A 576,716-nucleotide genomic window follows, 5' to 3' on the forward strand; every position below is an offset into this window, starting at 1 on the left:
TCTCCAGATTGCTTTTTTCAAGACGTAAGTATTAAGAAGTACCACAGCATAGTGATAAGAAGTAACAGCACAGTAACTACAGCCTGTTACAGTCAAACCCTATCTCCACCATCATCAACTGTGTCTTAGGATAAATCATTTAATGTCTGTTCTGCAGTTTTTCATACCTGCAGAATGGAGTAATTCTGCATTGTATTCCTGTTCAAGGTGGTCATGGTAGTGCATACCTATAATCTGAATACTTCAGAAGCTGGGGCAGGAGAATTGCCATGAGTTGGAAGCCAGCCTTATCATGTTTAAGACCAGAGGTAGAAACACATTAAAAAAAAAAAAAAAAAAAAAAAAAAAAAGCCCTGTCTTAAGCAACAAAAGCAAAACAGACATTTACATGCGTTACCACTGGGCTGTGTCTTATTTCTGGTAGCGCTTTACATTATTGGAAGACATTAAGCCCTGCTAGTCAGGATGTGAGGGTTAAACGTGCGCTTGATTTTCTATATTATTTTTCTCAGTTAAAACCAGTCCTACAATCCAGGAACATGGAATTTACGGCTGATTCTCTCCTCTCTTTTACCAATGGCCTCCCAGTGCTTAACGGGTCCCCTTGGTTCTGTAAATATCCTCCATCTCCCCTCACCCTGCCATGCCCACTGTCACTTTGACCATCCACCAACATAAAGGCCTCCACTCCAAATCCTCTTGTTCCTCTAGAACAGTGGGTCACGACCTGCCTGATGCCTGTGACCCTTTCATCCAGTCCTTCAACCCTCAACTATAAAATCATTTCCTTACTCCTTCATAACTGTAATTTACTCCAGCCATGAATCGTAGTGTGAATATCTGACATCCAGGATATCTGCTATGTGACCCCCAAAAGGGGTGGCAGTCCACAGGTTGAGAGCCACTGCGCTAGGGCCGTCCTCCTGCCATGGGAACCAAATCCCTTGGAGATCCATCACAAATACTCACTGGCTCTTACCATTTCCAGGATTAACTTCTAAGACCCAGGCTGCATGTGAGGGTACCAGGGTCCTGTTAACTCCCAAATCTTCCTCACAGTCCTCACCTTCTGCCACAATCTCTCTCAGCTGACTACCTGTATGTGTCACTTGTCACACCCAGAGGTCTAAGGGCTTAAGTTTCTGGACTCTTCCCCACTGCCTGAAGCCAGCATTCCCCTTTGAACTATTTCAACCTTAAAACCTGAGATAATTCTCCACCTGGCTCCCTGAACTCCTGTGTGCTCAGACAGGGCCTCTACTGGTCTCTCTTCACCTTAGTTACATTGCTACCCTATCGCCAACGCTTCAGCAGTGGGCTTTCCCGAACCACAGCAAATGATTTTAAGTCATGCTTCGTGATCCTTATACTTAACCTTTTCCCGTCACAGAGCTGATAGTCACCTGCAGTTGCTGGATGACGAAGGAAAGGTAAGAAGAGTGTGTGTGGTGGTGGGAGCATATATTGAAAAAAAATACATATTGAGAAAAAAAGTGGAGAGACTGACATAAGAAAAAACCAATCCACCCTCTCTTCTGACTGCAGTGACCAGTCAGTCACTCTTCACTGACATGTTCTCCTACCTGGCTTCCCTTTCCTAGAAAGTGCCACCACCCTAGTGAGCTTCCCAAATACTGGGAACACATTCTGCGCCAAGCTGCCCTGAGGCTAGGACACTAAGCTTTCTTCTTCCAATACTGACACCCGTGCTCTGTACCGGCGCCTCACAAATGGACCGACTGGTTCTTACTCCTTACAAGAAAACACCCTGCAGGGCACTGCCCTGTTTTTTAGGGGAAAGGCATCAAATTATCAAAGTACTGTTTGGAATAAAACCCGCCTCTGTGGTTACAAGACAACAACGCAGAGTGTGAAGCCACACCAAACCTCCAGGATGTTCTCTGAGATTGCTTCTTAAGTGCCCGCCTTAGCGTGAAAAGCAACCATTTAAGTACTTCCACAGATTTTTCAACACAGTGCCGTTCCACCGAGGCACCCAGATGCCCTCAGGAGTTAATTCAGAGCTAATAGACGGAAAATGGTGCAGCAAGAAACAACACATGGAGATCCATTTGTGGTACAGGAGCCACACAAAGGGCAAGATATTCCCATGATGCATTTCAGTGATAAGGGTGGGCCAAGGGTAAACCAAAACCCCAGTGGACCAAAGGCTACTACTCATCTACTCATCAAAAGCTTGTCTCAGCACTTACTAACATGAAAGTGCGAGGCCAGATGATTAGATGACGTGATTGTATGACATGTCCAGTCTTTGAGGAACAACAGGAACATGATATATGCCAGGGATGCTTTAGAGAGGGATGAAGAAAAATAGAATCTGAATTCCTTGCTGACCTGCTCTTATCGGGCCTCCACGTCATGTTTATATTCTTATGATCATTCACAAGGGGAATGACCTATAAGGAGGAGAAATGGTTGCCAGCAGTTATTAGAAAAAGCAAGGCAGATATACTTGATCTGCACAGTAATGATCTAAAATATATAATATGCTTCTGTCGTGTCTATGGTTTCTTTGCAAGCCATAACTCATCCCCAGGTTCCACACCAGGAAAGATAATTAAATAAGAGACTCCCTGTAGGATCGTCTTCTAGGTCCCTTTGCAGAACTGCATTGTCAGCAGAGAGATGTTGTAACCAATCCCTTTGGCAATCCCAGCACTAAGTGTCTCCACTCCTTGGAGAGAATCCAGCACAGAACCTCACCGCCTGCTACATCTCATTCTGAAGCCAGTTGCTCTCTGCCTGAAGTTGCATGGATAACTTTAGGACATGAGAGTTCGCCGATGCCCAATGCTATTTTCAACAAAAAGGGACAACAATTATTTCATCTTTAAAAAAAAAAAATGAACAGTAAGCCGGATTCTAGGACCATGGTCTTGCTTGCTGGAACATTCTTAGAATTCAGCAATATTTCCCTTCTTCCTTCCATTCCTGGGTGTTTAAGACTATGACTCGTCCAACCTAATAGAAAAAAACACTGCCACTCAATTGTTTCGGATAATGACTTATGACGTGGAAGTGATACAGACTGTCTCCTGAGCAGAACACTTCTGTGCAGGATCAAAGTGTCTCTACTTTTCTTTCCTTGTACAGACACCATAGGTACAACTGTCCCAAGGTCAAGTGGTTTGGGAAGTTGACCTCCCACTTGCTGTTACCTAAATCTAAAGTAGACTTAGTGTGATATCTATTGAGTGTTTATGTTGTTGAAACAGCATGTCCCACTCTATACTGAAATTACAGTATCTTTGCAGAACACAGTATCTTTGATCTTGGGAAGGTCTTTATGGGCTCTAATACTGTTCATTTTTTAAAACTGTAAATGTGGATCTTGGAATGCAGCTGAGTTTACAGGATGCTTGTCAAACATGCACAAATCCCTGGGCTCCATGCCCAGAACCACATAAGCCTGGAATAGTGGCAGATACCACTGTTTGTTTGTTTGTTTGTTTGTTTGTTTGTTTGTTTGTTCTCATCATGTAGGAGATGGAGGCAAGAGGACCAGAAGTTCAAAGTCATCTTAGATACAGAGAGAATTTGAGTCCAGCCTGGAATATGTGATGACCTATCTCTAAAACATTAAATATTTTAAAAAGTAATACAACTCCCAGAGAAAAACTCATAGCTTATTTTACAACAATGCAGAACAAATTTTTTTAAAAAATAGAATAAAGTATTTCCTTTAGAATTAGGTTATAAATAGAGACCCACAAAAGACCCTGGAGACCCAAAACAATTCTGAGCAAAACTAACAATGCTTGAGGGATAACCATCCCAGACCTCAAGTTCCATTGTAGACTCATAGTAATAAAAGCAATATGGTGCTGACACAAATGTAGATATATAGGCCAAAGGGACAGAACAAAAGACCAAACATGAGTACATATAGAGCTATCTAATATAAACAAACATGTTAAAACATAGACTAGAAAAAAAAGGGCAGTATCTTTTCCAAATACTTCTAGAAAACATTGATATCCACAGGCAGAAGAGTGAAATTAGACCTGTGTGTGTCGCCCTGTGTAAAAACTGAGTCCAAGAGAATCAGAGACCTATATGTGACCCCTAAAACACCGAGACTGTTGGAAGATGACATCATCAGTACCCACAGAATAGAGAAACAGGGAAGCACTTTCTGAACAGGACTCCATTTGCCCAGGAATTGAGGTCAACAACTAAAGACATGGATGTCATAAAACTAAAAAGTGTCTACACTGCTAAAGAGAGAAGCAACTAAGAGAAGAGAAAACCTATAGAATAGGAGAGAATTATTAACAGTTGTACAACAGGAGATTAATATTCAGAATATAAAAGGAACTCAAAAAAGGAGTCAAAAAAAAAAAAACCCCTTTAAAGACTGAGCTTAGAATCTGAACAGAGAGCTCTCAACAGAAGAAAAAAATGGCTAAGAAATAGCTCCACAAAAAAAGTTCATTATTACTAGCAATTTGGGAGGTGCAAATCAAAACAACTTTGATATTTCATATTACCAAGGTCTGAATGGCAGAGATCACTGAAACAACCAGTAAAGAATGCTAGAGAGGATAAACAGACAAAAGAGCCTTGATTCACTGTTGGTTCAATTGCAAACTGGTCCAAGATGCTGGAAACCAGTGTAGAGAACCTTCAAAAAGCTGAAAATACATGAAGTCTATAAGCTACAATACTAGTCCTCAACACCCAATATCCCACTACACAGACACTCATTCACCCACGTTCATTTCTGCTCTGTTCACAGAACATCTGGGAAATGGAAACAGCCAGTTATTATATATATTAAGCTCTGAACTTTGCAGGCAAATGGATTCTACTAGGAAAAAAGCTCACATGGGGTAAGGTTACCCAGAACCAGTAAAACATATTCTCTCTTACCTGTAGGTCCTAGCTCTGAATCCTCGGATAAGTATATAGCATGGAGCATCAGCAGAAACCAGGAAAGCATAATGGGACAATGAGAGGAGAGGCACAATTACAAGGGAAGCAGAGAGATGCATGTGATTTGATGGGAGATATTGGAGGGGAAGATAAGTGCAGAAGGAGGAAGAAAGGAGACGTATAGGCATATCATCATCATCATCTTCTACCTAAAACTATATATGATACATAGGAGTCTATACATACGTATATTGTTTATATGAAAATCTCTGGTCTGAGCTGACAATGCTCTTGTGAAGAGTCATAGACCATTTAACAAAAAACCTACAAACCCTACCACCAGTCAAGAGAATTCCACTTTTCAGTTATTAGTCAGGACTGTCTAAGAAGATTCCTAAGACATTACAGGCCATCGCTGCTGCCCATGGTCTCCTCCCAGAAATGAAAAGTAAGTCCCATTGCAAAAGCTACCATGCACTTATACATAAGACACCGAGGACCTTTGCTGAACCTTACCTGAAAAATCTCCTCTCTGGGGACTAGCTTTATGACATGAGAAGGCTCCATCTAAGCTTGCAAGGGAGGGAAGCACCCAACAGTCCTACCCAGCTTTAATGCCTGTGAACCACAGCAGTGACCAGCATGACACGATAACTCTAAGGGCACAGTAGTGGCATACATACCTTGGCGGTAACCAACAGCTCTCTAATTGGACTTCAAGCTGGCTCAGCAAGAGGGAAATGATGCCTAGTAATGGAAAGCTAGCCCACTACTTGGGGAAAGTCGGGGATTTGGGATGAGAACCTATGCCCATCAACCAGCATAACCCCTAATGGCATTCTAAATTATTTATTCTTGTAGCCACAGATAAGCACAGTTCTTACCCCTCATCAGAGGGGTAAGAACTCTTTGGAACAGATGGAGACCATTACAGAAAACAAAGCACAACCAATCAAATGCAGAAGACAAGAGACAATATGGTGCCAACTGATACATCTACAACACAATTCCTACACCTAAGAATTGTTCCTTGGCAATAGCCAGAGGAACAGGGAGTTTGCTGTGGGATTGTGTCTTCCAGAAATGTCAGAGGAGCAGTACCCATGAAGTCTTGTCAGCATGACTGTCTAACAAGACCTGAACAACAGCAACACCAGTGGACATTTGAATGTGGGAGGAGATACATCATGAGGCTTCAACTGGAGACAAAGAATACAGAAAACTAGGAAATTCTGAGAGCAAGAGATATAGTCTGCAGGGAAGAGCTTCCCAAATGGCTACCTACTCAGGCCTGAAAACAAGTTCAAACGAGGGGCATAAGGACTTAGCAGGATGCAGTTACACATTCAGGAGTGTGTGTGTGTGTGTGTGTGTGTGTGTGTGTGTGTGTGTGTGTGTATGTGTGTGTGTGTGTGTGTGTGTGTGTGTGTATGTGTGTGTGTGTGTGTGTGTGTGTGTGTGTGTGTAGCAATGATTAAAGGAAAAAAACAGAAATTTGAAAGAAAGAGAGAGTACATGGAAGTGATTAGAGGGAGAAAGGGAAGGGAGAAATGATATCATTATACTATGATTTCAAAAAATAAAAAAAGTATTATAAAAATTGGGTTTCTGGATTATAGCAAAGTCCCTTGCCATAGTTCATAATTTCCACTCTAATTAATGTCCTATATGTTGTGACAAGAAAATTATGGAGCAAGTTTAATGGCATAATTTATTTAAATTGCAAAACTAACTCAACCTTTCTTTTAGTTTTTGAATCATAAAAATTGGTATCAGAAGCATTTTGTGTGACGTACTTTGTGCACAAAGTATTTACTAGCTATCACGCTATCGCAGTGTGCCACCATCACAATGCCCCTCAGAACACCAGCACTGCCAGGCACATGCCTTTAATCCCAGCACTTTGGAGGCATCAGCAGGCGGATTTCTGAGTTCGAGGCCAGCTTGGTCTACAGAGTGAGTTCCAGGACAGCCAGGGCTACACAGAGAAACCCTGTCTTGAAAAACCAAAACAAAACAAAGCAAAAAATGAAAAACAAACAAACGAACAAAAACAAAAGACAAAACCAACAACACTGCCCCCACTTTATGGATAAGGAAGTTGAAAATCAAAGAGGTCAAAGAATTGCCTAGAACAGACTAGCTGTAATCCAGGTAGATCCAGGATTCCGATCTACGCCTACTCTGGAATGGAAAACCTTGACCCTAAGACCACAGAGCAGTGTGTCAAAACTATGAACTGAAACTTTTCATCTCTGCTTCATAAGAGCCCCCCCCCCCAGGACTTGCTTCAGTTACTATTACTGTGAGAATCAGAGAGCTGGAAGGACCCAGGAGGGGCCATTGTCTCCACGAAGCCTAGGGCTTCAGCATGGGAAACACCCCACCCAGAGGGAAGGGGATTTAGGAACAAGAAACAAGGCATAGAAGGACTCACCGGGAGGTGTGCCCAGTCATGTACCAGAGAGTGAAACTTGTAGCTGGAATTCAGTAAAGATGTTGTTTGTCTGTGTCCTGTCTGTAGCTTGGGCTCCCTTACAGCATGACCCTCTTCATGTCTGCAGAGCTCTTACCTGATGCTTCACAATAAAACCAGGAATGATAAAGCACGGATTCTGCTTCCAATAGAAACACACTGCATCAGTTCATTCATACCACAAACCAATCCACGAAGAAGGAAAGAGCATGGAAACCCCACCTCTGCATATACACCCGCCTCTGCATATACACCCACCTCTGCATATACACCCACCTCTGCATATACACCCGCCTCTGCATATACACCCACCTCTGCATATACACCCGCCTCTGCATATACACCCACCTCTGCATATACACCCACCTCTGCATATACATACACCTGTCTCTCAATGGGGGTGAGATCGTGGGTTAGAAGGTGACATGGAAAGGAAGATTGTTGAGAGGAAATTTTGAGAGGGGCCATCTTCCACAAGCTCTCTGTTAGTTAAACCGTTCCTCCTGACTATCTAATCTACCCTGGGAATATTTGAATATAACCCAGGTAGAAAAAATAGGGTAAGGACTATGTAAACATTTTCTGGACTCAATAATGACCCACAATCTCTCAACTCGAACAGTAAATGTCACACACAGTGAACAGGAGAGGAAGTAAAAATAAAAATGTTGGGTTTGTCACAAGACAGAAATGGAAGATGTATGGGCATCTGATAAGGAAAACCCATAACTATAATCTGCGGGGCACCTGATTAAGCACTAAAACTCCACACAGTTCAACTACCCCGTGGGTATCTTGTGTTCTTGCACTGAAAAATATTCAAGTGCCTGACAACAACCCTAGCAATCTAGATAAGGTTAGACTCTTCTAACATATTCCATAAAGAGAGGTGGCACAGCATATGCCGTACATGATAAAGATCTGGGTTAGAAAGAGACACATTGAGGACAAACACGGAATTACGACACAGAAAACCCGCATTGCTCGGGGTCCATTTCTAGATCATGCTACTCAGAAAAGCTGCAGACCTCCTATGGTGTAGTGGCTATTCCTGGTTATCAACTATATCTGGAATGAACTACAATCTAGAATTGGAAGACTCAACTATGATCCTAATCTGGAGGCTCAGAGATATAATTTTCTGACCTGGATCTTGGCATGGAGATCTTGAAGCATAGTGGCTATGAATTCCAGAACATTAAGACAAGGAGATCTCCGAGTTCAAGATCTTCTGGGATTAAAGGCATGGAGGCACACGCCTTTAATCTGGGCCACACCCTCTGCTGGAGACCTACAGCCTTTAATCTGGGCTACACCCTCTTCTTGAGACCTACTTAAGGACTTTTGAAGAAGGAAGATTTACTCACTCTTCCTTGCCTGCTTGTCTCGTGGGACTGAGCAACAGCTAGATCCTTGGACTTCCATCTACAGCAGCTGCTGACCATTGTTAGGGAGTTGGACTATAGACTGTAAGTCATCGACAAATTCCCTAACTATATAGAGACTGCCCATATGTTCTGTGACTCTAGAGAAACCAAACTAATACATATGGTTCGTTTCAATGAGAAAAGGAGAAATCCTACTGCAGGCTACATTTCCTAGGGCTGATGACCTCAATCCACCGATGGTTTCCAAGTCTGGTATGCACTGTCTCTTTCCAGTAGCAGTGTGAATGGGCAGGTGTGGTAGACTGTCACCTGCTCTCAGTGTTTAATTCGGATATTTATTTTCTGAAACTAATTTTTACTTCTACTTCCATCATCATCACTATTCTATGAGTGTGCACAGGTGTGTGTGTGTGTGTGTGTGTGTGTGTGTGTGTGCAGATGCAGAAGTCAAAGGACAAGTTCTGCAGAACCTGTGCCTTTCTGCCCCCTTTATGTGGGCTCCAGAGAGTGAACTCAGGTCACTAGACTTGCTCAGCAAGCCCTGTTACCCATTGGGTCATCTCACCGCCCCAGCCCTACTCCTGAAAACACTTTAAGAATTTCCATTAGCCTTGAGATCCCAGGGCAGTAAAAACTTACCAAAAAATTAACTGGGGACCGCCATAGATGGAAGGAAGAGCAGCGGTTATTGGTATCTGCCTCCCAAGAAACCACCTACCTTCTTATACCCTGTTAAAGGTCATGTTAAAGGTCAACTATAGTCTTTGGTGTTTAGTTTTTTGGGTTTGGGGGGGTTGTTTTCTTTCTTTTTTGTTTGTCTGTTTGCTTTTCAAGACAAGATTTGTCTGTGTAGCTCTGGCTGTCCCAGAACTCACTTTGTAGACCAGGCTGGCCTCGAACACACAGAGATGCACTTGCCTCTGCTGCCCAAGAGCTGGAATTGAAGGTGTGCACTACCCCTGCCCTGCTCAACTACATTTCTTGACTCAGCCCACAGGTAAGAAGTTTGGATAGCTGATGTGGAGATTTTGCATGAGAGTTCAGCAACAGAGGGTTAACGCCCCATTGCAGGGCCCCGAATGCGAAAGAATTTGATGACTTCTAAGTTCAGTAGATCTGGGACAAAGTCCCTTCCCCAGGCTCTGTTCCATCCAGTACCTCAACGTTTCATTCCCACAGCAACTTCTAAAAACTAGGTCCTTGTTCAGCAATGGAAATTTTTACTGATTTCATAACCTCACTGAGCAGGAATTGACTAAGCCGTGACACCGATCTGCAGACCAGGAACACCTGGCAGGGTGTACAAGAAAAACAGTAAATAAAGAGGGAATTAAAGAATATGGAGGAATGATGCAATGGGAAGATAAGGTATACAGAAATAATATTGCTCTCTGATTATGAAAATCTCCTTTACAATCTCCCCCTATATCTATACTACAGTCTCCAAACTTTGTAAACCTTGTCAAGAAATGTTAACATTTTCTTCAATGATTTATTTTATTTTATGCATATGATTTCCTTTCTGCATGTAGACATGTGTACCACACACTTGCCTGGTGCCTAAAGTAGTCAGAAGACAGGAACAAATTCCTTGGAACTGGAATTGTAAGCAGTTGTTGGTTGCAATATGGGTGCTGGGAACTGAACCCGGGTCCATTGGAAGAGCAGCAGCGGGTGTTCTTAACCACTGACCAATCTCTCTAGCCCTTAACACTATTTAATGTGAAGACACCTTTGAATCTTCATTTCACTGGCCAGAGCCCAGGTGCTGCTGTCTTGCTGCTGATTAAGCAACTGTGATGGTTGAGTCGCGGATGGAAGGGCGGCCTTTCCTCGGAGCTGCAAACCCTCTTGATATCAAGCAGCCAGGAGCAAATCTAAGCCTATCAGGAAAATGACAAACAAGAAATAAGCCGAACAAAGAAAAATGCACTGGTGCACACACGTCATCCCAGATGCTTAAGATCTGGGGGGGGTTGGGGGGGTGGGGGTTGGAAGGAAAGATCAATCTGCATGTTCAAGTTCAGTATGGACAAAAAGAGTGAGATAGCGTCGCCGAAGAAAATAGAGAGGGGATGCATGTCCTTAGGTCAGAGTGTGGGGAAACTATATTCTCATGATTTAACAAACGCATTACAGAATAATGTTCTAGGATGTATGCCCAGCATCCGCCATTATTACTAATAAGTGATTGTGTTCTGGCAGTATTAGAAAATCAAGATTCTTCTGGAATTTGGAACAAGTCAAAGATATCCACCGCAATTGTTTTCATGAACATTGTAGTAGGCATCCTGGATAGAAATAAGCCCAGAGAAGGAAAAAGGGACAAAGAAAGAGTAAGAAGTAAAATCAGTATCATTATTTTAAGTGATTTGATGATGAGCTTAAAGAATTCAAAAGGAACATGTTATTAAATGAATAAGAAAATATATCAAGGTCATCAGGTACAAAGTCAATATTCCGAGAATTAATGGGTACAGATCAATATAAAAAAAAAAAAAACTGATCTAATTTCTGTCAGCCATAAATGAAAATTCAAGATGATTTTGTTTATAGCTGTATCCCACCGTGTCAAATTCCTAGAAATAAATCTGGTGAACTAAAGCTCCTGTCCTAAATGTATAAACATAGTAAAGCCACACATGGGAACACAGACATGCCATCCTAGGACTCATGAAGCTGAGGAGAGGGAATTATTCTGAATTCAAAACCAGCCTGGGCTATATAGTGAGTTCAAAACTAGCCTGAACTATATATGAGGTCCTATCAGAAATTAAAATAAAAAGGGTCTTGAGATATAGGTATGGATAGTAGGCAGACACACAGACAGACATATGATAGATAGATAGATAGATAGATAGATAGATAGATAGATAGATAGATAGATAAATAGATAGACAGAGAGATAGATAGATAGAAGATAGATAAGACATGTATAGGTTTTCAGTGCTGTAATATTTAGATTGTAATTGTTATCTAAAAACAGTATCATTGTATAATTACAAGATGGAGTGTTCAAAGCAATGGAAATGAGTGTAAAACTGCTGTTAAAGCAGTGTGGATTGAACTCATGAATACAGCATCTGATTCCAGAGAAGCAAGCAGCTAATCCTTAATGTCAAAGCTGGGGTAAGAATGACTTCAGGGAAGGTAGTATACTTGGGAGGAGCACCACAGGACTCTGGGTGCTGGCAGTGTTTGCATTCTTGAGCTAAAGGTCTTAAGCTAAAGAGCTTAACGTAACAGAAACTCAGAAATTTATAATAGATACAGTTTTGTCCAGATCTATCACACAATTAAACTTTTTCAATAAAAAACAATAAGGAAAAATAAATAAATAAAAAATAATAAGGATTTCCCAAATATGATGATGCTAGCGATGATGATAGATTTTTCACTACATTTTTGGCTTTATAAGCACAGTGGCATACTAAAGTTTATTAAAATATGAAGATAGAGCAGGGCCTGGAGAAATGGCTCAGTCTGTAAGAGCATGAACTACTATAGTAGAAGATGTGAGTTCTGTTCCCACATCAAACTGCTCATAACTGTCTGTAACTCCACCTCCAGAGGATCTGACACTCCTGGCCTCTGTGGGTATTTACACTCATGTGCACATGCCCGTGCAAAACCCATGCAATTTTTAAACAGTTTTAAAACCTCAGTTGTTAAAATATAAAACTCGTTATTTTCTAAAATATGAAAATTTTCAAGTATTATTGCCAAAAGAATAAAGGTACAATATGAAAAACAAAATTAGCCATGTGTAAAAGAAGAGGAGTGGGAACTAGTTCAAACCTGACCCAAATCACATGAAATATATATACATACATACATATGAAGAAAAACAAGACTGAATTAACCCATTGAAAGGCAAAGATTATCTGATCATTTGCCCCTTTGTTTTAAAGACCTTCTCTTCCCAAGAGCTCCATCTGTAAGAGATACAGATATAAAAAGACCAAAAGTGAGAACTATGTAGACAATGCTACCCAACCCTAAAAACACAGGGCCATAAAATTAGCGTGAGATAAAATAGACTTTAAAGAAGAAAGCAGCTGGTTAAAGCACTTGCCTCTAATCCCAACACTCCAGGGCCGGGCAGGAAACTCGCCCATCCAAGGGCGGGCGGGCTGGGCTACAGGGAAAAGAGCCTGTGTCAAAAACAAATGAGGAAGAAAAAGAGGAGAAGGAGGAGTGTCTTGTTGAAAGTAAAGATGGAGCGTATGATATAATAGACTTATACACATTCATCAGTATGGTGCAATAATGCTGAATTTGTTTACAACTAATAAAGCATAAAGCTGAAAATGTGTGAAGCAGAAACCTAATCAACTGCAAAATTAGTTTATCTGTAATCACAGTAGAGGCTTTCAAGGCTGAGACCAGTGGTGGCATACATCTGTAAGCCCCGCCCTTAGGGCGCTGAGTCTGGGGGATTGAGAGTTTGAGACAAGCCATGGCTCCATTGTGAGTTCCAAAGTGGGGAGGAAGGGATTTCACATGTCTCTCTTGCTTACTGATGAGTTAAATGAACACGTATTGTATTTAAATATAGATCTTAAATCAAACAACAAAATCAAATCAACCGAAGTTGCTGAGTGGACAGGTGTAAAACTCCGAGCCAAGCCATTAGGGAAACATGCTTTTCTTGTTGTTGGTTGGTTGGTTTTGTTTTCATGACAGAATTTTTCTGTGCAGCCTCAGTTGTCCTGGAACTCATTCTGTAGACCAGGATGGTCTCAAACTCACATTGATTCGCCTGCCTCTGCCTCCCGAGTTGGAATTAAAGTCATGCTCCACCCTGCCCACCAAAACAAGCTTTTCTAAAACACAATGGGGAAGTTTATTAAAACCAACCAAAGCTGTGTCCTAAAATCCAAGTCACTGTACTTCAAGAATTTGTATATATAGGCTACACATTCTTGGACCATACTACAATCAAATCTGATCTTAAATATAAAGCTAGATACTAAGCTTTCATACAGTTGGATACAGAGAGGACATGCTGACTTGCCAATGTATGTTTGCCTAGCATGAAGGAGGACCTGGATATGGTCATCACTACCTAGTGTGTATGTGTGTGTGGGGGGGGGAATAGAAGAAACTCGTTGGATTCACTGGAAATCATTTCAGAAATTATTTTTTAAAATACTGAAGAAGAATATCTATGTCAAAGCAAAAGCTCTAAGACTATATATATTTACAGATTTCACTATATAGGAAAAAACATGGAAAGGAAATCATCTTTAATAGTTTATATTGTTAGCTTCATTCACCTATCATAGCATGCCTGAGGTTCCCAAGGAGTGAACTCGCACTCTAGGAGACACAGAAGTAGCCATGACACATTGTGCATCTCTAAAATGCACCCTGGCCCCCATGTCACACCCCAGAGCTTTCTTGGCTTACGCTTATCACAACAAAGAAAAAAACAGGAGGAAATCAGAATGGATTTTTTTTCTTTTCTAAAAACAATATGAATGGGTAAAGACTAGGGGAAATATGTTTTCTTTGATCCTTAACTGCATCATCATCAATCTCTACTACAGCCAGCCATGCATAACTGCCCAGTTCAAAACCACAGAGCTGGTAAGATTATGAGGAATCGTGTCATAACCACCACAACCAGATTCCCCCTTTACCTCTATTACACGGTCAATTCAAAATCCAGATTCACTTCAGTGTTCTGACTTTGAGTGAGCAAAAGGGAAAATCATGTAAACAGTCTGTTTCTGTACTTAATTTCCTCAAAAGTAAAACTATGATAGCGTCTCTTTCTAGTGAAGCGAGAGGACGGCAGTACTGTGCCGCAGGATCACATGGTCCCCTCATCACTTTAAGTTCTCAATAGTCTATGCCTAAAGGAGACCCATTACTGAAGAAGTGCATAGCTGGGTGTGGTGCCAACGCCCATATCCTCAGCATTTGGGAGGCTGAAGCAAGAGGATTTCTCTGAGTTCCAGGCTAATTCAGTGTGCAAAGTAGGCTCAGTGCCAGCCAGTCCCAGTCAAGACCCTGTCTTCAAAACGAAAGATTGACTGGAAAACACTTTTCCAGTTTATCTGTAATCACAGTAGAGGCTTTCAAGGCTGAGTCCAGTGGTGGCATACATCTGTAAGCCCCGCCCTTAGAGTGCTGAGTCTGGGGGATTGAGAGTTTGAGACAAGCCATGGCTCCATTGTGAGTTCCAAACTGAAGATGACAGCACAAACCAGTGATGCCAACACTCTTAATACCCCAGAGATTAAAATCAAGAAGAACAAAAGTTCAAGGCCAACATCTGGTCCATAGCAAGTTCAAAGCCAGCTTAGGCTACATCAGTCCCAATCTCAAAAAAAAAATTTAAAAAGTAAGGAAGAGAAGGAGGAGAGGAGAGGAAGGGGGAGAGGGGGAGGGGAGGGGAAAAGGGGAGATAGAGGAGAAGCAAAATACTTGTCAAAGATCTGAAGGTTTTAGTTTATCAGAAAGAGAAACAGAGGAAAATACTGTTTAGCATTGAAATGGGAGAGCTATCCACGCTGGGCATTGTAGCACACCCCTGTAATCTAAGCACCTAGGGTTGACAGAGGCCTGCACTCTATAGCCAGACCCTCTCTCAAAAACACCATAAAAATAATGGAGAGAGGGCAAATTCCTATATGTAACCGATTGTGTCTAATAGAAACAACTATATAACTCTACCATGAACTCTGCGAATCAGTCTAGCGAACTACAGGCCGCCCCATCTGGGTGGTATTTTTGGTAGACAATCAAAGGGCCCCACCCTCCCTTCAGCACTTGCCACAGTGTGGGAAAAAGCTAACTCACAATCAGGCCTTTCTCTTCAGGCGCTGTCTGAGCAAATCCCAAAATACCAGTGCTATTTGTGAAATAGTATTGTTGCTGCTAATCCAAAAGAATAGGACATACGCAGTTATATGAAATAATGTAGAGGGGAAATATACCATGTGTTCAGCCTTTAGACCCCGGTTAGAGTTCGTAGTCCTCTAGTTGTACAACCTTGAACAAGTTAGGACTGTGGAGCCCATTCTTTTATATGTAAATTAGAGAGCAAAAATGTCTACCTACCAAGGAGCAATGAGAGGAACCAAGAGAGATAAACCCTTGCGTGGGCGTGTGGAGGCCACGAGTCGACATCATGTGTCTTACTCTACAAGTGGCCATCTTATCTGTGTGAGGCAAGATCCCTCACTGAAGCTGGCACTCACCATTTTCACTAGACTCATTGGCCACTGAGCCACTGCCTGTAACTACCTCACACTCAGCCATGTGGTGGCAGATGCACACAGCCACACAGAGCTTTTATGCTTACGTCAGAGCTGGAGGATCCAAACTCAGGCTTGGGCAGCAAGCCCTTTCCCACCTGAGCCATCTCCACAGTTTCAAGAAGTGAGTTTTAAACACTGTACAGTGTAGGGCAAACACTGGATGACTGAGGCAAGCCATCAGTGGAAGGGAGGATTGTATCTAAAGGAGACAGAAACAGGGGTCTACAGGGAACTACAGCTGGGGACCCAGATTCACTAAAAGTAGCTAGAAACTGGGAGGCCTACAACAGGTGTCAGCGGAAGTAGGAGATATCAAGAAAGGAGTGACATGTGGAACACTTTTCCTGGTAATGTCTCAGACCTGGATAGAAAGAACATCCTTGACCACAATGAAGACTCTTCAGGCCCAGAAGGCTAGAGCCATGTAGACTTACCTCCCAGGTCAGTGAACCCAGGCTGTCTTGCATCTTGACTGGTCATGAGAAGCAAATACCTTCCTACCCCATAACTCCTCTTCCCTAGGCCTAAGTTATACACAGAGCAGAGTACATGAGTTCCTAATGAAATCAGGGCATCTCTTGCCCAGCCATGTCACTTTCCCAAGCCTGGTGCACGCAGATTTATAGTGACGTTGGGTAGCCATGCAAAAGGTGGCATTGTGTTGAGCGGTCCTGCTTCTAGTTTCAGGACAAGTTCTACTGGGGACCTTTGAAGTGGGAGCTTGAATCATACATCTGTAAATTCCTTATTTTCCACAGTTATTAAAACATCCTCCAGTGCCAGGGTATGCCATTGTTCATTCACTCTCCTGGCACTCCAGTGTGGGGGCGATGCCAACCACACAACAGCCACAGGACAGAGACAAATGGGAGGTGAGGAAGGCAGGTGGCGTGGAGACAAAAGTTTGCATGCCAAAGGAACACATGCTTGGGACAAGCCATGCTGTCTCTGCTCAGAAGTAACTTAAGTCCTTGTAGATACATAAAAGTCTCCTAGAACCATTTGAGACAACAGGGGAAATGAGCTAGGCTTATCTAAGGGCAGTTTTCTACATCCAGTGAGTTTTCCCTTTTAATTAATAAAAGCACTTGTGTCTCTTTTAAGATTGATGCATGTTTTCTTCCTTTTCTCATTCACTGTCACACTTGAACACCTAAGAGGGGTCAGGGACTGACTCCCAGCAGGGTCCCCTAAGGTCAGAGTAGGGAGACATCTTCATGGTTTAGGGTATCAATTGTGGCCATATAAAGTGTGTAGGACCAGAACAACATGTTTGCTTTAATTGGTTCTTTTCTTTGGAGTAGGAAACGCTGAACAGGGGCTCTGTTCCCCCACACACCAGGTCGCCACCACTAATTATTATTGCAATGCTTTTGTAGCAGTTTTCCCATCCCGCAAGTTCAAAACCCTTCACCTACACGACCTCTTTTTTCTCCAAATATCCTTATGAAATTGCTGGAGGAAAGGTATTATTATCCAACATACCCATAAATGAAAGAAAAAAAAAAAAAAAAAAACAAAGCCCTCGACGTTTACAGGGCATGTAGCCAGGAACTCATAAAACTCATTTTTAGTGGTAGTCTGGGGAGTCAGTTTCATTATGCCTGGTGTCACCTGCTCACTCACCTGGAGCTGTCTGTGCTCAGAAACTTAACCAAGACTGATAAAGAGTCCTGTCCTGACACAAGGCAGAGGGGACTGTGAAAAAGAAACTCATTCTAGGGTAAGTCAGCAAATGTGAAACTTCTTACCCAAATGTAGCTATTAACAGGGAGATAGCGAGGGCTTTCACAAGGTCAATCAAAGCCTGTCTGGATGGTCTCACACAGGATGACTACCACTGCTGATGTTTTATATAATTCTTCAGTATGCAGGCTTGTCCAGGACACTGTATGATGCTTAGTAGAACCTTGAATGTTTATCCACTAGACAGACACCCACACCACCATATCCCCATGGCATAACAAAAGTAGACTTCAAATATTACCATCTATTCCTCGAGAAGGTGATAAGTGGGTTAAACCAACTCCTATTAGAATCATTATATTGATTTTAAAAATTTTGAAAATGAAAAGAAGAATCTAAGGAATTCTAAGAGGAAAACATAGTAACTTCTTTACTGTTGGAGTAGAAAAAAAATACTTTTGATGAAAGCAACTTAAGGGGAAAGGGTTTTTTCCTGGTTTTCAGCTCCAGGCGGGTATAGTCCATCATGAGGGAGAAGATGCAACTGCACTCACAGAAGGCATGGTGGTTAGAGCAAGAAGCTGGCTGGTCACATTGCATCTAAAACTCCAGGAAGCACAGAAGCGGATGAAGGCATGGTGTCCTTCTGTCTCCTATCTCTATTTACACAGTCTAGGATCCCAGCCAGTGAATGATGCCACTCACAACACCAACACAAGGCAGTGCCTCACATAGGGTCGGGCATGTCCAAAGACCCGTTTGCCAGGTGATTCTAGGTCTCCTCACATTGATGACGAGGTCATCCATCACACAGGCCATGCAAAGGTGCCTGAGACCCCATACCCCATTTGTCAAGTGCTGGCTTGGATGTCCTCGTCATGAGGAATCTGTGTCCACCAGAAGGCAAGGGTCAATGACTGGACAAGTCTGCCCTGTTGATTAGCTGTTATGTTTGTAAAATGTAGAGGAAGGGTTCTTAAGTTAGGTGGGGAAATAAAGCCGGTTGTGGACAAACAGCAGAGCAGCAGAGATGGCAAGAATCAGTCTCTAATAAGATCTTAAGCAGGGCTGGAAAGATGGCTCAGCGGTTAAGAGCACTGACTGCTCTTCCAGAGGTCATGAGTTCAAACCCCAGCAACCACATGATGGCTCAACCATCCATAATGAGATGCAATGCCCTCTTCTGGTGTGTCTGAAGACAGCTACAGTATACTTACATATAATAAAGATCTTGAGCACCTAGATCAATGGGCTGCCTTAAAAGTAAACTGGTCTTTAGCTGAGACAAGTATGAGGACTGTGTTTGTATCCAGAACTCCACTGAGAAACAGAATGTAAGGATATGATTGACGCCCAGGAAACATGAGGAAATAATTAACAAATGTTGTCACCAGTCTGTATAACAAAAGTCAATAAGACTAAAGCTTCTTCCTGATGCTATATAAAGTTGTGAAAGCTAGGTTACCATAATAGAAACACAATATCTAGAATATAGTGTCTATGCAAGCATGATTTGACAATCTCACAAGTGGTTTGCTGCTGTGTTCCATTATTTTTGTATGTGTGTGTGTGTTTTTAAAATACAGAATCCCCCTATACTGTCTAAGCTGGCCTGGGACTTATGTTCTTTATGCTATTTCTGCTTCTACCTTCCAAAGTATGGAACCCCACATCTCTACTACTGCATCTATTTTGCATCCCTATATACCCAAGGTCATGTACATACTTCTCCAGTGAAGGGAAATTGTGTATCAACCAAGATTAAGAAGCTCTGATGCACACAGCATGAGGCTAGGGCACATGATAAGCCTCACCTCAGTTTCTTAATTACAGCAGCAGTTAGGAGAGGGCTGAATGACATCATGTGATCACCAAGTACAGCTCTTTGCATTTCCTGACTTAATTTTTATCTGAAAGCTTTTGCACCCACTTGCCTTCATGCTCAATCCATCAGAGCCCCACAAACCTCCAAAAAGGATCGAGCGAGAGCGCGCGCCCCTCAAGCCTCACATCCCAGAAGTATAAATCCATCACTCTTCTCTGACTCACAGGAACATGAGCCACACTGTGACAATGGGATCTTCCCACTATCCCCTCAGCAAGTGTCAGCTTTGTCAACATCACAGCAAATGTCAAATGCTTCTCAGATCAGAATCTGAATGAGTATGCTGCTCAAAATACCTGGCAGAGGGGGAGTTGTGGGGGGAATCAGAGTCGTTTGTCTTTGGTGTATGCCGTGGATGAAATTACTCTGCCGGAGAATTTTTCATTTCATAAAAGGTTCACAAAGTCACCATCTGGCCCCAACACAAGATGCCAGGCTTTCTTCTTTGAGTGGGATCAGCCTACCCTTGTTTTGCTCAAAAGTTTGTCTCTTAATGTACCATCTATTCTAACTCAGGCCACAACAGGAGTGGGGCAAGTGGAGTTCCCAGAGCAGAGAGCTGACAAGTGAGCCCCTTCACAAGGGGCTAGACCCTACGCAAGGAGTCACAGGGTCCCAGCCATCTCACTCTGACCCATCCGTAGATAATCAAATGCCAGATTGTATGGGGGTATTGGAAACGAAAATCAGTCTTATATATACTGGGCAAAATCTGTACTTGTATATGTACCTGTGGCACAGATTCCACCTTTCCTTTCACTTTAAGAGCAGCACCTTGATAAATCGATATATATTATGTATTATACTATATACTATATATACTATATATACTATATATACTATATATACTATATATACTATATATACTATATATACTATATATACTATATAAACTATATATACTATATATGCTATATATGCTATATATGCTATATATACTATATATACTATATAAACTATATATACTATATATGCTATATATGCTATATATACTATATATACTATATATACCATATACCATATACCAATACTATATACAAACACATATTTGTAAACACATGTACATTTGGATATAGCATAGCATGTAGAAAGAGCACAAGAAAGGGTAAATATTATCCTATCATAGATTTATTCTTGTGAATTTCTGTTTTGTTTTGTTGGGTTTTTTTGTTTTTGTTTTGTTTTGCTTTGGGGGTGGTAGATAAAGACATAAATGTATAGTTTTTATATCCAACCATAAGATAATATTCAAGTCTCTCCTGAAGCTAGCTGGGGTCCCATGACTGACCAAACCTTGCCCACTCATACATAGTATACCATAGAATGCCCAGAAAACTTCCATGTAAGAAAATCACAATGAATGTCCTTTTTCTCCTACTCCATGTTCCTCTGTGTATGGAAAGTGAATATGGTGGCTGAAATTCCAGTGACAGCCTTGGGACACATAAACAAGCTCCTGACTCTGTGCTGTCAGAAGCTTAGCACTCAGCCTGCTGGAGAACGTTTAGACCAGTCCCAGGCAGACTCCCCCAACCCGTTGCACAAAGTTGATTTTTTAAAAAAAAGTTTAAATACTATCCAGGCCACTGGTCCTTCACTTTCTGACCCATCCAAAATTAAATCTATTAAAGAATTGCTAACAAAAGGAGGTTGCAGCATTAACTGAAATATGGAATTCATTTAAAGGTATCAGACAGGACAATACCCATCCCGGTAATCCCAACAGTTGGAAAGCAAAGGCTAAATTATCTATAGGCCAAACTAGCCTACATAGTGAGTTCTAAGTCAGCCAAGGCGACACAGTGAGATCCTGTCTAGAATAATAACGACAAGCAAACGAAAGAAACTGGTTATGATTAGGGGAGGTGCTTAGTGCAGGCTAGAAAGTCATCAACCAAAGTAACTGGGCTAACAAAAGAGGACATTTTCAAAAACTTGGAGCATGTTGGCTGATTCTAGCTGCTTTCAAAAAACACCCATACAAACTCAGTGAGCTCAGGACAGACCTAGAAAGATGGAAGGATGACGTACGGTTGCAGAGTCTGTAGCCAGCAGACTAAGTCCGACTAATGTGCATCCCTTTGAGGCTACAGAGTATTTCTTTACTCAAAAGTGAAGCTCTTATAAGCCATGGTCAAAGGGCAGGCCCAGATGAGCTTAACCAGGGATGAGACATGGTTCCTTCCCTCTAGGAGGCTTCTAGTAATGGTGGCTGCACTTCACTACCAATGTGTATTGAAATGGTCTCCTATTCTTTAGAGGAAGGCGCTGGCAAAGCTCAGAGGCTTGTTCATTATAAACCAGATTCCCTGGGCCCAAAGGTTATTTGAAGATAAGATCTTTTGGTCATAGTTATTCACAGATAGAAAGGAACAACAGTTAGTACACTGGAAATACCCTAAGCTTCTCAGGGGAGCATATTGTCCATGAAACATAAGGTTCCATGGTGATGGGCCAATCCTGAAAACACTCCAGTTCCTCAAACTCACACCAAAAGAAGTGAGGTATAAATTCTGTCCCCCAATAAAAGGAGACTCCTTAATTATCCTTTGAAAAGTCACATAACCATGGCAACTACTCTGCTCCCTAGAATGGAATCATCATGTTGATCCAGCATAATTCAAAAGATGCTATACCCTAGGATCTTCAGTCTTCACTTTTTTTTCTGTATGGCCATTATGTTCCTACCCTATCACTGGATGCTGTGATAGGCAGATGATTTTTTTTTTTTGATGAAACAAAAACTATTCACAATGGAATTAGGAAGGAAGGACTAACTATACAACATATGGAGATCCTTAGCCATATGCTAGAGGCTTTAATGGTGTTCACATTTGTTGGTCTGCCTGGGAGAATAACAAGGGGCCCTGGTATGAAATGAAAGATGCTTGTGAACACTTGGGGAGACACTGGGGCAAGCTGGAAGAGACAAGTGGATACTTCCCTACTCAGTTCCTTTGCAACAAGATCCTGGTCATTTCTTTGGGCCTCTGACCTATTGAAAACACTTGATGATTTCCATTATAATTATGCTTGAGAAAGATCATTCTAGCATCAATAAATAATCTGAAAGAAAAGATTCTAGCCACAAAGCTCTAACAAGACTCAAGGGAGGATTAGTAAGACCCAACCAAAGCTGGGCGGCCGGCAGTAGAAGAAAGGACACGGAGACCCAGACATCAAGAGGGATGCTTCTCAGCTTGACGATGAGACCCAGAAAAGCAGAGAATGTGGAAAATCTAAACTATGACTTCATGGTCCCATTGAGATGTCTAGAGAGTAATTGTTGTAAGGAAACAGAGAAGCAAGGATAATGAGAGTATACTGACCAAGATCAGTCAGCTCAGTCTGAATCTACTACAAGTAATCTGGTGGGAGACTCGTAGCAGTCACCGGTTGGCTTCTGACTCATTTGAAATCAACTGAAGACAGGGAAGTAGACCACAGATTGGAAAATGGCCTGGTGAGTGTAATCCATATGGCAGAGCAGTAGGAGACAGCTTTAGAGGAAGAGTAGACAGCTAAGAACTTACAATTCGCACTGAAGAGCTGAGAAATGCTTGCTCAGAAAACACAGCCTTGTCTGGCCAATCAAGTAGAGAACAGCAGTTATCTGGGTATTGCCCTTAAGTTTATAGCCACAGCATTATATGGTGCTATCAGCTGGATATGATATTATGTTTTCTTTAAATTCATGGGCAAAGTCCTCAGCTCTAATTCCATAGAATGTGACTGTTAGAAGATATGACCATTTAAACAGTTGAGCCTATTGAACTGAGGTATAGAGTGATATTTAATCTCACCAGACTGGGATCCCTATAAGGAGAAAATGTGGATAGAGTGGGACTAGGAATCTATGTGAACAGAAGGGGCAGCTACTTGAAGAGGGAACACCTGACAGATCAAGAGAGAGGCCTCAAACTAAACATTTCCATGGTGGTCCTACTGCCGCATGAACTGCAAGTTAATGGAATAGCCAAGATACTGTTTTTTTTTCTTTTATCCAGAGTTATCATATTCCTTTTTAAACAACTGTTTAAACAAGCAGAAACAGTCAGCAAAGGCCTTTTAAGATAATCAGCTTCAGCCAGGCAGTGGTGGTGCACGCCTTTAATCCCAGCACTTGGGAGGCAGAGGCAGGTGAATTTCTGAGTTCGGAGGCCAGCCTGGTCTACAGAGTGAGTTCCAGGACAGCCAGGGCTACACAGAGAAACCCTGTCTTGAAAAACCAAAAAAAAAGAAAAAAGAAAAAAGATAATCAGCTTCAATCTTCATTAAGATAAATTCAGATAAAAACAATCATTACCAACAAAATATTCATTATATATACAGCTTTGGATCCTATACTAGAAACGATAAGTTATCTGTGACAAGAGCTTATGAAAAACCATGCGGTTTCCAAATAGACTCTCTGGACCACACAACCTCAGGTGGGCCTGACACACATCCATCCACCCCTCAGGTTGCTTTTACAGGATTCACTCAAGGAGTCGGTAGAACTGAGTGGCTGTCTGGATGAGGTGAAGAAATAAGATACCGAGCAAAGGGACTTCCCAGCTCAAGAAGAAGCCTTAAAATGTTACTTCAAGTCGTGCGTGAACCACACATGGTCTCCGTGGTCTCCAAAGAGGAGAAGCGCAGGCCGTGGAAGGCCAGTCATTCATCCTGGGAATGGTGACCTCAGAGGCTGAAATTTCAGGTAACATGTTCTGACTAATCAGGTTCCTCAGACCCTCCCACCCCTTTCAGATGTCACAATTCATGGTTCGAGTTGCATCTGAGGACACCACATCAAGGCAGGTCACTGCAAGTAACATCAAACAAACTTAATTTTTTTGGATCTCAACCCTAAACCACTTCCTGGACTCCAAATAAGGAGACACAGTCATCTTTCTTCAGCCTCTGATATAGTGAGGCTCAGCGTTTCACTTTCTTTGACCGCTGCCACCATATCAACCAACACGGGGGAAATAGACTTTACCACAAACCAAGCTTGAACTAGAGAATCAGTTCCGGATTAAATAAATGTTCCACATTGACGATATAGTAAGTGTCATCAAATCAACACAAAACACTGTCAGTGAGGAACTGGAAAATTAAATAGATCAATAAACTAATTAAGTGGCCTGAACATTTTCAGGAGTGACAGTTCTATCCAAAGCTTCTAGCCAGTCTTGTGAGTCATCCTTTTTCAGATTCTATGTTCAAAACACTTCAGTAGAAACACTTCATTGTTGTAGGGTTGTTTTCTTTTCTCTGTACAACAACCCCTCCCACAAAGTTTTCAGTTCAAAACTCCAAATCTTATCATGGAAACGCCACTAAGAAAAATCACCCAGGAGTGTCTTGAAAACCATGAGCTTTCCCAGAGTTGGCAGCATATATGTGTCTGATGTAGAAACCTGAACTAAAGTGTTTGCTATTGACAGAAATTAGTTTGGTATTTTAGGGAATTCTGGGTTCCTTTGAACAAATAGATACAAATGATGAGATCGGCTCCCCCAACCAAACAGGAGGCTTAAGTCCACACAGGAGAAAAGCCGAGAGAGTGAGTCACTCCGTTTGTGGTTTTGTTTAATAAGCTCTTTGTTCAAAACCAGGGCTGGCCCTTTTCACCACACAGGTTTCGTCTGTTTCTGTGCTCTGTGGTTAAGCTGGGAGCACGTGAACGTGAACCGTCTTGTGGCTCCTGGGCTGGGTGGATTAGCTGTGACACTCAGTGTGGTGCAGCCAGTGACAGAACCTAGAGCTTCCCTGATTCTGATACCCAGCAGAGCTGACCCCCTGCTTCCCAGCCTGTGTGTCCCCTGAATCCTGCTGGTAGCCTGTCCCTGCCTCTTCCTTCCCCAGTCTGGATCTGATGCTCTGGTGTGTGTATGTGTGTGTGTGTGTGTGTGTGTGTGTGTGTGTGTGTTGCTAGACATGGAACCCAGGGCTTCCCACATGCCCAGCAAGGGCTCAGCCATAGAACCACTTCTCCAGCCTCCTGATCCTAGTTTCACTAGTGGCTAAATGCAGCTTTAGATCCATCAAAACAACTAATTCGAGGCCAGCCTGATCTACAGAATGAATTCCAGGCTATGCAGAGAAACACTGTTTAGGTAAATAAATGCATTAGCCTACCTGCTTCTCTGTTTGGTGTTTGTCTGCCTCCCTTACCCTCTACTGTACACACAAGGGAAGGTAATGTCCTTGAGAGCAGAGACTAGCATGTCCTGCTCCTTCTTGTATGCCTCGACCTTGGTACAGGTATGAACTGGAACAGGAAGGAGTCAAGGGTCCTCCAAGTCAGAGATAATGGTCCACGCCCTGGGATGCTAGGACTTGGGAGGTGGAGGCAAGATGATCAGGAGGAAGTTTGAGGCCATCCTTTTCTACATAGTGACTATGAAGCCAACCTAGGCTATATGAGCCCGATCTCATAAACAAATAAACAAACAAATACAGTAAGGAAAGAAAAAAGGTTTTATTAAGTGCTCTCCAGTCAAGTTTCATGCATTACTAAGAATGCCAATCCATACCTATGAAGCTGAATGATGGTAACTGATCCAAACCAACGATTTCTGCCTGCCACTGCATTTTATTTTTCTGTTTCTTTTGATGGTATTGTAGGCACGTGTCATTAAACCCTACCTACAGATTCAAAGCCTTCCTTGTGGAACCAGATGAACATATTCCTTGGGTTAGCCACTACAGTAGCCCTGACCTAGACTCTGGTATCATCCTGATGTGATCGAAACAGGGCAAGGCAAGAAGGGCCACAGTGCTGCTGCTGGTGTTCACAAGAAAAAGGCACTGTTTTCATAGTGGTCTCTCTAGGCATCCTGGCATCTCTACACCATGGCACAAATATGTCCTTATGGTTTTGCTGGTTCGTTCTCTTTTGTCTTCTTTTTAAGGCAGAGTCTGTTCTCAAGTTCCCAGAAACCCTTTTCCTCACTCTTGCAAGTATTGGGATAACAGGTATGTGCCACCATAGTTGGCAATTACAAATATTTTATGCTGGAGCTGCTTGTGACTAGCATGGCCCCTTTGGAGGAATTCTGACTGAAGATAAAGTCAACGCCGAAGAGAGCAGTGATGGAGGAGAAAGAGTACCAGGGTCCTGAACTCCTGCTTCTGTCTCATCCCCAAAGCCGAGGACGTTCTTTGAACATCTCAGTTAGATGAAAACTTAAGAGTCTTTACCAAAGTTGTTGATTACAAGTAGAGTCCTTATACAGGGTATTACCAAGTGAAAGCTGAAAGGGTTGTGTCTTAGTTAGGGGTTTTACTACTGTGAACAGATATGTCCAAGGCAACTCTTACAAGGAAAACATTTCATTGGGGCTGGCTTATAGGTTCAGAGGTTCAGTTCATTAACATCAAGGCGGGAGCATGGCAGCATCCAGACAGGCATGGTGCAGGAGAAGCTGAGACTTCTACAACTTCATCTGAAGGCTGCTAGCAGAATACTGGCTTCCAGACAACTAGGATGAGGGTCTTAAAGCCCACACCCACAGTGATACACCTACTCTAACAAGGCCACACCTACTCCAACAACATTACACCTCCTAATACAACCACTTCCTGAACCAAGCATATTCAAACCACCACAGTAAGCAATCATATAATCATTTCTTAATCATTTCTTCATCCTCCTCCGCTTCCTTCTCTTCCTCCTCCTCTTCATCCTCTTCCTCCTCTACCTCTTTTCTTCGTTTTCTTCTTCATTTTCTTCTTCATTTTCTTCTTCATTAATTTTCTTTCTTCATTTTCTTCTTCATTTTTTCTTCATTTTCTTCTTTTTATTCATTTCCTTCTTCATTTTCTTCTTCTTCATTTTCTTCTTCACTTTCTTCTTCTTCTTCTTCTTCTTCTTCTTCTTCTTTCTTCTTTTTCTTCCCCATCCTCCCCCTCCTCTTCTTCTAGTCCTCCTTTTCCTCTTATTCTTATCTCTCTGTTACTCCTCTTGATTTTCGCCTTCTTCCTCAACCCCCTCTTTTAAACCAGCCATCTCCTGGGGAGGAAGAAACATTTTCTTCCGTGCTGCAACCACTAGTAAGGTGCTCATGCTCCTGCAAACAAACTTTCACCACACTTCTGTAAACAACTCTAAAAAAGAGTATAGCTAGCTTTACTTCCTGCGTCTGATTCCTTTTTTGGTTTGGTTTGGTTTGGTTTTTAATATAGAATAGAGTTTATTCAGGGCAGAGAATGAGAGTTAGAGAGGGAGGGAGGGAGGGAGGGAGGGAGAGAGAGAGAAAAGAGAGAAGAGAGTAGAGGCCAGCCATGACCACATGGAGAGAGAGGGGAGGGGAGGAGAGACCGCAATGAGAGAGAATGATGAGAGAGCCTGTGTCTGACTCCTGATCCACAATAAGTAACAAGCTCTTATCCCCACAGATAGAACATAATGCTTTCCCCTCAATAAAACTGTGAGCTAAGGGGCTGGAGAGATGGTTCAGTGGTTAAGGTACCTACAGAGAACCTGGGGATCAATTCCCAGCACCTGTGGCTAACAAATTCTGTAACTCTAGGGTCTCTAATACTCTCTTTTCTGGCCTCCACAAGTACCAAACAATTGTGCTGTCCAGACAAAAGGTGAGAACTCAACTTTATCAGGAAGGGTTTGGAGATTTAGGGAATTCCAGGTGCTCTTTCCAGGAAAAAGAGACATCTAAGGCAAGAAACTGATGGGCCCTGGGCACCAGGATAGAAGAGAAAAGGCATTTCAGTCTGGGAAGAACATCTCCAGGACATAGCTGCTGAAGATCTTCATGTTTGGGCTGGTAATAGCCAAAGAGTCTCAGGGAGCATTCCTATGGACTTATGTGTCACATGACTTTGTAAGAGTCCAATGTTCAAATTCAATCACACCCTTTTCCATATTCCACATATCCCAATTTCTACATATTTCATAATTCTACATATCCCAATTTCTTTATCAAATACACACAGCGTGTTTAGTGTTAGGATGATTGCTCATTAACAATATTGTTTAGAAGTCTCATTACGAAACAATACAAATCACATATCTGTCAAAAGCTACAAATGTTTTCATATATGAGCCATTTACAACTTTATTAAAATAATTTCTCTATAACCTGCCTAAAGACAAGCTTTCTACTGAACAGCATGAAGTCTAAATAGAGGAAGATTTTGCTTCATATTCTCTACAGAAACACAAGAGCTGTATGTTCCAATAATAAAGCTTTGTATAACAAGATCATATATCATCCAGCTGGAATAAAATGAGATTTTGAAAACAAAGTTATTGTATTGTTAAATGGGACATGAAAAAGACATTTCTCTCCTTAGAATGTTGCTTTGAGTTTAAACAGAAAATATTTGTATGGGAACAAGCGATAACTCATGAACAATTCTACTTCAGCAAGTTTCTTTTGAGAGGGTGCCATAAAGCATTTTATTTCAAAACATTCATCACACATACAGATAAGGTCATTGGGACACAGGAACATCTTAGCAAGTGGGTAAGTGGCCAACACAGCAGCATCATCCTCTGCTCAAGGAGAGGGAAACTGGCCACAGGGCGGACTCCTGTTGACCCTAGCATGCTGAATGAACAAAAGGAAGGGTAATGGTCACAGGAGCAAGGTGAACTGCGTGTGGTTCAAGATCATGATGGCAGCTGCAGCAGCTGCAGCTTCTGCGTCCTCCTCATTGACATCCACAAAGGACTTACCCACGACCTTGGACAGAAGCAAGCCTTGCTTGGAAGATAGTCCAGAAAAGTCTTCTCACAGGCATCACATGCATCAGACCTCCTTCATGTCATATTTCTACTCCAGTTTCAACCATAGAGAACTTCTACCTCATCTTCATCTGCCCCATCCACTCTACAAATTGCTTGTAAGCTCTTTTCTTTACCATTTTCAGTTCAACGTGTCCATCCGTAAGCATGGTGATCATGCTCAGCTCACTGCTGACATAGGGAAGCGACAGAATCTTGGGGAATATCTCTCTTATATACCTCATCTTAAAGGTAGAGGTCGCAAGCATGGTTTACACAGTTCTCCTCATTCGCGGTGACCTTGGAAGCTATTTCCTGAGTGTTTCTCTTTCTTAAACATCTTCTCCTGGTTTCCTTTGACGTAGATGAAGCTCACAAGGACCAGCAGAGTGCCTGAATTTGCTGTACTCGAAGACTCTTTGATTTCTCTCTTTTGCTAGCAGGCCGTTGCTGTGTTTTCAGGGATGCTCGGTAGTACCCATAAGGCCCAGCACTTCCATCTCTGCTTAGTAAAACTTGAGGCAGAAATCTTTAAAAGATGCTAAAAGGTATCAAGTCTTTTCTCCAAAGAGCCTGTTGGTTGTTTTGAACTAGTACTGAGAAGCGCTAGGATGAATCTGCCCCCATCCCAGGGCTGCTGTTCAAAACAGTGGCTAAATTGTCTGTTTTGCATTGTTTCCTTTGCTTCAATGAAGACTATGGCCAGGGAAGACTATATATATTGTCTAAGCTCTCTTTACTCACTGTTGCCAAAAAGTTTAAGGCCAAGGTGTCATTTGCTTCTAGCTGAGGAGACATGAGGCAAGCCCCAGACACTTGGTACCCCGGCTGGGAATGAACGGAGCAGAAAGCTCAACACGTTTCCTAATGAACCAATATTTTCCCTTGCAATGAACGTTCTTCTCACTTGAATTGTTGGGATTCTAGAAAATATCTTTTCATTGAAATAGTGTATCACTCCTTCCATCTTGCCTTACAGGGCCAAATCTGTTAATTTTTTGCAAGCCCCACATCTGTTTTATATGGAAGATTGCTATTTCTCACATGCTAAAAATACATATTAGAACCAAAAAGAACAAAAACAGAAGAAGAAGAAGTCTCCCAAAGACTACCCAGAGTCTGCACACTCAGCACTGCTGCAAATAGCTGGTGGTCCCTGAAATCCCCGAAGCCAGAACTACATTGGCATGGGTTAGTATGACTGTCACTTTTCACACAAAGCATCCAATCATTGTTGGACATGTTTTCGGAAAAAGAAGCAATGTTCATTTTTCCCCTAAGAACATAGTCCTGGGGCATGAGCCATTGTCTGAAGGTAAGGAACAATGAGAAATGGCACGATGAAACCAAGAAAAGATTGAGTTCAAAGACAATCAGCTCCAGTGGTTGGAGTCATTACCATCCACTAGACTTTCACAAAAGACCTAAGTGTAGGGTGGGGTCTCTGGATCCATAAACTGTTATTGAGCATGTAGATGTCTTATCTGGTCCTTCATATGAACCTCCAGATGGGAAGTAATTCAGAAGAGAGCTTTTCATTATGTAAAGCCCTCCATAGCGAGACAGAGGGACTCCTGTATCTAATACCAGAACTGAGGAGGGTAAAGAATTGTGGGGCAAGTAAGACAGATTGGCAGGTAAAGGGATTTCTTGCTCATGCCTGGGGAACTGTATGGTCTAAGTTTTATCTCTACAATCTATGTATGTGGTACAAGGAGAGAATACTCTCCTCAAACTGTCCTCTGACATCTACATGTGCACCATGACATACACACAAGCCCATGCGTACGCATAATATACATGTAAATAATAATAATGATAAATAAAATTGAAAACAAAAATTGTGAGCTCAATGCTAACCTGGGCTACTTAGAAAGACCTGTCTTTAAAAAGAAACAAAACAAAACAAAAAAACTGTGGTACAATCAAACTGTCTCCTCTCCATTCTCCCTATCTTCCATATGCCCTGGGCATATGGAAATCTAGAGAAGGAATATTTCAAATCCTTCTCTAGACTAGTTGCAAAACAAAAATTGAATATCATTCAACATCTACTGCTTGAAGGCAACCCAAATATTGCCAAGTGGGTTGGCATGATGTCTCCATTCACACTTAGATTTATACCATTTATTTTATGTCACAACAACTTTGATTAAACTGATGTTTCCTCCCGTAAGTCCTGGTGGAGGAAACCAGATCCCAGAGGCTCTAGCCCTTTGCTGCTTCCTAATTAGGAAAGATTATGATTACTAAACACCTGATCTCTGGCACCTCCCAAACTTTTCCCTAGTGCTTCACAGAGAAAGTTACTTGGAAGGGGCTGATTGACAAAACTAGAAGAATCCAGGCCCTGGAGAACATTGGTGTAATAGAATCACTCCAGCATTACCAGTACAGCAGAGATGTACTCATTTCTTCTTTTGAGCATTTACTAAAACCATGTTAACCTATCATTATGAATTCAGTCTGCCCCTGGCCTGATCTGGCTCCTTTCTGTGTTGTCACTGAGGTACCCTGATATATTTTATATGCTTTCTCCTTAAGAAAACAGACCCAGACAAATTTCTCTAATATAGTCAGTGCTTCCCCTATGACACTAGAAATAGAAGGAGCCCCAAACTCCAACAGTGATGGTATTTTCCATATGGAATCTCTGTGAATTAGTGCAAATGACTTACACCGTAGGCCACCCCCATAGGGAGTAGGCTACTAGACCCTCGATTACCACATTCACAGATTCAAGCAACTGAGGTTCAGAAGTGTGTAGTGGAGAAATGTCCATGAACTAGTCATGAACAGGCCAGTGTCTGTTTTTCTAGTGCTGAAGCTGGAACCTGGGTCTTCGCCCAAGCTCCGCACTGTTCTTGCCATGCGTCTCTGCACCAGATAATATAACAAGTATTTACATAGCATTTACATTGTATTCTGTACCATAAGTACAGTAGAGAATTTAAAGTTTACTACAGGATGAGTGCAGGATTCATGCAAACTCTGCCTTTCCTATAAGGGAGCTGAACAGCCTCAGAGTTTGGTATTCAAGGGACAACTATATTTATTTACACAGCACATTCATGGTTACTAAATGCTTTCTGTGGGTTATCTTATAATATCTAGTAGTAGACCCTAAAAGAGATGGAGTGGTTGTCATTTTGTCCAATGTTCAGGGAGTGGGGGAGGAGAATTTATAGACTCTATAACAGTGGTTTTCAACTTGAAGGTCATGACCCCTTTAGGGTAGAATGACCCTTTCACAGGGGTGGCCTAAGACAGTTGGAACAAAAACATGCTTACATTAAGATTCATAGCAGCAAAACTAAATTATGAAGTAGCAACAAAAATAATTTTATGGCTAGGAGTCTCCATAACATGAGGAACTATATTAAAGGGTCACAGCACCAGGACAGGTGAGAACCACGGGAAGTTAAATCAAGCCCCACATCAAGAGACTGGAAACTGCCAGTCTGAACAGCACTGTCCTCTAGATGATAATCTCAAAGATGCCCATTCTCCATTCCTGAAGCCTGCATTATGGACCTCATGATCATCATTTTCCCTGCAAACTCTGAGTTCAGACTTCACAACAGTTCCTGAATCCGTTCTTCTAACTGCGCATTACCAACATGCCATCTACCCAAGCATGCTGCTTGGGTCTCTAACGGCTCCATCCCACTGAATGCAGAATGCACATAAACTCCTCACTGTAACCTGCAAAGTCCTACATGGCCACCTCCTGAACAAGTTCAACTTGCAGGCAAGCCAGCAGCAGGGGCCGTTGCATTTATGAGTGTGGTGACTACACTCCAATATTCTGTTTTCCCAAAGTACCAGTCCACAGTTCTCTTACCACTCACACTGCATCTCAGGCCTTCCTGGACTGAACCAGCCTCTAATATCATGTTACCTGCTTCTACATTTTAGAGACATTAACTCTTCAAAATTATCTTGTTATTTTCTTCTTTCCCCTTCCGTGTGCCAGCTTCATGAGAATCATTCATTTCAAGGTCAGTTCATCGTCAGAATCTCCTCATCTGTGCTCTTCTCGCCTCCCCCTCCCTCCATGCCTAGCTATTTTGCCTAGGCTGACCTTGAACTGCTTGGCTGACTCAATGCTCCTGACCCTACGGCCATAAGACCAGAATTATGAACACACAGCACCTTTGCCTAGTTCTCAAGTCCTTTATCCCAGCATCTTGACTACATGTAAGGATATTCAAAACAATTATCTGAATGAATTAATGAGATTAATGAGCAGCCTATGGTAGGCATCTTATATTTATAACAATTGATTACACAAATATGTTTTATTAAGCACCTATTGATGGGTGGTGGGTGTGTTTGAATTTTTTTGCTGTTATAAATGACACGAAAACAAATCCCTTTGTTCATATACGCATAAAAATGAGAGATAAATGGACTTTATAGTTTATCATGTAGCCAAAATTCCACAGTGATGACTGGCAATCTGTTTCACGATTCAATGTGCTCAAAAATAAAATTCTAAGTATTATGTAAAAGTTGATATTTAGGTCTTTGCATTTAAATAAGAAATGTGTAAGTTGGTTTTTTTTTCTTTTTTTCTTTTTTTCTTTTTTTCTTTTTTTCTTTTTTCTTTTTTATTAATCTGTGAAGGCTCTCTGACTTGTGGTTTCTTTCTGATGCCCAGTCACCCCTTACTGGTACTTAAGTCTCTTGGAAAGACTCCAGTGTATAAATCTGATTTTTCTGGCTTTTATAATTACCCCTAATCTGACAGGGAAAGAAAAGAAACTATAATACTTGAAGAATTAGCAAAATTGACTCCATTATCTTGCCCAATTAACTCTTGTTGTTCTGCAGCTGAGGAGAACACCTCAAGGGCTTTGTCAATCAGGTTTGAGCTCCACAGGCAGATCCAAATTCTCCTTTAAAGTATTCAAAAGAAAAGCAACCTCAACACAGCCTCCTGGTTATCCTGCTGGGAAAAGGGACAGACTTCAAGGTCTCAGTGCTTCTCATAAAAGTGTTCTTCAAGGATGGATGCCCCAGTGTAGGAGAATGCCAGGTCAGGAAAGTGGGGTGGGGGGAGGTTGGTGAGCAGCAGGAAGAGGAATGGGGAATGGGATAGGGGGCTTTCAAGGGGGTAATGAGGAAAGGGGATAATATTTGAAATGTAAATAAAGCAAATATCTAATAAAATATTTTTTAAAAAAAAGAAAGTGTTCTTCAATTTCTAGGAAATGTAATCTTTCATGATCAGACTGCACTCACCTTTACAGTCCTCTGTAACTTTGCTATGGTGGCCCACTTGTACCAAAATGAGAGCCGTCACACCCTATCTCTTCCTTACTTCATGCAGATCAGTTTCCATCCTACAGTTACTGCACAAATGCTGAGCAACACCATATTGGACCAGCATCTATGATATGAGCATTTCTGTTCTCACAGAAAACTTTAAAATAAGCAGAACTCCAGGAAGCTGATGTTTTGCTCCTCTGTGATTCCAGTAGATAAACAAGGACTCAGGTTTCAATGTGCAAAATTTGCTTCATATGAGATTTACACATTGTATTGAATGGTTTTTTACTTTCCTTTTTTAAAAAGATTTATTTATTTATTATATATGAGTACACTGGAGTTCAGACACTCCAGAAGAGGGTGTCAGATCTCATTACAGATGGTTGTGAGCCACCATATGGTTGCTGGGATTTGAACTCAGGACCTTCAGAAGAGCAGTCAGTGCTCTTAACCACTGAGCCATCTCTCTAGCCAGGTTTTTACTTTCCTAGTTATTTTGGTTTTGGTTTTGTTTTCACAAACATATACTTTGTCTAAGTGACTTAGTCGTAAGGTACAAGATCATATTACTAAGAAAAATATGGTTAGCCTCAATCTTTCTTTGATAAATCAGTACCAAAAATGTGTGGACTGATTTATTTGGGGTTTTGTTGTTGTTCTTGTTGTTGTTGTTGTGCTTGTTTCCTAAATTTGTATCTTCTATGTCATAAGTAGCATGTTAAAAATGGTTTAGGGATGTGGTTCATTTATACCATGGAACACTACACAGCTATTAAGAACAAGGACATCCTGAATTTTGCAGGCAAATGGATGGAACTAGAAAATATCATCTTGAGTGAGATAACTCAGACCCAAAAGGACAAGCATGGTATGTTCTCACTAATAAGTGGAGATTAGCCACAGAACTCAAAAAGGTCAACAAGCTGAAGTACCCAAGTGAGGATGCCTCAGTCCCACTTTGGAGGGAGAAGAAAGCAATCACAAGGGAGGAGGGAGGGAGGGACCTGGGAAGGAAAGGGGGACTAGATGGGGGGGGTGGGGGAGGGACCTGATCTGGTATTGGGTGAGAGAAAAGGACTGAAACCCAGAGGGCCAGCAGAAAGAATGGAAACAGACAACCTTGGGAGAGAGGAGGTTGGGGGAGTCCCTCCAGAATGCACCAAAGACCTGGGAGGTGAGAGACTCTCAGGACTCAAAGGGAGGGACCTTAAATGAAATGCCCAACAGTAGGGAGAGGGAATTTAAAGAGTTCACCTCCAGCAGGAAGACAGGGCATTAAGTGAGGGGGGGGGCATTCCACAGTCACAACTCTGACCCATAAGTGTTCCTGTCTGAAAGAATTACAGGGATGAGCATGCAATAAGGACACATGCTCCACTATGTTCATAGCAGCCTTATTTATAATAGCCAGAAGCTGGAAAGAACCCAGATATCCCTCAATGGAGGAATGGATTCAGAAAATGTGGTATATATACACAATGGAGTACTATTCAGCAATTAAAAACAATGAATTCATGAATTTTTTAGGCAAATGGATGGAACTGGAAAATATCATCCTAAGAGAGGTAACACAATCACAAAAGAATACACATGGAATGCAATCATTGATAAGTGGATATTAATTAGCCCTGAAACTCTGACTACTGAAGATACAATTAGCATATCAAATGATTCCCATGAAGAAGGAAGAAGAGGGCCCTAATCCTAGAAAGGCTTGATCCAGCATTGTAGGGGAGTACCAGGACAGAGAAAAGGGAGGGGGAAAGATAGGAGAATGGATGGAGAGAAGAGGACTTATGGCACATATTGGGGGGGGGGGGGGACTGGGAAAGGGGAAAGCTTTTGGATTGTAAACAAAGAATATAGAAAATAAAAAAATATATACATAAAAAAAAAAAAGAATTACAGGGATGGAAATGGAGAGGAGTCTGAGGAAAAGAAGGTCAAGCAACAGGCCCAAAGTGGGATCCAGATCAAGGGAAGGTCCCAAGGCCTGACACTATTGCTGAGGCTATGGAGTGCTCACAAAAAGGGACCTAGCATGACAGCACTCTGAAAGACCCAACAAGCAGCTGAAAAAGTCAGATGCAGATATTTGCACCCAACCAATGGACAGAAGCTGCTGACCCCTGTGGATGAATTAGGGAAGGCTGAAAGAAGCTGAGGAGAAAGGTGACCATGTAGGAGGAGCAGCAGTCTCAATCAATCTGGACCCCTGAGATCTCTCAAACACTGGACCACCAACCAGGTAACATCCACCAGCTGATATGAGGCCCCCAACACATATACAATAGAGGACTGCTAGGTCAGTGTTCATTCAGAGATGATGCACCTAAACCTCAAGAGACTGGGGGTTCCAGGGAGTTTAGAGGTCAGGTGGGGTGGGGTGGGGACATCCACATGGAGACTGGGGTGGAGAGGAAGTGTAGGATGAGAAACAGTCAGAGGGTGGGTGGAGAGGGGCTGGGGATGAATAAAATATGTAATGTTAAAAATTAATTAATTAATTAAAAAAGAAATAAAAATGGTTTAGGGAGGCTTGAATAAGAATGGCCCCCCATAGTCTTAGACATTTGAATGCAGTTGTCAGAGAGTGGCACTATTTGAGAAGAAATTTGAGAAGGATTAGGTGGTGTGGCTTTGTTCTAGTAGGTGTGACATTTAGGGAGGAAGTGTGTCACTGAGGATGGGCTTTAACATTTCAAAAACTCATACCAGGCTCAGGTGTGTGCTCGTGGGCTCTCTCTCTCTCTCTCTCTCTCTCTCTCTCTCTCTCTCTCTCTCTCTGCCCATAGATCAGGATGTAGTTGCTGCTCCAGTGCCTGCCCACATTGTTACACCCACCATAAGGATAATGAACTAAAGCCCCAAAACTGTAGGCCCAATTAAGCTTTCTTCCATTACAGTTGCCATGGTCGCAATCTCTTCACAGCAATAGAACCATGACTAAGACATGGTTCTAAATTATTTTGGTCTTATTTGGTGATAATTCTTGAGCCTCATTTTCTACTGTTGAGCAAAACCAAAACCAAACACACATACATACACACACACACACACACACACACAGTATTGGCTGGTTTTGTATGTCAGCTTGATACAGACTGGAGTTATCACAGAGAAAGTAGCCTCCCTTGAGGAAATGCCTCCATGAGATCCGGCAGTAAGGTATTTTTTCAATTAGTGATCAAGGGTGGGAGGGCCCATTGTGGGTGGTGCCATCCCTGGGGTGGTAGTGCTGGGTTCTATAAGAAAGCAGGCTGAGCAAGCCCGGGGAAGAAAGCCAGTAAGGAACATCCCTCCATGGCCTCTGCATCAGCTCCTGCTTCCTGACCTGCTTGAGTTCCAGTCCTGACCTCCTTTGGTGATAAACAGCTGTATGGAAGTGTAAGCTCAATAAACCTTTTCCTCCCTAATTTGCTTCTTGGTCATGATGTTTTGTGCAGGAATAGAAACCCTTACTAACACACACATACACACACACACATACACACACATAGCCATGAAATCACTTCTTGACAATCCTTGTATGATTCTTGCATGTCTCCATAGGAGGCTGGAAATTTGGCATAGCTGGAAAGTAGACTGCACAGTGTAGACTGCACAGTGTAATCTGAAATAAGCTGTTCATTCCAGAGCACAAGAAAATCTGAATGGGATTAATCCTTTGGACACAGAAGTCCCACTGCTGTTTGGGAAGATGACCTGGAATCCTGTTCTGCCACTGATGTTCTGTATGGGCTTTAAAAATTATCTCTCGTCTTCACCTCCAACAGCTAGGTTTTTAAATAAATAATACCTCACGAATATTAACTTTTTTACCCATTTGAAAACCTCATGAAGATAATTTTCCTTCATCGTGATGGAGTTTGTCCAGGTGCCCCTGCAGTTCTTTCTTGCTCTAGTCATCTCTGCTGTTGCTTTGTGATCATCCACTAAGCGCTGGCTAACCACTTAAACTGTGTACCGACAACATAAAAAATAGTTTGAGGTAGTCAAAAGGAAAACAGCCCTTAAGAAGCTTATCCTACCTGTTTCCAGGGCAATGGTATTTGAACACACACATGCTGTGTTTACAGTACCTGCTATTAAACTTCTCCAAGCTAAAACAGTTTTTAAACACATTTCCATTTTATTATGCCCCAAGACCCTGTTATCTGTGAGTTCTACATCTATCAACTGCAGTAGTATAACACAAGGCAATCTTAACCCTTTCACTGTCCTTGGGAAACTACAGATGGGTTTTCTGGGTAGGAAAATTACCACGAACATATGAGTAGGTCCCTACAAGAGTAGACAGCAATGCAATGCTCAGTGGTTGACTCAACACCATTGAGAACTTCCTTCTGGTCCAGCTGCTCTTAGCCATCTTACGGTCTAGTAAGTGAGACTTCTAACAACACAGGAACTGTGGGCACCGGGCAGCAGGAAGATGGATCTGCTTCAATGGAAATGGCGTGACTAGGAAAGACCTTTGGTAGAACTAAAAACTGGAGCTGGGGTTGAAGCAGGGAGCACACATTGTTGGCTACATGGGAATAAAAGGAAAGAGTGCAAACACACTCCAAACAAATATTTGTGTAAGACTTTAGAAACCAAGGGGCATCAACATAATGCATTCATTACCTTTATGGGCAGTCTACAAAGGCACAGAACACATGACAGCCTAGCTACCACTATTCTTAACCCACTCCGTTGCCAAGTAATGATACAAGCACTTCACTTCCTATAATTCCTCACAACTGATGAGCTAACAGACACAGGGAATCCAAAGAGCTTCCTGATGGTCACACAGCTGATGAAGGAGACTGACATCAACCATGAAAAGATAATTATCACTCCCCTCCCTTATTGACCAGAAACCATGATATGAAGGTGGAAATGGGGGCAGCAAATGTTGATGGATTAGTAGTAGGTATCAACCAGATGAGATGGTACAAGTATACACAGCATCTCTGTGTCCATTAGGGAAATTGTGCTGCTGAACTCTTATAACTAAAGGGCTGCAGAGCCCAGTGGATTCCACCCTGAGAAAAAGAGACCCTGGTGAAAAGCCTGAAGAGCAGTTTTTGCTTCTGGGAGTTCTCTGTACCTACTAAGTGGAGAATACATTGGACGGCAACAAGGGTGGACACACTAGACAGAAAGGGATTTCTGTAATTCTTAGAAGAAATAGTGGATTCTTTCAGAGCCATGGCTTGAAGAGGGTAGACATATTCCAAAAGGTAATAATCATATATAAGGAGTTTAAAAAAAAGTGACATAGATAAAGGAATCATACATTCAAAGGAGAGGAAGACATGGTGCATGGCTCTATGTGATCAAGTAAAGGATGTGTACTGTACTGGCTGGTTTTGTGTGTCAACTTGACACAGGCTGGAGTTATCACAGAGAAAGGAGCTTCAGTTGGGGAAGTGCCTCCATGAGATCCAGCTGTGGGGCATTTTCTCAATTAGTGATCAAGTGGGGAGGGCCCCTTGTGGGTGGTACCACCTTTGGGCTGGTGCTCTTGGGTTCTATAAGAGAACAGGCTGAGCAAGCCAGGGGAAGCAAGCCAGTAAGAAACATCCCTCCATGGCCTCTGCATCAGCTCCTGCTTCCTGACCTGCTTGAGTTCCAGTCCTGACTTCCTTTTGTGATGAACTGCATCATGGAAGTGTAAGCTCAATAAACCCTTTCCTCCCCAACTTGCTTCTTGGTCATGATGTTTGTGCAGGAATAGAAACCCTGACTAAGACATATACTATGTGGAAAGGGTTGAGATTATCAGAGGTAAGATTAGAGAAGAAAAGGCAGGCCTAGATCATTTGAGAAAGGCCTATGTATTTATTCAAAGACATAGCAATTTTCCTCTTCAAATCTAAGATCTGCCAATATCGACAGTTTTTCTAGAGGAATTGGAGCGGGGTGCCACAGGGGAATGGTCCCAAAGATAACATAAGGACTCCCTGTATTATCTTTACTCCATTTTCTCTAGTATGAACAAGTCACATGACAACACATACTCGTCAAAACCACCACCATCAGTTCGTGGCATCTAACAAAACCCCATATTTTGTTCAGATTTCACCAGCTTTTCACCAAAGTCCCTTTTCTTGACCCTAGGTTCCATCCAAGAATGACACATCACACTTCAGACATGTTGTCTGCCTGGACATCCTAGGCAGAGACAATTTGTTTTTTGTGACCTTTGAAGAGTGCTGGTGCTGAATTTGGTAGACTGCCTTTTTTTGGGATTTCCGTAATGTTTTTATCATGATTAGATTTGACCAGGTCAAAGACGTGAAACAGGATGGCACTGATAAATTGTGCTTGGAAAGTCAGGCACGGTGGCACATGCCTGGAGCCTCAGCACATGGGACACTGAGAAAGGGGGATCTTGAGTTTGAAACAGAAAACAAGACCTTATCTCAAAAGGAAAAAAAAAGAAATATTTTCACTCGAAAGATCATCTGATGACAAGGTCTCATGCCGTGGGAGAAATGACTAGGAAGTTGTTGATTAGTTACATGCTGAGCTTTTCCAGGAGGCAGAGGTGGCTTCACCCTTCGTGGAGCCAGGAAAGGAGCTCAGGATTGGAATGCTTGCACGCTCGCTATCATGAGGTCCCGTGGGGATTATATATCTCCAGTGCTGCAGAAACAGATAAGCATACTTTCTGTCTATACATTTCTATCTTAACTGAATAATGTGTGTGTGTGTGTGTGTGTGTGTGTGTGTGTGAGGCTGGTGAGTGAGTCTGTCTCGCCACTACTGTGAAGAAACATTGACCAAAACCAGATTTTGACAAGTGTCTCATTCTCATAGTCTCTACTGTCACACCACTTAAAGAATCCTCTATGATACTTCTTGACTTCATTTGTCTTCCAAATCCCCTGCCTCCAGCCTTTAACTTTGTCCCATTATAAGCATAGCAAATTATAGTTTGCCAACACAAATTTTATGTCTGGCATTCTGTGAAATATTTCCACACAGGGGCTGTTTTCCAGTCAGCCTCTGTCAATTTAAATGTGAGGAACTAGCAACAAATCTTTTATAGGCGAGCTCAGCCCTCATGATGGCCCACACCTGTGATGGGACAATACAGGGACAGGAGTGCAAGGGCAGCCTCGGCAACACACAAAGTTTGAGGTCAGCCTGGGCTACATGAGACCCGTCTTAACTTTAGAAAACAAATCATTTTAATAAGACATCAATTATCATTCCTTTTCTGAGTTTTGAGATCTTTGTCAGACATGACTATTGGTAAATTTTACTCTTATTCTAAATTTTAGGTTGTAGGCCCTAAAATGTATCATGTTGACTATTCTGCTGTGTGTGGTGTACATGTGACTACGGATTTGTGAATGCTGGACAAAGGCAAGCACTTACCACTGAGATATATCCTCTAATCTCTTTTTAATGTGACCAATACTTTACATATACATATGTGTGTGTGTGTGTAAATTTATAATATATTTGAATAATGTATAATAACATACATTGAATTAAATATATAATATAAATATATATTTATAAATATATATTTATATATTCAAAGTGGAACTATAAAACTTAACAATCACTTCTACAGCCGGGGAGTGGTGGCGCATGCCTTTAATCCCAGCATTTGGGAGGCAGAGGCAGGCGGATCTCTGAGTTCAAGGCCAGCCTTGTCTACAAAGTGAGTTCCAGGACAGCCAGGGCTACACAGAGAAACCCTGTCTGGGGGGGGGGGGTGAAAAGACCAAAAAAAAAAAAACACCCCTACATAAAAATACAGTTCAAATAGACCAGTTCATCTATCTATCACCATATTGGTCAAAAGTCAATCTTCAGGGCTGTTGGCATCAGTCCATCCAACCATGTGGCTCCTGAGAGTTGCTCCCTTACTTCCATGGATTTGTCATAGAAATACACACATGTGTGCATGTATACATGCACACACACAGACACACACACACACAAAGAATAAAAAGCTAAATGGAAAAAATGTTTTAAACTCTTTTAAAAAGTAGATCTCCAGGATATTTTTAGCCACAAAATATAAGGAAGTTCTGATACATAACACATTGAAAAAAACCAGACATAAAAATTACAGATTATATGACCCCACCTATCTGAAATGACCATGGCACAGAGGCACAGTGCATACTGATGGTGGTTGAAGGGTGCAAAGACTATGGGAGAAAGTCCCTTCAGGAGGATGGGGTCTTTGTTGGAACGGTGGGGTGCTTTGGAACTGCTCAGCAGAGATGGCTGTGTCAGGTTGTGAGTGTGCTAAATGCCACTGGCCTGTTGACTTCCAATTTCTGACTTCATACTACCTGAATCTCAGCCTAATAAATCATTTTATTTATCGTTTATCTTTTTTATTTGATATATTCTTTATTTACATTTCAAATTATTTCCCCTTTCCTGGATCCCCCCTCCCCGAAAGTCCCATAAGCCCTCTTCCCTGCCCCTGTTCCCCAATCAACCCCCTTCCCACTTCCCTGTCCTGGTATTCCCCTACACTGCTGCACTGAGCCTTTCCAGGACCAGGGGCGGCTTCTTCCTTCTTCTTGGACATCATTTGATATGTGAATTGTGTCTTGGGCATTCTGAGCTTCTGAGCTAATATCTGCTTATCAGTGAGTGCATACCATGAGTGTTCTTTTGTGATTGGGTCACCTCACTTAGGAAGATATTTTTATAAGGATGCTTTGAGGAAGTTCGCTATCTTCCTGCATAACCTGTGCCGTTCACCCTATGCTGTTCCACCCTGTGCCCGCTGACAGACAGGTCGAGCTTCCCAGAGTACACTTCGTTAGGAACCCACTCTACCTTCCCTTTACATCAAGCTTAAAATCATCTGTTTTCAATCATCTGAGACTCCATGGTCCTTTCCCATAAATACTTCCTACACATCAAAGCTCATTTTCTCAACTACCCTCAACCCACCTGGGGTATCCAACCAGGAGTCTCAGGACCACCTGAAAGTCTTCACTGTTCATCAGAAGCCTCCCTCGACTCTTGTTTAACTGTGTCTCACTAGCACCTCCCTCCCTCAGATTCTGCCTGCACGTCCAACAGTTCCACGAAACATACTGTTTCCATGTGATATGCAAAATACACATTGCCTAATAAGATTGTAACTTCCTCTTCAGGCAACACACTATGGCATTGATTCTCACACAAGTTACTTCACTTTGAGGCTATCGGAAGGACTTGGTGAGCACGGTGCTCATTACTCATTAACGGGCTCATCTGTTCCCCCACTTCTCCTCCTGAGCTACAGTATACCCTTTGTTTGGAGTAATCTCTAACCTGTCCCATGACATCATCCCTTTCCCCTCTCCTATTTTGCGAGAAATAGTTCCCTGCATTTCAGGGAAACACCATTCACACACATAGTCTTCAGATGGATAAGAGTTGGTAAACATAGCAAGTGACATTAGTCACCTCTCCTTCATAGGAAATCCCTCAATCTATAGCCATTGTATATCAGTATTCTGTAGGAAAATCAGATGGGCAACAAGTTTACAAGGCCCGGGGACTGATAACATTCACAGGGTGATGCTTTGGGCACACATTTTAGCCTGTATCCCTTGAAAATGAAGTTAGCAATAAATCACCAATGGAAAATGGCAAAACTTTTATTCAACCAGTTAACTTCTGGTAAGCTTCAAAATACTCTTTGTGCCATGTATTCCTGATGTAACACGGAGAGGAGGATATTAGAATACTGGAGATTTTATGAGAGGTTATCTGTAAGGAAAAGCTGAAATACAGAAATCCAACTGGGGCAGGGATTCAAAAAGAAAGACTGAAGTGAGAAAGAAATCACTTTGGAATTGAGATGCCCCTGTTCTTTTAACCAGGCTGGATTCCAACTCACAGAGATCCTCCTGTCTCTGCCTCCTGAATACTGGGATTAAAGGCATGTGCCACCACTGCCCAACTGAGATGTCTCCATTTTTAAAGTCTTAAGAGCATTAAAAATAAAAATGAACCAAATGTCCCTTTCAGTGAGTTGCTTATATGGTTAATTTCGTTTGTCCTTTGATTTTTTTTTTTTTTTAGACAAGATTACACATAGCCCAGACTGGCCTCTAATATCTAGTCAGCACTGCTCTTGAACTTCTGATCCCTCAGCCTTGACCCCGCCTGCTGTAGTAGGATCATAACGGTGAGCTACCATCACCAGCTCAAATCTTCCAGCTTTGACCAACTTTCCAGCTCAGAGATGATCTGTGCTATTTGTGTTGAGGTAGAACATAGGCTGGATCAAGATAGCTGCCTGTCAACACCACACACAGATCCTAGACAGAGTGGGGATCCAATAAAGGGTAAAATCAGCATAACAAAGAGTTTCCAATTATCTCTAATATCAGAGAGCTGCCATTTTCATAACGTGATTATTCCTTTGTGTCTGTTCTAAGCACACTGATAAAGCCCATAGCTTTATTGTTTTATGTATTTACAACTGTGTCTGTTCCCCAGGATCAGTGTTCTTTTTTTTTTTAATGTATTTTTTTACGTTATATTTCATGAGCAATTCCAGCTTGGCTTCAGAACAACATTTTTCCACCCACACTGGAAGGCCTGCCAAGCCTTCAAGGTTTTGCAATATTCTTTTGTAGTATTCTTATCTGGAAATCAAGCAAATATTAATTTTTTTCTTTTAAAAAAAATGCCTGCCTGCCAAGCACCCAAATTACAGTGATATGATATGAACTATCAACAGGTTCTCCAAAGAATTCAGGTGGGTTACCTCAGTAGCTGTGAGCCTCAGTGAGAGGAACATGTGAGAAATTAAGAGCTCAGTTTGTCCAAATCCTTACGCTTCTCCATGAACGAGTATGTATTTAAAGCGTCCCGCTAATTTTTTCCTAGTTAATCCATAAGATCAATCACTTTGCTCTCACAACCCCACTAAAATTCAGTGGTTATTGCACGCTGTGTGTAGGGTGTCTAAGAATTTAGCCTAGAGTGGGGATCATTTTCCAACATCAAATGATAAAGTGTGGCTAGATAATGCTTGGCTGGTAAAGTGTCGGCTGTGAAAAACATGAGGACCCGAGTTTGGATCTCCAGCACTGAGGTAAAAGGCCACCGTTCCAGCATGTGTCAGGAACCCAAGTAGTGCTAGTGGTCACTGAGCACAGACACAGGAGAATCTCTGGAACTCATTGGCCATGCATTCTGGCAGGTAAGTGGGCTCCAGAATCAGGGAGAGACCCTGTCTTGAAAACTAAGATAGAGAATGATTGAGGAAGAAGTAATTGAAGTAACACACACACACACACAGACATATGGAGATTGGAGAGATGATTCAGTCACTAACAGCTTGCCAGGCAAGCAGGAAGACCTGAATCTGATGCCTAGAACTCACATAGAAACAAGATACAGTCAGGTGTACCCGGCAATTTGCAGTGCTGGAGAAACAGAGACAGAAAGATCCTTTGGGCTCCGAACAGCCAGGTTAGCTGAAGGCATGCACTGCAGGTTTAGTGAGAGACTTTGCCTCAAACGAACAAACAACAAAATGGTAGAATATCTACCATAGAAAGATACCCAGAGTCACCCTCTGGCTTCCACATGCAGGTACACACATAGAAACACTTCTTGCACATGCATAGACATACATACACATACAAGAACTTAAGCAAAAACCCATCTAGGTTTGAGAAGCACAGACAGCCTGCTCTCAGTTTGCAGGCAGAGTGCCATCCATCGGGTCCACAAAGCACCTTCATTTCTTGAGGTTTCAATACATGTAAGGGCCACACAAGAGCAATCTGAAGAAAAAAACAAAACAAAACAAGAGACTGTGATTATTTAAAAAAAAAAAAAAACTGTGGGAGAAATCAAGTAGAAGTGTGGAATTGCCAAGAAACTCTGTCCCAAGGAGCACTTGAGGCTTGAGCTATCACAGCCCCAAGGTTTATTTCCATCCAAACTTTCTAGATGAACTCACATATGAGGAAATTCTGGCTCAGGCAAGTCCCCCCTGGGAAGTCACTGTAGTTTACAATGTAAGATTACTCTAAACAGTAATCACCAGCTACACCAACCCAACACCATCTAGGAAATAAAGGAAGCGAGAGTCACTGGGCAGAGCCACCACTGAGCCCTGTGTACAGCTCAACTCGAGGCCCACCAAGGCAAGGACTGCTCTTGAAGAGTTAGAGGGACAAGTCTAGACCCCTCAGCCTTCCCCAATCCCCCAATTAAAAGAAGCCCACTCAGATGCTAGAAATAGGCCTATGCATAGTGAGTCATTTCGTAGCGTGTCATTTTAAGCCTGGAACTCATTATCAATTTAAATCACATAGAGTCTGGAATGCAATGATAGCTATTAAGGCTGGCAAAGGAATGAAGGCCCACACCAGAACTATATATGTGTGTGTGTGTGTGTGTGTGTGTGTGTGTGTGTGTGTGTGTGTGTGTGTGTGGTGTGTGTGCTAACCACCCAAGAATATAGTAGTCTCAACAATCCATCTGTATAGAGCACTTTTCCTGATGTTGCTTACTTACTCAGTCCTCAGTGACTCTGATCAAGTTTCTTTAATATCTCTGTTTGTTGATGAGGAAACTCATAGAAACGCATAGTTTCCTTACAGAAAATGAGCTCAACCTTGGGAGACAAAGTAACCCTACATTAGTCAGCCTTATTTAACCATTCAATATGAAAAACCCTCAGAGACACACCCAGTCTAGTAGTGTATCAAGTAAGCACTGAGCACGCAGTCATGAAGTAACCCAGCCCTACAAACTCAAGGAAGGACTCTATCCTTGTAGCTCCTGTCTGGTAGCACTGACCATGAAATATGAAAGACTCAATGGGCAAACCTAAGGGCAATATAATTTCTTCTCTTCATGGCAAATAACATGAAATATCACTTGGCTGTCACTATACCCAAGGAAGGACATGATAGTGAGCACAAGTACATGACAGATTTGTGTACTTCTCTACATAAACATAGGTATTATTTTATAAAAGACTCAATGGGCAAACCTAAGGGCAATATAATTTCTTCTCTTCATGGCAAATAACATGAAATATCACTTGACTGTCACTATACCCAAGGAAGGACATGATAGTGAGCACAAGTACATGACAGATTTGTGTACTTCTCTACATAAGCATAGGTATTATTTTACTTGATTTGTTTGCATACAGACTGATTTCATACGTCCTAGCAGTCAATGAATGGTTTGTCTTTGGTCGTGGTTGAACTAGTAGCAAACTCTATGCTACTCTATGCAAATACAAAGGCTTCCGGACATGGTATGGCCATTGCAGTCACAAAATCCTAGCAATTGCAGTTGCCTGCTCAAGATTTCCTATGCCAGCATTCCACTATGGCTAAGGGAGAGGGGTGTGATGGCCCACACCTCCCTGCATTGCTATTAGCAGGCACCTATCATTTAGGAGTTGGGTGAATGATGTTTCATAGTGTAGTCACTGGGTAGTCACCCATGTTTCTATAAGTAACCCCTAAAACATGCTAATATAATTCAACTCAATGTGTCAAAAAGAGAGGGAGGGAGAGATGAAGAAGGAAAGAGAGAGAGGGGGAGACAGAGGGAGAAAGAGAGGGTTCCATTAAGAAGCAGAAGGGGTTCAGTGGATGGGTCATAAGAACCTAATGGGGTGAATATGATCAACATACACTAAATACACGCATAAATTGTCAAAGAATAAGTAATAAATGTATTTATTATTTTTTGTTTGTTTTTTTAAATGGGGCATGGCTCAGATATCTCAGGCATGGGGTTAGAATGCTCAAGGGCATTGGGTGTCATCTCCAGTGTGTTAGTCAACTTGCTACCTCTGTGACATTTGAGCTGAGATAGTCAACTTAAGGATGAAGATTTAATTTCAGCTCATGGTAGCAGAAGTTTGTGTTAATGGTAGATTTCCCATTGTTCCTGAGCAATGGTCAGGCAAGGAATAATGGCAGAGAAGGTGTAGGAGGTACAGCTACTTACCCTATGGACACCAAGAAGCAGACAGACAGAGGAAGGGTGAGCAGTTGAGATTTACTCTAGAAAGGACCACTCCCTGTGAGGCTCCTCCTCCTAACAGCCCATTTGGCTCTGTATTTATCAATAGAAAATTAATCCTCTGATGAGTCAGTACCATCGTGATCAATCACACCTCTCAATAGTGGGAACCAAGACCTCGAGGGACACCTGGGCTTTAGATTGCACATTTTATTTCCAAACCATAATATACTTTTCCCACAAGGCACACAAAAAGTTTTCACCTGGTCTTTCAAGTACAAAGAAGGGTCTAAATTAGAGTTATAAGTTCTTTAATGTTTTTGTGGTATGAGGGGGACTTTGTTTAAGACAGGCTCTTGCTATATTATCCTTGATGTCTCACCATGTCTGAGCTAGTCTTGAACTCACAGCAATCTTCCCATGTCAGCCTCCTGAATGCTGGGAATGCAGACATAAAATACCACATCCAACTAGGAGTAATAAGGTCTTAAATGCTAATGACATACATATGATTATAATGGCAGTTTCTCCACCATGTTAATTTTCTATTGTTTTAGGTTTTTTTTTATATCTTATTTATTTATTTAGAACTAGGGATTGAGTCTACAACTTGGGGCACACTAAGCACACACCCTGCCACTGAACTCCACCCCTTCCCCTAATAGGTCAGGTTTTTATTAAGCATCTCATGGCTATCACATAAAAGTAGGCAGATAGACACACAGATTCACTGCTAAAGCATTGAATAATCATTTAACAAACTTGGTTTCTTGCTTTAAACCAACATGATGAGTTGGTGATAAAATTTTTGCTAGATAAATCTACAGATTCTAGCTCAAAAGAACAAAGAGAAGAGGTGGGGAGGAATACCAGTGAGTAGAAGATTTTCATAGATCTCTGGGAAACAGGAAGTAAATGGTGCAATGATAATGAATGAAAGGAATTCATTTTCTCCAATTCAGGCTTACATTAAAATCTAAAGTGGGAGTAGGCTCTTTCTGAGAAGGAACAGCTAGGAAAATGTCATTTAATGAATACTTAACCTGTAAGCATCAGCCCTGTGATCGAGCAGTCCCATTTGTAGGCGTATGCCCAAGAGAAATGCACACTAAAATGTGTGTGTGTGTGTGTGTGTGTGTGTGTGTGTGTGTGTGTATTCACACTGAGGTGGAAATGATGATCAGTACTAGAGCATTTGTACAATGTGCTTAAATTCCTAGTTTAAGCCTCCCCAATTGTAAGAGAAAAGAGGAGGTGGGGAGAAGAAGAGGCGAGGAGGTGGGGGAGAGGAGGAGGAAGAAGAGGGGAGGAGAAGAGAGACAGGAGAGGGGAGGAGAAGAGGGAAAGGAGAGGGCAATAGGAGGAAGTGGGAAGGAGGAAATAAAGAAAAGCAATTCATAACAATATTATTCATAAGAGCAATGAATTAGAAACAACTTAATTCCACCAAGCACAATATCTTATGTCCACAGAAGGAAGCAGATAATCTCAAATAGAACTGCAAGACCAGGCATGGCAACACATGCCCAGAATCCCAGCTTCTCACAAGGCTAAGGTTAGGAAGACCTGTGCTTGAGGCTAGCCTGGCCAATTGAGCTTCATCTTCATCTTCATCTTCTCAACATTTGAAAGGAGCCAGAGGGAAATGCAGAGTGGTAAAGCTTTGGCCTAACATGCTTGAGGCCCTGGGACCAGTCCCTAGAAGCCAACAAGGTGGGAAAGATGACCGGAGATTGGCCAATAAAATGCCACAGTTATGGTGGTTCTGTGATGTGTTCCCTTGGTTTGAATTATGCTCTTCAAACACACAAATTGCAAAGTCCGTGAATTGCATCTCAAAAGACTGAGAATCAAAGTCTAAAACTTTGATTTAGATAGAAGTCCATATCTTCTAGATGGAAAGGGTCCCTCAAGGACCCAATGGATGAATTAAAAGTGTCCTCATCTAAAGTATATCATTGGGAAATTTCCAAACCCCAAGGATAAAGGGAGGATTTTAAAATCTTACAGAGATTTCCATCTCCACAGGAATGAGAACCGCCCCTGTGCAGATCTCAGAGGCCATGCCCTGCAGGAGACAGAACAGTGCTCTCAGTCCTTAAGGGAAAAATGATTTTCAACCCAGAAGCTTTTCTCCAACGAAACTATAAAACAAGTATAAATCCAGGAGAACATTTCTTTCCTCCATCATTCTTATCCAGTTTGTGAAAGTACTCTCTCTAAGCTTGGAAGAGAAAGTCCAGAAGGAAGAAGATTAAAGATTTAGAACCACGTCCAGATGACAGCCTTGGGGGAACAGTCAATCAGTTTACAGCCTAAGGACCCAAACTCCTAAAGTGTCCAAGAATATCTCCTTTGTTCCAGGAACAGGATACAATCTTTGAGAAATAAAAGCAATTCAAGCATGAGATAAAGGTGGTAGATACAGTTTAGAAGATTCTCAGGTCTCAGGTTGAACCATAGATCATATACAAGAAAGACCTGGAAAATCAAATCTCCATGTTTCCTAACAGCCTTGTTCCACCCATAGACATTTATAGAAAATATCTAAAATTTGGTAAGAATTAAATATACTATAGATAGTGAGATAGAGGCAACCTAAATAAAGAATATCAAACAAAAATAATTGGAAATGAAGTATTATTCCCTCTTGGAAGCAAGAGTTTAGTAAAGAAATGTAGGCAGTATTGGTTTTCATTGTAAGCCTTCCACAATATTTTTCTTAGCATAGCATTGTATTATTATACTGATAAACTTTAAAAATAGTTAAAAAACAAATATACCCACCCATCCCACAACTTGCAAAATATACTGTTAAGATGTGAAAGGAAAGCCGGGCATGGTGGTTCATGCTGTAATTCCAGTTCAAAATTAGTCTCTACTCCATCAGGGGTACCAGGCTAACCTGGCCAATAGCATACATTAGAAGAAATATTACTCCTCTCCAACAGGTAAAATGGGTGATTAATTATGTCTAAAAATAAAAGAAGCAACACTTGAACTGAGTCCTAATGTATTGGTAGGATTTGGAGAGAGAGAGAGAGAGAGAGAGAGAGAGAGAGAAAACTAGCTGCTTTGAAATACATTCCACAAGAGGACAGTCACTTGTAACATTCCTAGCGAAACGCAATTACGCCTTCCAGGAAGGAGCTGCTATTTTTGAAATACTCATCTTGAGAGGAGAAGAAGAAATATTCAGAATATTTCATGTTAAGCTCTGACTTACCTGTACCAGAAAATATTTTCTGACTTATGAGTCACTTAGTTACTTAAAGAAAAAAAAAAAAAAAGTCCTAAGAGAAACAAGACGTTGCTGCATGTCAGTCACTGTGAAGACTGTGTATGCATTTGCCTAAAGCAGTTTCTGTTGACTCAAATACACTTAAAGTTGACAGACTTCTCTAATTCTATGAAATAAATAAATACAGACCCTGTAACAAGGAAAAGACCAGAATGAATCACAATTCAAGGGCTCTGTTCTTTTGATTTGCCTGTAGTATATATCTTGGTCATTTTTAACACAAAATTTATGTGGTTGGAGGCTGTCATTATAAGTAAATCTATTCCTGTATATTCTAACGATAGATTTAACTTACCCTGTCCTTTTAAAGGCATGAGTTTGTTTTGTTTTGTTTTTTTCTAGCCAAAGTCAATTTGGGCCCTAAACCAGGTCCCCTCCTAATGAGCCCTGCCCTGATGTGGTAGCCTGTGCTGTTATCCCTGAACACCTCCTGAGACAGTAGGGTTACCACAAGTTCAAAGCCAGCCTGGGCTACAGAGAGATTTCCTGAGCAGTCAAATCTAAATCTGGCTACTTAGACTCTGTCTCAAGATTGAAAAAGGAAAAGAAAAGGAGAAGGAGGAGGAAGACGAGAATGAAGACAAGGACAAGGAGGAAGAGGAGAGGAAGCCACGACTTCTATGGAGCCACGTGACAGTAAATAGCTTTTCATATTAAAAGAACAAAAATGCTTGCTGTGAAATATTTATATAAATAATAGTTCTACATTATTTATATAAATATTGTAGTATCTCTTTGTATCTCTACTAATGATACTAAATATTAGTATCTCTTTGCCTTCAGGTAATTAAATATGAATCAAAATATCATATTTAAAATATGAACACTTAGCAAACTTGAAATAAACAGATATAAAAAACAATTAGAACATTCAATACCATATCAGAAAAGCTCCTTCAAACCTCCCGTTTCCTATTTATTCTTCCACGTTCCGTGTGTAATCTCAAGTGCTTTTCCCTACCAGCCTCATTCTCTGGGGCAGAGATAAAGTTAATGGAAATGGGAAATGTACCTTAATATTTCAGGTCAACAAACATTGTCGGGGTGCCTACCATGTTCCCGCAATCATGCTGGGGCTCCAGAGAAGGAGAGGGACTGTGACACCTGATCATCATTCTCAATCTTAAAGAGAAGAAGAAGGGAGTATGGGAGGGAGGGAGATTTGAAATGACTGAGGAATGGCCAGACACAAACCAGTATGATGTGGGGATGAGGGTCAAGAGGAAGGAAGAGCAGAGTGTAGACATTAGGAAAGGGACGGACTCAGGCTGGGTTGGAGTAGAGAGATCTGACAACCCTGGCCCCTGGCCCCTTACCCCGCAAGGATTGGAACCCTAAGAACTAAGTTTAAAGGGCCCATGTGGGCCTGGCAATGTGGTTTGGTGATGCAGGAGCTGGCCTAGTTAAGTGGGAAAAAGAAAAGAAAATGAGTTTAACCTGTGAGAGGCCAGTAAGTAAGCCCTAGCTAGGGACTTTCCAGCTGGGCCAATGGCTTATGCTTGCCTTGTCTTGCTTCTGAGACTGTCTCCTCGGTCCACTCTCCACACCCCACCCCCACCCCCATCCCTGGGGAGCCCAAAGCTCTTGCCCTTTGGTGATTCCCAATTTAAGGAATGCTGCATGTTCAAGTAAACACATTAAAACCTTAGTATGTCCACATTTATTCTTTTATTCTTTAACATGTTATGGTAGAAGACCAAAATGAGAGAGAGAGAGAGAGAGAGAGAGAGAGAGAGAGAGAGAGAGAGAGAGAGAGAGAGAGAGAAGGAAAGAACAAGTGAAAAAAATCAAAGGAGAAATCAACAGAAATTGTGAGCTGTGTAACTCGATGCAGCTGTGTGTGTATATATATAAACAGAACTGTACATTTCCAACCTCAACACATACAGAACAGCACTGAGAATCTGCCTGTACCCCAACCCTGATTCCATTTGTTTCTTCTACATTTTTATTGTATTTTTATTTATGGGGGGGGGGGGGAGAAGGGGGTAGGTGCTGGTAACTGACCTGAGTTCTATTCCTGGAGCCCATATGTTGGCAGAAGGAAAGAACTGAATCCCCAAAGTTGTCCTCTGGTCTCTACTCAAGGAGGTTCAGTGGCAGGCACATACCTGTACACACACACACCAAATAAATATAATTTATAAAAGTTTAAAGAGTAGCTTAGCCAGATATGTTGGAGCACTCCTATAATGCCAGTATTTGGGAAGCAGACGCAGGAGGATTAAGAGTTCAAGGCTGCCCTTGGCTGCATAGAGTATTTGAAGAAGCTATATATCTATGCATAGAGTATGCATAGATATTTGAGAAGCTATATAAGACCTTATCTTGAGCAAAAAAGGGGGGAGGGGTGCGATGAAGGGGGAGGGGAAGGGGGGAGAATGAGAATTAGAAGAAATTTAAGGACACTCTTGAACTTCTTGGGCTACATGAGAACCAGTTCAGAGCAGAGCTTCCTGGTTTCCTCTGTAATCATAGCACTGGAGATTCTGAGGCAGATGGAGCTCAAGCCATAGGCCAGCCTCTGCTTCGGTCTTCACCTGTCCTCAAACCACAAAGCCCAGAGAGTGTGAAGCACTTCCGGTGGCCACCGCAAGCCACGCCTACTGTGGCTCTCAGTGTGTGTCTGTCTTCTTCTCTCTTATCCATGAGCCTTGTCCCTGGCGAGCCTTCTACACTGAACTTTGTTCTTAGTCCCCAAGACATCTATTTTTAGGTTGCTTTTAAGTAGCACAAAATTCCTTAGGATTTGTTCTTATCTATAGGTTTCCTGCCTTTCATTTTCCCAACACTACCATCAACCCTGTTGCCGACAGGAGTCATTCTTTCAAAGATACAAAAGACCAGCTTCTTATCCAGGGCTCAATTACCCAGTAATAGTGTCTCTGTCTCTGTTTCTCTCTCTCTCTCTCTCTCTCTCTCTCTCTCTCTCTCTCTCTCTCTCTCTCTCTCAAACACACACACCTCACTCTCTTTATCTCATCTATCAAAACTGTCTAGCCTTTTTTGATCATGAAACTTAGCTAGTTTAGAAATATTGAAGTCAAGATTCTTCCCTGTCCAGGTTTAATTTATGTGACTGAGACCCATATGCTCTGTGAACCTAGCAAGTCATTTCTTTACAGGCTCTAAAATATCTAAAATGATCCTGTGAGCATCAGTGTCATGATCTCTAGGAATTTTCAACACTATGTTTACTCTAAAATTATTAGGGTTTTTTTTTTCTGTCCCAGGTTTTTCTTGAGACAAAATAACACACGTATTACCAAGCAAGAATGCCACACCCATGCTGATTCCATGTTCAACCAACACATTTTCAACAGTAACAAAGCTAAAGAAATAACATGTCAGCCGGGTGGTGTGGTGCATGCCTGTAATCCCAGCACTCTGGGAGGCAGAGGCAGGTGGATTTCTGAGTTCGAGGCCAGCATGGTCTACAGTGTAAGCTCCAAGACAGCCAGGGCTATATAAAGAAACCCTGTACTGAAAAAACCAAATCCAAAAAAAAAAAAACCGAAAGAAAGAAAGAAAGAAAGAAAGAAAGAAAGAAAGAAAGAAAGAAAGAAAGAAAGAAAGAAAGAAAGAAAGAAAGAAAGAAAGAAAGGAGAAGAGAAGAGAAGAAAAGAGAAGAAAAGAAAAACAGAAAAAAGAAATAGCATGTGGGGGGGGGGGTCCCAGTGGGATAGCATAAATGTTGAGACTTCTCAAGAGGGATAGATCTGATTTCAGGGGGTGCCACTCCCATACAGACTCATGTTCATCAACCCACCTCCTGTTATGTTTAATAACCTTTGTGAGGACATAGAAGATGTTTCGGGCAATACAACAGTTGCTAAGTAAGCATCATGTCCCTGGGATCTATGTAAAAGGCAGATAACACAATATGCATATGTAATCCCAGCTGGGGGGGGGGGGGGGGAAACAGGCCAATGGGTCACAGGAGCTCACTGACCAGCCTGCCAATCTAACCACACTGTGGGTTCTAAGGTCAGTGAGAGACCCTGTCTCAAAAAGAAAGGTAGATAGCAATTGAAAGAGATATCCAATGTCAACCTTAACAGAGACACGCAAGGCAGGCCCATACATGTACACTAATAAATAAATGAATGAATCATATATATGAATAGGAATGGAGGCATGGTCACATCAGTGCTTTTAAGACATGACTCTCTACATAACTGTCTGGCTTCGATCTCATCCTCCTGCCTCTGCTTTCCAAGTGTTAAGATTACAGGCACAAATCACCATTCCAGGCACCATTACTTTTTTGTTCTATTATTTTCTCTTCTGATTGTTTCATTTGTAGTCTTTGGGGAGTGGGTGGAGGGCTGAAGATTGAACCCATGACCTCAGACATACGGCTAGACAAGTGAGTTACTATTGAGACTCGTGCCCTACTCTCCTCTCCTATTAACTGACCCTACAACAGTTTTAAGGGACTCAGTTGAGACATCTCACTTCTTTATGGTCCCTCTGATTAATTAGCTTCAGAATGGATACCTGGCCCAAACGGAACTAACTACTGGGAAGCTTCCCAGAATTCCTCTGCTGCTGCCAAGACAGGAAACTCTTGCTTCTCAGTCAGTGAGTCAAGGACCATCTCTAGGTACATTACTCTTGCCCGTATCTTCTCCCCTATGGAAAAAGCTAGAATGCCTCCCCCCAAAAATAAAAACTGGTAGAAACAAGGCAGGTATGTACAAATGAGAGAAGGGGGGGACTGTTGACCACAGAAGTCACACCCTGCCTCCTCAGCTCCAGCCACTGACGAACATAGAATGTAAACCCATTACTGACAGATTGCCTGATTCAGAAGAGATGCTAGAAATATGGACTTATAGATGAATTTATAAAGTAAAGCCCCTTTAAAAAAATATAAACAGTACAAAGGCCACACAAAACCTACCATAGTCCACAGTCACCAGCTTGTCTACAGTGCTTCACATAAGTCACGCCAGCCAATAGCTTCATTGGCCACTCCTGTCTATTGTAACCTTTACCTGTAATCTCCATGGTGATGCTTACTATTCTCTCACTAGCATCCCATTTCTCTTCTCAGTGACGTTCTAGGAGTCTCTCAAGTCTTGGAATACTGTGGCCTCTCTACTTTCTTGTTGATCTTTCCATCAACAGGAATAATAGAGTGTATGCCTATAATCCCAGATGTCAAGAAACAGAGGGAAAATGTCTAACTTCAAAGCCAATCTGGCTACACACTGAATTCAAGGTCAGCCTGAAAGGTAAAGCAAAACTGTGACTTAAAAGGCCATAGAATAGCTATCTGTTCTTGGTCTAGGAAAACACAGTTCTAAGCAAAGAACCATTTAAGAAAAAATTAACTTGGAAATAAAGATCTCATCTCTTAAGAAGTCCTCCTTTTTTCTGGGTCAAAGGCACCCTCTTTTATCCGTAGAAACCTGCTAACTATATAGAAGCTAGGCCTTGCTTTCACTCCCTACTCCTTGCACATGCCTTAGGCTTAGACCAAGTTTAGAGACTCTAACACATTCTTAGACAACCTAGTGTGCAGACGCAGTTCTTCTTACATTAAATCCATTAACTTTCTTAGTAGTTAGTTCAACTGCACTATCCTCTTTCTCCTGCATCTACTATCAGGGCAAATACATATGCTTTTGAGACTCTCCATGAATCCCTGACTTGAAGGGTACCCAGGGGAGAGCTGCGTGGCGCAGATGACAAATGAATTTCTCAACTATTATAAGCAGCATTTTAGAGATATAGATCCAACCCCACTCTATGAAAGTCTACCAAAGTAACAGTAAAGGAACCTGTAAAGATCCAAGTGCAAAGCAACAACAGAAAGGAGGGGAAGCCAGTATAGCTTAGAAACCAAAGAAGACAAAGATAAGCTGTCACTTAGCAACCTCGGAAAGCAAACAGTGAGGAAAGCCAAGAACTAAACATTATACCATAAAACTTACCAAACATGGGAAATTGGCAACACAAAGTTAACTCTTATATTGAGTGTGAAGCAGACCAAGAAACAAAACAAAACAAAACAACAACCCCAAAGAACTGTCTGGGTGTGTGATTTCAAGCTGACAGATGGGGAGGAGAACTGTGAAATGCTGTCTTCTAGGCATGGTGTGACTGTCACATGCATCAACTCACAGCAGCCACAGCTACCTACACAAGACCTGCACAGGATCAAACCAGTCAAGATCCGCAGCTTGTATGATGACTGGGCCGCCCCTATCTAAGGAGCCATTGGCATTGAATGGCTGTCGAGAAAGGAAGGATCACTTTCCTTCAGGGATGTGGCCACACTGTTCATGCCCTGATCGATGGCCTCTTATCCATAAGTATATGGGCAGTGCTGAGCTGAGGGGTGATAATATAAAAAGAGAAATAAAAAGAGAACATGAAGCTGGGAAGAAGGTGGGCACAGAGGGGAGTAAGAATTGAGTAATGGTGGATGGTCATGAGCAATATACATTGTCCAAAGAACAGGCATCTCAAAGAGTAAAAAACGTTTAAGTGGCTGTGGCTGTAACATTGCTATGACTAAAGTCTTGAAAGAACAACTTAAGGAGAGGAAGGGGCTTTACTTCGCCTATGAGCTTCATTCATTTCCATGGTGGCTTGGTAGAACGTCACAGTGGCAGGAGCATAAGAAGAAGGAAGCTGTTAACCTCATGGTGGACAAGAAGCAAAGTAAAGGAGAAACCAGGGGATGAGTTATAACCTTCAAAGGAATGACCCAGTGGCCTGCTTCCTTCCATATGGCCCTGCTTCCCAGTTTACAGTATCTCCCAAAACAGCACCACCCATTTGGAGACCAAGTTTCCAACAATGCAGGGGGAGCATTTTGTGTCCAAAAAATTACAGAGACCATTCTAGAAATAAAGAGATGAAACAAATATGTACTGAGTACAGTATTGATTCTCTAGCCCTTCTCTCATAGCTCTCAATATAGTGGTAGGAAGAATTATAAACCTCAGGAGAGAGACCAGAACCACCGTCCCCAGTGGGCATGGGAGCACACACCTGTAATCTGTAATCCCAGCCCTCTGGAGGCTGACACAGGAAGGTTGGCCAGAATCTGAGACCATCCCAACCGGATAGCAAGTTTCTGTTGAGAGCAAATTGGGGCTAAGACTTTCACTTAGAAGGTCTTCTCTTAGAAGATTGCCACCAAAGGAATAGAAAAGAAATTATGGGTTGGCCATGGTAGCACATGCCTTTAATTCCAGCACTCAGAAGTAAAGGGAAGAAAATCTCTATGAGCAAATCCAATGGCCCATTTCATCCTCTGCATATATAGTTTTATATTTGCAGAGTCAACCATCACAGACTAAAAGCTGTTCTAGAAACATACAAACTTGCTATTCTTGTCATTATTCCCTGGCTAATACAGTGTAACAGCTATGTACACAGTCTGGGCATTGCTTTAGATTAGAAGTAATCTATAGATAAAGTATACAAGGAACTCTGCATAGGTCACGGGGGTTTTTGATGTTTGCTCTAAGGGATTTGAGCATCTGTAGATCTGGGTAACCATGGTGACTCAGAACAACTGAATAACAAAATGAAGGACAGATAAGAACCATTCTACAAAGTGAAGGTCAGGAAAAAACCAGTCTAGCAAGGGTTAATACTCTGATGCCTTTCCCCCTAAACAGCATGTAATATATTATATATTATTATGTATATGCTTTTTTTTGTTTGCTTGTTGCTGTGTAGTTTGTGACATGTTCTTAATAAATAGTCTATGCAGTCCTTCCTGCCTTAGCCTTCCAAGTGATATGATTACAATCAGGCACCACCTACTTTTAAAAGGTTGTTTTTTTGTTTTTTGGTTTGTTTGGGTTTTTTTTTTTTGTCATGATTTTCTACTACTATATGAAAGCTCTTGGCCTATCCAAGAAAAGCATCAATACATAAGGCGCAGCTAGCTCCATGCCTACTGAGATTCCAATTGCTTTTCAGAGATACACTGATAAAGATGGTGAGACCAACCAAGGATTACAGGTACTTCAGGAGACTTGGGTCAGAACAACATGGGGAAAGAGGACAAAAAATGAACAGGAAACAGACAATGCCATCCAGTCGACATCTTGCTGAAAGCAATCTAAATCTCTTCAGGAAGAGACATGGGACATGTAGTCCTCCATTTGGCAATCGCAGCACTTACGAAGCTGAGGTAAGAGGGCTGTGAGTTTCAAGCTAGCCTGAGCTGCACAAGTCTTTGTCTTGAGAAAAAATGGGAGTAGGGTTAAAGATGGGTAGGGAGGGAAGGAAGGAGAAAGAGTAGAGGGAGAAAAGAGAAAAGAAAACAAATCTCAAGAAGGGGGAATATAATAACAGAGAGAAACTCAGGAGTCAGATACAGTCTGTAATCACAGTGCAGGGCTGCAGGGTAGAGACAGGAGGGTAATGAGCTTGGGGGGATCTGGGTTAAAAACTCCTGTCTGAAAAAAAAAATCTTCAGAGAAGATTTTTAAGACCCTTTGGAAACTAAAGAGTAAATTAATAGGAAAGAAAAACTGCAGAGAATATTCCAAAGTCCCATTGAGGTTAATATCCTTGAAAGAAAAGCAAAATCAAGGTAGACAGAAGATTAAGGTCTACAACCAAGCCAGAAGACTTCTCCATCCACACCAAGCCATCACAAGAGACATTCCAAAGGAAGAAAACACACAGATTGTTCACAAATAACTGCAGGGTTTACCCTATGCTACAAGACAAGGGTTTCCTGACTGATCAGACGTCCAGGTATCTAACCCAGTGAATGGATACAGTCCAAAAGTACAGTAAAATGTCAAACTACCAACACCTCAAAAAGATCCCACAACTTCCCAAAGAGAAAGAAGAAGTACACATTTTACATGAAGAATCAAAGTCAACATGGCATTGGGTTTCTTAAGCAAAATATTGGAAAAAATAAAAAATTAATACAGTCAATGGAGATTGCAGCACCATGAGGCACATGAGTCCCGGTTACTAGAGAGGTTGTGGGGGCTCAAGAGAAGCCGGGCAATATAATATGCCAGTTTTTTATTTAAAAAAAAAAAAAGGCATTAGAAAATTTCCAAGGGTCTGATTCTCATCCCAGAAACCCATTCATGGAAAAATAAAACAAACAGATAAAACCACTAACTTAATATGGAGGTAGGAGAAGGTGCTTTCAAACTCCAATGGCAGAATACAGAATAGTCTTTGGATATAGTCCTGCATAGGGCTTTGTCCTGGAAAACATTAGGAGATTTTTCTCATTGTATAATCATCACTCATTGTCATGATGCCAACATGTGATATAGGAGCCAGTATGATGTGGCATAGGATTTTATAGTAAGCTTGCTCATACAGGTAGAAAAAAAAATGCTCTAAAACAATAAATATAGAGAGGGCTAGGGAGAGGGCTCGGGAGTGAAAGAGCTCACTCTGTGATCATGAGGGCCTGAGTTTGAAGGCTAGTCAGTCTAGCAAACTAGCAAGATCCCAGGTCAGCGGGAGATCCAGGCTCAAGGCAATAAGCAGAAGAGTAGAAGACACAAGATGTACTACTCAGGACCCCACCAGTCACAAGCATATGCATGCACACATGCAAACACACACATACATGTTGTGGTGTACTATATAACTTGAACTAGCCTTGAACTCACTATCTTCCTACCTTAGACTCTTGAATGCTAGGCATGTAGGCATGTGCTATCCTATTTTATTCTATATGTACATAACATATACATATATAAATCATACATGTGCTGATGCTCTCTCTCTCTCTCTCTCTCTCTCTCTCTCACACACACACACACACACACACTGTGCCATCATATTTTACCGTGTCTGAATGTTTGTCAAATGACAAAATTATAACAACTTAGTTAAGTATTTTGGTTGGTTTTATTTTCCATTCTAGGAGCAGGTGACACTTCATCCCACAAAAGAAGCAAATGTTCCAATGATCCATGAAGGGGATTTGGCTGACAAAAAAGGAGGGCTGGGAAAAAGGCGGAAAGAAAAGGAAGGCCAAGTCCAAGCGACTTCCCTCATATGAAGACCCCACCTAAGTGGGACAATAGAGAAGTGGGGATTTGTTGGTGTCAGGTTACTGTTTGCCCTTTTTTGTCTTGATGTAGAGGGAACTTCATTATCTCAGCAATAAAAAGTGGCCTCTTGGGAAAGTGTGTGACATTCTCTAATCCAACTTCTGGGAAGGTCAGATAAACAGCTTAGTTTCAGCTGATGACATGGGTATTTAGCGTGAGTGACTCCATTTTGATTTTTAGCCTATTCTTTGAAGCCCAGTGCAGGAGCTTAGTCCAGAACAATGGCCTTCTCCCGCTTTTGCGTAAGCACTTTAACTTTTAACTTCTAGCATTGGTTCACGTGCAGACTCCCCTCATCACTTTCGTCATAAGCACTTGTTGCCATCAAGTAGCTGTTAAGCAACTCTTAAGTTTTTGAATGAATGAACAGATAATTTTTAATTAAAAAAATATATTCTCATTCATTATAAAATTTAGAATGAAACATTTCTCTGACCTCATTTGAGGCCTTGGGCACATGTCATTATCTGGAATTCACAGTCTTCCGAGTCTCTCTTACATTTTTATTATTGCTTATTCATAAAATATTTGCTTTCCTTTCTGCACCATTTAAAACAAATGTAAAGGGGGGCTGGAGTGATGACAGTTGTCGCTTTTCCTGGGGATGTCAACTTAGTGTCCAGCACCCAGGCCAGGCCTAAGAACCTGTAACTCTGATTCCAGGAGCTAACACCCTCTTCTGGCTTCCAGGGGCACCGACATAGAAGTGGCACACATTAAAACACTTTTAAAAGTTTGGAAGGAAAAAAGCTTAACCTTTAAAAAAGATAGTATAGGGCTAGGGGTCTGTGACCGTATTAGAGTGCTTCTGTGTCGAATGTGTTAGTTTCTAGGTTCGTTCATACACTACACAAAGAAAGAAACTGTGGGTAAGACCCCAGGAATGGTGGCAGAAACTTTCTCAGGAAAAAGATAAGGTGAATTTGACACAGGAATCTGAGAGATAACACAGTCAGGCCTGACCTCCACAGAGCAAGACTGAGAGGGGCTGGGGGTGGACTGGGAGACAAGAGAGAAAAATTAGGAGCACAGAGACTGTCCCCACCCTGGGTCCCCTTGCATAGTTTCTTCAGTTGGACTGGAATGCTATAAATTTCTAGACACACCCAGGTTCCAGCACAAGTACAAAAACATCTTCCATCGCCAAATCCAAGGTATTTTTGTATCATCTACCAGCAGAGGCTATGCCCTGATCTCCCCTCTTCCTCTTAGAGAGCAGATAGGAAGGAATCAAGAATCTAGTCGTTAACTAGGGAGAAGAAAGAAAAGTGGCCCTGAGTTTATGAGAAGTGTCTCAGCATCACAGAGGCTGTTCCCTATCTCATCCCTGGGGAGCCTGTGACAGCAGGAGCAGGCAGATGCTCACCTCCTCTTCAATGTGAGGTGAAAACAGCCTGTCCTTCCTCCTTCCAGATATGCTGCAAAAGCCAGAGCGATAACATCTTCAAACACTAAAATAAGTGACGTCGCAGAAACAGGATGTTATCAGCACCCTCCACTGCAGCAGAGATTTTCTTCACTGGGGCACAAATCACATTCTTCTGTAACAGACCCTGCTGATCTGAGCAGCCAAGGCATGCCTATCTGCCTCGTGCATCCTTTAGCAACAGGTTTTGATAATGCAAAAATTGTATCGCCTCCTATGTGTGCTCACTGGATTTCAGCAGAATGTTGTCCATAGTCAAGGGGCTATTCCGTCCCGTGAAACCTTGATTGGCTTAAAGGCACAGGCTTAAAACTTGTTTGGCATGTGTAAAACTTAGGTTCCATCCCTAGCCTGGTCACCAAGGAACTGTGTCCTCAGCTAGCCCCTGGCAGACCTTCAAGCCAGAATTAGAACTCTTTTCAAATGATATTCGAATGTTCTCTGAGGTTTGGAAAAATAAATTTTAATAACTTTAAGAGCTCATGTTCACCGGGCAGTAGTGGCACAAGTCTTTAATCCCAGTACTTGGGAGGCAGAGGCAGGCAGATTTCTGAGTTCTAAGCCAGCCTGGTCAACAGAGTGAGTTCCAGGACAGCCAGGGCTACACAGAGAAACCCTGTCTCGAGGAAGAAGAAGAAAAAAAAAGACCTCATGTTTTCATTCTTAATTTCAAAGCCAATTGCATCTTCTCCTCTTTTCTCTTCTTTTCCTCTCTGACATTCTCACTGTGTCCTTATGTCTGTCTGTCTGTCTGTGTGTCTATGTCTCTGTCTCCCTTCCCCCTCCCCCTCCCCTTCCCTTTTTTATTTATTCTGTGGTACTAAAGATTGGTCCCAGGCCATTGTTCATACTAGCAAAATCGCCAGCTTTCTTCTTTTTGATTTGGTTTCATTTGGATTTTCTGAGACAGTGTCTCACTGTGTAGCCCAGGCTGGCCTCGGCAGGGCAATCTTTCTGCCTCAAACCTCCCGCATGCTAGTCTTGTTAATGTGTGCCGCATCACCTGCTCCCGATGAGGTCTTTAAAGATTCTTTTTAAATTTGTCATTTAAAGACCAAATAATGATGGTGTGGTTCTTACTTCATAAGGTAAAGGACTTTATTGGCTAGTACACTGGATATAAGAAATTGGATTTGGAGGAGGAGGAAGAACTAAAAATTTAACAGTCAGGCATAATGACACATACTTGGAATCCTATAACTCACTTAGGAGGCGTAAATATAAGAATTGAGGTCAATCTGTATTAAATAGTAAGACTAAAAAAGAAAGAAAGAAAGAAAGAAAAAGAGAGAGAGAGAGAAAGAAAGAAAGAAAGAAAGAAAGAAAAAGAAAGAAAGAGAAAGAAAGAAAGAAAGAAAGAAAGAAAGAGAGAGAGAGAGAGAGAGAGAGAGAGAGAGAGAGAGAGAGAAAGAAAGAAAGAAAGAAAGGAAGGAAGGAAGGAAGGAAGGAAGGAAGGAAGGAAGGAAGGAAGGAAGGAAGGAAGGAAGAAGGGAGGGAAGGAGGGAAGGAGGGAAGGAGGGAGGGAGGGAGGGAGGAAGAGAGAGAGGGAGAGAGGGAAGAGAGAGAAACAAAAACAGAGGCAGAGAGAGACAGAGACAGACAGAGACAGACAGACAGAGACAGAGAGAAACAGAGAGACAGAGACAGACAGAGAGACTAGAATTTTAACTTCCAAACTGCAAATTCCACTCTATTGATCCCAGTGGCAGAATTCCAGGGTGATATCATAGAAAGCTGTGGAAAGTAAACACAATTGAAGCAAAATACAAAATTTCGAGATAATTAAATGTTAGTCATTTCTGGAGCATTGTACTGGAAACACAAGGAGTTCGGATCCCATCTCAGCAATAAAAAGCACCATGATCAATGGCAACGTCCCCAGCCACAGAAAGGGGCGTGGTGTGGCACCTACAGACATGTGCTCCATCTGGGGACGCAGAGCAAATGTCTCAGCTTGGCACTATGGTCACTTGACCATAGACAACTGAAATTTTAACTGTGTGGTGACCTTTATCAGATAACTTGGGTTTACTTAATCAATACAATACTTTAGTAATGATTCATTGGAAATACAGGGGACAAGATACATAAACTGTCCTAGGTAGAGATCAATTATAATTGAATGTCACAGCTTTCGGACAAAAGCCTTTGAAAACCCATACTCCAAACTTCCCTTCCTCCATTGCTGAACACATTACCCTCACCCCATGTTAGCTTTAAAAAACAACATATAACTATATTGAGGTTCCTCTCCGAAATCTCTAATGAATTTACTATATTTTATTTAGTTATCACCTCTACACACATATAAACATATGAGCAGGACAAATAGCTGAGGCTGTTTAGTGTTGTTCACATGTATATGCTTTTAGAACTGACCATAATGACATGAGTTGACAAGCCAATGTGAATGGGAAAAAGGCCCCGCCCCTGGATGAAGAACTGCAGGCACTTAATGACCGCTCACTCACAGAGGGAGAACCGGTGTCCCCCAGGAATGAGCCCTTCACTGGTTATATAGTACCAAGCGTTCAGTCCTATAATACATATAGCATGGGTTTTTATGTTGCTTGGCTGTGTCTCTGGTCTCACTTCGCATCGCCTCCTTCTCTAACTCCTATTGGTTCCTATCTATATACTCTTCTTTACTGAACCTAAACTTCAGAGCAAGGTCTCTCCTAAAACCACCAGGCACCCATCCAGTTGGTCGCCCTCTGTTCTGCTCCCTGGCTTCTGCTCTCCTTCCCAGGAGTCCAAACTCACAGGCGGTGGCTGGCAGAGAGGCTCCTGCCCTCTGCTCAAGTGAGTTTCTGCATTCTCTTCGTACCCCACGGCACCACTTTCAACATCTTTTCTTCTCTCCACAGCCACCATGAGGAGCCTACGTACTCCTTCCTCTGTCTAGTCACTCTGTTCCAGCAAGGCTTTCTGCTGTCCTGCTAAGGAACTGAAGTGAGCCTTCGCGGTTGCCAAAGTGTTCCGTGGCTTTGGCATTCTACAGAGTGAAAAGTTTTCTCTTCATTGTCTGCACTAGGGTTCATCAAACTGTCTACAAAGGGCTCCATGGGCCATAGGGTCCCAAGTACTCAACTGCATTGTTTCTGAGAACACCACTATCAATACTAGAAGAATGATCTGACACCTAGCCAGCAAAAATTACTTACGGATGCCAAATTTGAATTTCATATTATTCTTTGTGTGCCAGAAAACATGTTTTGCTTTTGTGGTTTTGACTTAAAGATTATACATAGTCCAGGTTGTTCTCAAACTTGCTAAGTAGCCAAGGCTGGCTTCGAACTCATGACTCCATGTCTCAATCACACAAGGGTTAGATTATAAGCATGATCTAGAAAACATTATTTAAAAAAAACAAAAACAAAAACTTTTTTGCAACCATGGAGATGCCCTTCAGCTCCTAAACAGGACAGTTGATTGCCTACCCCAATCTGCACTGGGACTGCGAACTCCTCTTTCATGCCTAGCTCAAAGCCAGCCTCCTCAACTGGAGCTTTCGTTAAGATCCCTATATTGAAATGACATCTTGCTCCAATTTAGACATCCAACCAATCCTACTGGCATCGTCCCCTAGTCTCATTTCTTCTATTGTTGCCTGAATTTTCCCTGGCTGGGGAGTCACTGGCAACCTATAGCTTCTGGGAGAGAGCATGTGTGTCCATTTTCTTTAAAAGTATGGCTCTTGGTAGGTCAACCCCACTCTGGTGGATGGCACCACAGCTAAGAGTATGTGGGAAGCATACTTTAGATCTGCTGAGTTGAGAGGAGGGCATTAAGTGGGGGAAATTAAAGAAGTAGTGGTGGATCTGGGAGGATTTAGAAGAAGGAGTAGGGATTGAATAAAACAAACTACATTGAATGAAATTCTCAAAATATTAATACAATTTTTAAAGGTTTAAGCATTTTACTAGTTATACAGCTTGCCCCTAACAATTGAAATAATATCAAACGTATTTACACACACACCATAGTGCTTTGAAGATTGTAGATGTTTGATAGATGTTGTGCTTGTGGCACAACACTAATATCTAGAAATATTTTAAAATCTACATTGTCAGATTAATCTTTTCTCCTGGGAAGTTCATTGAGGGAATCGACATGTGGAAGGATGAATGAATGAATGAATGAATGAATGAATGAACAAATGAATGTAAATGCAAGCCTTCTATCAGACTCTAACTAAAAAGCTTTCAGAGATACTAAGTCAGCATTTAAGTAATCTTGTCTATGGAGCAGGTCTCCCAAAAAGTTCAGGCATGGAAGACTAAATCCAAAATTGTATGCTCATGATATTTGGAGCTGAAGCCTTTTAAAAGAGGTAATTGGGATTCGTTGACATCATGACAATGGGACCCTGTCTTAGCCAACATTTTATTGCTGTGAAAAGACACATGACCACGGCAACTCTGATAAAAGAAAAACTTTAATTGGCGCTTGCTTATAGTTTCCAAGGTTTAGTTCATTTCCATCATGGTGGACAGCATGCAGCGTGCAGACAGACATGGTGCTGGAGAGGCCAAAAGAGCGGAGAGAGTTCTACGTCTGAATTCTTAGGCATCAGGAAGAGAGAGACTCTTGGCTTGGAATGGACATTTGAAACCTCAAAGCCCACCCTCTGTGACACACTTCTCCATACAAGGCCACACTTCCTAATCCATCCCAAGCAGGGTCACACACTAATGCCCAAGCATTCAAATAGACATGCCTAGTGGGGGGGGGGCACTCTTATTTAAACCACCACAAACCCTACAAAGGACATTCAATGGCATTACAAAATGAGGAAGAGCTCTTTATGGAGGCATACCTCTGTAAGCCTAGCACTCAGAAGATGGAAGCAAGAGGATTCTGAGTTTGAGTTCAGTATGGGCTATATGATGAAGATGGTCAAAGAAAGAGGAGGAGGAGGAGGAGGAAGGGAAGGAGGAAGAGGAGGAGGAGGAGGAGGAGGAGGAGGAGGAGGAGGAGGAGGAGGAGGAAGGGAAGGAGGAGGAGGAGAAAGGAAGGGAGGAAAGGAGGGAGGGAGATCCAGGAAGGGAGAGGATAAGGAGAGGGAGAAGGAAGAAGGGAAGGAGAAGGGGAGGAGAAGGTGCTAGAACTAACAGACTGGCTCTGCCCTATGCTGTGCCTCCCACATTATAATACAGCAAAAAAAAAAAAAAAAAACTATAGTTGCCAAACAAGTGCTAGCACCATGGTTTGAGTTCCTAGTCTCCAGAACCATGTGCTAAATAAACTTCTATTTCTTATAAAGCTCCACTTTAGGAAGCTTACTGTGGTCACAGGAAGCACAGTGAGGCACTCCTCAAGGCTCAGCTTTGCAAGGATTGCAGGATGCTTTGCTCCTCAGGTCTAGCCACAGCATCCTTTGATGGTCTGAGTTGTTTTATCTCTGTGTGCCTATCTCTGTCTCCTTGGTTTAGCAGAGATCATCTATCTTTCCAAATCCATTCACCTGATCAGTAATCTGATATCCCAGTTTATAACTAACTTTGAATTGTTCAATGCTTTCTTTGTCTGTCCACATCCATACACCAAGGAAAACAGATGGTACACATCAAAGAAAAAGTTCTAGGGGAAAGAATATATATATTGTTTTGTTTTTTGGATTTGGTTTTTTTTCGAGACAGGGCTTCTCTGTATAGCCCTGGCTGTCCTGGAACTCACTCTGTAGACCAGGCTGGCCTTGAACTCAGAAATCTGCCTGCCTCTGCCTTCCAGAGTGTGGGATTACAGGCGTGTACCACCCCTGCCCGGCAAGACTATATTTTTATCTCCTGTGTACAACATGACCATCCATCTACCAACTGACCATATTTTTCATCTAGAGTATTCCTTAATGAGTTCCCTACTATTTCTAATACAAAGATCTCATCAAAATCCTTCCAAATGCTTCAGGGTCCAAGTCATACCATCTGTAGCAAAGACAAGCACTACCCAACCTTTCTTCAAAGAAGGTCTGACACCCAGATACAGGGCTATGATCAGCCAATAGATTATAGCTTTCAACCCTACTTTCAGGGACCCTCTTTGACTAGCTAGGGTCAAGCCCTCATCCATGAAAGCCCACTAAGAAAGGTATAGCTGTAAAGACTCATTCATCCATTCTGGAATAACCAGTGGGCACTACTCCCTACAGAGAACGTTATTGGCTTGGCCACTCTCCAATGTGATGACAGCATTTACAGATGTGGTCCACAGGGGAAATGGTAGGTCAAAACAGCCCTCAAAATAGTCTACCTCCCCTCTCTTGCCTTTTCTCTCTTGTCCTTACCTCTCTTGTCTCTTGTCCCCCGTTCTCCCTCTCTCCCCATTCTTCTCCCCTCTTTCCACGCGGTCATGGCCAGCTCTCATTCCTTTATCTTTTCTTTCTGTCTTTACTTCTCTCTTTTTCTTTTCCTTTCTCTTTTCCTTTCTTTTTCTTTTTCCTTTCTTTTTCTATAATAAACCAAAAAAAAAAAAAATAGTCTACCTCTCTTTCACAAGGTTCATCAGAATATCTCAGGCAGATCCCTCACCCAAACTCAGAAAGAAACCAAACTGGCTCTAGTAGATGGCTAGTAAGGGCCAGGCTTGGAAGAGACTCCCACTGTCCCAGAAGACTGAAAGTGTCAGAATCTTCAGAGCAGCTGACATTTCAGGATTTGTCCTAAGATCTTCCTGTTGTCCTGTTTCCGTCCACATGTCACTGAAATAGGTTTGTAGCTGCTTCCCAGGGCAGCCATAATGAAGTCAGCAACAGAAATGCATTCACTCCCAGTTCTGAAGGCTAGAAATCTCAAATCATGTCCTCTCTGAAGGCTCCTGACGAGGCCTCTTCCAGGGTTGGCCAGAAATCTGTTGTTCATTGGTTTATGCATAGTTGGAAAATCATGTTACAATAGGGCGACCTTTCATGACTCTCTCATGGTTTTCTTCTGTCTCTGTCTTTGTGTGTGCACGTATGTGTGTGTGTGTCCATCTGTCTGTCTGTCTGTCTATATTGTCTATATATGTGTGTGTATGTGGGGTGTTTTTTCCTCTATGTGTGTTATCTCTTCTCTGTGTGTTCTCCACATCAGACCCACCAAGCATATTGTATTTAGGACTCACACTGTTCCAATGTGACTGTTCCTCAAAGGTCCTATTTCCACATCAGGTCACATCCATGGGTATAAGAAGTTATTCATCACATCTTTTTTAAGGATCTAATTTAACCCCCACCCATAGTCCATCAGCCCCAACTGCAATTCTTATTGGATACAATCCTTATTTTCTCTGTTTGCTGATACTATTGATAAAAGACCCTGAGAACTACACATGTACACAGACAGATAGACACATGCACATGTGCATGTGCACACATACACATACACACACAATTGACTTCTTACCTAAGACTAACCAGTTTTTGTCTACAATAAGGGAGAGGCTGATTTTAGAACAATTCTCAAATATGTTTGTCAATATTAATAGTGCCATATCTTGAAATGGCATAAGCTGAACTTAGAACAATGCCCATGAGGCTTTGTCTGTAGTCAAGTGTTAAAATGCAATTTTCTAGTGGTGTGTGACTTTCCAATAGTCACCATCTATGGTCACCTTTCTGGCTAGTCTGGTCAGGGGTGTGGTGTCCAGTCATAGAGTAAAGTTGACTGGCCTGTATGTGACCTCACCTTCTCTGTCATCTCAGTGGCTGAGCTATTTATTCATGGATTAAGTCTATCTTTCTTAAGGATGCATGCAAATATGAGTCTCAGCTAAGAGGACTGTTGCTGTGAAACTTGTGACATTTCCTTCCAAAGCCATTAGCATTCATTACTCTCAAGAGTTGTGCTCTGAAGCATTCCCCGGCGATGAGTCAGATTGTGGGGCCTGCGCCTGTTGGTCAACAGCACAATCCAGCCATCACCTTGTATTTTAATAGTGGAATCCATTCGGGTAGGACATTCTATGTGGTGCAATAACAGAATAATACGTTCGTCATGCTCCAAATGCAATCATAATTATTCCCTTTAAACACAAATATTTTTCTGGGGCTTCATTATATCTTTGGGGGAATAAAGAAGCTGAAACAGAGTCTCGTGTAGCCTTGTCTGACCTTAAACTCATGTGTAGATGAGAGTGACTTTGAAGGAAGTTATCTGCCTTCCTCCCACATGTTACGATTACTGAAATGAACCACAATAGCCACAGTTCCTAGTTCATGCAGTTCTGGGGACCAGATCTATGGCCGTATGCAAGAAAGCACTCTACTAACTGGACTAAAGCTCAGGCATATTATATCTTTTTAGTCTAAAAAAGTCAAGGGATATATAAGATCACAAATATCAAAGAGAACTTCTGAGCAAGATGGGCATGCATGTAATCTCAACACTTGGAAGCTGAGGCAGGTTTACTATTGGGGCATCCTGAGCTACAGGCTGCCTTGCATGCAAGCCTGAGCGGTGGTATACGGTGCTATCTCAAATAGTCAAAACAATGGAAAGAACGTGTAAGAGAATCAGTCTATTATTTTGACATTTATAATGGAACTGATAACAAGTTATATAAAATGACAAGTGGAACTGGCTACAGTCCTTACAGTAACTATGGATGTTGTTAATTGGCAATTTCAGATACAACCTACAACTAGAAACCACTCGTAAGCTGATATTCCAGAAAGAAATACTCAACCCTGTCATTAATGATGCTTCCACCTTCTAGGTTTTTATTTTGGTTTTGTTTTGTTTTGCTTTTTGTTACATTTTGCTTTATGCTTTTCAAGACAAGGTTTTTCTGCATAGCCCTGGCTGTCCTGGAAGCCACTCTGTAGACCAGGCTGGCCTTGAATTCACAGAGATCTGCCTGCCTCTGCATCAAAGAGTGAGCCACCACTGCCCAGCTTCTCTCCTAGGTTTTTACGCCATTGATTTATCTCTGAAACAGCTGGTTATGAGTACAACTCTTGACTGCATATCTAATAACAGCATGAGCCTGGGACAATATTCTAAGAATCTATGGGCCTCAGCTTTCTCATCGAGAGGCAAACATGATGATCTATATCATAGGTGCATTAAATGAAGTAGGGCTGTTCGTTTACTTGCTTGTTTGTTTTAAGTTCAGATAAAAAGAAACAAAATGAGCACCTGGAAGGTAGAAAACCCTCCAGATTAGGCCTCAGAATGAAAGTGTGGTTCATGCTGTCTATAGGCGTACAGGCTGCACTGAGACCCTTGAATAGTGTGCAAAAGGCTCTCAATTCTAACTTGAAATATAATGCATATCTGGATTTTATTAAATGTATTCATACTTAACATTGGATAATGACATCCTTCAAGAACATTCTTTCATATACATTTGCCTAAGTAAATAAAATATAGGACCTTCTTATCATTGGAGGGATCTAGTTTCTACTATATAAAAACATATTCAACTATTAGCCAGAAGGCTATATACTAACCCACTGTTCGGCATCATGGTAGAGGCATGGTTTAAACATTAAATAAAGTTTTCACAGTTTTCTCTCTTTGGGTAATTCATGCCTATTTACCTTATTCCAGAAGGATTTAAGACAACTTCATACACACATACCCTCCAACCTGTATGTTACCTTGAGTTGGATTATCCATGTTTTAAATGCTGTGAAGACATTTTCCAACTTCATGAGGAGATTTAAAACATGTGTGCTTTTTGTTTGGGCTTTCTAGAGGGTAAGATCTGTGGAGACTTGGCTATGTAATTCTTAAGACTAGAATAAGCAAACTGCCTAGTACTTGAGGAGTCAGTCTCTCTCTCTCTCTCTCTCTCTCTCTCTCTCTCTCTCTCTCTCTCTCTCTCTCTCTCTTGTTTTGTACATACCCCCCAAAAGTATCAGAAAGTCTGTAGAGTCTGTAGCACAGGGAATAACAAACTGTCTGACAAGGAGGCTTCTTTCCTCAGTGGTGCATGAATGTGGGGGAGAGATTGCATTCTTCCTATATTAAATCACTCAGAATAAAGTGACCCAAAACAATACCTCAAGAACTGCAGTTATTTCCCCAAAATGTGTAACATAGGAGAATTCTGGGCTGGACTAGATTTTAGACAATATCAGAAGTTACCAGATGATACTGTACATTGGTTAAGAGCTTGTCTAGCACCCACGGGGTTCTAGATTCACCCCTCAACACAGAAAATGATAGTGAGGAAAAGGAGAGCCAAGAGCAGGAAGAGAAAGAAAACAACTTTATCACACGCAATGAAGTCTGGCTCATTTATCAAATTATCAAGCAGAAATGTAACGGCACTTTGATGTGAGACTGAGTCTCTACCTTGTAGTAGCACAAAGCTACACTGTACCAACTGACTTCTTCCTCATTAGAGTGACAATTGACTAGCTGTTCTCTTTCTGACCCATCTTTTCCTCCAGCCTAAGTTCTAAGTGGGGAGAGCTATGTCCCAAAGTTCAGAAAAGGTTCCATAAAAACAATGGAAGACCAACATGTCCACATCTTGGGGTACAGTTATAATGAAAACAAATGTGCATTGACCAAGCATGATAGTGTACATGAACAATCCCAGAATAAAGAAAGCCGAGGCAGGAGGATTGGTGTGAACTCAAGTCTTACCTATTAGGCACTGCCCTTAATTAGTTTCTGCCAAAGCTTTACCATCCATCACCAACTCTTCTGAATCCCCTCTGATAGAAAGACAACCAAAAACCATTGGATGTTCTAAACACTGGAGACCTAATGTCTTAGAAGATGCAGCAAGTGAAAATGGGTACTTTAGAAAGGAGAGATCAGGACAGGGGTACTCAAAGATGACCCCCCCCCCCCCAATCCATGGCCGGATGTTGTGGCCAATACGGATCAGAAAGCAGGGGGTCGATCTAAAATGGTCTATGCTGATCCCGGAGCCACACAAATACAGGTGAAGCATGAACTTAGCTTCTGGCTAAAGTACATAAAGCAAAGAAGAGAGCCAAAAACACTTCTTAGAATAATAAAACGCTGGTGCCAATGCTAGCACAGCCAGGGAAGCAAGAGATGACAACTGTCACAAGTCCCAACTCAAAGGCCATTTGAAGGAGAGAGTCAGCAGTGTAGACAGCTAAAGACACACACAGAGCAGCAGGGCCTATCTGAAGGAGCAGAGTCGGGAGCAGGCTGTGGACCAAGGGAGCACGGTCTCATGAAGGCAGTCATGTGGTGAAACTGGAAGCCAGATTATACTTCACTGACAAGTAGAAGTGAGTCAAAACAGCTGAGGGTTTTCTTCTGAGCTCCTGTCTCTACAGTTTTTTAAACCTGTGAGACTTACTTCAGAGCGTTTGCTATGCTTGCCATAAAGAGGCCTCGTAAGTGGGTATCTCAAATGTATTTATGATGAGCTAAAAAGATGGCTTGAAAGTTAAGCGCATGCACTGCTCTTCCAGACGACCTGAGTTCAGTTCCCAGCACATATATTAGTGGCTCACAACTGTCTGTAATTCCAGAGCTATATGATTGAGAGGCTCATATGGCTCTGAGAGCACCTGAACTCACAAGTACACAGACACACACAATATACACATGATTTTTAAAATATTAAATACTTCTTAAAAATCAAATATATTTGTGTGGCTAGCATATAAATACAAACAGAGCAGGTAAAATAAATCAGTAAGATAGAAAGAGTATGATTGAAGTCAGGCACATTAGAAAAACCTTAAACAGTGTTAGCGCAGGCACATAACAGAATAAGGTAGAGGCCATTAAAAAGCTGCATCGCCATTGTAGCCATTGCTATATGCATAAGCTCACTGTATGTTGTAGCAGCGTGCTACATTAAAAACCTCTGAGAAATTAATGAGTGACTCTGACCTTTCTCCTTCATAGATTAGAAGTGTAATGGAATACCATGTCATTCTTGCACAATCTCAATAAGCTTATAATAAAATGAAAACGGATAGTTGTGAACTCTTAGATGAACCCTGTCACGTTACCCTCAACTTAGAAATCCGCGAAGAAAGGTGGCGATTGGAACCTAGTGGATAAAATGTTTACAAAGAAATAAACATGGTAGAGGGCTGGAGAGACCACTGAGCAGTTAAAATTATTTATTGTTCTCCCCGAGGGCCTGAGCTTGGTTTCTGGAACGCAGGGGGCCTCGCGCGGCCAGCTCCAGGCATCTGATGCCCTCTCCTGGCCCCAATGGACATTGTACACACATGCACATACCCACACAGAGACATACGCACATACATGCAGTTGGTTTTTTTTGTTTGTTTATTTGTTTGTTTGTTTGGTTGGTTGGTTGGTTTTTGTTTTTGTTTTTTTTGGTTTTTTGGATTTGGTTTTTTCGAGACAGGGTTTCTCTGTGTAGCCCTGGCTGCACTGGAACTCACTCTGTAGACCAGACTGGCCTCGAACTCAGAAATCCGCCTGCCTCTGCCTCCCAGAGTGTACATGCAGTTTTTAAAAATAGGATAAAATTGTAATCTAAATAAAACATATTGGGCTGAAAATGTAAGCCAGGGGTTAGGCTAATCAAATTAAAATCCATCCATGCATTCATGTGTTTACTATCAAAAATGCTTCCTTTACTCCTTACTTTGTTCAGGTCATTGAGCAGATTACAAGAGAGGAGAGGCCAGGCGGTGGTGGTGCACGCCTTTAATCCCAGCACTTGGGAGGCAGAGGCAGGGAGATTTCTGAATTCGAGGCCGGCTTGGTTTACAGAGTGAGTTCCAGGACAGCCAGGGCTACATAGAGAAACCCTGTCTCGAAGAAAAAATGAAAAAACAAGAGAGGAGAGGCACGTACCTTTTAGCCTTGGAGCCCCAGACGCCTCCTTAGATTCCATAATTGCATTATCACCTTAATTCACGTACTAATCTTATGAGGTTGGTATAAAGGCAAAGAAAGTCTTGTGGGTCTTGAATTTCATAGTCACACTTTGAGATACAGTCTGGTACTAATCACTACAATGTAGAACCTCTTATTTACCATTTCTGGGCAAGAAGACAGACTGAATAAAAAGGCATGAATATACACATGCTCTGAAAAGGAATGGATTCAACCACACCTCTCCGTGAGCACACACTGTACAAAACCCACTGAGGAGCTTTAGATAAGCAATGGTCCCTGTCCTTTGGAGGCTTCCAGTCCAGGAAGCAAGACAGAAGACATGCATCTGAATAAACAAATTAGACAGTAGTGGAGGTGAATGTGTAGCATTTTTAAAATTATTAAAGGAAAAAAATTAAATGCGTAAACTAAAGATTAAAGTAGCATCAAAATAGGGTTAGCTTGGGGTGGGTGTTTAAGGACAGACTCGGAGAAGCTAATAAAATCCCAAAGCTCTCTGGAGAAAGCCATCCAATCATCAAGGGTAAGCAAGATATGGCCCCTGCACACAGGAGCAGCAAGTGGAGGGTGGGGTGGTGGCAGAGAACAGCAGGAGGTCAGGATGGACACAATCGATCATCATCAGGAATTTGGTCTTTACTATGAGATAAGAGGATTTGCAGAAGTTTGGAGCAAAGGAGTAGCAAGAACTCAGTTATCACTTTCAAGTATCCTCTTGCAACTATATGGAAGGGTTTTTTGTTTTTGTTTTTTGGTGGTTTTTTTTTTTTTTTTTTTGGATTGTTTGTTTGTAACTCAGACCCACAAGGTAGAAACACAGTTGGTGAAGAATACTTAAATTCTAAAATTCTTTTAAAGTAGGTTTGGTTGGCTAGGGTAAGGTGACAGGGTGAGAAAGAATGTAATCAAGGATTGGGGTTTGACTTTAGCCTTCGGAAGAGGGAAACTGCCTTTGAAGGAAATAGGCAAGGGTGCAGAAATGGGTTTGGAGGGGAGGGGAGCCGTCACTGCTTTTGAAATCTGTTATGTCTGAGATGTCACTGACAGCCACATGGAGATTTTAGCTAAGCTCTTGAGTCTGAGAGGCACAAGATGCTGGTAGAGTATCACAGGCTAGGGGAGGAAAGAGCCCTGGCCCATCCCAAAGGACTCAGTGACAGCCGCCTGGGCCTGCCACGAGGGACACTGCACTCAAGAGCTCTTCATAAAAGCTTTCAAAAAGAACTTCCCTCACATCCTCGGGCTCGAATAGTTTAAATCTCATCATTAATCATAGGGAATATGTTAAATACAATACAATGCGCTGCTGACAAAGGAAAAAAATCAAAAGATGAGGGAAACAAAAGAACCCTGAGAGGAGAAAGATTAAGGCCCCTCGATGTCATCTTTTACTTTGTCTTCCTACGGTCAGAAGGAGGATGGTCACCTATGCCCTTCCCATCCAAAGCTCTCAGCCGGATGTTTACCATCCCAACCCACTAGCCAAGGCCCTCACTGAAAAACCAGGAGTTCAGCAGGATAGAGTAGCAAGTGCTTGCCATCCCAGCACTGGAGAACTTGAGGCAGGAGGATTTCAACTTTGAAGCTACAAAGGGAGAGACCCTATCCCGAATTAAATTAATGAGTTTAAAAAAAAAAAGGCAGAGCGTTTCTGAGTCAGGACTCAGCCTCCTCGACCTGCCTCCTAGACAAAGAGACATAATCCTGCTCCTGGGTAGGGCAAACTACAACATTCAAAGAGGAGAGACACGGTTAGCCTACTAGTTAGCAAGGATAGATGTTATAGGATAAAATCCAGTACAAGGGAGGCTCTGGCCCTTTTTCTATGCACTCTTCTAAACCCTACTCTCTTGTAATTAACCTGAAAAACAGACCTTGTGACATTTGCTGCTCTATTCTTTTCCCCATATGTCTGCTCATGTGATCATAGCCGTATCCTTGGTTACCTCTGCAATATTCAAGTGACTCTCAAATTGAACACAATAAGCCAGTGAGAGTGTGGGGCTGCAGGTAAATAGCCACAGCTCCATATGTCTTCTCTACGGACAAGAGGCAGACTGAGACTCTTAAGGGGGGAAAAATCCCATTTAGTCAACATTTATCAACCATCTTCTAGGTTTGGGGAACTAGGCCTAAGGGGGCATGATTCAAAGAAAAGGCCTAGCCATGTCCTTTCTCAAGTCCTACGCCTTTTCTCGGGTCGTAAATTTTTACCTTGACCAAACGAATTTCCAGGAAGAGTAACCATACCTACATAGTAGGTCGTCCTGTCTACGCTGAAGCTTTGGGTCTCAGCTGCAGGTAATAGTCCCCATCACTCAGGGGACAATTAGGAAAAATCTGGAGGCACTTTTGGTTTTCCCAGGGGACAATTAGGAAAAACCTGGAGGCACTTTTGGTTTTCATAACCGGAGGCAGTTCCAGGAAGGTGGGGGGGGGGGGAGGGATGCTCTTAGCACACAGTAGGTAGTCAGAAATGTTATAATGTTATAATTCGTCCTACATTGTACAGGACAGTCCTCACACCTACTATAAAGAAATAGTGAAAACTGGCAGTAGTTTCTTACCTTGAGACCCTTGTTCTAAAACGTCTTCACTTTATCCATTTTATCTTTCTAGAATCTGCAACTTCATTTGCCTACTTCATCCTCAGCATAGGGCACAGTTCACGCCACTCATTCATTAAGATGCGGGAAGCAACACGGGAGAGAAAGGAAATGTGTCTCCTTTCAAAGCTTGCTGGTAGCCAGCTGGGGGTCTTCCCAGAATCCCTTTGTCTTGTCAATCAAGCTCCCAAAAAACTCCTTCAGAGGAACCAAGAGTCTGAGCCAATAACTGCACAGCGAGCATTCATCTTCCCAGAATTCCCTGATGTTCCTTCCGCGTGCGAGCTTCAGTCCTGTTTTCTGACTTCCTGCCCCTCCCCACATTCTATTTGACATACTGTAATTTCTTCCTCACCCTAACCAAATTCACCTGCTTCCCTTGAGCTCTCGTTCAACGGTTGACTACCTGCTCGCTCCAGCTCTTCCATGTTGTGGTCATGAGCCGCCCTGCTGCCCCACCCCCAACAAAACACACTCCTATTTGAGGGCATTCTGTTACTCCGCATTCAATTACTAGGCGCAAATGGCTTCACCTGATCCCTAGCTAAACTATGTGCTCCTACGGGTGCAATTTGTTGACCAGAGGGGAGCTCCTAAGTTCATCTACAAGTGTTTCCATGGAGAAGAGAGCGCATAGGAGGGAGTTGTCACGTGACAGCCTTGGGTGTCAGTCATCAGGAGACAGAACTCTGTCACATACTCCATGTCCCCAAATTCCCAGGGATCCCCCTCTATCCGAGTTCCATCTCATTATCACTGAGGATAAGAGGAGGACAAGTCACATCTGACTCAGGCCCTCACACTGTGAAGCCAGAACCTTGCGCCCTGAGCTGTCTCCACCTGCTACCAATTTCTATTTACAAAAGAAAAATTCATTTTCAATCATACTTGACGGAGAAGTACAAAGTCATACAGTTCAGGAAAGTAAGGCTACATCTCAGACAAAACAGTGTTAGAAATGTGTTTAAATAGAAGAACCTTAATAAAGAACCGGCTAAAGCAATTTCACATGTCAGGTTCTGAAAGGATCCTTTGTCTTCAGGTTTAAGAGTGAAAGAGAAGGGCTGGAGAGTTGGCTCAGCGGTTAAGAGCACCAACTGCTCTTCTGGAGGTCCTGAGTTCAAATCCCAGCAATCACATGGTAGCTCACAACCATCCATAACGAGATCTGATGTCCTCTTCTGGTGTGTCTGAAGACAGTGACAGTGTACTTATATATAATTACTAAATAAATCTTTTTAAAAAAAAGATTGAAAGAGAAAAGGAGCAGTCCTACTGCCGGGTGAAGAAGTGTGAATGAAGTCTTATTTCAAATGCCAGCAAGACTGAGGATCCTTTTAGACGGGGTAGATGGGAGCCTTGTAGGATGGGGCAACAGCAAAGATTCTGGCTGGTAAGCCAGAGGGCCTGAGTTCAATCCCCAGGACCGACATGAAGGAAGGAGAGATTCTGCTCTCACTTCCATGTGTGTGCAGTGGCATGTCCACCTACACACACAAGATGTAATTAAAAGGAAAAAAAAAGCACATTTTTTAAAAAATAACAAGTAGATTATGAGAATGCACAGTAGGTGTTTCTGTAAATGGGAAGAAATCAGCTCTGACATTAACAAAAGTGATGAGTCACCTTTGCTCAGCATCAGGAAGAAGCCAGAGGCGCCTGCCGACATTTTCTATCTAGATATGAACAGCAGCTCTTTGGCTGGACTGCGCCCACAGAGAACATCAACGTTTTCAGCACTCTTACCTTCTCACTGAAAACGCAAGCTAAATCCAGGCAGGTGCCCCTAGTTGCCTGTGGTTATGACATAACACTCGGCGGAGCAGGGATAGAAAAGGTGACTTCAGGCACAAGCTGTCCTAACAGTCAAATGTCACTCAACTAGAATCCTACATCAGCTAATACCTTCCTGTTTGATCTTGAGTGAGTCACCGGCTTTGCTCTTGCCAAGGTCATGTTGTTCACCAAAACCCATCAAGGGTTAAATGGGATGTCTCTGAAGAATGGGACAAACAGCCAATGGTGCCCAGGAAAGGACAGAGGAGAGCAGCCATTTTCTTCATATGCACTGGCCCTGCCTTTCAACATGCATGCCTTTCCTGTCATTGGATGACATTTTCTCGGGTTCGCCAGAAACCCAGTTCCTGAGGTTTGTCCGTGACCTTTCCCATCTCAAGGTGGCCTTGTCTTCCCTTTCCTGGCTCCTCTAGTCTGGATGTGTTTAAAATGAGGTGAAGCAACCTGTCTGCAAACTCTGAGGGTCTCAGCAAAATGAGAACGTGACAAGTGCTCACACGTGTGCCACATCTCGAGAGAGTTCCAAAGCAGGAAACGGGATCCTGCCAGCAGCGGTCACACAGTCATATAATGTAAAGCATGGACTATAAAACACCAGTTCAGCCACTCTGGGTTTGGTTATAGCCAGAGCGAAACAGGAGCCCACTCACACTCACAGTGACCTTTACACCCGTTTGGGTTGGTTAGTAACTTATTTTAACAGATTGTCTATACAAGATGGGGTTTTATGACTGGTATCAGTCCAAAGGTGGGGGAAATGTGGTTAGCTGTATTTTCTAGTGCATGTAATTCCCGAGAAATGTAACAACAGATGGGCTCCTAGAGGGAGGCTTCTTCTTTTTTCTTTTTTGAATAGAGAAAATAAGCAACAAGCAAAAAGCATAAAATGAACGTAACTGTGGTTCCCAACTGGGAACGAGCTCTCTTAAGAGAATTCATTCATCATCACGCAAAATAATGATTTCCACAAAACAATTTTCTTTCCTCCAAGCCTTTTCTCTGGTGTTTATGGGGTAGCATTATGAGCCTGTCTGCAGATAAAAACCGTAGGATGCAGAAAGAGAACACAGGCTGCTGGGCGCCACCAAATCATCATGAAGAAGTGAGCAGTGAGAGTCTGTCACACAAATGAAAAATCATCCTGGGACCTTCGAAATGATGACTCTTTCTTTGCCGACCATGCCATACTCTTTGAGAAGATTTAAAGACATTACGTATGCTCCAGGTGTGTGTCCTGTACATTTCAAAAATCAAAAATGGATTCCCACAGGCCTGAAAGGCCCAAAGGGGAAAGAGACACATTAGACTATTTGTCCTCTGGGTAGAAGCTCTCAAAACAAAGAGCTGTAATGACCCCTCTGCTACGTGCTGGGAAAGAACAAACCAGCATCTAGAACGTTCCTTGCAGGGAGAGGGCAGGTGTGAAGTCAGCCCTGTGAATGTCTGTTTGGTTTTATATTTGCATGCATCTGGTTCCTCTTGGTTTCCCCCGAAGTGGAAGTTACAAAAGTATCACAAGAATGCTGGTCTCATAATGTCCTATGGGCCCAGAACAAGGAAATCAGCAGATGAGAACACAGCTACCTGTTCTTGGAAATTTTGTAGCACAAGGAAAAGAAAGAGAAAACAGAGAGATCAGATAAAGCCCTCTGATTAAGTAGACATGCTGTATAAATGTTTAGCTAAATTAAATCTCCTAACATTGACGTTTACCCGTCATTAATCCTTGTGTAATTACACCAGGGGAAAACACCTTCCATGGGTGGGTGTGGATGCGGGCTTGAGGACAGTCGGTTACCTTGTGCTACAGCAGGTTTGTCTCACAGCAGTGCTGTGGCTTAAATGAGCAAACTCTTCAAAGTCCCTGGATGGAGGACAAGTGACACTACCCTCCTGATAGAGGATGAAAAGGACTGAGGCTGACCAGGTGGCACACACCTTTAACGCCAGCAGGTGAATCTGTCAGTTTTAGGCTAGCCTCATCTACCTAACAAATTCCAGGCCAACCAGAGCTACATAATGAGAACTTGTCTCAAAAAAAAAAAAAAAAAAGGATGGAGTGGAGAAGGGGCAGAGGGAAATACAGAGAAGTATTAAGGAGAAAATCTGTTTGTTTTTTGGTATTTTTTGTTTGTTTTGTTTTTGAGACAGTGTTTCTCTGTATAGCCCTGGCTGTCCTGGAACTCACTCTGTAGACCAGGCTGGCCTCGAACTCAGAAATCCGCCTGCCTCTGCCTCCCAAGTGCTGGGATAAAAGGCGTGTGAGACCACCGCCCAGCGAAAATCTGAACAAAATTGTTCTCAAAGGCTGGAGAGACTTTAGAGAGTGTCTCTAAATGGAGCAATGGAGTCTATAATGGAGCAATGGAGTGGGTGACTATAAGACAGTGGCAGGAAAGATTGCTACGGCCCCCTTCTCCCCTCAGTGGGTTGTTTTGTTTTGACAGAGATGCGCCTTTCTGGGTCTGTAAAGGTAGATGCTCTTGACTGAGGTCTCCAGAGCTTCCAAGGGAGAGACATGCAAATGCTCTCCTGGTCCTCTCTCCACCGGGAAAGCCACCCAAGTGTCCACATGAAAATGAGACAAGCCGGCCTCCAGCTTTGCTTGAACAATTTCCATATCCAGTAGGACGAGTTTTCCTGGGACAGGCCTCCAACCACAGGCGCATGTCTCACCATGTTGAGACTCCGCAGCGGCGACCTGCACTCACTCCTCATGACAGAGCTGGCCACACAATGCACACCCACGTGAAAGAGGAAAAGAAGCCAAAGTGGGCAAAACTTTCCATCCCTGTGCCTCGGAAGCGCCGAGGGTGGGGGAGGGGGAGAGGAAAGGGCAGTTCCCTCTACAGAGGCAAGCCCAGACCTTTCCCTGTGTGGTTTTGGTCTGTACATTCAAGCAGGAATGCCAACAAAAGGTGGGGTGAGAGGCATCACCCTAAAGCTTCTGGGTATAAAACTAGCCACCTCTGGAGACGGCCACTGTACACTTTCTCTGCTTGGCTCTCCCTTAACGCTGCTTCCTTTAGGAGCGAATAAGGCAAAGGTAACTCCTCAATTTCTTCCCTGGACTGTAACTTTCTCTCCTCTCACTGGCTGCTGAACCCAGCTGGTAGTTTTAGTACATCCACTGTCCGTTTCTGTGGGTCATTTGCCGGTTCAGTTCTTGTTAGCATAGTAACTTTCGCTACAGACTTAGAACAGAGAAGTTTCCAACTGCTTTGGCAGCTCAGTCACTGATGGCCACCACCAGCATGTCCACCAACGTCTTAGTTTCTCAGTCTTAAAATACACTGCCAGCATCCTAGTAGATCTCAGTAAGAATTAAATAAACTAACACTTCTACCACTTTCACAACAGGGCAGAAAGATGAAGAGGGCTATCGTCCAAGGAGCCCACAGACCACTCTTAGTGACAGAGTGTAAACAAGCAATCATGCAATAAGTCTGAATTCCTGCCTTAATTTTTCTAAATGCCATACACTAAAATGTTCCAGGGTGGTTATGGGAGTGCAAGCCTATAATCCCAGCACCTGGGAGGTGAAGACAGAAGGGTCAGAAGGTAGAGAGCAACCTCTTCCACATAGCAAACTGAAGGCAAGCCTGGACTACAGGAGACCCTGCCTCAAAAGCAACCGTATTTTAGGCTGCAGATGTAGCTCAGTATCTAGCTTACATAAAAACCCAAATTTGATTTTTCTCCTCATCACTAAAACATGGTAGTACTTCATGTCTGTAACCCCAGCACTCAGGAGGTAATGAAGAGTTCAAAGTCACCCTTGTCTACATGATGAGTTTGAGATCATCCTGGGCTACATGAGACCCTGCCTAAGAAAGAAGGGAAAAGAAAAAATGGAAGGAAGGAGGGAAGGAAAAAAGGAAGGAAGGGAGGGAGAGGAGAGGAGAGGAGAGGAGAGGAGAGGAGAGGAGAGGAGAGGGGAGAGGGAGGGAAAGAGATAGGGAAAGAGAGAGAGACTGAAAGGGGGTTTCAGAAACATGCCTTTGATCGGTGGATATTTTTTTACCCCACATACTCTTCAAAGATCTATAAACTTGAGCTGCTTGTCTTCTTGGTGAGGCTTTGCCATTCATTCGTGCCTCAATCTCCTAACCTATCAGTTACTGTATTTTCTTGGACAAAGAGACTACTTAAAAAAAAAGATGGAATGCTATGCTGTGGACATCCAAAAAAAAAAAAAAATCATTCTCGTAGTTAAAGCAAAACTGTGAAAAAATAAGAAGAGAAGATTTTGGACTCCCACTTTCCTGTGTGCAAACATTCACACAGCCATGAACCTAAGAATCTTCTTAAAGTCTGTCTTGGTGGCCAGCATGACCGCCTGTCAGGTTGTTAATCACAATGGAGAATGAATCAATCGCCAAAGAGATCAAGGCTGGTATTCCGACACAATTCCCAAGCGACACAGGCTGAATCATAGCTGCCATCTTTAGGTGACTTGAATCTAACAACACCAAGTTTGGACAATATAACCAAAATTTATGCTCTGTTCTTTAAGCTTTATATCAAAATAACAACACTATATATTTCTTCTAACGAAACTGGGAACAAAACAAAACAAAAATCTTAAAAATGTTTCCACCTCACATGCTCCAAATTTTTTTAGGAGTCTTTATGACTGTTACTTTGATGTATAGGCCAAACAGGATAAATCCATGAAAGGCAGTCTGCTAATGAACACAAGGAACTTAATGTAGTTGTAATAGCCAGTTTGGCTAGTTTTATGGGTGTGTGTACATTTAATTTTGAGTTGAGCAATATCCAATTTGGCAGTGGGATAGAATAATATAATTCTTTCAGCTTGTTTGTTTTAATTACTAACAACCAGAGAAAAGCTATTCACTGCCGCCAAGGAACTTAAAATCAGCGGTGAGCCTCCGCACTTGCAGACTGCTGTCAGTACACCTGAAATGAGTGTTGTTTCTTCAGGAGTTACAAAAGCTAAGTAAGTGTGACAGTGCACACCTTTAATCTCAGCACTTGGGAGGTAGAGGCAACTGGTTTCTGTGGAGTTCAAAATCAGCGTGGTCTACATAGTGAGACCCAACCTCAAAAAAAAAAAAAATGGGAGAAGTGATAACTAAAACAGACAGATTGGTAGACAGATTATATTAAGCTATTAACTTTTGAGAAGTTGCTTTCTTTTTAAAGGCTGAGCTACATAGCAAGATTCTGAAACTAAAAAGAATACAGTGAAGTCAGATTCATAAAAATTTTTAAAGGACTTTTTATTGTATGTGCATAAGTACTTTGCTTATATAATATATACATGATTCACTTGAGTGCCCCATGCCCATGGCGGTCAGAAGAAGGCGCCGAGCACCCTGAAACTGGACTTACAGATGATTATAAACCACCATATAGGTACTAGGAACCCAACCCAGGCCTTTTGCAAGAATAAGTGCTTTTTACCACTGAGCCATCTCTCCAGCCACCCAGTGAAGCAAGCTCAGAGGATGAGTTTTCCGAAAGCTGTGCTCCCAGTGGCTGTTGCTCTAAATGTTTTTCAAATGAGCCAGCTTGGCCTGAAAGTCATAAACAGAAATACCAGTCCCATACAGTGGCCGCACGCCCGTTGCCCTGCTGCCCGAGCACTCTCTTCACTGGCCTCTTGTTCCTGCCCCTGCAATGTCACACTCTTGTGGATTCACTGCTTGGAATGCTCTCCCAGGTTCCAGCATGGCCATCCCTTCTCCCTAGTCAGCGCCATCCAAGTCTCTGCGCCTCTGTGTACTTAGGATGGACTGGATTTGTGCTTTCAATTGCTGTGAGTCCCTCCCACTCATTGTTCACTCAATGTAAGCTCTAGGCATGGAGGACTTTGTCTAATTATCCAGTGTAATGTCCCCATCAGTGTTGCTGGACACACAATTAACATCAGAGGACAAGGGGAGGTCAAGTCAAGGTCAAAGAGATAATGATGCGAATGTGAATAGCTTGCCATCACTTGAAGTCCTGATTGAAGAGGAGTACACAATGCTCCTTCAGAGGATCACGTTTGGTTCCCAGCACCCATGTTGGGCAGCACACAACTGCTTGTAACTCTAGCTCTTGGGCAGGAGCCACCACCTCTGACCTTCTTGGGCTTGTATACAAACATTCATTCTGTGTGTGTGTGTGTGTGTGTGTGTGACACACTTACACATAATTGTAAATAATAAAAAGGGTTTTTATTTTATTTTATTTTATTTTATGTGTATGAGTATTTTACCTGTATGAGTGTTTGTCTGTATGTATGTCTATGGACCGCACTCGAACCTGGAATCCGAGATGTCAGAAGAGGGTATTAGATCTCCTGAAACTGTACTTATAGATAGTTGTGAGCCAGTGTGTGTGTGCTAGGAATTGGGTCTGGGCCCTCTGCAAGAGCAACAAGTGCTCTTAACTGTTGAAATATCTCTCCACACCCACAAAATAAATAAATATAAATAAATGTTTAGGTACCCTCAATTGCGTTTACACGGAACTGCATACAATCGAAATACAAGTTGTCCTCCCAACAGGTCCTGATTTTGACTCTGATTTTACTTTGCAAGCTTCTCATCACTCACTGACCAGAATCCGCCCTCCTTGGCTGGCACCTAAGGTCTTTGTGAACCTTTATTCCCAGCCGTTTCTGCTCTATTCCATTTAGGCTGACTGGCTCCTGATCGGGATCCTGCCAGTCTCTTGTGCCGCCTTTCTGCTCTATTCCATTCAGGATCGGGATCCTGCCAGTCTCTTGTGCCGCCTTAGTTTGGCCAGTGCTGAGAGTTTCCTGTCTCACCACGGCCTACTTATCCTTCACAAGCTCAAACTTCATGTTTAAAGCTTTTTTTTTTTTTTTCCTCAACAATCTCCCTTGAGTTAAAACCCCTCCATCAAGTGTAAACTGACAAAATATGCTCCCTCCTATCAGTCACTTTTTGCTGTGTGTCTGGTCAGAACAAAGCTAAGCTTTGCACAAGCTATCAGCTAACACGTGAGGGAAAAAATGCCTGGGTGTGGTTCATCTTTTCCCCCAGGTGTCCATCTTAGGGCAGAGGGTTTAGGTTATCGCTTCATGAAATTCTATTTCTTTACCAGAAAATCAGAATAAGGTAGTCTGTAAGAACAATTCCAGGAAATCAACTGCCCTAGCCTGTCTGAAATCCCAGATCTTAGCACTCTCTAGATTCACATGTTTAGAACAAGCAACTTCTTCGCAAAAGTAGTCATCTTTATGATGTTCTAAGATATTGGACCTCAGTTACATCTTCTGAGAAAAATGGGAATGGCCATTGTAAACTACCCCCTAGCTTGTTTTGGGAATGGGTTTTAGTATCACTGACAGCATCTGGCCTACGTGTTGAGTGCTACCACCATGTGATGTCTTCCCCAGGGAAAGAGATATGCATGTAACTGATAACTAGCTGTGGCTGATATGGTAGCCATCTGCTGTTCAGCTACAGAAGTGAAAAGCAACTCAATTTGTTTTGCATCTTTATGGCAGCTGAAATCCCAGCTCCTCGTGGACTAAGGCTGGTAAACCCAAATGGCCACCCAACCCAGAGAGCTACTGATACATAAATGGGCCCTGGTAATGGGCATCCCCAGTGACTCACAGAACACACACACCTATCCACACCACGCCACATACTCAATCAAAGCAGGTCAGGGGAGATCAAAGTGAGAAGCTAGTGTACTGTAAGCTTTTATAGTGAGTGATTCTGAGAGATCTGTGGGACTCTTACCATTAGACGCTCAACCAAAAGAATCCTATCCCATTCATTTCTCCCTTCTGTCTCTTTATTCCGGAATCAATCTGCCTGCTGGGAGATATGTTTAAGGCACAAGTTAAGAAATCCATCTCCACTTATGAGTCATTCATTCTATTAAATATGACTGGTAGGCTCTGTAATTGAGGTAGTCCACTGTGCTAGTTATGTTTCCGTGCTAGTAGTTTGTTTGGTGTTTTGATTGTTTGTTTTGTCAACTTGATACAAGCGAGGATCTTCTGAAAGGAGGGAAACTCAATTGAAAATAAAGGAAAAGAAACCTCAATCAGATTTGCCCACAGAGCAATTATGGAATGCTGGAATCAGAGGACTTAATTTTCCTGAGACAAGTTCACTAAATGGTTATCCAATACCAAATGATCAGTCCTGAAATTATATATATTCAAGCATCACTGAATGTACTCAGTAGATTGTACTGTGTGTGTGTGTGTGTGTGTGTGTGTGTGTGTGTAATAAGAACTAAGAAGGAAGGAGAACAAGAGAAGAAAGAAAGGGAAGGAGAGAATGTTGTCATTGTATGTTAATTTCAATGGAAAATAATTTTAACATTGGTGTGTAGTAGTCAACACTGTGGAGCATTTTCTTGTTTAATGATTGATGTGGGCTCACGTCACAGGGGTGGTGATACTCACAGCTCAGCCCACTGTGAGCATCACCCCCTGGGCAGAAGGCCCTAGGTTATAGGAAAGCAAGCTGAGTGAGCCACTGGGGGAGCAAACCAGAAAGTGGCATTCTTCCACGGCCTCAGTTCCATCCAGCTTTTGCACCAGGTCACTCTCTTGAATTCCTAGCCTGAAGTCCCTTCGTGATGTCCTGTAAGTTGTAAGCTACAATAAGCCCTTTCCTCCCTAGGTTGCTTTTGGTCATGATGTTTCTCATAGCGATAGAAAGAACACCCACCTTCCCGGTAAGAAACATGTGTTGCCTAACTCAGTCTCATGTTTTCCTACTAAACCTGCTCTCATGTCTCAGACTCCGCTGTTCCTTTACACTATAACTCAAACTCCTAAGGTCTGTGTTCGAATACCTTCCATTTCGATGACGACTGTGACATGACTATGAGAATGAAGATGGTGTTGACGATGGTGCTGATGCTGCTGCTGCTGATGGTGCTGGTGATGACAATGACACTGAATACTCATTGTGAACCAGAGACTAAGCTTGGGGACTTAGAGCTGTAACTCTAAAAACAACAACTCAATGAATAAGGGATTATTATCTTCATTAACTCATAAGGAAACAGACATGGAGAACTTATGTAACTTGGTAAAGTGACATAGTTAGGAAATGACAGAGCCAGAACTTAAGCCTAAAACAGCCTAGCTCCGTGGGCACATGCTCTTAACTACCCTGGTCAACTTTCTTCCCTCAAAGAACCCATTTTCATTAATATTAAGAAGCCAACTGGCTTACTTAGCCTATAATTTTACACGTTGTCCTCAACGTGGCTGCATTTGCCACACTAATGAATTCTCTTAACTTCAACCCTGTGAAACCAACCCTGTAACTTGGGAAGACAGACATTAAATATTAAATATTAAATTGAACATTAAACTGAATATTAAAACAGAATTACAGTGACAGTGGCGATTTTATATTTTTTTCCGTGAATAGCATTATAATGAACTTTGGTTGTCCATTTTTTACTGAATATATTCTTCATTTACATATCAAATGTTATACCCCTTCCCGGTTTCCCCCACCCGATCCACTCCCACGACCCTCCCTGGATCCCCCCCACTGGGGCATCTATGGAGCCTTCTCAGGACCAAGGACTTCTCCCACTGATCCCCCACAAGGCATTGCTCTGTCACACTTTTGGCTGGAACCATGTGTGCCCCTTGGTTGTGGTTGCCCTTTTCATCTGAGAGTTTCAAACTCTATATGATTCTTTTCCTGGTCCCCTTTCAGACAAGCATAACTTTATGACTGAAAGAAAATCTGTAGAAGTCTCCCAGTTGGAGGGAAGGGGTAAAGAAGCTGTTAAAGCAGCATATTCCCTTCAAAAAGAAAACCAAATAAGCAAATAAAACAAGGTCACAAGTTCTGAGCCATTCCCCTTTGGTTGCCTAGAAACAAAACAGCCACCTTGAGACAGTAAGTCTGCATGCTAATACTCGGAGGGTGACAGAGCAGAAAGTTAGGAAGAGTCTTGAACTCTAAGGACATAGTTGACCCTCTGCTCATCCATTTGTATGTGAGATAATGGTATTTATTGCTCAAGGCAGTTAGTCAGCACCCTTGCAACACAAAGTGTTCCTTCCTGATACAATAGTAACACAGAGGGTTTGCTAGCTTATATTTTTGGATTCAATCATTCTAAGAAATCCTCTCCTATACCAAGATAAACCCCATAGGAGAGGTCCCATGGGCTCTAGCATAGGAAGAGCCCAACATCTCCACTGTGGGTACCACATGAGGACAAATCCCAGGAATCAGCCCAGGCTAGATGCAACTGTAACAAAGTTCACTTAATCTGATGTATTTGAGACCACAGAATGAAGCAAAGTGTAGGGTGAGGCCAAAATACTCACTTCTAGCAGGGCGTGATGGCCCAGGATCTAGGAGCCTAAGGTAAGACCATGGACAGTCCGAGATTATCCTGAGCCAATAACAAGACCACTCTTGGCATATTACCCCAACTTCCCAGCCGCCATATTTTAATACACAAGCTGACAGGGCTGGTATAATAGCCACCACCACTGCTGCTGCGCCTCCTCCTCCTCCTCCTCCTCCTCCTCCTCCTCCTCCTCCCCCTCCTCCTCCTCCTCCTCCCCCTCCTCCTCTTCCTCTATCTCTTCCTCCTCTTCTTCTTTTGTCTTCTTTGATTTTGTTTTCTTTTTTCTTTCTTTCTCTCTCTCTCTTTCTTTCTTTCTTTCTTTCTTTCTCTCTCTCTCTTTCTTTCTTTCTTTCTTTCTCTCTCTCTCTTTCTTTCTTTCTTTCTTTTGAGACAGTGTCTGGTGGAGCTGAAGCTGCCCTATGAACTTGCTATGCAGCTGAAGCTTGACTTCCAGATACACCTGCCTCCATCTATTACATGTCGGGATTATAGTCATGTGACGCACACTTCAACTTCTTCATGTTTGTTTGTTTTTTGTTTTTTGTTTTTTGTATTTGGTTTTTTCGAGACAGGGTTTCTCTGTGTAGCCCTGGCTGTCCTGGAGCTCACTCTGTAGACCAGGCTGGCCTCCAGCTCAGAAATCCTCTTGCCTCTGCCTCCCAGAGTGCTGGGATTACAGGCGTGTGCCACCACCGCCCAGCACACTTCAACTTCTTGAAGCAAAGATCCATAAGGCTTCAGTTCCTTGAAGCCACACATTTTTCCCATGGTAAGGTGAAAATATGTGACTCAGGGGTCAGGATACTTTCCTTTGCTCATAAAGAGCATGAAAATATAGCCTTGTGCCTCCACTGTCTGGATGTATACAGTACAAAGGTAAATACTCTTGAGCAAATTATATGGTCAGAATTGCAACTGAAGGATCTGCTGACGCCTGCATCATTAGCCAAAGGTCAAGCAAATCAGAGGACAGACCACTGCTTGCTGTATTTAGTACTCTTAGTGAGATAAGGCCGACAAGGATTCCACAGCAAGGGACTCTCAGAGAAGACCCATCCAAAGGCAAGATCAGAATAGAACCTACCCAAGGGTCAACTCACACAGCATACTGTCACGTCATACTGCATTCCGAATGGACCTAGTCCTCCCCTGTGCCAAAGAAAATTAATTTCATTTTTTCCCTTTAGTCATTACCATCTGCTTTCTCCGGTGGCACAGCTAAGTTACAAAATAAGCTAATCTCACACCTCAAAAGAGAAACTCAGCTTCATAGAGAATGCTAAATCAAGAGAGTACAGTAGTGTTTGCCTAGATAATAAATGCAAAAGAATAAAAAAAAAAAAAACACTACCCTGAAATTCTCCCTATTCCATTTTCTAAGTAGCTATTGAAAACTTTGTATGCTTAAAATTATTTAGACATGTAAAGAGCTTTGCAGATGAATGATGTATGTTGTCTGCCTGGGAGGAGCTCAAATAGCATGCTTTCCATGGAACACATCCCAGGGAGTCCAGGCAGTGGGCACCCAGCCTGATGTTCCAGGATACACCGGCCTATCAGCAGGACCTGTTGCCAGAGGCTTCCTGAAGTAGGCAGTGATCTTCAAAGGCACCATCCCCCAAGTGAGAGTTAGGTGTGGAATACATGTATGGAGCTCCCAAGAAGGTGCAGGGGCAGTGGCTGGGCAGCCTAGAAGGGTGAGACCCATAGGCATGCCTCTGCTGCCTGACCTCCAGCCCATGCACAGATCACCATCTGAGGTGCTACCATGACTGCCTGTGCTGGATTATGCAAAGGCTCTAACCAGGATGGTAGGAAGCAGGCTCTTGACACCTTGAAGGAACACATGGCCCATGAGAACTCCTATATTCTATAGCTTCCTCCAGATGGGTAGAGGTTGAGCCATTCTGCCTGGACACACTAATTCTGGACAGAAATTCTACCCCTGTCCACTCAGAAACCAACTGAAAGCCTGGAAATTGCAGTATGTCTAATGTATGACAACCTAGAATGAGATTTGTCCACAGAGATCTTAGGAAGGAATTAATTTCCACTGAAAAGATCTAAAAAGTCTGCCAGAAAGAATCCAGACCCAAACATGGCTAGCATCTCATACTTCTGTTATTGTCCCATTGGGGAAGGGATGTCCACCATTGCTCACACGTAGGGGAGACAGAGGAGGTTTGGAGTGCTCTGCTCCACAACTCTTCTCATATTCTCTTGAGAGAGGGTCTCTCCCTGAACCCAAAGCCAGGAGGACAGCCTACCCACAGGCTCCAGGGTCTTCTTCTCCCTGTCCTTCCCCTCCAACATTAGAGTTACAGGCATGTGTGACCATAGCCAGCTTTTAGCTCATGGGATCTGGGAATTTGACCTCAGATCCTCACTGTTGGGCAGCAAGCACTTTTATCCTACGAGCCATGGTCTCAGCCACCCTATGTTCTGTTTTGAAGGATGTTATCCAGTATCTGGAGTACTGAGCTACCCAGAGCACACACTTAGATTAAGAAGCAATATACTGAATCAGTACGAGCTGGTTGGGATCTTCAGCCCCATAGCAAGAACCCTGAAGGAAGTGCACTCTGCCTTCTTGACGACTGTGGCCTTGCCTTTCCTTTACATCTGTAAGTAGAAGAACAAGGACCTCCATACCAGGAGGATCACAACAGGCACAAAGCCAGAGCGTGCCTATAATAGCCTTGGCTAAACTTTAGCTACTGCCTAATCCTACCAACTCCCAGCAGCTCAGCACACCAAGAGCTGTATTCCCTAGACATCCCTTCCTATGCAATGCCTTCTTCCCTTTGCTCACACTTTTTTTTCTTTTTTAAAGATTTATTTATTTATTTTATGTATATGAGTACACACCATAGCTGTACAGATGGTTGTGAGCCATCGTGTGGTTGCTGCGAATTGAACTCAGGACTTCTGTTTGCGCGGCCCCACTTGCTCCAGCCCAAAGATTTATTTATTATTATATGTAAGTACGCTGTAGCTGTCTTTAGACACACCAGGAGAGGGCATAGGATCTCATTATGGATGGTTGTGAGCCACCATGTGGTTGCTGGGATTTGAACTCAGGACCTTTAGTGCTCTTACCTGCTGAGCCATCTCTCCAGTCTGGCTCACACTTTCAGTCTGTCCCCAGTCACTTCCTAGCCAGTGTTCAGACCCTTGCTGCCGATACACATCATCCCTTTGACTCTAGTTGATAAAAGGAAGAGAGGAGGAAGGAGAAGGAGACATTATACAGGATGCTGAGATATTGTCCGATGCTCGGGGAAATAGTGTCCGAGAAGCCACAAAGATCTGTTTAGAATCATGACCACTTAGCAGGCACACAGCTGATGGGACTTTATTACCATTAATTAGTTTATGCTCCCGGATCCCTCTGAGGCATCTCTATCTCCATTTGACAAATAGAGCAAAAACGAAGAAGCAGAGAAATTGACTAATTGACTGAGTTTCAATAAAAGGGGGAAGACAAAAGCAGACTGTGAAAAACAAGCCCCACTGTAAGACCTAAAGATCCTGCATCTGTGGCTTTCTCAAGCATGTTAGCAGCCAAGTGTTTTCAATCCAGAAGAAAGGGACTTAGAAAATAAGGACCTACAGAGATTTGCTCAAGGTCATAATGCAACTGAGGCAGAGGTAAGACTGCGAGCACGCCTTTTGTCCCAGCACTTGGGAGGCAGAGGCAGGCAGATATCAGAGTTTGAGGCCAACCTGGTCTACAGAGTGAGTCCCAGGACAGCCAGGACTATTCAGAGAAACCCTGTCGACTACTGCTGAAGATATTGCTTCGGAAGCAGGATTTAGTCTTCCTTGTTGAGGGACGGAGACCAAGTTAAACAACTTACTGATGGCAGAACTGTATCTAAAACCTGGAAGAAATAGCAAAGTTCACAGACATTTTCTGTACGGTACAAAGGCACTTGACTGAAGGAGCAAGGAATAATTGAAATCTACCCTGCACTTCCCCAGACAAGGTGTCTGTCTGTCTGCTCAGGTGGAATCCACTTGCCTGTGATCCATCCAGCTCTGGTCATGGGGGAAGAGAGCGTCTTTCATTGCTGGAGAGGTCTGCAAGACCAACGCAACTTGAAGCTCAAGTCTCTTGGCTCCTTTCCTATGACTGAGCAGGAGTGATAAGTTGTCTTTGGAACACGGTAAAAGGAAAACGGAAGAATGTTTTGTGGTTTCCAACTTCTGTGGCTTTACTGTATACCAAACAGAAGCCAATGGGCCTGATTACCTGAATGAAAAGTTCCGGGATATTTGCATGTGACTGTGTGACGTGTTTGTCGTGTAGTCTAGCCGATTCGAATCTCCAGTTAAGAATCCTTTATGTTTCCAGGACTAGGAATTAAACCCAAGGCCTTGTGCATGCTCTGTGAGGGCCCTACCACTGAGCTGCTCCTGGCCCTTCTCTTTCTTCTTGTTTTGGTTTTCTTTGGTTGGTTGGTTGGTTGGTTGGTTTGGCTTTTTGAGACAGTGTTTCTCTGTGTAGCCCTGGCTGTCCTGGAACTCACTCTGTAGACCAGGCTGGCCTCAAACTCACTAATCCACCTGCCTCTGCCTCCCCAGTGCTGGGATTAAAGACATGCACCACCACTGCCTGGCTGTTTGTTTGTTTTGAGACAGAGTCTTATTGAATTGCACCAAACTGGCCTAAAGCCTACTCTGTAGCTCAAACCAGCCAAAGCTTCTAACTCAGTTGCCCAAAAACCTAGTACCCAAAGAGAAGCCTGCACCATTTTGGATGTTTTAAATACTTTTTTAAAAGTGATTTTGCACATAGGGGGATGACAACTCCTCAAGAGGTACAAATAGACTGGGCACAGTGACACATGCCTATAGTGCTAGCTACTCACGAGACTGAGGCAGAAAGATCATGAGCTCAAGGCTAACCTGGGCTCAAGGCTAGCCTGGGCAACTTAATTGAGACGCTCGCTCAAACCCAGGCCAGGCATTGTAGTACAGGCACCTATGATGGCAGCATGAAGAAAACAAAAACAAGAGGATCACATTAAGATCAGGGCCAGCCTGGGGTATGCGGTGAACTCAAGGGCTTTCTGGATCTTATACAGTAAGATCATGTATCAAAAACCAAAAGAGGGAGCTCAGGTGTGTAACTCAGTGGTGTAGTACCATGTTCTAGAATGCTGGTTCAATCTGCAGAGCAATAATGTTGATGATGAGATGATGTTGATGACTGCAATAATAATAATAATAATAATAATAATAATAATAATAATAGTTATAGTAATAGCCAGGCAGTGGTGGCTCACACCTTTAATCTCAGCACACTGGATTTCTGAGTTCCAGGCCAGCCTGGTTTACTAAGTGACTTCCAGGACAGCCAGAGCTATACAGACAAACCCTGTCTGGAAAAACCAAAACCAAAGAAGAAGAAGAAGAAGAAGAAGAAGAAGAAGAAGAAGAAGAAGAAGAAGAAGAAGAAGAAGAAGAAGAAGAAGAAGAAGAAGAAGAAGAAGAAGAACAAGAAGAAGAAGAAGAACAAGAAGAAGAAGAACAAGAAGAAGAAGAGTTACTATCTCCTTCATAACTGAAGATCCCAACCAGTCATGTTGTAATTGGTCCTGTATCTAAGACGTCACATGAGGTGAAAGGACAGACGTGTATACCTGTTGGCTCCGGAGGACAAATTGCCAAAACAAATGTGTCACTTAGCTGTTGGCCACCAACTCTTTCTCTAGGAGAGGTCAGCATCTCGGCTGCAGGGTTCCAGGGTCTGCACCTCAGTGACAGCTGTGCAGTGAGCCCCCCCCTTTCCCATGTACCCAGCACCAGGCCGGCAGCCTCATGGTGGCATGCGAAGCCGTGGGCACGGTCCACATGACGAGAGAGAAAGGAGGAGGAGTCGAACATCATGTCTGATGCTTCCAACTTACACAACTGGAGATTCAGCAAGATGGAGGGACGTGGGCAAGGGGAAAGCTGTTTGTTTTCATTCTGGTTTAGGCAGAAGAAGGTTTTGCGACAGAGTCTTTTATAGCCCTGACTGATGTGGAACTCACCATGTAGACCGGGCTGACTTCTGACTCACACATCTACCTGCCTCTGCTTCCCAAATGCTGAAAAAAGCCATGTGCCACCATGCCCAGCAAGGAGACATTTCTGAAATAAAAGAAAATAAATTCTGCTTTGAAACTACATTTTTTGACACTGGGTGTCATATAGCTCAGACTGGCTTCAAACTCACCATGTAGGTAAAAATTGCTTTAAACTTCTGAGCGCCTTGCTCCCACCTCCAAAGTATGTGCCACTGAGATTGCAAGCGTGTGTCAGGACGTCTGGCTGATGCCCTGCTGGGGACCCAACAGTCGTGCCTGGCTCTTTAATAAGTCTGGAATACAGGAAAATCGAATTTGAGAACCAAAATAAATAAATAAATAAATAAATATAAATAAATAAAAACAACAACATGAAAAGGTTCTAAGAGAAGTCCTATGGGGGACATGGGAACTGAGGGGAGTTTGTGTGTGCATGTGTGTATGTGTGTCATACATGTTTCCTACTGCTTTTGGTGGATATCTGTTAAGTGAAGAGCGTGAGAGGAAAGAGCTCCGGAGGAGGAACACTAGGAGGCACATTTTATCCTGACCACCCGACTGGCAGTCCATCATAGCTGAAGGAATGTTTAAAGATGGTCGCCTGCCAATTTCATATGAAGAGATTTAAGCTGGGACTCTGACTGCTTCTGTTGTCACTCACCTTACCACATGAGCTCCCAGGAATGGATAGACAAGGCTTTCCTAAAATCAGAGACTCTCCAATTTAAAAGAACTTTCAAATTCACCCAGAGTATTCATATGCTCACACACACACACACACACACACCACATAAGTCCCCCTATAGGACTTTTTTTCAGGACCTTTTGATGTTCTTTTGTTGCCTCTCAAATTAGAATCGCATGTATCCTAAACTTCCTAAACAGCTGGGGCTGACTTGTGTTTCTCCTGCTTCAACCTGCTCTGTGCTGGGATAGCACACATGTGCCACCAGGACAGGTTGTGTGCAGTGCCAGGGATCAAATCCAGGCTTTTATACAAGCTAGTCAAGTGCTTGACAAACTGAACTACAGTCCTAACCCTGTTCCTTCTCGCTACAGTCTCTTGGACTCAGTCTTCAGTTTCTTTGTAGCCAGCTCTCAGATCCAAACCTTGAGCTACCTGAATCTTGAAAACCATAAGTTCCTCGGGGCTTTCTGGTTCCCCATCAAGTGTTCTGCACTCTGACAATGAGTGATGGGAATGAAGAGTCACCAAAAAGAGGAGGCTGAGGAGATGGCTCCGTTGGTGGAGTGCTTGCTCTTCAAAAATGAGACTCTGAGTTTGAACCTCCACATCATGGAAGAACTGGGTGTGGCTCTGCAGGATTGGAACCCCAGCATGGGGGGGGGGGGAGATGGGGAAATTGGGGGAGTGGAGTTGGGGTGGAGGAGAGACAGGCAGATCTGAAGAGCTCATGACCAGCCAAGCTAGCTGAAACAGTGGACTCCAGCTACATGGGAGACCCTATCTCAAGGCAATAAAGTGGGGGACGGGGTGGGGGAGGAGAACTCCTGACAGCTTGCTCTGCCTTCCAAATGCACAGCTGCACATTCACAAATGTGAGTCACACACATGTGTCATACACAATACACACTGCAAAACTTTAAATAAATTATAAATAGATGTGACAGATGATAGATAGATAGATAGATAGATAGATAGATAGATAGATAGATAGATAGATAGATAGATAGTGAGAGTCACAAAAAAGAATGTTATAATGCAGCCTCAACTCTGAAAACAAAGACTAAGTCCTGAGTCTTCTGTTTATCAGTCACAGCAGAGTTTTACTGGTTTGTTCTTGTCATTCTGTAGTTTGGTTCCAGAGAAAACTGAAGGTTAAAACAGAAGCGCTTCACTGACCACTGAACGTCTTGACACCTATGTAAAACCTCCAGCACGGGGTCCTGTTCAAGTGAGTACTCCCTCCATTCGTGTTGGCTATCATTATCCCAAGAAGCCATGGTGGAGCTGAGGACATGCAGACAGGAAACAGCAGACTCCCTCACTAGGCAACTGTAACGAATGGTGCATGTGTGTGCACGCATCTACAGATGCATGTCTGCATGTGCATGTATGGGTGGTGCAGAAGAGGCAGGAGCAGAGTTCCAGTGAGCTTGCCCAAACTCAACTTGGTTTAGTTTTCTCTTCCTTCTGTCTTCTGGTTCCCTTCTGATTTCCTTATGTGTCTCATCCTGAGGCACCCTGTGGGGACAAGATGGTTTTTCCAGTATTACTTTTGTAACTTATTTTTTTAAATCCTTCGAAGACAAAGTGTAAGTCTCTCAGAAGTACAGCTTCAGGCCAACAATCCTGGCAAGTCCTCAGGTCTGTATGGACCACAAGCCCGCCACTGAGCCTCTTCTTGTGGCTGGAGGGCTGGTCATATGCTCAACTCGAGCACAGCAGAGAGCATGGGAATCTGACACCCAGAGATACTCAGACACCTGTGGTCAGAAAAGTCATTCTAGGAACAGGGGAATCAAATGCCCCATGGCGCTGTAGATAACAGGACCCCTTCCACAGGTGAAAATTAAATTTTCCCACAAAGAAAGAAAATGAACCATAGAATAAATAAATGATAACTAAATAGAATATAGATGATAGATAGGTGATAGACAGACAGACAGGTAGACAGACAGACAGACAGATAGATAGGTAGATAGATAGATGGTAGGACAGACAGATATTGATAAGTTGATAATCACTGAATATGGGAATATAGGGAAAAGGTGGTTTAAACTGAAATTTGAATAGTGCAAAATCAGCAATGCAAGCGAAAGAAGCTGCTGTATAGATAGATAGAGTGAAATCCTTAAATCTAAGAGCGGACAAGAGTCATGCTGAGGCAGAGAGGAGAGGAAAACAAGCCACCCATGAGGGAGAACATAGGTGCATTATTAGTCATGGGAATCAACCCACAGTACACTCAGAGGTGAGTCAGCTTGCTGTGTCCGCCTCACTGTAGCAAGCATGCACACCATGCCCTCCATGTCTGCTGCTTGGATTCTCATCTTCCAAGACAAAATGCATGTAAACTCTTCAAACCCCCATCTTAAGACAGCCCTTGAGTTTTGCCTTTTGCCTTTAATTTTGTCTGGGTGATGGTCTATTCTCGTAGCAGATGCCAAGCGTCCAGCACAATACAGCACTATTAACTATAGTCACCACACTGCACATTAGGCCTCCAGAATTCATCTTTTTATTTTCATTTTTTAAAGGTTTATTTATTTATTATATGTAAGTACACTGTAGCCATCTTCAGACACACCAGAAGAAGGTGTCAGATCTCGTTGCGGATGGTTGTGAGCCACCATGTGATTGCTGGGATTTGAACTCAGGACCTTCGGAAGAGCAGTCAGAGCTCCTAACCGCTGAGCTATGACTCCAGTCCAAATTCATTTTTTTTAAAGAGAAAATTGCCTATTAAGCCATTGAATTGTGTGTGCCTCATAAATATATTTGTCAATTTTATCTTAATCTGGAATCAGTGAGAAGCATGTGTTGTTTGTACAGGAACATTCAACATTTAACACAAATGTTTAAAACAGCAAAGACACAGGAAAATTCACACAGAGTAAGGACACCCCTGAACCTGTGTTCTCACCCTTCTGCTTCCAAAATATTTTGGGATTTCTTAGCTATGTAGGCCAGACTGGCATGAAACTCAATATTCTTCAGACTCAAGCTCCTGTTCTGTTCTGGCTCTGTAGGCATACACCACCACACCCAGCTTCTCCGGAGATCTTTAAGGACTCTTCATCACACGCATACATAGAACTGTCTCTGTCTCTTAGCATCTATTGATAGGTGTGTACCTACTTGTGTGTGGCTGCATGTGTGTGTATTGTAATTCAGTCATGCTTTAATAATCTGTACTTTATTAGTACCATTCACAATCATCACCATATATGTATGTGTTAACATATGTATTATATAGGATATATATGTACACATATATAAATATATATATATGTATACCTTGAACTTCTGATCCTCCCATCTCCCAAAGGCTGTACCACTACACCTACTTTAACACACACACACATATATAAATATATATGTATATATATATATATACATACATACACACATATATACATCTGTGTATATGTAGGCATAGTGGTGCACACTTGTAATATCAGCCTTTGGGAGATGGGAGGATCAGAAGTTCAAAGTTGTCCTTGCCTATATAAATTCAAATCTGGGTTGGTTACATAAGACTCAAAAACATAATGTAGTCTAAAAAAAAAAAAAAAAAAAAAAAAAACATAATGTGAAACATAGCCATACATTTAACATGCAGGTATATAGAGAGCTCTAAGTTCTTCCCCAGCCTACAATTTTGATACATCTGGGCCATGTGCACAGATTAGCAAAGGAGGTTCTACACATCACCAAAGTTTCTAGACTCTGTCTTCCAACCTCTTTCTCACTTTCCTCTGATTTCCCATGCAGGCCTATGGGAAAGCTCTCCTGGATAGCTGTGTTATGGCTTCCCTCTGGTCACCTGCTCTTGGGTGATGCCATCTCCATTATCATAGAACCTTCTTTGTCTATTAAATCCCCAGTGGAAGCTAATTTACAACCTCATGTTAAAAATATCTAGCCAGATGGTCATGGCACATGCTTTTAACCCCAGCACTTGGGAGAAAAGGATAGGCAGATCTCCTTGAGTTTGAGGCCAGCCTGGTCTACAGAGCAAGTTCCAGGATAGTGAGGGCTACACAGAGAAAAAAATTAAAGAGAGGAAGGGGCAGGGGGAGGGGAAGGAAGAGGGGGAGGGAGAGGGAGGGGAGAGGGAGGGAGAGAGAGAGAGAGAGAAAGAGAGAGAGAGAGAGAGAGAGAGAGGAGGCAGAGGAAGAAGAGGAAGAAGAAGAGTAGAAGGAGGAGGAGGGAGGGGAGGGAAAGGTAGGGGAGGGGAGGGAAAGGGAGGGGAGGGGAAGGTAGCGAAGAGAAGAGAAAAATAAAGACTTGTTCCTAACCTAACTTCTTTTGTTGAACACCACAGGAGGTTTAAAAAAAAAAAATAGAGCCCAGAGCCTCCCTGAGTATCTCAGGCTGGCCTTGAACTTGTAATTCTCTGTCTCAGCCTCCTGAGTGCTGGAATTGCAGGTAGACACTATAATGCCTAGCTCCAAGAATGATCCCCACAGTCTATATCTCATGCCAAAAAGAAAACAATGGAGACATCTTGAAGACAATTCCCTGTTGGCATCTTGAAGACAAACTCCTGTCAGCCACCAGGCCTTCCTTTTACAAATTTCTGGAAATTGTTGTGGGAGGAGGTGTTAGCTTTGTTTTCTTCATTTTCTTGGCAGTTTCCATGACTTTATTTCCTCATAAAAAGCTCAAGTTGGCCTACAGATGACAGCTGTCTCCAAACTCACACCTAACACAGTGTTAGGAACAACCTTTTTTTTTTTTTTTTTTATTTTCTTGAATTAAGTTGGAACCTCTTTCATCAGCCAGAGGTAGCTGATTACTTAGCACATTGTACAAACCAGAGCACACTGGAATATTAGGCCTGAGCCCATCTTTCCTTGAAAACCATGAATATGGGATCAACACATCCCTAACAAACAGAGCCTCTTCCATAATAGATGCACAATAAATATTGCGTCATTGGTTGGCTCTGCCTGTCTGTGTCCTTTTCCTGGTGTGTAGTTAATACCGGCTGTACTTAGGTTTCATTTTTTTGTTGTTCGGTTTTAGGATTTTGCTGCTGCCTTCTGCTGCTTTGCTGCTCCAATTCTATGTAGCAAAATAAAAAAATAGGGGTTTTTTTCCTAATCAGTTTTGAGCATTCTCCACCCTTAGCCTGAAAAGATATCTTGAAACATACCACACTAAACTATAATAACGTATCCATTCATTTGACAAGGTTACAGTGAGTGCTTTTAACATCCCAAGCCCTGTGCAAGTGTCTGTCCTGCTAGAAGCTGTGGGTGTAGATGGACCAGAGACCCTGGGTCACATGGGGCCATCGTGAGCATCCCCAAACTCTTCCTTCCAGATTTTCCAGGTACACCAACCACCTGCTCCCTGAAGTCGCTCCATTAGCTATGACCCCCCCACACACACACACACACTCCTATATACTACTATCTCCCTCCCTGCTAAAGAATCTAATGTCACTCAATTCATTCCATTGTACTTCTTAAATCTTTCTCAAGCTCCTCTTTTGTCTTTTTCCCTGGGAAAAGAATTCACAGCTGTCTATTAAGCATTCTATCATCCATCCCAGAATTCGACTGTAGGATAATAGAGCAACCTGCGCCCTGGACCGTGGGATCCAGAGTGAAAACGCAGCAGCAGAGAGAGTGAGACATGGATGAACACCGGGAACATAGCGGAAAGAGCCTGGCGACTGACTGAAATTCAGTCAGAGGAGACAGAAGGTGAAATGAGACGGGGGAGACTGACCGGTGGGGTTTTCACTTCTCCCCAGCTGGTGGGGCCACGGTGAGAAGGAATACGACTCCAGGAAGACAATGGGAACCCCAAGGACAAGCTTTTGCGCATGCTGTGTATTTGAGTGCCTAGGGCATCCAAATGGAGACACCTGAGAACGATATCATAGGCTAGTTGGTGATATTGAGAACACAAAACCCGAGGAGTGGATCAGATAGAAAAAAAGAGCAGGGGCTATATTAGAAATAATCCAGTAGAGAACCAATGTCAAAGAGAGATGAGAGCAAGACCAGGCTAAGATATGCCTCAGTGGACAAATGCTTGCCTAGTACACAAGGGTGATGTGTTAGATCTTTGGTTTGATTCCCAAAAACCAAAGAAGTCATAGAAATGGGAAGCGCTTGGGTAAAAAAGCCTTCAGAGTAAACTCTCTTGAAGCCAGAGGAAGAGTTTCCGGAAGAAAGCACTCAGCAGTGCCAACGTTGCCAGCAGATCAGATCACGTAAGAGCTGAGACGTGAAGGTCACACTAACCACGGTCACTGCCTGAGTTTACCTTTTCCAAAATCTAGCGACATGTTGCCAGGAGGCCCAGGGCTCACTTGGAAGGGCTGGGAGGCTGTGGGTCACACACCTGGCTTTCTAGGGGCTATGCGACCATGTATATCAGCAAAACACAGTGGCCCAGAAAATTGTCCCTCCTTCCACACTAGCCAAGCAAAACAAAACAAAAACCTACCATAAATACTACAGTGCATGCCATTGATGCAATGTCTCATGATACAATACAATGAGGTGATACAAGGATCTCGAGTTTTCTACAATGAATCCTGTGGTTCTGAAAGGTGTGCTTTGCCTGGTATCTACATTTTAAGGTCCTTGTTACACCTTAGAAGACTCACAGACAAAAGGCCAAACTAGAGACTTACTTGGAAACACTTTTTGGTTTTATTTTGGTGGCGATAGTTTCTGTTTTTTAGACAGAGTTTTACTCTGCAGCCTGAAATTTATTATATTGCCTGGTCTGGCCTTGAACTCAGGGTTATACTCCGGCCTCCGAAGGATAATAACTATTAATAGCTAAATAATACCTATTATTTAGTTAGTGGTTTGATTTTGTTTGGTCCTTCTTTTTGCTTGGATTATATGAACAGTTGCCTCAAACTTCCCATTTCACTCTGGGAGTATAAACATAACCTCCTAAAAAGGTTTTCCTTTTATGTGGCCCAGGCTAACCTCTATTTTGGACTCCTCCTGTCTCAGCCTACCAAGTCGTGAGATTGTAGACCTCACTTTCAGAAAATATTTTAATACACAAAATAATTCAAGTCACTGGAGAGATGGGCTACATGACTAAGATCACTAGTTGCTCTTCCAGAGTACTTGGGTTCTATTCCTAGAACCTACATGGTGGCTCACGGGTTACTGACTATAACTTCAGTTCCAGGGACTTCTGGTCCAAATGCAAAAGTAGTACATAGATATACATTCAGGCAAAACAGAAATATGTGTAAGATAGAAATAAAATTAAAAATTATTTTAAAAAAGAGAAGGAATCAAGAATCTATGACTCTTAAATTAGAATCATAGATAAGGCAAGATACCTATAATGGTAATCATCAAATATTTAGGGACATTGATAAGGAGAGATTTTTGTTTGTTGTTTGGGTGTTAAAAAGTGCTTGCTGACAAGAGTTTGATATAGCTGTCCCCTGAGAGACTCTGTCAGAGTCTGACAAATACAGAGGTAGATGCTCACAGCCAACCTTTGGACTGAGCATGGGGTCCCCAATGGAGGAGCTAGAGAAAGGTCAGAAGGAGCTGAAGGAGTTTGCAACTACATAGGAAGAACAACAATATCAACCAACCAGACCCTCCAGAGCTCCCAGGAAGTAAACCACCAACCAAAGAGTACACATGAAGGGACCCATGGCTCCAGCCACATATGTAGCAGAGGAACGCCTTGTTGGACATCAATGGGAGGAGAGGCCCTTGGTCCTGTGAAGGCTTGATGCCCCAGTGTAGGGAATGCCAGTGTGGGGAGACAGGAGGATGGGTGGGTGTTAGAGCATCCTCATAGAAGCAGGGGGAAGGGCAATAGAATGGGAGGTTTCCTAAGGGGATAACATTTGAAATGTAAATAAATAAAATATCCAATAACAAAAGGAACAAATTCAAGAATCTATGACTCTTAAATTAGAACCATAGATAAGGCAAGATACCTATAATGGTAATCATCAAATATTTAGGGCCATTGATAAGGAAAGATTTTTTTTGTTTGTTGTTCTTAAAGACAGGATAGGGAAGAGACTCTCTTGTAGCAGGTGTCCATTCTTGTCACAAATGACTGTCACAAAGAGGAAAGAGCTACCGTCTATGTTCTCCATCTTATCCATGATCAACCTGAAGGGAAAGAGGACCTCCAGGGTGAAAATTCGTCTTTGTCATCTTCTGAGATGTCATTTTAAAAAAATATATTTGTTAGTTCAATTATGTATATGTACAAAAGGATCAGTCTGTGCATATGAGGGCAGCTGCCCTTGGGGATCAGAGGCCTCAGATCCCAGAGCTGGAGTTACATGGGCCCAACATGGGTGTCAGGAATCTAGCACAGTCCTCTAGAGAGCAGCGTGTGTCCCTAACCACTAATTTGTCTGTCCAACTCCATGGCGCCTTTCCATGCCGTGATTCTTTTACTCCATTTCAAAAATAGTCCCTTTTTTCTCTAAAATGACTTTTTTATGTGGTTTTGGAAGGTGCGTGTCTGCTCTAGCACTAGAAGGCACCTGGGATGTGGCGCAGAGCTTGAGGAGAAAGAGCCTTCCCTGCAGGGTTGACAGATCTAAAAGCTCACCGCTCACTCACTCAGGGCCGGAAGTCACCAGAACCAAACTGACAAAAGCTTTCAAATGCCAGCCTGAGGAATTTGAGTGAGATCTTTCAGGCCACAGGGAGTTATTGGAGATGTTTGTGCAAGGAAATACAATTCAATTAGGCAAAGCTTCAGGGAAGTCTGTTCTAGCGTTTTCTCAGGATGGATTAGAAACGAGCAGGACTGACAGAAGCAGGAGGATTATCAGCAGGGATAAGAAAACAGGAATTCAAACGTGAGGAAAATCAAAGCTAGAAAAAAAAACTTGAAAAAGTCATAATTCTTAGTGACTGCGCGTGTTGGGACAGAGAAAGAAGACGGATAGAGAGAGAAGAAACTGTTTCCAGAACTGGATCCAAACCACGGCATGGCACTTGTAATCACAGCACAGAGGCTGAAAGATGGCAAGTTTGAGGCCTACCTCAGCTCCCCAGTGGGACCCTTGGAAAACCAAAACCCCAAACGAATGGCAAAAGAAGCAGAGCAAGGAACAGTCATGACACCAAGCCGGAAAGCCAGTGCTGGGGGACCCTGGACAAGAGCACATCGGAAGGTCTGCAGCTCTGCCAGCCCCAGTGGAATATTACCAGCTGCTATCTCAAAGGAAAACTGAGCTCCTTCCTTTCCTAAATGAGCCAAGCTGTTGTACCGGCAACCAACACACATGACAGGCACTTAGCCAAGCATAAAGCCACCGGACTACAACACAGGAGTGTACAGATAAACCAGCTCCAGCCCTCAGCCCCCTGTTAAAGGGAATTCATTCACACACAGAGCCAAACGAAGAAAGAAATCCCCCGCCAACTTCTGAGCCCTCTCTTCTCAATTGATACACCTGTCTTCTAATCTTTACGTGCATAAATCTATGATAACATCTGCTTTCTTGCTGGGAAATAGGGCAGTGAGGGAAAATTTAAAGCACGGGTATTTTTGTATTATTTGAACCTTGAGATAATCCTAGAGGAGAAAAACTAGTCAGCAGCTGAAGCCCCATCTATGTCGAGAAGGTAAATACATGTAGGCTGATGAATTTGAACAATGTAGAAAACCAGGTTGGACCATTCAGGCTCCTAAGCCTGTGTTTTCCTCAACGGTGGATGGTTTTATTTTGTTTGGTTTTTTTTTTTTTTTTCCCTTGGATTATCCGGACAATTGCCTCCACTCTCCCTTTCACTCTGGGTCTATAGACATAGCCCTCCTCAGAGCGCTATTTTTATCTTGCTCCAATAAGGACAATAGAGAGGGTTGAAATGAGCCTCGCAGACAGGCTTAAGCCAGTCGAAAGACTACGTTTCCTGCACATATATTTTTCCATGATGCAGGAAAATGAGCTCTGCCCTCCCCGCTAACAATACTCACCTCTCACTGGCTGAAAGCAATGTGTGGGCAAACTGGCGGGCTGATAAGGGCAAAACAGGGCGGCAGTCTGGAAACCACGCCTCCTGGGCCAAGTGATGCAGGCAGCCTGCAGTCAACTGCCCTGGAAGGGCCCTGGACACCCAACAGGGAAGCTTTCCCCCCACAGTGCGGTTTCTCCTAGGCAAGTGTGGAATTCCATGATTCCCTTTAGCTCTCAAGGCAAACTGGAAGGCTAAAGCCAGGAGGTTCTGAGCAGGGGCTGCTTGCACTGGGAGCTCTCAACTCAAAGTCAACCCAGCCATGAGGAGCCATGAAATTGTTTCTCCTCAGACATCTTCAGGGCTGGTGACCTGGAGCTTGTAGTTTCTTTTCCATATAAAAATAACAATTCCCTTTTTTATAAAAAGCTTTGGGAAGCCTTGTTATGCACATGGATTCCATATATACATATATACCTTCATATATATACATGGATTCGAGATTTTATATATATATATATATATGTGTGTGTGTGTGTGTGTATACAAGTATGTATATATACATATATATCTTCATATATACATATTGCTATATATTCATATATGTCTTGATGATTGTGTATGTGTGTATATATTGTGAAGGAAGGGTCACAGAGGACCCCACTACTGCTGAGACAAAGGGCCAAGAACTCTTTGCAGGTTTGATTCCTTTAAAGAAAAATCCTTCTGAAATGGCACCCAGGTCTGTGTAAAGACTCACCTACCTCAGAACTGCCCTGTCTGAGAATGAACCTAGAAGTCCCTGGGGCTGGGATCCTCTGTGGACTGTAAATTGGACTCAAAGAGTATGTTCAGCCCTTGCCTCTTCCCACAGTCTGAACTAAGTTTAAAGAAAGCATTTGGGCTTCCTGTCACTCACTGGGAGAAGCAGGTGCCCAGGGTTCACCTCCAGCACACACAATCTGTGTCTGGTCTTACAGACAACTGAGGACTATCGAGTGGTTGGGAGGTCAGACTGAAACTAAATTTTCATACAATCATTGTTTTCATATAGATAAATTTGTAAATCACCTGGCAAAGTTTTCTGAATGTACTATTATTATAACATATAAAATCAAGAATATTAGTACACCAAGGTGTTATGACTACTGACTAGGTACATGTTAACACATTCCCAGGACACAGTGTATGCCCAAAAACAAAGAGAAATTAAAATATTTGGCCTCGGAAATATAATATTTGCACACAATGCATGAGGCCCTGGGTTCAGTCCTGGTACCATTGCAACCACCAACCTCCAAACCACACACACAGACACACACACCACAGAAAAGGAAGAAGGAAAGAAAAAGCAAAAAGGAAACATTAAAGAAAGATCCTCCTGAAATGGCGCCCAGGTCTGTACCTCAGAATTGCCCTGTCTGAGAAGGAACCTGGCAGTCAGTCCCTGCTGGGGCCTCATACTTTACTGGAGCTTTCAGAGAGATGGCAAAGAAAGCAAAGAAAGAACTTTCTTAAGTAAATATCAAATCAATTAAAGGAACAGATCCATGGAAATAAATCATTTACAGAAACAGGTCCTACCTGCGGTTTCTAACACGAAACACACTAACTGTTAGGCCTCAAGAAACCCCATGCAAACAGATTCTAAAACGATTGTTTCCTCATGCACAATAAGAAGTAACATGATCAAACAAACCCTGCAAAATAAAGGTTTTCAAGATATAAAAATTCATAAGCCTTTCTTATCAGCAAGAAGATGGAGGAATATTATGGTATTTTTTTCCTGCGTGTTTGCTTTAGTGTTTGTCGTGGAATTATCCTGTGCAAAGGTTTGGAATGTGTGCTGTAATTACTTTCCTGCCTCCCTCTGTCACAAGGTCTACTTAAAGGGTAATTTCTTTTCTTTAGTTCTTTAAATGCTTCCAAAAAAGATATCTTAAGGTCAAGAAACTCCAACAATGTGCAAATATCTTTCAGGAGTAGTCGATTTCCCCCCTGGTACCATTAGTGGAGGTTTTATTGTAGTCAGTTGAAAGTGAGTTTATGGAAGGTAATGTTTCTGTTTCCCCTGGGACAGTATTAGTAATCGGAACCAGGAACGAAACCAGGCAGAGCCAAGTCAAATGGTCTCAAACAAGCAGTCTTAATTTGCTGGTTTGGATTGTGCCATTTCACACAAATTTTGAAACATGCATGTATAATGCATGTATATTTTTACACACACATACACACACACACACACACACACGAGAGAGAGAGAGAGAGAGAGAGAGAGAGAGAGAGAGATAATGTATTGAGTTTCGAAGTTTTCTCAAGTTTTCAAAGCTTTGCATATGGTCAAAGTTCTATCATAAGATTCAAATAATTCATGGTGTATATGCCATGAGATTTAGCAGCTGAAGTTTTTTGTGTGTTTTCTGCAAATTGGTCATTATGAGATGAAATTGAATGGTTATCTCTCCTTCAAGTATCATTGTATAACTATCCTTCCTTCAAGTATCTTTTCATTACCTGAAATCTAGTAAACAGATCAACACTTCTGTTTTCAAACTAATTAGGAAGTCACCCCTGTAATATCTGGTCTCAGACAAGTATATTCAACAAATAACTTAGTTGGTACCGTGTAAGGGGGTTGAGGGTAGGTTAGTAAGAGAGGACAGAGGACAAAGTAGAGAAGTCGTCACAATCAGATGACCAAAAGGGTGAGTTTGTACCAATGGAGTTGGTGGAGTTTGTAATCCATCCAGTCCTGGATTCCTGTGGCAGGATTAAAAGAGGAAATTACAACGAATCAATTTCCGAATGCCTTTGCAGCAGTCCAAAGCATCTGTACTGGGTGATGACTAGTATGTGCCAAGAAAAAGGACCAGTGTCTGGCTGTGGATGAATGAGGCTCTCCTGATATGATAGGATTTAACTGATGTGGTCTGTTTACAATTAGAGTATAACCCACTGTATATGGAAACAACTTTAGGACAACCTTAAAGCGTATGCAGAGGCAGCTAGAGGAAACACTGTACTCACCTTAATAGTGGTTTCATGGAGTCTTACATTGGGCAGCAGTCCAATACTCCTGCACATCCATGCATATATGCAATCTGGTGAAATTCCAGTCAGGTCTTCTAATGGCATGATATTATATCAGTAGTAATTTACTGGGTTTGATGACATTTGATCCTTACGTAAAAGTGTTATTCATTGTGGAATACAAAGTACATGGATTTGTTTCTACCGTCCTACTTCTTACGACCCTAAACTTTCTCAAGCTCATGACCCTCCAGCCTCAAATTCTTTAGTTGTCGGGATTACAGAAGTACAATACCACAATTTGCTTTGAAATTATTTTAAAATAAAATATTTAATTAATAAAATACCAGCCTTTATTTTCATGGAGCTAGCACTATGCTCTGCCAGAGGAGATAAATTAATTTATAAAATCATCATAGATTGTTTTATTTGTTTCAAGAACTCCTTTGTTGATTCAGTAGTTTGATTAGTTGGTCAGTTGGTTGATTTCTGATATTTTGAGGCAGGGCTCTCTGTTTAGTGCTGGCTGTCCTAGAAGTCACTCTGTAGACCAGATTGACCTCAGATTACAGAAATCTGATGGCCTCTCTTTAATCCCAGGTTATGGGATTAAAGACCCTGTCTCAAAAAAAAAAGATATTAAATTGGATATCAGTATGAGTCTACCATGCTGGGTATAATGCAAAAGAATTATGTACTGGCTGGTTTTGTGTGTCATCTTGAAACAAGCTGGAGTTATCAAAGAGAAAGGAGCCTTCCTTGAGGAAATGCCTCCATGAGGTCCTGCTGTAAGGCATTTTCTCAATTGGTGATCAATGGGGGAGGGCCCAGCCCATTGTGGGAAGTACCATTCCTGTGCTGGGTAGTCCTAGGTCCTATAAGAAAGCAAGTTGAACAAGCCAGGGGAAGCAAGCCAGTAACATCCCTCCATGGCCTCTGTATCAGCTCCAGCTTCCTGACCTGCTTGAGTTCCAGTCCTAACTTCCTTTGGTGATGAACTGCAATGTGGAAATGAAAGCTGAAAAAAAAGATATTTCCTTTTCCTTTCCTCCCCAATTTGCTTCTTAGTCATGATAATTGTGCAGGAATAACAACCCTGACTAAGACATACCCTAAATCAGCATACCATAAATACCTATATGCCTGTATTTATGACTGCATTTATTCATAGTAGCCAATTTATAGGTCAGTTGATGACCAAATAAAGAAAAAATGGTGTATATACACACAGTAGATATTTTTCAGCCAAAAAACAAGAACAGTTATAGAATTTTTTTTAATTTTTTAAGACAGGGTTTCTCTGTGTAGTCCTGGCTGTCCTAGAACTCACTCTGTAGACCTGGCTGGCCTCAAACTCAGAAATCCACTTGCCTCTGCCTCCCAAGTGCTGGGATTAAAGGCATGCACCACCACTGCCCAGCAGTTATAGAAATTTTAAGAAAAATAAACAGAACTATGGATTGTCATGTTAAGCAAAAGCATTAGACTCAAAAGGGAAAATATCATGTTTTCCCTTATAAGTGAAGCATATTAAATAATAATGATGATGGTGATTATTTAAGAAAAATACAACTGTACCTTTTATTCACCAGATTGTCATCTCCAAGGGTTACTGCTGAATAAACTCAACTTTTCTAATTGTTTATGAACTCTGGCTTCTTGGTTCAATTCAACTGTTCTGGCACAAACTCCTCTCCAAGCTGATTGATTCAAACTGACTTCTTTCAGCTTCTGACTGAAGTGTTCTGCTTAGCCTCAAATTAACTCTAGCAATCTGCTCTAATCTTCTGGCTCCTTCTCAGTTTCTGGCTTGTTCTGTCTTCACCTAAAACCTGTCTAACTGTCTCCTCTCTGTCTCTACAGATGGAGAGAGAGAGAGAGAGAGAGAGAGAGAGATCTTAAGTCACTTTTCTTTCTTGTCCATTTTTGTGTGATGCCCACATACCCTATGTCTAACTCTTCTGCCAAATCTTTCTCTGATTCTTTACTTTGTCTGCCCCTCAATTAGACACTTTCAAATATGCCTACTTCCTTCTAGAAACCAACTTTACCTTTACTGTTAGGGATTAAAGTTGTGTACTACAGGTGTATCCAATTTCCAGCCAAATTATACTAAAATCCAGGGCATGTCTGCATTCCAACCAGATCACATAGAAAGTCTTTGGATATAATCCCTTGCCAGAGCAGCCATATTGCTGGACTAAAATTCCTCTACAAAGAAGAAGAGAGAAGGAACAAGAAAGGGTAATAGGTAGGGCTGGGGTTACATCTCAGTTGGAAGAGTACTCATCCAGTCTGTATAAGGCCTTGGGTTCAATCTCTAGCAGGTATAAAACCAGGCATGATGATACAGGAACTCAAGAGCCATAAAAAAGAAAATTAGAAGTTTAAGATCATACTCAGCTGCATAGTGAGTTCAAGGCCAGCCTGGGCTATATGCATATTAAAACATAAAGTTAAAAAAAATAGAGTGAATATGATCAAAGTGTATTATATAAATGTATGGAAATGGCATACTCAAACTCATAGTTGAGTGTTATTGGGATATATTAACAAAAAATGAATAGAAATTTTATTTAAAGTTTTTAAATTTAATTTTCACCAGCCAGGCCTGGTGGCACAGGCCTGTAACCCCAGCTACTTGGAGGGCTCAAGCATGATTGCAAGCAAAAGACCTACATGGTAAGGTGAGACTACTAGGGACAGAACTTGGTGATCGAGGTACTTGTTAGTTGTGCACAAGGCCTTGAGTTCCATCCCCATCACTGAAAGCCAAGTGTGTGTGTGTGTGTGTGTGTGTGTGTGTGTGTGTGTGTGTGTGTAAAATAAAAAAGATCAGCAGGGGCTGGAGAGATGGTTCAGCGGTTAAGAGCACTGACTGTTCTTCCAGAAGTCCTGAGTTCAATTCCCAGCAACTACATGGTGGCCCATAACCACCTGTAATGGAATCTGATGCCCTCTTCTAGTGTATCTGAAGAGAGCAACAGTGTACTCATATATACAAAATAAATAAATAAACAAACAAATCTTTCTTTAAAAAATCAAAAATTAAAAGTTTTAATCAAAACTAGGCATTGATCTCTTGTAACTTAAATATATAATGATTTTAAACGTTAATATTTTGAAATTAATTTTCATGTACTTAAAGTAAATTCTGAATAATCTTTCTCTGTATAAAAGTCACGCTAATACTTACAAAGCAGAGGAGAGACTATAATCTCAGGTGGTTTCTGCAGGGCGAAGTTTATTCATTACACTCCAGATGTGTTGACCCCCCCCCATGTCCCCAGATTTGGGAAACTCAACTGCATTTGTGGTAATAGAGGCTTTTGTTCACGCTTTCACCTTAGTGGGGCAAAGTAAGTCACTCTTAAAAAAAAAAAAAAAAGAAGAAGCCCATGAGATGAATTAGTGGGCTTCATATTGGTTTCTAGAACGAAGTAGGCATATTTGAAAGTGTCTAATTGAGGGGCAGACAAAGTAAAGAATCAGAGAAAGATTTGGCAGAAGAGTTAGACATAGGGTATGTGGGCATCTCACAAGAATGGACAAGAAAGAAAAGTGACTTAAGATCTCTCTCTCTCTCTCTCTCTCTCTCTCTCTCTCTCTCTCTCTTTCTCTTTCTCCACCTGTAGAGACAGAGAGGAGATAGTTAGACAGGTTTTAGGTGAAGACAGAACAAGCCAGAAACTGAGAAGGAGCCAGAAGATTAGAACAGATTGCTAGAGTTAATTTGAGGCTAAGCAGAACACTTCAGTCAGAAGCTGAAAGAAGTTCTTAAGTTCTTTACTGTCATGGTTCTGGTTACTGTCTGGTTCTGTCTGCAAGCCCCCAGAACCAGAAGAGAACTGATTCCCACAAGCTGTCCTCTGACCCTCACAAGCTCTCCGTGGCGGCACACCCCTATATAAATGTAAAAAATAACATCACAGGAAAATGTATAAAAGAAAGGAAACCCTCTGGTCGTGACAACTTTGGCCCTGTGTTACCAAAACTGTTTTGAGAGTGCCAGCCAGTCCTGTTGAGCCTTGGAGGAAATCATGGTACACGGAATCCATTAGAACTGAGAAGGAAACCAACTTTTATCTCTTTATCTGAATAAATAGGTATCTGTGGAAACATAGGCTAAATTTGAGGTGTTATCCCTCAAACAAACCAACAAAAATCACCTTCCGTTCCCGGAGGCATCTCTGTCTTTACAATCCCTCCCAAATATATGCTATATGACCCTAGCGTGTTCCTTCCCAACAGGTTCTTCACAAAGTTCTAACCCAACTAACTTCAAGCTTTAGCCAGTCCTCTTTGAATCTCTGACCTGCTTTCCAACTGTTTACACTGGCCCTGGCCTGGTACTCACAGCCGTAGGGCACAATTTTTGGCATTTTCCCACAGGCTCCACCCACCCAAACTGCAGACAGTCTTTCAAGGAAGAGCATTAGATATCAGAGCTGGGGAGACTATTTAGAAATAGTGCTGGCTTACTTAGTGCTCCGGCTCCAAAGACTTCTCAATAACCATCTAACATCTCCTGAACTTCGTGTTTGACGTCCTCTACTGAAAGGGGGGGGGGGCTTTGGGGGGTTGGTTTTTGGTTTTCAGAGATAAAATTTCTCTTTTGTAACTCTGGCAATCCTGGAACTCACTACATAGACTAGGCTGGCCTCAAACTCAGAGATCCACCTGTCTCTGCCTCCTAGCTAAAAGGGAGGTTTTTAACAAAAAAAATTAGGTATGCCTTGGTGCACATAAACATGCAAGCAAAACATTCATACACATTAAACAAAATAGGTAAATCTCAAAAGGAAAAAAATGGACTTTTTTCTGATAGTATCACTTCCTAAGATTGGGAAAATGAAAGATGTGCCTTTTGATTCGCCTGGCAAATCCAGTTTGGGCCCTATATAAGAAGGCTGAGATGCACCTGGGATAGGAGGTGGACATGCCCAGGGTGACCAGATGAAAGAGGACAGCCCCACCAGGCAGTGGTGGTGCACGCCTTCAATCCCAGCACTTGGGAGGCAGAGGCAGGCGGATTTCTGAGTTCGAGGCCAACCTGGTCTATAGAGTGAGTTCCAGGACAGCCAGGGCTATACAGAGAAACCCTGTCTCAAAAAACCAAAAGAGAGAGAGAGAGAGAGAGAGAGAGAGAGAGAGAGAGAGAGAGAGAGGACAGCCCCAACCTCTGTGAACTAGACTTGTGGGATGGAGGTTCGGCAGCACCCACATGTTTAAGAGTGGAAGAATCGGTCCAAGGTTACATGTCCAGTGAGGGGAGAGGAAAGTCAGACGATCTTGGTTCCCCAGAGTACTAAGAAAAAGAGGGACAGAAAGAAGAGAGGCCACGGAAAACTAACAGAGATCACTAAAATTTAAAAAAAAAAAAATGGTGTTACATTTGTTTTGTTTGTGTGGGGGTTGTCAGTGTTGGGGGCATGGGTGTGTGAGTGCCCTGGTGTGCACGTGGTGGTGTTGGACAACTTGTGGGTGTTCGTTTTCTTCTTCCATTGGGAACCTGACCCTGAGAGTCCTGCTCAGCAAGCGGACAGCTCTGACTTTGCTGGAGAGTGTAAAGACAATTTGGGGACCTCGGTTCTATCTGAAGAAAGTGTTGGCCATGTGGATCAAGAGGGAAAGAATGAAAACCACCCTGAGGGGCTGGAGAGATGGCTCAGTGGTTAAGAGCACTGCCTGCCCTTCCAGGTGTCCTGAGTTCAAATCCCAGCAACCACATGGTGGCTCACAACCATCTGTGATAGGTTTTGATGCTCTCTTCTGGTGTGTCTGAAGACAGTGATGGTGTACTCACATACATAAAATTAATAAATCTTAAAAAACAAATCCTGAAATACAATGACATATGACATCTCAGCATGACCAGAACATTAACAAAAAGAACATAGATGGTGGAAAACAGCTGCACGTGAAGGAAAATGGTTTCTCCTACAGACTGCATTCTTTGCCACTTTCTACATGAAAATGAAGCTGGAGCTGGAGTCCCAGCCCCAGAGATTCACCTGTAGAGCCGAGTAAATCATATCTTCAGGAGAAGGGGCAGTACTTGGAAACAGGGGCCTGTCTTATTACTGCTGTACCGACACCTGTTCTGAGAATGAAAGTTCTGTTTCCATGGAAATGCTTCTCAAATAACCAGTCAGGACTTGTGTGTTTGTGTGTGATGTTTTAGTGTAGGGTATCTCTACATAGCCCTGGCTATCCTGAAACTTGCTGTGTACACCTGACAGACCTCAAACTCATAGAGATCTGCTTGCCTCACGGCTAACTTTTTTTAAAATAATGTTTTTCTTTTCTTTTCTTTTTTAAGATTTACTTATTTTATTGATATAAGCACACTATCACTGTCTTCAAACACACCAGAAGAGGGCATCAGATTCCTGTTACAGAGAGTTGTGAGCCACCATGTGGTGGCTGGGAACTGAGCTCAGGACCTCAGCAAGAGCTGTCAGTGCTCTTAACTACTGAGCCATCTCTCTAGCCCTTCTTTTTTAAGATTATAATATACTCATATTATTTCTCCTTTCCCTTCTTTCCAACCCTCCTGTGCACCTCCCACCTTGATCTCTTTCAAATTTATGGCTTCTTTTCTTTCATTCTTATTACACATAAATACAGCCTATACAATGTTACTCGTATGTATATGATAATTTGAGAGCTGATCACTTAATATTAGATAGCTGATTGGTGTGCTCTTTCTGGGGAAGACTATTTCTCCCACTCTCTGCATTTCTTCATGGACTCTTTGTCTGGGGTTGAGACCTAGAGAGACTCCCCTCCACCTTAGCATTTCTGTTGTAATTGTTTGGGTTTGGTTTAGGCAGCCATATTGGTGAACCTTCATTGGTACCTCTTCTCTGACCTTTCTAGGAGACCCAATCTCACAGCAAAATTGCAGTCTCTCTTACATCTTTCCTCCTCCTCTTCCACAATGATGGTGACTCCTGAGCCACTGGTGTAGAAGTTGTGCTACTGATGTATCAGCCGGGCCTGGGCACCACAGATCTTCATATTGATATAAGTTGTGGTTTTCTGTAATGGTCTCGGTTGCAAGAAGTTTCTTTGATGAGGGGCAGTCATAAAGTTTTAAAAATAAGTTTTATGTAAAATAATTGGCTGTGTGACTTTTAATTGACTCGCTGTTTTGTCCTTACTGTTTGTCGTACACATATTTCCTAGGTATAGAACAGTATTCCAGACTGGAACAAAACTAGGCATAAATTAAAAGTTTTGAGTTTTGGTGGGATTTTGTTTGTTTGTTTGTTTGTTTGAGGCAGGTCTCTCTATGTAGCCCTGGCTGGCCTGGAACTCACTATGTAGACTAGGCTGGTCTCAAGCCCACAGAGATCCTGGTGCCTTAGCCTCCTAAGCGCTAGGATAAGAGTTATTGTGTACAGCCCTGACTGTCCAGAAACTTTGTAGACCTTGAACTCAGAGATCTGCCTACCTCTGTCTCCCGAGTGCTTGGATTAAAGGAGTAAACCTGAAATTAAAATGTTTAAAACAAACAATTTAAAAAGCTGGGTGTGGTGGTACGTGCACCCAGGAGACAGAGGCTGATGTGCCTGTTGATGACGCAAATTCAGTCCAGGGTTACTGTGTGAGACTGTCTCAAAACAACAGCAAATAAGCAAAAGCAAACAAACAAACAAAACAAAATAATCCCAGAAGCATGTGGTTTGTTTCCATAATCCTATCTTCAATATCTTCAAACAGGTGACTTCAAAGAGGAAGTCAAGGCTTCCTGGCTTGTGTTTTTAATCTTAGCACTCAGAGGCAGAGATATGTAAATCTTTTCAAATTCAAGGCCAGCCAATGATGTACAGTGAGACCTTGTCTCAAAAAGGAAAAAGAAGTATTGCAGGAAGCCAGGTTAAATCCTTAAGCACCTTTTCCTAGTAACTCTTAGAAATAAAATTTCACCTTCCTTCTGTCTGATGGCATCTGACTAAACTATTACTGCAGACTTCTCTTACAGCCAGACTGAGAGAGACGCCCATACAAGAGGAAAGCAAGCCAGGAAAATGGCGGAAACGGGAGGGAAGCCATCCATGCCAAACTCTCAAAGATCTGATCCCACGCAGAGCTCACAGGTAGAGAACCGCTGGTGATACCCGAGGATGGGCCCAGATGAACCAGAAATAGATGAGATGTCTTAATAGGGTTCCAGGAAGGCAGGTGATAAAAGGTCTGAAAAGTATCCATCCCAAAGGTGCCCCCCTCAAGGCTTCCAGAAGCTGTTTTCAAAGTTGTAGCTATGGGGCACAGCCCACATCTCTGGGGTAGGGAAGTGAAAGGGAAGAGAGCGTTCAGCAGTGGTTCCTCTTTGGCATTTTGATTATGTGAAGAGGAACGGGGACCATAGCTATGGGAGCGTAGGTATTGCTCCTAAGGATGAGAGCTAGTGAGATGGCGGGTGACCAAGTTTCTTTCCGTCATCATCTCGTCCCTGCCCCCCCCCCAATCCATAGGGGGCCTCAGTGGAGAAAGTTCTGCAGTTCAACTGTAGTCACTGGTTCCCAGGACTTTGCACAGACAGGAGAAGAGTGGAGAAGGAAACCTCAGCCTGGCACCTCCTGACCTCCCGCAGTTAATACTCAAGACCAGAAACCGGCAGGATGGGCTCTTCATTAGAGGAAATGGAAGCACTTAAAGAAACTGGGCCAGAAGGTTCATTATGGTGGTAATTTGGAGAAGAAAACAAAATCAAAGGAGCAGAATAGGAGAATGATTTAAAAGAAAAAGTTGAATAGGGTGCTCTCCAAGGCTCACTCTGCAACAGTGCAGAACAGCTGGGTTTGGCCTCCAGGTCTGTAGGTAGAGCACTGGCCTAGCATAGACAAGACTGGGGTCAATCCCTAAGCCCATAAAAATAAAGAAAAAAGAAAACCTTCTCAGTACTGATGAGGAAAAGATCCCAGGAAAAAGAGCAAATGACAGAACAAGATGTGTGATTTGTTCTCTCATGAAATTTAAAATGGGTAAAATTATTTGTATTTATCAAGAACAAGAGAGCTGAGAATGTCTGACGTGACATTTCAAAAGAAGACAATTTCATGTGTGTCACACACTGTTTTGCGAGGTGGAATTTTACAAGAAGAACATTTTCTCTTTTGCATGAAAAATTAAGTACATGAAGAAAAAAAAACCGAGGCAGTTAAAAAACAGGAACCAAATCTGAGCCAACCAGCACTACTCCTAAACAGGTAAAAAGGGAGCGTTCACAGCAATGAGTATTTTTAAAGACCGAACCCAACATTATGGGATTAATAGCAGACAGAATAAGTATTGATCTTGGAGCATCTTGGACTTGACTATATGTTTGGATATATGTAAAACTATTCAAATTGAATTTACCTAAAGTAACTTTATAGTCACCAACCATCTGGCTAACACAGGCAGAGGCAGGCAGATTTCTGAGTTGAAGGCCAGCCTGGTCTACAGAGTGAATTCCAGGACAGCCAGGGCTATACAGAGAAACCCTGTCTCAGGAAATAAATAAATAAATAAATAAATAAATAAATATATATATTATATATTATATTATATATTATATATAATAAATTTAATATATAAATATATATGTATTTAGAGAGAGAGAGAGACCTGATCAGTAATCAAGCACGGCTAAGATTTATACCACACACAGTGCTAGCAATACAGCGGTGAGGTCGACAAGACATCTGCTTCAAAAAGCTTGCCAGCTCTCAAAACCAACAAACATTTTCCAAGAAAATCAAGACTCATGTCTTAGTATCAGATGGCTTTTATTTCAATTTTTTGGAGTTATTTCTACAAGGAAAGGGGCAAGCCAAAATTATGAAACATTTTTATTATTATAAGCAAAATAAAGGATCAGTGTGCAGTGCAATTGTTAGATTGGTGTGCAGCGCAGTTGTTACGAGTGCCTTCTTAGCATGCCCTAGGCCCTGCGGTTGGTTCTCCATCACATCAAAACGGGTGTGGTGGGTAAAGCCTGAGATTCTAGCACTTGGAAAGTGGTGGGAAGATCAGTAGATCAAGGTCATCATCTGCTCATCTGCTACCAGGAAAGCATGAAGACCAGGGTGATGAGAGCGAGTGAGAGAGAGAGGGGGGGGGGAGGTAGAGAGGGAGGGAGGAAGGAAGGAAGGAAAAGAGAGAAACAAAATTTAAAAAACACAAAGCACTTATTTGTTTCCCCTCAAACATTTCTCTCAACAGAGTCCTTCAATACACACACTTGCAGAATTTAGAAACACACAAACAACCCTGGTGTTTGTGACAGGCAGAGTGGCACATGACTGTGAGCCCAACATTCAGAAGCTGAGGTAAGACTTCTAAGCCAGGGAAGCTGTGTCTCAGAAAAGAAGAAAAGTAGGAGGAGGAGGGGAGGAAGAAGAGAAGAAGGAGAAGGGAAGGAAGGAAGGATGGAAGGTAGGACAGAAGAAGAGGAAAAAACATAAAAAGCAACAATCACTAGACAAGATCATATTCAAAGAAAAATATGAAATATATTTTTTAAAGATTTATTTCTTTTATTTTATGTATATGAGTACATTGTCACTCTCTTTAGACACACCAGAAGAGGGCATCAGATCCCATTACAGATGGTTGTGAGCCATCATGTGGTTGCTGGGAATTGAACTCAGGACCTCTGGAAGAGCAGTCAGTACTCTTAACTACTGAGCCATCTCTCCAGCCCTAAAATATACTTTTTAATTAAGAGAACAATTTAGTTTTTAAGTACAAAACTGAGATAATACTCCCACTCTATTTTACATTTTATTTTACAATAAGATCTAGTTTGCATTTTATTAAATGGGCGGGTACACATAGGCGCATGTTTGCCAGCCGCAGCAGATGCGTTGTGGAGGCTGGGAGTCAGTCCTCTCCTTCCACTATGTGGGGCTAGAACTCAAGTCTTCCCACTTGGAGGCAAGCGTCTTTCACCCTCTGAGCCAGCCCACATCTTAAAGGTCTTTATACAATGGCTCTGTGTTTTTACATAGCTGCTCTTACAAACCAGATGGCATTCATAAGCATTTCATTCTTGCAAGCATGTTTCCTTTATTCATGGACTTATCATCAGTTTTGTTTAAATTCTAGGCTGTTTTTGTTAATTTTAACTTAATTGTATCTGTCCAAATATCTCCTGTCATAATAGGGATTAAATCCAGGGTCTCTCACATACTGAGAAAACTCTCTGCCACCAAACACAATGCTCTTCTCAATTTTTAATCTAGAAAATTCTCCAAGCAGTGGCTGTGGTATAGAACACAGTGGCTGATTATGAACCCTTTCTCCCCACTAAGGCACTCTGTTGGAAGAAGACTGGAAGTCACGTGTTCCCAGCAAGGCTCTGTGTCTGAGACTTTACTTTGAAAAAAATTCTAATAACACCAAGTATTAACTATATGCTGCGATTTGATATCTATAACTTTGTAAAAAAAAAAAAAAAAAAAGCCGGGTGGTGGTGGCACATGCCTCTAATCCCAGCACTCTGGGAGGCAGAGGCAGGTGGATTTCTGAGTTCGAGGCCAGTCTGGTCTACAGAGTGAGTTCCAGGACAGCCAGGGCTACACAGAGAAACCCTGTCTCAAAAAAACCAAATCCAAAAAACAAAAAACAAAAAAACAAAAAAAAAAAAGGTATAACAGTGAGAAATTGTCTCCAAACAAACTAACCAATGATCCAGGAACAGGAACACAAAAACTTGGGTTGAGAGTAGTGTTTAAGACATTTTCTATCCTTCTGAATGGGAACGTAAGGAGATACACAAAAAGAGGCAGGACAGACAAATTACTGCTCACTTAAGGGATGAGAAAAACCAAAGGCCACAGGAATGGAAGTCTCTCTAAGATACAACACGCCATTTGTACACGTCCCCCCTCCCCCCCCAGGCTCATATGCCACAAGTTCCTATTTACTTTACTAACTCATAAAAGGCAAACACATACCATACCTCAACTCACCTTCTACGTGTTCCCTGATTTCTCCTCTTCAAAGCCCCTAATTTATGTCCTTTCTACCATTTTCAATGAAAATTATTTTCTTCATTCATTCTCTAATAGCTGGCTCCAAGTTTAGCCAGAATATTTTTATGTAAATCTCTGTGTCTTGCTTAAAGCACCAGTTTTTATCACAATCCAGGAAAATGACCTAGCTAGCACTTGTTATACTGAAAGGGAAAAAAGCCATCTCCCCAAAACTGTCCAAAGACCTCCACATGCACACGAGATCGTGCAAACACACACGTGCACATTCACATGTAAAAGGATATTTTCGTACAAAAGGAACAGTTAGTTCTTAGTGGTGATTGTCTTTAATCCCAGCACAGGGTGCAGAGGCTGGCCGATCTCTGAATTCAAGGCCAGCCAGCCTAGTCTACAGAACAGTGTAAGACAGCCAGGACTATTGAAACACAAACAAGAAAAGACAGAGAGAAAGAACAAATGATAGGGCTGGAGAGATGGCTCAGTAGTTAAGGGCCCTGATTTCTCTTCCAGAGGACCTGAGTTCAATTCCCAGCAACCACATGGTGACTCACAACCATCCGTAGTGGGATCTGATGCCCTCTTCTGTCTGGTGTGCCTCTCTCTCTCTCTCTCTCTCTCTCTCTCTCTCTCTCTCTCTCTCTCTCTCTTGGATTTGGTGTTTTCAAGACAGGGTTTCTCTGTATAGCCCTGGAGCTCACTCTGTAGACCAGGCTGGCCTTGAACTCAGAAATCCACCTGCCTCTGCCTCCCAGAGCGCTGGGATTACAGGCGTGCGCCACCACCACTGGGCTAAATAGCATCTCTTAAATGCTGTTCAGTCGTTTTGGGTTTCTGAATGATCATTTCTTCATACATTATAAATTCTATTTTTAAAAAAACCTGAGTAAAAATCACTATCCTCAAAACAAGATGACTGAAAGCACAGCCCAGGCCATGGTAACAATTGCTCAGTCTTTTCCTGAGCGTTTTCTGGTGCCATAGCTAACCAATGTCTTTTTAGCATTTTTTTTTCCACTTGTTATAATTCAACAATGGGCTGGGCTCTAAGAAAAACAGAAAATAAGACATGGCCTTATAAAACAGAATCCCATTTGAACTCAAAATGTTGACAGAGTGTCCTGTGACTGCGATTTTTTTTGCCCCCACCCCCACCCCAAAGCTGGACTCCTTTTCATGCTATGTGAGTTCAGGAAGCACAGAGAGAAGGGACAGACAGTGGCCAGAAGGGGGGAATCAAATTTCAAACCAGGAGAACGGAATTGTTCTTATTTTACCCCCAAATTAAATTCTGAGCTGGAGGCGCCCGCTGACTCTTGCACATTTAAAGGGAAAAGGGCATTGTCCCCAGATCCCAGTGCACTTTCACTGATAATCTGGTCAACCAGCTCAAGGAACGAAACCAAGAGACCCCAAACCAGGGTAGAGGTTGAATCCTATGAATTGTGATTGAGAAGGAAAAAGAAAGGAGAACCCATGTCTTCCTATATATACACCAGCACGCAGAAAAAAATACAAAGTCAGGCAGGCTTGCATCGTGATGCTGCAGTTTGGAAGTGGGTTTTTGGGTTTTTTTGTTGTTGTTGTTGTTGTTTTTTGGGGTTTTGGGGTTTTTTTGTTTTGTTTTGTTTTGTTTTTTTGGTTTTTCGAGACAGGGTTTCTCTGTGTAGCCCTGACTGTCCTGGAACTCACTCTGTAGACCAGGCTGGCCTCGAACTCAGAAATCTGCCTGCCTCTGCCTCCCAAGTGCTGGGATTACAGGCGTGCACCACCACTGCCCAACAAAGCAGCTCTTTCTAAACAAAAGTGTTCATTTGGACAAAGTGGCAGACACACATACAAAGGAATAAACTTCCCCCTGATTTTAGTCACGAGCACACCAAACTCTAATGTAGTCTTCTCTGGGAAGCAGAAAAGCAGAAGACTATATTTTATAATGTTGGCCTTTTGCTTCTAATTTAAGCCCTTGAGAAACCATCCAGTTTGTCCTATGATGCAAAGTGACGTCACAGGGTAAAATTGACATGTAGGTCATGATCAAAGTCAGAGGCAACCTCAGGTTGGCTATCCATTCATTGCCCTGGGCTTCTTCTCAGGGCCAGGATGAAGGCCTAGAAGGGGAGAGAGGGGTTTCACTCTAGACCATGCCTTGCACACAGTCACTGCTGCTGGTTGGAGGACTAAGATGGCGCCCTTGCATCTCCTACCGCCCGGATGAAAGGATCTGATGCAACTTCAAGGGCCCAGAAGCAAAGACATCCTTTGTGGGTCAAAGTCAACGAGACCACCAAGTGCCTGTCACCTCTAGGGAGTGCGAAAACAGAATGCAGCCTCCGTATTCAGGCCTCAGGCAGCTAGATGCCAAGAGTGTCCCAAACACTGGGGAGGGGGAAGCGTTTATGGGAGTCTCACATTGATAAGAAGCCATGATAGCGACTGCGAATTCGGCTGTTAGGAGGAGGAATGAGCGATTAAAATCACAGCCAACTGTGGCTGTGTTAAATGGCAGGTTAGTGACGGGACAGGTATTTCTAGGTCCTTGCTGCACAGTAGAGTCATATAGGGAAGTTTGAAGCTAACTAGGCCATCACAGCATTTCCTCCTTACCTAATTTAGCCATTTAAAACCTTCTGTCCCATCCCAGGCTCAGAAGGGGGGGGGGGGTGGATACTGAAAGCAAAAACAACATAATGGAGCTGTACTGGCCACTTTTCTGTCTTAAAGGAAAGATGCCAGCTTGTGTATTTATCTCCATCCCAGCACCTGCTCAGCATTTCAGCATGTGATATTTCATAAAAATACCCACACCCGACAACAGACAACCATTGGAATAACAAAGTTGAACTGACAGAGCTTTTGTACGAAGATGTTTTCTCTTCTAAAATGTCTTTTTTCCTCATTTTCTCTTAATAGTCCTTAAGAGAAAGATTAACAGAACTTTTTCTCATTTATTTTTCTAAATAGGGTATTCCACACTGGACTAAAATTCTAAGCAAGCAGGGCTGCCCTTGAATTCCCAATCTTCTTGTTCCTACCTCCTGACTACTGAAAGTTATCTATTTTTAGGGTTAAGGTGATTCTTGAGGAGGGGATGCATTTGGGAAGAGGAAAGATACTGGCTTACATATTTAAATCCATTTTACTACCCGCTCAGTGTTTTATCCTGGGATGTTTCTATGTTGTAGCTGTGTCTGGTGACTCAGACCTGTAATCCAAGCACTTGAGTGTTGAGAAACTGAAGTAGGAGAACCAGCAGACATTTGAGACCAGGCTGGGCTACTTGTGAGTTCCTGACCAGGCTGGACAACAGAGTAAGCCTTCCTCTCAGACTCCTGCCTCAAAAAACAAAAAAACCAAAGAGGTAAATAAAAAGTCTGTATCGTGAACTAATCTTTACAGGGCTGCCAGATACAGACTTAGGGTGTGTACCAAAATTCTTTCACTATCCAATTCAAACAGCTAGAAAATATTGGAACTTCGGGAATGCAGATGATGCCAGGTGTTTCTTATCTTGAAAGAAAAAGACCCCATAAATACCAAGCACTAACTGGGTGAGCATTCTCAAGGCCAGTCATGAGCCTCAAAGTTTTCCAAACGTCTTCACACTTAATCTTTACAATAAGCTGCAGGCAGGTGACACTTCTACTTTATGAGGGAGGGACGGGAGTTTCTAAAGATTAAGTATCTTGTGCAAGTCATTCTCATTAGCAAGTGAACTAGACTTACGATTACGTGCCTACGTGTGTCTTCTAAGTCACTGTCCTCTACTTCCTCATGAATCAGGTTTCCCCGGAGGGAAAGTCACTCTATTATTATAATCTTTTTTATTTCACTCCATTTCCAGACTTGGATTCGTGCGGACCCAAATTCACTATACAACCTAAGAATGACCTTGAGTTTCTGATCCCTCTGCTCCACCTCCCCAGTGTTGAGATTGCAGTTAAATACCATTCTCAACTTGATGCTGGGCTAGAGATGGAGTCCATCACCTCGTGTGTGCTAGATAAATACTCTACCAACTAGCCCCTTCACTGGCCTTTAATTACTTCAATATCGCAGACATTAATTCTGTCAGTTATCTAAGCACAGTGAGCTGTTGGGGAGGTTAAAAAACATTTAGCCTACATTGTCAGAGTGGGTTTTTTCATGATATTCATCTTCTTTGCCTCTGTATGGAAAAAAGTACACAAGTAAAAAAATCGAATACAAGTTAAAAAAAAAAACCTCGAGTGATACTATAAAGTGCAACCGGTCCATGACACAGTTCCGGCCTGGCATTTGCCTAATAGTGTGCTGCGCGCTGCTTTCGTCGGCCACTGATCAGTCAGTTCTGAAGCAGTACTGTCTTGTGTGGACTGAATTATGTCTGATGCTTGTTTCTCAGACAGAGAGAAATAATAATGGTGAAGAAGGCCCCCTAGTCATGAGAAATACCAGAAACCGAGATAAAAAATAGAGTATGCATTTTCATACAGACTCTAAAACTATCCATCAAGATGTATATGCCCTTGGGATGGGGGTGAGGGATTCCACATTAGCCAACCTTGGAAAGACAATCAAGTCAATCTCAATTTAGTTCCAGACACCACAGACTATGGAATACACTTCGGAGAGCGTTGGGGACAGAAGTAAGAAATAGAAATCAAATTAGTGAATTGTCTTTTGTTTTTACCTTTTTGTTTTGTTTTGTTTTGTTTTGTTTTGTTTTGTTTTGTTTTGAGACAGAATTTCTCTCTATAGTGCTGGCTGATCTGGAACTTACTTTGTAGACCAAGCTGGCCTTGAACTTACAGAACTGTCCTGTCTCGGCTTCCTTCCGGAGAACTGAGTGAGGTTAAAGGCATGCACCACTACGCCCAGCTGAGTTTCATTATATGCTGTTGAGGCAGGGCCTTGTGTTCGAGCTTTGGTTAGTCTGTTACTCAGTGCTCCAGGATGGCCTCACACTCTAGTCAATCTTCCTGCCTGTGCCTTCCAAGTTTATAACAGTATACCACCATGTCAAGTCAGAATGAACTGAAGAGAACGTGTCATTAGTTATGAGCACTAAAAGCCTGTTTTGGTTTTCCTTTGCTCTTGAAATTGCCTAAAATTTCAATATTAAGAGTTTTGTAAAGATGACTATTTCCAAAGTGATATGAACTGAATAGAAGCGTAGGAGGGAGTGGTCATTTAAGAGTAGAAATCCTATTAAAGGGACTAATGCTAATTGTGAAGAAAGAAGTACGAGAAAGCTGTGCCCAAGACTAGTTATTGAAGGAGCCCAGCTGATGTGGCTTCACTCTGGGTAGAAGAACGGTAGTAATTTCCTTTCATCTTCCCCATGTGAGCATGTGCCTGGGGTCTAGTTCAGTGGAAAGCACCTGGGGGGGGCATGAGAGGAGTTTTGGGGTTATGCTCGACGTGAGAGTAGAAGTTTCTGAGAACAGAAGGACAAAGATAAACGTGAAATTCATTACAAGAAATCAATGCTACCCTCCACAAGATGCCCCTTGCTCTCGAGACCAAGATACTGTTTTTCCCGCCTCACCACTCCTGGGGTGGGGGGTAGTGACAGTTTTCCCTCTTGATAAGAAAGATGCTTGAGTCTCTCAACCAGGCACCCCAGACCCAGTGGAGAACAGCTACTCACTCAAAAGACAAGAAGAAAGATGCATGTGCTATCATGTAAAGGTTTGGAGATGATCTGAAGTGTTTGTCCCCATGGAGGGGACACTCTGGAAGATACTGCAAGAGGAACTCCCCACCAATGAGAGGTAAACACACTCACCCACGTGCTCGAGGGCACGGGGTTAGGATAGAAGGGGGGGGATGCTAGGCTGAGAGAGGAGGGCAGTGGTGATGAGGTAGAGGACGGAGATAACCAACACTGGATGACCTCGCTCATGTCCATGAGCCTACTCTCCCGGAGGCTACAGCAGGAGGATTGCCATGAATTTGAGACCATTGTGGCTGCTGAATGCTTCCAAAATGTCATCAGGATGTAGGTTCCTGGTCAAACTGCAAGCTTTAGCAATGGTGCCTGATGCTCTGATCGTGCTCAGCCACTTTTTCTCTCTCGATCTCTCTCTATACATATGTAGGTATACATTTTAAATTGTGTGTAGGTACTTAGATGAGATTATAAAAAAAAAAAGACTCAGAGTATCCTAGAGAGTCAACAAATGTCAGAAATACACATATGGATGATTCCATCTGAAGCTGAGAAAATTGTGGGAGGTGTAATTATAGCCTTCTAGAATATGAAAAGAAAGAAAGATGATAACTGTTTTCCATGTTCACAGAGGAGATAACCAAAAAAAAAATGGATTTAAACTAATAAGATAGCAGCAATGGCATTTGGAATACATTTTCAAGGGCAGCCTTTAAAAGATAGCCTGTTATCTCTCTGGACACCTTTTAGGAGAAGCCTCTGTAAGGCCTGGTTAGCTCTTTCTAGTACTATGATGATAGGATTCCATGAATATGTAAGTTGCTATTTGCCAATAAAAACTTCCTCCTGTGTGGCCCTTTTTATCCAGTAATGATTTCCTGTTCCACTCTGGCTGCTGAGTGCTTCCAAAATGTAATCAGCATGTAGGTTCCTGAGTCAAATTGAAAGCTTTAGCAATGGTGCCTCATACTCTGATCCCGTGCAGCAGAGTTTTAAGCCGGCCAGCATTTAAGGAGTCCTAGCCTTTCACCTCAGCCAGAATTTGGTTCAAACCTCTCCCCTTTGCAAAGCCTCAGGAACAGACAGCAAGAATCCTTTCCCCCCAGCCCCGCTGTCTCATTAAAATCAATCCCAAATTTATCTTGAGTCCAAGCAAATTTTGTAACCCTAAATATCCAGAGGAACAACAAATTTCCTGCAGCCTGGACTTTGATTTTGTAGCATCCTCTCAACAGAAAACTTTGTCTCTTTAAAATCCTCATCAAGAGCATGAGATACCCAGTCTTTGCTGTTTTGTTGGGTTGGGTTGGGTTGGCTTTGCATCGCTTCTCAACCTATAACACAGGCTAGCCTGGAACTTATCATGCAGCAATGTAGATCAGGCTAGCCTTAAATTCACAAGAGACCTCCTTTCGAAACCTCCCAAAATTCTGGGAGGTTCTAGGGGTGAGCCTCTATGCCTGGCTCAGTATTGGCACACTGAGAAACTCAATTAGGGGCAGGGTAAACCAACAGTCAGCTCAGATAAGGCAGGGGAGGATCAGGGAGGAAAAGGTAGCAGTGTTCCAGGTCCCCTCTGCAACTAATTGCCTATAGCCTAAAACATGCCAGTTTGATTTCTCAATCTCTAAATCTGGACTGGCAGAGTGAAGATAGCTTCTCACGTCTGTGAGTTTTGTTGTTGTTTTGTTTTGTTTCTGTTTTTCAAGACACAGGTTCTCTGTATTGCCCTGGCTGTCCTAGAATTCTCTTTGTAGATCAGGCTGGTCTCGAACTTACAATCTTCTAACCTCTGCCAAAGGCATGGGCCACCACCATCCAGCCATGGCTGTGTCCTTTGTAGCCTTTGTATCTGCTCCTGCTTAACCCAATCCTAACTTCTGGTCTCTATTAGAAAATGGAATACTTGCTCTCACTCTAGCTGCCTTCCAATCCCTAGTCCTCGATCCTGCTGTGGTGATGGGAAAGGGCTCCAAACAAGTATGTTGCAAATGTTTTATATATCTCCACACCAGTGGGGGAGCCTGCCCTCCTCAGAGTGAATTCTGCAGGTTCCTGGTGGATGGGAGCACAGTGGGACTGGGAGAAGTCCTAAGGAACAAACAGAGGAGAGTGGCCTGCTCTAACTCCAGGGAACATGGCATCATCCTAACCAGACAGCAGAGCTGCCCACTGATCACCTGTATTAATCAAGAATCTAGTCAGGTGTGGACACACACATCTGCAATCCCAGCATCTAGAAGGTAAAACCAGAAGGATCAGTTCAGAGTCATTTGTAGCTACAAAGGGAATGTGAGAGATACTTGGGGGACCAATGTCTCAAAGGAGAGGAAAAAACAAAACAAAACCAGCTCAGTGAGATAGCTCAGCATGTACTTGCTCAGAAGGCCTAGAGACTTGAGTTGGATCCCCGGAAGAGAACCAACTCCACAAAGTTGTCCTCTGACATCCACACGTATACCATCCTCCCACACATACCCATAACAGTAAATCTAATTAAAAATTAAAATCATTTAACTAGGTGTCATGATTAGCATCTGTCTCAGTACTTAGGAGATTGAAGCAGAAGGATCACATGTTCTGGGATACCCTGGGCTATATAGTAAGACTTGTCCCAAAATAAATAAATCAAATTTAAATGATAGCTTAGGATTTCTACTGCTCAGACCTGGCTCTAACATGCCATCTCTGTTGGCCAAACCCAGTACTTGGAAGGCAGAGGCAGGCAGATGTCTATAAGTTGAGGCCAGCCTGGTCTACAGAGCTAGTTCTAGGACAGCCAAGGTTACTCAAAGATACCCTATCTCAAAACAACCAAAAAAGAGGGCTGGAGAGATGGTTCAGTGGTTAAGAGCACTGACTGTTCTTCCTGCGGTCCTGAGTTCAATTCTCAGCAACCACATGGTAGTTCACAACCATCTGGAATGGGGTCTCATGCCCTCTTTTGGTGTATCTTAAGGGAGCAACGGTAAATACATTAAGAAATAAATCTTTAAAAGAAAAGAAAAATAAAGAAACAAACAAAACAGGAACAGCAGTCTCAGCCAGTTTGCACCGGAGAAAACCGGCCTTCACACAGGTTGATGTTAATATTGCCTGTGTAGCTGTGGGACGAAATAAGTTCCAGCACACAGTACAAGCTCCATTCTTCCCATTTCTGTCCCTTTTCCACCGCAAGCCTTCTGGAGGGATCTCCACTCCCTCTGGATTACTGGATCCGATTCCAGTCAGGCTCCTGGCCCGAGCCCTCCTTCCTGCTCAGAGATTCCTGCGTGTAACTGCCAAGGACTGATTCCAGAGTACTGCTTCCATTATGTCCCTGGGTACTTAAGACTTCATAATAATGATTTTTTAAGCGAATTAAATTAAGTTAAAACTCCTCTGGCTGCTTACTAAAGTCCCCCATGCTGTGGGAAAGCGCCCCTCTTCCTGCTGGGTCTCCCCTGCATCACATCCTAACACAAGCACAGGGTCCTTCGTCTGGAATGTTCCTTCAGGAAACATTCTCTTGACCCTTTGAGTGAAGCCTTCTGAAGCATCTGGACCCCTAACCATCACTCTCTTCTTTCAGTGTCCCGGGATCTGATCATAATTTGCCTTTAATTAAATGTTGCCTTCCCTCCTCTGTTACTGGTTCCTGTAACTGAGTTTCATCTCCTCAAATAGGTTGTTGTAAATAACCTGAGGATAGGGATACCACAGGATACACTTTCCTTCTTTACAGACACGCCTATGTCACGGGCATTCCTCTCTCAGCCTAGTAACTGGAAATCTAACCAGATTGCCAAAAGAGATCACAGAAGCTGTATCTGACAGGTACACCGCAGTCACCCATACCTGGAACATATTTAGTTGAATCAAATTTACGTGTTGTCTAAATATTCCAAGTATTACCCAAGTACCAAGGAGTAGGTCAGAGAATTGAAAACAATGACATCTCAAAGTCACTGGGACTTGTTCTGGTCAGGGGGTATTGAAAAGACTGGCCTTCCACATTCCTCACCCAGACCTGTTAGAAGAAGAGATAAGGGACGGAGAAGTCCTGCTGGGCTCTTCCCAGATCTCAGCAGGGAGCTAGTCTTTTGTCTTGTGAAGTTTATGCAAATGATGAAAGAAGTCAGTAGGAGACTTAATTACTCTCTCCATGAAAACCCAGAGCCAGCCACGGCACAGTAACCCTCTGTAAAGTTACAATCCCAGTGGTAAAGTACTTTGGAATCTTTGGATGAAAGGAAACCTGCATATCCAAGACACTATTATTACTGTCATAAATAATGGCGCTTTGTGTTTTATCAAAGAGGTTCACAAACATTAACTAATTAGTTCTTTAAACTGAAAAGAAAATGCAGCACCCTGTGAAGTTGAGGTAGGTGGAAGGAGAGACATTATTATCCCCATTATGCGGCCGGGGAGACTGAGACCCAGGAATTCCTTGATTTACCCAAAGTCACTTGTCTGGGTCAAAATGCAAGCCCTTTCCTGGACACCTGCCTTGAAGGAACCACACCATCCCTTGCTTCTTTGTGATGTTAAGAGAAAAAGAAAGGTTTGATTTACAATATAAAAAAAAAATAAATAAATAACTCTTCGGAAAGTCAATGTCATCTAACCTTTCAATAACTGTCAGGTAATAAGAAAAGCAGACTCTGGCAAACAACAGATTGAGGGAAGGCTGTGTGGGAAGAACCGCTTTAAAAACACAATGCTCTCATCAAAACCTTCCAGCAGGGACCTAGGACTCGAAGGAATCTGATATTTAATCATTGCTGTTCTGACGATTTAAACAAAGAGCTATAATCCACCGAGTTTTAAACAGAAACCAGTCCAACAAGTTCTATACTTTATTTCTGAACTCCGTTTCCTTATTTTTCCGTTCTCAGGGACCTTTTAAGCGTTTATCCATGTGATGGAAATGTCACATGGAAGATATAAATATTACTCTTCAGATACTTTGCATTCTTTCTGATTCAAACTTGTAGTTTAATATTAATGTAATTCAAGAAAATGACAGGGAACTGTCTCCAAGGGAACAGGCAACAGAGGGGAAAGAACTAGAAGTCTGTGACTCAATTAATAATTAGACACTCTCCGCCATCTTGTCGCTAGTCACACCACCCAGTCATCAATGTACCGACAGAGGAAGGGCATATAGTGTACACAGAAGAGCCTAGAAGATTCCCTGCCAGCTGCATCCTCAAGATCTGGAACTCCACGCCCCTGACATTCCTTTTACTTTCAAAAGTGCCTTACATATCATTGTCTTGGTTGGTGGTTCATTTGCCCTTTTTAAATATGCATGAAAGGGTACCATTTGGGGCCACTAAGATGGCTCACCGGTCCTACTCAGCAAGTCTGATGATCTGAATTACACCTCCAGAACCCACAAAAGGCGGCAGAATTTCAGAAACAACCGCACAAGGTTGTCTGAAATCCACATGTGTGCAAAGCCATATACACAGGTGCATTCCTGTGTGCACACATTGTACCCACACAGACACGTACATAATAATAACAATTTCTTTTCAACTTGACATTATATCATCCTAGATAGAAGGCAGGCATGATGATGCACCCTTGTGATCCTAGCACTTGGGGAGGCTGAGGCAGAAGGATGACTCAATAAAAAAAAAAAAATCACTCTCAGAAATCGAGGTCTTTGGAAATTCCCTTACATACTACCAGACAACCTTTGGAAGCTGAAGGGTTACACAACAGAATTTTCTAGCAAGATTATTCCGAGAGTCTTTTCAAAATGTTTCGGTCCCTTGTTTCTGCTTACTCATTGTGATGCTATTTGGACGTCTCCGTGCACCTGCCACAATGCTGTGTCCTCAGGGAGAACCATTAACAAAGCACTATGACTGCCAGGTCTGGCGGAGGAGTCTACCAAAAAACTAGGCTGCCTCAAAGAGGCTTTGAACCCTGTCACTCACCTATCATGGGCAATTCACCTAACTCTACCGTGCTAATGTCTCCTTAAAAACAAAAACAAAAACAAAAAACCTAACCAGGAGGAAAAATGTCAGGCATTTGTGAGGGTAAATTATGCCCTTCTGCTTACCTGAGAGCCTTTACAAAATGAAGGCTTTATGCAAAAACAACAAACTAGAAAGAAGAAACGCACAGCACACACACCCAACTCCTGTTGAGTCGTTCCAGCAAATAGCTTCGAAACTGTCACTGGCTTCATAACAACGCTCCCAGTATATCTACTCTGGTCAACACCCAGAAAGCAATTGGCTTCAACTTTCCACAAGACATTTAAATCTACAAAAGGATACTCCTAAAAATCTGATATATTCTGCTGTCAGCAGAATCAAATTTAAAGAAGTGACAATGTTCTACTCTGGAAATTTTTTGTTACTATGGGCTTATGTGAGCTTAACTCCCACTCTTAGCTGATAAAAGAAAAGGGACAGGGGAGAGGGGGGGCTATCAGGATTTAGGCATTTTCTTCAAACTAAGCAACCAGTTGAACAACTTCTTAATGTGCCTATCAATCATCTGGAGATAAGAAGGGTTTGCATTTATAATAGCTGGTTGCTAAAATAAATATAAGTTACTATAACTAATTCAATCAACAATGGGACCTCAGAGGTCAGCAAAGGAATAATCAAACAGCAAGTATGAATAGGTTGTAATTTTTCTGATTAGCAAATGTTCCTCTTGTCATATGATGTTAAGAGCTGCTTGAAGCTCTGGGGTATATTTAGAATGTATGTATTTACATAGGAGGGGTCTCTGTGTACACACCCAATCAGAAACCAATGAGTCTACAAGTCTACAAACCTTAAGTGGTGCTTTCAGAAAACATATCTTGATGTGGCATTTATTTCTTTTTAACAATTCAGAGAATCTGGCAGGAATCAAATAAAAATCACAACCTCTCTGGTCAAACCCAGTGCTAAGGACACCACTGCGGGTTATGTTATACAGCAGTTGATATGTTCAAACTGGGTAATTTGATGTTTTCTCAATCTAAGTCATGCTATTCATTCTGGAGGTGAAGGAAGGTTTTGGATCCTGAGCCACCTGACCTATGAACAAGGTCAACTGCAGAAGGGTGAGAACCTGGAGCTGACCACCTGTGGCTCTCCTTGAATTCATAGTCTTACCAAAATGTTATATCTCGATATCTGCCGCTCCTGAGTCTTTATCTCTACTGCTCTCTTGTCTAGATTGTGTCAGTGAATAAAGGAGGTTCAGCATGAGACACAAGTGTTAGGGTATAAAGCTCTCGAGAAAGAAGACAGTAGAAGTGCCAGTCGAAACAAGCACGTGGGTACACACGCACACACACACACACACACACCTCAGAGAGGCATCTAGGAATGTGTGCCAAAATGTGAATTAAGTAAGAAGAATGTCTTTCTTTAGTTGCAGATTCACAACATCATGGCCATGCCAGCTTCTAAGGCTGGATCAACCTTCTCTTGGCCATCATTTTGAGGACTTGAAGAAGCAAATAAAAGACTGGTCAACCTGAAGAATTGTGGGAGTGGCTGAGGCTAATGTCCTGTGTGGCAGTGACTTAAGCCACTCCTTCCTTGCAGGGTCCTCCAGAGAAATGCAGATGGGCCAGGAGCAGGAACTTCTTCCTGCACCACCAACTCTCTCACTGCAAGCATTTCAGAATGGTTGGGATTGAGATCTCTAAAGTACAGGGAACTGTGAAGCTTTTGCCTCGTGACATTTACCAAGGAAGCAACTGACAAGAGATGACTTTTAAACACCTTGCTATGAAAGCATAGATGTCATTAGGCAGTCAGGTTCCTCTCTGAAAATTAGATTTTAACAGGTTTTTGATTGTCACCTCTCTTCTTGTTGCTTTATTTCTCACTCCTTGGAGGGATTCATTTTCAAAAGGATTTGCTTAAACTTCCCCCTCAAAATCCAATTTGCAAATACACCTGCAATTGAATTTTCAACATGTACAGTCACGTCACAGGTGCTATCATTCGCCTCCGAAGAGGCCCTAGCTCTAAGTCTGCCCAGGCTGAGCCACCTACACTGCAGGGTCCCCCTCACAGTGCAGAGACAGCGACAATGGCAGGAGCCACTCTTCAGCCACCTGAGGTGAAAGGTTCCATGTAACCTCCTATAATCTAAGTATGACACCTGGGCTCTAAATAAATTTGAATTTGGATCTTGGTCTTACCACAGAAAAATCTGTCTAGAAAATGTTCATGTGTGTGTGTGTGTGTGTATTATTAGAAATAACGATGCATTGTTGAATCACCTTTTAAAATTCTTTTCTATAAGACATCAAAATTATTCGCTTGATTATGTACACTACTGAGACCCAGTCAGTGGTCATCAGTCAACAAGTACTTGATGGACGCCTAACATACGCCTCGCTTTCACTGGGAACAGGGAAGAAATGTAGGAACATGGCTGGTGTCGCAGAAGCCTGTTACCTCTGTTAATGTCTGAATCTTTCCAACACAGATACAGCCTAATTGTTAAATAGGAGAAACCGCAGAGCTGGGCATGACGGTACAAGCCTGTAATCCTAGCACTCAGTTGGTAGAATCAGAGAGTCTCAGTTCCAGGCCAGCCTCAGCTACATAAGGAGCTAAGGCTAACTCAAACACAGGAGATCCTCATACACACACACACACACCTCTCCCTACACATACACTCTACATGTTGAGATGGCAAGAAAGTTCTGTGTCTGAAGCAAAGAAAGACAAAAATAAATAGAGCAATGAAAAGATACAAAAAAGGGCAGGGTCCCAGGCAGGAAGCGCCTTAGCTGAGGAGCCTGGGGCCACTGTTAACCCAGTATTTGAAGCCACATGTGGAGGGAGCATTCCATTTAATGGAAAGATGGTGATTTTAAGCTCTAGGTATGGTTCAGGTGGGCTTTATTATTGGCTACATAAAACTCCCTTCGCTCCCATCTCAGTTAAGCGGTCTTCACGGATTGCGTCATTCTAGAAGTTTAGTATCTCTGGTTCCCAGCAGCTTCCTACAGCACCGGTAACACCTCGCGGGTTCCTTTTCTTCTCACTAGGTTTAAAGCATACTGCCTGCGAGCTGCTAATTGCAGCCAGTGCTAAGACTGCTTTGTTTTTCAGACGCCAGTTCATTCTTTCTTTGTCTGAACCAATCCCTGCCCTTAGGATCCAGACTGGGCCTAAGCAGACTGTTTCTCTCTGGTTGGTTGGTTAGTAGGTATTGTTTGGTTGGTTGATTGGTTTTTCAGAGACAGCCTTACTGTGTAGCATTGACTGACCCAGAACTGGAATTCCCAGAGATCCAACTGCCTTTACCTCCTGGTGCTGGGGTTAAAGATGTGTACCACTAGCCCACACTTCCGCCATATTTTTTTATTTTGTCTTTTTTTTTTTTCCAGAGCTGAGCACTGAATTCAGGGCCTTGAAATGCTCTTCCACTACTAAGCTAATCCCCAATCCATCCACCATGTTTTTAAAAACTACATGGCTCACCAAACCTGCAATTTATCAGTTTGGCTAGGCTGGCTGGCCAATGGGCTTCAAGAATCTCTGCCTGTTTCCGTACTTCCTCTGGAGACAAGGGTTGACAGGCTCATATTCTCATGCCAGGCTTTTTACGTGGGTTCAGAAGAGGGGGGTCCTAGTGTCCAGCATGCACCAAACCAACTGAACTATATCCCCAGCCCATCAAAGGTGGGGGGAGTAAGAGAAGTCTGACTGGATATCATTTTAGCCCGAGGTAATAGGACAGATCTTTATCCTTAACGTATTTCACTTTGTCTTGGAGACAAGATCTCACTGTCTTAGGTGGTCTGGAACTCCCTTTATAGACCAGGCTTGCCTGGAACTTGCAATGCTCTTCCTGTCTCTGCCTTGCAAGAGCTGGGATTCCTAGCATCCTAAGTCACCACCTTGACCATCTGGTTTGGCCTCCTGTAAGCAGTTCTCTTTCTCCCTCTCCCACTCCCCTTCCCGTTCCCCCTCTCTTTTTTTTTTAATGCTCATTCATGTGCTCCAGTACATACACATCTGGAGATCAGAGAACAACTTTGTGCTGTGGTGTCTTTCCTTTCACCTTTGACACGGCATCAGCGGATCAAATTCGGCTGGCCAGCAAGGCCTTTCCCAGATGAGCCATTCCCCTGGCCTTTAAACTTTATTTTTAACTTTTTAGTCAAAAAAGTATATGGGACCTCTTATGACTCAGTAAATATGGTATATGACGATCACAACGAGGTACTTAGTGTTTCTCTTTCCTTGGATATTTATAAAGTAATTTTGATTGGCTGTAATAATTTTTATGAATTTATTCAATAGATCAGCACACAGAAGGCTTCTCCTTAGACATGAAACTCCTGCTTCTTTTGCAGGGACATTAAAATAGCATCTCTTGTAGCCCAGGTTGATCTGGAACATACTGTATGGTTGCGGGTGACCTGGAGCTGCCTCTACTCCCTGAGTGCTGGGATTACAGGCGCATGTGCCCACGCCCAGCCGCTCTCTCTTTATTATGTCCTTCACAGAAACTGATTAAAAACATCAACTGGGCACTAGCCACATCCCTACAAAAATACCAGGATGTGATTGTCCCTCTCTCTGCTTAGATCAAGAATCTACGCTTACTAGTTATATTTTGTGCTAATAAAAAAAAAAAGAGCTGGGCGGTGGTGATGCACACCTGTAATCCCAGCACTTGGGAGGCAGAGGCAGGCGGATTTCTGAGTTCAAGGCCAGCCTGGTGTACAGAGTGAGTTCCAGGACAGCCAGGGCTACACAGAGAAACCCTGTCTCGAAAAACCAAAAACCAAAAACCAAAAAAAAAAAAAGAAAAAGAAAAGAAAAAAGCAAAAGGAGGGCCTGTGAGGTGGCTTAGCAGGTAAAGCTCATACTGACTAACTCAGCCACCTGAGTTAGATCCCTATAGCCACTTGGTAGTAGGCAAAGACGCCAACTCCTAAAAGGTGTCCTTTGATCTCCATTTCTTCTTCGTGTGACACATGCACACCCCTCCCCTGCTCCACACATAAACAAACACATAAATACATGTCATTTTTAGATTTAAGTTCAAATATATGTAGGGTCTTCACTAACCAACCCTCGATCATTGTTCACGTCGCTGCCATTGGTGGGAGCATATTTTAGTCTACTGGGAAGTTACTTTTGGGGCCTCTTCCTTTGTTAGATTTATCAGTCTGGATTGTAATGTGCATCTGACTATGCCACTAGCTTGAGGGTCATGTGAGGGCAGGACGGTGCTGCTTTCAGATCAGCTCCCATACCCGCCAAAGGATGACCCCTGTTCAAGGGGGAAATGGACTCCTCTTGTTTGGGGGCGATGTGCCGTGTAGTCCTCCCACATCCTACATGGTTTTTCAACTGACTCCTCACTACGTGCAGGTCCCCCACGTTTCTCCTCCAGCCTTCTCTTTCACCTCCAGTATCTCTTGAAGACATGTGACCTTTGCTGGTTCCTGTTCTGTCTAATCTTGATATCCTTGCTTGTCCTTTGGAGAAGGAAGATAGCCTTCACTTTTTACTGGCCCCCTGGAATGGCCTCTGTGACTGATGACAATTCCAAGATTGGGAGATAAAGGAATTCGAATTGGAAATTCCTGCTTCTGATACAGATGATAATAGAAATCTTAGCCTACCAGAGAGAGGCCCTTGGTGAGTAAGCCCCGAGAAATGCTAGATAGGAAAGGTCTTGCTTGGACAGATAAGCCCTAAGGACAGAATAGACAAAGCATGTGGCCTTCACCTAGATTTACTGCAAAGGGGTCATACCGAGCGATATGACCAGCAGATTGTAAAGTGCAAATTCCTGAGGCCTTTGACACCCACGTGAAGCTCTTTGACATCCCCAAATTTAGTCAGTTCAGCCAAAATGATGGCAGGAATATAACTCTCTCATCCACCAGATTTAAGACACGGGACCCAGACTTGGATCCTTTTTTTTTTTTTTTGAAACAGGGTCTCATATTGTATCTCAGGATGTCCAATGCCCTGCCTCAGCCTCAACATGATTTATTTAAAAAGCCAAAACCAAGCTGGTCATGACAATACAGTCTAAGACAGTAGTTCTCAGCAGACTGAGTTAAGTTTCCTGGAAGAGGTCATTGTGGGCCTCACTGGAGTTCAAGATTAGCCTGAACCACTTAGAATGTCTGATAAACAAAGACTGTTTTGCTCTGAGGATCCTGCCACAGGCCGATGTGCAGACCTGATACAATTGAATAGCTTTAACTGTAGGCCTCGTTAAAGCAGTGGTCAGAAGCCCCTATGAGGTAAAAGGTAGGAAACTGAAATTAAATGGGAGTCAGGCTCATGTCTGTAATCCCAGCTCTGGAATGTGGATACAGGAGAATGAGGAATTCAAGATCACCCTTAGCTACACAGCAAGTTCAGCACAGCTGGAACTATATGAGATTGTAGGGAAAGAAAACCAAAGAAATAAAAAACTAACTCAGGTGAGGCAAAAACGAGATTTAGGTTAAGTTTCGTTTAAATCTAATTTTAAAGAACATATAGTATCATTTGGTGAGAGAACGTGACATCTTCCAGGTTTAAGGACCAGAAAGAGAAGCTTTGAGTTGTTTGTTTGGGGTTGTTTTCTGAATGAGGGCAGTGAGGTGGGTTTTGAGAACACAAGTGTAATTACAGACAGACATTAAACTGTGCACCGCAAAGCTGAGAGGCACTGCCAGCTCCTGGCAGGGAGCTCTTACCTGCTGAGCTCCATTCTGGGTACCATTGGTTTCAGGTGTCTCTTCTCTTCTCCTAAGGATCACAGCATCCTGAAAACACCTGCTATGGGCCAGGAAGCATGGAAAAGGGTTGGGTTGTTTGTTGTTGTTGTTGTTGTTGTTTTGTTTGTTTGTTTGTTTTGGTTTTTGTTTTTTTACGGAAGACCACAAAGAACCGAGAACTTGGTCTTTTTTATTTGAGCTCTGGGTTTCAATGGGGGTTTGGGAGAGCTGATAAAGAAACATCAGCTAATTCAGCTTCCAGCTAAGACCTCCCAGGGTGAGTTACATAGGTAAACTGTGCCATTTTCCTGACATGGCCAGCTTAGGTCTTCACCGTCTTTCTCCATGTTTCTACAACAGCTCTCTGGTATCCTCGAGTCTGGCCCTTCCTCTAAGCCCACACTCCAAGACTAGCTGCTCATGGTCAGAACTAGTCCAGACAGCAGAAATAACGTAGCCAATGTACTCAAACTCGGTGTCTACATCCTCTTTGGGCTAGAACCCTGGCATCACTGGCCAAGGCAATCGCAGTGTTCCTGCCTATGTGATTTCACCTCCTCAAGAGATAATTCAAGGGCTAGAGATGCAGTGTGCAGAATGTTTGTTTGGTTAGCACCAACAAGACCCTGGGTTCAAAGACCAGGGCCACAGAAAGATGTTTTTGTTGTTGTTGTTGTTGTTGTTGTTGTTGTTGTAAGATATTCATTTGATCCTTTCAATGCAATGAGTTTTAAGAATACAAGGAGAAACAAGACAGAGCTCCTGGCTTCAAAAAACGATAAGAATTGCCTAATAAATGAAGAACAGCACAGGAGCATCATAGTCACAATGGGCATTGAAGAATCGGGTACTCTGTCTAGTATAAAGGAATGGCCAAGCCTGTCTGGTGCCGGGAGTGAAGACTTTCCAGAGCATCCTCAAGAGAAATGGCTTTATTTCTAAACAATGAGATGGAATTCTCCCAGAGGCAAAGGAGAAGGAGAAACATGGCCTGTGAAGGTCTATGGAGGATTTCCACTGCTTACCTCAGGAGCTGTCTGTCCTCTCATTGATGAAAGGAGACTCATAAGGTCCAGTTGTGCAAGATCCTTATGAAGGACTTGTGAGACAGTGAAGACCAGGCCCCTAGCGTGTAGCTGTGCCAGGTGCAGTAAATGGTAACTACTAATACCGCAGCGGTAGCAATTCCCAATACTCTTTTCATAACTGCTACCTTTGCCACCTTTGACTCGGCCTCATCCTCTCGCACAGTGCCTCCATCAAAGGCAGAATTCAGTTTCTCTTTGATGGATAGGCAACAACAGATGATGTTCTGGGACCTTGTCTCAGTGCTAAGCTCCGGGCTCTTGGCCTTACTGTGAATTATCTCTTTGAAATGCCCCAACCATCCTGAAAGAAAAATACTGCTGTTCAGTGTAGTTGCAATGTGGCAAGGTACTGCTAACTTCCGGCACTATTCAACACTCAGGAAGCAAAGGCAGGGGGATCTTTGTGAGCTTGAGACCAGCCTGGTCTACAGAGAGCTTTCCTGAACAGTTTACAAAGAAACCCTGTCTCAAAACAAAACAAAACAAAACAAAAAGAATCCTTCAATGAGTTATTAAATAACTACTCCTATGTAAGGTGCAAACACAGCCTGAAAATTGAACCAAGTTATTCCCAGTGACTTGGAACAGCTTAGTGTCAATAATTCTTGCCCTGTCACTTCTTAGCTTTTTAAACTAGGCCAATTCTTCTTAACTAATGGATTTAGTCCACATGGATAGTCTTAGAAAGAAGGGACCGAGCAGGAAATGTGCAGGACAGAGAGGACATTGAGTTAATCCTTATATAAGCAAGAGTGTGAAAATAGTCTAATAGGCAGTGAAGGCTCCTGAGACAGACATCAATGTTTCATTCTGTAGCCTCATACTCTCTATGCAAGCAAGGGTGGTCTTCAACTTGTAATCCCCCTGCCTCTACCACACAAGTGCTGAGATTACAGGGCCACCCCACCATGACTAGCTTACTTGGGGGACCAAAAACAGACTGTTATATAGACCAAGAGTTCTCAGTGTCTTGGGGGGGGGGGGGGCTACCCTCTAGCGGACTGAGACTAAGAGTGTTGTGCCAAAGGTCCTATAGTGCAGGGACAGGACAAACAACACCACTCTGGTCCAGCAGATGAAGAGTGCCAAGGTGGAGGGAGGATATTTAATGACATAGGAAAGTTATTATGACATATATGGTAAACAAGACAGATGAAAAACATATGTCTCAGATAACCGTGAATCTGCAAAAATGTTTAGGAATGGCAGAACAGGGGTGTTGTGGTTTTTGTTGTTTTTTGTTTGGTTGGTTGGTTGGTTGGTTTTCGGTTTTTGACACAGGGTTTCTCTGTGTAGGCCCAGCTGTCCTGGAACTCTCTTTATAGAGCAGGCTGCCCTCTGAGAGATCTGCCTGCCTCTGACTCCAGAGTGCCCCAATCAAAGACTTGTAGGGACAGCCCTGCTGGATGTTGGTTTTTCTAGGAGATCCTTCCCAAAGTAGCAGTTTGACATCTGAAAATGTAGGGGAAAAACTGTGAGGATCCTTCCTTGCTCCATCCAGCTGAACTATATTTTGTATAGCATGCACATAGTATCTCACAAAGGTAAAAAGTTAGCATATGATATAACCTTTCTTTGAGACAAGATACATTGACTGGACTAACCGAATACTCCTCAAGACCCCACTACTTTTACCTCCTGAGGTATTTCCATCACAAGTATGTGCTATAACTCTCTGCTTTATTATTAATTATTCTCTAAAAAAAACATAGAATGGCCCTGTAATTCTTACATCAATTCTTGATGCATACAAGAGATCCCAAGTTTGAAGCTAGCCTAGGCAATTTAATGAGAACCTGGCTCAAATTAAAAACAACAACAAGAACAACAAAAACCACAGCAAGGTGACACACACCATAATCTCAGTAGCCAGGAGGTGGAGGCCACAGGATTGCTACAAACTCAAGACCCCTTTGGACTGCAAAGCAAGTACCAGGCCAGGTCGGGCTAAATAGCAAGGTATCAGTCTCAAAACAATACAGGTTTGATCAACAGGTTGAAGGTGTAGCACTTGTCTGGCTTGCCTGAGGTTCTGGGTACTGATCCCCCTGTAGCCATGGCTGCTCTGAAATTCACAGAAACCACTCTGCCTCTGTCTCTCCAGTGCTGGGATTAAAGCCATGTGCCACCACCTCCACTCCTGACTTGATAATTATCTAGTAATCAAAACTGAATAAAGCAAGCAAAAAGGAATAAAATACTAGCCGTGTCTAGGGGCATATGCCTGCAATTTCAGCATCGGAACACTGAAGCAAGAAGATTGTCACATGTTCGAGGCCAGCCTGGTCTACATAGTAAGTCCCAGACCAACCTGTGTGGCAGAGTGAAATCTTGTCTCAGAAAACCAGAAAAAGGAAATAATTAAAAATAGACTGAAATGCATTGTAATTCTTCCTTATGAGGTGACAATGTCCCGTACAAAGGTGATAGTGGCACGCATCTGTGATCTTAGTTGATCCAGAGGCAGAACCTGGAGGATCTTGAGTAGGAAGCCAGTCTTGCATATTTCGTGAGATTCAGTCTCAAAGTAAAATAAAATTCACAAAGGACAGAGGATGGTGTTCAGTGGTGGAGTCCTTACCTGATACCTTAGGGCCTCAGGTCTAATGTCCAGCCATTCAGCAAAAAGACAATGTTTACAAACAAAATTTCAAATATTTGCTACTGAGCTTCCTCCCCTGGGTCATGAAGGGTATTCAGAGAAAGAGCACAGGCAAATCCCCGGTCCAGATAGAGCACTGAATGATGAGACCAGAGGGTCTCAGCTCAGAAGCGACCTCCAGCCAGGCAGGTGGCCTCCACAACAACCAACGTTTTCCTTCAGGCTGTGTGCAAAAGACTTGAACAGAACATTTATAGGTGAAGGAAAATGCTTCAGTTGTTTTTCTTTTCTTTTCTTTTCTTTCTTTTTCCTGCCAGAATAATTAAAAAAAAAAAATCTGGAGACAGAAAACATCTAATTTTAATGTAACGCTAAGTCCAAACGCGATGCTGAGTCCACAGACGGTACAGCTGTTTGGATTTGGTTTTTTAGCTCAGCTGTTTTATTCTGAGCCGGGCACAGCTGCCTTTTGATGTCCTCTGGTATTCACGACTGCGCTATAGCAGGGTTCAATGCAAGCTAGCAGGCTAGTAAGCCAGGACTGGGCCTGCCACTCTCACTGACAATTCTGCTCGGTTTTGGCTGTGGTCTTCTTGTGAGCTCTGCCCTTTTCTCCAGTAGTCTGCTCTCAAGAGCAGCACTGTGCTTGGAAGGATAGATCAGTGCCATTCTTCAGCCATTTCCCAGAGCCTATTCAAACTTAAAATGGCGTCGCTATTAATGATTGTTTGAGACAGGGTCTCCCTATGAAGTCCAAACTGCCTCAGCCTCTAAGCATTGAGATAACAGGAATGCAACGCCATCTTCTGCAGTCACCCTTATTATTTTAGGCTAAGCCCCCAAGGTACAGAGATAGCCCAGCCTCAGTGAGGCCCTGGGTTTGATCCCTAGCTGTGAACACAATCAGGAACTGTGGTGCAGGTCTATAATCCCAAGAGGGAGGCAGGGAATCGGGACTTCAAGGTCATCCTCACCTTCACAGCGTGTTTGGGGCCCCCCTGGGCTACAGATCTTGTCTTACAACAAAATAAGGAAGCAAACAAAAGCTATTCGTATTATTTCCTGTATGCTGAGGTGGTTCATGGTTGCAGTCGGAAGTGGGCTTATGTTGTAGTGACACTTTAAGAGTAAGCTTGTCATCTCCACCTAAATAGTTACAAATGGAATAATAACGAGTTTGCGGGCTGCTTTTAAATACTGAAGGGGTAGCAGGCAGGGGCAGGCAGAAGGACAGATATTTAAGTCAGATCTGAGTTGGCCCTTGTTAAAGCTGAATTCAGGGGGTAATTGTTCATTATACCTGTCTCCTTTTATATTTGTATTGGAATGTCCATGAGAAAATGTTTTAAATATGTACATTTAAAGTTATAAACATTTATAACCCTTACCATCTTGGTTCCACATCTTTTCTTTTTTTTAAGATTTATTTATTAGAAGCCAGGCGGTGGTGGCTCGGGCCTGTAATCCCAGCACTCTGGGAGGCAGAGGCAGGCGGATTTCTGAGTTCGAGGCCAGCCTGGTCTACAGAGTGAGTTCCAGGATAGCCAGGGTTACACAGAGAAACCCTGTCTCAAAAAAAAACAAAATCTAAAAAAAAGATTTATTTATTATATGTAAGTACACTGTACACTTCAGACACTCCAGAAGAGGGAATCAGATCTTGTTACAGATGGTTGTGAGCCACCATGTAGATGCTGGAATTTGAACTCAGGACCTTCGGAAGAACAGTCTGTGGGTGCTCTTAATCACTGAGCCATCTCCCCAGCCTGCTTGGTTCCCCATCTAATGTTCTATGTTCAGAAAGCCTCAAGCCCACACAGATGCGACTAGGTGGAGGGGATCTTCCTGTAGCACTGTGAGAGCGGATAACTGGGAACCACATCCAATGCTGAGGCCGTGGATCAAGGGACTGTCACTCACTTAACCATTCTTAGGACCTGACCACTTCCAACATAGAGCTAAGTAAGAGCTGCAGAACAATCTTCACAAAGCTTAGCAGGTCCTACAAGGATCCTGAAGGATTGTCCGAAAGGAAATCTTGCCCTGGGAGAGTGGCGGCCTACTGAGAGATGAGGAGAAGGCAGGATAAGTGCCTCCCCAGGAGGAGTCTGAAGCATGTGGCTTCTAAAGCAATCTTTTGTCATACCTACTGAAATCGGCAGGAATGGAAGAATGAAGTGTTTGAGATGCACTTTTAAATAATAAAAGGGTAGGAAGCAGGAAGGCCAGCGGAAGGACAGGTCAATTAAACTTGCATGTGAGGCAGTCCTTGTTAAGGCCTGGAAATCTGCTTGGAAATCTGAGGGATCACTATGCCAGCAATGGGCATGAGTCAGAGCCCCAGAGCGCTGACAGACCAAGGTGATGTCACCACTTCCTGGCCCCGGAAGTCTCACGTGGGGGGGAGGAGAGCCTGTGACCCATAGAGCAGATCAAAGGCCTAGGTGCTTTTCCCCCTTCCTCTCTAGGTAGGAGCAGCAGACACTCGCCATTCTGCTGCATAAAGATTTTTCCAGTTGGTGGACAGAGCACTTCCTGGGTGGCCTCTCCTGCTCTGGAGTCAGGTCCTCTGCCCGGCAGCTCAAGTCCTCCCTGGGTCCGCTAGGGAGAGTTGGGATCTGCAGTTCCTCCTCCACACAGATAGACCCACTTGCATCATCTCCTCCGGGCTGGCGTCTATAGATTGGCCAAGGTTTGCTGAACACAGACGGAGCCTGGGAAAGCCTATGCACAAACTGAAAGCTGTCCTGGGGTCCAGCCTCCTTCGTTCCTTGGTTATGATAGGATGCCCTACAAGGTTAGGAATTCACCCAGGCATGTAAGACATGTGCATTGTGGAGCTGAATTTGGACACTGCTCGCTCGCTCTCTGTCTCTCCTTCCTTCCTTCCTTCCTTCCTTCCTTCCTTCCTTCCTTCCTTCCTTCCTACTTTTCATTCCTTCCTACCTTTCACTCCTTTCTTCCTTTCTATCTTCTTTCATTCCTTCCTTCCTACCTACCTTCCTTCTTTCTTTCCTTCCTCCTCACCATCCCCCTTCCTTGTCTTTCTTTCGAGACAGATTTTCTCTGTAATCCTGGCTGTCCTGGACCTGACTCTGTAGTCCAGGCTGGCCTCAAACCTCAGGATCTGTCCCCCTCTGCCTCCAGAATACTGGTATCAAAGGCCTGTGACACGCCCCTCCCCCAAACATTGGCTTTCTGTTACTACATTTCAACTAGGAAATCCACTTCAACTTCCTGGTTAGTATTTTTTTTTCCTCTATCAGATTAATACAATAATAAGCACATTGGGCTTGAGAGATGATTCAGTGGTTAAAGGGCTTGGCGCACAAACATCAGGACTGGAGTTCCAGTCCTGGGGAGCCCATGTAAATGCTGTTGTAGCCACCAGCTACAACTGCAGTCCAAGAAGGCAGGCTCCTCAAAGTAAGCTGACAAGCAAGAGCAGCACAGAAACAGGAGGAAATGCACCCTCACACACGTGCACTCATACACATGCAAAGCATGCAATCACACTTCCACATACAACACACACACAAAGGTGAAAATCGAAAAAGACAGCACAGGGCATTACAGTAAGGTGCGGTGGCACGTACTTGTAATCCCAGCATGACTAACTGCAAGTTCAAGACCAGCCTGAGGTCTACAGTGAGATTGTGTCTGCAGTGTAAAAGAATTACCACTGAACGACATTATCCTCACAAGTGCATATTGCAGGATTACAGGAAAGCAGGCAATACATTGTAAATGACCAGATGGATATCAGAGCACACACTATTATTGTTAGATTTGAAAAACTGCTTAGCTTTCCTGATGGATTGGCTGTGACCAGCAAACCGACCAGATTGTACCTCACTGACTGGCGTCTGATTTATTTTGACCAGTATTTTTTGGCAGAAATGCCTCTTTTTTGTTAGTCTTAACTACTCTTACATTTCTGAATCACAGATTACTGTATGATCTTTGATACAGTGTTGTCTATGGTAATTAGGTGTTGACTACGGTCATTGGGTATTGGCTATACTTCATAAAGTCCTTATAAGAAGAGAGTTCAGGGAAGCCAGTGTTGGATTTTTCAAAGAGGTACGTTTCCATCACTTAGATCTCTGTCTATCATCAGTACAAGATCTGAGACAGGGATATTACATCCGACTCCTCTGATTTATTGACCCACAGCTATGACAAAGACCCTGCCCCTGTGCCAGGGTCTTATTAGTAGTGGTGTCTACATCCAACATCACCCTCTAGAACCCTGGGCAAATCTTTGCAATCTAGCCATGCGATTAAATGTGCTGCCCAGAGGAGGGTCTCCCTACAAAGACAGCCTCAAAGGTGAACTGACTTCTGTGGATGTTCATAGATTAGCGAGGCTCCCAGCCTTTGTCAGCGCAGCTTCTATTTGAAGTGAGACACAGCTAATGTAGAGAGTCACAACTGGCTAAAGAAGAAAGACTGGGAAACTGGAGTGGGTGGCCCTAAATAAGACATCTCTATCACCCCATCAAGTCAGGCATCGCCAGAGGAGCAGACAACAGGTTAGGAGTCTCCGTGGACAGCAGGAAGCCCTCATCCTCTGGACATGACAATCATGAGCTCACTTCAGCTGTGGTCGGTCATTCTCCACAGACCTGCACAAGACCGGTCTGCCCACTCCCACCTTCTCTGCATGAGGGAAGATCTTGTGGAGTCCAACCTATCACTGAGGGACACTGAGTGGGTTCTCAGAGAGGGGGTATCACAGAATACACAAAAAGTCCATGAAACAGCTCGGCAGGTAAAGGTGCTTACCCTCATGTCTGACTCACACCATAGGAGGAGAGAACCAACATCTGGTGGAAGGGACCCAACTCCTGCAGGCTGCCCTCTGACGTTAACATGTAAGCAATGGCATGAATGCATGTGTATGTGCAAAAAAGTCTACTTAGTTGCTGGGAATTGAACTCAGGACCTTTGAAAGAACAATCAGTGCTCTTAACCACTGAGCCATCACTCCAGCCCCATTTGTACTTTCTTGAATGGACTCTACATCGGTCACTTTTTTAGGCTGTGCTTCCAGCAGCCTAACTACCCCCAATAGGCCACACCCACCCTTCCAACGCTGTATGACCTCTTGGAATCATCTTATTGGACACAGCATTTTAATGTGAATCCTGGGCTCACATTTGAGTCACATCCAGACTATCCATTCTGCTTCTTGTAAGCTGTGGAAAACCTGCAGTCAGTCCCCATGTTCATTCTCATTGTTGTGCTTAGAGAGTCCCACAGATGATGTGGTCATGTTTGCTTTAGACACTCAGGAAGTCTAAACAATCTAATGGAAAAAGCTACCAGAGCTAAAGAGCTCTAATTTCTCAAGAGAAAAACAATTTTTCATAAAATATCAAAAAGGCCTGATCATTCACAGTTAACTCTTCACAATATTTTTCCTTCCAGTTATCAATGAAAAGCTGGATTAACTTGCTTTACTTTTAATATTTACTTCTTTAGACTCAAGTTATTTGATGCCATCATGGGATCATAAGTGGTTTTAAAAAAGAAACTAAAAACAAAACATTCATTTCTTCTTTGGTCAAAACAGTATTCACTTTGACAGCAATTTCAAAGCTGTCACAATATCAGGGCAGAAAACTTAGCATTTTCAACAAAGAAATAGTTTGAATGCCGATCAAGAGATTGTCTTCAGTGCTCCACTGGTTATTTCAATTTTATAAAAAACTTGTTTGGTGGATGTTTTCACAACAGCCAAAGGAGAATTGAAGACATCCTGAGTGTATTTCCAACAATACTGCTATAACTACCCTAGTAGGAAAACGTCTAGCTCAGTCTGTAGGATGTTTACACAGCATGCATACAGGCTTGGGGTCCATCCCCAGCACCCTTAGGGTCCATCCCCAGCAGGTGATGCATAAAGTAGACACAGAAGACTGTTTTCACTGGTTTTCTCTCTTCCTCTATTTTTTTAGGGTTTGTCTTTCAAGATAGGATTTCTCTGTGTAGCCCTGACTGTCCTGGAATTTGCTCTGTAGATCAGGCTGGCCTAAAACTCAGAAATCCGCTTGCCTCTGCCTCTCCAGGCCTGCCTGGGATTAAAGGCATGTGCCACTCAGCTTTTGTTGGTTTCTATTCATGTGTGTGTGTGTGTGTGTGTGTGTGTGTGCGCGCGCACGCGCGCGCGGTGCACATATGTACAAGTGTGCATATAGGCATACATATAAGTGTGAAGAGATATATGTAGAGGAGAAAAGTCAACCATGGGAGGTGTCCTTCAGATATCATCTCCCTTTTTTTAAAACAGTTACATTGTTTTATTTATACTTATGTGAGTATTGGAAACAAACATAATGCTTAACAGAAACTCTATGTGATCCAAAAACCACAAATATACTTGTAACTTCTCTCTTTACAGAACGTTTGCTAGCTTCTGATTTTTAGATATATATGTTAGATATAGGTATATAGATAGATTCATAGATACATAGAGATAGACAGAAGGTTGGCCTCAAACATGAAGGAATTGGCCCCAAGAAATGAAGGGCAACCTCTGGAACTCCTATGGAAAATTGAGGATGGATGTGAATATGTGCTCTCCACTGGGAAAGGAGAAAACCAACTTCAGAAAGTTTTCCTCTGACCTCGCCATGACACATACCTCCCCAACTCATACACATAACTAAATGCAGAAGGATATATATGAAATTTCAAAACCTTATAATCTTCCTGCCATCACAGGTCCCCACCAACATGCACAGAATTTTTTCTTAATACTCACTGTTAAAATAGTTATGAAATAAGCCCAGGGTCGTGGTAAAGAAAGGCCCTCACTGAGGGACAGTTCCATCGGCTTCCCTAGAGACAGAAAGCATGCCCTAGCAGAGTGAACCATCTCGGTAGAGGCAGCCAGGGCTTGCTTATCTAAGGAGGTTCTAACAGGGACCATGAAGTGGCGCCCTACTTATAAGCTGTAAGGAAAGAACATGGAGATAACATAACTCACCTTTGCATCACGGGAAGGGCAAATGAACCACACACAGTTAAACCTCAGAGGTCGATGGATCAGAAGTCAAGTCACACAGCAGCATCCTGGCCAACTGGAACCTGATGTGTTATTCTGGCCATGTCAAACTGCTGTGTTTTGTTTACAAAGAAACAAACACCGGGGATATGTTGGAGCCCAGATAATCACTGAGTAGACCCAACAGTGACCAGCAATTAAAATCTTAGTGGCTTTGAAAATACATTGAGCAAGTTGACCTTTGCAAATAGTATTTCCCTTGAAGATTAATAATGTTTAAAAATCTACAGGCCATTACATGTTTGCTTGCGTTATAATCCCAGTTTCACATTCACCCACCTTATCAAAAATCCAACACCAAAGGCTATATCAACAACACAACACAAAGCAGAGAATTGGAGAGCAGTAGGTTTATTCAATTGCTGCAGTGGTTTAAGCCAATTCACACAGCACCAGAATGCAGTTATGCTTTAAAACGTCCTTTCATTGCACTAATGCAAGAATTGACATATTCTTCCAATGAGGTGGTAATGGTCTCTGTCAAGGAATTGACAATCTGAAGGGAAAAAAAAAAACATACAAGAAAGACTGGGAATCAAAACTGGAATGATTACCCAAATGCTAACGTGTCCTATGGCTCTAAATCCCACAGGACTCTGGCCAATAATGACAGACAAGAATTCAAGCAGGCAGCTGCCAAAGAGAAATGGTCGGTGTGGAGGCAGCACACAAAATTTTAGCACAGAAGAAATGGAAGCAGGGGGATCAAGGGCAGCCTAGGAAGAGGAGAAAGGAAGGGTTTAAGTGGCAAGAAGAAACAGCTTGTTCTGTCACCCAGAGTAAAGTTCTAGTAAAGTGTTAGGAACCTCAAAACCAGTGAGGTCTGGGAACGAAATCAAGAGTGAAGGTTCACAGAGGCAAGGCAGTGGGGTTCATCCATACAATTATAAATCACAACTGAATAGAATATGTTTGTCTTTGCTCCAAGAAGCCTGTGGCCAGGGCTTGGGGAGGTATCTTAGTTAGTCAACTCTTTCCCTACACTGCTCCGGGCTTGGGTTTGATCCAGCACCTTATACAGTAGGCACAGTGGTGTGTGCCAGTTATCCAGCCCTCGGGAGCTGGGGGCAGCAGGATGCAGTTCAAGAATATTTTGCTACATAGTAAGTTCAAGGGAAATGGGGCTAGAGATTATGTTAGGGAAAAAAAGAAAAGAAAGAAAGGAAGGGAGGGAGGGAAGGAGAGAGGAAGGAAGGAAGGAAGGAAGGAAGGAAGGAAGGAAGGAAGGAAGGAAGGAAGGAAGGAAGGAAGGTAGGAAGGTTGTGGCTTAATTTTTCTCATTTTAATCTCTAGAAGTAAATTTAAGTCAGAGAAATTCTTTCTCCCCAATAGAAGGATGAGAAGCCAGTAAGAACAAATGGTTACAGAGCTCATTAGAGGGCTGGAATCAGGAGAGAATAAAATGGCTAAGGCCAAATTAATTACCCAACTGCAATTTCCCCTTTAAAAATGTAAGGACACTAAGGATCCCATTATGATTGATCATGACTTATTAGAGTGATGTCATCTTCACGTTTTAAAAAAAAATGCAAGTTTTTATTTTATGTTTTTCTTTAGCCAAGCATGGAGAAAAAAGATGGTGGGATCTTTCCCATGAGGCCAGCATGGAGTGCATGGCAAGTTCCAAAGCCAACCTGAGCTACACAGTGAAATCCTATATCCAGAAAGCTGGGTATGGGAGTGCGTGCCTGTAATCCCAGCACATGAAAAACAGAGGTAGGAGCCAGGCGGTGGTGGCACACGCCTGTAATCCCAGCACTCTGGGAGGCAGAGGCAGGACAGCCAGGGCTATACAGAGAAACCCTGTCTCAGGGGGGAAGAGGGGAGGGAACCAAAATCCAAAAAACCAAAAAAGACAGAGGTAGGAAGAGATCTTTGTGAGTTTCAGGCCAGCCTAGTCTACACAGAGATTTCTATGATAGCCAAGAGCCATATAGTGAGACCCCGCCTCTACGAAAAAAAATAATGACAATAAAATTTCTCTAATCCCAACCCTTATTTTGTCTTATTTGAAATATAAATTACTAGCTAGGCATTGTGGTGCATGCCTTTAATCCTAGCACTTGGGAAGTACAGGCAGGTGGATTTCTGGTTTACAAATAGAGTTCCAGAACAGCCAAAAGTACACAGAGAAACTCCACCTCAAAACAAGCAAAGAAAAACAAAATGAAACATAAATTACTAACACAAAAATAACAATAAAAAGTGTACATTAATATTAGACAATTATGCTGGGCGGTAGTGACGCACACCTCTAATCCAAGCACTCAGGAGGCAGAGGCAGGCAGATTTCTGAGTTCAAGGCCAGCCTAGTCTACAGTGTGAGTTCCAGGACAGCCAGGGCTACACAGAGAAACCCTGTCTCAACACCCTCCCCCAAAAAACAAAAACGAAAAAAGCTCCCCCAAAATATATTTATTAGACAATTATCAATTATCCCAAGGGATGAAGCAACACTGGCACACTAATTACATCTTTGATGTGCATTTCCTCTGTCCTTCCTGCTTCTCACTTTTTGAGTCATGTCTGTGGCCAGTGCCCAGTCCTCCTCCACTGGTTTTGGTTAGCACACCGCATTGAGCGCTCCAGAGCGTTAGCCTGGCCTTGGCAGTATTTTATGGGATACCCAGGTGCTGCCTCTTGCCTCTCATGACACTGAATACAGATGACCTAAGACCACAGAGTGTTATTTTCGTCAAGTCACATGAAGCGGACACACTGTGAGCATGACTTATCCCTGTTGGTGTCACCTGGGCAGAGTAGTGTCAACCCATTTCTAGTCCATAGTCACCCCCCACTCCTTTTCTTGCTGGAGGTTACAACCAGGTCTTTGCTATTCTGACACAGCCCACTCTTGCGATAGGAAGAGCTTTCTTTCGCTGATAACCTTGCTTTTGGAAACTCTAAGATGCTACAGACACAGCTATTTCCCTTGACAGGCTTAGAATGAACTTCTCAAGGTCCCAAGTGTTCACACTGTTGAACAGTTAGGCACTAAAACTCAGGTGCTGCTGTTGGATACAAGGCTTCTAGACGAATTGCGAACTTGGAGAAAAACCCAAAATAACCCCCAATTCCAAAAATCCCAGTTCTGGCAGGGCAGTGGCATGTAGGCCTTTAATTCCAGTACCCGGGAGTCAGATGATCTGAGTTCAAGGCCAGCCTGGTATAGATAGCAAGCTCCAGGCCAGTAAGGGCTACATAGATACAGCCTAAAATAACAGAAATAGAACCCAATTCCCGTTTGCCTTTCCCAAAAGGCAAACTATTTCCCAAAGTAATACAAGTCATTACCTCCAACTGACCAGGTCACGTGTAGAGTGGCCACACAAATCTGAGCATTTGTGAATACACCTATTGTTTCTATTTTTATAGTGAAGGGAGCTCATGTAGCTCAGAGCAGCCTTGAACTTTGTGGCAATAAGGTAACTCTGAACTTCACACCTTCCTGCCTCTGTGAAGGCAGGGCCAGGATTCCAGCTGTGAACCTCCACAGCCTGCTTTAAGCAAGGTACACGGGCTGGGCAACCCACTATACCAATTAAGACACATCCAACCTGATCGCCCATCTTTCTATGTCTTCAAGGAGTTAGGATTCAAAGCATTGTCCACGTCCTTAAATTCAGCCTCTCAGAGGCTGCTCTTACAAAGCATGGACCCCCACATCCAGCTAACTCTCCTGAACCAACCCACGGAAGAAACTTGATTTAGGAATATTAATATACTTGTGATACGCAGGGTCAAGAAGCCACCACATGAATCTTTTAGGCACTTTTTATTTTCAAAAAAAAAAAATTGTCGTTAATATATAAACATCTCATTCTCTCAAAAAATTCTACAGTTCTACAGCTGCTTGCTGATATTTGCATAGGAAATTACCACAATACAAAAATAAGGGACGAAGCAGCAAAACAGCGGCCGAGTTATGCTTTCGATGTAGGTGTGTCCACGTATAAACATCTTGGAGCCTTACAAAACTATTTACACCGTTTGTTGCCTATTTACACGTCGAAGCAACTTTTCTAACAAACAAAACTATAATTTATCAAGTTATGAAAATTGTTTTCTAAAAAAAAAAAAGAAACTTACTATATTACCACAAAATAAATAATGATAAAACATTTTAAAAACAAAATTAGATTTTTGATTAAGATCGCTTTTGGCATTTTGCTTGTGATTTCTGCCCTTTGGTTAACAGCATCCATGTCACATTCCTAGCCATATTGCATATTGATAAGCTTTCAACACACTGGTATCAAAGGCAGACAACGAGTCAGTATTAACAGGTTAACTACGTGGCACTGTAATTTCAATAAAATTACTGTGTCTCACTGGATATTACATGCAAAAATCCACATAATTGTCATTTAACCAACAGCACTGTATGAGCAGACATCCTAGTCTGAGAGAAACTGCACCGGAAATTCAATGCTTCCACACATGAAAACAGAGTCTTAAATGCAACGAGGAACAGAGGAACGGCCACGACAGTCCTTCTCCACTTAAAAAAAAAAAAAAAAACAAACAAAAAACTGTTTAACTTATGGTAAGACCATTAAGGTCTGTGTATTGTAACTATCTTTAGGCATTTCAGTTTAAGTTCACATAAAAAAATCTCATATTTAAAATAAAATCTTATTTCAATCAGTGAGTAAAATTTGCATTTTACTCTCATTTGAATGATCATCCCCTCCCCAAAGAAATGGATTTGGTAATTTCTTGAGAGGTATCTTAACCACAAATTCTAACTGTAAATGTATTCATAATTATTTTAAAAAGTATGATTTCTTCCTCCCCCCCCCCAAATAATCCTTAAAAACTTGTAATAAACCTATAAAGCTGATTTGCATATTTACAAAATTCGGAATAGCAAATATAGGCAACTCATATAAAAAGAAAACAAAAAACATTTGTTCAATGGCTATTTGTGAACTGCCAGGTACGGGTGTGTACCTCCCATCCATGGAAATAATCTAATCTTCCACGTCGTCAAGTAAAATCTTGACAATCTGTCTGGGTGCCTGCCAATCGGGTTTGTTTATCCTAAACAATGTCACACACGATTGCGTGTGCAGTCTGTGCACACCCCGTGCACCCCCACCAGTTAGTTCCCCATGCTCAGTGAGATGCGGCTGCCTGTCTGGAGATGAAGTTTGCTGGAATGAAAGCTAGTGGTAAGCATGACAGCAAGCTTCCAGGTTCTCAAAAGGACCAAACACTTTGGTATTGATACAATGTATTCCCTGTGGCCTCAAATATACAAAATATACATTTCCAGTTCTTTTGATTTTTCTTTTTTCTTTTTCTTTTTTTTTTTTTATAGGAAGTTAGGTCTGCGGTTTAAAGGATGGCGGCGGAGCGGACTGCGAGGCGTCGAGCGGCTTGGCGCAGCGCTCAGTTCTGGTGGCGCTTCATGTGCAGCGCGAGGTGGTCGGAGCGGGAGAAGCTGCGGTTGCACACCACGCACTGGAACGGCTTGGCCCCCGTGTGCTTTCTGTAGTGGCGGGTCAGCTCGTCCGACCGGGCGAACCTCCAGTCGCAGCCGTCCCAGGTGCACTTGTAGGGCTTCTCACCTGTGACAAGGAAGAGACAGGGTGAGGCGGTCTGCTGGGGATCGACGGCATAGCCCACAGCCCATGCCCATCGCGAACAGAGCAGCGCTGTCCTCAAGGCAGCGCGGGAACAATATGGATGTCAAAAACTGGAGAACTGGGAATCGGTCTACCTGGCCTTCCACACCCCTCAAGACCAACCATACAAATCAGAAAGATACTACTGATTTGATTGATGCTACTGATAGATTCACACAGCTAAGACAGGAGGCTCTCCTTTGTGTGCTAAGGATATTAAACTTGTGTGTCCTTCAGCAATGTCAGGCGAAGGCCACTCTGAGCCCTGGTCTCCAACCCATAATTCTAGCATTTGCTGGCACACAAGTGTGTTGAACTCTTTCTACGACAGGGGTGCACCATAACGAGTTATCAAAATCTATTCTATGAGGTTGGACATGGTAGTGCACACTTTTAATCCCAGAGTTTGCTGGGAAGATGCAGGTTGATCTGAGTTACAGGCTAGCCTGGTCTACATAGTGAGTTCCAAGACAGACAGGGCAACACAGAAGCCCTCCGGGCCAATTTATTCAAGAAACAGTTTGACAATTGCCCAGGCCACAGCAAATTTGTGGAATGCAATAACAGGAAGACCAGGACTCAGGGCGCTTACACTGTTGACCCCTAAGAGCCTGGCCCAATCTTTTTCTTTCCCTAGTCACCTGCATTTAACAGTGAGTCATATCAGAGCCAACCCACTGTACAATTTCAATGAACCTAAGATCCCTAGTGTTTTCCCAAATTTGCCAGCCACTTCCAAAATGACTCAATACAATTTTGATTTGCTGTTTTATGACCCTGTTTAGGATTTATTATTTTTTTCTATGCAAATTCTCCAAATTTCATGTCTTTGAGCAACTTGTCATGACTTTATTTTGTTTTGCTGGGGTTTTCATGAATACATTTTCCAACTTCCCTTCAAAAGGTTTTCTTCTGATTTTCAAGCCCGAGAGGCGGAAAGATTGCTGCTAAAAAGGCCAGCTTGGGGTGAAAGGGGAGAAACTCAGGGTAGCTCTGAGCAGAGCAACGTCACAAACCCTTCTTGTCTAACTTAGCAATGCTGTCTTCTGGACGCTGCTCAGGTGAATGTTACTCACTGTCCACAAAGGCTGCAGCTTCCACAGCCTGTGACCAATGTATCCATCGTTGTCCTGATCGCTATTGTGACCCTACAGTCTAACAGGACAAAGAAGCAACAGCCAGAGCGAATCACATGAAATTCACCCAGGTGTTCTTCTGTGGCCCTGCTTCTGCCTCTGATGTAAAGCACTTATCACTAACCAACCCCTTTCTGGTTCCCACCATTCCATTTCTTAAAAGTGGACATCTCAGCCAAGCATGAAGGTAAATTCTTGTAATCCCAGTAGTAGCAAGGCTAAGGCAGGGGGGATTATAATTCTGAAACCGCCCTTCGCTACATATATAACATTCTATCTCAAAAAGTCAAAATAAAACACCTAGATTTTAAATTTCTCCTCCATCACACGTGTGGTGTGTGGTACATGTGCGCTCTGAATCAGTATCTCACCATGTACCTCTGTCTGGTGAATTTGAAGATGTGTGCTTTACTCCCTTTTAGTAAACTCAATCTAAAAAGTTGCACTGACACTCCAAACTTTTAAGTAATCAAAAAGCTATTTCTCTTCTATTTACATTCACACACAATGCTGGATTCACAGACGCTAAAAAGGTGGTCGTAACTGCTACTATCTGGATCAGGGGTGTCAATCACACAGAAGAAAGCTTCACACAGAAAAGTCTAGTGAAAAAAAACATTTCAGTAACAACCATGGCTTTCCAGTCATTCCACTGGAGAGAGGTCTAATTCTGGTGTTTAAATCAAAGGAAAAAAAAAAAAAACTTCCTCAGAATCCCAATTTAAGCCTTTTGAATTTAATAATTACATAGCATAGAATGAAGTTTTTAGGGTCTGTTAGAAGCAAGGGACACTGAACTCTTTTTGTTCACTGTTTTTATTGGCTGCAGAGCCATAAACTGCACCAATATTTTTGTCAAGTTGACTTTACTGATTGGTTGACATACAGTAGCCATTAAAGTTCCTAAAACATTTGGGGTTTTGCTCTCAATTTATGTGCCATCTATAGCTTATTCAGCCAAGAATACCACCAGTGTCTGGAAGGGCAGGGACCAGGGCCAAGGTTCACTATAAAAGCGCGGACAACTATTCCCCACTTGGGGCAGTTTCTATGGGATTTGTTCAAGTGTCAACACTGTTCAAGTAAAACATCGCAGAGGAAGCCGGTACCCCCGTTTCTGGCTGAGGGGCAGACTCAAGCCTTTTTTCCTCAGCCAGAAACACTACGGCCAGTACTTCTGGGAAAGCAAACTGACTTCCTCCAAGTTATATTTCAACAGGATAGAGCTTTCAAAAGTTTAATTGGATTTTTAAAGAATTTCTTTCCAATACCACCAATTTGAAATACTCGGTTAAGCTCTTTCGACATCCACTGTATTTATTTTTAAGCCCTGCTGCTAGCGTCAAACTAAGGCAGGGCAGAGCGAAAACACTGGCAGCTTGTGTGCTGAGGAAACCCTTGCGCTTTATCGCACAGCATGCATTTGTCTCTCTGCCTTACAGTTAGAGATGGCTGAAGAAGATGCAGTCTCTACAAAATATGCCCAAGTTAAACACACTTAAACCCCGTGTGCTGCTAAAGTTGACTGGCATACTGTATTAAATAAAACCTCAGCAGAAACTACCAGAAGAGGCAAGCCTCGATCCGGTCTCCAGGAGTCCACTCTCTAAAGCTACGTCAATTCTCTTCAAAGCAACTCCAGAAGTTAGAAGCTGGCCGATTGGCTCCACATTAAGAGTCCTGGTCTGCCGCTCTCTTAATGTCCCACTTAAGTCTTCCATTAACAAACATCACTATGCTCTTTGATTTAAGGAATGAATACATACATACTGTTCAAATATACTTGGATTCTACAGCCTCTTGTGAAGGGAAAGGGACTCTGAAGGACTCGGAGGCTCGTAAAAGCCTGTTGTGGGCACCCTGGTACCTGGACTGGTCCGTTACAGAGACACATCTTTTTACAGCTTCAAGGGATCCTGAAAGCTGTCCCATATTAGAACGGGCAACTTCTGAACCCTAAAGAGGGTTCCCTTCTCTGTGTTAGAAAATGCTTTTTTTTTTTGTTTGCCAAGTATTTTTAAAAAAATCCTCAGCAAGAAACATTTTTCTGATGAACAGATTTAAAAATTTTCTTTTTCTGAACCAACTACAATAGAACGGAGGTTTCTCTGCTCTGTTGAACATATTCAATGGTCCAACAGCAAAGCCCTTTTCTAGAAAGTTCTACATAGACTGTTCTAACAAAGGAAATGAGGTGACTCTGAGGTCTATTTTACCGTAAATAGGTATGTTTCCTTCAATGAAAAGATGGTCTAAATCAATATATTAAAAGCCCCCAAACCACCAGAACTCAAGAGGGTACAGCCTGCGCTGAGTTGCACGAATCAGTGAAACCTAGCATGCATGAAACCTAGCATGAATCAGGTGGTGTCTAACCAAGAGCTGGGTTCCCTTACATCACCTGTCTTGTGGGTGTTAGTGCCTGAAACAGATTCAATATCAGACCTGCTAACAATCAATAGGGGGAAAACAATACAATTAAGGAGTTATGGGAAAATAGGAGTTACATATCTGAGAAAAGTGACAGTGATTTGGGCTCACTGTCCTGTTTCTTTATACAGCCATGTTAGTACTTTTCCACGAAGAGATTTTATTCGTGTTTGTAGCAGTAGTCTCCAAGACTTGGAACAGGAAGGTTCACTTTGTAAGCTAAGGCTTCCTGGATGTCAGTAATGGCCCATCCAAGGGAACTAATGTAGAGAGATTATGGGAGCCCTTCTTCACGTTTCTCAACTCATCACATCCTTTTAAATCCAATTCCTTTCTCCCTCCCTCTAGAAAGCCTGACAGGCCACGCGTGGCTGCAGCACCGTCCTCACCACATGAGCTGACTTTGACCGAGGCTGCTGGGGATGTGGCTCAGTGCTAGTGGTTGGTCGTCGTGGTTTTCATGCACAGGGTGGTGGGTTTAGTCCCCGGATCAAATGCATTTGAGCCAGTCAGTTGTTTAATGACGCCCTGGGTAAGGAGGGGCACGGATGGGGTCCCAGTGGGCTGTAGTTTGTATTCCTGGCTATCCCTCTGACCTGCATTCCACATTTTCTGCCTCTGAAAAACTATACGGGCCAAATCTGAGCCGTTATTCTCATAATGGAGAGGAGGAAAGGCTGGCGGAGGCTTAGGACCACTGGGATAATGTGAAAAGATACTCAGGTGAGAACCTTGCTGTGAGTATCTTTAGGATAAAATTCTAGAATCCCGTATCCCAAAGGTGCACAAGGACTTAGATTCTCTGTAAACAAAATTCCTTCTGTAGAACTGGAGTAGTTCTGAAAGGCCTGGAGGCTGGACACAGGCACCACAGGGCTTTCTACAGGGAGCCAGAGCTTACCCTTCTGCTGGAGAGCAGAATGGAGGGACATGCCCTGACAGGGATGGGTCTCTTGCTCCTTCCTTCGCTAATTCTCAGTCTCAACAAGCAATGGAAATGAATCACCACTTCGAAGCCCCTGACAAAAAAGATGGTTGTCTTTTTCATAAGGTCCCAAGTTAGTTTGGGACCTTATGAAAAAGACAACAAGCAAGCAAACAACAACAAACAAACAAACAAACAAACCCTAAAAACAAAAGACAAAGTCAGTGAAATGTTTCACTTAAAGGGAGCAATGGCCTCTTCATTTCTTCCTCTCAAAGGGGTGATGCCCTCCCCTTTACCCACAGCTCACGGGGCTCCCCTCCCTGCCCAGTCACTGACCTGACATTTTCTGAACAGTCAAAGGGAAGCTCACTCTATGCACATGTTTTTAGGTAAAAGCCAGCCACTGTGTGCTTCTAAAGCATCACCTGGTCTTTAAACATGGTTGCTAGACATCTAGGACTATGAATTGTCACAGGAGTCACTTCCCCTCATGTAGGATATGACTTTGTTTCTAATCTTTCACCAGAAAAGATGTAGGCCAGATAGAACTAAAAATACCTAGCAAGGGGAAAATTCCTGGGTAATTAAAATATATGTTTTTAAATACTTCTCTCCACATCACAAGGATGATTGCTTCTAGTTCTATTCCGGCAATTCTATTCCATCTACGTAGGAGCCGTCTCCTCCCACGAGCTTAAAAACTGAAGGGTAACATGAGATTCTTTGGATCCTTCACGAAACCAATCAGAAATGTCTGCTGAATTAAATTATCCTTCCTAACCTTTGATAAGCTTTATCATCAGGAAACAATGTTTGATCAGTTTCCTATGTAAATGTTTTTCTGATGGAAGGACTCCCCGAAGCAAAGGTTAGTCTCACCAGTGAGTCATTAAGAAGAAATTGTGTCTAAGCTTTCATGTTCATAAATAAATGCCTTTCCTGGGGTCTAAACTAACAAATCACTTAAGCCACTACTTTAAAAAAAAATGCCAGAAAGTCAAGGTTAAAAAAAATTAATTTCAAAGCTAAAAGCAAGTGAAATCCAATACTGAAAGAACACGGATGCCGTTCACCAGTTCCTGAATGGTGAAGGTTTTCAATGCAATACTTTTTTAAAGGCATAAAAAAAAATCACTAGATATTATTGGTATAGACTATCTCTGTCCTGGGATGCTTATTCTGAATCAGGTTACGCAGCTCACCGATATCCATCTATTCTAGATCCAAATCAAATCGTATGAGCCCCATCACCCAGTATGGCCTGAAATGAATTCTTTCCTGGTTCCCCTCTCCCCACCCCCATTGCATAGATTAGTTTCAATGTTCTTTCTCAGTGGAAATGCCTGTCCTAAAAACATGTCAGAAGCCATTATCAAAACTGTGTCTGATAAAAGTTGACAGAAAGATGAGTTCTTAGCAATGACCTGACTCGACATTTGTACCCATTATGTCTGCTCAGTGCCCAAGTCAAACTTAAAAACTAAAGCAGAATCCAAAAATTAATGTACTTACAGGTACACATGCTAACATCTCACAGATAAATGACACTGTGGTCCCCACAGCAGGTTAAGGGTAAAGGTATAGACTGTTCACACTGAAGGATAGACTAGAGTCTATCAGGTGAGGGAACCTGGAGCAGTTCTCCAAGAGTCCGCTTGTTTGCGGCAGTTTCTAACACCTGTTTGCTCCTTCACTCCTTGGCCAGCAGAGTTGTACAGATTCTTCTGAGTGTTACTCCTAAATAGTTCTTTGTTTGTTTGTTTGTTTTGTTTTTTTGTTTTTTCAATACAAGGTTTCTCTGTGTAGCCCTGGCTGTCCTGGAACTCACTCTGTAGACCAGACTGGCCTTGAACTCAGAAATCCGCCTGCCTCTGCCTCCCAAGTGCTGGGATTAAAGGCGTGAGCCACCACGCCCGGCTCTAAACACTTCTTATACAGCTGCTAACTCTACCTTCGACCAGAAAGCCAAGGCTGAAAAGTGGTGAACATATTCATAATGGAATCTGGGGAAGTGGGGGGGGGTCTTGACTGGAGGAAACATTGCTAAATAAAGTAGCCTAGATATGCAGAAAGTTCTGTCTTTAACAGACAGCAGAAGACCGTTTATCAATCATGGTGACTTATGATGCCGGAGCTGTGGTTTTTTGAAAGGTACTAATAAGAAATTGTAGATTGATGGCAAAGTGTACCTTCCTTTGACGACATCACAAGACATCACAAGCCGTAAGACTTACGATGACATGTTCTTTCAAATGCTATCCAAAGTACAAATATGATTAGATCTGGGAATAGACCACTTACTGACACTGGCTAACTATTTCTAAACAGAAACATCATATCACAACATACACAAGCACCTTTTCACCCACATAAAGGATGCTATATGTAGCCAAATCTGCGTTACATACACCATCAATACAGATTCAGCTATGTCAGATCTGACATAGAAGAGCTTAAGGTTTTTTTTTTTTTATATGTTCTCGATAAAGAAATCTAGGTTTACAAACGTAGAAAACTTGAATGCTATCCTTGTGATTCAAAAAGTAGACTGGTGTTTTACTCTTTTAAAGCTTAGGAAGAATGAGTTAGTTGTGCAGTTGACAGGCTACTTGGTTAGACTTACTCAGTAACTCAAGTTATCTAAAACCCCAAAAATATGTCATTAAACAGAACACAGATGAAGGTTCTCTTAATTGCTTAAGTCAACTGAGGCACATGGTAAGTTGACATTTAAAAAAAAAAAGCTACAATTACTTTCCATAGAAATGCTGGGGTGTGTCACGTTCTGCCTGCAATCATTAGAAAAGCATTTCTTTTATATCATCAAATACACGGTTGATATTGCCATGTAGTTTTTTAGAGTCCCCTAACAAGTTTTCCAAGTGGGAGGAAATGGGACAGAAAGAAAAACAGGACAAGCTATTAAGTCAGAGGTACTATTCAGAAAGGAAAAACAAAAAACTGTTTCATCTACTTTGGGCATTCGAAGGAGAAAGAAGAAAAAAAAAGCTACAAGCCTCTCCTGGCTTCCTGTACATTCACAGAGCTGAGGGAGGAGACAATGGTAGCCAGAACATAGGTAATTTTTTAAAAGGCATTGTCTAGAAACTAGAAATGAGGAGAAAGCTTCAGTCGCCATGATTACCTAAGAACGGGTTTAGCCAGATGAGCAAGTCTGTTACAAACCCTCCCCAAGGCATCTGAAAGACTATCAAACAAAACTTCATTAAACTGCATTACATGGCCTTACTCATTAGATGTTTTAAGGCCACAATATTTACGATCAGGTGACAAAGTCCCTCCATGGGACCCTAACTAGGCCTGGATCCTCCGGTCTTAGACTGCTTTTTTTTTTTTTTATTAGAACAGGCATTGTTCAGAGTACCCACTATTAAATTTCTCTGCCAGCAGGTCAAGTTCCAGGATCCCAGGTACAAGCATTCAGAGCAGTAAACCCTGACAGGGTGGAAAGGCTATTTAGATAGAGCCCGACGACGTGCCTGCAATAAGCAGTTGATTACATCGCTATATGCACACTTTTATTATGGGGACTTTAACCTCAAAAATGCCGTCCCTGTTTCCTATCTCCAGTTTCAAGGACTTCTGATGAGAGGAGGAGAGAGGAACAGCTCCAATGTTACTAAGCTACTTCTGTTTCCCCTTGATCAAAAGCTCAAAAACTCAAATTCAGTGTTTCCCTAACAACACTGTCTACAAAAGGATATTTTCCTACTTTTTTGTAATATAAATGGACCCTTCTGGCACCTGTCAACTGCATTTGAGATTTTACATTGGGGTTTGAATCATCTGTCGGATTATTTATTCTGTTCATGCTTACCTGCGTGACAAAAAAAAGCCACCTCCCTCAGGCCCAAATGATTTCATTCCTATCACAGATAAACGTGAGATGCCTTTTCTTTGAAAAGCCGTCCTCGGATCTACCATTTGGATTTTAGGAAGTGTTTAGCATTCAGATGATCAAGCACTACAGCTCCCTAACACGCACACAAAATGTCTGCAGCCATCCTCTCTCAGCTCTACTTCAGCACTGACCTTTGTCCGGAAGGCTTTTACTTTTTAATGCAGCGGTTAGAGATAACTCCTTCATTTATCAAACCTCAATTTCCATAGTAACATCCAGCCTAGGGAGATTCAAGTCCTCACACTAATCCAGCAACCCATTCAAAGGAACAGTTGAATACGCCTCTGGTTTCCATGGCAATAATGGAATAATACATTTTGCTAGGTCACTGCTTTTATTAGCAAACTTATTCTTTGAACTTTATAGGTAAGGAGGATGTATTTATTGAGGAGGGAAAAAATGCAGTCACTTTTATGTTTTTTTTTTCCTTTAGGGCTATTCTTTAAGAAAATTATAATAGTAACCATCCAGACACTTGAAAATATTATGGATATGTGGAGCCCTCTAATAAAGTATGCTACTGAATGTCACTGTTAAAGTGTTTCTGATATAAGGGCTTCAAAATTAATAGTTCCTACAAGAGATTGCTGTGAGTTTAACAAAACATATCAACATATAATTAAAGACTGAACTTAAAATTAAAAGCATACTGCAAAAGAAAATGAAATGGAAGACTAAGGATAGATGAGGCCTCTCAAACCAAGGCCTGGGGTAAGAATGTTTGAAATACTGCCCGTCGTTCTGGCCGCTCTATTTTATACTCTGCACATCTTAGGCCTACTTTTCAGACACAGCAAAAAGGTTAAAACACAAATATTTGAAGCCACTGGTGAAACTGAAGATAATGTGCTAAGCACTCACTGGTGCTTAACATGGTGAGTGGAAAAGTTTTTAGCTTAAAAAGGGCCTTATTGAAGCAAGATGATTTACCAAGGAGAATTTTCTTCCTTCTTTCAAGACAGGAATAGCATTTGCCATTAAAGTTTTAAAATCCATTAGTAAACACCGCTGTTTACGTTTTGAGGGTCATTAATTCTACGTGAGGTGACAGGGCAAGGTCTCACCGAGAAACATCAGCCTTCCCGGAACCAGACTTTCTTGGGGAACTGAATTTAGAGCCAAGCCCTTGCTGAAAAGGTAGGCCATTAAAAAATAAAAGTTGACAGAAGAAGAGATCAAACACGTATTGGCTTTTTAAAAGAATGAATGCCACTTACACTATATACACTACTCACAGAATTAACAAGAAAATTACCTACCCGTATGAGTCCTCAGGTGCGCTTTTAAATGAGAAGACTTTGTATAAACTTTTGTGCAACCTAAAAAAAGGGGGGAACAGAGGAAGAACAGCTTGTCATTTCCAGGGCCTTTTGAAATCTTTACATTTGATGATTCACTGTATAAAACCTGGCTTTAAAGATGAAATCTCTTGTGCTAGATGTCAGTATTGGAAGCTTTGGTTAAGAAGTTTCGAGGTAAGCTGGGTGGTGGTGGCGCACGCCTTTAATCCCAGCACTTGAGAGGCAGAGGCAGGTGGATTTCTGAGTTTGAGGCCAGCCTGGTCTACAGAGTGAGTTCCAGGACAGCCAGGGCTATACAGAGAAACCCTGTCTCGGGGAAAAAAAAAAGTTTCAAGGTACCCTCCTGACCTTATTAGAAGACAGAGGTGATCTGTCTGCTTTATGTATCATTTGGGGAGCAAAGAAGACAGGTAAATCCAGCCAAGCAACAAATAGAAATTCCGTGTTTATATTCCAATAGGTACTTTCAGTAAATGGAGAGCTATTGTGGGGGTGTGTATATATGTGTGTGTGTATGTATATGTATGTATGTATGTATGTATGTGTATATATTTAATGTAATGAATGTAGAACTGACAGTGTTAAGTCATTATCCAAGATGGCTATAATTTTCTACACTACTTTGTTTTTTTCATTTAGCGTGTCATGCCACATCGTGCAGTCAATAAATTATGTCCCACATTAATCATAATCATAATGCCCGCAGCTTGGAAATATATTTATTACTGTCTGATTATATTTTGGGTCACGTATCTCTCACTCAAGAACGAGCATACACCAGGGGGACCAACCATTCCTAAATCCACCCTAATGTGCAGCGTCATGCCTGCCAAGGGGCCCCCATCACCTGAACAGACTTTACCACACACACTACGGGGTCTATCAAGCTACCAAATCTCCAGCAACTTTAGAATTTAGTGCTACAATCTATCAGACTAAATTAAAAAAAATAAATAAATAAAAGGAAAGTGATATTTAAGAGATAGAATCTCACTATGTAGCCCAGGTTAGTCTGAACCTGTCATCTTCCTGTCTCAGCCTCCTTGCTAGGATTAAAGGCATCAATTGCCAGGGCTGGCCAGCCATTATACACCAGCATAAATAAAACAGAAATATTAAGAAAAATGATTATTAAGAAAAAGATGATTTCTTTAACTGACAGGTACACCCTATATATTTTTTCATGCCCAAGGTTCAAAAGGGTGCAGTCGAAAACTGAGACTTGGGGCAACCCTGAACATGAAACCGTGCTGGTGCTGAACACATAGACCACATACCATTATAATCACAGAAGTGGATGCGCCGCTTCTCCAGATCCGGGTTACTCCTTCTGTTGTATCTGACAGGTTGGATATTTGGTGAATTAACTGGCAGAGTGGCGGGTAAATTTGGGTTGTGAATTGCCAGCTTCGAAGCAATTGTAGCAGCATAGGACGGAGGTGGGGTTAAATTCTGGAGAATCTCAGCTTGTCTATCGGGACTTCCAGGCTCTGAGCTCGGTGGCGACGGGGGAAAGTAGGTGCCCTGCTGTGGAAGAAACTGACTTGGCATGGTGTACGTGCAAGGGGGCATGCCCTGGAACTGTTTCATTGACGTCTGCGGAACAGCAGAGGGGTGTGTGTTAAGACCTGCCATAGACACATTAAGGGTGTCCATCACTGCTGTCTGGTTTGTCGAACTGGGCATGTCTAGATCCGGCGTATTCAATAGCTGGTACAGGTGGCCCTGCTGGGAAGGGACAGAGAGATGAAGATCTGGTATTGGAAGTTCTTGTTTGATGAAGATATTGTTCACCTCTGGTGGCGCCGTGGTCTGGTGGGAGCTGAATATACTGGTGAACTCAGGGAGGGCCTGGGTGGGGGCCGGAGGAGGGGCGGCGGGCTCGCTCTGGTGGGTGAATATGGTAACAGGTTCGGTCTTGATCTGGGTTACGCATGGTCTCTGGGATTTGTAGAGGCCAGTTCTCAGGTGAGTGATGTCGGGGAGGAAGACGTTCATGTTGATACTGTAAGGTAAGCCTTCAGTGTCAGTGAAGAACTGGTCTACCACTGAGGCACTGTCTCGTCTATACTTCTTATGCTCTGAGATTATCGGAACTGGAGGAAGCTGAGGGGTCAGATACTTCTCCATTTCACATCTTGTCTAAAAGAGAAAAAGATACACATAATCTACCCGACTCAGTCAGAAAGGATAAATATGGCTTATTTAAAAAACTCGACAGGCGTACTGGGGCCAAATCCTAAGTGTTGCTTATAAACACAGAAGTTTATTTTGTCAATTATTTAATTATCGGTTAACTAAAAGTCTCTATGACGTGTCTTTAGTAAAATCACTCCCCCAAATCATCCCCAGACAAAAGTGAAAGAGGCAAATGGGGGGGGGGTATCAAAACATTATTTTTTGATGCGGTAAAGTGTCACCCCTGTCGAAGAAGGGAAAATCTTCAGTTAAACTATGGTACAGTTTTGCCAAACTGCCTCAAATCTGTTCACATCCATTATAATTGAAAACTAAAACCTTTGCAAATCTTAAAAATAATTATTCTGAAGGGCTTTTGCGTGAGCATAGTTTTAGGTTATCTCAGGTACCTAATGTACAATGTCCTTTGGCCATTTCAATACTTTCTGAATAAAAACTTGAACATTTGGAGCAAAAGCCTGTATTCACCGATACAAAACAATTGCACCCTCAACGTTTGATCTAAATGTTCATTTGAACCGGCAGATTCGGTAATTGGTCACTATGATAATGAAATGGACCTATTCATATCGCTATCTAAAACAGATCTTTAATTATCAGGGAGAAAAATCACTCCCTTGGTGGATGGGTGCTAAGACTCCCGTGGGTGGAGAGAGGCTGTTGCACTGCCAGCACAGTCATCATCAAAACATTTATCAGGTCCTCTCTGTGGGCCAATGCCACATTCCCCCATTCCTCTGTAAAAAGCGCCGTCATCTTGCTATCTCCTGAGAGAAAACTACCAAAGTGAAATAACCAAATATCCTCCAGGCCCTGATTGTTTAAGAACACAACATAATCCAGCTACTGACCAGATGCCTCTTTTGCCCAGCTCTCTAATATAACGAAAGCTTTAATTTTTCTCTCAATTTATTTTTGACATTGAAAAAGGAAGCTAGAAAAAGATCAAACACCAGCAAAATGAGAAATGGTCCATAGAACAGAAAACCACTGCACCTTAATCGGTGAATGGGAGTCGTAATTTTGCTTTTAATTTTCAAAAGAATGTCACCTCGGACCTCAGATCAAGATCTGGATGGTGAACGAGGACAGACGGGATTTCCCGGATATGCAGGACTTAAAAGAAAGATTCATTGCTGTAGCCTTATGTGAGTCACATCTGAAAAAATGCCACTGTCCTCTCAAAACACGACGACACTGGCAACCCGAAGAAATAGGCGCTGGGTGCATACACAATACAGCGAGAGGCTATTAAACTAAGCGTCTTGAAATAAACCGAACTAAACCCTTTCGTGCACTGCGCTCCCGTGGCGGTTAGTGGTTTCTGATTTTAGCTCTTCCAGCTGTTTGCATGTGGGTCTGTTTCCAATTTTTTTTCCCTTGGTAGCTAAAAGTCCCGGGAAGTTTTTTCTAGGCTCTATGACTCCCGTGCGTGGGCGAAAGAAACAGGCGCTTGCTCTAATTCGGCTGCTGGGCAAGTGTAAAAGCCAACTGCCAGCTTTCAACGCGACTCCGGGAGGAAATTTACGCGCACACGAAGAAAAACAACACCCCTGGCCGTTTTTGTCCGTGTTTCTTTTTAAGGAAAAAGCGGTGTTCCAATACAACCTTAAGATTCTAGTTTCCCAAACGGGGCCCTACAATCCATTCTAGGGGATATATGAAACCCCAGTACACCAATTTGCATTTCTATTTCACCAGGGAGGACGCAGGCAGGTGAACTTCTAAGGCCGGGGCCATCCAGAGCATTTTAAGCCGAATGAGCGTGGGTACAAGCTTTCATCCCCAGGCAAAAATAAAGACAAGGTGCACGTGAGCGGGCGGCTCTCCTTAGCCTCCTCTGGACAGATCTGGTGGCCCCCGCCCTGCTCCCCCATCTACTCCACGGCGCCCCGTCTGGGAGCGCAGGGCGGGGCTGCCCACCCGGGGACCCGTTCCCGCGCGTCCCAGACTGGAGCGGCCCCTGTCGCCCGCGCCTCGCAGTGGCCGGACACGCCCGAGCCGGGCAAGGGAGGCCGGCCGCTCTGCTTACCTGGACCAGCTCCTCGGAGGGCAGTCGCGGGCCGGCGGCTGGCGGCGGCGCAGGCGGGTGGTGGTGCGCGTGTTTCAGATCGTCTCCGGAGAAGAGCGCCGCGTCGCGGGCCGGGTTCGCAGCGCCCAGCACCGGCTTGAGCTGCGCGAACACGGGCTCGTCCTGCGCGGCCGGCGGCTGGGGCAATGGTCCCAGGCGGGCGCTCATGGTCAGCACCCGCGTGGGCATGGACGGTCTGGGGACGACGGGAGCGGGGTACGGGGCGATCGCGATTCCCACCTCGCCCAGACTGGCACGGGACGGCGGACTCGGCGCGGAGCCGCGGCGGCGGGGGAACCCCTGGGCCGGCAGCCAGACGCTCGCGAAGGCGGGCACGAAGATCGGGGCTCCTGGGCTCGGCCACGCGTCACCGCCGAGGTCCTCCGGCGTCCACTTTCTCCCGCCCCGCCCCAGCGCTCGCTCGCTTGCTCGCCGGAACCCTCTCCCGCCACCTCCAAGCTCCACCAGCAAGCTAAGAGGGCGCGTACCTGCCCCGCGACTACTGACACTTGACGCCCGCCTCTATTTCACCCAACTCTAGGGGGGCAGGGCCAGCTCACCGGACTGGCAGTGTTGTGGCCAATGGCAAGGCCCCAGGGCCAGCAGCTAACCAATGGAAAAGAAGGCCCACGAGGTCCCGCCTCTGACGGGCCGACCGCACCCCTCGCGGGCCAGGAGCTTCGCGCGCAGGGCTGCGGCGCAGTTTGTACACAACTTCTCTGACAGATTGGGCCGACGGAGCTCGGGGCGGAGGGAAGGAGAAGAGCTGGTGGAATCTAGGAAGAGGGGGAAATCAGGGTGGAGACGCGGAGGGAGATCTCTCCGAACTGTTCTCTGCCAGGATTAGGGAGAAAAAAAGTACTGCACGTCTTAGGTGTTGTGCAAGGACCCGAAACTCTAAAGCTGAAGACAGAAGGCAGCTAGGTGGGGGAGCTGAGGTTTCCAGTCTTTTCCAATGAGTGTAGTTTTTAAGTATACAAAATGTACTTTAGAGGAAAACAAGGGGCGGGGCGGTAACAAATATAAAACAGCTCTCATTTCTGTGTTTTCAGCCATAGATCTATCTATCCTTTAGCAGATCCCTTATGGCCTGAATAAAATCTGTAATGTCAAGCATTTTTCAAGTCCTTGCATACCAACCTGGGCACATTTCTCCCTACCGTATTTAAGGAGCTACGAGTTCTCACAGACATTTTTACTTCCCTTCGCTGAATGTGGGGAAAAGGTGGGGTGGGCCATATAAATTATGAATTTTTTAATATTTAAACCATGCCCGAGCATGGAATCTAATTTGAGAATTAACAGCCAGCTCAACTGGGTATTTAAATAGACATTACATCTTTGGCTTATTTTTGCTAGCACTGTAGTCTCCGGGGGAGGGGGGTGGAGTTTTAATATTTTCAGAAGAGAAGTATGCCCCATCTACCTAATACAGTGTCACCTTTTCCTACGAAACGGGACCAAAGAAGTCACAAACATTCACAGACATTCAACAGGCCTGAAAACTGGGGCTCCAAATTTGTAGGAAAGCAACAGCCAACTATACTACCACCTTTCTACTTCTTTGTTTTAATGGAGGGTGAGTGGTTTTGTTTTGTTTTGTTCTTAATTTTTGCCAGTAATCAAACCAAAAGAAACTACTTTCCTTAATCCTTCATGTTCTTGTATATGATTTTATCTGGCTTACTGAGAAGATGAAACAATAACCTGCGACTTAAAAAGACGCCTGTAATATTGCGTATGCCTGCTGGCAGCACACTATACCATAGCACCTACAGAGAGCACGCTGGCCCCTTTACAGTGAAGCATCTTTTTAAAAGTTCTTAGGGAAAAAAAAAGTGCACTTCAAAGAGTGTATCACAGGTATGAGTCTTGTTTCCAGTGTTCGAAGAAAGTCTCACGTGCTGGCTTTTTTTTTTTTTTAAAGCAAAGATAAAATCATATTGTGAACTCAGTTTCTTTTCTCCCGTTTCCTTCCTGTTAGCAGTGATCCATTTTTTACAGTTGTGGTTGCCACTTTCAGAGGATGGCTGATGACGACTTTCGGGATCCCAGGGTGTTATTTAATAAGTGTCCGTGCACTTAGGTTTTAAGTGAACCACCCCATGTCTCTAGCCCTCATCTTTAAAAACCTGGCCTCATTTTCTGTTATTAAACCCAATCATGCGCTCAAATAACTCTGAGACAGGTCATAGAATTGTTGTTGGATTTTAACTTTTTAAAAAGAGTTTGTTTGTTTTTTAAGAAGGCCTTTGGATACTTAATGCTGACCAAACCAAAGTATGGGTTATTGACAGCTCTCAGTAGGATGCTTCCCTTCTTTATCACTTTACGCTCAATACTATTTAAAGGTAACACTACATCTTGGAATTTCTCTTTATTCTGATTGGTTTTTAAGCCTGTCTGGAACACAGCGTCTGTGGGGCATGACATTTTACTACAGTAAGAACCGTTTTATTTTAATGGAAATCTTTCTAAATTTCACAATAGTTTTTTGACACGATTCCCCTTACAAAGATTTCAACTGCAGCAAATCAAGACCCCACCGAGCCACTTGACAAGCACTGAAGGACATTATTTTTAATAACCTCGTCACTCCTTATTATTTTCCTATTTGTTTTTTAAAGAATGTATACATGAGCCTGCCTTGGCCTGGTTCACATAACTGATCCATTTCCAGTTTTAAAAATACTTGAATATCTACCTTTTGCTTGAAATGGCGGCATTTATTTAAGTGTCATTTCTGGCATGAAGCTCGGGCAATAGGGCCACCGCTTTTAAGTGAGCAATAGTTTCTCTCAAATCCCTTAGCCCTTCAACCTCGCAGAAAATAACCAGCTTAGCTGTGTGTGATCGTCCGGAAGTTGGAATGCAGTCCTTCTCTGAGGTGTGGACTATGCTGTTCTAAGCACTCAGGGACCATGTTTAACCAAGACAAACACCCGCTGTTGACATCTTGTCCACTCGCCTCCCAAAAAAGGGTTAAAACTCGATAAATATTTTTCAGATTTTTCCAGGTTCTACCCTGGCGTGCAGCCAGCCAGTGTGAATGGACAGATCCTCAATTACTTTGAACCTTCTAGTTCTTTGCATTCCTCCCCGCTGAGTAGTCCTGTACCATTAGGGAAGATGGGAGAAAACAAAACAAAACAAAACAAAACCAAAAAAAAAAAAAAAAAAAAAAAAGGCAAATGTCAGGTTTCAGAAATCAATTAGTGGCCTGGCAGTAGTGTGTGAACTGAAGAGTGCCAAAACAGGGGATTGATTCTGAGGGAAAAGAAAGAAAATTGTTGAGTAGTCAGGCTGGCTAGGAGGGTGAGCAAAGAGGCAGTATGCATGCTTAGGGCCTTAGTCACTGGGCAGCGAGGATTTAGTCTTAGAATAAACCCCAAGTGTCACTATCTTTACGGGAATAAATACGCCTGAATGTGTGGGGGCTGAGCCGGCATCCAGCTACGGGGGCGGGGGCTTGCAAGAGACGGTGGAAAAAAAGAGATAAATAGCTTCTGAATGAGCCGAGGAAAGCAAGGAGCAGTCTGCAGGGCCGTGCTTAAACACAGGACAGCAGAGAGAGACATCTCTAGTCAGCTGAACCCAGAAAGTCCTCTGAACCATACACAGTTGGGGAGAATAGCCACTGGATATTCCATTTCTGTACTCAGAACTATCAAATGATACTGGACGGTAAGAGAAGACATCAGAAAGAGCAAAAGTAACTTCTGGTAAGTGAGCACACAGTGCCTGAGGGCGAGATTATCTAATTAAAAGTGACTTTTATATTCAGTGTGTATCCCTGTTGGAATCTGGATCAATGGAAACGCAGAAGATATTTTGCCCCGTAGAACACTTCATATCTTTAATCTTTTGCTTTTTTGGTTTTTGGTTTTATTTTCATTCCTACTCGAAGCCACACATTTTAAAAAGTTACTCAGACAGTAGCACAGTAAACAAGTTCTCAAGGAGCCGAGACAACATGCAGATCATTTTTGATTCAAGAGCTTTAGAGACACAACAGGTGTCTCTTTCGTTTCTTTTGTGCTGACAGATATGTAATTTCAATACTTTAAAGATTTCATTTTTGTATAATCTCAGACGACGTATTCCTAAGAAAACAACTTAATATGCTGAGAGCACTGTCCCCTGTGCCTTGTTCATGAGAAGTACGTTTTATTTAATTTTGGATTTCAGTGCATTCTCCATGATGCTCTGTGTAGCCCTGAACGCCTACACAGTGCAGGTCATCCACCCCAGTTTTAAAACACCAGTAGTACTTTTTTAAAAAGTAGAGGTTTACCTTTTGGAGGGACTGGGATTGCTTTTTCCACCTTGTTAGTATACTAAGCAGATGAAAATGGCAAATATGAATGCCTTAGACCAAGTTATAGGTCAGGCATACTGCAGCTCCAACTGCACAGTATTTGAATTCTGACTCAAAATATCCTAGGAAAGGGGAAGAGACAATTCCTGGCCTGAAGCGCTTACACCAAACAATCTTTTAGAACATCAGGGATGCTACCTCATCAGCATCACAATGAGCCAAAGGCTAGCCATCTTATGACAACAGCAGTCATGGCCCCAGGATGTGCAGTGCAGGCAGGAGGGCCCCCTGGTCCCCAACCGGGAAACTTCCTTGTAGGCATGGAATCCTAGATGGAAAGTGTACAATAGTGGTAGAACCAAAGTCACGTCTCCCTGTGCGGCTGCGGTCATGGGAGTGTGGACAAGCTTGAGGGAGGAAAGTGTGTCAGCAGGTAGGAAGAAGGCAGACAACACGGATGTGCTCAAGAGACTTTAGCCATGCCTGGCGGGTCTCTGCTGCAACCCAGGAGCTTAGCCAAGACAGAAGTTACAAATTCAAGGTCAACCTGGACTCATTCAGAGTGACATAGGGAGACTGTGTCTAAAAGATAGATAACTCTCCAACTAGAAAATAAACATATATATATATATGCACATTATATACATACACATTATATATGCACATTATATATATACACATATACATATATATATGGAAATCACAGGTATTCAGCAATAGGACAGTAACATTGCACACACACACTTAGTACGGAAGAGTACAGTACTCCCTGCTCTTGCAGAAGACCTGAGTTTATTTCCAAGCACTCATGCAGGTGGCGCATTACCACCTGGAGCTCCATTTCCTGAGACTCCAATGCCTCTGACCTCCATAGACATGTGCACTTCTGTATACACACACACACACACACACTTACATTGAAATTATAATTAAAAACCTCTTTAAAGAAAAAAAGAGAGGCTGGACGTTCCTGACATGGGAAGTAAAAGTTTTCAAGAGAGGGAAATAAAAGGTAGAGGTTTTTATAAACCTGGACCCACAGAGGTGAAAAGAAAGCACAAAGATGGCGGCGTTTGAAGCCAGGCACGCGGCGGCACTGAGCTACAGCTCGTAGAGAGAAGGGCAGGCCAACAGTGAATGGCTGTGTTTGCAGCCAGGCACCAGGCACCGAGCTACAGCTCCTGGGGGGCGAGCAGGGAGGGCAGGCCAACAGTGAACGCCAGGCATCTGGGTTACACAATGAGTTCCAGGCCAGCTGTGGCCACTTAGCTAGACGGTCTCAAGCTAACCTGTCACTGGCTCCCATGGTGTATACAGTATAGTCCAGCGCCCATAAGCCAGAGGCTGGAGGATTAGAGGAAACTGAGGCCAGTCTGGGCTACATTGCAACAAACAAAGGAACAAACGACCCATGTTTTGATATCTAAGATTAGTTGTTAAAAATTTTGGGTAACTTTTCTTCCTCTTTCTTTTCTTTGGAGGGACTTGGGAGGTGGGGGGGGGGGAGGCGGGGGGGTTCTAAGTAGGTGAAGGCTAGGGATATAGGTCCGTTTAGGTGGAGTGTTTTGCCAGCACTTTGTGGTCCCCAGCATCACAGAAAACTGGCACAGACTTGTAAACCCAGCACTTAGGAAGTGGAGACAGGAGGATCAGGAGTTCAGGGTCATCCTTGGCTACGTAGTCAATTCAAATCCAGCTTGGTCTGCATGAGACCCTGTCTTAAAAGCGACAAAACAAAACCAGTTTTCTTTATTTCTTTCTTTCTCTCTTTCTCTCTCTTTTCCTCTTTCTTTCTTTCTTTCTTTCTTTCTTTCTTTCTTTCTTTCTTTCTTTCTTTCTTTCTTTCTTTCTTTCTTTCTTTCTTTCTTCACAAACACAGGTTTCTTTCTAAAGCCCTGGCTAACTAGGCTGACTTTGACTCAGATATTTGCCTGGCCTTGAACTCAGATATCTCTGTCACCGAGTGCGGGCATTAAATACATGTGCTACCACCACATAGCTACATTTTTGTCAATTAGAAATATATATCACTTGTAATCAGAATAAAACTTTCAATGAAAACATATTACCTTTCTCTAGTCAAGGGCTAGTCGGGGGTGGAAATGATGAGCAAAGGACTTCCTGTTTGAGACCCACACGGACAGCCACAACTTAGACCAACATGGACAGCCACAACTTAGCCATACCAACACGGACAGCCACAACTTAGACCAACACGGACAGCCACAACTTAGCCAGACCCTTCTTACCCAGGTGGCTGCATGCGAGAATAAAGGGGCAGGTGGCAAAAAAGGCTGGCACTCAGGAAGGAATAACCTGGGAATGTTTAAGTGTAAATACAGACTGTATTTCCATGTGTGTCCTAGGTGGCCATCGGGACTTTTCCTCCATGACACCATTTTTGCTCGGACTTTTGCATGTCTCCTGTTGTTTCCTCGCTTCGTTCCAACCATTTAAAATGTTGGTTTGAAAAGCAGTGTGCGGGTGAGCACAGGTAATCTCGGCACTTGGGAGATGGAGGCAGGCAGGTAAGGAGTGAGTTCCAGGATATGGTCCTTCACAGTTCAAGGACAGTTCAAAGATAGCCTCAACGCCTTATATCCTCATATGCTCCATTTGAAGGCAGCCTGGGCCTCTGTCCCTTCCCATCAGAGTTTTGATAAAATACTTAGCCTCTTAGAGCTAAGTAAAGTGGGCCTAGTCCTTAAAGAGTGCGTTAAATCCTAAAAGAGTCATATAGTCAATGGAGTATACCCACAGTCTTCTAAGACACTGTTCTCTTTCCCAGTACCTATTTAATTTTTCTTTAAGAATTCAGTTGGGGGGCCGGGTGGTGGTGGCGCACGCCTTTGATCTCAGCACTTGGGAGGCAGAAGCAGGCAGATTTCTGAGTTAGAGGCCAGCCTGGTCTACAGGGAGAGTTCCAGGACAGTCAGGGCTATACAGAGAAACCCTGTCATGAAAAACCAGAGAGAGAGAGAGAGAGAGAGAGAGAGAGAGAGAGAGAGAGAGAGAGAGAGAGAGAGAAGAAAAAAAGAAAAAGGAATTCAGTTGGGGGCAACCGTGATGATGGATACATTATAGATACTAAAGGTGACAACACTTTCCATTTTAAAGAATGTAATATAGAACTATTTTCTGAGGACCCCCCCCCTCATTACCTCCATTTACCACTGAGATCCATTTCCAACTTGCCAGCTGCTTTCTTTACAAAGTTGCCAGCTCAGGTACTTTTGTTACTGCTCCCAAATCATATTTATAAGTTTGCACAGAATATTGCAAGTCAATACATTTGGATGGATTTGGGCTTCTGTCTCAGAGGGAAGGGAACCACAAAAGTCTTTGCTGTTAGCATGCGGAACCCACCCTGGGGCTTATTTTTCTTTCCACATTTTCCGATAAGATCTCAAATCTGCCCAGGGGAAAGGTAACTCAGAAGTTCCAAGGATCCCACTTTGTGCTCCTTCCAGAGTTCCAGGCCCCCCATCCAGAGCCCCAGATTTTCCATTCATCTGTACATTTTAGGAGTTCAGGAGAAACTCCTAAAAATGGGCAGAATCGGTGAATTCACCTTCTCCAGGGTGGTGGCAGCAGTTAAGGGTGAACTGCAGTATCCTTCCTCCTCCTCCTCCTTCTCCTCCTCCTCCTCCTCCTCCTCCTCCTCCTCCTCTTCCTCCTCTTTCTCCTCTTCTGCTTTCTCTTCCTCCTCTTCCTCTTTCTCCTCTTCTTCCTTTTCTTTTTCCTTTTGGATTTCTCTCCACAGGGTTTCTCTGTGTAACCTTGGCCATCCTAGAATTCTTCTGAAGACCAAGCTTGCCTTGAACTCAAAGATCCACCTTCCTTAAGCTCCTGGGTGCTGGGATTAAAGTTGTGAGCCACCACTGCCTGTAGGAACTTTCTCCTCCTGGCCCCACTTTGTCACAAATATCTCCTGGGTGCCACTGTAGCAGCATGGGCAGAGAAACCTAGCTGTGGTATCTTATTAGAGAGACCAAAAATGGACTAACACAGCACACCAAATGTAGCAGACACAAATTACAAAGTCACAATGTTGCAACCCTCAAGTAACAGGGGAAAGAAGCTGACTATAGAATCCCAGAGCATGTCCATATAGATTAGAGCATTAATTATAATGGAAAATGACAATTTAACAATGAAAAATAATGCCAGAAAATACTTTACATGATCAGAATCAGCCTTCTCATTAACAGGAAGACCAGACACCATGCCCATTTTGGTGGGAACTAACAAATGTACAGCATCAGTTACATTTTATTTTATTTACCAAAATTTAAAATCTGGGGCTGGGGAGGTGGCTTAGCAACCAACAGTATTGACTGTTCTTCCAGAGGACCCAAGCTCAATTCCCAGCGCCCAAGTGGCGGCTCACAATTGTCTGTCACTCCATTCTCCTGGGATGTGGCACCTCCATGTAGGCACACATGCAGGCGAAACACCAATGCACATAACAATAAATAAATCTTTAAAAAAATCATAATCTGGATTTAATCATTAGGCTTAGACTGTAGTGAACTGGCTGAAGTCTTCAAAAGCGTGAATATGAGAGTTGGGCAGACAGTGTCCTTGGTACAGCCCCACACAAGCCTGAGGGTCCGACTCAGATTCCCAGAACCTTTGTGAGAAGCCAGGCATGGCTGGGATTAGAAATGGCTTTCTGAGTAAAGCACTTGCTGCCCAAGGGTCAGGCCTGGAGTTCAGGTGCTTCTAGGCCAAAAAAAGCTGGGAGGATGAGACAGGTCGCTTACTGTAATTCCAGACTCCAAAGGTGTCCCGAATGCTGGGACGAGCTAGCTGGCCAGAGCGTAAAACAGTGAGGCATTTGTTCAGCTAGAGACCTTCCCCCAGCATAAGCGGGATAGTGATGTCTTTTGCTTTAGAATACATACACACACACACACACACACAGACACACACACTGGTACACACACACAAATAATATATGGAGGCACACATGAAAGACTAGGCTGAGGACACTGGCTAGCCTTGCTAAACACGCAAGCTCCACATTCGGTAGGAGACTCTGTTTCAGAAAAGTAAGAGTAGCAATGTCTAGAGAAAGACCTGATGTCAAACTCTGGCATGACGCCTGCACTTCATGCTCATGTGAGCACGTGTACATGCATGCTGCAATGTAAATGTGTTAAAAGAAAGTACGTCTGAAATGTTTCTTCTTAAAGGAATGGTCAGTCCTGAGTTTCATTTGGATGGAAGGGGGCCAAAAATAAATATTATTGGGGTAAGGTTTAAGTATAACATATAATGTTGGAATCCTATGTATTTGAACTTGATAATGTAACTGGCTATGCAAAAGAATATCCTTGTATTTTTAGGGATATGACCCTTAAATATTTACAGGTAAAGGGTATGGGATCTGCAACTAACTTGACAATTAAGTAGGAGTGTGTGTGTGTATGTGTATGTGTGTGTGTGTGTGTATTCACTGTATGGATTGAGACAAAAGAAATAGAATCAGTGAGGTAAATTTGTACTAATTAGTGAATTTGGATGAGAATTTTAATAGTATGCCTGAATTTTTTTTCTATAGACTTGAAATCATGTCGAATGAAAAGGACAAAAGAACTAACAATATAAAGGTGAGGCGCCTGGTTTATTTCACATCTTGGATCCCGCTGTCTGCAATTAGAATTACCAAGTTCGTATTTGCCGTCATCGAGTTGAAGAGAACCATCAGAAACCCACAAAAACAACTGCACCTCAGCTAAAAGGCGTCATTTTCCTCGAGTGGTTTAGACCTTCATTTCTCTATGGTGGACATGTTGCTATCTACGGAACCACCAAGAGCTGCAGCCGAGCGATGAATCCGGGTTTGCCATACTTACAGCTGTGGTCAACACCAGGCTCCATCTGTGCCGTGCATGTCTGAATAAAGAGCAGGTGTGCACATGCATCCGCAAACACACACACACGCGCACAGAGAGAGAGAGAGAGAGAGAGAGAGAGAGAGAGAGAGAGAGAGAGAGAGAGAGCTAAATTAAAGAACTTGCTGGCACTCTTGTCTTTTAAAAGGATTAGAAAACGTTTGAGGCGGGGTCTCTCTCAGCCTGAGCTGCCCTGAGTTTACTACATGTAGCCTAGACTACACTTGAACTTGTAAAGTGGACCTGTTCCTGGCATGGATGACAGATGGCACTGTCTCCAGACTATAATGTAGAATGTAGATTTCATTATTAAACTTTAACTTTGAAAAACAAGCAGAAAGTAATCCCAGCCCCCTGCCGTGGTGGAGCCAGGGTTCCTTGATGGTAGTACACCGTCTTGACTGTGGTGGGGAGACCAAACCAAGGATCAGGAAACAAAGGTGTATCCCAGGGTGCCAGGCGAGCACAGCCAGCCTTTCCAATTCAAAAACGGTAAAAATTATTCTTGTGTCCCTGGAGAATTTTCAGGAAAACTGACTTTTCTTTTCTTTTATTTTATTTTCTTTTCTTTTCTCCCCTCTCTCTGTCTCTGTCTGTCTGTCTGTCTGTCTCTCTCTCTCTGTTTGGTTGTTATTTTTGTTTTTTATAAACATGAGGTCTCGCCTTTTGTGCAAGACTGCTCTGTAACTCATAGTAATTCTCCTGCCTCAGCTTCCAGATTGCTGGGATTTCAAGCATGAGCCACCATGCCTGCCCAAAACAAGTAGATGGGTCACTCCGATCAAAGCGTTATTGTTGACACTTAAAGCCCCAGACACAATGAGTTGGGGGGAGGGGGGCCAATGACGATTGCCGATGGAAGACTGACACACCGGGGCGAGTAAACAAATGCAGTGTGACTCCGCAATCTTGTGTATGCAGTGAGAGACGTGGAGATCAGATATCTCCTCCGGAGGAGCTCTGGTGTTCAAGGCTCTTTCAGAAATAGTGTCTGGTCTCACTGAAGTTACAACACTACACACACACTACACACACACACACACACACACAGAATACAAAATAGCTTTCCTGGGGCAAGCCATCTGTGATGAAGGATGGACTTTGATTCTTGTACTGGCCCTGAGGAGAGAACACAAGACTCTGTAAACTGAAATAGCTCAGAGTACGATGGATGGAAGGCAACTGACTCAGAAACGGGGGCGAACTGAAAACTGTGGTGTGCAGTTATCCACTCTTGCCTTAATTAGACGCGGTTTGTACATGCTTCAGAAAGAATTGATGCATTAAAGTCAATTTTAGGGTGTTTCTGACAAAATAGAGGGGACTTGTCAGATGGCCCAGCTGGCAAAAGTGCATTCCAAGGAAGTGGAAGACTTGGGTTTGATTCCGGAGTTCCCTTTCTTTTCTCTCTCTCTCTCTCTCTCTCTCTCTCTCCTCACACACACACAAGCACAAATAAAAATAAATCTTGAAATAATCTAGCAGGGCACAGTGACAGTCTTTTAATCTCAGCATTTAAGAGGCAGAGGCAGGTGGATCTCTGTGAGTTCAAGACCTTTGAGCGCTCTGTAGTGAGCACCTGCCTACAAAAGGAGATGGAGTCATACAGCAGCCAACTAGCACGTATGAAGGCCCGCACAACAAGGAGGAGAATGGAGAGGCCTAATAACGATGCAATTATGATGTGTTCATTTAAAAAACAATGGAAATTTCCATCTTAAAAAATGTGGGGGAGGATGGGAGGGAAAAGGAGGGAAGGGGGAAAGAGGAGAGGACAGCAGAAGGAGTATAGGGTGGGGAGGCAATGGCGATTATTAACACTTATAATGAAAGATAAACAAATGATCAATAAATATAAAAATTCTTTCCAGTTTTCCTGGTTAGGGAAATGCAAATTAAAATAGCTTTGGATTTGAGCCCAAACACCTACGATAAACAGGACTGGTTTGGCTCAAGGTTTAGGGTTTTCCATGCCAACCATGGTGGCATGAGAGTAGAGACAAAAGCGCTGTCTCAGCCCCTCCCCACTTTCCCCTGAAGAAGGTTCGGTCCAGGCTTCACCCCAGTGCCTTTGGGCCTGTGCTGAGGCAGAACGTACAGCACAGCACGTAGCAGAGACATCCACTCATGTTAGGGCGTCAGGAGGGAAAAAAAAGAGGACGGGGCCAGTGTCTCAACAGACCCTTCGGGGGTATCGTTGTGTTGGAAGCATGGCTCATTTCCAGACAGACCGCACTAGGCCAAAACAGTTCCACGGGAGGTTTGTTGTAGGAGAAAAGGGCAAAGGAGGCTGCGAAGGTGGAAGGAAGGAGAGAGGTGAGTTGGGTCTGCCTTCTATTTGGATAGTGATGTCGCCGCTAGCAGGTAAAGGTGGGAGGTGAGCCAAGTGGATTCTGGGATGTGTGGCAGTTGCCTTGGGAACAAATGTATGGGTCTCTGTCGCCAAGTGTGATGTCACTGGGTTCACAGCCGAGCTGCAGGGCTGATACCCTGATGCCAACAGGTGTGACCTCAATTTTCTACTTCTGTGCGTCCCACCTCCCAAAATTCTAACCACTGTCTAAAGCGCACTGGGAGCCAGGAACCAAGCCTCCCCCATAGAAGCTTTTTTGGGGCTTTAAAACCCAAGCTCCAACCTGGAAGAGCTTAGAAACACATCCAGTCTTAGACCAACTCCTTCCCCTCAACAAAACAGTTCCCAAGCCAATGGCGCAAACTCTCTCAGTTTGGACTTGGAAGTCAACCTAAAACCAAAGCTGACTGAAGTCATACATTCAACATCTCCCTATAAGGCCCATTTACCACACAGGGAAAAAAAATGATTTTAAATGAAAAAAGATGGCAGTCATCCCTTTAACAGAGCAGTGAAGTGGACATCATAAAATGAAACATCAATATCATATAGGTCCTGAGAAAACGAATATATCTCTTCTGTGATCTAATGAAAATGTATACTCTCAAGGTTGGTGAGATACCTCAGTGCAGAGAGATACTGGGTATCAAACAGTGTGATCTGAGTTCAATATCTGGGACCCACATCTTGGAAGAAAAGAACTCCTAAAAGTTGTTCTCTGACCCCTGCATGGGTGCACACCCATGGGTGTGCATGCACACACACACATACACAACCACACACAGATAGGTAGATAGATAGATAGATAGATAGGTAGATAGATAGATAGATAGATAGATAGATAGATAGATAGATAGATAGATAATGAATAATTTCAGGGCAGAGGGGTGTCTCAGGGGCTTAGAGGGTAAACAGTTCTTGCAGAGGACTCCACTCGGCTTCCTGGCACCCACATAAGGTGGCTCACAACCACAGACAGGCAACTCTTGACTTTTATCAGGGAGTTTTGTCAGCCCCATGACAACCTATTTTTCATTTCCTTGTTTACTTAGTAAAGTGTTTGCTTATTTTTGTGTCTGCTTCCACTATCTCTCTTCAGTGGAGGTCTACTGTGTTAATGGTTCAGAATAATTTTTTTTAAGATAAAAAGAACCGAAGGCAGGTGTTGGTGGTGAGTGCTTGCAATCCCAGAATTCAGGGGTAGCAGCAGGAAGATCCTGGGCCGAGCCATCTTTAGCTACAAACCAAGTTCAAGACCGGTCCGTCTATACTACTTGGGAGCCTGACTCAAAAAACACAAAAGAAGACAAAAATCAAAGGGGGTGGGGTATTAATGAAGAGAGGAGCTTCAATCTCAGCCCTGTAACACCCAGACACCATCCTGATGTGTAACAGCATGTTCACTGCGCTCTGTCGGGACTCTGAGGCAAAGTCCAGTATGTTTAAGGAGGTAAGTCACTTCTTAGAAACCCAAGTTTCGCAAAGATACAGGCAATAATACATTTTTTATGACAGCTTGGTCAATCTCTTTAAGAAAGGGGAGAGGTTTATGACAGACACAGTAATAAAGCTTTAACTACATGTGTGCAGTTAAGCCCACTGGAGCCATTCAAGTTAACTTCTACCTATATTTATGGGTTTGATTGCATAAGACGTGAAGCTTACAGGAAGTACCCAGAAGATAAGGATACATAGAAAAGTTATTCAAGTTTGCAAAGAAACCGCAAGACATGCTGGGAAGCCAGTTTATAGGCACTTTTGTACCATGAGGGGCTATGTCATTCATTTTTAATAATTTCCCTCTCTCAAGGTGAACATGGGGCAACTGGTTAATTCTACATGAATGTACACTGGCGTGCACAGAGAGGTATAAACAGCTAAAAAGTCAGTAATTACCCGAAAATGGAGATAACCATTTGATGATACCCACATCATGCTAAACAAATGGATGGCTTTAGACAGGTCACTGCATCCCAGGATGCAGTGGCTTCTGTCATCCTCATGAGCCAAGACTTGATCAATAGACCTTGCATTTGATGCAAGAAACAAGCCAGATGGTTAATGTGTAACTGATCACGGCTCTTCCTGTACAGTAACTGCATCTTACAGGGGAGGAATACACTGTTCACTCTTTACTTCAAGGTATCCTCTCAATAAACATAAATGAGATATCCCACCTTGTTAGGTATAAAATGGCTTATTTCAGCCTTCGTGCTACTGGGATGTTTGGGCTGTGTGTTTGGTACCTTTGCCTGCTGTGTTCATGCAGCTTTGGTTCCTTCGGGATGCAAAGACAATATTACCATAATACTTACATCATTAGTAAAATCAAGGCGATTCTTTCAAATTAAGAGGGGGGGAAAGGAAGTTAAAAACAAAGAAACCAACCCCTATAGTGGTGTGGAGAGGCAGAGTTGAATGATAATGTTGTAGATGAGGAGGAGAAACTGCTGTATTCTAATGAAAGCAAATTACCCTAAAATCTGTGTTGTGGAAAATTAAAACTAATGGCATGTTCATGTTGCAATGCAAAATTGCCTGGAACCTAATTTCCCATGGTGAGATGCAGTTTATTTTCAAACGTAAATAACTTGTCCATTTCATAATTTGCTTTTCTCCATTACTGTGAAAGAACAACTTTTAACAGTCACCTCAACCCGACTAATTGGCAAGGACAAGCCAAAGGAGCTCTCGAGATTGCCTTTGTGAGAATAAATGAACAGATTTTAAAAAACCACTCATGTGTAAGAAGATTCTATCCTCTCAATAAACATAAATGAGATATCCCACCTTGTTAGGTATAAAATGGCTTATTTCAGCTTTTGCCTTGATCTCGTAGAATGTAGAAGGTTTCCTATGATAACTGAATTAGCTCGGTGAGAGAGGGTTTTGGAGACAGGCTCAGTCACACCAATGTGTGGGAATGACACCTAGCAGAGCTTTTAACTTACCATGCTGTGGACAGAACAAAGCTGGCCACACACTCTCTAGCTTTAAGTAAACAAGGTGATCGGTCCCCCATCTCTGCTTCTTGGAATCAGCGCAGAGCTGTAAAGCTAACTGCCGCCCTAATTAGGAAAGGGAGAAAAACCTGAGTGGGTGAGCTGGTCAGGCGCGCTGAGATAGAAATCTCAGAGATACCAGATTCTCCAGGAGTAGCTTTTGAATGGTGAGTTTCAATGTAAACGAATATTGAAAGAAAACCCTGCTGGGTGTGCATGGATGTGCCAGAGAAGTTCCAGGTGGAAGGGATGGCCGGTGCCCAAGAAGGACCTCAGAGATGGAAAAGACTAAATGTGACTGACCAGTTGGAAGTTGGTCCTCTCAGAAGCGGCCTCACACTGGGTCCAGGCTTCCTCTCACAGCATTTCATAAAATGCCACCTCCTGGGGTGAGGTTGAGAAACCCTTCCCCGTATCTACATTGCCCTATCTGCTGTGTGGCAACCGTGTTTCCTCACATCCTCAGCAACATCTCTCGGGCCCACACTGACACACGGCTCACAGCGGAAAAAGTCAGTCTTGATACCAGAGCCAAAGAGGAGGCTTTGCAAACCATCTCTCTTTCCCTAATACCCGCACGCTGTGATTAGATTATTTAGTTGGGTACGATTTTTAAAACAAGTGACGGGGATCCACGACTGTGGAAATCTTCCGCGGAACTTCCGTTGTGAAGTCTTGGGAAGGCTGACTCTCCGGTTGCCAGCCAGCCTAATTCAAGCAGGCAGGTAAGGGAGCTGATGGCCCAACAGTACAACTTCCAGCATCCTGTGATCTGAGACAAGCCAAACAGAGTGACGATTTTAATCCTATCCTCGAATAGGAAGACTCCTGACCCCCATGGACGGCACTAACAATGGGAATAATTATAGGGTATTTTTCCCCCTGCTTGCACTAAAATATCTTTCTACTCTAATTAGATTTAAAGGAAAAGTAAAGAAGACCTTCCATAAAATGCCCTCCCAGATTTCCCTCAGAGACTTCTTGCCTGTAATTAAGTTGCTTTTACAGATCTGATAGGTATTCCTTAAAAGAGGCATTAACATTACAAAGACCAATTATTCATGGTCAGACGAAAGAGATTCAGATTCCCTGATCAAAGCTGCAATCTCGTTTACAATTGTTATTTTTGAAGTATCTTCAAACAGCACAAACATCCCTTGCCTACGTAAACAGCAGTAGCTGTGGGCTAATTCGATATATCAGCTAGTTTCCTAAAGGGCTCAAAACCTAACCCTGCGGTCCTGGTCCTGTCCAAACCCCTGTGTGTAGGCTAAGGAACAGCTTTCTCAGAAGGGGAAAATTTACCAACATGGTTTTTAGTAAGCAAAGTGTTGCAAGAGACAGGTCAGCCTATATTTCTCATAGAGTCCTGTCCTTTGACCCAAATCTGCTTGCTTTCCAGTTGTTTGAACAGGTAAAAGGCAAACCCCCAAAAGCTTATGTTACATGTAAACCAGGAGGCTTGGGTTACAGACAAGAAATCAGTTTGTATTTCTTTTGGAGATTTTTTAGGAATAAGGAACTGAGCAGATTCCTAAGAGTTTTTAGCTTTTCATGCACATTTCAGTAAGCCTAACAGCACTTCCTAAAGGCACCCCAGGACAGGAGGAGGCCTTTGTGTTTACTAAAGCACTAGCTGGTTATGTGTGAATTTACATGATAATGTAAGGTCCTTAGACCTGACTAAATTGTCAAACAACCGAGAGGAACAAACAAAAAAGCCATCAAGAAACAAACAAACCAACCAAGTGCCCCCAAAACCATTTAATACCTTTTAAATTAATACCTATCCCAATTATACATCATGAAACTAATTTTATGGCTCAAGAAACTTTAAACAGTTTTTTTTTTTCCATTGTCCAAGTCCTTTGGATCTCCAAAAGACTCACGCTGTAGTAGGAAAGGTACAGTCAAACACCCAGAGGGAGTTTGCCTTTCCTGAGGCTAGAAGAGTTTGCTTTGAAAACACTCCCTGAATGGCAGTGCACTCTTAGGTAGATGGCCAAACCAGGCGACTTTGGCCTTTATACATTTGGTATGAACAAGCAGCCAAGAATGGTAGAATAATGTCCTAAAATGGTACAGCATAAGGGGCTTGCAAAAAATGTGCCATTCCGAGAATGTGGGCTTGGGGTTAGGGTTAAACTCCATTCCCCTCCCCCCTACACTTCCTCCTCTTCTTCCTCACGTGCACTCTGCATTGTTCTCAATCTGGAACCAAGGTTGACCTTCATCTCTTGACCCTCCTACTTCAGGGAAAGAAATCTACGAGTGTTTTCTGCCCCGGGATGCTTCAAGTTTACATTTTTCCAAACTGACATTTTAATCTGTAAAACAGAGAGGATCTGTTCTGTATAGATTTTGGCAAGAGTCAAATTATGTAGCTACTACAGTCATGAATAAATGGTAGGTTTAATTTCTCCTTGTCCCCTCCCCCACCAAGGAATACCTATATTAAAAGCATAATCTCCCCTCTGTCAGGCAGCAACTCAGTGACACTGTGTGGGAGGGACCAGATATCTGCAAACTGCTCACTGTTGGTGGAGCCCATCTGTGTCAAGACCTAGAATAGACAGTTAAAGACTTGGGTTTTGTTTGTGTGTGGTCCATAGAATTGAACTCTGGGCTCTCAAATTGCTTCCGCTAGGCAGCCTCTACCACAAAGCTGCATTCTTTGTCTCAAGAGATCATTCGTAAGAAGAAAGGTAACAACTGAAATCAAATTGGGCTGGATAACAAGCTCCCAGCATCCTCTCCTTCAGTCACTCCTCCCTCCCCTTCTATGATGCCGCTACTAAATTTGTAGCCTAAAGAACAGCAGAGGTTATAGGCAGAGCAGGCCACTTTAGTTTCTTTTGAGAATAAGATGGTGACAAGCCAATGAAGTTCATGAATAGTGATTTTGAAAAGTATTCTCAGTTTGTGATTGGGTTTGAACTTCCAGAACTCTTCAGCATGTATTAGGCTCATATCAAGTTCATTCTGGATAATATTCTCTTGTATTCGTGATTCTGAAGACACGGGAGGCTCACACGGTTCGTTTTCTTCGTTTTGTCAATTATAAATGATTGTTTTGGTTTGGTTTTCCTGAGACACGGTTTCATGTCGCTCAGCCTGGCCTCCATCCTACTAAACAGAAAAGGTTCATCTTGAATTTCTGATCCTAGTACTTTGCTTCCACAGACCCAAGATGATAGGCCTGTGCCACCGTGTCTGGCTTCACACAAGAGTTTGCCCAGAAAGAAAAGCTAGTTTGGTGGGAAGGCAAAATTAGGAACCCTATAGGTGTCTGGTGTAGCGGTGCGTGTCTTTAATCCCAGCATTTGAGAGGCCAGTAGCAGGTGGGTGTCTGTGAGTTCGGGGCCAGCCTGGTCTTCAAATTGAGTTCCAGGACAGCCAGACCTACACAGAGAGACCTGATTTAAAACTATGAAACATAGTAAGAGAGAAAAAGGGATTTTTATTATTCTATAAAATTAAGTTGGGATTTGATCTCCAGCCCAATGTCTTGACTACTCTGATCCCAGAGATGCAGATGGGTAGAAACGATGCAAGAGATGCCTGGCGCAGAGGGAGGGCAGGCCAACCAGCACTGATAATAAGTCTGGCGAGAATCACTACGGAGGTAAAGGTTCAGCAGGAAATGTCTCAGCTGCTTTAACTAACCACAGGGTTAGCAGTAGTGAGCGGTTCGATGAGGCTGCCAATCACTGAACGGAGAGTCTCTTCAGTTCCTGAGCCTAGGTTTTAGAGCCACGTGGGACAGTACCTTTCTTGTAAGTGTGACCCAGAGGTAACGAAAAGAAAGACCGAAGCCCTGAAGAACAAGTGACCTTGCTACAGTTTGGGTGAAGTCCTTTAAAATACATCGATGGCTTTCATCTTCTCTGTATCCTATGATGTAGGTGTAATTAGCCTGACTTCAAGGATGGACTAAGGCCCAGAGCGGTTGCGTGCTCGCATCTATGCAGAAGTGGTGCTGGATGGGGAGGGCAGAAAAAAAGGGGATTACTTTATTCGCAGGGCTCCAGGAGACAAGTGAACGCTGGAGAACACCGGTCCAGGGGATATCTGACTGAGGGAAAGTTTACAAAATAGCTGATCCGCGCTCTACAAAACTAGCCGCGGAAGATAATGGAAGTCGGAGGAACTGAATGGTCCTAGATTAGAGGAGATTGGAGGGACTTGGCAGGTGGTTTCCTGGACAATCTAGAGGGGATTTTTTTGGGAAACAGAGGGCATCCCTAGGACAATGGTGAGATCTGATGAGCATCGGGATTAGATAATAGTATTGTACTGATGCTAATTTTCTGATGTCAAGCACCTGTGCACCGGCTAAGAAAATGCCCCTTTTAGGAAATGTTCTTTGGAACCCTCAGCAACAGGGTTCCTGAGATGGCTCGGAGGATAAAGGCATTTGCCTCTCCCGGATGCAATCCTGATGACCTCAGTCCCTGGGCACAGTGGAAGTAGGGAACCCATTTCAGAGTGGCGCTCTGACCTCCACGCAGGCGTTCTTGGCGTGTACTTCACCCACGCCCCCACACGGGAAAAGCGAGTGAACTAGAAAAGTAGAAACCTTTAGCAGCAAAGAGAAATGTATGTGTAAAGTGAACGAGAGGCTGACTGGGCGAGGACGGCAACCCCAGAGAGGATGCAGACTTCCGGAGAACCGCCGTAAAAATGAGCATTGCCAGTGGGGTGATTCTACTCATTTTTTTTCTTTGCAAAATATGAAGTTAGATCAAAATTAAATTTTATGAAATTATGTGTGATCTCGTCTCGAAAGGCCAAAAGCCAAACAAACACACAACAAAAAGAGGGAGTAACTGGAGGAGTCATTTCTTTCACCTATTTGTTGAGAAAAATACCTGGACTTAAAAAAAAATAGACAGTTGCTCTGTTGGAGCTGGTCTGCACCTTCCCAGTTCTTAAGTGACAAAGACTTCCTGCTCAAATAAGTCAGTGTCCGTCTTCAGCATCCCCTGGGAGAAACGAGCTCTCTATATTTGAACAAGAACTGGAGCAAAACCTCAGGCCCAGGAAAGATAAGGGCGGCATTTTACTATATATAAAGATTTCAAAATACATACAGACTGCATTTACCACACACACAAATAAAATAAGGTATAGCATTTACAGTGGTGGACAGGTGAGGGGTCAATACATCCCTTTGCTCTCTTTGGAAGAAGCCAGGTCTGAACACATAGATAAGGAAGACGGGAGAGGGCAGCAGAAGTGACACCTTTCTGAGTACGGAGTGCGGTGCTGGAGGACATAGTTTTGTGTGACGGTCAGATGGACCTTAATCCTGCTCTCTTCCCTGCCCCCAGTGTCCTAGACTTACCTAGATAGTCACAAGGTGGTGAGTAAGTTGTCACAGGAGCAGCGGGGACTTCCCAGGAATAGAATATGTCGGTCTGTCTGTCTCTCTCTTCCTCCCCTCCCCCTCTCTTCCTTTTTCATCTTGACAAGTAAACAAAACTAGCTTTCAAATTACATCAATCCTATGTCTGCTTTGAAGTATGGGGCTTACAGGCCATATAAGCTTTTTACATTATTTGAAATGAATTAATCATTGAGATGAGATCTGTCCTGGGCTGCTGGACGTCCTGAAATGGGGTGACAGTTATGTACCACGGGGTGCCAAGGCCTTTCTGCATGCTATGCGAGATCTCTCACAACTGAGACAGCTTTATTTATTTTTGAGACGAGGTTCCTCCACACAGTTGAAGCTGAATCAGAGCTAAAATCCCCCTGCCTTCGCTTCCCGAGTGCTGGCTTTGTAGACCTGCACTGATGTGGGGGGCTGATGTGGGGGGCTTGGCTTGTTCTTTTTATTTTTTAAATACATTTTGTTGAGAGCATCCTATCCCCCCCCCCCCAACTTCCTTTCAGATCCACCCACTATGCTCACACATGCACAGACAGACATACTTGCCTGGTTCTTTTGTAAAAGAAGAGATGAACAGAAAGGTGTGTGTGTGGAGGGAGCTCCTCAGACATACTTCCTTCCCACGAAACAGAACAAGATCATCAGGAGGAAGGCTACAGATACTCAGGACAGGACACTGAGGAAGAGGCTGGGGAGAGAAGAGCAAGAGATCATAAGGAGGAGAGGCACGACGGAGGTTCACAGGCAGCTGGCCATGGAAGAACGGTTTGAATTGGGTGGCCCCTCAGCGACCTGGTAGTGGGGGGGGGGGGCGCAGATGAGAACAGGAGGGGTGTCCTGTCGCCCTGGCAGGCTCAGCTCTTTTTCTGTCCTTGAAGGTTAGATACTAACAGGAGCTGATGGTCTCCTCCTAGCCACAGGTGTATTTCAGGAATGTCAAGTGCACGGCTATAGTCAAGTCAATCTTGGAAGACAGAAACTTTGCTTTTTCTTTCTTGAGCAGGTGTCTGTATGTAGCCCCGGCTGGCCTGAAACTTGACATGTAGACCAGACTGGCCTCAAATGTATAGCAACCTCCCCCCTTTTGTCTCCAGAGCTGAGATTAGAGGCTGTGCTACCATACCAAGAAGAAACAGCCTTTTGACTTTGGAATAAGATGTTCTGTTACAGAGGTATTTGTGTACTGACGAATGAGGAGATGAAAAGATGGCCCTCTCTGCTTTCTTAGAAACACGAAAGAGAGGGTGACCTAATTGGTTATTAATATTCATTTCCAGTGAAAATTTAGTATGAAAATATCAGGAAGCCATTGTTAGTTTTACCCTTTCCTTCTTACTTTGATTGCAGCTTTTAGGGGAAGAGAGGAGAGAAGAGAAGGTATCTGCTTGTGCCGGTGCGATAGGGCCTTTGGAGGGTGGGACACACATTGATGTTTGGCTTCTTTGGTGCTTAGGATGTAGCCTTCATGGAAGGCATACTGTATTTTGGAGGCATAGCCAATGAGCACATTACAAGAGATAGAGGAATTCTGAGCAATGGAGTCGATAAGACAATAGGTATTTAACAATAAGGTTAGCGGGCCTGCAGAGATGACGCAGGGGAAAGAGCACCGAGAGGATGGGCTTATGCAATGGGCATTTACATGGCTCCTGACTATCTTCTATAACGCCAGTTCTGGGGATCCAACACCCTCCTCTGGCCTACATAACCACTCCATACATATGGTACTCAGGCGTACATGCCAGCAAAATACCCACACTCAGAGAATAAAAATAAATACATCTTGGCCAGACAAGATGGTATACACCCATCCATCCCAGCACAGGAAGGGAGGCAGGGGCAGGTCTATCTCTGTGAGTTCGAGGCCAGCCTGGTCTATAATGTGAGTTCCAAGACAGCCAGAGCTACACAGTGAGATCCCATCTAAAAAGACAAAACGAGAAAAATTATTTTTTAAAAAAATCCTTAGAAAACAAATTTAGGGTCTGGAGAGATGGTTCAGCAGATAAGAGCATTGGCTGTTCTTCCGGAGGAGCCTGCCTCTGTTCCCAGCACCCACACAGTGGCTCACAGTCCAAGGAATCTGACATACATTCTTCTGGCCTCTGGGAGCCGGAACCACATGTGGTGCATAGACACACATGCAGGTCAAGCATCCAAACACACAAAATAACATACATTTAGAAATTGCAAATAAAGAACAAATTGCTGAGTGGGTGGTGGCACGTGTCTTTAATCTTTTTTTTTTTTTTCGAGACAGGGTTTCTCTGTGTGGTCCTGGCTGTCCTGGAACTCACTCTGTAGACCAGGCTGGCCTTGAACTCAGAAATCCACCTGCCTCTGCCTCCCAAGTGCTGGGATTACAGGCGTGCGCCACAATGCCCAGCTGTGTCTTTAATCTCAACACTTGGGAGGCAGAGGCAGGTGGATCTCTGTAAGTTAGAAGCCAGCCTAGTCTACAGAATGAGGTCCAGGACAATCAGGGTTACACAGAGAAACCCTGTCTTGACAGGGCAAAACAAAGATAAATAAAATCAAAAATTAAGAAATAAAATAAATCAAAAACCTGGTGTTGTAGTTTAAGCCTCCAACTCCAAGTAGAAACGAGAGGATGCGGGCTCAAGGTGACCTTCAGCCACAGGGAGTCTGAGGTCAGCTTGGTTTCTTGAGGAAAACAAAATGGGTTGAGGGGATAGCTCGAGGAAAAAAGGAAGAATGTGTCCAAACAGGGTCCTGGACACCCTCTTCTGTATTTCGTGTACACACTTGGGCATAAGCCACTAAGACACACACACACACACACACACACACCCCAAAGCACCCAAATGAATGAATGAATGAATGAATGAATGAATGAATAAATAAATAAATAAATAAATAAATAAATAAATAAATAAATAAATAAAATGTGTACTAGGAATGCAGCCCAGCTGGCAGATAGAACCTCTAGCATTCCTTAAAAGCAGGCATGATGTGCAAACTTACACTCTTACCACTCATAAGACCTCGCTTACATGGTGAATTTGAGTCTAGCCTGGGCTATATAAGACCTTGTCTAAAGAAAAGTTACTTAATATTAATATCTAATCGACAAATTGATATGTATCAATGAACTAAAGGCAATATATGAGGTTGGAGAAAGCATTAACGATCTGCAATTCTGTTGACTTCTGCCCAAACCATTAGCTTCTCGTCCTGTGAAACAACAGACTTACTAAAAATGGCCAGGCACAGCGGCAAGTGTCTTTAATGTCAGCAAAGGCAGGAAGCAAAGGAAGCAAAGGCAGGTGGATCTTCAGGTGTGTGGGGCTGCCTGGGCTACAGGGCAAGTTCCAAGCCAGCCAGAGCTGTGTGAAACTCAATCTTCAAAATAAAACAAGGCAAAGCATTACTGCAAAGAAGTCAGTCTTGTGAAGTGTTTGCATAATGATGGCTCCAACAAGCCCACTCTACATTTCTACTTCCCTCTTTTCTTTTGAAACAACAAGTACATAACAAATGATGACTAAAGAATTTATATGCTAAGCATCTTCCGGTATATTCTGGTTAAACAGCCGATTTGATCAACTGCTTGAACACTCATACGAACTCTCCTTTTTCTTTTCCTGCTAGTGAGTGTGTGGCGCTGGAGACGGACCCACCAAGAGACGGACCACATGGTAGGCACACACTCTTCCAATGAGCTTCTAAATCTCTAGCTCTGTTTTACAATCAATTAAAATGCACAACTATGAGAATTATTCTGCAAAAATGCCACTCAAGATGTGGGTGCTGCTCCCTCCAGCTAGCATGACTCAGCGAAGGAGCCTTCAGCTCCTGCTCATGTGACCCGGCGGTCGGGCCTTCAACTCCCCTCATGTGACCCAGCAGTCGGGTCCTCAGCTCCCGTCACGTGACCCAGCAATCCCATCTGGCCTTCAGCTCCTGCTCTCGTGACTCATCAATTCCTAACCAACTCTTTTTTTTTTGTTTGTTTCTTTGTTTTTGGTTTTTGTTTATTGAAGACAAGGTTTCTCTGTGTAGCCCTGGCTGTCCTGGAACTTACTCTGTGGATAGGCTGGCCTTGAACTCAGAAATCTACCTGCCTCTGCCTCTCAAGTGCTGGGATTAAAGGCCCTAACCAACTCTTAACTCTAAGGAGTCTACCTGAGAGTATTCTCTCTCCTTGGGTTTGATCTAAAGAACATAAAATTTTGTCTTTTGGTCCCTAAAGTAGTAGGAATTATATAAATATTTTAATTATTTCATCTAAGCCTTGGTCAAGTGGAAATAATTTGTTGTCTGGGTTTCTTTGCTGTTTTTTTGAGTCAGGGTCTAATGTAAGCACAGGTGGGACTCCAACTTGTTCTGTACCAAAGGAGTCCTTGAACTCCTGATCTTTGATCCTTTACCTCCCAGTTTCTTATATTACAGGTACCCACATCCACACACCCAGCAGTAGTAGCCTTTCTTGTTTTCTTGTGAGACAGGGTCTTGCTATGTTGCTCTAGCTCTATCTGGCCTGGAACTTGGTTGACCAGGAAAGCTTCTGACTTCTGTCAGCCTTCCAAACTCTATAGCCATGATTCCTGAGACAATAGGCTATATAAACATTTTCAATTAATGGTAGGCTGAGGATGACCTTGAACTTCTGATCCTCCTGCCTCTGGTGGCCAAGTGTCCTGTTAATAGGCATGTGTTCCTAAGGTTTAAGACTGCTGGTGACGTAATCCAGGCCTTCATGCAAGCTCACCGAGCACTCTTCCACCTAAGCTACATTCCCTGAGGGGATTTCCTTAAAACAAACAAACAAACAAATCCGTTCTCTTTATCTGTATGGATGCTTGGCCTGCCTGTGTATGCCTGTGCACTACTTTTGTGCCCTTGAAGTTCTGAAAGGGGCTTTGGAGCTCCTGGAACAGGAGTTAGTTGTGAACATTATGTGGATATTGGAAAGTGAACTCAGTTCCTCTGCAAGAGCAACAATTGCTCTTAACCACTCTGCTGGCATCTCTTCTACCCACACCAGTAGTTCAAAATGTCCACACAGAGTTTAGGGCAGAACTCAGCCCACTGTATGACTAAGTATGCATTCTAACAGTTCCAGGCCGATTTGGGAGCACACATCCATGTGTTTGGTGACATTCCTGCTACAAGTTTTGCTACATAGTGACTTTTTTTTTTTTTTTTGTTTTGTTTTTTGGATTTGGTTTTTCTCGAGACAGGGTTTCTCTGTGTAGCCCTGGCTGTCCTGGAACTCATTCTGTAGACAAGGCTGGCCTCGAACTCAGAAATCCGCCTGCCTCTGCCTCCCAGAGAGCTGGGATTACAGGCATGCACCACCACCTCCCAGCTACATAATGACTTTCTTAACAAAGTACTACCATATAGCATCCAGGAAATAGAGCATGCTGTGAACTTACAAAACAGACGGGCTAGGAATTTAACTTTAGCTTCTCAGTAAATATTTCGAATGTTTTATAATTGTTCAAGAGGGTAGGCATGATTAAATATAGAAATTATATAATAAACATCTGCTATAAGAAAAACAGAAATGGAGGCCCAGTCTTTTGATTAAAACAACCTTGTATAGTGGCTGGTGAGATGGATCCCTTGGTAAAGGCACAGGTCACCAAGCCTGGTGACCTGAGTTAGATTTGGGGAAACTATATGGTGGAAAGAGAGAACCAACTCCTGCTAAGTTGTCTTCTGATCTCCACATGTGCACACACACACACACACTAATAATAATAATAATAGTAATAATAATAATATTAAAGTTACTATTCTGGGTGTGATGATGACATATGTCTTAAATTCCATTAATCAGAAAACAGAGGCAGGTGTTGCCCTGCGAATTCAAGGCCAGCCTGGTCTACATATGGAATTCTAGAACAGCCAGGGCTACACAATAGAGAAACCCCCATCTCAAAAAAAGCGGCAATTATATACTAATCAAAATAAGCTTCTTTTTGAAAATTAGAAAGGCAAGGAGAGAGGGGTGGGGGATACAGATGGGGCGTCACTTAGAATGTCTCCTGTAAGCTTAGTATTTTGAGTACCAGGTGTCTGGTTGGCACAGTTGGGAGGTTAAGGAACCTTTCCGAGGTGGATTGTTGAAGGAAAGCATGTCACGAGGAGCGGGTCTGAGGATTTGCAGCCTTCTCTTCGGCTCCCTCTCCTTCCTGGGAGGGGATGGAAATGTGCAGATGCTCTCTCAGCCCTGCTCCACCCCTCTGCTGAGATGTCTTCTTGCCAAGTCTCTGGAGCCATAAGGCAAAGTCAATGTTTTCTGTCTTACTTTGACTTTGGTTGTGGTATTTCATCACAGCAATGAAAATTGATACAATTGAGGAGAAAAGAAGAGAGGGGCACAGAGAGGGAACGAGGACAGAGACAGACAGACAGATAGACAGACAGACAGGCAGACAGAACTGGCCTTTGAGAATGTCTAAAAATTGTGTAATGAAAGCAAACCTAAGTGGTATAAAGAACTCTATTTTAAGCCAGGCAGTGGTGGTGCATGCCTTAATCCCAGCACTTGGGACCCAGAGGCAGGGTGATTTCTGAGTTCGAGGCCAGCTTGGTCTACGGAGTGAGTTCCAGGACAGCCAGGGCTACACAGAGAAACACTGTCTCGAAAAAAAAAAAAAAAAAAAAAAAAAAAAACCAAACAACCAAACAAACACCACCCCCCCCCCCAAATAAATAAAAAATTAATTTACTTTTGCTTTTGTTCGTCTGGTTTGAGACAGGGTCTTATTGTCTTGTTACATAGTCCTGCCTGGAGTGACACTCGCTGTGTGGCCAGTCGTCTTCCTTCCTCAACTCCAGAGGGCTGGAGCTGCAGGCGGGGGGCACTGCATTTTCCTTGAGACCTCGGGACAGTGCGTACCAGGTGATGGCCACCCTGAGGTCTGCATTTCTGATGGACTTTTGTTGCTGTGGATGGCGCTTGGAGATAGCCTTATTCAGCACACAGGAGGCCCCGATGGCCTTCCCATGACATCAATAACAAACAAAACCTACAAAAATGACAAAAGAAATCAAAAGGAAGGCTAGGATTCATTTGCCACATTGTTGTGTATTTAATATTAATTGGGGTTTCCTACCGCACCTGGAATTATTCACTTCCCAGATAAAAGACACAGAACCTTTATATTTCTAATAAACCTTTGGAGCACTAGAGCTGGGCAGATATCTACCCTCTACACTACTAAAATCTACTTCAGTATCAATAACCCCAAGCTATAATTTACTAAATTCAGCCTAGGCTGCTCTTATTCCAATTGGTCAGCCCTTTACACTCAGGACTCGCCTCCACTTTATCTCTCTTTCTCCCTCCGGGTCTCTGCCTCCAACTCCAAGCCTAGTAACAGAAGCTCCGCCCACCTCTCTTCTGCCCAGCTATAGGCTGTAGGCATCTTTACTGACCAATCAGGGATATGTTGTGGGGCAATAGCAACAACTGGTGTACGTGCAGATTTCCTCGTTCAAGGTGGGGGGTGGGGGGAGGGGGATGATCTGGGCCGGTATTTAGCATTACAATACATAGCAGCTGACCAAAGAGGAAAAAAAACCAGTTTTTTTATAAGCTAGATAAACATTCTATTAATTTGCATGGATTAGGTAATTAAAGTAGGCTTTGAGAGCTGTGCGGCAGTGGCACGCGCCTGTAATCCCAGCACTTGGGAGGCAGAGGCAGGCGGATTTCTGAATTGGAGGCCAGCCTGGTCTACAGAGTGAGTTCCAGGACAGCCAGGGCTATACAGAGAAACCCTGTCTCGAAAAAACCAAATAAAAAAAAAGAAAGAAAAGAAAATTTAGGGATTGAAATGCCTTCCTGTAATACTTGTAGTTACCATTATTAAGTAGGTTTTGTTTCAGTATATGGTTTGTGATTTCGGCCTTCGACTCCTTCGCCCAAGCTGGTTTCAAACTCATGGTCCTACTGATTCAGCCTCTCTGGTACTAGGATTGTAGGCTATGCCACACTTAGCAATGTATTCTTCTTAGGGGGGCTATTAAAGTATCAGAATCCAGCCAAGAAAGCTATCTGACTTGTATTATCTCAGCCCTCAGGAGGTGAAGGCAGGAATGTCTGTCCAAGGTCATCTTTGGCTACCCAGGAATCGGAGGTCAGTCCGGAATTCCTGGTTCAAAGCACAAAGCAAAACAAAAACAAAACAAAACAAAAAAATGAGAACGACAAAATAAGGGGAATGTGGTTGTAAGTCTAAATCACTTACCGGTTGAGACGCGCATCTCGAGCTTTGGCTTGATACTTGATATGTTTTTTTTTAATTAATTAATTAATTAATTTTTTTGATACTTGATTTGTTTGACTTAGAAACAAACCCCTGGGCAAGTCTTTGAGGAAGTTTCTGAATTGGATTTCTTGAGGCGAGAAGACACCTCTACCTAAAGTGTGGGTAGCCAGGGTTAGGTCCTTGGCAGCATCAAAAGGAGAAAATGAACTGAGTGCCGACATTCATAGACATCTCTTCCTGACTGGATGCAGCGGGACCCGCAGCCTCCCGCTTTCCACCCATGAAGGACCATCTCAAACCTGGAGTTACCCCTAAGCTGCCTGTGTAAGCCTGTGTCAGGGGGTTTTCACACCAATAAAGTAACTAATATGCTGTGTTAGTGTGGAGACGTGGGAAGTCACCAAGCGACACTTCTGGGGTCCAGGTTACCACTGTTCTGTGGCCCGCGAGAAACAAACAAGTGAGCCGGTGAGGTGACCGTGGGCAGGGTCAGGCCTGAACCCCATGAAATGACGAGACACATCCCAGAGGGCGTGCTTCGCAAAGCTAGATTTTGACCATCATCTTCAGTCTCCATCCTACTTTCTCAGCACGTGTGTGCTGTGGCGGCCTGAGACCCAGACGGCAGATGGAAGGAAGGCAGGGGTGGCGTCTGAACAGAAGGACCCATGGAAAACGGAAACCGAAGAGTTTAAGGAACAATAACGCTGATTGGCTGACCTCCAAAGGATTTGGTTTTGAAATCCTGAAAAGCTGGCTGTCTCCCGAGTCAGGAAGGCTGGTATTGTAAAAGCTTGTGAACCCCGAGTTCACCTTATCATGAAACTACCACCATTCACAACCTCATGCTTTTAGGTGTTATTTTTTTTTTTAATATTTATTTTATGTATATGAGCACACGGTAGCTGTGTAGCTGTCTCAGACACACCAGAAGAGGGCATTGGATCCCATTACAGATGGTTGTGAGCTACCTTGTGGTTACTGGGAATTGAACTCAGGACTTATGGAAGAACAGTCAGTGCTCTTAGCCATCTCTCCAGTCCCTGCTTTTAGATTTGACAGAACTTTTTGTGGGGTTTAGAAACTGCATCTACCCAACCAAGCCCCTCCCCCAAACAAAACAAACAAACAAACAAAAAAAACCAAAGACTATGTTTCTCTTTGCTTTCTAAGGGAGGCAGCAGTTTGTGGCTTTTCATTAGGAATACTAACCATTGCTTCAAAATAGAAACTAGAAATCTGAGAAGAATGTTTCCTGGCCTAAAATTTTTGTTAATTTGGGCTCTCAGACAAACAATGGTTGCTACCTACAAAGGCTCCACTAAGAACAAAAGGTAAATTGGTGGAGGCATTTACTTTACACTTTAGAGTTAGAATGGCCCCAAGGCCCTTCCCTTTCCTGTTATTTTTGTGGTGGAGTGACCCTATCCCTCCTTGGGAGACCTTCAGGCCGTCTCTATTCCTCAACAAAAAAAGTGATACCTGCTGACCGGCAGACAGACAATGCCGGCAGAGACCAGATGTGGAATAAGGCTGGAGAAGCAGGTATCAGGCGGGCCACAGCATTGTATGTAAGAGGAAACCCTCACAAAGGCAACATCACAACCATTGTCTCCCAACCACATTTGAGCCTAAATGGTCCGTTATCTTGGAGAGTTGGACACATTTTATTTGGAATATGATTTCTTTGCCCCACACTCTGCCCCCCAAAATGTTTGAAAACTTGTTTGGAAATAAAAACAAACAAAAAACCGTGTGACTGCATACACTAGTAATTCTAGCCCCTAAGAGGCTGAGCCTAGACTGCTCTGTCAAGGACGTCGGCATGGTGGCACAAATCTGTAATCTCTAGTTTGGGAAGTAGAGGCTGGGAATCAGGTGATGAAGGTCGTCCTTGGCTTTGTAGAGTCTGATGCAATCCTGGTTAACTTGGGGCCTTGTTCTCTCCCTCACAAATGAAAAGAAACGTGAAAGGGTTTTATAAATATGAATAGTTTTGGAACTCTTTACTGTCCCGTCTATAATTTACCGGAGTAAACTTCGCGAACTGAGAAGTGTCGTATTCCAGTAACAATGGCGAAGCTTGGGGCTCATTTTGTCTTCTTCTGGTGGAGCCTGTGGGGCAGAGGATGGCCAGGAAGGCCTCTCACAAGCCTGGCAAGTGTTCCAAGACTGATAACAGCCAAGCCCAGGGTCAGGGTTTGTCATCAAATTTCTAATGTTCTTTTTCAATTCAAAGAGGGGTACGTGTGCTATAGCCCAAAGATAGAACGCTTATCTTGCATGCTGTGGGGTCTGGCTTCAACCTCAAGTCTAGGGGTGGGGGTATAGACTTCTTTTGTTGAGTGCAGTAGCCCAGAGCCTACTAATTCTGCACTCAGAAAAGAGGCAGACAGATCTGGCTCTCAGGTTTGGGGTCAGCACAGCCTAAACACAACTCTTCCCTGCGAAGGTCTTGGTTCGTGCCTACTCCACATGACAGACAGAGCACTGTTTTTAGAGTCTGAGCAGAAGTGTACTTAGCAAAGCTAGGCAAAGCAAGTACTTCAGAGGATGTACCTGTGTGTGTGTGTGTGTGTGTGTGTTGGAGGAGCAGTCTGACAGAGCTTCCCCCCCCCCCCCCCCCCCCCCCCCGCAAGACAGGGTTTGGCTGTCCTGGTTCTCACTCTGTAGACCAGGCTGGCCTTGAACTCAGAAATCTCCTGTCTCTGTCTCCCAAGTGCAGGGATTAAAGGCATGTACCACCACTGCCCGGCCTGACAGAGCATTTTTAAAAACAAAAGAAAATTCTTGATAATCATGGGTTCCTCGACACCCCCATTTGTTCTTTGTTTTATTGAGACAGACTTTCACTATGTAGCCAAAGGTGGACCAGAATCTTCGTGTCCTAATGGCCTCGGTTTCCCAAGTGCTAGAATTATAGGCATGTGTTCCACTATGGTCAAGGATACCATTTATACTGTTTTTTTTTTAATTATTTTTTTAAATTACTTGATGGACTGGTACAAGTGTGTGTGTGTGTGTGTGTGTGTGTGTGTGTGTGTGTGTGTTGGTGGACAGGGGGCAGGGCCCTCTCACAGTAATCATTAATTAAGAGAATGCGTCACAGACCTGCTTACAGGCCAGTCTGATGGGGAGTTCTCTCATTTGGAGATGATGAGGTGAGGATGGTTTGTGTCAAATCGACAGAGGAAGCAGTGGAGCAGCTTTGGAAATGAGTTCTCTCCCTTCACCTCAGGATACAGAAGACCAGACCAGCAGCCGCCCTTACCCATGACTCATCGCATCTGCCCTTTTTTGGTTTCTGAGGCAGTAGCCCAGGCTGCCCTCTGGAATGATAAGTGTGCACCACCACCATGGCTGACAGCGGGAACAATGACCAGAGCCCACCTACTCAGATACCTCAGCAGGCCAGCCTTCAAGGCGATGGCACTTCTGGTCTGGAAGGGGAGAAATGATTTCTGCAATGTTTCAGAAAAAAGATCATGGGTCTACTAGTAAACTATTTAAAAAATGTGTCACTGATATGCAATTTCATGATAAGATCACAACAATTACAACAAAGGAAAAGGAAGCTGGGGGGGGGGGGAAGCTGCGGGTGTCCGTTGGGCCAGCTACCGATTGTTTTTTTAAAAGGCCCAGGCTGGGCTTGAACTTGTGATCCTTTTCCTCTGTCTCCCAAATGCTGAGATTATAGATGTGCCCTCCTGTACCTGGCTGGCTGGCTAAATGATTTGAATTTTATTTGTTAAAACATGACCTACAAGCCTGGCAGTGGTGGCACACTCCTGTAATCCCAGCACTCTGGGAGGCAGAGGCAGGCAGATTTCTGAGTTTGAGGCCAGCCTAGTCTATAGTGAGTTCCAGTACAGCCAGGGCTACACAGAGAAACCCTGTCTGGAAAAAAACAAAAACCAAAAACCAAAAAAAAAAAAAAAAAAACAAAAACCAAAAACCTACTGGCTTACTTCGATTGTATTTTTTCTATTTTTCATATTTATTTCTTACAATGTGGGTCAATATACATTGTGAGTACATGATGCTGGGAGGATGCTGGGGGAGCTGGAGTAGGGGGTAGTTATCCTTAAGATACACACATATGCATACATATGTATATATAATTTTCAAAGATTAAATAACATATTTTACTGAAGTTTTTTTTTTATATATATTATACATTCTGATCAGGGCTTCTCCTCTCCCATTTCCTCTGCAAAAATATTAGTTGAAAATTGTTAAGACAAAAAAAAAAAAGCAACTAGGTGTGGTGACACAGTGGATATAATCCCAGCACTCTCACTGAAAGTGTGGGAGCAGGAGTTCAAACCCAGAGGGCCTCTTTGGGTTTATAGAGTTCAAGGCCAGTAGGAGCCACACCAGGCCACATCTCAAGCAAGCAATCAAAAGTATCACAGGAAACAGAAAGGAAAGAGCTGTGTTCGAGGCTCCGGAGAATGACCTATATAACACTTGGGGATAATTATGGCTTACATATCAAGTCCTAGGTGCACCCCCTCCCCGAACACAGTGAGTAGCACTTCAGTATCTATCATGAGATTCAGGTCCCTTAGCGACATGTGAGAAAGTCTGCCAGCCACCCTGGGGCAGGGGATAATGGAACTTTAAGACGTGGGGTCTGATTGGACTGAGCACTGGGTCCCCAATGGAGGACTGGACGAGCTGAAGGGGTTGGCCAACCAGACCCCCCAGGGCTCCCTGGGACTAAGCCATCAACCAACGGGTACACAAGGTTCCAGCATTTGTGGCAGAGACGAATGTGGCGGAGAGGTCCTTGGTCCTATGAAGGCTCAATAGCTGCCCCGGCGTGGGGGAAATCGAGGGGGGCGGAGTAGGTGGGAGTGGGCTGGGTGGAGAGGCATATTCTTGGAGGCAGGGGGAGGGAGGATGGGTTGGGGGTTTTCTGGGGGGGGAACCGGAAAAGGGTATAACATTTGAAATGTAAATGAAGAATATTCAATTAAGAAAAAGAAAAAAAGAAAAAAAAGCCAGGCCTTGGTGGCCCATGCCTTTAATCCCAGCACTTGGGAGGCAGAGGCAGGCAGATTTCTGAGTGTGAGGCCAGCCTGGTCTACAGAGTGAGTTCCAGGACAGCCAGGGCTATACAGAGAAAACCTGTCTCAAAAAAGAAAAAAAAAAGGGTGTGTGGTCTGGTAGAAGCAAGCGGCATCACTGAGGGAGGACTGGATAGGCTATTGACACGGCTGAAGCTCTCTGCCTCCTGGCCATGATCAGACGAGCTGGCTTCCTCCATCAGGTGACCACCAGGCCCAAAGACAGTGGTGCCAGCTGAGAGCGCCGAATCAGCCTGCCCAAGCAAACCCTCCTTCCTCTAAGAGATGTCCTCAGGTATTTCGTCACAGTAAAAGAAAGGTGACAGAAACTGCTGGAGAAGTTTAGGGTGGAGTGTGTGCTGGGGTGACCTGAGCTGGTGATTGGAACTCATGCATGTTTAAAACTCCAGGGCTGAAGTCTTTGATTCCCAGCTAGAATTGGGAAGTTGAGATTCCCCCCCTCCACTAACACCGAACCTTATCCTTTCATAGCTCTTGCATATATACATAGCTCTTACATCCTTCCATAGCTCCATACATATATACATATATCTCCCAGGCTATCTGCTAAGGACGACCCTGGACTCCGGACCCGCTTTCCTCCAGCTCCAGAGCACCGGGCACCAGGCGGTCTTGCCCAGCCTGATTTCTGCACTGAGAGCTACAACTCAGGGCTGTGTGCATGCTAGGCAACCGCCTGACCACTAAGCTACCTACACTAACTTGGTATTTCTGGTTTCTTTGTTTGTTTTTTCTGTCTGAAAACTGGAAATTACATCTGACCTGAAGATTTTATTTGGGCTAATTTAAAATCTTTATTTTGCAAAGATGCTTACAGGTATTGTTTTCTAGTCCAATTATATCTAAGGATGACGTCATTTCTGGTTGTATCCGCTTTAGTGCCGGTAATGACACAGATTGGGAATCAGGTGATACCACGTTCTCTGTTATCTCTTATCTAATTGCTTCAGCATTCCTGGTGATAGTCACCCAAATCATTTACTTCGTCAGCATTTGGTAGATTGTGATTACCTCTGGCACTTTCTCCTCTTTTTGAAAGACATCCTTCCGGAGTCAAATAGTTAACTGCACATTTTACAAAGGTGCAATTTAAACCACAGGGGGCACATGCTTGTAATTCCAGCAACCAGGCGGTGAAGGCAGAAGGAGTCCAAGGCTAGCCTTGGCTAAGCCAGTCTGGGTTCCACGAGACTCTGTTGGGAAAAAAAAATGTTATAATTTAGGGGCTGCAGATGTGACCCCAGGGGTGCAGGGCTTGTCTCCCTGTGCGAAGCCTTCTCTGTCCTGTGGCCTCCACATCAAACATGTCCTATGGACTTAGCACTGATTAGTTAATACCCACAAAGCCATCGCCATCATCAAGATAGGGACTCTGTCTCTCCAAGATATTCCTTATTCTTTTATATTTTTGGAAATATTCATTCATTCATTGTTTTTACTTTTAAACCCACAGCGAAATCAGGATTGTGGCTGGAGTAACTGGTTAGAAGTTATGAACACTTGTGGCCTTACAGGGGTTCTAGGTTTGGCTCCTAGCTCACAATTTTTATAACTCCAGTTCTAGGGGATGCTACACCTTCTTTAGAACTCTATGATTAGAGGGCATGCATGTGGTACACACATCTGCATCGAGGCAAAACACTAATACTTAGAAAATAAGAATACTCAAATGTAAAATACACAAAGAGCCCTAACATTTTAGAAGGCTTGGGACCAATGGGGCTTTGGACTTGGGTCCTGAGGGCTGGGTGTAATGAAGTATGGGGAAGGGTCAGGAATGACCAGTAGTGATGAGTCACAGTGACAGGCAGGTTGTATTGTTCCTTGAAAGGGGGAACACTAAAGGACAAACTTGGAGTGCTCACTTTAAAACCTGCTTGAGTTTAAGGGACAGTGGACACAGGAGCAGCAGTGCCACATAGGCAGGTGTTCCAAGGATCAGCCTGGATCAGTGCAGAAACTATACATTATATATTAATTACAAGTGGAAAGAGAAAAGGCTCATGGGAGAAACAAACGTGCAGAATGATTCTGATATTTTACAGAGGGTTGGGTAGAGGAGAGAGAACCCATCATGCACGGAGGTACACGCCTGTAATCCCAGCTCTCCAGAGGCAGAGGGAGCAGGATTGTCTCAAAGTTTGACAATCCTTATCTACAGAGGGATTTCCAGGCCCGGCAGGGCCACACAGCTAAAGCCAGTCTTTTTTCTTTTCTTTTCTTTTCTTTTTCCCTGAGACAGGCAGTCTTAAAACAAAGGAAGAAACAAACGAAGAAGTTAACCTGCACAGGGAATGGCATTTCTGAGTTTAAAGCGGAAGATTGGCCTATGGACTCAAACCAAACAAAAGCTGCCCCGAGGACTCCTGGTGGCTACCTGACTGGAAGTGTTCAGATTTCTAAGCCTCAGGATACCTTTCTCGGAACTCTAGTTATTCATTAAATTAAAACAAAGTACCATTAAAGCTATTTTCCTTCGTACATATGGCTAGCCTATCCAATAACAATAGAAAGTTATAAGTACTTTTTTTTTGAGACATAGTCCTGCCTGTCTCAGCTTCCTAAATTGGACAATAACACACATCATTATCATTGGGATGAAAAAAAAAGGCCTGGGTATTTCAGACACAAGCAGCTTTTTATTTGGTTCTGTTTGTTGTTTTCCATTTGGACAAAGGATCTGTCTCTTTGTACAGCGTCTGGCCTGGAGACCTGGGATTCACTGTGTAAATCAGGCTGCTCGCTAATTGCAATGTTCTGGTATTATACGGGTTCATCACCACGCTTAGCCTCTTGAAAATAAAATTTAGCTAGGCGGTGGTGGTGCACGCCTGTAATCCCAGCACTCTGGGAGGCAGAGGCAGGCGGATTTCTGAGTTGGAGGCCAGCCTGGTTTACAGAGTGAGTTCCAGGACAGCCAGGACTATACAGAGAACCCTGTCTCGAAGAAAAAACAACAACAAAAATACTTTGTTTATTTATTTATTTATTTATTTATTTATCTTTTTTCTTTTCTTTTCTTTTCATTTCTTTCTTTCTTTATTCATGCATTCATTTATTTATTTTTGGCTTTTTGGATTTGTTTTATTCGAGACAGGGTTTCTCTGTGTAGCCCTAGCTGTTCTGGAACTAACTCTGTAGACCAGGCTGGCCTCCAACTCAGAAATCCGCCTGCCTCTGCCTCCCAGAGTGGGGGGATTACAGGCGTGCGCCACCACCGCCCTGCAGCTTCAGTATTTTCCTCTCAGACAACACAAGTTTTGGAACTGGATCACTTGGCCTTTTTCTCTTCTTGATGTCTGTAACTCCAGAGAATTCAATGTCCCCTTTGCCCTCCTTGGACACCAGCCACATAAGTGATTCACAGATATAAAAAATACCACTTATATAATATAAACAAATAATTAAAAAAATCCTGGCTAGAATAAACACCAAATTTAGAACATTTGGGGTCACTAGATGATGGTTGTTAAGAAATTATCATTTTGAAAATGATGAACTCCTTCCAGGGTCTGTCTGTCTGTCTGTCTGTCTCTGTCTCTGTCTCTGTCCCTCCCTCCCTCCCTCCCTCCCTCTCTCCCTCCCTCCCTCCCCCCCTCTTTCTCTTTCTAGATAAGGGTCTTGCTATATTGGCCAGGCATATCTAGAACTAGCTAGGTCAAAGACTATCCTTTCTCAGCTTCCCTAGTAGCTGAGATTAAAGGCATGCACTGCTACACTAGGTTTGTGGAGTAGTTTTTCAGTGTTTTGAGAAGAAGGTAACCCTAATTCATAGAGGTGAGGCTGTCCTCAGACTCACAGTGCAGCCACAGTGGTCTGGAACTCCCTAACGTAGCCTTGGCTGACTTTGAATTGATCCTCAGGCCTCGCCTCCCAGGCATGGATTACAGACCTGCACCCCACTTGCTTAATGGGGTCCGGGGATGCCAGGGCTGCTTGCATGCTAGGCAGGCAGACAACCGAGCTACGTCTACAGTCCAACATTCAAATCTGCGGAACGAGGTCTGCTTGCTACCCATGCATCTGTCGTGAACTAATATATTTCTGTGCATGGGCCCATATGTAACACCTAAGCCTGCAAAGAGTGGTCAAGATGTTTTTTAGCTGGGCTTGGTGGTGCATACCTCTAATCCTAGCACTTTGGGGATGGAGATAGGAGGATTTCAAGTCTAACAGTATCTGTACCTGATGGCTCAAGCCCATCATCCTAGGCCAAGGCAGTAGGAAAACCACACCTGGAGGCCAGCCCAGGTTACAAAGTGAAACCTGTCCTAAGAAGCAAATAACTAAAAAGGACTCAAGAACAAGACCTTTCTCCCACGGTTTCCAGCCCATTGAGAGTGCGAGGCCTGGGCGGAAGATTACAGGAAACCCTGTACTGCACAGAGCAGTATGGTAACACTTGCACTCAGTTCAAATCCCGGTCTAGATTTTACATTTGCTTACTAGTGTGTGCATATGCTACAGCACATGGGTGAAGGTCAGAGGACAGCCGTGGGAGTAGGTGCTCTCCTTTGACCCTGTGTGCTCTAGGGACCAAACTCGGGGCATCAGACTCCTCGGGAGCAAACAGCTTTACCTGCTGAGCCATCTTGCTGAACCTCAACTCTACTTTTTGATCTTGGGCCCTTAATTTACTCTAATGCACCCACTCTCTCCTAGAGCGCACACGGGCATGCTCTTTTAAAGATTTATTAAAAAAAAAAAAAAAAAAAAAAAGCAAAGCCGGGCTTTGGTGGCGCTCGACTTTAATCCCAGCACTTGGGAGGCAGAGGCAGGTGGATTTCTGAGTTCAAGGCCAGCCTAGTCTACAGAGTGAGTTCCAGAACAGCCAGGGCTATACAGAGAAACCCTGTCTCAAAAGCAAAGGATTTATTTTATGTATGTATATATTTAATGTACACTGTCACTGTCTTTAGACCCACTACAAGAGTCAGATCTCATTATAGATGGTTTTGAACCACCGTGTGGTTGCTGAGAATTGAACTCAGGACCTCTGGAAGAGGAGTCAGTGCTCTTAACCACTGAGCCATCTCTGGAGCCCACAGCCATGCTCCTGACAGTGTTATTTTCCTGTGAGTCCCTCTTTCTCTTTTAAGATTCGCCCATTTTTCATACATCCTGTTTTTCTCTCTTGTCTACAGCACATGCCAGGTGCTCAAGGATGCACTGGATCCCGTGGAACTGCAGCCTTGCATGGCTGTGAACTGCTGCATGGGTACTGCAAATGCAATCCGGAGCCTCTGCTAGAACAAGCGTTCTGAACTGCCAGGCCATCTCTGCAGGCCCTTGTCACTCTCTTAATTCTCCGGCTCCAGTCATACTACAATCTCTTTATTAAGCTCCTTAAAGCAAAACAAACAAACAAAAAATCAAACAACAAAACCAAAAAACAAAACAAAAAAAACCCCAAAAAATCAAACAACAAAATCAAACAACAACAACAAAAAAAAACAAAAAAACGAACATAAAACAAAAAACCAAGGTGGGGTGGGGACAGAGCTCGGCTGGCAGCAGTCATGAAGCCTTGGCTTAAGGGTTTGGTGGTGAACACCAGTAATCCAAGAAGTAGGGAGGTAGCGTCAGGGACATCACAAGTTCACAGTTACTTCTACTTCTCATTCTATAGATTTTGAGGCCAGCTTGGGACACATGAAACTTTGTCTCACAGAGGCAAAGACCAAACCCAATCAACCAAAAGTCCCAACAAGCCCCCAGTCCAGTGTTTCTCAATCTGTTCTCTCCTTTGAGGGGAGGAGTTGACCAATCCTCTTTACAGGGATTACCTAAGACCAGAAAACAGATATCTACATTATAATTCCCAACACTAGCTAAATTACACTTATACAGTAGTAAAAAATAATTCTATGGCTCTGGGGTCATCACATGATGAGGAACTGTATTAATGGGTCTGCATTAGAACAACTGAGAACTATGACCTAATTTAAGTGGTACTGTGAAGATTAAGTGTTAATACTCAAAGGAGCAGAAGCCACAGAGCACAGCTCCTAGCCGGTGGGATGAGCTTCAGAATGGAAGGGACCACTCACCAGGAGGGGAGGAGGCAAGGCTTAAGAGATCACAGATCATGGCACTATCCAAGAGAGAGGATGTCATTTTAGATCAAGCTGCTTTACTAGCCTCCCAAAACAACCAACCAATCAACCAACCAACCAACCAACCAACCAACCAACCAAACAACCAAACAAACAAACAACCAGCTAGCCAGCCAGCCAGCCAACCAACCAACCAACCAACCAGCCAGCCAACCAACCAACCAACCAAACAAACAAACAAACAATCAGCCAACCAATAGCCCCTACCCCAATGGTGCATAGTCTGGGGTGTGGTTCAGTTGCAGAATACTTGCCTAGTGTGAATGACAAGAAACCCAGTGTTCAGTCCCCAGCACTGCATAAATCAGGTGTGATGGCACAGCCATCATCCAGCACTCCGGAGAGGAAGGAGGGACAGAAGCTCCAGGACAGCCTTGGGACCAACCTGGACTATGAGTTAGTTACCCTGCCTGTTTGCCTGCCTGCATGCCTGTCTCTGTCTGTGTGTCTGTGTCTGTCTGACTGTCTCTCTCTCTCTCTCTCTCTCTCTCTCTCTCTCTCTCTCACACACACACACACACACACACAACTTCAAATGGTGCTGATGACATGTGCTAGTTTAGTCCTTATCATATTAACATTCTAAATATCCAATGTGAAATTATGTTGCTATCTGACCTGACAGGAAACTGGGAGAGTAACAAAGTTTCCTCAACAGAACTTTCATCATCTGAGTGCTGTGGTGTTAAGAGTTTTGTGCAGAGCTGTGCACTGCATCCCTGAGATAGACTTCCAGCCCCCAAATTAACTTGGAAATAAGACCGAGGTGTATTTTTTGGAGACAAGGTCTTTGTAGCTCAAGGGGGAGGCCCCCTGCCTCTACCTCCCAAGTGCTGGGATTACAAAGTGTGTCATCTCTCAGTTTGACTTTCATTTCTGCTTCCTTCAGTCTTCTTGTCTACAGAACCATTTTCTGCTCACTTAACTGGAACAGTGACCCTGCTTGCTAGAATAAAGCAGTCTATGTTTACAGTGAGGATTCAAGTTGACTAAAGTCTGTACACTAAAGCTAGGGAGGCAGCTCAGCTGAATGCTTGTCTAGGATACATGAGGTCCTGGGTTCAATCCCCAACCTGGGGGGGGGGGGGAGTACAAAGTCTTTACTTTGTTGTAATCTTGCCTTCTGACCTATCTTTCTGTTTATGTCTAACTGTAACTTGTAGGCAAGTGATGTAACACGCGATGGGATATTTGTCTGGCAAGCTTAACCTCGGTAGATTCCACTCACTGTCTGTTCTCTGTTGCTGTTCCAGCTCCTCTTCTATGGTGCTGGACCTTCTATGGTGTTGGACCTGACACTTGCTACATGCTGAGCCCCGATTCTACCACCGCCAAACACACATCCCAGACGTCTTCCTTTCTACTGCACAAGTACTGGGGTTTTAGGCATGCTCCCATACCCAGGGAACATGTATGGTAAGTCAGAACAAATCATGTTACTTCCTTTCCCACAGAACAGCTATGGGGTTGACGCCGCACCGTGACAGACAATGTTACGACTTCACAGCAGACTGAACAAACAACGAAAAAGCAGACCTCTGCCAGATGTTACAGGTTAGTGAGACTATGAGATAAAGAAAACAAAAACTCACAAAACACCAAAACTGAACCCACACGGTATTTGTCCACCACTGTCGGGTGTTAGAAACATTCCACAATAGACTTTACAAAAGATTCCTTAATGCTCCTTTAATCTCAGCACTGGAAGCTCTAGGAGTTCAAAGCTAGCCTGGTCTACACAGTAAGTTCCACAATAGCTAAGGCTACACAGTGAGACCCTGTCTCAAATAACAATAAGAAAAAAAAAAAAACCCAAAAAAATCAACAAAAAAAAAAAAAACCCAAACACCAAAACACAAAAAACTTTAGTGTGTTGGTTGTGTGCACGCAGGTGCGTGTGTGCCACAGTGGGTGCCCTCAAGAGGCCAGAGAGGCTTTTGGGAGTCAGCTCCCTCCCTCTGGCATCTCTGGCATCTGGATCCTGGCTTGGAACTTAGATCATCAGGTTTGCAGCTCTGGCATCTGGATCCTGGCTTGGAACTTAGATCATCAGGTTTGCAGTCATTGAGTGATTCCAATGGCACCGCAAATGATTCTTAGTGTTAGAGATGCCAAGTGGTAGGGTATTTATAATAATATGTAATCTCAGAATATGTAATCTTCAGAGTCCAGAAAGCTTACCAAAATACTAAGAAGCCAAATCTTTAAGAAATGAATACAGAGCTAAAGAGAAAATTCTCAATAGAGGAAGCATATAAAGAAATGTTCAAAGTCCTTATTCATCAGAGAAATGCAAATCAAAACAACTCTGAGATTCCATCTTACACCCATCAGAAAGGATAAGATCAAAAACTCAAGAGGTTGCACCTTGCTGGTGAGGATGTGCAGCCAGGGGCGCACTCCTCCATGGCTGTGCGAATGTGAACTTGTACAACCGCTCTGGAAATCAATTGGATGTTTTCTCAGGAAACTGGGAATAGTTCTACTTCAAGACCCAGCCATACCACTCCTGGGCATATCCCCCTACCCCCACCCTAAATGCTCTACCATATCACAAGGACACTTGCTCAACTATGTTCAAAACAGCTTTATTCACAACAGCCAGAAACTGGAAACAATCTAGCTGTTCCTCAACCGAGGAATGGATAAGAAAATGTGGTTCATCTGCACAATGGAGTACTACTCAGGTCTTAAAAACAAAGACATCATGAATTGTGCAGGAAAATGGAACTTTTAGAATTTTTTGGAACTTGAGAATATCATTCTGAGTGAGGTAACCCAGACCCAAAAGGGCATGCATGGTATGTATTCACCTGTAAGTGGATATTAGCCAAAAATTACAGGCCCCATGTTATACTCCACAGACCCAAAGAAGCTAAACAAGAAGGAAGGCCCAAGTGAGGATGCTTGAGTCTCCCTTAGAAGGGGGAATACAATGGACATAGCAGGCAGATGGAGGGAGGGAACTTGGAGGGAGAGGGGATGGGGAGGGGAATGAGGGGGTTCAGGATCAGGTGTGGGGAGGGGCAGGAGAGATGGCCAGATGGCCATGAAAATGAATGGAAATCGGCAACTGAGAGGGGTAGGATGGAGGGGCGTCTCCAGGACGAGAACCAATGGAGGTGATCTTTATGACTCATGGTATTGGGGATATGGAAGCTGAAAAGGCCACCTCCTGAGCCAAGTAGGAGCCCTAGTGGAGCAGTGGGGACACGAATCCACCCACAAACCTTTCTTTTTTTCTTTTCTTCTTCTTCTTCTTCTTTTTTTTTTTTTTGTTGAGACAGGGTTTCTCTGTGTAGTCCTGGCTGTCCTGGAACTCACTTTGTAGACCAGGCTGGCTTCGAACTCAGAAATCTGCCTCCCTCTGCCTCCCAAGTGCTGGGATTACAGGCGTGCACCACCACGCCCGGCTACCCACAAACTTTCAACCACAAATTCATCCTGTCTACAAGAAATGCAGGCATAGAGGAGTGAGCAGAGGCTGAGGGAATGTCCAACCAATAGCCCAACTTGAGACCCATCCATGGGCAAGCACCGATCCCTAACACTATTAATGATACAGGAGTCTAGCATGTTGTCCTCTGAGAGGCTCCTCTCAGCAGCTGACTCAAACAGATGCAGATGCCCACAGACAAACAGTAGATGGAGCTTGGGGATTCTTATGGCAGAATAGGAGGAAGGATTGTGGGTCTCAAAAGAGATAGGAACTCCACAGGACGACCAACAGAGTCAACTAACCTGGATCCTTGGGGCTCTCAGAAACTGAATCACCAACCAAAGAACATACATGGGCTGGACCTAGGCCTCTCTGCACATGTGTAGCAGATGTGTAGCTTAGTCCATGTGGGTCCCGAACAACTGGAGCCAGGCGTATCCCAAAAGCTGTTGCCTGTATGTGGGATACTTTTTCTAGCTGGGCTGCCTTGTCTGGCTTTAGTGGGAGTGGACTTGATGTGCCCTGGTGGAAGTATACCCAGGGAGGCCCCACCCACTCAGAGGAGAAGAGGAAGGGGGAGTGGGGGAAGAATTATGGGAGGGGGTGACCAGGAGGGGGACAACGAGAAGGATGTAAAGTGAATATGTAATAATAATAATCAACAAAAGAAATCTATATTTATAAAAACTATACAATCTAGTCAGGAGATAGAAAACATTTATTTTATAACAAAATACAAATGACTATTTGTACTTTATAGGCTGATTATTCTAAAATTTGTTAATTTAACATTAGTGAAAATAAACATTAAGTTACTTATATTTGAAAGTATCAAGCACATGATTGAAATGAACCTTCTCCGGGACAGACGCAGCACTTCAGGACTACATGATAAGACAGGCCCACTCTAGCGGAGAGTGGAGGGCCTGGCTGGTTAGGCTCCAGCTCTCTTCAACACCAAACATTAGGCCTTCATCTTTGGATTCTTGGGCCATTCTTGTGCTTCCTTTTTAGTCTGAAAAAGAAAAAAAAAGGGTAATGAAGCGATTTCATTTAAATGAAGTGATTGCCAGGAGCAGGCGATGCAGAGGACCGCACACCCGCCTGGGGTATCTGGGGTTTCTTGGGTAAGCAGACAAAGCCCCAGTCCCTAATTTGCACGCCTACCAGGCATCTGACACTGCCCTTTTAGGTTAGGGGTTGCTGAGTCCTTTCTTAGTGGGGTGGGGTCTTTTCATGCTTTTACCTTCAGGTGACAGGGCACCAGGCAATTCATCGCCACCCAAGCCAGCTCAGGCCCTGGCCCCAGCTCCTTGCCTCGAACCCAAGCCTAACAGGGAACTCAGACAGAAGAGAGAAGGGGAGAGTGGGACGGCCTAAGGGAGGGCTGCGCTGTGCGGCCTTTTCTGAGGGCCTCTATGGTTCTGGAGCTGGTAGAGACTGAGGTAGTCTTTACTGAGAATGGGTGAGATATGGGGCTGAGCTGGCGAGGAACCCACAGGCCTGTATCCGTTCCCCTGCTTCAGCAGGAAAGGTGACGATCTATTTCAGGGGAAGAGCCACTGTCCAGGGACACCGAAGCTCTGGCTGCCTCTGAACTCATTATTTAGCCAAGAATGATCTTGAATTCAAGATCTTGCATCAATTTCTTGAGTTCTGGGATTACTGGGGACACGTGTCAATCCTTCCGATCTGATTTCAGTTATTAAGACTTGGTTTAGGCCAGGTTTTAGTGCACAGCAGAACCAAAGGGCAGGCATAGAATGCCCCCATTGCAGCACATGCTGGTCTTGAACTCTCGCTAAAGAAGGCATTAAACTTCTGATCCTACATCCATCTCCTAACTGTTCAGACTATCCACATGAGCTAGCATACCGTTTATGCAATGCTCAAACCCAGGACTTCTTGAGTGCTCGGCAGGCCCTCTCCCAGTGAGCCACCTCATCTCCATCCCACCTCCTTCACCACAGGGCACATCTGTCACAGCTGCCGAAGGCCAGGGTGCATGTTAGAGTCACTGCAGATACAAACTCTTTGGTTTTGGGCAAATATCTAAAGATATGTATATCTCATTAGAGTATTATACAGAATAATTTCAGAGTCCATAGGACATGCTCATGAAGTGAATGGTCTATGTTTTTCTTACAATGTTTCTGGCTAGTTTTTGGTAATTACTATTATTAGGACTGGCTTTGTAAAGTAGGTTGTGAACTCGGTCCCTCCATTACTTCCTGTGGGTCTAGGTCTCATGTATTTCCCATTGGCATTAAACCTGCAAGCCCCAGACGACCCTGAACGTCTGACGCGCCTGTCTCCATTTCCCAAGTGCTGAAAATGTGGCTTGCTCTCCCTTATCTGACCTATGTGGAGGTGGAACCCAGGGCTTCCGGCATGCTAGGTAAGCATGCTTACTAAATCCATCAAGTCATTCCCAACCCCCAGACTGGCGATTGTTTCTAATTTTTGAAAGAGATGATGGAGAGCTGGTATAATTTCATTCTTAAAGGTTTGGTAGAATTTACCAGTTAAATAACTTGATTCTAGAGTTTGCTCTGTAGACCACTGTAATCTTTTCTTTTAAAGATTAATTAATTAATTTGTTTGTTTAATGAATATGAGTACACTGTAACTATCTTCAGACACACCAGAAGAGGACACCAGATTCCTTTACAGATGGTTGTGAGCCACCATGTGGTTGCTGGGAATTGAACTCAGGACCTCTGTAAGAACAGTCAGTGCTCTTAACCGCTGAGCCATCTCTCCAGCCCCCACCATGCTAGTCTTGAACTCAGAGATCCACCTGCCTCTGCTTCCCAAATGCTGGGCTCAAAGGTGTGCGCCATTACTGCCTGGCCTTGTTTTGCTATGTCAATTCACATTTAAAAAGACTTATTTTTATTTTTCTCCATTCTGTGTGTGTCTCTGTGTAGATATGCACACTTGAGTGGAGGTGCTGTGGAGGTCAGAGGTACAGGACCCCCTGGAGCTGGAGGAATAGGTGATTGGGAGCCACCTGACCAGGGCACTGGGGACCCGGGTGTCTTGGTTCTTATGTGAGTCATCTCTTCTGCTACTTTCTGATTAGGTTTTATTAATAGGAAGCAGAGAGGGTTTGCAGGTGCGGAGAGGAAGAAGCTGGGTATTTAATTCCCTTCTCTTTCTGTCTGGTTACTGCTTGATAATAGCTAAAGTCTATGATCACAACGTCAGAATTTCCACAGAAGACTCTCATCCCTTGCGTCCTTCTGAATCCTGGGAATGGCTATAGCATTGCACAGTTCCCATGTGCTGTGAGCAGCCATCCTCTCAGATGGTGTCTCCCCCCCCCTCCGCCCCCCTCCCCCCCACCCCCAAGGGAACTGACTGTAGTGCCAGGTCTCACAGTGTTGTTAGGAGAGTAAATGGCACAACACATAAACCCATCACCCTCAAGTGAGGTACTCTGCGGTCCCTTGTCTTTCCTCTCTGCTTTTTTGAGACAGAGTTTGTTGTTAAGATGAGTCTGGCCTGTAATTGGTGGCCATCCTGCCTCAGGCCTTGGTTTGAAGTCACCCCTACTCTACCAGGCCTGTTACTGCTATTGAGATAGAGTTTCACAGAGCCCGTGCAGGTCTCAAATTAGCTATGTTGGTGGACGGGTGATGCACCCAACACTTGGGAAGCAGAGGCAGGAAGACCAAGAAGCAAAATGGACACATAGCGAGTTCAAGGCTAGCCTGTACCACACCAGACCGTATCGTCCTCCCAAAGGACGTGTGACAAGAACCAGCTGTGTAGCTGAGGCTGGTTCTGAGACGCCGACTCTCATATCCTCATTTCCTAGTACCAGGATTACGACCTGGCCACCACGCCTGGCTCTAAGGACTGATTCTAGAGCTTCATGGGTGCAAGGCAAGTGCTCTCCACCAAGTGAGCGCCACGCCCAGCCCTAGCCTCTGTGCTTAACAAAATCATTACAGTTGTTTACTTGAATCATCTACTTAATAAGCTGTGCATTCTCTGTGGGAAGCCATAAAATGATGCTCAATAAAGGGTGGTTTAATGAGCAAACATATCTTTACTGTTAACTTTTAATCTAAATGTGATCTATATTAATCAGAGTAGTTGGCAGCAGGCGTCTGTGTAAGACCAAGTTTTGACACTGGTTAAAATTGGATATTAATTGGATTAAAAATTTGGATATCCAATTAATATTTCTTTAAAAAAGCCTTATAAAGGTGAAGCAGATTGTTTGGAACTTTTTCTGATTAGGATTCAAGTCACGCTTTAAAGATTACATTTTTAAAATAATTTCTGTGTATTGTTGGTATTTGATAAATATTAGAAAGAACTTAATTTTAAACTTATTTCTTGTAAGCTTTTTGTTTTACCCCAGTGTTTCGAGACAGGCTTTCTCCATGTTGATGAGAACATTGGCTGTCCTGGACTCACTTTATAGACCAGGCTGGCTTCGAACTCACAGAGATCCGCCTGCCTCTGCCTCCTGAGTACTGTGATCAAAGGTATGCACCACCACATCCAGTTTTAAATTTTTTCTATACAAACATTTTCTCCATATCTGGTTTCTGTTTGTTTGTTTGTTTTTTGAGACAGGGTTAATGGTGCATTTCTTCAATTCCAGCAACTGGAAGACAGGTGGATCTCTTGGAGATCCAGGCTTGGATGATCTACACAGATTTCCAGGCTTCAAAATCTATATAGAGAGACCCTGTCTTAAAATGGGGAAAGAATAAAAAAGAAAGAAAATCCATCCATCCATCCATCTCCCTGCACTCTCTTTAACTCTACTTCCAATTGGTTGGAATGTCCCACCTTCCCTAAGTCTCCTCAGGGGAGGGTCTGTTCTCTCCAGTCTATTCCTATACCTGTCCATTCTCCTCCTTCAGTATACTGTGAATCTCTGTTGAATTGTGAAACAGATAATCCTGTTTCTGCTTCCCAAGGGCTGGGATTACAATCATGAACCACCACGCCCAGTATTTGTTTTTTAAAAGAAATATAACATACATGAATCTTGAAGATACTACACTGAGTGAAATAAACCAGAAAGGCTAGAGACTGCTTGTAGAGTGCTTGTCTAACACGCAGAAGCCCGGTGTGGTCCCCAGCACCAGGTACATCAGGAGTGGTAGTGCACCTGCAGCCAGGGCACAGCTGACACAGACACCCCAGGCTGTGCCCCACAGAAGTGTCAGGCCATCCATGGACCTCTAAGACCTTGGAGATGGGTGGAAGAGAATATTGAAAATGTATTATTTCCTGATAATTACTTGAACTGTTATGCTATATATATATATATATATATATATATATATATATATATGTCTTGCCATATATATATATATATCAAGTACTTTATTCTATAGCCTTCTTTATTCTATAGCCTTCTATACTTAACAGCAAAGATGTTGTTACTTGGAATACTGCCATTTAAACATTCCCCCAAGGTCTGGGTGGTGGTGGCTTACGCCTTTAATTCCAGCAGTTGGGAAGCAGAGGCAGGTGGATCTCTGCGTTCGAGGCTAGCCTGGTCTGGACAGTAAGTTTCAGGACAGGCTATACACAGAGAAGCCTCGTCTGGAAAGGATGGAAACAGTGTCCCTCCATGTGGCAAGCATGGTGGCCCATGCCTTTCATCCTAGCACTGAGGCAGGGGTTCTGCTAAGAGTGTGAGGCCAGCCCACTGTCCTCGCTGTCTGAGTTGAGCCTTCCTCAGTCCTGTACCCAGGGCAGCAAGGTGAGAGCCTGTTCCCACACACCTGGGCAGGCACTCTTCCTGCCAGGCTCAAGCATCAACCTTTTCAGGAGGCTAGACCTTCTCGACCCTCTCCCACCCTGCTTTGGTGTTTTCTACAGAACATGCCATGCTTTTCACACCCTATATAGCGTACTCTGTGCCTTACAGGCAGGACCTTATTATGGAGCTGAGACTCCTGGATTTGGCAAGCCTCCTACCCCTGCCTTTTGAGTGCTGGGAGCACAGCACATCAGGCCTGGCTCTTTATCACAGCTCTTAGGCAAACCCAGGGCCTGGTGCATGCTGGGTAAATGCTCTACCATGGAGCTTCATCCTTGCCAGTATTAGACACATAAAAGCTGCATAAATGTAAGGTGTTAGTGTGTAATGTTTCAGTATGTAATTGTATAATATTCAAATCAGAGAGAAGCCCTTAAAATATTTACAGTGAAAAGAATAAACTTCAGTCTATTTTTGTGTGTTGATTTATAGTATAGAGTGTGAACAGGGGGGTTTCTAACCCATTGGCCTATACTATTACTCAGCACAAAGGAGATGAAGGGATGTGGCTTGTGTCTGCTCAGTTCTATGTTAATCTGGGCATGAGGTTTTAGAGTTGATACAGTGTTTCTCCTGGGTCATGATCACACAGGACAACAGAGCTAGATCACAGCTGTAACTAAAGCAGGAAGCATGGTTCTTTACCACAAAGACAATGTACAGCTCTAAGCCACAGTGTGCTTAGGAAGGCATAGAAGTACCACATTCACTTATATGAATCTTGTTTTAGATCTTATGTAGCCCTGGCTGGCCTGGAATTTGCAAAACTCCTCTTGCCTCTACCTCCTAATTGTTGGCATAAAAATGTGGGATTACACTGCATTCAAACTCAGCTACCACCCAAAGATATCTATGTCGGGCCTTCCATGGGTGAACTGTTTTCTTCTGATAGGGTGTGTGTGTGTATGTGTGTGTGTGTGTGTATAACCTAAGCTGGCCTTGAACTTGTGATCAGGCACCCCAGCTGCAAGGACAGGTGTGTATCATCATGCCTGCTACTGGGACACGCCTGCCTTTGCTCATATATTAATTATAATGTATGCTGCCTTGAACTATATTAGGATTGAACATATGACCTCTCATCTACCTAGCATCGTATTCTCATTTGTTACTATCAAAGTGTGAACAAATGCCAAGTGAATAGTTTTGATAGGTTGATTTGACTCATTAAATGAGGAAGTCGTCATTTCTAGATAGTTTAGCTAGTGATGTGCTATTACTAGTACATCAGCAAAGCTTGAACTTCTAAAAATTATATTAGCATGGATTGTAAATTTCCATTACCGACTCTTGATTAGTATGAAGTGATTAGTATAACATGGAGCACAGATTAATAGGCATGCCCATGGTCTGTTTGTATATGGGTTAGATGCTGAATTGGATATTTAAAAAGAAATAAACAATATAACAAAATATAATCGAGATATTACAGAGAATGGATGTGGCTTACAAAGACAAATTATTCACTGTTGGACCCTTTAAAAACTTTTCTAACTCTGAACAGACCATGGATAACATTTTTGGGCATAATGATTCAGCTACACAAGCAGCTAGTCTTTATTTTGGTAATTTCACCTTTAGATAAAGTGATAACTCTTTTATTCTACTGTCCTAACAGTTTTTGGTTCTTCAACCCATATAGTGGTGCTGTGTATAACTAAGTTTGATATACCTTCCTCAGTTATTAACACAATTAACCTTTTACATAAGAAGAGTCCCTGGCCCCTGCCCAAAGAGGGTTTCTGAGATCCACCACCCCTGCCTCCTGAGTGCTGGGATTAAAGGCATGTGCCGTCACTGCCTGGCAGAGAGTCCTTATTTTAAATTCACCACTCACATAAGTTCTTTCAGATGAAGCCAATTTCCATTTATTGCTGTAGGTATCACTACCAAGACATGCTTAATGATTATCTTTTGTTACTGTGAATTCCACCTTAATTATTATGTGTTTGTGCTTGCTTAAGCTAATTATATTTATAATTTTATAGAGAAACAGTACAAATTAATAAAAATACTTTAATTGGTACAATGTTAACACATCCCAAAGTAAACTAGTCCACCTTTTGTGAGAGCTGCTGTGCAGACACATGAGCAGATAACTGGGAGCCCACCAGCACAGTCAGTCAGTAGTCCCAGGGGGGCTTTGGAGACGATCAACTGATAAGACAAAAACCTTTGCGCCATCCAGACACAGCCGACTAAGGCATTAATCTATAACTCTGCGATTCTAACACACCAAGAAAGCTTGTTAAAGAGAGAAGGAAGGGTGGCTGATAAAAGCAGACACTGTAAGCCCCGGATTACTGCTGGCATCCAGGAAAAGGCCAGAGATTAAGACTCTATTAGTGTTTAACTAGCACAACTTCTAAGGAAGAGAGAGCCTGTGTTTAGTAGACATAATTACCCTGTTTTCTAATGCTACAGGCCAGGACACAAATGGATTTCAAAGTCCTCACAGGTACAGCCCAACTTCAAGGAGTTCCCGCTGGTATGGGTTTATACGGGGAAAACATGAGACTGTCTGGGGTCATTCGCCCTGTACTCTCTCATCCCAAGCTCACTCAGAAATTTATTTCAAAGGGCTTAACACTAAGCTATATATAAAAGAGGCTACAGTAGCATTTCTGAGTTTAGAAATAAAAATTAAGTTGTTTTTTTTTTTTTTTTTTTTTCAGATAGGTTCTATCATTCTGTAGTCCAGGCTCGCTTAAAACTCACTATGTAAGTTGTATTGGCCTCAAACTTAAGGCTAGCCTCCTGCCTCAGCCTTCCAAATGCTGAGCACACAGGCTAAACTGTGGGTTTCCAGAGACGCACCCAGTGGGAGCTACTAGTTGCACACACACTGCTAACTCTAGTTTGCAGCTGGCCTCACTCTCCAGAGTTTAGTTTGCTACTGGGTGTGTTGTTTTAAGAGCTTCTTAGAAACTGGAGAAGGTGTCTTGAGACAAAGAGCTGTGATTAGGTCAGAGGAAGGAGGAGCCTACAGTCCACACAATGGATGGGGAGCTCAGGGGCCACACTGCTTCCCAGCGGCCCCTTAAGGCCACTGCAGATGAGGATGGCTTGCTGCGCTCCTCCGCCTGCATTTCTACAACACGCGTCCTTCCAGTAGGGCTCCTTTGTTCCAAGTACACTGAAGCTTTCTGTCATCTTAACATGGGAAGATGACGCTCACTCGGTGGGTGCATGCGTCTGTAACCCCAGCCTCTGCAGGCAGAGGCAGCCGAGCAAAGCCTATCGATAGATATGAGACCTTCCTAAACATCCGAGGGCTGGACAGTAGCTCAGAGTGGAGCCCTTGCCACACACAAGTGTGAGAAGGGGTGTCAGTCCCTAGCGCAGGAGGAGCAAGGCGGGGTAGATTACGTAATCACAAATATCTTCCATACCACTGATCTTGAGAGGCCACATCTGAGTGTGTAAAGAGGAGGCTGGGAGCACAATGCCTGTGCTCGACTCGTTTTTTTATAAGCATCTAGAGGACTTACATTTCTTCTTAAAGTTCAAGGGTTCACTGAACTGGAATATCAAAGAAAAATGTTCTGGTCTTGAGTCTTGTAGGACTGCAAGTTAAACCTCAGGTTTTCTCTTGGACAAGCATGTTGAAGCAGAGCAGTCACAATGCACTCTGTCTCCCACCTTTTTACTCCTTGTAGTATTTGCTGAAACACATATTTTTCAGTATTTGCTAAGATGCTCTCTATAAACTTTTCCATCCCTTCCTTCAGGCCAGGGTTTCCTACATAGCCCAGGCTGGCCTCCAGTTCACTCTGTGGATAAGGTTGGCCTTGAATTCCCTAGTGACCTTACTCAGCCTGCCACAATCAGGGAATACAGGCGTGCTCTCCAATACCCTTTGTTTTATGGCTATCCAGCCCCTTTTAATTTTATTTTAAAAATTCTTTTCACTTTTATTCTCTCTTTTCTTCCTTCATCTCCGTTGCCTGCTTTGCCCCCTTCCCCCACAATAAACCTCTCTCACGGGGAAAGAAAAATAACTTCAGATAGGGTCTTATCAAAGTTGATCACACTGGTTTAGAACTTACAATTCCCTTGCCCAAGCCTCCCATGTGTCTGAGATGGCAGGCACATACTGGTTAGCATGCACTGTTTTTATTCTGTAGGAGAGACTCAGAACATAACATTTTATAATGAACAGAAGCAGCTGAGAGTTTCTACCCTTTTTATTCTTATGCAATTTAAAAATGATTCCCTGGGGAGGCCTCTCAGTGGGTAAAGTGCTTGTCAAAGGTCTGAGTCTGGACGTCTAGCATCCACTACAGCGGGATGCAGTGATGCAAGTCTAGAATCCCGAGTCCTGGGTGGAGACTGAAAAGTCACAGGAAACTTGAGGGCCAGGAGCAGAAACAACAGACCCAGTAGTAATCCTCCCAAAACATGAGCCCAGAGAATATGCAGACATAGCCACATCAAGTGCATACACAAAATGCAAAAATCATGCAGAATAATTTTTTTAATCCCTTGTAATTTGTTCCTGTAGGTGGGAGAAGGAAAAATGTAGATTTAGGATGATTTCTAAGCAAGTTCAATATGCTCATTAGAAACATAAAATCCAACTCTCATCTAATGTATATATATTTAGAAAATAGATTAATATAGACATTGCTAGACCTTTGCATAATACTATCCAAACTAATTAAAGCAAATATGATTGAGAAGAAAAAATATATTTAGTGAGAAGCAGAGATTAAAATTCTAAATATTTTTAGCTGTACTTACAAACAGCGTTGGCTTAGGTATAAATATATTATCTTCATGTTCTCTTGGCATGGTCAAAGTCTTTGAGTGATTTCCTGTCATTCTTTCTGCTTCCATTTTTGTTAGCAGTAAATTGTTCTCGGAATGTTTACTACACATATTAGCGATAATCTGCTTCATAGCTGCAAACTCCTGTTGATATGACAACGAAAAACAGTAAGGATGGTCTTGTCAGTCAGACTAATTATTATTCTGTATTATTAGTATTCAAATACTTGAATAATTATACCATATAAAAGGAAAGTTGTGAAAATAAAACATTAATGTATAACAATAATGCACATGGTTTATTATTAATTTTTTAAAAGATTTATTTTATGTATATGAGTACACCATTGCTTTCTTTAGGCACACCAGAAGAGGGCATCAGATCCTATTACAGATGGTTGTAAGCCACCATGTAGCTGCTGGGAACTGAACTCAGGGACTCTGGAAGAGCAGTCAGTGCCCTTAACCATTGAGCCATCTCTCCAATCCCATATGATTCTTAAAATAGTAAATATGACAATACTTTCAGCATTACAACTAACTTTTTTTTGATTGAGACAGGATTTCTCTGTGTAACAGCCCTGGGTGTTCTGGAACTTACTCTATAAACCAACCAGGCTGGTCTTGAACTCAGAGAAGCCCCTGCCTCTGCCTCGCAAGTGCTGGGTACAATATATTAACTTTTAATATGTTTGTGGTTGCTAGGATTTTTTTTGCATATTAGAGTCACACACAGAGCTTCAACAAATACCCCATGATGTGTGTGTGTGTCACAAGTATAGAAGGTGACACCATTGCTGTGGAATGCCCCCTGGAGTGCTACTGCAGTTTTCTGCAGGTGTTTGCTGAGTAGATGGGTTAGGAACTATTACTATTGTTTAATTGCTGAAAGGAAACCCAGGCCTTGTGCGCGGCATGCAGTCTTAGCCTCCTAGATCAGCTATTACCTCCTCAAGTCTAAACTCAAAGAGGCAGAGAGAGAACACACATTCAGTTAGTCAGTTTAATACAGCTTTAGCACGTCTCTGGCTGGAGGAGTCCTGGAACCTTTTACAAATGATAAATGGAGGTGGCTGGAGTTGCCTTTTCTAATTTTTCTGGCCTTGTGTATGCCAGCCCCAAGTACTTCACCACTGAGCGACACCCCATCCTGTCAAGTTGCCTTTCCAGAATATTTATGTCTTTACTTATTTGAGAAGTGCTATGCTATGTAGTTATTACTTTGTAGCCCAGGATGGCCTTGAACTCAAGATAGTCCCGTTGCCTTGGGCTTCACACTGTTGGGATTTTAAACACGTCCCTTGGATTTTAGTTTGCTTTTTGAGTGAAAAATTAATTATGCTGAACTCTTTGGAGAATTTAGAGTGAAATTTGCAACCACATCCTTTCAAGTCTATTATTTTCCTCCCTGACAAACTTTGGCTAGTGGATGCTTATGATTACTAAAACTGATACATCAAACCCAAATACCTGGGGGAAATGGTGAACTACATTGTTTATCTGTAGAATAATGGTAGGCTCTGCTCTAGGCAATTCTTGTTCTCATGCCAACACACAAAACTTAGGGTAACAGGAGGGTGCCCTGCTCCCTGCTCCTGATCTGTTTATAGACGTCAGCGCTGGGTCAGAGCAAGTCCCTACAGGCCTCTCTTCTCTGGCTGTCATTAGTTCTATTTAGAACCACCTGGCTGGAGTAGATATTTTAAAACAGACTAGAGTTTGAGCCATGCTGCCTTCTAACTCCAGGGCCAGGGGGGAGCTGGAACCCACAGTGCTGCAGTCCTTCCTCTCTCCTTTCTGCAGTGCCACTGATGTCTTGTGTGAACGAAATCACAATGATTGGGGCCATTCTGGAACCATTTTGCTTCCAAGATTGTGTTATTTAATTTATGGTAAAGAATGCAGCATTGATTTGATGTTAAGCTTATTCAGTTGCAACAGATTTTATTAATTTTTTTCCTCTGGTAGTCCAGGCTAGCCTCTAATTTTCCTTGAAGGCAAGAATGATTTTGGACTTTTGATCCTCCTGGATGCTGGAATTACAGGCTTGTACCACCTGCTTATGTGGTGATGTGTTTATGGATGGCACATCCATAGCCCAGCAACCTTTTTACCAAGTGATGTACATCCTCAGCGTCACGTACAGCTGAGCTTTTGCACTTAATGGGAAAGGGGAAAAGGATGTTTTCTTAGTTGATCAAAACCACATAGTTTCTCTTTTGCTTTTGCTGGTGTGTATAGAAGCAGGTTCAAGAAACAGATTTTCCTTGATGTTGATCAGAAGATTAGAAGGGAGATTAATATCTTTGTTTCATCTACACTATGATTACCACAATTTGGGAAGCTAAGATCAGAGTGTTACTTTCATCTGAGTACATAAACAATATTAACATGGTCTCTGAAATCCAGAAAGAACACTTTAAAAGCAGCCAGATTTGGTAAAATTCCTATTAGGATCCACTGATACTGTGCACACCAGAACAAGATAGCTCTTTGATTTTAGCTTATATGCTGAGTCTTTTTTTTTTTCTTTTTGGTTTTTCGAGACAGGGTTTCTCTGTGTAGCCCTGGCTGTTCTGGAACTCAGAAATCTGCCTGCCTCTGCCTCCCAAGTGCTGGGATTACAGGCGTGCGCCACCACTGCCTGGCTATATGCTGAGTCCTTAATATATTAATATAAACATATTAACATATAGCAATACAAATGTTTATACTACTTAAACATATACATATATGATGTTTATTTCAAATAGTGGCTCACTGTATAACCTTGGTTGGCCTAGAACTTGCTATATAAAACAGACTGACCTTGAACTCACAACCCTCTGTCTCTACATTAAAAAATATTACATTTATTTATTTACTTATTACTTGTGGTTTGTGTGTGTGTGTGTGCTCGTGCGCGCGCATGCAGTGTGTACTAGAGGACATGCTTGTGCTACAGTTAGTGTGTGGAGGTCAGGGGAGTAGTATTCTTACCATGTGGTTCCTGGGGATGAATTTAGGTTCTCAGGCTTGGCAGTAAGTCTTGCTGGCCCCTAGATTCTTCCTCTAATACGTTATCAATACTTAGACTCACTTAGGCCAGTTACTGAGGTTCATTTTTTAGAGACTAGGTCTTACTATGTTCAGTATCTCAGGGACAGCCCAGGCTGATGTAGACAAACTCACTATGTAGACAAATAGAGCTTTTCATTATAGATTCTTTTGCCTCTGTTCTGGGCTTTAAGTTCCTATTTGTACTTTGATTTTTTTTTACTTTTTGTTTTAAAAAGGTTTTCTTTTCACACTTTCTGTCTTTTTCTTATCTCACAATGGAAAGAGCTAAGCAGGGTCTTTTTTTGTTTTTTGTTTTGTTTTTTCCGAGACAGGGTTTCTCTGTATAGCCCCGGCTGTCCTGGAACTCACTCTGTAGACCAGGCTGGCCTCGAACTCAGAAATCTGCCTGCCTCTGCCTCCCAAGTGCTGGGATTAAAGGCGTGCACCACCACTGCCTGGCTAAACCGTGCCTTTCTGTTAGTTGTTGTTGTTTTTTTTAAGATTTATTTATTATTATATGTAAGTACACTGTCACTCTCTTTAGATACTCCAGAAGAGGGTGTCAGATCTCATTATGGATGGTTGTGAGCCACCATGTGTTTGCTGGTGGGGATTTGAACTCAGGACCTTCAGAAGAGGAGACAGTGCTCTTACCACTACCACCCCCAGCCATCTTTCCAGCTGCCCCCCCCCCTTTTTTTTTTTGACAGGATCTAATGTAAGCCTAGGTTTCCATGCCTCAAATCCCACAGTGAATCTAAGGCTGGGCCTGAACTTCTCTGATCCTCCTGCCTCTCTCTCTCTCACCAACACAGAGACTCAAATTCCACAGTGCCAGGCTCATAATGATGCTGGTTTTTGAGATTTATTTTTTTGTCTTTTAAAAAAATTAGTTTTTTAAAAAAAGATTTATTTATTTTATGTATATGAGTACAACGTGGCTGTCTTCAGACACACCAGAAGAGGGCATCAGATCCCATTACAGATAGTTGTGAGCCACCATGTGGTTGCTGGGAATTACCTCAGGACCTCTGGAAGAGCAGTCAGTGCTCTTAACCTCTGAGCCATCTCTTCAGTCCTTTCCTTATTGTTTTGAAGTATGGTTTTATGGTGTGGTTCAGGATAATGAGAATGTTCCGCATAACCCAGACTGCGCTCAGGATCTTTTTGCTTTAGCTTTCTGAGGGTTGGGATTATAGGTTTACGCACCAGCATTAGTGGGACAGACTTTCTATAGACTACTTTTAGGATTGATGCCTTACTGTTATTCTGAAACTTATTTTATTGGGTATATTGGCACATTTTATCTTCTTTCTTATCTTTTCCTCCCCTCCCTCCCTCTCCCCTCCCTCTCCCCCTCTCCCCTTCCTCCTTTCCTTCCCTGGGTCAGGGTCTCTCTGTGTAGCCCTGGCTATCATGGAAGTTACTCTGTAGACCAGACTGAACTTGAACTCAGATTCCTGCCTCTGCATGAGTACTGGGATCAAAGGCACGTGCCACCACCAACGATTGGCTGTTGTATCCTCTCTTTGAAGTCTTTTTTGCACTGTGTATGTGTACCATACACACAAACACACACACACACACACACACACTATATATATATATATATATATATATATATATATATATATATATATATATATATATATATATATATATATTTCACCATTTGTGTGGGTATGATGATCTTTCTAGCAGGTCTCACTCTAGGGCTATCATGAAGAATGCAGAATTCTTCCCCAAACGTGAGTGTCCCTTCATTCTGTCTAATTCTAGCTTATTCTTGGCTGATGACTGATTTAAAAAGTCATTTCCAAGATAAAAGAAACTTCTGTTGTTCTGGTATGTAAAGTAATAAAATGATTATAATTATGAGAATAAATGAGGCATTCACTACTTTAACAAATGAAGAACTATTTGATTACAAATGAAGGCTAAATCAAAGATAAAACAAAACAAAAACTGTATATAGTGAGCTGGGTATGGCAGCAATCCCGCACACTTAAGATGCTAAGGAAGGAATACTGAAAATTCAAGCCCAGCCTGAGCCACCTTTGAGACCCCTCCCCCCCCAAAACACCCCGTGTAGCACAGGATTCTAGAACGGCAGAGTGAAAGCTATAGGGCTGCACATGACATTCCCGATGATGGTGACTGTTTACTACCCAGTCTCTAGGAGAAATCCTAAAAGCACACATCTTGCCACTTGCTGTTAAGGATTCGCACAGTGGCGGCATGTTAGCACAGCTCAACTGCTGAGCAGTGCTTAATGGTATTGCATAGCTGATGCCAATAAACTGCTCAAAGTTGTAAACTCTGCAAAGATGTTGGCAGGGGGACACACAGATAGCATTTCTCGATGAAAGTAGCTCTGAAAAGTATAATACAAACTATGTGCTCCCCTGGAGTACAAGGAAGTGCTTTTATATATGAGCAACAACATGTCAGGACCAACCAGCCAGACAATTCTGTACAGTTTTGGCTTTAGGTTATATAAGGTAGAAATCAATCTGGCTTTAAGTCAAGAACATACTTTGCATAAACTTCATTTAAAGGTATATTTTAAATTATATATATATATATATATATTTAATTTATTATTATAATTAAGTATACTGTAGCTGTCTTCAGACACACCAGAAAAGGGTATCAGATCTCATTACATATGGTTGTGAGCCACCATGTGGTTGTTGGGATTTGAACTCAGGACCTTTGAAAGAGTAGTCAGTGCTCTGAGCCATCTCTCCAGCCCTTAAATTATAGTATATATTTTTATTTACTTGTTTTTTTGAGGCATGGTCTTTGTAAGCAACCATAGAGGGTCTCACACTCACAGTGTAGCCCAGGCTAACTTTAAACTTGTGGCAATCATTCTGCGTCGGCTTCAGTGTCTCCAGTATTGGGATTACAGCTGTGAACTATCATGTCTTCTTTTAAGGAAAGCATTTTGCTTTAGAAACCTTCAAAGACTGTCCAGTGATCTTGAAGAGATGGCCACTAGCAGCATAAGTGCTCCTAAGAGAAAGAAATCCTCACCCAAGGAGGAAGTGGAGCCCCATGACCCCTAAGAAGAAAAGGAAAATTTCCAAGGAGGAGCCTGAGGCTGCTGCTAGCTGCACAAAGAGCAGCACAAAGAAAAAGAAAAAGGTCCAGAAAGTGCAGGAGGATTAGAACAGACCTGCTTGGTGGGAGGGGCATCCTTGTGGTGGCAGCTCCTGCCTGTGATAAACCCCAATAAAAACACAAAACCAAAAAAAAAAAAAGAGAAAATTTCAAAGACAAAAAGGTGGGCTAGCTGGCTCTAGTGGTTGATGCTTTTAATCTAAGCACTTGAGAGGCCAAAGCAGATGGATCTCTGAGTTCAAGGCTAGCCTGGTCTACATAGGGAGTTTAGAACAACCAGAGCTATGTAGTGAGACCCTATCTCAAAACTGAAAACCAAAGCAAACCAAACCAAATCAAAGCAAACCAGACCAAACCAAATCTAACCCAATCCAACCCAACCCAACGAAACCAAAGCAAACCAAACCAAATCCAACCCAATCTAAACCAACCAACCCAACCTAACCCAACCCAACCCAAACCAAACCAAACCACCAAACACCAACCAACAAACCTATCAACAATCAAGGAAGCAACAAAAAGGAAATAAAAAGAAGAAGCCAAGGTAGAAAGATGGCTCTGGGATAAAGCCACCTGCTGCTAAGCGCTAAGCAAGGACCTAGATCTGGTCAGAAAGCTCCACGAAGTGGAAGGAGAGAACCAATCCCACAACTAGTCTGACCTGCACACAGTGACTGTGGTATCCACCTGCTTCCCCACACAAAATAAATACAGAATTAAAAAAAAAATTAAGAGGGGGCTGGAAAGATGGTGCAAAGATCAAGATTTCCAGCTGTTCCTCTAGAGGACCCAGATTAAATTCCCAGCACCCACATGGTGGCTCATAATGATCTGTAACTCCAGTCCTGGGGATATGACTCCCTCTTCTGACCTCCATGGACATGCGAGACATACGAATAGTACCCAGACATGCATGCAGGCAGAGCACTCCCACACAAATGTTTTAGAAGGAAGTGAAGGGTGTAGCATGCTGGCTAGCTGGGTTTTTTTTTGGTCAACCTGACACAAGCTAGAATGTCTATGATTCTACTACTGATATGATCCACTACTGAAGATTTGGGCAAATGCCTGTATCAGACTGAGCTATGGACAATCCTGCGGGACACTGTTTTTACAAGTTAGTGATTGATGTGAGGCTGGTCCATTATGAGTCAGGGCACAGTGCTCGAAGGCTCTATAAAGCAGCAGGGTGAGCCATGCAGTAAGTGGCTTCTGCCAGTCTGTTCTCAGTCCTTGCCTCTGATTCCTGCTGACTTCCCTGGATGATGGAGTGTGACCTGAGGCCTGTAAGATGAAATCAATCCTTTCTTCTTCAAGTTGCTTTTGGGTATGGAGTTTTATTACAGTACCAGTAAACTATCTACTATATAGAGCATCCTGACTTCTCCATTCTCTCCACCACCTCTCCCTCTCTCCTCAACTCCCTGCAGACAAGGCTAGCCTGTTATTAGCTAAGTAGCCCAGACTGGTTTAGAACTTACAATCCTCTTAGCATTGCTGCCTCCCGAGTTGGGATTATAGGGAGGCAGCACCACTGTTCCTGGTGACAGGCACCTGGTCTCCAGCGACAGCGGGCACTGGCTGTTCAGCTGGGCTCTGACTGACAGTCCTCCGCCCAATGCGTTATCAGTGTCCATGGAGAGAACTCAGACACCCTGCCCTGCACTTACAGTACAATATTAACCCACTTGCTCAAGCGGCCAGTGAGATGGCTCAGTGGGTAAATGTGCTGCTTGCCACGGAATGTAAGGACTTGAGTTCAATCCTGGGATCCACATGGCAGAAGGAGAGAACTGACTCCCACAAACTGTCTACCAACTTCCACAGGCATGCCCTGGTGAGTGCAAGTACACACACACACACACACACACACACACACACACACACACACGCACACGCACACGCACACACGCACACACACACACACACACACACACACGCACACGCACACACACACACGCACACACACACGCACATATGTATGTATGTACGCACACACACCTGGGCATGAGATAATCAATACTTTAATACAGAATAGGCTTTATGCTTGATAATTTTGTAGAAGTATTCTTAGAACATTCAAAGCTAGCCACTTAGAATGTTTGGTAAATTGTTTTAAATGTATTTTGATTTAGCATATTTTAAAAATATGGTGAGTCTACTGAAACATAACCTCACTGTAGGTTTAGGAGTATCTGTATTTACAGGTAACAGCAACATTGTTAATTTTAACTCTCATATTAAAAGAAATGAATTTTTCTTTTGTTTTTAATAAGGAAATCTGATTGCTGGCTGGACTGGGGACACATGAGGGGACACGTGCCTTAATCCCAGCACTTAGGAAGTGGAGATAGAAGGAGAGGGCTGAAGGTTATTCCTGGCTCCAGAACTCAGTGCCACTTGCCTAGTGTGTACAAAGCTCTGGGTCCACCATCCTGCCCATGTAAATTTAATTAAAAGTTACATATTCCAGGCATGCTGTGGCAAACACCTTTAACCCCAGCACTTGGGAGGCAGAGGCGGAGGCAGAGGCAGGTGATCTCTGAGTTTAAGGCCAATCTAGTATATAGAGTGAGTTTTAGGGCAGATGGGGCTGTATAATAGAGAGTCCCCAGCTCTAAAAGTTACTTATTCCATATTCTAAGACTTCAGTTACAAAAGGAAACAATAATCAAAATAGCTTTTACATGGCAAAGTGTCAGAAAATAGTCTCAGCATATGCTTCAGAATTCTTCAGCCGGACTCTGAAGTGGTTTTCTCATTTGTCGGGCAGCCTCACCTCACCACTGGCTGTGCCTCACAGTGGACAAAGTGCAGGTGGAGGAGACGAGGAGACAGAGACTAGTATTCACTGGATATTTCCAATGTGCCAGGCTTCAGGTTGTCTATTATATAAAATTTAATTTTGGCTATTATATAAGAAGTGGATAGCATCTCAGTTTTTAAAATGAGAATTAGTAGTCTGGAGAAGTCTAGTCAAATTCATTTTGTTACAAAGAAGAAAAAACAGTATCCAAATGTAGGGTTTTTCTGGGTCCAAAGTGTAGATTATGTATATAATCACGGGCTGCTGTTAAGGCCTTTGATATATAATTCCAGGTTTGAAAGGTAGCTTGCATGATTTAACCCAGATCCACACACAATTAAAGTACTCTCTTTACACACACTGTTTACATGTATTGAGTTAGCATATTGTATTCCACAAATACATACAATTATTATGAGTCAATAAAAAATAAAAAAAGATATCTCCTTTGACCATATGGCCAGTAGCTCAAGCTTGAAAAATAAAGACAAATGATCAATTTAGCTTTTCTCTACTGAGCTACAAAAACAAACCAAAATCAATACTGCCCCCACCCCATCTGCCAACAAAAGCAAAACCAAGTCAAACATGGACGGCATCTCCAGCCTTGGCTGAGCCACTTCCATAGACCCGCTTGTCTGTCTTTCTGTCCTTTATTTTCTAAATACCTAGTGCATCTATTGAGGAGAGAGAAGGGATGTTTTACCGTCTTCACTCTTTACTTCCATATGTGTAATATGTTTCAGCCTCTGCGATGTTTTGAGGTGGTACACTCATGTGTGGTGCTCTACCCCATACAGACTGAACGCTCAGCACGAAAGCCATGTTCTGCTGAGTGACTACATCGAGAGGTAACTGATCACTATCCTCACTGATGGTGGGAGAGAAGGCTACAATGAACAAACTGAGGTGTGAACACTTTGAAGAAGCGTGAACCTAGTGAGGTCTGAAGACAATGAAGAATGGACATAGTAAAGTGTAAACACATTAAGAACACATTTAAGTAAGAACACATGGAAGTATGAAAACACTGAAGTATGTCCACACTGAAGTATAGACACACACACATTTTTATGTATAGATAATAAATGTATACTGCACTATGGACAACTGGTGTCCATACCCTGGAGCAGCGCGGGCTGACTTTGCCTGTCCTGTCCTTATGCATTCATTCAGTTGCTCTCTGTCTCTGGCCTTTATTGGTTTGGCATGAAAGTGTATCATCTAAAAGTTCTTTGATGTTTTTTTCCTCTGTGATTCATATTCAGCATCAGTTTTAGCTTTTAACCCAGACCCTCCATTGTGAACACAAGTTTACTTCAGGGTATACATGCTCTTTGACTTGGATTCAAAACATTCCATTCTTTTTTTTTTTTTTTTTTTTGAGACAGGGCTTCTCTGTGTAGCCCTAGCTGTCCTCACTCGGTAGACCAGGCTGGCCTTGAACTCAGAAATCCGCCGGCCTCTGCCTCCCAAGTGCTGGGATTAAAGGTGTGTGCCGCAGCCACCACCCACCACCCACCACCGCCCCCCCCCCCCCCCACTCCACCGGGCTCAAAACATTCCATTCTTGTCTCAGTTTTGGCTTCTCGACATGTGAATGCTAAGTTCATTCACTTATTAATTTATATCAGAATATCATCAATACCGTTAATTCTGACCATAACCTAATATCGCTGCTAGTATTTTCTCTTTGCCACTGCACATTTCAAGAGACATGGAGCTTTTTAGGTGGTGTGTGTGTGTGTGTGTGTGTGAGAGATTGTGTATGTATGTATGTGTGTGTGAGAGAGACTGTGTGTGTATGTGTGTCTTTTGTCATAAGCTACTATCATTCAAAGGAAGTCATAAAAACAGAGGGCGGATAGATGAGAGCAAGAGGTTTTACTCATTTCTAATTAACAAAGATCAGGGCTGGCAAAGAATCAGCGTGTGGCCCTGTCTGCTCTGCAAGCTGGATAGCTTGAGTTTCATCTGCATCGCACTCCAGTGTGTAAAGCTGAGGTGGGGGTGCACACCTGCAAACCTCACCCCTACGGCAAGACAGGAGGGTCATCCAGGACAGGTGGAAGGTCAAATCAACTCCCCCTTTGACTTCCACATATGCACATGTCATACATGTCCTGCAACCTCCACACAAATCTAAAAAACAGAAACTCCAGACAAGTGTACACACTCTTTTTTTTGGGGGGGTTTTTTTGAGACAGGGTCTCTCTGTGTAGCCCTGGCTGTCCTGGAACTCTCAGCAATCCGCCTGTCTCTGCCTCCCAGAGTGCTGGGATTACAGGCGTGTGCCACCACCGCCAGGCAAGTGTACCCATTCTTTTAAAACAATATCCATTCAATAAACTCTTAAAATAATACATATTTCATTCTTTAAAAACAAAATAAAGGACACTCTGAAATTGACAAGTCTCTACAGCACATAACAGATATGAAAGTCTAACAGAAAAAGACAAAAGGGTATTTATGCACAGATAAATATTTTTCATTGATGACTGAATTATATGTTTACATGCACATATATATGTGTTTTCTTTTCTTTTTTCCTTTTTTTGATTGGATCTTTTCTTTATTTACATTTCATATGTTTTCCCCTTTCCAGGTCTCCCCTCCCCCAGATAAAATATTTTTAGGATGAGATATTTTATTGCTTCACACAAGATAGAGATTTATGTGCAGGAAACAAGAAAGGTATTAAAGAATTTAAAGAAGAGGTTGAAAGAATGTGGCAGAAGCAGAGCAGAACAGTTAGGACTACTTTTACTGTGTTCTCTAAAGTGGAGACATAATGGTGCAAAGAAATTCAAATGGCTGGGCATATCTGTATTCCCAGTACTTTTGAGACTGAGGCAGGAAGACACTAAGTTTGACACCTGCCTAAATACAAAGTAACATTTTGTCAAAAACTGAAGTTATGCGACTCAAATTCAAGGAGAGTTAACATTCTACAGACTGAACACATGAGCGTGAGCATTGCTCCTGTGAAATGGGAAGAAGCCCAGCACACAGCTCTTGGGAGGCCTGCATGCGGTGAGGGACTGTGTGTGCACAGGGTCTGTGTGCAGTGAGGGACTGTCTGTGCACAGGAGGCCTGTGTGCAGTGAGGGACTGTGTGTACACAGGGGTCTGTGTGCAGTGAGGGACTGTGAGTGCACAGGGTCTGTGTGCGCACAGGAGGCCTTCGTGCAGTGAAGGACTGTGTGTACACAGGGTCTGTATGCAGTGAGGGACTGTGTGTGCACACGGTCTGTGTGCAGTGAGGGACTGTGTGTGCACACGGTCTGTGTGCAGTGAGGGACTGTGTGTACACAGGGTCTGTGTGCAGTGAGGGACTGTGTGTGCACAGGGCCTGTGTGCAGTGAGGGACTGTGTGTGCACAGGGTCTGTGTGCAGTGAGAGACTGTGTGTGCACAGGGTCTGTGTGCAGTGAGGGACTGTGTGTGCACAGGGTCTGTGTGCAGTGAGGGACTGTCTGTGCACAGGAGGCCTGCGTGCAGTGAGGGAGTGTGTGTACACAGGGGTCTGTGTGCAGTGAGGGACTGTGCGTGCACAGGGTCTGTGTGCGCACAGGAGGCCTTCGTGCAGTGAGGGACTGTGTGTACACAGGGTCTGTATGCAGTGAGGGACTGTGTGTGCACACGGTCTGTGTGCAGTGAGGGACTGTGTGTGCACACGGTCTGTGTGCAGTGAGGGACTGTGTGTACACAGGGTCTGTGTGCAGTGAGGGACTGTGTGTGCACAGGGCCTGCGTGCAGTGAGGGACTGTGTGTGCACAGGGTCTGTGTGCAGTGAGGGACTGTGTGTGCACACGGTCTGTGTGCAGTGAGGGACTGTGTGTGCACACGGTCTGTGTGCAGTGAGGGACTGTGTGTACACAGGGTCTGTGTGCAGTGAGGGACTGTGTGTGCACAGGGCCTGCGTACAGTGAGGGACTGTGTGTGCACAGGGTCTGTGTGCAGTGAGGGACTGTGTGTGCACAGGGTCTGTGTGCAGTGAGGGACTGTGTGTGCACAGGGCCTGCGTGCAGTGAGGGACTGTGTGTGCACAGGGCCTGCGTGCAGTGAGGGACTGTGTGTGCACAGGGTCTGTGTGCAGTGAGGGACTGTGTGTGCACAGGGTCTGTGTGCAGTGAGGGACTGTGTGTGCACAGGGTCTGCGTGCAGTGAGGGACTGTCTGTGCACAGGAGGCCTGCGTGCAGTGAGGGACTGTGTGTGCACAGGGTCTGTGTGCAGTGAGGGACTGTGTGTGCACACGGTCTGTGTGCAGTGAGGGACTGTGTATGCACACGGTCTGTGTGCAGTGAGGGACTGTGTGTGCACAGGGTCTGTGTGCAGTGAGGGACTGTGTGTGCACAGGGTCTGCGTGCAGTGAGGGACTGTCTGTGCACAGGAGGCCTGCGTGCAGTGAGGGACCGTGTGTGCACAGGGTCTGTGTGCAGTGAGGGACTGTGTGTGCACAGGGTCTGTGTGCAGTGAGGGACTGTGTATGCACAGGGCCTGCCTGCAGTGAGGGACTGTGTGTGCACAGGGTCTGTGTGCAGTGAGGGACTGTGTGTGCACAGGGTCTGTGTGCAGTGAGGGACTGTGTGTGCACAGGGTCTGCGTGCAGTGAGGGACTGTCTGTGCACAGGAGGCCTGCGTGCAGTGAGGGACTGTGTGTGCACAGGGTCTGTGTGCAGTGAGGGACTGTGTGTGCACACGGTCTGTGTGCAGCGAGGGACTGTGTGTGCACACGGTCTGTGTGCAGTGAGGGACTGTGTGTACACAGGGTCTGCATGCAGTGAGGGACTGTGTGTGCACAGGGTCTGTGTGCAGTGAGGGACTGTGTGTGCACACGGTCTGTGTGCAGCGAGGGACTGTGTGTGCACACGGTCTGTGTGCAGTGAGGGACTGTGTGTACACAGGGTCTGCATGCAGTGAGGGACTGTGTGTGCACAGGGTCTGTGTGCAGTGAGGGACTGTGTGTACACAGGAGGCCTGCGTGCAGTGAGGGACTGTGTGTGCACAGGGTCTGTGTGCAGTGAGGGACTGTCTGTGCACAGGAGGCCTGCGTGCAGTGAGGGACTGTCTGTGCACAGGAGGCCTGCGTGCAGTGAGGGACTGTGTGTGCACAGGGTCTGTGTGCAGTGAGGGACTGTGTGTGCACAGGGTCTGTGTACAGTGAGGGACTGTGTGTGCACAGGGCCTGCGTGCAGTGAGGGACTGTGTGTGCACAGGGTCTGTGTGCAGTGAGGGACTGTGTGTGCACAGGGTCTGCGTGCAGTGAGGGACTGTGTGTGCACAGGGTCTGTGTGCAGTGAGGGACTGTGTGTGCACACGGTCTGTGTGCAGTGAGGGACTGTGTGTACACAGGGTCTGTGTGCAGTGAGGGACTGTGTGTGCACAGGGCCTGCGTACAGTGAGGGACTGTGTGTGCACAGGGTCTGTGTGCAGTGAGGGACTGTGTGTGCACAGGGTCTGTGTGCAGTGAGGGACTGTGTGTGCACAGGGCCTGCGTGCAGTGAGGGACTGTGTGTGCACAGGGCCTGCGTGCAGTGAGGGACTGTGTGTGCACAGGGTCTGTGTGCAGTGAGGGACTGTGTGTGCACAGGGTCTGTGTGCAGTGAGGGACTGTGTGTGCACAGGGTCTGCGTGCAGTGAGGGACTGTCTGTGCACAGGAGGCCTGCGTGCAGTGAGGGACTGTGTGTGCACAGGGTCTGTGTGCAGTGAGGGACTGTGTGTGCACACGGTCTGTGTGCAGTGAGGGACTGTGTATGCACACGGTCTGTGTGCAGTGAGGGACTGTGTGTGCACAGGGTCTGTGTGCAGTGAGGGACTGTGTGTGCACAGGGTCTGCGTGCAGTGAGGGACTGTCTGTGCACAGGAGGCCTGCGTGCAGTGAGGGACCGTGTGTGCACAGGGTCTGTGTGCAGTGAGGGACTGTGTGTGCACAGGGTCTGTGTGCAGTGAGGGACTGTGTATGCACAGGGCCTGCCTGCAGTGAGGGACTGTGTGTGCACAGGGTCTGTGTGCAGTGAGGGACTGTGTGTGCACAGGGTCTGTGTGCAGTGAGGGACTGTGTGTGCACAGGGTCTGCGTGCAGTGAGGGACTGTCTGTGCACAGGAGGCCTGCGTGCAGTGAGGGACTGTGTGTGCACAGGGTCTGTGTGCAGTGAGGGACTGTGTGTGCACACGGTCTGTGTGCAGCGAGGGACTGTGTGTGCACACGGTCTGTGTGCAGTGAGGGACTGTGTGTACACAGGGTCTGCATGCAGTGAGGGACTGTGTGTGCACAGGGTCTGTGTGCAGTGAGGGACTGTGTGTGCACACGGTCTGTGTGCAGCGAGGGACTGTGTGTGCACACGGTCTGTGTGCAGTGAGGGACTGTGTGTACACAGGGTCTGCATGCAGTGAGGGACTGTGTGTGCACAGGGTCTGTGTGCAGTGAGGGACTGTGTGTACACAGGAGGCCTGCGTGCAGTGAGGGACTGTGTGTGCACAGGGTCTGTGTGCAGTGAGGGACTGTCTGTGCACAGGAGGCCTGCGTGCAGTGAGGGACTGTCTGTGCACAGGAGGCCTGCGTGCAGTGAGGGACTGTGTGTGCACAGGGTCTGTGTGCAGTGAGGGACTGTGTGTGCACAGGGTCTGTGTACAGTGAGGGACTGTGTGTGCACAGGGCCTGCGTGCAGTGAGGGACTGTGTGTGCACAGGGTCTGTGTGCAGTGAGGGACTGTGTGTGCACAGGGTCTGCGTGCAGTGAGGGACTGTGTGTGCACAGGGTCTGCGTGCAGTGAGGGACTGTCTGTGCACAGGAGGCCTGCATGCAGTGAGGGACTGTGTGTGCACAGGGTCTGTGTGCAGTGAGGGACTGTGTGTGCACAGGGTCTGTGTGCAGTGAGGGACTGTGTGTGCACAGGGCCTGCGTGCAGTGAGGGACTGTGTGTGCACAGGGTCTGTGTGCAGTGAGGGACTGTGTGTGCACAGGGTCTGTGTGCAGTGAGGGACTGTGTGTGCACAGGGTCTGCGTGCAGTGAGGGACTGTCTGTGCACAGGAGGCCTGAGTGCAGTGAGGGACTGTGTGTACACAGGGTCTGTGTGCAGTGAGGGACTGTGTGTGCACAGGGTCTGTGTGGAGTGAGGGACTGTGTGTGCACAGGGTCTGTGTGCAGTGAGGGACTGTGTGTGCACAGGGTCTGTGTGCAGTGAGGGACTGTGTGTGCACAGGGCCTGCGTGCAGTGAGGGACTGTGTGTGCACAGGGCCTGCGTGCAGTGAGGGACTGTGTGTGCACAGGGTCTGTGTGCAGTGAGGGACTGTGTGTGCACAGGGTCTGTGTGCAGTGAGGGACTGTGTGTGCACAGGGTCTGCGTGCAGTGAGGGACTGTGTGTGCACAGGGTCTGCGTGCAGTGAGGGACTGTCTGTGCACAGGAGGCCTGCATGCAGTGAGGGACTGTGTGTGCACAGGGTCTGTGTGCAGTGAGGGACTGTGTGTGCACAGGGTCTGTGTGCAGTGAGGGACTGTGTGTGCACAGGGCCTGCGTGCAGTGAGGGACTGTGTGTGCACAGGGTCTGTGTGCAGTGAGGGACACTGTGTGTGCACAGGGTCTGTGTGCAGTGAGGGACTGTGTGTGCACAGGGTCTGCGTGCAGTGAGGGACTGTCTGTGCACAGGAGGCCTGAGTGCAGTGAGGGACTGTGTGTACACAGGGTCTGTGTGCAGTGAGGGACTGTGTGTGCACAGGGTCTGTGTGGAGTGAGGGACTGTGTGTGCACAGGGTCTGTGTGCAGTGAGGGACTGTGTGTGCACAGGGTCTGTGTGCAGTGAGGGACTGTGTGTGCACAGGGTCTGTGTGCAGTGAGGGACTGTGTGTGCACAGGGTCTGTGTGCAGTGAGGGACTGTGTGTGCACACGGTCTGTGTGCAGTGAGGGACTGTGTGTGCACAGGAGGCCTGCATGCAGTGAGGGACTGTGTGTGCACAGGAGGCCTGTGTGCAGTGAGGGACTGTGTGTGCACAGGAGGCCTGCATGCAGTGAGGGACTGTGTGTGCACAGGAGGCCTGTGTGCAGTGAGGGACTGTGTGTACACAGGGTCTGTATGCAGTGAGGGACTGTGTGTGCACACGGTCTGTGTGCAGTGAGGGACTGTGTGTGCACAGGGTCTGTGTGCAGTGAGGGACTGTGTGTGCACAGGGTATGTGTGCAGTGAGGGACTGTGTGTGCACAGGAGGCCTGCGTGCAGTGAGGGACTGTGTGTGCACAGGGTCTGTGTGCAGTGAGGGACTGTGTGTGCACACGGTCTGTGTGCAGTGAGGGACTGTGTGTGCACACGGTCTGTGTGCAGTGAGGGACTGTGTGTGCACAGGAGGCCTGCGTGCAGTGAGGGACTGTGTGTGCACAGGATCTGTGTGCAGTGAGGGACTGTGTGTGCACAGGGTCTGCATGCAGTGAGGGACTGTGTGTGCACAGGGTCTGTGTGCAGTGAGGGACTGTGTGTGCACAGGGTCTGCGTGCAGTGAGGGACTGTCTGTGCACAGGAGGCCTGCGTGCAGTGAGGGACTGTGTGTGCACAGGGTCTGTGTGCAGCGAGGGACTGTGTGTGCACACGGTCTGTGTGCAGTGAGGGACTGTGTGTACACAGGGTCTGCATGCAGTGAGGGACTGTGTGTACACAGGGTCTGCATGCAGTGAGGGACTGTGTGTGCACAGGGTCTGTGTGCAGTGAGGGACTGTGTGTACACAGGAGGCCTGCGTGCAGTGAGAGACTGTGTGTGCACAGGGTCTGTGTGCAGTGAGGGACTGTCTGTGCACAGGAGGCCTGCGTGCAGTGAGGGACTGTCTGTGCACAGGAGGCCTGCGTGCAGTGAGGGACTGTGTGTGCACAGGGTCTGTGTACAGTGAGGGACTGTGTGTGCACAGGGCCTGCCTGCAGTGAGGGACTGTGTGTGCACAGGGTCTGTGTGCAGTGAGGGACTGTGTGTGCACAGGGTCTGTGTGCAGTGAGGGACTGTGTGTGCACAGGGTCTGTGTGCAGTGAGGGACTGTGTGTGCACAGGGCCTGCGTGCAGTGAGGGACTGTGTGTGCACAGGGTCTGTGTGCAGTGAGGGACACTGTGTGTGCACAGGGTCTGTGTGCAGTGAGGGACTGTGTGTGCACAGGGTCTGCGTGCAGTGAGGGACTGTCTGTGCACAGGAGGCCTGAGTGCAGTGAGGGACTGTGTGTACACAGGGTCTGTGTGCAGTGAGGGACTGTGTGTGCACAGGGTCTGTGTGGAGTGAGGGACTGTGTGTGCACAGGGTCTGTGTGCAGTGAGGGACTGTGTGTGCACAGGGTCTGTGTGCAGTGAGGGACTGTGTGTGCACAGGGTCTGTGTGCAGTGAGGGACTGTGTGTGCACAGGGTCTGTGTGCAGTGAGGGACTGTGTGTGCACACGGTCTGTGTGCAGTGAGGGACTGTGTGTGCACAGGAGGCCTGCATGCAGTGAGGGACTGTGTGTGCACAGGAGGCCTGTGTGCAGTGAGGGACTGTGTGTACACAGGGTCTGTATGCAGTGAGGGACTGTGTGTGCACACGGTCTGTGTGCAGTGAGGGACTGTGTGTGCACAGGGTCTGTGTGCAGTGAGGGACTGTGTGTGCACACGGTCTGTGTGCAGTGAGGGACTGTGTGTGCACACGGTCTGTGTGCAGTGAGGGACTGTGTGTGCACAGGAGGCCTGCGTGCAGTGAGGGACTGTGTGTGCACAGGATCTGTGTGCAGTGAGGGACTGTGTGTGCACAGGGTCTGCATGCAGTGAGGGACTGTGTGTGCACAGGGTCTGTGTGCAGTGAGGGACTGTGTGTGCACAGGGTCTGCGTGCAGTGAGGGACTGTCTGTGCACAGGAGGCCTGCGTGCAGTGAGGGACTGTGTGTGCACAGGGTCTGTGTGCAGCGAGGGACTGTGTGTGCACACGGTCTGTGTGCAGTGAGGGACTGTGTGTACACAGGGTCTGCATGCAGTGAGGGACTGTGTGTACACAGGGTCTGCATGCAGTGAGGGACTGTGTGTGCACAGGGTCTGTGTGCAGTGAGGGACTGTGTGTACACAGGAGGCCTGCGTGCAGTGAGGGACTGTGTGTGCACAGGGTCTGTGTGCAGTGAGGGACTGTCTGTGCACAGGAGGCCTGCGTGCAGTGAGGGACTGTCTGTGCACAGGAGGCCTGCGTGCAGTGAGGGACTGTGTGTGCACAGGGTCTGTGTACAGTGAGGGACTGTGTGTGCACAGGGCCTGCCTGCAGTGAGGGACTGTGTGTGCACAGGGTCTGTGTGCAGTGAGGGACTGTGTGTGCACAGGGTCTGTGTGCAGTGAGGGACTGTGTGTGCACAGGGTCTGTGTGCAGTGAGGGACTGTGTGTGCACAGGGCCTGCGTGCAGTGAGGGACTGTGTGTGCACAGGGTCTGTGTGCAGTGAGGGACTGTGTGTGCACAGGGTCTGTGTGCAGTGAGGGACTGTGTGTGCACAGGGTCTGCGTGCAGTGAGGGACTGTCTGTGCACAGGAGGCCTGAGTGCAGTGAGGGACTGTGTGTACACAGGGTCTGTGTGCAGTGAGGGACTGTGTGTGCACAGGGTCTGTGTGGAGTGAGGGACTGTGTGTGCACAGGGTCTGTGTGCAGTGAGGGACTGTGTGTGCACAGGGTCTGTGTGCAGTGAGGGACTGTGTGTGCACAGGGTCTGTGTACAGTGAGGGACTGTGTGTGCACAGGGTCTGTGTGCAGTGAGGGACTGTGTGTGCACACGGTCTGTGTGCAGTGAGGGACTGTGTGTGCACAGGAGGCCTGCGTGCAGTGAGGGACTGTGTGTGCACAGGAGGCCTGTGTGCAGTGAGGGACTGTGTGTACACAGGGTCTGTATGCAGTGAGGGACTGTGTGTGCACACGGTCTGTGTGCAGTGAGGGACTGTGTGTGCACAGGGTCTGTGTGCAGTGAGGGACTGTGTGTGCACAGGGTATGTGTGCAGTGAGGGACTGTGTGTGCACAGGAGGCCTGCGTGCAGTGAGGGACTGTGTGTGCACAGGGTCTGTGTGCAGTGAGGGACTGTGTGTGCACACGGTCTGTGTGCAGTGAGGGACTGTGTGTGCACACGGTCTGTGTGCAGTGAGGGACTGTGTGTGCACAGGAGGCCTGCGTGCAGTGAGGGACTGTGTGTGCACAGGATCTGTGTGCAGTGAGGGACTGTGTGTGCACAGGGTCTGCATGCAGTGAGGGACTGTGTGTGCACAGGGTCTGTGTGCAGTGAGGGACTGTGTGTGCACAGGGTCTGCGTGCAGTGAGGGACTGTGTGTGCACAGGGTCTGTGTGCAGTGAGGGACTGTGTGTGCACAGGGTCTGTGTGCAGTGAGGGACTGTCTGTGCACAGGAGGCCTGCGTGCAGTGAGGGACTGTGTGTGCACAGGGTCTGTGTGCAGTAAGGGACTGTGTGTGCACAGGGTCTGTGTGCAGTGAGGGACTGTGTGTGCACAGGAGGCCTTCGTGCAGTGAGGGACTGTGTGTGCACAGGAGGCCTGCGTGCAGTGAGGGACTGTGTGTACACAGGGTCTGTGTGCAGTGAGGGACTGTGTGTGCACAGGGTCTGTGTGCAGTGAGGGACTGTGTGTGCACAGGGTGTGTGTGTAGTGAGGGACTGTGTGTGCACAGGGTCTGTGTGCAGTGAGGGACTGTGTGTGCACAGGGTCTGTGTGCAGTGAGGGACTGTGTGTGCACAGGAGGCCTGCGTGCAGTGAGGGACTTTGTGTACACAGGGTCTCTGTGCAGTGAGGGACTGTGTGTGCACAGGGTCTGTGTGCAGTGAGGGACTGTGTGTGCACAGGGTCTGTGTGCAGTGAGGGACTGTGTGTGCACAGGGTCTGTGTGCAGTGAGGGACTGTCTGTGCACACGGTCTGTGTGCAGTGAGGGACTGTGTGTGCACAGGGTCTGAGTGCAGTGAGGGACTGTGTGTGCACAGGGTCTGTGTACAGTGAGGGACTGTGTGTGCACAGGAGGTCTGCGTGCAGTGAGGGACTGTGTGTGCACAGGGTCTGTGTACAGTGAGGGACTGTGTGTGCACAGGAGGCCTGCGTGCAGTGAGGGACTGTGTGTGCACAGGGTCTGTGTGCAGTGAGGGACTGTGTGTGCACACGGTCTGTGTGCAGTGAGGGACTGTGTGTGCACAGGGTCTGTGTGCAGTGAGGGACTGTGTGTGCACAGGGTCTGTGTGCAGTGAGGGACTGTGTGTGCACAGGAGGCCTGCATGCAGTGAGGGACTGTGTGTGCACAGGGTCTCTGTGCAGTGAGGGACTGTGTGTGCACAGGAGGCCTGCGTGCAGTGAGGGACTGTGTGTGCACAGGGTCTGTGTGCAGTGAGGGACTGTGTGTGCACAGGAGGCCTGCGTGCAGTGAGGGACTGTGTGTGCACAGGGTCTGCGTGCAGTGAGGGACTGTGTGTGCACAGGGTCTGCGTGCAGTGAGGGACTGTGTGTGCACAGGGTCTGTGTGCAGTGAGGGACTGTCTGTGCACAGGAGGCCTGCGTGCAGTGAGGGACTGTCTGTGCACAGGAGGCCTGCGTGCAGTGAGGGACTGTGTGTGCACAGGGTCTGTGTGCAGTGAGGGACTGTGTGTGCACAGGGTCTGTGTGCAGTGAGGGACTGTGTGTGCACAGGGTCTGTGTGCAGTGAGGGACTGTGTGTGCACAGGGTCTGTGTGGTAAGACACAAAGAGTAAACATACTGCATCTGGCCCGGCAATCCCAGGTCCCCAGTGCTAGGAATACAAACATTTGCTATTTATTTGGTTTTCTATTAGGGTGCTAGGGACTGAATTCAGGTCCTCATTCTTGAGAGGAAGCACTTTACTGATGAAACTATCCCCTAAATATCAAATATTATTTAGAAAAGATGGCTATTCTCAGGAAGTAATCTTTTTCAGTCAGTTTTTTATTATTATCTTGTGGTGGTGCTAGGGGTTGACTGAGGGCTTTATGCATACTAGACAAGCGCTTTGCACTGCGGTGCAAGCTTTAACTAAGTTGCTCAGGCTGCAATCCATGCAATCCTCTTGTCCTGACAGCTGGGGTTCCAGGCCCATGTCTAGCCATAAACAAAAAGAGTCTGAGATGGGATGAACAAAAGGCACGAAGGTGACGCAGAGCCTGACATGGCTGTCTCCTCTTTCCAGGTATACTTGGTTGGAAACAATCTGTAACTGTTCTCTAATAGGGTACTTAGTACAATATCCTTGACGTGAAAATATCTTAAAGAGAGTTTAAAATGTTTTCACATCAAGAATATTGTACTAAGTACAAGGATATTGTACTTATAACAGCTCAAGATATATTTATCCCTTGAATATCCTACGCCATGAATTCACAGACCTTTACGTGGCAAAAAATCTAACTCTGTGTGGGCCAGAGGATGCATCTTATTGGCAGTCCATAAGCACTGCTCAGAGTTCCACCAGACCTTCGAAAAGGACCCACCCCCTCAAAAAAGGAGAGCAACAACAACAACAACAAAAAAACCAAGACAAAAACCACAACAAAGCCAAACCAACCCAAGCAACCTTACAGGCAACTACTAGGTACTGTACGTGCAAATTTTATAGCTTTTCACTATAGAGATTCTTTCCTTTACCACTCACTTACACTTGTTTAATTTTAATGTTTTGCATGTTTTACTACTGACTTAATATTTAACTTGTAACAAGCACACTTATTGTTGATTAGAAATGCACAAGCCTGAAAAGCAATTATGGTTTCATTTAAAGGAATATTAGCTTACCTACTTGGTGGTTTTTTTTTTTTTTTTCAGTCATGTTGAATGTAAAAGGTAACTGAATAGGTGTCTAAGAGGAAACAATGTAACAAGATATTGCTAAGGAACTTTCCATAGTGAAGTATGAACCAAAAAGGGTGACACACAAACAGAAATATGCAATTTGTGGGGGCCTTCATGAAGTAGAGTGCCCAAGGGGCATGTGGGATGTGAAATGCCCCTGATATCTTCCGAGAAATTACAAAGAATGTAAGAGTTAGACTCCGGGAACATAAACATACCCGAGAAATGATAATTATACTGTGACTTCACTTTTAGAAAGCTGCCTAACTGCAGGGTTTGTTTCCTTCTGCTAGGTGACATGCACTGCCACCAGAAGTGGGTTAGCTAGGGCAATGGGAGTCACCTCAACTCTCAACTCAGTGTGGCTTTGTAGACTCTAGGGGATTGGTAGGGAGTGATTGATTAATTTGGGTTATAGACTAGTTAATGTGACCATGGTATCCCACAAACTTTGCTGACAGAAACACTTAACAGGGACTGCAGACATGCTAGGTCTTAGATGTTCTACAAATGCTTGTATTCCTCACACACTTGATGAGCAGAGGCTGCTGCAGCTACAGTAATCATTTCTTGGGTTTTAGTAGTAGCCCTGTGCTAGACCAACCTTCCATACATGACTTTATATGGCTACTTTCACACAGCTCACTGAAATTGTTCTGCGGTACATCAGTTTCTGTAGTTTCCCAGTTAAAAGGCTATCAGTAATCAGAAAGAAACCATTTTGGATGGGGAGGAAATGAGAATCATATTAAGTGCTAGTTTCTAACGCTATTTGATAGCTGTTGAGTGTTAGGATTCTGTCTAAGCTCCACCCCAGTTTCCTGGCAACAGCCAGGTAGGCCTGGTCTACTATAAAAAGGGCTGCACAGCCCCTCTTCTCTCTCTTACATCTCTTGCACTCTTAGTCTTACACTCTCCTAGCCTCTCTCTTGTCCCCTCTTGGGCTCTCCTCCCCTCCCCCCTCTCTCCATGTAGTCATGGCCGCCGGCCTCTGCTTCTCTACTCTTTCCCCCTCTGCCTTTCTCTGCCTCTACTGCCCTTTTAACTCCCCTCCCCATGCCCTGAATATTCTATACTATACCATCTTGTGTGTGGTCCCTCAGGGGGAAGGGCAGCCTCGGCACAGGCCCACTGAGACACTGCCTTCCCCACCCCACAGAACATATTCTCATACCTCTTTCTCTTTTTATGATCATAGCATTGGTGCTGTGGCTTAGATCCAGAAACTCTGCAGGTTTACATACAGGTTTGCATGCAGCTACAACTATGCTCAGTAGCCCCGGTCTCATAAGCACCCCGTCCCCAACTGGTCAGAGTAACTGTTGGCATGATCCTAGGTATTTCTTGAACTTGGAGCTACACCTGTGTTGTCCTCGAGGATGGGAGACATTCAGTTTTTCACTGACCTTCATTTTAGAACTTTTTCCTTTAGGTGAGAGTTCCCCCTCTTTCTCACAGCTGAGAACTCCAGGCCAGGCTTGGTTACCCTCACCTGTCTCGCTCATGGGTCAGTCTGTTATCTTTCTCCTTTCCCCTCTTATTTGTGACCTGCTGGTTTAGCTGGAAAAGGAGGTCTGGCTACTGGCTCTGCCACGCCTGGGACTCTGCCTCCCGCCCCCCTCCAATTCTCCAGACAGGCAGCTTGTGCTCTGCTCCCTCAACTCCTGTCACAGGGTGGTGCCAGGGCCACAAGCATGTTGCTACAATACTAAACAAGAGACTTTAGGTTCTTCCTTTTCCCCACCCACTGCTGGCTGAGATTTTCTTTATGCTGCTAGTAGGAAGTTCTGCCCTGCAGCGGCAACAGACCTGCATGTCGGCTGCCTGCTGCAGCGGGTGCACCTCTGTCATACAGATTCACATCTTCTGTTACCAGATTGCAGAATCCCATAAACACACACCGGCCATAGCAACTGGTAAAGTGTTTCTCCTGCTGACGGGAGGGACCCTTACGCCCAGATAAGGCCTGGCCAGCCTCTTTTGGGCTAAGGGCTGGCTTTCAATACCCAGTCCATTCGACTGGACTCCTGGCTGACATTCATGTTAGGACATAGAGCCCTTGGGTGACTTCCCCTTTCAAAAGCAATCTAAAATTCCCTTGAGCTCTTGCACCTGCCAAAAATCTTGGACCCGGTTGGACTGCTTTCTGACATTTCCGGGAACTGTCGCAGGGCCACTAGATTTACTTGTGATGACTTGAATTTCTAGCTTGGCCTTAACCCTGATACTAAAAGTCCTCTAGGACACTGGTACAGATTATTCAGTAACTTCCCTCCTACTTCCCTCTTACCCTTTGGGCGCCAAATTGTCTTTGACCGTATATTTTAAGAGATCTTCACACATACTGCCAGCAATCTGATAAATGATAAAAGGCCCAAGCCTTACCTTCGCTCCCACACCCCTGGCTTGTTCCCATAGCCTATGTGCTCAGTTTGTGTCACAGGCCTAAATCTGCCTGGACAAACTCATTTTCTGTCACCATGATTTTACCAAGCCAGAGCTCTCTTATTCTAAGATTTTCATTCCTATCCTATCTTGCCTACTGCTATTCTATCTCACACTCAATCTTGTCAGAAGTTTGTTAATTATTAAATTTATGAGAGACAGTTCCCCAAAGCCTCTAACAGTTTCTCCCACAAGGTCTCAGAAGATGTAGACACTGCTACAGGATGCTGCCTAGATTGTATGTGATATAATAATCACTGAAGAACACAGTGGACAAGACCGGATACCTTGAGTCAAATGACTTAGCTGAACAAAGGTAAGCCATTTCTCTCTCTCTCTCTCTCTCTCTCTCTCTCTCTCTCTCTCTCTCTCTCTTTTGATTTGTTTTTTTCGAGACAGGGTTTCTCTGTGTAGCCCTGGCTGTCCTGGAACTCACTCTGTAGACCAGGCTGGCCATGAACTCAGAAATCCGCCTGCCTCTGCCTCCCAGAGTGCTGGGATTACAGGCGTGCGCCACCACCGCCTGGCTGAGGTAAGCCATTTCTCATGTCATGCATATCTATTCCACAGAGAAAAAGCCCCGCGTCTCCTGTGTGCTTAAAAGACAGACTGACAGCTCAAGCTGCTGTGGAGACCACAGAGAACTGCTGGCTACTGGAATCTGTCATTTTTTAAAAATAATATAACTGCTAAATTATTGTTTATTCCTCAGACTTCTGACTACATTGACAGACAGTTATCTCCTTACCTAAAATCTGTTTCCATTAAATGCTTCATATTTCCTCTTCTTGTTATGTCACTGTTCTAACATTATTTGAGTGCCTATATATTTGCCTAACTCTAATAATAAATATTCCGGGGCTGTAGAGATGGCTCAGAGGTTAAGAGCACTGACTGCTCTTCCAGAGGACCTGAGTTCAATTCCCAGCAACCACATGGTGGCTCACAACCATCTATAATGGGATCTGATGCCCTCTCCTGGTGTGACTGACAGCTAGTGTACTTATATACATAAAATAAATAAATTAAAAGAAATATTCCACTGTATGATCCAACTTGTTCCTTCTGCTCCACAAAAGGCTCATCTTAAAGACTGTTCATGTGGTTTACTCATGTTATCTCTTTAGTAAACTTGTTAGCTACAGGAAACCTACCCAGATCTAGCTCTCATGGACCAAATAGGCTCTGTCCAGATAAGTACATCTGCCCAAACTTCCTACTTATACCTATTCCAAAGGGTGGAATTCCTCTGGGTTCCAACTGTACATCTTAAGAAATGTTTTTCTTTCTCCCGAATGTACTTAATCTTATTCCCTCCCTATACTAATATGTTTCAGCATCTTGTCAAGTCCAGGTGCTTACTACATCCAGGACAGCTCCAGAGAACAACCTTCAGATGCTCCAATCTCCTCTCAGCTTCTCTGGACACAGACAGCTTCTACTGGACCTGTTCTTCTGACCTATCCTCAGATGGCTCCACAGACCCGGGACAACAAGGAAGTAACCAATTCTCCTGAGACTGGACAAACACCCCCCCTACCCATTTCTCTAGGTTCCCCAGAGACACGCCACCCCCAATGTCAGGATGAAGCAGCCGATACCACAGCGACTCTATTTCTGCTTTGCCATCACCTCTTTTTAATGTTTTCTTTGTTAATTAAACCAAAACTGGGTAACGTTAGGATTCTGTCTAAGCTCCACCTCAGTTACCTGGCAATAGCCAGGTAGGCCTGGTCTACTATAAAAAGGGCTGCTCAGTCCCCCCCCCCCCCATATCTCTTGCATCTCTTATTCTCACACTCTCCTAGCCTCTCTCTTGTCCCCTCCCCCCTCTCCCCACGTGGTCATGGCTGCCTCTGCTTCTCTACTCTCCCACTCTGCCTTTCTCTGCCTCTACTACCCCTTTAACTCCCCTCCCCATGCCCTGAATAAACTCTATTCTATACTATACCATTCTCTGTGTGGTCCCTCAGGGGGAAGGGAGGCATGGGCCCACTGAGACACTGCCTTCCCCACCGCTGTAGAACATATTCTCTTAACCTCTTTCTCTTTTTATGATCACAACAGTTAGTATGGTTACTACTCAAAGATTTTAAGAATGCATAAGAAATACTAAGATCAAGTCTTAAACACAAATGCTGATGTTTATAATTCTAGTTCTTGAGATACTTGGACAGGAGGATTGTTCTAAATTTGAGGCCATCCTGGGCTAGCTCTATAGTGAGTGTGAGGCCAGCTTGGGCTATAGAATAAAAGTCTTAAAATACCCAAAAGATACAAATCAGTAGAACCAGAACTGTAAAAACTGCTTTGCCAGTTCACAAATGTGAGCAGTCCTGTTTTTCCTAAGGGTATCTTTGGGAGCAGAGGCACTCAGTCAGGATACTGCAAATGTGGAAAGCTAAGGGCGTGGGTAAAGGGGAAAGGAGAGGAACTGATAAAAGATGGTTTAATGCTTTGGCTCTGGCCTCCTTTGGCTGGAGGATGCCAAGTTAGACTAAGTGGTGGTCTTTGTGTTCGTGTATGTGTGTGTCCTGGAAAGGTTAAGTGGTATTGTATTGCCTGCCACTTGTCTTTGTATTGGTTTGGCAGCTTTTCCCTGAGTCCTCTCTATTGTGGATATGCTGATGGATTCACGAGTCCTCCACAGTTTATCCTCAATGTGCTGGTGAGCTGAGACGGGCTGCTGCCGTCTGCTGCTGCAGTGAGATATTCTCTGACCCACACTATCTGGCTGCTTCCACTCCAGCTGCCTGATAGAAGTGAGAACCTTTCTTTCTGATTTGTTTTTTGTTTAAGACGGGGTCTCAATATGCAGAAATCACTATGCAGAGCAGGCTAGACCGAACTCATAGTGACCTGCCTGCCTCTGCCTCCTGACTGCTAGGAAACAGTCATGGGTCACCATCTTTCTTTTCCTCCCCCTGCCCTTCCCTCTTCTTTTTTCTCTTCCTCCCCTCCCCTTCCCCCTCTCAGGACTGTCCTATGTACTTTAGGCTGGCCTTAAACTTAGTATGCAGCCCATGATGGTGCTGAACTGCTCCACTTTCCTGCCTCAGACTCCTAAGAACTAGGACAATAGGCCACCATTACCAGCTAATCCTCAACTACTGACTGGATGGCCATTTTAGAAGTTTCAGCACATCATGTCAGGACAGACGTGGTGGAATGTGACATTAGGGTGAACAGAAGCCTCAGAGAACCTGGCCTGATCTCTTGGTGGCATGCGCTGGTGCTGACAGCATCCTCTGCTCTCAGTGACATTCCCTGTGCTTTCTCGGCTTGCTTCTCCCCCCCACCCCCAATGCCCTTCAGGTGCTGTGTGAGTGCTCGTCCATGCTGGTGTTTCTGGGATCCTGCCATGCACCTCTTTTATGTACTCTCATGAGTTAATCTGTTTCCATGTAAAAAATTATGCTGTGCCTCACACCTTTATTTCTAAATGAGTTTTCTCTTGGGCTTAAAGAGAAAGACTCAGTGAAGAAGTATAGGGCAAAACCAGAACGGGGAAATGGGAAGGGGTGGGTGGGAGGACAAGGGGGCTTATGGGACTTTCGGGGAGTGGGGGGCTAGAAAAGGGGAAATCATTTGAAATGTAAATAAAAAATATATCGAATAAAAAAAAAGAATTAAAAAAAACTCATTTATTTATTTATTTATTTATTTATTTATTTATTTATTTATTTATTTATTTATTTATGGTTTTTCGAGACAGGGTTTCTCTGTGTAGCCCTGGCTGTCCTAGAACTCACTCTGTAGGCCAGGCTGGCCTCAAACTCAGAAATCCGCCTGCCTCTGCCTCCCAAGTGCTGGGATTAAAGACGTGAACCACCACTGCCCAGCCCATGTTTTAACCTTGAAGTGGATATATCCACATAGATATTTACCTTTCTTCCCCAAGTTTATTCTTCCTTCTACCATCACAGCCTAGGATCAAGTCAACAGCTGGCCATCCACTCTCATTCCTCCCTCTGCATCAGCCCCTAAATCCATCACTAAGTACTGTGATATGCTTTAAATCAGTCTACTTTTGACTCAGGCCACCACCAGCAATCTAGTTCCAATGAAATTCTGGAATAAATTCCTAAGTGGGGATCTTACCACTGTCCTTACTGTAACCCCAAAGGCTATGGGAAAAAGGCTTTTACACCAGTGCCTTAAGCTTGGGATAGTATCAAAATACATGTTCAGTCAATTAAAGACATTCTTCCAACTCTGAAGAGTTTATTTATGAGGACCTATGATCTGCCCTTAAATATATATATATATATGTATATATATATATATATATTTAAAAATATAAATATATATTATGAAGGGAGAGGGAGAGAGAAAAGCAGCATTAAAGGCTTGGAGGTGTAGCTTAGCTCAATGATAAAGCACTTCCTCAAGAAGTGAGGTTCTGAGCTTAACTCCCAGCACCACAACAGACAGACAGACAGACAGACAGACAAATGAACACTCCAGTAATAAAGAAAAGCCAAAACAGACTTTTCAGACGTGATTATATTTCTCCTTCTCTTAAGGCAATATTAACGGAAGGAAGTGGTGGAGAATTAAGTGACTCTTGGTGACTCTCAGGGGAACAGCTGGTCCCAGAGGTCACAGTTCCTTTACTCAGTGCTTCCAACCTCCAGTTTCTCAGCCCTGCTACTGCTAATAAGAACAGAACAGGGCCCATTCGTTTCCTTTTATATGTTTCTTTGTAAACCTAACTGCTTAAGGTTCTTATTTTAGCTGTATCATCTGGTGTCAATCCTAGGGCAAATGAAGACATATAAAGGTAAAACAGATTATGACTTGCTGTAAAGGAAATAGAAGAGGACACTGTAGAGCAACAGAAGTAGAAGACAGGGAAATGACAATACCTGGGTGAGATGTTCAGCTAGGAGTTCTCCTGGCAATTAGACAAAAAATTAAGTACACTGTTTTCTTCTGAAGAAGGAAGGAAGGGTATAAGTAGTGTAAAGAATAATTCATGTGTTTTTTTGTTTTGTTTTTGTTTTTGTTTTGTCTAAATGGGACTAAAAGTTGACTTGTCTTTTTTCCCCCCAAGGGGAAACATGCATTTTCTTAGTTTCAGCAGTACATGAGCTGACCGTCTGGTACATCTGCTTCAATCTTATAAGCAGCGTCAACTGTGCCACTAGGGCCCGTGACAGAGTGGGGTGCAGTGAGGGCTAAGCCATGCGGCAGAGCTTAATAGATTCGGGAGTAGTTTTCCAAATGGAGAGATTGTATCATGACAATAAATCTTGATCATGACAATAAATTTTGCCTTGATGGAAGGAATTTTTTGAGACACCCTGTCTTTGATTGCATTTTAGTCTCACTGAATAAAGAAATGAAACATGACCTGACACCCAATTGCATTCACATACAGATTTTCCATAAAGAAGTTGAGACTAAAAAATCATCTTCCATACACCTCTAATATACTCAACTATGTAAGAATGGAAATACTAAACAATTATTATCATAAGAGGCCAATATATAATTTTAAAAATTCCTGTAAGATGAGAGGACACACTTTTTCTTGTTGTTGCTTTTGGGTCAAATCTCATATAGCCCAGGCTGGCCTTGAACCTGCTATGTAGCTGATAATGTCTTGAATTTCCAATCTTCCTGCCTCTTTTTCCCAAATGCCTCCACACCTGGTTTTTATGACGATTTGGATATTACATATGGAGCCTCGGGTATGGTAGGGAAGCACTGTATCAACTGAGCCACACCCCAGCCTCTATAGCAGACTTACCTGAGTGGGAATTGTTTTGCAGTAACGCTAACTTAGAAAATGAACTTTGTGTGGTCATGTCTTAGAGACAATAGGCCCAGCTTGGCACCTTTCTCACTTAGCAGCAGCTGTCAGTGTTTGACTTGGTTGTAACTCTCGGTACATGGCCATGCAGAGGCACACAGGGACTTTAGACAGTGCTCGGCTGAAAGGTGAAGCTGGAGCCCTAACTCAGAGTAGTATCTGAGGAACTTGAAGTATTCATTTGTTTTCTATCTGAATCATTACTTTAAACTTTTGAAATTTAGTTAATTAAAGTCATGATATAATATTAAATGATTTCCCCAGGGCCTTCACTAGTATGAAGTATGCCAATACCTTGGGTGCTGGTAATCAGGTTTTTGTCATTGTGACTAAGTGTCTAGGTAAACAACCCAAGGGAAGATGGATTATTTTGGTTCACAGCTTTTTAGCTTTATTTGAACTCCTGAAAAATGTGGCTTCAAGTTTGACATATAAAATAAAGAAATAAAATTACTTCTATCATTTTCAAAGTCTAGCATAATTCTTTAGAATTAAAGAATTTTAATTCTTGAGGCAGAATTGAGACTCACCATTCTGAAAGGAAAGTCATATAGAGGTTTATGATGGATCAGAAACTTTTGGTTATGATCTTTTACACATTCAGATTTAAAAACACACATGCAATAACTCAGGCTTCCATAGTGAAGGAGTAATTACTCAAAGGCAGAATTCCAGGGAAGAGGTGATGGCTGTACTGATGGAGAAGGCTTAGAACACCCAACGCCAGAAGGAAAAAGAAGCATCAGCAAAGAGGCTCTGCCATCTGTCACTAAGGGACTTAAGCTTGTCTTAAACTGGATGGAGGCCAGAGGCTGAGACGGGCACAGCTGGAGCAGCCCAGCACACACCAAGTCCTGAGTCCCAGCAGCCTAATAACTAGTCATGGCAGCAGACCTTGATATCTTAGCACTTAGCAGGTGGAGGCAGGAGGATCATAAGTTCAACATTTGGCTACAAAGTGAGTTTGAGGCTAACCTGGGGTACATGAGCTTGTACCAAAAAGCAAGAAAAGAAAACAAACAAACTCAGTTCGGTACTACCTTCTTGTCCCTGGCTTGCTTTGTGTTAGTGTTTGAGAGTTTCATTGTTTAGGCCAGTTTGTGTAAATTCTCCATCTTTCCGCTCAGCACCCAGAGAGCGGTAGCCCAGGCCATGGGCTTTACTCTTGTGCCCACTATCTGAGAGATCTTAAGCCTGCTTGACTGTATATGCACCATAGACATGCAGCTGCCCACAGGGGCCGTAAGATGTCAGAACTCTTAGAACTGGAATAGTATGCAGCTGTGAGCAGCCCCACAGGTGTGCCAGGAAGCGAGCCCACAAGGTGGAGCAGCCAGTGCTCTGGACGAAGCCAACTCTCCAGCCCTGTCCCCACCTCCAGCAAAGACAACCCTCCTACTCCTCCAACACCACTTCTAGGACATGCATCTTTAAACTGTTTCCAGCAACAGTATCCAGTTGCTTGACAACATCCTTTCAGAGATTTCTTCCCACATAGGTGACAGACTTTTCTACACTAGAAAGCAACTTTGCTAATCTCATAAATCGGTGATTTCTTTTTAAACTTCTTGTTGTAGAAAAATAAAATCGATAGAAACATTGTTGAAAAGAAGCAATGATTAAGAGAGCTCACTGGAAAAATGCTTTAAGACAAATCATTACATTTAGCAATATGTTGGTAAGGAATCAGAGATACTGGAATGCTTATTATTGCAATATAAAGTGCAAGAGCACACTCACCCTAGAGACATTTGGTGGTTTCTCTCTTTCTTTTTTTTTTTTTTAAAGATTTATTTATTTATTATATGTAAGTACACTGTAGCTGTCTTCAGACACACCAGAAGAGGGCATCAGATCTCATTACAGATGGTTGTGAGCCACCATGTGGTTGCTGGGATTTGAACTCAGGACCTTTGGAAGAGCAGTCAGTGCTCTTAACCACTGAGCCATCTCTCCAGCCCTGGTGGTTTCTTAACATATGCTCATCCTACATTTGTGCTCTAGCATGCATCCAAGGGAAACAGAGGCCCATGGTTTGGACAAATACCTGCCTACAACTTTTTAGAGTGTTTTTTATCTGTAGATTTGATATTTTAAAATGAAACATACAAACAAATAACATAAATATGCAGTCATAATCCAGATATAAAATTATAACTTGTATATTAAATTGCCATATTAATATAAGAGTAAATTAAAAGCTTCAATGTCCCATAACATGACCCAAATAGCTGTCAAGCGGTGAGTGGATCAGCGTACCATGCTGCAGCTGGATAACATGGTGTAGATCTCAGGTAATTAAAAAAAAGGCAGTTGTGAAATGCTACATGTTGCTGATGTAATTTACATAACTTTCTATAAAAGGTGAAACTACAGGTAAAGAAAATAGGTTGACATTAAGGCACAGGTCAGGGGAAAAGAAAGGAAGTCACCTCAAAGGGGGCATGAGGGAGTTTTTTGGGGAGGTGAGATTATTTTACATATTGACACTGGTAGTAGTTAACAATTACATTTATTTGCCAAAAGAAACAGGGGAATTAATGCCCCCAAAGTTTAAGTCATACTGTGTGCGTGTGTAAGGTACGGTGGCCTCATGTACCTCAGGCCAACCTCAAACTTCCTATGTGGCTAAGGATGCCCTTGAGCTTCTGTGCACCCTGCGCCTCGCCAGAGTGGTGGAATTAGGGGTGAGCAGCACCATGCTCAGCTTGACCTGGTGCTGGTGATGAGACCCAGGCCTGTGCACACCAGAGAAGCACTTTACCAATTGTGCTGTATACCTGTCCTGCTTATATTTTCTAATAAATCTCATGAGAACCACAAAATCACTGGCCAGTATAAAGCAGACTGAATGAGGGGCTACAGAGATGGCTCAGTGGTTTAAGATGCTTTCCAGAGGTCCTGAGTTCAAATCCCAGCAACTACATGGTGGCTTGCAAACATCTGTAATGGGATCAGATGCCCTCTTCTGGTGTGTCTGAAGACAGCTACAGTGTACATGAAATAAATCTTAAAAAAATATAGAAGGGGAGACCTGGAAAGGGGAAAACATTCAAAATGTAAATAAAGAAAATATCCAATAAAATTAAACACACACACACACACACACACACACACACACACACACACACACACGGACTGAAGAGATTTAAAGAGACAGGAAGGGTGGAAGGGAGAAGTAGGGACGAAGGGTGAAAGAGTCCGAGGTCAGGAGAGAAGGTAGAATCTGGGAGAAGGGTGTGAATATGATCAAAATATACTGTAGGAAAGTTTATAAATTAAAAAAATAGTTTCAAGGCTGGAGGGATGGCTCAATGGTTAAGAGCACTGGCTGCTCTTCAGAAGGTTCTGAGTTCAAATCCCAGCAACCACATGGTGGCTCACAACCATCTGTAATGGGATCCTGTGACCTGTTCTGAAGAAAGCAACAGTGTGCTCACATACATAAACTAACTAACTAACTAACTAACTAACTAACTAACTAACTAACTAACTAAATCTTTTAAAAGATTAGTTTCTCAAAGAATTAAAACCATTTGGTGAGCAACATTTAGGAAGAGGGATGATCAGAAGTGTATAGTTATCCTTGGCTAGAGAGCGTGGGGCTCAGACTCATCAGGCTGCCCCCAACAACAACAACAACAACAACAACAACAACAACAACAGGAAAAAGCCAACAAAGAAGCACTTGAACTTTAAAGGTTAGAATGTCTACTGCATACTAAGGCTGGGCATACTGTGAAGGTAAGACAGAGGAACACTGAGGAAACTTGTGATAGAAATAAAGAGATAAAGCACCAGGCGTGGAGGTGCACATCTGTGATCCCAACACTTGGGAGTCAGAGGCAGGTGGATTTCTGAGTTCGAGGCCAGCCTGGTCTACAGAGTGAGTTCCAGGACAGCCAGGGCTATACAGAGAAACCCTGTGTCGGAAAAACAAACAAACAAACAAACAAACAAACAAGCAAACAAAGCAGCTAGTGATTAAGTGATGTACAATCAGTGACTGAGGACTGAGATAGAACAAAGAAACACATTCCAGGAGTGAGTTAGCTCTAAAACTGAAGTACATCACAAATCAAATGTAATAAAAATGGAGAGATGACAGTGAGCTACAAACAGAAGCCACTGATGACCACAGGACACCAGGCTCCAGTTATCTTAACCCCAACATGCATTTGACAAATGCTCAAGGCGACAGACAGCAGGGACGAGTACCTCGCGGTGACTGAGGAGCTGCTCCAAATCCAGGGCCATCTGGTTCTTCGTCTGCAGCAGGGCCGACTTTTCTTTATTTAAGTCGCTGTTAAAAACCCAAGTTTTAAAAAGTGATCATGTTGTGTGAGTTTAGTTAAGAGAAAAATAAAATGACTAAACATAAGTGTGATGGCTAGAACTGAAGCTCAGTCGGGTCTGTAGTCAGTAAAGACCGCACAGACCCTGCTCCACTTCGCTGATGAGCCTCTCTCAGCTACTGCGCAGGGGGTCTTTCTGACAGTTGGACTATCCTGCCTGCTGTGGGCACAGAAGCACTCTTCCACTGACTGCTTACTTCTGAAATGTTGAAAGGAGGTAAAAAGCAAGTATATATACATGGAGAAACATTGAAACAAGATATTAGAAGCAAAATTGAAACATTTATCCCTAGCACAATAGTATTTTATAATTTGTAAATTGTGAAATACATAATGTAAATAAATCAGTTTTCTGTAAACACTGCAAAAATCATTTTGTGTCTAAATCCCTAGTTTCCTCTTCAATTTCTATGTCTTCATTATTCTTTTTCTCACCTGATAAGTCCTGATTTATGACACTGCTCATTATAAGGCCATATTGATATTCTAAGAAATGACCGAGCACTGCTGCACTGCTCTATATTATCTGTAATTTTACTATTTGATGTACAGAAATTAGTGTGAAGAATCAAATGAAAAGTCTATATAACAACTTTAGTAAAAACAATCTATGTGACCAGTTCTGTAAGAATTGAGAAAAACAATAATCAATCAAAGTAGCACAGTTCCTCAAATGTTGAGACAAAAATTTGCAAGGGTGAAATGAAGTTAATAAATGCATTTTGTTGTAAGACATCTTTAGGTTATAGTTAATGAAAAGTTATCAATTAGCAAAATAATAGAAGGGTCTTTTTGAACATAAAGAAAGATAATGAGCATTGTGGAAAAATTGGTAAATCAAAGGATTTAAAAAAGAAAAACAAAAAACTCCCTCCCACCTACTCGGGAATAAGTTAACTTCGGTGGGGAATCCATGTCCCTGGGAGGAGAGGCTGGGGCAGTTCAGACCGGCTTCCCACTGTGCCATTCTCTCCGCTGAGCCATGCAAAGGCAGTGCTCCACTGAAACTAGTTTGCACTTCTGTAAAAGTGTAAACTGCTCAAGGATGTCAAAGGGATATGCGAATTACCTAGTGAATGATTATACAAAGCGCAGAACACATCAAACTCTACATAAGTGCTGTACACTATTACTAACTTAGATGAAAAACAGGCATCAGAGGAAAACAGTAATTAAATGCCAATAAAGCAGGCAGCTCGGCAGAAAAACAAACTGACGTGCAGAGGTAGGCGCCAGGGATCCTACTAAGCCTAGCAGTGGAAAAGAATGAAATGCTCTTCCGCCAGGCTTGAAGCATGGTAAGCATCTGACATTGCTGAAATGCTCAAAATTGAGGCTATTTATATTTTATCTGAAGATACACACTCCTCAGAATGAATGTAAATCCAGTCAACAGAACGAGGTCTACTCAAGGAGTGCTCACGTTCTTCCGCACATGCAAGGCTCACGCACTCGCTCAGGCGAGGCTTGTTCTCTGTCTCGGTCCAAACACTAATAAGCACAATTTAAATAAAGTGCAGTACAATGCCAACGGACTGTTGACGAACTTAAAGGATGCTCACTGGGTATTTTCTAGAAAGGCTTTGTTTATAGTATTTAACGTTTTAGGAATAAAGTAAGTATTCCACAATCAAACAGCAAAGCAGCCACACTGTGGAATCCAAGCTGTGCGGGGTGGGGATAACGCAGACCCGTGCTGCATCTGAAAGAGCAGTTTATCCCAAGCAACATGGAGGCTTCAGACCACACTTCTGTGCCTGGATGATCTGGGGACAGCCTGGCTGTAATATATTTAAGTCACAAGGCACACCATCTATAATACAGGCATTTCTAAAATTTCACGGGAGCCACTGTCCTGACGGCACTGATTGCACGTAGAAATCTAGTCTTCAAAAGCCATAGTTTCTAACAATGGAAACTTTTAGAAATAGAAAGCTTGCATGTGTGACTCATAAAGCTACAAATCTCCTTATGAGTGCATCTATCTGGAAAGGTATATTACAGCCATAATTGTTCATTTCGCTGTTAATTATTACTTAGAAATTCATGTTTATGGCTCTGTCTCACCTGCTATATGAAAACATACTCCTGATATATTGTACCTTAACTTCCTGGATCAATATAGTTTAGCTTAGCCTTGTAAGAGAAGTTGACAATGTAGGCTTTCTTTTCTAACTACTTAGTTAAGAATAAACTGAGAGCTGACAGACAGCAGAGAAAGAAAACGTATGCAAATCATTCTCTTTTCATGGTTCTCTCAGATCCAAAGTAGAGATCGCACTGCACTGTATTTCCCAGACTGCCTGTCTCTTGTGGTGTTGCAGAGAACAGACATGCTACTTTTAGAATAGATTACTACTTTAATGACAGGGGAATTCAAAGGAGTTACTAGCAATATCCTAATGTGAGCTTTCGGCCATGCTTCTGATGATTTTATTTCAGTACATATTTACTCTAAACTCTCTGGATACCAAGCACACCGTATATAATAGGTCTGGTGGTATGACACTGTGGTAGAATGCTTGCCTGAATAAACTGTAAATATTTAAACTTGTAAGGGTTAAGGGTAGTATGGTATTATTTAATTTTCAAAGAAAATAATGAAGTTACTCAGTTCTTTGTTAAGACAAGGTCTCATGTGTCCCAGGCAGTCCCCAAGCTCCTACATAGCTGAGGGTGACCATGAACTTATTAATGTGTGTGTGTGTGTGTGTGTGTGTGTGTGTGTGAGAGAGAGAGAGAGAGAGAGAGAGAGAGAGAGAGAGAGAGAGAGAGAGAGAGAGAGACAGAGAGAGGGGTGGGGGGAGAGAGAGAGATGGGCCAGTGTATGTGCCCACGTGGAAGCCACAGGAAGAGATAAGGTCTCCTCTCCTTCTTCTGCTGTATCCCCTGGGTGGTCTCCTACTAAGCCTGGAGCTGGAGCAGCCAGCCAGCTCCAGTAACCTCCGTACTGCATCCCCACAGCAGTGACTGCAGGGACACATGACTGGCCACATGTAGTTCTTTTAGTTGTTAGGGTGCTCACTGGGATGTGAACTCATGGCTTTGCGTTGGCACAGTGAGCATTACCTCTCTGAGCCATGTCTCTGGCACAGTCACTGGCTTCTGAAGGGTCCACCTTAGCATTTACACATGTGCACAGGCAGGCTGTCCAACACCACAATCACACTACTTTGATTTTTCACAATGGATGGCAGGTGCTTCACCTGGGATCAAGGTATCATTTCTCACCAAATATTGGTTCAGAGTCTGTTAACTTTTTTTTTCTTTTTTTGTTTTTTCGAGACAGGGTTTCTCTGTATAGCCCTGGCTGTCCTGGAACTCACTCTGTAGACCAGGCTGGCCTCAAACTCAGAAATCCGCCTGCCTCTGCCTCCCAAGTGCTGGGATCACAGGCGTGCGCCACCGCCGCCCAGCTAACACATACTATGAATTTATGAGACAGTACTGTGGTAATCTGAGCATGGTGGTACACTCTTTCAATCCCAACCCCAGGAAGCAAAGGCAGGTGGGTCTGTGAGCTCAAGAACAACCTGGTTTAGGTAGCAGGTTCTAGGGCAGCCACGGCTACATAGGATTCTGTTAGGATTCTGTCTAAGCTCCACTCCACAGACCTGGTAACAGCCAGATAGGTCTGGCCCACTATAAGAGGGGCTACTTGCCCCTCCTCTCTCTCCTGTCTCTCTTATTCTCTCTCACCCCTCTTTGGCTCTCCTCCCTTCTCCCCTCTCTCCATGTGGTCATGGGCGGCCTCTACTTCTCTCCTCTCTGCCTTTTTCTGCCTCTACTACCCCTTTAACCCCCTCCCCATGCCCTACACAAACTCTATTCTATACTATACCATCGTGTGTCTGGTCCCTCAGGGGGAAGAGAGGCCTTGGCATGGGCCCGCCAGGCGCACCCTTCCCCCACACCGCCATACAACATATTCTTATGCATATTCTTTTTCCTTCTATGATCACAACAGTAAGAGCCTGTTTCAAAGGTATATTCTGTAGCTAATCCCACGACTGAGTTAGCTTTATGATTACTGTTGCTATAATTATAGTTTTTGCGCAAATCAACATTCTCATTTTTAAGATAATTATCAACACACTGAATTGTCAAGAGTTAGATATCTAATACCAATAATGGCAATCACTTATAACATTTAGATATTATGCTATGTATATCATAAAAATTGTATCTTAATACTCAGAATAATGAATAATGAATTAGGGATGTTAACACCAATTTCACAGACGAAGAAGCTGGCTGTATAGTTCAATACCATAGCCATTAGCCACTGTGAAAATTAAAATGAACATTAATTAAAAATATAAGAACTAAGAAATTTGTTTCTCAGTAACATGTGGGAAGTGGCTATCAATCATACTGGATAGTGCAGATATGGAAATTTTTTATTGTTACAGAAAGTTTGATAAGATAATAAGACAGAGAGCTTTACTAACTTGTCCCAGGGTTACATTATAACTCATGTAACCTATGTATACAGTCGGCATGATGTATCCCTCAACTTTATAAAGAGATCTTACTCACCTTCCTTTGTAATTATGCATGTCCACATGAGTCTGCGTGTGGGTCTGTGCACAGTGAGTGTAGGCTCTGCAGGGACTAGAGGAGACTGTAGGGTCCCCTAGGGCCTGGTGGCTGGGAGTGGACCCTTGTGGGCCCCAGGTTCTCTGCAAGAGCAGCACAAGCTCTCAACTACTCTGCCATCTCTCTAGCCTGCCCAGTATGCCCTTAAGATTAAAAAAAGCAATTCACTTATTATGGAATATTTTAAATGACAAAACTATAACCACATATATCTGTCATATCATCAACATGTAGCCTCACTTTTAATAAATACCCTATTCCATTTCCAAACTCTTCTTAGCTACGCTATTTAAGGAGGCTTCCCACTATCTAGGGCAGAGCATAGGGACACAGTACAACAATGGCAGGGACCACAGAAGCACTGAGCAGGGACACAGGGAATCACGGTTTGGTTCTACTGACACACTATATGTTTCAGAGGATAAGCTGCTTATTTTTTTAAGAGATGAATTTATCTATGAAATCTTTTCTATTATTTTTTCCATGTTAAATATTTCCAGCTACTTTGATTCTTAGCAAAATAGTACTTAAACATTATTACAAGGCAAAGTATAGGAGGCATTTTTCTCTAGGTGTTTACATATCCGTTCTCCAAGATTATAAAAGTAAGATGATAGTATTATGAAATCTGTGATAGGGGCTGGGGAGATGGCTCAGTGGGAAGAGCACTGACTGTTCTTCTGAAGGTCCTGAGTTCAAATCCCAGCACCCACATGGTGAATCATGACCATTTATAATGAGATCTGATGCCCTCTTCTGGTGTGTCTGAAGACAACTACAGTGTACTTACATATAGTAAATAAATAAATAAATCTTTAAAAAAATCTGTAACAAATATATAACACAACGAGAAAAAGCTGTCATCTTCAGTTTTGTCCTCAGTTTCCCTAAAATAACAACATGCTTAATAGATGAAGAAAGACTTAATATCTGTTTGGAAGACATACTTAGAGTGAAATCAATTAACTAGTTGAATTATTTTGTTAGACATACATTGCTGGGCGGTGGTGGTACATGCCTGTAATCCCAGCACTCTGGGAGGCTGAGGCAGGCGGATTTCTGAGTTCGAGGCCAGCCTGGTCTACAGAGTGAGTTCCAGGACAGCCAGTGCTATACAGAGAAACCCTGTCTCGAAGAAACCAAATCTAAAAAACCAAAAAACCAAAAAAAAAAGACAAGAACTTTATGGAAACTGAGGTAATTCTTGGGTTACTTCAGAGGCAGATAAACCTAGATTGTTCTAAGTAATTGTGTAAACTTGATCTGTTTCAAAAGCAATTTGACTCTACAAATGCTATCTGCTTATGGTCTTCCCCCTTAGAGGCCCACATGTCAGTAAAGAATCTGAGAGGACTGACAAGAGCATGCAGGCTCTTCCGTCCTGCAGCGTGGCAGTGTTGTGCTGGTGAATGCTGCCTGATTCCCACGCTGAGGCTTCTGGTGATAAGATTAATATGAATGCGTCAAAGGAAGATAGTGTCGGGGAGCTGGAGAGATGGCTGGGCGGTTATGAGCACCAACTGTTTTTTCAGAGGTCCTGAGTTCAATTCCCAGCAACAACATGGTGGTTCACAACCATTTGTAATGAGATCTGATGCCCTCTTCTGGAGTGTTTGAAGACAGCGGCAGTGTATTTACATGCATGAAATAAATAAATACATAAATCTTGGGTTTTTTTTGTGTTTTGTTTCGTTTTTGCTTTTTTGTTTTTTAGAGACAGGGTTTCTCTGTGTAGCCCTGGCTGTCCTGGAGCTCACTCTGTAGACAAGGCTGGTCTCGAACTCAGAAATCCACCTGCCTCTGCCTCCCTAAGTGGTGGGATTAAAGGCGTGCACCACCACACCTGGCCTAAATACATAAATCTTAAAAAGAAAGAAAAGAAAAGCCAGAAAAACAAAAAGAAGACAAGAAAAAAGTACAAATAAGACTGATAAAAAAAAAAAAAGAAGAAGAAGCTAGCATGGGCGGGAGCACAGGTGTGCACAGGCCTTGCAGTATACTGACAGTGGAGGTCAAGGTCACCGCTTTCCCCTCTGTTTGGGACAGGTTTGCTTGTTTGCTGTTGCTTCTGCCACGATAGCTGGTCTGTTGGTTTCCGGGTCCCCCCACCTCCCTCCCCATCGCTGGAGAGGCACTGGCACCACAGACCTGCACTGCTGAGTCTGGCTCCTAGTAAGTTCTGGAGCTCGAACTCAGGTCCTCACACAGCAGGCACTTTTTCCAGTGATCTGGCTCCAGCTCCACACTTCCTCCAAGTTTGAATCCTTGTATCATTTAAGACTATGCTCATAATTCAACTACTTAGGAAGTACAGTCCAAGTTACAAAACAGCAGCATATTAACAATGTCTTTATTATTTAAATAAAAGATGTGTAGAAGGTTTACCTGACATCTTTTTCAAGTTGAGCTGTACACTTGGTCAGTGAGTCAATCTTGGAATCCCTCTGTCGCACAGACTCTATGAGGTATCTGTAGGGTTGCTGAGTCTGATTTAACAATGAATTGGCTCTGTCAAGCTAGAAAAACACACATTTCATTAAGCTTCAGACAACTTGACAATACACCAAACTGCCCAAAATGCTCTAGTATTGTTGCACATTACTCTTGACATGAATTTTCTGACACTGGGGATACAAGACCTCAGGTCTGCACTGAGCTATGTACTGTAATCCAGAGTGTACCACATTCTTTTGCACATTAACTATTCTGAAAGGCTAAATAAATTTGTATACATTTGGAAGTTTAAAAATTAACTAATTGCTGGGTGGTGGTAAAATATGCCTTTAGTCCTAGGAATACTCAGGGAGGCAGAGGCAGCTGGATCTGAGTTTGAGAACAGATTGGTCTACAGAGTGAGTTCTAGGACACCTAGCACTACACAGAGAACCAACCAACCAACCAACCAACCAACCAACCAAAAAAGAATTTGAAAAAAAAAGGCTAATCAATATAGTTGTTATTATTAATAATAGGAATATGATTGTACACAATACAAGAAAATGTAAAATGCTAATAGATAACAATTTCGGAGACTAGTCACCCACATTTTCTATTTTTACACTTGAAAAACCACACATACATACACACATACATTTATGTATAAATACTTCCTTCTAATAAAAATTCCTAGATAAAATCCTTTATTTAGACTTTATTTCTAAAAATATATAACTCTGTAGACTAGGCTGGCCTTGAATTCAGCCAGGCATGGTAGCACATGACACTAATCCCAGGGCTCAGAAGCAGAGGGAAGCAGATATTTGTGAGTTCCTAAGACCAGCCTAGTCTACAAAGTGAATTCTAAGACAACTACGGCTATTACACAGAGAAATCCTGTGTTAAAACAAAAACAAAAACAAACATACATATGTATATACATATACATATATATCAAAATCATTCAACAGTTTTTATTTCTTCATACACCCTTTAGTTTTTAAAATATATAATTTATGTACCTTAATCATTTTATTTAATTAAAAAAATTAAAGATCGGGGTTAAACTTTTTTTTAACCATATAAACCATTTTTTTTGTTGCTGTTGTTGCGGGGGCTAAAGTCCTGTGCCACCATGTCCAGCATGTTAAACAATCTTTCAGTGTACAATTCACTAAGTATGCTCACAATGAACCATTATACTTATCTTTTATTTCAGTGCTAGGGATAGAAGCCAGGGTTACATACACGTCAACTAATCTATGTTCCAAGCTCAAAGACCTCGCTGGACTACCTCTAACTCGCTGGACTATGTGTAACTCGCTGGACTACCTCTCTTTTTCAAGACTGAGTCATGGCTTTGCTTCAGCCCCATGAGTGGGAGACTGCAGGCATATAGTAAAACATCTGTTTATATTTTCCTTCATAAGTCCATTTTAAAATCTACATATTTGTAAACTTGAAGTTCTATATACAACTTAGTATTTCAGTTTTGGGGGGAATTTCACTCATTTTATGAACACAGTATGAGAAGCTGAGTGTAATGTTCCATGCTTTTAATCCAAGTACTTGGAAGGCAGAGGCAGGTGGATCTCTGAGTTCAGGGCCACATAGTAAGCCTGGTCTACATAATAAGTTTCAAGCCAGCCACAGCTACAGAGCCACACAGTGAGTCCCTATCTCGGGGAAATGAATGAACTAACGAATCAACAACCAACCTACCACTAACCAACCATCAACTAACCAACTAACCAAAAAAACTTACCAGTCAAGTGGGCTATCATGATGCCCCTGCCAGTAAAGACCCTAGCAGAGAAAAAGTTGTGACTAGAGTGCAGTATCATGACTCTGTGTAAAGGTAGAAAAATTTGTTCTCTTACCTCTGCTACACCATGCTTGTCTATGCATGTGCACGCGTGAGCGCACAGACACACACAGACACACAGACACACAGACACACACACACACACACACACACACACACACACACACACACACACACACACACGTTACCTGAGGGAAGGGAGGCAAGATGGAAATGGGACATTTCTTGAGGAAGGTGGAAAGAAGGAACAAAGAGGCAGTGGACAGAAAAGTAGAAGAAAACACAGGAGCTTTTTGAAAAGAAAGCTTCTGGGAAGGACAGCGTTTTCCTTCTCTAACTAGGGTTTTGGTGTGTTTTTCTTTTGTTCAGATATTCATTCTTTAAAATCCACTGTGAAGTTTCTGGAATCTTACTCAATTAAATTGCTTTAGAAACATTCAGATATGCAACTGAACTAAGTTAGTTCTGCTATCCTGTAAAACCAGTTTCCTTAGTCAACGTTATCAAACAATTGCCTTGACTTTGTTTTCACAGAACTGACCCAGGTTGAATAAATTCAACTGACAAGTTGCTTTGTGTTTCAAAGTGCAGTCTTCAGCCTGTGCCAGAGTTGGAAGGGACAGAGGTAGAGGGAAGGACAGGCAGTCACAGACTATAGTAAACTTTGGTCTAGACTGAGTAGTCTAAAACTTAGCAATCTGATTTTAGTTGTACAAAGAATATAACAGTTGCTACCCCTACACATTCTAGTTCAATTTTTTTCACACCAGCAAGCAACATGTCTGATTTTAAAACAGTAAAATGAGCCAAAAGCCTTACTTTTACGGTATTACATATACCTGTTGGGACTTGCTCATGCTCATGAGCACCACAACATTACTGTTTTAATGTCTTTATAACTGTATATAATCTTCCAAATATTTGTTCCACCCCCATCCCTAGCTCTCTAGGGCCTTGATGTACCACCTAATGTACGTAAACAAGTAAGTGCTCTACCATTGAGATAACTTTAGCCTTTCCAGGGGAAAAAAGAATAAACTTTTTTTTTCAATAAACTTTTTTTTGAAAGAATAAAAAGTGGTGACCTTTTTTATTTTTGAAAAAGTTAACTGAACAAATTTAATTTCTCTGATTAAAATTTTTCCCCAATATGGCTTTATAAGGCTTCTTTTACTTACCTTAATACATATTCAAAAAGTTTCACAATCAATTGCTGCCTTTTGTTAGTAATCTTTTCCTTATAGAAAGGTGTTAGTAACTAATGACTAAGGCATTATACAATACATGATTCATGACTAAACCCATGATACAACAGTTTATAGAATTGTTATTCCTCCTTTGTTTCAAACATTTGTACATATGATTCAGAGGAAATCAGTACCTGATCAATAAGTATATTTTTCATTCACATACTAATTCAAAATACTTGGATGATAATCCAAATTTATATTTTTCTCTTAAGATTTACAAAATATACAGATGACCACACCTGTTAGGATTCTGTGTAAGCTCCACTCCACAACAGCCAGGTATGCCCCTCCCCACAGTTGCCTGGCAACAGCCAGGTAGGCCTGGCCCACTATAATAGAGGGGGCGAGGGGGGCTCTTCTCTCTCTTACCTCTCTCACTCTCACCTCTCTCCTCTCTTAGGCTCTCCCCCCTTCCCCCCTCTCTCCATGAGGTCATGGCCGGCCTCCACTTCTCTACTCTCTCTCTTTGTCTCTCTCTCTCTTTCTCTGCCTCCACTACCCCATTAACTCCCATCCTCTGCCCTGAATAAACTCTACTCTATACCATGTCTGTGTGCGTGTGGTCCCTCACGGGGAAGGGATGTCTGGGCATGGGCCTGCTGGGGCACCCCCTTCCCCACACCACCTTATACCACATTTTCTAAACCTCTCTCTCTTTTCATGAACCCAACACCCCCCCCCCCCTTCCCTCCCTTTCTTTCTTTTGTTCGTTTTTTTTTTTTTCCGAGACAGGGTCTCTCTGTGTAGCCCTGGCTATCCTGGAACTCACACTGCAGATCAGGCTGGTCTTGAACCCAGACACCTAGATATTTCTGCCTACACAGTGCTGGCATAAGAGATGTGTGCCACCTCGGCCTAGCCTGTGTGTATTTTCTTAAGTGGTAGAAGTTTTTCTTGTGAAGTTTGTTTTTATAGGAGCTCCTGGAAATTAGGCCCTTTGTTATCAGGGACAGATCGTACTGTGTTCTGCGAAGTGGACTTACATATATAAATAGAGGTAGATTATAGTAACTGCTTGCACATCCTTGGTTACTCTTTCAGATCATGTTAGGAATATGAAATGTCTACTAGATGTTCAGCACTAGGCAAAATCTTTGCTCTCAATCACTTCAGGAAATGTTACAAAAGAGTGGGTCTCATCCTGACCAGGACTAAACTAAAATCGGACGGGGCTCTGGCTCTGAGAAGCAGCCAGACCTGGAGAATGGGCAGCTATCAGTCTTGCACTTGCTTTGGGCTGCTTCAATCGACTATATTTTGTGAGTAAGCCATGTAATATCTTGAACTGAGTGTCCTCTCCATTAAAGCCAGTTCCAGTTTGTGTATTAATGACATCATCATCTCTAACAAGTTTAGGATTTAGTTGTTAGGGTCCGGGAGAAAGTGTCGAGTGTGCTGTGCTGGTTGCTGGGCTGTAGGTAGGGAGGCCTGGAGAGTCTCAGGGTAGAGAGAGTGTAGACAGGCTTGTAATGGAGAGACAACAACTGGGGTGTAGAACAGCAGCTGTTCACCAGTGTTTGTGCACATTTTCCTGTACTTTAATAACCAAAAGCAAGTAGTGCTAACTGATCATCACCTATGCTTCTCGTTTTGAGATTCTTAAAAATAATTGATACAGTCTATATGTGTGGCCCATTGAATTTTCCATGTTCCAAGGGTTTGGATTATAGGGATGCACTACAAGGCATCAAGGCGAGGTCTAGCTGCGACCTCAATGTTGGTATGAAGGAGAAAGTCAGAAGAGGAAGAGGGCAAAGCATCTGAGTCAGCAGCATGGAAGACACAATTGGATTCACTGCAGTATACAGGACTGTAAGTATACAGGACTCCATGCACAGTGTGGTCCTGCATAATGTTTATTAGGAGTTGTTACAAATAAGGATTCTTCAGCCTCATTCTCCAGACCTGATCATAATCCTTAGGGCAGGATTATGATCATCTTACCTGCATCTTAAATGAGAACCTTGGATGATCCTTATGCTCGCTAATTTCTGTCTGTTCATTTCAGAAAGGCTCTCACACCGTATACTGGGCTCTCACTCCATAGCCTGGGCTCTCACACCATAGCTTGGGCTCTCACACCATAGCCTGGGCTCTCACACCATAGCCTGGGCTCTCACACCGTAGCCTGAGCTCTCACACCATAGCCTGGGCTCTCACACCGTAGCCTGAGCTCTCACACTGTAGCCTGGGCTCTCACTCCATAGCCTGGGCTCTTACACAGTAGCCTGGGCTCTCATGCCATATCCTGGGCTCTCACGCCATAGCCTGGGCTCGCACACCATAGCCTGGGCTCTCACACCGTAGCCTGGGCTCTCACACCGTAGCCTAGGCTGGCCTGAACTCACAATTTAGCCGTGCCTTAGTTGCCCAAATCCTGAGATTACCAATGGAACAAACCTTATTAGTATTTTAGAATTACTGTAGCAGTATGAGAACTGAGCAAAGGGCAGACACGAAAGGACCAGCTCCATAAGAGGCAGAAGAAGGAGAAGGTGAAGGCTCAGTAAAGAGACAATGTCTATACTGCAGGATGACCTGAGTCTCATCCCCAGAGGCCTCACAGTAAACTAGACTCTTGATAGTTGTTCTATGATTATCACACATGCTTAGCACATATACGTGCACAAGCATAGACATGACAGACTGACAGGCTGGCTGACACACACACACACACACACACACACACACACACACACACACACACGTATGGTAGAAGACAGATACCAGCTAAGTCAACTAAAGCACCATCCAAATTGTAAGGGCAGGGTTACAGTGGCCTCTTTGTAATGCAAAATGAAATGATTTCTAGAATATCTATAATATTACATTGCAAGTAGATCAATTTGATGTGCACTAAGAACACTAGTGATTAGGAAGTTATTTAACTACAAGGAAAGGGCATACTGATGGAGGAAGAAATACATTAATATAATAAATGTATTTAAAGGAAGAATAAAAAAGATGCTGAACAATCCTCTGCTAAAGGGGCTCGGTGATAACCAGCTCAGGTGATGGAGCTATGGGGTGCTGCTCTCCGCAGTGTGCTGAGGGAAGGAGGTCAGATATGGAAAGCAAAAGCACCAGGTAGCAGAATGTGGGACCAGTCAATAGTCACAATATCAATTATCCATGCTTCCTAACTGCTACAAAAACAACAGCTCTCCTTACGAAAATTTTAGCACAGCTGGGTAGAGGGGGTGCACGCCTGTAATCCCAGCACTTGGGAGGCAGAGGCAGGCGGATTTCTGAGTTCGAGGCCAGCCTGGTCTACAGAGTGAGTTACAGGACACCCAAGGGCTACACAGAGAAACCCTGTCTCGAAAAAACCCAAAACCAAGAAACAAAACGAAACAAAACAAAACAAAACAAAACAAAACAAAAAACAAAACCAAAAACAAATTAGCACAGTTTCCTAAGGCCAAAGCCTTCTCTTGCTTTGCTTTCCTCTGGTAGGTCTTTACAGACTACCTACTGGACTGTAAACTATAGACACTCAGAGGCCTGGTAGACACAGCTGGCAGCCAGGCCATGGAGAGTGCTAGTGAGCATCAGCTAAGGCTCAACTCCACAGGGAAAAGCCAGGAGAGGCTTGAGAGAAGAATATAGAATACTTACAACACTGTGCCTTGAGTTCAAACACAGTACTACTGTAATGAAAGGCCTGGAAGAAACCCGGGTTCTCCGCAAGAGCAACATGTGCTCTATATCTATACCTCTATCTCTAAGCAATGAATGAATTAGAGGCAGAGTGTCTCTGCATAGCCCTGGCTGTCCTGGAACTCACTCTATAGAGCAGGCTGGCCTCAAACTCAGAGATCCTCCTACCCCTGACTCCAGAGTCCTGGGAGTAAGGGCGTGCTCCAATACTGCCTGGCTAAGAAATTCTTTTTACAATGGCTCAGCTCTATGGCAATGTCAGATTTGGGTGTGAGATTTGTAGAGTGTTTTGCAAATGGCTCTTAGTATATTGTCCTAGATTTAGTTTGTTTGTTTTGTTTTTTTGTGCTTTTGTTTTTTCCAGACAGGGTTTCTCTGTGTAGCCCTGGCTGGCCTGGAACTCTCTCTGTAGACCAGACTGGCCTTCAACTCAGAAATCCACCTGCCTCTACCTCCCAGAGTGCTGGGATTATAGGCGTGCGCCATCACTGCCCGGCTGTCCTAGATTTAGAATAACTGATATTTTTCAAAAATGAACCATAATCAAGATTTCGTTTTTGGAATTGCTGTTGTCCTATCCCTCCTTACTTCCCTCCCTCCTTCCCTTCCCCCCTCCCTCCCTCTTTTCCCCCTCCCTCTATTCCTTCATCCCTTTCCCCCCTCCCTCTATCCCTCCATCCCTTCCCCCTCCCTCCAACCTTCCATCCCTTTCCCCTCCCTCTATCCTTCCATCCCTTCCCTCCTCCCTCCCTCTTTTCTCTCCCTCCCTTCCTCCCTCTCTCCCTCTTCCTTCCTTCCTTCCTTCCTTCCTTCCTTCCTTCCTTCCTTCCTTCCTTCCTTCCTTCCTTCCTTCCAAGACAACTGTCTTGCTACATAAGTCATTGAGCACATGGTTTTCTTGTCTTGGCTTCAAGAGCTAAGACTGTAGGCATCCGCTACAATACCAACTTGAAGAATTCTTGCTTTAAACATTTCACAAGGTTTGACACAGACCTGCTATTGCAGGAATAGCAAATGTTTTGTCCTTATAGCACATTAATTATTCACATGGAATACAAGCACACGTGCTGATCTTTATTTTTTTTTTTATTTTTTAATTTTTTTATTTTTTATTTTTTGGTTTTTTGGATTTGGTTTTTTCGAGACAGGGTTTCTCTGTGTAGCCCTAGCTGTCCTGGAACTCACTCTATAGACCAGGCTGGCCTCGAACTCAGAAATCCGCCTTCCTCTGATTCCCAAGTGCTGGGATTACAGGTGTGCACTACGGCTGCCCGGCTCATCTGATCTTTACTTTAACATAATTATTTTAAGGCAGGGTAACCCAGGCTGGCCTTAAAACTCAAGCTGTAACTGAGGATAATCTTGAAATCCTCATTCTCTGGTTACCAGCCACACGTGCTAGGATTATAGGTGGATGCCACCGTGCCTGGTTTATGGGGTGCAGGGGCTTAAAATTAGGAAGTGGTTCATGTGAAGCAAGGGACTCTACCAACTGAGTCACATGCTCAGTCTGGTTATTATTATTAAAGCAAATGTTATTTTTCATAAAGTTCCACAGCAAAACAGCCTCAACTCACAAGGGACAGAGTGATAATCGTTAATGAAGCTGATTTTCCTGCTGTGTCACAGTTCCTGTGAATTTTGTTTATCTGGATCCCCCCTCCTTTCACAAATTCTTCAAAACTTGCCATGAGTCATCAACTTAATAAGCACTCATATCTAGTTATTCCTCATGTGATATTCCGAATGCCAGCCATGGAAATGGGCCAAGGATTCTCAAAAAAAGACTCATATATGGGTAGTGTTTAACATTCTTAGTCATCAGGGAAACACAGACTCCAACTACGGTGAGATTCGTATTTACTGCAGGAGGAATGGGGTTCTATCTCACCTGGTGAAGAAGATAATGGCGGCAAATGCTGGTGAAGATGTTAAGTGAGGAGCACTTACACAATTGGCAGGAGTACGAACTGATGCAAATGCCATGGAGAGATGTCTGCAGTTTTCTCAGAGTGGTGAGACTAGCACTACTACACGACCCAGGTTCCTGCTCTCTTGGACACATACCCACTGACATCCATATGGTGTTAGCAAGATACTGATACTCCATGGCTTATTCACAAAGGCTCAAAACTCAATCAGCTTAGATGCTCATCAACTGATGAATAGATAGTGAATACATAGTACCAATATATAATGGAATTTAATTAAGTGTAAAGAAAAAGAAAACTGCAGAAAAATGGATGGAAATGAAAAATATACTAAGGGAGGTAATCCATGCACAGAAAACCCAATGCCACATGCTTTCTCTCATATGTCATAGCTTCCAAATTTAGAATCACATGTTGAATTGGGAATGTCTGTAGAGACCATAAAGCTAGAAAATGGCGATGGGGTGGGGGCGGTCTTCAGGAGAGTGGGATAGGGAACACAGTGACATGAAAGTGGAGGGAGAGCATGGAGAGGCGGGACTAGGCAGAGGAAGGTGAGCCTGAACTCAGCCTATTAGCCACTCTGCATAGGTGGGCAACGCTGATTCGAGAATCCATGAGACAGCAAATGAAACCTAGTGCCAGCGGTGGGATACTTCTCTATGGTTAAGAAGGCTCAAAGGCGGGGCTGGAGAGATGGCTCAGCGGTTAAGAGCACTGACTGCTCTTACAAAGGTCCTGAGATCAATTCCCAGCAACCACATGGTGGCTCACAACCACCTGTAATGAGATCTGACACCCTCTTCTGGTGCATCTGAAGACAGCTACAGTGTACTTACATATAATAAATAAATAAATATTAAAAAAAAATAAAAGAAGGCCCAAAGGCTCAGGTGGCCCCATCCACAATGCACTGGTCTGCAGTCAGTCATCACTAATTAAGAAAATGCCTTACAGACTTGTGCGCAGCCAGATCTTATGGGGCACTTTGTTAATTGAGGCTCCCTACTCTCTGATGGCTAGCTTATGTCAAGTTGTCATAAAACTAGCCAGCACAGTTGGGAAGGTCACATGCCTTGTTTTGCTAAATGGACAGTAGTCAAGCTTCCTCTTAGATAACTGTTTATATAGGCATAGACTAAAGCTGTTGGAAGACACGGTCAGAAGCTTTATGAAGTGAACAGTGGTTGTTGGTGCAGAGGCATGGATAGTCAAGGTGCTGAGACTTCTGAGTGACATTTTTTTAATTAAAAAGATTCTTTTATCATACAGTACATCCTGACCACAGTTTCTCTTCCCTCTACTCCTCCCAGCTCCCCTCTCCTAGATCTTCTCCTCTTCCATTTCCCTTCAGAAAGGAGCAGTTGAGTGTTCAAGCACTGAGAAGCATGTCACCTGCCCCAAGGCTCAGGGACACACAGGCAAACGGAGCAGAGGACAGAGCGTGAGGAGCTGGAGGAGGGCTGTGGACGCTGTGTGCTGGGCATGCCGTGGCTACTGTACCCACGAAGTCACAGCAGCAGCAGGTGCCAGCAGACCCTGTACAGGACTGGGCACAACAGCATTTAGTCACGGACGACACATATTTTAGTGAGGGACAAAGGTCAGGAGAACATCATTTGGCAGAAGCAGTGTTAAACTAAACTAAAAAACATCTTTCGAATCCTAAAAATTAGAATGAAACACAGAAGGAAGTCAGGCTCCTCCACCCCTCACCTCCCTTCTTCCTTCTTCCTTTCCTGGAAAGGAAAATAATAAAACTGAACGTGGGGCCTTGCTAATGTTAGGAGCATGCTCTATCTCTGAATTGTATTCCCAATCCTCATTTAATTCTTTGAATTTTTTAGACAAAGTCTTATAAGTTGCTGACGCTGGCCTTTTATAACCCAAGTAGGCCTTAAACTTAAAATCCTTTCCTGAGTAATAAAACTATAAGCCAGAACTGCCAGGCTCTGCTTACTTTAAAGTTTACCTGGGCAAAAAGTCTTTCCAGAAACAAAACTGAGCCCAGCAATCCCATGCCTACTTGACTGAAAATGTGATTCAAACATTTAATTGTTCCTGAAGCACATTTCACAGAAATGTGCAAAAAGGCAGTGAGAGCCTGAATGTTTACCACAGAATGAATGAACAATCTATGGTAAGTCTACAAATACATGGACCAGAATATTATTTACTAGTAAAATGTCACAAAGTGTAAGGTATATGCTACAACGTAGATGAACTTAGAAAACAGTATGCTCAACAAAAGAAGCTCGATACAAGTGGTCAGAACCTATATAATTCCATTCCATTTAGCAACTATGCTGAGTAGGTAAACACACAGAAAAGCCAACAGGTCTGTGTGTTTAGACAGAGCGATGTCAGAGCTGGGGGTGGGTGCGAGTGACTGATTGCTTAGTGGGGAAAGGCTTTATTATGTAGTAATAAAAATGTTTTGTAACTAGTTAGGAGTGATTGCACCATATTCTGAATGAATGTAGGATGGTTTACTTTACAATGATTAATTTTATGACATGTGAGTTTCACCTGGGAATTAAAAACCAATGATGAATCATAAAACATAAAAATGATAAATTAGACTTTATCAAAATTAAAAAAGTTCATACATCAAGGAACAGTCACAGAGGATGCAAGACAACACAAAACCTCGGAGAATGTATTTGCAGTCCCTTATGTGCCAAAGGTCTACAATGCACAGAGAACTCATGCCAATCAACAAATATCAAGCCAAAAGATACAACTAAAAATCAGGGGAAATGAGTTGAAAACATATTCCTATGGTTGAGAGGCCCTTATTAATTCATATTTCAATTAAGTTGTCACTGTGACTAAATTAAGATAGGTGGTATTTGGGTTAGGGATGTAGCTCATGGTAGAACTTTATACTGGGTTCCATTCTCAGCATAGTAACAAGTTCGTGAATAATAACAACATAAACACTAAGGGGTGCTAGTGTTTAAGAGGTGTTGTGACCTCCAAGACAGAGAGCCTTGTAGGAGTTTTAATCCAGCAACATGGCTGCTCTGGCAAGGGACCACATATAAAGACCTTCTAATCTGTGCGATCAGGTAGAAAACACACCTTTAATCTCCCTGGCTGCAATTTTGACACACCCTTAAAAAACACTTTAATCCAATGAAGGTAAAATTGAGTTGTAGAAGGAAGCAGACATATTTGAAAGTTTCTTATTGAGGGGCAGAAAAAAAATGATGAATCAGAGAAAGATTGACAGAATGAGTCAGAGGTAGGAAATGCCCACTCACAAAGGACAGATAGGAAAGAGATGTGACTTAAGAGAGCAGTACAAAGAGAGATGGGGCTAGAAAGAGGAGACAGTTTTACTGGGATGGTTTTACAGAGACAGGGTGGCAGGTTAAGACAGAACAAGCCAGAGAATGAGAAGAAGCCAGAAGATTAAAACAGATTGTCAGAGTTAGTTTGGGGCCAAGCAGAGCAATTCAGTGAGAAGCAGAGAGAAATCAGTTTCAATCAGACAGCTTGGAGAGGATTTTGGGCCAGAACAGCTGAGTTAACTAGCAAACTAGAGGTCAGAAAGAACTATAAAGGGTGTGCTTATTCACAGCAAGCCTCTGGAATGGCAATGATGTCTGGGCCAGCCTTCACACATATTATCATTTGTTCCTGCTTCCAGGTTCCTGTTCTGAGTTCCAGTAGTAACTTCCTTTGATGATGAACAGCAATATGGAAGTGTAAGCCAAATTTTCCTTCCCAAGTTGTTTTTTGTCATGGTGTTACTTTACAGCAATATCAATACCAACTAAGACAGGTTTCCAGGCCTAAGCAAGAAACTAGCTGAAACTGATACAACTCACAAAAAAGAAAACAGGCTCTCTTAATGGAATCTCATTGATATATCAACCACACACCCAGTGCAGCCCCAGTCAGGAGGAGTTGGCCAACACAAAGCAAACTAACTCAAGGTTTTGTTTGTTTGTTTTTTCGAGACAGTGTTCCTCTGTATAGCCCTGGCAGTCCTGGAACTCACTCTGTAGACCAGGCTGGCCTCAAACTCAGAAATCCGCCTGCCTCTGCCTCCCAAGTGCTGGGATTAAAGGCGTTCAGCGCCACTGCCGGGCGGACCATTTGTTTCATTAAAATTTGCTTTGTTTTGATTGTTTTTGATTTGATTTGTTTTTGTCCCTCTCTCTCTTTTCCTTTTTGGAGACAAAGAGAAAACAAGGTTGGCTGTTTAGGGAGATCTGGGAGGAATCCTGGAAGGGGAAAACATGATCAAAATAAAGTATATGAAAACCTTTTTGCAATTAAAAAAAGTAATAAATTAAAAAAGGCTTAGTATCATTAATTAAACAGAAACTTTAAAAAAATTCAAATATTTAACAATCAGCAAAATCTGCCAAGCTTGTTTTTTTTTTTTTGGATTTGGTTTTTTCGAGACAGGGTTTCTCTGTATAGCCCTGGCTGTCCTCGAACTCAGAAATCCACCGGCCTCTGCCTCCCAGAGTGCTGGGATTACAGGCGTGCGCCACCATTGCCTGGCTTTTTTTTTTTTTTTAAAGATTTATTGATTTATTATATGTAAGTACACAATAGCTGTTTTCAGACACACCAGAAGAGGGTATCGAATCTCATTACGGATGGTTGTGAGCTACCATGTGGTTGCTGGGATTTGAACTCAGGACCTCTGGAAAAGCAGTCAGTGCTGTTAACCTCTGAGCCATCTCTCCAGCTCCCATGCTTGTTTTGCCAGTGGACACCGTGAAGCCCAGGCTCTGGACTAGCCTGCTTTCCACTTCCGCTTCCTTGTCCTGGGCATTCAGTCTCCCTTCTCGTCTGCTCTGCCACGCACGCATGCTAAGTTGTTTAGGGGTCTCAACATTCAGTGCGGTCTACAAGTTTGAAATCATTTTGCATGCAGCTTATTTTCTGACTGCTCGGCAGGTAATTGTAGGCGCTAGCAAGGGCCGCCCAGGAGAGGGAGCACCGCGCTTCTGGGTCTTCGGCGCAGCTACTCACCTCTTGTGAAAGCTGTCTTACGTGGTTCTTTTGATGTTCCAGATCTTTTAAAATTAATGAATTTTGTTTTTCTAACTGAAGAACTCTTCTTGCCAAGTGGACACTAGGTAAATAAAATGAAAAGCATTCATGTACACCAAAGTAGTAATGCTGTCTGCAACTGGTACAACTCAATAGATATTTGTATGCCAGAAAGTGGACTCATTCTTTCCTAATAACACACATAGTAACAGAAAACAATAACAATACAAACCAAAGTACACCGGAAGAGCAATACTTTACCAACTCCGATCTCTGAAAGGAACAACCCTGACATTTCAATATAGTAAGCATGATATCCTGATTACTGTGCCCTTCCCATCTAGGTAGAATTACATTATGTTACTAGCTTGACAGTCAAAGAGAGCCATTTACAGTTTTCTCATTTTAACAACAATTTCCAAATTACAAAGTACTTGAGATTATTACCTAAAATTATTTGAATATCATGTGCAAAAGCTTACATTTTGGAAAGTGTTTCTACCAGTCAATATAATGAATTTTATAATACAAAACATAACCCAACAGGTTTGCTGTGTCAGTGGCCGTGGAAGGGATGTGCAACAGTAAAGAATGACCACAGCACAGGCAGACCTGTACCAGAGGAACCCCTTCCTTCCGGTGTCTGTGCCCCTCCCCTGGCAGGGTCTTATGCCTGTATCCTAGGTGACTCCAAGTGTGAGGCCTACAGGCATACACCTAAGGCCCACCACGCTCTGCCCCATCGCAGCCCTTGTTTGTTGGTTTGAGTTTTCAAGACAGGGTTTCTCTGTGTAGCCTTTGCTGTCTATTTGAACAATTCCAAGGCTCAAAGGAAACACACTTTTTTCTTCTTTTTCTTTGATTTTTTTTTTCTTCCCCTGAGACAGGGTTTCTCTGTATGGCCCTGGCTGTCCTGGAATGAACTCTGTAGACCATGCTCGCCTCGAACTCAGAAATCCGCCTGCCTCTGCCTCTCAGAGTGCTGGGATTACAGGCATGCGCCACCACCGCCCAGCTCACACTTTTTTTTTTTTTTAAAAGTACAGGTAATGCCGCGAAATCATATCATTCTCAAGACCTACACTGTATTTTCATATAAGTTACCCTATCAATTTAACCTATGAATGGACAATTCATGGAATTTTCACAATGTTGAGTTGTTATTTTAATTTCCACCAAATAATCCTACAGAACAAAATGAGCCCTACTGTATTTATATTTCCTAGCCAAAGACAAAGGAATTCATGTAAGATTGCTAAATATCATCTAACACATTTATGTGTAAGGGCTGCTCATCCAAAGTTGAAACATACACGTTTTCATAAATGTTTATTGGATGATCTCAACTGTGTGTCTATGGGCTGGAGAGATGGCTCAGAGGTTAAGAGCACTGACTGCTCTTCCAAAGGTTCTGAGTTCAAATGCCAGCAACCAAATGGTGGCTCACAACCATCTGTACAGCTACAGTGTACTCATATACATAAAAAGTAAATAACTCTTTAAAAAACAAAACAAAGCAAAACAAACCAGTGTGTCTACATCTAATATTCTTTGATCTGGACATCTAATATTCTTAGATCTGGCAGGATATTTGCCAATCAGTTGACATTACAGATGACAAAGAAGTAGTTTTCATTTTTGACAACAATTCTTTTAAAAAATTATGTACTAAAATATATAATAATATGCAACTAGCAGAATAGACCCCAACTTAAAGTGTAGAGTTGTGTAGCTCTCGGTCCAACAGAACTTGGGACCATTTCTACTGCGCCCCAAACAGTCAACCTTTGTCTTTCCCACCCTTTATTAAATGCCTCTTAACCCCTCCACTCCATTTTAGAGTACCTCTAAACAACTTTCTTCTTATGCACTTTAAAGGAATTTATAGTTTACATTTTATTAAATTTTAATACTTTATCAACAATGAAATTTATATAATAAACCTGTTATAGTTGACATAGTTTTATACAGAAAACAATTCAGGTTACAAAACCTCTCCCTTTAGGGTTGGGAGTGGGGATCAGGTTTTCTGCCTATTGTATTTCTTCAATTCTTTTCCATATTTTTTGGAAATAAGTGTGTAGTGTCTATATTTTTGTTATTCACAAAACATACCCTTTAGGGTATTTTCTAAATAACAATTTATCAACAAATGTATGATGAAGGTATTTACAATGTAATATGTAATAATGCTTATAGAACAAAGAACACAGTCAAATTCAATAACAAAGAAGCATAGATAAGAAAAAAATTTATGCAAATAAAACCTTTGCTTTCTATTAAGAAATGAGAGATGCTAAAACAACGAAATGTAACAGTCACCCATGTACCCACATTCTGAAGATGACAGTGACTTGGCAATAGCAAGCGAAATACATTATACTGCTTGCTCACTTGATTTGGGCAACTTGTGTTTAGCAAAATGCTCTTATGCAGATGGTGACAAAGTAAAAAATATCAGATGATGTAAACACTGAAGGTAGAGATTGTATTCCAGTGTTTTAAGTTTATCACAGAGGTAGTGTACTAATAAGAATGTCCCTGGCTTTAGTTAAGTCATTTTGAGAGAGAAACTCCACTCGCAGCAGATGAAAGGCATTATAGTCTGGGTATGAAGCGTTAGTGCATCCCACACCTCTTCAGATTGCCAGAGGCCCCAGGCACACATGTGGAACATATACATATGCACAGGCAAAACTCCTATACACAGAAAAGTAAAACAAAAAATATGGAAAAGAATTGAAGAAATACAATAGGCAGAAAATTAAAAATGTTCTAAGGTATCTCCCAGCATCTGGATCAGCAGGAACTAAGAGGGATACACTATGACAAGAGAGCACCTGGTGTCACCGTGCAGTGTGGGAGCACAAGCAGCACACAACCACAAAGTCTTGTTTGCTATTTTCAAATAGTTGCTGCTCACACAAAAACATTACTTCAGATTTTCAAGTTTTATCATGTCAAAAAGTTAATTGTATTTTAATCTACTTCAATTATATAAGCCCTTTTGGCTTTCCACATTGTGTACCAGAAAGAGTTTTAAGAAGGTCTGTAATTATTTATGCTTTTGGAAACCTCAAAGCACAAGTTATCCTACTGTATGCTTACACATCTATCAGAAACTTTAGAATTCTATATCAAATGAGAAACACAATCTGCTGCAATCACCTCACAGGAAACCAGCACTGCAGCATCTCAAGGAATGGACTCAGAAAGAAACAAAACAAAAAAACCCAAACAAACTCCAATGCCCAGGTTTCAGGTATTTTAAAGGCTTTATTAAAAAATGAAAACAAGCCAGGCGGGAATCCCACGCCTGTAATCCTAGTACTTTGAGAGGCAGAGGCAGGCGGATTTCTGAGTTTTAGGCCAGCCTGGTTTACAGAGTGAGTTCCAGGACAGCCGGGGCTATACAGAGAAACCCTGTCTCAAAAAAACCAAATCCAAACAAAACAAAACAAAACAAAACAAAACAAAACAAAACAAAACAACAAAACAAGGGCTGGGGAGATGGCTCAGCTGTTAAGAGCACTGTCTGCTCTTCAGAAGGTCCTGAGTTCAATTCCCAGCAACCACATGGTGACTCACAATCATCTGTAATGGGATCTGGTGCCCTCTTCTGATGTGTCTGGAGACAGCAACAGTGTACTCATATACACAGCATGAATAAATAAATCTTTAAAAGGGAAGAAAAAAATTGAAAACAAAAGTATTTTAATTAAACGATCTCATTTGGTGACTAGGGAGAAGTCTTGGAATTCTGATTTTTCTAACTGTGCACTGACTTAAGAACACCTTAACAGGGGCTGTGGAGATGGCTCAGCGGTTAAGAGGACTCGACTGTTCTTCCAGAGGTCCTGAGTTCAATTCCCAGCAACCACATGGTGGCTCACAACCATCTGTAATGGAATCTGATGCCCTCTTCTGATGTGTCTGAAGAGAGCAATGGTGTACTCATATAAATAAATAAATAAATCTTAAAAAAAAAAAAAGAACACCTTAACTGATATAATTTAATTCTTAAAATATTCTTTTGGCAGCAAGAGCCTTTCCATGGGCTTTATAACAAACTGACAGCAACATGGTAGCTACTGAAAATGACTTTGAACCTCAGTTTTAACATTAGCAGACCATGAAATGTTTCAGCGTGTGTCACACATGTAGGCCACCAGTCTTTGTTCTCATGTTCATCTCTCCTCCTGACTCTTCCCGTGCCCTCAGTTACTGTTTGCATCCTAACTATTGCCCTCACTCCCCTAGGGAGTATATTTTGAAAAATATTCGTACATGACAAATGTTCACAATAGGATATTAAGGAAAAAACTAAACTACTAAAACTATATGATGTCAAAAAATGCAAGGAAATTCATGTATTTGTATAAATTTCTGCACTGGCGGTGGTGGCGCACACCTTTAATCCCAGCACCTGGGAGGCAGAGGCAGGTAGATTTCTGAGTTCGAGGCCAGCCTGGTCTACAGAGTGAGTTCCAGGATAGCCAGGGCTACACAGAAAAACCCTGTCTTGAAAAAAAATTTTTTTTCTGATTGGTTATTTTGAATAATGGGACAACCATCAATTTTCCCAATTTTAAAAATAAAATACTTATAATCAATTAAATAGTAACATTACATATTTAATATTTGCTGTTGAATATATACAGTTTTAAATCAGAATAAGTATGAAGCAGATGTATAGCAGTTGAGAAATAGTTTTTTTGGTATACACTCTGTAATACACTTCCTCATATGACATATGATGACAGCTTTTTATGAAGCACTCCATTTATGACTGTGAGTCATTTCTATAACTCACTTTAAATCTGCAGTGCTTTAATTTCAAATGCAAAAAACTAATAAATACAGATTCTCTAAAGGCTCCACTGCTCTCTCTTGTCTTAAGTAAATAAATTTCAAGAGGGCACAAGGCAACTGCTTTTTGTACAAATAGCCCTTAAGAAACTAAGTGTTGATTTTGCAATCTTTAAAAGTGCATCAGATCCTAGAGTGGATTAGGCACCACTACTCAAACTGCACATAGTAGGTACTCAATAAAAACTGCTGAATGACTAAGGGTAGGGATGCATTCATGTCCTCTTTGGATGTCTAGACTTACAATCTCTTCCCTTAGTTTAGATGACCTGAGAAGCACTTCCTCAAAATAGCCTTGGGCTCACCATGTGAAAAATGCCTGGCACCAGCTGGCACGGGTATTAATAGCATACCCATTAGGCACTTGTTCAGGGCGCACAGATAGCTCCGTGATAGAATCTTCAGAAATATTTGGACAGTTAAGATCATTTGCACTATGAATCACTTGTGGTTCTTTAAATCTTTGGGCATCAAAGCAAAACAAAACAAAAAACAAAACAAAACATCCCCAATACCAAACACCAACCAACCAATCAACCCCATCTAAGAAACAAACCACATCTAACTTCTGGTTTTCTGAACTTCTTTAAAAAGCAAGCAACAATCACATTTAATTTCAAAGCTCAACATTGGAAAGAAAGCTTATAATAGCAAAAATCCTTTTACGCTGGTAAGAACCAGACTCCAGGATGGAGATGTTAAAACGAGGTCTGAGTTTTCCCTCAGCCTTGCTTCTGTCACCGACCCTCCATGAACAGAGCAGGCGCTTGCTCAGGAGTAGAGCTCACAGCTCTGCTCTTTTCCCCGGGACAATGGATTAAAAGAACCAGATAGATTTAAAAATTCCAAAATATCTTGAACCAGTCACACCAGCCTTAGGGAGCACCAGGAAGGGATGGGGTGGCAATCAATTTTTCAAATACTAAATAATCTAGTTAGTTTAGAAGCACCTGAAACTCTACTAAACATAATTAATCATTCTAGCTATAAACAGATACTTTCTAGTTATCTATTTATGATATTATCTAATATAATATTTTCAAATATTTAATCAATAAAATATAAGTTGGTATTTTTTACTTCTTTTATAAAATGCTACCCCATACCTGTTTTAGATAGTCATGAAGATAAATTATCTCTTCATGTTACTGCATCCATCACTTCCAAACTATCTACAAAAGGAACCAGAGAGATGGCTCAGTGGTTAAGAGCATATCTTAACACTGCTCTACGAAGGCCTAAGTCTCATTCCCTGGGTGTAATTCCAGCTTCAGATATGATGCTCTCTTTCAGATTGACAGTGCACATGGATGCACACTCAGAGATCTGGCACACACTCTCCTACTCCACAGGCACCTGTGCTCATATTTGCAAAGACATATGAATAAATACAAATGCACACACACACACACACACACACACACACACACACACACACAGAGAATAAAAACCTAAGCAGGGTGGTAGTGGTGCATGCCTTAAATCCCAGCACTTGGAGGCAGAGGCAGGCAGATCTCTGATTTCAAGGTCAGTGTGGTCTACCAAGCAAATTCCAGACAGCCAGGGTGACAGACACAGAGAAACCCTGTCTGGAACAGATAGAAAGAAACAAAATGAAAACAACAGCAAAAATCCCCCCACCCCACCCCCCAGACAGGGTTTCTCTGTATAGCCCTGGCAGTCCTGGAACTCACTCTGTAGATCAGGCTGGCCTCGAACTCAGAAATCTGCCTGCTTCTGCCTCCCAATTGCTGGTATTAAAGGCTTATGCCACCACTGCCTGACGAGCAAAAATCTTTAAAAAAAAAAAAATCACTGAAAATATCTACAAAAATATCAAAGTGTGGATTTTCTTCTTTTGTACATTTCTGAATTTCTAAATTAACCCCCACAAAACAATATCAGTTTTCAAATCTTGAGTATTAAGGTAAAGAAAAAAGAGTAGTAGGTATTCTACAGTGAGCTAGGAAGGCCAGAGAATAAGATGGCTGACTTGAAGATCTATCTTGGTGAGGAAATTCGATGGGACATGATGGCTGAAGAAATGCATGTCAGCTAGTGTGCAGCAGAGGCGAGTCCTAAGCTGTCACACTGACACAGGGCAACAACAACATGCTGATGTGGGGCCTATGGAGGAGGGACCTACAGGCCTGTGGCAACCCCAGGAGTGCAGGTGGCAGCAAGAGGAGCCGTCAGATCTGTCTAACACAGGCTGAATCCAGGGAGCTGATGAGTGCAGGGGTCTGTCGGGGCCGTGCCGATCTCCCTGGGAACCACGTGCGCTTGGTGCATCCTCTAACCAACTCTCCGGGTCTGCATGGAGCCCCAGTGCTCTTCTCTTCTCTTCTTCCTCCCACTTCCCTTCCTCTCCCGTCACCCACCTTTCACCCCCTTCTCTTCTTCCCTCATCTCTTTTCCTTCTTTCTCTGTTGACCATAGGATGATCCATTACCTAGCTCAGGTAGAACTCAGGACTCAGGGTTTAAGATCATCCAGCCCGGTGGGGCAACCGGTGTGCACCATCACTTGGGACTAGCCTCTGTGATTTACTTTTTATATTAATTAATTTTATATTAATTAATTTCAGAGATCTTGAAACATCTGGGAGACAAGGCTTAGCAGGTCAATAAGAGAATCTCCAGATTAGATTAACTGGGGGTAACGCACCCTAAATGTGAGCACCATTCATCCCACTCTGCTTCCTTCCTTCCTTCCTTCCTTCCTTCCTTCCTTCCTTCCTTCCTTCCTTCCTTCCTTCCTATGTGAGCGGCTACCTCCTGCTGCTGTGACCCCTTGATGACCTGTCCCCAAACTGTGAGTCGAACACTCCTTCCTTCCTACAGCGCACTTCTCAAGGATTTGGTCACAGCAATAAGACACGGAACTAGCACTTCTGGATAGTTTTAACTGCAATGTATATGCTTTCTCTATATTTCTTTCTTTAGCATGATTATATATAATAACATATTACATGTTAATATATATATACGTATATATATGCACATAAATAATAAACGAAGGATACAGAAATTGAAGGTAGTTCAATTAGTTTTAACCTGAAAATTATTGCTACAAAGTACTTGTACTTATCTGAAATTAATGTGAAAATAAAATGGCTTTAAAAGTTATTGCATCTAATACCATGAAAATTCTAATGTACACATCTACTAACCATTAAATTCACTTAAATATAGATGAAGTTCATGGTTATTACCATGTCCTACTTTGTGAGTACTTTAATATTTATGAATATTAAGAACAAGTAACTTCATCATTCAACTCAGCACATTATGAAAATGTACTATGTAATTACACTTAGCTTGAGTAGATAAGATAAATCTATATCGATTTTACCTTTGCTTCAGTCGTCTTTTCGCTGTTGTGGGAACATTAGCACCATAGCCATAGGAATAAAGAATTCTTTCAGCCTCATCTTCATTTTCAACTGAAAAGGATTAAAATGTATGATGTGAAATAACTCTTTTCCTTAAAAAGCATAGCAGAAGTCAAAATAAAGGATATGATAATGAATTAAGAATTCCAAGAACATTCCTAAGGACTAATGCACATTTGAGAGAGGTGAGTCATATTAAAGGATACTTTGATTGTATTTGTTGATTTATTTTTAGAAGATGTTGAGGGATTACATCACTTGATAAGCTATACCTTCTATGGAGCAAGTAACTCAGGTATGTTATTCTGAAGGGCTCAAAGATTTTAATATGGACTATAAAATGTATATATGTATAAAATGACAAAGAGAATCGGTTTGATAACGGTGAATACTGCTCCGTCTGTGCAACGAGTCCTCATGCGGCCTGGGCTCCCATTAACTTACGGCTGTCCAGGCTGACCCTGAGCTTCTGAGTCTCAGTCTCCACTTCCTGAGTACTGAGATTCCAAAAATACACAATCAGGGCCAAGGCTGGTTTAGAACAGGAGATCGCCCTGCCTCGTTTCCCTGAGGATAGGATTACAGGGAGTGTCACCATATGCACTATCAGCTTTTGAAGTGTTTCTGTTTTGGTTTTCAAAGCTGGTGAAGGGCGGAAGCCAAAGCTTGGAGAGTGGCACTCCTTAGGAGCTCTAAGGCTAGTCCATTGGCAGAAAGGTTTCTAAAACTTTGTATTAGTTCCCGACAAAAAGAAACATTTAATATTTAATCTGTTTAAGTCTAGCTACTGAAAATTTACATGAATATTAAAACCAGAATATCCTTTAAATCACTTGTATTTTTAATAAATATACACCTAGCTATTTTTAGAACGATTCTGTCTTTCCTGGGCCCAGGGCCTGCGGAATGGGTGGGGTGGGGAGGGGAGTGGGTGGGTGGGGAGGGCCGCGGACTTACTTTCTGCTGTTTGCATTATTATTCCATCAAGCTCCTTTTCCAACTTCTCGTAAATGTCTAACCTTGCCTGATGCTCTGAGTTCTGTGCCTCGAGTTCGGTAATGCGTTTTTCAGAAGAAGTTTGAAGACTATAAAATTCTTTAGTTAAGACCTAGCAGTGGAAGAAGAGAATGACAGAAGTTGAAAGGATTCAGCTTTCCTCGGGTGCCTCTTCTCTTCAACCACAGAACTGTGGAGCTCAACCCTGAGGACAACTGAGGAGAGAATACACACTTATTTCTAAGGGAAAGAATTCTGGTGCAGTTAACTGAGCTTATGAAATGCCTCGTCAGTAATTACATATGCCAAATGAAGATGCATTTAGGGGTAAGGTTAGCCTTTGCCTGTGAAAGTTCAAATGGAGGCAGCAGTGTGAGACGTACCTGGGCTCAGCTCAGACCTGTACGAAGGCAGAGCAGTGAGCCCTGCGGTGTCCATGTTCACCGGCAGGCCGTGTAGTGAGCCCTGCAGGGTTCATACCTGGGCTCAGCTCAGAACTGTAAGGCTGACAGCATTACTGTAGTGAGCCCTGCGGGGTTCCACCAGCATGGCCTGATCTGCCCTGGCCATGCTTTTAGCATGTTTGGTTTCGTAACAGGCTCCAGCTCAAATCGGAAAGTAAATGAACACCCCACACAGGGCCGTAGCAAAAATGCCTATGCAACGAAATGCTTCCTTTTCTTTTTTCTTTTCTTTTCTCTTTCTTTCCTTTCTTTCTTTGTCACATTTTTATGAATTATTTTATTTTTTTACATTTTAAAAGTTGTCCCTCCTTCTCAGTCTCCCCTCTGCAACTCCCCCATCTCATTCCCCCTCCCCTTTCCCTCTAAGAGTGTGCCCCGCCCACTGACCCGCCAACTCCCACCTCACCCCTCCAGCATTCCCCTTTGCTGGGCATCAAGCCTCCACAGGACCAAGCTCCCTTCCCACTTATGCCAGATAAGGCAATCCTCTGCTACATATGTAGTGGGAGCTATGGATATAAAACAAGCCTCAACAGATACAAGAAGACCAAAATAGTCCTATGCACCCTGTCAGATCACCATGGACTAAGGCTTGACTTCAATAACAATAAAAACAACAGAAAGCCTACATACACATGTAAACAGAACAACTCTCTACTCAATGATAACTTGGTCAGGGAAGAAATAAAGAAAGAAATTAAAGACTAGAATTCAATCAAAATGAAGACACAGCATACCCAAACTTCTGGGGCACAATGAAAGTAGAGCGTAAAGGAAAACTCATAGTACTAAGTGCCCTAGTAAAGAAACTAGAAAGACCCTATACTAGCAACTTAATAGCACAGCGGAAAGCCCTAGAACAAAAAGAAACAAACACACACAATAGGAGTAAACAGCAGGAAATAATCAAACTCAGGGCTGGAAATCAACCAATTAGAAACAAAGAGAATGAATCAAAGAATCAACAAAACCAGGATGGAGAGATGGCTCAGTGGTTAATAGCTACTTTTAAAGACTGCTCTTCCAAAGGTCTGAGTTCAATTCCCAGCAACCACATGGTGGCTCACAACCATCTGTAATGGAATCTGATGCCCTCTTCTGCTGTGTCTGAAGACAGCAACAGGACAGTGTATTCACATACATCAAATAAATATATATTAAAAAACCTCAACAAAACTAAAAGCTGTCTCTAAGAAAATCAACAGGATAGATAACTAAACTAACTAAAGGGCACAGAGACAGTATAGAAATAAACAACATCAGAAATGGAAAATGAAACATAACAGAAACTGAGGAAATTCAAAACATCATCAGATCCTTCTACAAAGCCTATGTTTAACACAACTAGAAAGTCTAGATGAAATGGATGGTTTCCTAGACAGATACTGCATACCACAGTTAAATCAGGATCAGGTAAATTATCTATCTTAACAGTCCAAAATCCTCTAAGAAAATAGAAGTCATTAAAAACCTCCCAACCAAAAAAAATCCCAGGCTTTAGTGTAGAATTCTACTAGACCTTCAAAGAAGAGCTAATACCAAAACTCCTCAAACGATTCTGTACAATAGAAACAGAAGGCACGCTATCTAATTCATTCTATGAATACACAATTACTGATACCTAAACTACACAGACTCATAAAAAAAAGAGAGCTTTACCCCAATCTTGCTTATGAATATCGATGCAAAAATAATCAATAAAATTCTCACAAACCAAATTTAAGAATATATCAAAACCATTGTTCACCACAATCAAGTAGATTTCCTTCCAGGGATGCAGGGACAGTTGAATATATGAAAATTCATTAACATAATCCACTATATAAATAAACTCAAAGAAAAAATCATATGATCATCTCATTAGATTCTGAAAAAGCCTTTGACAAAATACAGCACCACTTCATGTTAAAAGTATTGGAGGGGTCATGAATTCAAAGCCCATACCTAACATAACAAAAGCAATATACAGTAAATCATCAGCCAATATCAAATTAAATGGAGAGATACTTGAAGCAATCCCACGAAAATCAGAGACAAGACAAGGCTGCCCACTCTCCCCATATCTATCCAATATAGTATTTGAGTTCTAGCTAGAGAAATAAGACAACAAATAGCTGGGCGTGGTGGCGCACGCCTGGAATCCCAGGAGGGGATTGGGAGGCAGAGGCAGGCGGATTTCTGAGTTCAAGTCCAGCCTGGTCTTCAGAGTGAGTTCTAGGACAGCCAGGGCTATGCAGAGAAACCTTGCCGTGGAACCCTCCCCCCACCCCCCAAAAAAAGAAAGAAAGAAATAAGATAACAAAAGGAGAGCAAGGTGATACAAATTGGAAAAGAAGAAGCCAAGTTATTTGCAGATGATATGATAGTATATATAAGAGACTCCAAAAAATGTACCAGAGAACTTCTTCAGATGATAAACAATTTTGGCAAAGTGGCAGTATATAAAATTAACTCAAATCAGTAGCCTCCCTTTATATAAACGATAAATGGGCTGAGAAAGAAATTAGGCAAACAATACCCTTCACAATAGCCACAAATAGTATAAAATATCTTGGTGTACCTCTTACCAAGCAAGTCAAAGATTTCTACAAGAACTTCATATCCCTGAAAAAGGAAACTGAAGAAGATCTCAAAAGATGGAAGGATCTCCCATGCTCATGGATTGGGTAAGATTAACATAGTAAAAATGGCCATTCTACCAAAAGCAAAGTACAGATTCAACATAATCCCCATCAAGATTCTTCCCACCACCCACCCAAAACAGGGTTTCTCTGTGTAGCCTTGGCTGTCCTGGAACTCACTCTGTAGACCAGGCTGGCCTCGAACTCAGAAATCCGCCTGCCTCTGCCTCCCAAGTGCTGGGATTAAAGGCGTGCGACACCACCGCCTGGCCCCCATCAAGATTCTAACACTATTCTTCACAGACATGAAAAGAGCAAATCTCAATTTCATATGGAAAAATAAAAACCCAGGTTAGTGAAAACAATTTTTTAACAATAAAAGAACTTTTGGGGGATTCACCATCCTTGACCAGAGCAATGGTGAAAAAAAAAAGGTATTGGTATAGACAGGTGGATTAATGGAATAGAATTGAAGGCCCAGAAATAAAACCACACACTTTATGTCTCTGACAAGGAAGCCAAAAACATACAATGGAAAAAAGAAAGCATTTTTAATAAATGGTGCTCTAACTGGCAGTCTGCATGTAGAAAAATGAAAATAGATCCATATTTATCACTTTGCACAAAGCTTAAGTCCAAGTGGATCAAGGACTCAACATAAAACCAGATACACTGAATTGAATAGAAGAGAAAGTGGGAAAGAGCTTGAACTCATTGGCACAGGGGTAAATTTCCTAAACAGAACTCCAATGGCTCAGGCTCTAAGATCAAGAATTGATAAATGGGACCTCATGAAACTGAAAAGCTTCTATAAGGCAAGAAACACAATTAATGGGACAAATCAGCAACCTACAGATTGGGGAAAAATCTTCATCAACTCCACATCCAATAGAGGGCTAATATCCAAAATATATTAAGAACTCAAAAAGCTAACCTCCAAAAAACTAAAGAACCAAATTAAAAAATGGGGTACAGAGTTAAACAGAAAATTCTCAAGTGAGGAATCTTGAATGGCTGAGAAGCACCTAAAGAAATGTTCAATATCCTCAGTCATAAAAGAAATGTAAATCAATACAATCCTGAAATTCCACCTTACACCAGTCAGAATGAAAGATCAAAACTCAGGAGACAGCAGATGCTGGCAAGGATGTGGAGAAAGAAGAACACTCTTCCATTCTTGGTAGGACTGCAAGCTGGTACAACCACTCTGGAAATCAGGCTGGTGGTTCTTTAGAAAACTGGAAATAGTTCTACCTGAAGACCCAGCTATACCACTACTAGACCTAAAAGTCACTCCAACATATAATAGAGCACATGCTGTACTATATTCAAAGAAAGGGTTTCTTTAAAAAAAAATCCATAAAAAAGGATTGAAAAAGAGGAATAAATTCTTTGATTATTATTACATGTACAACCTGCTGAATCCATATACCACCTTTGTTTTTAAAAAAGCTAACATGGGGCTTGAGACAGCACGGCAGCTAAAGGCACTGGCTGCAGTAAGTCTGCAGACCTGAGGTCGTTTCCTATAAGCCACGGAAACGTGGGAAAGAATCTATTCCTCAAAGCTGTCCTCTGACCTTTATAAATGTGCAGTGGCACAATGTCCACACATATACACACATATTACAGTAAATTAAAAAATTAACATATTTACTTTATGGTATTGGGGATTGGTGTTGTAAATGCTAGGCAATAGCTTTGCCACTGAACTACGCTAAAAATAAAAATTTAACAAGAGGCAATGTAGAGAGTTGTATAAGAGGCTCTATCCATCCATCTACTATGAAAAAAGTGTATTTCATATATTATGTACTCTTAAAATATCAATTGATCCTATCACACACAAATGTTTTTAATGTCATCATAGTAATATGTTATAGTGTTAAGTTTTTCATTATGATAAATAACACTTCAGGGAATATCTGGGAATGAAGTATTTTTTGTATTTAAAATACATCTTAGCAGGGGCTGGAGAGATGGCTCCGGGGTCAAGAGCACTCACTAGCTGCTCTTTCAGAGGACCTGGACTCATTTTCCAGAACCACTTTCAAGGGATCCAATAACCTCACACAGAATGTATAGATCTTTTAACATAGTATTAAAATGATAAATAAAGAAATGGCTAAAAAAAAGTTTTGCTTATATATGTATATTCACATACAAACCATATATATTTTCTAAATTAGAAACAAAAGTATATAATGTAATTGATATTATAATTTGGGAGAACTTTCAATTAGGAAAGTCTTGAATTTCTTTTAAAATTTAATTTAATTTTTATGCATATGGTGTTTCCCTTGAGAGTTTATGCTAGTGGAGCCCAGAAGGGGGCAGGAGTTGTAAATGGCTGTGCGCCACCACATGGGTGCTGGGAATAGAACCTGGGTCCTCTGGAAGAGCCATCTCTTCAGCCCCAGGAAAGGCTTTTAATTGACTAAGCTTCAGTTTTATTATCTTCCATTTTTTTTACTGACCTATAATTATGTTTTCATAACTAAGTACATTCATATGCAGAGAAAAAAACTAAAAACATGACGTGCTTAAGTTAAGCTAATGACAAAATACCACCTATTTTAAAATGTAATAAATATTTCCTCTCATTTCTTCAGAAAAATCTGTAAAAGTATTGAATTTTACCTACATATTCTTCCACTTGTACTACAAAATTACTTTTTTGGGTAAAAAGAATGCTGACAATTGGGCCAATGAGATGGCTCTGCTCTCCACGCTGCACACTGTGGAAGGAAGAGCTGCCTGCCCTGGCCGTCCTCTGACTTCCACATGCCTTCTGCTATGCACACGAGTGTGCATGCACAGGCACACAAGCACACCAATAGAAAATTTCAAATTAAAATGGAAAACATAAAATACCAACTATCCCATTCTAGAAAGATGGTTTTTTTTTTTTATATATATATACACTTTTTAGTTCTAGGGTTTTCTTCATGTCAATTTCAGTTTTCCTACATAAGTATTTCCAATAATTATATGCTTTTTGTTAGTGTGAATGAAACCTTTTCTATTTTTTTTTATTTTTATTTTTTTTATTTATTTTTTTATTTTTTTAATTTTTTTATTCAATATAATTTATTTACATTTCAAATGATTTCCCTTTTCTAGCCCCCCCACTCCCCGAAAGTCCCGTAAGCCCCCTTCTCTTCCCCTGTCCTCCCACCCACCCCTTCCCACTTCCCCGTTCTGGTTTTGCCGAATACTGCTTCACTGAGTCTTTCCAGAACCAGGGGCTACTCCTCCTTTCTTCTTGTACCTCATTTGATGTGTGGATTATGTTTTGGGTATTCCAGTTTTCTAGGTTAATATCCACTTATTAGTGAGTGCATTCTAATTTTTTAAAAACACTTTTAGTCATTTTTGGTGCACATATTTCTTCTATTCATATATCTTTTCTTTCACTTTTTTGTTTTAAAAATAGGGACTTAATACTTAGTTCTGTCTGGCTATATGAGCCTCAAACATGTGATCCTCCTATCTCAGCCTTCAGAGTGCTGGGATTCCAGGTGTGATCCACTGTACTTAGCTTTATTTCCTTATTTTCTTGTGAGGACAAGGTAAGGTTCTCTGGACGAAGTGATGTCTATGTAAATCTCAGAAGGTTTATACAAAGAATTTTCACCTGAAGAAATTCGGATGGCGGAGAGGCACCTTAAGAAGTGCTCAACATCATTAGTCATTAGGGAAATGCAAATCAAAACAACCCTGAGATTTCACCTTACACCAGTCAGAATGGCTAAGGTCAAAAACTCAGGAGACAGCAGGTGTTGGCGAGGATGTGGAGAAAGAGGAACACTCCTCCACTGCTGGTGTGGCTGTAAGATGGTACAACCACTTTGGAAATCAGTCTGGAGGTTCCTCAGAAAACTGGGCATGACACTTCCGGAGGACCCGACCATACTCCTGGGCATATACCCAAAGGATTCTCCGGTATGCAATAAAGACATATGCTCCATTATGTTCATAGCAGCCTTATTTATAATAGCCAGAAGCTGGAAAGAACCCAGATGTCCCTGAAAGGAGGAATGGATACAGAAAATGTGGCATATTTTACACAATGGAATATTACTCAGCAATTAGAAACAATGAATTCATAAAATTTTTAGGCAAATGGTTTGATCTGGAAAATATCATCCTAAGTGAGGTAACCCAATCACAAAAGAAGACACATGGAATGCAATCTCTGATAAGTGGATATTAATTAGCCCAGAAGCTCTGAATACCCAAGGCACAAATCGCATAACAAATGACTCCCATGAAGAAGTATGGAGAGGGTCCTGATCCTGGAAAGGATTGATCTAGCACTGGGGGGGAATATAAGGACAGAGAAAAAGGAGGGAGGTGATTGGAGAATGGATGGAGAGAAGAAGGTTTATGGGACATATGGGGAGGGGGGATCTGGGAAAGGGGAAATCATTTGGAATGTAAACAAAGACTAAAGAAAATAAAAATATATTAAAAAAAAGAAGGTTTATACTCTACGCTTATGTCAAGGGAAAGGTGTATAAAGGTACCTCCATTTTTTTCTGATATTTTTCACACTCTAACTGGCACTGTGTGAGATTTCTTGCAGTTTCCTCTTGCAGGAGTTGAACACGCTCACTTTCAAAGGCCTTCAACTTGCTCTGATGGAGAAACTCGGACACTTTGCTTTCTGTACTAAGCTGGAGTTCTCTGTACCTGAAAGAAGCAGAGCGGTGACAGCCTCCCACGTGGGTGTGACGGTCCCTGGAAGCACCTCACTTCTGTTTTCCACCCCACCACGGTAGGATTGCAGGCGTAATAACTTAGTTATTCAGAAAAGCTTTTATGATTTAGTTAGGCATATGTATGGAAATACATACTAAAATATACATTTGAATATTATAAGAAAATGATGTTCCAATCATCAAATGGTATATTTAATAACCTAGATAGGAATATTATTTTCATTTTATAAGTATAATAAAAATATTTATAATTAACATACAAATCACCATATATTCTAAGTGTGAAAATATTCTATATTGATTGTGTCCTAAGAGAAAGAGAAGCAGACATACTTTAGTTTTTCACAGACACTATGAATCTAGCACAGCTATGTACATTATTAAAATTCATTTATGCAAATATTGAGCTATAAGAATAAGAGATAATGGGATATACGAGACCAATGGTTGTTCCTTATTTCTTAAGGAACTTTTAATTTCAGAGGAAGTCAGAAAACGAATGTGAAAATCCAAGAGTTATGAGTGATAAGGGTATTCTCCAGGTCAAACGGGACACACGGAAAAGATCCCACGCGGGTCTCTCTCGGAGTGTGTGTGTACTCTAAGAACACAGGCCTTGATGTACATGCTGAAGGCCACTTCACTTTTGGCCCACTTACCTTTGATTATAGCGTATAGCACATAGGCTAGAGACAGTACATATCATAAACCCTGTAACAGTAAGGCCTTAAGAAAAAGTCAACTTTTATGCTCTTTTGTAAAGTCCTAACATAATATATTTAAAAAGTTCTTATGATTTTATTAAAAATACTGTTTTAGGGGTTGGAGGGATAGTTCACCAGGTAAAATGCTTGCTGTGATAGATTGGCTTACTGTGACTGTCTCAGATAAATGAATTTATTTCCTCATGGCTGAGTAACATGCCACTTTCTGAATATCTCCCATTTGGCGTCCATTTAACAGTTGAACATATGAGCTGTTTCTGCTCTTGGGTATGAGTAATGGCACTACGAACATTTGTATGAAAAGTTTTTATAAATATGCTTTCAATTTCTTGTAGTTAAAATGAAACCCTATTAACTATTTGAGGAATTGCTAAATTGTTTTGTAATATAGTTGTACCATTTTATATCCCATCAGCAGCAAAGAGCGTGACAGCTTCACCACATTTCCTTGAACAGTTATCAATGTCTGATTTATTACAGTTATTCTAATGTGTATGGAGCGATATACATATATCATGCTCAAAGTTTTATTAATTCAGTATTTTACTGACATAGAAATATCTCTTTTTTCCTTAAATCAAATCATATTGCAGATTTAAATCCATAAAACTCATGAAATCATCTGGCATGACATCACACACCTGTAATGCCCTACTGGGGAGGAATCTTGAGGATAGGGAACTGAAGGTCATCCTATTCCCCATAGCGAGTTCAAGGCCAATCTAAGTTACATGAAACTGTCTCCAAAAAATAATAATAATAATAATAAAATTAACCCCACACCAAACACATATCCATACTTTCTCTGAATGCTAACTACAGGGCATATATAAACTACACAACTAAAGTAGATATGGGTAAGTCATTGAGACTATGAGACATTGACCTTTAGGGCCATTTGTTTTAGAAGGTTAAGCTGAAAAATTTGCCTTTCCTGGGTTTAGAACACTTGGTGTTTTTGACACCAATGGCAGCTTCAAACAGACAATTAGCCAAGTGCTTATGCACTACCAGCACCTTAAAGCTCATTTCAGCACTCATGTTCTCTTCCTGTAGTAACACCCAAAGCAGGAGACACCACTGGGACATTTAGAATACGGGTAACTTAACACAGGTTAAACAACTATCCAACAGAAAACAACAAATGTCTCCGAAAACTCTGATTCTACTTTAGAAACAGCTTCCCTAAAACCAAATGATAATTCTCAGCACCAATTTATTTTCATGGTGCTTAACTAGGGAAAGAATTTGCCTTCAGTCATTATGTCTTTAAAATAGTCTTGATGACTTTAATTTGCTAAATTGAACTGGGAAGCACCGCATCAGCACAACAGCTACACAAGCTGGTCTAACTGAGGAGCCGGGAGGCCAGAGTGTAGCCTGAGTTTCAAGTAACTCCCACTTAACTTGTTTTGCTCGTGTAACCTGTTGCATTCTTCTCTGTTGAGTCAGACCTCTCATCTTGTCCTCTTAATTTGCACACTTACTTGAAGCAAGTTGGTACTGTACTCACATCAACACCTTCATGACTGGTGTTCTACTTCAGCAAAGCAACCTCAAGGGGTCAAATCTTCTAGGCCATAGAATCAGCATGCCCACCTGTCCTCACAGCCAACTGGGCTGGAATCTGGCTGCATTTGTCTTTATGATATGTTTACAATCAGCTCTTTAGTTTTCCTAAGAGTCATCTATATATTACACACTACTTTAAAACAATGACAGAAAGTCCTAGAAAGACTATTTAAGAGCTAGAAGAACAAAGAGAAAAAGAAGTGAAAATCCAGTATTTTGCAGGAAGATACCAGAAAGTTAAAGCTCAAGAAATCTCTTACACTGGGGCTATGGGAAGAGCCCAGTCAACAGTGCTGCCCGGCAGAGCATGGGGACCGAGTCCCAGCCCTAGCACGCACGTAACAAAGCAGGATGGGGTGGCCTATGCTCGAAATCCCAGCTTTGGAGAGGCCAAGAAAGGCAGACCTTTGAGGCTCCCTGGTCAGGCAACCAGCATACAAGGTGAAAAACCCTGTGTCAACAAAACAGAACCAAACCCGTAGATGGCACCAGAAGAACAATTCTCGAATTTGTCTCTGCCTACAAGTGTGCACATCGGAATACCCGCACAAATTAAAAAAAGGAAAATAAAATCCAGCAGTGAGGTCATCATTCTTAGGAACATTTTAGACCGCTGCATGTTTTGCTTTGCCTTTCACCTCTCCAGCTCTTTGAGAGAGGAGCTTTTCTAGGTTCAGCTGGTCCTGGAACTCACTTTGTAGGAAAACAGGACCTGGCACTTCCGATCCTCCTCTTGTGTCTCCCTGGTGCTGAGATCACATAGTGCACTGTACCAGGAAGCGTGGATTTCGTCTTCTACCTCTCAGCCTTTCCTTCTGTACTGGCAACTGAATACAGACTCCAGTACCCTGCTAATGAACCTCATTCTTCCTATGAATCCTTTATTTAATCTCAGTTTTTCAAACAAATGACAAATAACTGGTTTTTAAACATTGTCTACAAAATGTTCATGGCTTATACTACATTAAAACTGGATATGGATTTAAATACAATGATCTAATCTCATTTTACAAACAAGCAAAATACCCAAAATGCATTTTATTCATTGACAATGTTCATGCAATCTCCAGAACCTGGAATTGTCCCAGCTGGTCCTGTTTGGAGGTAGGACTCTGAGATGGTTGAGACAGAGCAGTTGTCTGAACACAGCAGGACAGCTGAGAATAAGAGGGGGACGGAGCGAGCTCCTGAGTCCAGGCAGGCTGGCAAGCTAAGCACACTGGCAGTCAGAGGGAGGGGCTCTCAGGGCTGAGCAAGGCCCCCTGCTTCCAGGCTTCATGGATGGCCAGCAAAAGGGATCCGATGCCTCAGGCTCGCTCGGCTATGACTGGGAAATCCTGACTGCAGGGACTTCAGTTCTAATTCTACAAACAACTAGGGTCAAAGCCTTCTGAAAACTATTCTGTCCTCGAAGGCGGTGCTTCAACATGGCTGTGTAGCTGGCTCTCCAGCTTTCAGTGCACTCATCTGGAGGAGACAGGCGAGGGCAGCCGCTGCCCTGGCTAATACAAGGAGAGCTAGCTCTTGTTCACAGGATGACGGCAGCTTGTATGTCCATTATCGCCCTCTCCACCACACCAGTCAGTTACCAAACTTCCCTTGAATTCTATAAGTAACTAAATCAATTCTTAGGATAAAAACTTGAAACCTGAATCACAGACATCTTTACCACTACTTTCAAATCCATTTCTCCTTGTAGAACCCATCAGCTACCAGTTTTCTTTGTTAACTTTCTAACCACCCTGTCTTCCCCACACATGCATGTGTCATGTATAGGACGGACTCGAGTCTCCTTTGTTAAAACAGATGGCACCATTATCACCTTACTCTTCTTATCTACAACCCCCCCTTTCCACTTTATGTGTCTTGGACTACTTTATGTCTCAAATTCATTCCTTTTACATAAGTTTACAATGTGAATAGTCATGATTAGTTTCACTTCATTTGCTAACTCTGAGCTGAGGAACATTAAATAGTTCTCGGACATGCTGCCGATGTTCACACTGCTCCGAAGAACCATAGTAAGTGCCTGCTAAGCAGAGCGAAGGCCCCGAAGGCCCCTCAGGAAGCAGCACGGCTGGACCCCAGATCTGAAACTCTTATACACGAGCTGGGGGTGGTGGCGCACACCTTCAATCCCAGCACTTAGGATGCAGAATAGGCATATCTGTGAGGCAGGGCCAGCCTTGTCTACAGAGAGTTCCAGGCCATCCAGGGCTACAAGGAGAAACCCTGTCTCAAAAACAAACAAACAAACAAACAAACAAACAACTCCCCGCCCTTTGGCATACTGTACAGTTTTATACCTTAAATAGCTATATCAACTTAAAATGCTATTAGAAGCATATAAACTATGGCTTCCCCATATCTTTACAAATATTTTCATTTCTTATAAAATACTTGCTATGTATATTCTATGACTTAAACCTTCAAATAGTGCTTGCCAGCTTTCTCTGTGATATAAATTGCAAAAGTATTTTTATGTGCTGAGGATATCCACTTAATAGTGGAGGACTTGCCTAGGGTTCATTCAGTCATCAGGAAAACACATGCAGGCACACATGTATGCATGCATGCACACCCCACACAGCAAAACAAAACCTTCCACAGTGAGTCTTTTTACCAATGCTATTTTCATTTGTGTCATGATTTTCGACTGTAGTAGAAGACCCTTTTTACATTTAGGGACAGTTAGTCCCCTACCAATTTCTTGCCGAATTCCCTCTCACCAAATAGTCCTAGTTTATTTGCCTAGCATTATGAGCTTTCTTCTGAATCATGTCTAGATTTCCCAAACCACAATACACGCTTTAAGAAATCAGGCTGCTCCAAGGACGCACTGAGCGACACAGCACAGTTTAAAGCCTTTGAGCTATCACTGTTCTAACGCTGGCAGAGAGGGAAGATTCTTATTTGTTTCCTCGTGCTCTGATACACTTCTTTCAAAGGAGAAGACTGATTCATCATCCTCACAGAGGAGTAAGATACTAGCCATGGAGGTTGCTATACTCACAAGAACTTAAGTTATGAGAAAGATGAACACATTATAAAAAATAATAGTGATTGAAAAGGGCAAAAGGGAGGCAGAGGTAGATTTTACCTCACATAGTTTGATTTAGAGGTAATTTTACAAAAAGCAACTCAGATTTTGATAAGGCAAATTAAAAAAAATAGGTATTAAGTACTTTTTATTTAAATAATTTTGTTTTGATTTTATATAATAAAATATTAACTGATTTAAAAATAATTGTGCATAAATTTAATATTAAAATCATTACTTTCTTAAATGTAACAATTTACATATTACTTAACCAGAAAGATTTCCCGTTGTTCAGATGGCATATTCTATATATCATGGATACTAAGCACATATTGTACCACTGAGTGACATTCCCCAGTCCTAAAAAGGTACACATGTCTTCAAGTGTAATATTTTTGTTCTCCAATTAAGAATTACTGTTATATGTAACAAGAGAAGTACTAAAATGAGTGCTACACATGAGAATATTTTCAGTGTAGAAAGCTTTTTTTTCTTTTTGGTTTTTTGGATTTGGTTTTTTTCGAGACAGGGTTTCTCTGTATAGCCCTGGCTGTCCTGGAACTCACTCTGTAGACCAGGCTGGCCTCGAACTCAGAAATCCGCCTGCCTTTGCCTCCCAGAGTGCTGGGATTAAAGGCGTGCGTCACCACCGGCCGGCTCCAGTGTAGAAAACTTAAGCATTAGTATGTATTAGAAGCCAGTCCTGGTGGTATATACCTATAATCGCAGCAGTTGGCAGGTAGAGGCAGGAGGGTCAGGAGTTTAGGGTTATCCTTAGTTACATAGTGAGTTCAAGGCCAGCCTGAGCTATTTGAAATGCTGTCTCAAAAAACTCCCAAGCTAAAACTAAAAAATAATTATTGTTTACTAGGGATTGACTTCTCATGTTAAAATAGAAAATACTATATGAGAGTGTGCTTTTGTCTAAACATACCTAGAAAGCAAGTCAAAAATTTGTATTGAAAATTAGGGGAACAATTACAAGAGCTTAAGCTCTGGTCACATAGGTCTTCCCTTCTGCACTATGGAATTTTCCATACTGAAAAGCAATCAAGTAAGAAAAACTACCATCAACGTGGCAACAACCCCTGCTATAGGGTGCGAGCAAAGCACGGGACAGGCAGTTGCATATTTGTGCAAATGTTTCTGTCATGTCATTTCTTCAACCAGTTAGCTTCTCAGCTGCAATACTCCATCTGTCATTTTTGGCTTACGAGCTAATTCTTAAATGAATGTGAGAGATGTTTTTTGCCAAATTAAAAAACGCTGAGTATGTTTAACAACTGTACCATGGACTTATGAGAATTTCAAGCACGCATTTAAAGTATTTCGACGCATCTATCATATCATGATCAAATAAAATTGTAAAGTCATTAATAAAATAAGCACTATGGAGTAATATTTGGCAATTTTGTTAAGGCAAAAAAGAAGTTTTCCAGGTACGTGCAGATAAAAGTACTTAACTGAAAGAAATACAAGAAAGGAATGCTGTTTTAAATAAACCAGAGCATGAAGGACATAAACGTTTAAGGTAAACATTTTATAACAGTGTTTGACGGTGTGCTGCTTCTGAGTCTCTCTTTGGGAAATACACCACACTCTGCTTCCCACCCCAGCTCCGCCCCACAGTCCTTCCGCTGTGGACGTGGACCCCAGCTCCGCCCCACGGTCCTTCCACTGTGGACGTGGACCCCAGCTCCGCCCCACAGTCCTTCTGCTGTGGACGTGGACCTTCACACAAAGGGAGAGTGACATACATGGGCTCATCTATACACCACTGAAGAAGCACGTGTTGAATGTGGCAGCACATGCCTATATCCCAGCTACCCCAGCTGCTCAGGAGGCAGGAGGACTACAGGTCTAAGGCAGTATGGACAACTTAAAGACCCAGACTTAGCAAAGGAAAACCCAATGAGTTGGAGTACAGCTTGGTGCTTGCTTGCTGACCAAATAAACACTGTGTCTTAGGTTCAGTCCTTAGTACGCCCCCATCAAAATGAAAAAAACAGAAGCATGTCTGGAGGCTGCTTTTAGGAAGAATAGTGCGAAGCATTATCAGTGGCAGGGTGGAGGGAAATGCGAGTACAAGGTATGGTAAACTTAAGAGGGACTAAAGAAGTCATGACACATTGATTTCTGGAGAAAAGGCATGTCCTATAAACCTTAACTTGGCAAGAAGTGGCGCAGAAGTGCAGGAGAGCTGGTTAATTCCTCTCTGGGGATTTGGAAATGAGAGTCCTAGGGTTTGGTAACCTGGATCATTCACAAGATTTCTTTCCAAATACAAAGAATGACCCCTGAGTTTTGTTTTATTTAGCCTAGCCTGCAGAATTTCTAAGAAGTCCACTTTAATAGCTCTGCCTTAGACCAAATAAAATCTCAAGGGACAAAATACCACCACCACCACCAAAACATAATACTACTCAAGCTCAAGTTAGGGGCAATTAAGTGAGCTAGGACAAGCTGGTGGCACTGCTGTCCAGTACAATTAAAATGCTTGTTTCTGGAGTATGGAGGTCTTGTCTCGTTCATATTTGCACTCCTAGCATCCAGCATATTAGTAAGTAGGCATACTGGAAATCCATAATGAATTTTTACTGACAATTACCTAAGGATTTCAGGTGTTGTAATATTAAATTGCTAACTAGGTCAATAGCAGGCTACAACACAAAAGTGGATCAGATAAAGGGCAGTCTTTCTTTTCCTTCTAGAGTATGACAAAGCTAGTCAGTTAAGATGATTATTTTCAGGGTTAGGTGTCAGTGTAAGATAAAAACAAATTATAGGGAAAGAAGAAAGAGAAACCAAAAATGATTGCAGTTTAGGTATGACTGAGCTATAAAAAAAGATTAACGTTTCTAAAAATGTACAGTTTGGATAATGATAATGGTGGTAGAAAGAGACATGACAACATTCTAGAGATACTTAAAAAACAGAAATGAAAAACAGAAGAACAAACAATGCAATATGATAGAATCTAAGTTCTGTTATGAGTTAAAATCAGTACAAAATCTAGGCTTAAGTCACTAGCCCACTCACAAGACCGTAACAAACTCTACAACACCAACAAAGAGAAATCTGAGCACAACACAGATAGCAGTCTCTACCTTCTCCTCAGACATGACAGGAGAGCTATGATGCTTTTTACTTTTGATGTGCTCAGTAAGGTGCAAACTTTATAATGTTGCCTCTCATTTAACATACAGACAACAAGCAACGTAAACATCTGGAGTCTTTAGGTTTGTCACACATTAATGAATAAAGGAAGCAGAGACAATTCACAGAGAAAAGCTACAAAGACTTCTTTCTAACAGGGCAGAGGCAGTCACAAAGATCGGTTCTCACCGTGTTGTGATAGGTGCACAGTTAAAGAATGCTGGGGATGAGGTTTGCTTGTCCAGCATAGAGAAAACTCTAAGTTCTATCCCCACCAAACAAAACTAAAAAGTGCTCATAAAAAAGTGAAAAACAAAAGTGTGTGTGTGTGTGTGTGTGTGTTGTATGTATACCGAGGTGCACTTGCTTTGTCTGTCAATGTGCATGTGGAAGACAGGCTGGGTTAGGCTATCTTCCTTTGTGGCTGTCTGCCTGATTTCTTGAGACTGGCATGGTGGGAACCATGGCAGCATGCAGGCAGACATGGTGCTGGAGAAGGAGCTGAGCATTCTATACCTAGATCCACAGGCAGCAGGAAAAGACAGGGAGGGGTCTGGGTTTAGCATTTGAAAACCCAAAGGCCACTCTCTGTGACACACTTTCTCCACAAGGCCATACCAACTTTGATAAGACCACACCTCCCAGTCAGGTAGTATCACTAATGACCAAGCATTCAAATATATGAGCTTATGGGGACTATTCTTATTCAAACTACCACAACTTTTATGGTTGTAACGATAACACCTACATATCTTACTTTAAAATCAACTAATTGGATGATAATGATAAAGAGTAATTATTCAGATCTTCAAATTGCATAATAAATCTCATTTAATTCTAGTAATTGTATGAAGTACAAAATTATATACTGATTTTCTTCCTTTATTTCCAGAAACATACTAATTAACTTTGAAACAGTGTCTTGCTATGTAGCCCCAGCTGGCCTGGAATTGTTATGTACTCTATCAGATGGACCTAGTTTCATTGTCCTCTCTTATAGACATGTGGAACCGTGGCACTATTAGGAGGCAAGGCCTTTTTGGAGTAGGTGTGGCTTTGCTGGAGCAAGTTTGTTACCAGGGGGTAGGCTTTCTGCTCAGCTCAAGCAAGTTCATTTCCTGTTGCCCATCAGTCTGGGTATAGAACTCTCACCTCCATCTCTAGCACCACTTCTGCCTGCATGCTGCCACGCTTCCCACCATGACAAAGATGCATTAAGCCTCTGAATGTGTAAGCCAGCCCTAATTAAATGTTTTCCTTTATAAGAGTTGTGGATATCATGGTGTTTCACACAGCAATAAAACTCTAAGACAGAATGGAAGTCTCATCCAATAAGACAGCTAATAGGGCAAATTTTACCCTATAATTGTTTCATAGAAATAGCAATTAGCTGGGCGTGGTGGCATATGCCTTTAATCCCAGCACTTTGGGAGGCAGAGGCAGGTAGATTTCTGAGTTCGAAGCCAGCATGGTCTACAAAGTGAGTTCCAGGACAGCCAAGGCTACACAGAGAAACCCTGTCTCGAAAAAACAAAAACAAAAACAGCAATTAAATAGTCTAAGTGGTGCTAATGACCTGAGCATAATGGTAAACACACTTGTAATGTCAGCACATTACATTCGGAAGTGGGGGCAGGAGGACTTTGAATTCCAGATTAACCTGGGCTACAAAAGAGTTCAAGGCTAGCCTGAGATAGAGTAGGTTTGGCCCCCATAGACTCATGTGTTTGAATGCTTGGCCCACAGGCACTATTAGGAGGTATGGTCTTGTTGGAGTAAGTGTGGTCTTGTTGGAGTAAGTATGTCACTGTTGGGGTGGACTTTGAGATATCTATGCTTTAAGCTCGCCCAGTGTAGAATTTCAGTCCCCTCCTGGCTGCCTGCAGAAGACAATCTCCTGGCTGCCTTGAAGTCAAGATGTAGAACACCCGGTTTGTCCATCACTAGGTCTGTGGCAGGCTGCTGAACTTTTCACCATGATAATGGACTAAATATGTGAAGTTGTGAGCCATTTCCAATTATGTTTTTCTTTGAAAGAGTTGCCTTGGTCATGGTGTCTCTTCACACTCTAATTCAGAGTAATATTATTCTGTGTCAAAATATCCAAGGCTGGGATGATGCTCAATAGAAGACAATTTTCCTAGCATGCTGGTTCTATCCTTACCACTGTAAAACCAATGAAGTCAATATAGCTTGCCTCAAAATTTATTTTAGTATTGTGTCTGTTAAAAAGGTTCAACTGTTTCATTAATTCTTGATGTTAACAGCCATGAGATTTGTAATGAATGTGTTAAAAGTTATGGAGACTAGGCTAGGAATGTTGCTAGCACGAATAGCTAGTGTGCACAAAGCCCTTGTTCTGTCTCAAGCACGGCATAAAACGGTCTTAGCAGATGGTACATGCCTGGCATCACAGCATGTGGAGACAGATGCAAGAGGATTGATTGGAAACTTAAGTTCATCCTCAGCTCCACAGAAATTTCAGGGTCATTCTAGGATGCATGAGATACCCTCAAAAATGACATAAAAAGTAAGATGGAAGGTGACTTTTAACTTACAATAAATACATGTCATAAATCACACAAACTGGAGTCAAGTCTCTAAGGTGGCATTTTTTTCAAGAGTTAATAAATAATTTGTTAAATAGTACATCATTAAAGATGAGAAGATAATTTATACAAATATAGAATTTTAATAACTACTAAAATAGATGATAAAAATTCTGGCTAAATTTAAAAATAAAATGTTATTTCAATTAATAGACCCATCTAAATATAATTCATGTGGATTAAAAGGTTCATGCATGAGATGAATGGCAGCTTCTTACAGAACCTGCCAGGCCCCAGCTCCTGGAGTACATGGACACTGTCTCATCAGGAAAAGCGACTTTTTTTCAGTGTGATTAACTATGAGAAGATGAGGAGCTGCCCTGCATTCCTTGAGTAGGTAGTAAGTGCCATCACATGGATCTTACGTGAAGCACGGGAAGGCAAGGGCAGAGGCTGGAGTGAAGATGTCGTCACAAGCCAATGAATCCAAGGAACATCTGGAGTCTCCAGATGTGGGAAAAACTAAGACGAGGGCTTCCCTAGAGCTTTTGGAAGAAGCAAGCTGGCAAAAAGCTTGCTTTCCAACTTTGTTGTGTTTAGTGTATCTGCGTATTTAGTACATTTGAGAATCCCCATTTATTTACGGGTGCTGTGTGATAGCATACGTATCTGAGTATTTAGTGTATTTGAGAATCCTCATTTATTCACGGGTGCTGTGTGATAGCATATGTATTTATGCTTCACGTACTGGTTCATGAGCTTAATGTAATTCTGCAGCAGGCAGCACAATTGAGCTAGAAATAGAGAGAACATTTCCTTAATCGAGAGGCAGTGATACAAAACTGTAATCCTACACTGGGGAGGTTTAAAGCAGAGGAATCAGGAGTTCATACATTGGCTACATGTTTGAGGCCAGCCTGTGCTACATGAAACACCACCTCAAACAAATAAAACCAAACAACAACAAAAACAAATATCAGATGTCTTTCTTAATCCTAGCTCTGCCTCGAGGAACCATGTAACTTGGGATGAGATTCTTTAATGTCTTCCATGTTTCAGACCTAGTGGAATATATTTTTTCACTTACTTAAAATAGATCTTTTTTATCACCTAATATATCCTAATGGTAGTTTCCCTTCCCTATCTCTCCCACCTCCTTTTCTATCCAGGTCTGTTCCCTTTCTGTCATCAGAAAACAGATCTCTAAGGGATAATAAATTATAATAAGATAAAACTAAAACTAACACATTGGAAGAGGATTAAACAAATAACTAGTAAAAGAGCCTGAGAAAAGGCTCAAGAAACAGACACAAGCACTGAGATATACTCATTCACACACTCAGGAATCCTGTGAAAATACTAAACTGGAAACCATAACATATCTGCACAAGACTGTACAGACCCATGTAGCCCCTTGCATGCTAGCTCAGTCTCTGTATTTATGAGTTTTAATCTATTTTCAATGATATGTTTTTCAACTCCAAAGTTTTGGATTTGTTTTGTTTTGGTTTTTTTTGTTGTTGTTGTTGTTGTTTTTCCGAGACAGGGTTTCTCTATATAGCCCTGGCTGTCCTGGAGCTCACTCTGTAGACCAGAGTGGCCTCGAACTCAGAAATCCGCCTGCCTCTGCCTCCCAAAGTGCTCGGATTATAGGCGTGTGCCACCACTGCCCGGCTTCAACTCCAAAGTTTTATGAACTTTAAAGTATTAAAAATAGCAAGACAGGCCGGTGGTGGTAGCACACGCCTGCAATCCCAGCACTCTGGGAGGCAGAGGCAGGCGGATTTCTGAGTTCGAGGCCAGCCTGGTCTACAGAGTGAGTTCCAGGACAGCCAGGGCCATACAGAGAAACTTTGTCTCGGAAAAAACAAATCCAACCCCCCTCCCCCAAAAAATAGCAAGACAGAGTGTAAAGGTCACCACGTCAAAAAGCATATTATTAAAAATTAATAGGTTAGCCAAATTAAGTATGTTCGAAGATTTATATTGCACTAATAAATGGTAAATATAAAATACATCCTGAGTAAAAACCAAAAATCCTCTACATACTCATTTACTTTGTATGTGAGTATATGTGTGTGTGTGTGTGTGTGAAAGAGAGGGGGGGAGGGAGGGGAGAGAGAGAGAGAGAGAGAGAGAGAGAGAGAGAGAGAGAGAGAGAGAGAGAGAGAGAGAGAGAGAGAGAATGTGTGTGTCTGCACATACAAGTGCGTGTTTGTGTGACAGGGTCTCACTGAGTAGACCAGCCTAGCCTCAGGCTCAGAGATCTGCCTGCCTTTGCCTCTGAGTAGTGGACTCAGTCGTAGCTTGTGCACTCCTGTAGCTCTTTGCCCAGCAAGGTTAGGTTCTGTGCTTTGTAACCAAAGTAGAGTCTGAATAAAAACTAAAATATTACTTCTAAAGTCAGCATCACAAAAAAGTATCAATGTATAACATTTCCACGGTGTTAGGCATGGTGAAGAATTCAACATGTCTACCCAAGGTAAGTTATAGCTTCTTTTAGATTCCTTCTTTCACTAAACACTACTACACAAGTCACAGCTACAACTTTTTCAGATATCGCTTAGCATTTGTATATAATGAAATTTAAAGATGGTATTTTTTCCTTCTTCAAAACACACAGTTCCAATCAATCCTACTTCCTTTTTACTGAAAGAACTCTTCATGATGACTGCAAAACTTAAGTATAATTTAGAAGCTGTGTCTAAAATTGGAAATAATGTTCATCTAAATATGCCTGCCAAGTTTAAAAATGTATTAGGAGTTAAATTGAAACATGTTGAAAATGAGTCATTGTAGACCAGAATATACACTGTAGGAAATAAGAGCTCATTTACAAGTGGGAGAAATACACTCACACTTCATCTCTGGTAATTCTCTGGACTTTCCTTCCAGTAAATAGCATGTTTTAAAATAATCGTGGAAAGTATCTTACTTTTTAACTTTAGGTTTTATGAGTTGATTTAGTTAGCTGGCATTTCAAATTTTTATATAATTTTTTCGGAGTGGGTATATTTATCAAATGTAAGTCTTTGAAAATTTCCCCAAAGCAATGGAGCAGTAGCATTTATAAGGCGAGCTATATGAGTGAAGTCTGTCTTCTCTGCTTTAGTTCACATTCACAATGAATGGCCACGACTCTGGATTTCTTAGGAACATCCTAAAAACATGTATATTAAACTGTGCATCGTCTGTAGTCTTCAAACACGATGTTACTAAGACGTCCTCAGAAGAGCCTTGGTCGGCTTCCTTCTTCATAGTGCATTCATCTCGTCTAACACACATCCTCCACCGTGATCCACATGCTCCTAGTAAGGAGTTTGGCTGGACTGAGGCCAAAACACGACTCCCCCTTAAAAAGAGAACTATGACAGGAAGGAACTTGAAATCTGAGTGCACTACCAACACATTCTTAAACTACCTGGTAAGGCACACCTAAATCTATACCTACAACCCTAAGTTACATGTGTTGTTAAGGTGGATTCAATAAAAAAAGTACTGATTAACAGCACCAGCCCAGACTGTTTCAGTTTTCTGAGTTATTATCCCTTGATTTATCAATTTTGGATTGAGCAGGAATTGTAAAAGTTTGTGAAATTATATAGTTCAGTACCTCCATAATCTAAATATTTTCCTTTCTCTAAGCATTAGGCTTGCCTTCTGAGTGACAGATGTGTGCACCACGTCCAGCTTCAAGTCTTGTTTTTCAAGTGTGACCATCTTCTCTGGAAACAACCAAGCTCTCCTGGCACATCTATGAAGCTCAAGCTAGGCTGAGGAGCTCTTTCTTTCGTGGACAGCAGGCAGGTAAGGACCTGCTTTCCTGCCTGCCTTTTCTTTCCTGCTGGGGCTCTAGCCTATAGTTTCTTCCATAGGCAAATGCTCTACCACAGAATGTTTTTTAGGTCTCACATACTTGAGTGTATTTTACTGCATAAACATTGTTACTAGAAATTCTAATTCTCCAAATAATTTCTTTAAAACAAATATCATTAAGCAATTTTAGAACAGCTTTATAACCTGCATTATTTTTGCCTCTTAAACTGAAGGTTTTTTTTTTTTTTTTTTTTGATTTGGTTTTTTCGAGACAGGGTTTCTCTGTATAGCCCTGGCTATCCTGGAACTCACTCTGTAGACCAGGCTGGCTTCGCACTCAGAGATCCGCCTGCCTCTGCCTCCCAGAGTGCTGGGATTACAGGCGTGTGCCACCACTGCCCAGCTAACTAAGTCATTCTTAATGATCTCATGCCAGCTATGAACATGAGAGAGTAGTTTCTTACTCAGGCTGAATTTCTTTCCCACAGGTACCTAGTAAGTGCATCACATTTGTAATTGTTAGAAAAGTTATGTTCAGTCTTTCTGAAATAAAACAAAATGTCTTTGCTGGATGGTTTATTAGCTGACATTTATTATAAGATCTGGTCTTTCTTTTCCCCCATTGTCTTTTGGTTATATGCTAAATATGTAGGTCTGTCACTGCAAGGCAGTCAAGGTGGCATGACTTGAAGCAGCTAGTCACAGTACTCCCATAGTCAAGAGCACCCAGGTTGGGCGGCACAAGGCAGTAGGATCCCTTGGGTATAAGAGTTCTAGGCTGTTGTGGGCTACAAAGATGAGGTGTCCTCACTAAGTCTGACATCCATAAAGTGACCTCCCAGGAAAAGGATACCATCAGACTACCAAAAGGGGGGGGGAGAGCAAAGGTTGAAGCAGGCTAGGTTGGAAACAGAGCAGGTTATAGAAAAGACATCAATAAATTAACATGCGTGCTCCCCCTCAGCTCAATTTCTCCACTCTTCAGACAGTTCAGGATCCCTCTGTTAGGGAATTTTGCTACCAACAGAGGGGATGTTTTCTCAACCCAATTGGTACAGCTATGCTAATCTCCTACAGACATGCTCATAGGAAACCTGATCTAGACAGTTCTTCATTGAGAGTCTCTTGGATGATTGGAGACTGTATCAAGCTGATTAGACTAACCAGCAGACTATTGTATATTAAAAACATAACTATTATTGTAACTATTTGGTATATAATATTATAGATATGACTGTAAACATTATTTGCTTTTGCTATCGAGTCCCTAAGTTTAGCTATAATTTATATGTGTCTCTACTTACATTAAATTATTATGTTGATATTATACATTATCCTTATCAAATAATGTTAACTTTTATAAATAATAATGGTAGTTAGGGTTTAATTTTATGCTAAAAGTTCACTGCCTGTACTTTCATGCTTGACATTTTGATTTATGAGTTCTACAATACTTCCTCTGATTGGTGAGTTACAATTTCAAGCAGGGTTTTCAGGGTAATTGGCATCCTAAGTCCTCACTGCCTGGTCCCTTCCCATTACTCAGAGTACAAGCTTTTCTGAATTACAGTCTGTTTTAAATATTGGTGTTTACATACTGTTTATTTGTATATTTTCTGATTTGCACCATAGGAACGTTGTTATGAAGGAAGACAAAGACCCTTTCATTTTCTTGAACCCAAAGTCCCAGTGCCTAGAAACAGTGCTTGGCTCAAACTGGATGGTCAATAAACACTGCTAGAAATAAAGAGTACCATGGAGGACATTTGTTTTCTTAGTAAAGGGCGTACACACACAGCCGGGTACTTCAGTGCTGCTCCCTAACATTCACGCTGAGACACAAAACGGCTGTTTCCTGTCTCCTCCTCACTGCCCCGAGTCCGGACTTCTCACTCTGAGCCAGGTAATGGATTTCCCTCTTTCACTTTATTGTGTTTGTTTCCCTTTTGAACCCTGGCTTTCTAAGCGCGGGTGTAGCCTGTGTAATCAGCAATCTACTACTTCCCTGCTGGACTGGCTCACTTGCTCCTCTTATTTGCTATTTTGTGTTTATAACATCTTTCCGTTACTGATTTGGTTTCCTGCCCTCCCCACCCCCACCGTTTCTCTTTCAATCCTTTTACAACTACACTATTATCCTTCTACATTATGAATCTTAACATCATCAGGGTTTTGCCCCCCAATCTTGTTCTATTGCCCCATTATTGGTTTCATGAATCTTGTGCTTTCTTAAAAAATTTTATTTGAGACTATATTTATAACCTTTTTTTTGTTCCTAAATTTTCAAAATTTTCTTCTCATCTTTTAAAGCTTTTATGTTAACCATGTTAATTCTTTTCATTAAAAAGATTACTATTTGAATCTTTATATCCAATTCCCAAATACCAATAAACAAAGTAACTTGCGTTTTAGACTTGTCTTTCTCTGATATGTCTATCAGCATTCGCTAATCTCTGAATGGAGATGATTTCAGCCAGGTACACACTTATCCCCAAATAGCAAGAGGGAATAAGACAGGCACAAAGAGAGCATTTCTGCAACTGTAGCAATTCACACTGAACTCTTAATTTAGAAGGCATTGGTGGATCCACCCCCCCAATGATTTAAATTTTTTTATTGATATGTGTATATGTCTGCATAAGTATATATCGTGCGTGCGCATGTGTGTGTGTGTGTGTGTGTGTGTGTGTGTGTATGTGTGCGCGTGCGTGCACATGCATGCCATGAGAGGCTATTTGGAGGTATAGGCAATAGTAAGCTGTTTAATATGGTTACTGGGAACTAAACACAGGTACCCTGGAAGACCAGCAAGTTCTTGGATCCACTGAGCTATTTCTTTGGCCTTATTCACAGGACTACTTTAAGAACTTCTTCTCGGGCTGGTGAGGTGGCATGTGGATAAAGGGAATTACCACCACATCTGATTACCTAGGTTTGATGTTTGGAGCCTATATGGTGGAAGGAAAACCAAATTCCTGCAGTTATCCTCTGATTTCCACATGTATACTGTTCCAGTGTATATATTTGTGTATGCACACATGTCACACACACACACACACACACACACACACAAATGTAAAATTCCCCTTAAGATCCCTTTTCTTCTGAGCTAACCATGATGGAATACTCTTAGCATTCTAGCATTCAGGAGATGGAGGCAGAAGGCACAGAAGGTGTTCAAGCTCTCCCTAGGCTGTATTCCCAATTCCACATCAAATTGGGTAGAGTGGTACACTACAATGTCAGTGCCAGGGACAGAAAGAGAAGGGCCCCTGGAACTCACTAGCCGGATCGTCTACCCAATCAGTGAGCTGTAGTGATAGACCAACCTTGCCTCAAAAATAAGGCAGAGAAGCAAGTGACGAGGACATGTGACAGCAACCTTTGTGTACAACCACTTGTGTACACAGAGTTTCTTCCATAGGGTAGGTAGGGTGGCACACATCTGTTGTCCCAGCATTTTGGAGGGAAAGGAGAAGTGGATCTGGTGTCAGGTCAGCCTGGGACAAACTGTAGATTTCCCCCTTTTCATCCTGACACTGGAGACAATGGGTCTGATGAAAATCTTTGAAACCTATGATGTCATCCCGAAGGTTTCCTTAGTTTCTGATGTAGCAAGTCTGTCATTTTGTTGTTCAGGCCATATAGCATGGATATGAAAAAATGCTAAGAAATGTCTTATCAAATTTCCAGGAGTCCTAGGAGGTTCTCGGAGGCTGGGAAAGTTGACAGCTTAGTGGATGACAAGGCTCCTGTGCAAGCAGAAGAGCCTCGGTTTGATCCCCAGCAGCACACAGAAGCCAGGTGTCATGGTTCACCTAGAACTCTCGCACTAGGTGGCTGGGGAGACAGGTGCATCCTGGGAGTTTGCTGACCCGCCAGTCTAGCTGAGATGGGAAACTTCAGATGCAGTGAGAGGCCTGTCTCACCAACTTAGGTGATAAGGATAATGGAAGACTACTTTGGTTTCCGCATGAGCACACACATATGGCAAACTGCACGCACATGCGCTCATACATGAATATACCACACACACAGTTATTCCCATAGTGGTTAAGAGTGAATCTCAAAACTGGCTACAGAAAGCTTTATGGTACTTAGTTTACTGAAAGCAAGTTTGTTAATGTATAGAAGTGGCAAAAAGAACTATCCTTACTATGCACTGTGCACAGTGAAAACAAGATGTAGTACACTGACTTAAACTACAGACTGGCTGAAAATCAAACAAGAAGTCTGAATACACTGACCACTAGTGTCATTCCAAATGTATCCATTCACTGACCAAGCTTCTCTGGGAATTTACATTTGCTGCTCTAATCCAAAACGTTATTGCTCAGGTGTCAAACAGAGGTATTTACTTCCTCCTCATTTGCTCATTATTTTGCAGGCAGGATTTCATTAGGTTGGCTTTGAATTATGCAGTTCAAGCTGGCCTGGAATGCCAGGCCCGATCTCCACCTCAGTGTCCTGACTGTTAGGATTACAGGGTGCCACACCTGGCTTTAAATCTTGACACAAAGGGATTGCAACATATTCCCAGAACACCCTATCTAATATTTCAAAAAGAGGTAAAAAATAATTTGTTACGGCTTGATGAATGGTGGGGGTAGGGCAGATGGCTCAGTGCTGGGAGCATGCATTGCTCTTACCGAGGACCTGAGTTTGACCTGACATCTCTAGCCTCCATGGGCAATGACACATGATTAAAAACAGTAAAATGTTTTAAAATGGTCGTCAGAATTAATTTTTCAACATTTTGGAGACTAGGACTGGCACTTCTGATACAAATGTTTGAGGAAGATAGTCAAAATCTTCTCAGAACTTGTAAGGTACAGCGTTCCCAGCTGCGCACGTGAGGAAATGGCAGAGGAGCGTCTGGAGAACACTGAAAGGAATGGATTCTCACCCTTCCTACAGAACTAGCTCTTCACTCACTCAGATCGATGGATGACAGGCAAAAGAATGTCTCTGAAACACAGAAAACCCTAAACATAAAAACCCCAGGAGCTAAGCAGTGGTTGTGCACGCCTTTAATCCTAGCACTTGGGAGGCAGAGGCAGGCAGATCTCTAAGTTCGAGGTCAGCCTGGGCTACAGAGTGAGATATTTGGGACAGTTAGGGCTACACAGAGAAACCCTGCCTCAAAAAAAATAAAACAAACACCTCTAGGACTCTTAAATTTAATTCAAGATATGATAGATTATCATTGGGTTCATTCTTAATAAAAGAAAGGACATCTATTTACCTAGTAGATAAATGGCAAGACATTTAAGGGAAATGCATAAGGGAAAAAGGTTTTTCCTTGGAAACACGTAGCCAGCAGAATAGCAGGCACTGTGAAGGCAGAGCATATGCTACTATGGAAGATGTGGAGAGTCAAAAGAAGCAAGAGACTGAAAGCATCAGAGTCCTTGGATGGCTGCAAAAGCTAAGCAGTGTGGATGTCGTTTGTTGAAGAGCACGGTTAGAATTCTTAGTTATCTGTGTAGAGTGATGAGACCAGAGGCCCGAGCTAAAGCAGAGACATAGTTTAAAGAGATAATTCATTTGGAAAAGGAAAATGGAGGCTGAACTAATGTGGTACTTACTCTGCAGACCAGGCTAGCCTCGAACTCAGAAATCCTCCTGCCTCTGCCTCCCAAGTGCTGGGATTAAAGGCGTGCACCATCACCGCCCGGCACAATTAGATATATTTAAAAATTAGAATTTATGTGGCATGGCTGTTATGTTCAATATTAGAGAGGGCCTTTTGCTATCCAATCATGGTACCCCCTTGCCTCCACCATAATTTGTTATTATACAATTTAACTCAGAGTAATTACCAAACTCAACAATTATAGTCAAGCAATTAGATAACTGTTTTTATGTCCTTAAGCCAGCTCTTAGCAATGGTGATCTTGCTAATGTACCCATAAGTATACAATACCGTCACATAGCACCTAGGTCATAGTATTAGGTATCAATAAAGATTGGTTGTCCTAATCAATGATGTGGAAGGTGAGCATGGGAACAGCAGGTGTGAATCACCAGTTATGTTCTTCAAGTGCCTACGCAAAGTTCCAGGTAAGCATCCAGATAAGAACGCTTGCTGTCAGCTAAGTCAGTTATGAGACACAAGGTACCACTGAATTTTAACCATTGATGCTTGTACCTTACAGCGTTAAAGGGGAGTAGAAGAGCCCAATAGAATATCTGTAATTCTTTTGTCTTTAGAATAACTTTAACATTAAACAATACCTACCTTTTAAATAAAATACCTATAACATTAAGTGATAACTATATATTAAGTGAAATACCTATAACATTAAATGAAAATAAACCAAATGCCACGGAAGCAAAATGGGGAAGGTAAAGAATTAAGATCAAGTAGAATTGGAGATTAAGGAAGGCTGAGGAGGGAGGAAAGAATTACAAGTTTGTGGGTTGCAGCCTATACTGTACAGCAATGTGAGGTCAGTGAGCGACTCAGCAGGGAAGGACATCAAGCATCACGCCTAGAACCTTAATGGAGGAAGAAAAGAACAATTCTAGACACCATCTTCTGCTCTGTGTGATTAAACATTTTTTTTAGTGGTACTGTGAGCGGTACTATGAAAGAGCATTATTGGGATAATGGATAAAGACATAAAAAGCATTGCTGTAAGCACATTGCTATCAAATGTTCTTGTATTATGTTTTTGGAGTTCTGTAAGAACATTTCTTTTCTTAAGAAATACACCCTGAAGAGATAAACAGTCAACGCAGCCTATTCTGAAATGACTCAGTAATAAATGCATGAGCACTTGATGTGCGTGTTTACAGGCAGGCTTTGGGGATGGAACAGAAGACTTGGAGAAGAAAATGCTAATGCAGCAAAGTCTGTACAACTTCTATAACTTCCGGGAAGAGCTGAGATGACCGGAAATACAACACTAAAAACTATAGGCCAAAACAAAATGGTAGGCACAGGCCTCGTTCATCCATGCTTTTTATTTATTTATTTATTTTTTTGAAATAGGTCTCAGGCTGTTCTTGTACCCGATAGCCAAGGATGACCTTCAATGTCTCTTCTTGTCTGCACTTTGCTCAGAGCTGGGATTACAGGCATGCTCAACCATGCCTGGGCTATGGTTGGTTAAACTTGGAGCTTCCTGTGTGTAGGTGTGTAGGCACAAGGTGCTTTTCCAGGGGAACTATATCCCTAGCCCACAGGCCTGATTTTAAAGACTTGAACAAGGATGACAACAGACTTGGAAATGTCAAGGTGCCCTAACCCTAAACAAAGGACTGCAGGAAATGGTGGAATGCTGAGAGTGGAGAAAGCGCTATTGCCAGGAGTCAATCCCCTAACTGGTTATCAACACAAAGGGTCAGCCTTTAAATAATGTATATACAAGGAAAGCTAGACAGACTGAGCACATTGTCTTTATGTATTTATGCATTTACATATATAACAATAGTAATGAAAATAGAGATATGAATTTGAGAGAAAGCAGGGAGTGGGGGGATATAGGAGTGGTTGAAGGAAAGAAAGGGCATAATTATGTAAATGTATTTTAATAAATACATTTATTTATAATAAAAATTCTTTTTATTAATAAAAAGAATTTGACAGAAATTATCATTCATTGTTGGGAATTCTCAACACCCTGATATTATCAATAGACATCCTTAATCTGGCAATGAGTTCTTATTATAACCAAATGTACTCATAAAAGGATGAATGTTATTGTAATATACACATAGCCCATCCCAGGATTAGAAACAAGAGCAAGCACGTCTTCTCTTACAGTTATATACTCGACTGGAGGTTTTAAGAAGTGTATGCAAAGGTCATTTTGATGTATAGACCAGGTCTGGTTAATTTTAGGGTGTGATTTTTTTATGCTACTACTAATGATTATATAAATGCATGCATGCAGAAATGCATCCTCTGAGAGCGACAGTCATTTGGCTAATGTGAAATGGCATACAAATGTTTTCTCCAGCAGCTTATGTAACAAAAGCTCAGGTAACTGTAAATTCTATTTGTTCATAAGTATGTGCTGTCCCACAGAATTTTAGGTTAGTGACAATGATAGCCATTACTATTTCTGATACAATGCTACACAGATCGTGACAGTGTCCTTTAGAAAAAAAGACTAAACAAAACGTATCAAACCATTGTGAGCATGTATATTTTTTTACTTGAGAGTCAAAACAAACAAAACAACAACAACAACAACAAAAAGAAAATTAAGAGTTTCTTTTTAGCTGTGGATATGGGAGGTAAACTTAGAAGCAGTGCTGTTTATGACCTCAGGTACAGGCAAGAAGCACCATGAGGGTTAGAGCACTCAGGGTCACCGTCTCTGGCTGAATGAGGTATTTAAGTTTAGACTTATGCCTTATAATTGAAGACAGAAAACCAATGGGGGAGGGAACTAGAGCAGGTTTCACAGACTGTACTCTGAATATGGAGTTCTTATCAGCCCCGTCCACAGCCTTATGCTCATGCTGAAAAGGAACAGATATTCTTCACCAGGTCATGACATTTCCTAATGCTTTCATGTTGACTAATATTACCATTGAGTCTAAAGCCTTTACTGGGAAGAAATTGAATCACGTGTGCTAACTTAGAAAGTAATGAATCCAGACTGAGACCTAACTTTATCTAAATTAATATATGTCAAATAGATTAGCAGTTTAAGAGACTAGAGGAAATTTTAGGAAAAAAATATGGGGTGGCCTCCTAAATATGAACACTCTTTCAGTATGACCATGGCAGACCTAAGAGAGAAAAAGAAAAGGACTGCAAAGAATAAGAGAATCAAGTAACAAAATTAAATGTTATCAATTGACTCAGCAATGAAAAACATTATCAAAGAGTAAAGAAGAAATTCGGACACTAATGTGTTGCAGCTATTTGGCCACAAGGTGAAGCCTGAGATTGTGTTTACTGGAAAACCAATTTCTTGTTGTAGTGTGGCTCAATCCTTAGTACATATCTTTAATCCCCCTGACCGGAATACAGACACACCCAGAGTACACACCTTTAATCTCAAAGAATAAAGGTGAAGTTAGTTTGTAGAAGGAAGCAGTCATGTTTGAAAGTGATGTATAATTTTGTGGCAGACAAAGTGACAAATCAGAGAAAGATCTGACAGAGTAGGATGTATCCAACTCTCAGGAGAAGAGAGAGGAAAGGGAAGCTACTTAAGGGGCAGTGTAGACAGAAAGGAAGCTACTTAAGGGGCAGTTTTACTGGGACAGATGTACAGAGACAGGTTGCGGAGAGAGAACAAACTAGACACAGGTGAAGACAGAACAAGCCAGAGAATGAGAAGGAGTTAGAAGATTAGAGCAGATTACTAGACAGAGTTTGGGGCCAAGCAGAGCAAAACTCAAGAGGCCAACAGAGAAGGCAGATTGAATCAGTCAGCTGGGAAAGGAATTATTAGCCATACCAGCTGGACTGAACCAGTCAGCCTGAGTTCAGAAAGATCTAGACAGGGTGAGTTTATTCAGCAACAAATTTGAGAGGTTGAAAACATTCTAGGCATAGTTAAGATTGTATGGAGGCTAGAAGTTTCCAGGACTAGGCCTAGGTTAGCAGATTGAGGCAGTGGGCCTCCAAGAGGACAATCACATACATGAGAATAAAAGACAAGTTTGTGCTAATGATCTCATTTAATAAAGTGTTAATGCATATTTAACTAAGTGCTAGTGTATCTTGTATCTTTAAGGAAGAAACACAGATTAGCAATTTCTGCATTTAAAACAAATCATGTGAATGAAAATTACAAATAACAAAATAAAATGATTCATTTTATACAAAACAAAGTTTGGATATAGTCCCACATTTACTTCATATCTCCACAGGCTTGATTCCACTAAGTTCATCTGTAAGCCCCATGGACATTTCCTTGCTGAAATGCAGCACAGATTAAAAGACAGCCAGGTGACGGCTTCTCCAGTCTACAGCACAGAGGAACAGGAAACGAGGCGAGCGCGCACACCTAATGTCTTCCTCTTGGGAAACATGGGAGTTGTTTCTATCCCAGCTGTGAGTCTGATTTGCTTGTTTTTTGAAACAGGTTTTCATATGGTCCCAGGTTGGTAAAAATTCACAGTCCTGCCTGTCTTCCACGTGCTGGGGTCGCACACATGCCTACCTATACTAACACCTTTAAACTAGTTCAGTGAGGCATAGATGTTACTCTGATCACCATCTTGCCTGTACACTCTGTCTTACACTAGTAAAAATGGTGCCAAGAATTCTACTAGTATCAGAGAAGTCGTGGTGTGGGGCTCAGAACATTCCAAACTAATAGTTCTTTGAAATACTTTTAGGCAGAAAAATGTTTTTAAACTATATGCTCAAAACCCAAATCCTCACCCCATGTCTTATTTTTACTATTTTATTCCCCCTCAGGTGTGTCATTTATCAAACTTGTTATGTAGCTGAGGACAGTCTTGAACTCTTGATCCTCTTGCTCTGCCTCGCAAGTGCTAGGATTACAAGGTATGCTATCAGGTCCATACAGAAAATAGTTTTAAAATAAGATAAACTACAGCCGAGAATACTTATAATGCAAGTTAATTTGGAACTGTACACTTACATTATATATTCAAATCCAGGCTTCAAAGGAAGAATCCCCAAACTGTACAGGGCGTTCAGTTTTTCTACTAACTCATATTAACTGAATTACAGATTTTTTTTCTGGTGGGAAGAACCCTCGAAGTTCACAGAAATTTAAAGCAACAGAATGTAAGCTAACGCCTTGTGTTCTTGAGTTTGGGGTAGCTGTTCCTTATTTTTAGAGACGTTGTCAACCTCCATGAAGCTGGAGCATACATAGGTTTTTGTATACCTAAGAAAAGGCCTGATAGGAAGGTAAAGCCTTTTATGTTCATATTTGAAAATGGCACATTGCTTTCTTATGTTTTTTTTAAATGTATAATGATATGGCTTGTTTAATCATAAAATGAGGCATTAGATAAAATCTCACCTAAGAGGAAATGATGATATTCAGTATACATGACTGGAAAATTGTGTGTATGCACGTCAGATGCTTTGCTTGAACAAGATTATGGAAAGTCACATTCAATATAAAAATTAAAACACATTTGTTTGTTCTTATTTGGATAAAAAGAAAGCCTGAATTATATATTTAGACATTAAAAGTCATCTCTGAAGAATGAAAAAAAATGTTTTACTTTTGTATTTTACTACACACAATAATACACACATTCCAAAAATAGCTAGGGGTATGTCTTATTGGTGAAGTACCCATTTCTTAAACACAAAGTCCTGGGTTCAATGCCCCAGGATCACAAAATAAAAAAATATAAAGTATGCCAAAGTATCTTAGGTCAGGCATATAGGAATTTACACTAAAAACTTTCAGTAAATTGAGTACACATATACACATATATTAATGTACTATTTCCATGTTATAGATGAAGCCCAAGGCCTCACACAAAATGAAAATTCAACTACATAGGTTCATTCCCAACTCAAATGCCAGCATTCATGGTGACATGGGCATAGATGACAGCATCCTTTTCAATCCATATCCTGAACTTTTTTCTTTGAAAAAAAAGAAAAAAAAGAAAAAAAAAGTATTGATCCTTAAAATGATACTGTCAAAATGGGTGAGTTAATCACTGCTTCATGTTGAAATTTAACCAATGTGTCGTTCTCAGAAGCAACTGTCACAGGTAAGTACAGATGGAGGGGGAGGGGAAAGAAGACTTCAGATGTGGGCATTAAGTACTGAGTAAAAGCTATAGTGCACTGAAGATTTTGGTTTTGTTTTGTTTTTCAAGACAGGGTTTCTCTGTATAGCCCTGGATATCCTGGAACTCACTCTGTAGACCAGCTGGCCTCGAACTCAGAAATTGGCCTGCCTCTGCCTCCCAAGTGCTGGGATTAAAGGCATGAGCCACCACTGCCTGGCACTGAAGATTTTAAAGCAGCGGCCTTCACATCCCAGAAGCCTTAGTCCTCATGCATTCATTCTGCCTGAATGCATCAAACATCTTACTGATGGAGCATTCTGAAGGGCCACACTGGAAAGTGTTTCTTTACTCTTATTAATATAGCATGCACCCAATAGTTTCCAATTAGGTGCTTCAGGTTCTGTCAGGAATAAAAAGCAGCTTTCATATGTCAATCATTCAAATATCTGAGGACAGTTTGAATTTAGCACTAAAAGGTATCTTTGAATTCTCCCAGTTTGGGTCATTCTCTTCTAAAGGTTTTCTCCTTTTAAGCTTGAGTGCTAAGATCCTAGCAGGGGTGTGACAGAAAGACCTTCACAGAGCATGCTCTCTAGCTGACACTACTGGCTCCAGACTGAACCCACCACTGCCACGTTCTTATGCCACTTTTAAGCCCTTAACACAAGTCTAGCCCTTGAACGTTCCGCACCTGAGCCACATTCGCATAGACAGTCCTATTCAAACTCACCCAACTTCTCAAATAATCAACACATCACAAAATCTACTAGATTCCAATTGTACTTCAATTTCTATTATTCTTCCCTGCTTTATATTAAAATTTTTAGTATGTTTTTTTGTTTGCTTGTTTTTTTGAAGCTTTTCTTTTCCTAGGGCTGTGGCTCTAATGCAGGCCTTTCAAATGCTCCTCCACTAAACTATATCCCAAAGTTTAGTTAGCTGCATACGATATTTAAATTACAAATAAGGAGCCAGGCATATAGGCAAGTGCCTCTAGTCTCAGCTACTTGGAAGGCTGAGGCAGGAAGATCATCGAGGTCTCAGACTTTGAGGCCAGTCTGGGTAACATAGTGAGACCTGAACTTTTAAAAAGACAATTGCACCGGGCGGTGGTGGCGCATGCCTGTAATCCCAGTACTCTGGGAGGCAGAGGCAGGCTGATTTCTGAGTTTGAGGCCAGCCTGGTCTACAGAGTGAGTTCCAGGATAGTCAGGGCTATAAAGAGAAACCTTGTCTCGAAAAAACCAAATCCAAAAAACCAAAACCAAAAAAACAAAACAAAACAAAAAACAAAAACAAAAAAAAAGACAATTGCAAATTAATTTGTAGGATTTTACTTATCAATAAAGTAAAACACTGAGCTTAATTTCAAAAGCTAACCACAATGTGAAAGACATACATAAACTTTCTATACTATTTCATCAACTCTTCTGCCTACAATTATCTCAAAATAAAAAGTTTAAGGAGAAAAAAATCCTACTCTTTACATGTAACCAAACTATTTAACATTTAGAGTTTCCGAACCAAGGAGTGATCGTTAACTTCTTGTGTGTCACTTACTTCCTGTTCACGGACTAACAGAAGTGAGCATCCGCTGGCACTCGGAACCAAAGACAATGCACTCTCCCCTCCTTCCCTCTAAAACCTGCCAAGAACACAACTGCTTTGCAGTAAGTTTCACAGAATATTTTAAAGGAAAATATTACGTTTATGACTGGCAATTCCACTCCTAGGTGTCTACCAGAGACAAAACCATGAACCTACACATACAACTTGAGTAAATATCTTCACAGCAAGGCTGGAAGAGAACCCCAGTTTTTACCAACAGGAGAAAATGTTAACACAGAAATAATCAGGAGTGCTTTATATCAGAATGGATACACCACACACGCTGAGTCTAGGAATCTGATCCAAGAGTGAAGAATATAGGATTCTACTGATGTTCGGTCCAAGAAGAACAAGGCTGATGACAGCAATGGAAATCAGAAGGCTGATGACGCTTGATGGTAGTACATAAGATGGACCGAAAGGTGTAAGTACTTTCCAAAATGACTTAATTAAGAAAACACATGCCTTTAAATTATATTGCAACTGAAAGAAAAACCATAGTTCTAGCACACACATATATATGCATACACATGCACATGTGTACACACACACACATGTACACACACACACACACACACACACTCTACATTGTTGTTTTTGAGACAGGAATTGGCCTGGCCGCCAACTCCTAGCCATCCTCTCTCTAGCTTCAGTGCTGGAATTATAGGCATGCTCTACTATTGCTGGCATTAAGGAAAGCACAACAGGAATAATAACTGGAGAATCCTAGCATTTCCCTTTCCTTCTTACCTGTCTAAAAGCTGGTCATGCTTTTCTAGGGCGTCCTTTTCTGCTGTCACTGCTCGGTTCTTTTCAGCGAGAGCATTATCCCTTGCTTCTCGGAGATTTCTAAAATTCAAACATACATCTCAGTTGTTTTAAATGCATAAGCATCTATCTTTCAAAGATTCACAAGTTGGCTTAGGACTTAGAGATTGGGGATGTCTTGGAGAATATTCTCACAGCACACAACAATATAGGTACTGTTAAACAGTCTATTTCTAGACAGAGCTGGGTTATATATTTAATTACTTAACAGAATGCCAGTTGGAATCTTAACTACCCCCACAGAATATTTTCTTCATCGCTTTTTTCCTCATGGGTTGTGGGGTAGGTTAAACAGAGTGTATATATTTATATCATTTATTCTTACCATAAGCCAATGAGGTAGGTGTAGTATCTACCAGAAAAATTGAGTTTGACAGCAGCTAATAAATACTTTATGAAATACTTTAAGTAAAGAATATATGGGCAGAAACCATAGATGAGAATGAAGTCTGAAATACTGACCAAAAAACAGCTGAAACATTGGGTCCTAGAGTTTCAGTTGTGCAAGAAAATAAGTTAATACAGAAAGGTTGATGAACTAGGAGTACAAAGGAGAAAGTGCTCTGGGACCAGAATGGCACGTTTCCACCCAAGTACTAACGTGGACTAACCCTGCTCAGCTTCTGAAATCACGTGACATGGGGCACAGTCTGGGTGGTCTGGTAGAATTTCAGTTGGTCATAAGTCAGTGTGTCTCCAAGAATGGCTACGTGGAGTGCTGCTGATATGATGGTTAATATTCATGACTGGCTCAAGGAATATGAGGCCACAATGTTACATGTGTCATCCACTTATGATGACAGCAGGAACCAAAACTGTTGGCAAGGTTGCAGATCAGGAGAGTACGGCAATGGGAGATGGTAGTACTCAGGAGATAACACAACCAGGTATGAGCTTCTTATATCCAAGTCTCTTTATGTTTTAATGCAGATGAAAGTTGGGGTCAACAAACACACAAAAAAACCTAAGCTTATTTTTGTCACTTAACCTAAAAAATTCTACTTCCTTAATAGAGTTGTAATATAACAAAACACCCAGAACCTAATAGGAATGTTTTGCTCACCTAGTGTCTACAGTCCCTTATGATGTACTTGTCCAGTGAAGTCTAGGGAGCCTGTATGTATAGCGGCCTCAGGACACAGAGTTGAAACCAGTCACAGTTGGCATCCAGTTTCCTCTCCTCTGCAGCCATGCTGCTTACACCCCTCCTAGTACTCCTCATGAAGAGTTGGCCCCAACGCTAGGATCTGCTTTCTTTATCATTCATACAAACATCAGCAGTGAGCCATGGACACTCACATGGTTTGAGTACATGTATGTGATATACACTGGATAAACCGCCCAGTGATCACACTTGCTTACTCATACTCAGTGCAGTCATTTTGCACAGTGATTGAGTAACTATTTAACATTTCCAACATGCCAACCACTACAGAAAGAGTCATTAGCCAAAGTTTATGAGCCACAAGTGAAATAGTTTTAAAAACTGATATAAAGGTCATACTTGACATATTGTTACAAAAAATAGTAACAATATTTTTATGTTATTTTGTAAACAGAATTGCTTTCTTAGCTAGCTATTACAAAATTATTTTTTGGTGTCGTCATGATTGCAATGACTTTAAAAACTATTCTATTATTAAACCAAACAAAACATGAAAAATAAATTTCAGAGACCAAAATTCTCTAAGTATCTTAAACATTTATCTATTTTTAATCTACGATGACCTACATATTTTAGCCAGTAAATCACAAATTAGCTCCAATTCTTTCTAAAAATAGCCTCATTATTTTAAATGTGATTTACATAGTGGAGTTGTATAAATGTGATTTACATAGTGGGTCACACTGGCAGTACTAGAATATGAATGTTTAAGTTGTACATGGAGAAGCCTCATTCACTAAGTACCCTTCCTTTTTAGTCACAACGAGCATTAGATATAAAGCCAAGCCACAGAGAATCAAATAAAAAGAGCTATGACTAGAGAGTAACAGTCCATTTTTCTATAGACTGTCTGTACTGTCCAGCTAACTGGGTGCTATGACTAGGCACACAACATTTCAAGGCCACATGGAAGAGGAGGTAATTACTCTGAAATCTAGTAAGTGGTATAAGGAAACAACAGACACATTTTCTAAAAAGTGGCACACATATAAGGAACCTAAGGACAAATAGTCAAGACAATTCTGAAAGACAAGACCAAAGTAAGTGGGGGAAAGTTTTACATGCCTACTAGGCTTTTACGACTAGTCTTTGCCCTAGGTGTCTGTGGGTAAGGTTTCCATGTAATTTTGTTCTCTTCGTTGGCTGTTATACCTTCCACAACTAGTCTACAACCAATGCACTTAATACTTCTTTAAGTACTATCAATTGACATTCTTCAAATTAAGTGTGAGATAAACTGAATATAGTTTTCGATTGGCAACAGTATTGAAGTAAACACACTGTTCACCAAATATTAGGAGTTGTTCTATGCGCTTCATATATAATATTTGTTGTGGTCCAAGGTGAAATGTCCCCATACTCGTGTGTTTGAACATTTGGTAGCTAACTAATTGCAATGTGTGGAAAGGCTGTGGAACTTTTAGGAGGTAGAGGCTTGCTATAGGAAGCAGATCCCTGGGTAGGTCCTGAAGTTTTATAGCTGGCCCTAGTTCCTGTTTGTTGCCTGCCTCCTGAATGCAAATACACAGAAACCATCAGGTCTCTTAGTCTTGCTTCCATGCTGTGGTGGTTTGAATAAGAATGGCCACCATGGGCTCTTTGGGTGATTACTTGATCCCCAGTTGGTAGAACTGTTTGGGAAGGATTAGGAGGTGTGGCCTTGTTGGAGGAAGTATGTCACTGGGGGGAGGCTTTGAAGTTCCAACAAGGTAGCTCTCTCAGCTTCCTACTTTCCTATCAAGATGTAGTTCTCAGCTACTATCCAGTGCCATGCCTGCTGCCTTTCCCCAGCCAGATGGTCATGAACTCTAACTCTCTGACACTATGTGTCCCAAGGAAATTCTTTCATCTGTCAGTTGTCTGGCTTATGGTGCCTTATCATAGCAATTGAAAAGTGAGCTCCCATCTTCTGCCTGCTGCAATGTCTTCCCACCATGACAGAATGATCCCTTTGAACAATAATCCAGAATACAGCCTCCCTTAAATCTCTTTTTGTCAGGTATTTGTCACAGGAATGAATGAGAAAAGTAACTAAAATAGTAACTTGTCACAACTCTATCAATCATAAGTTGTATCATTTCCATTTCGCAAATATGTTTCAGGATTGAAATACAAAGACTCAGTCCAAGGTCACACCTTAATGTACACTGTAGAGCCTGAGTATAACTCTATTCTGTATCTAGGTCCTATGCTCTGAATCATTCTATGTTGCCTTTCTCAGGACTCCTTTCTTTCACAGGCATTTTCCCCCTGGGATATTCTGTCCTTATGAGATTTGTGCTGCATGACTAGATCATGGTGCAAACAGATGTCAAATCAGAATTAGGCTCAAAAGAATTGCAAACATATTATGCATTTGTTTCTATGGCCCACAGTGTCCATGCTCTTTTAAAATTAGACTGGCTTGACAAAACACCAGATGCACTGCATCCCTGATACAGATAAAACAATAACTTCCACATAATTAATGAATAATCCATTTCCAAATGTTAAATGCATTAGAGGATGTAATAAATATAATTACAGAACAAATAGCAGGGATTCAAATGTTCCTCAAAGGAGAAACTTGAAAAATTGACAGAGGCTATCTATAGCATGGATAAACTAATGGGGCCGAGATTTTAAAAATCCGAACTGAATGTAACAAAATGTAATTAGCGACATTGAAAGATGTCAGGAGCTACCAACTGGCTAATATAATAAACTTTTTATAATATAAAAGTCCTTTAGTGTATTTAAGAGCTTAGTTTATGATCATCCTCTATTGGCTCCATCCCACCAACCTGAGCCCTAGCATACCTAATCCCAAGAATGCTAAAATCTTGAAAATAAAATGGCACCTTTTTTTCATACAGGCATCCCATGCATACTTTAAATTACCCAAAAGGCTCAATATAATAAATTGCATTGTACTGCTTAAAAAGTCCTAACAGGAAGCCTGTGGGCCTCATACAAACACAATCTGTTTGGACAAATATTTGATCTGTAGTTGGCTGAATGAGTGGACAGAGAAACCACACCTGAGGAGGCTGGAAATTAACTTTAAAAACAATTGTATGCAAAAAATCATGTAAGCTGAGATTTCACCAACTTATTTTTCATCATTGTTTCATGCTGCCCATTAACTTCTCTTAGGTAAACATATAATTTTCCTATCTGCTTCAGAGTAGTGCAGGGAGGTACACTGGAAGGAAGAATGAATAAAGAAAAAAGGAAATAAAAGGGTGGGGCATCCCAGGACTCCTGCTAGAGTAGCTGGAGTATACATGTATATATATGTGCATGTACATATGCATATTTTATATACATATCTTGTTGCAGGATTTTCCCTGTCCAATTGCATTAGAGCAGAGAAGGTCTCTGATTGGACAGGGAAAAGGGGGGCCGGGCTAATAGAGAGAGAGGGGGAGTGTGCCAGAGAGGAAGGAACCATGGCCATGGTGTGAAGCTGCCTGGCAATTTCCAGCCACAAATGGCTAGGATTTCACAACAAGGTTAGAAATACTGGGATAAAGCTTTTGTCATTATCAATTGGCTCTAAAATTATTATAATGACATCTTGTAAATTGTGATATTATTGATACTAAATCTGATTGGTTAATTAAACATTAAAAGTCTTGATTCTACTGGGTAATTAGGTGATGAGGTGGCAGATCATATGGTCCATGAGGCATGGCGTGGAAGCGAGAGGTATCTGGGACCCTCCACAGAGAGATGGCCCAGTGGGGGCTAGGACCGCTGGAGAGACAGCCTGGAGGGGGCAGGAGAGCTGTTGGGTTGATTTGTAATATTTCCCTCAACATCTTGGACTACTTTTTCATAGCAAAAGAGGGTATTATATTAATAAGAACAGAGAAGCTAGCATAAATTAGACATTGCTTTGATAAGCAGGAGAAAAACATGTCATAATACTCAATGAGAATCCCTTAAGTAAAGTTCCAAATAATTTATCTAAACAACAATGGTCTACTATTATAAAAAGTGTACACATTTAATATGTACTGTAATATCATCTGCATAGTAGACAATCTAAAATATGTAAGTATCCAAAAGTTGCTCATAACAGAAGCATAAAAGCCTCAACACAAAATGTGAAAATAGAGTGCTGAATAGAATGGAGTATATTTTCTCACTTCTAGAAGATAAAATTCCTATCAACAGACTGAATCTAAATTTATACTGGTGCAAACAACATTAGAAAACTGGAACTCCTTAGCTTAGGACTGGCCTATAACTTTGCAATCTTGCCTCAGCCTCTTGAGTTCTAGTGTTAGAAGAACATACCAAAAAGGAATTCTTATTTAATTTGCTTAAGAAAAGCTATGTATTTTAGAAGTCGAAACATTTTGAAACCACTGTTGACTGAAAATGCTATAATTTCCTATTCTTCTATAATAATTAGTTTTATGATTTGAATGTCCACACCTTCCCAAAGTGGTGTTTAAATGTAATCGCTGCTGTAACAGTAAAAATAAGAGGTACTCACAAGGTGAACAGGCTCTGAGGGAGAAGCCTTTCTGAGTGGATCGATGCTGCCTTTGGCTCTCACGAGCTCTCTGGCCTTCTGCCCTGTGAGGATGGAGGAAGCAGGCCCGTGCCAAACGCTAGCACCTTCATACTGAATGTCTCAGCTTCCAGAGCAGTGAGGTAATACATTCCCGTTCACTATACATTACCCGGTCTCAGATATTCTCTCCCTCTCATTCCCACTCTCTCTCTCTCCCTCCCTCCCTCTCTCTTTAAAGATTTATTTATTTATTATGCATACACTGTTCTGCCTGCCAGAAGGAGGCGCCAGTTATCATTACCAAGGGTTGTGAGCCACCATGTGGTTGTTGGGAATTGAACTCAGGACCTCTGGGAGAACAACCAGTGCTCTTACCCTCCCAGCCATCTCTCCAGCCCTCAGGTACTCTTTTAATGTAGCAAAAATAGACTAAGTCAGCCAGTGCTCACATGGAATTTTATATTTTCTAGCTATGACTATGAAATCAAAGCAGGTAACCAATTCATATCAAATTAAACATACATACAAGAGAAGTCCACAGGCATGAGAAATTTAGGAAACAAAACTACTTGTTAAGATTCATCAAGATGTTGCTGGTTAAACAGTGGTTAGTAATTATTATTAAAATGAAACTGAAGAAATGTGGGTGGTCAGCTGAGTTGCTTCTGTGTCAGTCCATTAGAAACCTCTGTGCAGGCTCTCTTACAGCTCAGACCGATCCTGCTTTCCCAGGCTCCCCCACTGCGCACGTACATGTAAACTCTTGCACAACGGGAACTCATCTACAGTCTATGACGGACAGCCTACACACCTCAAAGTATTAGTGTCAGGAAGAACCACCCGAGGAGTATGGGGTGATAACAAGGGAGCGCTCCTTCACAATACACCAAGCTACTGGCAAACCCCCCACGTTCCGAATAACCCAGCTGAAAAGACCAAAGATTAAATGAAATAAAAAGACTTAAATTTTGTTTTCACAGAAAATTCAAAATTATACACATTATCTGGTAAGATCTGAACAAGAGGAGTGCTAACGAGGAGACTCACTTTTTTTTAGGATTTATTATTTTATATATGTGAGTACCCTGTCTCAGACACACCAGAAGAGAGCATCAAATCTCATTCCAGATGGTTGTGAGCCACCATGTAGGTGCTGGGAATTGAACTCAGGACCTCTGGAAGAGCAGACGGTGCCCTTAACCACTGGGCCATCTCTCCAACCCGAGACTCACTTTTAAAATGTAGAATGGAACCTCTGTAATCCAGCTCCAAGATTATCTACTAGGCAGACTAAATAGATTCAACTGATCCTGGAAATGAATCCAGCTTCAAGATAAAAAGTTGTTTTATATCACCAATTTTGTATGGAAATGTCATGTTTGTCACTGAGGCTTCTTGTGGACTTTTGGGACAGTCCACTGTCAAGACAGCATGATAGGAAGGAAATATAATCACGAAGCAATACTGTACTAATGGCCACACTTAAAAAGCACTGTTCGGTTGCCTCTGTACTGCTGCCTCCCTTTGAAACAACTGCGAGGCTGCAGACGTCCCAGACTCTGTGCAGCACGAGAGCCTTGTGAATGCATCTCACAAACTCATGCTTGGTACTACAAGAGCTTCTTTTCCATGCTTATGGGAACATCTCACATTAAAGGTAGCTTTGTGTTCTGGAAAAATTCAGTTGCCTTAGTTTACTGCCCTTTTATGATCTCTCAGAAGTGCTTAGGAAACAAATAAGTGTGTAGACACTCTATATTTTCTAAGAGTGGAACTTAATGTAACACTCTTTTATGTAATAATAATTTTATTTAAAATTTCCATCATATAAATAAAATGATTTTTATTATACATAAGCAAAAAGCATAAATGCCTATAATTATATTATATATTTTATCACTTATAACGCACTTCTCACATGTACTTCCTAAGTTAGACCTCCTGGCCACTATGATTAGCTCATTCTTATAAGAGGAAAGAGAACTTAGGGACAGGAAGTAGACTCCCTGTCCCCCTTAAGCAAGAGCATAAGGGGTAGGGACAGGATGTAGGTTTAGTCTGTCTGCTCAGAGTCTTTCACCCCTGGAACACTGTCTTTTCTTTTTAAGAAAGGGCTTGGGAAACCCCTTGAACACTGGCCTTGCAGGTATGCACCTCCATTTGGAAAAATGTCTTATTTCAAAACAAGAGGGAATGTAGCCTTTACAAAGATCTAATAAGCAACTTATTTATATAATAATTCTCGCCATCGAATTGAGTTTTTCTCACTCTGCCTCCTACCAAGGTATTTCTCTACTCTTAGCTTCTTACTCTCTTCTAAAGGTAATGTAACTATAAATAGGTAAGTATAAATACTTGCTACATTTTAACTCAGAATGTAACAGCACACTGCTGATACAATATAAAGGACACTATTATGTATCCAACTTCAAAGCCAGGTTAACTTACCTTGTTCAGAACAAAACTAATATGTAAAGATTTTCTGAAATTTTTGTTTGTTTATTTTTCAAGATAGAGATTTTCTGTGTAACAGCCCTGGCTGTCCTAGAACTTGCTTTGTAGACCAGGCAGGCTTTGAACTCATGATCATAGAAATTGGCCTGTTTCTGCCTCCTGGGTGCTGAGATTAAATCCATGTGCCACCACACCTGCCTTGAATTTTGTTTGTTTGTTTGTTTTTTTTTATAAGGAATAATAAAGCCTTTCTTTAATCATTTTAAGTTATAAGGTTTCAAAAGCACTTACTATTTATGTTACCTTGTGAAGGACTGAAGGGGAGGGACAGAAGTTATAACTATATTTCAGATCTGCCATAATGAAGATTCAATTACATAAGTACTGGGACAGATTACTATGAAGTGAAAAACAATAAAAGCAAGCCTGAACATAATACTGACTACTTAAGTGTCCCTGAGCTGGCACAGCATTGCGCTGCACTTTGGCGCCATCTGGTGGCAATTGTCAACCACAGTGTTACTAGCTACAGGTCAATCTACAATCCTATGGTTGAAGGGAGCCCCTAGGACCACTCCCATCAGTTTCTGGTTAGGTGATAAGATGGGTAGTTTTAATTGTCGGCTCAACAAAGGCCGGAGTCACTTGGGAATAGTCTATATGAGCTGTTGTCTAGATCAGGTTGGCTAGTGAGGGGACTGTCTTGACTGCATTAATTGATGTGGGAAAGTCAACCAGAATGTGGGAGGTGCCAGCTTAGGGCACAGAACTGTTGAATGAAAAGCAAGCCGAGCACTAAACGTGTGTACATTTATTGTCTCTATGCTCTCATGTCAGCTTGCTTTGACTTTCCAACAGAATGGGCTTGTGAGCTAAAATAAACCCTGTCTCTCCTAAGCTGTTTTTTGTCAGGATATTTTGTTTCTGCCACAGAACTGACTCTTAAACGGAAGGTTTCCGTTTACTGTGACCACAGATCCAGGACAGCCCTAGAGAGGAGCAAAGTTGCTTCCCATTAGCCTTCTTTGAGAAATGCCTGCTGCCCATTTTTCTACACAACTTCGCCAACCTATCTACACTAGTTTGGAGAGTGAGTCAATATAACTAAACTTATGCTATGCTAAATGATTCTCTTTGTTCTTGTTTTTTGATGGACAAGTGAAACATCACAAAACTGTCACAATAATTACATAGTAAAATAATATATAGTAATGGTTATTGTTGGGGCAAAATCATGCTGTATTATAAAACAATGCCATAAATTTTAAGGTTAGGTAAACACAAGCCTACAAAATGCCTAACAGAAACGAATGAGCCACAAAGCTAAGTAGTAATTATTTATATAATACATATTCTCTATGCCAGAGTTCTCTGTAATGTAACCTTTCTCTTGGTAAGGTGAGATTTGTTACATGCCACAGGAACTTTAGAGTTAACAAATGAAAACAACTGTCAGTGAAATACGTAGCATTTATTTAATCTTCCAACACTCCCAGTTGCTAGAGGGACCTAGCATATAACAATTCAAAAGTAACTGTGGGAATGAAAAGATTCCTCAATGTTATCTGACATAACATCTTTTGGGATACATAAACTATATAACATTGCATATTTTACTATTTCAGTTTTCACGAGGATTCAAGAGAAATTGTTGGTATTATTTTTGGTGTCTTGGCACTCCCTAATTTTTCTCAGATTCTTGTCTTCAGTCTAAACTGAGGCAACGGGAAACAAACACATTACCACAGAAACAAACACATTACCACAGAAGAAAGACCTAAAGTATCATAAGCCTTGTGATTAGCTATTAAAGAATTCAGAATGTTAACATTCCCATTAAATCTATATGTACAACTATTAAGAGTTCTCATACACAGCATTTAATTTTAGTAAAATTCTTATAATTCCAAACAAACTTGCTCACTCTCTCTCCCTTTTTACCTGTTTTCTCGTTCATACATTTCCCTAGAGGCACTTCGAAGCTGATCAATTTCTAGATTAGTTTTCAATTTGATTTGTTCCAGTTCATCATGTAGTTTATTTTCATATTCTGTTTTATAATGGTCTCTGCAAAGACAAAAGAAATAGTCACAGTTTTCATTCATGGAAGAATAAACTATTGTTCTCTAGGTAAGATTTTAACAGACTGGATGAAGTATGCTTTTACAGTATGTTTAGAAAACAGTCATTTTTAGAATTCCTAAACACACTGTTTCAGAAATGTTGAGCTGTTAAAGGCAAATTTTTTAACTTAAAAGTTAATCTTTTTTTTTTTTTTTTTACTTCATGTGCATAGATGTTTTGCCTGCATATATGTGCACCCTATGAATGTAGTACCCACGATGACCAGATGTTGTTAGATTCCAAGACTGGACTTACAGGTGGTGGCAGTGCCACCTGTGAGCCACAGTGTGGGGCTGGAAATTGAATACAGGTTCTCTGAAAAATAGCCAGCGCTGCTGAGCCATCTCTCCATCACCAAATCCTAACTTTTTAGTTTTGACATCACAATCAATATAAATAGTCTAAGGATTATGAGGCCTGTTAGTATTTAGCAAAGGAGAGATGGCCAACTTGAGGGGCAGGCAGTCTGAGTCCGATCCCTGGGTTCTGAAAACCAACCTTGCAATGAATGCCTTCTCGGCTTCTGTCACAGCTCACAGTCAGAGGGATACCAAGTTATAAGTCTGTCTAGATTTTCTTTAAAATCATATTCTATAGATATGTACAGACTGTCAAAAACTACTAAAAAGACATCAGGGTCATGGGACATTTTTTGTTTGAAGTTTTCAGAACTAAACTCAGAACTCTGTGTATATTAAAAAGTACTCAACCACTGAACTATGATCACTACCCAGCAATAGAATATTTAAAATAGATGTTGTTTAAAAGAAATAAGTTCTGGGTAGTCAATGTGATTTAGCAGGTCAGGGTGCTTACTACACAAGGCCAACAACCTGAGTGTGACACCTAGAACTCACGAGGGAAGGAGAGCCTGACTCCTCCAAGCCGTCTTCTCATTTCTACATGAGGACCCCCAAGCCCAACAACATGTGTACTCATACAATAGTGAATAAGCTCAAAACTGAAACCAACCAACCAACCAACCAACCAACCAACCAACCAACCAACCAACCAAAATCCTTAAAAGAAAATAAATCACACACACATACCCTACCTAAAAGAAATAGACTTGCCTTTTCAACAAATAGTTCTGGGAAGTAGATGAAGATCTGAATGTATGGCACAGAGCTTTGAAGCTACTACTAGAAAATATAGGAAAACACTTCAAAATATAGATGTGAGCCATCATTTTTGAAAAGAGTTCCAGTAACTCAGAAAATAAAAAGAATCGACAACCGGGATCACATGAAATCAAAGAGATTCTACAAGGCCAAGGAAACAAACAACTGAGATGAGAAAGTCTGCAGAGTGGACGACAAGCTTTGTCACCCACCACACAGCTGACAGGGAGTAAATACCTACAATTTGTTTAAAAAACTATACAAACTAAACAAAAATCCAACTGACTTCAATTTAACAATTTTCAGAAGAGAAGTAGAAGTGGCCAATAGTTATATGAAAGACACTCAACCTCTGGGGCCATCAGGGAAATGGAAATTAAAGCTGTACCAAGTTTCTACCTTTCTAGTCAGTTTCTACTCTTTCTCATCAGAAGAGCTATTATGAAAAACAGACAAAAATACTAGCAAGAAATGGGGGCTGATGGGGTGGACAATGAACACGTATACAGGAGCGCAAGTGTAACTTAATGCAGTCACCGTGGAAATCAGTATAGAATTCCCTCAATGAACTGAAAAGCAATCTACCATAAGCTCCAGCTCTCCCACTCTGGAAGACAGCATATTATAGAGACAGCCGTGTATTCAGAGACCACGGTATGCACCCAGCTGCGCTATCCATCAATGGATGAATACATAAAGAAAATGAGGGAAGTCAAGGAAACAACTCAGCAGGTTTGTGTGCTTGCTGTGCAGGCTTAAGGGTGTGCATCCTCAGATCTCATGGTAGAGGAGAACTCCTGAAACTGTTCTCAGACCTCCACATATGCCCTGAGACACAAACATGCAACCCACGCCACATACCACACACACAATGATAAAGCAAAGCAGTTGGGTGGTGGTGGCGCACGCCTGTAATCCCAGCACTCTGGGAGGCAGAGGCAGGTGGATTTCTGAGTTTGAGGCCAGCCTGGTCTCTAGGGCTACACAGAGAAACCCTGTTTGGGGTGTGGGGGGAAGAAAGAAATAATAAAGCAAAGAGTGGTATACTTGTACAACTGTGTGTGTGTGTGTGTATGTGTGTGTGTATTTCAGTAAAAATAACAGAATGAAGAGCTGGCTCAGTGGTTAAGAGCACAGTTTGCTCTTCCAGGGTTCCTTAGTTCAATTTTCAGCAACCATGTGATAGCTCAGAATGGGATCTCTTCTGTTGTGTAGATATATAGGAATATATATAAATAAACAAAGAAAAAATAAGAAAATGAAATTATACCATTTGCAAAAACCTATATAAAATTGGAGATCATGTTAAGTGAAAAAAGCATATTCAAAACAATCCTTGTTTTCTCTCGAATGTACAATTTATGCTATGGAAATAGGTATGTAAGGGATGAAAGTAAAAATGGGGCTGTTGGGAGGAGAGACAAAGAAGTAATGAGAAGTGGTGAATATGAACACAGTAGTGATGCACACACAGGAATGATTTTATATAAGCCTATATGTTTATAATAATAAATATATGCTAACTAAAAAAAATTAACTACAGAAGAAACAGGCCTTTGTTGTTACTGGAAAACCATAATATCACTAAGAAATCAACTAGAAAGCAAAACTAGAAAGGAAACAGAATGAAAGGATGTTCTCCATGTAGACCTTAAGCCCTCATATCCCACAGACCCTGTCCCCCTACCCACAAAGAGCTCATTTCTATCTGCTATGAGGAAAGCAGCGAGTCTTGCCTGGATGCGACGTATTTCTCATACATCTCTTCTCTAGCTTTTTTGGTCTCTTCCAGTTGAACTTGCAGCCTTTCAAGCCGATCCTCCTCATGGGCACAGCGTACACTGAGCTCCATATTTTGGCGATTGAGGTACTCTTTATCTTTCTGCAGCAGGGTGACTGTCTGCTGCAAGGTGGTGACCTGTGGGAATCAGAGACATGTCCAGAGTGAGGTGCTACTTTTCCAGAATGACTCTATCACCTTTGTTTTCTATGTGTGCCATACAGAAATATGGGTGGCGGATGTGTGGGGTTAGGTTTTGAGGTAGGGTTTCTCTGTGTAGCCCTGTAGCCCTTGCTGTCTTGTAATTTGCTCTGTAGACCAGGCTGGCCTTGAACTCAGAGATAGGCCTGTCTCAGATGCTGGGATTAAAGGTGTATACCATTACAGTCTGGCTAGAGAAAGTTTCCATTTAAGTAGTGACAATTCTGAGCCTTGGCAACTGTTAATGCAAAAAAAAAAAAAAAAAAAAAAAAAAAAGCCCAAGTTTCTTCTTAGTAGTCTTTCTCTTCTCTCTGTCTCTGCCTCTGTCTCTCTGTCTTTTTCCTTCTTTCTGGTAACTACATAAAGAGGAGAAAAATAAAATTTCTCTTGTAATTTTATCCTGGGCTATTTGCTCATCAATATAATAATGCATGAGTGGGTTGAGGCAGGAGCTTACCTCTTTTGACAATTCATTCCTTTCTTTAGCTTGAGCTATGTGAGAGGCTTCAAGTACTTCATGTTTTCTTCTAACCTCGAGTACTTCCTGTTCAAGAGCATCACGTTCACTGTGAAAATAAAATCACAAACACATGTAAAGTGTTTCATGTGTTTGTGAAAAAGGACACCTCTTTCACAACTGCAGGAGCTGAGTGGCAGGACGCTGACCGCAGCCGAGGGCTTCTGTGTCTCTCTATGGACATTAGTGTTCAAACATCAATCCATAACTTACACTAAGCAGTAAACTACGGTATGCTCTAAGGCACAAGCTCACTTCTCCCACTGTTGTTTCCGACATTGGCATCACTTGGCCCACACTAGCCAGGAACTCACAGCAATCCTGCTGTCTCGGTTTTCCCATGCTGTAATTACAAGCATAGCCATCTCACAGGGCTTCAACCTCCTCTTAAAGCCAAAGATTTTGCGTAGTTAAAAGAAACTTAGAATAATAAATGAACTGAAGCATAGACTCAAGCGTTCTCAGGGTAAAGCTTGTCATGACTTAATCGATTCTGCAGAGCAGTGTATAGGCAGGCCTGCAGGCATCAGGCCTTATTTCACTTACATTAATCCAGATATTTTAAATCTCTCCTTTCAAAATAGCTGTCTCCCAGAGCTGTGAGCCTAACAACAGGGGTAAAGCCTTCAGCGGGCATCTTTAAAACCGAGCACAGAACTGTGCTCCTAACTCCTCTTCCGTAGTTGGAACTTGGCCTTGAAACTTTACTTCACGGGCTCAGGGGCTGCTTACAGGAGAACTGTTTCCTTTATGCCTCTGAGATGATACAAACAGCCTACTTAATGCATTTTACCTGAGGCTGCAGAGTCCACTGACGATTCTGAATCAAACATTATCAGTGAGGCTACAGAGCCATCCTCCTGCCACATTCAGATGTTTATTAGCTGAAAGGTACTCTTCATATCTTTCCCCGTTTCCTGTTAGCGCCCCCTCATAGATTCATAGTCTATCAATGGGTTATAACTATAATTGTCAGTATTTATTTTCTTAATAGTGCACCATTGCCGTCCTACCAGAAGAGGGCATCAGATCCCAATATAGGTAGGTGGTTGTGAGCCACCATGTGGTTGCTGGGAATTGAACTCAGGACTCCTGGAAGAGTAGGCAGTGCTCTTAACCACTAAGCCATCTCTCCAGCCTCCATCAGTATTTATTTTCATACTTACATTATAAAAAGCAATATACTATCTTATATTTGACTGATTGAGGTTCTTCAGTTGGCTACTGTGGTATTAACTGGAACTAAACACTTCAATATGGTTTTGTCCAGTGCTTTATGCTCTTCCATCTTCCCTCTCTCTGCTCCTTGCCAAGATACAATGGCTGATCTAGCAATGATCACAGTCCAAATATTAATTTTGAAATGGCACTTCCTGTTACTAGAAATCAGAACACACTGGGTCAAGGGAATTAAATTACAAAATAAAGCTGGAACTGTATGTGCTACCAGAGGCTGAAGAGCCACAGAGACAAAGTGCGATGCAAGTTGACGGGTTCAGTTGCCATGCAGAATTTTATGTAGAAACAAATTACTTATCAGGAGTCCACTGAACATAGCTCTCATAGAGTTCAAGATCAAATTATTACTATATTTAGACATAATGATAAATACTAATACATATTACATACTAGCTAAGGTGGGAATAGAAGTATCAATTTCTTTTGCTAATTTTTGGAACTTCACTTACAGCATATAATCCTCATTGACTGACTACTACACTTTAAGAATTCTAGCTGTGTTGGATCTAACAACTGGGCAAGTACAACAAGTCTGTCCTATCGTAAAGATGCTGCACTTACGCACTTTAAAACAGACACAATATTCCTTTGGTTAATCTTATATGACAAAACTCAGGTTTACATGAGACTTACTAAGGGATTCATTGGAGAAGCTCATTAAATACAGAACAATAGAGAAATTCATTCCAGTTAAAGGAAGATGGTTCTCACAGTTACTCAGCAGCAATATACTTGAAATGTTCTTACAGCTTCGTTTTCTGACAGTGAAAATCTTTCATCCCAAGCTGAAAATCACTTGAGAAAACTTAAACACGAAATGGACATTACATGAAATTCATCAAATAACTCATAGCAAATATTTTCACAGGGCATTTTACATGGTTCTATTTTCCTTAACATTTTAAAGGGTGGTAGCAATTTCTACATAAAGTAAAAAGCGCCAATATCCATCAAGGTGTATACATTTACACACTGAAGAAGGATATGGAGAACAGAATTGTGTGGCTTATACAAATGCAGGTGACTGTGATGAGTACAAGAAGGGAAATTCCCATGGCCACCCTAAGAGTTTACCTCTTCACTTTGTCATAGTTCTCTTGACGGTAGTCACCTTGCTGAACTAACTGCTTTGTGTCAGCTAATTCTAAGGTCAAACGTTGACATCGAGTTAGAAGTTCAGAGTTGCTTCTTCGATCTTCTTCACATGTCTGTAAATCAGATGAAGAATTTCATATTTCAAAGTGATCATATTTTGTATTGGATTTTTCTGCTAAGGGCATATAAATGTCCTATGTATAAGGATAAACACACACACACACACACACACACACAGACATATAAATGTCCTTATAAGTAAAGTAAAATATGTCCAAATAGGTTATAATAGTTACTCAAAGATAGGTCATCTTGACTTCACAAGATTATTAGCAAATTAAATTCAAAATATTAAATAATTTCTACATGTCTGGTTTGGGCTAGATATTATACATACAAAGATAAGTAAGGCTCTGGTTTCTGTCTCTGGCTTGGGACTAACCTTTGGCACAGCACGCCTTAGTGGCTCAGGGATAGCTTAACAGAAGTGCAGAGAGGCCTGCCTGCACAGGTAGAACCACCTCCTCTGTTCACACCTGGAACCCTCTGGCAGAAGTCCTCTGGTTTCTGTCTCCAGCTTGGGGCCACCCTCTGCCACCTTGCCATATCCAAGTGGCGCACGAAGGTAGCTAACCACCCAGGAGTGCAGAGAGGCCAAATGGCACAGGTAAGACTACCCCTGCTGCTCAGAGGAAACTACCGAAAACCCTGAGGACACAGAGCCTAGGAGCAGCCTGGGACAGGAGTCTTCCGATTTCTGCCTGCACCCAGAGCCGATTGGGGCCCCAGAGCAACATACCCAGATCCTACCACAAGAGAACAGGTCTCACAGGAGTACCTACATACCTGGTGTACACAGAGAATGGGTCTCCCAGGAGCACAGATACAGAGGCTTGCGTGACAGATAAGCCAGTCAGAGACAGCAACACTGGCTAACATCAGAGATAACCAGATGGCAAAAGGCAAACACAAGAATATTACCAACAGAAACCAAGGCAAGATCAAGTTCTCTCACAACAGCAAGTCCTGGATACCCCAACACACCAGAAAAGCAAGATCTTGACTTAAAAATCACATCTCATGATGCTAATAGAGGATTTCAAGAAGGACACAAATAACTTCCTTAAAGAAGTACAGGAGAACATGAATCAACAGATAGAAGCCCTTAAAAAGGAAACACAAAAATCCCTTAAAGAAATACAGGAAAACATGGGTCAACAGGCAGAAGCCCTTAAAGAAGAAACATGAAAATCCCTTAAAGAATTACAGGAAATTACAAACAAACAAGTTAAAGAACTGAACAAAACCATCCAGTATCTAAAAATGGAAGTAGAAACAACTAAGAAATCACAAAGGAAGACATCTCTGGAGACAGAAAACCTTGGAAAGAAATCAGGAGTCATAGATGCAATCAACAACAGAATACAAGTGATAGAAGAAAGAACCTCAGGTGCCGAAGATACCATAGAAAACATTGGCTCAACAGTCAAAGAAAATGCAAAATGCAAAAAGCATTTGAAACCCAAAACATCCAGGAAATCCAGGACATAATGAGAAGACCAAATGTAAGGCTTATAGGTATAGAAGAAAGCAAAGATTTACAACTTAAAGGGCCAGTAAATATCTTCAACAAAATTAGATGCCCATGAACATACAAGAAGCCTACAGAACTCCACACAGACTGGACCAAAACAGATATTCCTCCCATCACCAAATGTACTAAACAAAGAAAGAATATTAAAAGCAGTAACAGAAAAAGGCCAAGTAACATATAAAGGCAGACTTATCAGAATTACAGCAGACCTCTCACCAGAGACCATGAAAGCAAGAAGATCCTGGGCAGATCTCATGCAGACTCTAAGAGAGCACAAATGCCAGCCCAGACTACTATATCCAGCAAAACTCTCAATCATCCATAGATGGAGAAACCAAGATATTCTACAATAAATCCAAATTTATACAATGTCTTTCCGAAAATTCAGCCCTACAAAGGATAATAGATGGAAAACAGCAACACAAGGAGGGAAACTACACACTAGAAAAAGTAAGAAAGTAATCTTCTTTCAACAAATCCAAAAGAAGATAACCACACAAATATAAAAATAACATCAAAAATAAAAGGAAGCAACAATCACTATTCCTTAAAATCTTTTAACATCAGTGGACTCATTTCTCCAATAAAAAGATATAGACTAACAGACTGGATACATAAACAGGACCCAACATTTTGCTGCATACAGGAAACGCACCTTAGTGTTAAAGACAGACACTATGTCAGAGTAAAGACTGGAAAACAATTTTCCAAGCAAATGGTTCCAGGAAACAAGCTGGAATAGACATTTTAATATCCAATAAAATCAACTTTCAACTAAAAGTTATCAAAAAAGACACGGAAGGGCACTTTATACTCATCAAAGGAAAAATCTACCATGAACTCTCAATTCTGAACATCTATGCTCCAAATACAAGGGCACCCACATTCTTAAAAGAAACTTTACTAAAGCTTAAAGCACACATTGCACCTCACACAATAATAGTAGGTGACTTCAAAACCCCACTCTCATTAATGGACAGATCAGGGAAACACAAACTAAACAGAGACACAGTGAAACTAACAGAAGTTTTGGACCAAATGGATTTAACAGATATCTATAGAACATTTTTTTCTTTTCTTTTCTTTTTTCTTTTCTTTTCTTTTTTTTTATGTCTCAAAAAGCTTTATTTTTACAGAACATTTTTTTTCTAAATCAAAAGAATATACTTTCTTCTCAGTACCTCATGGTACCTTCTCCAAAATTGAACATATAATTGGCCAAAAAACAGACCTCAACAGATATAAGAAGATCGAACTAATCCCATGCCTCCTATCAGATCACTATGGATTAAGGCTGGTCTTCAATAGTAACAAAAACAACAGCAAGCCCACATACACATGGAAGCTGAACAATACTCTACTCAATGATACCTTGGTCAAGGAAGAAATAAGGAAAGAAATCAAAGACTTTAAAATTTAATGAAAATGAAGGCACAACATACCCAAATTTATGGGACACAATGAAAGCAGTGCTAAGAGGAAACTCATATCTCTGAGTGCCTCCAAAAAGAAACTGGAGAGAGCATACACTAGCAGCTTAGCGGCACACCTGAAAACTCTAGAACAGAAAGAAGCTAATACACCTAAGAGGAGTAGATGGCAGGAAATCATCATACTCAGGGCTGAAATCAAGCAAGTAGAAACAAAAAGAACTATACAAAGAATCAACAAAACCAGGAACTGGTTCTTTGAGAAAATCAACAAGATAGAGAAGTCCTTAGCCAGGCTAACCAGAGGGCACAGAGGCAGTGTCCAAATTAACAAAATCAGAAATGAAAAGGGAACTATAATAACAGAAACTAAGGAAATCCAAAAAAAAAAAAAAAAAAATCATCAGATCCTACTACAAGAGCCTATACTCAAAGCAAATGGAAAATCTGGACTAAATGAACAATTTTTTAGACAGATACCAAATACCAAAGTTAAATCAGGATCAGACCATCTAAACAGTCCCATAACTGCTAAAGAAATAGAGGGGGTCATAGAAAGTCTCCCAACCAAAAAACCAGAGGACCAGATGGTTTTAGTGCAGAAATCTATCAGACCTTCAAAGAAGACCTAGCATCATTACTCTTCAAACTATTCCACAAATAGAAACAGAAGGAACACTACCTAACTCGTTCTATGAAGCCACAATTACGCTGATACCAAAACCACACAAAGATCCAACAAGAAAGAGAACTTCAGACCAATTTCCCTTATGAATATTGATGCAAAAATACTCAATAAAATTCTTGCCAACTGAATTCAAGAACACATCAAAATGATCATTCACCACAATCAAGTAGGTGATTCATTCCAGGGATGCAGAGATGGTTCAATATATGGAAATCCAGCAATGTAATCCACTACATAAACAAACTCAAAGAAAAAAACCACATGGTTATTTCATTAGATGCTAAAAAAACATTTGACAAAATTCAGCATTCTTTCATGCTAAAAGTCCTGGAAAGATCAGGAATTCAAGGCTCATACCTAAATATAGTAAAAGCAATATACAGCAAACCAGTAGCCAACATCAAACTAAATGGAGAGAAATTTGAAGCAATCCCACTAAAATCAGGGACTAGACAAGGCTACCCTGTCTCCCCATATCTATTAAATATTGTATTTGAAGTTCTAGCTAGAGCAATTAGACAACAAAAGGAGGTCAAAGGGATACAAATTGGAAAGGAAGAAGTCAAATTATCACTATTTGCAGATGATATGAGAGTATACTTAAGCAACCCAAAAAACTCCACCAGAGAACTCCTACAGCTGATAAACAACTTCAGCAAATTGGCCAGATATAAAATTAACTTCAATCAATAGCCTTCCTATACTCAAAAGATAAACAGGCTGAGAAAGAAATTAGGGAAATGACACCCTTCACAATAGTCACAAACAATATAAAGTATCTGGGTGTGACTCTAACCAAACAAGTGAAAGATCTGTATGACAAGAACTTCAAGTCTCTGAAGAAAGAAATCGAAGAAGACCTCAGAAGATGGAAAAATCTGTCATGCTCGTGGATTGGCAGGATTAATATAGTTAAAATGGCCATCTTGCCAAAAGCAATATGCAGATTCAATGCAATTCCCATCAAAATCCCAACTCAATTCGTCATATACTTAGAAAGAGAAATTCTCAAATTCATCTGGAATAACAAATAACCCAGATTAGCTAAAACTATTCTCAACAATTAAAGAACTTCTGAGGGAATCAGTAACCCGGACCTCAAGCAGCACTACAGAGCAATAGTGTTAAAAACTGCATGGCACTGGTACCGTGATAGACAGGTAGATCAATGATATAGAATTGAAGACCCAGAAGTGAACCCACACACCTATGGTCAGTTGATCTTTGACAAAGGAGCTAAAACCATCCAGTAGGGGCGGGGTGGGGGGGGGGAAGATAGCCTTTTCAACAAATGGTGCTAGTTCAACTGGCGGTTAGCATGCAGAAGAATGCAAACCGATCCATTCTTATCTCCTTGTACAAAGCTCAAACCCAAGTGGATCAAGGACCTCCATATAAAACCAGACACACTGAAACTAATAGGAAAGCAAGTGGGGAAGGGCCTCCAGCACCTGGGCACAGGGGAAAAGTTCCTGAACAGAACATCAATAGCTTATGCTCTAAGATCAAGAATTGACAAATGGGACCTCATAAAATTACAGTTTCTGTAAGGCAAAGGACACTGTCAAAAGGACAAAATGACAACCAACAAACTGAGAAAAGATCTTTACCAACCCTACATCCAACGGAGGGCTAATATCCAAGATATACAAACTCAAGAACTCAAGAAGTTCTCACTTCAGAACTCAAGAAGGTAGACTCCAGAGAGCCAAGTAACCCTATTAAAAATGGGGTACAGAGCTAAACAAAGAATTTTCACCTGAGGAATATCAAATGGCTGAGAAGCACCTAAAGAAACATTCAACAATCTTAGTCATCAGGGAAATGCAAATCAAAACAACCCAGAGATTTCACGTCACACCAGTCAGAATGGCTAAGATTAAAAACTCAGGATACATCAGGTGCTGGTGAAGATGTGGAAAAAGTGGAACACTCTCTCACTGCTGGTGGGATTGCAAGCTGGTACTACCACTATGGAAATCGGTTTGGCAGTTCCTCAGAAAACTGGGCATAATACTACCAGAGGACTCTGTTATACCACTCCTGGGCATATAACCAGAGGATTCTCTCGCATGTAATAAGGATACATGCTCCACTATGTTCATAGCCCTATTTATAATAACCAGGTGCTGGAAAGAACCCAGATATCCCTCAACGGAGAAATGGATACAGAAAATGTGTTATATATACACAATAGAATACTACTCATATTAAAAACAATGAATTCATGAAATTCTTAGGCAAATGGGTGGATCTGGAAAATATCATCCTGAGTGAGGTAACCCAGTCACAAAAGAACACACATGGAATGTACTCACTGATAAGTGGATATTAGCCCAGAAGCTTGGAATACCCAAGACATAATTCACATATCAAATGATGGCCAAGAAGAAGAAAGAACAAAGTATGGATACTCTGGTCGTTCTTAGAAGGGGGAATAAAATACCCACAGAAGGAGATATAGAGACAAAGGAGCAGAGTCTGAGGGAAAAACCATCCAGAGACTGCCCCACCCAGGGATCTATCCTGTATACAGTTACAAAACCCAGACACTATTATCGATACCACAAGTGCTTGCTGACTAGAGCTTGATATAGCTGTCACCTGGGAGGCTCTGCTAGTACATGACAAACACAGAGGGAGACACTCTAAGTCAGCAATTGAACTGAGCACAGGGTCCCCAATTGAGGAGCTAGAGAAAGGACCCAAGGAGCTGAAGGGGTTTGCAGCATCATAGGAGGAATGACAATATGAGCCACCCAGTACCCCAGACCTCCCAGGGACAAAACCATCAATCAGATAGTAAACATGGTGTCACCCATGGCTCCAGATGCAATAGGCAGCAGAGGATGGTCTTGTTGGACATCAAAGGGAGGAGAGGTTCCTGGTCCTGGAAAGGCTCCATGCTGAAGTATAGGGGAACACCAGGACAGGGAAGCAGGAGATAGTTGATTGGGGAGCTGGGGGAGGGGAGATAGCTTATGGGATTTTCGGGGAGGGGGGTAGGGGATCCAGGAAAGGGGACATTTGAAATGTAAATAAAGAATATATCTTAGCCGGGCGGTGGTGGCACACGCCTGTAATCCCAGCACTCTGGGAGGCAGAGGTAGGCGGATTTCTGAGTTTGAGGCCAGCCTGGTCTACAGAGTGAGTTCCAGGACAGCCAGGGCTACACAGAGAAACCCTGTTTCGAAAAAACCAAATCCAAAAAAAACAAAAAACAAAAAACAAACAAAGAATATATCTAATAAAAAAAAAAGACAAGTGAGGCAGTTTCTTCCCTCTTGAAAACATAAAGCAAAACAAACACTGAATAGCAGGTTCCAAATTTCTATCCAAGATCTGCTTGAAAGACCATTGTGAGAATTGGTTGACTATCCTAGCCTCCTCCACTTGGGTTTGTTATGAGAATGGGATACCTCTGAGCACATTATAGCATTTAGCTGAGGATGCTCTATTACCCCCCAAAGGATCATTCTGTACATAATTTAATACCTATGTCCAAAAGAAGATTCAGTTTTGCCAAAGCTGAACATTATCGGCCATTTATTGGTGTCAGGAGAGGGGACAGTTCTGTGATTAGGAGGTAGGGTCCAGAAGTTAAGTTTCTAGAAGTAAATTTACAAAATGACATTGGTCTATGCCTCAATGTCGTCATGGAATTCTTATAAAGATTACATCAAATAATACATGTAAAGTGCTTACAAAATGCATAACACAGAATAAATGCTCATTAAGTAAAAATTAATGTCTATAATATTTTCTGTTTGCTTTGACTTCTTGAAGGATCATAGACAAATCTGTAGTATACTAACTGCACAAAGAAATATACCCACAATACAAAATTTGCAAAAATTTAAAGGATGGGCAAAGATAATACAGTCAAGTAACCCAAAGAGTTAGGAGATGTGTTAATCAGCAAAAACAGGAAAGGTTAGGCTTAGGGCCCTGAACCTTCCTAATGCTGTGACCCTGTAATACAGTTCTTCATTTTGTGGTGACCAATTTTTATTGCTACTTCACAACAATAATTTTGCTACTGTAATGAATTATAATATAAATAGCTGTGTTTTCCAATGGTTTTAGATGAGCCCTGTGAAAAGGTCAATGCACCCTAAGGGGTTGTGACCCACAGGCTGAGAGCCATTGCTCTAAGGAGATGAACCAGTCAATAAACAGTGTAGAGGTCCTGGAGGAAAACAAAGCAAAGCAAAACAAACTAACAAAAAACATCCAGCAAAATTCTGTAAGAATTCCAGGGTAGGGACAGAAGACAGAGAAGTGGAGGCTGAAACACACCTAGAGTCTTGTTTTTTGATTTTTTTTTTAACTTTTGTTTTGAGATATTGCCTCATTATGTGCTGCTGATTGGACTGCAACATGAAATGTAGACCAGACTAACTTCTACTTCCCTACTGCTGGGATTAAAGTCATGCACCATAATTACTATTACTACTACTACTATTACTATTGTTGTTAAGACAGGGTCTCAGTATATTTCCATCCCTGGATTTGAACACACTATTTAGCTAGGTAGGGGTGAACCTAGCTTCTGATGCTCCTGAATCCAGTCTAGAGTGCTTGGGTTATAGGCATATACCATGATACCCAGAATATGTGGTGATGAGAATTGAACACAAAGCTTTTTGGAATGCAAGGCAAGTACCAATTTTGTGGTATTTTATGCACACCAAGATAGTCTTTTTGTTGTTGTTTTGAAGTACATGCATGGATATATTAAAAAAAATTGCTACATACAGTCTAGCTCTTACTCCAATGCTTCATGTTGTTATACTACCCACTCGGTTCCTGTCTTGGCTAGTTTTTATGTCAACTTGACATAAGCTGAAGTCATCTAAGAGAAGGGAACCTCAATTGAGAAAATGCCTCCGTAAGATTGGGTTGTAGGCAAGCCTGTAGCAAAGTTTCTTAATTAGTATTTGATGTGTGAGTCCATTGTGGGTGAGTCCATCTTTGGGCTGGCGGTTCTGGTTCTATAACAAATCAAGCTGAGCCAGCCACGAGAAGTAAGCCAAAATCAGCACCTCTCCATGGCCTCTGCATCAGTTCTGCCTCCAGGTTCTGCCCTGTTTGAGTTTGCTGACTTCCTTTGTTGATGATGAAAGATGAAGTATAAGTGTAAGCAAAATAAGCCCTTTCCCCTCTGCTCCTTTTGTCATGTTTCATCACAGCAATGGTAAACCTGACTAAGACAGTTCCTATATGAGTTTTCTACTACTTCTGGTCCTCTTCCCAATAAAACCAGCAAAAACAAAGAAATCAGAACGGGTCCAGGCATATGTTTAGGCTTTCAGACTGGAATCATGGGAATTCTCACTGGAGAATTGCCATTTTCTTGGTGAAGTGAAGCACCAAGTGAGTTGACAGATGAGAAATGTAGCCCAGAGGGAGGGAGGGAGGGCCTAAGACAGGTCCGAGGAGAGTGGAAGGACCAGGGGAGAAAGCCCGAGGTACTCCTCCAGAGGCTGGTAACAATTAGAAGTACTTGCTGCTAATGTGATTTTCTCCCCAGTAATGCTCAGCTAGACAAATAGAGGTGCCTTGGGTTATTTTGATAAAATTAAAGTTGAAATTAAAGGCCATCAACAAGAGAGAGGTTGAAGATGAATAAGGCAGCGAAGAGGTAAGAAAACATATTTTGGGCTGATTAAATCAACTGCATTGGAAATGTAATTATAAGCACATAACTGAGAACTGTGGATGAGTGTTCTGATGATGTGCTCATGCAAAGTGGCAGCTTCCCCTGGGAAGGGCGATGTGCAAAGGTGTCCACACTGCAGACCCTGACCCGGGGATGCAGTTCAGGAAGGCAGCACACGCCTAGCACATGCAAAGCTCTCGCTTCAGTCCACAGCACTGAAAAAGAACTGAGACAAACAGAGTGGGGAGGGAAATTAAAGCACCAACGCTTAGACAGTCACATCTGAATACGACCTTACCTGCAGCTCTTATTCACCTAATATAATTGTCGTCTTGGAGACTTATTACCTCTGCCTGTCTTATTACCTCTGTCTGCTAACCTAGGCTAGTGCTGGAAGCTTCCAGCCTCCATACAATCTCATCTAGGCCTAGAGCGATCCAGCCTCTGAGATATACTACCGAATAAGCTCACACTTTCTAGATCTTTCTGATCTCTGGCTAGCTGGTTCAACCCAGCGGTTCTGGCTCAAAACTCTCCAATCTGACTGATTCAAGCTGGCTTCTCTCTTGGCCTCTGACTTTTGCTTTGCTTGGCCCCAAACTCTAGTAATCTGTTCTAATCTTCTCATCTAATCTAATCTGTTCTCATTCCCTGGCTTGTTCTGTTTTCACCTGTGTCTAGTTTGTTCTCTCTCAGCAACCTGTCTCTGTACAACTGTCCCAGAAAAACTGCCCCTTAAGTAGCTCCCTGTCTGTCTGCACTGCACCTCAAGTAGCTTCCCTTTCCTCTCTCTTCTTGTGAGAGTTTGAATAGCCTCTTGTGTCAATTCTTTCTCTGATTCATCACTTTTTCTGCCACTCAAGTAGATATCACTTTCAAATATGGATGGTTCCTTCTACAAACTAACATGATGGTTTGGGATTAAAGGGGTATACTAAGGGTGTAGCTATATTCAGCCGATCAATTAAAGGTGAGTGCTAAAGGCTGAGTCACACCACAACTAGAAACAATTTTCTTTTCAGTAAATAACACAATCTCAGGGTTCATAGTGTGATCAAATATCCTGTAAGATGTGGTTTTGAAATATGGGAGGTACAGGCACGTGCCATGGAGAACAGTTTTCACACATGTATATATACACACATATATGATTTTTCTTTTAGTATAAATGCCACATAAGCAAATATGGCTAGAAGTTCAGCATAGAAATACATATTTTATATCAAGAATTTCTTTTAAATCAAGAATTTCTTTCAAGTCAAAAATGACCCTTTAGATCTATGCTGAAGAGGACCCAGAAAGATTCGTAAGAGCCAGAGGTGATGGGTAACTCCAAGGAAACAGTATCTTCCAGACATAGAGACTGCGGCAGCCTATACAGGTCTAGGGGTCCAGCTATAAGAGGAGGAAGTGATATGAGTTCACAGCCCTGGCCAAGACACAATCTGCAGTTAATACCCACAGGAGGGAAGAACAGCTCGATTCCGATGGAGTCAATCGCACTAGGTCTATTAAACATACTTCATACCTCCTTGACCAACAAAAATGAACTCAGTGGTATTTTTGTAGACTTTTTGTCTCATTTTACCTGTTTGGGCATTTTAAAAATTATTGTTGTTTTTCTTGTTTACTTCAAGCTCCATTTTTGTGGTGTGTGTGTGTGAGCCCATGTATATGTGTCTCTATGTCTTGGGTTTTTTTTTTTTTTTTTTTGCTGTTTTTTTTCTTTTTTAAGAAAGAGAAAGAAAATGAAAAAAGTTAGGTGAGTAGGGAGTTGATGGATCTGGGAGGAACTGGGGAGGAGAAAAATGTGAACAATCTACTGTTTGAAGTTTTTTCCAATAAAAGTTTAAAAAAAATCTCTCTTTAAAGTTATAACTTTTGTTCTTTGGAGTAGGGAGATCTGCTTGGGGTACTCTTAGAAACTAAAGGTGAGAGTTGGCTATGTTGGCATATATTTGTAAGTCTAATACTTGTGAGGCTGAGGCAGTTGGACTTCAAAGCCTGGGTTATGGAGTTAGACCTCATTTGCCATAGCATTTGAAAACAGAAAATAGTGTATTGCCTCAAAACGGATCCCCACTTTATGGCTGTAGAATTCGGTGGATAAGGTAAAAAGGCAGGAGACCATGCTGCACTCTCCACTGCTTTCTCCCCTGTGTTCTGTGGGAAGATGTCTACCTTATATTCTGTCATAACTGAAAAGTGGACTGCATGTGCTATGAGCAGCCATTTCTTGCCTCAAACAAAAGATTAAGTTTCTCATAATCCTAGCACCTAGTACTATGGCTTTTACATAAAAGGCTTGAAAGTAATGTTTATGGAAAAGAAGAAGCAAGAGAGGACAATATATAGACTGAAAGAGATGCAAAAAATTATAAATATTTTTTATAAAAAAAGAAGTAGACACAAAATTTGCATTTGCCACCCCTTTCAAAATGGGAATTTCTAGGTAATGGTCAAGTGAATCAACAGCCAAGTATCATTTTCTCTTTTGAAATGAGAAAACAATTACATAGAGAAAGAAAGTACAATCTGAGGCATCCAGGAGACTCCCACTGCTTGATAGCTTTATGTACTTGGAACACAACAGACTTTTGACTGCCAAGGTTAATGAGATATACATACACACATGCATGTACACACACACACACACACACACACACACACACATTCATTTAGATTGTTTGCTATCTCCATGTAGTTTTAAATACTGTATCTGTAATTATAACTATAAGCTATAATTATCTTATCTGTGACCCTCTCCTTATACCTACACATAACTCTGTGCTCCTTAAAGGCCTGTTCTATCTCTGTGTACCCAGTAACCCTTAGTCATTATAGTAGAAATACTTTTTTTATATATTAATAGTATTTATTTACCAGTATACATAAATTCATGATTCAAAATATTCTTTATTTTAGGGGTCTGTGTACATGTGTGCACACTACTCTGCTTGTTTCTGTTATGCTTGTGTGTGCATTTCTCTGTCTGTCTGTGTCTCTGTCTCTCTGTCTCTGTCTCTCTCTCTGTCTATCTCTCTCTCTCTCTGTGACTGGAGGGAAGTTTCAGGAGTTGGCTCTCTTTTTCTACAGAGTTAGAAGGAGGCTCTCACTGCTTCTGCTATTTTGTACATTCTAATCTGGCTAGCTTGTGAGTTTCAGGACTATTCTACACTCTTAGCCTCCAATCTGGATTTAGGGGTGCAGGGATTATATACCTTAGAGTAGAAATACTTAACAAGTAAACTAATTATGAAAGATACATTTTATAGTCCTAGCATTTAAAATAGGTAGGTCAAAGACAGACAGGTTTACTTCAATATTAATATATGCCTAGCAACTAATTTTTCCCTAATTTAAAGAAAGTAAAGATTAAATAACATATCACCTCATAAGCAACAATATTGTATGCTGTGTGTGTGTGTGTGTGTGTGTGTGTGTGTGTGTGTGTGAGAGACAGAGAGGCAGTATGAAGAAGAAGATATTGATCTGTTGTTAAATGGTTGAGGCTTGGGTTCATGAGAAATTGAACTGTACTTTTCCAATTTCTTTATGTGTCACAAGCTTTTAAAAAGAGGCTTGAATAGGCCCCACCCTCCAATTCTCTAGAGCCCAAACAGCAGCAGCTATTTTAGATACTCAGCATTTCAGAGATAAAAAATACACTGGAGATAATCTAGCACAATCTCCCTTTCAAGGTAAGGCCATGGTGACACAGCAGAGGAATACGTGTAGATTCACGTTCATCGCTGCACTATTACACAAGTCAGGAAATGGAACCAGCTTAGATGTCCATCAACGGATGAGTAGATAAGAGAAAATGTGGTAATACATATACACAATGGAATTTCTTGAATGGCAAAGATCTATAAAATCATGACTTCATCAGGAAGATAGAATCAATTATAAATTATATTAACTGAACTGAGTTATATTCAGAAAGGCAAATATATTCACATTTTCTTAATCTGTAGAATCTAGAGCTGAAAGTATATGTGTCTGTATTTATGTATGTATGTATGTGGGTGTGTATGTATGTATGTATGCGCACGCATGTGTGCACGTGCACAGGAATGTATGCCACAAAACTAGAAACAGGCTCATCAGAGGCAAAGAAGAAATCTCAAAGGGTGTGGGAAGCAGAGCAGTGGAAAACTGATGAGAAAGCAAACAGGAGCTGGTCCTAACCTGGTGAAGAAAAGAAGCCAGCTGGGAAAGGGGAGGAACCATGGTGCCCGGGAACTAAAGAGAACAAAGTATAATGAATGCCGCATCTGTATAACAACATCACCATGAAATATAGAAACATAGTACGTTAACAGTGAAAAAAACAAGGTACCAGCAGCCTAGAAGGCTGAATGGTTCGCATAGGATTCCAGATCTAGAATCTGGGATCTTGAAATCACACATACTTTGTCCTTTTCTTAATTTCGTTTGCTTTTTGAAGGATCTATTCTGTAGTAACTATACAACCACTGAACAGAAGCTAATTTTATTTACTGCCCAAACCCAACTTTAATTATAGGTTTCATGGCTTCAAATATCACATGAACCTAAATCGAAGTTGGTTTTGAACTCTCTCCCCTAAAACAATCATTACAATTATTTCCTGAATACATACTTTAAAAACATCATTTGACAGTTCACTGTTGTGGCACATAACTGCAATCCGAGTCCTTAGGAAGGTATGGCAGGGTCAAGTTCACAGGCAGGCTGGACTACACAGACAGATCCTGATCAAAAGCAAATCTAAATAAAAGAAAATCTATTGGTAAAGTGACATCAGGTCTGAACGCTCCTATGAGAAGAGTACCAATGAACAAAGGAAACAGGCACATTTAAAAGCAGCCTGGAACCAAGTGGTAATTAGCCTGGATGGACCGAGGTTCTAAACATCTGGGATAATTTTCAGTCTCTCACCTAGGTGTCAAAATGCATGGTTAACACATGAAGGACTCTGACTCTACAAGACAGCCACTAAGGAGGCTGGGAGGACAACACCATCAAAGGACCTTGAGTCAGTGAGTCCCATCAGAAATAGTTTACATTGGAAAGACACTCTGTGAATGACAATTTATATTTTAACTGTTTTAGAAAAGTGAGAATTCATTCCTCAGAATTCTCTACAAGTTTCACATGATCAATATGTTCGTCCAAAGAGTGAAGTCACGGGAGGAGCCTGCAGCCTGACCCACCTTTGACAGCAGTAGACTGCCTTTTGGCTGAGGGTCAGCTCTGCTGCCAGGCCACTCTGTGTCTTTGTTAAGCTCCTTAAGAAATATATTACTAGTTTAAAGTTGAAGACATTTTTAAAGTAAAATATAATCTAGATGAAAAAAAGATACTTTTATCAGATCTGGACACTCGATTGTGATAAGAGTTCAAATCTGTGACCTTTCTGTCAACTAAGGATCGCCCTGCAAAAAGTGTACAGGAAACTAAGTGCTGGCGGTGCATACCTTTAACCCCAGCACTCAAGAGGAAGGTCTACAGAGTGAGAGTTAGGATAGCGAAAGCCTAAAACAAACAACAGAGAAGTCCTGTCTCAAAGAACCAAAACCCAAACCAAAATTAACAACGCCACCACCAAAAGCAGTGTACAGGGATTGATCATTGGGTTATTCATTATTGGATAATTTCTACTTCACAGGTCTGGTAGAATCTGCATGGCAAAAAAACACTATGTTGAGATCTTAAATGACACATTTTATAGCTAGGATGCATACAGTTGAAACAAGCCTGAAATACTAGTTTTTCAACAGATACTGATCCAAATATAATTTTCCCCCATGAGACAACATCTAGATATATAGCTATGGCTGGCCTGGATTTTGTAAATCCTGCTGCCCTTGGCTTCCTCAAGCTAGAGTAACAGTCAGGGACCATCACACTCAGTTCAAATTTCATCTTAACATTAATGTATCATGTTTAAAATATCATGTAGCACCCAAAGAACATGAGTTTATCAATGTAACAAAAGTATGGATTTTCAGGCCTTCTGAGTCATTGAGATTAGCATTAAAAATATTAACAAGTATAGGTAGGAAAAAGAAAGACATTAAATGAATCCACCAATGGAAGTAAACACCTTGAGTTTTACTTTATTGGCTCATTGTTCTAACCTTTAGAACAATGGTAGCCAATACAACTTCCTGCGATGAGCGATGTTCTGTTGTAATATGAATACTTAGGCTGTGCTCAGTGAGGCAGACCACCTGCATTTTAACCATTTTGAATGTAAATGGCTGAAGGTAGTATACTGGCGGCTGCTCAGGCACTCTTCTGGCTACAAATACACTGGAACGCAAATATCCTGGAGTTCGTTCAAGATAAGCCATCTTTGATTTCTTTTTTAAATGTAATTTTACTGATTTATTTCTTTTTATTTTAGAAGCATTGGTGCTTTGCTTGCATGTTTCTCTGTGGGAGTGTGTCAGATCCCCCAGAGCTGGAGTTACAGACAGCTGTGAGCTGCCAAGTGTGTGTTGGGAACTGAACTAGGGTTCAGTTAGAAGACCAGCTAGTTGTAAGGTTATACTGAGTTCTTGCTTGGTCTACCACATCCCACATTGCCCTAGCTAATATGAGCTATCTCTCTAGCCTAGCCTCTTTGTTTCTACCAAATTATGTAGATCATGTTTCAGGTCAACAGTATCTCCATAATTCTCACATTCACTTAGAGCCTTAATAACCGCATAAAATGAGAGATTCTTCAAGGAATTTGTAATGTGGCTTCCACTCTCATTCTAGGGACATCCGTGAACCTCTTTGAGAGAACTATTTCTAACAGCTCATGCAAAAACACACTGAATTACAAAGTAAATAAAGTTATTAAAATATTTTAATTGTTATATTAGAAAGAATGTCTTCTTTGTAAATGCTTTAGAGTTAAGACCTTGTGATATCTAAAGTCTAAGAATTACTATAATATTCAAGTAATGCTGAGCATAAATTCTAAATACTTAGCAGATTTAATTCCAAATATCAAGAGTCACAAGAACTGGCAATCTTTTTGAATTATATCTATCTATCTATCTATCTATCTATCTATCTATCTATCTATCTATCTATCTGTCTGTCTGTCTGTCTGTCTATCTACCTACCTACCTACCTAATCTATATGAAATCCTAAACTACAGTTATAAATGGAAACAGTTTCTTAGAAAAATAACATAAAAATATGCTAACTGTAAGTCAGAAAGGTCAGTAACTGTTAAATTGTGTTTTTTTCTTCTAACATTTTCAATTTACATGGAGTTAACTTTGTGCTATCATATAAAATGTAAGACAGATTTCATTCTGACGTTTATCCATTTTCATGCCAACAGCACACTTAGCTGTAAGTCCTAGGGTTACACTGAGTTCTTGCTTGGTCTCCCACGTCCCACGTTCCCCTAGCTACATCCTCTCTTTCATACTTTTCTTGGAAATCCCACATCAACTAAAGCAAGTTGCCCACACTTAATTCTGTATTATGTTTTTTTCCCTCTGAATCACCCAAATGATTAACAAAAAAAGCCTGGAATATAATTTAACTGCTCTTGCTTAATATTACTAATCATGGAACAATACTTTTAGAAACTTGTATGCTTTCCAAACTATTGTTATTTCCATGCTAAAAAATGTGATTTTGTAGTGTTTTTGCTTCATGTGCTGTGTGATAAGCATGCATGAGTGTACACACATCTAAGGATGTGTGGATGCAAGGTTGGATACGTGTGAGTGTGTGCATACACGCTGGTAAGGAGGCAGAAGGCTGATGTTGGGAATTAAACCCAGGACTAGTGGACACACTCAGCTTCCGGTCAGCTTCCGGGGAAACCTTTCTCCAGCTCCCGAGGCTGCCATGCCCACCTGGCATTACATACATTCTGGGATCAGGACTCTGGTCCTCTTGCTTGTATAGCAAATGCTGCACAAGTTGAACAATCTTCCCAGCACGGATTTTATATTTTCTTCACTGAGTCTATTACCTTCCTTCTAGAGATGTACATGAGGAAAATACTGCATTCAAAAAGAAAGTGGAGGACTCATCAAGTACAAAGTCTGAACAAACGCTACCATCAGTTGCTACAGACAAACATATTCAGAGCCTTTATTGCTCCTGCAGAGGGAACTGGTCTGCTTCCCAGCACTGGCACAGTGGCTCACCCTAACTCCAGTGAGATAACAGCCAGATGACCTGAGGCTCTTCTGACCGCTACAGGCACCTGCATACACAAGGCACCGACACATCACATATACACACACACTCATAAAATAAATGCATAATGGTAGAATTCATTTCTAAACATTTTTCTTTGAATGTTTGTTTCAATAGGTTAAATAAAATGGGCTTATAAGTTTATTTTGTTTTGCTTTTATGCTACCTCAGAACTTTCAACCTTTTCAGCACTCTGGAATAGTACAGTTAACTATGAATTAAGAACTGAAGAGGAAAGCCACCTGGATTAATCCATTCCTGAACTCCGTAGTAACTAGATTAGTGGACACTTTCACTCCCCTTTATAGTATTGCCATGCCTACTGCACTCACTTCTGTTTAATTCACAAGCTACACTTCACTTTCAGTTTCAAGTTTGTTAATGCAAACACACACACACACACACACACACACACACACCATTAAATTTCCAATTTTTTGTTAGCTTTTTGTCCCAATGGTTTCCCTAGGCAGCCCGAGCTGGCCTCAAACACTGGGTGCCCCTGTGTGAACTTCTGAAGCGCTGGCTTGCAGGCATGTTGCAGCCACGGCTGACTCTCCTTCTAGGCAGATGAGAAATGCCTATCTTTATTGTTGTCTTTCTCATGTAGTAATAATAATAAAAAAAAAATTAAGGCCAAAGAGTTTTCTCTAGTACAATTTTAAATATGCTTTGGGAACTATGACATAAAATATTCTTGTTTCCAATGCTTTCCTTTTTAAATTCTTTGAACCAAGAGATATATTTAACTGTTGAGAAAGTTTCATTCCCTTCGCTCTTTGTCTGCTTTACTAAGTTATGATAAAAACAGGGACTATAAAACCTGTGCCTAAAATGTATTTGTTTCCTATGTGATCAAGTATATACACAGTAGTCTTGAAACTTTCCACTGATGTTTAAAAATAACATAGTCTCTGATTTGGGACTCTTAGGCTTTCTTTATAGTAGCTATATCAAAACATCGATAAAATTAGTTCTGCTAGGCCTCATTTATTTTATCTATCTTATCTACACCAGTTCTTATAGAAGCAAATTAAACTTCCCAAGTTTATTGTGTTATACTGAGCTCTCACTATTACTTTATAAACATTATGCGGTTCATTATGTAAAGGTTCCTGTCTATAACAACATGTTTTGCCATGATACATTTTGCTATTCTTTTTTTTTTTTTTTAATATTTTTAGTGGATATTTTATTTATTTACATTTCAAATGTTATTTGCTTTCTGCAAACCCTATCCCATCGCCCTCCCACTGCCCTAGCATTCCCCTACACAGGGGCATTGAGCCTTCACAGAACCAAGGGCCTCTCCTCCCACTGATGCCCAACAAGGCCATCCTCTGCTACATACGCAGCTGGAGCCATGGGTCCCTCCATGCGTACTCTTTGGTTGGTGGTTTAGTCCCTGGGAGCTCTGGGGGTACTGGGTGGTTCATAGTGTTCTTCCTATGGGACTTCTCCTTCAGTACTTCCCCTAACTACTCCATTCGGATCCCTGTGCTCAATCCTATGGATTTAATTTTAAATTTCATCCATCTCATATTAATATTACCTTCCTACCAATGTTTTCCATAAATCTTTTTCCAATATCTTTCTACAATTTTTGCACTAAGCAACTTATATAAGCATATTCATTTCTGGTAGACTGTTTAGATGGTCTATCTGATCCTGATTTAACTTTGGTATATGGTATTTGTCTAGAAAATTGTCCATTTTGTCCAGATTTTCCAGTTGTGTTGAGTATAAGGCTTTTATAGTAGGATCTGATGATTTTTTTTAATTTCCTCAGTTTCTGTTGTTATATCTCCCTTTTCATTTCTAATTTTGTTAATTTGGATACTGTCTCTGTGCCGTCTGGTTAGTCTGGCTAAGGGTTTATCTATCTTGTTGATTTTCTCAAAGAACCAGCTCCTGGTTTTGTTGATTCTTTGTATAGTTCTTTTTGTTTCTACTTGCTTGATTTCAGCCCTGAGTATGATTTTCTGCCATCTACCTCTCTTAGGTGGATAGTTCCTTTCTGTTCTAAAGCTTTCAGGTGTGCTGTTAAGCTGCTTGTGTATGCTCTCTCCAGCTTCTTTTTGTAGGCACTCAGAGATAGAGTTTTCCTCTTAGCACTACTTTCATTGTGTCCCATAAATTTGGGTATGTTGTACCTTCATTTTCATTAAATTTTAAAAAGTCTTTGATTTCTTTCCTTATTTCTTCCTTGACCAAGTTATCATTGAGTACAGCGTTGTTCAGCTTCCATGTGTATGTGGGCTTTCTGTTGTTTTTGTTGCTATTGAAGACCAGCCTTAATCCTTAGTGATCTGATAGGAGGCATGGGATTATTTCAATCTTCTCATATCTGCTGAGGTGTGTTTTGTGACCAATTAAATGTTCAATTTTGGAGAAGGTACCGTGAGGTGCTGAGAAGAAGATATATTCTTTTGCTTTAGGATAAAATGTTCTATAGATATCTGTTAAATCCATTTGGTCCAAAACTTCTGTTAGTTTCACTGTGTCTGTTTAGTTTGTGTTTCCCTGATCTATTAATGAGAGTGGAATGTTGAAGTCCTCCACTATTATTGTGTGTGGTGTGCTTTGAGCTTTAGTAAGGTTTCTTTTACGAATGTGGTGCCCTTGTATTTGGAGCATAGATGTACAGAATTGAGAGTTCGTGGTAGATTTTTTTTTCCTTTAATGAGTATAAAGTGCCCTTCTGTGTCATTTTTGATAACTTTTGGTTGAAAGTCGATTTTATTGGATATTAGAATGGCTACTCCAGCTTGTTTCCTGGGACAATTTGCTTGGAAAATTGTTTTCCAGTCTTTTACTCTGACATAGTATGTGTCTTTGACACTGAGGTGCGTTTCCTGTAAGCAGCAAAATGCTGGGTCCTGTTTATGTATCCAGTCTGTTAGTCTATATCTTTTTATTGGAGAATTGAGTCCAGTGATGTTGAGATAGTAAGGAATAGTGATTTTTGCTTCCTGTTATTTTTGATGCTATTTTTATGCTTCTGTGGTTATCTTTTTTTGGGTTTGCTGAAAATTACTTTCTTGCTTTTTCTAGAATGTAGTTTCCTTCCTTGTGTTGGCATTTTCCATCTATTATCCTTTGTAGGGCTGGATTTGTGGAAAGATATTGTGTAAGAATTGTACAAGATATTGCTTAGAATATCTTGGTTTCTCCATCTATGGTGATTGAGAATTTTGCTGGGTATAGTAGTCTGGGCTGGCATTTGTGTTCTCTTAGGGTCTGTATGACATCTGCCCAGGATATTTTAGCTTTCATGGTCTCTGGTGAAAAGTCTGGTGTAATTCTGATAGGTCTGCCTTTATAAGTTACTTGACCTTTTCCCTTACTGCTTTTAATATTCTTTCTTTGTTTAGTGCATTTGGTGTTTTGATTATTATGTGATGGGAGGAATTTCTGTTTTGGTCCAGTCTTTTAGGAGTTCTGTAGGCTTCTTGTATGTTCATGGGCATTTCTTTCTCTAGGTTAGAGAAGTTTTCTTCTATATTTTATTGAAGACATTTACTGGTCCTTTAAGTTGGAAATCTTCACTCTCATCTATACCTATAATCCTTAGGTTTGGTCTTCTCGTTGTGTCCTGGACTTCCTGGATGTTTTGGGTTACCAGCTTTATGCATTTTGCATTTTCTTTGACTGTTGAGTCAATGTTTTCTTTTTTTTTTTTTTTCTTTTTTTTTCTTTTTTTGGATTTGGTTTTTTTCAAGACAGGGTTTCTCTGTGTAGCCCTGGCTGTCCTGGAACTCACTCTGTAGACCAGGCTGGCCTCGAACTCAGAGATCCACCTGCCTCTGCCTCCCAGAGTGCTGGGATTACAGGCATGAGCCACCACCGCCCGGCGAGTCAATGTTTTCTATGGTATCTTCAGCACCTGAGGTTCTTTCTTTTAGCTCTTGTATTCTGTTGTTGCTTGCATCTATGACTCCTGACTTCTTTCCAAGGTTTTCTATCTCCAGAGTTGTCTTCCTTTGTGATTTCTTTATTGTTTCTACTTCCATATCTAGATCCTGTATAGTTCCTTCATTTGTTTTCCTGTAGTTCTTTAAGAGATTTTTGTGTTTCCTCTTTAAGGGCTTTTATCCGTTGACCCATGTTCTTATTTCTTTAATGGATTTTTGTGTTTCCTTTTAGGGCTTCTACCTGTTGACCCATTTTCTCCTATATTTCTTTAAGGGAGTTATTCATGTCCTTCTTGAAGCCCTCTATCAGCATCATGAGATGGGATTTTAAATCCAACTCTTGCTTTTCCGGTGTGTTGGGGCATTAGGGTTCTGTGGTGGGATAACTGGGTTCTGATGTTGCCAAGTAGCCTTGGTTTCTGTTGGTAGGGTTCTTGTGCTTGCCTTTTGCCATCTAATTATCTCTGGTGTTAGTTGTTCTTGCTGTCTCTGGCTGAAGCTTATCCCTCCTGTGGGCCTGTAAGCCTGTGTCCATACTCCTGGGAGACCAACTCTCTTCTGCACAGAAGGTTGTGGAGCTGCCTGGTTCCCTGTTGCAAATGGCAACTGGAAGGCTTTTGTCCTAGCTGCTCTACTGATCGTATGCCCAGTATGCTCCTAGCTGTTCACCTCCAGAGAGATATTGGAGAGAAAGTGGACATCTCACCTTCCCGCTCAGAAGTGGAGGCACTGTTGGGAGATCCCTCTCTCCCAGTGGTCTGTGCACAGAGGGCTGTGGAGCTACCTGGCTTCCTGGTGCAAATAGGTAGGCCCTTTTTACCTGTCAGTCATTGCATTACAGGAAAACTTTCAACCATTTTAAGAAAACCAATAGATTTTAAAGACATGTGCAAAAAAAAAAAAAAAAGGGAGAGATTTAGTAATCACTGTAGTGTGACTCCAATCTTTCTAATGTGTTACACAGTCAAGTATTTAAACTATGTTACTTTATGTAAAAGACAAAAGTGAAAAGTATAAAATCAAATACTGAATTTTGATTTTAAAATGCCCAGTTTGTTTGTAACATCAATTAAATGAGCCTCCTCTTTTCTCAAATAACTCATGTTCAGGGCCATGCACCTGTCACACTAGGATGCTGAGTTTTATTGAAAATGAGGTCCTTAGTCACCCATCAGACTAAAATCAGCATCCCTGTGGATGTCCATCTGTGAAATGAAAGTTCAAATAGTTATTTGATTTTAATATGAAGAAGCAAAAAACATTATTTATTATGAATATTTGATACTCTAGGATAATTGTGTCTGAAGGGAAGCTTCTCAAGCATGCATTGTATATAGGAATTTTAAGCTTATAAACAGAACAGAACAAAAAATATTTAAGGAAAGTTCATTATCCCTGAAACATAAAACTTAAGTACATATTATTAAGTAAACCCTTCATTTTCAGGAAAATCAAATTAGCTGTCCTATTCAGCTACAGATACTAATGATGAGCTTCTAAGTAATCTTGCAGGGCTTTTCTCTTAGAAATGTAACTAAGGTTCTAAACAAGGAAGTTATATTTAACAAAACATATTTTCACTTCTAAGTTACAAAGTTCTTGTAAGAGGTATTTCACTATGGCCTCATGAAACTTAAAGTGGTAGCAAGTGTAGACTCTGTTAAGCCTTACCTAGTAGTTATGTTGCTTCTTTTGGAATTAAAGAAATATGTAGAACTCTCTACAACAGCAAGACAGCTGAATACAGTGTAGCTGCGCTGCAGATGGCCTGCTGGACAAAGGGTTTTCTGTGCAAGCGTGAGTTTGAAGACTCAGTAGCCATGTGAAAAGATGACTATGGACAGGAAGTGGTGGCACCTGCCTTTAAGCCTAGCATTTGGGAAGAAGAGGCAGGTGCGTCTCTGTGAGTTTGAGCACAGCCTGGTGTACAGAGCAAGTTCCAGGACAGCCAAGGCTACACAAAGGAACCCTATCTTTGGGGTAGGGCTGGGAGGGAAGCTGGCTGTGAATGTTTGTTTAACCCCAGTAAGGAGAGTCAAAAATAGGGGCTTGCTGGCCAACAGTCTAGCTCTAGCTTTAGTCAAAGTCCCTGCCTTATAGGCTGGCAAAGATTAAGAGTAGGACTCCCAGCATTCCCTTCTGACCTCCTGGGTACCGCAATACATGTCTTCATATATCACAGACACACAATGGGAATTTATAATGAAAGTGTCTATAAGCACTTACACATTAAATATCATAAGCACATTTATGAAAACACATTGTAGCTAAAAGTAAGCTGGAATCCTGCTACATTTAGAAACTGGGACAGGAGAGATGGCTCAGCGGTTAAGATCACCGACTGCTCTTCTAGAGGTCCTGAGTTCAAATCCCAGCAACCAAATGGTAGCTCACAACCATCTGTAATGAGATCAGATTCCCTCCTTTGGGGTGTCTGAAGACAGCTACAATGTACTCACATATAATAAATAAATGATCTTAAAAAAAAAAAAAGAAATCTCAGACATGAAATACGTGTTATATGCTACATTTGCCCTGTAGCATCTATATATTCCAAATAATTGGATGTTTAAAACCAAATACAAAAATGGTATTTTAGGAAGTTATTTCCTTTTTTAAAGATCAAGTTATATTCTATTACGTGTCTGGAACTTTTTCACCTTCTATCAGCCAGGAATGAACTGACTATCTGAACAGGCAGCATTAAATTTACTGTAATTGTGTGGCTGTCTTAGTCAGGGTTTCTATTCCTGCACAAAACATCATGACCAAGAAGCAAGTTGGGGAGGAAAGGGTTTATTCAGCTTACACTTCCACAGTGCTGTTCATCATCAAAGGAAGTCAGACTGGAACTCAAGCAGGTCAGGAAGCAGGAGCTGATGCAGAGGCCATGGAGGGATGTTTCTTACTAGCTTGCTTCCCCTGGCTTGCTCAGCCTGCTCTCTTATAGAACCCAGGACCACCAGCCCAGGGATGGCAACACCCACAAGGGGCCCTCCCCCCTTGATCACTAATTGAGAAAATGCCCCACAGCTGGATCTCATGGAGGCACTTCTCCAGCTGAAGCTCCTTTCTCTGTGATAACTCCAGCTTGTGTCAAGTTGACACAGGAAACCAGCCAGTACAGTGGCTTCACTATCTCTCAATGTTTTTGTAGGCATAACTATGAAGTTATTATAATAAATGAAGAATCTTTTATCTGAAGATCATATACTAAGGAAGAAAAGTTTTTGTTTTTCTTATTTCACATAGCAGTGGAACTACTGGGTGTTACTAGGAAGAAATAGCATTTGCTGTTTTAGTCATCTGATTGAAAATTAGAAATATAAAAAGGGAAGTTAATGCAGTGCAGGTTCAAAACCACTAATTTTCCAAATAACCAAAACAATTTGTTGTTTGTTTGTTCTTTTAAAGATAGATGGGTATATACTGCCACCATGTGGTTAAGTATGACAATTTTTGGATTTGTTGAACAGTTTTAAAACAAAAATAAAAGTTTAATTTCTTAATTAACAGTCTCAAAATTCAGAGACATAGTCAATACATATCTGCGCATTTCTTTGTAAGTTTTACCAAGTACTCGTTAGTGAGATCTCTCCTTTGTAAGCTGCTGTCATTGCTTCCAAGCTTCCCCCTGCTTCCCTGTTTCTGGAAGAAGGGACTTGTATTTGATGTGTATTTATAATGAATTAATTCTCTCTCAAATCAATAACCTACTTGTTATGTTTTCAATTTTTCTGCTTTTTCTTAGCTGTTGTCCATTGAACATATCATATCTTTTACATATCTCTGCTAAATTCTGCTTCCTAATTACCTGATTTTCATTTTTCTGCTCTGACCTTTACTGCTTTATCAGGAATTAATAATGCTTAATGGTAAGGAGTCCAAGCTACTAAATCAACAGACAATATTCTAAAACTTCATGTTTTCTTTAAATTCTGGTTATATTTTTAAAAATTGTGATTCTAGCATTTTCTTTCATATGTAATGGTGAAAAAAGTTATTCATTCATTCATTCATGCCAGTAAATGCCAAATGGGAAAACTAGTTTGCAATGAAACTAAGACACTTCCTAGGGTAAGAGATCTTGAGGCCAAAAATAATCTTCACATGCTTAATAATCTTCACATAGAGTATTTTCCTGTCTTGTGTGTAAACAAACAGTATTATTGTGCCCGAGGTAACAGCCAAACAAGCTCCCATCTGACCAGTCCTACTGTACAATCAAGGATGAGGCCCAGGAAAAGGATGAAAGCCAGACAGATGCAGTGAGCAAGCCCTTCAGTACATGGAAGAGAAGAGCACGTGCATGGGTTCCCAGGTCTGCTGCTTTGTATCAGTGTTGTTTAAAATGAGGGCCAGCGCAGTGTGTGCCATGCTGTATCCGTACAGGTAGAGCGTACTTTTTGATGTATTAAAAAAAATAAAGTTAATTGAAAAAATAGCAACACGTGACATATGCTTAAAGAGAAAGACAAGCAACAGAGACACATTAGTGCCATGATTTTAAGCAATTATTAAACTACCTCAAAGGCATAAGACATGACATACTTACATACTTATAATAAATAGTCTAGAAATAAAATAAAAGATATAATGAACAATGAAATGAAAATACATTAAGAAAAAAAGGCAAAGCAAAACATGCTTAAGGATTTCCCTAAAAGAAAAAGGAATGTATATACGTACAGACAGATCCATGTACAAATACTGAAGCAGCCTTATTTACAAGTCTCTAAAATGGAAGCATATCAAATGCCCATCAGTTAATACATACAACAGATTAGTCTTTAGCAGAATATGAAGAAACTACTAATACCCAAAGAAAGCCTAGAATGTTCTCATAAGATACATTTGAGGGACAGATATGTATAAGACAAACCTCAGTGCTAATGGTAGAAATTATCTCCTACATATGCTGGTATTTACTGGAAATGCCAGTTTATTTAAGTTATTGTTACTGTTAGTTATTGTGACTGTGTTAGGAGGTATATACACTGTTCTGGCTTGGCTCTCAGGGAGGTAATGGGAACCTCTGAGGGACTGTGAGACCTGGCTCCCTCTCCTCTCTCCTTATGAACCTAGCTCTTTCACTTTGGTCTGCATTCCCAACCACAGTCTTAATCCAGGCCCCTACCCAACAAGGCCATCCAACCATGGACTGAAACCCCCAAAACTGTGGGCCTAAAACAAAGCATTTCTGTTTGCAGTTGGATTTATTAAGTATTCATTGTAGCAATGGAAGTCAGCGAATAGTATGTATGCTTTAAAATTTCTATAATAAGGGTGAAAATTCTATAATCTCTAATGCTGGTGGTAAATTCTTCACATGCTAACTTACACACATAAACTGACAGCTTACACAACAATCTGAAATTGCACCTCAACTCTCATCACTAGTTATGTCCTGCACACTCAGCCAAACCTTGACATTGTGATTTATTCTTCTTCATCAACTATCTAATATTAAATAACATTAGACTGAACATTCTATAGAGAATGTTTATATTTTCATTGCGATCCTTTCCTGTCCTACATTTTGGTTTTTATCCTTCAACTGCTGGGGAGAAAAGCAATTCCCTCAGAAATCAAGGTAACAATTCTTAAAAGTCTGGCAAATATTGTCAAGACATTTAATCCATCCAGATGTTCACTGTAGATGAATAAAGAAAGGTGGTATATGCATATCATACTAAGAATCTTCAAAAAGAACACTGTATTAAAATACAGGTGAATCTTACTATTTATACTAAGTGAAATAAGTGTTAACCCTGCATGATTCCATTTATATAAAGTATCTAAAATAGTCAAAACCATAGAAACAAAGAAAAGTGGTTCTCATGGTTCTCATGGCCAGGGAGAGGGAAGGTAGATTAGTGTCTAAGGGGTTTAGAGCATCACTGTTTCAGGATAGAAAGATTCTGGAGGTATGACTGAACACTTCAAAATAGCACGCTGGGTCAATGTGAAATGCATCCATACTACAATTTTTAAAGGGTGTTAAATTTTAGTACAAAAAATTGGAGTGTCACGATTGCCTTTCAAAGATTTATATATGTAAATAATTCTGTGTTTTTATACACACTTGTAAGTGGTTGTCACTCATGTGAGATCCCATGCGCACATCTGAAAAGCTGGGGGCATTCCCCAGAGGCATACACTTGCCTACTCCTCACCCCACTCGTCACTCGACTCCCACTCTCACACCTTACAGAAGCTCACACAAGGACTGGTTCATCAGCTCACCCTCACCGTTTCTGGGGTCTCCAGATCCCAGCAGGAGATCAAGCACCCCTCTGTGACTTCAACCCTACACTCACAGCTCCATTAATGAGTGGTGAGATTACACATGAATTTAAGTTTCATGTTTGCCAGTGACATTAGGTCACAAAGTCACTGCACTTCTCAAAATACACGTTTTATTAAAGTTTTAAATTATAGTGATTAATGAGATCCACACCACTCCCTTTAAAACACCCAACATTATGTAAAAAAAAAAAAATCAATTAAGTTAAAAGCAAAAAAAAAAAAAAAGTATGTGTAAGTTGACTTACTAAACTATTGCATGAAGAGACAGTTCAAATAATGTAATACGAATAATGTGGGTCAAAGCTTATTAAGAGCGTGGTAAGTTTATTATAGTTGCAGCTACTAACAGTACAACCTGTCCCAGGATTTAGCAGCGCCATGTACTTTACTGAACAGAACAACACCTCCCTTTCCTGACACTTGCCTAATTCAGAAAATTAGCCTCACTTCAGTGAGGCCCTGGCTTCACTGCTACACTTTTATGTTAATTACAAAATAAAACACTTCTCCTGTTGTATGGTGCATAGGAATACAGACTATTTCTGTTATATGATACATAGGAATACAGACTACTTTAAGTTGAAGGAAACCTTTCAAGAAAAGGAAAAAGCAGTAAGACCTCTGACTTGTACCCTCTTGTCTCAGAGCAGACGTTAGAAATTTTCTCACCAACCTCACCCAGTGGACCACATAACACAGGGAGGATAGCTACTCTCTTTCTCCTCTCTTCTTTTGAAGATGTTCATATTGGAGTGTGTGGCCCTATACAGAAGGAATGTTAGGAAGAGAAACCCAGAATCTGATCCAACAGGCTGGGCCAGGAGTCCCCCAACCTGCCCCAAGCCCTATCTACATTCTTGCCATTAAATCACACCCTTGACTTCTAATGCTTACACATGACAGTCCCCACACATACAGTTCTTACCTGCCTTCATTCCTGAAGGCTCCTGTGTTCCATCAAACTGATGTTAAACAGTCTGCCATGCTCTTCTTTGTTAATCTGTCTTTTCATCATAGGGGGCTCAGTCCTTTTAATAGATGCTAAAAAGCTTGTTTTCTCTCCTGAATCACTTAGGAAAGAAAACTATATTTTGTCTCAAAGAGTAAAACAGAACATTTATTTTTGTGGTGGTCAAGAAATTTTATGTAATTGTCATCTCTGGAAAAGTTAAGACATTTTTGCTATGTGTATTTGATTGGCACTTTTGTGTTTTCACTACATATCTTTGTCCTTCAATGTTAAACAGATATATTACCCATATACTAAAGAGGAGAAGAATATGACCAAAGCACCAAACAGAACATTTACAGCAACAGAAGAAAAAAATCAGAAACATCCAACTGAAAAGCTGGCTGGTTTTTTCAGTAAACTAGAGCTGATGACTCATTTAACCACTAAAGGTAATGGTTCTCATTAATAATCAGATCCGAGTAACCTACCATCTCCAGCTGACTCTTCAATAATGCAGATTTTAATACCCTCCCTTAAAGATGGTAATATTGTTTATAGTCCTTACCTGTTTATAATAACATTTGCTTTTTATATTAATTCTAAACTTTTTGTTTAAAAATCACATAATTAAAATTCTAACTAATAGGCTATTATGATTGCTAATCTTGGTTGTCAACTTGACACACCTGGAAAGGAGTCTCAAATGAGGAATTGTCTCCACTAGATTGGCTTTTTAGGATTGATGTAGAAGATTCCAGTATATGGCTCAGTGCCATCTCTATGCAGTTGGGTCTGGCCTACATATGAAAGACAGTAGACTATGAGTCTGGGAGCAAGGCAGTAAGCAGACTCCTCCACAGTGTCTGCTTCAGTCCCTGCCTCCACAATCTCACAAGGTCCGGCCCTGGTTTCCTGAGGTGATAAACTGTGAAGTGTAGGATGAGATGAACCCTTTCCTCCCTAAGTTGCTTTAGACATGGTGTTTATCACAGCAAGAGAAAGCAAGCTCTAGCTTACTAGCCTGCAACTTACACATGTGCACTCACACGGGAGTGGGAGTGTGTAAGGCAAGGACAGTAGAACGGAGCCTGAGGCATGTGTGAGGCAGCAGAGTGAACGCGACATGAATTAAAGGGGAATAAAGGAGTTCAAGTGCTAGAGACACTTAAGGGGGAGTAGGGCAGGGACCGGGAGAGAAGGGACAAGTAATGATACAAGAAAACGACATAGGGAAGTTGGATCCTCGATAAATTCATCTCAAATTAAAAACAACACAATGGCTTTGATTGGAGGTGCCCTGTGTGATGGATAAAGCTGTGCCTAGAGACCACCGGTTACTGAGCATGAATCCCAGTGCTATCTCCCAGAGACTTGCTGGCCACCAAATGCCAAAACAATCCAGGCAGTTGCCTCTACTGTTGCTGTCCTCCTGAACCCGGTAAGACCTAATGCTGAAGATACCACGTGCTTACACAGCAGGACACAGAGATCAGAGAGGGGCTGAGCTAGACCCTTCCACCCCGCCCAGAGTGCCAAAAGTATAGCATTGAAATATAAATTGATATAATCATCTACTTCTGGGTAATAGATCATTGAAAAATTTGACATTGAAAACTTGACATAGGATATCACATAAATATTTGTATGATACTTTGTGAAGATAACGTTTTACTTTCAAATATAAACATGGGTGATTCAATACAGTATTTTTTCCTTCATTTGAAAGGACATGTTAAGTGACTTGATTAAAATCACAGAATATGCCCAATGTTAGAAACTTATGCTTCAACTCTAGCCTACTAGAATTTAAACTCTATGAGGATATTGTCTCTTGTTGTTGACACACTGAACAGCATCATGCATTTTAATGACATCCAGGGAAATACTAATATCAGTACACATGCTCAGAAAAATTAAAAGAGTCAGCTGCATTTGATGAGGAATGGCTGATACAATGACAGTCATACCACGGATAATGCTAACCAATAAGAAACAACTGTTGTAGACTCTACTTGTAAACTTGTTTTCATTCTAGTTTGACAAAGTCTTTAGAGAAAACAGCTATCCCACTTTTTAAAAAACTGTTAAAGAAGAAAATAAATCTGAGAACCTATGAGTCTAATAAGAAAAGTCAACCACATTTTTTCCATCCTGCTAATGGCACCCATAAGAGCTCTTATGTATCCTAGCCTATACTGTACATCTGAAAGCTGGAGAAATTAGAAACTCTTTTGTGAATATTACACAAAACCATCAGATATGTTCATTTTGTGATCTCAAAAGCATTTAGTTATGAAAATAAGCTACAATGACAAATACCACACTATGGATCAGAGGTTAAACCATAGTTATCATGTTAATTTTCCAGATGAAGACTTCCAGTTGGCTTCCTGCTTCTGACTCACTAAGGACTGAGCAGTCAGGACCTGTGGTCTCATTTTCTATCACTTTCATGTCCCATGAACAAATGTTAAGAAGCTCCTAGGAAACCTGTAATGTCTTCCCAAGAGTAATAGAAATATTACAGACCTCTGTCAGCTGCTTCAGTTGGTCTTTATTTGTACTTAATTCTTCAGAGAGCTCATTCTTCTTCACTTGCAGTTCGCAGATTTCCTTTCTTAATGGATTCACTAGCTCATAGAACCGAATCTTAAAAAAAAAAAAAAAGGTAAAATAAGCAATCCTGAATCCACATTAGAAATCAAGCCTTGCCACTCTGCATGCAACAGGCTGTCCTGGGTGGCTTCACTTTCTGCCATTTACTTACTCTGATTCAACTGTGGTAAAAACATTAACTGGAGTTTCCACTCTCCATCTGCACCCTGGAGCTAAGGGTGTCCCACAGCCCTCCTTACCCAAATCCTGGCTGGAGAGAGCCGGTCTCCCCAGAAGTGCTGACACACCTAAGATCACAGGCTCACCTGAGGGACAAGCTCCAGTCAGAGACAGCAAGACCAACTAACACCAGAGAGAACCAGAGGGTGAGAGGCAAGCACAAGAACCTAAGCAATAGAAACCATGGCTACTTGATATCATCAGAATCCAGTTCTCCAACCACAGCAAGCCCCGATACCCCAAAATACGGGAAAAACAAGATTCTGACTTAAAATCACATTCATGATGATAATAGAGGACTTTAAGAAGGACATAACTAACTCCCTTAAAGAAATATAGGAGAACACAGGTAAACAAGTAGAAGCCCTTAAAGAGGAAACACAAAAATCCCTTTAAAAATTACAGGAAAACACAAAGAAGTGGAAGAACTGAACAAAACCATCCAGAATCTAAAAATGGAAGTAGAAACAATAAAGAAATCATAAAGGAGACAACCTTGGAGATAGAAAACCTAGGAAAGAGATCAGGAGTCATAGATGCAAGCATCACCAACAGAATATAAGAGATAAAAGAGAATCTCAGGGCCAGAAGACACCATAGAAAGCATTGATACAACAGTTAAAGAAAATGCAAAATGCAAAAAGCTCTTAACCCAAAACATCCAGGAACTCCAGGACACAATGAGAAGACCAAACCTAAGGATTATAGGTATAGAATAGAGTGAAGAGTCCCAACTTGAAAGGCCAGTAAATATCTTAAACAAAATTATAGAGAAAATTTCCCTAACCTAGAGAAAGAGATGCCCATGAACCTATAGATGCCCATGAAGCCTACAGAACTCCAAATAGATTGGACCAAAAAAGAAATTCCTCCCATCACATAATAGTCAAAACACCAAATGCACAAAAGAAAAAATATATATACTAAAAGCAGTAAGGGGAGAAAGGTCAAGTAACATATAAAAGCAGGCCTACCGGAATTACAACCAGACTCTAAAAGCTAGAAGGTCCTGGGTAGATGTCATACAGACCCCAAGAGAACACAAATGCAGGCTTAGGCTATTACATCCAGCAAAGTTCTCAATTACCATAGATGGAGATATTCTATGACAAAACCAAATTTATACAATATCTCTCCACAAATCCAGCCCTATAAAGGATAATAGATGGAAGTTCCAACACAAGGAGAGAAACTACACCCTAGAAAAAGCAAGAATGTAATCTTCTTTCAACAAATCCAACAGAAGATAGCCACACTGTTGCAGGAAATATTAAAAAAAAAAAAAAAAGAGTCAGCATGTTCCACACTTGTGCTGCCAACTCTCTGCCCCGGTGGCCTGACCAGTCAGCTATGCACTGGCAGGCAATGGCCGACCTGTTTTTATCTTGTGGAGATTCTGACTCAGTGCTTCATAATCTCTCCACCGAGCTAATTAGTTTCCCACTGGTGGGTCACTACCATGCCAGTCCCATGCTTCAATACCCCCACAGGATTTGTGGTGCACATCTGACAAACCCATGCTTTGCCACCTACCTTTCTCTCTTGAACCCAGATGAGCCTCAGTGTGAGGGAAAACGCAACACAAACTTAGTTCAGAAACAATGGTAACTCAATCACTGGGTGCAACAACTAAAATCCTAATCCTGTAAGCCTTATTAAATCTAAATCCTTCAGTGGCAAATCCTGACAGATCCACTATTGAACCTGGGAGACACTCATAGCTATATCTTATCCTCACAGTACCCCCATCCAAAAAGGACCCAACTCTCTTCTGCTTCCTTTCTTCCTCTGCCCAGCCCAGAAGTCCCTCCTACTCACCCAGTGATTGGCTCCTTTATTCATTAGGGGACTGGCTCATAAGAACAGCACCAGGCCCATCCACAACACCACACAAACATAATTCCACCTCTACAAACAAAAATAACAGGAAGCAACAATCACTATTCCTTAATATCTCTTAACATCAATGGACTCAACTTCCCAATAAAAAGACATAGACTAACTGACTAGACATGTAAATAGGACCTAACATTTTCCAGTATATAGGAAATGTACCTCAGTGACAAAGACAGATACTACATCAGTGTACAACGTTAGAAAAAAAATTTCCAAGCAAATGGTCCCAAGAAACAAGCTGAAGTAGCCATTCTAATATAGAATAAAATTGACTTTCAAGCAAAAGTTATCAAAAAGGATAAGGAGGGACACATCATACACATCAAAGGAAAAATCTACCAAGATGAACTCTCAATTCTGAACATCTATGCTCCAAATGCAAGGGCACCCACATTCATAAAAGAAACTCTATTAAAGCTCAAAGCAGACATTACACCTCACACAATAATAGTGGGAGACTTCAATACTCCACTCTCATCAGTGTACAGATCAGGGAAACACAAAATAAACAGAGACACAGTGAAACTAACAGTTTCACTGTTATGGACCAAATGGATTTAACAGATATCTATAGAACATTTCATCCTAAATCAAAAGTATATACCTTCTTCTCAGAACCTCATGGTACCTTCTCCAAAATTGACCATATAATCTATCACAAAACAGATCTCAACAAATATAAGAAGAATGAATTAATCCATGCCTCCTATCAGATCACTAAGGACTTCTGGTCTTCAATAACAACAAAAACAACAGAAAGCCCACATACACATGGAAGCTGAACAATGCTGTACTTAATGACAACTTGGTCAAGAAAGAAAGAAAGAAAGAAATTAAAGACTTTAGAATTTAATGAAAATGAAGGCACAGCATGCCCAAACTTATGGGACACAAGGAAAGCAGTGCTAAGAGGAAAACTCATATCTATGAGTGCCTCCAAAAAGAAACTGGAGAGAGCATACACTACTAGCTTAACAGCACACCTGAAAGCTCTAAATCAAAAGGAAGCAAATACACCCAAGAGGAGTAGACAGCAGGAAATAAATCAAACTTGGGGCTGAAATCAACCAAGTAGAAACAAAAAGAAATATATATATATATAAAATCAACAAACCCAGGAGTTGGTTCTTTGAGAAAATCAACAAGATAGATAAGCCCTTAGTCAGACTAACCAGAGGGTACAGAGACAGTATCCAAATTAGCAAAATCAGAAATGAAAAGGAAGACATAAAAATGGAAACTGAGGGGAAAAAAATCAGATCCTACTACAAAAGCCTATACTCAACAAAAATGAAAAGTCTGGATGAAATGAACAATTTTCTAGACAGATACCAAATAGAAAAGTTAAATCGAGATCAGATAAACCATCTAAACAGTCTCATAACCTCTAAAGAAATAGAAGTAGTCATTAAAAGTCTCCCAACCAAAAAAAATCCCAGGACCAGATGGTTTTAGTGCAGAATTCTATGAGATTTTCAAAGATCTAATACCAATCTCTTCAAACTATTCCACAAAATAGAAACAGAACGAATACTACTGTATGAAGCCACAATTACTCTGATACCTAAATCACACAAACAACCAACAAAGAAAGACAACTTCAGACCAATTTCCCTTATGAATATCAATGCAAAAATACTCAATAAAATTCTCACAAACTGAATCCAAGAACATATCAAAACAATCATCTATCATGATCAAGTAGGATTCATCTCAGGGATGCATGGATGGTTCAATATATGGAAATTCATCAATGTATATAAATAACCTCAAAGGAAAAAAAATCACATGATCATCTCATTAGATGCTGAGAAAGCATTTGACAAAATTCAACACCCCTTCATGGTAAAAGTCCTGGAAAGATCAAGAATTCAAGGCTCATACCCAAATATAGTAAAAGCAATATACAACAAACCAGTAGCCAACATCAAACTAAATGGAGAGAAACTTGAAGAAATCCCACTAAAATCAGAGATTAGACAAGGCTGCCCACTCTCTCCCTACCTATTCAATATAGTACTTGAAGTCCTAGACAGAGCAATAGGACAAGAAAAGGAGGTCAAAGGGAGACAAGTTAGAAAGCAAGAAGTGAAAATATCACTATTTGCAGATGATATGAGAGCATACTTAAGTGACCCAAAAAACTCCACCAGAGAACTCCTAAACTTGATAACTACCTTCAGCAAAGTGGCTGAATATAAAATTAACTCAAACAAATCAGTAGCCTTAATCTACTCAAAGGATAAACAAGATGAGAAAGAAATTAGGGAAATGACATCCTTTTTAATAGTCACAAATAATATAAAATACTTTGGTGTGACACTAACCAAGGAAGTGAAAGATCTGTATGACAAAAAGTTCAAGTCCCTGAAGAAAGAAATCGAAGATCTCAGAAGATGAAAAAACTCCCATACTCATGGATTGGCAGGATTAATGTAGTAAAAATGGCCATCCTGCTGAAAGCAATCTACAGATTCAATGAAATCCCCATCAAAATTCCAACTCAATTCTTCATAGAGTTAGAAAGAACAATTTGAAAATTCATTTGGAATAAACAAAAGCCCAGGATAGCGAAAACTATTCTCAACAATAAAAGAACCTCTAGGGGAATCACCATCCCTGACTTCAAGTTGTATATGCAATGGTGATAAAAAGTGCATGGTATTGGTACAGAGACAGGCAGGTACATCAATGGAATAGAATTGAAGACCCAGAAATGAACCCACACACCTATGGTCACTTGATCTTTGAAAATGGAGCTAAAACTATCCAATGGGGAAAAAACAGCATTTTCTTTTTTTTTTTTAATAAATACTTTTTTTTAATTTATTGATATATTTATTTACATTTCAAATGATTTCCCCTTTTCTGGACCCCCACTCCCCGAAAGTCCCATCAATCCCCTTCCCTCCCCCCTGTTTTCCCACCCAACCTTTCCCACTTCCCTGTTCTGATTTTGTTCTATACTGCTTCACTGAGTCTTTCCAGAACAAGGGGCCACTCCTCCGTTCTTCTTGTACCTCATTTGATGTGTGGATTATGTTTTGGGTATTCCAGTTTTCTAGGTTAATATCCACTTATTAGTGAGTGCATACCATGATTCACCTTTTGAGTCTGGGTTACCTCACTTAGTATGATGTTCTCCAGCTCCATCCATTTACCTAAGAATTTCATGAATTCATTGTTTCTAATGGCTGAATAGTACTCCATTGTGTAGATATACCACATTTTTTGCATCCACTCTTCTGTTGAGGGATACCTGGGTTCTTTCCAACTTCTGGCAATTATAAATAGGGCTGCTATGAACATAGTGGAACATGTATCCTTATTACATGCTGGGGAATCTTTTGGGTATATGCCCAAGAGTGGTATAGCAGGATATTCTGGAAGTGAGGTGCCCAGTTTTCGGAGGAACCGCCAGACTGATTTCCAGAGTGGTTGTACCAATTTGCAACCCCACCAGCAGTGGAGGAGTGTTCCTAAAAACAGCATTTTCAACCAACGGTGCTGGTTCAATTGGTGGTCGTCAGCATATAGAAGAATACAAATTGATCCATTCTTATCTACTTATACAAAGCTCAAGTCTAAGTGGATCAAGGACCTCCACTTAGAAGATACACTGAAAGTAATAGAAGAGAAAGTAGAGAAGAGCCTTGAATTCATGGGCACGGGAAAATTCCCTCAACAAAACACTGATGGCTTGGTTTTTTTTTTTTTTTCCCCCGGGGGGTGGTGGTTTGAGACAGGGTTTCTCTGTGTAGCCCTGGCTGTCCTGGAACTCACTCTGTAGACCAGGCTGGCCTTGAACTCAGAAATCCGCCTGCCTCTGCCTCCCAGAGTGCTGGGATTACAGGCGTGCACCACCACCGCCTGGCTGGCTTATGTTCTAAGACCAACAATAGGCAAATGGGACCTCATAAAATTGCAAAGCTTCTGTCAATAGGACAAAATGGCAACTAACAGATTGGGAAAATTTTTTTTACCAATCCCATATTCAGTAGAGAGCTAATATCCAATATATGCAAAGAGCTCAAGAAGTTAAGACTCCAGAGAACCAAATAACCCTGTTAAAAAAGGGGAACAGAGCCAAACAAGGATTCTCAACTGAGGAATACCGAATGGCTGAGAAGCACCTAAAGAAATGCTCCACATCCTTAGTCATCAGGGAAATGCAAATCAAAACCCTGAGATTTCACCTCACACCAGTCAGAATGGCTAAGAACAAAAACTCAGGTGACAGAAGATGCTGAAAAGGATGTGGAGAAAGAGGAACACTCCTCCATTGCTGGTGGGATTGTAAGCTGGTACAACCACTTTGGAAATCAGTTTAGCAGTTCCTCAGAAAAATTGGGCATAGTCCTAACTGAGGGCCCAGTTATACCGCTCCTAGGCATATACCCAAAAGATGTTCCAACATATAACAAGGACACATGCTCCACTATGTTCACACCAGCCTTATTTATAACAGCCAGAATCTGAAAAGAACCCAGATGTCCTTCAACAGAAGAATGGATACAGAAAATATGGTATGTTTACAAAATGGAGTATTACTCAGCTATTAAAAACAAAGACTTTATGAAGTTCTTAAGCAAATGGATGGAACTAGAAAATATCATGCTGACTGAGATAACCAAGTCACAAAAGAACACACATGGTATGCACTCACTGATGAGTGGATATTAGACACAAAGCTCAAAATATCCAAGATACAATTCACAGACTATATAAAACTCCAGAAGAAAAATAAGACCAAAATTTGGATGCTTCAGTCCTTCTTAGAAGGGGGAAGGTAGAGGGTGGGAGGGACTTGGAAGGAAGAGAGGAGGGGGAGGGGGAAAGGGAGGCAGGATCAGGTATGAGGAGACAGGGATAATATACAGAGGGTCGGGAATTTGAATAGAGGTGTGTAGAAATGGGGATGGGGAACTGGGGGTAGTCACCAGTAAGTCCCAGATGCCAGGAAAGCAAGCAGCTCCCAGGACCCAAGAGGGATGAGATTAGCAGAAATGCTCAACAAAGGGGAGGGAGAACCTGAAGAGACCCCATCCAGGGGTCAGGCAAGGACCCACGTTGGGGGTTGGGGCCACCCACTCATCTCCAAATTCTTAATCCAGAAGGGCTCCTGTCTAAAGGAAATACGGGGACAAAATGTGGAGCATAGACTGAAGGAAATATCATTTAGAAAATGCCTCACCTGGGGATCCATCCCATATATAGTCACCAAACCCAGACACTATTGCTGATGCCAAGAAGTGTTTGCTGACAGCAGCATGACAGCTGTCTCCTGAGAGGCTTTGCTAGAGCCTGACAAATACAGAGGTGGATGCTCACAGCCAACCACTGGACTAAGCATGGGGTCCCCGATGGAGGAATTAGAGAAAGGACTGAATTAGCTGAAGAGGTTTACAACCCTATTTGAAGAACAATATCAACCAACCAGTACTCCCCTGAGCTCCCAGGATCAAAACCGCCAATCAAAGAGTTGACATGGAGGGACCCATGGCTTCAGCCGCATATGTAGCAGAGGATGGTATTGCTGGCAGCAATGAGAGAAGCCGCCCTTGGTTTTGTGAAGGCTCAATGTCCCATTGTCGGGGAATACCAGGGCAGAGTTGGGAGTGGGTAGGTGGGAGAGGGAGCATCCTCAGAGAAGCAGAGGGAGGGGGATGGAAGAGGGATGTTCTGGAAGGGAAACCAGGAAATGGGATGACATTTGAAATCCCCCCTCTAATAAAGAATAACACTAAAAATATTAACTGGAAATTTTGGGATATATTTTTAATAATTAAGGTATACTGCTGTCATTGTTTTTGGTTGCCTTTGTGCAATGTCTTACACAATCGTCACCATAGATATATATACACACTCAGCACAACTTGCTAGCTGACGAGGAATGCATTCCCCACAGAGCTATCAGTAACAAATCTAATGGACTTTAAAAAAAAATGCCCTGCAAACTTAATTGAACTCTCTAATCTTCATCGCCATTTGTTTTCTCCAGAGCACTTGTAATACATTCCACACACTCCATTGTTAAGTTACTGTTTGTTAGCTTTTACACCAAAGTACGTGCTATGAGGGTAGAGATGTTTATCTGGCTTATATACTGCTGTCAACCTACATATCACTTTGATTAAGAGATAAATGTCATTCTTTGCTCTGACCCCAGGCTCTTGTCAACATCCCACCGTGTGGCTGCCCCTACAGTTGTATGATACCCTGGTGCTAGGAGAACTGTTTCCACTCAAGCCAGACCTCTCTTCTCACTCTTCGTTTTCCTGTTAAAACAGTATCCCTCCCTTCAAGATTCTCAGAACCAAGAAGCCATCATTACGGCGAGAGCGAACAATTCCGGATTACTTATAACTCAAACATCCTTAATATGTGACTGTATTGCAGAAATACCCTGTCTTGTAAGAGGCAAACATTAAAGTTGGCCTTTAAGGCAGTGAAATATATATCACTATTATATTATAGAATAATATTTCATGGAAAAGTGTAAAAGAATGCTAACAAACCAGAAAGCAAAAATGTATATACTTTATATCTACTATGAATGAAGTTTCAGTGACAGTACTTACAGGATCTCTTTTAGACAGTATATGTTGGACAGAAAAACTGTAACTGATCCATTTAAATCAAAAGTTGGACAAAAAGCTATAAGATGATTTTCTTCCAAGTCAGTGATCCAGAAACCTTGATTCACTGAGAACCAAGAACTCCCACCATTCCAGCAAGACAGTAGGTGGTATTCCACACTTACAATTCCACACTTACAAACACTCAGTGAGATAGTAGGGGTATTCCACACTTACAAACACTCAGTGAGCAGTGTGCTAGGCATTTAACATATGTATTACATACTCAGTTAATCTTTACAACAGAGAGATATATTATTAGCTTTTACTTTAGTTATTTTATTTATTTACATTTCAAATGTTATCTCCCTTCCCAGTTTCCTCTCCTCCCTATCTATCCCCTCCCCATCTCCCAGTCTCTATGAGGGTATTATTAGCTTTTATAAATAAGGGGAAAAAAGGAAAGCTCTCAGGGTAAAATCATGTCTAACATAAAAAAGTAACAGTTGTCAGTGTCGTCAGTGTATTTCTGGCCCTTGCCCCGTTCACTGTTCTCAATTCTTTTAGGGAATTCACAAAATATAAAGTATTTTCATAGTAATATTAAGTATTACCTTGTCCAATTTAATTTTCAGTCTCTCATTCTCTATATGATATATGACGATGACACTGGGACTTTTAAAGCAAATAGATATTGTATCTAATTTTGTATTTTTATTAATTTGTTTTTAGAGATGGTCTTGCTTCATTGCTGAAGCTGGCCACCTTGAACCCTTAGGTTCAAGAGATCCTCCTGCCTCAGCCTTTTCAGCAGCTGGGACAAGCACTGTAAGGGAACCATCACACCCATCCCTTCTTGTGCTTAATCTGTTTCCTTAAGGTTTAATTTTAAATATTGCAAATAATGGACAAGCCCACACAAACAAAAGTTCTTTAGACTGGAAGGGGTTAGGGCTGATACCAAACTGACTTGAGACTCATACCCAAGATTAAGCCTAAGTACTAGTTTGTGTAAGAAAACTAGATTCTGTGCCAAGACTCTGCCCCATTGTTACCCCTTAACAATCATAAACACTCCACTCTCACCCACCAGCCCTAATTAATTTCAGACAATTCTAATTTGGCTCATCCTCAGAGTTTCCCTTTAGAGACTGTTATAAACCACTATAAAATAACTCATTTTGTAAAGTATGAAGTCACTGAAATTTTGGACTTTAAATATACTCTCCATTTTTATGAGGGTCAAAAAAATATCAATTGGGTTTTTCAAAAGCAGTTAAGGCAGGTATCAACTTGTCCCTGGATGACCAGGAGAAGAAGACTCAGAGTAAGAGAAACAAGACCACCCCAAAGAGAGAAAGGTTTGGAAATCCACAAAGGAAATAAAAGAATACTTGAAAGGTGTTGAGAAAAAGAGCACGGACTACTAAGAAGTGAGCTGGGAGGCTGGGGAGATCGCAGTTGGTCACATGTCCGCCAGAAGCAGGACAACTTGAGTTCAATCCCCAAGCCAGGCATGGTGGCACATGGTTATTATCCTGAGGCAGGCAATTCCCTGGGCTTCACTATTCTAATTAATTGGAAAGCTCCAGGTCACTGAGACTCTGTCTCAAAAATGAATGAATGAATGAATGAATGAATGAATGAATAACAAGGTAATGCCTGAGTAACACTGAAGGCTGTCCTGTGGCTTCTACTGCATGCACACCCATGTGCACATACACCCACACACATATATAACACACATAAGCTAAATATAGCTTTCCCCTAATGGCTCTCTAGTAGACTACCGGTGGGTGACCAAAAGGTACACCAATAAATGTCAGCAGTCCCACCCTCAGGATAAGCCCAAAGCCCTCAAGAAGCGCAAATCAAATTAAGGGTTTTAAGCCGGGTGTGGTGGCACACGCCTATAATCCCAGCACTTGGGAGGCAGAGGCAGGTGGATTTCTGAGTTCGAGGCCAGCCTGGTCTACAGAGTGAGTTCCAGGACAGCCAGGACTACACAGTGAAACCCTGTCTTGAAAAACAAAACAAACAAACAAACAAATTAAGGGTTTTAGTGGGACATGAATTCCTACAGCAGTGGTTCAGCAGCGGAAGGAAATCTCAATGTTGTCTTTTTATATGACTTAGTGGGTGGCAAGTAACAGTCATCTTGAGACAGGACCCACTGTAAACTGAACTACCCTGGGGGCCTAAGACCTTCAAAATCCCACTGGCCAGGGAGGCTCAGTTTAGTCTACCACAAGACCAGGATGAGGAAAAGCCCAAGAGGGCGGGCAGTAGTGACAGCAAAGTGAGTGGAAACCGATGAGCAGAACGTACAGGCAGCCGGAGGCTCGGCTCAGGCAGGTAAGTGTACAGAGAATACAATCTTGCCCTCAGCGGCCCAGGGCCCACCTCAACTGGGAAGAGTCCTAGAGTTCAGAGCTGGGCCTCATGTCAGTGGATACGTCACTTAGCCACCGAAGCCACTGATGTCCCATTCACCATTACAGAGCCCAGGACCTCTGAAGGTTCAGTAGTGACACTGATACTTACAACTGGATCCCTCCAGCAGGATCAAACTCTGCAGCTCTGGCAAGTACAAAGGCAGGTTCTCTACCTGCACAGATCTGCAGAGGCCACACTAACACCCTGGGAGACATCTCAACTAGAACGTGAGCCACACCAGAGGGGAGGATCGGCTGTGTCTAGGGAGACTGAGTGAAACTGCCTCCCCAAAAGTTCAAGTACAGCCAGGAGAGGCCTACCGAAAACAAAGAAAATCCACCATTTAAAGGAAGGAGACCCTGGTGTGTGTCCAATAGAGTCCTGCTCAGCAGAGCCACAGGAAAGAAAGCCCAGAGTTCACATGACAAGTACTGTGTGTCCACAGATGGAACCGGCCCTCTCCAACTTCTGAGGGCCCAGCTGCTCCAACACTTGATCCTTTTGGTTTGTTTGTTTTTGATTTTTTGAAAAAGGGTTTCTCTGTATAGCCCTGGCTGTCTTAGAACTAACTCTGTAGACCAGGCTGGCCTTGAACTCAGAAATCCGCTTGCCTCTGCCTCCCAAGTGCTGGGATTAAAGGCATGTGCCACCACTGCCTGGCACCCTTTTTGTTTAATCTTTTGTACTATTATGATTCCCCCTCCCCTTTTGGTACACCTTTTAGGTTTTTTGTTTGTTTTACAACATTAAAAATTATTTTTGAATTCTACAAATTGTATATCTACCTTTTTTTTTTTTTTTACATATTTTTCATTAGGGGACACACACACACACACACACACACACACACACACACACACTTCCCCCTAAGGTTTTGCCCATATCTCCTTTGGATTTGGTTTTTTCGAGACAGGGCTTCTCTGTATAGCCCTGGCTGTCCTGGAACTCACTCTGTAGACCAGGCTGTCCTCGAACTCAGAAATCCGCCTGCCTCTGCCTCCCAAAGTGCTGGAATTACCCATATCTCCTTTTATTTCATGCTCCACTGACTACACATGCTTAAAATATCTGTATCTTCCTATTTCTAGCCCCTTATGCTTCTCTAATTTTTTTAACTTCTTCACAGTCGAGAAATCAATTTTCTGTCCTCACCTCTTCCTTGTATTGCCCCACAAGAGTCCTCCAGTTTCCTTTCTTTTATTTAAGTGTGCATATCCTACATTCCCTTCCTCCTTCCTTTATCCAGCCAGACTCAGAGAGACAAATAAGTTTTCTTTCCTATATGGAACCTAATTTACAATTAAATGTGTGTAACTCCAAACCTAGGAAGGGGGTCGGGAGGGGGAAGAGTTCCTCGGTGGAGTGAGGACTAGAGAGGGTAACTGCTTATGGAAGCAGAAGAGGGACTACTTATGAGGGACCACTTATGGGAGGGAGGAAGCAGCTTGCAGGAGGTCAGGAGGCAGGGCGGCCTCACTGAGGAGGATGAGTAACAGCGACACACTTGTCACAGATGCACCAAGGTACTGTTACTTCAGATGCTAACTTAAAGCACAGACACAACAACAAATGTATAAGGAGTGCCTCTGTAAAGATGCCAAGCCAATTTCGGTCTGAGATTAAATGGAGCTGTGTTTTGGTTTCTTTGTTTACTGTTGCTGTTTTTCTGAGACAGGGATGGCTTCTACCTCTCTCTGTAGATCCTATCTCCACACCCTGACTACAGAGATTACAGTATGTTACTACGCTGAGCTTTTAGGGTTTTGTCCGGACGATGCATGACACTTACGGATACATATTCAGGGATAGAAAGCTGATCCTCAGGAAAGGCTTTTAGCTTGACATACTGCTCTTCTGTCAGCTCAAAGTCTCGCAGGTTCCGGCGAACATCTCCAGCCTTTTCTCTTAGCTGATGATTTGTCTCTTCCAGTTGTTTTTGTCTCAATAAAATGGTTTCCATTTCTTGTTTCATTAGTTCTTGATATTTTCTACATTAAGAAAATTTATGGCAAGCTTTAAAATCACTGAGACTTTTTTCAGAGTTCCATACAGTATTCTTGGCTACCATCAGTGCTGATTTATGTATCTAGTTAAATATGAAGTAGCAAATCCTTACAGATTAGTAAAGATATAATCCCAAATTATGAGAGAGTCAACATTCTTAAGTAATAACTTAAAAAATTCAAATCACAAAATTACACATTTAATCTGCAAAAGTAGTAGTTCTCAGATGTGAATCATGACTCCACTGATTTTTTGTTTTAATTTTTCTGTGCATTGGTGCTTTGCCTGCATATATGTCTATGTGAGGTTATCAGACCCCCAGAGGTGAGTTACAGACAGATGTGAGCTGCCATGTGGTTGCTGGGAATTGAACCCAGGACCTCTAGAAGAGCAGCTAGTGCTCTTAAGCTCTGAGCCATCTCTCCAGTTCCCTGTACTGATTTTTTATTGACTTATTTATTTATTTATTGACCTATCTATCTATCTATCCATCCATCCATCCATCCATCCATCCATCCATCCATCCATCGCTCTATCTATCTGATTTCCCAAGAGTCTTGCTCTGCAGCTGAGGACGGCTGGAACTCGCTCTATGGACCAGACTGGGCTCACAGAGCTCTGTGTGCCTCTGCATCCCAAGTGCTGGTAGCAGGAACTACCAGACCTTTAAGGTTTTTTTTTTTATTTTTTTGGACATTCACTTTTATTGAGTGTTTCCCATGAATTTATTCTAGAAACAATGCATATTTTTCCACTAAAATTTCGCTAAGTCACTTTAAGTGATGTGAGCATGCTGGGTAGTGGTGTGCATGCCTTTAATTCCAGCACTTGGGAGGCAGAGCCAGGCCTATCTCTGTAAGTTCCAGGCCAGCTGGTCTATAGAGCTAGTTCCCGAATAGTCAGGGCTACACAAAGAAACCCTTTCTCAGAAAAACAAACAAATCCCATAAGTGTAATTGGCATAGGTACAGTTGAGAGTAAACAATGATATTTTATTTTGTTTCTTGCCTGTGTTTGAGTTAAGGCCTTACCTAGCCAGAGCTAGCCTCCAACTCATCATGTAGCCAAGGATGACCTTGAACTCTTGATCATTCTACCTAGTGCTGGGGTTACGTATGTGTTACACTAGGCTTAATTCCCACTTGATAAATATATACTTACTTGATATAGGCATACTAATTATATATATATGTGTGTGTGTGTGTGTATACACATTCATATACATGTATATATCAGTGAAATTCAATAGCTAGGATAATCTAGAATGTTTTCTAGAGTGTATGAAGAAAAAGTTTAGCTACATACCAAGTTGTGGTCAATTGAGAAACTCCTTTTGTAGTTTATAGGTTACTTATACAGGCCAGTATTTGTTGAATGAATGTTGAATTTTAACTGTGCATTTTGTACACTGTTATAAAGCAACTTGCCCTTTGGTGGCAAGTTTCTCTGTTATAGCCTTTAGCAAAATGCATAAACAAGAATAAAATTACTTTTACTTGATAAATAGATGTTAGGTTTTTGTGAAAAACATGTCTTACTTGGCATCTTTCTGTTGAATAGTCAACTGATTGTCTAATCGCAAGGTTAGCAGTTGCTTCTGGTGAAGGGCGTCATTTAGTTTTTCCTCCAGCTCTTCAATCTGAACAGAGAGAATCTAGTAAGTTCTAAATTCAGCTTTCAGTTACAACAACAACAACAATAACAACAAAACAAACCACTCAAAAGAAGCAGAATAGGAGAGCCTTCTGTGCATAGCCCACCAGGAGAGTGTGATCTCCCACCAGTGCTTTCACTTCTGAGTGCAGAGGTGAGATCTCCACCTTCTCTCTGGAGGGGACCTGCTAGGAGCACACAGGGCCTAAGATCAGTGGAGCAGCTGGGACAGGAGTCTTCCTGTCACTATTTGCACCAGGGAGCCAGGAGACTCCAGAGCCTTCTGTGCATAGCCTGCCAGGAGAGAGTGATCTCCTAGCAGTGCTTTCACTTCTGAGCTCAGAGGAGTAAGGACACAGGCTTACAGGCCCACAGGAGGAATAAACTCCAGCCAGAGAACAATACCAACTAGCACAGAGATAACCAGATGGCAAAAGGCAAGCACGAGAACCCTACCAACAGAAACCAAGGCCACATGGCAACATCAGAACCCAGTTCTCCCACCACAGCAAGTCCCAGATACCCCAACACACCAGAAAGCAAGAGTCAGATTTAAAATCGTATCTCATGATGCTGATAGAGGGCTACAAAAAGGACTTAAATAACTCCCTTAAAGAAATACAGGAGAACATTGGTCAACAGGTAAAAACCCTTAAAGAGGAAACACAAAAATCCCTTGAAGAAATACAGGAACTCATAGGTCAACAAGCAGAAGCCCTTAAAGAAGAAATGCAAAAAACCCTTAAAGAATTACAGGAAAACACAAACAATCAAGTGAAGGAACTGAACAAAACCATCCAGGATCTAAAAGTGGAAGTAGAAACAATAAAGAAATCACAAAGTGAGACATCTCTAGAGACAGAAAACCTTGGAAGGAATTCAGGAGTCACAGATGCAAGCATCAACAACAGAATACAAGAGATAGAAGAAAGAACCTCAGATGCTGAAGATGCCATAGAAAACATTGACTCAACAGTCAAAGAAAATACAAAATGCATAAAGCTGGTAAGCCAAAACATCCAGAAAGTCCAGGACACAGTGAGAAGACCAAACCTAAGGCTTATAGGTATAGACGAGAGCGAAGATTTCCAACTTAAAGGGCCAGTAAAAATCTTTAACAAAATTATAGAAGAAAACTTCCCTAACCTAGAGAAAGAGATGCCCATGAACATACAAGAAACCTTCAGAACTCCAAACAGACTGGGCCAGAACAGAAAGTTCTCCCGGGACATAATAATCAAAACACCAAAAGCACTAAACAAAGAAAGAATATTAAAAGCAGTAAGGGAAAAAGGGCAAGTAACTTATAAAGGCAGACCTATCAGAATTACACCAGACTTCTCATCAGAGACGGTGAAAGCTAGAAGATCCTGGGCGGACCTCATACAGACCCTAAGAGAACACAAATGCCAGCCCACGCTACTATACCCAGCAAAACTCTCAATCATCATAGACGGAGAAACCAAGATGTTCCATGATAAAACCAAATTTGTACAATATCTTTCCACAGCCCTACAAAGGATAATTAATAGATGGAAAATGCCAACACAAGGAGGGAAACTACACCCTAGAAAAAGCAAGAAAGTATTATTCTTCCAACAAACCCAAAAGAAAATACACACACAAACATAAAAATAACATCTAAAGTAACAGGAAGCAACAATCACTATTCCTTAATATCTCTTAACAACAATGGACTCAACTCCCCAATAAAAAGGCATAGACTAACAAATATTTCTCATATAACTCTTCAATTTATCAGAAAATGTTTGTAATTCCCCATTTAATTTAGTAATGTTTATGTCTACCATTTTATCTGCATTATTTTTCATGATTATCTTCAATTTTAATGTCTTTCTATATACTTCCTCTATCTTATCAGAAATGTTTTCAATGTAAATCTTTGCTTTTATCACAAATGTTTCTAATTCCACCTTCAATTAATTTAGAAAGAGTTTTTATATCTATCATTTTATATGTAAAATTTTCCATGAAATAGTCAATTTTAACGTGTTTGTCTATATATTTCTTGAATTTTACCAGAAATATTTTCCATGTAAATCTTCAAGTTTATATGAAAATGTTTATAATTCCACCTTCAATCAACTTACAATTATCTTTATGCCTATCAATTTATCTGTATAATTTCCATGATAATCTTTAATTTTCATATGTTTTTCTATATATTTCTTCAATTTTATCAGAAATACTTCCATGTAAATCTTAACATTTATCAGAAAATGTTTATAATTCCACTTTCAATCAACTTAGGAAGATCTTTATGCCTACCATTATTATATCTATATAAAATTTTCCATGATAATCTTCAATTCTAACATGTTTAAAATTTTTAACATCTAAAATTTTTCTATAATTTTAGCAGAAATATTTTCCATGTAAATTTTCAATTCTATCATAAAATGTTTCTATTTCATATTTCAATTAATTTAGCAATGCTTTACATGTACAACACTTTACTCTTTAATTTTCCATGAAAATTGTCAATTTTAATGTGTTTTTCTATGTATCTCTTCTATTTTATCTGAAATATTTTCCATGTAAATCTTTAATTTTATCTTAAAGTGTTTTTACTTCCCTTTTCAATAAAAAATAAAAAATAAAGAAATAAAGAAACAGAATAGGAGTCTACAAAGCTTCTGGGTTAAAGCTACTGTCCAGCTATGATTAGGTGATTCTCCCCCTAACTTACACACAAAGCTCACTCAGACAGGAACTTGATGGAAGCACTCTGCTCACACTGACTGGTAAGTCACAGGTTAACCTGAGCACTGCACATTGTCTAGTGACTGCCACAGAAGTGAAAACAGAAACATCCAGAACAAAACAAGTAACTACTCAATTTACTAATCTCATAGTTTCTGAATTAAAAAAATTAAAGTTTCTGAATTAAAAAATTAGTTTCTGAATTAAAAAGGAGATCTTTGATATACCTGTCTGGACTATTATATGTTTCCTCACCAATTTCTTTTCCTGATACAAACTTCCACACCTTCCTTTATCTGACCTTTAAAATGCTTAACAAAAGTATACTACTTTTAAGTCACTTTCTTTGTAAAAAACTCTAACTGTAGCAGAGTCCACTCGCAGAGATCTCTGCCAACAAGCTCCTCTGTGACAAACTGAAAACAGCACATGGCTCAGCCACAGAAACCTGACAGCTGCCGAATCCCTAGGCCTTCCGCTAAGCCCTGTGCACTTGCTCCTGTGCTTGCATACTCACCCCTGTTCCCTTCCTTTCAATGCAAACACTTCTTGTTTCTCCATTAACAAGGAGATGAATGTAACAGCACCCCTCCCGCATGCTGCTGCCTCTCTCCTGGACCATCCCGACCGCTCAGCAAATACATCCAGCCTCTGACTCACAAAACAGCGAACAACCCTGCCCTGATCACGTTACTCCTAGGCTTTCCTTCTCCACAGTTCCTTGCTATCTTTCAGAGTAAAGCTTCACTATACATTTGTCCCGGACTATGCCAGTGGAGCTATTCTGCAATGCTCAATCCAGAGGTTTCACCTAAGTGGACAAAATGAGGTTAAACAGTTAACACTGTATGTGAGACACTATTCAAAGTACTAGAATCCAGCAGTAACACAGCACAAGTATGTTCTTGCACTCAGGGCCCTATAGTCTATTAAAAGACAGTAACAAATGTGGGCTGGCGAGATGGCTCGTTAGGAGATGGCTCGTTAGGTAACTGCTTCCTGCCAATCTTGATGACCTGAGTTAGATCCCTGAAACCCACACTGTGGAAGGGAAGAACCAACAGCTATGCTGTTAAAATGTTTACACTCTCCTTTTCCAAGATGATCCCTGAGCCTTCGGTACACAGGGGTTGCATCATAGATGTATCAGTTGGGCTGGACTCCCCACGGTCAGTTGTTTTCTGCATTTTGACTAATTGTGGTCTGCTGCAAAACAGCCTGTTTGATAAGGGATTAAAGCTACATTTATTTACCTATGGATACATGGATAAGTTGTAATGCAGCTAGAAATTATAGTGGTTTAGGCATATGGTTGTAATAGGTTCTCCACTAGGTCCACAGTCTCACCAGGGTTAGGAGGCAATGCTTATAGTACCAAACGTGAAAGTTCTTCTACTGAGTGAGCTGTAATCCGGTTAGATGGTTGGTCATCTCCTGGTTAAGTATTACTATTACACATTTCAGAATATCTTGCCAAGTAAGAAGCCTTGAATTTGGGTGGTAGAGGTAGTGGGGAGGGAATACATCGGAAGAGCTGGAGAGAGGACAGAGGAGGGAGAATGATGCACATATAGGAGTCCTGGAACTTCATCTGTGCTCTAAAGTATGTGTGCTCTCAGAACACAAAATAAATGTAAGAGCGAGAAAGATAAACAAAACCGGTAGGTCTGGATGTGTTTGTGGGCGTGTATACATGTATAATTTGGTACACAAAGGGATGAAAATGACATTACTATTTCAGCTGAGAACCATTAATGTGTACTACGTGCTTACTAAGTGTCTGTATTCTGTCATCTTTACTTCCCTATATGGTAACCTAGGAGGCCGTCTGGGGAATGCTTAGGTTACACAGACAATGTGCCCAGGACAGGAGTGATTGCCCTACTGAAAAAGACTGATGGAGAAAACTAGCTACCCTTCCACCAGGTGAGGACCCAGCCAGAGGTAGAAGACCCAGAGTGGACCAAGAACTCACACCCAGCACCCGCTCCTAGACATCACACCCTGCACACCGGGAAAGCAAATTCCTCTTCCGAAAAGTTTTTGTTTCAGCAGCTCAAATAGAGCAGGGCAAGAAGTGGCAGCGACTAGCCCAATGTGCTCCGCTGGCTCAGTCAGTAATGTGAAGGGCTGTTTCTTTACTTCATTAAAACCTTGAGGTTTTGGAGGGGCCCCACTAAGAAATCGTCCTTTCTCCCTCACGTCTTTTCCTTATGGGCAGAGCACGTGTCTAGCAGGCTGAGAGCCCAAGTGTCTCACAAATAAGTAAGTAATAGAATTCTAAACCTGAAACTGCGGGTTTTGACATAGCTCTCTCTCTAGCCCTCTCTTTCTTACTATTAAGTTGTATGAGTGTGTGTTTGTGCAAGTGTGTGCATGCCATGGCAAGTTCACGAGTTTGTTCTCTTTCCACGATACGTCCCAGAGAGGGAACTCAGGTTCCCAGGCTTGTACGGTTACCACCCAACTATCTCATTGGCCCCAAGTAACTGTATTATCTCCTAGTAGACAAATGCTGACCCATCTTAAAATGCATAGCATATTAAGTAGCATAGAGCTAAAATAGAATGCCAAGTTAACAAGAGAAGTATAATGGAAACAAAACCAAACTGCTGGACAGAGGGGCTTCTGCAGGAAGAGTGGAGATGGGGGACAAAGCTGGGAAGTTTACTGTCAGAAGCGAGTAACTGTCTCAGGATCAGAGATCCTGCGGAATCCAGCCTGCATGTCAGTCACTATTTCTTAGGCCTAGTTTAATCCCTACCAGGTATTCCATGAACTACCCTGGGACTAAATAACCATACAAGGTGAAAATACAAGAACTAGTTCACCTCTGCTAAAGAATAACACATTTGCTAAAGACAATGGTCACATAAGTCTGACTTCTATGACACTAACTCTCAGATACACAGTAACTTTGTAGTAAGCTAACAAGGAAATCAGACTTCTAAAGAAAGGGCAATTCAGATTCAACAATACAATTATCAAACCAGTCAGTCACAGAAAACTTGGCTACAAATTACTCTTAAGAAAATACATATTCCACTAATGCCACACTTTAAAAATTGAGCCTTCAAAGGTAACTCATTCATACATTTAAAACACCCGATTTTAACATGCAAAGTGTAAAAAGGCAGTATTGGAAAAGGTATATGAAGTGTACCATTTATGTTCCAATGCTGACATAACTTAAAATGCATAGCATATTAAGTATCATAGAGCTAAAACAGAAGGCCAAGTTAACAAGAGGAAGTATAATGGAAATTTATTTTACATTTTTATTTTTTGAGACAGAAAAGTCACACAGACCTGGCTGTCCTAGACTTCACCATGTAAATTAGGATGGCCTAGAATTCATAGAGATTCACAGGCCTCTGTTTCCAAGTGCTGGCATGTGCAATCACACCAAGCCTATAACAACTTATTTTTTCTTTTCAGTTTAAAGATAATAGTATGGTACATTAAATATCAGAATTTGCATCCGACCTTACCTTTGTAAGATAATCCATTTTCAAGTTGTCGATCATCATATTTTTTTGGGATAGCTCGATTTTCAGTAACTGAATGTTATGAAGTATTTCTTTTCTTTCAATTAACTGCCTGGTGATTTTGACTTTACCCTCTCGCTCTTCTGATGAGGAAACATCATCTGTATGAATGGTGGTTTCTAAACTAATATCTTCAGATTCCAGAGAACTAGAGATATTTACTTTTTTTGATTCCTTGGCAATTTTTCGAGACATTTTATTACTTGAATCACTCTTCTGTAGAATAAAAAGAAATAAAGTTAAAAATACAAAAAACCCACTAAGAGCATATAGCACATCGAGACACCAAAGACTGCCTATATTGTTTAGGTCCCAAATCTAAGCCAGATTAGTACTATGAAATTACTGCTCAAATCAAACAGATTCACTAAATCCTATCATGAACTCACCCATTTGGCCTGTGTGTGTGTGTGTGTGTGTGTGTGTGTGTGAGAGAGAGAGAGAGAGAGAGAGAGAGAGAGAGAGAGATTGAACTTGAAGGTAACAGAGATAGATAAATGGAGTTGTGTAAAATAGAAAGGATAAAGCCCTACAATACCAAGTATCCAAACTCAAGGAGAGATTGATTTTTGTCAGTGTAAATTTTCATAGAAGTAGTATTTAAATCTGGAAGGATCTGGACACCCACAGGAAAAGGTTTGTATGTCGTCGGTGGAGGATTTATAAAACAAGAGCAGAGGAGACATCAAGATTTACAGGCCAGGTTTATTTTTACAGGTGGGGCATCACTGAAAAATTTGAAAACTAGCTCACAGTAAGACAAAAGCAATTTTAAACAACTTGCAAAACTAAAGAGGCTAGAAGCGCAAAACCTCGAATATTCTAGATAGCACATTTTAGCCTTCAAAAGGATTTTAGTAACTCCCTTGACTAAATACTACACGATTTAGTAAAACAGTTACCGAATTAGTTATTTCCGTTTTCCTAAAGGGACCGCTGAAGAAGGAGGTGTGTGTGGTGGTGGGGAACAGGAGGAGCTACAAAACAATCCACCTTTTTCCTTTTTAAAGGGAAGGGGTGAGGGAAAAAGGTGAAATTAAAACAACAACAACAACAACAAAAAACCAAACCAAACCAAACCAACAAATCCTCGTGTGAGTTACAAAGGACCAGGGACCGGCTTCTCCCTCTTTGGCTAAGAAATCTATAAATTCTAAACTTGATACATTTTAGCATCTTTGCACCCTGAGTGAAAGAAAGGGAAAGAGATTCCGGGAAGCTACCTCTCAAGCGTCCGTAACTCCGCCTATAAGGCTAAACCAGCGTCACCTCGGACACTTGGAAGAAGCAAGGGCGTCTTCAGTCAGCCGCTCAGGTTGCGCCCCCTCAACTAGTATCTTGGGGCTACCGGACCGTTAGGAGCGGTCACCAAGACAACCAGCCGCCCGGCCCTAGAAGAAGTCGGAAGAAACTGGGGCGCGCAGGTACCCAAGCTCACGCCTTTCCCGGAAGCCAGTCGGAAGCGGTGCAGGCTGGGAGCTGTAGTCCAGAGGCAAGTCCCGCCCATCGACGGGCGGAAATGTCCTACACTCGCCCAATCACCACGACGTCTGGGAATTAATGTGCAACATTGTTTTCTCGCGAGGGTGAAATTAACAGCTCGCGGGAAGAAGCGGAAATGCGCGTAGAAGCGCCTCCGTTTCTTCTCTGACACCTTTTCGGTTTCAGAGTTTTGTAGCGGTTCGGGATTCCGCCCTTGTCGGGATTCCACGCCGCGGGACAAGATGCTCAAGTCCAAAACGTTCTTAAAGAAGACCCGCGCGGGCGGCGTGGTGAAGATCGTGCGCGAGCACTACCTGCGGGATGACATCGGCTGCGGGGCGCCGGCGTGCTCGGCCTGCGGCGGGGCGCACGCGGGCCCGGTCCTGGAGCTGCAGCCCCGCGATCAGGCGAGCAGCCTCTGCCCGTGGCCGCACTACCTTCTGCCGGACACCAATGTGCTGCTGCACCAGGTGCGTGGACGGACGCCGGGCCGCGTGGCGACGAGGGGGCGTGGCAGACTGGGGACACCGGGGACCGGGGAGGCGGGTCTTGGGATGGAGAGGCGAATACCTTGGCCACCTTCGCTTCCAGATATCCAGGCCGAGGTACCTTTCCCTAACGTTGCTGTATTATTTATTTATTATATTTTTTTATTATATTTTTTTCGGTTCTTGGAGTCGTATTTTTAGACACGTTAATTTTCTAACCCCTGGTGTCTCTTCTGCTTTAGATTATAAGTGCCTGGAAGCCGGGGACCTGGGCTTCTGTGGCCTCCAGATTGCGACCCCCAGGCAGCTTGTAAGTGCCTACGAACAAAAAATTGTGTGGGCCAGCATCATTTATTTATTAATAGCTTTTGATGTTGCAAACTTTGTGGTCCGATTACGGGTGCTTAGCATCTCACGCCTACGGGACCCAGTGACTTTGTCTCTTTTTCTACGGCAAAGTAACACTGTGGCCTAACCGAGTTTTAAAACTGTAACACGAATTTAGGATGGACAGAGAAAAGTTATTACTGAACAGGGGGAAAATTAACATGTTGCTTTTGTTTTTTAAGATCGATGTTCTGGAGGACCCTGCCATCAGGAATGTGATTGTGCTACAGACGGTTCTGCAGGAAGTGAGAAACCGGAGCGCCCCCATATATAAGCGAATCAGGGATGTGACTAATAACCAAGAGAAGCACTTCTATACGTTCACTAATGAGCACCATAAGTAAGTGTCTCAAAACCACAGGGTTACCCAAATTTAAAACAAACTTCCTGCAAGTCATTGATCAAAGACAGTCTGTAGCTTCCGGTGCTGTTTGGAAGACCTAGACCTCAACTAAGGTCACAGTGTTAGTGAGGTCACACCTCAAACCAGGATCTAGTGGCTCAAATAGTCCTTTTACTTCTGAAAGACTCCCTTTAAGTTGTGTCTGTTGAGTTGAATGATAGATTCTTTGGAGATAAGAATCATCCACACTCTTGCAATGCTATATTATGTGAGTAACAAATATTTAGGATAAAAATGTGGGAGTTTGTGAAAAAAGATTAAAAAAATGTATGATGAATAAGCTTTATCTTACATCTGATTTATTGGAATTGGATTTCTAAAAATAATTCGTTTTATCAAATGAATGTGTACTCTCAGAACTTACTGACTGCCTGTTATCATAAATGATGTATACTGTGTATCTATGATACTTAAAATCGTTTTCTCAACTTTGACATTATTAACATTTTGAACTGAGTAGTATTTTGTTTTTGTTGTATGAAATTATTTTAAACATTGTAGGTGCTTAGCAGCATGTCTGGCCAATGCCAAGTATGTGTAAATAGCATTCACCTGTCAGTTCTGAGTTTAATGAACCAGAATGTTTCAAAACAGTGTCATGTCTACCCCATTCTTATATCTTGGAACTAAGTTCTTTGGGAACTAGCGTCTGTGCACACACACACCCTAAGGGGGGAAGAGGGGAGGAGACAGACAACAGCATGGCTGGCTGTGGGCTGCTCATTCACTGTGCCTCTTTAAACTCCAGAAATAGACATCAGTTGGTTTCTAGCACCAAAAGATTGTATGGAACATGGTCATATTTCTAACATAGGCTTAGGTTTTTTAGTTCAAGGGCTTTGAATAGATTTTAGCAATTTAGGGACTAATTAGAAGACTTTTAAGGACACAAAGCAAATCTCACTTAGATTTTGTTACTTAAGCCCATTATGATAAAACCAAATATAAATTTTACCATTCACCAGAATAGTTATGAATGTGGCCAGTACATTTGTAGAGGCACAGATATGTTGGGGTGTCAAAAGGTTGGATTATCTCAGAGCATTAGTAGGTAGAGTTAATAGGAGGGAATAAAGCCATGTTAAAAATAATGGCTTTGATGAACAGACTTAAAGAACTATATAAGTGTACTTTTCTGTTAAAATAATGGCTTTGAAGAACAGTAGTAGTGAGTGTAGTATTCTGTGAGTGTACTTTTATGCTTGGGAGCTGCAGCCTCGTCAGTTGTGTACAGTCTTTGCTGTGGATTAGTGTTTACCATGGATGCTTTACGTGGATTATTAATCACTGGATCACATGGTTGTGAATATTCCAGTCAGTCACAAGACAAACTTTAGCCATTGCTGTTATCCCATGGTTTGTTGAGTGAAGTTTCATAATGGAGTCCCCAAAGTTTTATTAATTCTTCCCACCCTATAAACTAGTATTTAACACCACAGTTTAAAGAATTCAGGACTTAATATTTTCTTTTTACGAAATGAAGCTTTGAGCCTCTGTATTTTTCCATTAACAACATAAATTTCTTCTCAAGAAAATTGTCTTGAAAACTTTAAAAGGATCTCAACAAAGTTGTTCCCTGGAACATGAGCATATAAATTCAAGGAAGATATAAGGTTCCCCATTCGGGGCTGTTGAACATTTATGTCTCAGAAGTTTTTACACTACTGCCTAACGTTTATTCTGTGTTTTCTGTCGTCTTTACATTTAGAGAAACCTACATAGAGCAAGAGCAGGGAGAGAACGCCAACGACAGGAATGATCGCGCCATCCGAGTAGCAGCGAAATGGTACAACGAGCACCTGAAGCAGATGCCAGCAGAGCATCAGCTGCAAGTCATCCTCATAACAAATGACAGGAAGAACAAGGAGAAAGCTGTGGAAGAAGGAATTCCGGCTTTCACATGTAAGTCTGAAGGCAGAGGCTTTTGTGCGTGTTTGCAACTGTATATAAAAATTAGGATCAGGCCACACTTTCACATGACACATAATTTCATTGTCCTTGTGATTTCATGTGATCTTTTTACATTTGAAACAAATGGTTTTCAATGTTTAATGTGAGTGACTTAGGCGTTGGAAACTGTGTAACTGGAATAAAGGATAGTAGTGAGTCACCATGAGGGTGCTGGAAACTGAAACCAGGTCCTTGCTAAGTAGGAAGTGTTTTTAACTGCTGAGCCATCAGTCTTTGTACATTTTAAATGTCTCAGTAGCTAATAAGTAAGCAAGGTGTAGATTGTGGCTGTTAGGTTTTTCCTCGTTATTTGCAGTTGACATAGTAAAAATTTGTGTGTGCTGGGCCCATTCCTCTGTTTCAGTCACGGTCACATAGTCGGCATGGATTTTGTTCCATTTATTAAAAATGTCAGGTGTACTGTCAGAAGATCATTCATGTTTCCTCATGTCTAGATAAAATGCCTGGGCACTTGAATTTAAAAACAGTACCTTATTTTTCAGGTGAAGAATATGTAAAGAGCCTGACTGCTAATCCTGAGCTTATAGATCGCCTGGCCTGTCTGTCTGATGAGATGGTATGTCTCAGGATGTTCTGTTTGGAAAAGATGAGAGTGTAAAAATAGCCATCGTGGGTAGGCCAACCATGCGTGTGACCTGAGGCCTGAGGGGGAAGGGAGGCATAGGAGATACATAATATTACAGAAGGGCCCTATAATGGGAAGCTAGAATTCATTCTGTTGGTCAGTAAGTCTTCAGTCTTTAGAGATGACATCAGTAAAGGTCTACTATGAAGTGAGACAGTAGGACTGAGCTCTCTAACTGTCAGGCTAATAGAGTAAAGGGTGTAGAAGAGTGAGGTGGAGAGCAGAGAGCTGTGATCAAAAGGTTATTTATTCATAAGACTGTTCTAATGGCAGCTAAGACATCACACTGTATCAGTGCAAAGATTCGAGGCTGAGGGGTAACAGCCAGTTTGAGAAAGACCACAGGAGAAATTAAACTGTTTTCAGTGTATGTGCTAAATATGTACACACATAGTTAGTAATAACTCTACTATTATTGGAGAGGTAAATGACATATAATCTGAAGCATTCATAAAATTCTTGTCTTGCTTGGCATGTAGCTATGGTAAGTGTAAATGATGACTATTGATCATAAAATATCACCAACAAAAACTCTGCAGAGATATTAATGAGACCCAGAGTCTCTGAATTGCTGTACGATTAGAGAAGCTATTCTGAAGCTGTGGCACTGTTTTTGGTTTTTGATACAGGGTTTGGCTGGGCGGTGGTGGCGCACGCCTGTAATCCCAGCACTTGAGAGGCAGAGGCTGGTGGATTTCTGAGTTCAAGGCCAGCCTGGTCTATAGAGTAAGTTCCAGGACAGCCAGGGCTACACAGAGAAACCCTGTCTTGAAAACAAAAAACAAAAAAAAAGATACAGGGTTTCTCTTTGTAGCCATGGTTGTTCTAGAAGTTGCTCTGTTATCAGACCGGCCTCAAAATTATAGAGATTCTACTGCCTCTGCCTCCAGAGTAGTGAGATTAAAGCCACGTGGCAGCACCATCCTTATCAAATATATTTTGAAGCACTTATCTACCTCTATAAAATAATAAAGAAACATGACTCAAGTGACTGGAGTGTTTCTTACCTGATTACAATGCTAGCTGTTGTTACAGAGGTAGCTATCTATCGAATAGGACATGATACATGTACCTTTAAACAGTTTTTCTCCCACCCTGTTTGTCTTTAACTGCTTTACAAAACTAAAAGAATGCTGGAAGATACACGCTGGACTGGCCTTTTGGAATATATATTTTGTAGAATTCTAATAACTAGGCTAGGTACTAATTGCATATAGCTGATTAAGTGTAATTTAAATATAAAATCTGTTATACACATTTCAGCAATTCAAGATAATTTGTGCTTAGTGGCTATGGTGTTGAGCATCAGTAAAAAGATACCACCTTCTTTACAGTGAGTTATAGAAGTGGTCTGGAAAAATGTTCTGCTCTGTTCGTTTAAATTCAATTGTATATTTTATAATATGGCTTTTTAAGTTGTATTAAATACTTGTGGAAACAATGTCTTAAACAGACTTTCAATTTGCTTATTTCATAGAATGAAATAGAAAGTGGGAAAATAATATTTTCAGAGCATCTTCCCTTAAGCAAGCTCCAACAAGGCATAAAATCTGGTTCATACCTTCAGGGAACATTCAGAGCTAGCAGGGAAAATTATTTAGAAGCTACAGTGTGGCTTCATGGAGACAAAGAAGATGAAAAAGAGGTAAGTATGCAAATAGATGCCTTTTAAATTTTTAAAAAATGTTATTTGTTGCGTATAATGCAGGCTTTTCCACCCAGTCTCTTTGTTCTGAAATAGCAACACTGAGAGTGATTATTTATTACTTAATTCCGAGGCCATAACCTTTTTCTTGTTCCCTGGCTACCTTGTAACTTACTTATCCTATTTAGATTATTCTGTGTCTTCCCTGTGGTTAGTTACGCTCCTCAGGTTCAGATGGATCTACCGTGTATCTCTACTGAAAATCCTTCTCCGGACTGGACTTCCACCGCCCCATCCCCTAGCCACACTAGTAGACAACAGCATGGTTGACAGGTGAAACATCCATAGATCGCATAAGAGACTCTACATTTTCTTCTTTTAGTCCAATGAAAGGCTTTTTCTTTTACAATAATAAACTATATACAATAATAACAGTTATGGAAACTATCAGGTAAGATTGTATTCACAATGTTTAGTCCATTTGTATTTGGCAACTTTGAAGAAAGTACATCTATCCAGTCTTGGTGAGCTGGAGTTCCATACCTAAATCGTTTTATTTAAAACCATGTATTTGTAAACCTAATAATATCTTCTTGGATCTAAAAACCATCCTAAACAATTGGCGCTTCATTGTGAGACTAGCTAGTCTTCAAGCCCATCAGAGCCCTGAGAAGGAATAAATGTTACCTGAGTGTGCAGGAAGTGCAGGCAAGCAGTTTCCACAGCTATCGAGATGATAGAGACAGCTGGCTGCCTGGCCAGTTCCCCAAATGTCTCTGTGACATTGGAGAATCCATTGTGAGCCTTCTGACCCAGAATGTCTCATGGACTTTTGTGATGTGGGAATGTAAAGGACTGCATCCCTTGTCTTGGCAAGGCTCCCTGTCCTCGGCTGTCCAGTTCAGGCCGTCCTCTGACAGCAGTTGGAGTGGGCAGTTTGTATGTTCAGTGTATGTGACTTGCCTGTCTCTAGCTGTTTACTCCTGTTCAACTTTGAAGACATCTTACTGTCATTAACTAGAATAGTATCCAACATGACCATGAGTCTGATTGACTAATTACTAACTTGCATTTCTTACTTAATCCATAGCAGTTTGTCATAGATTTCAAAAGGACAAGAACTTAACATGCTGTCTTAAGAATTACATACGTTCAATACTTTAAACAAGTGTTGGAGCGTATACATAGTAAGTTGTAACAGAATGTAGTCTTAATTTTGTATCAGATCTATACCAAATGTAAACTTATTTGGCTTCTTGATGTTCTTTGGTCTAAGAGTAGATTCAATAATGTACCCTTTTATCCCATTATTCCTATATCCACTTTTTTTCTTTTCTTCCCATTTGGGATGAATCCCGCATTTTGGGAATGGGATGTGACTTTCTTAAAATTACTTCCTGCTGATTTGGGGCATTGTTTTCCTTTTGGGGGCTCCAAAAAATTGGGATATTGGTCAGTCTTAAGAAAGCTAGCTGTAGCATTTGCTGTCCAGTCTCTACCGGGAAAGTTCACTGATGTCCTGACTAGAACAGTCTCAGTGATACTGGACCAATTGGGTCAGCAGCTTTCTTTAAAGCTGTCCTGGATGCAGTATTTTGAGGGAACAGCATTGAGGCAGTTTGAAGTAGGATCAGGCGTACATATCCTCAGCATCTCAGCATCCATGAAGGTGCATCTTATCAGGGCTGCATTGAGGTCGTTGGTGAACATAAACATGCACAAGTGATACCGGTTTCTGCAGTAACATGCATTGACTGCCCTGTGCACTCTTCAGGTAAAGATGGCCCCTGGCTCTCTTTCAGATGGTAAGACTCCTGTCTTTATCTCTTAAGTTAGTTTGGATTGGATAACCAAACTGTAATAAAATTCTTACCTATGCCATTTAAAAGGATGGGATGATTAAGTCTTGAGGATTCTGTAGTCAACAAGATTTATTGACTATGCATAGCTGAATTTCTAGCTGGAAACAATTCATCTCAGCCAGTTTCAGAGCTGTTCCCATGGAAACAGATCAGATGTACTTTACCTGTTTTGTTCTTGATTTCTTCCTTGCCTGCAGTCAGGATCTTCAGGGGGTCTTCCCCTGTTAAATCTATTTTTTGTTTGGTTTTTTTTTTTAAATTTGAATGGAATCAGCAGCATTTCTCCTCTATTGAAACAAAGGCAAAATTTCTTTCCAGGTACAACAGATTTCCTGCCTTCCATTCTAAGTTATCACATATTTATGCTGATTGATCTAATTCTGTCCTTTCTAAAAATCCAGTGATTTTTTTTTTTTAGCAACTGTGCTGTCTCTGATATTTAAAAATTTTAAAGTCAATAAAGCAGTATTTAATCTATCTTCATGTCCCCCTTCTATTCTATGAGCATGTCTCCAAAGTCCTGTTAGATCTCTCCACAATTACTTGACCTGTAGGATTGTAAGATATATCCATAACTTTATGTCATAATGCCTAAGAAAAAGTTGTTGTATTCTAATGGAAACATGCCTGAACATCATCAGCTTTAATCTACAAAGGCATCTCCAAGGCAGCCACTGTCTCTGGTAAATGTGCAGTCTCAGAATTGTCCTTTTCAGGACATAAGACAGAGCCCATTAGCATTCGGAATAAGCATCATCTGTATGATGTATTAACTCGTGTGTATATATTTTATTCTCCAAACTCTACAAAATGAAACATAAGCTATTGTATGACTTTTCTCTACAGTAGCATCATTAAGCAGAATCTGGATATTTAATTCAGCGTATTGCATCTCTATGGGTTGCCATTTTACTTCCTCAGGCCTTTGTGAAATTTTCTCTTCTTGAACTACTTTTCTACTGTTGCTGCAGGCTCGCGATCATCTTAATCTCTGTTCTATGGCCATAGAAATACCTTGAGCTGATTAAAATTTTTCTATGAGAATGTAAATTTGCCCCATATTTTATTTTATGTTTTGGTCTTTTTTTTGGTTTGTTTGTTTTTGTTTTTTGGATTTGGTTTTTTTCGAGACAGGGTTTCTCTGTATAGCCCTGGCTGTCCTGGAACTCACTCTGTAGACCAGGCTGGCCTCGAACTCAGAAATTTGCCTGTCTCTGCCTCCCAAGTGCTGGGATTACAGGCGTGCGCTTCCCCCCTCCCCTGTTTTGGTCTTTTAAAGACAGAGTTTCTCTGTGCCGCCTTGGCTGTCCTGGAACTCCCATTGTAAGTAAACCAGGCTGATCTTGAACTCAGAGATTTGTCTGCCTCTGCCTTCTTAGTGCTGGGATAAAGATATTCACCACCACTGCCAGGCTGTCCCTTTTTATTTTTAGTTCATGTGTGTGTATGTATGTACATGTGTGTATGTATGTACATGTGTGTATGTATGTACATGTGTGTATGTATGTACATGTGAGTGGAGAGGGCAGAGGACAGCGTTAGAAGTGTGGCCAGGCCAGGTGGTGGTGGTGGCGCACGCCTTAGTCCCAGCACTTGGGAGGCAGAGGCAGGCAGATTTCTGAGTTTGAGGCCAGCCTGGTCTATAGAGTGAGTTCCAGGACGGCCAGGCCTGTAAAGAGAAACCCTGTCTCAAAAAAAAACAAAAAACAAAAAACCAGAAGTGTGCCCTATTTCCTGGACACTAGGCTTTCTTCTGACCTAGAGCTTACCAGTCAGGCTGGACTGGCTGTCCAGTCAGCTCCAGAGGTGCTGCTGTGTCCACCTGCTTAGGGCTGAGTGGCAGGCGGGGACCACCATGCCCAGGATTGTGTGCTCTATGGGCTAAAATTCAGATCTGCATGCTGCAGGCAACACTTGACACAGCTGCTCCTTGGGCTTACCTGCTGGTTCTGGTTGGTAGGAAAGGAATAAACACTCGTACAGTAATGGCTTTTCAGGAGACCAGTTGTTTCAGAAGTTTCTATTAACTCACTTTTAAAAAGAATCATCAAATATCATAAGCTGAGGTATTTGTTTTCTGTATCTACGTTTAATAAATACTATTTACACAACAAGAAGAGCTTCACACACACATGGTAGCAGGTAGCAGCCAGCCTTTAGAGTGCTTGCTATTTATTCTCACTTGTCTGACTTTTGACTTGGAGCGTTCCACTTAGTCTTCAACCCAGTCTATGAAAGCTGCTGTGTTTTCAGTTTCACCAGCCAAGATATGGAGATTGAAATAGTTTGGTTTTCCCAACTGTTTTATAGCCACTGTTTATGGTAGAGTCATAAACAAAACACATATTTCCTGAATTGTTTTTGTTAAAATTTAAAAAATAAGATTATGAAATGAAAAGTAGTAGTTTTAATTTTGAATCTAACTAATGTTGTGTATATATGATGTGGTGTGTGAGTTGGGAGTATGATGTGAAATAAAGGACATCTTTCAGGTCTCCTTCACCATGGGCTCTGGGACCAAATTCAGATAAGTTTGTTTAGCATTCACATTCACCCAGCAAGCCCAACCTAGATGATTATTTTAAAAGAGAAAAAAACATAGAGAAATAGATATTATATACAGTAGTTAGACTATAGCCTTCTATTAGGTAACTTTCATTATTCTCATTAAATCTATTTTTGGTTTACATAGATACTTATACAAGGACTTAAACATTTAAACAGAGCTATTCATGAAGACATTGTGGCTGTGGAACTACTGCCCAGGAGTCAGTGGGTGGCACCGTCTTCCGTGGTTTTACACGATGAAGGTCAAAATGAAGATGATGTGGAGAAAGATGAGGAGAGAGAGCTCCTGGTATGAGAAAAAGCACGACTTGGTTTTCTCTTGTACTGATTAACATGCCATTGCTTTTATATGTATTGAGTAAAGCCATAGGTCTGAATTTTTTTAAAGTTTTGTTTTTATACGCATGTGTATTTTGCGTACATGTGCGTCTGTGCAGCCTTAGTGGGCATTGCCTGCAGAAGCTGGAAAGGACCCAATCACCTGGAGTTAGAGTTACTGACGGTGTGAGCGGCCAGTACTCTGAACTTTTGTGCCATCTCTCTCAAGTTCTGTTCTTTTAATTTTATTACAAGTTATGCACATAGTTGATTTTTGTTTGAACTACACAAATTTGTTTTCTTTTAATGACATATTTAAATGAATTTATTTCAAATTGTGAATCAAGTGGATGTCTATTACATTCCGTATATGATCTGAATTAATGCAGTTTAAGTAAATAGAAATGTAGAATTTTCTGAATATTTTTTGCAATGTTTAAATTTTTTTAGAACATGTATTTCTGGATCTTTGTATTTAGACATGCTTAATTTTACTGTTTCTATTAATATATTTATTGGGAAGAGTGAGTTATTTCTCAGCATTATTAATTCTTCCAGAAATGACCTATTTACCCATTTTATGAGGATAACACAGGTCTAGCATGTGTAGCTCTTGTTTTTATTAGTTATAGTCAATTTCCTGAAGTCTGACTGTAACATTATTCTTGCAGAATACAATCCTCTAGAATTGTTAGAGCTCTAATATTATCGAGTATTTTTAATGGTTAACATTTTTTATTTGACTTTTAACCTGGGATAAGATAGAACTTTTAAAGATATATTTACTTTGTAATGAGTTTCATGTAACATAACGTACAATAATATGTTCTCCATCATAACTACATAGTTAACTAATTGTTAACTACATATATCTAGTTAGTCTAAACTGGTACTAAATCTTAGTCTCATAATTCCTAGACAGTGTGTTTTGTCAGTAAATCCTCACATTAAATTTGAGAACACTGAGTTCTGACACTCAGCCGTGAACATCTTGACATCATTTATGGAGTGCTTTATCATCATGGAACAATTAGCATTGTTCAGTTGGTGTGCTGTGTCTGGAACCTTGAAGCATAAAGGTTCTGAGATTCAGCACATTGTTTACTACCTGAGTGTATTAGTGTCATCTGCATATTCTAATTTGGAAGAGAAATGATTTCATTTTACTTAGAAGAAATATAACTGCATGCTTTTGTTTTTATATTTCAGCTTAAGACTGCTGTAAGTGAAAAAATGTTAAGGCCTACAGGTAGAGTTGTGGGGATAATCAAAAGGAATTGGAGACCATATTGTGGCATGCTTTCCAAGTCTGATATTAAGGAGGTAAGTAACGCACTTGCTATCATTATTGAAAAAAGATGATCACTGACTAGAATTCAAAGCTCTCCCTTTGCCCCCTTTCCAGATTTGTGTGAATATGAATTGGTTTTCCTAACTTGGGCACGTAACTCAATGGTAGTGAGCTTGCATAGCTTGTTCTAGGACCTATGATTGATTCTAGGACTGTAATTCTTCTTTTTAATTTTCTCTAGTCAAGAAGACATCTCTTTACACCTGCTGATAAGAGAATTCCACGAATTCGGATAGAGACCAGACAGGCTTCTGCATTAGAAGGGCGGAGGATTATTGTCGCTATCGATGGCTGGCCCAGAAATTCTAGATATCCAAATGTAAGCTTAAAATACTGATTTTTATCTTTGTATATTTAATTAAAAATTTGTGACTAGTATTGTTGGGTTTTAGCGAAAGTATAGTACTTACATGTACACAAATATTTCATGATTAGTCATAGCTTAGATGAATTTTATCTAATTCTAATATGTCATGTGGCTATTTTTACTCAGATTGCCATAAAATTATTACTGATAAATTTTATAGAAGAAGAATGTGGGTCAGCTAAATTTTAATCACATTGAAGCTATTGCTTTTAAAGTGTATGTTATGTTGAAGGTTAACAGGAACTACACATCTAAGAGCCAGGCCCTCAAAGGCAGTTAAACATTTTGTAAGGTTTTTTTGCTTCTTATTGTTTGTTTTTATGTGTATGGGCATTTTGTGTTCACATATGTCTGTGTACCACAGTATATGCCTGGTGCCCAGGGAGGCCAGCAGGGGTTGTGAGACCTGGAGCTGCAGTAACATCGTTGTGAGCCATCATGGGGGTGCTGGGAATGAACCTGGGTCCTCTGCAAGAGCAACAGTGCTCTCCACCACTCAACCGTCTCTCCACCCCCATGGGGTTGTCTTAATATGTTAGAGAAAAATGTAGAAATGCTGAGGTGATACATAAAGGGCTGGAAGATGCAGTGCGATACAGTAGGAATTAGTTGTAGAGTGTGCCTTTCTAATAATGCCTTTTGATTTCAGGGACACTTTGTAAAGAATTTAGGTGATGTTGGAGAGAAGGAGACAGAAACGGAGGTTTTGCTGCTTGAGCATGATGTTCCTCACCAGCCTTTTTCCCAGGCTGTTCTTAGCTTCCTTCCAAAGATGCCCTGGAGCATCACCGAGGAGGTCAGTTGACTTCAGATCATCCTGTCCTAAGGTTTGTGTGTCTTTGTCATTCCAGTTGGTGATTGATCCTAGGGCCGTGCAGGTTAGTTGGGCACGCTAGCTACTACTGGAGTGACTCCGTAGTCCTTTCCCATTTCAGCTTTGCTTTTCAGGCAGTTTGTCACTGAGTTACCCAGTCGGCCCTGGATCTTGAGTCAGGGGTCCTGCCTTAGACCCCTGAGTGTCTGGGGACCAGACCACCGTGTAGTGTACTTTCTATGTAGAAAGCATGGCTTCTTCTTCACATTTAGATAGTTACAGCCTAAAAATGAGGCAGACTAAAGTCTTATGCAATAGCCAACTTTTTTCAGAGCATCAGACAGTTTAAACTCTGAGGGTTAAATATAGGTTAATGAGTAAGGAAGGTATACAGTTACACGGACGAGCCACATCTGTCAAAACCATGTTTTTCTAAAGAGACATATAAGCAAATAATAGTAGCCAGCTATGGTGAATAATCTAAACTCGCTCTTGTCTTCTACAACTGTGAGGAGCATGGAAACTAGTCCAAGAACAGTTTCATGTTTCTAAAGAAATGAAGTCACAAGACTCTTGTTTTCTTGGAGTTTTCTCATCAGCACTCAGAATTCTCACATAACTCCTTTTTAAGGCCTTACACCAATCATTTGTTTTGTTTTGTTTTTTTATTTCTGAAAGGTGATGTCTCCAGGCTGTAGAATTAGTAACATAGAACAAGTTTCTCTATAACATGGAAAGCTAACTTATTTTTATGGAAACATTTGTTTCCCACGAGAGTAGTGTTGCTATCATATTCTTCCAGGTTTCTGTTGTTTTTTCTTTTTAACATGGTGTTTTCTAGGACATGAAAAACCGAGAAGATCTGAGACATCTGTGTGTTTGCAGTGTGGACCCTCCAGGATGTACTGACATAGATGATGCTCTGCATTGTAGAGAACTCAGTAATGGAAACTTGGAGGTACTGATACTGTCTCTATACTCTTAGCTAATGTGCTTTAGTTCTACGGTTCATTGCTTTTTGATCCAAGACAGACTATAAAAGTATAGCTGTAAAAACCAATAGTTATATGCCAGGGTTGAATTAGTAGCTGTGACCAAGTCAATTTTCAGTTTAGCTACATTTCTTCTGATCTAAATCCCATTGTAAATCTGCTATTAAGTATGCAGAGTGACATCTTGTTATTTTATCTTTTTAAGGTTGGTGTTCATATTGCAGATGTTAGCCATTTTATCAGGCCAGGAAATGCGTTGGATCAAGAATCTGCGAGAAGAGGAACAACTGTTTATCTTTGTGAAAAGGTAAATATATTAACTTTAAAATCTTAAACTGATCATAGCACTTTGCATTTTGTTTTGTTTTGATGGGCATGGCGTCTTGATGGCCTCAAACTTTTGATTTTCCTCCCTTAGTGTCCTGAAGGCTGAGCCAGGAACCTTTGGTTTCATGAGCAATCACAGTCTAAAGTAAATGCACAATATATTTATCTAAAAGAAATGCATGGGTGAAGGTATCCTAAGTCACAGAGAATATTGCATTTTATGGCCTGAGGCAGTGGCTCAGTTGCTAAAGTACCTGCCACCCACGCATGAGTCAGTTCCCGACTGCCAGATAGACACTGTCCCTCATCTGCAATCCTAGCATTGGTGGGTGGGTAAGACCGGTGACTCCCTGAAGATCATTGACCAGCGTAGACAACCCAGTGAAGGCCAGGTCCAGGGAGTCTCTATCTCCTAAAAATACACTGGAGTGTGATCAAGGCATGCCTAATGTTAACCTCAGGCATGAATGTGCATACGCCATACTCAAACACAAAACAAAACTTGTAATTTGCTGTCTAGTGATCCAGATATTTAAATGTAGTTGACATAAATTATGTTAAGTATGATTTTGGGGCGTGGGGTGGCACTGGGGAGATAGCTCAGAAGGTAAAAGGTAAAAGCACTGGCTGCCTTTCCAGATGACCTGGGATAAATTCCTACCATCCACATGATGGCTTTTAACAGTATACCTACATTTCCAGGGGATCCAGTGTCCTTTCCTGGCCTCCTTAGGCTGCAGCATGCACATGGTGTGTGTGTGTGTGTGTGTGTGTGTGTGTGTGTAAGCAAAATGTGTATACACATAAAATTAAAAACACTTTAAAGTATTGTTTTTATAAATTGTTTTATACCAGATGATGAGATGGGAAAAGAGAGGAGAGTAATATTTTATAATTTCATGTTCAAAATATAGTATAACACTCAGAAGTGTAATTCTTACTTTTAAGTATATTTAAAACACTATAGTTTTCATTTAGCTGTGGCAAAAATCTTGGTTGGTAAGGGTTTGTAATTTACTAGGTACCAACTAATAAAGACCAGAAATTTCAGATTTTGACAGGACAGGTAGGGGGACTGAGACCTCAGTCCACAGGCACAAATGCCACCCTTCCTGCCTTCTGTAACAATTTTGTGTCTTTTCCTATACCCTGTGCCTTTCTGCTGTCCTGATGCTGTTTGCAAGTGGAAACTTAAGTATGGCTGCGCCTGGGTAACCTGAGGTTTGTTGTCTGTCTTCTCTTCCAGAGGATTGACATGGTTCCGGAGTTGCTCAGCTCAAACCTCTGCTCCTTAAGGTCTAACGTTGACAGGTACTTCTGCATTGTTTTTGATAAGAGTGATTTGTTAACTATATTAATTGATTCCCATAAGCCAATACCATTTCTTTTTCCCTGAAGGTTGGCATTTTCCTGTATTTGGGAAATGAATCATAATGCTGAAATATTAAAAACAAGATTTACCAAAAGTGTCATTAATTCAAAGGTTAGTGTTATGATTAATTTCTGACATTTCAATTTTTTGTGCTCTTAACAATTTCTTAGATATTTTTGAAAAAGTTAGATTCTATAAAATTAAAATTTCCAATGTTATTAGTAATCCCTAGTTGGTTTCAGAATTTAAATTTGCTTAATTGTTGATGTTATCCAGAAGTTACTTTATGTAGTAATTGGCCTGTATTCAGGAACTAGGAACATACCTCAACTAAAGAGCTTTAGTCTGTAAGTCATTAATCATAATAATTGAGATTACTTATAGTTAAAAATATTAGTTTGAAAAATTAGCATGTGCATCATGGATACCATAAATTATAGTTAGATTCTAGTAGAACTCACCTGAAATTATATTCAACAGAATAGAACGAGATTTATTTTTGTACCTCTCTCGTATTCTCTTCCAGTCATCCTCTGTGTGCCTCATGCTTTTCTTGTAATGATGTTTTTAGACAGTCGGTGTTTTAGGTCCAAGTTAGTATCACTCTGCAGATGACTAGCAGAAAGCTGGTAACCAGCAAATAATGAGGGAATGACCTTTATTTTGACCTTTAAAGATTCATTTTTTTAGAGTATTTTGAGGTAATAATCCTCTGAACAGTAGTTTTTGTTGTTGTTTTATTGAGACAGTGTTTGGATGTGTGTAGCCAAGAGATCTGCTTGTCCCTCTCCTCCATGTGCTGGGATTAAAGGCTTGTACTACCACCAACCTGGTGGCATAGTTGTTTTAACAAAATTATGTGAATTAAAATTAAAAATAAATGAACATATAAACATTATTTTGGAAAGAGAATTCTTAGTCCTTAGTAGAAAAAGGTACTCTAAGAAACCCGACTCAACTTGTATTAAGTTACTCCCATATGTAGTTTGTGAATTTTAATTATAACACTTTTATCTTTTAATATTATTCCACCTGAACAGAAATAGGAGCAGTTTCCATATATAAATTATCTGTTACTAGAGATTGCTTTGAAGTTTTTATCATTTTTACCCCATTTTGGATTCTGTTTTGTTGGTTAGTGTCCTGTAAAATACTTTGAGACCCTTCTTATTTGCCAGAGAATAGGGGAATAATAACCCTTTGGAACGGATTTTAGAGAATAGCCTGAACCTGCCTTGTGTTTTATTCTAGTATTTCCTAAAAATGTACTGGTTTAAATAAAGAAGTATTAGAAAAACTGCCATTTTCCTTTATTTTAATGGAAATTGCTCATGTTATATAATGACTACTTGAGTTAAGTAAACTAGAAATCATTGCTATAGATTTCTTTTGTTACTTATTTTAGGCTTCCTGAAAGCATGGATATTTGTGAAGTGGGATATGAGATAAAATAAGTTTAGAGGTACTGAGTATATGAGAAGCTTGCTGTGCAAGCCTGAATACCCAAGGTAGGACTTCCAGAGCTCACAGAAAGCTGGACATTGTGGTGTACATATCTGTAATCCCAGTGTACTCCTGTAAGGACACAAGAACCACCACTGGACCTGCTATTCGGGTTTATCAAGCAGTGAACAAGAGACCCTGCCTTGAACCAGGAAGGGGAGAAACTGTACCTCTGACCACCATGTGTGCATGGTGGCGTGTGGCCCAGTACTAACATGAATAGACAAACACACACAAAGTGTGGGACAAATAGTAAAAGCATTTTTATCAGCCACGAGAATGATATTAACTTGAGGTTTCTTTCTTAGGCTTCTCTTACATATGCTGAAGCACAGATGAGAATTGATTCAGCGGCTATGAATGATGATATTACCACTAGTCTCCGTGGACTGAATAAACTAGCTAAAATTCTAAAAAAGGGAAGGATTGAAAAGGGGTATGTCCTAAAAATATCTATCAATACATGCTTTAATCAGCTATGATGTTGGTGTATATTTGGCTTCTTTTGTGTATTTTGTTAGAACAGTGGTTAGGAAGCTGGCAGACCACACTTAGTAGATCTTTACTGTGGCCATTCGCCTTACTACAGCAGGCAGAGGAGTGGCCGCTCAAACTTGTGGGCAAAAAGGCAGTTAAAAGGAGCTGCAATCTTGAAAGACTGCTGCTTTAGGAGGGAACCACATGCAGGAGCCTTTCAGAGGTTGGTCCCCAGGTTTTACCACCAGCAATTAAGAAAAATGGTTTTGCTGGTGATGCAGATGCTGTCTCTGGACTACTCTCGTACAGAGTGCCTAACACGAATTCCTGAATATTAGCAAGGGAGCAGTTTTACACATTCCTAGCCACAGAATATGCTAAGCAATCATGAGTGGTCAGTGAATACTATATTTAAATAATTAAATATGAAATTTAAAACTCTACAGATTAGGTATTTGCATGAAAACAGTTATCAAACTAAAGATGCTGCTCAAACTTAATATAAGGTTAACATTGTTTTTTAACTTGTCTGTGATTCTCCAACCTTATTGAAGTTATTTCCAGCCTACTGACACGTGCCTTTAATGCATACACTCAGGAAGCAGAGGCACGTGGATATCGGACTTCTGTTCTAGGCCAGCCCACTCTAAATAACTAGTCCAAGTCTAACCAAAGCTAAAAGTAAGCTCCTGTCTCAAAAAACTGATGAAAGAACAAAAACAAAAACCAACAAATAGGCTTTCAGGTTGATTTGCAACTTGACCAATGTAGCACCACTTCTGAAGACGCCTTAGTATGTGACCTTGTGAACTTTGCAAAGGAGAGCGTCATTAAGAGCCACACAGAACCCTTAGCACAGTATGTTCTCAGACCTACAGAGGTGTCCATGCGGTCATCCGCTCTGAGTAGCCTGAATAAGCTAGTCAGAGAAGCTAGGTCCTCTCTGTCATTGCCCATCACAATACTTTGTTTGCCATACAAAATGAAATATTGGTAGTTTGCCTATTTTTAGCTGCTTTTTAAAAAGTGGTTGCATAAATATTTATGTAGCTTAATAAAAACATAAAGGGGCTTTATTTTAAAATCGAACATAAAACTTTGCAGATGGTCATAAAACCTTGCTAAGAAAAACTCTTATATACTTATACACTTATTTTCTGTTGTAAAGGAATTACTTGTAGAATCTTTTCTTTGTCCTTGGCTCCTCTAATTTCTCTCATTTTTACTCAGGGCTTTGACTCTGTCTTCTCCAGAAATCCGATTCCACATGGACAGTGAAACTCACGACCCAATTGATCTGCAGACCAAGGAGCTGAGGTATAGGACTTTTTACAAATAGATATTAAATATGACATTTAAACGTAATGTCTACTATAGATGCTAATCACCAACTTTATGCCTAAAGCAATTGTTAGTTAGAATATCTGTGAGGTAAATGTGATCTTACTTTTCTTAGCTTTTCTCATATAAAGTTGAGATAGAGTAGAAAGGGTTCAGACTTGCCTTGATTGACTTTAAGAACTTGAGTCATAATACTTATCGAAAATAAGATTGCAGTGATTAATTTATGTACATAGTATTGTATACGAGATATGAAGGAAGGGACCACAGCTTTGCATCTGAAGGGATTGCTTAAGTTGATACTTTTTTGAGAGGACCCACCCAAGAATGTTTCCCAGCACGCACACCTACAATATGTACATAATTAAAAAAATTAAGGGTTTTTTTTTTTTTGTTTTTGTTTTTGATTTGGCTTTTTCGAGACAGTCTTTCTCTGTGTAGCCCTGGCTGCTGTCCTGGAACTCACTCTGTAGACCTGCTGGCCTCGAACTCAGAGATCCACCTGCCTCTGCCTCCCAGAGTGCTGGGTTTACAGGCGTGCGCCTCCACCGCCCAGCAAAAAAATAAGTCTTAAGAAAATGTAAAGTTTCCTTTTTTTTCCCTCACAATCCTTCATGTTTTATTTTACCCCAGTCACAATGACAGACATAAAACTGTTTGAAGTTGGAATGCACAAGCCCCTGTGTAGACCTCTGAATTGTTTCATAAAGTTAAATTCTTAACTTTGATTTTATTGTTACTGTTTATATAACTTAAAGAAGTTAAGACCAGTCACTGGCTTTTCCTAAATGGAAGGCTTCCTAATACTTTAAAGTTAATATAATTTAGAAATATTGTTAAGGAATGGGTTATTTTAATAATAAAATATGATTGAAAATTAATCCTCTATATTCAGTTATTCTAGAGAAAGAAAACCAGAGATAAAATTTACAGAGCACTTATTAAATAGCTTAGAATTTAGAATAAAAGTTGCATCAGATTGTTTTAAGAATTGAGAAGTCAGCCGGGTGGTGGTGGCGCACACCTGTAATTCCAGCACTCTGGGAGGCAGAGGCAGGCGGATCTCTGAGTTCGAGGCCAGCCTGGTCTACAGAGTGAGTTCCAGGACAGCCAGAGCTGCACAGAGAAACCTTGTCTGGAAACAACCAAATCCAAAAAAACCAAAAAAAAAAAAAAAAAAGAGAGAGAGAGAAGTCAAACTGAATCAACATTTTGATGTTTCTGCTAAAAATGATCTTTATGAAGAGAATAATGTTGCATATCTGTCACTTAAAAATCAGTTGTGTCTGTTGTCTGTGTGTTAGTGTATTTATACATGCATTTACAGTAGAACTGAAAATAGTGATTTATTGGTAAAAATGTGGGGAGTTGAGATAACATGTGTACATAATTAGCTTTTAATTCTCCCAGGAAAGTTTATTTTCATTATTCTTTTTTGTAAGAGGAGGTAAAGATGTTGGACTGTGTATTTGTTACTAAAGTTAGTAAAGCTTCCATTTTTCCCCCCAGTTTGAAAAGATCCTGGCATACTACATTTGTTCAGGAGACACAGAGTTCATAGTCTGTCAGTATAGAAGCTGAGGCACTAAAGGATCATAAGGTATTAAAAATAGAGAGCTGTTACACGTTAGTGCTTTTACATAGGAAGTGTTTCTATTATCACTAGAAACATTAGCTTGTGAATAAATGTGGTAAGTTATCTCAGTTTCTCTTTTCTTACTTAATGATTTTCCTGACTGACAGAGAAACAAATTCCATGGTGGAAGAATTTATGTTACTCGCTAATATTTCTGTTGCAAAAAAAATTCACGAAGAGTTTTCTGAACATGCTCTGCTTCGCAAACATCCAGCTCCTCCTCCCTCCAATTATGAAGTCCTTGTTAAGGCAGCTAAGTCCAAGGTAAAGAGTGAAGAGTAATACGTGTTTGTATGGTAATCTGTATGTCACACTGAGAAATTACTATTGAGGTTTTTATAAGATTTCAATTGCTATAAAATAGTTATATTTTTTAAAGATGTATTTTTATTTGTATTTTAAAGATGTATAATATTATTTGTATTATGTATTATATTATGTATATGTTCTACCTACATATACCTGCATGCCAGAAGAGGGCATCAGACCCCATTTTACATGGTTGTGAGCCACCATGTGGTTGCTGGGAATTGAACTCAGGGCCTCTAGAAGAGCAGTCAGTGTTCTTAACTGCTGAGCTATCTCTCCAGCCCTGAAATGAAAATTTTTTTTTAAAGATTTATTTATTTCATGTAAGTACACTGGAGCTGTCTTCAGACACACCAGAAGTGGGCATTAGATCTCATTACAGATGGTTGTGAGCCACCATGTGGTTTCTGAGAATTGAACTGTGGACCTCTGGAAGTGTAGCCAATGCTCTTAACCACTGAGCCATCTCTCCAGCTCCTGGTTATTTATTTATTTATTTTATATTAAAAAAAAAAAGACGGGGTAAGGACATCTGTTCCTACATATACATTGACACTGGCTATATCTTAAAATCCTTTCTGTCTAATGAGTACCCCGTCCTAAAGCCAAATGACTTAAACTAAGTTATTTACACTGTCTTAGACATGTCTATACATGGTGCCCTTGCTAGATTTGTGTCAATGTGACACAAGCTAGAGGTGTGAGAGGTCAGAACCTCAACTGAGAAAACAGGCCTCCGTGAGCCTGGCCTGTTGTCAAGACTTCCGGGCATGTTCTTAATTAAGCTCCTTTGTCTGACACCCTCCCTGTCTCTCTCCTTTCCTCAGACCTAGCTTGCTTTGGCTTCCCTCAGACCTTGTACAGGCCATTTTCTCCATTGCAAGCATGTATCAAATAGCACTGGCTTCCTGGACATCACTCCCATAGTATGGTATGGGTTCTGGGTTTTCAGTGCATTTAGCACAACTTTATCCATCAATACTGCCCAGCTGCCCAGCTCCCGGTTACTGTATATTGTGGCATTTCCTGTGGTTGTCTTATTTCTCTCACTAAGACATGGGTGAAAAGGAAGGAGGCATTTTTTCCCGTAAGCTGCAGTGCAGCAGCCGAGCTTGATGGACCTGGCCCTGCGTTACTGGCCCGGCTGGTTACGTGTCTTCACGTCTACTTTCCGTGAAGGGGAGTATGTAAAGATGAAGCCAGACACACTGAAAAGTGCTAGTCGCTATTTTATTTCCTTTCCCTCCTAGAGATAAGCAAGCAGAAACTGGGGAAAAAATGGCATGTTCTCCTCTCCCTCAGAACCTTTCCAGTCTTGACACTTTCAAATGCATTCAGGGTTGTTAAAGCTTTAATACTGTACAAAACAATCATTATTTATTTTAAAGGTATTGTTAGCGCTCCTGGTTATCCGATAAAGCGTATAAGTTCATACTATCAGTACACAAACACCATGTATTTGGTGTACTTATACTAAAGATAGGACACTGTCCTGGCTGTGGATGCTAGTGTATGCTTGTAATCCCAGTGCTTGGGCGACAGGGGAATCTCTGAGTTCCAGGCCATCCAAGTCTCTAAGAGAGAGGGAGGGAGAGAGGGAGGGAGGATACTACTGATTTTGAATTGTTTCATCTGGTGCTCCTCTCCCAATTATTGACAGAATTTGGAAATTAAGACTGATACAGCCAAATCTTTGGCTGACTCTTTGGACCGGGCTGAATCTCCTGATTTCCCATACTTGAATACTCTGTTAAGGATATTGGCCACACGCTGTATGATGCAAGCTGTCTACTTCTGTTCTGGGATGGATAATGATTTTCATCACTACGGCTTAGCCTCCCCAATATACACACATTTCACTTCTCCTATCAGAAGGTATTGTTTTTTCCTTACAAAAGTAAAACAGATTTTTAAAAAAAGGTTAACTTTTAATTAAAAAGTTTGAAACTAATTTCATTCTTATTTCATCTTCTGTATGTAGATATGCAGACATAATTGTTCATAGGCTGTTAGCTGTGGCCATTGGGGCTGATTGTACTTACCCGGAGTTGACAGACAAACACAAGCTTTCAGATATATGTAAAAACCTCAATTTCCGGCATAAAATGGCTCAGTATGCCCAGCGTGCCTCAGTGGCTTTTCATACGCAGGTAGCTGTCGTTGGTCTGTAGTGCTGTGGGTGGGAAATTTTGTTCATTTTTGTACTGAATTTCAAGAGACTTCTAACAGGATTGTATGTTATTTTACAGTTGTTTTTCAAAAGCAAAGGAATTGTAAGTGAAGAAGCCTATATTCTCTTTGTAAGAAAAAATGCAATTGTGGTGTTAATCCCAAAGTATGGCTTAGAAGGTACAGTTTTTTTTGAAGAAAAAGATAAACCAAAGCCACGCCTTACTTACGATGATGAGGTAAGGTATTGCTGATCCTTCTTTGGAAGAAAAGCATATTTTCTTTACCAGTTGGCAAACCATAGCTATAAATTATTAAAGTTTCTGTATTTATATCCTAAGTTTCAGAAATCCATGCCAGGAACTCCGTATTTCATCAACTGAACTTTGGTATCACTGACGGCGTCCTCCCATTATCTCTCCCTCCGCCTATGCCATTCTCCCTCTTCAGTTCTGTGCAACGTTAGACAGAAAGCAGAGCCTGACTGACTGCCACTCAGGGGAGGGTTCTTCTGGTTTTTTTTCTTTCAGTTTACTTGTACTATCTTACCTCACAGTCCTCCACTTCACTAACTTACTAGAGTTATATTTCTTAAGAGAATATTTAAGGAGTATGCTCTGTTCCTTTACCGCAAACAGCTGATTCACTGAGATGAATGAATGCATTATCAGGACCACCTTACTGACAAGATCAAGTATGCACACAGACAGACTACATTTGAGACTCCTAGGTTAATACAGGTTTTTCAATTGAATACTAGGTGCTAATATTGTGGATTCTTTTATTCTTGGAAAATTTCATAAGCGGATACACTATATCTTGGTTGTATCTACCACTCACGTTCCCCCCCAACTCTCTAGAACCTCGCTCATTTCCCTTCCAACTCCATCATGTCTTTTTAATCTGGGGAGTAGGTAATAGTTAATTACTTATTTACATTTAAATTACTGTGAAATGTAAACCAGAAATAGAATTCAGATTCAAGTTTAAGAAAAAACTATTGATTTTTTTTTTTCAAGATACCTTCACTCAGAATAGAAGGTACAGTGTTCCATGTGTTTGATAAAGTTAAAGTGAAAATCACATTAGATTCATCAAATCTCCAACATCAGAAAATCCGAATGGCCCTTGTAGAACCACAGGTGAGTACAAATTTAACTTAATGGTATGGAAAAAATAACGTATTTTGTGAGTGACCTAGTTATCAAGTAATGCTAAGATCCTATGTACTCCAAGTATTTGCATAGCAGTCCTACTTTCCGTTTGACCATTGGATTCCCGGCGTCAGATTCTAGAGGGCCTCAAAGCTAACATCGAAGGCTCCTCAGTTCTCTTTAGTTTCTCTAGTTTTAGAGTAGACAAGCTAAGTACAGGTGCTGCACTGAAAGGGCTGTTTGCTTTCTTTCTTTCTTTCTTTCTTTTTTTGTTTTGAGACCATTTCTTTCTATGTAGCCCTGGCTGTCATTGACCTTGCTATGCACCTTTACCTCATGTACACAACCGCTTCTGCTTCCCAAGTGCGGGGATTATAGGTGTGTGCTTCCAAGCCTGGCTAAGACACTGGTTGTAAGCTTTTGGCCTTTGATGCTTCTTGTCTGCTGCATTATAAATCCACTAGGGTAAATTGTAAGAGCTGTTACTTTATAAACACACTGCACAAATGGAAGCTTCTCAGTTGTCTTGTTATAGAGAAGGCTAGCCTTGAGTTTGCAGTGACCTTCCTGCCTGTTCTCCCTCAGTGCTGAGATTGTAGGTGTGTACCTTCACACAATTAAAAGCTTCTAAGGCCCCTGGCTCACTTCTGAACCATGGTTACTTTGGGTTTTTAAGTGTGGATGTTGCAGCCTCCCAGCGCCATCACCCCCACTGGGAAATCTGTGAAGTCACAGCGGTAAAGGGGGAAGGAGAGGTAAGGTATTCTTATCTGATGCTTCTAATCACGTGATTGTTTTTCCCTCTGTTTACACCTTTTTAGATACCAGGAATAAATATTCCTCCTGATGTTTCAGACATGGATCTTAATGGACCAGGGGGAAAGAAGAGGAAACTTGAGAAGTAGCTACATTCAACAGAAAACTTCAAAAACTGTCTACTTTGACAACAGCAACAAAATTGAAAGCATACTTACAAGCTCCTATGTGATAGCTACTTTTAAATACATTTCAATAATTTTAAGAAATTTGCATTTTTATTGAGTTGCTGACTGAATCATCTTATACTGTGCTTCTGCAGCAACAAAAATTATGCAGAAGAATTCATTTGAATATCCATCACTTAAATGGTGACAATAACAACTTCAGAGATCTGTGATGATTATTTAAATGGAGAAATCGTCTTCTCATTGAAGAGTGGATTAATATTATCTAAGTACTTTAATATAGAAAACAACCTGTCAGTTTCTGAGGAAAATAACATTTTAGAGGCAAAGAAAAAGCCTTCATATCTTTAGCTGTCAGTGTTTGGCATTTAATCTTTTTGCCATTTTAATTTGCCTACTTACATTGTGTTCATATATCCTGAAGAGACGCCTGTACTTCACCAGTGGTCCTCCAACAGTTGTGATGTTTCAGGATAGAGGAAGGCAAAGCTGCAGTATTCTGATCTGATGTGGAACGCTGTGATCTGTTGTTAACATGTTAAGTTCAATCCGCACCCCTAGTCTTGGGTGCCAGTAATTTTCCCAAGCAAGTCATTACAGAGAAAGAAGAAAGGTGGTACTTTAAATGTCTGCTTACTTACAAAAACAGATAATGGCCTATCAATTGTAATTATATCCAGTTATACAGGCGAGGAGGGATTGTTGTAGTAAAGACAGATTAAAAGGAACAAATGAAGTCTCATTTGGTGTGCCAGATTGTACTTGTTTTACAAATCCCAGATTAATAATTACATTGGTACTTTGCTTACTCCATTTCCAGCCAAGTAGACTAGTTCTATATAGTACAAACAGGCTGACACGTCCCCGGATGTGTGGCAGGTTTTACAGAAGCACAGGCATTTGCTATTGAATATTTTCCCCCAGCTTTCGGTTACTGTGGAAAACATCTATGCATTAAGGCAGAACTTAATGTATCTATAGGAAGACTGTCTTACGAAGTGTTTGGTCCAAATTGAACGGGCCAGTGACTGACTAGAGCAGGAAGCTGCAAACCTGTTTGTAAAGGCCACACCTTCTCACACTGTTGGCTGAACTCTAGCCACAGCCGTAATTGTAGTTTATAAGCATCCAGACCATATGGTTATGTTGTGGCCTGTTTTTCCATGCTTTTGAAACAGAATCTTTCTTTCACTGAACTTGGAGCTTGTCCCAGACACAACCAGTTTCCACCCCTCTAATGCTGGCTGTTGTCTAGGTTCTGGGGAATCTAACCTCATTTTCATGAATTTACAGGAAGCAGCCCATGCCTGCTGTTACTCTAGTTATCTAGAGCAATTTTAAGAAGGAATACAGGCTTTAATTTCAGTTGAGCAGATTATGATCAAAAACCTCTATTTCCCAAGCCTCTTCCCGAGGCTTTAAAATATTTTCTCTAGTGCCAGTTCTGAAACTAAACATACGACATAGTCAGCCTCCCAGTGTCCAGGCTGTATATCTCCAGATTTGAAAGGATGAAGGGACTTAAAAAACAACTAAACCCTAGCATCTATGCTATGTTAAAACACCTACTAGTCAGTCAGTATTTACCCAAAAAACTGTTTTCATTGTATTTATCTTGTAGTAGTAATTTGAGTAGATTTGATGTATATCAAAAAGATATCAAAATGAAAGATGTGCATACCTTACATGCAAAGACTGCTATTTAGGAACATTAGTGTCCCTTGATTGTTATTATTTTATCCATGGGTGGTCCTAGAACTAGTTCCTTTTAGAATTGAGGATGACTGGATTACACTCAAACTCAAAAAGCAGACAGATAACACCCTTGACCTGCACATTCTAGAGAATAAAACAAAATTAATAGTTGAAAGAAAGCAATGGTTACATTATGCGGACATCTGAAAACAAACTCTGAGAGCCTTTTTAGGACTGCTATTCCGTTTAACATAAAATGGAGACTGAGGACGGGGACAAGTTATTTGAGCCCAGGTTATAGTTACAAGCAGCCTGGGAGGGGAGGCTCCTCTGAGACTTGGAAGTCATAGATAATTGCTGCTTCAGATAGATAAACGGGCATTCAGCTTCTAGTGTTGTACATTTCACCACATGGTTAGTGTTGGTGGAGCAGGGGAGGTCATAAGCAGAGTGTAAGCTGTATAAGATAGCAATAAACATACCAGGATGAACTTCCACACAGAACAAGGATAAAAATGACAAAATGGTAGTAAATCTTTATTTTCTAGGACTAATGAGTCATTTTGAGTATGTTGTTTTTAAGAAAATAAGTACAAAAATACAGTCTTTGTTCCCCAACACATTATATCCATCTTTTTCTAATACAGATTTTTAAAATGTATTTATTTAGCTATTTTCCCAATTGTTTCTTCAGAGTTGTAAGCTCAACAAGCATCCCAGTCTCTCAGTGATTCTGATTCTCCCGTGTTCTGTTCATCACCCTGCCCAGCCTAGGTATGGGTACTGAGGCAGCCCATGTTCGCACTATAGAAGGCAGCGGGCGCGATGATGCCAGTAGCACCTCTCTACATTTACAGTTTCAGAGCCATTATACCATGAACCAAGTAATTTCCCCACAGAAATGAAATTTTAGGAAGTCCATTTTACTTCCTTTTTTACCTTTGTAAGTTTTATATCTCAAGATTCTTCATAGTTTCATGTAAAAATATATAGTGCATCAGTTTCAACATTTTCTCATGTTCCAAACTGATAAATTCAAAGTCTTACCAAGCAGCTCACTGACCCTGTAGGACAGGAGAAAGCCATGAGGTTTGCCATAATTTTTTTGTTAAACCACTAGAAGCAAATATAAAAATATTTATTGATTTTAAAATATATCTGTAAAATTTAACAATGTGAGCTTCTGGTCCTGTCACTCATTTCCCTTGCAAGTTTCACATTAAGGAGGGAAGCAGGCATCTCGTGAAGCAGGCGCCCATTCCTGACACAGCATCTGCAGCCCCGTACAGACACATGAGGGCCACTGAGCGCCACTTGGTCGGGACTCTACGGACTGCTGCACTGAGGTGGGCTTGGAGGGTTCATCCAGCACCTCTGCACTGTGTGACCTGGCTGTAAAAAAAAGAACACCCTCTCTTTAGTTTAGAGCCATTCAAAACGTTTTTTTAAAAATCTACATGGAGATTTCCTGGTTTGAAAGGGAGAGCAAAGAAAGTTGGTTTTTTTTTTTTTTTTCGGGGGGGCAGGTGTTTTTTGGTTTGGTTTTTTTTCGAGACAGGGTTTCTCTGTGTAGCCCTGGCTGTCCTGGAACTCACTCTGTAGACCAGACTGGCTTCAAACTCAGAAATCTGCCTGCCTCTGCCTCCCAAGTGCTGGGATTAAAGGTGTGCACCACCACCGCCCGGTGGGGGTCGGGGTTGGGTGGTTGTTGTTTTCCTTTTTTAGTCAAATGTTCTACTGAGCTGTACAGCCTTAGCCTAAAAGATAGTATTTTAATATTTGGTTTCAAAAGAATCTCTCCCTTAGGTTTACAGGGATAACTGAAGTGAGCTAGATTATCATAATCAACTTTGCTAGAGGACATTTGTTAGATACTACATATAACAAAGCAAAATGAAAGGAAAAATGGTAGATTTCTTACTGAATGTTATAGGGAGAGAGGTCTTGTTGCAGCTGATGTCTATACTGTCTAATAAACTATTTACCGAGACTGTCCTGTCCAGTTCCTATGACGATGGGTTTCAAATGTGAATGTGTAGTTGTAATGATCACATAAAAGGTCATGATATGTCTATATCAGAAGTAAGCTGTATTAATACAAATATTTGACAGGTGTCAAATGTTTCTTTTCCTTAGAACAATGAAAATCTTTAATGGACTACTGAGTTTTAAGGGATCCATTAGGTAAAGAGAACAGGAGAGGATGGATACTATCAGTACATGATGAACATCTAAAAGTCGGATTAGGAGAGCATTTTATACAACCACACAAACACAAAATCTTTATAAATGCTTTTAACTATATTAATCAGTTGTACTAGTTTCCTCTCTAATAGTAATTATTTTTTGTTTAGGTTTTGAGCTATTTGAAATGTTTCAAAGACAGCAAAGTTTCTGCCTTTCCTGTTTCCCCATGGATATAACTTTGACATACTGTTTAGGGTTCAGTTCATTCTCTTCCTCCAGGTCTCATTTGGTAAATATTACATATATTTTTTATCAAGCTGTGTTTTACATACCATTATGTTATTAACTTGAGATTTCATTTCCACTTCAAAGGACTGTGTGACATTTTCTTTGCAGTAGCTTTCTGTCCCAACAATATCAGTGATATTACTTCCACAGGTGTGTGTGTTATAGCCACTGTCCATCTGGAAGGAAATGAAAAACAAAACACCTAATCATAAGATTGCAAACTCATATTCAGTTTTCTAGTTTACATGAAATAATTTAAGAAATGTAAAGGCTAAGTGAGCATACAGTATAATTCACTATATCTGAACAATACAATTAATAGTGATCATTGTGAGTAAGTTTAATACTGTAATCATAAAGGCTTTACACAAAATTGCTTTTCACTTTAGTACTTTACGGAATCTATTTCATGGAAAGGAACTGTAATCTCTTTGGCCTCAGTAGACAAGTTATCGAGTGCTTTTCTTCTCTGCTCTTCTAGGATTATGTCCAGATGAAAATGAGCACTGCCACTGGTGTCCCTTCCAGGTTGTGTCCCAGCTCATTTCTAAATGGCTTGTATGCTTTCTAAATACTGTTCAGAGTTGTCAAAAACAGTACAAAACTCAAAAGTAGTACAAAAATAAAAGCAGCCTGAATAATATTCATCTCTGGCTGTTCATAGTGGTACATTATCATAAAATTTGTTATATTTTAAATCATACTGACTTGCTGCTCCAAAGGAGAAAGGGATCTGTACACTTTTAAGTTAGTACATAGTCCCTGCTTATCATGGAGGGTCTGAAACCACAGATAATACCAAACAAAAACTCTATTGTGTTTTTCCTATGTACATGTACTGTGATAGGATTTAGCTTACAAATTAGGCAGAGTAAAACTTCATTATTACGAGCAGACCAGCTCTAGCATATTTGTTTAACACTAATCCTGTTTGGCTGTAAATTTTGCCTCAGATTCCAGAGTGCCGGGATTGTAGGCATGTGCCACTAAGCCCAATTTAAAAGTATGTTTATAAAAGTTACAGAATATGGTCTCAAAATATTTTAGGACTGCTTTTCCACTTCAAGAGAAAATTCTCTGGCTCCGTTCTGACATATGTGAATGGTCAGAATCATGATTTTGGTGCTTTTTAGTCAACAGTAAGTTTGTAAAAAGCTCTTTAAATACCAGTCCCGAGTGAACTGGTCAGTCTGCTAACAGAGAGCTGCTGGGTGACTACTGAGTGCGGGACAGACAGTGTGAGCCTTAGTCAAAGGACAGCTTGACAGCCTGGGTGTCCTGGGGAGGGGCAATTCATGGATTATCATAATCAAAAGAGCATGCATTTTGAAGCAAGGTGTTTACTTTAAAATTTAAACAATTTTGGATCACAGGCACAGACAGCACAACTATTCACACACACGACCTAGTCCTTTACCTTTCCTGACAGATTAGGAGCACCCCTCAGGAACAGTCTGAGCAGCCTATGAAGCCATTCTATTACTCATGATCACAAAAAAAATCATGATCACAATGAAAGAATGCTTTTTCAGTTCTAAGCTCAAAAATAGTCAGCACAGCACGAGGCACCCACTTCTTTAAACCACTCTTGAATGTTGCAGTGAAATGAGAACCCAGAAAACAGGTGGGGCTAAAGGAACTGACAGGCCAGGACAGTGACAGCACGGGATGACAGCCATATCCCATGGCAGAAGCCATGAACTAAGTCAAAGAGCTAGGAGGAAGCAGTTGTGTCAGCCTGGAAGGGCGCTGTGGTTCTACAAATCTGTGCAAAAAGAAAGCACGACACAGGCCAAACGTAAAACTGAGACTTGGACTTTACGGATGTAAGGAGGAAGTCTATGACAGCTGTGGAAAGAGGAGCAGTGCCCATACAGAAATGAGACGGCTATTTGATGACTACAAATGTGACAGATGATTTCAACAGGTGATGATGTTAAGTATATTTCAACAACAACATTTTGTAATTCCCCGTAAATGCTTTGCCAACATAGTGAAAACCACCAGAGGAAAAGGCTAACAATACCTAGAGAACTAAAGTTAACTACTGTATTTAAGCTAAAAATATGTAAAGGAAATTGTAATTTTCTAAAACTCTTAAGAATGCAGAAGTCAGTATATGCACTATAGACATAAAAATCAGTACATATGTATGAAGATGGCATGAGGAAATCAATTACTTTGCAAAATAACCGAAACAATTCAGAAAGAGTTAAAAATGAGCAAAAGGTTATATTGCATTGTTAGTTATTTAGAATATTAGCATGCCCAAATTGACAACTGGAACGCAGTGGCTTGAGAATTCAATGAGCCTCCAAGCATACTGAACACCACGGCACATAAAAATTAACTGTTAACTACATCGGCAAAGCCTTGGATTCTAGACCGCAGCCTCTAGTGCAAAGCTGTGAGGCTCGGTGAGCAGTTGTGCGATTCCTCACGCCAGGGACCGAAGCCTCTGGGGCTCAGCTTTCTCGAACAGTGGAAATGTGTGATTCCATGAGAAAATGTTCACTGTTTCCAAGTATATAAAAAGTTACCTATAAATGTGCTCTAAGTTTTCTTTTTCCCCTAAACCACATTAAGGAAAAAACAAACCTATTCACGTTTCAGAGTACAATACTATGCTAGGAACCGCAGTCTACGGCAGTGATCCTCAGCAAACAGGGGACTCCTGCGAGGCAGTCTCAACGGCAAGCTTCAGGAACAGCAGCCTGCTTGCTTTTCTGTTCATCATTTACAATTACAAGTAGATGATGGTTAACAGGAATATGAAATATGAGTAATGAATCCTCCTGGTTTTAGTTGGTACTTTTGTTTTGGGATAGACTTTTTTCTTTTTCTTTTTTTTTAAAAGACAGGTTTGCACAATGGCCTGGAACGTGCTGGCTTTGAATTTACAACAATCTGCCTTCCTCTGACTCCCAAGTACTCGCCTTAAAAGAGTGTGTACCATTGTCGTGCGGTGGTGGCGCACGCCTTTAATCCCAGCACTGGGAGGCAGAGGCAGGCAGATTTCTGAGTTTGAGGCCAGCCTGGTCTACAGAGTGAGTTCCAGGACAGCCAGCGCTATACAGAGAAATCCTGTCTCGAAAAAACAAACAAACGAACAAACAAAAGAGTGTGTACCGTCATGCTCAGAAGTCCTGGTAACTTTAAAATATCAAAAGTATAGTCATCACATTTAGCCTTCCATCATTCTCACAGTGGAATACCCACCCAGAGTCACAGACTCTAAAACACTGAAAAGCCTTACCTGGATAGTACTGCTTTCACAGGGCAGAACACTGCTTTCTGCAAGAGGTGACATGCACATATGAGAGTTTTCAATACTGAAGGCAATTCCACTCACGAAATCAGCCATGGACGAGTGCCCATTCTCCACGGGCTCTTTTATCCAAGTGCTTTCCCCTACTGTGTCTACAGGATCGACCATATCCACAGTGTCATTTTCCTTCTCGCTTTCTGCATTCTCCAGCAGTGCTCCCTCTTTCTCACCAGTACCAGGCTGACTCTGTGTGACAGACATGGCGGTGCCAGCTACAGGCTCGACACAAGCCAAAGTTCCACAGTTCAACTGAAGGGGAACTGCCACAGCATTTGTGCCTAGTGGAGCGACATCTGTGGAAGAAACGTCCTCTTCTTCACCTTCACTGTGAGCCTCAAGCGTGAAGGGCATCAGTGAGGACAAACAGTGAGGACCACCTCTCAGTCTCCGAGGAGACCAATTTTTAATGGGTGAGCAGCCGTCTATGTAGGGACTCCTGACGCTCGGATTTGCAATCCCGGTAGAAGCTGCTCCGGATGAAGCTTCAGGGGAATGGAATGTAAACTTCCTGTGTTCTGAAGGAATGGAGGGAAAATCAGATCACAAAACCAAGAAAAATAGAAAAGTCATTTTTAAATGACTTTCATGCCAGAAAAAAAAGATGGATTCCTGTGACAATTGTGCTTACTGACATGAAATTTTAGTGTTAAAAATAATGGAAAAGGCCAGTGTCTACCTCAATAAATCCATGCCCAAAGATTGTTTCTATTCCTCTTTGCAAATTTTAACTAAAATGCTTTATTTTTTACAAATTATTTCTTCATAATTTATACTACATTATACCTAAGTTTTTCATATACAAAGAGGATCCCTAACAAGTTGGCTTTTGGACAACTTAAGAAGGGTACCAGGCAAAGGTGTAAAAATTGTGTTTTTATTATATAAAATACTTATAATAATACCCAAAGGCCAACAAAAACTGGAAAATAGTATTTACAATAATAAAAAGCCTAACAATACTCAAAAAGGTAAAAATACTTCCTCTTAATATTGTTTACAATGAAAAATTCAGTTGATACAACCTTTTGATAAAAGTAGAAAAATTCATTCAAAGCCTTACAAGTCTGGGCAGAGGATCCCTACAGCTCTGTAGCAGAGCCTTTGCCTCGTGTGTATGAGACCTGAGTTCAACTGCAAGTAAGTACATCAAGAGAGAAAAAAGAGCCCTCAAAATATTTGATCCTTCTGACGAAATTTTACTTCTGGGAAATTAACATGGGCGGCTTTAGTAAGACAAAAGCAAAAGTCAGACAAGTAGAGTGATGCACGGATGAAACTGTTCAAGAGCATGTTTTCGAGGTAACAATTTGAGTGACCTGTGAAAATAACTATAATAAATGCTGTGTGAAAAGCGAAAAGAGCCGAGCATAATTAATATACGAATGTGTTTGACAACACATCTATGCTTATGTTTACACCCATATATACAAAAGGCAAGGTTTAAGTTTCTAAATGTTTATTATGATCAGTTTCCTAAAAAACATTAACCTTTTGGGAATTGGTAAAAAATTTTTTTTCAAAGAGCACATACATTTCTGAACAGATTTATTTTAAACACCTTAACTGGCATTGTGTATTTAGCTCAGTGGTAGCAAGCACAAGGACCTAGGTGTAGTCCTCAACTCTGGAAACAAACAAACAAACAAACAAACAAACCAGAATACACTATCACCAGCACCAGCAAAAATGGCAAAAAACCTTAACTGAGTATATTTTCCAGGATTTGAATATTTGATTGTCAAAATCTGTTTCTGTAAGAAGGCATATAAAAACCAACTTATCTCTAAACCTACCATCTCTCTGGTGGAGTGAAAGAAATACTGATTATCAAAATAACTAGATTAGAAAAGTTTCCTGAGAATCCTAGACTCTGAGGGCAAATGCATAGACAAGCATTCTGCACAGAAACAGACCACCAGTTTCTCCCTCTCTCCCTCTCTCCCTCTCCGTGTGTGCGTGTGTGTGCGTGTGCGTGCGTGTGCGTGTGCGTGTGTGTGTGTGTGTGTGTGTGTGTGTGGTGTATCTTTGGTTTCTCAAGACAGGGTTTCTCTGTATACACCTGGCTGTCCTGGAACTCACTCTGTAGACCAGGCTGGTATCAAACTCAGAAATCTGCCTGCCTCTGCCTCCCAAGTGCTGGGATTAAAGGTGTGTGCCGCCACGCCCGGCTCCAGTCTATTTTTTAATATGGCATTTTTATTTGATGATGATAGACTGTTTATGAAGTAAAGAGTGGTTCTATATGTATGAGGAACCTGACATTCTATTCTATTTTATATAACATTCTTTATATTTTTGATATGTAATAAGATAATTGCCCCTTCCTAGTCCTTTAATAAACACTGCTACACAGCCACCGCTTCATCAAATTCACAGCTTCGTTCCCTTTGTGTTATATCCATGTGTGTTCCTAAATATGCAAGTACAACCTGTTCAGTCTGCATGTTACTTATATGGTTTTAGGGCTCACCACATTAGCATGTCTATTGGTGTTGTCCTTGTTTAGGACATAATGGTGAGACTTCATGGATGTTGCTTCTTACATTTTTAGGACAGCATTAGGACAACACAGCAGACTCCCTGTTCCTCAGGCACACCCCTCCTATTTTTTTTTTTTTTTAAGAGACAGGGTCTTTGTCTTAAGTCACTATTCTACTGCTATTAAAAAGCACCATGACAGTTGGGCAGTGGTGGTGCACGCCTGTAATCCCAGCACTCTGGGAGGCAGAGGCAGGAAGATTTCTGAGTTCAAGGCCAGCCTGGTCTACAGAGTGAGTTCCAGGACAGCCAGGGCTATACAGAGAAACTCTGTCTTGAAAAAACCAAATCCAAAAAACCAAAAAATACAACAACAACAACAAAAAAAAAAACAACAAAAAAAAACCCAACCCCCCCCCCCAAAAAAAAAAACCCACCATGACTATAACAACTCTTACAGAGGAAAACATTCAATTACAGGCTTGTTTAGAGGTTCAGAGGGTTGTTAGTCTGTTGTCAACGTGGTGGTGTGCATGGTGAGGGAGCAGTACACCTATATCCTGACCAGCAGGCCCAGGGCGAGAGACTGGGCTTGGCACAGGCTTCTGAACCCCCACCGAGACCCTAACTCCTAATCTGAGTCAGTCAAAGAATCCCCCTCCCTATGACTAAGCACCCAAGCAGATGAGCCTATGAGGGCCATTCTTACTCTCCACAACAGCCTTACCAGGTGGCTCAGGCTAGCCATGAAGCCTACCAGGTAGCTCAGGCTAGCCATGAAGCTAAGTGTCCCCAGGGTAGCCTTGAATTTATGATACTTCTGCCTCTGCCTCCTAAGTACTGGAATTTATAGCAGTAGCTAGTACATTTGATTGACATTGTTCCTTTTGTTTAAAAAAAAAAATGTTCCTACTAGTTAATACCAAAGCATTCACGGATACTGTTATAAGTGCCTTTTAAGAACAAATACCTGACAGTGGTGTCTTTCCTACTTGAAGTGAAATTGGTGAGAAAGTGGGTGACGAAATAGCTGAGGGGCTGGTAGTTATGCTCCCCAAACTGTATTTTTTTGCACTGTTCTGAATGGGGCTGGAAGAAAACTGTTCCTGTGATAAAAAATAAAATTAAAAAATAAATCAAGTCAGTAATAATCAGCGAATATATTTCATTTCTCTTTGTCATGGTTATATGGCATGTTCTTTGTCTTCTTCTCAACACACTTATAAACTAGGAGTTCACAAGAACTGACAACAAAAGGCACCTTGCAACAAAGATAAGACTGCTAAAAATTCTTGAAATAAGATTTCAACATAAAATGAACTGGGTTTAAACATATCATTCATTGCATTTTGTATCAAGTAGCTGTCTATGAAAATATCTCTAATTTACTCCATCAATATTAGTCCAGTTGTTACACTGCTGATCTTTTGTTAGTTTTTGTTAGTTCAGCTGGTAACCCAGGCTGCAACTCCTTGAGACAATCTGTTCACTGCTCTACCTCTAAGTACAGAACTGAAGTCTGCTAGAATCGTACATACAAACTGAGAGAATTCTCAGGAAACTTAACACCCAAGGGTAATATTCCTGGATGTGATTGGAGTAGTTACATCCAAGCGTGTCTACGACACACTGACCAACCACTTCTTATGGCCCATGGCGTCTGCAGAGTGTCTACACTGTAAATGGGGACAAATAAATTGGATGAAGCACCTCAAGAGATCCTCGGGCACTGCTGGGAGGGCTTCTGGGAGACATTGAAGGCAAGGAGTCGGAGATGCTCCCATTCACATCTAAGAAAAGCTTTCTTCTGAGAGACGAAGAACTGAGGTTCCCAGGAGACTGGTCTGCAACTTCATCCACTCTAAAATAGTCTCCTGTATGTACCGGTAACAAAAAGAAAGCTGGTCACTGTAGCAAGTAACTACACGTGTAGCACCCGATTTTTAAAAAAGTCATAAAACATGTTTGAAATATTTTCAATATATATAATGCTTAAAATGTTATTCTTTATTTTTGGAGTTTTTCATTATTAATTTGCCGTTGCTACTGTTTTGAGTCAGGGCCTCACTATGGAACCCAGACTGCCCCTGAACTTACGGCAATCCACCTGTCTCAGCCTGCTGACTGCCAGGAATGTGCCACTATGCCTGACTTGTGATCAGTATTGTACCTGCACCACTGAAATGTTAAATCATTTGCTGCCCACAGTAAACTTCATTAGGATAAAAACACTAATTCAGGAAATGTTCAAGAAACAGAAAAATTTAGGACAGTTTCCTGTTTAATGACAACACTACCATTCACAAAAAGCCAACAAAATAAAAACCTCTGATTTAAGTTATGAAATACTCAAGTCATACAGCATTTACCTAATACGGCTTCCAAATTAAAATCCACAGGAAGAGACAGCAGAGTCTGGCAGGCAGCTAAAAGGAAGCAGAGACACTGGAAGTATGCATACACAACAACAGTGGAGGCCCATGGCGTGTGGTGTGCACGTGCCTGCCACCCAGCCCCAGGGGAGGGGACCAGTCCGCTGGTGCACTCTACTCCACACCATCCTCTGCTTCATTTCCCACCGCTTCTGATGGAGCTAATGGCAGGTGGCAGCCCCGGGCTGTGAGGCTGGTACTTGGAGCCCAACAAGACACCAGCAGACACTAGGGGAGTTCTCGTATCAACACATCTGTGCTTTAACTCTTTCCCATACCAGGAATCAACTCACAATTCACACATTTTACACAAGACGCAACACACGATTGCTATTTTCCTAAAGCGTGGCTGAATACAATCTGTTTTAACGTAAGTTTTTAAAAGTCAGTGCTCTTACAGCTCATTCACAAAATAATGTCCTAATTTGAAATGAATGGTACAATATGGACTGTTTTTACGTTAAATGTAGCTTAATATGCAACAGGCTCCTTTCCAGTTCTGTTCATACCTACCATTGCATTTCTGAGAAGGAAGACTTGGCTTTTTCCCAACAGGAGAGTCACTATTGCTATTTAGGCCTGTAAAATATTTTAAATAGAAAATCATAATTTTGTACGTATTTAATTCAGGGTTAAATTCTCCAGAATAAAATGCTATACACTACAGTCTTTCATATTTTAAGGATAAATATCTAAATTTATGATTTTGGTATGTTTCTGTTGAAGTATCTAACAAATAAAAATAAAATATGACCATATCAAATAAGGTACCATGTAATTACTAGTTTTTAATGACAGATAATATATGGTTTTGGTATACAATTAATTTTTTGATATGCATATACATTGAATGAGCACAAAAGGCCAATATATCTCAAACAGACTATGTCATTTAATTTTCCTAAAATGGGTTAAGAAAAACTCAATTAAAATATTAGGCTATTTTGACAAAGAAACCCTGATATGTGATGAATAAAACTATACTCAATTTTATCAGCGCCAACAATACATGTTGCAGTGCATGCGGTGGCACAGAGACAAGAGGATCTCTGTGAGTTCAAGGACAGCCTGGTCTACATAGAGAGTTCCTGGACAGCCAGAGTTGCAGAGACCCTGTCTGAAAAAAAAGTTCATGTTTTTAAATCCTCTGTCTTATAGTTTAGCAATCACTAGATCCAGTACAGAGTCACAGAGCTGACTAATCGTAACTGAGAACAGTAAGGAGTAGGCCAGAGCCCGAGTGGAGGCTACTTGTTAAATACTGTCAGGACGGGCGTCATAAAGACGGGTTGGATTTTATGCTCGCTTTGGCCAAAACCACAAGACAATTTTAGAATGCAGTCCGAATACCTTCATATTAGGCTTTCAAACCCATCAGAGCGTCTCTGCTTTCTGCAAGTACCAGCAGTCTATTATCAAATGGAAGTGGTATATTCGTGATCGGGCCAGAGCAGGTCCTCAAGGCACAAGCAAGTTACATGAAGAAGTTGCTCAGATGCCTATGGTTTCTACTAATGTTACAATGCCATCTGCTGCCAAGCATGTACCTATAGCCTCATGGGGTGTTCCCTATGACCAGCTGACTGAAGAAGAGAAGACTAGGACCTGGTTTACTGATTGCTCTGCACGTTAGGCAGGCACCATCCAGAAGTAGACAGCTGCAGCATTACAACCCCTTTCTGGGACAACCCTGAAAGATACAGGTGAAGGAAAATCTTCACAGTGCGCAGAACTTCAGACAGTACACATGGTATTACAGTTTGCAGATATATGACTGTTCACTGACTCATGGGCTGTAGCAAATGGATTGGCTGGATGGTCAGGGACTTGGAAAGATCACAATTGGAAAATTGTGAGAAAGACACCTGCGGAAGAAGTATGTGGATAGATCTCTCCAAATGGGCAAAGGATGTGAAGATATTTGTGTTCCATGTAAATGCTCAACAAAAGGTGACTTCAGCTGAGGAGGAGTTCAATAATCAAGTGGATAAGATGACCCGTTCTGTGGACAGTCAGCCTCTTTCCCCAGCCATCCCAGTTATTGCCCAGCGGGCACATGAACAAAGTGGCCATGGTGGCCAAGACGGAAGGTTATGCTTGGGCTCAGCAACACGGACTTCCACTCACCAAGACTGACCTGGCTACAGCTGCTGCTGAATGCCAGATCTGCCAACAGCAGAAATCAATACTGAGCCCCAGATATGGCACCATTCCTCGAGGTGACCAGCCAAGCTGACTACATTGGACCACTTCACCCATGGAAAGGACAACATTTTGTTCTTATCGGAGTAGATACTTATTCTGGTCATGGATTTGCCTTTCCTGCCCATAATGCTTCTGCCAAAACCACTATCCGTGGACTCACGGAATGCCTTATCCATTGTCATGGTATTCCACACAGTATTGCTTCTGACTAAGGAACTCACTTCACAGCCAGAGAAGTGTGACAGTGGGCCCACGATCATGGAATCTACTGGTCTTACCATGTTCCCCATTATCTTGAAGCAGCTGGTCTGATACAAAGATGGAATGGCTTTTGGAAGACACAGTTACAGTGCCATTAGGTGGCAACAGCATGGAGGGTTGGGGCAGAGTTCTTCAGATGGTAGTATATGCTTTGAATCAGCATCTGATATATAGTACAATGGGCACATGAACAAAGTGGCCATGGTGGCGGAGACAGAGGTTCTCTCATAGCCAGGATCCACGGGTCCAGGAATCAAGGGGTGGAAAAGGGAATAGTTCCACTCACTATCACTCCTAGTGACCCTCTAGGAAAATTTTTGCTTCATGTCCCCACAACTTTAGGTTCTGCTGGCCTAGAAGTTTTGGTTCCAGAGGGGGGAGTACTCCTACCAGGAGCCACAACGAACATTCCATTGAGCTGGAAGCTCAGACTTCCCCTGGCCATTTTGGGTTTCTAATGCCCTTAAACCAACAGGCTAAGAAAGGAATAACAGTTTTAGGAGGGGTGATAGATCCAGATTACCATGGGGAAATTGGATTGCCTCTCCACAATGGAGGTAAGCAGGATTATGTACGGAGTGCAGGAGATGCCCTAGGGCGTCTCTTAGTACTACCATGTCCTGTGATTAAAGTCAATGGGAAACTACAACAGCCTAATCCAAGCAGGATGACAAAGGATGACCCATCAGGAATGAAGGTATGGGTCAATGCTCCAGGAAAAGAGCCAAGACATGCTGAGGTGCTTGCTGAAGGTGAAGGAAATACAGAATGGGTAGCAGAGGAAGGTAGTTATAAATACGAGCTAAGACCATGTAACCAGTTGCAGAAACGAGGATTATAAGTAATATGAACAATTCTGTCTTATTTTGCTCCATATCTTCAGCAAAATTATAGAAGAAAATTTCCATAAAGAAAGAGATGTCCATAAACATACAAGAGGCCTACAGAACTCCAAATAGATTGGACCAGAAAAGAAATTCCTCCTGTCACATAATAGTAGAAACACCAAATGCACTAAACAAAGAAAGAATATTAAAAGCAGTGAGGGAAAAAGGGCAAGTAACATATAAAGGCAGTCCAGAGAATCACACCAGACTTCTCACCAAAGACAATGAAAGCTAGAAGATCCTGGGCAGACCTCATACAGACTCTAACGGAACATAAATGCCAGCCCAGGCTACTATACCCAGCAAAACTCTCAATCATCATAGATGGAGAAAACAAGTCGGGCGATGGTGGCACAGACCTTTAATCCCAGCACTTGGGAGGCAGAGGCAGGTGGATTTCTGAGTTTGAGCCTAGCCTGGTCTACAAAGTGAGTTCCAGGACAGCCAGAGCTACACAGAGAAACCCTGTCTAGAGGGGAGGGGAGGGGAGGATGTATTTTGGCCGGGCAGTGGTGGTACACGCCTTTAATCCCAATACTTGGGAGGCAGAGGCAGGTGGATTTCTGAGTTCAAGGCCAGCCTGGTCTGCACAGTGAGTTCCAGGACAGCCCAGACTACACAGAGAAACCCTGTCTCAAAAAAAAAAAAAAAAAAAAAAAAAAAGAACCATACAAAGAATCAACAAAACCAGGAGCTGGTTCTTTGAGAGAATCAACAAGATAGATAAACCTTTAGCCAGACTAACCAGAGGGTACAGAGACAGTATGTCCAAATTAACAAAATTAGAAATGAAAGGGGAGATAGAATGGAAACTGAGGAAATTTAAAAAAAAATCATCAGATCCTACTACAAAAGCCTATATTCAACAAAACTTAAAAAGTCTGGATGAAATAGACAATTTTCTAGACAGATATCAAATAGTAACATTAAATCAGGATCAGATAAACCATCTAAACAGTCCCATAACCCCTAAAGAAATAGAAGCAATCATTAAAAGTCTCCCAACCAAAAACAGCCCAGGACCAGATGAGTTTAGTGCAGAATTATCTCAGACTTTCAAAGATCAAATACCAATACTCTTCAAATTATTCCACAAAATAGAAACAGAAGGAATACTACCCAATCCATTCTATGAAGCCATAGTTATGCTGTGTATTCTCTCTTGAAGATGGAACGGTTTCTGCCTACTCAGGAACTTTTCACAATATCCTTTCATAGATGACTTACTTCATAAGAGGTTTTTTTATTTCTACTTTTATCATGTTTAATGTTCCAAATAGATGTTAAAAACTGGTTGAGTGCATATTACTTTTAGCTTCAGAAGATATGTATATTTAAGAGGCATTTAACTATTATAAATTATTTTGATAACTTAAAAAATGTCAATACTGAGTTGTATATTTTAAAATAAATTTTCTTAGTTTAATAAAAATAAAAATAAAAAATAAACTACAAAAAAAGAAAGAAGGAAAAAAGAAAGAAAAATGTATATGCTTGAAGGTGTGGGGCTTCACTTGAAGGTCTTAGGAGCCAGTGGGTAGACCCTTGGAGGGAACAGAGGGACAACAGTCTCCACCCTTCCTCCCTTCTTTTTTACCTGGCCACAATTAGAACAGGTTCCCTGCATTAAGCTCTCCTACCATGATGCACTGTGCTGCTATAGGCCCGAAGCAGAAAGGCCAATCATCTGAGGCCTGAAACCTCCAAAATGGAGCCAAAATAAAGTTCACACTTACCTACCATGCACAGGCGCTGAGTTTGATCCCAGCATGGCAGTCCCTAGCTATGGTGGTCTCTCAACAGTAATCTCAGAATTCAACAACTACAGGCAGGAAGATCACAGTTCAAGCCTTGAGCATGAGATCTCATTTCAAGAAGACAAAAGAAGAAAGAAAAAGAAGGAGGAGGAGGAGGAAGAGGAGGAGGAGGAGGAGGAGGAGGAGGAGGAGGAGGAGGAGGAGGAGGAGGAGGAGGGCGGAGAATAAAAGGAAGGAAAGGAGGAGAGAGCGAGGCCTTCTACAAAGGGAAGCGTCTGCTTTATTATTCTGGACATGAAGTAAGTCTGCTCTCTTTGAAGGAGGACACACTGTTTCTGTCTTCCAAGGATGAGGAGGACATCTTCAAACATGCCCATGCACATGCACATATGAATACAGCTTTACAAAGCTACTTTGGAACAAGCTCTGTTCATCTAATTGCTTGCACTGGGCGCAGGAGTGCGACTGTCCTGAAAGCCAGGGCCACACTGTTTCGTGAAGCAGCACAGGTCTGTAGAGCACCTCCTGCTGCTACACTACATTACAACAAGCCGGGCCCCCTTTATAAAACTTTTATAAAACCTTTCTCAGAATATAAATTACTACTAAAAACTAAAATTATATGAAAGTATCATCATCTGTAAGAAAATCTAATTCTCAAACAATGGGAATGGGGAGAGGCTAGTAGTTATGAAAATGTCACTATGAACTCAGAATTCCAAAGCTGTGAGGGTAATTCTCTAGCTTCATCCTTCTGTTTTCCAAACAGAAAGCCAGAATCAAAAGACTGAATAATGGAGAGCACTCTTCTGGTCAATACCTGGACAGCCACAGTCCAGGTCTCCGCTCGCTGTCCCACGCCACTTTTAGTCTGTATTGGCTGACAATACTATGGTATGGGATCCCTGGCTTTAACCCAGGCGCTCTCTCCTACCAGCCCAGTAACCTGATACGTGAAGCAGTTATTCTTCTAAAATAATATACATTATTTTACACTGGCCACAGCCGAGGCCAATGGCTGCCTGACTTCCTACTGTAAGAAATTCCTGAGAGCACTTAGCACTGCCCTTGCTGAGAAAGTGCTCACCCCGTGTAGGTACAGTCACCGTGGTTCCATAAGGAATGCCTTCCTCACACTAAGAGCACACCCACCCTACAGACAGTGGTCAAAAACAAGTGACAGAGAGAGCAAATATCAGACACCCACTGTCTGTGGGACTGCCGTGCCCCTCACAGTCTCTGCACAGGTCACAGATGAACAGCTGTGCCATATATCCCACCCCCAAATCTCCCATCACCACCCTTTCTCTGTCTGTGTAAAAACTAGGCAAATCGTCAAAAAACCAAGTGACCTGAGGATTTTATTTAAAATACTAACCTTCAAAAAAAAAAAAAAAAAATCACTGAAAATGGCATTCATGATTCAACTCTCTATATATTTAAAGCCAACTATTAACACTTAATGAAGACAATACAGGCTTCCTTAGAATTAATACTCACAATGGTCATAAAAAATGCTTTCTGAAGAGAATAGCAAACAACAACAACAACAACAACAAACACTCAAACATATTTCAATTGAGTTTTGATATTTACCTGAGAAGGAGTTAATCTTGTCCTGCAGAGAATGATTTTGGAGCAGCCTCCTACCAAGGCCCGTAAAGGGTAGGTACTTCACAGTGTTTCCCTACCGTCAGGATTTTGGAGATGCATGCTGAATCCTCACAAATACTTAGTCCCTGGTTTTTGCACACTGAGTACTCACATTTACTGGGATGAAGCTCTGAAGGCTGTTTTCCATCATGATCAGTCCAGGGAGAGGGCACAATGACATCTTTAGTAAAAAACTAGGAAAATTCAAGTTGTACAATTAGGCTTAAACTCCCCACAAATGGGAAAAAAGTATCTTCATTATTTCATTATTTTCAAATAACCATCAAAGGGTGTCATATATACTAACAGTAATTTTTAAATGTTAATATTCAACACAACTGACAGAACTTAAGGGGGAAGAAATGTAAAGTACACACAGAGAGACGTCTTAATACTTTAAATCAACCATTTAAATTTGAAACTTACAAATTAAGCTAAGGATATTATTTACATGTAAACTACTTTTGCTTTCTCTGCCAATTTGTCGGTGGCAAGTTTAAGATTAGAAGCAGTAAATGGAGAAAAATGTGCACATATAAGCAAATGGTGTGCTGGCTCTCTAGACCTGATTCTAAATGTTCAGGAATTGGGACGAGTATAGTTAAAGTCAACTCTATAAGTACAAGTATATACATTTACAGTAAAATGAATTACAGAGTCAACCATTCAAAACGTATTACTTATACATTATTTTACATTTGCCAGTATTCATGTTTTTGAGGTTAATTATACCTTGGTAGAATCTGTCTCATTGTGCTGGACTGAATGACAACCGTACGTTTCCCATTTGGTGATATCATTTTAGTAGCTGGAAGTTGGCTATAGTTTGAGTATTTATAGTATGGGTAAGAGTAATCGCTGAAAACATCCTAGGTTTACAAAGAGAGAGCCAGCTGGCACTCATGCCACAAGCTATTCTACTCAAATGAACAAAAATCATCTATCTGTATGTACGTACACTCCTATCTATCTATCTATCTATCTATCTATCTATCTATCTATCTATCTATCTATCTATCTATCTACCTACCTACCTACCTACCTACCATAATCCATCCTTCCACCCATTCATCTTCTATCTATAGCTGCGTCTTTTGTTCCTAATGCAGTACTTTCCTTTGTTTCCAGGGTAGAATGTTTTCTTTTCATTGTTACAGAGGGGACAAAAGCTAACTTCCTTAGCTAAAGCTGTGATGAGTCTGTTAGGAAATCAGGTAAAATTACAGGGAATGGGAAGGAGATAACGCTATAGGAAAGTACAGAGGATCCCATAAACTTAGGAAGTGTCACACATGGTTACACGTACACTCAACATGAACTAGAGCCCAAATATGATGCATTTAAAATAACAAGTAGAGCACAGACATTTCAAACTCTGGTAACAATCAGTATTACAAAAGCAAAGAAACAAGCAGCAGCATCATGGACAAGAAGCGGAAATGCTCTGGCCTCTTAGGGAGGCAACAAGGTAAGACCCACCCACGCCCACCCAGGCTGAAAACCCAGAGCCTCCAGCTAACCAGGCAGTCCACTGCAAGAAACACATGTACAGACCACACACTGTAATGATGAACAGGACTTAACATCTATCAACAAGGCATTGTTTATGCACTTACTATAATACAAAAAAATCTGTATGGGTGAATATTTGTAAAAATCTAAGAAAGATCAAGAAAAATAAAATAAAATCAAGATGCCCACGGCAGTGCGGATACGCTGCCTGCATAGCATATTTAGAGGAGGGCACACAGATTTAAGAAGAGTCCCCACGACACAGAGAGCTGCAGCAGCTTTCTTGGAGACTGATAACGACAGCTTTCCTTCTCTCTACAGTCGACAGGCTTGCTTTGGATGTGTATATATTAAATATACTCCGCATACGACATGCTAAATCTGACTTCCACTCTGATTTCATTTCCCTATGTTTTACCTGCTGAACTCTCCCTGAAACAACTTCCAGGATTCTAAAAAAAAAGAAGCTATTTTCCAAAATGTTGGAAAACTATCCCTGAGATATTTAGCCAGGGAAGAATAACAGTGGAAATCTAAAACTAGACAAAAAAGGAAAACAAGGTTTGTCAGGTTAAGCATTATATCATTTTCTAAAATAAGGTTGGAATCTGAAGTATAAGGGACAGAAAATATGTTAGAAAATCAAGGAGGGGCCAGTCACCTGACTCCAGAACAGGCCATTCATATAAATCTTTTAGGGGACAGATGACCAATGTAGCTAAGGAATAGAAATGTGTAGTCGAGACCAGAGGGTAAACAGGGAAGCTCAAAGGTGCTGCTCTGACATAAATTCTTTCTGAGGAAAGAATTAGGTAATTGTGAAACTAGTTTAGGAGAATTAAACCATCTTATGAAATATATTCTAAATCCTTAAGAATTAAGAACAAAAGGCAAAACTAGTTTATATGGAAAGTATACAGTGGATGACTCAAAATACTCAGCTTCCTTTATATAAACTCCAACTGGAACCAGAAGTTTGTGCTCATCGGTCTTCTGAAAGCACAGGGAAGACAAACTCTGTTAGGCCTTAAGCGTGAAATGATGAACAGAGAATACTGCCCCAAACCAGACAAACCTAGGCAGAGGAGCACTAAGCCAATGACTTCCATGAGCATTAAGAGAATTGAGACAGCTGAAAACTAAAGGTCTTGTAAAGAGCTCAGAAGGGTGCAGGAATAGATGGGAGGTGAGGGTGGGAACACTGAGGACCAGACGGGAGCACTCAGTACCAGAGGGGAGCACTGAAGACCAGAAAGGAGCACTGAGGGCCAGAGAGAGTAACACAAGGGACTGGATGGGAGCACTGAGGACTAGAGGGGAGCACTGAGGGCCAGAGGGGAGTACTGAGGACCAGAGGGGAGCACTGAGGACCAGAGGGGAGCTGTGACAGTGAAGGATTTCAAGTTTTCCTAAAGGAGAGGGCACACATGCAGAATTCATTGTTGGCTGACTTAATGATCATAACAGTGTTCAGTTACCTCTTCAATGGCTTTTTGTCTTTTGTCTTCCACATCTTTATCTATTCTATACAGAGATAAAGAAGAAAAATAACCAGGCCATTATTTCAACTTATTGAACATTAAAAAGCATTTCGTTCATGGAGGTATTCTGACATTCACATTAGCTGTCATGTTTACTTTCCTCTTAGTCAAATTCTGGATGGAAGAAAACTTTCTTTTAAAAGGCTTGTATTGATAGATCCAAGTTCCTACCAATAACATAATTTAAATAAAATGCTTTTAAGTAACAGAAATGAAGTATTTCATTCGATAGAAAACTAGCAACTATCCAAATTCTCTACTTTTCAATTACAGCAATTTCATTATAGTGGTAATTTTAGGATAAACATAATTCTGAAAGGAAATTAAGAACCTACTGTTCTGAATAGATAAGCAAAAATATTAATTCTAAAATATACTAACAATATAAAATTTTGTCCAAATAAATAGTTTTTTGTTCTAATGAAATCCAGAATTACAGCACACATTTCTCTGCTATAAAATGCAGTATAAAATGTTGGGTCCCAGGCACACGGCGTTACCGCCAAGGGTGTGGCAGTTAGCTGTGGAAGACCACTTCTCTAGCCTATGCCAGCAAAGAATGGTTGCAATCCATCCATAAATTGTTAAATAAAATTTAAAAAATAATTTCAAACTATTTTCCTCAGTAACTGTTCATATACATAGCTGTTCCTGCTTATAAAAAAAAAGAAGAAAAAGAAAAGGAAGTCTGTGTGAGGGTATGTGTGTTTCAGAAATTACAGTTAAATGAATTTTTCAAGTCAAGGAATTAATAACAAAATAAACTATGATGCTCTGCACGTGCTAGCATGGGCGACAGCCTCTGAGCCTAACAACTGGCAGCCTTCACCATCGTGGCCATATGATAAGTGCATCAAAATAACTGTATATGCACTAACTGTACTTTACAGGAAGTTCCAAGCTAGCTTTAGCCCATTCCAAATCCTTCTGCAATTTCACCAGAGGGGCTTGAGCCTGTACTCAGCTAATTACTGGAACCAGGTAACTGCTGGAATTGAAAACTCTACAGTGGCAGACAGGGCAAAGTCCCACGTCTAGCACACTGCTGCACACCACATATGCACACAGGCGGCAGTGCTCTGAACCCTGATGTCTTCCTTTATTCCGATATACCTGCGCGAGCTACACACAGCAAAGGAAGGCCTGAGGATCCTGGCGAGTTAAGAGAGGTGTCATCGGCCATTGCTTGTTTCCAAGCATGACGTGACGCAGTCTGTGGAGAGCGTGTTCACTGCCTTTGGTAGAAGTCTTACAAGCATGCAATGAACTACATCAGTAAATTAACATTAGTATAGCTTCCCCCTTTCCTCCTCTACAACAAATCCACCGACTCGAATACACTAAGATTCTCTTTCTAAACTCAGCCAGATAACACACCTGTTTTTGTAAAATTTATTGCAACTGAGGGCTAGCTGTCCAGTTAGCTTTTCAGGGCAGGGGTAATGTGCAGTGCCTCAGAGCTCAGGGAGTTATCTCCGCGGATGACATCACAGAACTCAATGTACTGAAGAGATAAGGCAATAAAACAGAGTATACATTCTGGGGGGGGACACAAACATTACTCATATACTCACTTGACTTATTTTTAATCTTCCCTACAGAGGATATTACTTAAGATTTAAAATCCTGTGTGCTTTCTCTTCAGCCTAGTCCCTTTTGCCTAAGACTTCAGGTGAGTATTGATTATGGGTGATATGGATGATAATGGTCACCAGGACACCCAGCAGAGAGAAATGGAGTAGAAAGACGGCCAAGTGTTCCGAAGGATATCTCAACAGATACGTTTATGAATAAATTCTAAGGACGAAGGGGAAAAGATCCCACTGCTCTGGATTAACAATGCACCTATCTTATGACAGAAAATTAAAGACTGCAAAGCCATGTATTTGATTCTTTTTCAAATATTAAAAAAAAAAAGACTATAAGCATTGCTCAGCCATTCTCAGAGAAGCTTCCTCCTGCAGTAGATGAGAACAAATGCCCACAGCCAGACATGATGCAGAGAACATGGAACGTTCAGCATAAATGGGCCGTCTCCATCACATCCCTGTCTCAGGGCTCAGGGAACACTGCAGAAGAGGAGGCAAAAGAGTGTCAGGGCGAGGGGAGATGGAGGACACTGAGGAGACAAGTCCTTCTAAATCACCGTGAGTAGTGTTCACGTGACCTCACAGATGACGCAGCACACACGGGCCTGCGTGGGTCTGCACCAGCTCCTACGTGCATAGATTATGGTTTCCAGTTAGGACTGAGTGGGCCGCATTCTTGTGCTTTCTCTAGTGCTCTGGTCCTTCTGTTTGCTTTACCCAACCACAAAGTATAGGTTTGTTTTACCATATTATATTATATTATATTATATTATATTATATTATATTATATTATATTATCATCCCTTAGAAGCCCATTTGTTTTCTAAAGAGACTGGAAAGGGAGTGGGACCCAGAGGGGAGATGGGGAGGAACTCGAAAGAACAGAAGGAGGAGAAACCATAATCAGGGTATGTTTTGTGAGGGGAAAAAATTTACTTGCAATAAAAGAAAAGAAAAAAAAAAGATCAGACTGTAAAAAGCAAGGTTCCTTAAACTCTAAGTTACGCTTCCTAGCAATCTGCCAATTAAAAACCTAGCTCTGGTCCACTGGCCAAGTGCATGCTGTCGCCTCAGGGAACATCACCAAACAGCCCAAGCCTGAGGCACACTAGCGTCTGGAAATCACCTAACACACCCACAAAGAAGTGCAGACTACACAGGTGGCATGCAGGATTAAAGGAAAGAGAATTTGTGGGCCCACAGCAGAGGCTCAGCAGGTAAAAGCACTTGTCACGCACACCCCTCTGCCTGAAATCCACCTCTGGACTCCAAGTGGGAGGAGAGACCAACTCCTAAAGGCTGCCCTCTGAGCTCCACACCCCCTCCGAGGCATGCGCACTCACAGATACTGTCTCTGTACTCACAGCTCTTTTAAAGGAATTGAGATTCCTCCATCAACTGTGCTAAAGCTGAATGATGCCCAGAGCTCTCTATTGGCCACAAATGCGGCTGCATTCAGTGTGTTTTAACTTGTTAGGTTTTAGACTTCCCTGGTCAGGCAGCAACTGAAACGAAGCTTGTTTTATTCTTAGACACCAACCCAAACATCACAAAGACAACTATACAGAAAGGTACAAATGTTAAAGTGCTTTTCCTTCTAACCAAGTGCTACGGAGGCAGAAGTGTTTTGAGTGGGGCGTGGGGGGAGAGGGGGCGTGGCATGTGTGTGCATGTGTCAGTTGTACAAGAAACAGATCCCTGTACAGACTGTAATTCTAAGTCAAGGGACCTTTCCAGATCTAAACTTAAAAAGGAAAAAAAAATCCACATTAATTTTTTTCTTTGTTGATATATGTTCACATATAAATAATAGGCTTTTCGAAGTTCTTATTTTTTCTTTACACCAGTCTGTTATTATACTCAAGTAGGAGAAAGGAAAACTTACCGAGAAAGACTTAGGTAGGAAGCCTGGCGATGGATCTCCTCTGGGTCTATTTCTACAGGATTTATTACAGCCAGCTGATCGATAGACCACCTAAATTCCCTTGGAGTCTTAATAAAATAAATATACATAGAAAATCAAACTAAAATAGTTCATCAAAATGATACCCAATGCTACCTTCAAAACCGTAGATATAACAATCTTTTGAAGCTTACACCTTCTAATCTAGTTCAATTGCTCTAAATTAAATGGCAAATGTAACAAAATCACACTAAGTCAAGCTGCTACTCTCTCTCTCTCTCTCTCTCTCTCTCTCTCTCTGGTTTTTCGAGACAGGGTTTCTCTGTGTAGCTCCGGCTGTCCTGAAACTCACTCTGTAGACCAGGCTGGCCTCAAACTCTGAAATCCACCTGCCTCTGCCTCCCAAGTGCTGGGATTAAAGGCGTGCGCCACTACCACCCGGCTATACTATCTCTTAAAACACCAACTTCTTCTGAATAATTTTAAAAATGGCACAATACTCTAAAAACCAGATCAACAAAGCTATAGAAATAAGATTAGCTAGCATGCATGAAGGAGAAACCATGCCCACGGTTAATTTACCAAAGGGTGAAGATATTTATTGTCATTGAGAATGAAATCTTAACTATACAAGTAGCTCCAACAGGCTCCTGAAATAACTGATCCTCAAAATATTTAATACCACCTGGGGCTTCTCCATATGCAACTATTCAGTGGATCCCAAACCTTACTCAAATCTAAAACTGTAACTATAAATATCCTCAGAGGGAGGCAGGCAAGATGTTATAATTTCTGGCCTTGAAGTTTAATTACAATTTAACTGATGCTGGGTGGTGGCGGAAGCCTTTAGTCCCAGCCCTCTGGAGGCAGAGGCAGGTGGATCTCTGTGAGTTTCAGGCCAGCCTAGTCTAAAGAGCTTGTTCCAGGACAGCTAAGGCCACCCAAAGAAACCCTGTCTGGAAAAACCAAAACCAACCAAACTGATCCAAAACCAAAACCAAACCAAACCCAATTGAATTGAAAGCATTCTTTTATTATATTGTGCATATCTATGTCGATGTGTGTGTGTGTCTGTCTGTCTGTCTGTCTGCACACATGCACACTAGGAGGCTGGAGGCCAATCTCTCGGGTGCTATGCCTTTTGGTTTTTGAGACAGGGTCTTCATTTTCATTGATATATCCCATTAGTAATCTAGGCTGGCTAGGCAGGGAGCCCCAGGAACCAGCCTGTAATTACCTCCCCTGCACTAGGATGACAAATATCCATCACTCCTGGCTTTGTGACGTGGGTCCTAGGGCTCTAGGACCTTGTGCTAGACCTTGTTACTCACATCCTTGTGCTAGATCTGCACATGGTAAGCATGCCACCAACTGCGCTCTCCTCCCAGCCTCGTTATTTGCTTTTGAGATAATTTTAATCTGGATGTTAAAATAAGCTGAAGTTTATCATAGTCAGTTAATATTGTAAGGCCAAATCGATGAAATAACTATATAAACTGTCTCTGGCTCATGCACAACTTTTCCCTGTCTGAGCTGACAGACAAAAAAAAAAAAAAAAAAAAAATGCAGAAGAAACAGCCATCTGGTGTCCTGGCTAGGGTTACGATGGCTGTGACCAAGTGCCATGACCAAAAGCAACTCTGGGAGAAAAGCTTGTGTGGCTTACACTTCCACAACACTGTTCACCAGTGAAGGAACTCAGGGCAGGAACTCAAACAGGACAGGAACCTGGAAGCAGGACCTGAGGTAGCCATGGAGGAGTGCTACTTACTGGCTTGCTCTCAGCTTGCTTTCTTACAGACCTCAGGACTACCAGTCCACGAATGGGGACATCCACAATAGACTGTGCCCTCCTATACTAAGTATTAATTAAGAAAATGTCCAACGGGTTTGGCTGTAATGCAATCTAATGGACATAGCTTCTCAACTGTGTCTGAGGCTTGTGCTTAAGTCAAACTGACATAAAAGTGGCCAGCACACCTTGTTTTACAGTCTTTCTAGGTAAGTGTGGTTAACCAATCAAAAGAACCTTGCCAGTGTAACAAAGTCAAAAAACTTACACCGATGGAGCCTTGCCTGGTGTCCTAAAAAGCACACTTCCTATGCTCCATCCTTCTGATAAACATTAATCAGAGCACATGCGTCACAATTTTCAAATTGCTCATTTTGTTGAGTTTATCCCAATAGTGCAGGAGTTTGCTCCCTTTTATAGTAACTGCAAGCTTTATTAGAGCTAAATGTTTTCAAATGGCCAAGCAAAAGAAAACAAAGGTATCACTATTTTATGACAGAAAAATAATATGAAATTCAAGCTTCAGTATCCATAATCGCTTATTAGAATGTGGCATTATTTGCCTCCATATTGTTGTTGGCTGCTGTTTTTCGTCCGAGGGAATATATGAACAGCTCAACTGTGACCAGATAACTTGCAAGGTCTGTGTTGGTGGGGGCAGTTCCTCTATGTTCACCTTTATGCATAAGAGCATTCACATCATGTTTGTTGAAAGAACCATTAGAAGATTAGGTGCCATCTTCTTCTTGTATTTACACTTAAAAATCATTTGTAGTTACTTTCACTTAAAATCAGTTGTAAAACTAGGCAAGAAAAACTTACTGGTAGTTTTGTGGACTTAAAGACAGAAGGACTAGCAAGGGTTTGTTCATGGAGGTTAGAATAATCACTAGGACTTTCAAAGGGATTTAAAACAGGGATCCTTCCTGGAGTTTCTGGTGTTATTTGCATTTTTAATTCGCTGACATCTCCCATAGCCCAGGAAGCAAACTAAAAAGAAATCAGAAGTACACATATTAAGATTATTGAGTATCATGGATATTAATCCTGACAAAACACATTCAAACATCTCACAAAGAGTTCACTCCAAATCTAATCCTCTTGGGGTTAGTTTGTACTAAGTTGCTTACAAAGGAGAATCGATCCTGTACGTTTTCTCAGATGATCCCGAAACTAACGTTGGAAGCTGGGGAAGGTGAGGCATTGCTGGTATCATTTTTTCGGAGGAAGCAACACATGCACGGAAGTTAGGCGGCATATATGAAACAGCCAAGCAGTTGTGAGCTCTGGTCCAATCTGATTACACTAAGAACAAGTACCTTTCCAACCAAACGACTTCTATTCGTCGTTTTCTTGTTTTCTTTATTAATGATCTCAAGATCAAACAGTACGAACCCCCTCCGGATACCCAAGTAACCCCATAAAGAACTGCAGTTATTATTACTACTGGCACGTTAGTCTTCACTTGAACAGAGTGATTGACAGGGTGGATCCAGGTGGGGATTTAAACTACTTCTCCTGAAGACCACTCCCCCTCCAGGATCCACAGGCGAGCTGCATTCCTTCCAAAAGGATTACAGCCAGAAAGGGGGAAAAAGAAGAAGAAAAGAATTTACTTTTGGAAGATCAAAGTTGAGCGGGCTCCCTCGGGTCACAGCAGAGACCTCACTTCCAGCGACCATTCAGTTTCCAGGCGCCCCTCTCTCTGCTCCCCTCCACACCTAGGCGCGCTCACAGACACGTCTGGAGCCAGGAAACCAGAGCGGTCCAACTCGAAACAGGAGTCCAGGTCTGGGGCCACGGAGGAAGTACCTACATTCGCGGGCAGCGTGGAAGTTCTAGCTTCTCCCGCAGAGCCCACTGCGGGTGCCGACTCTTTAACTCCCTCCGTGCTCTCCGGCCAACCAGGGCGCGGGGCGGGAAGAGGCCACCGACCAATCGCGTCTCGCCGCCGTCCGCGAACCATCCAATGGCGTCGAGGAGGGTGGGGTGAATTCGAACGCTAACTCCTCGCTCTACGTTCCGCGCAAGGGAACGAGGCTCTAAATTCAAATCAACGCGGTCCGACGTCCGCGCTCTGCGTGAAGGGGCGGGGCCTGGCCGGCGGGGGCGGGGCCTGGCCGGCGTGAGCGCGGCCGCGCGGCCGCGCGGTGGGAGTGCGGGGTCGAGGGGCGGGCGCTCCAGTTCCGGGTCAGACCTTCTCCCACCGGTCGGGGGCCTCTCCTCTCCATGGCGAGCGGTAGCGGCGCGGGCGCGGCGGCCAACCTGAACGCGGTGAGGGAGACCATGGACGGTGAGTGCGCGTCGCGCTCGTTTGACCTAGCCTGCGCTTTCCGTCGTCGAGCCCTGCGTGGAGGCGTCGTGGAGGACCCCGCGGTCTCCGCGTCGACCTCAGCGGTGTCCTGCGAGGGGACGGGGAAGGGACCCGCCGCGACCTTCTCGAAGCCGGCGGCCCCAGAGCGCCGGCCTTCCGCTGCCGCGTAGTTTGGCGCGTGCGGAGCGTTCTGGCCTCGCGTCCGCGGCCCACGCACCCAGCCTGGCTCCACGCGACCCGCCCGGTCGGTCCCTGGCGCGCTTGTGGCACCGGAGAAGCCTGCGACTGAAGTCCCGGGCGAAAGGGGTCGCGGACCTTCGGTCACGGCTCAGCCCCTGGGTGGGCCCTGGCGTTTCAGTAAGGAGTTGATTCCAGTGAATGAGCACGTCTTCCCGTCCCCATCTCCCACTCCTTAGACCCGGAGACACGGGTGACCGCTGCCGTGGGTGTGTCCGCGCCCGCCGCCCAGTGGGTAGCGCGCACCCACAGGTGCAAAAATAAGTCTCTTCCGGAGTTGCACTCTCTCTGCTATGGGTCTGCAACTTAGTACTTACCTCTCGGACCCAACACTTAGAAAATAACTACTAAACTAAAAAAAAGTTTTAGATCCGAGGGATCTTGTGGGTATTTAAAATAAGACAACCAGGAAAAGTGTGAATCAAGTGATGAGTTTTGTTTGTTTCTTTCTTTTGCGTTAGCTGCCATCCCGTTTGCAAGCATCTTTCTTTGGTCCTCATTTTTCCGTCTACCTGTGGTGCTGTTTGTCTGCTTTGGCAGTGGCTTTGACGGTTTCCACGGGTTACCCACTCCGCATCTTTCTCAAAAGATAACCTTATGTAATTGTCACCGTACTGCTCCCAGTTTTCTTCACTAAACGCCCACCTTCATCTCGCCCCTCCTGATAGAATCTTGGAATGCCTGCACTGATCACTGCTTTCATTTTTAAAGAATGACACTGTTAGAAACTTTGCATTTGTTTTCCCACCTAAGTGGTGTTTGTTCCTTTTCTGTCCCCAGCCTGTTTTTTTTCTCCATCCTAGATGTTTCAACAAATGTATTGTTTTATAAAGTAACTTTCTGTACACAAGCGTACCATTGTGGCTTTGGGGTTGTGTCGTTCAGAGACAGACTAAGCTATATAAAATATAGACATCGATTCCTGATCCTTCTCTTTGTGCCTCTGGAGTGTCCACAGAGGGCTGGGTGCACCAGTGTATCTTTTGAATATTGTCTGAAGAGGAAAACTGGTCAAGTTGGTGGGCCTGCTGTGAGTACTAAGGCTTTGTATGCCACCTTTTCTGAGAGAACTTGCTGTGAAGTAAAAAGTACAGAATATAAAAATGTACAGAATATAAAAATGTTCAAAAGCGAAGACCACAGAAGTTTGTTTGCTTTTATTTTGAATGGAGAGTACGTGTGAGGTTTTAGTGGATTTAAGTCGTTGTATGAGAATCAACATGAAATTTTCAAAGTTTGGGTCCTGTCTTTCCTTTGATAGCAGTTTCTTCAAACTCAAATGTATTTCTCCCTTCTCATATTGCTCAATTCAGATTCCTAATAGTGATCTAAGCTTTTGCTGTCAGGGGTTTGCTAGGTTAGTGGGACTCACCTGGAAAGTCTTCTTTAAAATGTTGAGAGCAGGCATGTAATTTGTTTGCACATGCTGTGGGAAGAGTCTGATTTTCCTCTGCCGTACATACTCAGAAACAAGACAGCGAAGTCCCCATTGATGAAAAAGAGGTTTTCCCTATAAGAAAGGAGCAGAAGGGAACCACAGTGGGGTTTTGAGGACCTTGAGGAAGCATGTTGCACTGCCAGCTACCAGACAGAAATGCACCATCTGCCATCACAGAGATGGAGATGCCCCATGTGTGTTGGGCTAAGATGCTTCTATAAACCTTCCAGAGATCTTGGAGTTGGATTGAGAGGGGTATCAAAGAGCTTGTGAGCAAGAGGAGCTTTCCATCTGAGAAGTCTTCATCCAGATAACGCAAAGTACCGCAGGGGAAAAAAGAGAAAGTCATTATAAGTAATCATGAAATATAATGGCAGCAGGATACCTGGTGGGCCCATGCCAAGGTGCCCCCTGAGAAATCACACCATGCAACACATGTGTTATAAGGGGGTTTATATAGGGGAAGGGAGAGGAGGAGTGAGGATCTGGAGGGGGTAGTGGACATACAGACAGGCCCACAGAAGGCAACAGGGCCATGAGGGCAGAGAAGAAGGTGGAAAGGGAGAGAGGACAGCTGCAGTTTATGATAAAAGTGCCGCATGAGAGAGAGTTCACTCTGCATGGGAAATAATGTCCTAAGCATAATGCAAGGGAAAAGAGTATACAGCAGTCCATTATCAGTTGGCATGAATTCGAAGCACGTTGTTGGAAACAGCCTTCATTAACAAAGTTAATAGAACCGTTGTGTGTGTGTTCTGTAAGGAAGCGAGTCCTGGAAAAGCGCTTGGGTAACAGGTTCTGCTGCTGCTTTGCCTGTGAAAGACAGATATATTAATGGATTACCAAGAAATGCAGTGCAGGAGAAAGTGAAGGTAGCACCTGTGGTGTTCAGACACACCTATAGGCAGAACACTCACGCACATAACATAAATATAAAAAGACTGAAAGTGAAGTTAAGTTATACAAGCTTTTGTTAATAAAGCCAACAGATGGAGATATTATGTCAAATTATTATGAAAGGTTCTAAAGTTTTAAATGCCTATTTTGCTGAGTATTTCTTTTGGAATTTGTTTTGAAATCAAATTTAGTATATACAGATGTATCACAGTCAGCACAATGTTATGTCAGTGGAGCAAGTGTTAAGAGCAGCTTAACTGTTAAAGCAGTGCAGAGGTTAAGAAGTTGGCAATTCAGAGAAAAGGCACGTTATGCAGCTAGCTTTTAAGTTTTTAAGATTGAGGCACCAGGTTGGCAAGATGGTTTATAAGGTAAAGATGACCTGCCAGCAAGCCTGATGACCTAGACTTGTTCCCCAGGACGTACGTGGTGCAAGGAGTGAACTCTAAGTGGTTCTCAGACCTCTGCTTGTACACTGTAGCCTATGGGAACGCACACGTGTACACACATGCGTCAGTCAGTCAATAAATGTTTCTTAAAAAAAAAAAAAAAAAAGCCGAGAAGCACATTTTGGTTTCTGAATTCTAAGGAGCTGACTCCTTAACAGACCAGGGCCTTGCTCAGCCATTGTCAGAGAAGCTTCCTCATGCAGGAGGTGAGAAAAACTAGAGACCCCAGTCAGACATTATGCAGAGTTACAGACCCAAATGGGGTATCTTCCGTCAAATCCTTCTTAGAACCCAGGCAACCCTGCTGAAGAAGACACCAGTGAAACAAGGCTTCTAGATCAAAATGAACAAAGCCACGTGAGCTCACAGAGTTAGGGAAGCGTCATGCACTGGGCTGCGTGGGTCTGCACCCGGCCTGAGTATATTCTGGCTTCCAGCTCAGTGGGTTGTTGTAAGTGGGATTTCTGATATCCAGATGAGTGGGTCTCTGACTCCTGTGCCTTTTCTTTCTGTATGAAGCCTGTTTGTTTCCTAATGCTAATGGAGAAGGGGTGAGATGCAGAAGGGGGGGGGGCTAGAAGGAGTAGAAGGAGGGGAAACCAGAACGAGGATATAGTATATGAAAAAATAATCTGGTCAAAGATGTTTTTTTTAAAGGATGAATAAAAAGACTTGAATTTCAAGTTATAGTCATTATGTCAAAGTGTTTTTCAAAAATTCTTAAAAAAAAAAAAAATTCTTTAACTTATCTTTTTAACTCTTCATATTATAATTTGATTACTATATTTCTCTCTTCCTTTCTTCCTTCCATATGCTCCCATAGATGTGTACCTCTCTGCTCTCCTTGAAATTCACGGCTCTAGGTTTTTACTAATTATTGCATGAATATAGCTATATCTATATCTATCTTTCTCTATGTATATATACATATACATACATATGTATATATATGTAAAATATGTCCGGTCCCTTACAAAAAGAAGTGCTACATGCGTTTTTATTTTTAGGTGTTTATGCTTTTTAAAAATTGTTTCTGTATCATTTTCAGTTCTGCTTGAGATTTCAAGAATTTTGAATACTGGTTTAGATATGGAGACCCTGTCTATTTGTGTGCGGCTCTGTGAACAAGGAATCAACCCGGAAGCCTTATCATCTGTTATTAAGGAGCTGCGGAAGGGCGCTGAAGCACTAAAGGTTAGATTTGCATGCGAGTTTGTTATAAATAAAAATACTATATCTAGAAGTAACTAACAAGTTATATAAAAAATCTTACCTAAACCAGATTATGTTAACTACTGAAGCTATCCTGAGAAAGTCTCAAGACCAGAAGCTAAATGTTCAGACCACAAAAATTATTGATTAAGCCATGATTTTTTTTCTTAGAAATTTCTCTCTATTTTTAGAATTTTTCTGTGTTAACTAGAATTGTGCCTCCTGCCAAATGTTAAGTTCAGATTCTAATCCCCGATACCAATGAATCCAACCATATTTGAAAATAGAATCTATGTATCTGTCACAGATTACAATGAGCTCACATTGAATTAGGGCGGCTTCTAATCCAGCAATTGGTGTCATAATTAGATAAGGAAAATTTGAATACAGATAAACAGAACACCACGTGAAGACAACCAGCCTGTGTAAGGTATCTCATTAACCATGAATAGTGAAATTTCAAGTGATTACACAAGCCCAACCGCAAAAAGACTTCCCTTTTCTTTTTTTCTTTCTTTTTTTTTTTCCCTTTGGTTTTTTTTTTTTTTTTTTTTTTTTGATTTGGTATTTTGAGCCAGGGTTTCTCTGTATAGCCCTAGCTGTCCTGGAACTCACTCTGTAGACCAGGCCAGCCTCGAACTCAGAAATCCGCCTGCCTCTGCCTCCCAGAGTGCTGGGATTACAGGCATGTGCCACCACTGCCTGGCCTTTTCTTATTTCTAAGAAAATGATACTGTGTAAAATATATAAGTTGCTTGTTTTTCAGACAACCCAAGGGTTTTTTATTTTCTTCTTCTTTTTTTTTTTTTTTTTTTTTTTGGTTTTTTTCAAGACAGGATTTCTCTGTGTAGCCCTGGCTGTCCTGGAACTCACTTTGTAGACCAGGCTGGCCTCAAACTCAGAAATCCACCTGCCTCTGTCTCCCAAGTGCTGGGATTAAAGGTGTGCGGCACCACCACCACCCAGCTATTTTTTTCTTTTTAATCTCTGAATTTTAAACCTAATACAAAAAGGTAGACATAATATATTTATAGAGCAAATATCGATATAAAGATACAAAAAAGGGCTGGGAAGATGGCTCAGTGAAGTCTTTTGAGATGAATTTAATCCCCAGGATCCAATAGGAGTCTGGGTTCAGGAATATGTTTCCTAGAGCTAGTGGGCCATGGGAGGGTAGGTAGAGATAGGGTTCCTGGGGCTTGCCGGGCAGTTAGTGTAGACTAATCAATAAACTCATTCATCAGTCTCACTAACTGAATTAGATGTCTAAAACTAATTTTAAAAAAGTTTAAACTTCATTTAAATGCAATCTTAACACTATTTCCACTGAGTTCTTTCTTGTTATGTCTGTGGTGTTCTTTTATGTTAAATACCACTGTGATGTGTTCCTTTTATGCAAATAAATTTCCTACCACAAATATACAATTTACCCTTTCTGTGCTGAGTAGATACTAAGTTGTGCTACTGTGAGCCTTATTTAGCATTATTGTAGTTCATATCTCTTCATGCTTATCTATGTGCAGTTGTTTTTGGTATGTACCTAGGCATAAAATGGCTGGGCCGTAGGTTGCGTGTTATCTACTTAAGAGATCATTAAAGTGCTAAGCTTTCCCAAAGTAGTGGTCTAGATTTATATTTCACCAACAGCATGTGATTTGCCTTTGCTTCATAGTTCATCAGTGATCCTTACTGGGATCACTGGGATCTCATTAAGGAATGTGTTTGGGATCTCTTTTTAATTGCACTTCTGAGTATCCTAAAAGTGAATGCATTTTTTTTTTTAAATTTTTAAAAAGGTTTTGTCCAGCCTTTTAAAAAATTCACTTGCCTTCTTTGTCATCTTTTTAAAAACTCACTTTATAGCTTTCACAGCAGGTGAAAAAGAACTTCGAAGTAAGTAGTTAAATGAACACTCTTCTTGTACTAGAGAGACCATAAGGCTCGGGCTGGGCTGGCTTCCTTCCTCCAGTAGTTCAGTAGCAGTCAGTGCTGCTTAGGAAACTAAAGCTGATTGCAATGTAGTTCTGCTACTGATAGTGCAGTGGTAGACTGCAGTTTCAATTTGCATTGTTTGACAAAGAATGTGTGAGCCAGCTTTTTAAATGTTTTCTTTTTTGAGACAGAATTTCAATATGTATCCCTAGCTGGCCTCAAACTGATGGAGATCAGCCTGCCTCTGCCTCCAGAGTGCCACCAGATACTTCGTTATTGTTAGGTCTTCGTTAGGGTTTTACTGCTATGGACAGACACCATAACCAAGGCACGTCTTATAAAGGACAACATATATTTGGGGCTAGCTTACAGGTTCAGAGGTTCAGTCCATTATCATCAAGGTGGGAACATGGCCGCATCTAGGCAGTATGGTGCAGGAGAACTGCTAGTGGAAGACTGACCCAGGCAGCTAGGAAGAGGGTCTTTAAAACCATGCCCACAGTGACACACCTACTGCAACAAGGCCACACCTCCAAATAGTGCCTTTCCCTGGGCTAAGTATATTCAAACCATGACACCTGGTAACAATTTTCAAACTGTATTCTTACTCTTGTGTGGTAAGTCTAGAGGAGAAAAAAGCTAATCTAGACTGGTTGGGAGGTGATGATTATAAGGAAAGCAAGGTCAGTTCTGTTGCCTGTAAAGGAAAAGTTAAGGATTTTTATTTGCATTATTTATGATTTTCCCAATATTTTATTATATTTTCCTGAAATAGCTAAAAAGAAATTTTTAACTAGGAAATAGAAAAAGAAGTACATTAAAAATCCAGCATGTGTTTCTAAAATTAAATTGATCATTTTCATATTGGCATGTTTTGTTTTGTTCTGGTTTTTTGATGCTGGATTTCTTCCGGAGTTCAAGGTCAGCTCCCTCTCTTCCGGGCTTAGCCTCCCAAGTGCTGGGCTTTCTGGCAGATAGATGCTCATTCTTTCCAGTCATCCTAGAATACATATCAGATCAGTTTTTGGTGGCTCAGACATACCCGGGAGGTCACCCAATCTGGGAAAGAAACACACACTGCACATTCTCATTCGTGTAGATCCTAGCCTGGAATATGCGCATGTGTAGACAGCTGTAAGGGACACTGCATACCACTTAGAAAGGAGACTGAGAAAGGGTGACTCTGGGTGATGCCAGCAAAAGGACACGAATTGTGACAGTGCAGAGCTCATTGTGTTTCTAGTTTTAGTTGACATGCTGCTCCCGTCCCTGTGTGTCTGCATACGTATATACAAATGTACTTGGTAGTGGGGGTAAAGCACAGAGTGAGGCCGCATGGCTTCAGAGAAGATGTCCTTACTGCAGCAGTGACATGTGGAGCTTGCGACTGGAAGGACAAGTGTGAGCTCTCTATTTCTGAGTTCATTACAATAAACTTATCTTTAAGTAAAATACCATAAATACTTTTTAGCAAAAATAAAAAAGAAATGAAAAGAAAAACGACAAACCTGTTCACTGTTTCTCTATTGCTGGAATCCTTTACTTGTAGCTTAATAAGTCGTTCTCTTTTTTAATTCTGTCTTTGCACTACAATAAATGAAGACCTTGGAAAACAAGTTATGTGTTAACTCATAAAGAAGTAGTACATTTAACATGATCTCTATTGTACACATGACTTTTTCTGTTTGTAATCTAGAGTAAATTTAAAACATCTTCATAATAGAACAAAAAATAAAAATCATTGTATTTTTCCAATAAAAACTAAGTGAGTTGTGTTGTGGAAAGCTTGCTGTTTGTTAAATATGGTATAGTATCGATAGATCTACCTCCTTAGTTATCTTAACCATGGTTTCTTAAAAAAATGGATCTTGCTCTCTTGTTGTAGGCCGCTGAAAACACAAGCTGACTTCCAGAGAATTCCTGAGGAGATGTCAAGCGTGGCAAGAAAATCTGAAGATTCCATCGTAGTTGAGATATAAAATGACAATGCCGCATGCTGCGCAGAGAATGTTTTCTTTTCAAAAGAATTATAAAACCACAGCTGGGCGAGTCAGCAGGAAGTGGCGAGAGAGGACTAGTGCGCGTTTCCGTTGCGTCCTGTTGCCGATGGCCCGGCTCCATGGTGTTGCTCTGCTTATTTATGTACTCCTTATTGATAGCTCTGCTAGCTGTGAGTCTCTAAACAGCATCTAGCAAAGATATGCACAGCTGCTGGGCCTGGTAATGGATCACATCAGAGGTGTGCGTAGTAGTTATGACTTGTTGACATTTCCATTATAAACCTTAATTTTGAATTATTTAAGCATAAAAACTGTGGCTGTATTCCTTTGAGCTGCAAGAATTGATGAGTTTCAAGCTGCCTGCCATTTGTGAATTTTGCTTTCTGTGTTTCACATCTTGTTTTTAAAAATAGGATAAAAAACATGTCCTCTCATCATCTCCTTAACAGAATATTTAGTTTTTTACACAGTTTTTGGCAATTAAAGGTGTAAAGAAAATCATTTTTATATTGCCTAAAACTAGAACTTGTAGAAATTTGGAATTTTAAAAAGGAATGTCAGGGCTTGACTTAGCATTATTTGTAGTTTGAACCATTTGAATCTAATTAGAGAAGCTGAAAATGCTTTCTTTATAAATCTTATACCCAAATAAGGGTCTACAGAATAATGTATAAAGTGAAAATAGCAAACATGGGAAATTCCTTTTTAATTTTATTGCATAAAAGCAATAAGCTTACTAGTGAATCTTGAGTGGCTATTAAGTCACTACGTAGGTGATATGTTTCAACCAATTAATTCTTATTTTCTGAAGAAGTAGGATTTCCAGTTGTTAAACAAAAACTAATCAAATATATACCAGTGACTTTAAGTATTATTTGCAGAAAATTTTTCTGTCATTATTATTTTTACCATTAAAACTTTTAACTCATCAAATGAAGGTCAAAGATAAATTAAAAAACTTTATTATGGGGACTGGAGAGATATCTCAGTGGTTAAGAGCACTGACTATTTTCCAGAGGTCCTGAGTTCAATTCCCAGCAATCACATGGTGGCTTACAACCATCTGTAATGGGATCTGATGCCCTCTTCTAGTGTGTCTGAAGACAGCTATAGTGTACTCACATAGATAAAATAAATAAAATCTTTAAAAAAAAAAATTACGATGGAATTGATTCTGTTAAGTTTGATTCCATGCCAAACCTTTTTTGTTTCAGACAAGCAAAGGTGGTTTTCAAACCCTTTAGTAATTAAGTAGCTAGTTCCTCTGTGCTCTCAAACTAATCTCATCTGTTAATCAGTAGCCCTGCTATCAGAGGCTGAGGCAGGGGAATTCTGAATTGCAGGCCAGCTTGGGCTATGTGGGCAACATAGTGAGTCATGATCTCAAACAAAATCTTGGCTGGTCTCTATTTTGACTTTTTAAATGTATGACATCTTTAGTAAGGAATTTACTGTATATGAAAATATTAAGATGGCTATAGAATATGCATTATACAATTACATCTTAACCCTTGAGTAGGGGTGTGTTGTGGATGGGCCTGGTACTGTTTGTATGTTGATGCTAATTCCACTCTCCTGGGAGGGGCTGCAGACAAGGAGTGAGTCAAACTCAGGTGATTTCTTGTGAACCAATCCCCTAGTGAATAGAGGAGCCAATCACTGGGCAAGTAGGCGGGACTTCTGCAGAAAGGAAGCGGGAGAGAGTTAGGCCTTTTTGGACAGGCATAGTGTGAGAACAGGATGCAGCCTCCCAGTTTCAATAGCAGATTCGCCAGAGGATTTAGATTTAATGAGGCATACAAGTTACGATTTTAGTTGTTGCCCCCAGTAATTGTTGCCATTGTTTCTAAACTAAGTTTGTATTGTGTTTTCCTTCACGCAGTGGCTCCTCTGGGTTCAAGAGAGAACTGCGGCAAGGTGTGGGTTTGCCTGAGGTGCACCACAAAGGTCATGAGGTTTTGAAACATGGTGCTGGCATGGTAGCGACCCATCAATGGGAACCTAGTGAGCAGGGTGGAGAGATCATGGAGTTCTGAGTCAGAGTCTCCACCAGATAAAAACAGGTCAGCCATAGGCCACCAGGGCAGAGACTTGGTGGCACAAGTGCAGGAATGTGCCGGTTCGTTTTTTTAATATTTCCCACGACAGGGGTGGAATTCTTCTTTCCTAGTAGTGAGAAGAGATAATTACATTAGCATTGATTTGGCTTTAAAATTCATTTGACAATTCAAATAAATGTAATATTTTTTTCTATATCTTTATGTGGAGAGTCATAAAATTTATTTGTATATTCAAATATATGTGAACATTTCCTAATAACTGAACCAAATATGTTTCAAACGATTAAGAACTCAATTTCTTGTCTCATTAACCACTTTATATTGCAGTGAAAGCTAGAGTAACTCTGACCATGTTTAGAACTTTGTCATCATCTCAGACTGAAACAGCACGTTAGTGATTCCCCATCCCTTCCCCTGACCCCGCCATTGCTCTGCTCTCTGTCCATTAACTGAACCCTAGGCGTCTTCTGTAAGTTATATAATATCTGTCCACCGTTGTGTCTTATTTCATCCAACATGTCTCTAAGGATCATCTGCGTCATAGTGCTTCTCTTGTCCAGTCTGAATATCCATTGCAGTGAATGTCTATGCTGTTCCCTTGTTTACTCACTGGCATGGGGGCTATTGCGAATGATGCTGTGTGTGAACACTGGTGTGAACATCGGTGCGAACGTGTCAGAGTCTCGCTTTTTAGCACTCTGGAAGGACAGACTAAATTGAGGACAGGCTAGAGAGGATGTTATGATAGCAACATGGGCCTAAGTGCTCAACTTAGGATGATAGATCCCAGAAGCATTAGAAAATGAGATGGAGGTTAGTGGAGTGTCATGGGGAAATGCACTAATGTAACTGGGTTTTTGAACATTGGACACCAAATAGAAATCAAGTTTCCTTAAAGAAAACCGTTTTAAGGAAAGATCTTAACGTATGTGTTAAGCTTTATCCTTGCTGACCCTTGGAAGGCCCTCAACTGTGTCTGTACTTCATTGTACAGTGATTATGGATGTTTGCAAGTATAGAGTTTAGTGATTGTTAATTCCCATCTGCCTCTGGAAAAATAATATGAGTGTAGGGACTTTATTTTGTTCATTGATGTTCTTGTATTTTGAGCAGTATGTATCAAAGTAAGTACTTAGTACATGCCAGACTGAATAGACAAATTGGATATCTAAAACTGTATCCACAGTATGCTTCAATTTTTTTTAATAATTTGCCAGTTTAATAATTTTAAGTACAGTTCAGTGATAATAAATTACACTCTGCATGTGCAAATGTCGCCACTATCTACTTCTTCCATGCTCGTATTTTTTTTATTCGATATATTTTTTATTTACATTTCAAATGATTTTCCCTTTTCTGGTCCCCCACTCCCGAAAGTCACATAAGCCCCCTTCCCTCCCCCTGTTCTCCCACCCAAATTGATATCTGCAGAGCACAAGCCTTGGTGTTATAACACATCTAGTTGTTTAACTAGCTTTCCAGTAACTGCAAGAGCGTAGCATCTTCAGCTTGTGATGAATGACAGCTTTTACAAGACAAGGTGTAGCTTGTCAGGTAGCTAAAATATGGACGTTAGAGTCAAGTGGGGGCCCCCGATAAGCTGGCTGGAGAGCCTTGGTGCCCTCACTTAATAACAGCCCTCTCATGGCTGGAGAAGGGAGAGAGGACAGTGAAAGCAGCCTGGGGTCAGGTGCCCGAGCATATGTGAGCTGTGGAAGGAGGTCACCCAGACGGGGACTGCCCTCAGGCGCCTCTAATGAACCTGCTCTGATGGTCGCCTGATGCGTTTCTGTAGCATGCCAGAACATCCCTGCTTCTACCTTCTAGTTAGGTTAACAACGAAAGGCTGCTCCTGGGGCTGCAAGCCTGCACCCTGCGCCTTGGGACACTGAAGCAGGAGAAAGGCAAGATTCAGTCCCCTACCCCACCCCAAAGCAATTTCTCAAGGCTGTGTCTCAACGTTTAAAAAGAAAAGAGGCATCGGGTATTTCCTTGGTTTTATACCAGTACTGCCTGACCTCAAGTATCTATCATTAAAGAATTTAAAGTGTTGATTAAGGGGGCAGCCCCAGCGTGTTAAATGACCATGTCCATGAGAATGGAGCCGAACGTCGAGGGGGCTTGTGAATGGCCGAGTGGGGATGCTGGTGTTGAACGCAGTTCACGTCACTGTGTAACCGCTGAAAACTCTAAGTCAGATTACTATGAAGCTGTACATCATAATCCTTTATGGAGGATGTTCTGATAATTATACTTTCAGGAAGAAAACTTGAAAACTTTAACCTGTTAAATTTTTTTAGAGGTGTGATTTTCTACTCTCTTACCAGCAGTGGCCTTTTTAAATTGTCACAGTTATGACTTAACACTTGAATCTGCTAAACATGATTCATTGGGACATCCAAGCAATGTAAATAACACGCAATCATACTGTTCCAAAATGGTGTCTACTTCATTGTCACACCATTCATCGAGAAACAGCCACCTGGCTGCAATGGGACATAAGTTCAGATTTCTTTGATCTGCACTTGTTAATTAAAATACCTGATTTATCTCCAGAAAAAACAAGGGCAATAGTGGTAACTGGCATGTTCGTGAAGAGCCCATAGGGCGTTTTGAAAGGTAGAGACCCACAGTTGAGATCCCTAGCACTCGTGTAAAAGCCATGTTGATGACCACTGTAACCCCACTGTGCGGGATGGAGGCCAGCAGAGCCTGGCCAGCCCATCCATCCCTACACTCCCCAGGGGGAGACCACCTCTCATAAGAGATGATAGGGGCTGACATTTGATGTCATCTGGCTCCAAATCCCTGTGTATAGGCAAGGCTACCCAGATACATGTGCCCATACATGCACAAAAATATGAACAGTGCAGAACCACAGTGTGGCTCAGTGTTAGCAGAAGGATAAACACGATTGCACAGAAGTAAACTTCATTATGTCATTTTATATTTTAAGTGCCACATTCCCTTGCTGCCACCTTTGGTGCCCCGTCTCTATTTTTGTAAGTCTCAGGGATGGACTCATTTATGATGGTCTGGTTTTAGGATCACAAAAATGGAAATATGGGTACTCTTTCCAAGACTATAGGATGAAGGTAACATACATCACAGTGCTAACGACAACTGATTTGAGATGATAAGTCTGTTAAATCCATAGCATGTCACCTTGAACGTTAATAGGAACGAAATAGGAAATTCTAGGTTTTGTGTGAATGGAACTAGTGTAGCAACTCAGTTTCAGGAGTGGCCCAGTGATTTAGTGGCATACCCTGTGCACGTTTCTTCCGTGCAGTCAGAACTGTTTTCTGGAGTTCCAATTTTACAGGATCTTTTTCACAAAGACACAAAATGTATTTAAATATAAGCATATGCTGTGTTTGTATAGTACAGACAAAGACACCATACTAATAAAAATGGGAGATTAATATGTAGCTAAATTTTAGTGTCGAGGCTCGCATAGCTAATTAGAGAGAGGGGCCCGTGGGGATGAGAATGTGTTGAGAGAAAAAAAATAAAGATTATGAATAAATTTTAAGTCTTTTCCACATAAAAAGAGTCCATTGTTCTTGGTTGCCTGTGATGGACGCAACGGGAATATCAGTGATCTTTGTTCTTGTTGAACACGGAGAACCGTCATGTAAAAGAGGAGCAAACAGCTGCTAAATGAAAGCTTCCTTGGAAGTGTAGTGAGAGGATGTGTGAGAGGAAGGGTGGCCAGGGAGAGCGCTCTGTAAAGTTTCACTCAAGCACTCGGGTAAGCATCTCTGCTTTCATCTGCTTTACCTACTAGAAGTGGGAAGAGTTTGGCCAGTCAAGACAAAGTTCAGAAAGCAGGAAGAGGTAGGAAAGGAGAGACTTTGGCTCACATACAAAAGTGCTTCCGTTCCCCCCCCCCCCCCGGTGGTGCAGGACTGAGGGTCTTTAAGCTGCTAACTTCTTGCACTCGGCCCTCAGGCCCGCCTCCTAGGGAAATCTGTGGACCTAGCCGGGCAAGGCAGCAACCATTGGCATGACTAGAGTACATATGAGATAATATGACTCGTCACCTGTCACTTTGATCAGTTCAGAAAGCTTTGAGAGTATGTGTGGGATTTTTAGCACCTGGGTAACCAAGGCAGGAGAGTATGTGGCAGACGGTGCCATCTCATCTGGGATTTTTCAAGTCCTGTCTCCACCCATTTACTCACTCAGTTTTGGGGTCAAGCTTTCCTGTTTTACATATGCGGCTCACAGCCAACATACTAAAGTGTTTCCCATCAGACCCTTCTCACTAGGGAGTGGGTGTCCGATTTCACTGAGTTCAGCTCAGCTGGACCCAGCACTCTCCTGAGCCATCCAGTCTACGGTCAGCCTGGCTCGTGATCTTTCTTACCTTCATACAAGCTAGACAGCTGTTCTTACCTTCCCACTTGTGGTGCAATCCTGTCACTGTCTGTTAGCCCACTTCCTGCAGCTCTTGTACCACTCACTCTCACAGGCTAGCCAGGTACGTGGATTCTAGACAGACACTCTGTGCAGGAAATAAGGCAGGTGGGAATGAAGCAATTACCATGATGCTTCCAAGAAATCAGCTGCAGTGGTCTTTTCTTATATTATTCTAATGCATCTAATTTACTAGAGTGGTTAAATTATCAAGTCCAACACCAGAACAGGGATGATTTTTTTAATAACTATTAGCACTAAGAAAAATTACACATTTATTTCTATAAGATCCAAAGCATTTATGTAAACTATAATAAAGCAAATGTGATTGTATATAGCTTTCAACAGCTGAAGAAAAAAAATTGACCCGGGCATGGTGGAGTACATTTGTAATCCCAATATTTGGAAGGTGGAGGCAGGAGGATGAGAAGTTCAGGGTCATATGTATGATGAGACTGCTCCAGTCATATGTAGATCAGTGGGAACACTGACTTCTGAAAAGTCAGTCGTTGGCCCTTAGAGGTGATCTTCCCTCAAGGAGATTTTTGCTTTTGATCCTTGAGGTTATAGCACATATATGCACAATATGTATTAGTGTTTAATAATATCAAATGTATGGTTAGCAATACTAAATGAGGAAATAATGTTCCCATGAAATATTCCTGCTGCTGTTGTTGATAACATGTTTTCAATCTGATCTGGACGAATACACTGTGAGCTGATGTTGCTCTTTTTATTTAAGGTTTGTGCTTCTTTAGGTTGATGTACCTCTTTAGCTTTCTAACCACGTGGACTGAGGAAGCTTTGAAGGTGTACCTCCTGAAAGGTTTATACAAGATAGGTGGACACAAGATAATTTCATCCTCTATCTTCCATTAAGTACTTATAAGCTTCCAGAGGGCAAGACTGGTGTTGAGTGACTACCACGTGGTAAACACCCAGCGCATGTGTGTAAGTGGATTGGACACTTTTCTCCCTTCTTTGTTTAATATCAGGACAGCCCATAAGTCACAATCTATGTCCAGGAAGAAATGAAATAAGCAACACTTCAGCACTCACTACACATTAAGCATCAGGGTGAGCGCCAACATCCATCCTTTGATAGTTTTAATAGCATGGATTTTATATCCTGTGAAATATTAATGATATAATTTTATAGATAAACTAAGATTCAGATACATCATGGAAGAAATACATGCCCAAGTTCTTTTTTGGAATATCTTTTGTTAGAAAAAAATATCACACTCAACTCATGATTTGGACTGTCAACTGGCATCTCTAAGCCTCTCTGAGGAGCACAACTGGTGGAATCTGTTTGGGGGAAGTCATTTTAATGTTTGTGCAGCAAACAACCTTGAAACGGTCTCCCACCACTGCACTGGGCAAGTGTGTTTTCTGACCATTAAGGATAATGTCTCCTTTGTTTGTTTGTTTGATTTTTGTTTTTTGGATTTGGTTTTTTTTCGAGACAGGGTTTCTCTGTGTAGCCCTGGCTGTCCTGGAACTCACTCTGTAGTCCAGGCTGGCCTCGAACTCAGAAATCCACCTGCCTCTGCCTCCCAGAGTGCTGGGATTACAGGCGTGCACCACCACCACCCGGCGGATAATGTCTCCTTTAAGACAGAAGTGGACAAGTTTCTATCAGCTTCTGTTTTAGGGTTTCTATTGCTGCAATGACACACCGTGACCAAAAAGCAAGTTGGGGAAGAAAGGGTTTATTTGGCTTACACTTCCACAGCACTGTTCTTCATGGAAGGAAGTCAGGACGGAAATGCAAATGGGGCAGGAACCTTGAGGCAGGAGGTGATACAGAGGCCATGGAGGGTGCTACTTACTGGCTTGCTCCCCATGGCTTGCTCAGCTTGCTTTCTTAGAGAACCCAGGACAACCATCCCAAGGTAGGCACCACCCACAATGGGCTAGGCCAGTCAATCACTAGTTAAGAAAATGTCCTACAGGCTTGCTTGCAGCCCAATCTTATAAAAACATTTTCTTAATCGAGTTTCCCCTTCTCTCAGATGATTCTAGCTTGTATCAAGTTAACATAAAACTATTGAGCCCAATCCCATATGAACTTGGCATACAAACACATCACCATTAAACCACAATCTTTCTCATTCATCCCCCAAGATCTCACATTAAAATACGAATAACTTTAAAAGTCCCACAGTCTTCGCAAATTTAAACACATTAAAAGTTCAAGTCCCAGTGTCTTAAATATCCAATGTCTTAAAAACAAAAACATAAGCTCTTTTAAACATTCAAAAACTCAACTGTGGGCTCCCATAAAAGTCAAAATTAAGTTAAATATTTTAAGAGGGAAGAACCAGGGCACAGTCATAATCATATTAAAGCAAAACCAAAAGTGTAAATAATGCAGTGTTCAGTTTCTGGGAGACACTCATGATCTGGGCTCCTTCAAAGGGCTTGGGTCACTTCTCCAGCTCTGCTCTCCGCGGTACACAGTTTGTCTTCTACGTTCTGGCAGACTCCACCACTACCGCCTTCTTAGTGGTCATCTCATGGTGCTGAAATCTCACGGTACTGGTGTCTTCTGCTGCACCTGGGCTGCACTTTCACCAATAGCTTCTTTCAGGTTTTCTTCATGGTGCCAAGCCTCAACTTCCCTTCAGTGCTGGGACTTCAGCTCTGAAGCACTACCTTCACCCGGCACAATTCCAAGCTTAGCTGCTGTCCTTAGACCCTTCATGCCTTCAAAACCACCTGGGTGGCTCTCACCCTACCAAGTTCTGTGCAGAACAAGGTACAACCTTGGCTACCTCTGGATCACAGCTTCTATATGCTGACTCTCAAGAAACATTCCCCAGATTTCACCTCAGTGATGCTGGTCTCTTCTTAATCACCACTAATTCCTCAGCTCCTGCTAACCAGCATCGGTTATCCCAGTCAAGCCAGTGGTGCTGGTCTTGTGTTAATCGTGGCTAATTCTTCAGCCACAGCTAACCAGAGCACAGAATCGTAATTCAAAACTCACTTCACAAGCCAGGCTTCATCGTCTGCATTGCCCTCAACATGTTTGTCGTCCAAGTTCCTAGAGCATGGCTTTTCTAGCCCCAAGTGCCAAAGTTCCACAATTCTCTTAAAAGGAACATGGTCTGTCACAGCAACACCCCACTGCCGGTACCATCTTGTCTTAGGGTTTCTCCTGCCATGATGAGGCATGATCAAAAAGCAAGATGGGAGTGAAGGGTTTGCTGGCTTTCACCTCCACAGCACTGGTCACCATGGAAGGCCGTGAGGACGGTAACACACACAGGGCAGGGACCTTGAGGCAGGAGATGATACAGAGGCCATGGGGCAGTATGCTTCCTATCGTATTCCTTGTGGCTTACTCAGCCTGCTTTCTTAGAGAACAGGGGTGGCACCACCCACCACCAAGCACTGATGTCACTAGGCTCACCTGGAGCCTGATCTTAGAGACATTTTCTCAATTGAGGTTCCCTCCTCCTAGATGACTTTGGCTTGTGTCAAGTTGATATAATGCAACCCAGCACAGCCTCCGTTGGAGAATTGGGCTTTCCTTAGCTGGGGAGTTCCGAGCTCTTGCATTACTTGTAGTCCAAAAATCTCAGGGCTGAGTTAACCATTAAGATTGAACCGGAAGATGAAAGGGAAAATGTAGCCAAGGAGCTCGTGATGTTGGCTGGGCTTTGTCTCTGATGCACGAGTCTCGGTTTCTATCAGTCTCTATGAAGATGTGGCTGTTAATGTCTCAGCTTCCAAGCAAGGGAAACCTTAGACTGACTACAGTTTCCCTTACCGTCTTTGGGAAGTTCTTCCTTACCACTCCACTTTATATTGACATGCAAAGTTCTTCTAAGAACTTTGGCAGAAAACACAACTCCATGGGTAACATAAGTATTTGTAAGTATTTTTATTGCTTCACACTTGATTATATTCCCATAGGGGATATATTTATGTTTCTTTATGAACACTGAACATTTTTTTTCTGGAAATAGAGTACGGTGCTAATTTCATTAATTCAACAAAAATATATTCAATGTCTATTAAGTACAAGACATAATCAGAATATTTATGTAATTACTTCTTTGAATGGTGTGTACACTTAAGCATGAACATAATAGTTAATATTTTTATCCTTTATAATCATTTTTCAAGGCAAGTCAACAAATACTTGTTTACATCCGCTGTATGCAGATGGTATGTTAATTGCTGGGTATATAAATGAATAAGAGGGACTTCCTACTCAGAAAGAATTCAAGAGGAGAGATTCATGCAGTCTGAGGAGAGAGAACAGGAATAGAAGGAGGGGTTGACCGCACAGAAATCTGGAGAACAGCCCTTGCCAGGGCTCTCATTGCTTGCATTTTTATTTATTCTTTCTATATTTTCAGCATTATATAACACACAGTAGACACTTTTTAAAGGGTGATTGGGGTGAATGGATAATTCAAATTAAAAAGCTGGCCAGATGCCAGATATGAAACTTACGCATATCTGCCATCTGAGACTTGCTTCTCACGCTTCCTGTGTGAGACACAATTGCTCTTGAGCTCTGAATCTATGTATTTAAAGAAGTGCCCCACAAGTGTGTTCCAGTAAAGGAATGTATGGTCAGCACAGGGCACAGCATCACACCACAGGCAAGGAATATGTGCAGTGTGGAGGATGGGGAGATGGTTCGGTGGCTAAAGCACTTGCTGTGCAAAATGATATCTCCAACGACTAACGTTAGAAAGCTGACCGAGACAGCAGGAGCCAGTAAACCTAGAGCTGATGAGGCTGACTTAGGAGAATTCTCTGGGTTCCCTGGGCAGATGAATTGGCTCTAGCTAGAAGCTGGTCCAGCTGAGTTGGTAGGCTCTAGGTTCAGCAAGAGACACACTCGCAAGGAGTAAGAAGGAACTTCACAAAGGAAGGCATTTAACACTGATCTTTAACCTCTGAGTGCTGAATATACACCAGTACAAATACACACTTTCAAATAAAAATATATTCAATATGTGTCTCTATCGTTAAGGTGTGTTGAAATATTTCAAAATGGGCCAGATGGTATAAAAAAAAGAAAAGAAAAGAAAAGAAAAAAGAAAAGAAAAGAAAAAAGAAAAGAAATTCAGTTTCAGTTAACAAACTTAGAATTAATGCCGCTAGGGACCCAGGGTGTGTCTGGCAAGGGCATTGTGGTTGAGCTGGGATCCAGAGAATGTCCAGAGGCAGAAAGAAGGAAGGTGGAAAGAAGGTTCCTTTGGTGCCCTTCAGAAATATTAAGCACCTGCTGGGACAAATGTAGCACAGGGGAAAGGGGAAGAACAGGAGAAAAGGAAAGGAGACAGCAGCGTTGATGTTACTGCTTATGCTGCTTTACCTGAAAGGGGAGCCTCTAATTAAAATAAAAATCTATTCTCTGGCAGCCTCTCTGTCTCTCTCTCTCTCCACCGCATGTGTACATGCGTGTGTACACATGGTCAGAGGACAATGCATGGGAGTTCTCCCATCATGGCTCCCAGGATGGTCCTCAGATTGTCCGGCTTCAGTAGCAAGCATATTTATATGCTGATCCGTGTCACAGAGTCAAGATCCTATAATTTTATCACCGTCATCATTTGAGACAGGATCTCAGTATGTAGCTCTGGCTAGCTCAGAATTAGCTATATAGATCAGGCTGGCCTCCCAAGTACTAAGATTTAATTTTTTTTGTTAGATATTTTCTTTATTTACATTTCAAATGTTATCCCCTTTCCTGGTTTTCCCTTTGAGAATCCCCCCCTCCTCCTGCTCACCCACCCACCCACTCCCCCTTCCCTGTCCTGGCATTCCCTTACACTGGGCCATCAGAGCATTGACAGGACCAAGCACCTTTCCTCCCACTGATGTCTGACAAGGCCATCCTCTGTTACGTATGAGGCTGGAGCCATAAATTCCTCCATGTGTACTCTTTGATTGGTGGTTTAGCCCCTGGGAGCTCTAGGGATTCTGGTTGGTTCATATTGTTGTTCCTCCTATGGGGCTGCAAACCCCTTCAGATACTTGGGTCCTTTCTCTAGCTCCTCCATTGGGGACCCTGCGCTCAGTCCAATGGTTGGCTGAGACCATTCCCCTCTGTATTTGTCAGTCACTGTCAAGCCTCTTAGGAGACACCTTTCTCAGGCTCCTGTCAGCAAGCACTTGTTGGCATCCACAATAGTGTCTGCTTTTGGTAACTGTATATGTGATGGATGGGGCAGTCTCTGGATGACCTTTCCTTCAGTGTCTGCTCCACACTTTGTCTGTGTATCGCCTCCCATGAGGTATTTTGTTCCCCCTTTTAAGAAGGAACAAAATATCCACACTTTGGTCTTCCTTCTTCTTCTTGAGCTTCATGTAGCCTGTGAATTGTACCTTGCATATTCTGATACTTTGGGACTAAAATTCACTTATCCGTGAGTACATAACTATGTGTGTTCTCTTGTGATTGGGTTACCTCACTCACAATGTAGAAGTTCGACTATATAGAGATTGCCATGGTGTGGGGCCTTTAACCACTGGTCAAGTAGTGCAGTGTAAATGAAGCCTTTGCTTTGATATCTTGGAGGACCATCTAGAACAACAAAATACTGAGTTTTCAAGAAAATTTATTCCTTCACATCTCATGTGCTCTTTAATATGTGTACTTTTGCTTTGCATTTCAATAAACATTTATGAGAGAACTCATTTGTAAAAAAAAAAAAAATGGAACCAGGGTTTCTTCACCTCATTTACAGTGGTCAAGACTAAACCAACTGTAGAAGAAGATTTAATTTTTAAACAGTAAGTCTAACAAAGAACAAGATGAGGAGGGTCTCAAATGCCCACTTTGTGGCCTGACATGTGGGGAGGAGGGGGAGTCTTGGCAGCTGTGGGGAGGACAGACTAAAGGGGAGAGAGTGTCACAGAGAGTCCAAGGGGGGAAAGATGGACAGGAAGAAAAGAGATGGAAATAAACAAGGAGAACAGAGACATGAGATGAGGCAGGAAAAAATCAGCAGAAGTCTGTGGCTGGCTTGATGTGGGCGACGCTTGGGAGGAGGACTCTGAACCGTCCATCTATTCTGGAGAGAGGAGAGAAAACTAATAACAGCAAACAGCTCCGGAGAGTATAAAATACGCTTAGCTGAGAATGTCTCACCGCTTACGAGAACAAGCCAATCTCTAATGACAATTTTAATCTTTCATTTTGTTATATTTTAAGGCAACATTAATTTGCTATAATCAATGCCAAATTCCAGCACTCGAGAGGCAAATGCGCATGGATTCTGTGAATTCCAGGCTAGCCTGGGGTACATAGCGAATTCTAAGCCATCCAGGAATACACAGTAATATTCTGTCTTGATAGTTATCATAGATATAGATATATTATATGAAATGATTGATATATGTAATATAGCACAATATGATATATATGTGATATATAACAATTATAAAAAGAGAACATGAATTTGAGATAGGGAAGAGGGAGAGAAGTCATTGGAAGAGTTAAGGGGGGGAAATCACGCTAAACACCAACCAAAGAACATACATGGGCTGGACCTAGGCCTCCTGCACATATGTGTAGATGTAAAGCTTGATCGTCATGTGGGTCCTGAACAACTGGAGTCGGGGCTATCCCAAAAACTATTGCCTGTATGTGGGCTATGTTCTTTAGCTGGGCTGCCCTGTCTGCCTCAGTGGGAGAGGAAGCACCTAGCTCACAGAGACTTGAAATGCCAGGGTAGGAGAAGACCCAGGGGGACCCGCACCTGCTCAGAGGAGAAGGGGACAGGGGATAAGGGAAGGGTTGAGGGAAGGGGCAGTGAGCAAGATGAGTAAAAAATAATAAAATTTTAAAAAATAATTAAAAAATTACTGTATTTTTCATTTTATTCTATTTTTTTTTCCTATTTAACTTACATGGTATAACTTACATTATTTCTGCCGCTGATCACTAGGGCCCAGGCAAGCACCCAGAAAGCTTGGGCCTTAGGAACACCGACTCTCCTTCTGCTGCCATCATCAAGGGGTGAGGCCTGGATGCCCTTCCCCTATTTGTGTTGGAAGATTGACCTGTATGGTCTTGTGCATGTCTTGAGCCAGCAACCGTGTTGTTGGCAGGTCCCTGCATGTCCAGATGACACGATTTTGCAGATGTCCTCCTGGTCCTCTTAGGATCGTTCTATTCCTTTCTTCCATAGTGTGAGCCTTGTGTGTAGAAGTTGTCTTATAGATGTAATGCCCTTTGGAAATAGGCCATTTAGTGTCACTAATTCCCCATGCTTTGGCCAGTCATAGCTCTCTGCAGTAGTCCCTGTCTGCTGCAAAATGAAACTTCTTTCATGAGGAGTTGCTGTGCCTGTTTGTAAGTATAAGGGGAAAGCATCTATTTTTGTTAAAGTTTTATTTTTATTTGCGTGTACACGTGTATGTGAGTGAGTGCCATGTGTGGACGGGTGACAACAGAACAGGAGAAGCCATCAGATCCTTCAGAGTTGTAGTTACAAGTTACATGTTACAAGCTGCCTGTCCTGTGCTGGAATCCATGGGTCCTTTGGAAGAGCGTGGAATGCTCTTAACCAATGAGCCATCTCTCCAGTCCCAACCATAAATATTTAAAAGGTGTTGGATACTATAGGAGATGGTAGGTTCTTCTTTAAGGTCTGATTCCTCTCTAGTCACAAGTTCTTGGCTAGGCTTATTTATAGTACCAGGTCCTATTGATAAGGCACTTCAAGTCTGACTAAGCAGTATGTAAGTCCAACCAGATAGCAGTTACTTATCCCTGTGATAGGGTCACTACGGCACCAGTGGGCATATCTTCCTGGGTTGGTCATTCCTGTAGTCTACAGGATTTATATCTGGGTAGGACGCTGGCAATGTTTCTCCTTTGATGGCCTTCTTAGTACATTTTGACTCTATGAGAGCTATTAGAGAGGAGTACCAACATCATTTCTGCAAGTCTTTTAAGAAAGTAGTTCATACCTCCAGCAATAAGGTCATATCGTCATATTCTAGAAAACAACCAAGAGCAATAGTAAGAGCCTAGATGACTTTTGGGGTAATCTTCAACTCCTCATGATGGACAGCTTGAAGGGAGGGATCCCTCTCTTGGCGGTGTTTTCTTTATGATAGTTTATGGCTTCTGGGAGGAGCTTATTTCTTTTTACTTTATTTATTAATTGATTTATTGTATATCCTTGTGTGTCTGCACACACACACACACACACACACACACACACACACACACACACGGCATGAGTGTGGAGGTCAGAAGACAACTTGCAGGAGTTCTTGCCTTCTACCATGTGGGAACTAGAAACTGAGGTCACCAGGCTTGGCCGCAAGCACCTTTACCTTCTGAACCTGCTTGCCAGGCCCTGGCATTTTCTTAGAGCTCTGCATTCTGAAGCTCACTCCCACACCCACACGTGCACAAATAGCTGTGTACTTAGGTTGTAATATTAAATATAGGCTTTAATATCATTTAATACTTATTTAATGGAGTTAGAGAGTTTTTCTTTTCTCTCCGCTTTCCCTTTCCTTCTCTCCCTCCCTCTCCCTCCCTCTCCCTCCCTCTCCCTTCCTTTCACTCCCTCCCTCCCTCTCTCTCCATCCCTCCCTCTCCCTCCCTCTCCTTCTCTCTCCCTCCCTCTCCTTCTCTCTCCCTCCCTCTCCTTCTCTCTCCCTCCCTCTCCTTCTCTCTCCCTCCCTCTCCTTCTCTCTCCCTCCCTCTCCTTCTCTCTCCCTCCCTCCCTCTCCCTCTCTCCCTCCCTCCCTCTCCCTCCCTTTCCCTCCCTTCCTCCCCCTCTCCCTCCCTCTCCCTCCCTCCCTCTCCCTCCCTTTCCCTCCCTTCCTCCCCCTCTCCCTCCCTCTCCCTCCCTCCCTCTCCCTCCCTCCCTGCCTCCCCTCCCTCCTTCCCTCCCCCTCTCTCTTTCTCTCTCTCTCTCTCTCTCTCTCTCTCTGGATTCACATTAGAGCTTCCTAGCTGGTAGACAATCCTTTCACTGAGCACTCCCCAGCACTGACTGTGTTATATTTGGGTACAGGGTCTCACTAAGTTGCCCAGGTTGTTTTGTTGTAACCTATGCAGACCGGAAATGAGCAATCCTCATTCCTCTACTTCCTGAGAACTGCCAGCACCACACAGCCTGTTTGGGCTTCTGTTTTAAAGTTGGGAAGCCACTGTTTGAGACAGAAGCCCTCAAACTGCCTTCCTCAGAAACGTTCACTGTTTACAGGGTAAGGGCATCTGAAGGACTAGAAGACCTGGGGCCCTGGTTAGTTTGACACTGAATAAGAAGCAGTCGCACCAAACCATGGGTGCTAACACCTTACGCGGAGTCCGGAGCTCAGGTATCAAACCATGGGTGCTAACACCTTAAGTGGAGTCGGGAGCTGAGGTATCAAACCATGGGTGCTAACACCTTAAGTGGAGTCGGGAGCTCAGGTACCAAACCATGGGTGCTAACACCTTAAGTGGAGTCCGGAGCTCAGGTACCAAACCATGGGTGCTAACACCTTAGGTGGAGTCGGGAGCTCAGGTATCAAACCATGGGTGCTAACACCTTAAGAGGAGTTGGGAGCTGAGGTATCAAACCATGGGTGCTAACACCTTAAGTGGAGTCGGGAGCTCAGGTACCAAACCATGGGTGCTAACACCTTAAGTGGAGTCCGGAGCTCAGGTACCAAACCATGGGTGCTAACACCTTAGGTGGAGTCGGGAGCTCAGGTATCAAACCATGGGTGCTAACACCTTAAGAGGAGTCGGGAGCTGAGGTATCAAACCATGGGTGCTAACACCTTAAGTGGAGTCGGGAGCTCAGGTACCAAACCATGGGTGCTAACACCTTAAGTGGAGTCGGGAGCTCAGGTACCAAACCATGGGTGCTAACACCTTAAGTGGAGTCCAGAGCTCAGGTATCAAACCATGGGTGCTAACACCTTAAGAGGAGTCGGGAGCTCAGGTACCAAACCATGGGTGCTAACACCTTAAGAGGAGTCGGGAGCTGAGGTATCAAACCATGGGTGCTAACACCTTAAGTGGAGTCGGGAGCTCAGGTATCAAACCATGGGTGCTAACACCTTAAGTGGAGTCCGGAGCTCAGGTATCAAACCATGGGTGCTAACACCTTAAGTGGAGTCCGGAGCTCAGGTACCAAACCATGGGTGCTAACACCTTAAGTGGAGTCGGGAGCTCAGGTATCAAACCATGGGTGCTAACACCTTAAGTGGAGTCGGGAGCTCAGGTACCAAACCATGGGTGCTAACACCTTAAGTGGAGTCGGGAGCTCAGGTACCAAACCATGGGTGCTAACACCTTAAGAGGAGTCGGGAGCTCAGGTACCAAACCATGGGTGCTAACACCTTAAGTGGAGTCGGGAGCTCAGGTATCAAACCATGGGTGCTAACACCTTAAGTGGAGTCGGGAGCTCAGGTATCAAACCATGGGTGCTAACACCTTAAGTGGAGTCGGGAGCTCAGGTACCAAACCATGGGTGCTAACACCTTAAGAGGAGTCGGGAGCTCAGGTATCAAACCATGGGTGCTAACACCTTAAGAGGAGTCGGGAGCTCAGGTACCAAACCATGGGTGCTAACACCTTACGCGGAGTCCGGAGCTCAGGTACCAAACCATGGGTGCTAACACCTTAAGTGGAGTCGGGAGCTCAGGTATCAAACCATGGGTGCTAACACCTTAAGTGGAGTTGGGAGCTCAGGTATCAAACCATGGGTGCTAACACCTTACGCGGAGTCCGGAGCTCAGGTACCAAACCATGGGTGCTAACACCTTAAGTGGAGTCGGGAGCTCAGGTATCAAACCATGGGTGCTAACACCTTAAGTGGAGTTGGGAGCTCAGGTATCAAATCATGGGTGCTAACACCTTAAGAGGAGTCGGGAGCTCAGGTATCAAACCATGGGTGCTAACACCTTACGCGGAGTCCGGAGCTCAGGTACCAAACCATGGGTGCTAACACCTTAAGTGGAGTCGGGAGCTCAGGTATCAAACCATGGGTGCTAACACCTTAAGTGGAGTTGGGAGCTCAGGTATCAAACCATGGGTGCTAACACCTTACGCGGAGTCCGGAGCTCAGGTACCAAACCATGGGTGCTAACACCTTAAGTGGAGTCGGGAGCTCAGGTATCAAACCATGGGTGCTAACACCTTAAGTGGAGTTGGGAGCTCAGGTATCAAACCATGGGTGCTAACACCTTACGCGGAGTCCGGAGCTCAGGTACCAAACCATGGGTGCTAACACCTTAAGTGGAGTCGGGAGCTCAGGTATCAAACCATGGGTGCTAACACCTTAAGTGGAGTTGGGAGCTCAGGTATCAAACCATGGGTGCTAACACCTTAAGTGGAGTTGGGAGCTGAGGTATCAAACCATGGGTGCTAACACCTTAAGTGGAGTTGGGAGCTGAGGTATCAAACCATGGGTGCTAACACCTTAAGTGGAGTCGGGAGCTCAGGTACCAAACCATGGGTGCTAACACCTTACGCGGAGTCCGGAGCTCAGGTATCAAACCATGGGTGCTAACACCTTAAGTGGAGTCGGGAGCTCAGGTATCAAACCATGGGTGCTAACACCTTAAGTGGAGTCGGGAGCTCAGGTATCAAACCATGGGTGCTAACACCTTAAGTGGAGTCGGGAGCTCAGGTATCAAACCATGGGTGCTAACACCTTACGCGGAGTCCGGAGCTCAGGTATCAAACCATGGGTGCTAACACCTTAAGAGGAGTCGGGAGCTCAGGTATCAAACCATGGGTGCTAACACCTTAAGAGGAGTCGGGAGCTCAGGTATCAAACCATGGGTGCTAACACCTTAAGTGGAGTCGGGAGCTCAGGTATCAAACCATGGGTGCTAACACCTTAAGTGGAGTCTGGAGCTCAGGTATCAAACCATGGGTGCTAACACCTTAAGTGGAGTCGGGAGCTCAGGTATCAAACCATGGGTGCTAACACCTTAAGTGGAGTCTGGAGCTCAGGTATCAAACCATGGGTGCTAACACCTTAAGTGGAGTCGGGAGCTCAGGTATCAAACCATGGGTGCTAACACCTTACGCGGAGTCCGGAGCTCAGGTACCAAACCATGGGTGCTAACACCTTAAGTGGAGTTGGGAGCTCAGGTATCAAACCATGGGTGCTAACACCTTAAGTGGAGTCGGGAGCTCAGGTATCAAACCATGGGTGCTAACACCTTAAGTGGAGTTGGGAGCTCAGGTATCAAACCATGGGTGCTAACACCTTAAGAGGAGTCGGGAGCTCAGGTATCAAACCATGGGTGCTAACACCTTAAGTGGAGTTGGGAGCTGAGGTATCAAACCATGGGTGCTAACACCTTAAGTGGAGTCGGGAGCTCAGGTGGGTTTTTAGAGACAGCCAGAAGCAACCTGCACATTTTTCTTCAAGTGGCCCCTCTCACTGTCCTGGGAAGGGTCATTTACCCACATGTCGTCTATTCACAGAACAAGTCTGGAAGACAGCACACTATTTTGCTTTCTTGCCATTTCAAACAAGCTGTTTCTAAACACAATACAATTTTATAATGTAAATTATGCATCCTCATAGATTTCACTTTTCCACTAGATGGCAGAAAAAGCTCTTGTAACAGAGACTACTTTGCCCTCTAATCAACTCTGCACTTTTTTTTTTAATAAAGGGAAGGTGTATTTTATTTCAGTTTGAACAGTAGAATATGATTATAAGACAACTGATTGTTCTATAACCAACTTAATCACATTAAGCTTCAAATTAAAAAGAAAAACTTTAAATTAGTCTGTGTTTATTTAAGCATCTGTATGTCCACACATCTCAACTGAGCTATAAGAGAAGGAGCAGCATTGGCTTTAGACGAAGTGTCATCTTCTCTACTAATGTAGACCTTTTAATAAAAGGTGGTAATGAAATGGGATTTTCAATGAATTTTGAGATGTATTTTTATATTATACGTGTGTAGAATTGTGTAAACAATGTAACTTAACTCAATTGTAATATATAAATATGTAGGCAACTGCATTAATAATATGGACATCAATAATTAATAATAATATGGTCAACAATATCATGATTTAAAAAGAGCAATGGTAAAACTGGTTATAGCCTCGAAGTGAGCTCCTTTTCTTTCAAAAAGTGGAATAAGAACTACGTGTGCTCGGCAAACGCAACTTGAGAATCAACTGGGGCATGCTGCATTTTTCTTAATGTAGTAACAATACTAATTTTTTAAATCCTGCACTTTTGAAGCATTATAACTTATCCGTAATATTTTTAAGCAACTTATAATTAGAACACTTAACTAAACTCCTGAGGTACCTGGAAGTTTTATTCTCACTGTGATACACATACAGCCAAAGACAAAATTTTATTGTATGGACCTGCAAAGAGGTCATATCAGAGAGAGTAGAGAGAGGTAGGGAGTATCAGCGTAGCTTGATGCCACACCCACAGGTTATAAAATAAAAACTACTACGAAGTTTCCTGCTTTATCTCATTTTAAATTTTTATTTATTTATTATTGTGTAGGTGTTTGTGCATGTTGTGTGTGTGTGCATGTGTGCATGTGTGTGTGTGTGTTCATGTGTGTGTGTGTTTGTGTGTGTGTGTGTGGCAGTATGCAAATGGAAGTAACAGGATATTCTAGTTTGTTTTTAGTTACCGTGATAAACTTCCTGGCCAAAGCCAATTTCAAGTAGGAGGACAAGGCTTATTTGGACTGACAGGTTACAGTTTACTTTCAAGGGCAGCCCAGGCAGGAATCAGGGGGCAGGGTGTGAACCCAGACCATGGAGAATGCTACTCTCTGGCTTCTTTATCTGGCTTCCCCAGTACCTTTTGTCTCTACTTAAGGCACATGTGGCTAGGGATGACACCACCCACGGTGGCCTGGGCCTCCTGCGTCAACTAGCAATTACGAAAATGTTCCATAGGCTCCCCGCAGGCCAGTCCAATGGCGGCTGTCCTTCCCAGGGAACTGAAGCGTGTGTCAGTGTGAGGGGACCAAGAAGAGGAAAGCCTATGGCACTGGTTCTCTCCATTCACCTCGTGTGGGTTCTGGAGAAGGAGGTTAGACACCAGGCTGACAGCAAGGGCCGTAACCAGCTGAGCTTCTCACTGCACCCGGGCTGCCATTCTTGCTGTCATTACTGATTAGCTTAGACTTGACTTTCAAAAGTTAAAAGGCGCACCGCTAGCAGAAGAAGAGAGAAAGGAAAGGAAAGGAAAGGAAAGGAAAGGAAAGGAAAGGAAAGGAAAGGAAAGGAAAGGAAAGGAAAGGAAAGGAAAGGAAAGGAAAGGAAAGGAAAGGAAAGGAAAGGAAAGGAAAAGCCAATCACTTGTGCAGTCCATGAACCTTTGGGCATTTGCTCCAGTTCAGGCAAAAGTAGTGGGAGTGGGTGGCTCCCTCTTGTAAACGGAGAGTGAGACTGGCGTGAGCAGATAGGAAATGGTAGAAACATTGATAAGGATGAGGTTGTTGTTGTGAATATGTATGATATTGACCAAGAGATGGTATTGCCTTAGCCTGATATGGCTGCTTTATGATCAGCAAAACTCTAGAACATGCTAGCAATCCTCCGTCTTCAGGAGCTTAGGAAGGGTCTCCCAGTGTATGAGAGGGAAGCAGGCAGTCACATCTATAGTGACCGCTAATGCCTTGCTCTTTGTGTGAGGTAAGGAAGTTACGTCCAGTCCTAGGGTGCCTAGCTTAGAAAGCCTTGTGCTGGGCATGGATGGTAAAGCCATTTTATCTTGTTGGGAACCAAAGTAAGTCAATACTTTTCAGGGAATAATCCAGTCACATGCTACAGTCAGTAAGTTTCCAGGACAATGAGATTTCTGAGTAAATTCTCCTCTCTGGTATATTGGCAGAAGACTAGTTTCCTATCTGTTTCTTTTTACTGGAAACTTGGAAACTCAGGTTAAGAAAGCAAAATAAAAGTGAAGTCTTGAGGGAACATCACATTGGATTTACTGGAGCATTCCCTTGTAGTCACATTTTAGAAGGAGTTCCAAGGTCCAAAGTTGCCTGGGAGATGTGGGTTGTTACTTGTCTGGGCTCCCTTTATCGAGATCTGTCTCTCTCTCTCTCTGTGTCTCTCTCTCTCTCTGTGTCTCTCTCTGTGTGTCTCTCTCTGTCTCTCTCTCTCTGTCTCTCTCTCTGTCTCTGTCTCTCTGTCTCTGTCTCTCTTTCTTCCTCCCTCCCTCCCTCCCTCCCTCCCTCCCTCCCTCCCTCCCTCCCGTTCTCTCTCTCTCTTCTCTCTCCTTTCTCTCTCTCATTTGAGACGGGGGTTTCTTTGTGTAGCTCTGGCTGTCCTGGAACTCACTCTGTAGACCAGGCTAGCCTCGAACTTAGAAATCTGCCTGCCTCTGCCCCCCAAGTGCTCGGATTAAAGGTGTGCGCCACCACTGCTCAGAGGTCGAGATCTCTTGTCCTGAAGAGCTACCTTTCTCCACACTCTGTAGAAGAGATAGCCAGTCACTATTCATTCAGCCGAAGCTGCACTATCTCACCCAGCTTGCTCCTTCTTCTCTTTCCTCTTCTATTTTTCTTTCAAATAAGTGGAGCTGGAGTGGAACTCAGGGCTGTTTCCCCGTCCAGCAGGCCGGCGCACTACCTCTGAGCTGTACCCTCTAGCACTGTCAGCTCACCTCAGCGGCTCGCTTCCTAAACCTTAATTAAAGACCTAGGCATCTGGGCTTTCTGCAAGAGCTTTCTACAACCTGAATGGCTTCTTCAGGCAGCATGGATGGATGGTTCTCCTCTGCTGATCCAGCTCTGATACTCCGTCTCCAGCTGGATGAATGGGGTTGCTCTTCCTGCTGAAACCCAGGAAGGAAGAAAGCGTGGTGGGGCGTCGGAGCACACAACCCTACGGCTCTTAGGCTCAGCACACCTCTAATGGGCTCAGCTCGATGACAGCTGTGACGAATACCGTGGCAATTTCCCAGATAAGATTGTATCCGAATCAGGACTACATTTCCTTCAGAGTTGCGGAGGCCATTATTATTCTTTGGAGAGGAATTCTTGAGGAGGAAATAGCTGATTTAAATGCCTGCTGTCAGTTGCCAAAGAAATTGTTACAAAATACTGCTCTAATGACGTGGAAAACTGCCCGCTGGTTTGGATTCCACTTTTGTGTGTGTGTGTGTGCCTTTCTCATTCATCATCGGAGGTTTCCCTTTTTAGCAAGCCAGGTACACGAGGACTTTTGCACACGAGGAGCTAAATAGTACTCTAATATTGGTTTTGTTTATGTGGTCTGTCATCTTTACCCAGCCAGCCGTTTCTTGTGTCCTTCTAAATTCTCCTGTGGCATTCCAAGAATGGATGTATGGTGCCGAAATACCAGCACAGTTAGCCTGTACACTAAATTATTCAACAAGTGCTTGTTGCGTATCTGGTACTTTTCCGAACGTAAGATAGCACAATGTGCTGGCCAGGTTTCTGTTAACTTGACACGAACCTTAGTTATCTGAGCCTTTGTAAGATATGGCTGCAGGCAAGCCCATAAGGCCTTTACTTAATTAGTGATATGGGAGGGGAAAACTCAATGTGGGTGGGGCTTTCTCTACACTGTGCTCCTGGGTTCTATAAGAGGACTGAGTGAACTGCGAGGAGCTAGGCAGAGAACAGTTTCTGCATCAGCTCCTGCCTTCCTGTTCCTGTCCTGTTTGTGTTTCCTCTTCAATTGCTTCTGATGATGAACTGTTGTTTGAAAGTGTAAGGGAATAACCCCCTCCCCATTGCTTTTGGTTTGAGCATTTCATCACAGCAATAGAACCCCCAAGACACACAATATGGTAGTGTCCTTGAGCTAGTTCTCCGGAATGAAGCTGCCTGAATTTTAACCCTGTCTCCAGCAGGATGTCTAGTTATATGACCTTCTTGGGTGACCAGTTTTGTGACCTCAGACAAATTACTTTTCATATCAGTGTAAGGGGTCCAAAACCTCACAGGTATAAAACAAGTTAGTTTTTTAATACTAGTTCATAGTAAGTATGTGTTAAAATACTTGTTACATCTGCAAAGAAGCAGCCTTGTCATACAGAATTTATATCTGAAGATATAAAGGTATAAGAGTTGGTGGTACACACCTTTAATTCCAGTGCTTGGGAGACAGAGGTAGGCATATCTCTATGAGTTCAAGACCAGCCTAGTCTATAGAGCCAGGACAGTCAAAGCTACATGTAGAAACACTATCGATAAACAAAAACAGAACAATAAAAAATGACTCTTGGACCTGGAGAGAGGACTCAGTGGTTAAGAGCTCATGCTGTTCCTGAGGACCTGAGTTTGATTCCCAGCAACCGTATCAGGCAGCTTACATCTGACACCTCAGATCTCTGTGGGTACTTGCCCTCCCATACACATAATTAAAAATAATAATTAATATCAATGAGACAGTATACCCAATAGGCTATGATTCGTATACAGTCTTATCTGGGAAATTGTTACTGCCATCGAGCTGAGCCCAGCACAGGTATACGGAGCGTAGATTCCCGGTTGTGTGCTCTGATGCTCCAGTACATGTTTCTTCTGGGCTTAAGCAGGAAGAATAAAATCATAAGTGAGGAAATAAAACGCCTAAGTCAGAACAAATAAATGATTGACAAATCAAGCAAGTTTGTGGACACACAAACCATGCTACTTGCATGGTTGACAGAATGCTGGGTCCCTGCCTGTAGGACATTTGGTGCAATGCATGTCTGTGAAAATTACAAGACTTTTAAAGTCTACTGAAGACAGCCATCAGTGTTTTCAAGAATCAGAGTTGTTTCTAAAGAGGGATTGTAGGATAGCCATGTGTTGGGAGGGCTTGCTAAGAAAGACTAGTTGAGGCTTAGGATACTGGCAAGGTTAAGAGGAAGCTTACAAGCAGCTTCCAGGCAAATGCCAAGGATGGGAGAATTATGAAGTCATTAGCCTCATTTAAAACTTGGCCATGGCAGCTATTCTGAGGTTCTGGGCCTGTATAAATTATCAAAAGAGGGATTAACAAGTCAAGACAAGCTGGAATAGAAACAAATTTGGAAGAATAGAAACTAAGGAAGTTAGTTTCTGAACCCATGTGCTTATGACATCTAAGTAGGATCGGGGAAGTTTAACAGTTGGCAAGAAATGCAGGTTTAGAGCTCTTATGTAAAGCAAACCAACTTGTCTCCATGCTAAAAGTAGCTAAGGGTAGGACTACAGAGCAAACTGCTGGAGTCTCTTTCTTGAGTGGAGTCTAGCTCTAAAGACCTTGGCAGCAGAGGACTTGTGGAAACTACTGATTCCCAAGTTCCATTCATGGTTACTTAATCAGAATTTTGAGATAAAAATGGAGGCTACATTTTTAGCTACCAGTGGGTTCTTTCGTCTGTATCCTCACAGACGAAAGAGTGATGGAAGAGACAGAATGGCTCCCCTCAGACTCTAATCCCTTCCAACCAACTGTATCCTCCTGGAGATCCTACCTCTTAAAACTGTCACCTTGGCCAGGGTAGGAATTTAGTGTATACTTTTTGAGGGATCACAAACATCCTATCCCTGGCACCAATTTACACCAAGAAATCCATTTTTGTTTTGAAAAGGATTTCTCTAGGGAGCCTAGGCTGGTGTCAGTTCACAATCCCCCTGTCTCTGCCTTCCAAGTGCTGGGATGACAGGCATGACCACCATGTCCAAGAGGTTTCATTTTCCTTCTCTCACCTGCTCTTCCCCACTTTCCCTTCCTCTTTCTCTCTTGTTTTGAGGATAGAAGCCTGAACCTTGGGCCTGCAAGGCAAGCATTCAACCAATGGAGCTGCACCACAAGCTCAAGAAATCCTTAACCCAAGCAAAGAAATCAACAGACATCAACAAAGAAACAAAGAAATCAACAAAGAACAAACAATCAACAAAGAAATCAACAGTGTATGTACTTAGGGAGCCAGGGGGTGTGGGTTTGCTTTGTTTTCTCCTTTTGGATTGCCTTGATGTGATCATAATCTGCCTGTTGTTGATACTATCTATGTCTAAGGCAGGTTCACATTTGCCTACAACCAATAATCTGCATATTGAATAGAAATAATGTGTGGGTAGACCAGCTGGCTTTGCATATTCACTCCTTATTATTCTCATTTCCTGTTTCCATGGTTGTGGGCTCTCTGGGGACCTGCCTTTCCCAGTGCTTCACTAACCAGAAGAGATATGCTGTGGGCCAAAAATCAATGTGATCAGTGGTCATTTTGTGATATCTCAACTTTTCTCTGTAACTGAATATAATATATGATATATGATGCCATTTTAGAAATAGGGATTTTTCCTTTTGCAACTAAATATTCTATAGATACGATTTTTAAGGGTCCTTTGTTATTATTTGTTTGTTTCTTTCTTTCTAGTATGGGATTGAATGGGCTGCCATAGGTAAAATAACTTATGTACTACCTTGTAATTGCAGACATTCAATGCTTTTAGAAAGTCATGATTGGTTTTTTTTTTTTTTTGAATCTCATTAGAATGGTGCAGAGATTTTTATTAAAATATAACAAGGTATTCTCACTTTTAGATTATTAATAGATTGCTTTTGTACATGCTGATCTCCCTGGGTTAAAATCAGCATGGAATTTGTTTTTAGTTGTCAAAGGCGCCTTCACTTGATCACTTGGTTGATTTTATGCATGTACTTTACTGAGCCATTGGCTGCCCAAATTAACTTTTGTCCTGACTTCCTCTTATTTATAAATAAATGTTTTTAAGTGTAGTGAGGCTAGATTAGCGTCCAGATACTTTATCAAACAGCAGTCTAGGTATTGCTTTACAGCATTTTTATTTTGAATGAAAAGCCTCTAGATAAAGCAGATTATTCTTTATTTATGTGGGCCTCATCTAATCAGCTAATGGCTTTAAAAGAAAAGAACCCTTTCCCCACAATAGTGAAGTGAAGAATTTGCCCTTTGGGGTGGTCATCAGACTGAAGACTCTGCTACCTCCTGTATCTCCCTCACCACCAAGTCCTCTGTTTTTCTGAAGAATCTTGTCTAATAAAAGGAATTACAGAAACACTTTCAACCTGAAGGAGGCCATGATGTAAGATATTTTAATAAGTCTAGCTGGTTAATTTAAAACACTAAATATCTCCAGCCAAAATAGAATCTGGCCACATTCATCCTTGCTCTAATGTGATCTGATATCAAATGACCCAGAATTAGAGACTTAGCAGGAAGAGTTGCTTTGACCAACTCCAAACATTGTGTGCATTAAGATTGACAACTCTAGTTTACCTTCTGTAATGATCTTATGGACTTTAAGTATCAGGTATTAGTTGATACCAATGTTATGCACACTGTATTTTCCTTCCTACACTTGCTTTCTAGTGATTGGTTAATTAAACCCTGAAAGCTCTAGTGTTAAGAAGAGGGAGCCCATGGCTCACTGACTTCTGCAATTGAATTAGGTTTTCACAGTAACCTCATATTGTTTCAAGGAAGAAAGCAGGAAGAATGGCATTTGAAATCATGGGAGGAGCAGGAGCAGGTATGAGTTAATTGCTTGCCTTGGAATTTTGCCAAAAGACAGATGTTAATAACTTTTTCCATAAAAAGAGCCAAGAATGCTCTTTAATGAAATCCACTATTGTGAAGTTTGACTCCCTGTTCCATCAGAGAGTGATGCTGCCAGTCAAATAGCATCCACTCGCATGTTAAATACTAACCAGAGCTGATCTTTAGGTCATTGCAACCAGTGGAAATGCATGCTGAGGTGTTTTCTAGTTTTTCAAGTGAAAGACCAGGTAAACGGAGCTGAAGCAAATGCTCTGGTGTGTTTTCCCTAGGCCAGCCAATGTATTGGTTCACTATCTTCTCCTTGCTGGTAGAGAAAGGTGTGCAGGGGGAAGGAGGGAGAGGGGAGGAGGAGAAGAAAGAGGAAGAGGAGGAAGAGGAGGAAGAGAAGGAGGAGGAGGGCAGTGCCTCTAGTCATGTGAATGGTTTCCTTTCGCTACGTGTGTCTGAGGGCCAGGCTTCCCTCTTTACCATTTTGACTTTCTTTTTCTTGGCCTTTGGAATCAGTTAGACCCTCAGACCTTCTACTTGCCACCATTTCATACCAGGCACCACAAAAAATTAAACATTCCTAGCTGGGCATGGTGGCACACCCTTTAATACCAACACTTTGGGAGGCAGAGGCAGGCATAACTCTGAGTTTGTGCCCAGCCTGGTCTACCTATATGCTGCAATCATATTCATAATAATGATGCACTAAGATGGTTTGGATGGCTTGGGTTGGTATAATAACCAGTGACTGGGCAGTTTAAAGCACAGGAATTTATTTCTCGTAGTACTAAAGGCTGGCGAGCACAGTTTTAAGGTGCAGGCCAATTATATGCAGGCCAATTATGTTCCTGTTTGGGGCCTTCTTGGTTAGCAAGTAGACACTTTCTGGCCATATACAGAAAGGGGGCATGGATAAGAATCCCACGGACAAGATACCAGTGACTGGGCAGTTTAAAACATAGTTTTATTTTTCATAATCCAGAAGTCTGGCAAGCATAATTTTAAGATATAAGCCAATTATGTGCAGGTCAATTATGTTCCCGTTTTGGGCCTTCTTGGTTAGCAAGTAGACACTTCCTGGCTATATACAGAGAGGGGGCATGGACAAGAATCTCTTGTATCTCTACTTGTAAGTGCACTTGTAAGAGTGCCATGACCTAACACATGCTCTCAAAGGCATCGTCACCATCACACTGAGGATTAGGGTATCAGCATCTGAGCTTTGGGATTAGAGAAACACAGTCAATCTACAGCAACAGAATATCCTCAAATTTAGTGGCAAAACTATTAATGATGTTTTTTATTAACAGATCTGCACATTGGCAGCAGCTGTCTTGTCTAGGCTCCTGGATCAAAGCTATAGGTGGAACTCGTGTTTATCCTGTGCTCGATCCTCCTGGGAGCATCGGCATCTGTGCTTAGTCTTGTGGCTCTAGTTGGAGGGTTAGTGCGTAAGTGAAAGATGTCCTCCTCAGGACAGATCCCCAACATGCAAGAAACAAGCCAAATTGATAGAGCATATTTGAGATTGCTGTTTATGATACATGGTATCATTCTGTGAAGCCAGTAGATCCTTTGACCAAGTTCAATATCAAGAAGCCAGAGAAGTCTATTTTGTATGTGATAGGAAGGGAAGAGGGTATTTGCTGAACAGTCATCTCAGTACCTATGTGGGGATAGGGGGGCCATGTACCTGTGGGGAGCGGGCCGGGAGCAAGAGTGGGATTGGGGCCTGTCCACCCTGGAAATCTCACCCTAAGATCTGCAGGAGAAGGTTTGCTCCCAGCCCTGCTCCTAGCCAGAGTATCCCAGGCTCTTAGCCCTATGACCCTATGTCTTTGCTCGCACCCTCCCCCATGCCCTCGCCACCACCACCAGGATGTGACATAGCAGGTAGCCAGTTAAACTTCCTCTCCCTTTATGAGGACATGTCCAGCAGCACCTGGGATTCCTCCTTATGCAAATGGGGCATCCTCAGCACCCTGACCCTGGCCAATGATGTACACTTACCCTGATAACCCTTGCTCACCCCCCCCACAAAGGCTTAAATAGCCTATGTTCCCCCCATTATACCAGCTGTCTCAATGAAGCCTGTCTCCATGCTCTCTGTTGTCATTATGTCGTTCCTGCTCCAAGTGGGGAAGCAGAGCCCAGCCGACCTACCTTAGCTATCTGAACTCGAATGCACAGCTAAATTTCAGTCATCAACAATGTTCTCCTGTTACATCGAAATGATACTAACAGCACGCAGCTACCCGAAGGAATTGGGTGAAGTTGGTGACTTGACCTATAGTGGCGCACGCCTTTAATCCTGGCACTTGGGAGGCAGAGGCAGGTGGATTTCTGAGTTCGAGGCCAACCTGGTCTACAGAGTGAGTTCCAGGACCAAAAAGAAAAAAAGAAAAAAAAAAGAAGAAAAGAAAAAGAAAATGTCAGTTCCTCAAGGACAGACGAGGCCTTGGGAAAATCCCAGCTCTAAGTATGAATATCTTTTGCAAGGATGAAGGAGTATGAGAAAATGGGATAAAGAAGATGAGGTGGAGAGAAGAAATTAGTAATCAACACAGAGGTAGTAAGATTAATTCAAATGGCAAGCTCATACACAGGTTGTAAGAACCCAGGTATTCTAGTGCGTCCCTTTAATGCCAGCACTCAGGAAGAAGAGGAGAGATGACGGAAAGTTTAACACAATCTTGTGTTACAGAATCGGACTCTGTCTCAAAAGAGGGGTGGAACATAGAATAGGGGGGATAGTTTATGGTACTAAGTAGCCAGTTCATAATTACAATAATAATCACATATTATTATTAGCTGTCAGTCATTTGCCCCTTCTGTTACTCTGTGTTGTGAATTATATGCACACTGTGCTGTAAAACAATGAACAAATTCAGCCAAAGCCAACATCTTCTTTATTAGACAATTTGGCAAACAAGATAAAACTACATACTTGAAGAAAAGTGCACATCATAGGAAAAGGCAGTGATTAAAATGAAAACGTGCATCACAGTGAATATGTTTAAGTAAGCAGTCACTGGTAGCGTCTGTAATGGGAAGAAATACTATGTTTTAACTAAAAGTTTAATTTTTCCAGCGACTTGTATGTTTTGACAGAATTGTGTATTTTTTTAGGAAGAAAACACTAAAGACAAGTTGAGATTAAAACAAAAGTTACTCTTTATTTCTGGGAGACTGAGTCTGATCACAACCTCTTTGACCTCACTGGTCACCACTCAGCTCCATCATGGCGGCTGCACAACAGTCTGGGCTCTCGCCACTTAGGCACATCTGATTGCTCTGTGTAGATATCGCCTTAGTCTTGACATTTAATCTCCCCATTCTCTAATATTACTTCCTTCCATCTGATAAAAAGCAAGTTTAAAAGCTCAGAATTCCTTAGTTCTATTGAGCTAGAAAATCGTCTCTTTTAGTGGCGTTTAACTGCTGAGCTCTGATTTCCATAAGTGGAATATAGTGGTATTTGCTTATCTCTAATCTGAGACCAGCTCCTTCCATAAATATGCTAGATGACCTAAAGCTATTTTTAACAACAGTACCAGTGATAACGAAGGGGGACAGCTTCTCTGCCATTTCACGCACACATTTCCACAGACGGGACTCACAGATGGCTTGCTTAGCAGGCAAGGAAAGGACTTAACCCAGAGCTCCCAGCTTCCTCTCTGCTCAAAGACTCTTTCCTTCCTTAGTCCCAATTCACGCCTGCGCAGTATGGCAGAAAGACCAGCTCTGCCCCCCCCCCCCCCCCAGTTGACGTGAGCTTGAATTGAATGTCTGCAGTTCCAGCTTTCATTTCTGCATGTGATTTGCTATAACAGAATGCCAGGGCTTCAATGATATTTATTTCCCCCAGACATTTATTTCTCGTAGATATTTATTTCTCCTAGACATTTATTTCTCCCAGTTCTAGAGTTTGGAAGCTGGGGACCAGGATGATTGGCAGCACCATTGGGTTCTGGCAAGGTTCCTTACTGGGCCGCACACAGCCCACTTACTCTGAGCTTCCTCCTGTAGCACGGGTGAGGAAGCTCATGGTCATTTACAAGGACACTCCTTCTGCTTAAGAGGGCTCACTCTCCCGATTTAATCATGTCCTAAAGGCCCCAGCTTGAGTGCCCTTACATTGAGGTAGAGACCCAATATATAAAATTGGAGGTGGGGTGGGCACAAACATTCAGTCTACAGCATCTACTTGATTCTCTGATCGTAGGATTTAAAGATAGAACACAGATATTGACATTACTTTTCCCAGTTAGAAATTGTGTGTGTGTGTGTGTGTGTGTGTACTCTAATTTCCTGATTCTGTCAATTTACCCAAAGTAGAGACTTAGGGTTCTCTTTATAGACTGGACCAGAACTGGGTTTTTTTGAGGGGGGGATTAAAGGCATGCACCACCACTGCCCGGCTCAGAACTGGCTTTTTGAAGGCATTTTTCCTCATTGGACATCATATTAGTTTCTTTATTCCAAAAGAACAAGGGATCAGGCTACAAGGCAGTTGCAAGTCAAAGCAAAACAAGGACGAGGGGAAGAAAGGACTGGAGAATTGCTGTTTAGCTTGCTTTCTTTCCTTTGTTGACATACCCAGTATTCACTGAGTGCACGTTGCACTTTGGACACAAAGGGGAGTGGATGCTTTATTTGCTCTTGATGAGTTTAGAAAACACACAAAGGGCAACAAGTCATTCCACATCAACACAGACCTGCCACCATGGAGGTAGAACATTCTAGTTCGCAGAGACCTGGCAAGTTTTCTGGAACCAGTGCCTTCCCAATAAGGCTTGGAGGTCAAATTGCCTCTATTTGCAGAGGCTTTAAGACTAGAACAACAGCATGATTGTTTGGGTGATAACTAGTCACTTTGTCACTGATTTGAGGCTCACCCTCACGCTGGCCAAAAGCCTATAACTAACAGGGCCCAAAGAAGGAACATACTCCAATACTTTCCTAAATGAACACATTGTCAAACTGCCTTCTAAGTATATATGTTCATACACACCATCCATGAGGCTCTCAGCCTAGGGTGGTGAAGCTCCTTTGGGCAGAGGGTTACTGTTTACAGGAGACTCGTATGTGGCCAGTACTGAGAACATGTGAGTGTTGAGTGCTTAGCCTTAGTGACATCAGTGTCACTAATAATACCCACCCCAGAAGGCCCAGGGGGTGTTACGAAGAGAGAACAGAAAAAAAACTAAAGAACCAGAGGATAGGGAAGTGTGTTCTGAAATGCTGTCATTCAGGTATGTCCCTGCTGATATAGCCATGAACACACAGGCACTGCAGACATCTTCACTAGACAGGACTATCCAACTTCCCATCATGGGAGATAGAGAGCCCATGGGATTCCAATCCTTCTTGAGGTGCTCACGACTGCCAATGGTTCCTGGAGGAAAGGTTGCCATTTTCTCTCATGGTGTAGCCTCTAGGTGGGAAGAAGAATGTGACTCAGAGTCAAGAAAGGGAGACACTAGAGGGTAATTGGGGGTAAGTCTGATCATAATGCATCATATACGACACTGCCAAAAACTAAAGAATAGACAGTGCAGAGGAAGCAGGCGAGGAGAACAGCGCGAGCAAAGGCTCAGAGTCTCACCTCCACACTGCACTTTATGTCCCTCCAGCCTGTCGTGTTCCCTCCTCAAAAGGCCAAGGAGAAATCGAGAAGGCAACTGCCTAAGACACGCAGGTGAACCTACAATCTACAAAGACTAAGTGTCAAACATGGAAACACATTAGACTTGCCCTCTTTCTTGTTTTCTTCCAGTTTATAACCAGAGTTCAAGATGTCCATGGACACCAGAGAAAGCCAGCTGCTCCCACCATTACTCATGGAGATCCATCTTCTATCCACAATGGACCATATGTCCTGTCTAGATAATTATCCTGCAGATACATGGTCTAGTAAAGTGGACAGTAGATACTCTACAACATGGACTCTTTCTTCCCTTAAAGCTGATAATCTTGAAGACTTGAATATTCACAAGCATCTGTGGGAATGGTCTCTACACCCCTTTCCCAGGAGCAATATGTCTGTCCTCTTGTGATTCCCACATAGATTTTTTTCCATCCCTCCTGATGTTGCCCAATTCTGCTGGTGGCACCTATAATCCTTCTGTCAACTTTGTTATTAAAAACTTAGAGAAACTTAAAGAATACAAAGCTTAGAAGAAGAATCGGTGTTATCTCAACTATATGAAGGGTAAAAAGGGCATCTATGGGCTTCCCTGGTTTCCTGTTTCAGAAAATACTGTTTCTTTTGAGACAATGTATGATCATTTGTAAGTAAAGTGATATCAAGATAAGTCTGCTTACATTAAACTTCCCCATAGGTTAGAAAAAATAAGTAGAATAGAATGGCTAGCAATGATTGAGTACTATGCGCAAGATACTATGCTAGGAGTTGTTTGGGTGTTAGATCATGTGATCTTTATAAAATCTCCGAGTAGCATAGTTTAATATAATAACATACATAGTATGAAAGACACAAATGATGTGTACTAGTATAACTAACTTGAATATGGTAAATACTGAACTGCAATTAGAGCACATGCAAACCAGCTTGAGGAGTTTGTGCTCATAAGCACTGCACTTGATAATCTGTTTACCAAGAGACAATTTTTCAAATTATGGGCTATTTGAAAGAATAGTGTCTTAGAGCTTGTGGTCCTTGAAAGACTAGGATTGTGATAAAATAATATATTCATTAAAAACAAGCAAGATGAGTAAGCTCCAAGAGACACAGGTAAAATTACATACTAAATATTCCTAAATTCTCAGATGAAATATTTGTCTTTGTGTGTTATCTCTCATATATTAACCACTAATAATATTGTAACTTTCTTATTGAAGCTAAAATGATTAAAAAGTTTCTTCCAAATTGATTTATGCATATTCATCATCCATTGCTTTCTGAAGTTCATTTATCTCAATTTGTCGTAGAGTTATGCAAACTGCTTACTAAACACATTAGCATTATGTTTAGGAATTATGCAAAATATTTCAATTCTTAAAATCTTGCCTAAGCATATAAAAGGACACATGAACGTGAAGTGATACAAATGTTTTGAAAGACAATATGGAAGTTTCTTACCCCAACAAACACACAATACAATCCAGTGATCTCTCGTCCTTGAGTCTACCTATAAGAAGACTGGTCTCAGCTTTGACCACACTTTTCTTCAGATCTTTGAGTCATATTGTGTCATCAAATGAGCTATAAGACAAATTACAGATTTTTAGATTTGGTGATTGTAGATAATGACATGTGTTTTAAATGTTATGTTTCCTTTTTTAATTAGAAATTTAGAAATTAAAAAGTAAAACTACTCCATTTAACCTCTAAACATGTTTTTTGATACAGAGCCTTAGGGAATCCAGACTGGCTGCCAGCTCACTATGTTACCAAAGATGGCTATGAACTTCCAGTTCTCCTGCCTCCTCCTCCTCATCCCTGATACTGGACTTAAAAGAGAGTGCTTTATGCCCAGTTTGTGCAGTGTGCATGGTTGAAGTGAGTGTTAGGGAAGCACTCTATGGACTGGGCCACACCGTCTAACCATTTGCCACATAGTTTGTTGATACTAAGTAAGGTCCCAGTGTTGTGCAGTTTTTACTATAATTCCCAGACTATCATCCCCACATGCGTTCCATAGCCATAAATATAAGTTACTAATTTTTCCTACTCCTACTTTTTGATAACGTCTAATCTGTGTTGACTTTGCCTACTGTACATAAGACGGGTAAGTGGTCACATGACATTTGTTATGTTATGTTTGGTTTATTTCCTTAGCATAAGATTTTCAAGATTCACTTGTTCTTTTCTTTTTATGCCAAGTGAGAATCTGCTTAGCTATTTTTCACTCTAAAGCTGATTACCAGCCAGCCAATCAGCTGAGAGACTGTGATATGCCAACCAATCAGCTGAGAGACTGATATGCAATGTGCTCTAGACCACCGGGAGTAAAGAGAAGGCAGCAGCACACAACGATTTTTCTGTGCTTCTCAGCTGCACTGTGGGAGAGAGGACTCCTTAAAAGGGGTGGATGTGCACTTGATCTCCATAAACTTTTCTCTAAGCATATTCTTAAATCTGAATTTGAGAGTAAAGAATTTCTTCTCTGGGGCTGGATGGAGGAGGTTCTGCCCTCCATCTTTAGTAATGGCAGGAATAATGACAACAACAAACAGATAAATTTTAGATGTCTTTCAAACACTAATATTTTATGTCACGTGTCACCTATTTAGTGGTTCTAAAGGATCCGTAGAGACACAGAGATAAGTATGGCTGTCTCTAGAGTTCACAAGCATAGAAGTAGCTGATATCACCAGTCCTACTGTAGATCTCACATTAGTGTGGATTTCTCTGCATTTAGAATTGTATGTGAAACATTGAGAGTTAAGCTAGCACCGTTGTTAAGGAAAATCAAAGAGAAGAAATAAAAAGAGAAAAAATTCACGTATCCTTTCTAAGACCCTAGCCCTCCAAATTTAAAAAGAAAATGTATTGACTATTGCGTTAACTTACTTCTTCACTGCTGGAACAATTTCCAGGCAGAAACTTTTTGAATACCTCTGCCTCAAAGAAATTCTTATTAAAAATTATTAACAAACTGTACTGGCTGGTTTTGTGTGTCAACTTGATACAGGCTGGAGTTATCACAGAGAAAGGAGCTTCAGTTGGGGAAGTGCCTCCATGAGATCCAGCTGTGGGACATTTTCTCAATTAGTGATCAAGTGGGGAGGACCCCTTGTGGGTGGTACTACCTTTGGGCTGGTGTTCTTGGGTTCTATAAGAGAGCAGGCTGAGCAAGCCAGGGGAAACAAGCCAGTAAGGAACATCTCTCCATGCCCTCTGCATCAGCTCCTGCTTCCTGACCTGCTTGAGTTCCAGTCCTGACTTCTTTTTGTGAGGAACAGCAATGCAGAAGTGTAAGCTGAATAAACCCTTTCCTCCCCAACTTGCTTCTTGGTCATGATGTTTGTGCAGGAATAGAAACCCTGACTAAGACACAAACCTACAAAATAAAGATTTAGGGGGTAAAAATTATATTTGATGTATTTGCATGCTGTCATTTACAGTATTTTTGTGGCCCTTGAATACTATGCACACTAGATGTTACTTTCTTTTTTCTACTTCCTATGAACACGTTTTCCCCCTCTCTGAGGCAGATCTTGCTACGTAACCCTGATTAGGCTGGAGCTTGCTTTGTTGACCAGGCTGTCCTTGAACTCACAGCAATCTGCCTTTTGCTGTGTGTTCACAGCAAATTCAAGGTGTGTACCACCACACCTGACTTCTAAGAACATATTTTTTTGTATTGTGTTATTATAACAGGTTATGATTTTGGCTTCAGTTTTAAGGAAATATGGTTATAGTTATGTTTTTTTTCCAGTGAAGTTCTGTGAGGCTAACTTAACTTCCCTGCCTGCTCTCGTTCAGCACAACTGTGGGGAAACTGAACAAAGTATCATCCATTTAATGAGGCCACACTAGGAGATATATTCCCTAAGAATGAGCAGCTTTGAAATTAAGTTTTATGTACAGCAATAGAACCTAGTATTTTCTTAGAGAATCTGGCCATTACTTTCCATGTTGCTGATTTTGCAGTATTTTCTATTCTTCTTCTTCACAGTAATAAGTTACCGATTCAGCATCTAATAATTAGTTTCATGACACGGCCATGAATTCCTTTCCTTTACAAAACTTCAAGTACTCATGGGAAAAGTTCAGAAATTAAACAAAACAAAAACTAAGACATTATGGCTAATCAATAGTCCTTCCCTCCAAGGTACCTCTGGCTAACATTTGTCATCTTAACAAATGTCTACATAGATACACATGTGCACATGTGTACACATACATACATGAATAGTCCTTTTTTTAAAATACGAAGTCTTATTGACTTAGCTTTTTCTCCAAAAGTTATATGATTGTCTACAACTAAATTATTCCTACAACAGCTCAAATGAGTACTTTGTTTTAAAGAAAAGATTGTTCATGTATATGTCTAGTGTAAAAACCCAAATAATACTGAAACCTGGATGACAGAATGTAAATTTCAGAATATCCTTCCTAACCACACTCTGTCCTCTGGAGAAAACTGATAATATTTTACCAAAAATGTCTCATCTGAATGTCTAATCAAGACTTAGCATTCAGCTATAAAAAATCTGGGGGAGAGAGGAATTAGCTATTCACCACCAGCATCTAAATGACCCAGAAATGGCACATTCCATGAGGTACTGACAGTCACAGGAATACAGAAGCCTGCTCTGGGTGGAAGGAAACGGAAGTTGCCTGGTCACACCCCCAGTTCTCAGGGACAACCCACTATCAGTGGAGGGACAGTCTCCACAGGCCCTTCTCTACACAAATAATGGGCCCTCAAACCCTGTCAGTGGAGGGGACAGTCTCCACAGGCCCTTCTCTACACAAATAAATGGACCCTCAAACCACAATTTTGACTGTGCCCTCTGCAACCGTTTTGTAACCTGCTTCTCCCCCCCCCCCCTTGGACAATAAGTTTTTCCTTCTTATGTTTTAAAAACCTTAATTATTATGTTTTATTTCTCATTATATTTAAATCATGATTTTTCCTTCACCAAGGAAATGGCCGTACTAAAATCATGCTATGGATCACAAAAATTAGAACTGCTAAGTCAAAAGAGATTATATATTTAAAGTTATGTGACTATATTTATTTCTTCTTAGATTTAATTTATTTTCTTCATATATATTATACATATTTCCTCTGATTATAGTTTGTTTATAAATTAGTTTGAAATACCTTTACTAAATAAAAGCTGTAAGTTCATATGCAATCATTCAACCATTCTCTTTCTCCTGCTTTGTGTCTTCTGTGCTCTCTCCCTCCCTCCCTCCCCTCCCCTCCCTCCCTCCCTCCCTCCCCTCCCTCCCCCTTCCTTCCTCCCTCCCTTTCCTTCTTTCCTTCCTTCCTCCCTTCCTTACTCCCTCCCTCCCTTCTTCCCTCCCCTCCCTCCCTTCCTCCCTCCCTCCCTTCCTCCCTTACTCCCTCCCTCCCTCCCTTCCTTCCTTCCTTCCTCCCTCCCTCCCTTCCTTCCTTCCTCCCTTCCTCCCTCCCTCCCTTCCTTCCTTCCTCCCTTCCTTCCTCCCTTCCTTCCTTCCTCCCTTCCTCCCTCCCTCCCTCCCTTAGTTCTTTCCTTCCTCCCTTCCTCCCTTCCTTCCTCCCTTCCTTCCTCCCTTCCTTCCTTCCTCCCTCCCTCCCTCCCTCCCTCCCTCCCTCCCTTCCTTCCTTCCTCCCTCCCTCCCTCCCTCCCTCCCTCCCTCCCTCCCTTCCTTCCTTCCTTCCTTCCTTCCTTCCTTCCTTCCTTCCTCCTTCCCTCCCTCTCTCCCTTCCTCCCTCTCGCTCTGCCTCCCTCCCCTGTCTCCCATTTCTTTTCTTCTGTGGTTTCTAGATTTTCTTTTGATAGCATTTCTTTATACCTTGATTTTTTTTAAAAAAAATTACTGACTGTATATCCTGTTTATTTTAGCATTTGTCTATTCCTGTTTTCTGGTCTTTGCCTCGTTTTATTTGTTAAGTTTTCTCATTTTATTTGTTAAATTTCTGAACTTATGCTCTGAGTTCCTTTGTATGTTCATAGACCTTTTTGAATCTTCCATGGGTTCTTTGGCTGAACGCTCATTTAAGTTGTTCCTTTTTATTTTCCTTTCTTTATTTTGTTTTTATTTTTTATTGGTTATTTTATTTATTTTCATTTCAAATGTTATCCCCCCTTCCCAGGTTCCTCTCCACAAACCCCCTCTCCCCTCCCCCTGTCTCTATGAGGGTACTCCCCTGCCCGCCCACCCCACTCCTAGAGTTCCCCCATCCTGGGTCATTAAGCTTCCACAGGAGCAAGGGGCTCCCCTCCTAGTGATGCCAAATAAGGCCATCCTCTGCTACATATGCAGCTGGAGCCATGGGTCCCTCATTGTGTCCTCTTTGGTTGGGGTTTTAGTCCCTGGTGTTGTATTCCATAGCTGCGTGCAGCTACTATGAACTGGGTTGCTGGAACAGCTGAGAGATAGATGGGGAAGGGGCAAAAAAAGAAAGAAGGCCAGGACAATATTTTACCGATCAAGGCCCCAACTTTAATGGCGGGTCATACCTTTTAACAGTTTGGGCAAGCCCTTCCCCCCAAAACTCAGGGCTGAGTTCCAGTGGAAGTCAGCTAGCTTCACTGGTCCTTGGCTCCACTGCTCAGGCAACTGGGTGGGTCACCTGCTTAATTCAGGAATTCATAGACCTGGAGGAACAATGAACTTAACCTTCACTCTGAGCTTCTCCACCCTAGGATAAAAATTTCTGCTGTAACCTACTTCTCTATAGTCTTAAGGACAGATTGCTGCCTGAAGCCAGGGATTGTCCTTGGCCAAAGTCAAGTTCCTACCTTGTGGCATGACTCCCCAATATGGCTCTGTACACCCTGGGAGCTCTGGGCGGGGGTCTGGTTGGTTGATATTGTTTTTCTTCCTATGGGGTTGCAAACCCCTTCAGCTCCTTCAGTCCTTGACCTAACTGGGGTTTCCTCGCTCAGTCTGATGTTTGGTTGTGTGCATCCACATCTGTATTTGTCAGGCTCTGGTAGAGCCTGTCAAGGAGACAGCTATACCAGGTTCCTGTCAGCAAGTGCTTCTTGAGTGTCGTGGGCTTTGTTTTCATACTCCAACTTTAGTGTCTCATGAGTTTTGACGCATGCAACTTCTCTTTATTATTTTTGTTAATGAACATTAATTATACAGAACAATGGGCTCCATAATGACATTTGCAAACATGCACACCTGGATCATAACCAACAGCCTTGACCCCATCTCTCCCTCCCCTTCCTAGAAGTCTCTCTCCCTTCTTCCATGTCATCCCTCTTTTTATTCCCCTGGATTCTGCATTTGAGAGAAAGCATGGCTTTTGTTTTTGTGTGTGTGTTTTTTTTTTAAGAGCCTGGCTTATTTGTGTTAACACAATGATCAATTCATTTTCCTGAAAATGGTATGGTTTTGCATCTTACGACAGTAATATTTCACTCACCACATTTCTTTATCCATTCATCTCTCTGCAGGTATCTAATGGAGCAGTAAGGAGAAGTGTGCAAGTTCCCCCATTGTGTGTGTGGCTGTGGTTTCTTTGGTTATGCCCTGAGGCTGTGGTTTCTTTGCTTATACCTTGGCGTGGAATAGTTGCGTCATTTGCAAATTCTATTTTTAGTCTTTTGAGGAACTTCCATCCTGATTTTCTATAGTAAGTGGACTACTAAGTTACATTCCAACCAACAATGGGTAAGGCTTTCTTTCCATTCACATTATAGTTTGCATTTATTTAATTATTGTGAGAGGTGGGGTGGGGGGAATGCATGCCTGTGTGTGAAGTTATGTGTGGAGTTCCTAAACATGTATGTGTGAAGAGCAGAGGTCAAGGTCAGATGTCTTTCTCACCCTCTATTTGGACATAATCTCTCACTGTACCTGATGTTCACCAGTGCAGCTGATTGTCTGGCCAGTGGGTCCCTGGGATCTGTCTGTCTCTACCCTTCTCCAGACCCCCTCAAGGGGTGACAGATACAGGTTTCTATGTCCAGCTTTTATGTTGGCACTGCGGATCTGAAGCCAACTCTTCATATGTGTGCAGCAGGCACTTTAACAGCTAAGACAAGTCCCCAGCCCTGCCTTCATATTCTTGAGAGCTATCTGACTGCTGTGAGATGGAATGTCAATATAGATTTGATTTGCATTTTCCTGCCACCTAAAGATGTCAAACCTTTTTTCTTTCTGCATACTTATTGGCTACTTGTGCTTCCTTTGAGAAGTGGCTGCTTGGTTAACTTACCGTTTGACTGGATAACCTGTGGGTGAGTGTGTGTGTGTGTGCATTTGTGTGTACTTTACATGTTTTATATAGTCTGCATATTAAGCCTTTGTTGGAAGAATTAATGGGAAAGGTTTTAATTTCATTCTATAGGCTGTCTCGTCACTGTGTGATTCCTTTGCCCTTGGCATTTGGGTTTGATGAAATCCATTTGGTCACTTTTGCTACTATTTCTTGAACTCAGACAATATTGTGGATGCCAACAAGTGCTTGCTGACAGGGCCCTGATATAGCTGTCTCCTGAGAGGCTCAGCCAGTGTCTGACAAATATAGAGGCAGATTTGTATTTGGACTGAGCACAGGGTCTCCAATGGAGGAGATAGAGAAAGGACCCAAGGAGCTGAAGGAGTTTGCAGCCCCATAGGAGGAACAACAATATGAACCAACCAGTCCCCCCACCCCACCTCGAGCTCCCAGGGACTTAACCACCAACCAAAGAGTACACATGGAGGGACCCATGGCTCCAGCCTCATGGGTAGCAGAGGATGGCCTGGTTGGACATCAATGAGAGGAGAGGCCCTTGGACCTGTGAAGGCTCATTGCCCCAGTGTAGGGGGATGCCAGGACAGGGAAGCAGGAGTGGGTGGGTTAGTGAACAGAGGGAGGGGGAACGGGACAAGGGGTTTTTGGAAGGGACAGAAAGATAGGGGATAACATTTGAAATGTAAATAAAGAAAATATCTAATAAAAAAGAATACTGGACAAAAAGAAAAAATAAATAAAATGTAAGAATATTAAAAAATAAATAAAAAATAAAGAACGGAATCTTATTCACAAAGTCACTGCCTGTGCCTATACATAAAACATTTCCCTGATGCTTTCCTCTCACAGTTTTAAAGGTGAGATTTTACATTAAGGCCTTTATTCCACTGAGAGCAGTGTGTGGTCAGGGTAAAGTTTATACATGCGGATCTAGTTTCCCCAGCACAGTTTGTCAAAGAGGCCATTTTTAGCCAACATAAGCTTTGGACTGTAGCTGTGTGGGTTTTTAGGTGAGTTGTCCTTTGGTCTCTGAATCTGTTTTTATGGAGTTTTTCTTCCTATGGCTTCCATGATGGCTTTCTTCCTATGGCTCTGTGGTATAATTTGAGATCAGATACTGTGATGTCTCCAGCACTATTGTTTTTCAGCATTACGTTGGGTATGCAAGGCCTTTTATGCTTCCATAGTAACTTATTTTTTCTGTGAATAGGGTTATTGGTATTTTGATGGGAATTGAATTAATATTCAATTTTAGAAACACAATCATTCTTACAATATTTAATTTTCTGAATCCACAATGGCGAGGATGTTCTTCCTGCTTTTGAGTGTCAACTTCTATTTCTTTTGTTAATATTTTTATCATTTTTATCATAAAGATCATTCATTGTTTTCAGCAAGCTCATGAGTAATGAGATGATTCTATTGTTTTTTCTTGACTTTTTACCTTGCTTCTTTGCTAAATCTATTATATCTCAAAGCATTCTGGTGGAGTCTCTAGGGTCTTTTTTGTATAGATCATATCTATGAATAACATTGCTTTTATTTCTCTTGCCTGATCTCTTTGATAGTAATAAATATATCTGCTTTTTTCTTACTATCTTTTATTGTAGTGTTCTTTATATATATATAATATTATAAATATATAAACTTTTAGTTTATAAATATAAAATATATTTCTTTATACATAGTTTATATACTACTTAAAGTTTTCGTTATATATAATATGTTCTATATAATCTTTTATTTAAAATAGATTTTTTTCTCACATAATATATCCTGATTATGGTTTTCTCTCCATTTAATTCTCCCTGTTCCTCCTACCTCCCCTCCCATCAGGATCCACCTCCTTTTTGTCTCTATTTAGAAAGCAAAAAGTCTTCTAAGGCATAATAACAAAATGAAATAAAATGAAATAGGATAGAACAGAAACTAACATATTAGACTAGGACAACACAAACAAACAGAAGGAAAAAGGCTCAAGAAAAGGCAGAAGAAACACTCACATCTACTTGTTCACATACTACCATAGGAACACTACACTGGGATGGATCATATATGTGCAAAGAACCTGATGGGTAAAAAGGGAGGAAAAATAAAATAACATAAAATAAAAATTAAAAAAATAAGATAAAATGTAAATAAAGAGAAAGAAGAAAGAAGAAGAATGACCTAACGAGATACGAGACAAGAGCTATCTAAAGATGCTCTGGTGTTTACTTTCTGTTGCCCGTCAACAGCCAGGCATGCAGGCTACCCTTCACAGTAGTTTGTTTCCCCAGTGGACTCCCTGGAAGTAAAATAAATTTCAACTGTAAGTAGTTATGAACTGGAGAGAGCTTTTGGGTTAGGGATGGGAGCATGTGTCAGGTTCTTTCAGTTGTAGGATTCTTCTGGTGCAGACAGACTCACGCAGGCGTGCCTGCTACTTCAGTCTGAGTTCATAAGAGTGTTGCTTATGTCGATAGAGATGGAGGGACTTGGCTCCTCGGTGTCCTCCATCTCCTCTCACCCTTACACTCTTTTTGCCTCCTCTTCTGCTGTGTTCCCTGGACTCTGAGAGAGAGATGTGATGGAGACATCCCATTTATGCTGAGCAGTCCTTGGTCTCTGACTCTGCATATTGTCTGGCTCCGGGTTTCTGTATTTGTTCCCATTTGCTGCAGGAAGAAGCTTCTCTGACGACGGCTAAGCAAGTGTCTTAGTCAGGGTTTCTCTTCCTGCACAAACATCATGACCAAGAAGCAAGTTGGGGAGGAAAGGGTTTATTCAGCTTACACTTCCACGTTGCAGTTCATCACTAAAGGAAGTCAGGACTGGGAACTCAAGCAGGTCAGGAAGCAGGAGCTGATGCAGAGGCCATGGAGGGATGTTTCTTACTGGCTTGCTTCCCCTGGCTTGCTCAGCCTGCTCTCTTATAGAACCCAAGAGCACCAGCCCAAAGGTGGAACCACCCACAAGGGGCCCTCACCACTTGATCACTAATTGAGAAAATGCCCCACAGCTGGATCTCATGGAGGTACTTCCCCAACTGAAGCTCCTTTCTCTGTGATAACTCCAGCCTGTGTCAAGTTGACACACAAAACTAGCCAGTACAATTGACCCCTTGTCAACTTGACACACAGACACATCACTATTAAGCCTCAACCCTTACTTTCTCATTCATCCCCAAGATCTAAATTACTTTAAAAGTTCTACAGTCTTTACATATTAAAAGTTCAATCACCTTAAAATGTCCAATATCTTTAAAATTCAAAGTCTTTTAAAAGTTCAGTCTTTTAACTGTGGATTCCGCTAAAATACTTTCTTCCTTCAAGAGGGAAAAATATCAGGGCACAGTCACAACCAAAAGCAAAACTCAAACTCCAAATGTCCAATGTCTGGGATCCAACTCACGATCTTCTGGGCTCCTCCAAGGGCTTGGGTCACTTCTTCAGTCCTGCCCTTTGTAGCACACAGCTTGTCTTCTAGGCTCCAGCTGCCTATACTCCACTGCTGCTGCTGTTCTTGGTGGTCATGGCATGGTACTGGCATCTCCAAAACACTGCTATTTTCCACTGTAATTAGGCTTCAACAATAGCCTCTCATAGGCTCTCATCAGGGTGACAAGCCTCTGCTCCTATGCAAGACCCATTCAAGTCCTGGGCCATCAATTGCAACTGAGGCTGAAGCTTCACCAATGGCCTTCCATGGCCTCTCACTGTGCCAAGAGCCTCAAGTGCTCTTCATGACCCCTTCATGCCTTCAAAACCAGTACCATCTGGGTGACTCTTACACAGTACCAAGTCCAGCCACAGCACAAAATACAACTGTGGCTATCTCTGGAACACATTCTCTGTGCTCTAGAAAACACTTCCAAGAAGTTTTCATATCAGTGGTGCTGGTCTCTTCTTAATCACTGCTAATTTCTTAGCTCCAGCTAACCAGCATCAATAGTCCCAGTAACACAAAGGTTTGCTTTAGTGATTCTGGTATCTTGTTACTCACAGCTGATTCTTCAGCCCCAGCTAACCAAAACCACAGAATCTTCACAATCAAAACATGGCCACTTTAAGAGTCTTTAATCTTCCCTCTAAAATTTCACAAGCCAGGCCTCCATCTTTTGCACCGTTCTTAACATTATCTTCCAAGCTCCTACAGAACTTTCCACCGAGCTCTTAATATTCTGATGGCTTTTCTAGCTCAAAGTTCCAAAGTCATTCCACAGCCCTCCCCAAAATATTGTCAGGTTGTCACAGGAATACCCCACTACGCTGGTACCAATTTGTCTTAGTCGGGATTTCTATTCCTGCACAAACATCATGACCAAGAAGCAAGTTGGGGAGGAAAGGGTTTATTGAGCTTACACTTCCACGTTGCAGTTCATCACTAAAGGAAGTCAGGACTGGAATTCAAGCAGGTCAGGAAGCAGGAGCTGATGCAGAGGCCATGGAGGGATGTTTCTTACTGGCTTGCTTCCCCTGGCTTACTCAGCCTGTTCTCTTATAGAACCCAAGAGCACCAGCCCAAAGGTGGAACTACCCAGAAGGGGCCCTCACCACTTGATCACTAATTGAGAAAATGCCCCACAGCTGGATCTCATGGAGGTACTTCCCCAACTGAAGCTCCTTTCTCTGTGATAACTCCAACCTGTGTCAAGTTGACACACAAAACTAGCCAGTACAGCAAGGAAGAGCTAGCTGTATGACTATAGCTGAAGGTCAGAATGTCATTAGGAGTCATTTTATTCTCTCTCTCTCTCTCTCTCTCTCTCTCTCTCTCTCTCTGTCCCTGTCTCTCTGTCTCACTCCCTCTCTCCCTCTCTCCTTCTCTCCTTCCTTCCTCCTTCCCTCCCTTCTTTCCTTCCATTTCTTTCTTTTTATGAGTTTTTGGTTTTTACCCTAGTAGTATTTGGTTTTACCCTAGATCCCTAGGCTATCTGGTCTTGGTTCTTGGTCACTAAGCAACAGCAGGTGTGGGCTCCAACCCACTGAGTGAGCCTTGAGTCAAATCAGACATTGCTTGGTTACTCCCACAAGCCACACGATTGCACCAGCATATCTTGTAGGCAGGACACCATCATACACCAAAGGGTTTGTGGCTGGCTTGGTGCATATATTTCTTCTTTGGTAGCTCCAGCATACCTTCTAGTACCAAAACTGCTATCACACAGGGATGACATCTCTCTGTAGGCACCAGCACAACCTCTCCATGGTCAGTGCAGTTGTGTAGGGCAATGGTGTGTCTTCAGCAATGGTGTGTTGCTGTCAGTTTGTGAAGAGCAAGCTCTGTATGGTTTTGGCAACAGCCTGCGTTGTTTGGGGGATTTCCACAGGACCATTTGACCAACAGCTCAATAGCTGTAACCAAATTCTGGGACTGGAAGCTTTATTTGGTGACAAGAGATGTTCAGATAGGTTCTGTCCCCTCTGTTTTTGGTAATTTCATTTAGATCTTCATATATGTATACATTTTAGGAAGTTTCTACTGTACTGCGGTAGTTTTCTATACTACCTTCAAATGGCCCTTAATTTTAGTAGTCTCTCCCTGTATTCCCACATCATCCCTTCTTCCCTCCTCACCCCCCACTTGATCCTCCCATTTCAGTCCATCCATCGCTACTGATTCTAGGGAAATCTATCTGTTCCCCCAACTAGTCCCTTACCCTATACCTAACTTCTATGGTTCTACAGTTTGTAACTTGGTTACTATTGACTTAACAGCTAATATCCACTTATAAGCAAATGCATACCACATTTGTCTTTCTGGGTCTAGGTTGCCTGGCTCAGGGTGATTTTTTTTCTTTCTAGTTCTATCCATTTACCTGTAACTGCCATGATTTCATTTTTTTAATGGAAGACTTTATGTTCCATTGTCCAAATGTACCACATTTTCTTTACCCATTCATTTGTTGAGCGACATCTAGGTTGTTTCCAGCACATGGCTATTATGGATAAAGCAACAATGAACATGGTTAAGCAACTGCATCTGGGAGATGAAGTACTCTTTGGGTCGATGCATAAGAGCAGTATCTTAGTTAGGGCTACTGTTGCTGTGATGAAACATCATGACCAAAAGTAAGTTGGGGAAGAGAGGCTTGACTTTACTTTACTCAAAGTTCCAAATAACAGTGCATTAGTAAAAGCAGTGAGGGCAGGTACTCAAGAAGGGCATGGACCTGGAGGCAGGAGCTGATGCAGAGGCCATGAAGTAGTGCTGCCTACTAACTTACTCCTCATGGCTTGCTCGGGCCGCTTTCTTATAGAAATCTGGACCACCAGACCAGGGACAGCACCACCCCTAATGGGCTCAGCCCTCCTCCAAAATCATCAATTAAAAAAAAAAAAAAAAAAAAAAAAAAAACGCCTTACAAGTTTGCCTACAACCTGATCTTATGGAGGCATTTTGTCAGTTGAAGTCCGCTCTTCTCTGATGACTCTAGCTTGTATAAAGTTGATATAAAACTCTCCAGTGCAAGTGATATAGATGGATCTTGAGGTAGATCAATTGCCATCTTCCTGAGGAACCACCACACTGATTTCCATAGTGGCTGTATAAGTTGACACTCCCACCAGCAATGGATGAGTGTTCCCAAGTCCACATCCTTATCAGCACGAGAGCTGTCATTTGTTTGACTCATTTTAGCTGTTCTGTTGGAAGTCAGGTGTAATCTCAAAGTAATTTTGATTTGCATTTCCTTGATGACTAATGATTTTAAACATTTCCTTAAATATTTCTCAGCCATTTGAGTTTCCTCATAGAATTCTCTGTTTAGAACTGTAACTCATTTTTAGTTGTTTTATTGATATCTAGCTTTTGAGGCATTAATATATTTTGGATATCATCCCTCTATAAGATGTGTAGTTAGTGAAGATCCTTTCCCCTTCTGTAGGCTGTTACTTTTTCTAAATGACAGCATCCTTTGCCTTACAGAAGCTTTTCAGATTCATGGACTACCATTTGTTAATTGTTGGTCTTAGTGCCTGAGCTTTAGTGTTCTGTTCAGAAAACTGTCTCTGGTGCCAATGCATTCAAGGCTAGTCCCCATTTTTTTCTATCATGCTCAGTATATCTGATTATATGCTGAGGTCTTTGAGCCATTTGAAGTTGATTTTTGTGCTGGGCGATAAGAATGGATTTATTTGGATTATTTTACATGAAGCTGTCCAGTTTGATTAGCACCATTTGTTGAAGATTCTGTCTTCCTTTCCAATATGAATTTAAGGCTTCTTTCTCAAAATTTAGTTTTTCATAGATGTGTGATTTATGTTGAGGTGTTCAATTTCATTCTATTGATTGATGTGTCTGGTTTGGGGCCAATACTGTGATTTTTGAAAATTATTGTTATGCCGATATCATGCTGTTTTTATTACTATAGCTATGAGTACAATATGAAATCAGGGATGGTGATATCCCCGCCAGATTTTTTTTCAGTATCATTTAGCTATTCTGTTTTGTTTGGTTTTGATTTTGTTTTTCCATATCAAGTGGAGTATTGGTTCAAGGTCCGTTAAGAATAGTGTCAGCATTTTGATGGGGATTGAACTGATTCTGTAAATTGCTTTTGGTAGGATGACCAATTTTACTATGTTAATTCTATTGATCCATGAGCTTGGAAGATCTTTCCATCTTCTAATATTTTCCTCAATTTCGTCTTCAAAGACTTGAAGTTTTTATTATACAAGTCTTTTGGTTGCTTGGTTAGAGTTATTTCAAAAATATTTTATTTTATTTAAAGCCATTATGAAAGGTGTTGTTTCCTTTATTTATTTATATTTATTTATTTAGTAAGTTTTGTTTGAGACAGTTTTTCTGTGCAGCTCTAGCTATCATGAAACTTGCTCTGTATATCAGACTGGCCTTGAACTCAAAGATTCATTCGCCTCTGCCTCCAAAGTGCTGAGATTAAAGGCATGTGCCAATGCTGGCTGTTTTCTTGATTTCTTTCTCATTTTTGTTGTCATGTGTATATAGGAGGGACGCTGATTTTTTTTTTTTTGAGCTAATTTTGCATTCAGCAACTTTGTAGAAAATGTTTATCAGCTATGGAAGTTCCCTGGTGGAATTTTAGGGTACATGTATCTATGATATTATCTGCAAATAACAATACTTTGTCTTCTTCCTTTCCAATTTGTATTGTGTTGATCTCCTTCAGTTGTCTTATTGATCTAGCTAGAACTTCAAGTACTATACTGAGTAGCTATAGAAAAAGTAGATAACCTTGTCTTGTTCTTGATTTTAATGGAATTGCTTTGAGTTTCTCTTCACTTAAGTTGATGTTGGCTATAGACTTGTTGTAAATTGCCTTCATTATGTTTAAATATGTCCCTTGTATCTCTAATATCTATGAACTTTAATTGTGAAGGGTGTTGGATTTTGTCAAAGACTCCCCACCCCCCCAACTAATGAGATTTACTCATTTTTGTATATTGAACCATCTCAGAACCAAGCTCTGAGATTAAGTTTACTTGATCATGGGTGGATGATCTTTTTGGTGCATTCTTGGATTTGGTTTGTAAGTATTTTATTATTTTTCATCTATGGTCATAAGGGAAATTGGTCTACAGCTCTCTGTTTTTGTTGAGTCCTTATGTGTTTTGGGTATCAGGGTGACTGTGGCCTCATAAAATGAGTTTGGCAATGTTCTTTCTGTTTTTATTTTATGGAATAATTTAAGGAGTATTGGTGCTAGCTCTTTTACAAAAGTCTGGTAGAATTCTATACTAAATCCATCTGGCCGTGGACTTTTGATTGGGAGATTTTAATGACTATTTTTGTTTCACTAGGGATTATAGGTCTATTTAAATTTATTTATCTGATCTTAATTTAACTTTGGTAAACTTTGGTAAATGGTTCTTTTATTTTTTAGATTTTCTGTTTTGTTGGAATGCAGGTTTTTAAAAAGAATTCCTTAAGATTCTCTGGATTTCTTTGGTGTCTGTCTGCATTGGTTATATGTTCCTCTTTTTCATTTCTTATTTTTTGACTTAGATATTCTCTCTGTCTTTTCGTTAGTTCAGATAAGGGTTTAACTATCTTGTTGATTTTCTAACTCTTGGCTTCAGTGGTTCTTTGTGCTGTTCTTTGTTTCTATTGCATTGATTTTAGCCATCAGTTTATTTCTTGCTGTCTTGTGTATGATCACTTCTTTTTGTTCTAGAGCTATCAGGTGTGTTGTTAAGTTGTATGAGATTTCTCTATTTTTTTTTTTAAATGTAGGCTCAGTGCTATGAACTTTTCTTGGCACTGCTTTCAGCGTGTCTCATAAGTTTGGGTATATTGTGTATTCATTTTTATTGAGTTGTACAAAACATTTAACTTCATTCTTTATTTCGGTCTTGATTCAATCTCCATCCAGTAGGAACTGTTCAGTTCCCATGAGTTTGTAAGCTTTTTGTTGCTGTTGATATCCAGCTCTGAAACTGTAAGCCAGCTCTAATGAAACGTTTTCCTTTAGAAGAGTTGACTTTGCTATGATGTCTCTTCATAGCAGTAGAACCCTAACTAAGTCACTTTTATTTTGTTGTTGGTGGTGGTGATGGTGGTAGTGGGTGTACTTTAATCCATTTTGTTTTGTTATGGTGATATTATTTACTTTCTGTGTTTTCATAGGTGTCATTAACCTTAGCTTGGAGTTTTCCTTCTAGTACCTTCTTTTTTTTTTTCCCTTCCTCCCTCTAGTACCTTCTTTAGGAAGCTTTTTTTTTTTTTTTTTTTTTTTTTAATCGAGGCAGTGTTTCTCAGTGTAGTCCTAGCTGTCCTGGAACTCTCTCTGTAGACCAGGCTGTCCTGGAACTTCAGAAATCCGCCTGCCTCTGCCTCCCAAGTACTAGCATTAAAGGTGTGTGCCACCACCACCCAGTGAAAGACATTGTTTAAATTTGAATCACAGAATGTCTTAATTTCTCTATCTATGCTGATTGGAAGTTTTTCTGGATATAGCAGTCTTGGCTGGCATCTGTAGTCTTTTAGAGTCTATAGAGTATTTGTCAAGGCTCTTCTGGCTTTTAGAGTCTCCACTGAGAAGTCAGGTGTTAACCTAAAATGTATGACTTTCTATGTTACTTGGTGTTTTTCCCTGAAGCTTTTCAAATTCTTTTTTATTCCATGTATTTAGTGTTTTGATTATCATGTCCCAAGGGGAATTTCTTTTCTGGTCCAATGTGTTTGGTGTTCTATATGCTTCTTGTACCTAGATAGATATTTCCTCTCAGGTTAGGGAAATTTTCTTCTATGATAATATTGAAAATATTTTCTTTGCCTTGACCTTGATATTTTTCTCCTTTCTCTATTCTTGTTGTTCTTAGATTCAGTCTTTTTGTGGTGTCTCAGATTTCCTGGATGTGATGTTTGTGTCAGGATATTTTTTAAATTTAACATTTTCTCTTTGACTAGGGTATCCATTTCTTCCATTGTGTTTTCTATGCCTGAGATTCTTTCTTCCATCTCTTGTATTCTACTAGTGAGGCTTGCTTCTGAAGTTCCTGTTCAAGTTCCTAAATTTTTAATTTTGAGATTTCCCTCAGTTTGAGTTTTCTTTATTGATTTTATTTCCACAGTTATAACTGTTTTTATCTAATTTATTCCACTATCTGTGTTCTCCAGGTTTCACTAAAGGATTTGTTCATTTCCTTTTTAAGGTCCTCTAATATATTCATAACATCTATTTTGATTATTATATGACAAGGGGACTTTCTTTTGCATCTCAAATGCATATTGTATTTCTCAGGTTCTGCTATGGTAGAGTTGTTGCTTTGATGGAACATAGTGTTCTGGCTGTTATTGATTATGATTTTATCCTAGTGTCTAAGTATCTGGCTTTGGGAAGATTGTAATTCTGTGTGCTGATATCTGGTCTTGTCTTTGTTGGATAGGTGTTTTCTACCTTGACTTCTGTTGCCGTTTCTGGTTCTTTGGACAGTGTGGTGGCTAAGGGTTGCTTGGTACGGAATGCTTCTGAGATCCTTATAGATGTAGTCCGTAGATTTCGAATGTGTTTCTTGATATTGGGAACTGACATACAGTGATTGAGATGGGCTACAAGTGAAGGATCGGAGGACTGAGGGAATTCTCAGGAGAGAGGAAAGAAGGGTGCTCTCTCTCAGGATACACTTAATCCTGTGGGAATCGAGGCAGATAGTGAGGAGAGAGGACAGCAGCTGGTCTCAGAGCTGGCAGTGAGACTAGGGCCTTAGACTTGGAGGAGAAAGGGGGGAGTGAGGATCTGAAGTTTGTCTGCTTGCTGTTCTAATTGCTTCTCTCAGACTTCGCTGGTGAGTTCCTAGGGAATGCCTGCTGGAGTTGTGGGTTGGGATAAATAGATGAGTAGTTCTTTTCCTCTCTCTCTCTCTCTCTCTCTTTCTCTCTCTCTCTCCCTTCCTCCCTCCTTCCCTCCCTCCCTCCCTCTTTTCTTTTTGAGTCAAGGTTTCTCTGCATTGTCCCACTCTGTAGAACAGATTAGCCTCATCCTCAGAGAAATGTTTGCTTCTGCCTCCCAAGTACTAGGGTTAAAGGTCTGAGCCACCATATCTAGTTTCACAGACTTTGATCAGATCTACTGAGGGGATTATGTTTTTCACTGATCCTATTTTTGTGCTATATTACATTGATTATTTTGTATGCTAAACCACATACAGCTCTTGGGTAAAACAAACCTAGACCATGGTGTATGGTCTTATAAATTATATTTTAAGGTTATTTTTATGTATAGGTATGCCACATATGGTCAGGTACCTACAGAGTCCAGAAAAATGTGTTAGGATCCCTGGAGCTAAAGTTTTAGGCATTAAGCAGTTGTAAGCCAACTAATGTTGGTTCTAGGAACCAAACTATGATCCTTTAGAAGAGTATAAAGAGTTTTTAACTGTTGGGTCCCATGTGTGGCATTTTGAATGTGTTAATGAATTCCGTTGGAAAATATTTCACTGAAGATTTTCTTCTATGCTCACCAAATAGTTTTATTTTTTATTGTATTCTTATAAGACTTTATATTTGGGGGATAATATTTGGTTCCTAGAATGAGTTTTGAAGCAATTGTTCCCTTGATAATTTGTGGAACAGTTTAACTATTGGTATTAATTTATTTTCAAAGTTTAGTGAAATTGTTAATACATCTGGTTGAGCTTTTCTTTGCTTAGAGATTGTTTTTTTTTCTTATGATTTCCATCATTGCTTACTGCTCTTACTATCTTTTAAAATATCCTCCTTGTTCAAATAATTTCTTATTTGGAACATGATTTACTGTCAGATAACTTTTGGAATTTTGGGTTAAGGAATGTTTATATAAAAATTTGGTGTTTATTTTAAATTTTATTTTGCTTTTTGCTAACAAGACAGTAAGACAGTATTATTATTATTATTATTATTATTGCTTTTATGGCTTCACTGATTTGATTCACTAGCTTATCAATGACGTTTACGACAAACAGAAGGAAATGGGAAAATTCATTGTATTTGGAAATATGACTATTTATATTTATGTAACTCTTATTTCTTATTTAAGTCTACAGCAATTTCTTTGTTGAGTTTTTTAATTATAAGAAGCATGGAACTCAAAAGAATTCCTTGGGTAAGTATATTCATTAACATTCTGTATAATTGTCAGAACCAAAAGAAAAAAAAGAAAAAGAAAAAGAAAAAGAAAAAGAAAAAGAAACCCTCTGTATTTTCAGTTGTTAATTCTGTGCCAGCAGAGAGCTGAGCGCTGGCAGGATTTCGGTACTGTCATTTCTGTGGTTCTTCACCGAGTTTTCTGTATTATAAATGTTTGTCCTTCCTCACCTGCATAAAGGCAATCTAAGATGTTCAGGTGTTGTCTCATTGCTGATTGGTTGTAATAAAGAGCTGACAACCAATCCCTGGGCAGGAAGCCAAGGGCAGACCTTCTGGGCAGAAAGAGTGAAGGAAACCTTCCTGGCAGAATCCAACATGGACTCGGAGGGAACAGACACGGCCCAGACTAGAGCAGGGATGTACAGCGCTGGGCAGCCATGCGGTGGGTGGAGCAGCTGTGAGACAGCCCCAGGTAAGGCCTAATCTTTAAACTATGTAGACGTCTCCATGAACCACTGGTGGCACCCACAGAAAGTCCAACAATAACCGCTCAAACGTATAACCAAGAATATATACCATGAAGATATAGAGTCCATAGTTGCTATGTCCCTTTGTATAGAGCCCTGATTACCCTCATTTGTTTAGCTTGTGTTCACACATTACACTTATTGTTTCTGCACACTTTTGTTTCTACACAATTTTCAGGAAGCTTGGCTCTGTCTCTTTCCCTTATCCCCCTTGGTTTGAGTTTCATTCAGGCAGTGTGTCTCAGTAGCCTTTACTGTTTATACATGGTTTTAGAGTGAGTTGCCTGGTGCCTCCGGGTACATCTGGTCAGTTTCAAGGACTTTCCTAGAACTTTTGAGTTCTTTTCTTTCTGAGTTTTAAGGTGATTATTATTATTATTTATAAAATGAAATATTTTGTCTCCTTTTAGAACCTTCTAGGTTTTAATGAGTTCCCACCAAAGAAGGAATATGGAATATTTTGCATTAGAGGAAATTGGGAAATTGCTACACACCACTACCTCCCCAGCCCTCCCAGAGAAGTAATAATATACTAAGGCAATGGGCTGACTTTTTTTTTTTTTAAGTAAGTCTTTAAAAAAGACTTACTTTATTTTATTTATATGAGTACACTCAGGCTTTTTTCAGACACACCAGAAGAGGGCATCAGATCTTATTACAGATGTTTGTGAGCCACCATGTGGTTGCTAGGAATTGAACTCAGGACCTCTGGAAGAGGCCATCTCTCCAGCCTCCAGAGCTGATTGGTTTTTTTTGTTTGTTTGTTTTTTTGTTGTTGTTGGTTTTTTTTTTTTTTTTTTTTTTTTTTTTTAGCACGGTCTTATTCTCTAATGGAACTCACTAGTAGAACAGGTTGTTCTTGAATCTGCCTTGCTCCTTCTACCTCTGTGTGCTGAACCTGGAGTGATAGACGTACACCACATGCTCAGCCACTCACTTGCTTCTAGTTTTTCTGTGTTTTTGTTTTTGATTTTTAAATTTTTCCTTTTTGAGATGAGGTCTAGGTATAGGCTAGCTTTGAACTTGTATACCAACTGAAATGACAGGCTTTGAACTCTCGATCCTTCTGTCTCTACTTCCCATGTTTTGGGATTATAGTCATGGGCCATCATACCCAGCAAAAACATTCATAACAACAACAACAAAAATACAGTGGTTGTCACCGAGCACTGAATCTCTACGAAGGTCTGTCATCTTTCATGATAAACTAAAATGCAAAACTAAATTACGAAGCTGCATTATTAAGAGTTAGCATTTTTTCCAAAGTATGCATTATTTATAACTCTAAAAGTCCTACCAATCAAAGTTGGAGTGGAAAATAGAAACTGATGAATTTTCAAAGAACAATGGCAGTTGAAAGCTTACCCTTCATAACTGCCATGAGAGATCAAAGTTTTAAAAATCTTCCTGAACAGTTGGCTTGGGGTTGTAAGTAGGAAGGGAACCAGCAATCTAGCCAATAACACGGAACTGAGCTACGTGAACTTTGTAATGGAAATCGCACCACAACTCAATTTGCTTTTTCTGGCTAACTTCCCAGTTTTATTTTGTTTGAGAGGAAGTAACATTTTTCCTAATGCTAACAAAACCATTTGTTTTTTTACTAGCAAAGATAATAATAAATACATGTTGAAGGAGTTTATTGCTTTAAAGATCTTATGGATGGGAAACATATGGACCCTTATAAAGATCACTTTGTATCCCCTGACGCATTTGGGTACATTTTGGTAGCTTTTCTACTTTCAGTTAACTTGAGAGAATTCAAATATCAACAATGTTGTAGTTTATAAAAATAATTTTAGTTTTGTCCAACCATATTTTTTCCTTAAAAAAAAAACAAACAAACAAACAAAAGAAAACAAACTAACCAAGAAAAAAAAATCCCCAAACTTTGTGTTTTACCTCCGTGTAAAAATTATATTTGTCAGCTATGGAAATATCTTAAGTTCCTTGGAATTTCACTTTAAATATCCCATTTGGAAATAATTAGGGAAGCATTAGAATTAAACGAATTTTAAAAGCCCTATCACATGGAGAAACATTAAGAGTAAAAGCTATCTGTGCCTTCAGCTAGTGTTCCAGGTTAAAGTCAGAATGAACTTGGGAAAAGAATGTGAGAAACTCTATTTGGTGGGTGCAAAAAGTAAGACCAAGAAGTTTCAAGCTGCAGTGAAATGGAGTTCACCCCTGACTGTTGCTTTTCTTTGTGGGTGCTGTAAATAACAAGTTAGCTAGCCAGCCCTCCTTCTGTGTGTTTCTACTCCTCTCTCCCATCCTGTCCTCTGATCTTTGAAGTGTGTCAGTCTTTCATCCTGCTGTTGAACAGCCTGACATTCGAAAGCTTTGTTCAGACAGTTTAATTTAATCACTGCCACTGGTTCAACAAGATGATAAAATCCCATGTGCTGTACAACATCCAACATCCAGCTCCCTGTTATCTGATACCGTTTGAAGCTTTTCTCATGAATGCAGGCTGATAGCACAAGAACTCCAAACATGTCATAAACAATATATTAATGTCCCAGTTGGAATTCCATTAGAATAAGAAGTAGATGAAGTTTAGGGCACTCAAGTGGGCCAAGGTAATAAAATGTAATTTGGACTAATCTTCTCAAAGAACGTCTTGTGTTTGAAGCTGACAGTCTCCTATCACACGCAAAAGTAATTGGTTGTTGACTGCATTGCAGACTTTTGAATCATGGTCTTTGTACTTCACACACTTTCCAGGTGCCTCAGCCTGGAGACAATCTGCCTCTTTGTTTGAATGGAAAGACATCTAAATGATAAATAATAAAAGAAGCAGTGAGTCCTTTAATGAACATTACTCAACTAGATCGGAATTTCTGGAAACCTGAGGCAGAAGAAGTTAAAGGTGAAAGACAATTGAGCATTTATTATTTGAAATATCCATTCTGATGATAATGTCTTTAAGTTTTACTAGTGTAAAATAAATGAAAATTTCCACAAATAGTTTAGGAACAGAAGTTTTCTCAATATATAAAATTTAAAACTAGTTGGGGGAAGATGAAATTGTACTTTCGTAATTTAGTATCTTTGAAGTATTTAGGGTTTTTAGTATTAAAAAACCTCTTTGACTTGTGAGAGGATTATAGACATGATTAGCTTAAATGCTACTCACTGAAGAAAATGTTGATGAGTCAAACCTTTGCTGATGATCACCACCTAATAGATACGACTATGAAGTATTTGTACAGTATTTTCTATGCCAAGGTACTGCTTTGGGAATTTTGCTTACTTGGATTCTTTAAATCAGAAAGAAATTCATTAAATTACAGAGGATACAAAAACAGGCTAAGTAATTTGCCTGGTCCTTTAACTGTTGGTAGAAATGGATTTAGATCCAGGCAATTGATTGGGTCTTTGTTCAAAGCAATTCCATTTTCTATTGTCCTTGGGAAGGATTGGGTTTGTGATGGTATAAAAGATTCTATTTTGGTGAACACTGCAAGTTGGGGATGTAATCTGGTGTAATCACAATTATCTTATTGGTGGTTTGTTGCTTGCTGACATTCATTCATTCATTCATTCATTCATTCATTCATTCACAGAGGTTGGAAGGACCTCTTAGGCCTTATTGTACCTTCAGGACCTCTCTTTCGTGCTCCGAGTGTTCCAGTGATAACCAGCGTCTGGTATTTGCAATTAATGTGGTTCCTTTTTGTAAATTTCATTCTAATAAGCTTTCCTTTCACCAAAGAAAAGAGTAAATTTTTATGATGAAACAGTAACTTCATGTAGGGATACATCAGTGGAAGGAACAAAATTTCTACCCTCTTACATGTTGGTGGCAAAAGATGGCTAGCTATCAATGTCACTAATAAAGAATTTGGTGTGTGTTACAAGGCGATAAATGGTGTGAGGAAAGGGCAGGGCAAAGAGGACTGAGAATAATGCAAAGGGCCCATGTAGGGAAAAATGAGCTGAGGCTTCATGTGGAGTGTTTGGAGGAATATGTGGTGCTTGAATGTGACCTAAGGACAATGAAGAAATTCATCACATGGGTTATTTGTAGAAAGTTTCATCAGAGAGAACTATTAGCAACCAGGCATCTCTGCCTCCTGCCCCAGGGACCCAGTGACAGCAGGATAGGTCATCACTAGCCGCCAAGAAGTAGTACACTCCCACCATCACGAGTTGCTCATCCTCCTTCCACACCCCCACCCAAGTCAAGAACAACCTCAAGTTCAGTTCTCTGAGAAACTAGAAAATTGCATTTGCCATGTGCAGCTCTGGGAAGTCTACTGGAAGAGTGAGCTTTGGAGAAGAACAAGGTGACCATTCTGGATTTGAACATTTTGAAGTGTTCTCTCAAAATTTTATTTGGTAAGTTCCATAGCCATTCCTCCTCCTCTCCCTCCTCAGCCCTCCGTCTCCCTCCCTTCGCATTTGTTCCACCCCTTTCCTTGTCCATCTTCTTTCTCCTTGGTTCTCTCACTTCTTTTAAGACAATGGTCTTGCCATGTATGTAGCTCATGTTGGCCTTGAACTCACTGTGTAGCCCAGTCTGACCTCTGATCATCTTGACTCTTCCTGGTGCTGATATTATAAGCCTGTGCCAGCATACTCTTTTCTTAGTTAAGAGCAACTGCTGGGCATCACCTCCTGTTGTTTGTACTATCTTTCCTTCTGAATCTGATAGTCTTCTATGTGAAGCTCTGTTAAAGTTCATTTCATTACTACACCTAGAGGACTGTCCTGCCTTTCTCCTGTTCAGAATAGTCCTTGACTATCATAAAGGACTCTAGTATCTATGGAATGAATAAGATATTTGGTCTCTGAGTAGGCAATTAGTCACCTGCTAATCTATGAGGATCAGAACACTACAGAAAGCCAGAGTTTTCAGCTTCTAAAGCTCTGTACTACAGATTGTTGCCTTACTGCCCTGGAGGTTTTGTCAGCGGATGTTTGGGCCCATCGCTGGGAACTTGTGAAGAAGAACGTCCCAGTAGAAAGTGTGTGGTAGGAAAAAAAACCTGTTTATCACAGGGAGTCTGAGAAGTAGACAAATGTAGAGGGTCAGAGTCCAGGGACAAGATACACTTTTCAAAAATCACTCTCTCAATGACACCCAACCTCCAAGAAGGCTTCATCTGCTTATAGGCCCCCAGGAATAAAGTCATCAATGGGGTATTAATGTCCTCACACCAATCACACAATAGTATAACCCATTGAGAACCAAACTCATTCCATAATCTTTCTGAAACAGAGCACCTCATACCCAAGCCATAAAATCCTGTTTTTTTAAGACACAGTTTTATTGGTGTGTGATTGACATAAGAACAAATTGTATATGTTTAATGTATACTGCTTGAAAAGTTCTGGCCCCTGAAGTCACCACTGCTGACTGTATCAGTCATGCCCAGATATTTGCATATTCTCTTTCTGAATCTTGCCTCATTTCTTCCCCCTCAGACTCTCATCCTGCACCCATCTTGTCCCACCAAGCTACCACTGATCTATCACTGAAGACGGGCTGCATTTTCTACAGGCACATAAATACATTGAATATCCTGTCCTCTTTCTTGTCTGTCTTTTATGAAGCATTATTACTTTTCAAGCTTATTTGTGTAAAGGATATTGTTTTGTTGCAAGTGTCATGAGTGTCCTTCTGTTTGGACTGGACGTCAACTGATGAAGGACATTTGCATTGCTTTGAGTTCTGTCTTCTATAAGTAAAGCTACTGCGGACTCTCATGGACAAGGTTTTCTGTAGACATAGGCTTTTCTTTCTTTTGGATTGGTAGCAAGAAATGCACTGACTGGGATAGGTATGGTGACACTTGCCTTTAGTCTCAGCACTTGGTAAGCAGAGGCAGGCAGGTCTCTGTGAGTTCAAGGCCAACCTGGTCTACATAGTGTGAGTTCTAGAACAGCCAGTGTTACATAGTGAGAGAAAACCAAAACAAACAAGAGGAGGAGGAAGAAAATAAATAAATAAATACATAAATAAACAAACAAACAATAAATAAATAGGACATTTGAACCAGGGAGCCAGGTAGCTCCACAGCCTTCTATGCACAGACCCTGCCAGAAGATAGTTGGTCTCCCAGGAGTATGTACACCGGCCTATAGGCCCACAGGAGGGATAAACTCCAGCCAGAGACAGCAAGACCAACTAACACTGGAGATAACCAGATGGCGAGCACAAGAACCCTACCAACAGAAACCAAGGCTACTTGGCGACACCAGAACCCAGTTCTCCCACCATATCATGTCCTGGATACCCCAACACACCAGAAAAGCAAGAATTGGATTGAAAATCCCATCTCATGTTGCTGATAGAGGGCTTCAAGAAGGACATAATAACTCCCTTAAAGAAATACAGGAGAACATGGGAGAACGAGTAAAAGCCCTTAAAGAGCAAACACAAAAATCCCTTAAAAAATACAGGAGAACATCGGTCAACAGGTAGAAGCCCTTAAAGAGGAAACACAAAAACTGCTTTAAAAATTACAGTAAAACACAAACAAGTGAAGGAACTGAACAGAACCATCCAGGATCTAAAAATGGAAGTAGAAAAAATGAAGGAATCATGAAGGGAGACAACTCTGGAGATAGAAAACCTTGGAATGAAATCAGGAGTCATAGATGCAAGCAAGCATCAACAACAGAATACAAGAGATAGAAGAAAGATTCTCAGGTGCTGAAGATAACATAGAAAGCATTGACTCAACAGTCAAAATAATGCAAAATGCAAAAAGCTTGTAACTCAAAACATTCAGAAAATCTAGGACACAATGAGAAGACCAAACCTAAGGATTATAGGTATAGAAGAGAACGAAGATTTACAACTTAAAGGGCCAGTAAATATCTTCAACAAAATTATAGATGAAAAGTTCCCTAACCTAGAGAAAGAGATGCCCATGAACATACAAGAAGCCTACAGAACTACAAACAGACTGGACTAGAACAGAAATTCCTCCCTTCACATAATAATCAAAACATCAAATTCACTAAACAAAGAAAGAATATTAAAAGCAGTAAGGGAAAAATGTCAAGTAACTTGTAAAGGCTGACTATAAGGATTACACCAGCCTTCTCACTAGAGATGACGAAAGCTAGAAGATCCTAGGCAGATCTCATACAGACCCTAAGAGAACACAAATGCCAGGCCAGACTATGGAAAATGCCAACACAAGGAGGGAAACTACCCCCTAGAAAAAGCAAGAAAGTAGTCTTCTTCCAACAAGTCCAAAAGAAGGTAACCATGCAAACAAAAATAACATCATTTTCAACAGGAAGCAGCAGTCACTATTTCTTAACATCTCTTAACATCAATGGACTCAATTCCCCAATAAAAAGACATAGACTAACAGAAATGTTTTTCATGTGGCTCTTCAATTTTATCAGAAAATGTTCATAATTCCTCTTTCGGTTGATTTAGTAGTTTTTTGGGTCTAACATTTTGTCTGTATTGGTTTCTATGATAATCTTCAATTTAACATGATTTTCTTTATATTATATTTCTTTAATTTTGTCAGGAATATGTTCCATGTGAATCTTCAATTTTATCAGAAAATATTTATTTTTCAATTCTAAGTTTCAATCAACTTAGAAATATATTTATGCCTACCATTTTATCTGTATAATTTTCCATGAAATAGTCAATTTTTAATGTGTTTTTCTATATATTTCTTAAATTTTAGTAAATTTTATCAGAAATATTTTCCATGTAAATTGTCAGTCTTATCAGAAAATGTTTATAGTTCCACTTTCAATAAACTTAGAAATATTTTATGGCTACCATTTTGTCTGTATAATTTTCCATGAAATAGTCAATTTTAAATGTTTTTCTATATTTTTCTACAATTTTATCAGAAATATTTTCCACATAAATCTTCAATTCTATCATAAAATGTTTCTACTTCCTTTTTCAAGTAATTTAGCAATGTTTTTTATGTCCACCATTTTACTCTTGAATTTTCCATGAAAATTGTCAATTTTAACGTGTTTTTTTATATATTTCTTCAATTTCATCAGAAATATCTTCTATGTAAATCTTCAGTTTTATCATAAAATGTTTTTACTTCCCTTTTCAATAAAAAATAATAAATAAATAAATAAATTCATATAAAAAATTGCAATGGCTGGATTATATGGCCAGGATTAAACTTAAGAAACTGCCTGTTCAGGAACCTTAGTATAGTTCCCACCCACAAAACTTTGACCCCAATGACCCCAAATTTATCCTGTCTACAAGAAATGCAGGGGATGGAGCAAGACTGAGGTAACAGCCAACCAATAACTGGTCTAACTTGAGACCCATCCCACGGGTAAGCACCAATCCCTGACACTATTAATGATACTCTGTCATGCTTGCAGAGAGCAGCCTAGCATGGCTGTCCTCTGAGAGGCTCCACCCAGCAGCTGACTCAGACAGATGCAGACACCACAGCCAAACAGTGGATGGAGCTTGGGAACTCTTGTGGAAGAATAGGAAGAAGGATTGTGGGCTCCCAAGAGAATAGGAACTCCACAGGAAGACCAACAGAGTCAACTAGCCTGGACCTTTGAGGCTCTCAGAGTCTGAACCACCAACTAAAGAAGACATACAGGCTGGACCTAGGCCTCCCCACACATTCATAGCAGATGTGGTTCCTGAATAACTGTAGTGGGAGCTATTCTGAAAGGTGTTGCCTGCAGGTGGGATATGTTATTCTAGCTGGGTGGCCTTGTCTGGCCTCAGTGGGAGAGGATGCGCCTGGTCTTGCAGAGACTTCATATACTAGGGTAAGGGATACGGGGCGGGGGGGTGGGGGCACCTGTTTGGAAGAGAAGGAGAAGCAGGGCTTGGGGTGAAGGATTGTGGGGGGGGGATGACATGACGACAAGGAGGGCAGTGAGTGGGATATAAAGTGAAAAAGTAAAAATAAATAAAATAAATGAAAAGAAACTTTTCTGAAGTGATTGAATCATTTCCCTCCTCCTCCATCAGTGTCAGAAAGGTCCGTTTATTCCTCTTGCTCGCCCACAGTTGGTATGACTATTTATGTGTTTATTCATTCACTTGGTTCTTTGAAACAATGTTTTAGGTAGCTCAGGCTACCCTTGAACTGATTTCCCTATTTTTATCTCCCAAGGGCTGGGAGTCCACATTAGCAGCCCCATGCCTAGCACTGGTCAGCCTCTTACATTCAGTCAGTCTAGTACGTACACAGTGGTATCTCACTGTGGTTTCAGCTTTTGATTGCTTCAGGAAGAATGGTAGTTGATGTCTTTTCATATGCTTATTTGTGATAAATGTGTTTTTTGAAGATTGTTTAAAATTCTGTTTAAAAAGTAAATACATTCTTATTGTTTAAAGACTTATCTCTCTAGAATAAGCCCTTTATCAAATGTGTGCTCTCCAAATATTTTCTTCAGTCTATGGTTTGCCGTTCCTCCACTTAGTGCCTTTCAAATAATAAATGATTTTAATTTTGATGAGCTCAACTTGTCATATTTTTCTTTTATTGTCCATGCTTTTAGTGTCAAATATGATCTGACTTGAAGTTATAGTTTTATGCTATATCTCTGGCTGTCATGGTATTCACTATGTAGACCAGGCTGGCCTTGAACTTATAGAAATTTACTAGCCTCTGGTCCTGAAAGCTGGGGTAAAAGTCGTGCGCCACTATGCCTGCTAACATCACAAAGACTTTGTTTTACTTGATTCAGGATGTTATAAAACATCTGGCTTCCCCATTTAAGTCTCTTGGGTATTCAAAATAAGATGTTTCATTTGATGATAAAAAGATTTACTAATATGAATAACCAGTTTAGATATTCCTCTAGAAGGGCTCAATAAAGCAAGATGAGGCTGGATCTTGTTTTATTTTTTCGTTTGTTTGTTTTTAATTTCTACTGTGACGCTGGCAAACAATTCTAAAAATTGCTCTTGACCACCGACCTTCCACCACTCTGCTTAACATTTCAGCTCTGTACAGGTCATGGTCCGATGCAAACAGTGGTCACAAAGCACTTTCCCAGGATGTGTGCCGCGTGCCATGGAGAGGAGTTCTTACTGCCCAATGGAGTCCTGGAGTCTAAGCCCTCTGGTTTAGGCAGCTCCCCTTAAGTTAATGTTTCTATGGTGGCCTAGCTGGGTTACGAGCATTGCAAAAGAATAGACCTGAGAGCAAGTGTAGACTTTAAATGAAGAATAGGGGGAGAAGGGCTCTTAAGATAATCAGGTTGAGTTGTCCTTAGATTCCTTATTGTGTTTCTTTCTACAACGCAGCTACTGTAAATCTCACCAAGCAAACATCAAATTCTTAATTCACTGACTTCTCATAAAGAATGACCAGCAAAACTGGCCTAGAAGGAACATGGTTCTTATTCACTGTGTATTCACTTTTTCCCAGAATCTAAGACTTCCTATAACTGTCCTACTGCTGGCTCATTTTTTCCTCCTTATCAACACCCTGAGTGCAGGAAAGCAGGGTTGGTGTTGCTCATCTCAGGAGCTCTGAGTACATACAATTGCTTGTGTTACATAAAAAGTCATTATAATGCTAATGCCTTGCACATTTTAAGTTTCGTTGGACTTTATTTGCAGCTCTCTTACTCTATTATATCTCAGGGAACAAGACAAAGCACCGGCCCATGTGGCTCCAGTCCTCTGGAATTCAGAACATAATTCAACGACCATAAAAACACTTTTCTGGAAAGAATTTCAAGAGATTGATTGTTTCACTTTCTCTTGTAAGAAAGTGACCAAGAAAAAAAAAATCAATCACAATCTTTTTACAAATATGCCTACTATGCACCAAGTGGCTGCTTCCTCTTTTAACAAAATTTATCCATCCATTAGAGTCATAGACAAGTGAACAAAAATGAATTGTCATTTGCGTTATTTTATTAGTGTCATATGAAATTATGGCAGGTTATTGACTTCCTCAAGAATATTTTACTTGAGGAGGCACAGTTTAACATGCACAAATCAAGATCAATATTGAATATGCATTAATTCTTTAAAAATGCTGCTAGGCAATTTTTTCTACAAATCCCTTGTTGATATTTATTGTTGTATAAAAAAAATTATCATTGTGCCCAAAGATAGTTTAGCTGAGCTTGAATTACAAACAATGGGCTACTATTTCATTGGTGCCCTGTGTCCTAGACATATTTACTCACCATTTAATCCATTTGTTCTTTTTTAACCAAAAGAAGTCTGAAAATATTTAAGTATTTTTGCTGACGATCTATTTTAATATATTCATTTCTTTCCCTTATGGGTCTCTGTTAATTAGGGAGTTATTAGGTTATTACTTTTTACCTCCAGTGGATTCGTGAGCTCCCTATGTAGCCAAGGTTACATTCTAAAACTAGTCAGTTGTATGATATGGACAGTCACTGCTAGCTTATAGGCTATTTAACTCATTTGCAGAGGATTGCACATTAAGTAGAGAGATCTGGAAACTCCCCAGTCATACTTTGGGTTTAATGGTTCTATTCAACCTAATGTTCAATTAATTAATTTGTTCCTATGTCACAGACACCAAGTGCTCTCCTGACAGTAGGTGCTCATGCTACTGTTTGGCTGGTACAGGTGGAATGAGAGAATGTGTTAATGTAAGCTAATGTAGCATACACACCCTTTAAAGTTCCTTTGTGCCTCATCTCTCTGGCTCTAGCCAGCCGCCCTTTATTCTTTTAAAGGGTTATGTCATCTTCTCACATGTGTGGCTATGTGTATCTAGAGGAGAAATTCCTTTTTATCTTTGATTCATTTCTTTACCAATATAAAGTTTTTAAGCCTTGTTTACAATCCTCCTAGAGGTCTTACTATGTACATTACATGACCTCCTTCTCTTTATTCCTTTTCCATCTCTTTTACATTCATTCATTCCTTCCCTATTTGCCTTTCTCCCTCTTTCCTCTTTCCTCCCTTACTCCTCTCTCATTCTAGACATTGAACTGTGAGCCTTAAGTACATTAAGCCCATTTCCCACAGCCTCTGCCCCTACCTTATAAATGTAATTAATTTATTAATATTAAGCTGTTAATGCTGATATTTGCAAGAGTAAAACCAGTTCCACAGTTTTGAGTCAACTTTGAAGCAACCTTTAAGTACAGAACAGTATATAATCCGGTCAGGTCCATTCTCAGAAATTCAGTGGAATAGTACTGAGCCACATATTATAGGGACTTTTAAAGGACAAAACCATGTGACCACCGTATTTCCCATTTGACTTTGTTTTCCAAGAACTACAACTCCCGGCATTCCAGGAAGTTACCTGATCTTTGAGCAGGTAAGGTTTACAGGTTGGCTTTGGCTCTTACAAAGTTCTCCAAGGACAGTGATCACTTGATATTTTAACTTGTGTCGTTAACAGTACATTAATAGTTTCTCAAAACATTTATGATGATAAAAGCTTAATTTTTAAGTAGTGAATATCAATCTCTTTATATTTAGGTAACTTACCTACATTAGTATCTTTGTTCTCATTTAGGGACATGGAATGAAGACCATAAGAGAGTTTGGACAATGGGCTCTACCAAGAAATATTGTGTTTGCCTTGATTTTACTGAGTGAAGAAAATATTGTAACTTACCCATTTGTGACACATATCCTGTCTGCCTACAGAAGTCTCAGACTTTGTCTTTCTTTCTGTGTTATGTATGTCAGTCCAAAGTGGCTCCCCAATATGGCAGTGCTGCTAACAGTGTGCTAAAAGATAGCCTAGGCCCAATCCAAGAAGGGCTCTGACCTGGTGAACACAACGACTGCTTCTGGGTAAACAGAAACCTTAGCTCAGCGTTCCTCAGGAGTCTTAGGAATTCTGTAAGGTGGGTTTTGTTTACTAGAAAGCCAAGGCTTCCCTTATCCACAAGTATCTCAAGTAAGGGTATCTGGATCCAGATTAAGCAGCCTGTAACAGATCAAAGTCCCCACACTCACCCCAAGGCTGTTCTACCTTGTACTCTTTCCTGCTACTACCTTTCTAATAAAACTGGCAAGGGCTCTTCTCTCTTCAAGGGTTGCTGTCTTCTCTCTGAGGCAGCCCAGCAGTTTATTTGGTAAATAAGCTTTTTTCCCCCCATTGAGTGGTCTAGTTTGGTGGTTGCACTGGCTTAGCTTACACTGTAGTCAATACCTTTCATGTGTTTGAATGAAAATAGATCCCATAGACCATAGAGAGTGATGCTACTGGGAGATGGGGCTTTGTTAGAATAGGTGAAGCCTTGTTGGAGGAAGTATGTTAGGGGTATGGGGGAGGCTTTGAGGTTACAAATGGTGCAGGAGGAGCTGAGAGTTCTGCATCTTGATCTGACTGGAGCCAGGAGAAAATTGACTCTTATGTCCTGGGCAGAGCTTCAAAGCCCACCCCCAAAACGACAAACTTCCTAGACAGAGCATGCACTCTATCTTATTGAGCAGGCCTTATATCCAACCAGATAGCAGTTGATTATTCCCACAGTTCTTTGCAACAGTTGCACCAATGTACCATGCAGTCAGGTCACCGTTGTAGGTCAAAGGGTATGTAGCTGGGTTACTGCTTACCTTTCTCCTTAAGTAGCCTTCAGAGGACCTTCCACTATCATGAACACTAGTCAGTAGGGGTAAAAGCTCAGTTAAGCACCAGCTTGCCTTCTGCATGTTCAATGAGATCCGTGGGTGTTGCCTTCAGAAGTGAGACCTTACTATCAGTTTGTGGAACGAGAGAACATAGTCTTGGCGGATCTCTTAATGGTGTAGGGGCTTCCATGGGGCCCCTTTGGCCACCAACTCTATTACATGTAACTTATCCCTAGCACTGGAGGCTTCATTTGGTGGCGAGAAATGTCTAGTTGGGGGCTTTGTGTCCTCCAACATTTGTTGACTTAGTTTAGATTTCCTTCTTATATGTATATATTTTAAGAAGCTTCTATTATAGTAGGCTTCTATATGTTTTCTATTTTGGGTAAATCCATTAGTAGTTCAGAAAGAACAGAGACTGAAACCTTGAGTGCTCCTCCAAACACACGATTTCTTATAAATCTTAGAACTTTGATTTCCATACTGTCTTCAGAATGGGTTCTGGTGTCTCTGTTCCCTTTAAGTATCTATTATCTCTCATTTTGATATGTCACAGGAGACTGGCCTCTGGACTCTGGATTCTTTAAGATACTTTTCCAAAAAGCATCTTCCCTAAAGGTTTATTATTATATAGCTCCTAAAGAATTCCATTTACTTTCTCACCTTGCTATCGCAAGACACTGTGTGAAGAGTCTCAGAGAATATCCCTCTTGATCCATCTACCAGCCCTTCTGTTCTTTGGGTCTGCCCTGTGTCTACCTGTCACCCTTTTGCCCTTGGCCAGATGTACATTTCTCTTTTTATCAGTTGCTGAAATTTTCTTCCTGCGTCAAGTTCCCACTCATATCCTACTTATTTTACAAAGCAGAAATACTATCTTCCGCTTCTAGCTCTACTTAGAAATTTTCTGAATACTTCTCTTTTATGGCATGTACCTTTTCTATTGCATGATTATTAATTTTACCTGATAGATTACAAGGTCTCCAAAGTATCATTAGATACAATATTTATATATTAACATAACATTGGCAATTAGAAAAATAATAATGTTAATTGTGTGATCTTTTCAACTTCTATATGAGGTCAAAGACATCAAAATATAAATATTGAGGCATGATCCAAACAGTAACTATGTTATAAATACATATTTTTACACATAATAGGGCAGGAAATAGCTCACTGAGTGGACTGCACTTTACTAAGGCAGCATCAGAATATACAAAATGTCATGTGTGACTCTCTAATGTCCTCATAAGTCCATTTAGCTTATATATAGTATCTTTTTGCCACTCTTACTTCTTAAAAAATGTAATTGGATGATTTAATTGTCAATTTGACACAATTTAGAATCAACTAAGGAGAGTCTTAATGGGAGATTGTCTACAATGGGTTGGCTTTTGGACATATTAGTGGGCATTGTCTTAAATCAGTTGATATGGAAAGTTCTAGTGTGAGAAGCACTATTCCATAGGCAGAAATGAAACCAGAATATATAAGACCTTCAAAGTTATTTTAGAGTACCCTAAAATGGGATGACTTAGAGTTTGAAAACAATTTTAGTTTCTTGTTTTCACTAGCTGCATGACTTTAAGTAAATTGCTTAATATCGAAACTTTTCAGCTCCCTCATCTATAAAGAGAATAATAATTACTTCTGTTCTGTAGAGTTTGGGTGAGAAATAGATAAACAAGTTATTGTAAGACACAAATTGAGATTCTACTATATAATGAGTGGTACTATTTAATCATTTTTGTTGTTATTAATTTTAAGTAACTATTGAGTGTCTTTAGGAAACTGAGAGAAATGGTTTGATTGGAGATGTTATATTCTAAGCTTTTAAGTTTTCAAATAAAAAGTTTAGTAGCAAATTTCATTGTAATTCTTTGGGATTTAAATTCTCTGTTATATATGCTCATTCACATAAGAGTGAAATATAAACGTGTTTGTGTGTTCATTCATATATGAGTGAAATAGTGAACTAAGAAGTATAATATTGAATAGAATCATATAACCCAAAATTTGAATCTCTCAATAGAAATTTGCTAAAAATGGACAAAATGATCATTATTTAGCAATTTAGAAGACTGACTTTTTAATAACAATAAACTGTGATTATTAAAATCTATGCTATTCACTCAGTCACTCATTAAAACACATTTGTTGAATGCCAAGACCTTAGGTAGAGACTAACAGTAGTGATAGCGCTCGGTTGCTCTCTGCTGTGAAGGAAGAAAGTTCAGCGATGGTAGGTGAATGGGGTAATTCATGTCACATGTAAATGTGTGTGGGAACCTGGGAGGGAGGCATTTATTCAATGAGGGGATCGAGACAAGGGTGTACTAGGCCTGACATAATAAAGTACATGCAAAGGTGAACTGGACAAATAAAAGGGGTCTTTCCAATGAGGCAGTAACATGTGAACTATGCCTAATACAGCTAGGTTATCGGGTATATAAGAGAGAAGGTAGGAAGGGAGCCAGAGGTGACGATAGCATGCTGGGCCAAATGAAGAAGGGGTTACACGCACAAGTCTGGAATCCAGCTGTCCAAACATTTTAAGTTCTTATTCTAACACTTTGTAGCTGCCCCTGACTCTTCACCTGAAGCCTTTACTTCCCAGTGTATAAATGGGTGCATTTAACAGTATGTGTGTGTCTGTGTGTGTCTCTGTGTGTGTGTCTGTGTGATAATTAAATGGAATAATCTAAACAGAATGTGTTTAAGTGCCTTAAGAAAATAAGCCCTCAGTAATACCAGTCATTGCCATTGGTATAATGGACTTTCTTTGTCAGTAGGGTTGGGAGCTCAGAAACTCCCACACCCTCCCTGCTGAATATCAGGTAGTCTTGGTGAGATTACAGGTTCATTTTCCTTTCTCCTGATAAGAACTCACTCAGCAAGTACTGGAGATTCCTGAGATGCCTCTCTATGCTAACGAGACCTTAGCTTTCAGCCAATGACCTTTGCCCACCCTGGATATCCCTACCCCTCATTCCCCAAACTATATGACCTTTGAGTCACCCCAAATAGTCTGATCCCCGACGCTGATCCCAGAATGTCTTCATTTCCCTTTCTACGTATAGGCCATCCTAAACTCTGTTTGTTAGTTCTGCTGGTCAGAGAGAAGGGAGACCCATACACTAGGTTATGTGATTTGTTCGATGCGAATTCCAAAGCATGTTAGGTGTCTCTCCTGTGTAGCTCTTCTCTGTGCAGTGTCCCAAGGAACCACATCTCTTCTGGCTGGTGGCTCACCATTCCAGCAGTAGCCGCTGTTGGCCATAGGATACAGAGATCATCCGACTCCTTATACTGCCTGTAGTATGAGCAATCTAGGTGTCATAGGCTTATTCTACTCCTCTTAATTTAAAAATAAACACAGAGTAAGCAGTAGACAGATAAATATGCCCACAAAGAAGGAAAAAATGGAACAAGTACCAAAAGATTAAACTATGATTTTAAAAAAATTATCAAAAAAAGAAAAGAAAATGAAAAAAAGAAAAGAAAATATCAGCTGTTCAGAAATCACCTTTTAAATATAGGTTTTAAAGTTTCTTTTTCTTTCTAAATTAGTGATGTTTGATAGTCGTACATTTTTTTTTTTTTTTTTTTTTTTTTTTTTTTTTTTTTTTTTTAGTATTTTTATGGCTAGTACTGGCTCCTTTCTACCCACTGGCTTGCTGAGAGTTCTCTCCATGAATTTCAGAGTCTTCTCCCTCTGGGAAGATTGCTCGTGGTTTCTTGAGTGTCAGGGAGGATTTTTTCTTGTGGGCTCTAAGCTTTAGAGGACTTAGTACTCTGAATTTTGTATCGTGAATCTCTTGGGTAATAGATAGAGAAGTAATATTCAAAGATCATATAGTATAGAAATCATTTGGCGATTGAGTAAAAGTTTATTAATTTAGAATACATAAGAGAACAGCAAATCTGTCTTAATGAATAGCTGTAACACAGGAGCTTCCAGCGGAAATGCACTTTTAATGCCTCACAGCGCTTATAATAAACTAAGCCACAAACAGATGATATATAAAATCATGTAAGTTAATGAAAATATGTCTTTAATGTACTATATAGTAATGTACCAAAATATATCTTTCAATAACTTCTGAAGTAGATTAAAAGAACCATAATGTTTATGCACTTTTAGTTTAAAATAGCTCCTGCTAACGTGATGTACAGAGAAACTGTTTCATGAATTTTGCTAAATGAGAATCACATGATTCTCATTAGAAGGTCACAAATAACAAGGAAATAGGATTATATTATTGGACCAGCTTTTTAGTTACATAAAAGATATTAAGTTGTGATTCATTTTGAGAAATCACAGGCTACCCTTTTCACAATAAAATGACTTTGAAATAAGAAAAGAGATTATTAAAATTGAAAGATAAGCTGAGACTACAGGCGCAGCGCAAGCATCTCACTTCACCATTTTGGAGTATACTCCTGGTGGTTAGTGTTGGAAAGGTTCATGGATTACTAGCTGTTCATGGAAAGCTTGAATAATTACTGTTTCTCAGCCTGCATAGACCACGGCACACACACTGCCTATCCCTGTAACTGTGAATGTTCTCTTGATGAGCTTCAGAATAAGGATTGCTGTCCAGCATCTACGAGGTATATAATTTAAAAACGTATACATTTTTTATTCTTTCCTATGAACTGTGAGGGTTTGCTTTCTTCTCTAAGTGTTTTCCTGTGTAAGCATTATGGCATAATATCAGCAGGTGGAAACTGAGCACAGTGTATGTCTTAGAGTTTCTATTGCTGCAGCGAAACACAATCACCAAAAGGCAAGTTGGAGAGGAAAGGGTTTATTTGCCTTAAACGTCCAGAGACTCCATCATAGGAGGAAGTCAGGATAGGAACTCAAGCTGTACCAGAACCTGGAGGCAGGCACTGATGCAAAGGCCATGGGCAAGTGCTGACAGCTGGCTTGCTTCCCCTGGCTTGCTTCCCCTGCTTCTGTATAGAACCCAGGACCTCCATCCCAGGAAAGGCACCACCCACAATGGGCGGGGCCCTCCCCTATTGATCACTAATTGGGAAAATGCCCTACAGCTGGGGCATCTCATGGGGGCATTTCTTCAATGGAGGCCTCTTTCTTAGTGATGATTTCAGCTGTGTCAAGCCGACATACAAATCCAGCCAGTACACGTGAAATTCTTCCAGGATATTAAGCAGGGAGAGTGCATTCTATACATTGCAAGTGCTGTGAACTGTTAAGAAGAGTCCCACGAAACTGAAAGCTTCTGTTGTTTTAACTGGAAAAAAGAAAGAAAGAAAGAAAAAAAGAAAATAAAAAAGCAACTTCATTTGGCTTAATCTAATACTTCATCAAAAATCATGAACTTGTCTTCTGCACAGGATTCAGGTCAGCATGCTAACTTGAAATCCCCAAAGGTAGAGTCAAAGTAAATTTCTATCCATTACTTTAATGGGACAGACAGCAATGCAGCCTCGGTAGCTCATCAAGGCGGCATCACAATCACAGCTGTAAGTGGTGTACAGCATTAAGGAAACAAGGCTGAAGGCGTAGCAATCTTTCACACTTCATATTTGCTCCTGGTAATCCACTGACCTCCCTAACATTAATACTGAGTTTAGGTAGGAGGGACTCTGTCAGGCGAGCTCACTCCTCTCTTCCACAAAGGCTAGGGAGTGTTAATCAGCTGTGGGCGGGGTGGGTCTGAGGGCAAGCCTCCGATGGCCAGTCAGAGCTCATCTAGAAAGAAAGCCCAGGCAGTTCCAGCCGGATTCCTTTTAATGTCACAGTTCATTTGCAGAACCATAACTGGAATCAAGAATTAAAAAGCCTTGTATAAAAGTCAGTAACATTAAACCTTTAAGACTCATGTTTCATGTGTCATAAAAAGTCTATGAAAGGATTTTATATTCTGTACAGTGTTTTAGCACTTTCAATCACTTTTTTTTCCAACATAACTTTTGTGAACACTTTTATAGCCTCTAAATGAAAAACTAAACTATGTGTCATTCAAAAAAAAAAAAAACGTTTTATGGATCACAGAATTTAATAAAAGTTCTGCGCCATAACAAGCGCCTGATAAACCTTTATTAAAATTCATTAAAAATATTGAAAAATATTTTAACAGAAATTAGACCTCACGTTTGGTAAACAGACAAATCAGTCTTCAAAGAAGTGTACTTGTTTATCATGTACGCAGATTCTGTAGAGGTGAAGAAAGGGGATTCAGGAATAAATGTGCTGTTCACTGCTAGGAAAGTATTTCTTTGCGTTTGATGACACAAGTCTGCTTAATTTATGGTTTGCAAAAATCCTTAATAATTATGAAATACAGAGTAGAGTTCATGTGGATGCAAAAGAAGTGTAGAAAATACTTTTGAAAATATATAATATGTAAAATTAGTGTTTTCTCTTATTAGAGCAACTGTCCTACTGTGGCTCTTAGGGTCTGGAAAGCGGGGAAGGGTTTTTCTAACACGATTAGGAATTCAGGCTCCTAACTACATTTTCTTTATACATTTATAAAGGAAGATCTATTTAAGGCTGGAGAACATTGATAAATCATAACTTTATTTTATATGTACATACCTTTTCTAATAGCGGTGCAAATGCAGAAAATACTCTAGAATCTACAGATCAAGTAAGCACATATGTTTAAACACACCCCTACATTGACCTAATTTCAGGCATGTAGATATTAGTAAATATATGCACATAAGAGAAAATTTTGTGGGTTTTTTTTTTTGGCCTGGGTGATTTGTTAATTTTGTAGTCACAATGTTTTCAAGGTGTGCGTATGCGTGTTCTATCATCCAAAAGCCTCTACGTGGTAGACAATCTGAGATTTCATCTATACTACTTCCACAAATAACCATGGATTTCTATCTCAGCTCCGGCCAATACAGTGAACATGCATGTCTGAACACAGCTCTCTGCTGTGGATCTGTTCATCGGGCCCTTCGTTTTAGACAAAAACATGTCTAGTTAAAATTCCTATGACTAAACCCTTATCCAATTAAAGAAGTGGTATGGCTAAGATTTTAGTTAACAGATGGTAGATGAATCTTCACATTTTGTAGATTTTTAGATCATTATTTTTGGGCTCTGGGCAAGACTAAAGACTCATGTAAATAACAGGTATTTATAATTTCTTTGTTTTATTAAATGCAATCTAGCTTACATTAATAGTTCTTCCAATAGTTTTTTAGTACACTCTCATAGCATCTTTTTAATAGCTGTGGGGCATATGTCAGGGAAGAAAAGACCTAGAAAAGGGGGAAAACAGAGTGATTCATCTAGTTTATTTGTTTAAGAAGATGAAATAAGTTTTCAATGGATTATTTGTGGAGAAAACACTCAAAGTTCACAACGATTTCAGGTGGCGTAAACCTAACCTATTTCTGCAATATGTGCAAAGCGACTGTGCTAATGTCTGTTGGCTTGACAGCAGCCATAATTTATGCTTGTAATTATACTTTTTTTTTCAGCTGTAAACTCATATTGTTTCCTTACAGTCATGAAGTCACTGTGCAGCAATGTCATTGTCACAAACTGATGGGACATAATGAGGACATGATTGGAAAAAAACCCTGGGCAGAGAATCATAGTATATTTAAAGGAGATCAGGAGAAAGTCTGAGCAACAATATACAGACATATAAAGAAAAAATATATGCACAATTAAGTTTATACACACTATGTTATTTTCTGCTCTTATTTTTTCTGTTCAGATCATGAATCCAAGGCCAGGCCTTAAGCTACCAAAGGTGACTCCATCTCATTTTAAACTACTTCTAGAGGCTCTGCCAATGCCTGACAAATACAGAGGCGGATGCTCTCAGTCAACCATTGGACTGAGCACAGGATCCCCAAAGGAGGAGCTAGAGAAAGGACTCAAGGAGATGAAGGGGTTTGCAGCCTCATAGAGAAACAATAATATGTACCAACCAGGCCCTCCAGAGCTCCCAAGGACAAAACCACCAACGAAAGAGCACACATGGAGGGACCCATGGCTTCATCTGCATATGTAGCAGAGGATGGCCTTGTTGGACATCAGTGAGAGTAAAGACCCTTGCTCCTGTGAAGACTTGTTGCCCCAATGTAGGGGAATGCCAGGACAGGGAAGTGGGAGTGGGTAAGTTAGTGAGCAGGAAGAGGGAGGATGGGATAGGGTGTTTTCGGAGGGGAAAGGGGATAACATTTGAAATATAAATAAAGAAAATATCTAATAACCCCCCCAATAAAACTATTGGTTAAATAGAACAACAAGAACAAAAAGCACAACAACAACAAACACCTCTAGAAAAGGAGATTGCAGGAGCTTTCTTGGTAAAGCCGTTCATATCAGTAAGATTTTCTACTCACACTGCATTTTCTCTTTTTGTGCTTTGTCTTTTTTTCTTGAGTTGCTCAGGTGCCTCTGCTACCTACTTTAAAAAGAATTTGTTTCATTCACTTTTTACGTGTATGGGAGTTTTGCCTGAATGTATTTGTCTGTGTACCATGTGACTATGGAGGTCACTGAGGTCAGAGGAAGATATTAGATGCTCCTAGGACTGGAGTTACAGATGGTTGCTAGTGGCGATATAGGTGCTGGAAACTGAACCTGGGTCTTCTGGAAGAACAGCCAGTGCTTTTAACTACTGAGCCATCTCTCCAGCCCCATGCCATTTATTCTTTATTGCTCTGAATTTCAATAATTCTACTCTGTGGTGGTTTGAATAGGTTTGGCTTCCATAGTCTGATAATTGGTCCATAGGGATTGGCAGTGTTAGGAAGTATGGTCTTATTGGAGTAGGTATGCCCTTGTTGAAGGAAGTCTGTCACTGGGGCCTGTCTTCGGAGACTTATAAGCTCAAGTCTGGCCAGTGTGACACAGATCTTTGCTCCTTGCTAACTACGGATCAAGTTGTAGAACTCTCAGCTGCCTCTTCAGCATCATGTCTGGCTGCACACTGCCATGTTTGCAACAACAATAATGCACTAAGCCTCTGGAACTGTAAGCTAGCCCCAGTTAAATGTTTTCCTTCATAAGAGTTGCAGTAGTCGTGGTGTCTCTTTACAGCAATAAAATCCTAAGGTACACTCCAATTTGTTTTTCACACTTTGGGAAAGATCTTCTTCTTCTTCTTCTTCTTCTTCTTCTTCTTCTTCTTCTTCTTCTTCTTCTTCTTCTTCTTCTTCTTCTTCTTCTTCTTCTTCCTCCTCCTCCTCCTCCTCCTCCTCCTCCTCCTCCTCCTTCTTCTCCTTCTCCTCCTCCTTCTCCTCCTTCTCCTCCTTCTTGTTCTTGTTGTTCTTGTTGTTCTTCTTGTTCTTGTTCTCCTTCTTGTTCTTTGTCTTCTTCTTGTTCTTGTTCTTGTTGTTCTTCTTGTTCTTGTTCTTGTTCTTCTTGTTCTTCTTGTTCTTGTTCTTCTTGTTCTTGTTGTTCTTCTTGTTCTTGTTCTTCTTGTTCTTCTTCTTGTTCTTGTTCTTCTTCTTGTTCTTGCTCTTCTTGTTTTTGTTCTTGTTCTTCTTCCTTGTTGTTCTTCTTGTTCTTGTTTTTCTTGTTGTTGTTGTTCTTCTTCTTCTTTTTCCTCCTCCTCCTTCTCCTTCTCCTCCTCCTCCTTCTCCTTCTTCTTCATTTTTCTTTTGTTCCCAAACAAATCCAGTAGTTATTGACCTTCATGGATTCTTTGAGCAGAAGGATACAAAATAAGAACCAAACCAAACAAAACACAACTTATATTTTTGGTTGCAAAATATAAGGCTTTTAATGGCTGAGCCATTGTGAAGTGTAGCTCTCTATAACTGATGGCTTCTGGCTGGGGTGGCCACTGAGAGTTTGGCCTTGCTCTAGGGAGGATTCATGAGCAACATGAATTGGACTCCTTTTTTAAAATTCTTCTTCTTTTGGGGGATTGGGGTGGTCAGAAGGGTGTGGAGGTGGATCTTGGAGGATTGGGAAGTGTGATGAAGGTGCATGATGTGAAATTACCAAATAATCAATAAAAATATTATGTTGGTGAGAAAAGCCTGTGATGCAGGGAAGGCACGGAGTGACTGCAGGGAGGTGGAGAAAAGACTCCTTAGAATTCATTTAACCAGTTTGAAAAAGACTTAATCTTTTTGAATGGTGATGGTGCACACCTTTAATCCCAGCACTTGGGAGGCAGAAACAGGCAGATCTCTGTGAGTTCAAGGTCAGACTTGTCTACAGAACAAGTTCTAGGACAGCCAGGGTTACCCACAGAAACAAACCAAACCAAAACCAAAGCAAACCAACCGAATGAACAGATAAACAAGCAAATCAGCAACAAAGAAAAGAACAGAGAAAGCAAATGACTCAATCTGAAAAGGCTTATGAAGTTAGAGAACTGTGACTCTCACTTGAACGTCACCTTCAGGCATATTCCGTGCTGGAGCTGTGATGGATTGTGTGTAGATGCCCAAATGCCAGCAGAGTCTCTCAGGGTGCTCACCTTCCTCTGCTCCACACTGTGCTTCTGTTCATCATTACAGGCACCACAGGGTCCAGTGTCATTAGTGTCCTCTGCATATGAATCCGACCCTAAATCCTTGATAAACCATACACAAACTGTTGTGAGATTCTGTCTGACAGGTTCCAGTGACCACTCATCTGGTGCTCATGGTCATAACTTGAATATGTTTTTGGCATTCATTTATGGTCCTACTGCCACTGCTGCCTGGATGCAATGAGTATTCTTCCCTGGATATACTCAAGCAGGAAATCCTATGGGTCTAAAAATCGACAGGGCGGGAGGTTCTTATTCTCACTGTGAAAGCAGCTGCCTTGTCTCCACTTTGAATCATGCAGCCTTTGCTTTGTAAGGAGCAAGGCTCCAGAGGGGAACAGAATCCCTTTGAAAATTTGAAAATTGTTCTTAATGTCTTTAGCTGCTCATTGATAGCACACTCCTTTAATCCCAGCACATAGGAGGCAGAGGCAGGCAGATCTCTGTGAGTTCAAGGCCAGGGAGCTCTATAGAGCAAGTTCCAGGACAATCAGGGCTACAAAGAGAAATCCTGTCTGGAAAATCCAAATGGAACCAAACCAACTAACCAACCAACCAACCAATCAAACAACAATAACAACAATAACAACAACAACAATAAGAATGAAACAAAACAAAACAAAAATTAAAAACTAAAAATACATAAAGCAACAAAAACAAAAATTAATAATTTGTCTTGATTTTTAAAAACAGACTCCTTAGTGTATTCAGCTTAGTTCAAACTTGCCATCCTCCTGCCTCAGGCTCCTGAGAAACTTTGATTGTATTTCTGTATCAGCACAAGCACATATGAAGACAAGGCTTCCAGCTTACTGGATCCTGTAGTACAGGATCAGGAATCAGATGCCAAGCCCTTTTCTGGCCTTTGTAATGCTCCCTTACCATCATCTCCCTTGACCAAGCCTCTCATTGTCTTTAAGGAATCCCTCTAGTCTGTTCATCAGGCTGGCTGTTTACCCATTGATTACCTTTGCCCAGATGTGTTCAGATGCCTGTGCTCAGCTACTGCAGTAGAGCAGCTGTCTCTGGAGCCCTCTGTCCTCTGAATCTTGTTTTCCCACTAGATTGTGAACTCACTCTCCTGGGCCCCCCACCCTCCTGTGTCTGTCTGCCTTAGTCCCTTCCTCATCTCTGTATCCCCTTATGAAAGTAAATTTTATTATTTGGAAACTTGGCTTGGTCAACACCAGTCCAAGAATTGCTCTGAGCATATTTTGGACTTTGAGTCTACGAATTAAATGCAAGACTGTTCTGCGTCATGTGGTGGGCCTTGTTCAGTTGTAAGCCGTAAACAAAACCACTGAGCTTCCCTGAGAATGAGGGCGTCTGGGCTCAAACCACTCTTTCCTGGGTCTACAACCTGAAGGTCTACATTGCAGTCAGTGCTGGCAGTCTCCACAGCTGTCAACTACTTAAATTAAATTTAACCGACTGAACACACACATACAGACACACACTCACATACCCATACATACACACACACAGATGTACACACGTACCCACAGTGCACACACACTAGCCACACACACTTTATTGTTTCCCTCTTTCCTTGGAGAACTCCATGCACACACCCAACTCTTTTTTACCACCCATCTTTTTCATATAGTCTGGACTACAGGGATTTACCCTACTACATCTCCTTCCTCCTTCTTCTCTCCCACTCTCCTCTAGCTTCTCTCAGGCCCTACAGAAGTCTTTCCACTAGCAATTTCCCCTGAGAAAACGAATTCCCCTCCCATAGAGCAAGAGCATTCTTCCTGTAAGAAGATAGCATAAGAGGATTCCCCGGCATGCAGTAAGGACACATGCTCCACTATGTTCATAGCAGCCTTATTTATAATAGCCAGAAGCTGGAAAGAACCCAGATGTCCCTCAATGGAGGAATGGATACAGAAAATGTGGTATATTTACACAATGGAATACTACTCAGCTATTAAAAACAATGAATTCAGGAAATTCTTAGGCAAATGGTTGGAACTGGAACATATCATCCTAAGTGAGGCAACCCAATCACAAAAGAACACACATGGAATGCAGTCACTGATAAGTGGATATTAGACCAGAAGCTCTGAATACCCAAGACACAATTCACATATCAAATGATTCCCAAGAAGAAGGAAGGAGAGGGCCCTGGTCCTGGAAAGGCTTGATGCAGCAATGTAGGGGATTACCAGGACAGAGAAGTGGGAGGGGGGGTGATTGGGGAATTCACGGAGGGAAGAGGGCTTATGGGACTTATGGGGAGGGGGGAACTGGGAAAGGGGAAATCATTTAGAATGTAAACAAAGAATGTAGAAAAAAATTAGAAAAAAAAGAAGACAGCATAAGAATTTGTTGGAGGAGTAGCTTGGCACTTCCTTACATGATCCCAGGGGACATGGATTTGAATAGTCTTTAGTGTGTGAGTGTCTGAGAGGGGTCAGCTCTCTCACAGCTTGGTGCTTCCATTTCCTTGTGGGTGAAAGGAGAGAGGACTCCTTTATAGTTCAGAACTGTGGGGAGGACTGGGTGGGCTTATGGCTTAAAGGCTTGTAGAACACTGACTAAAATGTAATAAGTGCTAAAAATAAGTGTTCGTGACACAACTACTAATCTTATAGCTTCCACTCTACGCTATTTATCCATAGCTGAAGACCAAACTAAATCCGGTAATAACCATTCATCTTACAGTGCATTCTTCAACCACTAGAAAAAAAATGAAATGTACATTTGCCTTGCTATCATATATTTTATCTATCATGTATTTTTCTCTTAAGAAGGGATGAAAAATGAGGTACGAGAGAGAAATTAAAGTGTCTCTGTAATGCAAATCAACAATCTACAGACATTTTCTGAGATGTTCTAGAAGCTGATATCTGACTTTGTAAGCCATTCTGTCCCTGTTGTCATCAAGCCCGTGGTGATGGCAAAGCAGCTACACAAATGGATGTGGCTGTGTCCCAATACAACTTGGAGCAAGTTTTTGACTGACACATAGAACATGCCCATAGTTCTGTGGCTCCGTGAGAAGATGGACACATGCGTGTGTTATAGAATGGCTAAATCAGAATACTAAGCACATCTGTCACCTGAGTATTTATTATTTCTTTGTCATGAAAATAGAAAAATCTGTTTTCTGGTTATGTTAACTACATTTAGTAGAGCACCAGATTGTGTTTCTCCTAACTGAAATCTTGTGTTTGAACATCTTTATCAATCTCCCCCTCTACTGCACACCCTTTATAGTCTCTGGTAACTACTACTTGATTCATAACTTCTATTATCATCCTTTTTAGATTCCACAAATGAATTCAGTCACACATCACTTCGCTTTCTGTTTTGAGCTTTCTTCCATTTTTTTTTCACTTTACATTATGAGAATCACATAATTTTATTTTTTTCTTGTAGTTTTTCCATTTGTGTGTGTGTATGTATGTGTGTGTGTGTATGCATTTCATGCTTTTGCATGTGTTTGGGTATGTACTATATGTGTATGCATACATGTGTGTATGCACAATTGTGTATGTATGTTTGTGCGTGTGTATGTATGGTGTGTGTGTGTGTGTGTGTGTAGACTGAGACTGATATCAGTAATCATCCTCATCACTCTTCTACCTTGTTCACTGAGGCAGGGTCTCCCAATCAATCCCAGAGCTCGTGTCTGTGACAGTTCCCTCTAGCCAGTTCTTTCTGTGATGCCTGATTCTATTTTTTTTGAATAGGGCGTGATCAAGCCTATGCAGCACTCTGTGTGTTCCTGGGGTTCTGACCTCAGGCGCTCATCCTGGCAGTGCAAACACTCGAGCCATTGAGCCACTTCCCAGTCTGGCTTCATGGCTAGTATTTCTCCACAGGAACATGCCATATTTCTTCATCTGTTGATCTGTTGGAGGGCTTTTAAGTCCATCCCATATCTTGGCAAATGTGAATGCTGGTGTAATGAATAGAGAATGCATATATCTCTTTGGAACAGTGATTTTTTTTCTTTCTTAGTGGGGCTGATGCTGGATCATATAATACTTCTATCCTTTCGGTGTTGGTGGTACTCTACACTGTTGTTCCTGAAGGCTGTACTGTCTGTCTGTCAACAGTGTGCAAGGTTATCTTTTGTTCACTCCTCCCCAGGAGTTGCTATCACTGTTCTTTTATATAATAAGCATTTTACCTGGAGTGAGGAGGTTGGTAATATGGTTTTATACTACATTTCTCTCATGACAGATTAATGATGCTGACTGTGTTTTCCACATATGTGTTGATCAGTTATATGCCTTCTTGATAGCTATTGCTAACATATATTTTACCTTTTCTGATACATTGTTTTTCATTTTGGTCTGATCCCACAGTGTATTAATTTCTTTTCTGTTGTTCAGTAAAATACACAAAAGCAACGTCAGAGATGAAGGGTTTATTTAGTCTTTGTTGAATAAGAGAGTGAATTGGTTACACTACCACAGAATTTTTATACTACATAGTAGTTTCCAAACAAGTGAAGAACTCTGCAATGGAGGGGCATGTGTTCCCGATTCTTAGAGTCCCATGATGAAACAATTCATCATGAAAAAGAATGCAAGCAGCAGCTGGCAACAGACACCACAGACAGGAAGTAAAAGAACAGCCTCAAAGCCCTTCCCCAATGGCGTACCTCCTGCAGCAAGCCTTCATTGTTTCGTAACCTTCTCAGACAGCATCATCATCTGGGGATCAAGTGCTCAAACACACGAGTCTTAGAGGGACATTTCATATTCTAACCCCACCATCTAGGAAAGAGGAAGACGTCTATATGAGTTCTCTCAGAGAGTGGCTGTAGCTGGGCGAGGATGGAGAAAGACAGGCCGCACTCACGGTCTGTCCTTGTGGGCCGAGAGCCTTCTTCCCAGAGGGAGGTACAAATTAAACACTAAATAAAGCTTCATTGAGTGAGAGAATGGATGGACCACACGACCACAGAACATTCATACTACACAAACAGTTTCCAAACAAGTGAAACAATCTACACTGGAACGGCACGTGTTCCTGGTTTTACTGTACTCCAAGCTGTTGTGTGCTTTGGTCTGAAACATGTTTTCTGGATTATTTATATTTCTTTCCTTTAATTACTGTACATTGTTTCTCTTCAAATTGTTTCTCTGTCCTCCAGCCATTCTGAACAAGCTAATTAAAACACTCAAATGTTCACTGTCTAAGCTCTTACTTCCTTGGGTTTGCCTAGTGAGTTCTGTATTTGATTGGATTGGTTGGGTTCAAGAACACAGGTGTTTAGCTTCCTTCGGGGAGGAGACATTTATGCAAACACATTGCTGTCAGCCTAAGATGTCTATTTCTGGTTTGGCTATAGAGGTTAGGAATATTCTGGGATCAAGAGATTTTGGAAAACGTCCTGAACCATCAAACATGGCAACTGTGCTGACTTCAATTGTCTTAGTTATAGGGTACCTCCTATTGACCTGGACAATAATCCTACTTCACTCTGTAATTAGTGACTGATGCCACACAGACGAGCTAATAAAACCGGTTATCTTCGAAAATGTTGGAAAAAGGAAACTGGTGTTTAAGCGATCACAGTTTTTGCTAAATATGCTAAGATTTAAAACACGAATACTATTTAAATGAACAATTATTTCCTCAAACACAACTTAAATTCGCAATAGAAAATGCATTGCCAAACAAAAAATATTACATATATAATATAACGATTATGTACAGTGATATTTTAAACACAAACCTTCGTTAGTATTAAAGACAACAGAGACACCTCTGCCCACTCTGGGCCACACTGTAAAGTCTAAAGAGCCTACCACCCATTTTACTTGTGTCTGAAGTTAACACAACACGTGGCTAGAGGATAGAGATATACCGGTAGACACTAATGAGAGCTAATATTTATGTGGCTTTCATTTTTTAAAAATCCCTATAGTCTGTTTTATTTGTAGGTAAATCTCTTTCCCTTCTGTTGGTAATAGGCATTTCTTATAATCGAGACTTGTAATTGAAGCTTGCAAACAGCATTGTAAATGAAATAAATATCGTTTTTTAATAGCAACTATCAAATTTCTACAACTCAGATAGCTGTGTGTTTTTTTAAATATCCCACTTACTCATTCAAGCTGAGATGAATTATCATTCCTGTTGAATTTTCTTTCTTAAAGAGAATCCAATCTCTTTGCCTATAAATTCAACATTATCTTTTAACTAACTAAATTCATATTATCCTATCTAGAATATTAATTATTTTTGTCTTCTTTATGAAAATGTATTGGGGGATGAGTTTAGTAAGCACCTGCTTGTCTGTCTTTGTTTAAACACAAAAATATCATGCAGAAAGCTATTTCTAATCCGACTTACTTTTAAAGTACCCTGTACATATGCCGGTTTTCCTGCATGTTTTGACAAATGACACATTTCCTTTGGTGCTTCCTTGTGGGTAACAGTGTGTGAGGATGTGGTGCTGGAAAAATTTATTACAGTTATTTTGTAGTTGATATTAAAAAATGTGATGTATTATACCAGGTGTCTGACCTTTAAAGATCTTAGGACCTAATTCATTACAACATAAAATTTACATATTATTCAACTTTGCTGCCGAGCTCTTATGAACAAGTCATGGTGTGTGTGTGTGTGTGTGTGCAGAGAAGAAAAGGCCAAGCTCAGGCAAGGGGAAAGGTCTAGTCTCTGAGTCTGCATGTGTGTGTGTGACTTCTGTAGAGCAGAGGCTCGATGTAATTGTCTAAGTAAAGAAAAGCGGAGGGAAAACTCGGGGCTGTGAACGCACTGTGGGTTCATGAGGTCCAACCTTTCAGAGACTCTCACTGAACCTACCCTCGGTAGAGGGCACTGAAAACAACATCTAGGAGAGAAAGAATAACCTTGTGGCCCCACAGAGCAGCTCTAAGGAATTGAAGCTTATATAGCCAGCAAAACAATATACAATGATTTTCCATCCCTAATTTAAACATCTAAGATAAGAAGCTAAAATTAAAACTTGTTATGAAATAAAAGCCCCAGGTTAAACAAATAAATGTCTTTGAAATTGTACACATAAAACAGTTTTTTTTTTTTTAAAAAAAGAATGAAATTTTAAATCGTATCACACCAAGTTAGATCTGAACACTAAGATCAGGTGCTACCAGAAATCAGATTATGCTCCTTGAATACTTTTATTATTTTTAATGTTTCCTTTTCAATAAAAACTGGAATATCACTATATTACAATATACCCTTATACTATTTGTGTTTCCAATCAAATAAATATCTATTATGTTGAAAGCCCAACTTTTAATAAATGCATGTACAATGTCCTATAGGATAACAGTAGGAGTGCTCATTTGTAAACTTGTGGCCCCTGTGGCTTTCTATCTTTCACGGCTCGCACGTCTTGATTGATAATACTATCTGTCCCGGAGGAAGCTCCAGTATTATGGCAGAAAAAATAACTTTGAACCTTTCTTTCTATAGAGACTATAAAATAATTTGCGTTAATGCAGATGGGCTATTCATGTCCATAGAAGCCAAACACTGTTTAAAGATTCAGTTTGCTATCGCAGATAATGTTTCCGTATTTTGCAGTTTAATTAGTGAGGAGGAAGCCTTTCATCTCAAATGCTGATTTTTCTAAATTACTTTGCTAGAAGGTATAGAAATATGGTTAAGGTTTCCTTTCTGGATATGGGCTCATTTTTAGCGAGAGGGCGGAGGCCATTGGAACAAGAGGAAAATGTAAAAAGCCATAATTATCCTCTGAGTGAGTTGCTTTTGGCAAATCTGAGCCAATCACAGGCCTTAAATGGCAAGGTGAGAAGTGTTGTGTGTTTGCAGTAGAGGGAGCTGTCTTCTACTTCTCGCACTAGCGAAAATAGAAGGTCACTCAGACTATTGATAAATCACACTGCCGTGATTCCTAACTGACAGCTCACACTAACATCAGGCTGGATGAGGGAGAACAAAAGGCCATCCCGCAGCCATTTTCTTGACACTTTTACTCAATCACCGGCAGATTGCTTACGACAGCAATAGCAGCTGTTTTGTCTTCATCTTTCCACATTTGATAAAAGGTGTCAACTCAAATTTTTGTAAATAATTCACTTACCCCTACTGCTCACACCAGCACTGTTCGGCATATGTATTTTGTGGGAGCAGATCAGCAACGCAGGTCAGAGCTCAGTGTATCTGATGAAGGTCACCTGGGATCTTAAAAGACGCCCGATAAAGCTCTACCGTCCTTCAAGGTCGGAGATAAAACTATGCGTAGATATTTGTGACGGAAACAGAAGGTTACACGGTAAGGATAGCATATATGAAAATGCCTCCTTCCATCTAAGACTCATTTTCTTTGTTTACAAAATCTCAAACTCCTAGCTCCTTGGTCAGTTATCGGTGTAGGGTATTCGTAAACCCACAGGAGAGATTAAAAATCTAAATTGTTCTTTCAAAAGTTTGAAGAAAGCATTATTTGTAGCCTGCTATTCATCACGACTGCACAGAGGCCAGAGCTACAATCCATTTCTATGTCCTTTTTAAAAGAATCATAAAAAAAGTGTCAAAAATTAATACAGTTAGAGAGAATTTCATTTATCTAGTTCATTTAAAATTCTACCCTGAAATGCATTTAGGCTTGAGAGCTGAGGGAGAAAAAAAAAATAGAGAAAGAAGGTGTTTTATATCCTAAGAGCTTCGTTTGCTTTAAGGGCTTAGGGAAACTAATAGAGAAACCCTTGAATTATTGCAATAAGATACTCTATCTGCTGTCGGCAAGCAGCTAAAAGCACGGAGATTAAAAATGATACATCCTTCAATGCTAGCTTGTTTTTTAGGTTACATTACTCACAGGATAAATCTAAACAACAAATAGTCACTATTTGGTTTATATTTTCTAATAGGAAAAGTCCATGTGTTTTTGAGATTCTGTCCGAGCACCGCCACAGGGGGATTTATGACCTGTAATTGATGTGCACAGGCTCAAAGAGCGCCTTTCTTACATTCTCTCCTATTCTTTCTACGTCAGAAGTGGGAGGCAATAACTCTTGCGATTTCATTGGAAGAGGTGTGGGAGGGTAAAATGACCCAGGATAAAGTACGGCTGCTGTTATACAGGGCGTTAAACTCAGTTTCCAACCTAAATTAGTTACTCCAGTCCCTGGTTAGAAATTAGTTTCCACAAAGAAAATTAATGTCTTCACAACTTAAATCTTTATAAATAGGCAGCAAACATAGATTTGGGGTAAAGTTTTAATCTTCCAGATTTCAAAGCACTGTGTTACTTTCTTGTGTTCTTTCCAGGTTGGTATATATCTGCTCCTTCTATTTTTTTAAATAAGATTTATTTATTTATTATATGTAAGTACACTGTAGCTGTCTTCAGACACTCCAGAAGCTGGTGTGAGATCTCATTATGGAAGGTTGTGCGCCACCATGTGGTTGCTGGGATTTGAACTCAGGACCTTTGGGAGAGCAGTTGGTGCTCTTAACCGCTGAGCCATCTCTCCAGCCCGTATTTAACCCCTCTGACTTAGCACATGCTGTTGTATACTGTGGCTTGTCTTCTTATTACATTTCCTTCCTTCGTAGCTGGATGGCAGGATCACATGACTAGGGTGTACCTCTTATCAATTTCATAACTGTTTCGTTCTGATAAAACATGTGAAGCACTTGCATTTGTTATCCTTTTCTTTTCCTTTCTTTCTTTCTTTCTTCCTTCCTTTCTCTCTCTCTCTCTCTCTCTCTCTCTCTCTCTCTCTCTTTCTTTCTTTCTCTCTCTCTTTCTTTCTTTTTCTGGTCTCAGATAGTTATGTCAGAATTTCTGTGTAGCAGAGGAGGAATGTGGGCAGAGGACTCATGAGGTACCTGCACATGTGCAGGCCGGGTCCACACATGGGACTGTGCCGTGGAACCCAGTGCTTCTTTCTGTTCCTTGTATATCCTGAGGTTAGGCCTCACATAGTTGGAGCCCGCCTGCGGCTTGGCAGAGAGCAAATATCCAATATACTGTTTACAAAAGAATACTCGATAGGACATGTACGTTTATCTGAGAGACGTGTCTGTCGAAGCCACTCATACGTTTTCTGTTTTTTAATGACAACAATTTGCAAAGTAGATCAATCAGAATAAATACCTGTCTGGGCAGGAAAAAAAGCCATAGCATTTGCTCTTGAAAAGCTTTCATTTCGAGCAGAGTGGGGACGTGCTTATTATTGTTTGTTTGGTTTGGTTTTTCAAAACAGGGTTTCTCTGTATAGCTCTGGCTGTCCTGGAACTCACTTTGAAGACCAGGCTGGCCTTGAACTCAGAAATCCACCTGCTTCTGCCTCCCAAGTGGCCTTTGCCTCCCAAGTGGTAGGATTAGAGGGCACCACTGGCCACCAGGGGTTGTGTTTTTGTGACAAAGGGAAGTTTAATGGCTGTCAGGGAAAGGGTTCTCCAAATACTGTACAACAACAACAACCGGAATGAGAACACTTGATTCTACCGGTCTCAAAGTATTCTGAGTGAATTATTTACATTATTCAGTTATTCATCTGTTTATCGGATGAGGTAACTGACAGAGAACCCTTAAATAATGCATCCGAACTCACAGCCCTGGGAAGTTGTAGGAGAGTTCAACCACCATTTTGTAGGCCTCAGCCTGCTTGTAGAGCTCAGCTCCTGACTCTTCTGGCATGCTGAATCATCAACATGACACATGAATGCCACGACACGGCATACACCCCCTTTGTGGAAAGACCCCTGGTTTGTGTACCCATCCTTATACACTACACTAAAACAAGGAGTCAATTTACAAAAGGAAATGCTATCTGCGCTATAGAAGACATGATGAGGAACTGCTAATTTAATTATCTTCAGTTCTTCTGAGTGGGTATAATTTAATTTAATTTTTCATTTTAATTATCTGCATTTTATTTTCAAAAAATGGTTTGTGTGCTTGCGTGAATGTGTGTTTTGTGGCCATGCAGGGAGGGATTCATTCTGGTGTGTGTGTGTGTGTGTGTGTGCACTTGTATGGGCACATGCATGTTGAGGGCAGAGGTCAATGTTGGGTCTCTTCCTTGTATTCCATCTAATTATTTGAGACAAGGTCTTTCTGTGAACCTGGAGCTCACCCGTTGGTTATGGAACTCTGTGGATCTATTTCTGTCCTGCAGTATCAAGATTATAGGTACATGCCACCATGTCAGGCTTTTAATAAATAAATAGAGATATGAATTCAAGTCCCATACTTGTGTGACAGGCACTTCACCGACTGAGATGTCCCAAGCATTTTATTTACCTTCATTTTCTGGTGTGTGTGTGTGAAATATTCATTAAATTTTGATACTAAGGAGCAAAGTTGATTATCTTAGGAGGAAAATTGTTGAAGAAATGGTAAAAGGAGAGAATTCAGGAATGGATAAAGAATTCTAGAAGGGATGCTCTAGTTTAGCATAATGAAACAATCAGAAGTCAGAAGCCATAATTTTGGGGAAAATGCTAACTTGATAGAAAAAAATATACAAGCTTTCTGTCACTCAAAGACCAATATATACCAAAGTTAATCAGCCTGTGCACTCTAGGGTGTGTTATAGTGAATCGGAAATGTGGAGACACTTTTTAATTTTTTTAAAAATTAGATTTAATTTTTTTTTACTCTTATTTTTTTTTAACAGTCCAGTCATTACTCGCTGCACGTCTGCCCTCTCCAGTTTCACATCCCATTCCTCCTCTGCCCTGTCTCCAAGAGAATGTCCCCACAAGCCCACTCCCCTTCCCTGCTAGGCAGCATATACTAGCTGGTTGGAGCCGCGCCCTGCTCCCTGCCCTTCCCCCCTCCCCTCCCATACAGCAGAGGAGTGCCTGGTCTGGCCTCATTGAGAGAAGAAGCACCTAACCCACTAACCCTCAAGAGACATTTGCTCTGTACGTGGTGATGCTGTGGAACTGTCAGCAGGTGGCCCCAGTTGAGGGAAGGAGGCCCGAGGCCCTTTGAAAATCATTCCTGGCCCCAGGGTTCTGCTTTTCTCTCTGCTTCACGCTTGGCCATGATGTGAGCCCCTCCCCCACAAACCCTCACACGGACTGAACTCCTATGCCCCACCTTGAAGCCCTGTGAGCCTAGGAACCCAGATAAACCTTTCCTCCCTTCCTTAAGGTATTGGTTAGGCATTTTGGTCAGCATTGAAAAGTAAGTCATACAAGGTGACTTCTCAAGTTTTGGATTCATCACTAGATTTTTTTTGGAAACTAAGCTGAGTAACTCTTCTGGCTGTGCTTGTGAGGATACAAAGTTTAACTGAAAACTACAGTTTTTAATCTGTATAATGCTGTCATGTTTGTATTACTACCATTTGTGTGACACTTCATTTTTTTGCTCTGTCCGATAAAAAAATGGCCTCATTGTGGTGGGTATTTTACAAGGACAAATTACATGATCCATCAAGCAATTAAAATGACCAAAATGTAAAAGCAGTACTTAAAATTTCAAATTATTATTATTTTTTGTCTCTAAAATTAGGAGAGATAAAACCGGAAACAAAGAATTCTGATGAGCGTCACCAGAAAAGAAAACAATAAATTCTATAGTTTTAAAACAGACAAACCTAGAATTTCCTGGCATGTGACCTTGGCCAAATTACTTGAACTCACTGTTCTTGTGTGAACCAAGCCATAAAATGGCATTAAAAAGATGTCCTCTGAAAAATGCAGACATTATATCTGACGTGAGGTGCTCTGGGTAAATAAATTATGTCTTTCCTGGTTCAGGCTGGAACAAAAAGGTGAATACTGTTCTTTGCAAAAGATGCTTTCAAGGGTCATCCTGTTTCTCTCCCATAATTTTTCTTCTCTACCCATGTGGCCATTTCATATTTTATTGCTGAGTTCTTAGTAGATTGTGAAGCTAGCTATAATAATAATAATAAACACCAATATTTTTCTTCCAGCAGATAAGGGCACCGAAGGGCAGAACAAATTTTTTAGCTAGTAACTTCCATGGTATGTTTCTGTGTTAGGAAGCAAGCAGCCCTCAGGTGTGGCAAGGCCATTGCCTCCTGGTCTCATCTGTAGTATAGGAACTGGCTGTTGTTTTGCCAATATGTAGGAAATTATGGATTCTGAGGAAATGAAAGGCAAATTCACGAGAAGACAAACTTATAGGCTAAGGGTTAACTTCTAGAAAATTCTAGAGTGTATGGAAAGACTCACTTTTGTTGTTGTTGCTGTTGTTGTTTGAGTTTTATAATAGCAACTAGCTTTTAGGGACCCTTAGAGATGATCAGCGACAGAGAACTTAATGTGAGTCAAATGGATGGATGGCATCGAGGTGAAATGAATGAACTTCAAAAGGTATTGAAATTTGAAATGTCCCTCCTGAGTAACCTCCTTTCACCTTCCCGATACTCTTCCTTCCCCCCCACTGCTTGGTTTTCTGTTCGACTTCGGCTGTTGTGTGGATGACACACTATTACTTATTTTGTGCACTACCTCTGTTCTGCTGGAATGTAAACCAGAAGGATAAACTTCTTCTGTTCTGTGACTTATCGAAGGTTCCAAAGGAAGATATAACTTTGCAAAGCTATCAAAATACAGAAAAATGGTGATAAATGATGTTCGGTTTGTACCACAGGACTAGGGGCTTGAAGATGATCTCAAAGAAGGGTTTAGATGTCTAGCTATACAAAGACAAAAACAAAGTTTGACCTGACTTTGAGGGCTAAAATGCTAGATTCAGGTGAGAAATGTGCATAACAAAAATATAACTGCCTTAATTTCACTGAGCAAGCTTTATAGCAGTGAACTGAGTTCCCTGGCCTTAGGTTTTGCCTCTTCTGTGTGGGATGGCCTTACATGTTCAAGTTTCTTGCAGATACTGTAACCACATGATATTGTCTTTTCCTTTCTTCTTAATAATTTGTTTTTATTTTATGTACATTGGTGTTTTGTCTGCACGTTGTCTGTGTGAGGATGTTAGAACTAGAGTTACAGACCATCTTGAGCTGCCATGGAGGTGCCAGGAATTGGACCCTGGTCCTCTGGAAGAGCAGCCAGTCTGTCTTAACCACTGGACCATCTCTCCAACCTCCTCCATCTTTTGATGGTAGGTGACACTGGAGTTGCGTTTGCTACCAAAAATCATAGAAGATGACAGTTTAAAACTGGAAGGAGGAGGGGTTCTGTGGTGGTTGTGGAAAAAGGAGGGTGCAGGCCTCTAAGGGTGAGACTCAGTGGGGTGAGGAAATCACTGTAGCTTGACAGGTAGAGACCAGATCCCAAGTGAGGAAGAAAGAAAGGGGGCCAAAGAGAAGTAAATGTGGGGAGCGTTTCCCTTTCATGACCATTGATTCCCATGTGGACAGGAAACTTACTAGCTTGGACAATCACATAAACCAAATCTAGCAACATGAAAATGTCTTGAGTTTGAATGTGCTTTCACTAGCAAAGAGTAACAATTTGTGTCAGATAATGGCTGTGCAGTTCCTTTAAAATCTCATTCCCAGAATCTACAAGCCAAGCAAACTGGCATTTCTAAAAATGGCCAACATCTCACATTCTACTAGAGTAGATAGCTGGTACATTGATTGGACAGACTAAATGCTCTTAAACCAATGTGGACACCCAAATCTCCTGAACAGCTTTTCGTCCAGTGGGTCTGGGCTCCAACCCAAGAATGGATCTTTCTAACATGCTCCCAGGCGAAGGTCAGCTGGTGCTAGCCTTGCGCTATCCTTTGAGATCCCGTGTGCAGGCCCTTCTGCACCCTGGCTCCCTGGTCACGGGAGAAAAGGAGGAGAGGTGTCTATGAGCTGACTTCCTGAGAACCCACTTAGGGGTTCCTTTGGGTTTAAGATCCAAAATGCTTTTGAGTTTGGAGAACAATATTCAACTTACTGTTGATACAGCCACGCTCTGTGTTTTAGAGGAAGGAAGAAGTTCTGATGGTCTTCAGTAGGAGTGTCAGTTCTAGAGCTTTTGTTCAATTCTAACAAGCTGAGTGGTCTTAGACCAGTCACCTAATCCCAAATTCCTTTCTTTATCTGTAAAATAAGAAATGACCCTTACTATTTCTTTTTCCTGTTCTGAGACTTTTTGTGTCTGATTGTGGCTCAAAGGGAGAAATGTATATTACAGCACCAAATCCCCAGTTCACCTTTATGACGACTGGGTTGTGTTTGGAAGTTCTGCTTCACTGGAGGTCATGGAATGAGTGCCTTAGTGACCAAGTGTTCCCTCCATAGAGTTCAGAGTCCCCAACAGTACTGAATAGACTATGATCGGCAAGATGCCTTCCTCTCACTTGCCACTGCCCCCTTGATTGTTAGCAGCAATCCGTCAACAACATTTGTTTGTTTTCTGTTCAAATTAGAAAAGAAGTCTTTTTTTTTCAAGAAATGTGATAAAATTTCAGCCTTTCTCTGTGATACTTGATTCAATTCTTTGCTCCTGTTGTTTGTGTGTTTTGCCACCAGATAGCAGAATTACTCTTGTTATAATATTTGTATAACGTAGATAGTCTCATTAGAGAGCTCTTCGAGACATAAGGGAGAGGAAGTCTGTCCAACCTCAGCATCTGAGCATAATTGGTTCTGGAGAAGAAAAAAAGAAAAAGAACTGTATGTGACTTCCCTTGAAAATGCTTACCAAAACATGATTGGTTCTCCACCTTGCCCAGGGGGAAGGGCCCTTATCTTGAAAACTAAATACACAAATATATTTGGTTGCTCCGGTATCTAGTCAAACAGATTTTATTTTCAAACATGTGCCCAGAAAGGAGCCCATCTGCCCCTCACCAGCTTTAGGTGAACTCAGTCCTACGGACTAGTAGCTCAACTCAGGTTCCTGAAGAAGGAGCTGTTGCCTGGGCAAGGCTATGAAAGAAACAATTGTTTTCACGTTCCTCACGGAGGTTGTAATTCGTACAAGGAAGGTTCTGTGGCGTTTGAATCTACCTCTGAAAACTCCCTTGTTGTTGTTTCTTGAAGACTTGGTTCTCAGTGACCGGACTGGCTTAACTCTGCTTTAGCCACTGATTTTCTGCAGAGTTTGAGCAATACTTTCGTTTCCTGACTCTTTTTGTAAGATTTGCAATTTCCTTTTTATACTTTATTATAAAACTTATGTTAGCTTGAAAAATGAGACCAAGCAGTGTGCATTTAATTAAGTAGTAAGGGGGAAAGGTTATTTTCCCTCAAAATATTTATTTACATTACATGTTATTTATTTATTTATTTATTTATTTATTTATTCTATTGAAAGTAGATCTCCTTTTTAAACCATACAATATACTCTGATCATGATTTCCTGTCCCTCATCCCCTCCCAGATCCACCCTGCCTCTCCATCCATCCAACTCCTGGCTTTCTTTCTCCCTTGTATATTGTTGCATTTTAACAAGCAACCTCAAATCCACACCTGTGTGTGAATATTCACATGAGAGTATCTTCAAAGCAATACACAGGCTTTCCATGCTCCGCCTTTCATAGCTTAGAAGCACTTTCAGATTTGATTTTGGTTATGAGAGGCCACCTCCAAACTCTGGCTTAAAGTGACAGTCACCGGTTCTCATGATGCTCAGGTTGTGGTCCTATCCTGAGTCTGTCCACTTGTGCTCAGTGGCTGGAGGAGAGAGAGCTGAATGAGACTCTTAAAAGTTCATTGGGAGTATTTTTGGAGTGTGACTTTTTTTTTCCCCTCTGAACTCTTAGCGTTGTCTGGCTGTCACTACCGGTTCTGCTTCACCGTAACAGTGTTAACTTGGACAATTTACTTAGTTTTTCTGGGCATTCATTTCTTCACCTTTCAAGTGGGGATGAAAATAGCACCCAGTTCACCGGTTTTCATGAGACCGGAATGAGATCATTAACAGATAATTGCCTGGCACAGACAGACTGTTTACTAAATGTTAGATTTTCTGTTTATTACGAGAAAAAAAAAACTACCTGATTGTGATGGAGAGGAATGTGTTGGGGATAGGAAGAAGGAAAAATTATGAATTCAGAAAAAGAAATAAGGCTTGAATCTATCTCTGGTTCTCTGGTCATATAAATGAAAGACTCTGGCAAAATCAATATTTCATCATATACAGTAGCAACATACACAGTGCCATCCCTTCTGGAGGAGCTTCTGTCATAGAAGTCAACAATTTTTGACTAAACTGAATCTGTATATTAACTCTAGAAACATCTCTCGATGATTGTCTCTATCTAATGGATAGGGAAACCCAGGCGCAGCAAGGTCATGTAACATACTTAAGGTCAGCCCGCTGAGTCAGAACTAGCATTCAAGTGCTGGGCATCTGTAACCTTTGACCTTCAGCCTTAGTTATTTCCCATCCCGCAGGGTAGCAGGATGAAGGCCAGGCCCTGGGCTGTGACCCCTTCAATTCGTGGTATGATTCATATGATCTGATTTTTAGAATTTACCTCTGGTCATTCCTTCTGAGCCTGGAGGTTTGGAACAGTCTTCGGCCTTTTTGGTTTTGTGCTTACTCTTCTTTTCCAGCTCATTCCCAAGTGGGAAAGAGAGCCCAGGGGATGTAGACTGCTAGGGAATCTCTTTGTAAAGATGTGGCAATCCATCCTCTGGCTGGCTGACTCCCCACTCTCCTTAATGCAACGAAGAGAATCCGGATCACTCTATCAGCTTTCTTTTGCTGTCTAGTAATAGGGCTTTTTATTGCTAACTTAAGGAACAGGGGATGAGTGAAAACAAGCTAGGTTTTTATGTCCAACTCTATCCTGCATAGAGAAACCACAGCATGCTAATAAATCTTTCAGACTAAAAATGCGCGCGCACAAGGCGAAGGACGGTGTTTGTAAATCTCGTTGAATTGTTTAACTTTGGCAAATGCGGTTCAGGGATGAGGACTGTGTAGCACTGATCTGATACTCTGTGGGTGAGAATTACAAGTAGAGGCAATTTCACATTTTAGTTCTAAGATTCTGGCTTACAGAAGGCTTAGTTGAAGCTGTGAAATGTTTCCGAGTCCACGTTTATGAAGCTGCAGTCTTCTCGGATACGCCGGCCCACCTGTGTGCTGTGCTGGCGCTGTGTGCTGTTTCTGGAATTCCGTATTTTTTATTTGGTTTTGCTTGTATCTCAGTCGAGCCAGCTCTCTTTGATCCAAACAAGATAGGGTGGATTTTATTAAAAATTTAACACGTATCTCATAGCAATATTTACTTTAATGTGGTAAATAAAGAAATTCTTTTTTCTGAATGAGATATGTTGGTAAGATAAACTCAATGTTGTAAGATAAATATTAACTTTATAATGAAAACTACAGAGTGTCTTATCTGGTACACTGCATCTGTATTTCTCTGAGGAGATGAGAAGGTGTCTGTGCTTCTTGCTGTACCTTTGCAAGAGAGGTGATAATTTAGATTTTAATCCTTAATTATCTGTCCGAGCTCACTTTCGAGTGACACATCACCCTGTGTATTCTTCTACTTCTAATTTTAAAAAAAGATCGACTATGTTAGCTCAGGCAAGAGACTAGCTGGCCTGAGAGTTGCAAAAGTACAACTAGGCACTTTTGCATGCAGGAGCCTTGGAAGAATTGCTAACTTTAGTAGGCAAAATTCATTAGCGGAAAGGAGACTTCGAAAGTTTTAAAGTCAAAATGTCTTCTGGGAACTCAGGTGAACATAACGTAGAATCCAATTACACAGTCCTGGAGCGAAGTTCAAAGGGCACCTCTGATAGTTTTGATAAAGTTACCACTCTGGAAAGAACGGAGATATACTACTTTTCACTGTGGCGATTGTCCATGTCCGGGTACCTTCACACAGTGGCACCAGTTATGAATCCTGTAAGTGACCTATTAATAATAGCCATATGAATGAAGTGTGCTGCCTAGAAAATGAGGTTGCCTGGCTCACATAAAATACCATTTTCTTTTCATAATTTACGGGATGTGTTGTCCAAGGAGATGAAGTATTTCATGTTGGTCAGTTTGGGCCCCGCCAAAGCCTAATACAATGTAGAATATTTGTAATGGGTGACTGACAAAAACAGTGTTTCCTGTCGCTCAGCCCTTTTGAGACCACAAACATCAAGGCCACAGACACAATTTCTCACTGGTTTTATCTCATTGGTAGTTACAAATACTATTGGGGACTTAAATAAAGCAGGCAAACAACCTCATTTTTATGGTGTGCCATCAAGTTATAAAAAAAAATGGAATTCAAAGCTGTGGTCCTTTGCTTTCAAGGGGCTGATAGTCTTGGAAGCAAAAGATTAATTCTTTGTGCAAATGATGTTAATCAACCAGTTCTCTCAACTTTTGCATATTTACTGTATGCAAGAAATCAATTCAGAGGTAAATCAGTTTCCCATCTTCCTCAAGGCTCACACATGTTGAGTTATTAGCAGGATACAGAGAGTGCAGATTACATGGGACATGCTTCAAGAGCTTAGAGTCCTGCAGTATGTACTAGAAGAAGGAAAAGACTCTGTCTTAAAAAAAAAAAAAACAATGCATGTATTTTCAAAGCATATGCATCTCAAATTATATCTTTCTATTCACAAATATCTTTGAAGAGTATAAATCATATGATGTACTTTTAAAATAACTTGCATAAAAGGAACATTGCAAAGGTCTATCTGGAGCTGGTAGTAGCACACACCTGTAATCTTGGCACTCAGGAAACAGAGGGATCACTGCAAGTTCAAAGCTAGCCTGATCTATGTCAAGAGTTCTACGCCAATAGGAGATATGTCTTGAGACTCTGCCCCAAAACAATAACAACAAAACAGCATAAAAGACAACACAACAACTCTATGCCTACCAACAAAAAGCAAGCAAGCAAACAAGCAAGCATGCACAATTGATCTGGCATCCTGTTTGCAGCTGGCCTTGGCATCCTTTGACATATAATCATACCTCTTTGTCCAGGCTGTTTGCATCTCCTTTTGTGGGAAGACCAATACAGGCAAATCTCTTCTGTTTTTCTATATGTCTGTATTTCTTGTTTGCTTGCCTATGAGAGTCTTAAATGATTGGAATCTTGGTCTCAGACCAACAGGTACATTTCCTGCTCATTGATTTTCTACCTGTGGATAGGTTCCAGGTGGGTGTAGAAAGAAAGGCTTACAGGGAAGGCCACGGAAAGGCAATTCTGAGTGTGACTCTGACTGGCTACGCATCCACGGTGATTTGGAGATCTGCCTCATTGAACATCATTCTTTATTGTGGCCCTCTGGTTTGTGTTTCTGTCTTCCCTAACATATCTTGAGTTCCTCTGGTAATGGGGGACAGGGATGTCATTGTCATTTTGTAGGTTAAAAAAAGTTATTGATTACCAGCAGTTGCAAATACACTAAATTGAATGTGGTGCTTTATTTGAAATGGAGATAGGTTGAATTTTTTTTAAAGAATTTATTTATTTATTTTATGTATATGCGTACATCGGATCTCATTGCAGATGGTTGTGAGCCACCGTGTAGTTGCTGGGAATTGAACTCAGGACCTTTGGAAGAGCTGTGGGTGCTCTTAACCAGTGAGCCATTTCTCCAGCCCCCAATAAGTTGAATTTTTTACATCTCTTCCTCTCCCTAGTAGTATGACCTTGGGTATGTACAGGTTTTTTCCCCTCCATACTTTTTTTGGGGGGTGGGGGGTTGAGACAGGGTTTCTCTGTGTAGTCCTGGATGTCCTGGAACTCACTCTGTAGACCAGGTTGGCCTCAAACTCAGAAATCTGCCTGCCTCTGCCTCCCAAGTGCTGGGATTAAAGGCAAGCGCCACCACCGCCCAGCTTCCCTCCATACTTAAAAAATGCAATGAAAGTACATCTCCTTATAGAGCTGCATGGAATGTCACATTGCTGATAATTAATGCACGTGCATCACGCTTGGCATATAATGAAAATAGCTATGATCTTTCTTATATATTTGTTCAGTTTCCCTGCCTAGCATCACCCTTGTTTGTACCAGATATTCAATAAATGTTGAATACAAAGCACTCAAGATGGACATATGATTATGGTAAAAAAAAATGTCCAAAAATGTGTACTGCATGAATGAGTGTTTCTTGTCCTGGTTCAAATGGCCCAGAGAACCACCTGGGGATGACTCATCGCAGAGTTAGCTCTGAGGATTTTAGCCAGTGGGGACTCTGCTTCAAAGAAGGAGTCACATGGAAAGCAAATCAAATGTGAATTTGAAGGAGAGGTGAAAATGCATTGTTTCGTATTAGGCTTACTCTTTGATTTTCATCAGGCGTTCTGCCTTATGCTTATTAGGAACGTCCTGATTTCCTTTAGGTCCTGGTCATTTGGGGTCAGTGCTCAGATGCTATCTAATGATGTCATTATTTGACTTTATTACTTACATGATGTAGGTAATGATTCAGGGTTTATTCCAGAAAAGAATCCTAAGCACCTAATGCTGATTGGTTTAATGATACAAAAACTAATTTGGAAAGAATGGAAGGTTTCCTGGGGCACAGCTGATGATGTGAATGTGAAAAAGCTTCATTTCCCACACTTAAAGAGTGGAAACAGTGCGCAATTACGTGTTCTTTCGATGAGGTGTTTTCTTTGAAATGGAAGAACCTGGAAACCAGCCATCTGAGAAAGGTGCAGAAAATGGAAATAACCACGCCAAGGTTGCTTTTCCTCTTTTCCTCCTGTTTCCTTTATTATCGGTATATTTATTCTTGGCTGTAAATGCTTGCTTTCACATTTTTTCCCTCTTTAATATGAAAATCCCATGGAGAGACTAGGAGATTGGCCATGTCCATGGAGTTAAAATGAACTTTGTAATTTTGTTTATCAGCTTGGGGTCAATGGTGTAGAGAGTCTGTACATTGTAAATGTAAATATGAATGTGACTTCCATGTGCTGACTTCAGTCATGCAGAAGGCAGGCCCAGTTCTACTGTCTGCTATCAGCTTCCTCCTACCAGCCAACGATTAGTTAAATAAGCCACTGTGGCTTCTTCGAGTCGGCTTTTCTTGACATCCATGGGTCCTATCCAGGATGTTTAAGGGAGATTTGTTGTTGGATTTGATGCTTGTGATACATCAAGAGGCACCAGCCATTGCTTCCTCTTGAAGCTTTTCATCTGTCTGAGATGGAGCAGGGGGCGCATAGAATGGTTCCAGTTGTTGGCCGTAAACAGCGCTTCTCCCGACAGCTTCACTGATGTCGGCTTAACTGGCCTTAATTAAACAAGTAAATTACGCACATTTCTGTTCAGATTTTCTGAATCTGCACCCCACAACACTGCCACTGCATGGCATTAATAAACAGGGAAAAGGTGGATGTTTGTCATTTATTCTTATCATTTGTTTCAATAATAAAAAGAAAAAGAAGAAATGGTTAAGAGCTTCATTTCTAACCAAATCCTGATTTTTTTTTTTTTTTTTTTACCCTCACAGATATTTTCCCATCAAGGCTTTGTCATTTTCATACCTGGAAAAGGATGACTGTAAATAAAACAGTTAAAATGAGGCTACGAGTTCAGTTTCTTTTCCTTACTCAAGGCAACATTTTCTATATATCCTCGCAGCTGTCATTTACCAGGATGCAAAATGACTGATTCACCAAACTTTATCGATTTCCTTCCAATTGGCCAGAATTTTCTATTTCTGATCATCAATGCAGGGTTTTTTTTTTTTTCCCAGAATTTGATATATGTTTTTAAATGTTAAAAGGATGACAGAAGACCAAAGTATGTCTGAGGGAGGAAAAATAGTGTCAAAGGACCTGAGTTTAATCTCCACTCATGGTGTTGATTTGTTGGGGTGACTTGGTGGGATGGTTTGAATATGCTTCGCCCAGGGAATAGCACTATTGGGAGGTGTGTCCTTGTTGGAGGAAGTGTGGCCTTGTGGAGGAAGTGTGTCACTGTAGAGGTAGGGTTTTGAGGGTAATATACATGCTCAAGCTCTCCCCAGTGTGAGGCACAGGAGTCTGGCAGTCTCCTGGCTGCCTTTGGATCAAGATGAAGGAACTCTTAGTTCCTTCTCTAGTACCATGTCTGTGTGGACACTACCATGCTTCTTGCCATGATGACCGTGGACTGAACCTGCAGTCCTTTTAAGCCAGCTGCAATGAAATGTTGTCCTTTATAAGAGTTGCATTGCTCCATTATGTTCATAGCAGCATTGTTTATAATAGCCAGAAGCTGGAAAGGACCCAGATGTCCCTCAATGGAGGAATGGACACAGAAAATGTGGTATATTTACACAATGGAATACTACTCAGCAATTAGAAACAATGAATTCATGAAATTTTTAGGCAAATGGTTGGAACTGGAAAATATCATCCTAAGTGAGGTAACCCAATCACAAAAGAATACACATGGAATGCAATCTCTGATAAGTGGATATTAATTAGCCCAGAAGCTCTGAATACCCAAGGCACAATTAGCATAACAAATGACTCCCATGAAGAAGTAAGGAGAGGGTCCTAATCCTGGAAAGGCTTGATCTAGCATTGGAGGGGAGTGCCAGGACAGAGAAAAAGGAGGGAGGTGATTGGAGAATGGGTGGAGAAAAGAAGGTTTATGGAACATTTTGGGGGGGGGGAACTGGGAAAGGGGAAATCATTTGGAATGCAAACAAAGAATATAGAAAATAAAAAATATATATAGAAAAAATAATAGTTGCATTGGTCATGGTATCTCTTCACAGCAACGGAAACCCTAACTAAGACAGTTGCACCAGCTCTGACCACTCATGGTCTTCATATAAAATGAGGAGTTCATTTTATATTCTTCATACAAAATATAGTACCCAGGGTTGTTTACATAGATCCTGGGTAGATGTCTCATCTATAAAATGGCATACTTAAAGTGCCTTACCTCATACAGTATAGTCCTAAGACAAATTTAAGTCTATGTATTTTAAATTTAAATTATGTATGACTATGTATTTGTATATAATACATTTTAAATATGCATTAAATATTTATTTGTAATAAATTAAATATGCATAAAATAAGTGTATATATTTTACCTGAATGGATATCTGTGCACCACATGTGTACCTAGCATCTAAGGAGGCCAGAAGAGGGCATCAGATCCCTAGACCTAGAGTTACAGATGGTTGTGAATGGTCGCATGTGTTCTGGGAATTGACCTTGGGTCCCCTGGATGAACAAAAAGTGTTCCTAACCACTGAGCCATCTCTCCATTCTCCATATGCATTTCTAAAGTTTGGTGTGTGTACAGGTAAGAGCTCACAGACTCATTGCCATAAAACTCTGATATGGAGCTAACTGGATGCTTTTCTTGGTCCATCCTTTGCTCTGAACTAATGTTGGCCTCTGGACTCAGTCAGTAGAGCTTGCTTAGTATATTCAAAGACCTAGGTTTGATTCTCAACCTAGAAATAGAAATAAAGAAAAAGATGTTTTTCAAGGGCAGGGTTAGGTGGTGAAAATAATTCTCAGAAAGTTTGTGAGAAGGGGTTCCCTGAGTTCTAGTCTCCTGACAAATGATCAGCAAAACCAGGGAATGGGAGAAATGGTCTTCCCCAGGGAAGAGCCCCTCTGAGATATCGAACACCACATGGTGAGTCCTGAGATCATTGTATACAGTGCCAGGAATGCTGATCCTGGGCAAGAAGGGCGAGTGGGTGTTGAGAGAACTCAGGAACCAGTGAACAGGAGGAGAACAGAATCTCTGAGACAGGCATCAGTGAGACACTTGATTAACTGGAGGGAGCAGACGCTATTTATTTAAACCTTTGGGGGTAAGTAGGGGCTACTGTGGTGAGTATACATCAATAGCCACAGTCCTGGGAAAACTTCCTGCATACAGAGGAATTCTAGGAGCTGTTCGGCATGGAAGGAGGCAATGGCAAAAGGGGAAAGAAAGTCTAACCTGACTACGTGTGCTACGTGTGCTACGTGTGCTACGTGTGCTACGTGGGCTACGTGGGCTACGTGGGCTACGTGGGTTACTCCGGTTATGTGGGTCACTCGGGCTATGTGGGTTACGTTGGCTATGTGACCTCCAGTGGGGAAATTATATGATTACATTATAACTTCGCAAATAAAATAAACTACTATTTTAAAGACGTTTCTCACTAGGCAGCAGGGTCTCTAGCACTATCATGTATCCTGGGACTTGTAATAAGCTGAAGTAGTCCCCACAAATATGGAAGGCAGAGTGCACAGCTTTATACCCACAAACAGCAACGGACAGCTACAACATGGTTGAGTTTGCGTCATTCGTTAGAACCCAACTAACTACGTACATCCTTGTTAGTCACTGAGTTAGTCCTCATAATGGCACACATCCATCTTACAAATTAAAGTCTTTAGCCTTTCTCATAGTCAGTTTATTTCTGGCTGGAATATATACGTTAACAGATAAAGTTGTCACGTATTCCTTAAACATATGTTTGTTTGTATAGATGCCTTTTCTTATTGTTGTCATGTCTGCTCTCATAGATATTATAGTAATAGAAGAGTAACTTAAATTGTATATATCTCAAAGAGGATTTATTGCTTCAATTATTTGAAAACTCAAGTACTGCCATATCTAGGGTTTAAACAAAAATGTCTTTTTTTTTTTTATTTTAATCTTCTACTTTCCACATCCCTTGTCCAAACACTGGTTTCCCTTATTAAAAGTTCCATATAGGCTCTCGCCTGTGGCGTGAATGCAATGCTGTAATCTACCAGCTTCACGTCTAGAATCCCTTCACAGGACGTGAAGAGTGGATCTTGCTTGAACCAAATGGGGTAAAGAGCTGCTAAGTCAGTATTCTAAAAGGAAGGCTGGTTCTGTTCCTAAAATCTTCTGCACAAGGGCCAATATGTACTTGTCGGTAAAAACAACTAACACCTGTTACTAATTTCTTTCCTGGAATTGATAGTTCAACGAAATTAAAAAACAAAGCGCTTTCAGTTGTTCAGTTGAATATTTAGACCAAATTTACTTTGTAGCTTGAAAGTCCTAGAGATCATTATATTAGACAATAATTATAAACATGAAAACATATTTATGACTTGATAAGTAGAAAAATACAGAGTGAGAATTATAGTGCTCCTTCCTTTGGTGGGAAAGTTTAAAATGTAGTATTGATATATAGATTAGAAAAATTGTGACTAATTTAAAATGCTCGTGGCTATTTTTTTTATGTATATCTAGAATATCCATATGATTTTAAAAGGAGAGGAAGCCGAGTGACTGATTGGAGACTGGTTTCTTAGGATAGGCACAGGTGTTGGGCCAGTATGTACTTGTAGGTGAAAACAACTAAAGGCTGCTATTAATTTGATTCTCTGAATTGAGAGTTCAACCAAAGAAAAGACAAAATGCTTTCAGCTGTCCAGTTGAATATTTAGTCGGGCCATGTAGCTTTGAGAGAGCCCCACACTCATCCTCACTCCATTAAATGGATTAGATGGCCCTACTCTATCTGCATTTTACTGGCTTAAGACCTTGTCATATTTTATCAATCTTAGTAGGTATGAATCTCTCATATATTCTAGCCTTGATGGCTGTCTTTCTGCTTCTGTTTTCTTCTATGATGGGAGAAATAAGTTACTCAGTCTTTGTCTCCAACCCTTGCTCCACAGTTGCACGCGGTGTGTGGACTAGTTATTTTTTATTTTCTTTTATAAGGGACTGTGCTGGATAGTTTTATGTCTTGTTTGACACAAGCTAGAATTATCTGATGGGGGGCAACTTCGACTGAAAAAAATCCTTCCATAAGATCCAGCTGTAGGGCATTTTCTTAATTAGTGATTGATTCAGAGAGCTCAGCCCACTGTGGGTGGTGCTATCTTTGAGCTGATGGTCCTTGCATCTTTAAGAAACAAGACTAAGCAAGTCATGGGGAATAGCAAGGCAGAAAGCAGCGCTTCTCCATGGCCTCTGCATCAGCTTCTTCCTCCAGGTCCTGTCCTGCTTGAGTTCCTGTCCTGACTTCCTTTGACTATGAACAGTGATATGAAAATATAAGCCAAATAAACCCCTTTTCTCTACAACTTGTGTTCAGTCCTTGTGTTTTGTCACAGCAACTGAAATCCTAAGAGAGGGGTAGTTGGGGGTAGGGTAACAACTCAGGATCAGAGTGGCTCCTCAGCAGTGGCAGCTGTTTCCCAGGGACATTTGCATGCTCTGTCACCCTGTTTATTATGCTAGGAAGACAATCTGATAAGATTTTCTCCTTCCACTGCTTATTTTTAGTTAGGGCTCTTGGCCTTTCCATTAAAAGAAAACAAGACAAGACGTGAACAAAGATATCAGGACTGTGATCCCAGACTCAGGAGACCTCAGGAGGAGGAGCCTTGGTTTAAGATGAGCCTGGGGTCCCTAGTAAAGCACTGTTTTGGAAAACAAAATACAAAAACCAAAGCAAATAAGAATAACAACCAAAACAAGAGGATAAATCATCTGGTTTTGTAGAAAAGTTATTCTTACATTTAAAAATTAAGATAGTGTATTTTTTAAAGCTAATTTTGTGATGTGTATGCATTTTTTTTTCCTTTTTTCCCTTTCTTTATCTTATCTTGGTTTTTTTTTTTTTTTCATTAGTTACTTAAGAATAAAGGCTGGCCCATGAACTTTAAGCCCATGCTGCAGTAATGCTTAGGTTAATTGATAAACAGACATCTGAAATTAGCTGTTAGCCCTTTGTAGATTTTGTTATAAATTTCTTCATAGCTTTTTTTTTTCTTTGAAAAGAGAGTGGGTTCCACAACTACGCTTACATTTACATCTATAGTTTAATCTTTAAAAGATTTCTTAATTCATTGATGAGTGTCAACAATTGATGAGTTTCAGTGAGTTAAATTCAAGAATTAGAATGAGGAGTAAAAGCTATGAACTGTCACTAATAGGAAGCTAATAATCTTAGTTTCAGGGATAGGCACAGACTTAGAGCCATACAATAGGATAAAGGATGGGTGGGGGTCAGACATTGATGTGGACCAGAGGAGGAGGGGTTCCTACATAATGCAAATCTAGAGGGTCCCTTACTTACTAGCTCTCCTTTTTTCTTTCTCAAGGAAAGAATTTGGCAATGAGAAAGGATGATGAACCCAGGACTTGGTCTCTTTCTCTTAAGGTTTTTTTCCTATTCTGTTTAGTAAATAGCTTTTTAAGTCACAGAATCCTTTGATTCATGCAACAACCCTAAAATCAAGTGAGAAGCATTCATTCCCTGTAACAGATGAAATAACTCAGCCTTATGAAGGCTTCCTGGTTTGCCTCAGGTGGAGGGTGGCTTGTAGCTTGGGTCTTCCATTCCCTCGTACACTTAGTTTTCACTAAGGCACTTTATTCGTGTGTGTTATTTGACATTGAACTACTCTTTCTGTTATTCCGTGCTATTAATGTCTATTAGAAGGAAAATTGGAATCTGGGCAGTGGAGCAGTATAGGATTAGAAATCAAACAATATATGTCTAATTAATTCAATGAATACTTGATTAATATTTGGCAGTTGCATTTTCATTACAATATAATTAATTAGAATTTCTAGATAAACAACTTCTCGCAGTAGCTGTGAGAATTAAACGTGATAATGTATGTGAAAGTATCTAGCTTGGTGACTGGCAGTTAGCAGGGACTCAATTAGTCGACTATGAATCTTATCAAGACTAATTTTTACGAAGATTTTTTTTCTTGAGGTGAAACTTTACTCTTTAGTGGAGAGTGAAAAATGAAGAAGCATCCTAGAATGTGATCCCTCATCAGTTAATCCCCAACTCCCGAGAATAACCATTCATTCAGGATCTCAGTTCAGACTCTTCCCTGTCATACCTCACTGGCATCTTAACCCACAACTTCAAGAAATGATTTCAATTACTATCATTTTCCTTTTGGCTCCTTTCTTCCTTGTATGAGCAATGCCTGTATGTCTCTCTAATCCGTGTTTGCCATGGCTTCCAATCCGTTTAAATACAACTTTTTTTAGTTTGAAAATTTCTTTCAACGTTTCCTATGAAATGCTGTATTCTGGCCTTTTCCTCTGTATTACTGTCTCTGTAATTTATTTACACATGAGTGTAAATTTATTCACTCATGAATAAATTTATTCACACATGAATAAAGTGCCTTAGTGAAAACTAAGTGTACTAGGGAATGGAAGACCCAAGCTACAAGCCACCCTCCACCTGAGGCAAACCAGGAAGTCTTCATAAGGCTGAGTTATTTCATCTGTATTCCTTTTCCTCTATATTTCTGTCACTGGTCCTGTAGGCTTTTATTGACATCAAGTAGGCACATTACTTCTGAAATAACCCCTGAGTCTTTCATCTTGAGAACTAAAGATTTTGAAGAGAGGGTACATTCAACCCACTACAAAGACAAGTTGACTGATAAGAACGTTGGTGATTATGAAGTAAAGTGGAAATTTCTGGTTTCTTTGGAGACTCAGTCAGGTTATAATGATGTTTTGCTGGGGCACACAGTTGAAAGGATGTTTTGCTAAAGCAGACATGTGAAAAAATGTTTTGCTGAAGCAGACACAGGTGAAAGGATGTTTTGCTATAGAAAATGCCTGAAAGGATGCAGGATGTTTTGAGGGAATATAAATATGACCTCACAGTCAGTGGGAGCTCGAGCATTGGCTGGTCTGCCTCACTAGTCTTCGCTGAGGACACAGATGGATTGGTTTATCTTACATTGCATTGCTAAGTTTTGCTTGTGGTGATGTCATAGAGAGAAACTCGCCAAAGAACTTCTGTGATTTCTGAGGCTTCTTGCTGTTTCTGTGGACTCCAGCTGGTTGGTAAGCCCCATGGTTTCTTCTGCATTGAACTGCCCTTCCTGATTTGTGTCCCATGGTGTCTGCCAAGTGGACTGGACTGCAGCTGTTGGTTCACGTTTGGTGTTTGCTAGTGGACTGGACTGAGAACAATGAAGATTGGAATCTCCCTAACAAGCTTTCTTTTTCACTACCGCTGGTGGGTGGTGGGCTAGAGGAAAGGTTGATCCCTTATTAAAGTAGGATGTGAAAAACCTATGCTTACAGTGGAGGGCTTGGGGTTTTGTAGACCCAGAGAGTAATGATTTATGCTATTTTTAGTTCTTATGATAGCCATTCATTTCCCACTTCCTCATCTGACCCAGCATCCTTGTGACTATCACATGAAATGTTTTGGAATGTATTAACAGGCTACTAGCCTCTAATAACCAAAAGGCTAAGACAGCATTTGAGGCCTATGGCAAAGGCTCCCCTGCTTTAGTGTGGTACTCCTACATGTTATTGCCCCCAGTGTATTTGAAAAGTGATTGATTTCTTTGTTTTGTTACTAAAAAAGCTTCATGAAACTGTTCCCATGTTTCCCATAGAAGCTGGGTAAATAAGAATCTATGCCCTAGGCTGTAGCACTTATTGTTAGTTGCAGAATTACTAACCCCCTACTCCCTTTCAGGGGAGAGCTGTGGTTGTTGTTGTTGTTGTTTGTTTGTTTGTTTTCACCATCAGCCCTGTCCACACTGGAGACTTCTCTTTGACTAATCTTAAAATTGTACTTTAATCACGTTACTCTTGTGGTACCCACCCCTAAACTCTCTAATACCTCATTAACTAATTCTTGATTATCAGTTTGCTTTAAAATACTGCCTCTCTAAATAATTCTAAACCCAATTAAAATTTCACTTCATCTAGAAACATGAAACGGCCTACATTTTGTTTCTTTCTGTTTCATGTTTTGTTTTTTTTTTAATGTTTACTTAGAACTGTATTGCTTTCAAATGGCCTTTTGTAGAGGCTGGTAACAGTGGATAAGAGCACCAACTCTTATTATAGCAGACTCATGTTTAATTTCTAGAACATTGGATGGGTCTATTGCAATTCTAGCTCCAGAGAATCTGACATGTTCTTTTGGGTTCTGTGCATGTGCATATGTATACACACACACACACACACACACTCGTTTGTCTTCTCAACTGTAGGCATATTTAAGAAAGGGACTTCAGAGGTTGAAGTGATGTCTCAGAAGCTAACAAGACCAGTTGCTTTCTCTTAGGACTTGGGTTTGTTTCCTTGCTCCCACGTGGGCAGCTTACAACCTTTTGTAACTCTTGTTCAGGGGATCCAACATCCTTTGCTGGTACTGAGTGCACAGATATATATGCAGGCAAAACACCCATACAGAGAAACTACATGCTATTAAAGAAAGAAGCTTCTTAAATTTGTATACTTCCCCAGTTACTTTTAATCAACATACATTCTTCATAGCATCACAGCATTCACAATGGATTATTTTTATGATGTAGTGGTTGGTTATATGCTACCAACCATTTAGAATTTTTTTGGGGGGGGGGAGAAGAACACTGGATTAGAGATACAGATGGGCAAAAATTTAAATGACTGTACTTGAATTTAAATAGAAAAAAATATAACCCCAAAACCTCTAAAAACCAAAAAAAACCCCAAAACCAAAGCATCAAACTCCACATTCTGAAAAGGAGGAGCAGGGTACAGTTCTTCCAGAGCTGAGAGTCAAGTCTTTATAAAGTATGTGGCAACCTTACCATGGTGTGGTTTGGGTGAATTTTCTGTCATTGGTCCTTTTCATGAATATTTATTTAAATCCCCATGGAAATCATTGTTCATCTGAAAGGGAGTTAACAATCCTTAACAGCCTCTTCTCATTTGATTGATGTTTTTGTCACTTTCCTTGAAGTAAATAGATTCCATTAGCAAACCAAATATGCTCTCTGTCCTTTTACCACTGCAGATGCTTAACTGACCACTCACTTAAGATTTAAATATCCCACCCAGGGTTTCCTTGTCAGTCCAGGGTCAATCTTTACCAGCAAAAGAAATGAGCTTTAACTATTTAGCTGGTGTGTGGTTTCTAAACAGAGCCCAAATGGTTTCCTTTGTAATAAAATGTGTTCTGTCTTCCACGGAGACAAACTTATTTGTTGTGCCCTCAAATAGTGTGAAACATCAGGGTAGCAGACTATTCTGATCTGTGTATATTGAATAAAAAAATAAAAGGGGGTGGAGAAGAGGGGGAAGTTGGGAAGAAGTGGCTGCTTAAGAACATTTTTATTTACTCAAAGGAAGAAAGTAATTATTGAAATGATCAAACACTGATTGAAATCAGTAACTCTGCTTCGTGCATAGTCTCCTACTATGTAAACGAAAGCATTACAGGAATGGCTCAGAGCTCTTCTGGCTTCTTTTGGGCTTTGCACTTCATCAAATGGCACTCTAGACTGATCTCACCCTGCTATCCCTTCAGCTATCAGTTGACCAGTGTGAATTCTGGTATAGGGAAAGTAACCAAGAGATTAATTTACATATTAGCTTTTACCAACCCAAGGCTAAGAAAGATGTCCACAAAACCTGTACCAACAATTTCCCTACTTTTTGTAATACATCTACCCAATCTCTCAACCAATGTGTTTGTTAAATGCCTCAATGTGTGCCTTTCTTTTGTTCTGTGACTATAAAATGTTCACACCACCTATTCATTCCACATTAGAACAGGTCCTCCAGGGCACCTTGAATCCATGTTCCCGGGCCAGAAACACTCAGGAAAAGGGCTCCGAGCAAGCACACTCTTCTTTTTGGAATCAGAGCTCTATTTGCATTGGTGGCAGAAAGACAGACACATGCACATATCCAAGTTGTTAGATAAATAAAAGTAAATACCCAGATCCAAACTCAGCCTTGAAGTTTGTGTGAATCTTTGGATACCTCAAGCCAATAATTAGAAGTAAAACCAGGAGCTTGCCCAGAAGACAGCCATTGTAGTGACTGAGGAAGATGGTGAGGCATGTCTGAGCTGTGAAAAGGGGAGCAGGGCTAGGCACTCAGGAAGCTCTGCTGGTGTTTGAAAGCTGAAAATGTAGTTGAGGCATGGACTTAATAGATACAGAAGCATAAACCACAGGAGTAGATAAAGCAGGAGTTTGTGGCATTAGTTTTCGGAAAACTCTCGTTTCAGAAACTCAAAGGTACCTGCTCTGGACACTCAAAGCCAGAAAGGAAAATGATATTTGGATGGTAAAAAAAATTATTTTTTTTAAAAATATTTTTATTTTCTATATTCTTTGTTTACATTCCAAATGATTTCCCCTTTCCCGGATCCCCCCTCCCCATATGTCCCATAAACCTCCTTTTCTCCATCCCTTCTCCAATTGCCTCCCTCCTTTTTCTCTGTCCTTATATTCCCTTCCAATGCTAGATCAATCCTAGGGATCAGGACCCTCTCCATACTTCTTCATGGGAGTCATTTGTTATGCAATTTGTGCCTTGGGTATTCAGGGCTTCTGGGCTAATTAATATCCACTTATCAGAGATTGCATTCCATGTGTATTCTTTTGTGATTGGGTTACCTCACTTAGGATGATATTTTCCAGATCAAACCATTTGCCTAAAAGTTTTGTGAATTCATTGTTTCTAATTTCTGAGTAGTATTCCATTGTGTGAATATACCACATTTTCTGTATCCATTCCTCCTCTGAGGGGCATCTGGGTTCTTTCCAGCTTCTGGCTATTATAAATAAGGCTGCTATGAACATAATGGAGCATGTGTCTTTATTGCATGCCGGGGAATCCTTTGGGTATATGCCCAGGAGAGGTATACCAGGGTCCTCTGGAAGTCTCATGTCCAGTTTTCTGAGGAACCTCCAGACTGATTTCCACAGTGGTTATACCATTTTGCAGCCCCACCAGCAGTGGAGGAGTGTTCCTCTTTCTCCACATCCTCACCAACACCTGCTGTCTCCTGAGTTTTTGATCTTAGCCATTCTGACTGGTATAAGGTGAAATTTTAGGGTTGTTTTGATCTGCATTTTCCTAATGACTAATGATGTTGAGCACTTCTTAAGGTGCCTCTCAGCCATCTAAATTTCTTCAGGTGAAAATTCTTTGTTTAGATCTGTACCCCATTTTTTAATTGGGTTATTTGGTTCCCTGGGGTCTAACTTCTTGAGTTCTTTGTATATATTGGATATTAGCCCTCTATCAGATGTGGGGTTGGTGAATATCCTTTCCCAATTTGATGGTTGCCGTTTTGTCCTTTTAACAGTGTCCTTTGCCTTACAGAAACTTTGTAATTTTATGAGGTTCCATTTGTCAATTCTTGATCTTAAAGCATAAGCTATTGGTGATCTGTTCAGGAACTTTTCCCCTGTGCCCATGTCCTCAAGGGTCTTCCCCAGTTTCTTTTCTATTAGTTTCAGTGTGTCTGGTTTTACATGGAGGTCCTTGATCCACCTGGAGTGAAGTTTAGTACAAGGAGATAAGAATGGATCAATTTGCATTCTTCTGCATGCTGACCTCCAATTGAACCAGCACCATTTGTTGAAAAGGCTATCTTTTTTCCACTGGATGTTTTCAGTTCCTTTGTCGAAGATCAAGTGACCATAGGTGTGTGGATTCATTTCTGGATCTTCAGTTCTATTCCATTGGTCCACTTGTCTGTCACTGTGCCAATACCATGCAGTTTTTAACACTATTGCTCTGTAGTATTACTTGAAGTGAGGGATACTGATTCCCCCAGAATTTCTTTTGTTGTTGAGAATAGTTTTAGCTATCCTAGGTTTCTTGTTATTCCAGATGAATTTGAGAATTGCTTTTTCTAACTCTGTGAAGAACTGTGTTGGGATTTTGATGGGGATTGCATTGAATCTGTAGATCGCTTTTGGCAAGATGGCCATTTTAACTATATTAATCCTGCCAATCCACGAGCATGGCAGATTTTTCCATTTTCTGAGGTCTTCTTCGATTTCCTTCTTCAGAGACCTGAAGTTCTTGTCATATAGATCTTTCACTTGTTTGGTTAGAGTCACACCAAGATACTTTATATTGTTTGTGGCTATTTTGAAGGGTGTCATTTCCCTAACTTCTTTCTCAGCCTGCTTATCCTTTGAGTATAGGAAGGCAACTGATTTGCTTGAGTTGATTTTATAACCAGCCACTCTGCTGAAGTTGTTTATCAGCTGTAGGAGTTCTCTGGTGGAGGTTTTTGGGTCACTTAAGTAAACTATCATGTCATCTGCAAATAGTGATAATTTGACTTCTTCCTTTCCAATTTGTATCCCTTTGACCTCCTTATGTTGTCTAATTGCTCTAGCTAGAACTTCAAGTACTATATTGAAAAGATATGGAGAGAGAGGACAGCCTTGTCTAGTCCCTGATTTTAGTGGTATTGCTTCAAGTTTCTCTCCATTTAGTTTGATGTTGGCTACCGGTTTTCTGTATATTGCTTTAAAGATGTTTAGGTATGGGCCTTGAATTCCTGTTCTTTCCAATACTTTTAGCATGAAGGGATGCTGGATTTTGTCAAATGCTTTTTCTGCATCTAATGAGATGATCATATGTTTTTTTTTCTTTGAGTTTGTTTATGTAGTGGATAGCATTGATGGATTTCCTTATATTGAACCATCCCTGCATCCCTGGGATGAAGCCTACTTGATCATGGTGGATGATCGTTTTGATGTGTTCTTGGATTCAGTTGGCAAGAATTTTATTAAGCATTTTTGCATCAATATTCCTAAGAGAAATTGGCCTGAAGTTCTCTTTCTTTGTTGGATCTTTGTGTGGTTTTGGTATCAGTGTAATTGTGGCTTCATAGAACGAGTTGGGTAGAATTCCTTCTGTTTCTATTTTGTGGAATAGTTTGAAGAGTATTGGTGTTAGGTCTTCTATGAAGGTCTGATAGAACTCTGCACTGAAGCCATCTGGTCCCATGCTTTTTTTGGTTGGGAAACTTTCTATGACCCTTTTTATTTCTTCAGGTGTTATGGGACTGTTTAGTTGATCTATTTGATCCTGATTTAGTTTTGGTGTCGGATATCTGTCTAGGAAACTGTCCATTTCCTCCAGATTCTCCAGTTGTGTTGAGTATAGGCTTTTGGAGTAGGATCTAATGATTTTTTGAATTTCCTCTGTTTCTGTTGTTATCTCTCCCTTTTTATTTCTAAGTTTGTTAATATGGATACTGTCTCTGTGTCCTTTGGTTAGTCTGGCTAAGGGTTTATCTATCTTTTTGATTTTCTCAAAGAACCAGCTTCTGCTTTTGTTGATTCTTTGTATGTTTCTCTTTGTTTCTACTTGATTGATTTCGGCCCTGAGTTTGATGATTTCCTGCCTTCTACTCCTCCTGGGTGAAATAGCTTCTTTTTGTTCCAGGGCTTTCAGGTGTGTCATTAAGCTGGTAGTGTATGCTCTTTCCATTTTCTTTTTGGAGGCACTCAGGGCTATGAGTTTTCCTCTTAGCACTGCTTTCATTGTGTCCCATAGATTTGGGTATGTTGTGTCTTCATTTTCATTAAGTTCTAAATAGTCTTTAATTTCTTTCTTTATTTCTTCCTTGACCAAGGTATCATTGAGTAGAATATTGTTCAGTTTCCACGTGTATGTGGGTTTTCTGTTGTTTTTGTTGCTGTTGAAGACCACTTTTACTCCATAGTGATCTGATAGGAGGCATGGGATTAGTTCGATCTTCTTATATTTGTTGAGGTCTGTCTTGTGACCAATTATATGGTCGATTTTGGAGAAGGTACCATGAGGTGCTGAGAAAAAGGTATATTCTTTTGCTTTAGGATAGAATGTTCTATGTATATCTGTTAAATCTAATTGGTCCAAAGCTTCAATTAGTTTCATTGTGTCCCTGTTTAGTTTCTGTTTTCCTGATCAGTCCATTGAGGAAAGTGCAGTGTTGAAGTCACCCACAATTATTGTGTTAGGTGCAATGTGTGCTTTGAGCTTTAATAAAGTGTCTTTTATGAATGAGGGTGCTTTTGCATTTGGAGCATATATGTTCAGGATTGAGAGTTCTTCTTGTTA

General features: G+C 41.7%; 5 protein-coding genes across 11 annotated transcripts; 2 read left to right on the forward strand and 3 right to left on the reverse strand.

Annotated features, from left to right (window-relative positions):
* Positions 1 to 155,522: 155,522 nt before the first annotated feature.
* On the reverse strand, positions 155,523 to 171,885 carry Klf5 (KLF transcription factor 5). Its single transcript, XM_052190796.1, has 4 exons — positions 171,341 to 171,885; positions 168,387 to 169,251; positions 167,068 to 167,127; positions 155,523 to 157,335 (listed from the first exon to the last, which is right to left on the reverse strand). The coding sequence occupies exons 1-4, from the start codon at positions 171,566 to 171,568 to the stop codon at positions 157,157 to 157,159; spliced, it is 1,332 nt and encodes a 443-aa protein (XP_052046756.1). The 5' UTR covers positions 171,569 to 171,885; the 3' UTR covers positions 155,523 to 157,156.
* Positions 171,886 to 215,944: 44,059 nt separating this feature from the next.
* Positions 215,945 to 398,099, reverse strand: Pibf1 (progesterone immunomodulatory binding factor 1). Of its 3 annotated transcripts, none has more exons than XM_052190803.1 (18): positions 397,916 to 398,099; positions 396,590 to 396,862; positions 390,260 to 390,360; positions 388,507 to 388,705; positions 375,502 to 375,621; positions 344,197 to 344,330; positions 341,824 to 341,932; positions 341,122 to 341,303; positions 338,082 to 338,207; positions 327,937 to 328,035; positions 298,823 to 298,988; positions 291,170 to 291,320; positions 290,173 to 290,263; positions 281,929 to 282,031; positions 268,214 to 268,344; positions 261,093 to 261,177; positions 225,785 to 225,955; positions 215,945 to 216,259 (listed from the first exon to the last, which is right to left on the reverse strand). In XM_052190803.1, exons 2-18 carry the CDS (start codon positions 396,839 to 396,841, stop codon positions 216,209 to 216,211), a joined length of 2,271 nt encoding a protein of 756 aa, XP_052046763.1. In that variant the 5' UTR covers positions 396,842 to 396,862; positions 397,916 to 398,099; the 3' UTR covers positions 215,945 to 216,208. The 3 variants fall into 3 exon arrangements, with proteins under 3 accessions (XP_052046763.1, XP_052046761.1, XP_052046764.1); XM_052190801.1 differs by having other exon boundaries at positions 397,870 to 398,099; XM_052190804.1 differs by lacking the exon at positions 327,937 to 328,035 and having other exon boundaries at positions 397,870 to 398,099.
* Positions 398,100 to 398,229: 130 nt separating this feature from the next.
* Dis3 (DIS3 homolog, exosome endoribonuclease and 3'-5' exoribonuclease) lies at positions 398,230 to 423,893 on the forward strand. 4 transcript variants are annotated; one of them, XM_052190798.1, is made up of 22 exons: positions 398,459 to 398,598; positions 398,859 to 398,926; positions 399,186 to 399,343; positions 401,115 to 401,308; positions 401,860 to 401,933; positions 403,480 to 403,647; positions 408,202 to 408,366; positions 409,605 to 409,718; positions 409,928 to 410,065; positions 410,763 to 410,909; positions 411,769 to 411,885; positions 412,125 to 412,226; positions 413,493 to 413,557; positions 413,645 to 413,729; positions 415,430 to 415,557; positions 416,829 to 416,915; positions 418,683 to 418,839; positions 420,545 to 420,759; positions 420,866 to 421,034; positions 421,134 to 421,292; positions 422,073 to 422,195; positions 423,029 to 423,893. In XM_052190798.1, the coding sequence occupies exons 4-22, from the start codon at positions 401,215 to 401,217 to the stop codon at positions 423,110 to 423,112; spliced, it is 2,391 nt and encodes a 796-aa protein (XP_052046758.1). In that variant the 5' UTR covers positions 398,459 to 398,598; positions 398,859 to 398,926; positions 399,186 to 399,343; positions 401,115 to 401,214; the 3' UTR covers positions 423,113 to 423,893. The 4 variants fall into 4 exon arrangements, with proteins under 4 accessions (XP_052046760.1, XP_052046757.1, XP_052046758.1 ...); XM_052190799.1 differs by lacking the exon at positions 398,459 to 398,598 and adding an exon at positions 398,717 to 398,733; XM_052190800.1 differs by lacking the exon at positions 399,186 to 399,343 and having other exon boundaries at positions 398,230 to 398,598.
* Positions 423,894 to 425,356: 1,463 nt separating this feature from the next.
* Bora (BORA aurora kinase A activator) lies at positions 425,357 to 452,727 on the reverse strand. 2 transcript variants are annotated; one of them, XM_052190805.1, is made up of 12 exons: positions 452,276 to 452,724; positions 451,482 to 451,649; positions 448,850 to 448,956; positions 445,313 to 445,358; positions 442,435 to 442,516; positions 436,073 to 436,138; positions 435,497 to 435,553; positions 434,838 to 435,001; positions 434,098 to 434,233; positions 430,578 to 431,164; positions 427,366 to 427,497; positions 425,357 to 426,238 (listed from the first exon to the last, which is right to left on the reverse strand). In XM_052190805.1, the coding sequence occupies exons 1-12, from the start codon at positions 452,339 to 452,341 to the stop codon at positions 426,173 to 426,175; spliced, it is 1,677 nt and encodes a 558-aa protein (XP_052046765.1). In that variant the 5' UTR covers positions 452,342 to 452,724; the 3' UTR covers positions 425,357 to 426,172. The 2 variants fall into 2 exon arrangements, with proteins under 2 accessions (XP_052046765.1, XP_052046766.1); XM_052190806.1 differs by lacking the exon at positions 451,482 to 451,649 and having other exon boundaries at positions 452,276 to 452,727.
* Positions 452,728 to 452,771: 44 nt separating this feature from the next.
* Mzt1 (mitotic spindle organizing protein 1) lies at positions 452,772 to 463,393 on the forward strand. Its single transcript, XM_052190807.1, has 3 exons — positions 452,772 to 452,952; positions 457,043 to 457,188; positions 461,024 to 463,393. The coding sequence occupies exons 1-3, from the start codon at positions 452,889 to 452,891 to the stop codon at positions 461,042 to 461,044; spliced, it is 231 nt and encodes a 76-aa protein (XP_052046767.1). The 5' UTR covers positions 452,772 to 452,888; the 3' UTR covers positions 461,045 to 463,393.
* Positions 463,394 to 576,716: the final 113,323 nt, after the last annotated feature.

Source organism: Apodemus sylvaticus, chromosome 8 (genome assembly GCF_947179515.1).
Source record: "Apodemus sylvaticus chromosome 8, mApoSyl1.1, whole genome shotgun sequence".
In the NCBI taxonomy this organism is placed as follows: Eukaryota; Metazoa; Chordata; class Mammalia; order Rodentia; family Muridae; genus Apodemus; species Apodemus sylvaticus.

Excerpts from the sequence above, each read along its gene's own strand:
- Klf5 (XM_052190796.1), bottom strand. The coding sequence starts at position 171,568 with ATGCCCACGCGGGTGCTGACCATGAGCGCCCGCCTGGGACCATTGCCC. Across the intron at positions 169,252-171,340 it reads CCTCCGAGGAGCTGGTCCAG|ACAAGATGTGAAATGGAGAA; the intron begins GTAAGCAGAGCG and ends TTTCTCTTTTAG. Across the intron at positions 167,128-168,386 it reads CCACTTCTGTGATTATAATG|GTTGCACAAAAGTTTATACA; the intron begins GTATGTGGTCTA and ends CCCTTTTTTTAG.
- Pibf1 (XM_052190803.1), bottom strand. The coding sequence starts at position 396,841 with ATGTCTCGAAAAATTGCCAAGGAATCAAAAAAAGTAAATATCTCTAGT. Across the intron at positions 344,331-375,501 it reads AACTGAAGCAGCTGACAGAG|ACATGTGAAGAAGATCGAAG; the intron begins GTCTGTAATATT and ends TCTGATTTACAG. Across the intron at positions 341,304-341,823 it reads GGAATGAATTGTCAAAAGAG|GTCACCACCTTGCAGCAGAC; the intron begins GTAAGCTCCTGC and ends TGATTCCCACAG.
- Dis3 (XM_052190797.1), top strand. The coding sequence starts at position 398,371 with ATGCTCAAGTCCAAAACGTTCTTAAAGAAGACCCGCGCGGGCGGCGTG. Across the intron at positions 408,367-409,604 it reads ATGAGGAGAGAGAGCTCCTG|CTTAAGACTGCTGTAAGTGA; the intron begins GTATGAGAAAAA and ends TTTATATTTCAG. Across the intron at positions 416,916-418,682 it reads CTGCAGACCAAGGAGCTGAG|AGAAACAAATTCCATGGTGG; the intron begins GTATAGGACTTT and ends CCTGACTGACAG.
- Bora (XM_052190805.1), bottom strand. The coding sequence starts at position 452,341 with ATGGTCGCTGGAAGTGAGGTCTCTGCTGTGACCCGAGGGAGCCCGCTC. Across the intron at positions 448,957-451,481 it reads TTAAGTCCACAAAACTACCA|ACTCCAAGGGAATTTAGGTG; the intron begins GTAAGTTTTTCT and ends TATTTTATTAAG. Across the intron at positions 442,517-445,312 it reads GACAAAAAGCCATTGAAGAG|TTTTTTACTAAAGATGTCAT; the intron begins GTAACTGAACAC and ends GAATTTTCCTAG.
- Mzt1 (XM_052190807.1), top strand. The coding sequence starts at position 452,889 with ATGGCGAGCGGTAGCGGCGCGGGCGCGGCGGCCAACCTGAACGCGGTG. Across the intron at positions 452,953-457,042 it reads GGTGAGGGAGACCATGGACG|TTCTGCTTGAGATTTCAAGA; the intron begins GTGAGTGCGCGT and ends TATCATTTTCAG. Across the intron at positions 457,189-461,023 it reads AGGGCGCTGAAGCACTAAAG|GCCGCTGAAAACACAAGCTG; the intron begins GTTAGATTTGCA and ends CTCTTGTTGTAG.